The 573019-nt window shown below is 38.9% G+C and overlaps 1 protein-coding gene, 1 non-coding gene and 8 pseudogenes across 11 annotated transcripts; 6 read left to right on the top strand and 4 right to left on the bottom strand.

Moving 5' to 3' along the window:
* Positions 1–17957: 17957 nt before the first annotated feature.
* Positions 17958–35983, bottom strand: LOC116589406 (annotated as a pseudogene).
* A 906-nt stretch (positions 35984–36889) lies between these two features.
* Positions 36890–48301, top strand: LOC116589405 (annotated as a pseudogene).
* Positions 48302–68290: 19989 nt separating this feature from the next.
* On the top strand, positions 68291–83361 carry LOC116589404 (annotated as a pseudogene).
* Positions 83362–128535: 45174 nt separating this feature from the next.
* LOC116589403 lies at positions 128536–156480 on the top strand (annotated as a pseudogene).
* A 27829-nt stretch (positions 156481–184309) lies between these two features.
* On the top strand, positions 184310–185137 carry LOC116587836 (annotated as a pseudogene).
* Positions 185138–188477: 3340 nt separating this feature from the next.
* LOC116589402 lies at positions 188478–222783 on the bottom strand (annotated as a pseudogene).
* Positions 222784–223339: 556 nt separating this feature from the next.
* Positions 223340–230241, top strand: LOC116589401 (annotated as a pseudogene).
* A 26348-nt stretch (positions 230242–256589) lies between these two features.
* On the bottom strand, positions 256590–521006 carry TSBP1 (testis expressed basic protein 1). 10 transcript variants are annotated; one of them, XM_032340735.1, is made up of 46 exons: positions 520797–521006; positions 518988–519074; positions 518004–518036; positions 517169–517201; positions 516028–516060; positions 515913–515942; positions 515804–515824; positions 513074–513094; positions 512528–512548; positions 509404–509424; positions 509171–509182; positions 495637–495675; positions 495022–495042; positions 493269–493289; positions 492463–492483; positions 491831–491851; positions 491198–491218; positions 488113–488133; positions 487376–487396; positions 486033–486053; positions 485409–485423; positions 484777–484800; positions 484124–484147; positions 483803–483829; positions 483330–483350; positions 482898–482918; positions 459611–459631; positions 458576–458593; positions 456986–457006; positions 452890–452910; positions 441120–441140; positions 440397–440411; positions 418060–418080; positions 412594–412614; positions 400184–400204; positions 399989–400009; positions 359301–359321; positions 354204–354224; positions 353689–353709; positions 353047–353064; positions 351946–351963; positions 333976–333996; positions 320384–320404; positions 287782–287802; positions 281670–281690; positions 256590–258172 (listed from the first exon to the last, which is right to left on the bottom strand). In XM_032340735.1, the coding sequence occupies exons 1-46, from the start codon at positions 520807–520809 to the stop codon at positions 256878–256880; spliced, it is 2343 nt and encodes a 780-aa protein (XP_032196626.1). In that variant the 5' UTR covers positions 520810–521006; the 3' UTR covers positions 256590–256877. The 10 variants fall into 10 exon arrangements, with proteins under 10 accessions (XP_032196626.1, XP_032196629.1, XP_032196628.1 ...); XM_032340738.1 differs by having other exon boundaries at positions 491831–491848; XM_032340737.1 differs by having other exon boundaries at positions 495022–495039.
* LOC116588963 lies at positions 349609–351013 on the bottom strand (annotated as a pseudogene).
* Positions 490461–490567, top strand: LOC116589571. The gene has a single exon (XR_004285343.1). It is a non-coding gene; the product is annotated as a U6 spliceosomal RNA (small nuclear RNA).
* Positions 521007–573019: the final 52013 nt, after the last annotated feature.

Raw genomic sequence — 573019 nt, 5'->3', positions numbered from 1 at the left:
CCTAAAAAAAGAAAAAAAAAAAAAAAGAGAGACAAGCACAAAAGACTCAACTATAGAGAACAAACTGGTGGTTGGTGGGTGACGGATGGGTGAAATATGTGAGGGGGATTATGGAGTACACTTACCATGATGAGAACTGAGACATGTATAGAATTGTTGAATCACTATATGGTACACTTGAAACTAATCTACCCTGTCCATTAACTATACTGGAGTTTAGAAAACATTTTTTAAGAAAATTATAAATAAATAAATAATAAGAAAATCTAGGACACTTTATAAATTAAATTTTTGCTAAATTTACATAAGGACACTGATAATATAAATAAAATATAAATGATTAAAATTTTTTAAAAAAATAAATAATTTTCATTATCAAAAGAAACATGACCTCCTGTAGTAAAATTCAGCCTACCCCAAATCAGCTCAAACAAGAGTCAACTTTTATCTTCTGCTATCTGAGCATAAGGTATGAACTAACTATTCTCATAACTACACCATGAGTCTTTATCCAGAGCAGGGGTTCAGGACACCAGCTCACTCAGGACTAGCCTCAATCCTTTTGCTTCAGGGAGTCTGAAGTTCCAGTAAGAACCACCATGAGTGGTCTGAGACTATGTTGGGTCCTAAGGGGGATATAACTTTGGGCTACAAGAGAGTAATGGAGATTTGGCTCCTTGGGAAGCACCATCAATACCAGAGCCTGGGCTGAACACCTTCCCTGAAAGGATCAGAGTCTCTTCCAGAGGAGAAAGCACAGGGTCCTCCCCAGGCCCACACACCACAGAGAAGATGGTCAGGGGCACATCTCTTGACCTAGACATGATGTATAAAAACAGACAGGGGCTCCTGGGTAGCTCAGTGGGTTAAAGCCTCTGCCTTCGGCTCAGGTCATGATCCCAGGGTCCTGGGATCAAGCCCCACATCAGGCTCTCTGCTCAGCGGGGAGCCTGCTTCCACCTCTCTCTGCCTGCCTCTCTGCCTACTTGTGATCTCTGTCTGTCAAATAAATAAAATCTTTAAAAAAGAAAAAGAAAAAGAAACAGCCAGCTAGTGGAGGAAGCTAACGGGAAGGAGAAAATGTGGAAGCCATCAGTCATGTTATAAAAGGAGAAATCACGTTTGTTGAGGTCCAGGAAAACCCCTATCCTGTAGAGAGCTTGCACAAGGATTAGTTGAGTCACAGTGATGATACAGGCATAATATATATTGGCATATTGCCCACAGTCCAGAACCCCTTTTCTGGGAACTCTTGTGCCAGACCCACTTCTTCACATCTTCCCTACAGACCCCCAGAGCCCACTCATTTCTGTCTCCACTCCTGATTTTCACCTCCCACTAAAATTACTGAGATGTTTAGAGCTCACAGTCCAGGATGCTGGGTCTCTCCTGTATCCTCAAATGTATCCATTCAGATCATATTAGTCTTTTTATCAGAGACAGCAAGGTCAGGATGTGCCGAATCTGGATCCAGACACTTCATGGAGAGTTGCCAATCATGCAAGGCCTTCCCCTGCCCTATAAGAAGGCACACAACCACTACCACCCAAGACACCTAGCTGCAGGGAGGGCTAAGTCTTCTGAGATTAGAGCCTTGTGACTCAAGCCCATAGCCCTCCAAACAAGAGAAGTAATCATGAAAGTGATTAGGGGGTTAGATATGTCACAGGACACTTGAGGATCAGACAATACTCCATGGACTAAAGGATATCTCTTTAGCATCCAATATCACTCACACCCACCAATCCCAGCTACATGACTTTCAATGCCCCATCCAAGCCTACAACCATTGATGGTGCCAGCATCTGTATCATCACAGCAAGCTAAAGGAGATGTTAGCAGCCATCAGGCAGCAGTAGAAGCACCCAGAAAGAAATCAAAGTAACTCACAGGCCTGGGACTTCTCCTTCTGCCAATCTACAAGGGAAACACATCTCCCAAAAGTGAACAAAAACTAGAGATCTGAGGAGACTGTACACATCAATGTCAATATCTAGGCATCTGAAATACAGTGATGCAAGGGTTACAGGGAAATATACTTTGGAAACATTCCACCGATGCATTTATTTCTTTTACACACACACATACACACACACACACACTGGGAGCCATATTGATACACCCTTCCCAGGAAAGCCACACCGTAAAACTTAACACTACAGAGAGGTTGGGAAATAATCTGAAAATAAGATTCTATTCCCAGATTTCACTATCAAATTATGCTTTCTTAATCCCTAGCTACACATCCACCCTGAAAGCAAAGTTTTCTTGAGAAAGAATTGGAGAGATCTGAATTTCTGAGGTCTCTGAGGTGTTTGGGTTGTTCAGTCAGTTAATTACCTGACTCTTGATTTCTGCTCAGGTCCTGGTTTCAAAGAGTCATGGATCAAGCTCTGTGTTGGGCTCTTCACTTGGTGGGGAGTCTTCTTGACCATTCTCTCTCTGTCTTCTTCTGCCCTTCCTCCCACTCATTTTGTCTGTCTCTCTAAAATAAATAAATAAATCTCCTTAAAAATTCTTGAGGCCTCCTTTTATTTAACTGATTGAACTGATTTTGTAGGTTGACTCAAAGCCATAGTAGAGACAATGCTGCTTGGTGGAGCTGCACTTGGAGGATGACTATCAGCCATGGGTGAGGAGAACTCAGGATACTCCATTAGAGAAATCTTGCCCAGTCAGGAGGCAATAGAGAAATTTCAAGGAAGGTAGAGAAAGAAGTTCAATGCAGGAATGATATACATCCAGTGAGAGGTCAGACACTAATGAATTTGCTTCTTTTTTCAATGGTGTACTAGGAAGAATATCACCACTATATATATGGGAAACCCAAAAGTATTGGGTTTACTCATCTACTTCTGTCTGTAAAAACTCACAGAGATCCAAAGCACCAGGAGACATATTATGTGGTAGGTTTCAGATATGGCCATGTCCAATGCCCCAAAAAGTACGAAATTGTTTCAGGTATGAACATGAAATGGAGTTGGGACAGAGGGAGAAAACAATGTCCTCAAACACCTAAATGGAACCCCAAACCCAAATGTCCTATGAACCAGATCAAGTTACCCTCTGTAGGCTGAGGTCCTGAATTGAGCAAGAGGAGAGCACAGGGACCTCCTCCCCCAATGGTCCAAGGACACATAAACTCTTTCTTTTTTATTTTTAAAAATTTTATTTATGTATTTGACAGAGAGAGAGATCACAAGTAGGAAGATAGGCAGGCAGAGAGAGAGAGGAGGAAGCAGGCTCCCCACCAAGCAGAGAGCCTGATGTGGGACTCAATCCCAGGACCCTTAGATCATGACCTGAGCCAAAGGCAGAGAGTTAACCCACTGAGCCACCCAGGCAGCCTGATGTGGGACTCAATCCCAGGACCCTTAGATCATGACCTGAGCCAAAGGCAGAGAGTTAACCCACTGAGCCACCCAGGCATCCACATAAACTCTTTCAACATTCATACTCCCTTTTGGGGAGACAAAGGAAGCTAACCGATCAAAGCAAAACTTACATATGTCAGAAGACTGAAATATCAGCCTTGGGAGAGCTGTTACTTGCAATAGAGCAGAGACTCTGGAACAAAATTAGAACATTCATAAAAATAAGGAGATGACATTTTCTTGACCATTTGGGATGTAATTCTGTGACCACCATTCCCACTTACACAGATTTATTCAGATAAATAGGCTTTACTGTCTGTGTTGATTTCCTTGGTGAAAACAGACCACTTAATATGGGCTGACCCCAGTGACCCTTTGAGAAAAAGAAACTTTGTTTACTTATTCTTCACCAAGAGATTAGTTGACACCCAACAAACACATTTCTATATAAATACTGACAGGGATTAGCAAAGAAGAGGAATCAGGAGGAGAAGGAGAAAGAAAAGGAAAAAGGGAGTTGGCATTCTGTTCTGAGACTCTACAATGCACCCAGAGCTATGCTATGCATTTCAGAGGCTTAAGTGCATTCTTCACTTCATTTCCACAGCAAGTCTTTCATTATGATTTATTTTTTCCAATTTCGTGAATAAGATGAAGTCAGACATTAGTCCACCTCACACTATGAGCCTATCAATGTGAAAATGTTGATTCTACTGTAAGGCTGTCTGTCCTGACAAAATAAACAGGTATACAAAGTTCACATTATTTTCCCCCATAGGCTTCTTTTTCTTTCCAAGTTTTTATTTAAATTCCAGTTAGTTACCATACATTGTAGTATTAGTTTCAAGTGGAGGATTTGGTGACTCATCACTTACATACAAAATCCAGCACTCATCACAAGTGCCCGCCTTAATCCCTCTGCCTCATCTAGCCCACCCTCACCCATGCCCTCCAGTAATCCTCAATTTCTTCTCTAGAGTTAAGAGTCTGTTACAAGGTATACTTCGAAGCACATGCACTTCAGTTCAATAGAGAAGGGAGAGATGCTAAAAGAAGAATAGTTGATCCCCATTTTTAACAAATAAATCCCAAGAACCAGTGTGGCTCTCTGAAGGGATTTCCTCATACATCTGGCCCCCAGGCCTCCTTCACCTATGGCTCCCCTTTCTCTGCTGTCACAGTCATTATCCCAGATCGTGAACACAAAGAGCCAAACACAAAAGACCACATGTTACACAGGTTCAAAGGGCCAAGATCTTAAACCACCTCATTGTTTTTTTTTTTTTTTTAAAGATTTTATTTATTTATTTGACAGAGAGAGATCACAAGTAGGCAGAGAGGCAGGCAGAGAGAGAGGAGGAAGCAGGCTCCCTGCTGAGCAGAGACCCCGATGTGGGACTCGATCCCAGGACCCTGAGATCATGACCTGAGCCGAAGGCAGCAGCTTAACCCACTGAGCCACCCAGGCGCCCCAAACCACCTCATTGTTAAAGGATGCTCTGGATAAACTTTCATTGCATTAGGATCACCCTGATCACACTCTGGTCCCAATTCCACTAGAAGGTTGAGATGGTCTCATTACCAGAAGCAAATTCAGTTAGATAATTAAAATAAATATGTCTTTTTAGAAATGTCTCAGACAGATGTCAGAAGTTTATTACTTTTCACGCACCCAAATACCTTGCACACCCTCATAGTACTTCCCAATTTAACCACTGTGACTGCAATTTCTGGTGTCACTTCCACTGCTCTGAGCCACCCAAAACCTCTCCAAGAGGAGGAATCACAGGATTTCTACTTATCGCTTCCTCTCTTCCCTACCAGCTTTCCCTTCCCTGATTTGCTCCCCACCTTTCTGTGGTAAACAATTCTCACTCCTCTAGATGTGTCCTTCTACAAACTTCACACACTGCCCCTAATAAACCCAAACAAGGTAGAGCCCATCAGGCAAGTGCAATATTCTCCTAAAAGGAATGACATAGTTGGGAACAGTCATTAGTGGCTGTTTTTTGAATCTATACATATCATCTATCATAATGTTATATATTAAAATGTACTATAGATTACAGTGTAATATATTTTAAAATATGTTATTCCTCAAGCTACACAAACATATATACAAGATTTTGTATATACTGAGGGTGGTTCACAGACCCCACTCCTAGGAATCCATAACTGTCCTGGGGGTTCTGGATCTCACATTCAGAACACCTGCTTTAAAAGCATTTAATTCCTCAGCAACTAAGATGTTTAAAGGAAGAAACCCAGCTTGGACAAAGAGTCTGCACATGAGGAAGTGAAACGAAGAACATACCAGGGGACCAGCAAGAAGCAGGAAAACCACACTTAGATCTATGAAAAGTAGGAATTTCAGGGTAAAATGGATTCAGGACCAAGAATCCACTTAGGAAGATCTAAGTTCTAAGCAGGCAAACATGATTTCTGAAATATTCTAGACATGGGAATTTCAAATCTACACAATCACTACCCTTTCCCAGACTCTCCTTATAAATGACCTCTTTATTGACATTGAATAAACCAAAATAATCAGCTAAAAAGGTGTGTTCAGAAGGTGTTGCTAACTACAACAGCCACCTATAGTACATAATGGATCAGAATGGTGGCATATCTGTGTTCCCAAGAACAGTCCCTGCAGTCTTCCAGAGGGAGAAGACAGAAGTGACAAGGACAGCATGTACACCAACCCTGTCCTGATGTGGGGTACATGACACAGAATGGGGCAGAGTTGAGGCTGGGGAGGTAAGGCCACCAGGAACCCCAGAGTCACTTACCTACATACAGCTGTGCCTTCCTCCTGGCTGAAAGGGAGCACACCCTGGTGAGAGCTCAGTCAGAACAAGCCTGCTCAGCATTCATCTACTGACCCTTGCCTGCCCTCTGGAATATAGGTGAAACTAGCTGCAGAGCAGGGAAAATCTGGAGAGGAGATGACCTCCTGCCACGTGCTGACAGCAGGATATTGTGGGAAAGTCCCTGGACCACAGATCAGGAAGTCTGCATCACAGGCTGAGTTTCACTCCTGTCCACAGCAATTTTGAGTCCTTTGCCAAGTCATTTAGCTCTCATTTGCCTCAAAACCTTAAAAGAAACTTATTCTACTTGCATTGGATTTTGCACCTATTAACAGAGAATTATACAATATAGGAAAATATTTTAGGGAATAAAATATACATAATTCTATAATTGTAAAAAATTATTACTAAATTCAGTGATTTCGATAACAGAGGTACTTAAGAAAGAAGTCAAAAGGGAGGATGACTTCAGGACAGGGATGTGAGGTCAGCTCTGGGGTAAAGGTGAACAATCTTTCTCAGATAACACATCGCTATTTGGGGGCATTGACAGTTCATCCCACTGCATTCTCTTGCATAGTCTTTCCAGTCCTCTACCCACCACTTTGTGACCACAACTTCCAGGAACTGGAGAAAACACACTCTACCCAGTTGGTATTATGCGGTCAGGACCACTCCTTTGTTTAATAAACCCCATTTATTTCTATAGCTTCTTTAATAAAATTTCAGAGCAGCTGGCTTTCGGATTCCAACTGCTAACAGAACTAGTTATATTAAAGACTAAGAAGCAAGCAATGTGATGGGTAGGTCAGTATTAGAATAAAGCCAAGACACACACAGACTCCAGGGACCACCATTACCCCCAGATTCCCAAGCACTAGGTAGGAAAGAGTTGCACAGATCAGGGAAAGTTCACAGAGCAGGGTCTGCCTCTCACCAGCTTCCACTTTTGCCCCCAGGGTAGGGTCCACATGCCTCTGTATGACATAAGGAGAGGGGTACCTCTTGGCTTAATTAAGATGGAGGACACAAGGATATCTGGAAAGTCACTCACCAGCCAGGTAAATGGATTTCCTCCAGTTTGAAAGGCAACACAGGAAACAGTGAGCTGAATACCAGAACATCTCATACAAAGGTGATGCAGAAAGTTCTGGAGAAAGAACAGAACTTACCAAGATCTGCTTGCAGATCATCTGAAAGAAAGTGAAAGATAGGCATGGACTCCCATCACTAAGAACAGCAAAGACTGCACCTGCAAAACCCACCAACAGATCTGTAACCTATAAGAAGATCTAAGTCCAGACCCCTCCAGCCTCCACAGCCCCAGCTGTCCTCTCTGATACTACTTGGCCAAATTCACAGGACAAGCGTCTTCCTGTCCGCTTTTCCTCCACACCAGCTTCCACATTCACAGGCCTTGGCCCCTGACCTGCCTTACCTCAGCACATTTTCCTTTGTGTTCTAGCCCTTTTGCTTGTCCTTGTGTAGTTTCTCCTTTTCCTGCATCTCCTGCCACTTTGTGGTATGTTCTCTCTTGGTGAGGTAGGCAGCCCCAAGGGTTAAGAGCATCAGCATGTTCAGGCTCACCGTGAAAGCTGGCTTCCAAGGAGAGGCCCTAGGAAAGAAGGCCTCTGTGCCCAGCCAGAGACCCTGTCAGGGACACGGACCAGAACAGACCAGTCAAGCATACCCAGGAACACCTGCCCCTCCCTCCTACAAAGAGCACTGACTTGAAATGTAAAGAGCCATTGCCTTCCCCTGGCCCAGGATAAGGTTGAAGATGCACCATATCACATTGCCTGAAGAGCTGTTCCTCACCCACCAAAGCAGCCTCCAAACTAAACAGCCTCCCACTGTCTTGAATGTATATCTCAGAGAATACCAGGAACTTCTCCCCTCCGAGACTCTCCACTACATCTGAGGCTTCAGAAAACACCCCAAGGCCATGCACAGCACTTGGACCCCATCCTCCTCTGCTGCTTGGATATGCACTTGAAGGGTAGAGCCCATACCCACAAGAGAGATTCTGGAGAATCCAGGAATCCTGACAGAGTCTTCCTGTGCACAACTCTGGGGACAGCATTGTGTTCTGGGGTCTCTTTGAGGAGTAGCCTCTATAGGGAGCAAAACAGTAGCCCTGCCTCAGGGAACAGAAGGAAAGAGCACAGAGACTGCTGCAGGCACAGAGTGCGGGCTCCTCTCTCCAACCATGAGGGTAGCAGTCCATCGCCCAGAGTGACAGAAGAAGGAATTTGGTCCCTGGATCCATTGTTCTCTGCTATTCTCACCTCACACACTCTCTAGGGCAACTGCTTACACACCCACTGCCACTTGGTCTTCATTTCCACCATTGACAATCCTACACACCTCCTGAGCTCCTTCCCTAATATCCACATCCCTGGGGGTTAGCTCTGCCATTCCTCACAGATACTTACAACTCAAATCCTGAACTAATTCCTGATTGGACCCATCTGTGATAGGACAATGATTAAAATATCCCCAATCCTTCAGACTTCCTTACATCCTGTGAGCCCACTGACTCTCTGTAGTCTTCTGTCCCACCTCTAAACTCTGTCCCCAAACCTTCACACTCAGTTGAGTCTACTTTCCAAACCTCTCTGAAGCCAGATGCCTCCTCTTCCACCCAGCTGGCCCTTCATGGAGTCAGACAGCCAAACTTTCTCTGTGTAACTACATTCATGCCTCCAGTCTCCATCCTTCATGCTGTTAAAGCAAGCCCCTTCACAGTTCTGTTTAAATTTTCCTTAGGGCTGTATCCAAACTCCATTACACAGCACACAAAGACTTCTCTACACTGACATCTGCCTCCACCTCCCCACTCCCCACAAAACCCCTGTCCACTTCCAGCCCAAATTCCATACCTGTGCCCCACAGAGCACACATTCCAGTCTCTTGACTATTTGGTTAACTGTCATAACCACAGTAACTATGCTGTCTGTGTCCCTGATGGTCCAGTCCATCAACCTGCATGACTATTTGGAACACTACGTGCTTCATTCAGGTACCTGCTCAAGTGTGTCCTCCTCATGAGCATTTCATGATCAATCTATTCTCTGTGCCCATGGATCGGGAAAACCTCTTTATTCCAGGATTGTCACTTCTCCCCACCCTCCCATTCACCTCTCCCACCAACTATGTGAACTCCGTGTGTGCCCAGACTCACCAGCCACACTCCTTCCTTAAGTGTTTCACATGCATGTTCCTCTTCTTAGAACTCTCACCTGCAGATATCCTCTCTTGAAAATGTCTACTCACTAACAACTAACATCCTCTAACCCCCATCCATCTACCTATTTTTTGCCTCTATAATATAAATGCTGCCATGCAGGGACTGTTCTTTGGTTCACTGATGTGTCCAGGTATCTAAAAGGGAGCCTGGTATTTAGCAGGGGTTCTATATATTCATACTGAATAACTGAATAAGTGAAAGATTTCTTTTCCTTCATCTGAAAAATAAGGGGCTGATTTACTTGGCTCGGAAGTGGCTTCTAACTCTAATACTGCAGGACCTAATATAGGTCAACCACCCATTCATCACCTTCACCTCCAAACAGACAGATTCACAGAAGCTTCCTTGTCTAAAGAAGTAGGCATACAGCCTGTTGTCGAATGCCTGGACATTATGGATGTGCAGGATGGCCTCCTCCCTGGGGAGGAAAGTCTTCACTGGTGAGGCCATGAACTCCATTGTGGACACAGACATAGGAGTGAGAAAGGCCAGGGGCAGGGAACAAACTGTCAGTTGGGAATCCCATGCAGGAGGAGGTAAGTGTCAAGCAGGAAGCCCTGACCTGAGGGACTCAGCTCTGACAATTCTGAATCAGGGAAAGATCATCTTACAATTTTGAGACCCAGAAATGGTGTCAACAAGACTCCTCAACAGCCTGTGCTCCTTCTCTTCAGGAGGTTCTCCCATGAAGGACTCTAACTCAATGGTTCTAAACTTTCACAGGCATCACAATCATCAGGAAGGCCTGGAAACACAGACTGCTGGGCTCAATCCCCAGAGCTCCTGGTTTAGTGGTTCTGAAGTGGGTCCAAGAATGTGCATTTCTAAGGAGGTGATGGGGATGCTGATACTGGTGTTCCAGGGACCACACTCTGAGAACCACAGCTCTAACCTGCCTCCTCTTAAGACAGGACTGAAAACTCACCAAAGAGCACTACTGTGGCCTATGTGGGAACTCTCTGCTCATGGGTCCACACCCAGCAACTTCCCCACACCTGCTCCTTAGTTTATTATTTCTGTATATGTGTTTCTCCTCTGCTGAATTCCATGTGCACTGAAAACTGGAGCCCACAGCTGCTTCCATTAAAATCTTCCCCTATTCTGTAGGTCACAGGCACCAAATCAGTACTAGCTACAGAAGAAGGTTCCCTCCACCACCACCCCCTGACAGCCCTTGGCCTTCTGAGGTCTGATTGACAAGCCATGAAACAATCTTCTGCAGGACCAGCCGTGCTGGACCTCTGAAGAGCGATTTATCACCCCCTGTGCTACACCTGGGGGATGACAGTGACTAGTCTCCCTGGGACTAGCCTCTCCCAACCCCATGTGTGTGACCCTTTTAACCTGTAGGTAAAACCATGTCCTTGCTTGGCTCAAAGCCCTGCAATGGCTCCCCAGTTCCCCACATGGTCTGAAATCCCAAGAGGAAGACCTCACAGAGCTCTCTGATTCTCAACTTCTGCTCCTCTCCTTCTCATTCAGTCTGCTCCAGCCAATATTCACCTCCTCTGCCCCTTGATCATTCAAGCATTCGGCCAGGTTTGCTCTGGCTTTTCATCCCTGCAGAGACACTATTTCCATTGGGATCGTCACAGGCTGTACCCTACCTCCTCCACATCTTCGTTCCCATCTCACTGCCTACACTGGTCACTTTATGGAACACTGCTGCCTGCCCACAGCAACTCTTGCCCCCACAACTGCCCCACCTGCTCTACTTCCTTGTCCCATGCTCCTCACTCCTCTAACAGATGTAGATTTTATGGCATTGTGGTTTGCTGTCTCTTGACAGAATGTAAATTCTGTGAAGATAGGGATTGTCAGCTTTGTACATAGACTACTACCTAACACACACTCTATACCCTGTAAATAGCTGTGGGTGCATTGAATTCATTGGAGGATAACTGCTCAGATACCAAAAAATCCAGGAAACAAGAAATTGGGGCAAATTTATTTTCACACTTTTCATGGTGAAATTCACATTTTTCATTTTCTAAGACATAACCTCCTCATTAGACAAGCATAATGGTCCCTTGTTCTTGTTCACATTTGGGAAATAATCTTAAAATTTAGATACTACTAACAGTTGGAAGATCACAAGAATCTTTCTAGAGCCAGGGCCTCCACTAATAGGACAGATGGAGACACCAGCAGAGCTCCCTGGTGCGCTCACCCACCCCAGGGAGAAACAGGGAGAGGTAGGGGACGCACTCTCCTGATGAGCCCCCAGCAGGCAACTGGAAGAGGAGAAGCAGGGAGGACACTGTGGATCCCACCACACACACCCTGTCCTGCGGCTTCCCAGCGTTTTCCTGCTTGGGAGCAATGACACGGCCTTGCTCCCAGCAAAGCCTCTCTCAGCCTGTGTTCACTTTGATTGTTCTGAATGATCTGCTACATTTGTTTTAATGAAACAAAGACTGATCCATCAATGCATGCAAGTTTCTGCCCAGATATCTGGTTGGACATATTAAGACTCTGGGTAAACCCAGGACTTCTACATATACCTGAACATATCCCATGCTGTTATCCCCCAATGTGCATTTCTGCCAATATCCACTTAGAGTCAGGAGTATTGAGAAAACCCATCTTAATTGAAAAATAATGAATGAACAAGGACCAATATTAGCCTCCAGGTCCATCCCCCACTACCACCAACTTTCCCTGCCCAACAGGAAGACTCCTCAAGGCCTGAGAGACATTAGGGGAATTCTATACAAGAACAGAAGGGAAAAAAAAAAAAAAGAACAGAGAGGAAAAAAAACAAGTTGTTCTTATGACACTTCATTCTCACAAGTGCAACAGAGATGAAGGAAGACATGAGCTCTGCCATCTAATAATCCTTATTCCAGCAATTTTCTAGAAGTAGGAGTGCTGGAGCTGCACCAACACTGCCCCCCACACATACCCCAGTCCTCAAGCCCAGCCCAGCCCCCAGCTCCACCCAACTCAGGATGAAAGAGGAGAAGGAGGGGGAACTTGGATTCAACAATGCCCCAGCATGATTGGGCCAGAAAGCTTATCTCCCTTGAATGCTGGCCCTTGGATCCCATGTTGGAAGAGGAGGGGAAGGAATGAAAAAGCACAGGGAACAGTTTCCTAAAGGACACTGGAAAGACACCTGGACACATTGCAGAAAAGACACCAAACAACAAACTTCACTCCCCCCACTCACACACTGCTAGTTCATCAGGCTCATGGTCCAGCTATTTATTAACAAACACTATTTACTGGCCATTAATGATTTTTCTTGCTCAAAATAAATTATCTAGTGGGGTGTTAGGATTGCACTTTCTCCTTTAACAGCCATATAATAGCTGTTAGCATATAATATAATAGCACATGATACCTTCAAGCGCTTTCAAAACACTTCCAGACAAACAACTAAGCTTTAAAACAATGACTAAGGTAAAAATAATTGTGAATTTCTAATGTGCCAATTGGTAAAAAGTATTAAACCCACTTTTTAAAAACCTCTAATAAGGTAAAGCTTAATTTATTTTAATTTTTTATGACACATTTTTATGAGTGTAATTGACAGACAATATTATGTTATTTTTCAGATGTCAATATGCTGATTCAACAAGTTAAACATTATTTTGTGCTCTCCAAAAGTGTACCTATCATCTAACTGGGAGCCTATCTCCCATTCTTTTCACCCACTTTGGCCCACAAAGGGACCTTGACTGTAAAGACTACATGCGTTGGGATGTTACTGAGACCATGATGGATTTCTATCTTTACAATTTTTCATCAGAGTCCTCTAATTACAGCTTGAATCACAATGTTGGGTAATTTCTCCTCATAAAACATCTATTGTTTTCCATAGGTTAAAAATGGCAGGTTCTTCATGGCATGTCACGGTATTTCAGCCAATTCACCAGCACCAGTATGTAGTCTAGAATGCTATGGGGAGGTGGGGGGCAACAGCATCCCTCCGACACCCCTCCTACAACGCTGAAGTGTTCACAGCATTTTTGTTCTAGGCACACCTCCAGTCAGTTTGACACTGGGAAATTCTGACATATCCGGCATTGGACGTCACAAAGGAGTATGGAGGATTTTCTTGCTAATGGACCTTCTCTGCTTCTCTAGGAACATGGGATCTTCTTCAGTCCCCAAGGGCTCTCCCTTGGGGTGTCTTTTAACCCACTAGCATCAATTCAGATCACAAGACTTAAGAAAGACAAAACTGATTTTCTCTGTAACCGTTCATGGCCTTGGTACTCCTTATTAGATGAGGAAAAATGGCCAATTCATGAGATGCTGAGTTTCAATATGATCTACCATTTAGATCGGTTCTGCAGGAAAAAGGGCAAATGGACTGAGGTACCTTATGTCCAGGCCTTCATGATCCTAAATCAGGATCCTGACCTTGACAGAATATGTCTGGCCACTCACCAGGCTAATAGTAACCCTTCTGATGTGTTGGATGATGATATCTAAATAAGCCTACTCCTACTAATAAACACAGCTTGCCAGAGGAAGCTAATGAAAGGGACACTGACTCTTTCACTGTTCTTCCTCTTAATAGACCCAGGTTATTCTTCTTGTATGTGGGGCCTTCTTCCTCATTCATTTACTGGTTAATGTTTATGATAATTGGAGCCAATTAGTGGTTAGTCTACCTCAGAACAGGGCCCTGAAGTAATATTCCCATGCAGGTGCCAAAACTCCTTTTGTTTCAAGGGCATTCCCTGTCTTCTCTGGCCTGAAATGGACTCCCTGAAATGGACATCTGCTCCTCTGTCTGAGCTGATGAGCTTTAAGAATGGGAGTCCTCTTTCTTTTGTATTTTTTTTTTTTAAGCCATGTGTTAGCTACTCTACCATAAAATGTGGTCAAAACCCAATCATGAGAGCTCAAGAAGACATTAAAAAAACATACATTTCAATTTTTTATAAGCTTTAAAATCTAGGAGTAGTTTGCAAAAAATGCATCTGCTAATTTCAGCCCAAGGTTAATATATTACAAACAAAATGAAGAATCACTACAGGCAAACATCAATGCAACAAACAAGTACAGTTTACAAACCCAGGTCACGCACTTACTAACAAACTCACTAATCATGGTAAGGGACAGTGCCAAAGTCCAGCTGATACCCAGTTAAATCAGAAATAAATCTTTCTTAATATTCATTTGTTAATCCATTCATTAGTCAATTAGTATTTAAAACTTTTCTAAACATTTTATTGAAATATAACACACATATATAAATGTATACAAGTCACAAGTTTTACAGCTCACTGAATTATTATGAAATAAAAACACCTAGGTGACCACCATCTAGACCAAGTACCTTTGAAGTACACTCCTTCTCCCCAAAGTCATCACTGTCCTGATTAGTATTTCTTGATATTTAAGTTTCATACAAGTGGAATTACATAATATGTTAATATTTTGTGTCATGCTTGCTTTATGGTAGTCCATTGTTTGAATATACTATAGCTCCTTGTCCTACTGTTTTTGGAATTTGGAATGTGTCCAGTGTGAGACAATTATGAATAATGTTATTGCATGCATTCTTGTATGTGTGTTCTGGTGCACATGTGAATGCATTTTCTGGGGGCACGCCTAGTTCTGGAATCGTTGGGTATGCCAGTGTTTAGCTGTACAGCAAATGCAGACATTACTCAGAAATGGTTTACATTCACAACCCATCAAGGCTTCAGAAAGCTGCTTCACATCCTAGTCAGCTTTGTAGTTTTGACCACTCTGGTGGTGCTCAGGGCCATCTCCTCATGCTTCCAGTATGTTTCCCTAAAAAGGAGGTGGAGCATCTGTCCACCTGTCAGTAGGCCTTCTGTTGCCCTCATTAGTACTTTCTAGCCACTTGGCCATTTTTTTAAGTTTAGGTTGCCAATCTTTATTTCTCACTGATTTGGATCATTCTTTATATATCTGGATGTGAGTCCTTTGCCAGTTGTATGTACTATAACCATCATCTCCCAGCCTGGCCTGGCCTTTTCATTGTCTTAATGTGTTTTTTTATGAACAGAAGTTTTTAATTTCAGTGTTGTCCACCTCATCAGTTTTTTTGTTTGTTTGTTTGTTTGTTTTTATGGTTGGTGCCTTTTGTGTCCTGTTTAAGAAATCTACTCCTATCCTAAAATTTTAATTTTTTTAAAAATTTTACTTATTTACTTGACAGACAGAGATCACAGGTAGGCAGAGAGGCAGGCAAAGAGAGAGGAGGGGAATCAGGCTCCCCAAGGAGCAGAGAGCCCAAGCAAGGCTTGATCCCAGGATCCCAGGATCATGACCTGAGCTGAAGGCAGAGGCTTTAACCCACTGAGCCACCCAGGTGTCCCTCCTATCCTAAAATTTTAATCCCCTTCTCCTATTTTGCCCATTTCTCCCACCTTCTCCGCTCTGACAACCACCAAATTTTTCTCTGTGCTTATGAAGTCTGTTTATCTTTCAGTCAACAGATATTCTTGAGTGGTGACTATAAGCCAGACACTGATCTAGTCTGGGAATATAATGATGAATGAGAAATATGTAAACACGGGCCCACATCTAGTGTGGAGGACATGAAATAAATGATTGAATGTCTACTTTGTTTTTAAAAAAATGAAAAGAAAAGGAAAGAAAAGAAACTTTGCCTTCTGTGAAGACAGAAAAACATGCAAATAATTTTGCTTTAAGAAATCTGCATAGATGCAGAAAATGCTAAAGCCTCTACCACAAATCAAATTGAAAACATTCAACATATTAAATTCAACCCAAAGAGCGCAAAATATTAAATTGAAGCAAAGGGAGAACTCAAACTTTTAATTTCCAGGTATGTTACTAACAGAGGCCAAGAATTTCAGGTGTGGAAATTAGCTGTAGGCAAGCTCTTTAAAAACATTAGTTTATACTCTTTAATTTTAATACAAGGCAGGTGTTTCTGCAATGGTTAGATTTTACAAGGGCACCATAAGGTCTCAGGGTCTCTTTTCAAAGTCATTCTCAAATACTCTTGATTTTCGGTTGGCAGCAATGACATCTTTACAAGTTAATACCTTTTCAGACACACAGGCAACAAAATCCCACTTTCTGTCTGGTCCAACTTAATGTCTGTTTGTAGAATGACTTGACATTAAATCAATCCATGGCCTAACTGGCACAGAAGATACTATTTCCTGGGCATGTCCACATTTGTTCCCATCTCCTCAGCATGAACTGTCAATCATTTCTCCTTTACTTTTCCATCCCCTGTCAAAGACTCCAGTGGATCCTGGAAAGTTGCATAGATGTCCACGCTAGAAGCTCTACTATTGCTTATCTCCAGGTCCCCCTGCTGAGAGCCAAAGCAACAGTTTGTTGTGAAGAATTGTATAAACAGTAATTATTTATAAATTCATTTTTGTGCACTGTAACGTACCTTAAAACCTGGTGTAGAGGGCGCTTTTAGGCAGCAGGCTTGAGCCCTGGAACTCTGAGTAAGGAAGAATGGCCCGTGGTGACTGCCAGGCTGAGGACAAGCAGGCACATCAGGAAACCCATCTAGAAACAGGAGGAAGCCCTAGTTTCTGACCAATGGACTACTTATGGCTGGGCACAGGTACCAAGAAAGGAAAAATCCATACCTTTCCATACCTCCTCACTCCCTGAGTTTCCTGTAGCTACACCACCACTGCCCCCTGGCGGACAGTATCTCCTTTGCTGTCCTGCCCACTGCTCCCATAAACTTGTTATTTCCTGTGTCCTGCCTTGGTGGAATTCATTCACCACAGGAGCTGCTGGTCCCACACCGAGGATTTCTACAACTGCTCTTCAGAGTCTTTTCTGGAGGGTAGTAGAATATACAGCATCACAAAACGACACTTAATTTTCACAGGAAGAAAAAGGTTTAGCATACATAATAATTGTGTGCATCAAGTAAACCGTAATAAAAAATTGAAGTGAAATTAAAAAAAAAATTAAAAAAAAAAATTGAAGTGCCCCAGAACCCTGAATTTTTATCAACCCTGCAATTTCCTGCAAGAAGAGAACCTCAAAGAAGTCACTGCTTTTGCTTTCAGTCAATTAGGAGTCGCCAAGTCTGTATAACTGATTCTCTGAGAAAAGCCCTAAATGAAACTCACACGTTTTAATGTAAATTAGTGACTAAATACAGAGCACACATCTCCACACCCTTATCCATCTGCTCAAGGTCAAATAGCCAGCAATTCTCTAGAAGGACTCTACTAATATTTTGGTTTTATTACCACAATAACTAAAATTATCAAGCAGGGAAAAAACATGTAATCCCAAATAAGAGAATGGCAGCCTGAGTAAAGTTCTCTCTCTCTCTCTCTCTCTACCTCTTTTTTTTTTTTCTTTTTCCTGAGTAAGGTTCGATTACTACAACGTCCAACAGAGCATGCAGCTGCACACCCTTATCTGTAAGGGCCATTCAGCCAGAGCAGCCCCACCCTGGTTTATCTGCCATTTTGTTGTAAAACTTAAATTGATTTTGGCCCCCCCACCCTCCGGCCAGGGGAACTTACTTAAAAAAACAAGTCCAGGGAAAGAGTCCCATGTAACAAAGTCCAAGTACAAAGGTGGGTCAGGCCAGGTGGAGGTATTCAATCAGTGGGGGTGCATACTATCTCCTAGCTAACAAGGTGATGGGCTAGTTTCCATGGCTACTGTGGGATGAATTGTAATTCAATTAGCCACCTGTGTGTGGCCAGGCCCAACCACAGGGCCTTTGCTCTATAAAAGTTAGTCTGGAAAGCAGGAGGGGGTTGTCCTCTCTGTAAGGGGCGGCCCAGACAGGTCTATTTGAGGGTCAGTTTGATTCTTGATGCTTGGCGCGAAATAAAGCTTTGCTTTACTTTCGCTTTGTATCAGTCTTGCTCCTTTAATCACGGACCCATTATTGGGGTACCCATTTTTGGGGGGGACCCTACACCCATCAGCTCAAGGTCAAATTGCCAGCAATTCTCTAGAAGGACTCTACTAATATTTTGGGATTTTTACCACAATAACTAAAATTTTCAAGCAGGAAAAATAACGTGTAATCACAAATAAGAGAATGGCAGCCTGAGTAAAGCTCTTTTTTTTTTTTTTTCCCCTTAGTAAAGTTCTATTACTACAATGTTCAATTTTCTGGTGAACCCACACTGCAGAGACAGAAGGAAAACTGCCATTTTGGTTCCCATATTTTACAAGAACTTCTATGAAATATTCCAGATAAATGAGTTTTAATCCTTCCCTGCCTCATCCTGGCTAATCTGGAAGGTAACACAATTAGTAACTATCTTTGCTGTTAGCAACTATATGCACACAATCACATAGATGATTATTCTTCAAATACTTTTTGGTAAGATATTTCAAATACCTTTTTGGAAAAAGGTGATCTTGCTCTTGCTCCTTTCAGTGGGTAAACAACCCCTCTACCAAGACCTCCAGGTTTTCCATTCACTGCTTCTCTCTTGAAAAAATGCTTACAATTGGCAGCATCCAGGATTTCGTCTTCTACTGGGTGGGTGCACTCAAGGGTAAACTTCAGAACTTGCTTCTTTCTCCTTCTCCCCCTTCACCACAAGCTTTTCAGAGGATGCAATGGCAGCAGCAGAGGCAGAAAGGAATTTCCCTTCTGTCTGAGCCTGGCTCCAGCCTGGCTGGCAGCCGCTCCCCTCTCCTGCCTCCCCCACTCCCTCCTCCTGTATCTGCACCACCATAGGTGTAGCTTGTACAACCAGCTCCTATACCATTCTGGGTGCCTCCATCATCCAATGGCTGCTGCTTTCCTACCCTCACTATCAGGGAACAAATAGCACCCTCTTGGACTTAAACCACCCACTTCAGATTTCCCTATAGGTGCCCCAGGTCGAAAATAAATGACAATGAGGAACAAATTGATTGACTTCTAAGTGAAAAAAGTGCAACATATTCTGTATTAAAGTTAATTTGAGCTTGTTGGTTTAAGATAGGCATGTCTATCTCAATTAGCTCCCAGCATTAAATATAACACTTTTATTCTACCAAGGTTTGCTGAAAATCAAATAGGTTCATGTTATCTCTTGCAATTTTTCAATAAAAGATGGTTTCAAATGACAGTTAAATTTTTCTTTCACTCTTAATGTCATAAAACAGAGTGTGGCTGGGGGTGGGAGGTAGGGAGAGGGTGGTGAGGTTATGGACATTGGGGAGGGTATGTGCTATGGTAAGTGCTGTGAAGTATGAATTGTGTAAACTTGATGATTCACAGTCCTGTATCCCTGGGGCTAATAATACATTATATTTTTATTAAATTTTTAATAAAATATAAATAAAAAATAAAATAAATTTTATTTTTATTATATTTTTATTAAAAAAAATATATACATAAATTCACCTGTCTCAAAGTTTTTATGGATAATTGCTAAAGTAGCTTTCACAGTCTTTGGTAACCTGAAACTTTATAGTTTTACTTGGATGACAAATCTGATTAAATTTGTTGGGTAGCTAAATCTTTTCCAAATTGGACAAAATACTGAATCATTAATTGTTAAACATAAGTTTTTTTTAAATTTTTTATAAACATATAATGTACTTTTATCCCCAGTGGTACAGGTCTGTGTATCGCCAGGTTTACACACGGCACAGCACTCACCATAGCACATACCCCCCCCAATGTCCATAACTCCATCCTGCTCTCACAAACCCCCTCCCCCCAGCAAACCTCAGTTTGTTTTGTGACATTAAGAGTCACTTACGGTTTGTCTCCCTCCTAATCCCATCTTGTTTCATTCATTCTTCTCCTATCCCCTTAACCCCCCATGTTGCATCACCACTGCCTCATATCAGGGAGATCATATGGTAGTTGTCTTTCTCTGATTGACTTATTTCACTAATAGCTCCATCCACGTCGTCACAAATGGCAAGATTTCATTTCTTTTGATGGCTGCATAGTATTCCATTGTGTATATATACCACATCTTCTTTATCCATTCATCTGTTGAGGGACAACTAGGTTCCTTCTATAGTTTGGCTATTGTAGACATTGCTGCTATAAACATTCGGGTGCGCGTGCCCCTTTGGATCACTACATTTGTAAATACCCAGTAGTGCAATTGCTGGGTTGTAGGGTAATTCTATTTTCAACATTTTGAGGAACCTCCAAGCTGTTTTCCAGAGTGGTTGTACCAGCTTGCATTCCCACCAACAGTGTAGGAGGGTTCCCCTTTCTCCGCATCCTCGCCAGCATCTGTCATTTCCTGACTTGTTAATATTAGCCATTCTGACTGCTGTGAGGTGATATCTCATTGTGGTTTTGATTTGTATTTCCCTGATGCCGAGTGATGTGGAACACTTTTTCATGTGTCTGTTGGCCATCCTTATGTCTTCTTTGTAGAAATGTCTGTTCATGTATTCTGCCCATTTCTTGATTGGATTATTTGTTCTTTGGGTGTTGAGTTTGTTAAGTTCTTTATAGATTTTGGACACTAGCCCTTTATCTGATATGCCGTTTGCAAATATCTTCTCCCATTCTGTCAGTTGTCTTTTGGTTTTGTTAACTGTTTCCTTTGCTGTGCGAAAGCTTTTGATCTTGATGAAATCCCAATAGTTCATTTTTGTCCTTGCTTCCCTTGCCTTTGGCTATGTTCCTAGGAAGATGTTGCTGTGGCTGAGGTTAAAGAGGTTGCTGCCTGTGTTCTCCTCAAGGATTTGGATGGATTCCTTTCTCACATTGAGGTCCTTCATCCATTTTGAGTCTATTTTTGTGTGTGGTGTAAGGGAATGGTCCAATTTCATTTTTCTGCATGTGGCTGTCCAATTTTCCCAACACCATTTATTGAAGAGGCTGTCCTTTTTCCATTGGACATTCTTTCCTGCTTTGTCAAAGATGAGTTGACCATAGAGTTGAGGGTCTATTTCTGGGCTCTCTATTCTGTTCCATTGATCTATGTGTCTGTTTTTGTGCCAATACCATGCTGTCTTGATGACGACAGCTTTGTAATAGAGTTTGAAGTCCGGAATTGTGATGCCACCAACTTTTGCTTTCTTTTTCAATATTCCTTTGGCTATGCAAGGTCTTTTCTGGTTCCATATAATTTTTAGGGTTATTTGTTCCATTTCTTTGAAAAAAATTGCATTAAATGTGTAAATTGCTTTATGTAGCATAAACATTTTCACAATATTTGTTCTTCCAATCCAGGAGCATGGAACATTTTTCCATTTCTTTGTGTCTTCCTCAATTTCTTTCATGAGTACTTTATAGTTTTCTGAGTATAGATTCTTAGCCTCTTTGGTTAGGTTTATCCCGAGGTATCTTAGAGTTTTGGGTGCAACTGTAAATGGGATTAACTCCTTAATTTCTATTTCTTCTGTCTTGTTGTTGGTGTAGAGAAATGCAACTGATTTCTGTTCATTGATTTTATATCCTGACACTTTACTGAATTCCTGTACAAGTTCTAGCAGTTTTGGAGTGGAGTCTTTTGGGTTTTCCACATATAGTATCATATCATCTGCGAAGAGTGATAGTTTGACATCTTCTTTGCCAATTTGGATGCCTTTAATTTCCTTTTGTTGTCTGAGTTCTGAGGCTAGGACTTCTAGTACTATGTTGAATAGCAGTGGTGATAATGGACATCCCTGACGTGTTCCTGACTTTAGGGGAAAAGCTTTCAGTTTTTCTCCATTGAGAATGATATTTGTGGTGGATTTTTCATAGCTGGCTTTGATAATATTGAGGTATGTGCCCATTATCCCTACTCTTTGAAGAGTTTTGATCAGGAAGGGATGCTGTACTTTGTCAAATGCTTTTTCAGCATCTATTGAGTATTTTTTTTTTTTTTTTTTGGTTTCTATTTCATTGATTTCTGCTCCGATCTTTATGATTTCTCTTCTGCTCCTAGGTTTAGGGTTTCTTTCTTGTTCTTTCTCCAGATCCTTTAGGTGTAGGGTTAGGTTGTGTATTTGAGACCTTTCTTGTTTCTTGAGAAAGGCTTGTACCACCATATATTTTCCTCTCAGGACTGCCTTTGCTGTGTCCCACAGATTTTGAACTGTTGTGTTTTCATTATCATTTTTTTCCATGAATTTTTTAAATTCTTCTTTAATTTCCTGGTTGACCCATTCATTCTTTAGGAGGATGCTGTTTAGTCTCCATGTATTTGGGTTCTTTGCAAATTTCCTCTTGTGATTGAGTTCTAGCTTCAGAGCATTTTGGTCTGAAAATATGCATGGAAAGATCCCAATCTTTTGATACCGGTTGAGACCTGATTTAGGACCCAGGATGTGATCTATCTGGAGAATGTTCCATGTGCACTAGAGAAGAATGTGCATTCTGTTGCTTTGGGAGGAAATGTTCTGAATATATCTGTGATGTCCATCTGGCCCAGTGTGTCATTTAAGGCCTTTATTTCCTTGTTGATCATTTGCTTAGATGATCTGTCCATTTCAGTGAGGGGAGTGTTAAAGTCCCCTACCATTATTTTATTATTGTTGATATGTTTCTTTGATTTTGTTATTAATTGGTTTATATAGTTGTCTGCTCCCACGTTAGGGGCATAGATATTTAAAATTGTTAGATCTTCTTGTTGGACAGACCCTTTGAGTATGATATAGTGTCCTTCCTCATCTCTTATTATAGTCTTTGGCTTGATATCTAATTGATCTGATATAAGGATTGCCACCCCTGCTTTCTTCTGATGTCCATTAGCATGGTAAATTCTTTTCCACCCCCTCACTTTAAATCTGGAGGTGTCTGAAATGAATTTCTTGTAGGCAACATATAGTGGGTTTTGTTTTTTTTATCCATTCTGATACCCCGTGTCTTTTGATTGGGGCATTTAGCCCATTAACATTCAGGGTAACTATTGACAGATATGAATTTAGTGCCATTGTATTGTGTGTAAGGTGACTGTTAGTGTATATTCTCTCTGCTCATTTCTGATCTACTTTTAGGCTCTCTCTTTTCTTAGAGGACCCCTTTCAATATTTCCTGTAGAGCTGGTTTGGTGTTTGCAAATTCTTTCAGTTTTTGTTTGTCCTGGAAGCTTTTTATTTCTCATTCTATTTTCAATGATAGCCTAGCTGGATATAGTATTCTTGGCTGCATGTTTTTCTCGTTTAGTGCTTTGAATATATCATGCCAGTTCTTTCTGGCCTGCCATGTCTCTGTGGATAAGTCTGCTGCCAATCTAATATTTTTACCATGTCTGTTACAGATTTTTTTTTCCCGGGCTGCTTTCAGGATTTTCTCTTTGTCACTAAAACTTGTAAATTTTACTATTACGTGATGAGGTTTGGACCTATTCTTGTTGATTTTGAGGGGGGTATTCTGCACCTCCTGGATTTTGATGCTTGTTCCCTTTGCCATATTTGGGAAATTCTCTCCAGTAATGCTCTCCAGTATACCTTCTGCTCCCCTCTCTCTTTCTTCTTCTTCTGGAAGCCCAATTATTCTAATGTTGTTTCGTCTTATGGTGTCACTTATCTCTCGAATTCTCCCCTTGTGGTCCAGTAGCTGTTTGTCCCTCTTTTGCTCAGCTTCTTTATTCTCTGTCATTTGGTCTTCTATATCGCTAATTCTTTCTTCTGCCTCATTTATCCAAGCAGTCAGAGCCTCCATTTTTGATTGCACCTCATTAATAGCTTTTTTAAATTTCAATTTGGTTAGATTTTAGTTCTTTTATTTCTCCAGAAAGGGCTTTTATAACTCCCGAGATCATTTCTCTAATATCTTCCATGCCTTTTTCAAACCCAGCTAGAACCTTGAGTATCGTCATTCTGAACTCTATATCTGACATATTACCATTGTCTGTATTGATTAGGGCCCTAGCCTCTGATACTGCCTCTTGTTCTTTTTTTTTTTTTTTGTGATAAATTTTTCCGCCTTTTTATTTTGTCCGATAAGAGTATATGAAGGAGCAAGTAAAATACTAAAAGGGTGATAAAGACCCCAGGAAAATACTCTTTAACCAAATCAGAAGAGATCCCAAATCGTGGGCTGGAGAAAGGGGATGAAAAGTGGTTCAGGAAAATAAAAAATAAAAAAAAAGAAAACAAATAAAGAAAAAATATAGAAAAGAAAAAAATATATATATATATTAGATAAACTAGTTAAAAAACGTTAAACAAAAGAAAAAGGTAAAAGTTAAAAAAATTAGCAGCAGAAGAAAAATAAATTAAGTTAACGGCAAGACTAGTGAATCATGGGGAGAAAGCCATGAGTTCAGAGCTTTGCTTTCTCCTCCTCTGGAATTCCACTGCTCTCCTTGGTATTGAAACTGCACTCCTTGGTAGGTGAACTTGGTCTTGGCTGGATTTCTTATTGATCTTCTGGGGGAGGGGCCTGTTGTAGTGATTCTCACGTGTCTTTGCCCCAGGCGGTGTTGCACCGCCCTTACCAGGGGCCGGGCTGAGTAATCCGCTTGGGTTCGCTTTGGGAAGCTTTTGTTCCCCAAACGCTTTCTGTAGATTTCTGGTGGATGGGAATGAAAATGGCGGACTCCCAGTCTCCAGCCCAGAGGAGCCGAGAGCTTAGGGCCCCACTCCTCAGTGTGCCCTCAGAGAATAGCGCCCAATAACTCCTGTCTCCCTGTCCTCCGGCCGTGCTCCGAGCTCACCCAGGCTGCAACCGGTTCAAGGTAACCCCAAGCTGAGAGCTCACTCCTCGGCTGTGTCTCTGTAGCCGGTTTCCCCGTTCTAATACCTGCAAGCTCTGCGACACTCAGACAACCCCGATCCTTCTGTGACCCTGCGGGACCTGGGGCCACGCTGACTCTGTATGGGCTTCACCCCAGTTTAGCTTCTGGAACGATGTCCCTTAGCAGAAAAGACTTTTAAAAGTCCCAATTTTGTGCTCCAGTGCTCCATCACTTGCTGGGAGCTGGCCCCTCCCCCCAGGGTCTATCTTCCCATCGCTTTTGATTAACTTCTCCGCCAGTCCTACCTATCAGAAAGTGGTTGATTTTCCGTTTCTAGAATTGCTGTTCTTCTTCTCTTCGATCTCCTGTTGGATTTGTAGGTGTTTGCAATGTTTAGATAACCTATCTAGCTGACTCCTGCTACATGATGTAGCCTCAGCCTGCTACTCCTCTGCCATCTTGACTCCTCCCTTCCACTAAACATAAGGTTTACTTGCTTTTGGTTTCCTATTGCTGAAGGAACAGAGGGCTGGCTGATGACAAACCAAAAGCTGACGCCCAGCAACCTTCTCCCACCCTCATTCCTGGGTGGTACATATTATGACATTCTTTAGGAATCTCCCAACTATCTTAATGTTAATACCTTGCTAGAGGGAAAAATGACCTTGACAATGGCAAGTCCTCAAGGCCTTGTAGGTCCTCTTTAGCATATAAAAGTTGTATTGAAACCTCCCTTTTCCTTCCCCCACCCCCATGGTACATAACCTGCCACTCCTCACAATCCCTGGGCAGCAGCTCTTTCTGCCCACTGGTCCTGTCCCTGTGCTTTATTTAATAAACCACCATTTTGCACCAAAGATGTCTCAAGAATTCTTTTTTGGTCATGGGCTCTGAACCTCACCCCACTGAACTTCATGTATATTCTAGAACTTCATCACTATTGCAGAGAAGCTGAGGATACTTGGGTCTATCGGTAAACATACCTGATGCTTTATCAAAAGATTGCACCACAGAAAAACATATTTTTACAACGTAGAAAATGTATCAATAAATTTCAGTTCTAAAGAATTCCAGTGTAACTCACAGTACACAACTGGTTACTACTTAGTTTTCATTAGACACTAAAGTTTCTAAGTGTTAAAATTCTACTAAATGTAATTAAGACTGATGGAGATTATGAAAGCAACTCTGCAGGGGAAAAAAATGTGTTTTTGATGAGAAAGATATAAGGAATGGGAATTCATTTTGTTGAGGTGGGGGAGGTAATTTTGTCCTAAATAAGACTCGTAGTTTAGAGAGAAAAGCTTAGATCAAAACTGAATGAGGGAAGAAAAAGAAAGAAAGAAAGAAAGAAAAGCTATAGAAGGATTGTGAAAGGAAATCATTGGGAAAGAATTTTATGTGTAGTCAGGACTAATGTTGAAATAAATAGATTTTTTTAAAATTTATTTAATTTTTAATTATTTTTTATAAACATATAATGCATTTTTATCCCCAGGGGCACAGGTCTGTGAGTTGCCAGGTTTACACACTTCACAGCACTCACCATAGCACATACCCTCCCCAATGTCCCTAAACCCACCCCCCTTTCCTGAACCCACTCCCCCCAGCAACCCTTGAAGGAGCAGGAGGCTGGCTGAGGACAAAGCAAAAGCTGGCGCCTTGCACCCCCCCCTTCACCCGCTCCCCTCCATATGTGTAGCATTCCTCAGGCACCCTGACTGCCATAAAATGATAAATAGTTCACTTGCTGAGATCACAATCCTGCAAGACAGGAGTCTCCCTTGGTTTGCAAATGTCCTTGAGATTACAACAAAGAAGTTACCTTATCAATAGCCCTAATGTCACCCTCCCCTCCATAAAAAACCGAAGGAGGCAGAGGTAGAAGGAAAAGTAAATAAAGTTAAATTTCTTCTAAACCTAAATCTCATTAACAAGGATGCTTGATAGCAGGAATGTAACATTCCACCAGGAGACTCCCAATTGTCTTTACTTGATAGTAACCAGGCCTTCAATATCCTGATAGTGCTTTTTTCGCATGTGTGGGCTAACCGGCCAGTTCTGCTTCTGTAAGATTGCTTTGTCTGCTTTCGCGCGGGGTCCCCTGACCCAATTCACTGATGCCAAGTATGCCTGTTCAAACTGTCAATCAGTCAGCTCAGCCCCACCCGAAACTTGTTTGTACCTGTCTATAAAAATCCTGCACCGACCCAGCTCCGGACCTCTCGGCGTTATCGGCACCGAGCGCCGCTGAGGTCCAGGTTCGAACCTGCAATAAACGACCCTTGCTGATTGGCTTTGACTCAGGTCTCTGGTGGTCTTTTAAGGTGGGGGTAATACTCTATTGGCATTTCACCCTCAGTTTGTTTTGTGAGATTAAGAGTCACTTCTGTTTTTTCATTTAAGATGGGTTTTCCCAATACTCCTGACTCTAAGTGGATATTGGCAGAAATGCACATTTGGGGATAACAGCATGGGATGTGTTCAGGTATATCTAGAAGTCCTGCGTTCACCCAGAATTTTAATATGTCCGACCAAATATCTGGGCAGAAACTTGCATGCATTGATGGGTTAGTCTTTGTTTCATTAAACCAAATGTAGCAGATCATTCAGAACAATCAAAAGTGATCACAGGCTGAGAGAGCTTTGCTGAGAGCAAGGCCAGGTCATTGGTCCCAAGCAGGAAAACGCTAGGGAGCAGCAGGACAGGGTGTGTGTGGTGGGATCCACAGTGCCCTTTTGATAAGGGAGCATGAGGCTGGCTGAAGACAAAGCAAAAGCTGGCACCTTGCACCCCCTTCTCCATCCGCTCCCCCTCAGTAATATGTGTAGCATTTCTCAGACAGCCCTGACTGTCATGAACAATAAACAAATAGTTAACTTGCAGAGATCACAATCCTGCAAGACAGGAATCTCCCAACTATCTTGATGTTAATGGCTTGCTAAAAGACAACTTTGGTCTCCTGGCAACTCCTAGGCCCTCTTTAGCATATGAAAACTCCATTGAAACCTCCTTTCCCCTCACCTTCCCCCAACCTCAGGGTACATAACCTGCCATCCCTCACAACCCAGGGCAGCAGCTTTTCTGCCCACAGGTCCTATCCCCTTGCTTTAATAAACCACCATTTTGCACCAAAGATGTCTCAAGAATTCTTTCTTGGTCATCGGCTCCGGACCTCAGCCCACCGAACCTCACCTAGGTTCTAGAACTTCATCATATGGCGGCTGAACGTGGGGTTTTGAGTCTTTACATTTGGACTCTGAGCTTCGGTGCAAAATTATTGAGTACTTTCTCTCCTTTTCCTTTATTCGCATTTCAGGGGTTTTCAAGGAGTATGGTCTTATTGGAACACTTGCATGTTAATTGCTCAGGCTATAATCCTCTAGCCCTTGGCTACTCTATGGGGAGGAGAGCATCTGCCTTTTGGCTGTAAGTTAGTAACCTGGCCTGAATGGCAATAAGACCCAGAAACTTGATACCCTCTCTTTATTCCTGTTCTTATGTAAAGTTGTCTCTCTTGGGCATGGGACAGTCACCTAAGTCACCAGGATGGCTGCCAATCTTAAGACTCCTGTGTGAGGTTTCCTCCTGATTGATCTAATGTGATGCCCTCCACATCCCTGGTCTAGCCACTTCTGGCTGAGAGACCTCCATGGGGAGCCGGCTGAAACTAGTATCCGATTGAATTAAAATGCAACTGGGGACAGTTTCCTAGGCAAGTTGTCTGTAAGGGCCAATGTGTTGGAATGTCGCATAGACCATGATGGATTTCAGTCTTTACTGTTTCTTGTCAGTGTCTTCTACAGACTACTTAAAGCTATGAAATTGGATAATTTCCCCTTGCCAAACTTTTATAGTATTTCCATGGGTTAAAATGGCAAAACAGTATGCAGTCTTCAGGACAGACAATGGCATGGCATGGCACAAGTATTTTGGTCCATTCACCAGGCACCCAGCAGCAGCCTAGGATGTGATGGGGAAGAGGAGGGACGCCGGCACCCCTCCAGGGCCTTTCATGGCAGAAATGCCTTGCCAGGGAAGGCAGGATGTTGATCAATAGCGATATCTTGAGGGAAGCCTCTGGTCCCTTTTGACACACGGGAACCTCTGACATATCCTGCATGGGACGCCACCCAGAAGTCGGGGGGAATTTGGTGATGGACCTTCTTTATGTTTCTGGGAGCATGGCCTAAGTAGGCTTCTTCAGTTCCCAAGGACTCCACCTTGGGGTGCTTTTAACCCACTGGAAATAATTTGGATTGCAAAACTTAGGAAAGGACTGAGGTCCTCTAACACTGCATGGCCTCAGTGGGATCTATCAGTTAGATCTCCTCTGCAGGAAACAGGGAAAATGGACCTAGGATACCTTCATTGTTCATACCTAGGCCTTCATTGCTCTGCACCAGGACCCCGAACTAAGGGGCTTTTGCGGAATGTGTTTGCCCAAATGAGTCAGTTAGTAAACCCAGGTTGCTGGGCCATCCCTAGCAAAGGGGACTCTGGCTTTATTTCTCTGTTTCTCCTAATAGATGTGAGGGCTTCTCCCTCACTCACTTCCCATGTTAATGGCTATAACTGGAGCCAGCTGGGGTTAGTCTAACAACTCAAGACAGAGACCGTAAGGAATATTCCCAAGCAGCTGCCGAAACTCTTTGTTTTGGGGAAGTTTCCCCGTCTTCTCTGGCCCAACTTGGACTGCTTAACCCCTCTCCCTTTGCTGGTGGTAAAGCACGGCTTCTGCTCCTCTGTTGGGGCTGATGAGCTCTAAAACCGGGAATCTCAGCCTCTTGGCAGCACTTTGTTTCTTCTGTTTCCCCCTTCTCCTGTTTCTGCACCAACGTGCGTGCAGCCTGCATGACTAGCCTCTAGATCATGCACCATGGCTCCTTCTCTCTTCACTGTCAAGGAGCAAGAAGAGCAGCCCCTGGACCTAACACCCCCCACTCCAGATCCTTCCACCCGTGTCTCAGGTAAACATTCAAAGTGGAGTGGGCCTAGGTGGAACGTAAATAAGTATTGGAACTAAGTTATGTTTGTTGGTTTAATTAAGATAGACATGTCTTAAGTTATCAGCAGTAAATGTGAAACTTTGAAGTTTACTGAAGGTTAAATAAGTTCGTGTTATTTGTTAAAATTTGTTAACAAAGAAATAACTAAACTGATGGTTAATTGTCCATCTCAAAGTTTTAATGGGTAATTGCTGAAGTAGCTTTCAAAGTGTTTGGTAACCTGAAAGTTTAAAGTTTTGGTTGGATGACAAATGGAATTAAATTATGGACATATAGGTCTTTTTTTTTTGTTAAGATTTTATTTATTTATTTGACAGAGAGATTACAAGTAGGCAGAGAGGCAGTCAGAGAGAGGAGGAAGCAGACTCCCTGCTGAGCAGAGAGCCTGGTGCAGGGCTTCATGCCAGGACCCTGGGATCATGACCTGAGCTGAAGGCAGAGGCTTTAACCCACTGAGCCACCCAGGTGCCCCTGGACATATAGGTCTTAATCAAACAGGATAAAATGCTAAGTTATTAATTACTGGATGTAGGTCTGTGCTTTTGACTTCTTAACTGCAAAGAAACTAAGAGTATTTAAATCTGTTGGTAAGCTTGTTTTCCACTTAACTGATTCATAAATTTGCCATCTGAAGAATTCTGTTCTAACAGTTCACAATTGGTTAATACTTAGTCTTCACTAGAGATTAAGGTATTTCTAAGAATACAAAATTCAGCTTAGTATAACTAAGACTGATGGAAATAAGGAAAACAACTCTGTGGAAAAGTAGATGATATGTAAGAAAAATTTAAGCAATGGGAATACATTTTCTTGAGGGTAAGACAAGGTAATTTTGTCCTAAATGGTTGTTTGGAAGGAAATGACTTGGGACAAAACCTGAATGCAAAGGAAAGTTGTAGGAGTGAAGGGAAATCTTCAGAAAAGGAATTTTAGCTATGGTCAGGACAAACTAAGATTGAAATGAATGGGTTTTAAAGATACATTGGCATAAGATTGAAATTGTCTCTGTTCAAAAGGACAAAGTTTTCTTAGATTAATTGATCTGCTGTTAAGAGAACGTAAATGGTTTTCTCTTTGCCTGCCCAGAAAACCAGTTTCTATGTTTTGTTTTATCAGGCATTTAACATCCCTAATTATATTTAGGCATGTGCTTCAAAACTTTATAAGATAAAGATTTAAGTTGTAAATCTCTTTAACTCAGGCTTTTCCTTTGTATGCGAAGTTACTCATGAAATACTGCTAAACCAATGATAAACCTTGGGTTACATTTGGGGAAATGCTATAACTATTCTAGAGATTCTATGCACTTCCTAAAGTTTTAATGTTTTGAGAGATCATCACTTGATATTGTAATTATGGAAGTGTTATGTGTCACAGAAATAACCTGATTTCCTTGCCAGCTAAATTGTAAACTCTAACCATATCCATTCTGAGTTTTTGTCATTTATAATTGTTTTAATTCTTTTGTAAAATGAGTTTTATCTTCAAGGAGATTCAAATAAAGGACTTTCAGGACAAATACAGATATTTGATACACTTGAAAATCCTAAAACTGAAATGGGTAAGAATTTCCAAAACTAACTTAAAGCTGCATTCACCAGATTTAGTAACATGGGACTAAATGAACTAAAAGATTATAGTGTTGTGTCTCTTAATGTTTTGTCTTGTTTTAGACATTGCCGGTTCTCTAATGTTTGCTCTTCCAGACTAGGGATACTTTTTCTTAAGTTACCTGTAATTTACAGAGATGTAAAATATTTGTAAACAAATCAAAGCATTCAACTTTTCTCTCTATCTGAACCTTCTGAAACCAAAAGGTCTCAGTAAGCATTCTTTCTTCCATGACAATCAGTCATTTGCATAAATTCAATAAGAATCTGTTCTCCTTGTAACAGGACAGCATTGGAAACTGGTTATTTTACCAAGACTTTGTCATATTTGAGAAAGACATGCATAGATTCAGATATGACCAGATATGACCAGACAGCTTTAAGGAACTAAGGTTGACTTTATGAAACCTAGAGCCATAAAGCCCCCTGCAACTGTTGGCCCGATACCTTGCTTACAGAGTTCCCAGCAGCCTCACCAGGTGAGTAAAGAATGTCACTCCTTGGTAGGTGCAGAGTCTCAGGAAAAGGCATTTGCCAAAATCGACAGGTATTGCAGGCATGCCTGATGGCAAGTACATGGCTAGGCTTCTGGCCCAGAGAGGCTACTAAAAGGTTCAACCTAGAGATTCCTTATAAGAAGTTCCAGCAAAGCAGATTCTAAAAGATCTATATGATCACACTCAACTGTTCTTGCTGAGCTTATGTAAATAGGCCAAGTTTGTTAAAACTGGACTTCTCAAGTGAATTAGTCCTGATTTTGCTATCTCTGGAAATGAGGGTTATTTTAGAGAGAAAAATTATGTTTTAATAACACACCTTTATGGATGTTAAATTCTAGATTTGATTGTCTTTAAATGTTGTTTACCTAAGCTAGAAAATTTGAGGTAAACTTCAGAGAAGTTGCACAATAGCTTCTTTAGACGATCTATTTTGTGGGGATATTAGCAGAACCCCATGGCACATGATTAAACAACTGGAAAAATGGGATTGATTCCCCAACAATTGTATAACTTAACTAACACCTTGTGTGTGGCTGGGATAAAGAAATTACCTAAAAAAGTCAGCATACCATACTCCATAGGATTAACTATGGACTTGTGGAGATAATGGATGACCCCACTTTTTTATGATTGTGATGAAGTTCTTGAACCTAGGTGGGGTTCGGTGGGGTGAGGTTCGGAGCTGACGGCTAAAGAAAGAATTCTTAAGACGTCTCTGGTGCAAAAAGGTGGTTTATTAGAGCATGGGGACAGGACCCGTGGGCAGGCAGAGATGCGGCCGCCCCGGGTTGTGAGGGTAGGCATGTTATATACCCTACTGTTGGGGGAAGGTGAGGGGAAAGGAGGTTTCAGTGGAGTTTTCATATGCTAAAGAGGGCCTACAAGGTGCCAGGATGTTCCAGGCCTGCCGGAGGCCTTGCCCTTGCTGCTGGACCAATGTTGTCTTTAGACCAGCCATTAACATTAAGATAGTTGGGAGACTTTTTGGTGGGGTGTCACAATCCTGCTATCAATCATCTTTGTTAGTGAGATTTAGGACATTTGTAAGCCAAGGGAGACTCCTGTCTAGCAGGATTGTGAGCTCTGCAAGTTAACTATTTGCTTATTGTTCATGGCAGTCAGGGCTGCCTGAGGGAATGGAGGGGAAAGGGTGAAGAGGGGGTGCAAGGCGCCAGCTTTTGCTTTGTCCTCAGCCAGCCTCCTGCTCCCTCATCAATTTGATTAGATGATGCATGGGGGACTCCCCTTACCTCTTGACAAGTTTTCTCCCACTTGACAGTAATCAGGATATTGTTAAGGCTGTACCACTCAAAGGGCTAATAATGGTTTCATCCCTTAGTCATATTTATCTAGAAGCCACATCTGTTGAGGTACAATTGCAAATAGATGCTTTAGCTAAGCATAGAACAGCCCTCCTCATAAAAGGAGCCTTAAAGATCACTATGGGACAGTCTCTGACTGTAATGACTTCACACCAGGTCCAGATTTGTCTTAGAAGCCAAAGGCCACCAATGGATGATGGAGGCTGACTAATTAAATATTGGGCCATACTTACAGATATGCCAGAAATAATACTTAAAACTTGTCAAACTTTAAACCTAGTTACCTGTATGCCTGAACCTGACCACTGTACTTCTTTCTCTATAGAGCAAAAACTGTTCAGAGGTTATTGATCTTGCTTACTCTATTTGACCAGATTTAAGATGCCCCTGTTAAAAATACAAATGACAGTTGGTTTACTGATGACAGTAGTTTTCATAAAAAGAATAAGAAAAGCTAGGTATGCCATAGTGCTCACTAGCACTTTGCAATTGCCAAAGCCTAAAAATAAACATTAACCCTGACTCCTAATATGCCTTCCTGGTACTACATACCCATGGAGCTATTTGGAAAGAAAGGTATTGCTGTCAAGCCATAACTCCCCAATCAAATAATGGGCCTAAGTTACAAAACCCTCTTTATCGCTGAAATGCCAATTGAATATTACCCCCACCTTAAAAGACCACCAGAGACCTGAGTCAAAGCCAATCAGCAAGGGTCGTTTATTGCAGGTTTGAACCTGGACCTCTGCGCCGCTCGTTGCCCGATAACGCCAAGAGGTCCAGAGCTGGGTTGGTGCAGGGTTTTTATAGACAGGTACAAACAAATTTTGGGTGGGGCTGAGCTGATTGATTGACAGTTTGAACAGGCATACTTGGCGTCAGTGAATTGGGTCAGGGGACCCCGCGCGAAAGCAGACAAAGCAATCGTACAGAAGCAGAACTGGCCGGTTAGCCCACGCATGCGGAAAAAAGCACTATCAGGATATTGAAGGCCTAGTTACTATCAAGTAAAGACAATTGGGAGTCTCCTGGTGGAATGTTACATTCCTGCTATCAAGCATCCTTGTTAATGAGATTTGGGTTTAGAAGAAATTGAACTTTATTTACTTTTCCTTCTACCTCCGCCTCCTTCCGTTTTCATGGAGGGGAGGGTGACATTAGGGCTTGAGGAACTGAGTTCTGTGTCCCTGGAAATTGGGCTATTGATAAGGTAACTTCTTTGTTGTAATCTCAAGGACATTTGCAAACCAAGGGAGACTCCTACCTTGCAGGACTGTGATCTCTGCAAGTTAACTATTTATCGTTTTATGGCAGTCAGGGGTGCCTGAGGAATGCTACACATATGGAGGGGAGCGGGTGAAGGGGGGGTGCAAGGCGCCAGCCTTTGCTTTGTCCTCAGCCAGCCTCCTGCTCCTTCAATCGCTATACTAAGGATGGTGATGAGGGAGTAGGAGGCTGGCTGAGGACAGAGCAAAAGCTGGTGCCTTGCACCCCCTCTCCACCTGCTCCCCTCCATATGTGTAGTATTCCTCAGCCACCACTGACCGCCATAAAGTGATAAATAGTAAACTTGCAGAGATCACAATCCTGCAGGACAGGAATCTCCCTTGCTCTACAGATGTCCTAGAGATCTACAAACAGGGAGGTTACCTTATCAGTAGCATAAATTTCCAGAGGCAAATAACTCTCAGTTCCTGAAGCCCTAATGTCTCCCTCCCCACCATAAACTGGAGGAGGCTGAGGTAGAAGGGAATGTAAATGATAGCAGGATCATAATACCCCACCAAGAATCTCCCAACTATCTTGATGTTAATGCCTGACCTAAAGACGACATTGATCAGGCCATAAGGGCAAGGCCTCCCCCTGGCACTTTGTAGGCCCTCTTTAACGTATGAAAACTCCCCTTGAAACCTCCCTTCTCCTCACCTTCCCCCAACCGCAAAGTATATAACATGCCTACCCTCACAACCCGGGGCAGCAGCTCTTCCTGCCCATGGGTCCTGTCCCCGTGCTTTAATAAACCACCATTTTGCACCAAAGATGTCTCAAGAATTCTTTCTTGGTCATTGGCTCCAGACCTCAGCCCACTGAACCTCACCTAGGTTCTAGAACTTCATCAATGGTATATATCAAATCTGGGATACATATTTGTGGCTCACACCCACTATTGGACAGCTCAGTCAAAAGGCAGTTTTTGCTGGGAACAAAGAAATCAAACGTATGTGCTTGGGCAAATAACACATGACATCCAGGATGGCCTTAGATGTCCTGACAGCAGCACAGGTTGGCACATGTGCAATTAACAAAACAGAATGTTGCATGTACATCCCAGACTCTCACAAAAATGTCACAGGACTAATAAAAGATATGAATACCTAGATTAAGGCTCTACAAGATCCTTCTCTCTCTCTCAGTGATTTGTTAGCTTCCTGGTTTGGAGGAGGACTATGGCCAACAATTAAAAATCTCCTTTTCGGGATTCTCATTCTTAATCGCTTTATTAATCTTAATATGTTGGTTTGTTCAATGTTTCTCTACTTGGTACTGAGACTCCATTGCTGCAATGACTTTCACCACAACAGATGATCCTGACCACGCAGAGGCACTTCTTCACTGTCAAGTGCTGGATTCAGCTGCCTCCACCTTTCATAGCTCCCCTATATGTTCCTCAACTGATCAATGTTGACCTGAGTAGGTTAGGACAGCTCTACGTATCTATTCAGCAGGAAGAAGTTACAGAAGATGAGACCTTCCCCCTTCAACCTCCTTAAAGATTTAAGGGTCAAAATTGTTCAGGGGTGAATGATGAGGGAGCATGAGGCTGGCCAAAGACAAAGCAAAAGCTGGCACCTTGCACCCCCTCTCCACCTGCTCCCCTTGGTAATATGTGTAACATTCCTCAGGCACCCCTGACGCCATAAACTAGAAACAAATAGTTAACTTGCAGAGATAACAACCCCGCAAGACAGGAATCTCCCAACTATCTTGATGTTAATGGCTTACTAAAAGACAACTTTGGTCTCCTGGCACCTCCTAGGCCCTCTTCAGCATATGAAAACTCCATTGAAACCTCCCTTCCACTCACCTTCCCCCAACCTCAGGGTACATAACCTGCCATCCCTCACAACCCAGGGCAGCAGCTCTTCCTCTCCACAGGTCCTGTCCCCATGCTTTAATAAACCACCATTTTGCACCAAAGATGTCTCAAGAATTCTTTCTTGGTCATCAGCTCCGGACCTCAGCCCACTGAACCTCACCTAGTTCTAAAACTTCATCACTTTAGAAGAATGTAATCTGACTCTTACACTTCTCAGTCATTCCCTGGTCATATTGAGGGATCAGGAGAAGAAAAGCATACAGAAGCTGGCATTTCATTCATGGGGAAGGGCCTGTGTCTGCGCCCTGTGTCCCTGCCCCTCCGTGGTGGCCTGTGACTCATGCATAAATGAAGGAAGCCACTGTGCCAGCCCTGAGCCCTGCTATCTGCTCTGAGGCCCAGAGCTGTGGGATGGCCTTGCCTCCTCTCTGGAGGTGTTGACCTGCCTCCTGCCCTGTGTCTCCCCAGCTCAGAGGAAATGGAGGATTGCTGCAGGGGCTCTTTGGTCTCCCATCTCCCCTCCCTGCTTCTCCTCTTGCAGTTGCCTCCTGGGGGCTCTGCAGGTGAGTGTGTCCTCTCCCCCTCCCTGTGAGTCCCTGGGGTGGGTGAGAGTCCCTGGTGCTCTGCTGATGTCTCCATCAGGACAGAAGGCTATTGGTGGAGGCCCTGGCTCTAGATAGATTCTGAAGATCCCCCAACTGCTATTTGAAATTAAACACATAAGAAGAATCCCAGAACTGCAAAATAAGGGCAGAGGAGCATGACAGTTCTCTAATGAGGAGTGTATGTCTTATAATGTAAAAAATGTGAATTTCACTATTAAAAGTATGAAAATGAATTTCCCCTCATTTCTTGTTCCCTTTCTCTATTGGTATCTAACCACTTATTTTGTTATTAATTCATTACACCCCCGAATACTGACAGAGTATCCAGTGTGTTTTAGGTGCTACTCTATGTACAAAATGACAGAGTATCTGTATTCACAGAGCTCTTTCTGGCAGGTGACAGGGAGTACTAAATACCACAACCCCATACAATGTATGACTGTTGGAGGAGTGGAGAGCATGGGACAAGGAAGTAGAGGAGGGTGTGGAAGGGAGAGATGCAGGAGGGCTGTGGGCAGGCTGTAATGCTCCATAAAGTGGCCAATGTAGGTAGTGAGATGGGAATGAAGCATGGTAGAGGCAGTATGTCATCCTGTGAGGATACACCAGGATTGAGGGTTTCTATCATGCAGAGCAGCCATAGCAAAGCTAGAAGTGTGCTTGTGTGTCCTGGGAGGCAAGGAAGTTAGTGTTGGCTATAGCAGAATGAGGGAGAGGGAGAGAAGGAAGGGTTTGGGGGTCAGAGAGCAGTGATGGGTCATCCCTATAGGGCCTACAGGCCATGTGGGGAACTGTGGAGCCATTGCAGGGCTTTGAGCAGATGAGGGAAATGGTTTTGTTTGTGGATTGAAAGAGTCCTGCACAGAGATTTTGGAGAGAATAGTCAAAGGGAGTGAGTCACTCTTATCCCACAGGTGAGACATATAGTGACTCAGCAAGTTGAGTAGCAAAAGGGGTAAGAAGTCACTCTTCTGAGGTCCAGCATGGGTTTTTCTTGCATAAGTGTCCTGTTGTGACATGTCCATCATTTCTCAGAAGACCAAAGACTGTGAGGGGGTGGCGACAATGAAGTGAACCTTTTGTGGTAAGAAGTAGTGATTTTCGTCCTACACATGATGGAGTAGGTGCAGGCTTTAACAGAAATAGCTGTGGAGGGGCGCCTAGGCTGCTCAGTGGGTTAAAGCCTCTGCCTTTGGCTCAGGTCATGATCCCAAGGTCCTGGGATCAAACCCCGCATTGGGCTTTCTGCTCAGCAGGAGGCCTGCTTCCTCCTCTCTCTGTATCTGCTTGCCTCTCTTCCTACTTGTGATCTCTGTCTGTCAAATAAATAAAATCTTAAAAAAGAAAGAAAGAAAGAAAGAAATAGCTGTGGACTCTAGGTTTAGTGTAAATGTAATTCACCAGAGTACTAAGATATGGGGACAAATATCTAACTTAGGTGTAGGTGTGGGTAAGTTCCTGAGTTGGCTGAATGAGCAGAGAGGTGCCACCTAGGCCACAGGTGTTTTGTGGTCAGTTTTCAGTCTTGTCCTAAGCGGAGGCAGGTTAGAGCTATGGATCTGAGTGTGGTACCTGGAACATTAGTAACAAAGTCCCCACCACCCCCTTAGAAATACACATTCTTAGACCTACCCCAAAACTACTGAACCAGGAGCTCTGGGGGTGGAGCCCAGTCTTCTGTGTTTCACAAGACTTTCCGGTGACTGTGATGCCTGTGGAAAGTTAGAACCACTGAACATGGAAGGGCCAGGAGTCAGGAGCACGGGCCGCTGAAAGAGTCTCTTTGACTTCATTGCTGGGTCTCAAGTATGTGATTAAGAGGATCTTGCCCAGAGTGATAAAAGCTGAGACCTTCGGGTCAAGACCTCCTAACTGACTCTTTCCCCCACTTGTCTGGGCCTCCCACCTGACAGTGTGTTCCATTTCCTGTCCTGCATCTCTCTTGCTTTCTCACCCTTATGTCTGGGTCCACAGAGGAGTTCTTGGTGATTGGATCCTCAGAACCCATTGTGGCAGTGCTGGGTGGGGACATCACGCTACCATGTCGTGTGTTACTGGCCATGAATGTGGAGAACATGGAGCTGCGGTGGTTCCGTTCCAAGTTCTCAGAAGCAGTGTTCATCTATCAAAACCAGCAGGAACAGAGGGAGGTGCAGTTGGTCCAGTACACAAGGCAGACCTCATTGGTGAAGGAATTCCTCACCTGGGGAGAGGCCATCCTGCACATCCACAAGGTTCAGGCTTTCTGAATATACCTATATATATATACCTATATATACCTATATACCTGTGTGTTTTGTGTGTATTGAGTTTTAGGAGTTCTTTATAGATCTTGGATATTAGCCCTTTGTCTGGAGTGTCATTTGCGAATATCTCTGCAATTCCGTGGGTTGCCTCTTTGTTTTATTGACTGTTTCCTTTGCTGTGCAGAAGATTTTGATCCTGATGAAGTCCCAAAAGGTCATTTTTGCTTTTGTATCCTTTGCCTTTGGAGATATATCTTGAAAGAAGTTGCTGTGGCTGATGTTGAAGAGACTACTGCCTATGTACTCCTCTAGGGTTTTAACAGATTCCTGCTTCATGTTGAGGTCTTTTATCCATTTTGAATTTATCTCTGTGTATGTATAAGGGAATGGTCAAGTTTCATTCTTCTACACATAGCTGTCCAATTTTCCCAGCACCATTTGTTGAAGAGACTGTCTTTTCCCCACTGGATATTTTTTCCTGCTTTGTCAATGATTAGTCGATCATAGAGTTGAGGGCCCATATCTGGGCTCTCTACTCTTTCCACCAGTTTATGTGTCTGTTTTTGTGCCAGTATCATGCTGTTTTGGTGACCAAGGCTTTGTAGTAAAGGTTGAAATCAGGGAACGTTATGCCCCCACTTTTGTTTTTCTTTTTCAAAATTTCCTTAGCAATTCGGGGTCTCTTCTGGTTCTATACAAATTTTAGGATTGTTCATTCCAGTTCTTTGAAAATGCTGGTAGAATTTTGATCGGGATGGCATTGAAAGTATAGAGTGCTCATGGCAGTATAGACATTTTAACAATGTTTATGCTTTCAATCCATTAGCATGGAATGCTTTTTCAGTTTTTGTGTCTTCTTCAACTTCTTTCATGAAGAAAGAAGTTGTATTTCTTCGAGTATGGATAGTACATCATTAGTTTTTGATGTAATGTTCAGTGATTTATTATTTGTGTAGAACACCCAGTGCTTATGACAACACATCCCCTCCCTAATACCCATCACTGGACTAAACCATCCCCCCACCCTCTCCCCTCTGGAACCCTCAGATTGTTTCCCAGAGTCCATAGCCTCTCATGGTTCATCTCCACCTACTTTATGTATCTTGCCTTTGGGAGAAGGTGAGGGGAAGGGAGGTGTCAATGGAGCTTTCATATGCTAAAGAGGGCCTATAGGGTGTAAGGATACCAGAGGTCTTGTGGCTTGATCAATGCTGTCTTTGGCAATCCATTAACCTCAAGATAGTTGGGAGATTCCTAGTGGGATGTCACAATCCTGCTATCAAGCGTCTTTGTTAGTGAGATTTAGCTTCAGAAGAGATTTAACTATATTTACATTTTCTTCTACTTCAGCCTCCTTCAGTTTTGTTTATGGAGGGGAGGGTGACATTGGGCTTGAGGAACTGAGTTGTTTGCCTCTGGAAATTGTTCTATTGATAAGCTAACTTCTTTGTTTGTAGATCTCTAGGACATTTGTAAACCAAGGGAGACTCCTGTCTTGCAGGATTGTGATCTCTGCAAGTTAACTATTTGTTTCTCCTTTATGGCAGTCAGGGGTGCCTGAGGAATGTCACATATATTGCGAAGGGGAGGGGAGTGGGTAGAGAGTGGGTGCAAGGTTCCAGCTTTTGCTTTGTCCTCAGCCAGCCTCCTGCTCCCTCATCAGGAAGGCTTTGCTTGCATCCCTGGGTTCTGGGAGACCTCCCTGTACCCTCCAGCTTCTCTCTTGCAGGTATGGGCTCTGCCCCTCAAGTGCACCTCACAGGGCTAGAGGAGGATGGGTTCCAAGTGGTGTGTAAGGATCAGGGTGGTTCCCAAAGCCCCACGTGCAGTGGAGAGCCCTCAGTAGAGAGAAGTTCCTGACATTCTCTGAGACCCATGCCCCAAATGCTGAAGGCCTCTTCAGTGTGGAGGTCTGCACTGGTGATGACATGTTGCTCTTCAGAGAATGTGACCTGCTCCCTTCTTAACCCAATTCTGAGTCAAGAGAAATCAATGGCCATTTTAATCCCGGGTCCCAGTAGGGCCGTAGAGAGGGACTGGGAGTCCCTGGGTGTGCTGGGTGGACTCTTCTGGGCTGTGTCCTTGATTGTTTTTTGGCTGGACACAGAGGACTTCTTTCCTTGGACTTTTCCCTGGATGTTAGCTTTCATGGTGATCCTGACCTTGTTGATATTCTTACTCTTTGGGACTGCCTACTACACCGAGGGAGAACAAACTGCTAAGTGCCAGGAGATGAAGGAATGGGAGAAACTCCATAGGAAAAATGATGAGAACCAGCGGGCAAAGGAGGAGGCACTGAAAGCCAGAGGTAAGGCAGGGCAGTGGCCACGGTCTGTGAGTATGACAGCTGGTGCAGAGGAAAAGTGGACAGAGGGCCCTTGCCCTGGGACAAGTGGCTGAGGAGGTCTAGAGAGGACATGGAGCTATGGAGGCTCCATGGATCTGGAGCTATAGCTTCTAGGATACTGACATGTGCACTTGTGGGTTTGTCAAATGCAATTTTTGCTGTTCTTAGAGATGGGGCTTCATGCTTATTTCTTACTCTCTTTCAGATGAACTCCAAGCAGATCTCGGTAAGTTCTGCTTTTTCTCTAGACATTTCTGTGTCTTCTTTGAAGGAGACATTCTGGTTCTTAGTTCACCTGTTTCCTGTGTTGCCTTTCAGACTGGAGATAATCTGTTCATCTGACTGGTGGGTGACTGTCCAGGTGTCCTTGGGTCTTTTCTTCCACCTAAGTCAAGGTGTCCTCTCTCCTTGTTTCAGGCAGAAACATGTGGACTCTTCTCTGGGGAAGAAGCAGAAGGTGGTGGAAGGAAGAACCCTATTCCTTGAGCTTTCTTCAATCTAAGCCACTGTTTCCCACCCGGTTCTTGGGAACCCAGGGGTGATGGTGGTTTCTGGAGTCTGTCATCCTTCTTGGGATTATTCCAATGCTGACCTGCATGCCATATTGTTGGCTCCTTAGCCTTCAGTGCAACTAGTTCTGTCAGCATTTGGAATCCAAAAGCCAGCTGCTCTGAGATGTCAAGAAAAGAACTATATAAATTAATGGGGTCACTAAGTTTAGGAGTGTGACCTTAGCTCCATAATACCAATCAGGGAGAGTGTGTTTTCTCCATTTCCTGGAAGCTGTGATCACAAAGTGATGGGTAGAGGACTGGAGAGACTATGTGTGAGAATGTGGTGGAATGAGCTGTCAATGCCCCCAGATAGTGATTGTGTTTTCTGAGAAGGATTGGTCATTGTTACCCTAGAGTTCACCTCACATCTTTGCCTGAAATTATCTCTCCTTTTGGGTAATTTCTCAAATATCTCTGTGTTCAAAATCACCAGGTGTAATAATGATGTTTTTATAATTATGGAATTTTTAATATTTTATCCCTGTGATTTTTTTTTTTATATATACAGTGTATGCCAGCAAAAGGCAGGAAGTCATTTCCTTTCCAGCCTCTCCCCACTCTGCCGTTACTGTCACCTGTAGCCCAGAGGGCAGGCAAGGGTCAGTAGATGAATGCTGAGTAGGCTTGTTCTGACTGAGGTCTCACCAGCATGTGTTCCTTTCATACATCTGTATGCAGGTAAACTACTCAGTTTCCTGTTACCTTATCTCCCCGGGTTCAACTCAGCCACTTTCTATGTCACAGACCCTACACCAGGTTGGGGTTAGTGACCATGCTCCCCTTGTCACTTTTGTCTTCTTTCTCTTAAGACTGTAAGGAATGTCCTTGGGAACACAGATCTGCCTCCATTCTGACCCATTCTCTATTGCAGGTCACTGTTAGGGTTACCAACACCCTCTGAACCCACTGCTCAATTCATACTTTTAATTGGTACATTGACAACAGAGAGGTCATTTTTAAGGAGAGTCTGGAACAGGATAGTGACTTTATAAATCAGAAACTGTTGTGTGTAGAGGATTTCAGAAACCAAGCTTGCATGCTTAGGACTCAAGTCTTCCTAGGTGGATTCTTGGTTCTGAATCCAGTTTCCCCTGAAATTCCTACTTTTATTGTCTCTGGTTTTGATTTTCCTGTTTCTTGCTAGACCTCTGGCTTGTTGGTCTTTATTTTGCTTCCTCATGCTCTGACTCCCTTTTGGAACTGGGTTTCTTCCTTTAAGCCTCCTTAGGTGTTGAGTATTTAAATACTTTAGGGCAGGTGACCTGAATCTGAGATGCAGATCCACCAGGATATTTATGGGTTCTTGGGCGTGGGGTCTGTGAACCACCTGCAATTATATACAACATCTTTTCTATATTATTGCATAAGAAGAGCAATACTTATATATGTTATAATCATATTGTATTATTTAATATATATTATATATTAAATATTTAGCATTTCTGATATATAATATGTATGTGTTTTTAAAAATGGCTACTGACAATTGTTTACAACCATTATCTTTCCTTTTAGGAGAATATTGCTCTTACCTGATGGGCTTAACTTGGTTGGGTTTATTGGCGGCAATGTGTGAAGATGCAAAAGGAGAAATCTAGAAGAGTTTAAACTTTTTACTAGGGATAAGTAGAGTTCAAATTGGGAAAGAAAATTGTGTTAGTAAAAGAGGAGGAGTGGAGAAGGAAAATGTAGCGCCTGAGATTCCTTTGGAGAGATTATGGGCAGGTAAGAGTGGTAGAAGTGAGACCACAAATTTGTGGCCTCACTTCTACCACAGTAGATGTATACAAGAGGCAGTATACAAAAGGGTGTGTAAGTTATTTGCATGCATGAAAAGTAATAAACTCCTGATACCTGTTTGAGAGATTTCTGAGAGGACTTATTCTTGTTTTAAGCTGTTTGAAAGTAATCATGTAACCAGATTTGTCTCTGATAATGAGATCATCTTGATCTTCCAGTGGTGTGGGCACAGGAGAGTGGTCTGGGGATCCTAAAGCAATGAAGAGTTATCCAGAGGTTTCTTTAGTACTGGGGTGGGTTGAGAATCTGGGCCCTTTAAACCTGTCTAATAGTGTTTTTTTCTTTTTGGCTGTTTCTATTTATGATCAGAGATATAAACTGTGAGTAGAGAAAGGGAAGCCAGAGGTGAAGGAAACCAGGTGTCCAGATGTGTGAGTCTCCTTAGAGAGCCATGCTGATTCCTGGGATGTATGTGAAAAATGATGATCAAATAACCATATTTAGCATTTCCCCTTCTCTACTCAAGTGATGTGCATGATTTAATTAATTAATTATAAAATATTTTTTCCTATGAAGCATACTGATAAAATATTTTTTATTATGTTATGTTAGTCATCATACAGTACATCATTAATTTAGTGTTCCATGATTCATTATTTGCATTTAACACCCAGTGCTTATCACAACACATTCCCTCCTTAATACTTACCACCAGGCTATCCCATCCTCCCACCTCCACCCTTCTGAAATCCTTAGATGGTTTCTTGGTGTCTATAGTCTCTCATAGTTTGTCTCCCTCTCTTATTCCCCCAACTCTTCAGTTTTCCCTTCCTTCCCCTAATGTCTCCAATGCTATTCCTTATTTTACACATATGACTGAGACCATATGATCTTTGTCTGCTTGACTTATTTCACTTAGCATAATTCCCTCCAGTTCCATCCAGGTCAGTGCAAATGGTGGGTATTCATTCTTTCTGATGGCCAAATAATATTTCATTGTATATATGAACCACATCTGCTTTATATATTCATCTGTTGAAGGACATCTCAGCTACTTCTACAGTTTGGCTATTTTTTTTTTTTTTGAATTAAAAAAAAAAAAAGATTGTAGGGGCCCCTGGGTGGCTCAGATTCTTAAGCAGCTGCCTTTGGCTCAGGTCATGACCCCAGGTCCCTTGGATGGAGCCTCACATTGGACTCGCTGCTTAGTGGGGACACTGCTTCTCCCTCTCCTCCTTGCTCTTGCTATCTCTCACTATCTCTGTCTCTCTCTCAAATATATACAATCTTGGTGGGGGGTGGGATGTTGGGGGAACCAGGTGGTGGGTATTAGAGAGGCACGGATTGCATGGAGTACTGGGTGTGGTGCAAAAACAATGAATACTGTTATGCTGAAAATAAATAAATTATATATATATATGTAAATATATATATGTAAATATGTATATATATATATTATATATATATATACATATAAATTATATATATATATGTAAATATATATATGTAAATATGTATATTTATAAATATATATATTTACATATATATATTTACATATTTATAAATATATATATTTACATATATATAATCTTTTTATATATATATATATATATAATCTTTTATATATATATAATCTTTTTAAAAAGACTGTATTTATTTAGAGCCATTGGAGCAGGTGGAGTGTTGAAAATCTCAAGCAGATTCCATGCTGAATCTGGAGCCTGATAGGGGTTTGGATCCAATCACTCTGAGATTATGACCTGAGCCCAAATCAGGAGCTAGATGCTTAACTGACTGTTGCAGGTTATCATTGCTTTAAAGTACGTGTTTTATTTATTTATTTATTTATCTTTCTTTTTTTTTTTTAATTTCTTTTCAGCATAACAGTATTCATTGTTTTTGCACCACACCCAGTACTCCATGCAATACATGCCCTCCTTAATGCCCACCACCTGGCTCCTCCACCTCTCACACCCTGTTCCTTCAAAACCCTCAGGTTGTTCTTCAGAGTCCATAGTATCTCATGGTTCACCTCCCCTTCCAATTTCCCTCAATTCCTTTATGTGTTTTAAAGTATGCCTTGTCTGTACCCCAATGTTTTTAGCAGCAAAGGCCACCATCGCCCAACTGTGGAAAGAACCAAGATGCCCTTCAATGGATGAATGGATAAGGAAGATGTGGTCCATATACACTATGGAGTATTATGCCTCCATCAGAAAGGATGAATACCCAACTTTTGTAGCAACATGGACAGGACTGGAAGAGATTATGCTGAGTGAAATAAGTCAAGCAGAGAGAGTCAATTATCATATGGTTTCACTTATTTGTGGAGCATAACAAATAGCATGGAGGACAAGGGGAGATGGAGAGGAGAAGGGAGTTGAGGGAAATTGGAAGGGGAGGTGAACCATGAGAGACTATGGACTCTGCAAAACAATCTGAGGGTTTTGAATGGGCAGGAGGTGGGAGGTTGGGGTACCAGGCGGTGGGTATTATAGAGGGCACGGATTGCATGGAGCACTGGGTGTGGTGTAGAAATAATGAATACTGTTATGCTGAAAATAAATAAAAAATAAATTAAAAAAAAAAAGTATGCCTTGTGTACTTGTATTTTGATGTTCCCCATTCTTTTCAAGAAAACCTAGCTTTGATGATGGATATGTGGCTAAGGATCGAGAAAACATAATTTGAGTGGAATCTGGGTATAGATTCTTCTTTTCAGGTTGTTATACAGCCTCTCAGTGGTGTTAAGCTTTATGGTTTGGCTTTTATGGGAAGGCTGTAGCATGATGGCTGTGTGGTGTGTGTGCACGTGTCTGTGTCTGTGTGTGTCTGTGTGTGTGTGTGTGAGAGAGAGAGAGAGAGAGAAATGCATCAGGGAATGTTTCCAAAAGATATTTCCCTCTAACTCCTGCATCAGTGTATTTCAGAAGACTAGATATAGACCCCAATGTGTTCAGACTTCTCAAAGCTTTAACAAGAAACATGTGGTTCTTTTGTAGATTAGCAGAAGGAGAAGTTCCTGCCTTGTGACTTACTTTGAGTTCTTTCTGGGTCCTCTTACTGTTGCTCCACGGTGGCTTACCTCACCTCAGCTTGCTGTGGTGACACAGATGTTGGCCTCATCAGTGGTGGTGGGTGAAGATGGGGTGGTGAAAGTCACATAGGTGGGTTGGTGGTTGTGGATGATATCGGATGCTAAAGAGATACCCTTCAGTGTTGGAGTCAAGTCTTGTCCTCCCAGATCAGTCTTTAGTACTTCTCCCAGTTGGTGGGGTGAGTACTTGAGTCATAAGATTCTAATCTCAGGAGGCTTACCCCTGCCCACATGCATTTAGGTGAGGACGGTTGATGTGTGCCTTGTTATAGGGCAAGAGGAGACCTCAAATGATTGGCAGTTCTCTCTGCAGTGTCTGTCACTCTGGGTCCGGTGTCTGCACATCCAAGCCTTGCTGTTTCTGATGAAAAGTCTTGTGTGACCTGGAGGGTACAACTAAGGACCCAGAAAAACAGTGTAGCATCTTAGGTCAGGAGGGCATCAATCAGGGTGCTGTTACTGGGTGGTGGAGATCAGGAATGAAGACAGAATTGAGTGGGCACTGGGGGTCTGTAGGAGCAATGTGGAGAGGAAGGGCTGGTATCCCCAGAAAGGGGTTATGGGTTGTGGCAATGTATGAAAATAAACTCTGTTCCCTACCTGATAATTCAGAACTCCTTGTGCCAGTTCCCCAGAGGGTAGGGGTTTTCCTGGACCTGAAGGAAGGGGATGTCTCATTCTACAACATGACTGATGGCTTCCACCTTTTCTCCTTCCCACTAGCTTCCTCCTCTGGGACTCTGTTTCCATACTTCAGGCTGAGGTCAGGAGATGTGTCCCTGATCATCTTCTCTGGGGAGGGTGGGCCTGTGCAGACCCCTATACTCCTTAACAACTCTCCTTGTTCTTCAGAGGAGCCTGTGAGACTTTCAGGGCAGGGGTTCAGTTCAGACTATGGTGTTGATGGTGCTCTCCCAGGGGCTGAATCTCCATTACTCCCCTGGGGCGGTGAAGCTATGTCCCCACAGGGTCCCAATAGGGTTCCAGATTCCTCATGTTGGCTCTTCCCGGAGCTGCTGAATCCCTGAGGTTATAGGCTCTGAAGTTAGTCCAGGAAGACCTGGCATCTTGCCCTTATCTTCTGGGTATAGACTGCTGGGATGTGGTTATGAGAATAGTCAGTTCATGCCTATGTTCAGGTATCAGAAGATAAATGTTGACTGTTTGAGCGTATATGGGATAGGCTGAATTTTGCTACTGGAAGTTATGATTCTTTCAGTCATGAAAATCACTTCATGGAATCTTTGCATTGTTTGATATGAAATGCAATGAGGTCTGAATTACTCTGAAGAATTAAATGGTGTTTATTTTATGCAGTTTGTGTTGTGCAGATGAACCCAGAGGCTATGAGTGAGTCACCAGCTTTATTTTAGGAAATGTGTAGTCTGACTAGAGATGTTGTCTATCTAAACATTTCTGAAGAAATATATGGCTGACAGACTTTAAGAGGAGTGGATAGTAATACTCTATTGTATATCTTTCCTATTCTGGGATGGATGAGACCTACTTTTTTTTTTTTTTTTTTAAGAGAGCATGAGTCAGAAGAGGAGCAGTGGGAGGGGGAGGAGCAGAGGGAGAGGGAGAAGCAGGTCTGCCACTGAGCAGGAAGTCCAATGTGGGTCTTGATCCCAGGACCTGGGGATCATGACTTGAGGCTGAGGCAGACGCCCAACAAACTGAGCCACTCAGGCACCCTGAGACCTACTTATCTCAATGAACCTTAGTAAATATATGTTATTTCTGAAATACTAGTGCTGCATTAATTAAGGGATAAGAAGGTAAGAGTTTGGGTTCCCTTGTGAGTCAACAGCAGTTGGAGAGAACAGAACTGCTACCAGAATAAAGAGGTAAATGAAGATGAGTGTTTTCAGAGCCTGGATGAATTGTAGAAAGCTTTGATCATGAGCACAGTTCCAGGATTTATGTATGGCTTCTCAGTACTTCTAGTCAATTGTAAAGGTGGATGGAAACCACAGGAAACACAAGGAAGCCAGATTACTGAGGACTCAGACCTTCAGGAATGAATGTGTGTCTACTTCCAAGGTACAGAACTCTGACCTCCTGTGGTTCTGGGAGAGATGAGAATACACAGAATCAGAAGTGGAAAAAGGAAGTTACAGATCTCAGTTCAGTCTGTAACCAAAAGTAGGAGAAGGACTGTGTTAGTTTTATATATTTTTTCTTTCTTGTCATGTCATTTGTATTAATTATGTATTTTCTTTCTTCCTTATTCTTACCAATGTGATTTTATGCAAGTTGTCCATGGTAATATTTCAAATGTAATCTCTAGGTAACAAAATAGTTAAATGATTGTGGCTGGACTTAAGAAACCAAATATCACTATTAATTCAATACTTGGGACTGCCTATCTTTTCCATTTTGGGGAAAGAGTGAAAAGCTTTTCATTTGTAGGTGTAGCCACGTAGATGGGTGAAAAGGCGGAGTTGTTATGTTGATATATGGAAGTTCCAATATGAGTAAAATGGTGTATGGGGAAGCTGAGGATCTAGACGTGTGAAATCTGCTCATTACCCGTTCTTTGTCTTTTGATTCAAATATACCCTCTATGTGCCCTTCTTGTTGACACTGGATGTCATAAACGTTTCATTTTTGCCATTTGGCACATTTGGTACAGCCTTTGTCAGTCAGAGCACTGTTAGGTTTGGCTAGCAACCCCGGAGATGGTGAATGAAAAGATTACTCCAGACACCTTTGTAGGATAAAGGAGAGGCATGGTGATTAGTGTTAGGGCCAATTTAAGTTAAAACCTGTTTAAATATTAGGGCCTGCTTAGCCAGAGCAACTCCATATTGCCTAGGTAGCCACATTGTTGTTTACATCCATGGACTTCATTCCAGGAATGAATGCCCCAGTAGTTCCTGGTATGGTTCTGGCTATCAATTCTGGGAGTAAACGCCTTAACAGTAGAAGCCACGTACCTTGGGTCTGTGGGTATGCCCTATAAAACCAGCCTGTGAGATCAGGAGGGGGTCTCTTTGGAGGCGGCCCTGGCCAGTCCGTCTGACTTCTAATGCTTGGCATAGAATAAAGCTTCACATAACTTTCATTTTGTCTCAGTGTCATTCCCCTGGACGGTCAGTCTAACTTCTAATGCCTGGCATAGAATAAGGCTTTGCATAACTTTCACTTTGTCTCAGTCTCGTTCCTTTGATAACGAACCCCAACAATTAGAAGCTCCAGTGGTAAAAGGTCTCGTGCCAAGCTTTGTCCCCACTTTCATTGGGTTCATATCAATATACCAAGAACAAGCACAAAGCAAGGAGGAAAGTGTAGCCTTAATGATCAGGACAGTAATAAATGGGGCCATGTGTGGTAAGGGCAAGAAGGCTAGGAGTTTATGAAGTACATGAGCACCACATGTGCCTGTTTCTCCTCAAAATTTAAACATTTACTCCCTACATGCGAACCTTGAGCTACAGTAAGAATCTGGCCATTTTCAGTCAAGAATCTTCAAAGGAGGCCAGTGTTCTGGGCATTCCTCCTTTGTTTTTCAGTTGGTTTCATACACGAAATCATATACAAATCAGATTTTGGCTGTCTCAGCACTGTAAATTCCTAGAGAGCCCAGAGGGAATACAGCAAGACATAGCTGGGGGAAAAGTTTTTTTTCTTCTTCTTTTGCTGTGTTTTCAAAGAGATTTTATTTATTTACTTGTCAGAGAGAGAGAGAGGGAGAGTGAGCAAGCATAAGCAGGGGGAGTGGCAGGCAGAGGGAAAAGCAGGCTCCCCACTGAGCAAGGATCCCCATGCAGGATTTGCTCCCAGGACTCTGGGATCATGACCTGAGCCAAAGTGAGATGCTTAACCCGCTGAGCCACCCAGATCCCACTTTCAGCATTTTTAACCCTTGATCTTAAAATGATACTGCCAGTGGCCTGAAGACCTAGCTTCTTTCACCTTTAGGTAAATGTGTATGACATTGTAGCAGGCTACAATTGTGCATTGTAGAAGTTCTAGAGGGCTGCCTCCCAGGGAATCTTGCCAGTTCTCTAGTGAGAGATTTCCTGCCCAGAAGCCTTGGTCTGCTGCATGTTGGTGAACTTCTGTCCCTACGTGAGGACTCCAGTTCCACCTTCTCCAATAAACAGAGCATCAGGCTTATTCTCTCAAACGTCTTCTGTTTTTAGAGGTAGCATCTACTTCCTGTATCTCTTACTTCTGGTTCCTTAGAGCTTTCTTTTACTCCTTTCTTTTACTTTTTTACTTCTTACTTATTAAAACCTTTGCTTAATAATTCTTTATATTACATTTTCCATGTTAAAATGAGTGATGTGGTTTCTGCCTTCTGACTGGACGCTGAGTGATACAAAATCTAAACTGAACTGTATCTTGGAGGAGAACACCACACTGCTTATAGTACATGGGAAAGGTTAATATAAGAATTTTCAAATTTATCAAAATGTTTACCCCAACAATAAAGTCATAAATATACTCTTTGGGATCTTTGTACACATTTTAAATATTCTGTATGTTAATATATTATCTGACATGTTCATCTCCTCCTTCAGTATACCTCGTGGTTTTATGACACTGGATTCATTTTAGATGGGCTATGGGTATATTTCCTTTGAAATGGAGGGGAAAGGAAGGTATGGATATGATACAAATTATCCACACAAAAAAGAGGAATCTTTTGAAACTAGTGGACCAGCTGCCCATGTAATTTCAGAAAGAATGGTTAAAACCATCATTCTTGGGAGGAGTGAGGTCAGCATCATTGCAGAATGAGTTCTTCCATTTGTCTCCCCCTTTCTGTTTACAACTAGTAGGATTCCAAAACCCAACAAAGTTTCCTTTGCACAGCACACGAGATGCCAAAGAGATCCATCAATCTTTACATTTGAGAGGGTATGTATTGGTTTTCAGGGAGACCGGATCCCAGGCAGCTTGGTGGGCCCTGTTACCCTGGCTTTTACAGTGATGGTAACGCTCACCTGTGACTCCTGTGGCCAAGAAGATGGGGGTGGAAAGGCGTGAGTGAAAGGCTACTTGGCCCTGTGGGCTGTGGCTGGAGGTCCCCCAGCTATGAAGCCACAGAGCAAGGTCCTCTGAGGTAGGACATCTGTGACCAGGAAGGGAGAGTGGGGGTAAGGAAAAGGCAAGGGAGGGAGGCAGAGAAGAAGAAACACTTTATGCACTGTCTGCCCAGAGAGTTCAGCAAGAGAACTCCCATCTCCTTGGGACTCCCGAACTTGAGGATCCTCCTCCTGGAGTGTGGGGCATGCCCCAAGCCCAGGGGCTTAGTACAAGCTGCCCTTAGTCCTTTGCCAGCCCCCTACTTGTTTTTTATATTGAGCCTGGTCTAAACCACCAGGGCTGCTCTGGGAAGAAAAACTAAATGCTTGTGCTCTTCCACCACCACCTATAATACTAAAGAAGGGCCTCTAACTGCCCATCTATGAACAGTGAGAATTCAAATTAATAAATCTTGACCTACATGAAAAAGGTGTTGGCTACTTCAAATGATCTGGCAGAGGAAAATCTCATGAAGGACCATGAAAAATAGTGGTGACATGATCTTGCTAAAAGAAAATGACAGTTCTCCAGCCGCCAAACCTAAATAAAACATTGTTTTATTGGATGTCTGTTATAAGTGGGTTTAATCCTTTCCTCCAACTGGCACATTATGAAATCACACTTCATTTTTCCAGAGCCTGTGTTTTATGGCACATTTTCTGGAATTGCTCAGAAGAACTTTAAGCAACTAAGCATAACATGTATTATATGGCTGTGAAAGTAGAAAGTATTATATTAATCCTAACTTCCATCAGGTAATTTATTTTGAGCAAGAAAAATCATTCATGGACAATGAACAGTGTTTGTGGATAAAACAGCTGGAATCTGAGCCTGCTGAGTGGGGGGAGCGGGGGTGAAGTTAAACCTGCTGTTTGGTATTCTTCCTTCAGTGTCTTCAGGTGTCCTTCCAGTGTCTTTCAGGAAAAACTTCCCTGTGCTTTGTCATTCTTTCCCCTCCCCTCCCAACAAGGGATCCAGGGGCTGCATTCAGGGGAGAGAAGCGTTCTGGTGCTGGGCCAGGTCTGAATCCAAGGTCCCCTTCCTGTTCCTCTTTCATCCTAAGTTGTGTGGAGCTGGGGCTGGGCTGGGCTTGAGGACTGGTGCAAGTGAAGGTATGGGAAGCAATGTCCCTGCAGCTCCAGCCCTCCCTCCTCTGGGAAGCTCCTGGATGAAAGGTTACTAGATGGCAGGTCTCCTGTCTTCCTTCATCTCTGCACGTGTGAGAATGAAGTGTCATAAGTACAACTTGTGTAGTCCAGTTCCTGGCACTTAGTAGGTACTCAATAAAATTTGGCTTTCTTCCCTCTGACTTTTCACAAAATTCTGCTATGTTCTCAGGCCTTGAGGAATCTCTCCATTGGGCAGAGATTGGTGGTGGCAATAAAGGGTGGACCTAGAGGATGATATTGGCCCTTATCTGTTTTGCTTCACTTGAGATGGATTTTCCCAATATTCCTGAGTCTAAGTGGATATTGGCAGAATAGACTTTTGGGGATGATAGCGTGGAATGTATTAAGGTATATGTAGAAGCCCCGGTTTTGCCCAGAGTTTAATATCTCAGACCAGACATCTGCGGGGAAACAAATCACTCCCATGCACCAATGGGTCCATCAGTTTTTGCTTCATGAAAGCAGATAGAGTAGATCATTGAGAACAATTGAGAGTTAACACAGGCTTCGAGAGGCTTTGCTGGGTGCATGGTTGTGGAACTTTGAGACATTGGTTTCCTCACCCGGAGAATGAAGACAATAATGACAACAACCTGGCAGAAGTGGGGCCAGGGAGGCTCTAGCCCAAACTGGTGTCTTAATGCCAGTCACGTAACACAAGAACACCCGAGCACTGGGTGGATTCAAGGGAGCAAAAAACGTGGTTGAGTCTAACATATTTCTAGCCCAGTGCTGCATATATGTTTGGGGTAGGAAGCACAAAAGAGGGGGGATTTGGTGAAGTTGTTGCATCCACCCAGCTGCTGACTAGTTTAGGTCAGAGTTAAGTCTTCCTGTTTTTTAGTGGACTGAAGTGTTTTCCAAATTGAACAGAGAAACCAATGTGCTGCTGAGGTGACTTCTCTGCACATGAGTTCAGGCAAGTTTCCTGAGTGTTTGCTGTGTGCTGGACATGTGGTCAGGGCACACAGTGCCTTCCTTTGTGGATGCCACGGACATTCCACAGAAGATCACATGTTAGGGCTGTGGAGGAGAACAGAGCATCACTAAACCCCAACAAGCACATGTATGGGGCTCAGATGGGGATGAGCCCCATAGTTCCCTTTGAGGGAGGTCACTTTAGGGGAGACTGGAATGTTGACCAGTTTGAGGGATGAGAGAGAACAGGAACATCCAGGAACTTGTGAGAAGGCCTGAGGCTGGGAAAGCTCCGTGAACTGGAGGAACACTGCCAGGCCAGAAGGGAGCACTGGGAGTAGTGGAATGAGGTCAGAGAGAAAGCTGGGGCCCAGGAGCCACAGACAAGAGGTTTAGCAGGGGGATCCCCGGAAGGGGTGAAGCAGAGATGATATAAGATGGTTTGAGAGGTTATAACCTTGGATGGAAAATGAACTTGAGAGGGCAAGGCTGGAGGTGGGCAGGGGACGTCCATGGGGAAGCAGGAACACCGTGTCTGGGTGAGGGGGGAAGTGAGATTGGTGTGGAGCTAGAAGGTAGCCATGGATATAGATCAGAGAAAATTCTTGAACTTTCTGGTGCACTGACAGCAGACTGGGTGGGAAAGCGGCATGTGTGGTAGAATGACCCTCCAGTTCCTGGCATGCATAACTGGGTGACCCCAGGTGTCCTTTACTGAGATGGGAACTGCAGGAAGGGAGGGGCTGGAAAGGAAGCTCTAGTTCTCCATGGTGTCCCTTCAGAGATCACAGAACATCTTTCCTGCTGCACACTATGGCCTGGTGGAGAGAGTCTGAATGGTCCTTCCAGGCCTTGTGTGATAGTACAGTATTAAGAAGACACAGGGTGCTTTCCATTCAGCTGGGGCAGGGCCAGTGTCCTGGAGTTGGTCTTGGAAGATTCTGTGATGCTCAGGCTTAACCCCTCCGTTGCCACACTGTGAGAAGTACCTGGGTCATCTCCTGGTGAAGAAAAGCAAAGTAGCTGCACTGGGGAGTTTTCAAAGGCTCTTGCCACATAGCATTCACCAGCTGACAGGATTCACCAACCAAGAGAATAGTTTTGGTTGTTAACAGAAAGTACAAGTAGCCCCAAACATAGGGCTTTTTAAATTGGCTGTGCCACACACTCCTTGCTCCTGGTCTAGAAGCTAACCAACCTGGAGGGTGGCAGTGGTTCAAGAAAGGATTATGGAGTCTGCATCTCTGTGTGTCCCCCTGCAGAGTGGGTCAGTGTATCTGTACCTGCCCTGTTTCTGTGGCTCTGATCATCCTGTTTTCTTCCTGATAACTAGGGTGCACCGTCCAGTGGGCAGGGCAGAGTCTGCTATGCCGCTTGCAGTCAGCGAATGAGATAAGAATTAGGCACAAACAAGTCAGCTGCAAGAGATTGGGAGCAGGGGACAACAGTCGAAAAGACTGCTGCCCAGAGTAACTCCATAGCCTCGCTTTTATTAGATAGAAACAGTAACCAACAGAGAGTCGATGAAGGTCAAACGTTAGTAATATGCCTTGGAGATAAACAAGAAGGAAGGCAGAATATGTCTGTAAAAGTAGTATGAAGTTTATAGTTGAACAAGCACATTCAGAGGACTTATCTAAGTAGCCACAGGTGCTCTCCGGGGGGAAAGGCGCAATCGGTTAGCACGCGGTACTTATACGATAATGGAAAAATGAAGCAGGCAGCGTTCTGCCCTGAGCAGGCCAGGCGTTCCCAGCTGTTCGGCTTCCATGAAGCAGGCGGTGTTCCACCTTGAGCGAGCTGGGCATCCCGAGCTGCTCAGCTTCAAGGCCATATATTGTCCTCTCCCCCAGAGGCCTGTTGCAGTATCTGTTTTTTTTAGGGCTGTATCTAAATGTGCTTGGTAACTAGTAAAATTTCCAGGGGGTTATATTTTAAAGGGCAGTTGCATTGCTAGGGTTGCATTTTGTAAGCTTTCACATTCCAAGGGTGGAAGGAGTCAGCACAGGATTCTTCTGTCTGGGAGTGCTGAGTGCCCCAGGTCCCTGTTTCAGCTGAGACCTCTGCAACCTGTAGCAGGCTGTACTTCTCCGCTCTCCTGGAACCATCTGCCTCTCAGACAAGAGAAGCCTGTGGCACCAATGTTGGATCTGGAAGTAGGGTTTGGGGCTTGAGCAGTGAACAATACGTGCAATCTCTGAGAGCAGATTTGGGCTGGCTGAGGTCTCACAGTACTGAGTTAGAGAAGCTCCAGAAGCCCCAGGTTTTCAAGCAGGTGAGTTGGTTCGGAAGACACTTGCTGGACAAGAAGAGGAAAGTGGGGAGCAGATGCTTAGGAGGAGGACGCCGAGATCCTGTTGGGGATATGAGGCTGGTGCAAATAATAATGAGGCTCTGAGATGACCCAGGACAACTACAGTGGTGGCTCCACTTTATTCATTTACTTAATGACATTTGTGTAGTGTTCCTAGGAACAGGCACTGTTCTAATGTGCACTGACTCTCCATACATAAATTCATAGGATATTTCTTATACCATGGGATGAGGTCTTATTACTCTCTTCATATTACAGATAGGACCTGGGGCAGAGCAGGTCAAGAAACTTGCTTCAGCTGATTCCCATAGCAGGTGGCTGAGTATGGAGGAGACCTTAGCAGTCAGCCCCAGAATATGTCCTTCCCAGGACCATTGGCTCCCCTCTCCCCTCAGAGTCAGTAGTTTGAAACCCTTCTTTTTGACCAGGTCTCCTTTTATCCTGTGCTTCCCACTGCTCTGCTGGGATCCTTTATCCTGAGGCAGAAACTCCTCAAAGATAGAGAAGATGAGAATTAACCGTTCTTGGGGAATTGTCTGGCTTCAGCTATGAGCAAGTCCACGTCCTTGGTCCTGAGCAGAAAAGGGCTGCAGGAGACAAGAGCTGAAATCAGGGTGAACTCACCTATCAAAGGACCCCATAACAACATGCATGAGGTGGGAGTCACAGTGTTCCTAAGGAGGACACAGTCTTTCATGCTTCTCATGGTCATAATTAGGGGTCATATTTAGGGGGCAGCAGAAGAACAGCACATAGGAGCTAGTGTGTCCTTCATGGGGAGGGCCCCATGTCTACACCTTGTGTTCCTGAACATCTGTGGTGTCCTGTGTCCTATGACTCATGCAGACATGGAGGAGGCCTCTGTGCTGAGGGGGGAAGGGTCTGGTCCTGTGGGCAGAACAGGCTGGGAAAGTTTCCAAAGGGCTGGGCGGGCTTTCCTGGCATCAGGGTTGTGGGATGCCCACCTAATCAGCATACTGAGCAGTAGGAAAGGCTGTGCTCTTGCTGGGGACTGTTGCCAGCCCTAAGCCCTGCTGTCTGCTCAGAGCTGTGGGCTGGCCCTGCCTCCTCTCTGGAGGTGTTGACCTGCTCCCTGCCCTGTGTCTCCCCAGCTCAGAGGAAATGGAGGATTGCTGCAGGGGCTCTTTGGTCTCCCATCTCCCCTCCCTGATTCTCCTCTTCCAGCTGCTTGCTGGGGGCTCTGCAGGTGAGTGTGTCCTCTCCCCCTCCCTATGAGTCCCTGGGGTGGGTGAGAGCCCCTGGTGCTCTGCTGATGTCTCCATCAGGACAGATGGCTATTGGTGGAGGCCCTGGATCTAGATAGATTCTGAAGATCCCCCAACAGCTATTTGAAATTAAACACATAGAGGGGGGAGAAAATATGGCGGGGAAGTAGGAGGAGGCACCGTTTCAACCTGTACCCTAAAGTGAGCTGATTACCTACCAAAGAATTCCAATCACCCATGAAATCAGTCCGAGATCAGAATTGTATACGTCTGGATCTCTATGGGGGCAGAAGACGCCAGTGGGCAGGTAAAGTGAAGTCGGAACATCAGACTGATATCGGAAGTTAAACAAAAGGGGGAGGGAGCCAATCAGAGGCAACTGATTGGAAAGTACTACCCCAATACGAGAGTGCCCTGCATCTGGGGACCAGCATTAACTTGGAATCTGGTTGAAAGCACTCCAAAAGAGCAAAGGATCATGGGGAGAAATTGTGGGAATCGGGGCAGTTAGGGACAGGGGCTTAAGTCCCCGGACCCAGGACAGCCTCCCCTGGCGCTGATCCAGAGAGAGTGCAGCAGAGAAACCAGGTCTTGGTCCCTAAGCCGCCAGCGTGCCTGAGAACACGTGGTGTCCAGCTCCTGTGAGGGGCTGGGAGACTCACCAGATGGCACAACACCACACACCACGTGCTATCAGAGCTTGAGACACACGCACCCAACACCCTCCCCTGAGAGAGGTGCGCTCAAGCCTGGCATTCTGGGACCTGGAAAGACAACGCACTCCCATTCTGGGCCAGCAGGAAAATCTCAGTGTGTGATCACTGCTTGGAACCTCTCTGGCGGTCTGGAGCTGCCCAGATAGCTGCCGTTTCCTTGGTTTGGGGTACAAGCAGGAGATCCTGCCTCTCCAAGGACCACCACTCAGAACCTGCTCTGCCAGCGGCCCAGGGGGAACTTAATGTGCTCTGGAGACCCAGAGGGGAACAGACTGAGGCTTCTCTCTGAGAGAGAGGTCAGGGTGCAGTTTGCTTTCCTCTAAACCTCCAAAAATCATCAAAAGCTATCAGGGCAAGAGAACAAATGAACAAACATACAAACCTCCAGAGAACAAAGCCCTTAAAAACCGGTCCTCAGAGCCCACCCCCTTGAGGGGGGCGGGAGGACTTAACTCAGGGAACACCAATGACTGAAAACCCATGTGGCAGTTCCCTCCCCCCAGAAAACCAACCAGGAAGAAAAAAAAAAAAAGAAAGAAATAGACGACAAGAGAACAACCACCACTACTTCATAGATACAACTTTTATTTTTAATTCGTTCCCACTATTCTGTCGCTCTCGCCAGCAAGAACGACCAGGAGACACGGAGTGACAAGCTTGCGAATCTTTATTGTTCTCTCCTTACCCGGGTGTTTATATCCCCTCTCCTCCAATCAGCAGACTGTACACGTGAAAGGAAGCATGATCAACGTTTAGCATGATAGAAAGCATGCAGTGTCCATGGGCTTCCTGTTCTAGGCATAGCCAATCATCTTTCAGGTGGTGCACAGGTCCTCTGCCTGGCCGCAGGCGCAAGCGCCATGTTGCGTATTATGTACGTAGCTGCCCCTGACAGCTCCCCCTTTTCTTTTATATATATGGCAGGGACCGTGCCTGTCTTAGGTTGCTGATCCTCACCTTCCATGCTTACCCATCATCGGGTACTCCCCCTGGTCGAGGAGCCCCTGTCTTAGGTTGCTATGGATGTGGGACCAGTCTTACCTGTCTTTGACTACCGGTCCAGCATGCTGAGCCATATTTGGGGGGAGGTACCAGCCTCGAGGGCCATCATAGCTTGTACAATCATATCTCGTTGTTGTCGTTGTTGGTGGCCTAGATGGCAGAGGTATCTTAGCACAAATATAGACGCTCCCACCATAAAAGCACAAAATACTCCTATGCCTGCCCATTCCTTCAGGAAGGTCAATGAGCTTTGAATCAATTTAACCCAGTCTCCTACGGAAGCCAGGGACACTTTGGTGGCATTTAGGCTTACAATTTGGGATCTAAGCAGCCGTGTAAGGTTATGAAATTTGGCAGACCAAGTCCCACTGAACATTTTTCCTAACTCTTTGGAGAAATTGGCAGCTCTGGTGAAGTTATGATACTCTACTGGCGTAACACAGATTTCCTTCATATTGCTTATACATCCCCCCGCCAGAAGTCCCTCTAGAATCTCCATTTACTCTTGTAGCAAGTCCACTCTCTGATTTACAATTAGGATCCCTGCATGTAAATGTCCAATGATCTGTTCCTGGGTAGCCAATGCCTCTGCTAGTTGTCCTGTCACATTGTTGAGTGCTGTGGCAGTCTGTACAGATGTAGTCAAGGCTATAGCTGCTGCGGTGGCTGCAGCTGCCAAAGCTGCTATTGCGGCCACGATTGCAGCTGTAATTCCAAAGTCCCTTCTAGGTCGCAGCAACACAGGCAGCTCGTCTATGTTAACCAACACTGGCTTAGGAATGTATGTTGGTATTCTTGTTATCAAAGCAGAGTCCCCTGTCGAGCTGTTCCAATATTCAGACAACCAGCACCTGTCACCCAAGGCACGCCGGTAGTAGCATTGGTGGCGAAGATAGGAGGGAGGATCTCGGACTCATTTGTCAGTGGCATCGGGACAGGCCAGGCCTTCACCAGCGCCCACATCTGTCGTTGGCTCGCCTCTATCGTGCTGTCCTGGCTCAGGATCATCACCATCGTCATCCACAGGCTCCATTGCCACCATCCTCGTGAGCCTCTCAGGAACCCACACTGGAGTTGCAGCATCCTGTGGAAAAACACAGAGAGATCCTCGGTGCCACCGGAGCACTGGGTCCGGGCCTTTCCATATCCTGGTAAGGATATCTTTCCATTTAACCATCATCTGTGATTGCTTACGCTGGCCCCAGTGCCTTTCTGTGGCGGGCAGGCCATCCGTATCTAGCGTCAGAAAATTTAAAATAAATGTTACTAAATTGGTGAGATCTCTGGGGTGGTGTATTCTTCCCCTACTCCCCCTCTTTTTATTTTTTGTAATGTGGTCTTGAAGGTTAAGTGGGCTCTTTCAACTATTCCTTGACCTTGTGGATTATAAGGGATTCCTGTGCTATGTTGAATACCATAGCAGGCTAAAAAGCTCTTGAATGTTTTAGATGTATAAGCAGGCCCATTATCTGTTTTCAAACTTTTAGGTACACCCCAGCATGCAAAGCTTCGTAAACAATGGGTTATTACATTTTTAACATTTTCTCCTCTTAGTGGTGTGGCCGTTACTATTCCTGAGCAAGTATCTATGGACAGATGCAGGTATCTCTGAAGTCCAAAGGATGGAACATGTGTCACATCCATCTGCCACAAATGATTGGGGAGCAGGCCTTTAGGGTTAATACCCCATGAGGGCATTGGAAGTTGTACAGAACAATTACCACAGCTTCGCACAATCTCCTGCGCGTTTGCTCTGGATATGTTAAAACGCATTTTCAAGGTATCAGCATTCACGTGCCATTTTTGATGATGGCGCTTTGCTTCTTCTATAGTACAGCAGAGATCAAACTTAGCATTTGCATCTGCCAAGTTGTTACCTTCTGTCATTGGTCCAGGCATCCCCGAGTGAACTCTCATATGGCCAATATAAAAGGGAGCATATCGGGCTCTTATAGCGCTCCTTAAGTCTGATAACAATAAGGAGATGGGAGATTGAGATGGAGAAATAATAGCTGTTTCTATTGAGCGAGTAACAGTGACTGCATATTTGCTGTCTGACATTATGTTGAGGGGTGTGTTGGCAAATGACTGTAGGACCACAGTAATTACCAGCAATTCTGTCCTTTGTGCTGTATTTGCTGGTACAACCACAGGTGTTACGTGTCCATGTATAATGTAAGCACCTGTCCCGTTTTTGCTCCCATCAGTGAAAACAGTGGTAGCTTCTGCCAAAGGTTCTAAGCGACATACCTTTGGCCCTATGAAATATGTTTCTTTACAGAAGTCAATTAGAGGATGAGAAGGATAGTGATTATCAAACTTTACAGGGTAAGAAGTTACTAAGATAGCCCAGTTATCATTGGAATTTACAAGGATATTCACTTGACCCTTATCATAGGGAATAATGCAAATATTAGGTAATCGTCCAAGAATGCTAAGACACATCCTTATGACTCCCTCTTGAGGTGGCCCTCTTGGCCGCATAGAAAACATCCTTTGGGTCTTGCTCCTGTGCCTTGTAAGGCTTGCGCAAACACAGCAGCCATAACCTGTCCTTGAATGACTTGCCCTGAAATGTCTCTGTAAACTTTAATATAAACAGATAAATCCTTAGCCTTCCATGGCCTAATAGCTTCTCTACACCACTTATTTGCATTTTCGAGAGGCATGGCAGTATCCACGTCCCCAAATACTCTCCCTGCTGTTTGCATTAACCTATCTACAAAATCTGCGTAAGGCTCATTTGGCCCCTGTAATACTTTGGACAGTTGCCCTTGCAAGTCTCCTGCCCCCCGCAAGGTTCTCCAAGCTCTAGTGGCAGCTGTAGATATTTGATGATAAACTCCAGGTGGGTATCGACTTTGCGCTTGGGATCCCAGATAAAGCCCAGTGCCGGTTAACATATCTAAATTCCACTGAGGATTTCCTGCTGCTGCATTCCTCCTTGCTGTCTCCTGACAATTATCCTGATTTTGTATTTTCCACTCTAAATACTGTACCCCTGATAGTACAGCTTTAGCTAAATTTCCCCAGTCTTCAGGAGTGAGGTAAAGGTTCCCCACAGCTTCCACCAAAGAAATTGTGAAAGCAGCCTGTGGCCCGTATTGCATAACCGCCTCTTTAAGTTGCTTCACCAATTTGAAGTCTAAGGGCTGATGATACCTCTGCTGGTTCTGATCTTCCATAACAGGAAAAAAACCCTTTTCTGGGACTGAGTACCTCCCTCCAATTCTCCGCTATGCAAGCAGGACATCGACACGCCCCCGAACAGGCGGGCCTATAAGGGGGTGGCCATTCATAAGGTGGGGCTGTAGGGCCAGGAGATGGCACTGTGATATTAGGTTTATTCCCTACTTCCTCTTTAAATTTTAACTGCGCCATAACCTTTTGTAACTCCTCTTTCTTCTCTCTCAGTTGAGCCAGAACCTTCCTCACTTCTCCCTCTCTTAAATTTTCTTCTCCCTTCACCTTCTCCTGCGTGGCTATGTCTTCTAGCTCGTCCTCAGAGAGCCCTTCGGAGCTTTCACTATCAATATTAGAGCTTCGGAGCGGCTCTCTATGAGACTCTTCTTTCATTTGCTCTAAAACCTCTTCCCCCTGTTTTACGACTTCCCTCACTGGCTTCTGCTCTGACTGCAGGCATAGTTTTACTAAAGACCACACGGCAAGGTGGCCAGCGCTGACTTCTGGATCACGCCTAAGGTCTTTTCCCAAATGCTCCCACTGGGGTATATTCAGGAGTCCTTCCTTCAGAAACCAGGGCGCTACTCTCTCAACCTCTTTTTAAAAGGCACGGGCTGTTTTCGCCTTTAAGGGAGTGCCATTAGCTTTAAGCAGCTCCTGCAAAGGTCCTTCCATCCTTATCCTAGGTATCTCGTTTCCCATTTTGGGAAGCTTTTCTCTCGTCCTTATGGAACTTCCCTGTCAAAAGACAGACTCTGGGTGCACACTTACCTTCTCGTTGTCAATCCCCTGTCTCCTATACCGAATTTTGAGGTTCCCGGGTTTCGGCGCCACTTGTCGCTCTCGCCAGCAAGAACGACCAGGAGACACGGAGTGACAAGCTTGAGAATCTTTATTGTTCTCTCCTTACCCGGATGTTTACCCCTATTTATATCCCCTCTCCTCCAATCAGCAGACTGTACACGTGAAAGGAAGCATGATCAACGCTTAGCATGATAGAAGGCACACAGTGTCCACGGGCTTCCTGTTCTGGGCATAGCCAATCATCTTTCAGGTGGTGCGCAGGTCCTCTGCCTGGCCGCAGGCGCAAGCGCCATGTTCCGTATTATGTACGTAGCTGCCCCCGACACTATTCTGGTTCATTTTTTTTTAACTTTTTTTTTTTTTTAAGATTTTATTTATTTATTTGACAGGCAGAAATCACAAGTAGACGGAGAGGCAGGCAGAGAGAGAGGAGGAAGCAGGCTCCCTGCCAAGCAGAGAGCCGGATGCGGGCCTCTATCCCAGGACCCTGAGATCATGACCTGAGCCGAAGGCAGCGGCTTAACCCACTGAGCCACCCAGGCGCCCTCATTTTTTTTTATATAGATAATTTCTTAACCTATTTACCATCACAGTGAGATTTCCAGTACATCAAATTCCATAATAACCTTCTAACCTGAACTTTTTGATACATACACCCGTGCTTTTCCTTTCCTTTTCTATATTTTTTAAAATTTTTTTAAATTTTAGTTTAGTTTTATCTATTTTATTTTTTTTTAATTTTTCTTTTCTAATATTCATATAGAGTTAAACTTCAAGATAATCCCCTTTCCCCAATCAATGCTACCCCTATAGGTAAACCAGTTTTTAATCCCCCTTTATCTTAGGAAAGTTGAGTCCTTTAACAAAGATATCAAGATACAACCAGGAAGAATCAAAATAACGTTCTTGCCCACACTGAGAATTTATAACCACTCTCCTATCTTATTCTTCCACCAGTATTTCTATGTACTTGTGTTTGTCCTGATAGTATATAAATCTTATACTTGGGGTTCTTTTTGACTAGGTTCTTCCTTTTTTTTTTGCATATATATATATATACATATATATGTGTATATATATATATATATATATATATCTTCTCATATACATTTATCGGGCTTTTTGTTTGTTTTTGTTTGTATACTTCATAAATCTTACTTTGGGGCCCATTTGGGCTGAGTCTTCTCTTTTCTATTGCCTTTTTACCCTGTCTCTCTCTCTCTTTTCCTTCTTTTTCTTTTCTTTTTTCTCTTGTTTGGGTGGGGAATCCTGATTACTCAGAAGCATTCCAGGGTACACCTTGACTGCGCCACGGTTGAAACATCCAGCTGCATCCATTCAGTCATCTCTCACCAAAATGACTAGGAGGAGGAATGCCCAACAGAAGAAAAATACAGAGGATGGGCCTTCTACAACAGAGCTAATGGCTATCGACATAGACAATATGTTGGAAAGGGAATTCAGGCTAATAATTATCCAGGCAATAGCTAGGTTGGTGAAAGCCATGGATGACCAAAAGGAATAGATTAGGGCAGAACTGAAAGCCACTAGGGATGATGTTCACAATGTTAGGGCAGAACTGAAAGCCACCAGGGATGATGTTCAAAATGCTCTCAATGAGTTCCAATCTAATATAAATTCTCTAAAAGCTAGGGTAATCGAGGCAGAAGATAGAATTAGTGATTTGGAGGACAAATAGATAGAGAGAAAGGATCAGAAGGAAATCTGGAACAAGCAGTTTAGAAGCCACGAAAACAGAATCAGGGAAATAAATGATGCCATGAAACGTCCCAATGTCAGAATTATTGGAATCCCTGAAGGAGAGGAGAAAGAAAGAAGTCTAGAAGATATAGTGGAACAAATTCTTCATGAAAATTTTCCCAAACTCGTGAATGGACCAGCATTAATGTACTAGAGGCAGAACGGTTTTCCCCCAAGATTTTAGATCCTTGAAAGTACTTGAGACTCCTAATAGTAAGAATGAGGAATTATAACTGTAGGCAGACCCTCTTGAAGGCAGCTAGGACAAAGAAGCTCCTTATGTACAGTGGAAAGCCCAACAGAATAAAATCAGACCTGGCCACAGAATCCTGGCAAGCCAAAAAGGGCTGGCAAGATATATTCAGGGCACTAAATGAGAAGAACATGCAGCCAAGAATACTTTATCCAGCAAGACTGACATTCAAAATGGATGGAGAGATAAAGAGTTTCCAAGACCGGCAAGGCTTAAAAAAGAGTATGTGACCACCAAGCCGACACTGCAGGAAATATTAAGGGGGGTTCTATTAAAAGAGGAAAAATCCTAAGAATAGCATTGAACAGAAATATAGAGACAATCAACAGAAAGAAAGACTTAAAAGGTAACACGATGTCAATAAAAACATATCTATCAATAATCACCTTCAATGTGAATGGCCTAAATGCACCCACAAAATGGCACAGGATTGCAGATTGGATAAAATGACAGGACCCATCCATATGTTGTCTACAAGAGATGCATTTTGAACCTAAGGATACACCCAGACTGAAAGTGAAGGGATGGAGAAGCATCTTTCATGCCAATGGGCTTCAAAAGAAGGCTGGGGTAGCTATTCTCCTATCAGATAAATTAGATTTTTAAACTAAAGACTATAGTCAGAGATACAGAAGGACACTACATCATTCTTAAAGGGACTATCCACCAAGATGATATAACAATTGTAAATATCTATGCCCCAATATGTGAGCAGCCAATTAAGTAAGAAAACTATTAATCAAGATAAAGAGTCATATTGATATAAATACATTAGTAGTAGGAGAGCTTAACACACCTCTCTAAGTAATAGACAGATAGTCCAAGCAGAAAATCAATAAAGAAACGAGAACATTCAATGACACATTTGACCAGATGGCCCCCATAGATAAATACAGAATATTCCACCCTAAAACAACTGAATGCTCATTCTTCTCAAGTGCACATGAAACCTTCTCCAAAATAGATCACATACTGGGTCACAAACCAGGATTCAACTGATACCAAAAGACTGACATTATTCCGTGCATATTCTCAGATCAGAATGCTTTGAAACTGGAGCTCAATCACAAGGGAAAGTTTGGAAGGAACTCAAACACCTGGAAGCTAAAGACCACCTTGCTTAAGAATGCTTGGATCAACCAGGAGATCAAAGAAGACCTTAAAATTCATGGAAACCAATAAGAATGAAGACACTTTGGTCAAAAACCTATGGGATATGGCAAGGTGGTACTAAGGGGGAAATACATAGCCATCCAAGCCTACCTCAAAAAAATGGAAAAATCCAGAATACACCAGCTGTCTCTACACCTTAAAGAACTAGAGAATCAACAATGAATCAAACCAACTCCACACATAGGAAGGGAAATAATCAAGATTAGAGCAGAGATCAATGAGGTAGAAACTAGAGATACAGTAGAACATATCAATGAAACTAGAAGTTGGTTTTTTGAAAGAATCAGTAAGGTCGATAAACCATTGGCCACACTAATGCAAAAGAAAAGAGAGAAAGCCCAAATTCATAAAATTATGAATGAAAAGGTAGAGATCACAACGAACACCAAGGAAGTAGAAACAATCATCAGAAGTTATTATCAACAGTTATATGCTAATAAGCTAAGCAACCTAGATGAAATGGAAGCATTCCTGGAAAACTATAAACTCCCAAAATGGAGCCAGGAAGAAATGGACAACCTGAATAGACCGATATCTAGTAATGAGATTGAAGCAGTGATCAAAAACCTCCCAAAAAACAAGAGCCCGGGACCTGACAGATTCCCTGGATAATTCTACCAAACTTTCAAAGAAGAAATAAGACCTATTCTCCTGAAGCTGTTTCAAAAAATTGAAGAAGAAGGAAAAATTCCGGACTCTTTTAATGAAGCCAGCATTACCATGATCCCCAAACCAGTCAAAGACCCCACTGTAAAGGAGAATTTCAGACCAATATAACTGATGAATATGGATGCTAAGATTCTCAACAAGATCCTAGCAAACAGGATCCAACAGGACATTTAAAAGATTATCCACCATGACCAGGTGGGATTCATCCCTGGGCTGCAAGGATGGTTCAACATTCACAAATAAATCAATGGGATATATCAAATCAATAAGAGAAGAGAGAAGAACCACATGGTCCTCTCAGTTGCTGCAGAAAAAGCATTTGACAAAATCCAGCATCCGTTCCTGATTAAAACGCTTCAAAGTATAGGGATAGAGGGAAATTTCCTGAACTTCATAAGATCTATGAAAGACCCACAGCAAATATCATCCTCAATGGGAAAAAGCTCACAGCCTTATCATTGAGATCAGGAATATGACAAGGATGCCCACTCTCACCACTCTTGTTTAACATAGTATTAGAAGTCCTAGCAACAGCAATCAGACAACAAAGAGAAATAAAAGGTATCCAAATTGGCAATGGATGACATGATTCTTTATATGGAAAACTCAAAAGACTCCACCCCCAAACTACTAAAACTCATACAGCAATTCAGTAACCTGGCAGGATACAAAGTCAATGTACAGAAACCAGTGGCTTTCTTATACATTAACAATGAAAATACAGAAAGGGAAATTAGAGAATCGATTCCATTTACTATAGCACCCAGAACTATAAGATTCCTGGGAATAAACCTAACCAAAGAGGTAAAGGAACTGCACTTGAGGAACTACAGAACACTCATGAAAGAAATCAAAGAAGATACAAAGAGATAGAAGACCATTCTATGCTCTTGGATCAGAAGAATAAACATTGTTAAAATATCTATACTGCCTAGAGCAATCTGTATTTTCAATGCATTCTGAACGAAATTCCACAGGTAGTTTTCAAAGAGCAAGTAATCCTAAAATTTGTATGGAATCAGAAGAGACCCCGAATTGCTAAGGAAATGTCGCAAAACAAAAATAAAACTGGCGGCATAATGTTACCTGATTTCAAAATTTACTACAAAGCTGTGATCACCAAGACAGCAACCCTCTTACACTGTTGGTGGGAATGCAAGTTGGTTCAGCCACTTTGGAGAACAGTATGGAGATTCCTCAAGAAATTAAAAGTAGAGCTTCCCTATGATCCTGCCATTGCAGTACTGGGTATTTACCCCAAAGATACAGATGTCATGAAAAGAAGGGCCATCTGTACCCCAATGTTTATAGCAACAATGGCCACGGTCGCCAAACTGTGAAAAGAACCAAGCTGCCCTTCAACGGATGAATGGATAAGAAAGATGTGGTCCATATACACTATGGAGAATTATGCCTCCATCAGAAATGATGAATAGCCAACATTTGTATCAACATGAATGGGACTGGAGGAGATTCTGCTGAGTGAAATAAGTCAAGCAGCGAGAGTCAATTATCATATAGTTTCACTTATATTTGGAGCATAACAAATAACATGGAGGACAAGGGGAGATGGAGAGGAGAAGGGAGCTGATGGAAATTGGAAGGGGAGGTGAACCATGAGAGACTATGAACCCTGAAAAACAACCTGAGGGTTTTGAAAGGGGGGGGTGGGAGTTTGCGAGAACCAGGTGTTGGGTATTAGGGAGGGGAGGTATTGCATGGAGCACTGGGTGTGGTGCAAAAAAAAATGAATACTGTTATGCTGAATAGAAATAAAACAAACAAACAATAATAAATAAATAAATAATTTTTTAACGGTTAAAAAAGAAATTAAACACATAAGAAGAATCAGAGCACTGCAAAATAAGGGCAGGGGAGCATGACACTTCGCTAATGGGTTTATGTCTTCTAAAGTAAAAAAAAAATGTTAATTTCACTATGGAAACTATGAAAATAAGTACCTTTTTTTGTTTCCTAGTTTTATTGACTTTTTGTTTCCTGGATTTACTGGTACTTTTATTTCACAAATATTTATAGGGTACTGAGTTCGTGTTAGGTGCTACTCTGTGAACAAAGCAGACAGTTTCTATCTTTACAGAGCTTACATTCTGGCACGGACAGCGAGTTTGAAATACCACTACCCCATACAATCTATGTCTGTTAGAGAAGTGGAGAGCATGGGATAAAGACATAGAGCAGGTGCAGCAGTCAGGGCTGGAGGATGGCAAATGGCAGGCAGCAATGCCCCATAAGGTGGTCATTGTATGCTGTGAGATGGCAACAAAGACATGGAGGAGATAGGAGGAGCCTGTCTGGATCCCATGGGAAGAGATTCTCCACAGTGAGGAGCAGCCAGACAAAGCTGTTGGTGTACCTGGGTGTTCAAGGACCAGAGGAGGTGAGTGTGGGCCAGAGAAGAGTGAATGATGGGGAGAGAAGCAGGAGTTGGGGATCAGAGAGCAGGGAGGGTCTTCCTTAATGGGCTTGGGATCACTTGGGCAACTGCAGAATCATTGAAGGGCTTTGGTAGAGAAGGGACATGGTTTAAGTCCTGTAGGAATGAAGTGGAATGAAGGCAGGTTTTAATGGAAGTAACTGTGAGGTCTAGTTTCTAGCACACATATAATTCAGTAGAAGAAAAAGACATGGGCAAATACAATAACTTTAGGAGTGAGTTTAGGGAAGTTTCAGGTGTGGTGCCATGAGTAGGATGTTACCACTAGGCCACAGTAGTGCTCTTTGGTGTGTTTTCAGTCTTGTTCTAAGAGGAGGCAGGTTAGAGCTGTGGTTCTCAGAGTGTGGTCCCTGGAACATCAGTATAAGCTTCTCAGCACCTCCTTAGAAATGCACATTCTTGGACCCACTCCAGACCTGCTGAACCAGGAGGCCTTGGGGTAGAGCCCAGCAGTCTGTGTTTCACAGGCCTTCCTGGTTATTGTGATGCCTGTGGAAGGTTGGACCTACTAAGTTAGAGAGTCCTTCATGGAAGGGCCTGGAGTCAGGAGCACAGGCTGCTGAGGAGTCGCTTTGACACCATTTGTGTGTTTCAAAGTTGTAGGTTAAAATTGTCCCATTAGGAGTTGTCACAGCTGAATTCCTTATTCAGGGGCTCCCTCCTGACAACGTGTTTCCTTCCCTGTCCTCCTTCTCTCCAGCTTTCTCACTCCTATGTCTGTGGCCACAGAGCAGTTTATGGTGATTGGCCCCTCGAAACCCATTGTGGCAATGTTAGCTGCAGACATCATGCTGCCATGTCGTGTGTCCCTGGCTATGGATGTAGAGAATATGGAGCTGTGGTGGTTCCACTTCAAGTTCTCAGAAGCAGTGTTCATCTATCAAAACCAGAGGGAGCAGAGAGAAGAACTGTTGGCTCAGTACAGAGGGAGAACCTCAGTGGTGAGGATTTCCTCACCCAGAGGGAGGCTGCTGTGCACATCCACAATGTCCAGGCTTTTGACAACGGGCTGTATACCTGTTTCTTCCAAATAAGAATCTTCTATGAAAAGGCCAGTTTGGAACTGAAGGTGGCAGGTGGGTTGCTGATTGGTATTTATTCATCTGCAGTACTGGAATTCGGTGCCACCTCAGGATCTAAATTAATAGCCCTCAATTTATACAAGAGGGAAAGTGGGTCTTTCACTCTTCATTTATTCAGTTTTATATACAGAACTCCTGGTACGTGATATGTATTGTTGTCTGCACCTGGATATCTCAGTGTAACAAATAACGTTCCCTGCCCTGTAGAGTTTATATTATACAGACAATTAATAGCCAAATAGATGGGTTATAGACAATGTTAGATGGTGGTGAGTAGAGATTTAGCCAAATAAATATTTTAGGGGTGAGAGTTTTAAGCAGAAGAACAACCCATGTGAGGCACCTGAGGAAGGAGTGTGGCTGGTGAGTCTGGGCAGAGAGAGAGGCCATATGATTGGTTTGGAGGTGAATAGGATGGTTGTGAGAAGTGACTATCTGGAACATAGAGGTGTTCCTAGTCCAGGTGCACAGAGAAAGGATTTATCAGGAGAAGCCCATGAGTTACGCACACTTAAGCTGATATTTGAGTGAAGCACACTCAAACACTTCAGTGTTCTGAAATGGCCTTCTGGTTAATGGATCTGTGTGGCGTATACATGCATGGTGACTGTGGGTCTGAGCAGTCAACCCAATTGTCCTTGGAATGGAGTGTGTACTCCCTGAAGGGTGCAGATGGTGGTATTGGGGAGTAAGTGGATAGGAGTTTTGTTTGTGGGGTATTGAGGGTGGTAATTCCAGACCATGAAAGGCTTCATGTGCTCTTATGTCATTTAGATGCAGGGCTGAGGGAATTTTCAACAGAGCAGTGGAGTGAGTTGTGTGAGGGCAGGTTTGCTTTGGCAGCTATAATGGAGGGTGTATGTATAGTAAGCAAGACTGGAGGCCTGGATGTAGTTATGGGGTGGACAGGATGGACCCCTGCATTCATGTAGGGGCAGTGTGGTGGGAAGGGAGCACTCCAGCATCATAGAGTTTTGGAAAGTAGACCCAGCTGAGCGAGGAGATTTGGGGAGAAGGACACTTTGGAGGCGTGGAGAGAAGGGACTTCAGGCACTCACAGTTTTTTTTTTTTTTTTAATTGATTGTTTAATGGTAGAAATATTGCTTTTATGTGTAAGCTGCAGATTGCTGCTATAATGCTGTGTAACAGAGACAAAGAAATCTCATGGTCTATAACAACAGACATGTATTTAGTCTGGCATTCAGGGAGTTCAGCTCATCTGGGCTGTGTTCGGCTAATCTTAACAAGTCTTACGCATAAATCTTCAGTCTTTTAGAGGAAATATAATTAAAACTATAATCTTCCAACTCAGAATCTTGTCCCTAAAATAGTAGGAAGAAAGCTCTTTTTTTTAAATTTATTTTTTATTTTCAGCATAACAGTATTCATTATTTTTGCACCACACCCAGTGCTCCATGCAATCCGTGCCCATATAATACCCACCATCTGGTACCCTGACCTCCCCGACTGCCCTCCCCTTCAAAACCCTCAAATTTGTTTTTCAGAGTCCATAGTCACTCATGGTTCACTTCCCCTTCCAATTTCTCCCTACTCCCTTCTCCTTTCTATCTCCCCATGTCCTCCATGCTATTTGTTATGCTCCACAAATAAATGAAACCATATGATAGTTGACTCTTGCTGCTTGACTTATTTCACTCAGCAGAATCTCTTCCAGTCCTGTCCATGTGGCTACAAAAGTTGGGTATTCATCCTTTCTGATGGAGGCATAATACTCCCTAATATATATGGACCACATCTTCCTTATCCATTTGTCGGTTGAAGGGCAGCTTGGTTCTTTCCACAGTTTGGCGACCGTAGCCATTGCAGCTATAAAAATTGGGGTACAGATGGCACTTCTTTTCACTACATCTGTATCCTTAGGGTAAATACCCAGTAGTGCAATGGCAGGGTCAAAGGGAAGCTCTATTTTTATTTCTTGAGGAATCTCCATACTGTTCTCCAAAGTGGCTGCACCAACTTGCATTCCCACCAACAGTGTAAGAGGGTTCCCTGTTTCTCCACATCCTCTCCAACACATGGTGTTTCCTGTCTTGCTAATTTTGGCCCCTCTAACTGGTGTAAAGTGGTATCTCAATGTGATTTTAATTTGAATCTCCCTAATGGCTAGTGATGATGAACATTTTTTAATGTGTCTGATAGCCATTTGTAAGTCTTCTTTGGAGAAGTGTCTGTTCATATCTTCTGCCCATTTTTTGATATGATTATCAGCTTTGTGTGTGTTGAGTTTGAAAAGTTCTTTATAGATCCTGGATATCAACCTTTTGTCTGTACTGTCATTTGCAAATATCTTCTTTCATCCGTGGGTTGCCTCTTTGTTTTGTTGACTGTTTCCGTTTTTGTGCAGAAGCTTTTGATCTTGATGAAGTCCCAAAAGTTCGGGACTGGAAGAGATTATGCTGAGTGAAATAAGTCAAGCAGAAAGAGCCAATTATCATATGGTTTCACTTATTTGTGGAGCATAACAAATAACATGGAGGACAAGGGGAGATGGAGAGGAGAAGGAAGTTGAGGGAAATTGGAAGGGGAGGTGAACCATGAGAGACTATGAACTCTGAAAAACAATCTGAGGGTTTTGAAGGGGTGGGGGCTGGGAGGTTGGGGGAGCCAGGTGGTGGGTATTAAGGAGGGCACATATTGCATGGAGCACTGGGTGTGGTGCAAAAACAGTGAATACTGCTATGCTGAAAAGAAATTTAAAGAAAAAAAACAGAACAGGGATATTGATGGGAAAGCCATATAGTTGGCTTCAGATGGGGGCGGGGGATTCCTGAGAAAATAAGAACACATCAAAATTATTTATTATCATTAAAAAAAAAAGAAAGTAGACTAAACAAAAAGTAATTAGTCTCTCTCTCTCTCTCTTTCTCTCTCTCACACACACACACATACATACACACACACACACACACACAAGAACTGAGGACTTAGTGGCAGTGGGTGCACCCACAGGTGCACTGGAGAGTGTGTGAGCTGAGAAGAGCAGAGAAGGATGGACCCTGGATCCAAATTCCTCCATCACTCTGAATGATGGAATTCCCACCCTCATGGTTAGGGAGAAGAGCCTTCCCTCTGGGCCTGCTGTAGGTTTCCATGATTCTTCCTTCTGTTCCCCATGGCAGGACCCCTTAAATTAATCCTTGTAGGAAACACTCCCACAGGGATCTACCAAAATGCCATGCTACCCTTGGAGTTGAGTACAGAGGAAGGTTCTGCTGGAATCCCTGGGCTCTGGGCGGCCTCCCTGTTCTTTCCAGATTCTCTCTTCAGGTATGGGTTCTGCCCCTTAAGTACACATCACAGGGCCAGAGAAGGACAGGGTCCGAGTTGTGTGCATGGCCTCATGGTGGTTCCCAAAGCCCCAAGGGCAATGGAGAGCTATCAGTGGGGACAAGTTCCTGACGTTCTCTGAGACCCAAGCCCAAGATGCTTCAGGGCTGTTCACCATAGAGGCCACTCTTGTGGTGAGGGACAGTTCTTCAAGGAATGTGACCTGCTCAGTCCTCAACCCCATCCTGGGCCAGGAGAAGGCATGGCCATTTTCATCCCAGTTCAGTACTACTTCCCACTCCTGGAAGAGTGGGATGGTCTGGTTGGGGGTCCCTGTGTGTGCTGGACTGGGCCGTCCTGAGCAGTGCCCTGATGGGGTGTCTGGCTGGGCAAAGAACCCTTCTTCCCTCAGAGTTCTCCCTGGAAATGGCTTTCATGGTGGTCTTTACTGTGCTGATGCTCCTACTCCTTGGGGCTGTCTTCTACATCATGAGAGAACATACTGCAAAGCACCAGGAGAGGCAGAAATGGGGGAACCTGCACAAAGACAAGGAGGAGGTCCAGCAAATAAAGGAGGAGGCACTGAAGGCCAGAGGTAAGGCAGGACAGGGCCAAGGCAGACAAGTGTGGGAGCTGGTGCAGAGGAAAGGCGGACAGTAGGGCCCTTGACCAGGAGCAGGGTGCTGAGGAGAACCAGAGAGGACACGTGGGGCTGTGGAGGCTTGAGGAGTTTGGAGTTAGATCTTCATGGAGACATATAGATGCTCTTGTGGGTTTTCCAGGTGCAGTCTTTGCTGCTCTTAGAGATGGGAGTTTATGTGTATTTTTCACTTTGTTTTCAGATGAACTCCAGACAGAACTTGGTATGTTGTGTTCTTTTCCCAGAAGTTTCTGTGTCACGTTTGTAGGAGACATTCTGGTTCTCAGCTCACCTGTTTTCTGTGTTGCCTTTCCGATGCGGGGGAATCTGTTTACCTGGCTCGTGAGTGACTGTCTGGATGTCCTTGGGACTCTTGCCCCCTAAGCCATAGTGTCCCTTTTCTGTTTCATGCAGAGACATGAGGACCCATCTCTGGTGCAGAAGTGGAAACTGGTGGGAGGCAGAACTTGCTCCATGGGCTTTCCCCATCTGGGCTATTTTTTCACACATGGTGCTTTGAAACCTGGAATGATGTTGGTCACTGAAGTCTGTTGTGCATCGTGAATTGATCTACCCACCGCCTTTGTAGCTTTTAGTTTTCAATGCAACTGGTTCTCAGTCAACCTGAATACCCTGGAATATTTTAGAGAAACTATATAAATAAATGGGGGTCATTAAATTCAGGATTGTGATCCTTCCACACAACACCATCGTGGGAGAGTCTTTTTGCTCCAGTTCCTGGAGGTACTGCTCACAAAGTGTTGGGTAGAGGACTGGGCAGAGCTTGGGTGGGAATGTTGTGGGATAAGTTGTTGCTGGTCCAGTGATGTGTTTTCTGAGAACAATTGGCCACTTTAACCGTAGAGCTCACCTAACAACCCTGTCCTTATTTCATCTCCCCTTTCTGTTATTTCCCATATCTCTCTTTCGTAGAGATCATTGGATGTAATAATGATTTCTTACATTCATGGAGTAATGTATACTTTATGCCCTAAAATATTTTCATACATTGTATAATTTTTGACCTTTAAAGCAAATTGAAAGCAGATGGAATAAAAATTTTGCATGTTTTTCTTTCCACATGAAAATTTCTTTATTTTGGGATGCAATTGATTTGGGATTCATTTCAGAAAAATTCTGTGGATGAAATTTGTAAGTATTATGTATTTTCTTTTGGTAATGAAGAATAGTTGGACATAGTGTATTGTTCTCTGAAGGAATACTATTTTTTATCCAGAATTTATTTGAAATGCACACTTTGACATATTGTTGAATCTTGCTGCACCCCATAAAAAAAAAAAAAGAAGAAGAAACAGATTTAGATGCTGACTGTATTTATGCTGAGTACCTCCCACACTGCTACCAATTTTTTTTAAACATTAAATTTCTTTAGAGATTAAAATTCTTCTCCTTGGCCCCAGGAGATCTACCTGACTCTTATGGGTTCAGTGTTTCCACAGAAGTTGTGCCTCTTCTATTGTTTAGAAAATCAAATGCATATAGATAACTGGCCTTGCAATGCTTGTGTGCATAAAATTGAATGAATAACTTAAGAGTTTTTTCACCTTAGAGATTCTTAATGTTATAATCAATTGTTCAGTTTTATGTTATTTTCATTTGTCTCTTTGGACTCTGCTGAATTTATTTATTTATTTTTTAAATTTTGTCTTTTCTGCTTAAAATTGTTTTCCTTGGTTGACTCTTAAATCTACTTGTCCATAGGAGAATAAAATTTTAATAGTTAAAAGTGCTTTTGATTTTAAATTTAACTCTTATTTTGATGTTTTGACTATTCAACTACATGTATCTCTTATTTTGTTAAATTTTTTTCAGTGTTCCAGAATTCATTATTTTTTTTTTAAGATTTTATTTTTTTTGTTTATTTGACAGAGAGAGATCACAAGTAGGCAGAGAGGCAGGCAGAGAGAGAGAGAGGAGGAAGCAGGCTCCCTGCCGAGCAGAGAGCCTGATGCGGGACTCGATCCCAGGACCCTGAGATCATGACCTGAGCCGAAGGCAGCGGCTTAACCCACTGAGCCACCCAGGCACCCCAGAATTCATTATTTATGCAGCACGCCCAGTGCTCCAAGTATTATGTGCCTTCCATAATACCCACCACCAGGCTCACCCAACCTCCCACCCCTCTCCCCTCCAAAGCGCTCTGTTTGTTTCTCAGAGTTTGTATTTCAATGTTGTGGTTTTTAAGACTCAGGACACTAACTTAGCAAAGGTCACCCAGCAGCAACTGGCAGGCATGGAACTCAGCCTCCAATGCTGGCTCTCTGACCTGTGGTCCAGGGAATTTCCCAGAACATCCTATTGTCTGACCATGTCAGAAGGATATCTACTCTCTAGCCTCTCTCTTTACTCTGTTATAGTGTCACCTGCAGCACAAAGTGGAGTCAAGTGTCAGTAGATCAATACTATGCAGACTTGTTCTGCCTCAGGTCTTACCAGGGTGTCTTCCCTCGCAGCCCTGAAGAAGGCAAAACTGTATGCAGGTAAGTGACTCAGTTTCCCATGGCTTTACCTCCCCAGCCTCCACTGTGCCACCTTCTCTGTCATTGGACCTCACACCAGGATAGGGTTGGTGTCCCTGATCTCCTTGTTATGTTTGTTGTGTTCTGAAGACTGCAGGGACTGTCCTTGGGAACACAGATCTGCCTCTATTCTGACCCATCCTCGACTGTAGATTGCTGTTAGAATTAGCAATACCCTCTGAACACACCTTGTTCAACTGATAGTTTGTTGGTCCAGTGACAACAGAGTGGTCATTTTTTTTTTTTTTAAAGATTTTATTTATTTATTTGACAGAGAGAAATCACAAGTAGATGGAGAGGCAGGCAGACAGAGAGAGAGAGGGAAGCAGGCTCCCCGCTGAGCAGAGAGCCCGATGCGGGACTCGATCCCAGGACCCCGAGATCATGACCTGAGCCGAAGGCAGCGGCCCAACCCACTGAGCCACCCAGGCGCCCCAGAGTGGTCATTTTTAATGCCAGTTGGACAGTGGCATTGACAGTGTACTTCAAAATTGCTGTCTCTGGAAGATTTCAGAAATCAAGCTTGCCTGCTTAAGACTCAGATCTTCCATAAGGGATCCTTTTTCTGAATCCATTTTACCCTGAAATTCCTATCTCTTTTTGGATCTTGCTTTGGGTTTCCTGGCTTTTTCTTTTTTCTTTTTTTTTTTTTTCTGTTACTCTGGAAAGATGGTCTTCTTTTGCTTCTGCATGCTCTGACTCCTTGTCCGAGCCAGGTATCTTCCCCTAAACCTCCATGGTTATTTTGGATGTAGTTTTCTTTAGGTCAGCTGTTCTGATTCTCATATCCAGAGCCTCCAGGATGTTTAGGGAGTCCTGGTAGTGGGTTTGTGAGATACTGGCCATTATATATGAAATCTTATGTATGTGTTTGTAATACAGCATAAGAAATTAACTTTTTAAAGTACAGTAACTTATAGTTGTTCACAACCATTATCTCTCCTTTTAAAAATTTTTTTAAATTTATTTTTATTTATTTTCAGCATAACAGTATTCATTATTTTTGCACCACACCCAGTGCTCCATGCAATCTGTGCCCTCTATAATACCCACCACCTGGTACCCCAACCTCCCATCCCCTTGCCACTTTAAACCCCTCAGGTTGTTTTTCAGAGTCCATAGTCTCTCATGGTTCACCTCCCCTTCCAATTTCCCCCAACTTCCTTCTCCTCCCTAACTCCCCATGTCCTCCATGCTATTTGTTATACTCCACAAATAAGTGAAACCATATGATAATTGACTCTCGGTGCTTGACTTATTTCACTCAGCATAATCTCTTCCAGTCCTGTCCATGTTGCTACAAAAGTTGGGTATTCATCCTTTCTGATGGAGGCATAATACTCCATAGTGTTTATGGACCACATCTTCTATATCCATTCATCCATTAAAGGACATCTTGGTTCTTTCCACAGTTTGGTGACCATGGCCATTGCTGATATAAACATTGGGGAACAGATGGCCCTTCTTTCCATGGCATCTGTATCTTTGGGGTAGATACCCAGGAGTGCAATGGCAGGGTCATAGGGAAGTTCTATTTTTAATTTCTTAAGGAATCTCCACACTGTTCTCCAAAGTGGCTGCAACAACTTGCATTCCCACCAACAATGTCAGAGGGTTCCCCTTTCTCCACATCCCCTCCAACACATGTTGTTTCCTGTCTTGTTAATTTTGGCCATTCTAACTGGTGTAAGGTGATATCTCAATGTGGTTTTAATTTGAATCACCATGAGAGCTAGTGATGATGAGAATTCTGGGTTTACCTGATGGGCTCAGTACTGGTTAGATTTATTAGGGGCAATATGTGAGGATTGCAATAGGAGAAGCTCAGAGGAGTGAAAATTGTTTACCAGAGAAAATTTGGGAGTACGTCAGGGAATGAAAAGCTGGTTGGAGAAGAGAGAAGGAGATGAGAAGGAACGTAGAGAGCCTGTGATTCCTCTTAGAGACACTTTCAGTGGCTGAGGGTAGAAGAGACACTTTGGGTGGCTTTAGGTAGAAGAGAGACCACAAATAACAGCCATGGTGGTCAGAGTTGGAAGTAAACAAAGGACATGCAAGTTACTGGGTATGCAAAAAGTAATAAACTCCTTGATAGGTGTTTGAGAGATTTCAGAAAAGACATATTTATTTTAAGGTGTTTGGAAGTAATTTTCTAACTGGATTTGCTTCAGATAATGAGGCCATCTCACCCTTCCCATAGTAGCTGGGGGGAGGAGTATGATCCTAGGGTTGCTAATGCAATGAAAGTTTATCCAGAGCACCTTCTAGCACTGGGGTGGGTTATGGATCTAGGCCAATAATCCTCTGATTTGAATCCATAACATGTGCCTTTTCTGTCCTGGCTGTTTCTATTTATGATGAGGGATACAGCCTGTGAGAACAGAGAAGGGGGAGCCAGGGGTGTAAGAGTCTATGGGGACCAGATGTGTGAGGAAAACTCTTCAGAGAACCTCACTGAATCTTGGGACTTATCAGTTAAAAACGTGGATTAAATAGTCTTCTTCTAGCATCACCCCATTCTCTGCTGGATTGAAATGCCTGTGTTTTTAAGTATACCTTATATATGCTCTTTTTATTTTATTTTATTTTATTTTTATTTATTTTATTTTTTAAAAGATTTTATTTATTCATTTGACACAGAGAGATCACAAGTAGGCAGAGAGGCAGGCAGAGAGAGAGAGAGGAGGAAGCAGGCTCCCTGTGGAGCAGAGAACCTGATGCGGGACTCGATCCCAGGACCCTGAGATCATGACCTGGGCCGAAGGCAGCGGCTTAACCCACTGAGCCACCCAGGCGCCCTGCTCTTTTTATTTTGTAAGGACAGACACCCTTACAATAGAATTAACACTTTCACATTGGTGGGTTCATAATGTGATGGGAACAAATGTCTGATCTGATCTTATTCATGAAATTGGAAGGAAAATTTCTAATGAACAGCTTGCTGTGGAAATGAGGTGAAGAGTGCGCTTGGTCCACAGAAGTGCACAGCATAGCTCTGGGTGCACTGTAGAGTCTCATAATGGAACACCAACTCCCTTTCTCCTCTTCCTTCTTCTCCTCCGCTTGATTCCTCTTCATTGCTAATATGTGTCAGTTGTCATATAGAAATGTAGAGTTTGCTGTCAGCCAATGTCTTAGTGAAGAACAAGGAAAGTTCCCTTTTCCAAAATGTGACATGCCCGCCCACTTCATGTGATCTGTTTGTATAAGCAATTCATCAGAGCTGGACATACTACTTTATCTGAATAAACCTGTGGGAGAATAGGGGTCCCATGTTGTCGGCAAATATTCAAGAAAGTGTCCTGTTCTTATTTTATAATCGTTCTGTTTTTAAATTATTTATTTCTTTTCAGTGTAACAGTAATCATTGTTTTTGCACCACACCCAGTGCTCCATGCAATCCATGCCCTCTCTAATACCCACCACCTGGTTCCCTCAACCTCCCCACCCCGCCCCTTCAAAACCCTCAGGTTGTTTTTCAGAATCCATAGTCTCTCATGGTTCACCTCCCCTTCAAATTTCCCTCAACTCCCTTCTCCTCTCCATCTCCCCTTGTCCTCCATGTTATTTGTTATGCTCAAAAATAAGTGATATTTTATAATCATTCTAATTTTGTTCTGGAGTCTCTGTCCTATTGGAGGTAAGAGCTTTACTGTGCAGACTTCTCAGGGTCTTATGACAGATATACATTTGCTATGATTGGTTAGCTTCCTTTCTTATTCCCAAAGGAGAGTATGAATATTGGAGGAGTTCATACTTTGTGTCACTGAGAGACAGGGTTCCTGTATTCTTCTCTTGCTCATTTCAGGACCTCACTTTATAGAAGGTAGCTTGATATGGTCCTTAGGATAATTGGGTTTGAGGTTCCATCTAGGTTTATGGAGAAATTGTTATTCAACCCCTGGCCCATTCATATCTCCAGTTCCTTAATCTTACATCTGTAAAGTCCTCTCTGCCAAAACATATTCACTGTTTCTGGGGCCTAGGACACAGCCATATTTGGGGACTGATTGTGTGTGGTGTGTCCTTACTTTTGATCTCTCTAGGTGATTATAGGGAAAAGCAGATGACTAGACCCAATGTTTTTGGGTTTCCCCTTACACATAGATATATTTTTTCTTGCAATACTCCACGATAAAGGGAAGCAAATCTATTACTTTCTTGCTTTGAACTTCTCTCTCTCCTTCCTTGAATCTTCTCCATTACCTCTTGATGGGGCAAGATTTCTCTGGTGCCATGTTCTGAGTTCTCACCCATGCCTGAGAGTCAACCTCCAAGTGCAGCTCCACCCAGTTGTATTGCCTCTACCATGGTTTTGAGTCAAGCTGCAAGTTCAGTTCAGCCAGTTCTTTATAAGTAAATGGAGGCCTCAGAAATTTTGATCTCTTCAGTTCTTTCTCAAATGAAAACTTAGTTTTCAGGATGGATGTGTGGCTAGGGATTGAGAAAGCTTACTGTGATAATGAAATCTGTGCAAAGAGCCTTCTTTTTAGGTCGGGACCCTGTCCCTCAGTGGTGTTAAGCTTTATGGCTTGGGTTTCATGGGAACAGTGTAGCATGATGGCTGAGGATGTATGAGAGAGAGAGAGAGTGTGTCAGAGAGGACAGAGAGAGACAGAGAGAGGGAGGGAGAGAGAGAAGTAATGTGCATGAAAAATAAATTCACAAGGTGCATGCTTCCAAAACATTTTCCCCTATAACTCTTGGTTCAGTGTATTTCAGAGATAGGTACTAACACTGGTCTGTAGTCTCCTCAAGTCTCTGATTTGCTGTTCACATTTGTGCAATGTCATTTTCTTGTAGATTGGCAAAGGGAGAAGTTCCAGGCCTGTGAGTTACTTCTGTTGTTTGGGTGCTCCTACTACTATCCCATGGCTGCTGACTTCTCCTTAAGTGCTGTGGTGATACAGATGCTGGCATCATCATCAGTGGTGGTGGAATGGGATGGGGCAGTGAAAGTCATGTAGCTGAGATTACTGGGTGTGGCTGATACTGGATATAAATGGGTATTCTTTAGTGTTGGAGTCCTGTCTGGCCCTCAAGTGCCCTGTGACATGTCTAACCCCAAGATCAGTCTTATGCTTACTTCTTCCAGTTAGAGGCTGTGTGCTTGAGCCAGAAGACTCTCATCTCATGAGGTTTAGCTCTTCCTGCATGCAGCTAGGTATCTGGGGGTGGGGTGGTGGTTGTGTGCCTTGTTATGTGGTAGGGCAAGTCCTTGAATGATTGGTAACTGTCTCTGCAGTGACTGTCAGTCTGGATCCAGAGTCTACCCATGAAAGCCTTGCTGTCTCTGATGACAAGACTAGTGTGACCTTCAAGGACTCACCCAAGTACTCAGATGATGGAGTCTATAGTGTCTTGGGTCATGAAGGCATCACATCAGGGTGTTGTTACTGGGAGGTGGAGATCAGGAATGCACGTAGAAGTGAGTGGGCCCTGGGTGTCTGTAGGAGAGATGTGGAGAGGAAAGGTTGGTACCAGGAATACACAGAAAAGGGATTCTGGATTGTGGGGATGTATGAAAAGAGATTCTGTTCCCTCCCTGTTAATGGAGAACACGTTGAGCCAATTCCCCAGAGAGTAGGGGTTTTCCTGGACCTGAAGTAAGGGGATGTCTCATTCTACAGCATGACTGATGGTTCCCACCTTTTCTCCTTCCCTCTCTCTTCCTCTTGTGGGACTCTGTTTCCATACTTCAGTTTGAGGTCAGTCAGGAGATGTTTCCCTGACCATCTGCTCTGGGGAGGGCGGGCCTGTGCAGACCCCTGTACCTGTGATTAACTCTCCTTGTTCTTCAGAAGAGCCTGTGAGCCTCTCAGGGCTGGGGATTAGTTCAGGCTGTGGTGTTGATGGTGAACTCCCAGGGGCTGAATCTCCATTACTCCCCTGTGGCCCTGAAGCTATGTCCCCATAATGCTCCAACACTGTCTCAGATTCCTCATGGTGGTTCCTCGTGGAGCTGCAGATTCCCAGGGGTAATAGCCTCTGAAGTTAGTCCTGAATGAGTAGGTGTCTTGCCCCTTTTTTTTCTGGGTATAGACTGCTGTGGTGAGGTTATGAGAATAGTCAGTTCATTCCTTATGCTCAAGTATTGGAAGATAAATGTTGACTTTTTCAGCTGTACTAGGGTTGGCTGAATTTTGCTAGTGGAAGTCATGTTTTCTTTGATCATGAGCATATTTCATGGAGTCTTTGTATTGTTTTGATTTGAAATACGAAGAGGTCTGAATTATTCTGAAGAATTAAATCGTGTTTGTTTTATATAGTTTGAGTTGTGCAGATGAACCCAGAGGCTACAGGTGGGTTACCAGCTCTATTTAGGAAATGTGCACTCTGACTAAAAAACATTGTCCATATGAATATTTCTGAAGAAATGTATGGCTAATGGACTGAAGAAGAATGGAGTGTAATATTCTATTGTACATGCTTCCTATTCTGGAATGAATGAGACATACTTATCTTAACGAACCTTCATAAACATTTGTTATTTCTGAAGTACTGGTGCTGCATTAATTCAGGGAATGGAAAACTGAGAGTTTGGGTTTCCTTGTGAGTCAACAGCAGTTGGAAAGAACAGAACTGCTACCAAAATAAAGAGGTAAATGAAGATGAGTGTTTTCCAACCCTGGATGGATTGCAGAAAGCTTTGATCTTGAGCACAGTTCCAGGATCTATGCACAGCTTCTCAGCACTTCCAGTCCAATTGTAAAGGTGGAAGGAACCCACAGGAAACAGAAGGAAGCCAGACTGTTGAGGACTCAGACCTTAAAAAATAAAGGTTTGTTGGCTACTGAAGCAGAGAACACTGACCTACTGTGGTTCTGGGAGAGATGAGAAGACACGGAATTGGAAGTGGAAGAAGGAGGTCACAGATCTCAGTTCCTGCCTGTGACCAAAAATAGGAAAAGGACTGGAGTCCCTTTGCATATTTTTCTATCTTGTTATGTAGATGTGTCCTTTGTATTAATTATCTATTTTCCTTCTCCCTTCTTACCAGTGTGATTTTATGCAAGCTCTCCATGGTAATATTTCAAATGTAATCTCTAGTTAACAGAATAGTCAAATGAGTGTGTCTGGACTTAAGGAATAAATATAACTGATTCAATGCCTGAGACTGCCTGTTTGTTCCATTTTGGGGAAAGAGTGAGAACTTTTTCATTTTAAGTGTAGCCCTGTAGATGGGTGAAAATGTGGAGTTGTTGTGTTGTTATATGGAAGTTCCAATGTGAGTAAATGATTTATGTGGTAGTTGAGGAACTAAAAGTGTGAAATCTGCCCTTTATCAATTAATTGTCTTTTGATTCAAATCTACCCTGTATGTGCCCTACTTGTTGATACTGGAGGTCATAAACGTTTCATTTTTGCCATGTGGCACATTTGGTACCGCCTTTGTCAGTTAGTGCACTGTTGGGTTTGGCCAGCAAACCCTGAGATGGTGAATGAAAATATTCCAGACACATTCATAGTGGGAAGGAGAGGCCTGGGGACCAGACACTCTAGCAGCAAAAGGCTTCCAGCTAAGCTTTGTCTCCAGTTTCATTGGTGTCATATCAATACACCATGTGCAAGCACAAAGCAAGGAGGAAAGTGTAACCTTAATGGTCAGGACAGTAATAGATGGGACTGCGTGTGGTAAAGACAAGGAGGCTAGGAGTTCATGAAGTACATGAGCACCACATGTGCCTGTTTCTCCTTGAAATTTAAACATTTACTCCCTAGATGAGAGCCTAGAACCACAGTAAGAATGTGGCCACCTTCAGCCAAGAAATTTCAATGGAGGCATAAATTTCTGGGCATTCCTTCTTTCTTTTTCAATTAGTCTCATCCTGGGAGGCATATGCAAGTCAGATTATCTATGCAGACACTGAATTCCTACATAGCACCAGAAGGAACACAGCAAGACATAGCAGGAGAAAAAGCTTTTTTCTTTTCGTGTTTTTTAAAAAAGATTTTATTTATGTATTTGTCAGAGAGAGATTGAGTGAATACAAGCAGGGAGAGTGGCAGGCAGAGAGAGAAGCAGACTCCCTGCTGAGCAGAGAACCCAAAGCAGGACTCCATCCCGGGACTCTGGGATCATGACCTGAGCTGAAGGAAGACATTTAACTGAGTGAGTCACTTAGGTGTTCCACTTTTGGTGCTGTTTCCCCCCTTGACCTTACGATGCTATTGACAGTGGCCAGAAAAGACTTAGCTTCCCTTGCCTTTGGTTGAATGAGTATAGCATTGTGGCAGTTTGTGTACTAGAGCGCTGCCTCCTAGGGAATCTTGTCAGTTCTCTAGTGAGAGTTTTTCTGCCCAACAGGCTTGGTCTGTAGCGTGTTGGTCCATTTCTTTCCTTCCTGGGGACTCTGGTCCCACCTTGTCCAATAAACGGAATGTCAGTCTTATTCTTTCAAATGTATTATGTCTTTTGGATGCTCTACCTCAGCCCTAGATGTAATGTCTGCTTCCTATCTCTTCTACTCCTGGTTTCCATAGAGATTTCTTTGTTCTCTTTCATAATTAAATACGTCTTTCTTAATAATTCTTTATATCAGATTTTCCCTGTTAACATGAATGATGTGGTTTCTGCCTCCTGATTGGACACTGCATGATACAAACATCAAACTGAACTGTATCTTGGAGGATACAGCCTTGGAGGAGGGCATTGCCCTGCTCAGAGTACATGGGAAAGTGTAGTAGAGGAATTTTCAAATTTATCAAAATGTTTGCCCCAACAATAAAGTCATAAATATACTCTTTGGGATCTCTGCATATATTTTAAATACTGTATATGTTAATATATTTTCTAAAATGTTCATCTCCTCCTTTGGTATACCTTGTGGCTTTATGACACTGGATTCCTTTTAAATGGTCTATGGGTATATTTCACTTGCAATGGAGGGGAAACGAAGGTATGGATGTGATACAAATTATCCACACAAAAAAGAGGAATCTTTTGAAACTAGTGGACCAGCTGCCCATGTAATTCCAGAAAGAATGGTTAAAATCATCATTATTGGGAGAAGTGAGGTCAGCATCATTGCAGAATGAGTTCTCCATTTGTCTCCCCCTTTCTGTTTACAACTAGTAGGATTCCAAACCCAACAAAGGTTCCTCTGCACAGCACATGAGATGCCGAAGAGATCCATCCATGTTTACATCTAAGAGGGTGTGGATTGTTTTTTGGGGAGACCAGAGCCCAGGCAGCTTGGTGGGGCCTGTTACCCTGGCTTCTACAGTGGTGGTAATGCTCACCTGTGACTCCTGGGGCTAAGAATGGGTGGGTGAAAGGCTACTTGGCCCTTTAGGCTATGACTGGAGGACCCCATAGCTATGAAGCTACAGAGCAGGTTCCTCTGAGGTAGGACATCTATGACCAGGAAGGGACAGTGGGGGAAAGGAAAAGGCAAGGGAAGGAGGCAGAAAAGAAAAAAAACACTTTATTCACTGTCTGCCCTGAGAGTTCAGCCAGAGAGCTCCCAGCTCTCTGGGATTCCTGAACTTGAGGATCCATTGGATTCCTGAACTTGAGGATCCGCCTCCTGGAGTATGGGGCATGCCCCAACCCAAGAGACTTAGTACATAAAGGCCCCTTCAGAGTTGCCAGTCTCCTCCTTTTTTTTTCTTTTCTTTTCTTTTCTTTTCTTTTTTTTTTTTTTTTTTTTTTTTTGAGTCTGGTCTATACAGCCACATGGGCTTGTCTGGTAAGAGAAAGCAAAAACTTGTGCTCTTCTGCCACCTGCTGTAATACTAAAGAAGGGCCTCTAACCTCCCACCCATGAATAAAAGTTAATAAATTATTGCCTACATACAAAAGGTGTTGGCTACTTCAAACTATTTGGCAGAGGAAAATCTCATTAAAGAGCATGAGAAATCATGGTAATATGGTTTTGCTAAAAAGAAATGACAGTTCTCCAGCCACCAAACCTACATTTACAGAAGACTGTGATCTAAGTAATAGAGAATTCAAAATAACTGTCAGAATGGAATTCAACAATATACAAGGGAATCAGGCAATTCAATGAACTCAGTAATAAAATGAATTGGTAGAAGGAGTACTTTACCCAAGAGACCAAATTTCTAAAAAAGCACCAAACCGAAATTCTGGAGCTGAACTCAGTAAATGAGATGAAGAACGCATTAGAAACATTGGAAATAGAGCAGATCAGGTGGAAGAGAGAATACATGATCTGAAAGGTGGAATCCGGAAATTATTCAGGTGGAAGTGAAGAGAAGTAAGGTTTATTTATTTATTTATTTTAAAGTGAAGAAACCTGGGGTGCCTGGCTGCTTCAGATATTGGAGCATCTGACTCTCAATCTTTGGGTTATAACCTGGAGCCCTACGTTGCATGTAGAGATTACTTAAAAGATAAACAAGCTTAAAAATAAAGAAATCCCACAAGAACTACCAGTCTCCATTAGGAGAGCCAGTTAAGAATAGGGAGTATACCAAAAGGAGAAGAGAAGGAGAAGAGGGGCAGAGCTACTATTACAAAAGTGTTGCCTAAGAACTTCCCAATCTTGGGGAAAGAACTGGACATAGAAGTCTGTGAAGTTAATAAATAACCTTATTATCTCAATACAAAAATATCGTCTCCAAGACACTTTCCAATAACACTGTCGAATGTCAAAGATAAAGAAGGAATCTTGAAAGTATAAAAGAAAGTAATGTAAAACTCTCTTCTCTCTCTCCCTGCCTGCCTCTCTGCCTACTTGATCTCTGTCTGTCAAATAAATAGATAATAAATAAATAAATAAATAAATAAATAAATGGAAAACGAACGGCCAGAAATTGCATAAGTAAGTTATGAGTAAAAAGATGTAAAATATAAAAATATGTAAATATGATAACATGTATATAATATATGTAAGAGATAAGGAAAAAGGAAGAGAAGTTTTGTTTTTTAAGAGTGTATTTATTTTTAAAAGTTTTTGTTTATTTATTTGACAGGGAGAAAAAGAGAGAGAGTGCAAGAAGGGGGAGCAGCAGACAGAGGGAGAGAGAGAAGCAGGCCGCTGAACTGGGAGCTGGATGTAGGGCTTGATCCCAGGACCCTGGGATCAGACCTGAGCTGAAGACAGACGCTTAAGCAACTGAGCCATCCAGGGATGTGTAAAGAATGTGTTTAGACTAAAGTGATTGTCCAATTCATATACACTGCTATAACACATAATATTATATGAGAACTTCAGAGTAATGGAAAACCTAAAACCTGTAGTGGATACACAAAATTTAAAAAAAGAGAAAGCCAAACAACACTACAGAAACTCATCAATCACAAAGAAAGAGAGGAAGATAAGGAGACAGGAACAGAAAACTACAAACAACCGGACAACAAATAACAAAATTTCAATACGGACATATGTGTCAATAATTACGTTAAATGTAAAGGGCCTAAATGTTCCAATGAAATGACAAGGTAGAGAATGGATAAATAAGCAAGACCTATCTATATGATGCCCAGAAGAGATAAACTCAGATGTAGAGATACATGCAGAGTAAAAGCTAAGGTATAGAAGACGTAGAGGCATGCATTTGGAAGCAAAAAGATAACCAAACAAAATCAAAACAAAATGAAAACAACCCGGAGAAGACATGCTTATATCAGAACAAATGTAATTTAAAACAAAGACTGTAACGCACGATAGAGAAAGACATTACATAATGCAAAGGGGTAAATCAAACAGGGAGATATAACAATTCTAAATATCTATGCACCCAACACTGAAGCACCTAAATACATAAAGCAAATATTAATGGACATAAGGAGACAAGATGATATAGCACAGCAAGAGTAGGGGGCTTTAACCCCAAAGTACATCAATGGATAGATCATCAAGGCAGAAAATCAATAAGGAAATCATGTCTTTGGATGAGAAATGAGACCATGTGGACAACACGGATGTATACAGACCATTCCATCCCAAAACAACAGAATACACATTTTCTTCCAGTGTATATGAACATCTAGAGTATATCACAGGTTAGGACAAAAAACAAACCTTGGTAAATTTAAAAAGATTGAAAGCATACCATGCAACTGGTCTTGACCCCTATGGTATGTAACGAGAAATCAACCACAAGAAAAAAACTGGAAAACACACAAACATGTAAAGTCTAAACAACATGATAGTAAACAGTGTTTCAACAAAGCAGTCTAAGGGAATAAGAAAATGGGAAATATATAAAAATATCTATAAAGAGTGGAAACATGAAAAATGAAAATATTCTCTCCATATAATAAAAATGAAAATGATGAGACAATGGTTAAAAAAAATCTTTGAACACAGGAAAAGCATTTTGTTAAAATTTGAATTCAATTAGCTTCCTATGCAGTGTTCAATGATTCATCAGTTGCATATACACCCAGTGCTCATCACATCGTGTGTCCTTCTTAATGCCCATCACCCTGTTACCCCATACCCCCACCAACCTCCCCTTCCAGAACCCTCAGTTTGTGTCCCAATAGTTCATTTTTGCTTTTGTTTCTCTTGCCTTTAGAGACACATCTTGCAAGACTTTGCTCTGGCCAAGGTTGGAATGGTTACTGCCTTTGTTCTCAGAAATTTTCATGGATTCCTGTTTCACATTTGGGTCTTTCATCTATTTTGAGTTTATCTTTGTGTATGGGGTGTGGTTCTCTTTCTTCAGTCACATTATTAATGTATGGAAATGCAACTAATTTCTGTGCATTGATTTTGTATCCTGTCGTGTTGCTGAATTGCTGTATGAGTTCTAGCAAGTTTGGGGTGGAGTTTTTTGGGTTTTCCACATAAAGTACCATGATATCTGGGAAGAGAGAAAGTTTGACTTCTTTTGGCCAATGTGAATGATTTTTATTTATTTTTGTTGTCTGATTACTGAGGCTAGGACTTCTAGTACTATGTTGAACGATAGTAGTGAGACTGGGCATCCCTGTCATATTCATGACCTTAAGGGAAGAGCTCTCAGTTTCTTTCCATTGAGAATGATATTGGCAGCTTTTCATAGATAACTTTAATGAGGCTGATGTATGTTCCCTCTCTCCCTACACTTGGAAGAGTTTTAATGAAGAAAGAATGCTGAATTTTATCAAATGCTTTTTCTGCATCAATTGAAAGGATCATATCGTTCTTGTCTTTTCTTTTATTTATGTGATCTACCATTGATTGATTTGTGAACATTGAACCACTCTTGCATTGCAGGAATCAATCCCACTTGGTCGTGGTGAATAATCCTTTTAAGGTACTGTTGCATCCTATTGAGTAGTATCTTGGTGAGAATTCTGGCATCTGTGTTTATCAAGGATATTTGTTGGTAACTCTCCTTTTTGGTGGGATCTTTATCTGTTTCTGGGATCAAGGTAAAACTGGCCTCATAGAATGATTGGGAAATTTCTTTCCATTTCTATTTTTTAAAAACAGCTTCAGAAGAGTAGGTATTAGTTCTTCTTTAGATGTTTGGTAGAATTGCCCTGGAGTCCCTGGCCCTGGATTCTTGTTTGTCAAAAGATTTTTGATTACTGTTTCAATTTCCTTGCCAGTTGGCATATAACTGCTATAATACGTTCTTAAAATTGTTTCTATTTCCTTGGTGTTGGTTTTGATCTCTCCTCTTTCACCTATGGTTTTCTTAATTTGAGTCCTTTCTCTTTTCTTTTAAACAAATTTATTTGGCTTTATTTATTCATTTCTGTAAGTGAGTGAGAGAGAGAACAAGTGGGGAGAGGAGCAGAGGAAGAAGCAGACTCTCTGCAAAGCCGGCAGCCTGATACGGAACTCGATCCCAAGACCCTGGGATCATGACCTGAGCTGAAGGCAGGTGCTTAACTGACTAAGCCACCCAGGTGCCCAAGGGTCCTTTTTCTTAAGTCTGGCTTGGTGTTTATCAGTCTTATTAATTCTTTCAGTGAACTAGCTTCTAAATTTCACTGATCTGTTCTATTATTCCTCTGGTTTCTATTTCATTGATTTCTGCTCTAGTCTTTATTATTTCTCTTCTCCTGCTTGGTTTAAGCCATATTTGCTGTTCTTTCTCCAGTTCTTTTAGGGGTAAAGAGAGCTTGTGTATTTGAGATTTTTCTAATTTTTGAGAGAGGCTTGTATTGAAATACAGCTCCCTCTTAAGAATTATTTTTCTATTTCCCAAAGGTTTGAGCAGTGTGGTTTCATTCTCATTAGTTTTCATGAATTTTTAAATTTCCTTAATTTCCTGGTTGACCCTTCATTCTTTAATAGGATGCTCGTTAACCTCCAAGTGTTTGATTTCCTTCCAAATTTCCTCCTGTGATTGAATTCAAGATCATCATTGTCTGAAAACATGCAGGGAATTATCCTAGTCTTTTGGTATTGCTTGAGACTTGATTGGTGACCTGGGATGTGAGCTGTTTGTCGAATGTTCCATGTGCACTTGAGAAGAACGTGTGTTCTATTTGTTGCCAGCCTAATGTTTCTACCATTGTAGGTTAAGAACCTTTTGTCTTGAGCTGCTTTCAGGATTTTGCTTTCATGTCTGAAATTTGCAAGCTTCACTATAACATGTTGTGGTGTGGATCTATTTTTATTGGTTTTGGGAGTGTATTCACTACCTCTTGGACTTGAATACCTGTTTCCTTCCCCAGATTAGGGAAGTTCTCAGCTATGATTTGCTTAAATATATCTTCTGGCCCTCTCTTTCTCTTTCTTCTCTCTCAGGGACCCCAAAATTCTAATATTGTTTCATTTGATGGCATTGCTAATTTCTCAAAGTCTCCCCTAACGGTCCATTAGTTGTTGTTCTCTCTTTTCCTCAATGTCATTCCTTTCCATCAACTTGTCTTCTATGTCACTTACTCTCTCTTCTGGCTTATTTACCCTAGCTGTTCAAACATCCAGTTTAGACTGCATCTTAGTTAAAACATTTTAAATTTAGACCTGATTGGATTTTATTTCAGTGCTAAGAGACTGTCTAGTGTCTTTTATTCTTTTTTTCAGGCCCAGCTAGTAACTTTATACTTATTATCCTGAATTCCATCTCCAACACTTATATCCATATTGATTAGATCCGTGACAGCATTAACTCTGGTTCTTTCTTTTTTTTGTGAATTTCCCCTTTTAGTCATTTTGTTCAGAGAAGAATGGATGAACAAGTGAAATCAATCAAAAACATCAATGATGATCCATGTGAAATACACACCAGACAAATGCAAAGAAGTCGAAACTGAAAAGAGAAAAGAAAGAAAAAAAGAGAGAGAGAGAGAAGGAACAATATAATTTCCCAGATGGACAAAATGGGATTATCCACTTGTCCTGGGTGTATTTTAATATATTTGTTAGAAGACACTCAATCCCAAAATTGTAAAGAAAGCAAAACTTATATACACACAAAAATTAAATGAATACAGTGAAAGGAAGTGAAAAAGGCAGAATATATCAACAAAATGTAAATGAGAAAAATGAAAGTAGAAAAAGGCTTAAAAATTTGAGGAAGACACAAAAAATGAAAAGACATTCCATGCTCATGGATTGGAAGAACAAATATTGTTAATATTTCTATGCTACTTAGATGACCTACACATTTAATGCAATCCCTGTCAAAATGCCATCATGATAGAGGGGGGCAAAATGGCTGAAGAGTAGGGGACTCCATTTGAACTGATGTCCTGAATTTAGCAGGATATCTACAAGCTGTCTGAACACTCATGGAGTCAGCCTGAGATGTAAGATTATATGTCTGGATTTCTATGGGAACAGAAGACCTTCAGTATTGAGGTACAAAGGATAGAGTTGTGATTATGAAGACCAATATCAGAGGATAAACAGAAGGAGGAGGGGCCCACCAGAAGCTACCCACTGGGAAGTGAAATAGTATACCAGTGCAAAAACATCCTGCCCCTGGGGACCAGCGATAGTTTTCAGAGGGGTGGTGGTGGGACGGGAAGTGCCCAATATAACAGCATTCAAACAGAAAACAGGAGCTTAAGGGGAAATTGCTGGACCAGGACAGGCTCTTGTGAGGACCTGTGCCTGTGGATCTGGGGGGCTGGCCTTCGCCAGGGCAGCTTCCGCAGCTGTCACCGTAACCCACCCAGACTGGGATTAGTCATAGTCTTAGTGGCACAAACATGCAGCCAAGAATACTTTATCCAGAAAAGCTGTGATTCAGAACAGATGGAGAGACAAAGAGCACCCAGGACAGGCAGAAACTGAAAGAATATGTGACCACTAAGCTATCCCTGCAAGAAATATTAAGGGCAATTCGATAAAAGGAGAAAGTCCCCAAGAGTGAGATAGAACAGAAATATACAGAGACAATCTATAGAAACAAGGACAGGCAGCATGATGACAATAAAATCCCATCTTTCAATAATCACTTTCAACATGAACACCCTAAAAGCTCCCATAAAATGGCACAGGTTTGCAGATTGGATAAAAAGGACCCATCCATATGGTTTCTATAAGAGACTCAGGTTGAAATTAAAGATACATTTAGATTGAAAGCGGAGGGATTGATAACCATTGTTCATGCCATCAGACCTCAAATGAAAGCTGAGATAGCAATTATCATATCAAAGAAATTAGATTTTAAGATAAGGACTGTAGTTAGAGATACAGAAGGACAGTATATTATTCTTAAAGTGTCCATCCAACAAAAGGATCTAACAATTGTAAATATTTATGCCCCCAACATGGGAGCAGCCAACTACATAAGACAACTGTTACAGTACATATGTACTGTAACAGTTGTCTTATGTAGTTATATATATATATGACAGATAGATAGATAGTAGGAGACCTCAACACTCTACTCTCAGCAGTAAACAGATCATCTAAGCAGAAAATCAATGAAGAAACAATAGCCTTGAATGACACACTTCACAAGATGAACCTCATAGATTTATACAGAACATTCCCCTGAAACAACAGAATACTCATTCTTCTCAGGCACACATAGAACTTTCTCCAGAATAGATCACATGCTGGGTCAAAAATCACGTCTCAACCCATACCGAAAGACTGAGATGATTTTCTGCATATTCTCAGACCACAATGCTTTCTTTGAAACTAGAATGGAGGCACAAGAAAAAGCTTGGAAAAAATTCAAACACTTGGAAGCTAAATATAATCCTACTCAAGAATTTCTGGTCAACCAGGAAATCAAAAAATTCATGGAAACCAATGAGAATGAAAACACATCATCATAAAACCAATGGGATATGGCAAAGGCAGTCTCAAGGGGAAAATACATAGCCAGCAAAGCCTCAGAAAAATAGAAATATCCCAAATTCACCACTTAACTTTACACCTTAAGGAACTGAAGAAAAAACAACAATTAAAGCCTAAGCCCCACAGGAGAAGAGAACTAATTAAGATTATAGGAGGGATCAATAAATTAGAAACTAGAAATGCCAAGAGCAGATCAGCAAAACTAGAAACTGGTTCTTTGAAAGAATTAATAAGATCAATAAACCACTGTACAGACTTATCCAAAAGAACAGAGAAAGGACCCAAATGAATAATATTATGAATGACAGGTGATGATCACAACGAACACCAAGGGGATAGAAACAGTTATTACAGACTATTTTCAACAAACATATGCCAATAAAGTAAGCAACGTGGAAGAAATGTATGCCCCCCTGGAAACCTATGAACTACCAAGACAGAAACAGGTAGAAACTGACAACCTGAATAGACCCATAACCAATAACAAGGTTGAAGCAGTGATCAAAAACCGTCCAGGACATGATGGATTCCCTGGGGAACTCTACCACACTTTCAAAGAAGAAATAACACCTATTCTCCTGAAGATGTTTCAAAACATAGAAACAGAAGGAAAGCTTCCAGACTCATTCTGTGAGCCCAGCATTGCCTTGATCCCCAAACCAGGCAAATACCCCATCCAAAAGGAGAATTTCAGACCCACATCCCTGAGGAATATGGATGTCAAGATTTTCAAAACATCCTACCTAACAGGATCCAACAGTGCCTAAAAATAGTCTATTACAAACAGTACATTAAGAGATTATATATCAGAACCAGGTGGGATTTATCCCTGGGATGCAAGAGTGGTTCAACCTTGGCAAATCCATGTGATAGAACAGGCTAATTAGAGGAGAGAGAAGCACCGTATGATTCTCTCAGTTGGTGCAGAAAAAGCATTGGACAAAATACAGCATCCTTTCCTGATGGAAACTCTTCAGAGTATGGGGATAGAGGGAACATTCCTCAATTTTATTAAAAACATTTATGAAAAGCCCACAAAGAATATCATTCTCAATAGGGAAAAGCTGAGGTCCTTTCCCTTAATATCAGGAACACAAGAAGGATGCCCACTATCCCCACTGTTGTTCAACATAGTACTAGAAGTCCTAGCCTCAGCAATTAGACAACAAAAAGAAACAAAAGGTATTGAAATGGGCAATGAAGAAGTCAAACTTTCTCTCTTCACAGATGACATGATACTTTATATGGAAAACCCAAAAGACTCTACTCCCAAATTACTAGAACTCATACAGCAATTCAGTAATATGACAAGATACAAAATCAGTGCAGAGAAATCAGTTGTTTTCCTATACACTAACAATGTAACTGTAGAAAGAGAATTTAAGGAATCAATTCCATTTACAATAACACCAAAAACCATAAGATATCTTGCAAAAAAACTAACCAAGGAGGTGAAGGAACTACAAAGAAGACATCCAAATGGCCAGCAAACACATGAAGAAATGGTCAACATCCCTTGGCATCAAGGAAATACAATTCAAAACCACCATGGGATACCACTTCCTACCAGTCAAAAATTGCTAAAATTAACAATTTAGGAATTGACAGATGTTGGTGCGGATGTAGAAAAAGGGGAACCCTCCTACCCTATTGGTGAGAATGCAAGCTGGTGCAGCCACTCCTGCAAAACAGCATGGGGATCCTCAAAAAGTTGAAAATAGAGTTACCCTCTGACCCAAGCAATTGCACTACTGGATATTTACCCCAAAGATACAAACATAGTTATCCAAAAGGGCACATGTACCCCGAGGTTTATAGTAGCAATTTCCACAATACCAAACTAGGGAAAGGGCCTAGATGTCCATCAACAGAAGAATGGATAAAGAAGATGTGATTGATATGTCTATATATATATCATCTATATCTATATCTATCTATCTATCCATCTATCTATTTATATCTACACACATGCACACACACTAGAATATTACGCAGCCACAAAAAAAAAAAAAAAAGGAAATCTTGCCATTTGCGGGTAGAAGAAGGCGGGTATTTTGCTTTTCTCTGATTGAGAAAAGACAGAGAAAGACAACTATTGTATTATCTCACTGATGTGTGGATTTTGAGAAACAAGACAGAGGATCATGGGGGATTAGAGGAAAAAAGGAAATGAAATGGGATGAAACCAGTGATGGAGACAATCCATAAAAGACTTTTAATCTCAGGAAAAAAACTGAGGGTTCCTGGAGTGGTGGACGCTGGGAGGGATAAGATGACTGGGTGATGGACATTGGGGAGGGTAAATACGATGGTGAGTGATGTGAATTGTGTAAGACTGATGAGTCACAGTCCTGTATCCGTGAAACAAATAATATATTATATGTTCATTAAAAAAGACTTAAAGGTGTGAGGGCAATCTAACTGTGGCGTCTGTCACCCCATTGTTCGCCAGGGTTGATTTGGCTGATCTGGCTGGCTAGGCGGGAGTCCCCTTCCTCCCTCACCACTCCCTGTACATCCCTCCCAAAGCTGTGCACTTAGTCAAAGAGGATGACCTTCCCCGATAGAGGAGAAGAGCATTCTTGGATCAAGGGTATACGAGTAGCTGCGCTCCCCTGCTAGAACCTCCAAAAAAGCTCTCTAGGTCCATTTGTAGGAGAACGTAGGGTAGTCAAGCTTGCAAGACCCCAGACACACCCAACTGAGGCCCTGGGAAAAAATATACAGTGGAAAAAAGACAGTTTCTTCAATAAATGATGCTGGGAAAAATGGACAGATATATGGAGAAGAATGAAACTCGACCATTCTCTTACACCGTACACAAAGATAAACTCAAAATGGATAAAAGACCTCAGTGTGAGACAGGAATACATCAGAATCCTAGAGGAGAACATAGGCAGTAATCTCTTCGATATCAGCCAAAGCAACTTCTTTCAAGATATGTCTCTAAAGGCAAAGGAAACAAAAGCCAAAATAAACTTTGGGGACTTCACCAAAATCAAAAGCTTCTGCACAGCAAAGGAAACAGTCAAAAAAACAAAGAGGCAACCCACGGAATGGGAGAAGATATTTGCAAATGACAGTACAGACAAAAGGTTGATATCCAGGATCTATAATAAACTCCTCAAACTCAACACAAATGAAACAGGCAATCATATCAAAAAATGGGCAGAAGATATGAACAGACACTTCTCCAATCAAGACATACAAATGGTTATCAAACACATGAAAAAATGTTCATCATCATTAGCCCTCAGGGAGATTCAAATTAAAACCACATTGAGGGCGCCTGGGTGGCTCAGTGGGTTAAGCCGCTGCCTTCGGCTCAGGTCATGATCTCAGGGTCCTGGGATCGAGTCCCACATCGGGTTCTCTGCTCAGCAGAGAGCCTGTTTCCTCCTCCTCTCTCTCTCTCTCTGCCTGCCTCTCTGCCTACTTGTGATCTCTCTCTGTCAAATAAATAAATAAAATCTTTAAAAAAAAAAAACACATTGAGATATCACCTTACACCAGTTAGAATGGCCAAAATTAACAAAACAGGAAACAACATGTGTTGGAGAGGATGTGGAGAAAGGGGAATCCTCTTACACTGTTGGTGGGAATGCAAGTTGGTGCAGTCTCTTTGGAGAACAGTGTGGAGATTTCTCAAGAAATTAAAAATACAACTTCCGTATGACCCTGCAATTGAACTCCTGGGTATTTACCCCAAAGCTACAGATGTCGTGAAAAGAAGGGCCATCTGTACCCCAATGTTTATAGCAGCAATGGCCATGGTCGCCAAACTGTGGAAAGAACCAAGATGCCCTTCAATGGACGAATGGATAAGGAAGATGTGGTCCATATACACTATGGAGTATTCTGCCTCCATCAGAAAGGATGAATACCCAACTTTTGTAGCAACATGGATGGGACTGGAAGAGATTATGCTGAGTGAAATAAGTCAAGCAGCGAGAGTCAATTATCATATAGTTTCACTTATTTGTGGAGCATAACAAATATCATGGAGGACATGGGGAGTTAGAGAGGAGAAGGGAGTTGGGGGAAATTGGAAGGGGAGGTGAATCATGAGAGACTATGGACTCTGAAAAACAATCTGAGGGGTTTGAAGTGGCGGGGATGTGGGAGGTTGGGGTACCAGGTGGTGGGTATTATAGAGGGCACGGATTGCATGGAGCACTGGGTGTGGTGAAAAAATAATGAATACTGTTTTTCTGAAAATAAATAAATTGAAAAAATTAAAAAAAAAACAATGAATACTTTTACGTTGAAAATAAATAAATAAATTTTAAAAAAGTAAAAAAAAAAGACAAAAACAAAGAGTCAGTAAAGTAAGAGACAAATTGAAAAAGGAAATAGCAGAAAAAAGAAAAGGAAAAATTTTCAATGAAAGATAAATCATGAAAAAAAAAAAAAAAAAACCAAACAAACCACCTAGTCCTAGAGTTTTGCAGTCCTATGTGCTCTGTAAACTTGGTGCTCCCTGTTTTTTTATCTGGTGTTCTGTGGAAAGGGCCTGCTGCACTGAATCTCAGGTGCCTTTGCCTGGACAGAGTTGCACAGCCCCTTGACAGGGGCCCGGACTTAGGCTGAGCTGCTACTGATTGTTCTACGTGACTTTTGTTCCCCATAGGTGTTCTGTGTCTCTCTAGAGGATGAAAACAAATAAGGCCTTGCCCAATCTTGAGTCCCGGTGCCAAGAGATGGCAGTCCCCTCTCTTCACTAAACCCTCAGGGATAAGTGGTCTTCACTTTTGTGTGTGCCAAAGGCTAAAGACTCCTGTGGTGTGTGCTTGCATGGATCCTCCCAGAAAAATGCAAAAGCTCCCTGAATTTCTGTACTTTGTTGGGTTCCCGTACAGAGAGTCGTCACCCGGTCAGGCACTCCTCCATGCTGTCCTTCCTGGGGAAGGCACATGGCTACAAGTTTTCTGTCCTTTACAGTACCCCTACACTCTGAGGGGTTGACCACTTGTGCACACTCCTGTGCCATCCCTGCTGAAGGAAGTCAGAGGGCTGCCACTTTTCTCTCCTTTGCAGGATTACTGCAGAAGTGCTGCCACCGGATCATGCTGCAGTTCATGATTTATGGCGAACTGAGTTGAGGTTTCTCTCTCGGGTGTGCTGACCCTCACTGCTTTCTTCATTCCAATGCTTAGGAACTCTGTCTGCTTGTGCACCCCTGTTCCTTCTGTGACCCTGGAGATTCTAAGACCACACTGTCACACCTAGCATTCTGCCCTGCTTCCAACCTGAGCACCTTTCAGGCAGGGATGTCTCTCATTGGATCAGATTCATAAAAGTTCTAATATTGGGCTCTGGGGCTATATCACTTTCTAGTAGCCAGTTTACAGAGGCTCCCTCCCTCCACTGATTATCTTCTGAGACATCCCCTCAGATTCTCCCGACCTCCTACTTTGCAAAAAGTGGTCAAGTTTTGGTTTTTATAATTCCTGAAATTCTTTTCTTACATCTCAGTTTGAATTCGTAGGTGTTCAGAATGATTTGATAGTTATCTACCTAAATTCAGGGGACCAGATAAAATGAGGTCCTCTACTCTTCTGCCATCTTGCCAGCCTCCGCAAAATGCAAATTCTATAATCCATGCCAGAAGAGGAGGTGACTTATATCATACATAATGAATTTAACAGATCTTGCTCAATATGTTTGGTGTCAACATTAGAAAGACTCCATATATTCTAAAGCCTTGGGTCACACATTGTGCAACACAGCTCTCCCTTCCCTTTATTTACATAAACGAAGTCACCATCCACTGCACACAATCACTGTCTTAGTGTTCATAAACACAAGTTTCCAATTTCACATCAGGTATTGGTAGTCCAACAAATCCAAACCTCTTTAGCAACAAATAGTGATTAATCAGACCTATCAAGATCTTAGGGCAACTGGGTTGCTCATTTGGTTAAGCATCTGACTCTTGATTTCAACCCAGGTCATGATGTTCCAGGTCGTGAGATGGAGCTCTGTGGTGGCTCCATGGTAGGTGTGGAGCCAGCCTAGGATTCTCTCTCTCCTCTGTCTCTCACTGCCTCCATGATCCCTCTCTCTCAAAACACCAAACAAAAACAAACAAAGAAAAAAAAACCATCACTGTTCTCAGCAGCAACTATTATGAAACACGCAAAGCACCTTCACACCACTGTAGGGATGGATCCTCCAGCATGGGGATTTTCTTCAGCTCTAACGATAAAGAAAAGCTCTAAAGATGCAGAGCATCACTACTAGGAGAAAAGGTAGATGCTGTAACTGACACTTCTATAGAGTCACAGATGGATGAGATGTGGAGGGAGCAGCTTCCTAGTGAGACTGGATTCACTTTTGCACCTGGGAAACCAGGGTACTTAGAAGAGATTGGGGGGATACATTAAAAGGGAGGCAGGTCAAAGAACTGTAAGCCTGCATTATTGCCAAAACGTTGCTATAGACTTACTGATAAACATCATTCCTTTGACTCCCTGTATGAAATTCTGTGTAAAGCCACAACATTATTTTCCATACATGTCCACTCCCTCACTGCTCAAAGACCCAACGGAGTAGTGTGTAAGCATTTTGAGGCATAATTTGAAAACACCATAAAGGCTTACTCATCTCAACAAAGTATTCTGTCCCCCTGAAAATATAAGGACTATTTTAGCCCCTTGCAGGTCTGGCATCATAGATAATAGATTTTGCAGTGGGCCCAGGGTGTATGAACACCAGATCACAGAAGAGTGGCAGGTCTCTTCCTATCCATTCAACATCTCCAAGTATATGCTTGGAAAGGAGTAAGACATATATTTCGTCTCTCATCCACAGTAGAACAGGTGTCAAAGGTAACAATTCTCCAGGATGGTAAGCATCCTCTGAGAGCACCCAATAACTCATTATTTGAAATTAAAACTTGGATGTAATAATACCTTGCTTTACTAACTACCCCTCATCACTTGAAAAAAGAAACAAAACTGAAGTAAAACAAAAGCCCTTATTTGGGGTCTTAGAATTGCAATTCAGGAACATCGATTCAGATTGTAGCCCAAATTGTGTCCCACTAAGGAACAAAAAAATTGAGGGTTTTTACAACAAGAGGGAATGCTTATATATGTTGTTAAAAATAGTTATGATTGGTGTTGGTGGTAGAAAACTAATCTCAGCTAGACAGAATTGGTTCTCTGATGGCTAGAGCCATCATTGAGCAAAAGTCCGTTAGTGCTGCATGCTGTAGATGTTCCTACAGAGTCCCTGGAATATTCCTAGTTTGGCTTGATTCAAAAGTTCATTTTCCACCCAGTGACGACATGTGTAAGACCCACCTCCTTAATGGCCTTGGGCTCCATTTTAAAACCTCTCAACATAAGTGACCTCATTTCTTTTCACCTCTCACACGTTTCAAAAGGTTAGAAGTCATATTTTAAGCATACTTATATTTTTAATATAATCAAGACATAGGACACTTTCAGATACTAAAATGATATCCCACAGCTATCAAGTCATTAGCCATACTTATTAGTTTCTTCCCTAATGTTCCCTTAATGATACATTTTATTAGCATCAGGTTATTATTTATAATGCAAAAACAGGAATGAGCAGAGTAGTAAAATTTTCCATTTCCTGTATCTTTTTCAGTAAAATGTCTATTTAGAAGCTCAGGGTTACTGTATTATCAATGCTATTTTGAAATCAGCTGGACAAAAATAGGAATTGATGTTCTACCAACACAAGTTCTATAAAAAAGATCATTCTAGCTTCACAACTGATTCAGTCGCATTTTAATTAAATTAACTAATTTGACCCAACTGAAAATGTTAGTAATTTTCTAGCTTAAATTCAATTAGTTTTAATTACTGGTAGAAAGCCTAGATACCCAACTTGGCTGTTAAAAAAAATGGTAAACAGATATTCCTAGAGGTCAGTATGCTCAGTGCCTGTCATGCTAACTGCACACAACAGGCACGGAGTAGATGTGTGTGGATGGGATGATGGGAGAGTAGATGAGGAGTGGACAGAACCAACTGAGCAGGCAAGGAGGAAGGAAAAGCAGGAGTTGAGAAGGAAGACCCAGAGAGTCCCTAAATCCAAGCTGTACACATAATATGATACAGAGAATATGATACAGAGAATAAATGGCATGATGGCCATTTAGGTCCACCTGGTAAAGATAGGAGAGTATTATGCTAAGTGAAGTAAGACAAACAGAGAAAATCAATTATCATATGGCTTCACTTATTTGTGAAACATACAAGGAATAGCATGGAGGACATTAGAGGAAGGGAAAAATGAAGGGGGAGAAATTGGAGTGGGAGGTGAACCATGAGAGACTATGGATTCTGGGAAACACACTGAGGATTTTAGAGGGGAGGAGGTGAGGGGGATGGGTGAGCCTGGTGATGGGTATTAAGGAGGGCAAGGATTGCATGGAGCACCAAGGGTAGCAGGCAAACAATGAATCTCAGAATGCTACATCAAAAACTAATGGTGCACTGTATGGTGACTACTGTAACACACAAGGAGGGGAAATGGGAGTTCAGTCAGCCCTTTAGATGCTAAAGCAGGAGAGACAAGCATTGTGTTGTAAGAGGGTCTGTACTGTGTCAGTCAGCAACATTGGGCTGCTAGGACTTCCATGCTTGCTGGGCTCCAGCTGATTCCAAAACCTGCAGAGCCAGCAGTGTAGACAAGGTTAACTCCCAGAAAATCTTTCTGGGGTGGCAGCTTTCAGCCAGCACAGTTACTCCCAACTTAGACTGGCTCCCTGATGAAGTTCTGGGCATTCTATAATCAAGACTCGTGGGTGTCTCCTGCTAGAAAATATCTCAAACCATCCCGCACTGCCCTGCTCTGACAAGGCAGCCCAGAGCCCTTAGCTGCATGTAATGTTTTATTCCCTACTAAGGACATTTTTTCATCTCTTAACCTCATGCATGATCAATTATTTACTGTGCTTTTTACCCCTACTCCCTGTTTACCCACTGATTATAGAAACCTAATGGGGAGTGGAAAGAAACATTTGTCTCAAAATTATCTGACATACCTCATCATTCCAGGTCCTGAATGGGGTGCCTTATTTTCAGGGAGAATATAGAGTTCTAGATTATTTCAAGGCTCACCCTCTCAAGATTTCCAGAAACACTTCATCCTCCTCTCATATATTCACCTCCTTCCCCAAACAAGTAGTGGTTGTCCCTTATCCTCCAGAGAGCAATGCAGCTTTGAGAATGATAGCCAGCCTTCTCACTGGGCTTTCCTTGTGTCAATGAAGATTTCTTTTCCTCAAATCCTCTGTCTCAGACATTAGCTTACTGGGCATTGGGTGCTCAGCTTGTCTGAGTTTGTAACACAATCAATAGGTCAAAGATGAAATCAAAAGGGAAATAAATAATGGTCTCAAGTGAAAATGAAAATACAACATATCAAATTTTGTGGGTTGAAGTAAAAGCAGTTCAGAGAGGAAGTTTAGAGCAACAAAAAATTAGGAAGGTCTCAAATAAACAATCTACATTTACCCTTCAATGATTAGAAAAAAGAGGAACAAATTAAGCTCAAAGTTAACAAAAGGAAAGAAATAATAAAAGTCAGAGGAGAATTGAAGGAACTAGAGGCCAGAAAAACAATAGAAAGGATCAATGAAACTAAAAGCTGGTTCTAGAGGATGATGAACACAAACTGGCAAAAAGTTAGTCTAAGAAAAAAAGACATAGTACTCTACAGTGACTAATATAATAAAAAGAGGAAGAAATAAAAGAGGGTTATTACAATGGATAGGACAGGAATATGTAGAATCATGAAAGACTAAGAATAATTGTATACCAACAAATTATATATCTACTTTCTAATTTCACATTTTAGTAAAGTAAGACACTACCTCATGGCATAATCAAGACAAAGGCTAATCAGAACTTTAGAAGTATTTCACCGATGACCATAAAATTTCCTAAGCACTAGTCTCTTTGGAGTAGTTGTTTTGCTTTGTTTTCCGGACATGGCTTTTTTCTCTCCAAGGGCTAATGTTGCAGAAATTTCATCCAAGGTGCAGTGGTGGACGAAGGGAATGAAAGGCCATGGCACAGGTGGTGCACCTAGGAGCCATTCACCTTCTGCTGTGAACCCTCAGCTGGGTCTGTATAGGGAAGGTAAGATGGATAGATTGTTAGAAGATCTAACAATAGTAAATATCTATGCCCCCCCCATATGGGAGCAGTGAACTACATAAGCCAACTGTTAATCAAAATAAAGAGACATGTTGATAAAAATACATTAATTGTAGGGGATCTTCTCATGGTTCAACATTCACAAATCAATCAATTTGATAGAACAAATCAATAAAAGAAGAGATGAATCCCATGGTTCTTTCAAATGATGAAGAAAAAGCATTTGACAAAATACAGCATCCTTTCCTGATTAAAACTCTTCAGATTTATGGGGATAGAGGGAACACTCCTCAACTTCATAAAATCTGTCTATGGAAAACCCACAGCAAATATCTTTCTCAATGGGGAAAAACTGACAGTATTCCCATTGAGATCAGGGACAAGACAAGGATGCCCACTCTAGCCACTATTGTTCAATATAGTACTAGAAGTTCTAGCAACAACAATCAGACAACAAAAAGAAATAAAAGGTATTCAAATTGGCAAAGAAGATGTCACACTTTCTCTCTTTGCAGATGGCATGATAACTTTACATGGAATAAACCTAAACAAAGAGGTAAAGGATCTGTACATGAGGAACTATAGAACACTCATGAAAGAAATTGAAGATGCCACAAAGAGATGGAAAAACATTCCATGCTCATGAATCGGAAGAATAAACATTGTTAAAATGTTATACTGCCTATAGCAATCTATACTTTCAAAGACATTCCAATCAAAATTCTATCGGCGTTTTTCAAAGTGCTGGAACAAAAAATCTGAAAATTTGTATGGAACCAGAAAAGGCCCTGGATTGTAAGGAAATGTTAAAAAAGAAAAACAAAGCTGAGGCCATCACGTCATGGGATTTCAAGCTTTATTACAAAGCTATGATCAACAAGACAGCAGGGTACTGGCATAAAAACAGACACATAGACTAGAGGAACAGAGTAGAGAGTCAGATATGGATCCACAACACTATGGTCAACTAATTCTCTCAAATCAGGAAAAAAATATCCAGGAAAAAATTTCCAGTGGAAAAAAGACAGTGTCTTCAATAATTGGTGCTGAAAACATTGGACAGCTATGTATAGAAGAATGAGACTCGACCATTCTCTTACACCATACACAAAGATAAACTTGTAAAGGATAAAAGACCTCAACGTGAAGTAGGAATCTATTAAAACTGTAGGGGAGATCATAGGCAATAACCTCTTTGATGTAGGCCACAGCAACTTCTTTCAAGACATGTCTCCAAAGGCAAAGGAAACAAAATTGAAAATGAATTTTTTTGTCTCCTTCAAGATTAAAAGCTTCTGCAGAACAAAGGAAACAATCAACAAAACAAAGAGGCAACCCACAGAATGGGAGAAGATATTCGGAAATGACACTCCAGACAAAGGTATCCAAGATCTATAAACAACTCCTCAAACTCAACACACACAAAATAGATAGTCATGTCAAAAAATGGGCAGAACAGATGAACAAACACTTCTCCAAAGAAGACATACAAAATGGCTAACAGATACATGAAAAAATGTTCATCACTAGCCATCAGGGAGATTCAAAGCAAAACCACATTGAGATACCACCACCTTATACCTGTTAGAATGGCCAAAATTAACAAGAGAGTAAAGTGTGTTGGAGAGGATGTGGAGAAAGGGGAACCCTCTGTCACTGTTGGTAGGAATGCAAGTTGGTGCAACCACTTTGGATAATAGTGTGGAGATTCCTAAAGAAATTAAAAATAGAGCTTCCCTATGACCCTGCAATTACACTACTGGGTATTTACCCCAAAGATACTGTTGTAGTGAAAAGAAGCGCCATATGTACCTCAATGTCCATAACAGTCATGACCAGAGTCACCCAATTGTGGAAAGAGACAAGATGCCCTTTAATAGATGAATGGTTTAAGAAGATATGTCCATATATACAAAGGGGTATTATGCCTCCATCAGAAAAGATGAATACCCATCCTTTGTATCAACATGGACAGGACTGGAAGAGATGATGCTGAGTGAAATAAGTCAAGTAGAGAAAGTCAATTATCATATGGTTTCACTTTTTTTAAAAAATATTTTATTTATTTATTTGACAGAGAGAAATTACAAGTACACTGAGAGGCAGGCAGAGAGAGAGAGAAGGAAGCACGCTCCCTGCTGAGCAGAGAGCCCAATGCGGGACTTGATCCCAGGACCCTGAGATCATGACCTGAGCCGAAGGCAGCGGCTTAACCCACTGAGCCACCCAGGCACCCCATGGTTTCACTTATTTGTGGAGTATAAGAAATAACATGGAGACATTAGGAGAAGGAAAGAAAAAGTGAATTGGGACAAATAAGAGGGGGAGATGAACCATGAGAGACTGTGGACTCTGAGAATTAAACTGAGGGTTTTGAAAGGGAGGGGGGTGGGGAGGTGGGTGAGTCTGATGGTGGGTCTTAAGGAGGGAACATATTGCACTGGGTGTGGTACATAAACAATGAATCTTCCTGGGACACTGAAAAAAAAAAAGACATTTTTTCCAAATTTACAATTTGCAAATTTTACTATCACATGCCTGGAGGTCTTTCTACACTCATTGATCGGGGGGTATCTTCTCTGCCTCTAGGACATGAACTCTTGTTCCATTCCCCAAATAGAGAAATTCTCAGCTAGGATTTACTTAAATATCTTCTAGTCCTCTCTCTGTCACCTGCTCAGGGATCCCAACAATTCTGACATTGGAACATTTCATGGCATTATTTATTTCCCTAATTCTGTTTTCATGGCTTCTAAGGTATTTGTTCCAGGCCTCCTGATCTCTCTTTCCTAAAATTTTGTCTTCTAGGTAACTAATTTGAGCTTCTGCCTTATGTACCCTACCTGTTAGAGTATTTAGATTAGATTGGATCCCATTGATAGCATTTTAAAGTTCTGTCAGATTAGCTCTTACTTCTGCTTTTAGAGATTCTATGTTGCCAATAATAGTTTTCTCTAGCCTAGCCATTGTCTGGATAACTGTTGCCCTGAATTCTATTTCCACCATCTTGCTTATGTCCTCTGGCAGAGGTCACAGTCTCTGAATTTTTCCTCTGTTGGGTCTTCCTCTTCCTAGTCATTTTGGTGAGAGGTGGTTGAGGGGATGCATAGCTGAAAATATCAACCATGATCCAGGCAAGGTGCACCCTGGAAAGTGTCAGAATAATCAGGAGTCATCACAAAAAAGAAAAGAAAGAAAAAAAGTCACCACAAAATGTCACCACTAAAAAAGAAAGAAAAAAAAAAAAAGAAAGAAAAAAGAAGAAAGAGAAAAAAAGAAACCCAGAAAAAATGGGCCAAATGAGTAAAATTTATAACATACAAAAGACTGACAAAATAATAAAAAAAAACCCCCAGCAAAATGAACTCTAAGAATAAGATTTGTAAAGTACAAAAGCAAACACAGAAACAGCGACAAAAGTATAAGACAGGAAGGTGGTTATAAGCCCTTGATGTGGAGGAGGAAGAGTATTTCAGTTCTTCCTGGATATATCTTGTCATCTTTGTTAGAGGTCTAGTCTTTCCGAAGATACAGGGAAAGTAAAATTGCTATATATATATGTGTATATATATATATGCACATATATATATGTATATATATATACATATATATATATACACATATATATATATATATATATATATATATATATGTAGTACTGAGTAGGGAAAAAGGATTACCTTGAAGATTGAATGTATAAAAAGAAAAAAAAAGAAAGAAACAAAAGTATATGTATAAAAAAAGTTCAAAAAGTTACTATGGAATATGGTGTATTGAATATCTAGTTGAAAGAGTTTGACTTCTTCATTACCAATTTAGATACCTTTTATTTCTCTTTGTTGTCTGATTGCTGTTGCTAGGACTTCTAATACCATGTTGAACAAGAGTGGTGAGAGTGGGCATCCTTGTAGTGTTCCTGATCTCAACGGGAAGGCTGCAAGCCTTTTCCCATTGAGGATGATATTTGCTGTGGGTCTTTCATAGATAGAGTTGATGAAGTTCAGGAATGTTCCCTCTATCCCTATACTTTGAAGCGTTTTAATCAAGGACAGATGCTGGATATTGTCAAATACTTTTTCTGCATCAATTGAAAGGACCATGTGGTTCTTCTCTCTTCTCTTATTAATTTGTTCTATCACATTGATTGATTTGCGATTGTTGAACCATCCTTGTAGCCCAGGGATGAATCCCACCTGGTCACGGTGGATAATCTTTTTAATTTGCTGTTGGATCCTGTTTGCTAGGATCTTGTTGAGAATATTAGCATCCATATTCATCAGTGATATTGATCAGAAATTCTCCTTTTTGGTAGGGTCTTTGCCTGGTTTGAGGATCAGGGTAATGCTGGCTTCATAGAAAGAGTCAGGAAGTTTCCTTCTGCTTCAATTTTTTGAAACAGCTTCAGGAGAATGGGTGTTATTTCTTCTTTGAAAGTTTGGTAGAATTCCACAGGGAATCCATCAGGTCCTGGGCTCTTGTTTTTTGGGAGGTTTCTGATCACCGCTTCAATCTTGTTACTAGATATTGGTCTATTCAGGTTGTCAATTTCTTCCTGATTCAATTTTGGGAGTTTATAGTTTTCCAGGAATGCATCCCTTTCATCTAGGTTGCTTATCTCATTGGCATATAACTGTTGATAATACCTTCTGATGATTGTTTCTACTTCCTTGGTGTTCATTATAATCTCTCCCTTTTCATTCATAATTTTATGTATTTGAGCTTTCTCTCTTTTCTTTTGGATTAGTGTCGCCAATGACCTGATTCTTTATATGGAAAACCCAAAAGACTTCAGCCCCACACTAGTAGAACTCATACAACAATTCAGCAGGACACAAAGTCAATGTACAGAAATCAGTGGCTTTCTTTTTTTTTTTTTTTTTTTTTTTTATCAGTGGCTTTCTTATACACTAACAATGAAAATACAGAAAGGGAAATTAGAGAATCAATTTCATTTACTATAGCACCAAGAACCATAAGATACCTGGGAATAAACCTAACCAAAGAGGTAAAGGATCTGTACTCGAGGAACTACAGAACACTCATGAAAGAAATTGAAGAAGACACAAAAAGATGGAAGACCATCCCATGCTCTTGGATCGGAAGAATAAACATTGTTAAAATGTCTATACTGCCTAGAGCGATCTATACTTTTAATGCCATTCTGATCAAAATTCTACCGGTATTCTTCAAAGAGCTGGAGCAAATAATTCTAAAATTTGTATGGAATCAGAAGAGACCCCAAATCGCTAAGGAAATGTTGAAAAACAAAAATAAAACTGAGGGCATCATGTTACGTGATTTCAATCTTTACTACAAAGCTGTGATCACCAAGACAGCATGGTACTGGCATAAAAACAGACACATAGACCAGTGGAACAGAGTAGAGAGCCCAGATATGGACCCTCAACTCTATGGTCAAATAATCTTCGACAAAACAGGAAAAATATACAGTGGAAAAAAAGACAGTCTCTTCAATAAATGGTGCTGGGAAAACTGGGCAGCTCTATGTAGAAGAATAAACTCAACCATTCTCTTACACCATACACAAAGATAAACTCAAAATGGATAAAAGACCTCAGTGTGAGACAGGAATCCATCAGAATCCTGGAGGAGAACATAGGCAGTAACCTCTTCGATATCAGCCACAGAAACTTCTTTCAAGATATGTCTCCAAAGGGAAAGGAAGCAAAAGCGAAGATGAATGTTCAGGACTTCATCAAAATCAAAAGCTTCTGCACAGCAAAGGAAACAGTCATAAAAACAAAGAGGCAACCCACGGAATGAAAGAAGATATTTGTAAATGACAGTACAGACAAAAGGTTGATATCCAGGATCTATGATAAACTCCTCAAACTCAACACAAACAAAACAGACAATCATATCAAAAAATGGGCAGAAGATATGGACAGACACTTCTCCAATGAAGACATATAAATGGCTATCAGACACATGAAAAAATGTTCATCATCACTAGCCATCAGGGAGATTCAAATTAAAACTACATTGAGATATCACCTTACACCAGTTAGAATGGCCAAAATTAGCAAGACAGAAAACAACATGTGTTGGTGGGGATGTGCAGAAAGGGGAACCCTCTGACACTGTTGGTGGGAATGCAAGTTGGTGCAGCCTCTTTGGATAACAGTGTGGAGATTCCTGAATAAATTAAAAATAGAACTTCCCTATGACCCTGCCATTGCACTACTGGGTATTTACACCAAAGATACAGATATAGTGGAAAGAAGGGCCATCTGTACCCAATGTTTATAGCAGCAATGGCCAGGGTCGCCAAACTCTGGAAAGAACCAAGATGCCCTTCAGCGGATGAATGGATAAGGAAGATGTGATCTATATACACTATGGATTATTATGGCTCCATCAGAAAGGATGAATACCCAACTTTTGTAGCAACATGGAGGGGACTGGAAGAGATTATGCTGAGTGAAATAAGTCAAGCAGAGAGAGTCAAGTATCATATGGTTTCACTTATTTGTGGAGCATAACAAATAGCATGGAGGACATGGGGAGATAGAGAGGAGAAGGGAGTTGGGGGAAATTGGAAGGGGAGGTGAACCATGATAGACTAGGGACTCTAAAAAACAATCTGAGGGGTATGAAGGTGTGGGGGGTTGGACGTTGGGGTACCAGGTGGTGGGTATTATAGAGGGCACGGATTGCATGGAGCACTGTGTGTGGTGCATAAATAATAATACTGTTATGCTGAAAATAAAAAAAAAAACTAATTGAAATGGCAAGTAGGTAAAAAAAAAAAAAAAGAACAAGAATGATATACTTACTATATTGTTTTCCCATGATGTTGGAGTTTTGCAGTTTCATGGGGACCCTGTGGTTGTTTTTCTCTTGTTCTTTCATCCTGTCCTCGGGGGGAGGGGTCTGCTGCATTATTTTTCAGTCAATCAGACTTGGGCTGATTTGCCCCGCCCCTTATTGGGGGCTGGGGTCTGTGGAAACTGGTTTTTCATGTTTTTGTTCTCTGATGGTTTTTGTTCTTTGGTGGCTCTTTGCATCTTTTCAGAGGGTCAAAGTAAACTGTGTGCACCAAACTCTATCCACCTCTGCCTCAGAGAGAAGACTCAGTCTGCTCCCATCTGAATTGTTCAGAACACAGACTCCCCCCTGCAAACTCTGTTGAACACCAACACCTCCCATGGACTGTGCGCACCATCAGCCACCATATCAGTGGTCGCCTGAAGCCCCTCCTTGTTTTTGTACCCCTATGCTACCAAAACTGTGATGATACAGGTCTGGGAAAGCCTGGTCCTGGCAGCTGTGGTTCCTGGGACTGCTGACTGGAACCCACCCTGGATGCACTCAGCCCCAGTGGTACTGGGTACTGGAGTCAGCAGAGGTGGCTGTGGTGGCCACAGACCCAGGTACTGCCAACTTGAGCCTGTGCCATGGCCTTCCTGGACCTTAGGCTTAGGTCTGCACCTGTGGCTTGTATGAACAATTGTATGAACAATTGTTCCTTAAGTCTTTTTGTTCTGTTTGAGTGCTGTTATGAGTCCCTTCCTGTCTCACAGCCACTGCTCTCTAAGCTATTGCTGGTCCCCAACCACAGGGCACTTTCGTATTGGGGTATTACTTTCCAGTGGCTCACTTCTGGTGACTCCCTCCCCCTTCTGTTTATCCTCTGATATCAGTCCTTGTGATCTCAACTCCTCTGTACCTATCCACTGATGATTCTCTGCCCCTGTAGAGATCTAGAAGTGTATAATCTTACATTTCAGGCTGACATCGTTGTAAAGTTTCATAGGCGAGATAAACAAGACACCAGGCAAGGTGGGTGAAGTTTCAGGGCTCAGGAGAAGGGGAGCCAGGAAAGTTGTGCTAGGAGGAGGTGGGCACCCTCAGGCGAGGTTCCTTGACTCCGGAATGAGGAATGGGGGAAGTCGCACTGGGAGGGAGTTGACGGAGGTTTTTTATCGGGCCAAGATAGGGTATGGGCTCACATCCATATTTGGTGATTGGAAGGTATGGGGTGAGGGCTCCTGATACTCCTGTTTCCTGAATAGGTATCGGGTTACCTATGGAGACATGACCTTTTGGTGGGAGAGTCTAGGGTTAAGGAAGGGGGGGAGGGGACTGGAAGATTGCGGCCCCAGCGGTCATTTCTATTGTTCCTCCTGCATTCCTGGAACCTCCAACCCAACAGTCATGGGTGTTCAGTGTTCTGGTAGATAACTAGCTCATTTCATGGGTCTTCAAGAGACCTGTTGAATTAGGTCTCCTACTTCTCCATCTTGTGCCTCCTCCCAGTTTTGGTTTTGATTGACTTCAAGCTGAGAGAATGACAAAAGATTGGGAACCTTAGTTTGGAGAGTCATAGACAGATATTATAAACTAGTATCTAGTTATAGACAGCCAGATATTATAAACTATTATCTAGTCTAGTTTATAATAAATGGTATTTAAAATCTAATATCTACAAAAATGTGTTATTAAAACATACTTTTTTCTATAATCACTTTCATTTTACCAAAGATAGCCAAATTAAGATTAATGTGTTTGTAAAGCAAGTCCAGTTTTAACAAATTTGGTCTATTTATTTATATAATAAGCACCACAAGAATAGTGATTGACCATATAGATCTTTTTAAAATTTGCATTGTTAGAGCTTTTTATAAGGAATCTCTAGATTGAACAATTAAAAAAAATTTTTTTTAAAAGATTTTATTTATTTATTTGTCAGAGAGAGAGAGAGTGCACACAGCAGGGGGTGCAGTAGGCAGAGAAAGCAGAGGGAGAAGTGAAGCAGGCTTCCCACTGAGCAAGGAGCCCGATATAGGACTCTATCCCAGAACCCTGGGATTAATACCTGAGCCAAATGCAGCCGCTTAACTGACTGAGCCACCCAGCCATCCCAAGACTGAACAATTTTAATAGCTTCTTGAGGCCATAAACCAAGCTAAATATTTGCCATCAGACATGCCTGAAATACCTGTAGATTTGGGCAAATTCCACTTCTTGAGATCCCCCAAATATCCTGAGGTTCCTGCACTTGCCAGGAAGGAACATTCTTTACTCACCTAGTGAGGCTTCTGGGAACTCTGGGGTGCCAAGGGGATTTTTTGGCTCCATAAAGTCAACCTTCGTTCTTAAAGCTGTCTGGTCATATCTGAGACTATGCATGTCTCTCTCAAATATGACATTCCAGTCAAAGCCTTAGAAAAATAACCAGTGTTTCCAATGGTGACCTGGTAAAAGAACAAATTCTTATGGAACTTATGGCAAAAATTATAATTTGCATTGGAAGAAAGGATACTCAATAGAGTTTCTGAATTTCAGAGGGTTTAGGTAGGGAGAATAGAAAAAGTGCTTCAAGTTGTTCTCAAAAGAACATTTTATCATATTTCTGTATATCATGGATCTCTTATTAGGAGGTTTCCTTAATCTGGAAGAGCTAACATTAGAGAACCAGCAATGTTTCAAATAAGACTCATAAAAAATATGGCCATTTTTCTCAATGTATTTAGTGCCATATTATTAATTCTTAATCTCTTTGAATGCAGTTTCTTTCCCCATTAGCTCTGGAAATTTTCTTTTTCTTTAGTTTTATGACCTTAAAGATATCAGATAACTCTATTTGCCAAAAGTTTATTTCATGGGTCTTCTTGAAGACAAAACACATTTTGTAAGAGCATCAGGATAATAACTATAAATGGCAAAAGACTCAAAAATGGACATGGTTAAAGATCTGATGAGAGTTCATGATAACAGGAGAGTTCATTATAATGCAGTTGACAAGAAAACCCAGTTCTTTCTGTTACACAACATTTTCATAATCAGAATATCTAGTGATGACTTTATACCAGGACATAAGAAAACTTTCAGGATTTCATACAGTTTCTAAAACAGTCATAGCATTTACCCCTACAATATAACCTAAGGTTTATCATCAGTAATTTGACAATGCTTCCCATGTAATTTAACATAGCAAATAAATAAGCCTAATTAGTAAAATAAAAGTCTTCAATTACAAATCTAAGGGGGACTTTGTTAAAACCCTCAGAAAGTTTTAAAAGCACATGCCTAAATAGGATTATGCATCATTATAAAACTTAAAACTGAATTATTTATCTCCCCAAGGGGATAATAAGTGATTCCAAAGAAAATTAGGTAGGGTTACATAGTTGTTCTCAAAATTCAGGTCTTTTAATATTGAGAAGTTTTAACTCTCTTAGGTAACCCAAGACCCCATAAAGATAAAACAAAATTTGGTTTTCTGGGCAAAGAAAATAAAACAACTTTGTTTACAATTTCTTTTAAAGTGCAAACCAATGATCCAAGAAAACAGTGTATTTTTCTCACTGAGTAAGCAGAATTTTAATCATGTGCCAGTGTACCTTTAAAATCTATTTATTTCAGCATTAGTACTGACCACACATAAAATTCTTTTCCAATGATTTCCCTTCACAATCCTTCTATAGCTTTTTTTTTTTTTTTTTCCTCATACATATTTGGCCTAAGCTTTTCTCTCTAAACTACCAGTCTTATTTTGGGAGAAAAATTACCTCCCCCCCATACAAAATGAATTCCCATTCCTTATATCTTTCTCATCAAAAACACATTCCCCCCCTCCCCGCAGAGTTACTTTCATTATCTCCATCAGTCTTAATTACATTTAGCAGAATTTTAACACTTAGAAACCTTAGTGTCTAATGAAAACTAAGTAGTAACCAGTTGTGAGCTATGTGGAATTCTTTAGATCTGAAGTTTATGGATGTAAAGACCTATTTTATATTTTTATTTTAGCCAGAGGCTTCCATTGAGGTTAAACAATAACTTTGTTGTTTAACCCTTAAACTGTCCCTGCTTCCCTTCCCCCAGGGGACTTAAAAACAAGTCCTGGAAACCAGCTCCAGGTGTGGAGGCCAAGAAAAACAAGGCTGTACCCACCTCCAGTCTAGCCCTGACGTAAGTACAGCCATCTTGGCAAAGCAAAAGCTGGCACCTTGCACTGTAAGAGTGGTTTAGCATAAAAATGGCCATCCTGAAGACCAGGAAGCCATTTCACTGAGTGTCCCTAACCAGCCCACACAGGGCATGTGAGTTGAGATAAGAGAAAGTAGCCAAAACCTAAGAAACAACTTAATCATATACTACCAGAGCTGTTAGGCGATGGCGCCACAGGGACCAGATGTTAAAGTAAAAAAAATAGTTAACTTGCAGAGATCACAATCCTGCAAGACAGGAATCTCCCTTGGTTTGCAAATGCCCTGGTGATTTACAACAAAAAGGCTATCTCTTCAAAGATCCAATTTCCAGAGACACATGGCTCAGTTCCTCAAGGCCTCAGGTCGCCCTCCCCACCATAAAACTGAAGGAGGCTGAAGCAGAAGGAAATGTAAATAAAGTTAAATTTCTTCTAAACCTAAATCTCACTTAACCACCAGGATGGCGCCAGGGTGATGCCAGGGTGACAAAAGTCTAAACAAAGTTAAACTGTCAAAGTGGGGCACAAGATATGTATGTAGTTATGAAGAAGTGCCTTGAAAATGCTATATAAACCCTTGGCGCTCAGGGTCCTTGTTGAAACCCGATATGCTGGGCAGATACTTGGACCCCAGCTAGCTGGAAATAAACCTTGCTGTGTGACTTGCATTATCGAGAGTATTCTCAGTCTAATTGAGGGGTGGTCGACTCTAAACCCTAACAATGGATACATTTTCTATTTTGTAAAAATATGTTTTTCTGTGGTACAATCTTTTGATAAAGCTTCAAGTATGTTTACCGATAGACCCAAGTATCCTCAGCTGCTCTGCAATAGTGATGAAGTTCTAGAATATAGGTAAGGTTCAGTGGGGTGAGGTCCAGAGCTCATGATCAAGAAAGAATTCTTGAGACATCTTTGGTGCAAAATGGTGGTTTATTAAATAAAGCATAGGGACAGGACCTGTGGGCAGAAAGAGTTGCTGCCCTAGGGTTGTGAGGAGTGGCAGGTTGTGTACCATGGGGTTGGGGAAGGAAAAGGGAGTTTTCAATAGAACTTTCATATGCTACAGAGGACCTGCAAGGCCTTGAGACCTTGCCATTGTCAAGGTCAATTTTCCCTCTAGCAAGGTATTAACATTAAGATAATTGGGAGATTCCCAAATAATGTCATAATATGTCCCACCCAGGAGTGGGAGTAGGAGAAGGTTAGCAGTTGTCAGCTTTTGCTTGGTCCTCAGCCAGCCTTCTGTTCCCTCATCAATAGGAAACCAAAAGCAAGTAAACCTTATGTTTGGTAATTAAAGATTACTGTCAGTATTTTGTCTATTTGGAAAAGACTTAGATATCCAATGAATTCAATCCAAGTTCTCTTCCAAGTAAAACTGTAAAGTTTCAGGTTTCCAAAGACTATGAAAGCTATTTTAGCAATTACCCATAAAAACTTTGAGACAGATGATTTTTTTAATATATATTTTTATTTTTATAAACATATAATGTATTATTAGCCCCAGGGGTACAGGTCTGTGAATCACCAGGTTTACACACTTCACAGCACTCACCATAGCACATATCCTCCCCAATGTCCATAACCCCACCACCCTCTCCCTACCCCCCACCCCCAGCCACACTCAGTTTGTTTTATGACATTAAGAGTAAAGGCAAATTTAACCATCATTTGAAACCATCTTTTGTTGAAAAATTGCAAGAGATAACATGAGCCTATTTGATGTTCAGGAAACCTTTGTAGAATAAAAGTGTTATATTTAATGTTGGGAGCTAATTGAGATAGATATGCCTATCTTAATTAAACCAACAAACTCAAATTAACTTTAATACAGAATATGTTCACCTATGTCCACTTAAAAGTCAATCGATTTGTTACCCATTGTCATTTCTTTTCAACCTGGGCACCAATAGGGAAATCTAAAGTAGGTGGTTTAAGTTTAAGAGGGTTATATTTGTTCCCTGATAGTGAGGGCAGGAGAAACAGCAGCCGATGGGTGGTGGAGGCACCCAGGATGGTATAGGAGCTGGTTGTACAAGCTACTCCCATGGTGGTGCAGATACAGAAGGAGGGAGTGGGAGAGGCAGGATAGGAGAGGGACTGCCAGTGAGGCTGGAGGTGGATAAAAGCTCAGACAGAAGGGAACTTCCTTTCTGCCTCTGCTGCTGCCATTTTATCCTTAGAAAATCTTGTGGTGAAGGGGGATAGGGGGAAAGAAGGAAGTTCTGAAGCTTACCCTTGAGTGCATCCACCCAGTAGAAGATGGAATCCTGGATGCTTCCAATTGTAAGCATTTTATTCAAGAGACAATCAGTGAATGGAAAAGCTGGGAGTCTTGGTGGGTAACCATTGAAAGGAGCAAGAGCAAGATCAATGTAGCTTCAGAGGTGCCTTTTTCCAAAAAGGTATTTGAAATGTCTTACCAAAAAGTATTTGAAGTATAATCATCAACGTGATTGTGTGCACATAGTTGCTAACAGCAAAGAGAGTTGCTAATTGTGTTACTTTACAGATTAACCAGGGTGAGGAAGTGGAGGAAGGGGAGGATTAAAACTTATTTATCTGAAATATTTTGTAAGAGTTCTTGTGTGAAACATGGGAACCAAAACGGTGGTGTTCCTTGTGTCTCTGCAGTGTGGGTTGACAGAAAATTGGATTTTGTAGTAATCAAACTTTACTCAGGAAAAAAAAAAAAAGAAGAAGAAAGAAAGAAAAAAGAGAGAGAGAGAGAGAGAGATTGAACTTTACTAAAGCTGCCATTCTCTTATTTGTGATTACATGTTTTTTTCCCTGCTTGATAATTTTAGTTATTGTGGTAATAATACCAAAATATTAGTACAGTCCTTCTAGAGAATTGCTGGTGATTTGACCTTGAGCAGATGGATAAGGGTGTGGAGCTGTTTGCTCTGTAGTTAGTCACTATTTTACTTTAAAACATGTGAGTTTCATCTGGTGCTTTCCTCAGAGAATCAGTTATACAACCATGGCTACTCCTAATTGACTGAAAGCAAAACCAGTGACTTCTTTGAGGTTCTCTTCTTGCAGGAAAATGCAGGGTTGATAAAAATTCAGGGCTCTGGGGCTTTTCAATTTTTTATTACAATTTACTCGTTGCACAAAATTATTATGAATGCTAAACATTTTTCTTCCTGTGGAAATTAAGTGTTGTTTTGTGCTGCTGTATATTCTAGTACCCTCCAGAAAAGACTCTGGAGAGCAGTTGTAGAAGTCCCTGGTGTGGGACCGGCAGCTCCAGTGGTGAATGAATTCGGCCAAGGCAGGACACAGGAAATACAAGTTTATGGAATAAACTGCAAGGGAGCAGGGGACAGGACAGAAAGGAGATACTGTGGGCCAGGGGGCAGTGGTGCTGGGGCTACAGGGAAGTGGGGGACTGAGGAGGTATGGAAACATATGAATTTTTCCCTTTTTGGTACCTGTGCCCAGCCATAAGTAGCCCCTTGGTCAGAAGCTAGGGCTTCCTCCTGTTTCAAGATGGGTTTGTGAGATGCCTGTTTGTCCTCAGCCTGGCAGTCACCGTCACCGTGGGCCTTTCTTCCTTACTTAGAGTTCCAAGGCTCAAGCCTGCTGCCTGAAAGCTCCCTCTACACCAGGTTTTAAAATACACGAAAGTGCACAAAAATGAATTTATAAAAAATTACTGTAGGTACAACTCTTCACAACTGTTGCTTTGGCTCCCAGCAGGGGGAGCTGGAGACAAGCAATAGTAGAGCTTCCAGCGTGGATATCTGTACAACTTTCCAGGATCCACTGGAGACTTTCACGGGGGATGGAAAGTGAAGGAGAAATGATTGAGAGACAGCTCATGTTGAGGAGATGGGAACAAAATGTGGACATGCCCAGGAAATAGTAGCTTCTGTGCCACTTAGGGCATGGATTGATTTAATGTCAAGTCATTCTACAAACAAACATTACCTTGGACCACTCAGAAAGTGGGATTTTGTTGCCTGTGTATCTGAAAAGGTATTAACTTGTAAAGATGTCATTACTGTCAACCAAAAATCAAGAGTATTTGAGAATGACTTTGAAAAGAGACCCTGAGACCTTATGGTGCCCTTGTAAAATCTAACCATTGCAGAAATACTTGCCTTGTATTAAAATTAAAGTGTATAAACTAATGTTTTTAAAGAGTTTGCCTACAGCTAATTTCCACACCTGAAATTCTTGGCCTCTTTTAGTAGCAAACCTGGAAATTAAAAGTTTGAGTTCTCCCTTTGCTTCAATTTAATATTTTGTGCTTCTTGGATTGAATTTAATATGTTGAATGTTTTCAACTTGATTTGTGGTAGAGGCTTTAGCATTTTCTACTTCTATGCAAATTTCCTAAAGCAGAATTGTTTGCATGTTTTTCTGCCTTCACAGAAGGCAAATTTCTTTTCTTTTCTTTCCTTTCCTTTTTTTTTTTTCTTATAACAAAATAGACATTCAGTTATTTATTTCATGTCCTCTATACCAGATGTGGGCAGTGTTTATATATTTCTCATTCATCACTATATTCCCAGTACTAGATCAGTGTCTGGCTTGTAATAACCACTCAAGAATATATGTTGATTGAAAGATAAACAAACTTCATAAGCACAGAGAAAAATTTGGTGGTTGTCAGAAGGGAGAAGGTGGGAGGAATGGGCAAAATAGGAGAAGGGGATTAAAATTTTAGGATAGGAGGAGATTTCTTATACAGGACACAAAAAGCATCAACCATAAAAAAAGATTGCTGAGGTGGACAACATTGAAATTAAAAACTTCTCTTCATAAAAAAACCCATTAAGATCATGAGAAGGCCAGGGCCAGAGTGGGAGATGATGATTGTATTACATATAGCTGGCAAAGGACTCACATCCAGATATATAAAGAATGATCCTAATCAGTGAGAAAGAAAAAGTGGCAACCCAAACTTTAAAAAATGATTAAGAGGCTAGAAAGTACTAATGAGGGCAGCAGAAATGCCTACCAGCAGGTGGACAGATGCTCCACCTCCTTTTTAAGGAAACATACTAGAAGCATGAGGAGATGGCCCTGAGCACCACCAGAGTGGTCAAAAGTGCAAATCAGACCAGGATGTGAAGCAACTTTCTGAAACCTTGATGGGTTTTGAATGGAAGACCATTTCTGAGCACTGTCCACATGTGCTGCACAGTTAAACACTGGCATACCCAGTGATTCCAGAACTAGGTGTGCCCCCAGAAAATGCATTTGCATGTGCACCAGAAGACACATGCAAGAATGCCTGCAATAACATTATTCATAATTGTCTCAAACTGGACACCCTACAAATCCCAAAAACAGTAGGACAAAGAACTGTAGTAAATTCAAACAATGGACTACCATAAAGCAAGCATGACACAAAATATTACATATTGTGTAATTCCATTTGTATGAAACTTAAAAATCAAGAAATACTAATGAGGACAGTGATGACTTTGGGGAGAAGTAATGTACTTCAAAGATACTTGGTCTAGATGGTGGTCACCAAGGTGTGTTTATTTTGTGATAATTCAGTGAGCTGTAAAACCTGTGATTTTATACATTTATATATGTGTGTTATATTTCAATAAAAAGTTAATAAAAGTTTTAAATAATAATTGACTAATGAATGGGTTAACAAATGAATATTAAGAAAGGTTTTTTCTGATTTAACTGGGCATCAGCTGGACTTTGGCACTGTCCCTTACCATGATTAGTGAGTTTGTTAGTAAGTGTGTGACCTGGGTTTGAAAACTGTACTTGTTTGTTGCATTGATGTTTGCCTGTAGTGATTCTTAGTTTGTTTGTAAAGTATTAACCTTGGGCTGAAATTAGCAGATGCATTTTTTGCAAACCTCTCCAAGATTTTAAAGCTTATAATAAAATTGAAATGTCTGGTTTTTTTAAATGTTTTTTCAGCTCTCATAATTGAGTTTTTTTTTAAAGATTTGATTTATTTATCAGAGAAAGAGAGAGGGGGAGAGAGCGAGCACAGGCAGACAGAATGGCAGGCAGAGGCAGAGGGAGAAGCAGGCTCCCTGCCGAGCAAGGAGCCCGATGTGGGACTCGATCCCAGGACGCCGGGATCATGACCCGAGCCAAAGGCAGCTGCTTAACCAGCTGAGCCACCCAGGCGTCCCCATAATTGAGTTTTGATCACATTTTATAGTAGAGTAGCTAACACATGGTAAAAAAAAAAAAAAAAAAGACAAAAGAAAGAGGACTCCCATTCTTAAAGCTCATCAGCTCAGACAGAGGAGCAGATGTATTAGGGTGTCTATTTCAAGCTAGAGAAGACAGGGAATGTCCTTGAAACAAAAGGAGTTTTGGCACCTGCATGAGAATATTCCTTCAGGGCCCTGTTCTGAGGTAGACTAACCGATAATTGGCTCCAATGATCATAACCATTAACCTAGTAAATGAGGAAGAATTTCCCCAATACAAGAAGAATAACCTGGGTCTATTAAGAAGAAGAGCAGTGAAAGAGTCAGTGTCCCCTTCATTAGTTTCCTCTGGCAAGCTGTGTTTATTAGGAGGAGTAGGCTTATTTAAGTATCATCAACCAACATGTCAGAAGGGGGACTATTAGCCTGGTGAGTGGCCAAACATATTCTGTCAAGTTTAGAATCCTGATTTAGGGTAATGAAGGCCTGGACAGAGGGTACCTCAGTCCATTTGCCCTTTTTCCTGCAGAAGAGATCTAAATGGTAGATCGTATTGATACTCAGCATCTCATTAATTGGCCATTTTTCTTCATCTAATAAGGAGTACTGAGGCCATGAAAGGCTACAGAGAAAATCAGTCTTGTCTTTCTTAAATCTTGTGATCTGAATCGATGCTAGTGGGTTAAAAGACAACCTGAGGGAGAGCCCTTGGGAACTGAAGAAGATCCCATGTTCCTAGAGAAGCAGAGAAGGTCCATTAGCAAGAAAATTCCCCATACTCCCTGTGACATCCTATGCAGGATATGTCAGAGGTTCACAGTGTCAAAGTGACTGGAGGTGTCCCTAGAACAAAACTACTATGAACACTTCCAGCTTTGTAGGAGGGATGTAGGAGGGATGCTGTCACCTCCCACCTTGCCATTGCATTCTGGACCACAAACTGGTGCTGGTGAATTGGCTGAAATCCCGTGATATGGCAGGAAGAACCTGCCATTTTTAACCTATGGAAAACACTAGAAAAGATTTACAAGGAAAAATTACCCAACATTGTGATTCAAGCTGTGATTAGAAGACTCTGATGAAAAATTGTTAAGATAGAAATCTATCACGGTCTAAGTAACATCCCAATGCATGTAGTCTTTACAGCCAACTTCCCTAGGAAACAGATCTTTGCTGGGTTTTAATTCAGTTTTCGCTGGACCTCTGAGGAGGTCTTTTGGCCAGGAGTGGCTAGATAAGTGATGTGGAAGAGACCACATTGAACCAATGAGGAGGAAACCTCAAAGGAGAGTCTTAAGATTGGCAGACATCCTAGTGACTTAGGTGGCTGTCCTGTGCCCAAAAAGACAGCTTTGTATTGAGACTGGAACAAAGAGAAGGCATCAAGTTTCTGGGTCTTATTACCATTTTGGCTAGGGTACTAGCTTCCAGTCAAAATGCAGGCTTTTTTCTCTCCCCTGAGAGCAGTCATGGACTAGAGGGTTTCAACTTGAGCAATCAACATGAAAGTGTTCCGATAAGACCATTTTCCTAGAATAGCCCCTGAAAGGGAAGCACAGGAAGAGAACTTTGCACTGAGGTTGAAGTCCAGATAAGAAGAAAGGGCCCAGGGGCACCTGGGTGGCTCAGTGGGTTAAGCTGCTGCCTTCGGCTCGGGTCATGATCTCTGGGTCCTGGGATCGAGTCCCTCATCGGGCTCTCTGCTCAGCAGGGAGCCTGCTTCCTCCTCTCTCTCTCTCTGCCTGCCTCTCTGCCTACTTGTGATCTCTCTCTGTCAAATAAATAAATAAAATCTTTTTAAAAAAAAAAAAAAAAGAAGAAAGGGCCCATGTTGGTCACCAAAATGATGTGAGGCTGGTGAGCAAATGGTCAAGATATAATTTTTGAGGGTTTTCCATGCAAAAAGTTGCTTTATTATAGCACATGGACAGGACCCATGGGCAGAAAAAGCTGCATAGAGATTGTGAGCTGTGATTGATCTTATATTTTTTAGTTAGTGGGGATAAGGGATAGTGCAAGTCTCAAAGGATTTGGAAGCAAGGCTTCTAGGACTTTGAGGAGGCAGCTCCTGTTAAAATAAAGTTATTTACTGCCTTCTGTCGCTCTCGCCAGCAAGAACGACTGGGAGACTCGGAGTGACAAGCTTGGGAATCTTTATTGTTCTCTCCTTACCCGGATCTTTACCCCTATTTATATCCCCTCTCCTCCAATCAGTAGACTGTACATGTGAAAGGAAGCCTGATCAACGCTTAGCATGATAAAAAGCACGCAGTGTCCTCAGGCTTCCTGTTCTGGGCATAGCCAATCATCTTTCAGGTGGTGCGCAAGTCCTCTGTCTGGCCGCAGGCGCAAGTGCCATGTTGCGTATTATGTACGTAGCTGCCCCCGACAAATTTCTAGTAAAACATTAATCCTGAGACCCTTCAGATGTATATCGGTAGGCCAATGTTCATAAGGTAATTGCAATCATATTTTGGGTGGGGCTGTTTATGGTTCTCACAGGGAAGTAAAACTAAAATGAACAAAGCTATAGTGGTCAAACATGAAAGGAAGTCCTTGAGGGAGCTGCAGAAGTGTTGTAATCTGTAAGCCTCTAACTATGAGCAACAGCAAATCCCAGGCTTTGTTCTGTTTTCTCTCATCAAATATTTACCCAAAGATAATGAAAATATGAACTTGATAAGGCATAAACACTCCCATATTTATTGTAACATTATTTGTAATAGCAAAGATATGGAAGCCATCTACCAGTCCATTGACAGATGGATAAGGGGGAGGTAGTATGTCTAAACACAATAAAATTGTATGCAGCAAGAAGAAAGGATGAGATTGTGCTATTTGTGATAACATGGATGGATCTAGAAGGTTTTACACTAAGTGAAAGAAGTCAGACCGGGAAAGACAAATACTGCATGATTTTACTCACATGTGGAACACAAACAAACCAAATGAATAAGCAAACAAACCAAAGGCAGAATCAGACCTGTGAACACAGAGCACAAACCCATACTTGCCAGAGGGGAGATGGAGTACAGTCTGGGCCAAAGTGGGTGATGAGAATGGGAGATAGGCTCCCAGTTAGATGATAGGTATACCAGTGGAGAGCATGGAATAATATTTAACTTGTTGAATGTTGCTATCTGAAAAATAACAACATTGTCGATTACACTCAGATAAAAATGAGTCATAAAAAATTAAAACAAATTAAGCTTTACCTTATTAGAGGTTTTTAAAAAGTGGGTTTAATACTTTCTACCAACTGGCACATGAGAAATTTATAATTATTTTTACCTGAGCCATTGTTTTAAAGCCTAGTTGTTTGGAAGTGTTTTGAAAGCACTTGAAGGTTATTATGTGCTATTATATTATATGCTAACAGCTATTATATGGCTGCTCAAGTAGAAGTGCAATCTTAACACCCCATTAGATAATTTATAGTTTGAGCAAGAAAAAATCATTCATGGCCAGTGAATAGTGTTTATTACAAATAGCTAGACCATGAGCCAGATGAACTGGCAGTGTGTGTGTGGGGGGGAGTGAAGTTTGCTGTTTGGTGTCTTTCCTACAATGTCTCCAGGTATCTTTCCAGTGTCCTTCAGGAAAATCTTCCCTGTGCTTTGTCATTCCTTCCCCTCCTCTTCCAACATGGGATCCAAGGGCCAGCATTCAAGGGAGATAAGCTTTCTGGCCCAATCATGCTGGGCCATTGTTGAATCCAAGGTCCCCTTCCTTCTCCTCTTTCATCCTGAGTTGTGTGGAGCTGGGGGCTGGGCTGGGCTTGAGGACTGGGGTGTGTGTGGGGGGCAGTGTTGGTGCAGCTCCAGACCTCCTACTTCTAGAAAGTTCCTGGATGAAGGATTATTAGATGGCAGGGCTCATGTCTTCCTTCATCTCTGTTGCATGTGTGAGAATGAAGTGTCATAAGAACAACTTGTGTAGCCCAGGTCCTGGCACTTACTAGGTACTCAATAAATTTGTTTTTTTCCCTCTGTTCTTGTATAAAATTTCCCTAATGTCACTCAGGCCTTGAGGAGTGTCCCTGTTGGGCAGGGAAATTTGGTGGCAGTGGGGGATGGAACTGGGGGTTAATATTGGTCCTTGTGCATTCATTATTTTTTTATTAAGATGGGTATTCTCAATACTCCTGCCTCAAAGTGGATATTGGCAGAAATGCACATTTGGGGATAACAGCATGGGATGTGTTCAGATATATCTAGAAGTCATGGGTTTACCCTGAGTCTTAATATGTCTGACTAGATATCTGGGCAGAAACTCACATGCATTGATGGGTCAGTCTTTGTTTCATTAAAACAAATGTAGCAGATCATTCAGGACAATCAAAAGTGAACACAGGCTGAGAGAGGTTTTGCTGGGAGCAAGGCTGTGTCGTTGCTCCCAGGCAGGAAAACTCTGGGGAGCAGCAGGACAGGATGTGTGTGGTGGGATCCACAGTGTTCTTTAGGATAATATAATCGGACTCTTATGCTTATCAGTGATTCCCTGGTCATATTGAGGGATCAGGAAAAGAAAAGCATGCAAAAGCTGGCATTTCATTCATGGGGAGGGGCCTGAGTCTGGGCCCTGTGTCACTGGACCTCTGTGGTGGCTCTTGCAGACATGGAGGAGGCCCCTGTGCTGATGTGGGAAGGGTTTTGTCCTGTGGGCAGAGCAGGCTGGGAACATTTCCAAAAGGCTGGAGGGCTTTCTTGGCATCAAGGTTTTGGGCCCCCCACCTTTCAGCATACTGAGCAATAGGAAAGGCTGTGCTCCTGCTGGAGACTGTTGGCAGCCCTGAGCCCTGCTGTCTTCTCTGAGGCCCAAAGCTGTGGGCTGGCCCTGTCTCCTCTTTGGAGGTGTTCACCTACTTCCTGCCCTGTGTCTCCCCGGCTCTGAGGAAATGGAGGATTGCTGCAGAGGCTCTTTGCTCTCCCATCTCCCCTCCCTGCTTCTCTTACAGCTGCCTGATTGGGGCTCTGCAGATGAGTGTGTCCCCTCCCCCTCCCTCTGTCTCCCTGGGGTGGGTGAGAGCCCCTGGAGCTCTGCTGGCATCTCCTTCAAGACAGATGGATGTTAGTGGAGGCCCTGTTCTAGAAAGATTCTTGTGATCTTCCAACTGCTACTAGTATCTATATTTTAAGGAAATTCCCCAAATGTAAACAAGGACAGGGGACCATGGTGATTGTCTGATGAGGAGTTTATGTCTTAAAAATGAAAAATGTGAATTTCACTATGAAAAGTGTGAAAATAAATTTGCCCCAATTTCTTGTTTCCTGGCTTTGTTGGTATCTAAGTGGTTATTCTCTAATTAATTCAATGCACCCACAGCTATTTACAGGGTATGGAGTATGTGTTAGGTAGTAGTCCATGTACAAAGCTGACAGAATCCCTATCTCACAGAGTTTACATTGTGTCAGGAGCCAGCAAACCACAGTGCCATATAATCTACATCCGTTAGAGGAATGGAGAGAATGGCATAAGGAAGTAGAGCCAGTGGGGCGGTTGGGGGTGCAGGAGTTGCTGTGGGCAGGCAGCAGTGTTCCATAAGGTGACCACTGTAGGCAGTGAGATGGGAACAAGGATGTGGAGGAGGTGGGGTAACAGCCTGTGAGGATCCCAATGGAAAGAATGTCTCCACAGGAATGAAAAGCCAGAGCAATCCTGGCCAAATGCTTGAATGATCAAGGAGCAGAGGAGGAGAATATTGGCTGGAACAGATTGAATGAGAAGGAGAGAAGCAGGAGTTGAGAATCAGAGAGCTCTGGGAGGTCTTCCTCTTGGGATTTCAGACCATGTGGGGAACTGGGGAGCCATTGCAGGGCTTTGGGCTAAGTAAGGACATGGTTTTACTTACAGGTTAAAAGGGTCACATACATGGGGTTGGGGAGAGGATAGTCCCAGGGAGACTAGGTGCTGTCATCCCCCAGGTGAGACAGATAACTCAGCCATATTTGAGTAGCACAGGAGGTGATAAAATCGCTCTTCAGAGGTCCAGCAGGGCCAGTCCTGCAGAAGATTGTTTCATGGCTTGTCCACCCATCCTCAGAAGGCCGAGGGCTGTCAAGGGTGGTTGTGGAGTGAACCTACTTCTGTAGCTAGTACTGATTTGGTGCCTGTGACCTACAGAATAGGGGGAGGTTTTAATTGAAGCAGCTATGAGCTCCAGTTTTCAGTACACATGGAACTCAGCAGAGGAATAACGCATGTACAGAAATAATAAACTTAGTAGCAGGTGTGGGGAAGTTGCTGGGTGTGGACCCATGAACAGAGAGTTCCCATCTAGGCCACAGTAGTGCTCTTTGGTGCATTTTCAGTCCTGTCCTAAGAGGAGGCAGGCTTAGAGCTGTGGTTCTCAGAATGTGGCCCCTGGAACATCAGTATTGGCATCCCCACCACCTCCTTAGAAATGCACATTCTTGGACTCACTCCAGACCTACTGAACCAGGAGTTCTGGGATGGAGCCCAGCAGTCTGTGTTTCACAGGCCTTCTTGATGATTGTTATGCCTGTGGAAGGTTAGAACCACTGAGTTAGAGAGTCCTTCATGGAAAGAACTGGAACAGGGAGCACAGGCTGCTGAAGGAGTCTCTTTGACACTACTTCTGGGTCTCAAAATTGTGGTAAGATGGTCTTGCCCTGATTCAGAGTGGTCAGAGCTGAGTCCTCAGGTCAAGGCCTCCTGCCTGACACTTAGCTCCTCCTGCCTGGGACTCCCAACTGATAGTGTGTTCTCTGCCCTGGTCTTTCTCACTCCTATGTCTGTGTCCACAATGGAGTTCATGGGCTCACTGATGAAGACTTTTCTTACCTGGGAGGAGGCCATCCTGCACATCAACAATGTTCAGGCTTTTGGCAACAGGCTGAATTCCTGCTTCTTCAGAGAAGGAAGCTTCTGTGAATCTGTCTGTTCAGAGGTGAAGGTGAGAGATGGGTAGTTGACCCATCCTGCAGTATTAGAGTTAGGTACAACCTCAGAGCTAAGTAAATCAGCCTCTTATTTTTCAGATGAAGGAAAGGAAGTTGTTCACTTATTCAGTTATTCAGTATGAATATATAGAACCCCTACTAAGTACCAGGTTCTCTTTTAGATACCTTGACACGTCAGTGAACCAAAGAAAGATTCCTGTACTGCAGCATTTATATTCTAGAGGCAAAAAATAGATAGATGGATGGGGGCTAAAGGATGTTAGATGTTAGTGAGTAGGCATTTTGAAGAAAGGATATTTGCGGGTGAGAGTTCCAAGAAGAGGAACACACATGTGAAACACAGGAGTGTGCTGGTGAGTCTGGGCACACAGGGAATCCACATAGTTGGTGAGAGAGGTGAATGGGAGGGTGCTGAGAAGTGCCAATCCTGGAATAAAGAGGTGCTCCTTGTCCTTGGGCACAGAGAAGAGATTGATCATGAAAAGCTCATGAGGAGGACACACTTGAGCAGGTACCTGAGTGAAGCACATAGTGTTTCAAATAGTCGTGCAGGTTGATGGTATGGACCTTCAGGGGCACAGAGAGCATGGTTATTGTGGTTATGACAGTTAACCAAATAGTCCAGAGACTGGAACATATATGCTCTGTGGGGCACAGGTATGGAATTTAGGTATGGAATTTTGGGGGGCAGGGTGGAGACAAGTCTTTGTGTGCTGTGTAATGGAGTTTGGATGCAGACCTAAGGAAATTTTAAACAGAACTGTGAAGGGCTTTGCTTTAACAGCATGAAGGATGGAGACTGGAGGCCAGTTGTAGATACACAGAGGAAGTTTGGCTGTTTGACTTCTTATAGGGGCAGCTGGATGGAAGAGGAGGCATCTGGCTTCAGAGAGATTTGGAAAGTAGACTCAACTGAGTGTGTAGGTTTGGGGACAGAGTTTAGAGGTGGAATAGAAGACTACAGAGAGTTCCAGGGATTCTCTTTGGCTATTTGTTTAATAGTAGTAGAAATATTGATAAATATGTGTTATTTGCCAATTGTTGTCATGTTGCTGTTTTACACACAGCCACAGAAATCTTAGTGGCATATAGCTTCCCTGAAGCAGGGCTACTGTTTTGCAATGCTGTCCCTGGAGTTGTGCACAGGAAGACTCTTCCAGGATTCCTGGATTCTCCAGCTTCTCTCTTGCAGGTATGGGCTCTACCCCTCAAGTACACATTCAAAGAGAATCCAATCCTCTTTGGATGGGGTCCAAGTGCTATGCATGTCCTTGGGGTGGCTCCTGAAGCCTCAGGTATAGTGGGGAGCTCTTAGACGGGAGAAGTTCCTGGTATTCTCTGAGATATACACTCAAGACGGTGGGAGGCTGTTTAGTTTGGAGGCTGCTCTGGTGGTAAGCAACAGCTCTTCAGGCAATGTGACCTGCTGTGTCTTCAACCTCATCTTGGGCCAGGGGAAGGCAATGACTCTTTTCATTTCAAGTCAGTGCTCTTTCTGAGAGGGAGGGGCAGGTGTTCCTGGGTGCTTGGCTGGTCTGTTCTGCTCTGTGCTCCTGAGAGGGTCCTAGAGCCTCTCCTTGGAAGCCCACTTTCACGGTGAGCCTGAACTTGCTAATGCTCTTAATCCTTGGGGCTGCCTACCAAGCCAAGAGAAAACATACCACAAAGTGACAGGAGATACTGCACAAGGACAAGGAAAAGACTAGAATATAAATGAAAATGTGCTGAATGCCAGAGGTAAGGCAGGACAGGGGCCAAGTCCTGTGAATGTGGAAGCTGGTGTGGAGGAAAAGTGGAAAGGAAGGCCCTTGGCCTGGGCAGGTGACCACGTAGTTTCAGAGAGGACAGTTGGAGCTGTGGAGGCTCAAGCGGTCTGGAGTTAGTTCTTCTTATAGGGTGCAGAGAGATCTTTTGGTGGGTTTTGTAGTTGTAGTCCTTGATGTTCTTAGTGATGAGAGTTTATACCTATCTTTCACTTTCTTTCAGATGATCTGTAAGCAGATCTTGGTAAGTTCTATTCTTTCTCCAGAACTTTCTGCATCCCCTTTGTAAGAGATGTTCTGGTTTTCAGCTCATTGTTTCCTGTGTTGCCTTTCAGACTGGAGGGAATCCATTTTCCTGGCTGGTGAGTGACTTTCCAAGTATCCTGTGTCTTTAGTCTTAATTAAGCCAAGAGGTATCCTCTCTCTTTGTGTCATGCAGAGGCATGTAGACCCTTCCCTGGGGCTGAAGTGGAAGCTGGTGGGAGGCAGACCCTGCTCCTTGAGCTTTCACTGGTCTTTGCCACTGTTTCCTACCCAGTGATTGGGAATCTGGGGGTGATGGTGGTCCCTGGAGTCTGCTGTGCATCTTGGCTTTATTCTAATGCTGACCTACCCACCACATTGCTTGCTTTTTAGCCTTTAATATAACCAGTTCTGTTAGCACTTGGAATCCAAAAGCCAGATGCTCTAAAATTTCATTAAAGAAGGTATAAATATAAATGGGGTTCATTAAACAAAGACGTGGTCCTGACCACATAATACCAACTGGGGAGAGTGTGTTTTCTCCAGTTCCTGGAGATTGTGGTCACAAAGTGGTGGGTAGAGAACTGGAAAGATTATGTGGGAGAATGTGGTAGGACGAACTGTCAAAACCCCAAAATAGGGATGTGTTATTTGAGAAAGATTGTTTACCTTTACCCCAGAGCTCACCTCACATCCCTGTCCTGAAGTCATCCTCCCTTTTGACATCTTTCTTAAATATCTCTGTTATCAAAATCACGGAATTTAGTAACATTATTGTTTTTTACAATTATGGAATAACGTATATTTTATTCCCTAAAATATTTTCCCATATTGTATAATTTTCAATTAATAGGTCCAAAATGTAATGCAAGCAGAGTAAGGTTTTTTAAAGGTTTTGAGGCAAGTGACAGCTGAATGACTTGTCAAAGGACTCAAAATAGCTGTGGGCAGGAATGAAACTGAGCCTGAGATACAGACTTCCTGACCTGTGGTCCAGGGACTTTCCCACAGTACCATACTGTCACCGCATGGCTGGAGATCATCTCCTCTCCAGATTTTCCCCACTCTGCAGCTAGTGTCACTTGTGTTCCAGAGGGCAGCCAAGGGTCAGTAGATGAACGCTGAGCAGTCTTGTTCTGACTGAGTTCTCACCAGGTGTGCTCCCTTTCAGCCAGGAGGAAGGCACAGCTGTATTCATGTTAGTGACTCTGGGGTTCAAGGTGGTCTTACCTCTCTAGCCTCAACTCTGCCCCATTCTGTGTCATGTACCCCACATCAAAACAGGGTTGGTGTTCATGCTGTCCTTGATGCTTCTGTCTTCTCCCTCTGGAAGACTGCAGGTACTGTCTTTGGGAACACAGATCTGCCTCCATTCTGACACATTCTCTACTATAGGTGGCTGTTGGGGTTAGCAACACCCTCCAAACACCTGATTGTTTTGGTTTGTTCAATGTCAATAAGTAGAGTCTGGAAAAGGGTAGTGATTGTATAGATTAGAAATTCCCATGTCTAGAAGATTTCAGAAATCATGTTTGCCTGCTTAGTACTTAGATCTTCTTAAGTGGATTTGTTGTCCTGAATCCATTTTACCCGGAAAGTCCTACTTTTCATAGACCTAAATTTGATTTGCCTCCTTCTTGCTGGTCCCCTGGTATGTTCTTCATTTCACTTCCTCATGCTCTGTGTCCTTGTCCAAGCTGGGTTTCTTCCTTTGAACGTCTTAGTTGCTGAGTAATTAAATGCTTTTGAGCAGGTGACCTGAATCTGAGATTCAGTACCTTCAGGACAGTTATGGATTCCTGGAGGTGGGGTCCGTGAACCACCCTCATTATGTAAAAATCTTGTATATATCTTTGTAAAGCAGAGGAATAACATATATTAAAATATATTGCACTGTAATCTATAGTGTTTGTTTAATATATAACATTATGATAGATGATATGTATAGATTTCAAAAAACAGCCACTAATGATTGTTCCCAAGTATTGTCATTCCTTTTAGGAGAATATTGCACTTGCCTGATGGGCTCCACCTTGTTTGGGTTTATTAGGGGCAACGTGTGAAGTTTGTAGAAGGACACATCTAGAGGAATGAGAATTGTTTACCACAGAAAGGTAAGGAGCAAATTAGGGAAAGGAAAGCTGGTAGGGAAGAGAGGAAGAGATAATAAAGAAAGTAGAGAGCTTGTGAGTCCATTGGAGAGATTTTGGGTGGCTCAGAGCAGCGGAAGAGAGAACAGAAATCACAGTCACAGTGGTTAAAGTGGGAGGTACACCAAGGGAGTGCAAGGTATTTGGGTGCATGAAAAGCAACAAACTCCTGACATCTCTCTGAGCCATTTCTAAAAACACATATTTATTTTAATCATCTAATTCAGTTTGCTTCTTCTTTTTTTATTTATTTTTTATTTAATTTCAGCATAACAGTATTCATTATTTTTTCACCATACCCAGTGCTCCATGCAATCCGTGCCCTCTATAATACCCACCACGTGGTACCCCAACCTCCACCCCACCACCAATTCAAACCTCACAGATTGTTTTTTAGAGTCCATAGTCTCTCATGATTTACCTCCCCTTCTAATATCCCCCAAATCCCTTTTCCTCTCTAACTCCCCATGTCCTCCATGCTATTTGTTATGCTTCACAAAATAGTGAAACCATATGATAATTGACTCTCTCTGGTTGACTGATTTCACTCAGAATAATCTCTTCCAGATCCGTCCATGTTGCTACAAAAATTGGATATTCATCCTTTCTGATGGAGGCAGAATAATCCATAGTGTATATGGACCACGTCTTCCCTATCCATTCGTCTGTTGAAGGGCATCTTGGTTCTTTCCACAGTTTGGCGACTGTGGCCATTGCTGATAATGCACCCATAAAATGGCACAGGGTTGCAGATTGGATAAAACGACAGGACTCATCCATATGTTGTCTACAAGAGACCCATTTTGAACCTAAAGATACACCCAGACTGAAAGTGAAGGGATGAAGAAACATCTTTCATGCCAATGGGCTTCAAAAGAAGGCTGGGGTAGCAATTCTCATATCAGAGAAATTAGATTTTAAACTAAAGACTGTAGTCAGAGATCCAGAAGGGCCCTACATAGTCCTTAAAGGGACTATCCACCAAGATGATCTAACAATTGTAAATATCTATGCCCCCAATATGGGAGCAGCCAATTACATAAGAAAACTGTTAATCAAGATAAAGAGTCATATTGATATGAGTACATTAATAGTATGAGATCTTAACACAAAACTCTCAGAAATACACAGATCATTGAAGCAGAAAATCAATAAAGAAACAAGAGCATTGAATGACACATTGGACCAGATAGACCTCATAGATATATACAGAACATTCCACTCTAAAACAACAGAATACTCATTCTTCTCAAGTGCACACAGAACCTTCAGAAGAATAGACCACATACTGAGTCACAAATCAGGACTCAACTGATACCAAAAGACTGAGATTATTCCCTGCTTATTCTCAGATCACAAAGCTTTGAAACTGGAGCTCAAACACAAGGAAAAGTTCCTAAGGAACTCAAACACCTAGAAGCTAAAGACCACCTTGCTTAAGAATGCTTGGACCAACCAGGAGATCAAGGAAGAACTGAAACAATTCATGGAAACCAATGAGAATGAAGACACTTTGGTCCAAAACCTATGGGATACAGCAAAGGCGAGCCTAAAGGGGAAATACATAGCCATCCAAGCCTCCCTCAAAAAAATGGAAAAATCCGAACACACTGGCTGTCTCTACACCTTAAAGAGCTGGAGAATCAACAACAAATCAAAACAACTTCACACATAAAAAGGGAAATAGTTAAGATTAGAGCTGAGATCAATGAGGTAGAAACCAGAGATACAGTAGAATGTAACAATGAAACTAGAAGATGGTTTTTTTCTCTGCTTGACTTATTTCGCTAAGCATGATATGCTCTAGTTCCATCCATGTTGTCGCAATATGATTTCACTTATTTGTGGAGCATAACAAATAGCATGGAGGACATGGGGACTTAGAGTGGAGAAGGGAGTTGGGGGAAATTGGAAGGGGAGGTGAACCATGAGAGACTATGGACTCTGAAAAACAATCTGAGGGTTTTGAAGGGACGGGGGGTGGGAGGTTGGGGTACCAGGTGGTGGGTATTATAGAGGGCACGGATTGCATGGAGCACAGGGTGTGGTGCAAAAATAATGAATACTGTTATGCTGGAAATTAAAAAAAAAAAAAAAAGAAGATGGTTTTTTTGAAAGAATCAATAAGATGGATAAGCCATTGGACACACTAATCCAAAAGAAAAGAGAGAAAGACCAAATTCATAAACTTATGAATGAAAAGGGAGAGATCACAACTAACACCAAAGAAGTAGAACAATCATCAGAAGTTATTATCAACAGCTTTATGCCAATAAGATAAGCAACCTAGATGAAATGGATGCATTCCTGGAAAACTATAAATTCCCAAAATTGAACCAGAAAGAAATTGACAACCTGAATACACCAATATCTAGAAACGAGATTGAAGCAGTAATCAAAAACCTCCCCAAAAACAAGAGCCCAGGACCTGAAGAATTTCCTGGGGAATTCTAAAAATCTTTCAAAGAAGACATAAGACCTATTCTCCTGAAGCTGTTTTGAAAATTTGAAGCAGAAGGAAAACTTCCAGACACTTTCTATGAAGCCAGCATTACCTTGATCCCCAAACCAGGCAAAGACCCTACCAAAAAGGAGAAGTTAAGACCAATATCACTGATGAATATGGATGCTGAGATTATCAACAAGATCCTAGCAAACAGGATCCAACAGCACATTAAAAAGATTATCCACCATGACCAGTTGGATTCATCCCTGGGCTACAAGGATGGTTCAACATTCGCAAATCAATCAATGTGATAGAACAAATTAAGAGAAGAGAAAGAACTACATGGTCCTCTCAATGGATGCAGAAAAAGCATTTGACAAAATCCAGCATCCATTCCTGATTAAAACGCTTAAAAGTATAGGGAGAGAGGAAAAATTCCTGAACTTCATAAAATCTATCTATGAAAGACCCACAGCAAATATCAACCTCAATGGGAAAAAGCTTGCAGCCTTTCCGTTGAGATCAGGAATAAGACAAGGATGTCCACTCTCACCACTCTTGTTCAACATAGTATTAGAAGTCCTAGCAACAGCTATCAGACAACAAAGAGAAATAAAAGGTATCCAAATTGGCAATGAAGAAGTCAAACTCTCTCTCTTTGCAGATGACATGATTCTTTATATGGAAAACCCAAAAGATTCCATCCCCAAACTACTAGAACTCATACAACAATTCAGCAACGTGGCAGGATACAAAGTCAATGTACAGATTCAGTGGCTTTCTTATATACTAATAATGAAAATACATAAAAAAGACAGTCTCTTCAATAAATGGTGCTGGGAAAACTGGGCAGTTATATGTAGAAGAATGAAACTTGACCATTCTCTTACACAGTACACAAAGATGAACTCAAAATGGATAAAAGACCTCAATGTGAGACAGGAATCCATCAGAATCCTAGAGGAGAACATAGGCAGTAATCTCTTTGATATCAGCCACAGCAACTTCTTTCAAGATATGTCTCCAAAGGCAAAGGAAACAAAAGTGAAGATGAACTTTTGAGACTTCATCAAAATCAAAAGCTTCTGCAGAGCAAAGGAAACAGTCAACAAAAATAAGGGGCAACCACGGAACGGGAGAAGATATTTGCGAATGATAGTACAGACAAAAGGTTGATATCCAGGATCTATAAAGAACTCCTCAAACTCAACACACACAAAACAGACAATCGTATCAAAAAATGGGCAGAAGATGTGGACAGACGCTTCTCCAATGAAGACATATAAATGGCTATCTGACACATGATAAATTGTTCACCGTCACTAGCCATCAGGGAGATTCTAATTAAAACCACATTGAGATATCACCTTACACCACTTTGAATGGCCAAAATTAACAAGCTAGGAAACAACATGTGCTGGAGGGGATGTGTAGAAAGGGGAACCCTCTTACATTGTTGGTGGGAATGCAAGTTGGTGCAGCCTCTTTGGAGAACAGTGTGGAGATTCCTCAAGAAATTAAAAATAGAACTGCCCTATGGCCCTGCCATTGCACTTTTGGGTATTTACCCCAAAGATACAGATGTAGTGAAAAGAAGGGTCATCTGTACCCCAATGTTTATAGCAGCAATGGCCACTGTCACCAAACTGTGGAAAGAACCAAGATGTCCTTCAATGGATGAATGGATAAAGGAAGATGTGGTCCATATACACTATGGATTATTCTGCCTCCATCAGAAAGGATGAATATCCAATTTTTGTAGCAACATGGACGGGACTGGAAGAGATTATTCTGAGTGAAATCAGTCAACCAGAGAGAGTCAATTATCATATGGTTTCACTATTTTGTGAAGCATAACAAATAGCATGGAGGACATGGTGAGTTAGAGAGGAAAAGGGATTTGGGGGATATTAGAAGAGGAGGTGAATCATGATAGACTATGGACTCTGAAAAACAATCTGAGGGGTTTGAAGTGGTGGGGGATGGGAGGTCGGGGTACCAGGTGATGGGTATTATAGAGGGCACGGATTGCATGGAGCCTGGATGTGGTGAAAAATTAATGAATACTCTTATGCTGAAAAAAAAAAAAGAGATTATCCATCAGGACCAAGAGGGATTTATCCCTGGATGCAAGTGTGGTTCAACATTGGCAAATCTAAGGGATAGAACATGTTAATTAGAGGAGAGGGAAGAACCATATGGTTCTCTGAATTGGTGCAGAAAAAGCATTTGACAAAATACAGCATCCTTTCCTGCCTGAAAGTCTTCTGAGTATGAGGATAGAGAAAACATTCCTCAATTTTGTAAAAACCGTTTATGAAAAGCCCATAAAGAGTATCATTCTCAAATGGAAAACCAGAGATCCTTCCCCTAAGATCAGGAAAACAAGAAGGATGTCCACTATCCCCACTGTTGTTCAACATAGTACTAGAAGTCCTAGCTTCAGCAATCAGACAACAAAAAGAAAGAAAATGTATTGAAATGGGCAAAGAAGAAGTCAAAGTTTCTCTCTTCACAGATGACATGATACTTTAATACTTTATATGGAAAACCCAAAAGACTCTATTCCCAAATTACTAGATCTCATACAGCTATTCAGTAATATTACAGGATTCAAAATCAATGCAGAAAAATCAGTTGCTTTCCTATACACTAACAATGTAACTGTCGAAAGAGAATTTCAGGAATTGATTCCATTTACAGTAGCACCAAAAACCATAAGATACCTTGCAAAAAAACCAACCAAGGAGGTGAAGGAAGTACAAAGAAGACATTCTATGGACAAAAACACATGAGGAAATGCTCAACATCCCTTGGCCTCAAGGAAATACAATTCAAAACCACAATGAGATACCACTTCATACCAGTCAAAAATGGCTAAAATTAATAATTTAGGAGTTGACAGATGTTGGCAAGGATGTAGAAAAAGGGGAATCCTCCTACCCTGTTGGTGGGAATGCAAGCTGGTGCAGCCACTTTGGCAAATAGTATAGAGGTTCCTCAAAAAGTTCAAAATAGAGTTACCCTTTGACCCAGCAATTGCACTACTGGGTATTTGCCCCAAAGATACAAACGTAGTTATCCAAAGGGGCATGTGCACCCCGAAGTTTATAGCAGCAATGTCCACAATACCAAATTATGGAAAGGGCCTAGATGCCCATCAACAGATGAATGGATAAAGAAGATGGGATTGATATATCTATATCTATGTCATCTATATCTATATCTACCTATCTATCTATACACACACACACAGGCACACAGGCACACACACACACACTAGAATATTACACAGTCAATTAAAAAAAAAGAAATCTTGCCAGTTGCAATGACATGGCTGGAACTAGGGGGTATTATGCGAAGAGATATAAGTTAATCAGAGAAAGACAATTATGTTATCTCACTGATGTGTGGAATTCGAGAGACAAGGCAGATGATCATGGTTGATATGAGGAAAAAATGAAATGAAATGGAATGGGGTGAAACCAGTGAGGGAGACAAGCCATAAAAGACTTTAAATCTCAAGAAAAACTGAGGGTTCCTGGAGTGGTGGAGGCTGGGAGGGATAAGATAGCTGGGTGATAGACAGTGGAGAGGGTATGTGCTATCATAAGTGATGTGAATTGTATAAGACTTATGAATCACAAGCCTGTACTCCTGAAACAAATAATACATTATATGTTCATTTAAAAAGACTTAAAGGATGTGAGGGTGATCTGGCTGTGGCATCTGTCACCCCATTGTTCACCAGGGTTGATACGGCTAATATGGCTGGCTAGGAGGGTGTCCCCTTACTCCCTCACCACTCCATGTACATCCTTCCAGAAGTTGTGAACTTGGTTGAAGAGGATGACCTTCCCCGATAGAGGAGAGGACCATTCTTGGGTCAAGGGTATACGAGTAGCTGCGCTCTCCTCCTAGAACCTCCAAACAAGCTCTCCATGTCCATTTGTAGGAGAACATAGGGGAGTTAAGCTTCCCAGACCCTGAAATACACCCAAATGAGGCTCTGCACGTGGCAGTCTGCCTTTAAAAAAGAAAAATGACAAAAACAAAGAGTCAGTAAAGTAAGAAACTAATTGAAAATGAAATAAAAGAAATAAGAAAAGGAAAATTTTTAAGTAAAAGATAAACAAATCATGAGAAAAAAACCCTTAAATTCTCTATATTACTTTCCTTTAGTCCTAGAGTTTTTCAGTCCTCTAGTGTGCTCTGCAAACTTGGTGTTCCTTGTTGTTTCATCTGGTCTTCTGGCAAAGAGGCCTGCTGCCCTGAATCTCAGGTGCCTTTGCCTGGGAGGAGTTGAACAGCCCATTGCCAGGGGCCCTGAGTTGGGCTGAACTGCTACTGATTGCTCTATGTGGCTTTTGTTCCCCATAGGTGTTCTGCATCTCTCTCGAGGATGAAAACAAATAAGGCCTTGCCTGATCTTGAGTCCTGGTGCCAAGACATGGCAGTCCCCTCTCTTCACTAAACCCTCAGGGATAAGTAATCTTCACTTTTGTGTGTGCCAAAGTCTAAAGACTCCTGTGGTGTGTGTTTGCTCGGATCCTATTAGCAAAATGCAAAAGCTCCCTGAATTTCTGTCCTTTGTAGGGTCCCCGCAAAGAGAGTTGTCACCCGGTGAGGCACTCCTCCATGCTGTCCTTCCTGGGGAAGGCATATGGATACAAGTTTTCTGTCCTTTGTACCCCTACACTCTGAGGGGTTTCCCAATTGTGCACACTCCCGCGCCATCCCTGCTGGAGGAAGTTACAGGGCTGTCACCTTTCTCTCCTTTGCAGGGTGCCTGCAGGAAAGCTGTCACCGGATCATGCAGCAGTTCATGGTTTATGGCGAACTGAGTTAAGGGCCCTCTCCCAGGTTTGCTGACCCTCACAGCTTTCTTCATTCCAATGCTTAGGAACTCTGTCTGCTCATGCAGCCTTGTTCTTTCTGTGACCGTGGAGATTCTAAGACCACACTGTAATACCTAGGATTCTGCCATGCTTCACAACCTGAGCACCTTTCAGGCAGGGATGTCTCTCATTGGAGCAGATTTATAATGGTTCTAATATTGGGTTTTGGGGCTATATCACTTTCTAGTAGCCAATTTACAGAGGCTCCCTCCCTCCACTGATTATCTTCTGAGATATCCCTTCAGATTCTCCAGACCTCCTACTTGGCAAATAGTGGTCATTTTTTGGTTTGTAGAATTCCAGCAATTCTTTCCTTACATCTCAGTTTGAAGTCATAGGTGTTCAGAATGATTTGATAGTTATCTACCTAAATTCAGGGGACCAGATAAAACGAAGTCCACTACACTTCTGCCATCTTGCCTCCCTCCCCAAAATGCAAATTCTATAATCCATGAAAGAAGAGGAGGTGACTTATATCATACATAACGAATTTAACAGTTTTTGCTCAATATGTTTGGTGTCAACAGTAGAATGACTCCATATACACTAAATCCTTGGGTCACACATTGTGCAACACAGCTCTCCCTTCCCTATATTTCCATAAACTAAGTCACCATCCACCACACACAATCACTATCTTAGTGTTCATAAACACAAGTTTCCAATTTCACATCAGGTATTGTCAATCCAACCAATCCAAACCTCCTGCAGCAACAATTAATGACTGATCATAACTATCAAGTGATGGCCCATTATCAAAGGAATGAGACTGAGACAAAGTGAAATTTATGCAAAGCCTTATTCTATGTCATGCATTAGAAGTTAGACTGACCGTCCAGGGGAATGAGACTAAGACAAAGTATAAGTTACATAAAGCTTTATTCTATGCCAAGCATTAGAAGTCGGAATGACCGGCCAGGGCCACCTCCAAAGAGAGCGACCCCTTTTGGTCTTACAGGCTAGTTTTTGTTGTTGTTGTTGTTGTTGTTGTTTTTAAGATTTTATTTATTTATTTGACAGACAGAGATCACAATTAGGCAGAGAGGCAGTCAGAGAGAGAGGAGGAAGCAGGCCCCCCGCCAAGCAGAGAGCCTTATAGGCTAGTTTTTATAGGGCACAACCGCAGACCTCTATGTATGTGCCTTTGGCTGACTGGATGTCTTTTACCTGTCTGGCCTTATTTCAGGTGTGTGTTTTAGCAACGGTTACCTGGAACCGATATCAGTAACTGCTGAGGCATTTATTAAACAACAAAATGGCTACCTAGGCAACATGGCAACAACAAAATGGCTACCTAGGCAACATGGAGTCACTGGCTAAGCAGGCCCAGGCAGTCCCTAAGGGTTTAACAGGTTTTAACATGGAATTGGCCCCAACATCAAGATTAGGGCACCTGGGTTGCTCAGTTGGTTAAGCATCTGACTCTTGATTTCAACCCAGGTCATGATGTTTCAGGCTGTGAGATCGAGTCCTGTGTTGGCTCCATGGTGGGTGTGGAGCCAGCTTAGGATTCTCTCTCTCCCTCTGTCTCTCACTGCCTCCATGTTCCCTCCCTCTGAAGCCAAACCAAAACAAACTAAAAAAAAAAACAATACTGTTCTCAGCAGCAATATGAACACCCAAAGCACCTTCACACCACTGTATGAATGGATCCTCTAGCAAGGGGATTTTCTTCAGCTCTAACAATAAAGAAAAACTCTAAAGATGTAGAGCATCACTATTAGGATAAAAGGTAGTTACTGGAACTGACACTCTGTAGAGTTATGGACTGGATGAGATGTGGAGGGAGTACCTTCCTAATAAGACTGGATTCACTTTTGTACCTGTGATACCAGGATACTAAGAAGAGATCAGGGGTATACCTTAAAAGGAAGACAGGTCAAAGGACTGTAAGCCTGCATTATTGCCATAATATTGCTGACAACTTACTGATAAACAACATACTTTTGACACTCTGTGTGTAATTCTGTATAAAGCCACAGTATTCTTTTTTTTAATTTTTATTTCTTTTCAGCATAACAGAATTCTTGTTTCTGCACCACACCAAGTGCTCCATGAAATGTGTGCCCTCCATAATACCCACCACCTGGCTCCCCCAACCTCCCACCCCCCACACTTTCAAAACCCTCAGGAAGTTTTTCAGAGTCCATAGGCTCTCATGGTTCATCTCCCTTCCAATTTCCCTCAACTTCCTTCTCCTCTCAATCTCCACATGTCCTCCGTGTTATTTGTTATGCTCCCCAAATAAGTGAAACCATAAGATAATTGACTCTCTCTGCTTGACTTATTTCACTCAGCATAATCTCTTCCAGTCCCGTCCCTGTTGCTACAAAAGTTGGGTATTCATCCTTTCTGATGGAGGCATAATACTCCATAGTGCATATGGACCACATCTTCCTTATCCATTCGTCCGTTGAAGGGCATATTGGTTCTTTCCACAGTTTTATTTCATAAAATCGGTCTATGAAAGATCCTCAGTAAATATCATCCTCAATGGGAAAAAGCTTGCAGCCTTCCTGTTGAGATCAGGAACACGACAAGGATGCCCACTCTCACCACTCTTGTTCAACATAGTATTAGAAGTCCTAGCAACAGCCATCATACAACAAATAGAAATAAATGGTATCCAAATTGGCAAGGAAGAATTCAAACTCTCTCTCTTTGCAGATGACATGATTGTTTATATGGGAACCCCAAAAGACTCCACACCCAAACTACTAGAACTCATACAGCAATTCAGCAACATGTCAGGATACAAAGTCAATGTACAAAAATCAGGGACTTTCTTATACACTAACAATGAAAATGCAGAAAGGAAAATTAGAGAATTGATTCCATTTACTATAGCACCAAGAACCATAAGATATCTGGGAATAAGCCTAACCAAAGAGGTAAAGATCTATACTCGAGGAACTACAGAACACTCATGAAAGAAATTGAAGAAGACACAAAAAGATGGAAGACCATTCCATGCTCTTGGATCGGAAGAATAAACATTGTTAAAATGTCGATACTGCCTAGAGCAATCTATACTTTTAATGGCATTCTGATCAAAATTCCACCAGTATTTGTCAAAGAGCTGGAGCAAATAATCCAGAAATTTGTATGGAATCAGAGAGACACTGAATCGCTAAGGAAATGTTGAAAAACAAAAATAAAATTGGGGACATCCCGTTACCTGATTTCAATCTTAACTACAAGTCCCCATGTCCTCCATGCTATTTGTTATGCTCCACAAATAAGTGAAACCATATGATAAAACCATATGATAAAACCACATGATCACTACAAAGCAGTGATCCCCAAGACAGCATGCTACTGGCACAAAAGCAGACACATAGACCAGTGGAACAGAGTAGAGCACCCACATAGGACCCTCAACTCTATGGTCAATTAATCTTCGACAAAACAGGAAAAAATATACAGTGGAAAAAGACAGTCTCTTCAATAAATGGTGCTGGGAAAACTGGACAGCTATATGTAGAAGAATGAAACTCAACCATTCTCTTACACTGTACACAAAGATAAACTCAAAATGGATAAAAGACTTCAATGTGAGAGAGGAATCCATCAGAAACCTGAAGAAGAACATAGGCAGTAATCTCTTTGATATCAGCCACAGCAACTTCTTTCAAGATATGTCTCCAAAGGCAAAGGAAACAAAAGTGAAGATGAACTTTTGGGACTTCCTCAAGATCAAAAGCTTCTGCACAGCAAATGAAACAGTCAACAAAACCAAGAGGCAACCCACGGAATGGGAGAAGATATTCACAAATGACAGTACAGACAAAAGGTTGATATCCAGGATCTATAAAGAACTCCTCAAACTCAACACACATAAAACAGATAATCATATAAAAAAAATGGGCAGAAGATATGAACAGACACTTCTCCAATCAAGACATACAAATGGATATCAGACATATGAAAATATGTTCATCATCACTAGCCATCAGGGAGCTTCAAATTAAAACAACATGAGATACCACCTTACAGCAGTTAGATTGGACAAAATTAGTAAGACAGGAAACAACATGTGTTGGAGGGGGTGTGGAGAAAGGGGAACCCTCTTACACTGTTGGTGGGAGTGCAAGTTGGTGTAGCCACTTTGGAGAACAGTGTGGAGATTCCTCAAGAAATTAAAAATAGAACTTCCCTATGATCCTGCAATTGCACTACTGGGTATTTACTCCAAAGATACAGATGTCATGAAAAGAAGGGCCATCTGTACCCCAATGTTTATAGCAGCTTTCTCTCTTTTCTTTTGGATTAGTGTGGCCAATGGTTTATCAATCTTATTGATTCTTTCAAAAACCCAGCTTCTAGTTTCATTAATACATGCTACTGTATCTCTGGTTTTTACCTCATTGATATCTGCTCTAATCTTGATTATTTCCCTTATTGTGTGTGGAGTTGGTTTGATTTATTGTTGGGTCTCCAGTTCTTTAAGGTTTAGAGACAGCTGGTGTATTCTCGATTTTTCCTTTTTTTTTTTAATTTTTTTTTTTATTTTCAGCATAACAGTATTCATTATTTTTGCACCACACCCAGTGCTCCATGCAATCCATGCCCTCTCTAATACCCACCACCTGGTACCCCGACCTCCCAACCCCTGCCCCTTCAAAACCCTCAGATTGTTTTTCAGAGTCCAGAGTCTCTCATGGTTCACCTCCCCTTCCAAATTCCCCAACTCCCTTCTCCTCTCTATCTCCCCATGTCCTCCATGCTATTTGTTATGCTCCACAAATAAGTGAAACCATATGATAATTGACCCTTTCTGCTTGACTGATTTCACTCAGCATAATCTCTTCCAGTCCCGTCCATGTTGCTACAGAGTTGGGTATTCATCCTTTCTGATTGAGGCATAATTCTCCATAGTGTATATGGACCACATCTTCCTTATCCATTCGTCCATTGAAGGGCATCTTGGTTCTTTCCATAGTTTGGTGACCGTGGCCATTGCTGCTATAAACATTGGGGTACAGATGGCCCTTCTTTTCATTACATCTGTATCTTTGGGATAAATACCCAGTAGTGCAATTGCAGGATCATAGGGAAGTTCTATTTTTAATTTCTTGAGGAATCCCCACACTGTTCTCAAAGAGGCTGCACCAACTTGCATTCCCACCAACAGTGGAAGAGGGTTCCCCTTTCTCCACATCCCCTCCAACACATGTTGTTTCCTGTCTTGCCAAATTTGGCCATTCTAAATGGTGTAAGGTTATATCTCAGTTTGGTTTTAATATGAATCTCCCTGATGGCTAGTGATGATGAACACTTTTTCATGTGTCTGATAGCCATTTGTATGTCCTCATTGGAGAAGTGAGGTAAAGGATCTGTATTCAAGGAACTACAGAACACTCAAAGAAATTGAAGAAGACACAAAAAGATGGAAGACCATTCCATGTCTTGGATCTGAAGTATATTGTTAAAATGTCTATACTGCCTAGAGCAATCTATACTGTTAATGCCATTCTGATCAAAATTCCACCAGTATTCTACAAAGAGCTGGAGCAAGTAATCCCGAAATTTGTATCGAACCAGAAGAGACCCCGAATCACTAAGAAAATGTTGAAAAACAAAAATAAAACGGGGGCATCACATTACCTGATTTCAAACTTTACTACAAAGCACGGATCACCAAGATAGCAATATAGGCATAAACACAGACACATAGACCAGTGGAACAGAGTAGAGAGCCCAGATATGGAACCTCAACTCTATGGGCAAATAATCTTTGACAAAACAGGAAAAAATATACAATGGAAAAAGACAGTCTCTTCAATAAATAGTGCTGAGAAAACTGGGCAGCTATATGTAGAAGAATGAAACTCGACCATTCTCTTACACTGTACACAAAGATAAACTCACAATGGACAAAAGACCTCAATGTGAGACAGGAATCCATCAGAATCTTAGAAGAGAAAATATGTGAAAGACCCTCGATCCGCACCCAAGAAGCAGACAACCAAGCCTCCACTGGATGCAAGTTGCAAGAGGTTTATTGGTTACACAGGCGCCTGCGGACGCATCAGCCTTTGTGGACTGAGCGTGCTGGGCTAGGTTAGGGAGCAGATTATATAGGGTAAGGTTGGGGTGGCAGGAAGCAAGCTTACAGAAGCAGATGCTTGGTTACAGGAATCTGATTGGTAAATTTAAATCAAGCATTGTCAGGCACTGGGTTTAAGGCAAGGACACATCGGCTTGTTCTGGCGGGCCTTGGCTCAGCACTCTGGAAAGTCCCAGGTACACTCTGTTTCTCATTTGTCTTCCCTTTTGACAGGCCGGTTGACCATAGACATCCTGGTATGTGTTGCCATCCGGCTATGGGGACAATAGGTTACTTAATCAAGCCTTCAGCAAGGGGAGAGGGGGGTGCTGTGGGGACAATAGGGTACTTAATCAAGCCTTTAGCAAGGGGAGAGGGGGTCTTTCATATGCAGTAATCTTTTCGATATCAGCCACAGCAACTTCTTTCAAGATATGTCTCCAAAAGCAAAGGAAACAAAAGCGAAAATAAACTTTTGGGATTTCATCAAAATCAAAAGCTTCTGCACAGCAAAGGAAGCAGTCAACAAAACAAAGAGGCAACCCACGGAATGGGAGAAGATATTTTCAAATAACAGTACAGACAATAGGTTGATATCTAGGATCTATAAAGAACTCCTCAAATTCAACACACACAAAACAATCATATCAAACAGTAGGCAGAAGATATGAACAGACACCTCTCCAATGAAGACATACAAATGGATTTTTCCTTTTTTTTTGAGGGAAGCTTGGATGGCTATGTATTTCCTCCTTAGGACCGCCTTTGCTGTATCCCATAGGTTTTGGACCAAAGTGTCTTCATTCTCATTGGTTTCCATGAATTGTTTCAGTTCTTCTTTGATCTCCTACTTGATCCAAGCATTCTTATGTAAGGTGGTCTTTAGCTTCCAGGTGTTTGAGTTCCTTCGGAACTTTTCCTTGTGATTGAACTCCAGTTTCAAAGCTTTGTGATCTGAGAATATGCACGGAATAATCTCTGTCTTTTGGAATCAGCTGAGACCTGATTTGTGACCCAGCATGTGGTCTATTCTGGAGAAGGTCCCATGTGCACTTTAGAAGAATGAGTATTCTGTTGCTTTAAGGTGGAATGTTCTGTATATATCTCTGAGGTCTATCTGGTCCAATGTGTCATTCAATGCTCTTGTTTCTTTATTGATTTTCTGCTTCAATGATCTGTGTATTTCTGAGAGTTTTGTGTTAAGATCTCTTACTATTAATGTATTCATATCAATATGACTCTTTATCTTGATTAACAGTTTTCTTAAGTAATTGGCTGCTTCCATATTGGGGGCATAGATATTTACAATGTTAGATCATCTTGGTGGATGGTCCCTTTAAGGATTATGTAGTCTCCTTCTGGATCTCTGACTACAGTCTTTAGTTTAAAATCTAATTTATCTGATATGAGAATCACTACACCGGCCTTTTTTTGAGACCCATTGGCATGATAGATGCTTCTCCATCCCTTCACTTTCAGTCTGGGTGTATCTTTAGGTTCAAAATGGTTCTCTTGTAGACATCATATGGATGGGTCCTGTCATTTTATCCAATCTGCAACCCTGTGTCCTTTTATGGGCGTATTTAGGCCATTTACATTGAGAGTGATAATTGATACATACGTTTTTATTGACATCGTGTTACCTTTGAAGTCTTTCTTTCTGTAGATTGTCTCTATATTTCTGTTCAATGTTATTCTTAGGATTTTTCCTCTTTTATACTACCCCCCTTAATATTTCCTGTAGTGTTGGCTTGGCGGTTGAATAGTCTTTTAAGCCTTGCCAGTCTTGGAAACTCTTTATCTCTCCATCCATTTTGAATGTCAGTCTTGTTGGATAAAGTATTCTTGGCTGCATGTTCTTCTCATTTAGTGTCCTGAATATATCTTGTTAGCCCTTTCTGGCTTGCCAGGTCTCTGTGGACAGGTATGACGTTATTCTGACAGGTTTTCCTCTGTAAGTAAGGAGCCTCTCTTTGTCCTAGTGGCTTTCAAGAGATTGTATTACAATTATGATTCCTCAATTTGTCTACAAGGTGCCTTGATGTTTTTTTGGAATCTATCATCTTGGGTGGAGACCGTTCGGCCTCTACTACATGAACACTGGTTCCATTCGTGAGACTGGGAAAATTTTCATGAAGGACTTGTTCCACTATATCTTCTAGACTTCTTTCTTTCTCCTCCTCTTCAGGGATTCCAATAATTCTGACGTTGGAACGCTTCATGGCATCATTTATTTCCCTGATTCTGTTTTCGTGGTTTCTAAGCTGTTTGTTCCAGGCTTCCTCCTGATCCTTTCTTTCTATCTGTTTGTCCTCCAGATCACTAATTCTTTCTTCTGTCTCAGAGTTTAGATTAGATTGGAACTCATGAGAGCATTGTGATCCTCATTCCTAGTAGCTTTCAGTTCTGCCCTAACATTGTGAACATCATCCCTCATCGCTTTCAGTTCTTCCCGAATCAATTCGATTTGGTCATCCTTGTCTTTCTCCAACCTAGCTATTGCCTGGATAATTGTTAGCCTGAATTCTCTTTCCGACATATTGTCTATGTTGATAGCTATTAGCTCTGTTGCAGAAGGTCCATCCTCTGTATTTTTCTTCTGTTGGGCATTCATCCTCCTAGTCATTTTGGTGAGAGATGACTGAACAAATGTAGCTGGATGTATCCACCGTGGTGCTGTCAAGGTGCACCCTAGAATGCTTCTGAGCAATCAGGATTCCTCACCCAAACAAGAGAAAAAAGAAAAAAAATAGGGAAAGAGAGAGACAGACAGACAGAAAAGAAAGGGAAGATGAAAGAGAAGGTTCAGCCCAAATGGGCCCCAAGGTAAGATTTATGAAGTATAGAAACAAAAACAGACAAACAAAAATACTTTTAAAAGTACATGACAGGAGAAAAAAATATATATAGATATAAATAAAGGAAGAACCTCGTCAAAAAGTACCCCAAGTGTAAGATTTATATACTATCAGGACAAACACAAAAACACAGAAACACTAGCAGAAGAAAAAGATGGGAGAGGGGTAATAAATTCTCAGTGTGGGCGAGGCAGGTTGTTTTGATTCTTCCTGGATGTATCTTGATATCTTTGTTAAAGGACTCAACTTTCCTAAGATAAAGGGGGATTAAAAATTGGTTTACCTATAGTGGTAGCATTGACTGGGCAAAGGGGATTATCTTGAAGTTCAACTCTACATGAATATTATAAAATAAAAATAGAAAAGGAATAAAGTAGACGAAACTAAAATTTAAAAATAAAATAAAAAAAATAGAAATGCAAAAGAAAACACGGGTGTATGTATCAAAAATTTCAGGTTAGAAGATTATTATGGAATGTGATGTACTGGACATCTCACTGTGATGGTAAATAGGTTAAGAAATTATCTATATTTAAAAAAATGAACCTTAATAGAGGGAACGAGTTAATAATAAAAGTTTTCCTATGAAGTAGTGGTGGTTGTTCTCTTGTCATCTTTTTTTTTTTTCTTAACCTGTTGGTTTTCTGGGGGAGGGGCCTGCCACGTCGGTTTTCAGTCAATGATGTTCCCTGAGTTAAATCCTCCTGCCCCCCTCAAGGGGGTGGGCTCTGAGGAAACCGGTTTTTTCAGGCTTTTGTTCTCTGGAGGTTTTTATGTTTGTTCACTTTTTTTTCTCTCACCTTGACTGCTTTTGATGGTTTTTGTAGGTTTAGAGGAAAGCAAACTGCACCCTGACCTCCCTCTCAGAGAGAAGCCTCAGTCTGTTCCCCTGTGGGAGCTGCAGAGCCCAAATAAATTCCCCCTTGGCCGCTGGCAGAGCAGGTTCCAAATCATGGTCCCTGGGGATGCAGGATCTTCTGCTTGTACCCAAAACTATGGCAGTGGCGGCTCTCTGGGCAGCTCCAGACGGCTGCCAGAGAGGTTCCAGGCAGCGATTGCAGGCTGAGATTTTCCTGCTGGCCTGGGCTGGGAGTGCCTGGTCTTTCTGGGTCCCCTCTCTCAGGGGAGGGTGAGGGTCGCTTGCGCATTTCAGGCTCTGATAGCAGGGCGTGAGTCAGAGAGCACCAGGCTGGGCCTTCATGCACCTCTCTCAGGGGAAGGTAAGGTGTGCGTGAGTCTCAGGCTCTGTTAGCACAGCTCGGCTTTCTGCCATCTGGCGAGGCTCCCAGTCCCTCACAGGAGCCAGACCCTATGTGTTCTTGGGTGTGTTGGTGGCTCAGGGACCAAGACCTGGTTTCTCCACCATAATCTCTCTGGCTCAGCGCCAGGGGAGGCTTCCTGGGTCCGGGGACTTAAGCCCCTGTCCCTAGCTGCCCCGATTCCCACAATTCCCCCCTCACAATTTTTTGCTCTTTTTGAGTGCTTTCTACCAGTCTCCAAGTTTATGTTGGTCCCCAGATGCAGGGCGCTCTCGTATTGGGGTAGTACTTTCCGATTGGTCACCTCTGGTGGCTCCCTCCCCCTTTTGTTTATCTTCTGGTATCAGTCCGACATTCCCACCTGCCTACTGGTGTCTTCTGCCCCTGTAGAGATCCAGACATGTATAATTCTGATCTCAGGCTGATTTCGTGGGTGATCGGAGTTCTTTGGTAGGTAATCAGCTCACTTTAGGGTACAGGTTGAAATGGCGCCTCCTCCTACTTCCCCACCATCTTGTATCTATCCCAGTAATAACCCCCTGTAATTTTTTATACAGTGTATGTCAGCACATGGCAGGAGGTCATTTCCTGTCCATCCTCTCCCCACTCTGCAGTTAGTGTCACCTGTAGCCCAGAGGGCAGGCAAGTGTCAGTAGACAAATGCTGAGCAGACTTGTTCTGATTGAGGTCTGAACAGGATGTATTCCTTTCAGTCTGGAGGAAGGCACATCTATATGCAGGTAAGCTACTGAGTTTCCTGTTACCTTATGTCCCCAGGATTAATTCAGCCACCTTTTATGTCACAGACCCTACACCAGGATGGGGTTGGTATCCATGCTCCCCTTGTCACTTTTGTCTTTTTCTTCTTAACACTGTAAGGATTTTCCTTGGGAATACAGATCTGCCTCCATTCTGACCCATTCTCTGCTGCAGGTCACTGTTAGGGTTACAAACACCCTCTGAACCCACTGCTCAATTCATACTTTATTTGGTGCATTGACAAAAAAGAGGTCATTTATAAGGGGAGTCTGGAACAGTATAGTGTCTTTATAAATCAGAAACTGTTGTGTGTAGAGGATTTCAGAAACCAAGATTGTCTGATTAGGACTCAGGTCTTCCTAGGTGGATTCTTGGTTCTGAATCCACTTTCCCCTGAAATTCCTTTTTTTTTTTTTTTGTCTCTGACTTTGATTTTCCTGTTTCTTACTAGACCTCTGGCATGATGGTCTTTATTTTGCTTCCTCATGTTCTGACTCCCTGTTGGAACTGGGTTTCTTCCTTTAAGCCTCCTTAGGTGTTGAGAAATTAAATACTTTAGAGCAGGTGATCTGAATCTGATGGCAGAACCTGGTGGCAGAACCACCAGGATATTTATGGATTCCTGGGGGTGGGGTCTGTGAACCACCTGAAATTTTATACAATATCTTTTGTATATTGTTGCATAAGAAGAGCAATCACTTATATATGTTATAATCATGTTATATTATAAATATATATTATATATTAAATATTTAATATTATGATACCTGATATGTATGTGTTTTTAAAAACAGCTACTGATAATTGTTCATAACCATTATCTTTCCTTTTAGGAGAATATTGCTCTTACCCGATGGGCTTAACTTGTTTGAGTTTATTGGAAGCAAAGTGTGAAGATGCAAAAGGAGAAAACTACAAGAGCTAAAAATCTTTAGTAGGGGGTGGGATTATGGACATTGGGGAGGGTATGTGCTTTGGTGAGTGCTGTGAAGTGTGTAAACCTGGTGATTCACAGACCTGTACCCCTGGGAATAAAAATCTTTAGTAGGGAAATGTGGAGTTCAAATCAGGAAAGAAAAAATGTGTTAGGAAAAAGAGGAGTTGAAAAGGAAAGTGGGGAGCCAAAGATTCCTTTGTGGAGATCATGGGCAGATAAGAGTGGTAGAAATGAGACCCCAAATCACAGCTGTGATTGTTTTAGTGGGCAGTATACAAGAAGGTGTGCATGTTATTTGCGTGTATGAAAAGTAATAAACTCTTGATACCTGTTTGAGAGATTTCCGAGAGGACTTATACTTGTTTTCAGCTGTTTAAAAGAAATCACATAACCAAATTTGCTTCTGATAATGAGATCATCTTGATTTTCCAGTGGTGTGGGGACAGGAGTGTGGTCTGGGGAATCCTAAAGCAATGAAAAATTATCCAGAGGTTCCTTTAGCACTGGGGTAGGTTAGGAATCTGGGCCCTTTGAACCTGTGTAATATGTGCTTTTCCTTTTTGGCTGTTTCTATTTATGATCAGGGATATAAACTGTGAGAGCAGAGAAGGGGAAGCCAGAGGTGAAGGAAACCAGGGGTCCAGATGCGTGAGGCTCCTTAGAGAGCCTTGCTGATTCTTGGGATGTATGTGAAAAATGATGATCAAATAATCATATTTAGCATTTCTCCTTCTCTGCTAAATTGATGTATTTTATGATGATGATGTATTTAATGAATGAATGAATTAATTAATTAAAAATATTTTTCCCATGAAGAATACGGGTAAAATACTTTTTTTTAATTTATTTTTTATTTATTTTCAGCATAACAGTATTCATATTTTTTAAAGATTTTATTTATTTATTTGAGGGAGAATGAGTGAGAGAGAGCATGAGAGAGGAGAAGGTCAGAGGGAGAAGCAGACTCCCCAAGGAGCTTAGGAGCCCGATGTGGGACTCGATACTGGAAGTACAGGATCATGACCTGAGCCGAAGGCAGTTGCTCAACCAACTGAGCCACCCAGGCACCTGAGTATTCATTATTTTTGTACCACACCCAGTGCTCCATGCAATCCGTGCCCTCTCTAATACCCACCACCTGGTCCCCCCAACCTCCCACCCCCCACCACTTAAAACCCCTCAGATTGTTTTTCAGAGTCCATAGTCTCTCATGGTTCACCTCCCCTTCCAATTTCCCTCAACTCCCTTCTCCTAACTCCCCATGTCCACCATGCTATTTGTTATGCTCCACAAGTAAGTGAAACCATATGATACTTGACTATCTCTGCTTGACTTATTTCACTCAGAATAATCTCCTCCAGTCCCATCCATGTTGCGACAAAAGTTGGGTATTCATCCTTTCTGATGGAGGCACAATAATCCGTAGTGTATATGGACCACATCTTCCTTATCCATTCGTCCGCTGAAGGGCATCTTGGTTCTTTCCACAGTTTGGCGACTGTGGCCATTGCTGCTATAAACATTGGGGTACAGATGGCCCTTCTTTTCATTACGTCTGTATCTTTGGGGTAAATACCCAGGAGTGCCATGGCAGGGTCATAGGGAAGTTCTATTTTTAATTTCCTGAGGAATCTCCACACTGTTCTCCAAAGAGGCTGCATCAACTTGCATTCCCAAAATACTTATTATGTTAGTCATCATACAGTACATCATTAGTTTAGTGTTCCATGATTCATTATTTGCATTTAACAGCCAGTGCTCATCACAACACATCCCTTCCTTAATACCTATCACCAGGTGTCGCTCTCGCCAGCAAGAATGACCAGGAGACCTCAGCGAAGCAAGCTTTATTTCTGCGTAGCTGTTGGGATCTCTCTCTCCCCCCCGCCCGTGCACGTCTATATATACCAAGGTTGCTCAACCAATCACTCGCAGCCACATAGATACAAAATCCTAAGTTCCGCCTACTGGCTCACATCCAGCTGTCATCTTAATGGCGTGTTTACTTTCGGGCACCGAAAAAGCCCTGTGGCGCCGGGGCCGCCCCGGGCTCAGCCGGAACAGTTCCGCACCGTCGCCACCCGGCAGTGGCGATGGCTTGAGGCAGCGGTGGCTGAGGCAACGAGCGGGCACAGCGGAGCCCAGAAGCATCACTGCGCACGCGCTACAAGCCGCTCGGGCACCGACAACCAGGCTGCCCCATCCTCTCACCCCCACCCTTCTGAAATCTTCAGATGGTTTCTTGGAGTTCATAGTTTCGCGTAGTTTTTTCTCCCTCTCTTATTCCCCTCCTTCAGTTTTCTCTTCCTTCCCCTAATGTTTTCTATGCTATTCCTTATGTTGCACATATGAGTGAAACCATGTGATCTTTGTCTGCTTGACTTATTTCACTTAGCCTAATCCCCTCCAGTTCCATCCAGGTCAATGCAAATGGTGGGTATTCATCCTTTCTGATGGCTGAATAATGTTCCATTGTATATATGAACCTCATCTTTTTTTATATATTCATTTGTTGAAGGACATCTTGGCTCCTCCATGGTTTGGCTTTTTTGTTGTTGTTGTTGTTAAAAAAAAAAAAAAAAGATTTTAGGGGCCCAGGGGTGGCTCAGTTTCTTAATCAGCTGCCTTTGGCTCAAGTCATGACCTTAGTCCTTGGATCAAACCTCACATTGGGCTCCCTGCACAGTGGGGACACTGCTTCTCTCTCTCCTCCCTGCTCTTGTTGTCTCTCACTACCTTTGTCTCTCTCTCAAGTAAATAAAATTTTTAAAAGAAGACTTTATTATTTGTTTATTTATTTAGAGGCATTGTAACAGGTGGAGGGTTGAGATTCTCAAGAAGATTCTATGCGGAATCTGGAGCCTGATAGGGGGGCTGGATCCAACCACTCAGATTATGACCTGAACTCAAGTCAGGAGCCAGATGTTTAACTGACTGTTGCAGGTGCCAGTGTTTTAAGGTATGTGTTTTGAAGTATGCCTTGTGTACTTGTATTTTGATCTCCCCCATTTGTTTCAAGAAAACCTAGCTTTGATGATGGATATGTGGCTAAGGATTTAGAAAACATAATTTGAGTGAAATCTGGGCATAGATTCTTCTTCTCAGGTTGTTACACAGCCTCTCAGTGGTGTTAAGCTTTATGGCTTGGCTTTAATGGGAAGGCTGTAGCATGATGGCTATGTGTGCGTGTGTGTGTGTGTGTGTGAAATAAATGCATCAGGGAATGTTTCCAAAAGATATTTCCTTGTAACTCTTGCATCAGTGTTCTTCAGAAGACTAGATATAGACCCCAATGTGTTCAGACTTGTCAAAGCCTTAACAAGAAACATGTGGTTCTTTTGTAGATTGGTGGAAGGAGAGGTTCCTGCCTTGTGAGTTACTTTGAGTTCTTTCTATGTCCTCCTACTGCTGCTCAGGGGTGGCTCACCTCTCCTCAGCTTGCTGTGGTGACACAGATGTTGGCCCCATCAGTGGCAGTGGGTTCAAATTGGGTGGTGAAAGTCACATAGGTGGGTTGGTGGCTGTGGATGTTATCAGATGCTAAAGAGATACCCTTCAGTGTTGGAATCCAGACTTGTCCTCCGGGATCAGTCTTTAGTTACTTCTCCTGGTTGGTGGAGTGTGTGCTTGAGTCACAAGATTCTAATATCAGGAGACTTAACCCTGACCACATGCGTCTAGGTGTCTGGAGGTAGGGGTGGTTGATGTGTGCATTGTTATAGGGCAAGGGGAGACCTCAAATGCTTGGCAATTCTCTCTGAAGTGTCTGTCACTCTGGATCCAGGGTCTGCACATCCAAACCTTGGTGTTTATGATGAAAAGTCTTCTGTGACCTGGAAATATACAATTAAGGACCCAGAAAAACAGTGTTGCATCTTAAGTCAGGAGGGCATCAATCAGGGTGCTGTTACTGGGTAGTGAAGTTCAGGAATAGAGACAGAAGTGAGTGGGTGCTGGAGTTCTGTAGGAGAGATGTGGAGAGGAAGGGCTGGTACAAGGAATCCCCAGAAAAGGGCTTCTGGGTTGTGGGAATGTATACAAATAAATTCCGTTCTCTCCCTGTAATTCAGAACTCCTTGTGCCAATTCCCCACATGGTAGATGTTTTCCTGGACCTGAAGGAAGGGGATGTCTCATTCTATGACATGACTGATGGCTCCCACCTTTCCTCTTTCCCACTAGCGTCCTCCTCTTGGACTCTCTTTCCATACTTCAGGTTGAGGTCAGGAGATGTGTCCCTGACCATCTGCTCTGGGGTGGGTGGGCCTGTACAGACCCCTGTATTCCTTAACAACCCACCTTCTTCTTCAGAGGAGCCTGTGAGCCTTTCAGAGCAGGGGTTCAGTTCAGGTTGTATTGTTGATGGTGCTCTCCCAGGGGCTGAATCTCCATTATTCCCCTCAGCCCCTGAAGCTATGTCCCCATAGGGTCCCAATGGGTTTCAGATTCCTCATGGTGGCTCTTCCCAGAGCTGCAGAATCCCTGGGGTTATAGCCTCTGAAGTTAGTCCTGGAAGACCTGGTGTTTCGCCCTTCTCTTCTGGGTGTAGACTGCTGCGATGTAGTTATGAGAATAGTTAGTTCATGCCTATGCTCAGGTATCAGAAGATAAATGTTGAGTGTTTGAGCTTATATGGGATAGGCTGAATTTTGCTACTGGAAGTCATATTTCTTTTGGTCATGAAAATTATTTTATGGAATCTTTGTGTTGTTTTGACATGAAATGAGATGAGGTCTGGATTACTCTGAAGAATTAAATGGTATTTATTTTATGCAGTTTGTGTTGTGCAGATGAACCCAGAGGCTATAAGTGAATCACCAGCTTTATTTTAGGGAATGTGCACTCTGACTAGAGATGTTGTCTATCTAAACATTTCTGAAGAAATGTATGGCTGATGGACTTTAAGAGGAGTGGAGTGTAATATTCTATTGCATATCTTTTCTATTTTGGGATGGATTAGACCTACTCATTTTTTTTTTTTTTTTTTTAAGAGAGCATGGGTTAGGCGAGGAGCAGAGGGAGAGGGAAAAGCAAGTCCCCACTGTGCAGGAAGCCCAATGTGGGGCTCGATCCCACGACCCTGGGATCATGACCTGAGCCGATGGCAGACCCCCAACCAACTGAGCCATGCAGGTGCCCCAAGAGTTACTTATCTTAATGAACCTTAGTAAATATCTGTTATTTGTGAAATACTAGTGCTGCAGGGAAGATGCTGGGAAGATGAGAATTTGGGTTCCCTTGTGAGTCAACAGCAGTTGGAGAGAACAGAACTGCTACCAGAATAAAGATGAGAATGAAGAAGAGCATTTTCAGACCCCAGATGAATTGAAGAAAGCTTTGATCATGAGCACAGTTCCAGGATCTATGTAGTCCTTCTCACTACTTCTTGCCAAGTTGTAAAGGTGAATGGAAACCACAGGAAACACAATAAAGACAGACTTTTGATGACTCAGACCCTCAGGAATGAATGTGTGTCCACTTCCAAGATACAGAAATCTGACCTGCTGTGGTTCTGGGAGAGATGAGAATACACAGAATCAGAAGTGGAAGAAGGAAGTCACAGATCTCAGTTCCTGCTTGTGACCAAAAGTAGGAAAACGTCTGTGGTAGTTCTGTATATTTTTTCTTTCTTATCATGCCATTTCTATTAATTATGTATTTTCTTTCTTCCTCCTTCTTACCAGTGTGATTTCATGCAAGCTGTCCATGGTAATATTTCAAATGTAATCTCTAGGTAACAGAATAGTCAAATGAGTTTGGCTGGTCTTAAGGAATAAATACAACCGATTCAATGCCTGTTTATTCCATTTTGGAGAAAGAGTGAGAATTTTTGCACTTGTAAGTGTAGTCCTGTAGATGGGTGAAAATGTGGAGTTGTTGTGTTGTTATATGGAAGTTCCAATGTGAGTAAATGGTGTATGTGGAAGTTGAGGAAATAAAAGTGTGAAATCTGCCCGTTACCAATTCATTGCCTTTTGATTTAAATCTACACTGTATGTGCCCTACTTGTTGATACTGGATGTCATAAATGTTTATTTTTGCCATGTGGTACACTTGGCAACAACTTTGTAGGTTAGTGCATTGTTGATTTTGGCCAGCAAACCCTGAGATGGTGAATGAAAAGATTACTCCAGTCTCCTTCATAGGAGAAAGGAGAGGCCTGGGAACCAGACACTCTAGTGGCAAAAGGCCTCATGCCAAGCTTTGTCCCCACTTTCATTGGGTTTATATCAATACACCCAGGACAAGCACAAAGCAAGGAGGAAAGTGTAGCCTTAATGGTCAGGACAATAATATATGGGGCAGCGGATGGTAAGGGCAAGGTGGCTAGGAGTTCATGAAGTACATGAGCACCACATGTGCCTGTTTCTCCTAGAAATTTAAACATTTATTCCCTAGATGAGAAACTTGAGCCCCAGTAAGAATCTGACGCTTTCAGCCAAGAATATTCAAAGGAGGCCAGTGTTCTGGGCATTCCTCCTTTGTTTTTCAGTTGCTTTCATCCACGGAAGCATGTACAAGTCAGATTTTGACTGTCCCAGCACTGTGAATTCCTACAGGGCACCAGAGGGATTGGAGAAAGATATAGCTGGGGACAAAGCTTTTCTCTTCTTTTTCTATGTTTTCAAAGAGATTTTATTTATTTACTTGTCAGAGAGAGAGAGAGAGAGTGAGCAAGCATAAGCAGGGGGAGTGGCAGGCAGAGGGAAAACTAGGCTCCCCACTGAGCAAGGAGCCTATGCAGGATTTGCTCCCAGGACCCTGGGATCATGACCTGAGCCGAAGCCAGATGCTTAACTCACCGAGCCACCCAGATGTCCCACTCTCAGTGTTTTCACCCCTTGATCTTACGATGCTACTGGGCTGGAGAAGACCTAGCTTCTCTTGCCTTTAGGTAAATGAGTATGGCATTGTAGCAGGCTACAATTGTACATTGTAGCAGTTCTAGAAGGCTGCCTCCCAGGGAATCTTGTCAGTTCTCTAGTGAGTTTTACTGCCCAGCAGGTTTGGTCTGTGGCTTGTTGGTGAACTTCTTACCCTACCTGAGGACCTCCTCCAATAAAAAGCGTATCAGGCTTATTCTCTCAAACATCTTCTTCTTCTTCTTTTTTTTTTTTTTATGTCTTCTGTTTTTAGAGGCAGTGTCTGCTTCCTCTATCTCCTACATTTGGTTTCCATAGAGCTTTCTTTTACTTCTTTCATAGTTAAAAGCTTTGCTTAATAATTCTTTATATCAAATTTTCCATGGTAAAACGAGTGATGTGGTTTCTGCCTCCTGACCGGACACTGAGTGATACAAACATCTCAACTAAACTGCATGTTGGAGGAGGGCCCTGCTCTGCTCACAGTATGTTGGAAAGGGTAGTGGAGCAATTTTCAGATTTATCAAAATATTTACCCCAACAATAAAATCATAAATAACTCTTTGGATTCTTGTATAAATTTTAAATACTCTGTATGTTAATATATTATCTGACATGTTCATCTCCTCTTTTTTTTTCTTTATTCTTTTTTGTTTTTAATTTTCAGCATAACGGTATTCCTTGTTTTTGCACCACACCCAGTGCTCCATGCAATCCGTGCCCTCTCTAATACCCACCAGCTGGTTCCCCCAACCTCCCACCCCCCGCCGCTTCAAACCCCTCAGATCGTTTTTCAGAGTCCATAGTCTCTCATGGTTCACCTCCCATTCCAATTTCCCCCAAATCCCTGGGAATAAACCTAACCAAAGAGGTAAAGGATCTGTACTCGAGGAACTACAGAACACTCATGAAAGAAACTGAAGAAGACACAAAAAGATGGAAGACCATTCCATGCTCTTGGATTGGAAGAATAAACATTGTTAAGATGTCTATACTGCCTAGAGTAATCTATACTTTTAATGCCATTCCGATCAAAATTCCACCAGTACTTTTCAAAGAGCTGGAGCAAATAATCCAGAAATTTTTATGGAACCAGAAGAAACCCCAAATCGCTAAGGAAATGTTGAAAAACAAAAATAAAACGGGGGGCATCACATTACCTGATTTCAAGCTATACTACAAAGCTGTGATCACCAAGACAGCATGCTATTGGCATAAAAACAGACACATAGACCAGTGGAGCAGAGTAGAGAGCCCAGATATGGACCCTCAACTCTACGGTCAAATACTCTCCGACAAAATAGGAAAAAATATTCAGTGGAAAAAAGACAGTCTCTTCAATAAATGGTGCTGGGAAAACTGGACAGCTATATGTAGAAGAATGAAACTTGACCATTCTCTTACACTGTACACAAAGATAAACTAAAAATGGATAAAAGACCTCAACGTGAGACAGGAATCCGTCAGAATCCTAGAGAAGAACATAGGCAGTAACCTCTTTGATATCAGCCACAGCAACTTCTTTCAAGATATGTCTCCAAGGCAAAGGAAACAAAAGCAAAAATAAACTTTTGGGACTTCACCAAAATCAAAAGCTTCTGCACAGCAAAGGAAACAGTCAAAAAAACGAAGAGGTAACCCACGGAATGAAAGAAGATATTTTCAAATAACATTACAGACAAAAGGTTGATATCCAGGATCTATAAAGAACTGCTCAAACTCAACACACACAAAACAGACAATCATATCAAAAAATAAGCAGAAGATAGGAACAGACACTTCTCCAATGAAGACATACAAATGGCTATCAGACACATGAAAAAAATGTTCATCATCCCTAGCCATCAGGGAGATTCAAATTAAAACCACATTGAGATACCACCTTACACCAGTTAGAATGGCTAAAATTAGCAAGACAGGAAATAACATGTGATAGAGGGGATGTGGAGAAAGGGGAATCCTCTTACACTGTTGATGGGAATGCAAATTGGTGCAGCCTCTTTGGAGAACAGTGTGGGGATTCCTCAAGAAATTAAAAATAGAACTTCCCTATGACCCTGCCATTGCACTCCTGGGTATTTACCCCAAAGATACAGATGTAGTGAAAAGAAGGGCCATTTGTACCCCAATGTTTATAGCAGCAATGGCTTCGGTCACCAAACTGTGGAAAGAACCAAGATGCCCTTCAACGGATGAATGGATAAAGAAGATGTGGTCCATATACACTATGGAGTATTATGCCTCCATCAGAAAGGATGAATACCCAACTTTTGTTGCAACATGGACGGGACTGGAAGAGATTATGCTGAGTGAAACCAGTCAAGCAGAGAGGGTCAATTATCATATGGTTTCACTTATTTGTGGAGCATAACAAATAGCGTGGAGGACATGGGGAGTGAGAGAGAAGGGAGCTGGGGGAAATTAAAAGGGGAGGTGAACCATGGGAGACTATGGACTCTGAAAAACAATCTGAGGGTTTTGAAGGCACGGGAGGTGGGTGGGAGGTTGGGGGAACCAGGTGGGTATTAGAGAGGGCAAGGATTGCATGGAGGACTGGGTGTGGTGCAAAAATAATGAATATTGTTATGCTGAAAATAAATAAAAAACAAATTAAAATTTAAAAGGTGTTGGCTACTTCAAATGATCTGGTGGAGGAAAATCTCATTGAAGACCATGATAAATTGTTTTGACATGATCTTGCTAAAAGAAAATGAGAGTAGGGGCACCTGGGTGGCTCAGTGGGTTAAGCCTCTGCCATTAGCTCAGGTCATGATCTCATGGTCCTGGGATCAAGCCCGGCATCGGGCTCTCTACTCTGCAGGGAGCCTGCTTCCTCCTAGTCTCTGCCTGCTGCTCTGCTTTCTTGTGATCTCTCTCTCTGTCAAGTAAATAAATAAAATCTTAAAAAAAAATGACAGTTCTCCAACCACTAAACCTGAATTAAACTTTGTTTTATTGATGTCTGTAATAAGTGGGTTTAATCCTTTCCTCCAACTGGCACATTATGAAATCATACTTGATTTTACTGTAGCCCATGTTTTATGGCATGTTTTCTAGAACTGCTGAAAAGAATTTGAAGCAACTAAACATAAGATGTATTATATGGCTGTGAAAGTAGAAAGTATAATATTAATTCTACTTCCAACAAGATAATTTATTTTGAGCAAGAAAAATCATTCATGGACAATGAACAGTGTTTGTGGATAAAGCAGCTGCAATTTGAGCCTGCTGAGCAGGGGGAGGCAGTGAAGCCTGCTGTTTGGTGTTCTTCCTGCAGCATCTTCAGGTGTCCCGCCAGCGTTCTTCAGGAAAATCTTCCCTGTACTTTGTCATTCCTTCCCCTCCCCTCCTATCATGGGATCCAGGGGTTGCATTCAGGGGAGATAAGCTTTCTGGCCCAATCATGCTGGGTCATGTCCAAGTCCAAGGTCCCCTTCCTGTTCCTCTTTTACCCTGAGTTGTGTGGAGCTGGGGCTGGGCTGGGGTGGGCTGCTGTGTCCCTGCAGCTCCAGCCCTCCCTCCTCTGGGAAGTTCCTGGATGAAAGGTTACTAGATGGCAGGACTCCTGTCTTCCTTCATCTTTGCATGTGTGAGAATGAAGTGTCATAAGTACAACTTTTGTAGTCCAGTTCCTGGCACTTAGTAGGTACTCAATAAAATTTGGCTTTCTTCCCTCTGACTTTTTGCAAAATTCCACTATGTTCTCAGGCTTTAAGGAATCGCCCCATTGGGCAGAGATTGGTGGTGGCAGTGGAGGGTGGACCTGGAGGATGATAATGGCCCTTGTCTGTTTTGTCTCACTTGAGATGGATTTTCCCAATATTCCTGAGTCTAAGTGTATATCAGCAGAATAGACCTTTGGGGATGATAATGTGGCATGTATTCAGGTATATGTAGAAGCCCCGGGTTTGCCCAGAGTTTAATATCTCAGACCAGACATCTGGGTGAAAACCAATCACTCCTATGCACCAATGGGTCCATCAGTCCTTGCTTCATGAAAACAGAGTGGATCATTCAGAAAATTGAGAGTGAACACAATGTGGTTGTGGAACTCTGAGACATTGGTTTCCTCACTCGTAGAATGAAGACAATAGTGACAACCTGGCAGAAGTGGGCCAGGGTGGCTCTCACCCAAACCGGTGTCTTATCTCCAGTCGCTTAACACAAGAACACCCGAGCACTGGGAGGGTTTGAGGGAGCAAACAAGGTGGTTGAGTCTGACATATTTCCAGCCTGGTGCTGCATATATGTTTGGGGTAGGAAGAACAAAAGAGCAGGGAAGTTGGTGCAGTTGTTGCAACCACCCAGCGGCTGACTTATTTAGGTCAGAGTTAAGTCTTCCTGTTTCTCAGTGGACTAAGGTGTTTTCCAAATTGAACAGAGAAGCCAACATGCTGCTGAGGTGACTTCTCTGCACATGAGCTCAGGCAAAATTTCCTCAGTGTTTGCTGTGTGTTGAACATGTGACCAGGGCACACAGTGCCTCCCTTTGTGGATGCCACGAACATTCCACAGAAGATCACATATCAGGGCTGTGGAGGAGAACAGGGCACCATTAAACCCCAAGAAGCACATGTATTGGACTCAGATGGAGATGAGCAGGCTGGCGAAGCCCTCTGAGGGAGGTCACTTTAGGTGAGACTGGAATGGTGACCAGTTTGGAGGACGACAGAGAACAGGAACATCCAGGGGATTGTGAGTTGGCCTGAGGCTGGGAAAGCTCCCCGAACTGGAGGAATGCTGCCTGGCCAGGAGGGAGCACTGGGAGCAGTGGAATGAGGTCAGAGAGAAAACTGGGGCCCAGGAGCCACAGACAAGAGGTTAAGCAGGGGGATCCCTGGAAGGGGTGAATCAGAGCTGATATAAGATGATTTGAGAGGTTATAACCTTGGATGGAAAATCAACTTGAGAGGGCGAGGCTGGAGGAGGGCAGGGGATGCCCATGGGGAAGCAGGGACACCGTGTCTAGGTGAGGGAGAAGTGAGATTGGTGTGGAGCTAGAAGGTAGCCATGGATATGGATTAGAGAAGTCTTGAACTTCCTGCTGGACTGGCAGCAGACTGGGTGTGAAAGTGGCATGTGTGGTAGAATGATCTTCCAGAGTCTGGCAGGCATAACTGGGTGACCCCAGGTGTCCTTTACTGAGATGGGGAACTTCAGGAAGGGTAGGGCTGGAAAGGAAGCCCTAATGCTCCACAGCGTTCATTCAGAGACCACAGAATCTTCCTTTCCTGTTGCACACTGTGGCCTGGCGGGGAGGGGCTGAATGGTGTACCCAGGCCTTGTGTGATAGTACAGTATTAAGAAGCCACAGGGTGCTGTCCATTCAGCTGGGGCAGGGTCAGGGTCCTGGAGCTGCTCCTGGAAGATTCTGTGATGCTCAGGCTTAACCCCTCCATTGCCATGCTGTGGGGAGCATCTGGGTCATCTCCTGGTGAAGAAAAGCAAAGCAGCTGCACTGGGGGCTTTTCAAAGGCTCCTGCCACATAGCATTTACCAGCTGACAGCATTCACCAACTGACAGAATAGTTTTGGTAGTGAACAGAAAGTACAAGAAGCCACAGGCACAGGGCTTTTTAAATCTTGGCTGTGCCACATACACTCCCTGCTTCTGGGCTAGAAGCTAGCCAACCTGCAGAGTAGCAGTTGTTCAACAAAGGATTATGGAGTCTGCATCTCTGTGTATCCCTCTGCAGAGTGGGTCAGTGTATCCATACCTGTTCTGTTTCTGTGGCTCTGATCATGCCGTTTCCTTCCTGATAACTAAGGTGCACCATCCAGAGGGACATGTTTTTGGTTACAGGTTTAAAGGTTCACAGACATTGGCTAGAGAGAGAATGTCACAGGGAAACTAGTAATTGTCATCCCCCAGGTGAGACAGATAGTAACTCAGCCAAATTTGAGTCGCACAGGAGCTGAGAAGTCAGTGTTTGGTTGTCTGTTGGGGTTTGTCCTACAGAAGTGTCCTGGTGTGCCATATCTACCAGGCCTGCAAGGGGCTTGGGGCAGTGGGATGAGCCCTCTTTGGGAACAGGTAGTGATTTGGGTCCTGTGAGCAGTGGAGTAAAGGCAGTTTTTAATGGAAGTAGCTGAGAGGTCTAGTTTTTAGTGCACATATAACTCAGTGGAAAAAAAAAAGACATCGGCAAAAACAATAAATTTAGGAGTGGATGTAGGGATGTTCCAGATGTGGTGCAATGAGTAGGATGTTACCACTAGGCCACAGTAGTGCTCTTTGGTGAGTTTTCAGTCCTGTCCTAAGAGGAGGCAGGTTAGAGCTGTGGTTCTCAGAGTGTGGTCCCTGGAACATCAGTATCAGCTTCTCACCACCTCCTTAGAAATGCACATTCTTGGACCCACTCCAGACCTACTGAACCAGGAGGTCTAGGGTAGAGCCCAGCAGTCTGTGTTTCACAAGGCTTCCCAGTGACTGTGATGCCTGTGTGAAGGTTGGAACCACTAAGTTAGAGAGTCCTTCATGGAAGGGCCTGGATTCAAGAACACAGGCTGCTGAGGAGACTCTTTGACACCATTGCTGTGTTTCAAAGCTGTAGGATAAAATTGTCCCATTAGGAGTTGCCACAGCTTATTCCCTCAGTCAGGGCCTCCCTCCTGACAGTGTGCTCCCTTCCCTGTCCTGCATCTTTGGATGAAGCACACTGTCAGGAGGGAGGCCCTGACTGAGGGACTAAGCTGTGACAGCCCCTAATGGGACAATTTTATCCTACAGCTTTGAAACACAGCACCAAAGCACTTCAATGCTTCTGCAATTGCTCAAGTGGTCCCAAGCCCATTAAGGAAGACCCTCCCTGCTCTCTGATCCCAACTCCTGCTTCTCTCCCCCTCATTCACTCTGCTCCAGCCAACACTGGCCTCCTCTGCTCCTTGAACACCGAGGCACACTGCCAACTTTGTCTGGCTGCTCCTCACTATGGAGAACCTCTTTCCAAGGGATCCAGACAGGCTCCTCCTACCTCCTTCATGTCTTTGTTCCCATCTCACTGCAACAGTGGCCACCTTATGGAGCACTACTGCCTGCCCACTTGTCATCCTGCAGCCCTGACTGGCCCACCTGCTCTATGTCCTTGTCCCATGCTCTCCACTCCTCTAACAGACATAGATTGTATGGGATTGTGGTATTTCGTACTCGCTGTCCTGCCAGAATGTAAGCTCTGTAAAGACAGAAACTCTCTGCTTCGTACATAGAATAGCACCTAACCTGTACTCAAATAAAAGTACCAGTAAAGCTAGGAAACAAAAATCCAATGAAGCCAGGAGGCAAAAAAATAAAGAGAAAATTATTTTCATACTATTCATAGTGAAATTCACATTTTTTACTTTATAAGACATAAACTCGTTAGAGAACTATCACACTCTCCTGGCTTATTTTGCAGTTCTGGGATTCTTCTTATGTGTTTAATTTCAAATAGCAGTCCTGCATCTTTCCATGGATGTGGAGAATATGGAGCTGCAGTGGTTCCGCTCCAAGTTCTCAGAAGCAGTGTTCATCTATCAAAACCAGCGGGAGCAGAGAGAAGAGCAGATGGCTGAGTACAGAGGGCGAACCTCACTGGTGAAGGATTTCCTCACCCAGGAGGAGGCTGCATTGCGCATTCACAATGTCCAGGCTTTCGACAATGGGCTGTATACCTGCTTCTTCAGAATGGGAATCTTCCATGAAGAGGCTGGTTTGGAAGTGAAGGTGGCAGGTGGGCTGTTGACCTATATTTAGAGATCTGCATTATTGGAATTTGGAGCCACCTCAGGGTCTAAGTTAATAGCCCTCCATTTATACAAGAGGGAAAGGGGGGATCTTTCACTCTTCATTTATTCAGTTTAAATATACAGAACTCCTGGTACATGATAGCTATTGTTGTCTGCACTTGGATATCTCAGTGTAACAAGTAAAGGTCCCTGCCCTGTATATAGACAATAAATAACCAAATATATTATAGACAATATTAGATGGTGGTGACTAGAGACTAAGCCAAATAAATATTTAGGGATGAGATTTCCAAGCAGAATACCCATGTGAGTCGCCTGAGGGAGGAGTGTGGCTGGTGAGTCTGAGCAGAGAGAGAGGCCACATGGTTGGTGTGGAGGTGAATAGGACGGTGGTGAGAAGTGACTATCTGAAATATAGAGGTGTTCCAGGTCAAGGTGCACAGAGAAGGGATTTATCAAGAGAAGCCCATGAGTAACGCACACTTGAGCAGATGTTTGAATGAAGCAGACAGTGTTCTAAAATGACTTTCTGGTTGATGGATCTGTGTGGCACATACACAGCATGGTGATTGTGATTCTGAGCACTCAACCCAATTGTCCTGGGCCTGGACTGTGTACTCCCTGACAGGTGCAAATGGTGGGATTGAGGAGGAAGTGGATAGGAGTTTTGTTTGTGGGGTAGTGGGGGTGGTAATACCAGACCTTCAAAGGCTTCATGTGCTCTTATGCCATTTAGATGCAGGGCTGAGGGGATTTTATTTTTTTTTATTTTTATTTTTTTTTTATTTATTACCAAAACTTTTATTTAAGAGTTTTACAAAGGCATAATATATATTTTTTTATTTCCAGCATAACAGTATTCATTATTTTTGCACCACACCCCGTGCTCCATGCAATCCGTGCCCTCTATAATACCCACCACCTGGTACCCCAACCTCCCACCCCCCGTCCCTTCAAAACCCTCAGATTGTTTTTCAGAGTCCATAGTCTCTCATGGTTCACCTCCCCTTCCAATTTCCCCCAACTCCCTTCTCCACTCTAAGTCCCCATGTCCTCCATGCTATTTGTTATGCTCCACAAATAAGTGAAACCATATGATAATTGACTCTCTCTGCTTGACTTATTTCACTCAGCATAATCTCTTCCAGTCCCGTCCATGTTGCTACAAAAGTTGGGTATTCATCCTTTCTGATGGAGGCATAATACTCTATCCCCAGGGGTACAGGTCTGTGAATCACCAGGTTTACACACTTCACAGCACTCACCAAAGCACATACCCTCCCCAATGTCCATAATCCCACCCCCTTCTCCCAAACCCCCTCCCCCCAGCAACCCTCAGTTTGTTTTGTGAGATTAAAAGTCACTTATGGTTTGTCTCCCTCCCAATCCCATCTTGTTTCCTTTATTCTTCTCCTACCCACTTAAGCCCCCATGTTGCATCACCACTTCCTCATATCAAGGAGATCATATGATAGTTGTCTTTCTCTGCTTGACTTATTTCGCTAAGCATGATACGCTCTAGTTCCATCCATGTTGTCGCAAATGGCAAGATTTCATTTCTTTTGATGGCTGCATAGTAATCCATTGTGTATATATACCACATCTTCTTGATCCATTCATCTGTTGATGGACATCTAGGTTCTTTCCATAGTTTGGCTATTGTGGACATTGCTGCTATAAACATTCGGGTGCATGTGCCCCTTTGGATCACTACGTTTGTATCTTTAGGGTAAATACCCAATAGTGCAATTGCTGGCCCAGAAATAGACCCTCAACTCTACAGTCAACTAATCTTCGACAAAGCAGGAAAGAATGTCCAATGGAAAAAAGACAGCCTCTTCAATAAATGGTGCTGGGAAAATTGGACAGCCACATGCAGAAAAATGAAATTGGACCATTTCCTTACACCACACACAAAAATAGACTCAAAATGGATGAAGGACCTCAAGGTGCGAAAGGAATCCATCAAAATCCTTGAGGAGAACACAGGCAGCAACCTCTTTGACCTCAGCCGCAGCAACATCTTCCTAGGAACAACGCCAAAGGCAAGGGAAGCAAGGGCAAAAATGAACTATTGGGATTTCATCAAGATCAAAAGCTTTTGCACAGCAAAGGAAACAGTTAACAAAATCAAAAGACAACTGACAGAATGGGAGAAGATATTTGCAAACGACATATCAGATAAAGGACTAGTGTCCAGAATCTATAAAGAACTTAGCAAACTCAACACCCAAAGAACAAATAATCCAATCAAGAAATGGGCAGAGGACATGAACAGACATTTCTGCAAAGAAGACATCATTTGTCTTTTTGGACTCTGATGAATTTATTTATTTTTTAAATTTTGTCTCTTCTGGTTAAAATTGTTTTTCTTGGTTGATTCTTAAGTCAACTTGTCTGTAGGAGAATAGGAGTTTAATAGTTAAAAGTGCTTTTCATTTTTAATTTAACTGTCATTTGATGGTTTTACTATTCAACTACATGTATCTTTTTTTTAAATTTCTTTTCAGTGTTCCAGAATTAATTGTTTATTCAGCTCATCCTGTGCTCCATGTAATACATGCCCTCCATAATACCCACCGCCAGACTCACCCAACCTCCCACCTCCACCCCTCCAAAACCCTCAGTTTGTTTCTCAGAGTTTTTATTTTAATGTTGTGGTTTTTAAGACTCAGGACACTAACTTGGCAAAGGTCACACAGCAGCAACTGGCAGGCATGGAACTCAGCCTGCAATGCTGGCTCTCTGACCTGTGGTCTAGGGACTTTCCCAAACACCCTATTGTCTGCCCATGTCAGGATGGTATCTCCTCTATAGCCTCTCTCCTTACTCTGTTGATAGTGTCACCTGTAGCAGAGGAGAGAGGAAAGAGGAGTCAGGTGCCAGTAGATCAATATTATGCAGACTTGTCAATATTATGCAGGAACTGTCCTTGGGAACACAGATCTGCCTCTATTCTGACCCATCCTCTACTGCAGATTGCTGTTAGAATTAGCAACACCCTCTGAACACACCTTGTTCAACTGATAGTTTTTTTTTTTTTTTGGTTCAGTGACAACAGAGTGGTCATTTGTAAGGGCAGTTAGATCCTGGCTTTGATGGTGTACTTCAGAATTTGCTGTCTCTGGAAGATTTCAGAAATCAAGCTTGCCTGTTTAGGACTCAGGTCTTCTTTAAGGGATCCTTGTTTCTGAGTCCATTTTACCATGAAATTCCTATCTCTTTTTGAATCTTGCTTTGGTTTTCCTGTTTGTTTTTTGTTTGTTTGTTTGTTTGTTTTTCTGTTTCTCTGGAATGATGGTCTTCATTTTGTTTCTGCATGCTCTGACTCCTTGTCCAAGCCAGGTATCTTCCTCTAAACCTCCATGGTTGTTTTGGAAGTAGTTTTCTTTAGGTCAGCTGTTCTGATTCTCAGATCCAGAGCCTCCAGGATGTGTAGGAAGTTCTGGTAGTGGGTTTGTGAGATTCTTGTCATTATATACAAAATTCTATATACACATATGTCTTACAGCATTAAGAAATTGATTTTTTAAAGGACAGTAACTTATAACTGTTCACAACCATTATCTCTCCTTTTAGGAGAATTCTGGACTTACCTGATGGGCTCAGTACTGGTTAGATTTATTAGTGGCAATGTGTGAGGATTGCAATAGGAGAAGCTCGGAGGAGTGAAAATTGTTTACCTGAGAAAATTTGGGAGTAAATCAGGGAAAGAAGAGCTGGTTGGAGAAGAGAGGAGGAGATGAGAAGGAAAGTAGAGAGCCTGTGATTACTCTCAGAGACACTTTGGGTGGCTGAGAGTAGAAGAGACACTTTGGGTGGCTTTGGGTAGAAGAGGGACCACAAATGACAGCCACGGTGGTTAGAGTTGGAAGTACACATAGGGCATGCAAGGTGCACAAAAAGTAATAAACTCCTTGTACATGTTTGAGAGATTTCTGAAAAGACATATTTATTTTAAGGTGTTTTGAAGTTTTCTAACTCGGTTTGCTCCAGATAATGAGGCCATCACACCCTTCCAGTAGTAGTCGGGGGAGGAGTGTGATCCTAGGGTTGCTAATGTAATGAAAAGTTATCCAGAACAACCTCTAGCACTGGTGTAGGTAATGTATCTAGGCCTAACATGTGTTTTTCTGTCCTGGCTGTTTCTATTGATGATCAAGGACACAGCCTGTGAGAACAGAGAATGGGGAGTCAGGGGTATAAGAGTCTATGGAGAACAGACGTGTGAGGAAACTCTTTAGAGAGCCTCACTGAATCTTGGGACTTATCTGTTAAAATGTGGATTATATGGTCTTCTTTTAACATCACCCCATTCTCTGCTGGATTGAAATGCCTGTGTTTTAAAGTATACCTTATATATGTTCTTTTTATTTTGTAAGGACAGACACCCTTACAGTAGAATCAACACTTTCACATTGATGGCCTCATAATATGAGGTGAACAAATGTCTGATCTGATCTTATTCATGAAATTGGAAGAAGAATTTCTAATGAACAGCTTGCTGTGGAATGAGGTGAAGAGCATGCTTGGACCACAGGAGTCACAGCATAGATCTGGGTGCACTGTAGAATCTCAGAATGGAACACCAACTCCCTTTCTCCTCTTCTTATCCTTCTCCTGATTCCTCTTTTTTGCTAATCTGTGTCAGTTGTCATATAGAAGTTTGCTGTCAGCTAATGTCTTAGTCAAGAACAAGTAAAGTTCCCTATGCTGAGTGAAATAAGTCAAGCAGAGAGAGTCAATTATCATGTGGTTTCACTTATTTGTGGAGCATAACAAATAGCATGGAGGACATGGGGAGTTAGAGAGGAGAAGGGAGTTGGGGGAAATTGGAAGGGGAGGTGAACCATGAGAGACTATGGATTCTGAAAAACAATCTGAGGGGTTTGAAGTGGCATGGGAATGGGAGGTTGGGGTACCAGGTGGTGGGTATTATAGAGGGCACGGATTGCATGGAGTACTGGGTGTGGTGCAAAAATAATGAATACTGTTATACTGAAAATAAAAAATAAATTTAAAAAAATGTGACATGTCCGCCAACTTCAGGAGATCTGTTTGTATAAGCAAATCAACAGAGCTGGACATACCTCTTTATCTGAATAAACCTGTGGGAGAATAGGGGTCCCATATTATCAGCAAATATTCAAGAATGTGTCTTGTTCTAATTTTATAATCGTTCCAATTTTCTTCTGGAGTCTCTGTCCTGTTGGAGGTCACAGCTTTACCATGCAGACTTTTCAGGGTCTTATGACAGATATACATTTGCTTTGATCAGTTAGCTTCCTTCCTTCTTCCCAAAAGGGAGTAAGGTTGGAGGAGTTGATGCTTTGTGTCACTGAGGGAGGTGGTCCCTGTATTCTTCTTCTGCTCATTTCAGGACCTCACTTTATAGAGGGTAGCTTGATATGGTCCTTAGGATAATTGGGTTTAAGGATCCATCTAGGTTTTTAGAGAAATTGTTATTCCACTCCTGCCCCATTCGTATCTCCAGTTCCTTAATCTTACTCACATCTCTAAAGTCCTCTCTGCCAAAACATATTCACAGTTTCTGGAGCATAGGACACAGCCATATTTGGGGGCTGATCGTGTGTGGTGTCTCCTGCTGCTTTTGATCTCTCTAGGTGATTATAAGGAGAAGCAGATAACTATACCATGGTTATGGGTTTCCCCTTATATACAGGGATGTTTTTCCTTGCAATACTCCATGATATAGGGAAGCATATTCATTACTGTCTTTCACTAGATGTATGTATTTCTTGCTTTGAACTTCTCTCTCTCGTTCCTGGAATCTTCTGCATTACCTCTTGATGAGGCAAGATTTCTCTGGTGCCATATCCTGAGCTCTCCTCACCCATGGCTGAGAGTCACCCTCCAAGCGCAGCTCCACCAAGTTGAATTGCCTCTACCATGGTTTTGAGTCAACCTGCAAGTTCAGTTCAGTAGGTTCTTTATACATAAATGGAGCACTCAGAAATTTTGATCTCCTCAGTTCTTTCTCAAGAAAATGTAGCTTTCAGGATAGACGAGTGGCTAGGAATTGAGAAAGCCTATTTTGATAATGAAATGTGTGCAAAGTGCCTTCTTTTTAAGTCAGTATCCAGCCCCTCCATGCTGTTAAGCTTTAAGGGCTTGGGTTTCATGGGAACACTGTAGCATGATGGCTGTGGGTGTATGATAGAGAGTGCGCGTGTGTGTGTAAGAGAGGAGAGAGAGGGAGAGAGAGAGAGATAGGGAGAGTGAGAGAGAGAGAGAATAAACATGCGTGAATAATAAATTCATCAGGTGAACGCTTCCAAAACTTTTTTTCCCTATAACTCTTGGTTCAGTGTATTTCAGAGTATAGATATCAACACTGGTTTGTACAGTCTCCTCAAGTCTCGGATTTGTTGTTCACATTTGTGCAATATGCTTTTCTTGTAGATTGGTGGAAGGAGAAGTTCCAGGCCTGTGAGTTACTTCTGCTGTTTGGGTGCTCCTACTGCTATCCCATGGCTGCTGATACCTCCTTCACCTTGCTGTGGTGATACAGATGCTCGCATCAATAATGGTGGTGGGGTGGGATAGAGCAGTGAACGTCATGTGCCTGGGATTACTGGGTGTGACCGATATTGGATTTAAATGGGTATTCTTTAGTGTTGGAGTCCAGTCTGGCCCACAAGTGCCCTGTGATATGTCTAACCCACAGATCAGTCTTATGCTTACTTCTTCCAGTTTGAAGGCTGTGTGCTTGACCCAGAGGGCTCTCATCTCAGGAGGTTTAGTCCTTCCTGCATGCAGCTAGGTGTTTGGGGGTGGGGTGGTGGTTGTGTGTCTTGTTCTATAGTAGGGCATGTCTTTGAATGGTTGACAACTGTCTCTGCAGTGTCTGTCAGTCTGGATCCAGAGTCTGCCCATTTCAACCTTTCTCTCTCTGATGACAAGACTAGTGTGACCTTTAAGTCACTCACTCGAGGACCAAGAAGATGGAGTCTATAGTGTCTCGGGTCATGAAGGCATCACATCAGGGTGCTGTTACTGGGAGGTGGAGATCAGGAATGCATATAGAAGTGAGTGGGGGCTTGGGGTCTGTAGGAAAGATGTGGAGAGGAAAGGCTGGTACAAGGAATCCCCAGAAAATGGGTTCTGGGTTGTTGGGGTCTATGAAAATACATTCTGTTCCCTCCCTGATTATTCACAACTCCTTGTGCCAATTCCACAGAGGGTAGGTGTTTTCCTAGACTTGAAGGAAGGGGATGTCTCATTCTATAACATGACTGATGGTTCTCACATTTTCTCCTCCTCTCTCACTTCCTCCTCTGGAACTCTGTTTCCATACTTCAGGTTGAGATCAGGAGATGTGTCCCTGACCATCTGCTCTGGGGTGGGTGGGCCTATGCAGACCCCTGTACCCCTTAAGATCCCTTCTTTTTTTTCAGAGGAGCCTGTGAGCCTCTCAGGGCAGGGGTTCACTTCAGGCTGTGGTGTTGATGGTGATCTCCCAGGGCCTGAATCTCCATTACTCCCCTGGGGCCCTAAATCAATGTCCCCATAATGCTCCAACACTGTCCCAGATTCCTCATGGTGGCTCCTCCTGGAGCTGCAGACTCCTAGGATTAATAGCCTCTGAAGTTAGTCCTGAATGACTGGGTGTCTTTCCCTTCTCTTCTTGGTGTAGACTGCTGGGGTGTAGTTATGAAAATAGTCGGTTCATGCCTTATGCTCAGGTATTAGAAGATAAATGTTGACCTTTTCAGCTTTAATGGGGTTGGCTGAATTTTGCTATTGGAAGTCATGTTTCTTTTGATCATGAACATTATTTCATGGAGTCTTCGTATTGTTTTGATATAAAATAAGATGAGGTCTGAATTATTTTGAAAAATTAAATGGTGTTTATTTTATATAGTTTGAGTTGTGCAAATGAACCCAGAGGCTATGGGTGAGTTACCAGCTCTAATTTAGGAAATGTGCACTCTGACTAAAAAACATTGGCCATCTGAACATTTCTGAAGAAATGTATGGCTAATGGACTTAGAGATGAGTGGAGTGTAATATTCTATTGTACATGCTTCCATTCTGGAATGGATTAGACATATTTATCTTAATGAACCTTAATAAATGCTTGTTATTTCTGAAATACTGGTGCTGCTTTAATTCAGGGAATGGGAAATTAGACTTAGGGTTTCCTTGTGGGTCCAAAGCAGTTGGAGAGAACAGAACTGCTACCAGAACAAAGACGTAAATGAAGATGAGTGTTTTCAGACCTTGGATGGATTGCAGAAAGCTTTGTCCATGAGCACAGTTCCAGAACTTATGCACAGCTTCTCAGTACTTCTAGTCCAATTGTAAAGGTGGGTGGAGCCCACAGGAAACAGAAGGAAGCCAGACTGTTGAGGACTCAGACCTTAATGAATAAAGGTTTGCTGGATCCTGAAGTAGAGAACACCAATCTGTTGTGGTTCTGGGAGAGATGAGAAGACACGGAATTGGAAGTGGAAGAAGGAGGTCACAGATCTCAGTTCCTGCCTGTGACCAAAAATAGGAAAAGGACTGGAGTAGCTTTGCATATTTTTCTTTCTTGTCATGTAGATGTGTCATTTGTATTAATTATCTATTTTCCTTCTCCCTTCTTACCAGTGTGATTTTATGCAAGCTGTCCATGGTAATATTTTAAATGTAATCTCTAGGTAACAGAATAGTCAAATGAGTGTGGCTGGACTTAAGGAATAAATACAACTGATTCAAGGCCTGAGACTGCCTGTTTGTTCCATTTTGGGAAAAGAGTGAGAACTTTTTCACTTGTAAGTGTAGACCTGTAGATGGGTGAAAATGTGGAGTTTTTGTGTTGTTATATGGAAGTTCCAATGTGAATAAATGGTGTATGTGGAAGTCGAGGAACAAAAAGTGTGAAATCTGCCCATTATCAATTAATTGCCTTTTGATTCAAATCTACCCTGTATGTGCCCTACTTGTTAATACTGGGGGTCATAAATGTTTCATTTTCGCAATGTGGCACCTTTGGCAATGCCTTTGTCAATTAGTGCACTGTTGGGTTTGGCCAGCAAACCCTGAGATGGCAAATGAAAAGATTACTCCAGACTCCTTCATAGGAGAAAGGAGAGGCCTGGGAACCAGACACTCTAGTGGCAAAAGGCCTCATGCCAAGCTTTGTCCCCACTTTCATTGGGGTCATATCAATACACCAAGCTCAAGCACAAAGCAAGGAGGAAAGTGTAGCCTTAATGGTCAGGACAATAATATATGGGACAGTGTGTGATAAGGGCAAGACAACTAGGAGTTCACGAAATTCATGAGCACTATATGTGCCTGTTTCTCCTCAAAATTTAAACATTTATTCCCTAGATGAGAGCCTTGAGCTACAGTAAGAATGTGGCCACTTTTAGCCAGGAAATTTCAATGGAGGCCAATCATTATGGGCATTCATCCTTTGTTTTTCAATTAGTCTCATCAGGGAGGCGTATACAAGTCAAATTTTGTGTATGCAGACACTGAATTCCTACAGGGCACCAGAGGGAACACAGCAAGATGTAGCAGAAGTAAAAGCTTTTTTCTTTTTGTGTTTTTTTTTCTTTTTGAACCATATTTTAATTTATTGGCATTGTCAATCTAGAACAAGACAGGATTTTTTTTCCATGCGCAGAGATCATTTCCAATCTGTCATAACATGGACCCACATATCTTCACCTTGGAAAATGTAGCATTTCAAGCTTTAGTCAGAGTAGTTTACTCTTTTTTCAGTTTCTCAATTTTTGCAGTGCTGCCAGAAGTCTTCTCAGCATTTGCTTTGAACTCGGCCTTCAGTGCATCTCTCACTGCATTTGCGTAGATCTGGGAGTACCAGATGTACCTAAGTCCAGCCTGTCACGTACGCTTGATGATGCCACAGGGTGGGCGCTTCTGGTTGAACCATGAGGATACCTCGATGTTGGCTCACCTCACAGCCCAGTAGCAGGAAGGACTCTTTTCGTTTTTTGTTTTGTTTTGTTTGTTTTTTAAAGATTTTGTTTATGTATTTGTCAGAGAGAGATTGAGCACAAGCAGGGAGAGTGGCAGGCAGAGAGAGAGGCAGACTCTCTGCTGTGTAGAGAACCCAATGCAGGACTTGATCCCAGGACGCTGGGATCTTGACCTGAGCTGAAGGAAGACATTTAACTGAGTGAGCCACCTAGGTCCTACTTTTGGTGTTGTTTCCTCCTTGATCTTATGATGCTACTGACAGTGGCCTGGAGAAGACTTAGCTTCTCTTGCCTTTGAGTGAATGAGTATGGCATTGTAGCAGGTTGTGTTCTATAGGACTGTCTGCCAGGGAATCTTGACAGTTCTCTAGTGAGAGTTTTCCTGCCCAACAGGCTTGGTCTGCAGTGTGTTGGTGAATTTCTTTCTTCCTGGGGACTCTGGTCCCACCTTGTCCAATAAACAGAATGTCAGTCATATTCTTTCAAATGTATTCCATTTTTTGGATGCTCTACTTCAGCCCTAGATGTAATGTCTGCTTCCTGTATCTTCTACTTCTGGTTTCCATAGAGCTTTCTTTTATCTTTTTCATAATTAAATACCTCTTTCTTAATAATTCTTTTTTTATCATATTTTCCCTGTTAAAATGACTGATGTGGTTTCTGCCTCCTGACTGGACACTGGCTGATAAAACACCTAAACTGAACTGTAGGTTGGAACAGGACTTCTTACTTACTTACAGAACTGCACTTCTCACAGTATATGGGAATTGGTAGTGGAAGCATGTTCAAATTTATAAAAAAAGAAAACCCCAATAAAGCCAAAAATATACTCTGGGATCTGTGCATATATTTTAAATACTCTACATGTTAATATATTATCTGACATATTCATCTCCTCCTACAGTATGGCTTGTGGCTTTATGACACTGGATTACTTTTAGATGGTCTATGGATATATTTCCTTTGAAATGGAGAGCAAAGGAAGGTATGGATGTGATACGAATTATCCACATAAAAAAGAGGAATCTTTTGAAACCAGTAAACCAGCTGCCCATGTAGTTCCAGAAAGAATGGTTTAAACCATCATTCTTGGGAGGAGTGAGGTCAGCATCATGGCAGAATGAGTCCTTCCATTTGTCTCTTCCCTTCTGTTTACAACTAGAAGGATTCAAAAAACCAACAAAGGTTCCTTTGCACAGCACACCAGATGCCGAAGAGATCCATCCATGTTTACATCTGAGGGAGTGGGGATGGGGCCTCATGGAGGCCAGAACCAAGGTAGCTTGGTGGGGCCTGTTACCCTGGCTTCTACAGTGGTGGTAACACTCAACTGTTTCACCTGTGGCCAAGAAGGTGGGGGTGGAATAGGGTGAGTGAAAGGATACCTGACTGTGTGGACTGTGGCTGGAGGACCCCATAGCTATCAAGCAGGTAGGGTATCTGTGAGGTATGGTATCTGAGGTACAGTATCTGAGGTAGGGTATCTGTGACCAGGAGGGGAAAGTGGGTGGAAGGAAAAGGCAAGGGAGAGAGGAGGCAGAGAAGAAGAAACACTTTATGCCCTGTCTGCCCTGAGAGTTCAGGAAGAGAACTCCGAGGTCCCAGGGACTCCAGAACTTGAGGATTCTCCTCCTGGAGTGTGGGGCACACCCAAATCCCAAGGGCTTAGTAAGTACTGGCCTTTCCAGTGTGCCAGCTTCCTACCTTTTTTTTTTTTTTTTTTTTTTTTTTTTTTTTTTTTTTTTTTTGTCCCCTTAAGCCTGGTCTATACAGCCACCAGGCCACTCTGGTAAGAGAAATCAAAAACTTTTGCTCTTCTGCCACCTGCTATAATACTAAAGAAGGACCTCTAACCTCCCACTCATGTACTGTTAGAATCAAAGTTAACATACATACATACATATAAAAGGTGTTGACTACTTCAAACTATTTGGCAGAGGAAAATCTCATTAAAAAACATGAAAAATCATGTTATATGGTTTTGCTAAAAGGAAATGACAGTTCTCCAGCCACCAAACCTACATTTACAGAAGATGGTGATCTAAGTGATAGGGAATGCAAAATAACTGTCAGAACAGAATTCAACAAGATACAAGAGAACCAGGCAATTCAGTGAACTCAGTAATAAAATGAATGGATAGAAGGAGTACTTTACCCAAGAGACCGAATCTCTAAAAAAAGAACCAAACAGAAATTCTGGAGCTGAACTCAGTAAATGAGATGAAGAATGCATTAGAAACACTGGAAATAGAGGAGATGAGGTGGAAGGGAGAATACATTGTCTGAAATGTGGAATCTAGAAATGATTAAGGTGGAAGTGAAAAGAATTAAGATTTATTATTATTTTGTAAAGTGAAGAAACCCTGGGGTGCCTGGCTGCTTCAGTTAGTGAAGCATCTGACTCTTGATCTTTGGGTTGTGACCTAAAGACCTACGTTACATGTAGAGATTAATTAAAAGGAAAAGAACCTTAGAAAATGAAGAAATCCTACAAGAGCTACCAGTCTCCATTAGGAAAGCCAGTAAAGAATAGTGGGTATACCAAAAAAAGAAGAGAAGGAGAAGAGAGGCAGAGCTGTTATTACAAAAGTGTTGTCTGAGAAATTCCCAATACTGGGGAAAGAACTGGTCCTCTCCATTGATGCAAAAAAGCATTTGACAAAATCCAGCATCCATTCCTGAATAAAATGCTTCAAAGTATAGGGATAGAGGGAACATTCCTGAACCTCATCAAATCTATCTATGAAAGACCCACAGCAAATATCATCCTCAATGGGAAAAAGCTTGCAGCCTTCTTGTTGAGATCAGGAACAGGACAAGGATGCCCACTCTCACCACTCTTGTTCAACATAGTATTAGAAGTCTTAGCAACAGCAATCAGACAACAAAGACAAATAAAAGGTATCCAAATTGGCAATGAAGAAGTCAAACTCTCTTTGCAGATGACATGATTCTTTATATGGAAAACCCAAAAGACTCCACCCCCAAACTACTAGAACTTATACAGCAATTCAGCAACGTGGCAGGATAAAAACTCAATGTACAGAAATCAGTGGCTTTCTTATACACTAACAATGAAAATACAGAAAGGGAAATTAGAGAATCGATTCCACTTACTATAGCACCAAGAACCATAAGATACCTGGGAATAAACCTAACCAAAGAGGTAAAGGATCTGTACTCAAGGAACTACAGACACTCATGAAAGAAATTGAAGAAGACACAAAAAGATGGAAGAGCATTCCATGCTCTTGGATTGGAAGAATAAACATTGTCAAAATATCTATACTGCCTAGAGCAATCTACGCTTTTAATGCCATCTGATCAAAATTCCACAGGTATTTTTTAAAGAGCTGGAGCAAATAATCTGTAAATTTGTATGGAATCTGAAAAGACCCCAAATCTAAGGAAATGTTGAAAAACAAAAATAAAACTGGGGTCATCACGTTACCTGATTTCAAGCTTTACTATAAAGCTGTGATCACCAAGACAGCATGGTACTGGCATAAAAACAGACACATAGACCAGTAGAACAGAGTAGAGAGGCCAGATATGGACCCTCAACTCTATGGGCAAATAATCTTCGACAAAACAGAAAAAAATATCCAGTGGAAAAAAGACAGTCTTTTCAATAAATGGTGCTGGGAAAACTGGACAGCTATAGGTAGAAGAATGAAACTCGACCATTTGGTGTATCTTACACCAAAGATACACAAAGATAAACTCAAAATGTATAAAAGACCTCAACATGAGAAAGGAATCTATCAGAATCCTAGAGGAGAATATAAGCAGTAACCTCTTCGATATCAGCCACAGCAACTTCTTTCAAGATATGTCTCCAAACGCAGAAATAACAAAAGTGAAGATGAACTTTTGGGACTTCATCAAAATCAAAAGCTTCTGCACAGCAAAGGAAATAGTCAAGAAAACAAAGAGGCAACCCACGGAATGGGAGAAGATATTTGCAAATGACAGTACAGACAAAAGGTTGATATCCAGGATCTATAAAGAACTCCTCAAACTCAACACACACAAAACAGACAATCATATCAAAAAATGGGCAGAAGATATGAACAGACACTTCTCCAATGAAGACATACAAATGGCTATCAGACACATGAAAAAATGTTCATCATCACTAGCCATCAGGGAGATTCAAATTAAAACCATATTGAGATACCATCTTACACCAGGTAGAATGGCCAAAATTAGCAAGACAGGAAACAACATGTGTTGGAGGGGATGTGGAGAAAGGGGAACACTCTTACACTGTTGGTAGGAATGCAAGTTGGTGCAGCCTCTTTGGAGAACGGTGTGGAGACTCCTCAAGAAATTAAAAATAGAGCTTCCCTATGACTGTGCAATTGCACTACTGGATATTTACCCCAAAGATACAGATGTAGTGAAAAGAAGGGCAATCTGTACCCCAATGTTTATAAAGCAACTTCTTTCAAGATTTCCTCTTTTTTAAAAAGTAATTTATTTTTTTCAGCATAACAGTATTCATTGTTTTTGCACCACACCCAGTGCTCCATGCAATTCGTGCCCTCTCAAATACCACCACCTGATTCCCACAGCCTCCCATGCCCCGTCCCTTCAAAACCCCCAGATTGTTTTTCAGAGTCCATAGTGTCTCATGGTTCAGCTTTCCTTCTTATTTCCCTCAACTCCATTCTCCTCTCCATCTCCCTTTGCCCCCCATGCTATTTGTTATGCTCCACAAATAAATGAAACCTCTGCTTGACTTATTTCACTCAGCATAATCTCTTCCAGTCCCGTCCATGTTGTGACAAAAGTTGGGTATTCATCCTTTCTGATGGAAGCAGAATACTCCATGGTGTATATGGACCACATCTTCCTTATCCATTCGTCCATTGAAGGGCATCTTGGTTCTTTCCATAGTTTGGCGACCGTGGCCATTGCTGCTATAAACATTGGGATACAGATGGCCCTTCTTTTCACATCTGTACCCTTAGGGTAAATACACAGGAGTGCAATTGCAGGGTCATAGGAAAGCTCTATTTTTAATTTCTTGAGGAATCTCCACACTGTTCTCCAAAGAGGCTGCACCAGCTTGCATTCCCACCAACAGTCTAAGAGGGTTCCTCTTTCTCCACATCCTCTCCAACACATGTTGTTTCCTGTTTTGTTAATTTTGGCCATTCTACCTGGTGTAAGATGGTATCTCAATATGGTTTTAATTTGAATCTCCCTGATGGCTAGTGATGATGAACATTTTTTCATGTGTCTGATAGCCATTTGTATGTCTTCATTGGAGAAGTGTCTGTTCATATCTTCTGCCCATTTTTTGATGTGTTTGCCTGTTTTGTGTTTGTTGAGTTTGAGGGGTTCATTATAGATCCTGGATATCAACCTTTTGTCTGTACTGTCATTTGCAAATATCTTCTCCCATTCCGTGGGTTGCCTCTTTGTTTATTTGACTGTTTCCTTTGCTGTGCAGAAGCTTTTGATTTTGATGAAATCCCAAAAGTTTATTTTCACTTTTCTTTCCTTTGCCTTTGGAGACATATCTTGAAAGAAGTTGCTGTGGCTGATATTGAAGAGATTACTGCCTATGTTCTCCTCTAGGATTCTGATGGATTCCTGTCTGACATTGAGGTTTTTATCCATTTTGAGTTTATCTTTGTGTACGGTGTAAGAGAATGGTCAAGTTTTATTCTTCTACATATAGCTGTCCATTTTTCCCAGCACCATTTATTGAAGAGACTGTCTTTTTCCACTGTATATTTTTCCTCTTTTGTCAAAAATTATTTGCCCATAGAGTTGAGGGTCCATATCTGGGCTCTCTACTCTGTTCCACTGGTCTATGTGTCTGTTTTTATGCCAGTACCATGCTGTCGTGGTGATCACAGCTTTGTAATAAAGCTTGAAATCAGGTAACCTGATGCCCCCAGCTTTATTTTTGTTTTTCAACATTTCCTTAGCAATTCAGGGTCTCTTCTGAGTCCATACAAATTTTAGGATTATTTGCTCCAGCTCTTTGAAGAATACCGGTGGAATTTTGATTGGAATGGCATCAAAAGTATAGATTGCTCTAGGCAGTATAGACATTTTAACAATGTTTATTCTTCCGATCCAAGAGCATGTAATGGTCTTCCATCTATTTGTGTCTTCTTCAATTTCTTTCGTGACTGTTCTGTAGTTCCTCGAGTACAGATCTTTACCTCTTTGGTTAGGTTTATTCCCAGGTATCTTATGGTTCTTGGTGCTATAGTAAATGGGATCAATTTTCTAATTTCCCTTTCTGTATTTTCATTGTTAGTGTATAAGAAAGCCACTGATTTCTGCACATTGAGTTTGTATCCTGCCACGTTGCTGAATTGCTGTATGAGTTCTAGTAATTTGGGGGTGGAGTCTTTTGGGTTTTCCTTATAAAGAATCATGTCATCTGTGAAGAGAGAGAGTTTGACTTCTTCATTGCCATACTATGGAAAGAACCAAGATGCCCTTCAACAGACGAATGGATAAGAAAGATGTGGTCCATATACACTATGGTGTATTATGCTTCCATCAGAAAGGATGAATGCCCGACTTTTGTAGCAACATGGATGGGACTGGATTATGCTGAGTGAAATAAGTCAAGCAGAGAGAGTCAATTATCGTATGGTTTCACTTATTTGTGGAGCATAACAAATATCATGGAGGACAAGGGTGTTAGAGAGGAGAAGGGAGTTGGGGTAAATTGGAAGGGGAGGTGAATCATGAGAACCTATGGACTCTGAAACACAATCTGAGGGGTTTGAAGTGGCGGGGGGGTGGGAGGTTGGGGTACCAGGTGTTATAGAGGGCATGGATTGCATGGAGCACTGGATGTGGTGAGAAAATAATGAATACTGTTTTTCTGAAAATAAATAAATCAACTTAATAAAAAAAGAGGAAATCAATAGGGAAATAAATAATGGTCTCAAACAAGTGAAATTGAAAATACAATATATCAAAGTTTGTGGGTTGTGGTAAAATCAGTTCAGAGAGAAAGTTTAGAGCAACAAAAAATCAGGAAGATCTCAAATAAAGAATCTACCTTTACACTTCAGTGAACTAGAAAAAAGAGGAACAAATGAAGCCCAAAGTTAACAAAAGGAAAGAAATAATAAAAATCAGAGCAGAAGAAAATGAAATAGAGACCAGAAAAACAATCCAAAGGATCAATGCAACTAAAAGCTGGTTCTAAAAGATGATGAACACAAACTGGTGAAAAGTTACCTAATCTAAGAAAAAAGAGACATAGTACTGTACGGTGAGTAATATAGTAAAAAAAAAAGAAGAAATAAAAGAGGGTTATTACAATGGATAGGACAGGAATATGTAGAATCATGAAAGACTATGAATAATTGCATACCAACAAATTATATATCTAAAGGAAATGGGTCCATTCCAAGAAACACACAACTGACCAAGACAGACTTAGGAAGATGTAGACAACCTGAAAAGACCAGTGTAGTCACCTGAGAGGCACAGGTGGAGGCTGAAGGACAGGAAGACAGGCTTGTAGGGGAGGCACAGACACCAGAAAGCCTGGGGTTGAGTATCATATGGGTCCTACACGTCCCCAAATTGCAACTGGCATACACAAGAAGCTCTCCTTATGGCCGTTCTCTGCCCACTGATAACCAGATGAGCTCTCACCTGGCTGAGTTCCAAGAGCCCCCTCAACTTGCTTTTGTATTCATTGAGCCCTGGGCACCAGGAGCTTTGGAACAGTTACAGTGAGATTCCAGAAAAATGGCATCCCCACTCCACTGCTATCCCTGCGAGAAAGACAGCTCTCCCTGTGGTCCTGCCTATTTGTCTCTTCCCCCAGAGCCCAGCTGGTGGAGGATGTGCCCTTGGACAATGTCCCTGCTGTGAAGGAGCAGGTCTTTATACTACCATCCAACTGAATAGGACAAGTACTGACTGTGCCTTGACAGCAGTGTGAGGAACCCCAGCCCCAGGACACTTATCCAGGCCCCGCCTCTCCTAGAATCCTGCACAGCCACCATGGAGGTTTTCTGAATGACAACGTGCACTCCAAAGCCCCTGTTATTGAAGTGAACTTGTTAGAGGACAAAGAATTGTTGAAGCCATGCCATGCTTGGAAGCTGTCCTTGTGTTCCTGATTTTAGTCCTGCAAACTCCCTGCAATTAACACTTATCTGGTGTTAATCAGAGCACCATGTGCTCTCTGACCAGCCTGCCAATGTGCCTGCCCCTCCACCAGCCATGAACACAGGAAGCTCCTTACCTGATCCCACCAACCTGCACTTTCCCCTGGCACTTCCCATTCCCCAGGTCCCTGAGGAGAGAGCCTACCCCAGCCTGAGTGAGGGTATCAGTACCTCCAAATTAAGACACAGCATGATCCACCTTAGGATCAGTGGGAGCCAGTGCCTGGACCAAGCTTGGGCTATGATGAGACAGGCTTTACTCCCTGCTCAGCTACCCATCCTGTGGTCTTCCCTGAGCAATCCCAACCCCTAGGCTTCTTGGAGTATTCCCCACCCTCATGTTCAAGGCTCTGATAGCTACCCCTCACTGTCAACCTCCTCCCTCCTCACTCAGTGCTCTGGTTCTTGCATTTTCCAATACCTCCCCCTCTGCTTCCTCTCCTGTGCTGGGTAACCCCCTTACCCAGCTTCTCCCCCCTGGAATCCTTTCCTGCCACTACCATGTGCCTCTCAGATGCCTGAGGTTTCCCAAGGGCCCAAATGATACCCAAGAGTAGCTTCCCAAAACCTTTTTGACAACAATGCCACATGCCTTGTCCTGCATCACTCAGGGTGTCCCCCTGATATCAGCACATTGTCCACTGACCAGAGGCTGCCTCCATACCCATACAGCCCCCAAAATTTGGTTCTGCCCACCCAGCCGCCTACCCCAAAGCCTCTATAGCATCCAGCAATGTCCTCTCAGGCCTGCTCAAAGCACCTTCAGGTGGGTAGCACCTGGGAAGCCCACCACACTGTGGTAAGGATAAAAACATAGTGATCCGAAGGGGCTCATGCACCCGAATGCTTATAGTAGCAATGTCCCCAATAGCCAAACTATGAAAAGAACCTAGAAGTCCATCAAGACATCAATGGATAAGGAAGGTGTGGTATATATGTATGTGTGTGTGTATATATATATATATATATATATATATATATATATATGGATACTATGCAGCCATCAAAGAAAAATGAAATCTTGCCATTTGCAAAAATGTGACGGAACTAGAGGGTTTTATGCTTAGTGAAATAAGTCAATCAGAGAAAGACAACTATCATATGATTTCCCAGATATGGGGAAGTGGAGATGCAATGTGGGGGGTTTGGGGTGGTAGGAAAAGAATAAATGAAACAAGATGGGATCGAGAGGGAGACAAACCATAAGAGACTCTTACTGCCACAAAACAAACTGAGGGTTACTGGTGGAAGGGGGATAGGGAGAAGGTGGTGGGGTTATGGACATTGGTGATGATATGTGATATGGTGAGTGCTGGGAAGTGTATTGACTTGGTGATTCGTAGGCCTGTACCCCTGGGGATAATAATACATTATATGTTTATTAAAAAATTTTTAAAAATGTCTATGGTGAGTGCTGTGAATTGTGTAAACCTGGCGATTCACAGACCTTTACCCTGGGGATAAAAATACATTATATATTTATAAAAAATTAAAAAAAAATTTTTTTAATTAAAAATTTAAAAACAAAACAAAACAAAAACCCCAAAACTCCCAAAAGAAAACCTCATCTTCAAATGACTTCACTACTGAATTCTAGTGAACATGCAGTGGAAAATTAATACCAATACTCCTCAAACTCTTCCAGAATGTTAAGGAAGAGGCAACAATTTCAAATTCATTCTACAAGGGAAGTATTATTTTGACAGCAAACCAGATAAGGATACCATCACAAGAAAAAAAGCAATAAACCAGTATCCTTGATGAATACAGGTGGAAAAAATTCTCAGCAAAGTGTTATCCAACTGAGTTCACACATTAAACAAATTAGACACCATGGGTAAATGGGATTTATCTGTGGAATGCAAGCGTAGTTGAACCTACAAAGATCAATAAGTGTAATTCAATACTGCAAGAAAATGAAAGGTAAACATCACATGATCATCTCAAAAGTTGCCCAAAGAAATTAGACAAAATATACCATTCTTTCACGATAAAACTCTTAATAGAGTGGATATAGAAGGAACGTATCTCTACATAATAAAGGCCACCTGCAGGAAACCCACAGCAAACATCCTACTCAAGGAAGAAAAATTAGAAGCATTTCCTCTAAGAACAGGACCATAACAAGGCAGGACACTCTCACCACCTCAATTCAATATAGTAGTGGAAGTCCTAGCTAGAGCAATTAGGCAAGAGAAAGAAATAAAAGCCTTCCACATCAGGAAGGAAGAAGTGAAAATGTTACTCTTTGCAAATATTGTCTTACATACAGAAAAATCTGTAGAGTCAATAAAAAAATCTTTTGAAAGTAACCAATGATTCCATAATGTGACATATTACAAATTGACTTACATAAATCAGTGGCATCCTTGTACACTAATGGTGAAGCATCAGAAAATGAAAACAGCATCAAAAGCAACAACATAGGAATATAAGACACCAGGGAAGTGAAGGACCTGTACAATGAAAACTACAAGACTTTCCTGAAAGAAGTTGAAGACACAAACAAATGGAAACACATCCCATGTTTATGATTTGAAGAATTAATACTGTTGAAATGACCATATTACACAAAGCCATTACAAAGTCAATGTGATCCCAATCAAAATACCAAAGGTGTTTTTTATAGAAATAGAAGAAATCATTCTGAAATTTGTGTGGAAGCATAGGAGACTCCAAATAGCTAAAGCAATCCTGCAAAAAGAGAGCAAAGCTGGAGGTAGCACATTTCCTCATTTCAAACCATACCTCAAAGCCATAGTAACCGAATCCAACATGGTAATGGCACAAAAAGAAACATATGCACGAATAAAACAGACTAGAGAGCCCAGAATTAAATCCCAACACATGTGTCAACCAGTAATAGGTAAGGAAGCCAAGAACACCCAATGAAAAGGATAGTCCCTTCAAGAAATGGTGCTGGGAACACTGGAGAAACACAAGCAGAACAATGAACTCTTTGGATCATCTACTCCTTTCAGAATATATTTTCAATGTGCAGATAATAAATATGCACAGACATACAGATTATAAAAAGAAATTCAAGCAACATGTTAAGAGTTAAGTTCAAAGTTTTCTAACAGAAGTTCCCTTTTTTATAGTTGAAGTTCGAATATGATTTCTATCTTCCCTCCTGCCTGTCTGATCTCTGGAGCACTCCTATTGCTGGTGCTCCCAATCTGATGCCCTCTGTTTAGAGCGCAGCTGAGCTTGGGGTGCACCTGGCTCCTGTAGGATTTGGCCACACAACCAAATGACCCTTGACAGGTGCTCTCCTATTGTTGAGTTTCTCACACTCAGATTTAAAAGGAGGAAAGACTCTCCTCTGAGGATTAGAGTAAATTATTTATTGAAATAAAGTACATAATGCTCAGAGTGAAATGGCACCTGGTGAATGGTGGGCCTTATTATTTGGTGAAGGTCAGCAGAGAGCAGGATCCTGGCCTCATGGTTTCAGCCTACAGTCCAGCCTTGGCAGATAAGTTTCTCTGACAGAGACTCTGACACAGGCTGATTCCAATCAGCCTCTCAGGGTTCATCAGGGTCTCCCTTGCTTTTTCTGCCCCAGTCCTCTTTCCCTTGATGCTTTCAAGGTGAGAGGCCAAAATGCCAGTTCTCTAGGCCTTTTCCCATAACTTGACACTCACAACCCTCCCAACCTTGGATGGACCTGGCCTACATGGGACTGAGAGAGTGGGTACATTCTTCCAGTTCACACTTGCTCTCTGCAAATTGCAGGGACTGAAGAATGCGATTGAGGCACTCTGGGCATTTCTGTGAATATGTACTGAATGAAGTCTTTCACTGATAGAGCAAAATACATAGTGTTCTTTACTTTCATGCCTTTACTCTCAATGTGCTCTGAAGAATTAAACCATGACACATAAATGGATGTGCTACGGGTTCAAATATCTCAAATATTTTACCTGCTGCCTGTTGATTGTTTTTAAAAATTACAGTCTCAAAAAAAAAGTACACTCCCATTAACAGGAGGTAGGTTAATCATAAATGGAATTATTACCAATTGCTCAATAATACTTGAAACCATCCCAAGGGGCTTTAAAAAATTATCTTCATGCAGAATACTACTGAGTTCTTCAACAGAAGGTAGTTCATTAAAGAGTAATTCATCTTTTGTTTTAAGAAGAAAATTCTTGTTTTCCTTCTGTTTGTTAGTCATCTCCTCCACTTGACAGCAGTGGAGGAAGAGATATACAAGAGGAAGATGATGAGAATGAGGAGGCGCTTTGTGAGATTAAGAGTCACTTATGGTTTGTCTCCCTCCCAATCCCATCTTGTTTCATTATAACAAATAAAAAATTAAAAAAAAAAAAAAAAAGAATGAGGAGGCGCTTGAACTACCAGAATCGGTTTCACTGTCCAAGTCCAAATCCGAGTCCGAAGTATCTAGAGAGTCTGTGGTCCCCGCCAGCTCTACAGCACCCAGGGGCGGTGACGCAGTTCCCTCTGGGGGGAGGTCCTGGCTTTTACTGTGGAGGGAATTCAAGTGGCTTCTCCCTGGCAGGCTGAACCTCCGCAGCCTGTCTGCTGTCCAGGGACACCTCATCCGACTGCAGTGAGGGCCGTGGGTATACAGCCTGAGACTGTGGGTCATGGGTATACAGCCCTGAGACTGCACTGCCTGATCTTGGATATCCCCCAAACCGGTGCCATTAAATTTCAGAGTTTCCCGCTGAGCCGCGGTGGCCTCAACTACTTCATGGTGTCGCGCCAGAGGGTCCTCAGACGGGCTCACAGCTCGCTAGGAAAAAAATAGAACTGTGCGGGTTGTAACCGCATCTGGGCCAGATTTCCCGCATTTCTAGGGTAACTGCATGCAGACCTGCCCGGAGACACGCCTCCGTTGCTTACACAGGGGCACTTCCCGGGGAGCCTACTCTGTGCTTGCTTTTCTTTTAATTTATTATTTACTCATTGTTAATTAATGTGTATAATAAAATTTCTCCACGTGTCTATAAGAATGTCTTTCCTCATGTGTGAGTCCTTTGCCTTTATATACCTCAGGGGGTTGGATCTTTCCTTGGATCCCAGATATTAGAAGTAGAGTGGATTGCCTACTCAGACAGTGCTGGGACAGGTGCCCACTGTCACATGCACAGTGCAGCTGACCTCAGGGTGGACATCAGCGTGCTCTAACCCTTGGGAATTTCTTAAGGTATTCTCAGGGCACCTTTGTTTAAGGTATTCTGCAGGGCACCCTGCATTTGGGCGCCAATTCTGACCAAGGTAATAGGCTGGCTCCAATATCTACTAGGGTAAATTTTAATTCAATTGGTCACTAATGTGTGACCTAACATGACTGCGCAGCTTTCTCTGTGTGTTGCAATTTTATTGGCCACCTGTGAGTGGCCAGGCCCAACCACATGGCCTTTGCCCTTAAAAGCTAGTCTGTGAGGCAGAGAGAGGTGGCCCTCTCTGTAAGAGGTGTGGCCCCAAACATTGAGTTTGATTCTTGATGCTTGGTGTGAAATAAAGCTTTGCTTGACCTTCACTTTGTATCAGTCTTGCTCCTTTAATTATGGACCCATTATTGGGGGACCCAACATTGGGGACCCAACACTGAGGATACTTGGGTCTATCAGTAAACATACTTGATGCTTTATCAAAAGATTGTACCACAGAAAAACACATTTTTACAAAATAGTAAATGTATCCATAAATTTCAGATCTAAAGAATTCTAGTGTAACACACAGTTCGCAACTGGTTACTACTTAATTTTCATTAGACACTAAGGTTTCTAAATGTTAAAAGTCGACTAAATGTTATTAAGACTGATGGAGATAATGAAAGCAACTTTGCAGGGGGAAAAGTGTGTTTTTGATGAAAAAAGATATAAGGCATTGGAATTCATTTTGTTGGGGTGGGGGAGGTAATTTTGTCCTAAAATAAGACTGGTAGTCCAGAAAGAAAGGCTTAGGCCAAATCTGAAGGAGACAAAACAAAACACTACAGAAGGTTTGTGAAAGGAAATCGTTGGAAAGAATTTTATGTGTGGTCAGGACAAATGTTGAAATAAATGGATTTTAAAGGTACACTGGCACATGATTAAAAGTCTGCTTTACTCTGTGAGAAAAAGACTATTTTCTTGGATTGTCGTTTTGCACTTGGTAAGAAATTGTAAACAAAGTTGTTTTATTTTCCTTGCCTAGAAAACCAAAGTATATTTTGTCTTTATGGGGTCTTGGGTTCCCTAAGAGAGTTAAAACTTCTCAATATTAAAAGAGCTAAATTTTGAGGAGGAGTCAAGATGGCAGAGAGGTAGCAGGCTGAGACTACTTCAGCTAGCAGGAGATCAGCTAGATAGCTTATCTAAAGATTGCAAACACCTACAAATCCAACGGCAGATCGAAGAGAAGAAGAAGAACAATTTTAGAAACAGAAAATCAACCACTTTCTGAAAGGTAGGACTGGTGGAGAAGTGAATCCAAAGCGACGGGAAGATAGACCCCAGGGGGAGGGGCCGGCTCCTGGCAAACAGTGGAGCAATGGAGCACAAAATCAGGACTTTTAAAAGTCTGTTCCACTGAGGGACATTGCTCCAGAGGCTAAACAGGGATGGAGCCCACACAGGGTCAGTGTGGCCTCAGGTCCTGCAGGGTCAGAGAAGGATCAGGGGTGTCTGAGTGTCACAGAGCTTACAGGTATTAAAACGGGGAAGCTGGCTATAGAGACAGAGATGAGGAGTGAGCTCCCAGCTCAGGGTTACCTTGAACCGGTTGCAGGCTCAGTGAGCTCGGAGTGTGGCCGGAGGCCAGGGAGACGGGAGTAATTGGACACTATTCTCTGAGGGAACACTGAGGAGTGGGGCCCCCGGCTCTCTGCTCCTCCGGGCCAGAGACCAATTGGCCTCCATTTTCATTCCTGTCCTCTGGAACTCTATGGAAAGCGCTCAGGGAACAAAAGCTCCCAAAAGGAAACCTGAGAGGATTACACAGCCTGGCCCCTGGTAAGGGTGGTGCAATTCTGCCTGGGGCAAAGACACTTGGGAAGCACTACAACAGGCCTCTCTCCCAGAAGACCAACAGGAAATTCAGCCAGGACCAAGTTCACCTACCAAGGAGTGCAGTTTCAATAGGAGGAGAGCAGCGGAATTCCAGAGGAGGAGAAAGCAAAGCATGGAACTCGTGGCTTTCTCCCCATGGTTCTTCAGTCTGGCAGTTAATTAAATTTTTTTCTTTTTCATTTTTTTTTCTTTTCTTCTGATACTTTTTTAAACTTTTACCTTTTTCTTTTTTAACGTTTTTTAACAGTTTATCAAATATATATATATATTTTTTTTTTCTTTTTTATACTTTTTCTTTATTCGTTTTCTTTTTTTAATTGTTTCTTTTCTTTTTTCTTTTTTTTTTTCTTCTTTCTGAACTTCTTTTTATCCCCTTTCTCCTCCCTCACGATTTGGGGTCTCTTCTGATTTGGTTAAAGCATATTTTCCTGGGGTTGTTGCCACCCTTTTCATTTTTTAATTGCTCCTTCATATACTCTTATCTGGACAAAAGGACAAGGTGGAAAAATTCACCACAAGAAAAAAAGAACAAGAGGCAATACCAAAGGCTAGGGACCTAATCAATACAGACATTGGTAATATGTCAACTCTAGAGCTCAGAATGATGATTCCCAAGGTTCTAGCCGGGCTCGAAAAAGGCATGGAAGATATTAGAGAAACCCTCTCGGGAGATATAAAAGCCCTTTCTGGAGAAATAAAAGAACTAAAATCTAACCAAGTTGAAATCAAAAAAAGCTATTAATGAGGTGCAATCAAAAATGGAGGCTCTCACTGCTAGGATAAATGAGGCAGAAGAAAGAATTAGTGATATAGAAGACCAAATGACAGAGAATAAAAAAGCTGAGCAAAAGCAGGACAAACAGCTACTGGACCACGAGGGGAGAATTTGAGAGATAAGTGACACCATAAGATGAAACAACATTAGAATAATTGGGATTCCAGAAGAAGAAGAAAGAGAGAGGGGAGCAGAAGGTATATTGGAGAGAACTATTGGAGAGAATTTCCCCAGTATGGCAAAGGAAACGAGCATCAAAATCCAGAAGGTGCAGAGAATGCCCATCAAAATCAACAAGACTAGGTCCACACCCCATCACCTAATAGAAAAATTTACAAGTCTTAGTGACAAAGAGAAAATCCTGAAAGCAGCCCAGGACAAGAAGTCTGTAACATGCAATGGTAAAAAAATTAGATTGGAAGCAGACTTACCCACAGAGACCTGGCAGGCCAGAAAGAGCTGGCATGATATGTTCAGAGCACTAAATGAGAAAAACATGCAGCCAAGAATATTATATACAGCTAGGCTATCATTGAAAATAGAAGGAGAGATAAAAAGCTTTCAGGACAAACAAAAACTGAAATAATTTGCAAACACCAAACCAGCTCTACAGGAAATATTGAAAGGGGTCCTCTAAGCAAAAAGAGAGCCTAAAAGTAGTAGATCAGAAAGGAACAGAAACAATATACAGTAACAGTCACCATACAGGCAATACAATGGCATTAAATTCATATCTCTCAATAGTTCCTCTGAATGTTAATGGGCTAAATGCCCCAATCAAAAGACACAGGGTATCAGAATGGATAAAAAAAGAAAACCCATCTATATGTTGCCTACAAGAAACACATTTTAAACCCAAAGACACCACCAGACTTAAAGTGAGGGGGTGGAAAAAAATTTACCATGCTAATGGACATCAGAAGAAAGCAGAAGTGGCAATCTGTATATCATATCAATTAGATTTTAAGCCAAAGACTATAATAAGAGATAAGGAAGGACACTATATCATACTCAAAGGGTCTGTCCAACAAGAAGATATAACAATTTTAAATATCTATGCCCCCAACGTGGAAGCAGCCAACTATATAAATCAATTAATAACAAAATCAAAGAACCACATCAACAATAATAAAATAATAGTAGGGGACTTTAACACTCCCCTCACTGAAATGGATAGATCATCCAAGCAAAAGATCAACAAGGAAATAAAGACCTTAAATGACACACTGGGCCAGATGGACATCACAGATATATTCAGAACATTTCATCCCAAAGCAACAGAATACACATTCTTCTCTAGTGCACATGGAACATTCTCCAGAATAGATCACATCCTCGGTCCTAAATCAGTCTTAACCAGTATCAAAAGATTGGGATCATCCCCCGCATTTTTTCAGACCACAATGCTCTGAAGCTAGAACTCAATCACAAGAGGAAATTTGAAAAGAACCCAAATACATGGAGACTAAAAAGCAATTTTCTAAAGAATGAATGGGTCAACCAGGAAATTAAAGAAGAATTGAAAAAATACATGGAAACAAATGTATAATGAAAACACAATGGTTGAAAATCTGTGGGACACAGCAAAGGCAGTACTGAGAGGAAAATATATAGTGGTACAAGCCTTTCTCAAGAAACAAGAAAGGTCTCAAGTACACAACCTAACCCTACACTTAAAGGAGCTGGAGAAAGAACAGCAAAAAAAAACTAAACCCAGCAGGTGAAGAGAAATCATAAAGATCAGAGCAGAAATCAATAAAATAGAAAATAAAAAAAAAAAATAGAAAAAATCAACCAAACTAGGAGCTGGTTCTTTGAAAGAATTAATAAGATTGATAAACACCTGGCCAGGCTTATCAAAAAGAAAAGAGAAAGAACCCAAATTAATAAAATCATGAATGAAAGAGGAGAGATCACAACCAACACCAAAGAAATACAGACAATTATAAGAACATACTATGAGCAACTCTACTCCAACAAATTTGACAATCTGGAAGAAATGGATGCATTCCTAGAGACATATAAACTACCACAACTGAACCAGGAAGAAATAGAAAGCCTGAACAGACCCATAACCAGTAAGGAGATTGAAACAGTCATCAAAAATCTCCAAACAAACAAAATCCCAGGGCCAGATGGCTTCCCGGGGCAATTCTACCAACATTTAAGGAAGAACTAATTCCTGATTCCCCTGAAACTGTTCCAAAAAATAGAAATGGAAGGAGAATTTCCAAACTCATTTTATGAGGCCAGCATCCCCTTGATCCCCAAACCAGACAAGGATCCCATCAAAAAAGAGAACTACAGACCAATATCCTTGATGAACACAGATGTGAAAATTCTCACCAAAATACTAGCCAATAGGATTCAACAGTACATTAAAAGGATTATTCACCACGACCAAGTGGGATTTATTCCAGGGCTGCAAGGTTGGTTCAACATCCGCAAATCAGTCAATGTGATACAACACATCAATAAAAGAAACAATAAGAACCATATGATACTCTCAATAGATGCTGAAAAAGCATTTGACAAAGTACAGCATCCCTTCCTGATCAAAACTCTTCAAAGTGCAGGGATAGAGGGCACATACCTCAATATCATCAAAGCCATCTATGAAAAACCCACCGCAAATATAATTTTCAATGGAGAAAACCTGAAAGCTTTTCCGCTAAGGTCAGGAACACGGCAGGGATGTCCATTATCACCACTGCTATTCAACATAGTACTAGAAGTCCTATCCTCAGAACTCAGACAACAAAAGGAAATTAAAGGCATCCAAATCGGCAAAGAAGAAGTCAAACTATCACTCTTCACAGATGATATGATACTATATGTGGAAAATCCAAAAGACTCCACTCCAAAACTGCTAGAACTTGTACAGGAATTCAGTAAAGTGTAAGGATATAAAATCAATGCACAGAAATTAGTTGCATTTCTCTACAACAACAACGAGACAGAAGAAAGAGAAATTAAGGAGTCAATCCCTTCTACAGTTGCACCCCAAACCATAAGATACCTAGGAATAAACCTAACCAAAGAGGCACAACATCTATACTCAGAAAGCTATAAAGTACTCATGAAAGAAATTGTAGATGACACAAAGAAATGGAAAAATGTCCCATGCTCTGGAATGGAAGAATAAATATTGTGAAAATGTCTATGGTACTCAAAGCAATCTACACATTTAATGCAATTCCTATCATAGTACCATCCATCTTTTTCAAAGAAATGGAACAAATAATCCTGAAATTTATATGGAACCAGAAGGAATATTGAAAAAGAAAGCCAAGGTTGGTGGCATCATAATTCCGGACTTCAAGCTCTATTACAAAGCTGTCACCATCAAAACAACATGGAACTGGCACAAAAACAGACACATTGATCAATGGAACAGAATAGAGATCCCAGAAAAATACCTTCAACTCTATGGTCAACTAATCTTCGACAAGGCAAGGAAGAAGAGGACAAGAGACAGCCTCTTCAATAAATGGTGTTGGGAAAATTGAACAGCCACATGCAGAATAATGAAATTGGACAATTTCCTTACACCACACACAAAAATAGACTCAAAATGGATGAAGGACCTCAATGTGCAAAAGGAATCCATCAAAATCCTTGAGGAGAACACAGGCAGCAACCTCTTCGACCTCAGCCGCAGCAACATCTTCCTAGGAACAACGCCAAAGGCAAGGGAAGCAAGGGCAAAAATGAACTATTGGGATTTCATCAAGATCAAAAGCTTTTGCACAGCAAAGGAAACAGTTAACAAAACCAAAAGACAACTGACATAATGGGAGAAGATATTTGCAAGCGACATATCAGATAAAGGGCTAGTGTCCAAAATCTATAAAGAACTTAGCAAACTCAACACCCAAAGAACAAATATTTCAATCAAGAAATGGACAGAAGACATGAACAGACATTTCTGCAAAGAAAACATCCAGATGGCCAACAGACACATGAAAAAGTGCTCCATATTACTCGGCATCAGGGAAATACAAATCAAAACCATAATGAGATTTCACCTCACACCAGTCAGAAAGACTAAAATTAACAAGTCAGGAAATGACAGATGCTGGCGAGGATGTGGAGAAAGGGGAACCCTCCTACACTGTTGGTGGGAATGCAAGCTGGTTCAACCACTCTGGAAAACAGCATGGAGTTTTCTCAAAATGTTGAAAATAGAACTATCCTACGACCCAGCAATTGCACTACTGGGTATTTACCCTGAAGGGGCATGTGCACCCGAATGTTTATGGCAGCAATTTCCACAATAGCCAAACTATGGAAGAACCTAGATGTCCATTAACAGATGAATAGATAAAGTAGATGTGGTATATATAGACAATGGAATACTATGCAGCCATCAAAAGAAATGACATCTTGCCATTTGCGACGATGTGGATGGAACTAGAGGGTATCATGCTTAGCGAAATAAGTCAAGCAGAAAAAGCCCTGATATGAGGATGTGGAGATGCAACATGGAGGTTTAAGGGGGTAGGAGAAGAATAAATGAAACAAGATGGGATTGGGAGGGAGACAAACCATAAGTGAATCTTAATCTCACAAAACAAACTGAGGGTTGCTGGGGGGAGGGCGGTTGGGATAAGAGGGGTGGGGTTATGGACATTGGGGAGGGTATGTGGTATGGTGAGTGCTGTGAAGTGTGTAAACCCAGCGATTCACAGACCTGTACCCTGGGGTTAAAAATATATTAATGTTTATAAAAAATAAAAAACTAAAAAAAGAGCTAAATTTTGAGATCAATTATGTAACCCTACCTCATTGTCTTTGGAATCACTTATTATCACTTTGAGGACATAAATAATTCAGTTTTAAGTTTTATAATGATGCATAATCCTATTTATACACGTGCTTTAAAACTTTCTGAGGGTTTTAACAAACCTCCTACAAGAATTGTAAATGAAGTCTTTTATTTTACTAATGAGGCTTGTTTATTTGCTATCTTAAATTACATGGGAAGCATTGTGAGACAACTGATGATAAGCCGTAGGTTATATTGTAGGTGTAAATGCTGTGACTGTTTTTAGAAACTGTATGAAATCCCGAAAGTTTTCTTATGAGCTGGTATAAAGTAATCACTGGATGTTCTGATTGTGAAAATGTTGCATAGCAGGAAGAACTGGGTTTCCTTATCAACTAAAATAAACTGAACTCTCCTATTATTACCAACTCTCATCAAATCTTTAATCACGTCCATTTTTGAGTCTCTTGTCAGCTATAATTATTATCCTGATGCTCTTGCAAAATGTGTTTTGTCTTCAAGAAGACCCATGAAATGAACTTTTGGCAAATACAGGTATCTGATATATTTAGGATCATAAAACTAAAACAAATGAAAATTTCCAGAGCTAATGGGGAAAGACGCTGCATTAAAAGAGATTAAGAATTAGTAATATGGGACTAAATAAATTGAGAATAATGGCCATATTTTTTATGAGTCTTACTTGAAACATTGCTGGTTCTCTAAAGTTAGCTCTTCCAGATTAAGAAAACTTTTTCATAAGAGATCCATGATATACAGAAATATGATAAAATGTTCTTTTGAGAAAAACTTGAAGCATTTTTTCTATTCTCCCTACCTGAACCCTCTGAAATTCAGAAACTCTATTGAGTATCCTTTATTTCAATGCAAATTATAATTTTTGCCATAAGTTCCATAAGAATCTGTTCTACTCGTCCCAGGTCACCATTGGAAACACTGGTTATTTTCCCAAGGCTTTGACTGGGAAATGTCCTATTTGAGAGAGACATGCATAGATTCATATATGACCAGACAGCTTTAAGAACTAAGGTTGACTTTATGGAGCCAATAAATCCCCTCGGAAATGCAGTCTGGACACCGCTCACAGAGTTCCCAGCAGCCTCACTAGGTGAGTGAAGAATGTTCCATCCTGGCAGGTGCAGGAACCTCAGGATATTTGGGAGGCCTTGAGAAGTGGAATTTGCCCAAATCTAAGGTATTACAGTCATATCTGAGGACAAGTATGTAGCATGGTTTCTGGACTCAAGAGGCTATTAAAATTGTCCAATCTAGGGATGCCTGGGTGGCTCAGTCAGTTAAGCAGCTGTATTTGGCTTAGGTCATGATCCCAGGGTTCTGGGATCGAGTCCTATATCGGGTTCCTTGCTCAACGGGAAGCCTGCTTCACTTCTCCCTCTGCCTTTTCTGCCTGCTGCTCCCTGTGCTGTGCTCTCTCTCTCTCTCTCTGACAAATGAATAAATAATTTTTTTTAAACTTTCAAAAATTGTTCAATCTAGAGATTCCTTATAAAAGCACCAACAATGCAAATTTTAAAAAGATCTATATGGTCAATCACTATTCTTGTGGAGCTTATTGTATAAATAAATAGACCAAGTTTGTTAAAACTGGACTTGCTTTACAAAAAAATTAATCTTGATTTAGCTATCTTTAGTAAAATGAGGGTGATTATAGAGAAAAGTATGTTTTAATAACACATTTTTGTAGATATTGGATTTTAACACCATTTATTATAAACTAGACTAGATACTGAATGCTTCCTGAAATATCTGTCTATGGCTCTCCAAACTAAGGTTTCCAATCTTTTTTCATTCTCTCAGCTTGAAGTCAATCAAAACTAAACCTGGGAGGAGGGGCAAGACGGAGGAGGTGTAGGAGACCTAATTCAACAGGTCTCCTAAAGTGAACTAGGTATTACCAGAACATTCTGAGTACCCCTGACATCAGCCTGAGACGTAAGATTATACACTTCTGGGTCTCTACAGGGACAGAGGATCATTAGTGGAGAGGTACAGAGAAGTTGGGAACACAAGGACTGGTATCAGAGGATAAACAGAAGGGGGACGGAGTCACCAGAAGTGAGCCATTGGAAAGTAATACCCCAATACGAAAGTGTCCTGTGGTTGGGGACCAGCAGTAGCTTAGAGAGATGTGGCTGTGAAACACGAAGGCACTGATAACAGTACTCAAACAGAACAAAGGGACTTAAGGGACAATTGCTCTTACAAGACAGCCACAGGTGCGGACCTAAGTATACAATCCAGGAGGGCCACAGCACGGGCTTGAGTTGGCAGTACCTGGGTCTGTAGCCACCACAGCCACCCCTGCTGCCTCCACTGCCACTGGGCTGAGCGCATCCAGGATGAGTTCCAATCAGCAGTCCCAGGAACCACAGCTGCTAGGCCCAGGCTTTCCCAGACCAGTATCACTCACAGTTTTGGTGGCACAGGGGTACAGAGACAAGCAGGGGCCTCAGGCAACCACTGGTGCAGACACCTCTGAATAGGTACAAAAATCCACCAAAGAACAAAAACCTCCGGAGAACAGAAGCCTGAAAAACTGGTTTCCACAGACCCCAGCCCCTTGATAAATGGTAGGGAAACTCAGCCCAAGTTGGATTGACTGAAAAACAATGCAACAGACCCCTCCTCCAGATAACAAGATGAAAGAACAAGAGAACAATGACAACCACAGTGTTCCCGTGAAACTATAAAACCCCAACATCATGGGCAATAATATAGTAAGTTCCCAGTATTGCCTCACAGCCCATGTATTTTATAGATACAACTTTTTTTTTAATCCATTATCATGATTATTGTTGTTTTATTTTTTTAACCTACTTACCATTTCAACTAGATGTCTAATACACCATAATCCATAGTAACTTTTTAACTGAACTTTTTTCATACATATACCTTTGTTTCTTTTTTTTTTAATACATATAAGTTTCAAGGTAATCTTTTTTCCCTATTCAGTACTATCTATGTATCTACTAGTTTTAATTTCCCTATATCTCTGGAAAGTTGAGACCTCTAACAAAGATAACAAGATATACCCAGGAAGAACTGAAATACCCTTCCTCCCCCACATCAATGTCTTGTAACCACCTTCTTGTTTTCTTCTTTTGTTGATGTTTCAGTGTGTTTGTTTTTGAACTTCATAAATCTTATTCTTGGAGTTCATTTTACAGGGTTTTTCTTTTCTTTTCTTTTTCTTCTATCAGTCTTTTGTTTGTTTTTGTTTTTGTATGTTATAAATCTTATTCTTGGGGCTCACTTGTCTGGGTTTATTCTTTTCTCTTTCCTCTTATTTTATTCTTTTTCTTTCTTTATTTCTTTTTGGTGGTGATTTCTGATTATTCTGAAACTTCCCAGGGTGTACCTTGCCTGGATCATGGTTGATATCTTCAGTTATGCATCCTCTCAACCACCACTCACCAAAATGACTAGGAGGAGGAATCCCCAACAGAGGAAAAATTCAGAGACTGTGACCTCTGCCACAGAACTATTGGATATGGACATAAGCAAGATGGTGGAAATAGAATTCAGGGCAACAGTTATCCAGACAATGGCTAGGGTGGAGAAAACCATTAGTGGCAACATAGAATCTCTAAGGACAGAAGTGAGAGCTAATCTGACAGAACAGACAAATGCTATCAACAGGATCCAACCTAATCTAAATACTCTAACAGCTAGGGCACATGAAGCAGAAGATCAACCAGAATAGAACAATATCTAGTAATGAGATTGAAGCAGTGATCAAAAACCTCTCAAAGAACAAGAGCCCTATACCTGACAGATTCCCTGGGGAATTCTACAAGACTTTCAAATAAGAAATAATACCTATTCTCCTGAAGCTGTTTCAAAAAACCAAAGCAGAAGGAAAATTTCCAGACTCTTTTTATGAAGCCAGCATTACCGTAATCCCCACACTGGCAAAGACCCCACTAAAAAGGAGAATTTCAGACCAATATCCCTGATGAATATGGATGCTAAGATTCTCAACAAGATCCTAGCATACAGGATCCAATAGCACATTAAAAAGATTATCCACCATGATCAGGTGGGATACATCCCTGGGTGACAAGGATGGTTCAACATTCACAAATCTACCAATGTGTTAGAACAAATCTATAAGAGAAGAGAGAAGAACCACATGGTTCTATCAATAATACAGAAAAAGCATTTGAAAAAATCCAGCACCCATTCCTGAATAAAACGCTTCAAAGTATAGGGATAGAGAGAACATTCCTGAACTTCATAAAATCTGTCTATGAAAAACCCACAGCAAATATCATCCTCAATGGGAAAATTATGAATGATGCAGCCTTCCCGTTGAGGTCAGGAACACGACAAGGATGCCCACTCTCACCACTCTCACAATATACAACATAGGATTTTAAGTCCTAGCAACAGCAAACAACAAAGAGAAATAAAAGGTATCCAAATTGGCAAGGAAGAAGTCAAACTCTCTCTCTTCGCAGATGACATGATTCTTTATATGGAAAATCCAAAAGACTCCACCCCCTAACTACCAGAACTCATACAGCAATTCAGCAACGTGGCAGGATACAAAGTCAATGTGCATAAATAAGTGGCTTTATTATACACTAACAATGAAAATACAGAAAGGGAAATTAGAGAATCGATTCCATTTACTATAGCACCAAGAACCATAAGATACCTGGGAATAAACCTAACCAAAGAGGTAAAGGATCTGAACTCGAGGAACTACAGGACACTCATGAAAGAAATTGAAGAAGACACAAAAAGATGAAAGACCATTCCATGCTCTTGGATCGGAAGAATAAACATTGTTAAAATGTCTATACTGCCTAAAGCGATCTATACTTTTAATGCTATTCCAATCAAAATGCTATTCCAATCCACTGGTATTCTTCAAAGAGCTGGAACAAATAATCCAAAAAATTCTATGGAATCAGAAGAGACCCCGAATTACTAAGGAAATGTTGAAAAACAAAAATAAAACTGAGGGCATCATGTTACTTGATTTCAATCTTTACTACAAAGCTGTGATCACCAAGACAGCATGGTAATGGCACAAAAACAGACACATAGACCAGTGGAACAGAGTAGAGAGCCCAGATATGGACCCTTAACTCTATGGGCAAATAATCTTTGACAAAAAAGGAAAAATATACAGTGGAAAAAAGACAGTCTCTTCAATAAATGGTGCTGGGAAAGCTGGGCAGCTATGTATAGAAGAATGGATCTCAACCATTCTCTTACACCATACACAAAGATAAACTCAAAATGGATAAAAGATCTCAACATGAGACAAGAATCCATCAGAATCCTAGAGGAGAACATAGGCAATAATCAGCCACAGCAACTTCTTTCAAGATATGCCTCCAAAGGCAAAGGAAACAAAAGTCAAAATAAACTTCTGGGACTTTATCAAGATCAAAAGCTTCTGCATAGCAAAGGAAACAGTCAAGAAAATAAAGAGGCAACCTACAGAATAGGAGAAGATATTTGCAAATGACAGTACAGACAAAAGGTTGATATCCAGGATCTATAAAGAACTCCTCAAACTCAACTCACACAAAACAGACAATCATATCAAAAAATGGGCAGAAGATTGAACAGACACTTCTCCAATGAAGACATACAAATGGCTATCAGACACATGAAAAATGTTCATCATGACTAGCCATCAGGGAGATTCAAATTAAAACCACATTAAGATATCACCTTACACAAGTTAGAATGGCCAAATTACCAATACAGGAAGCACCATGTGTTGGAGGGGATGTGGAGAAAGGGCAATCCTCTTCCACTGTTGGTGGGAATGTTAGTTGGTGCAGCCTCTTTGGAGAACAGTCTGGATATTCCTCAAGAAATTAGAAATAGAACTTCCCTATGACCCTGCCATTGCACTCCTGGATATTTACCCCAAAGATACAGATGTAGTGAAAAGAAGGGCCATCTGTACCCCAATGTTTATAGCAGCAATGGCCATGGTCGCCAAACTATGGAAAGAACCAAGATGCCCCTCAACAGATGAATGGATAAGTAAGATGTGGTCCATATCCACTATGGAGTATTATGCCTCCATCAGAAAGGACGAATACCCAACTTTTGTAGCAACATGGACGGGACTGGAAGAGATTATGCTGAGTGAAAGAAGTCAAGCAGAGAGAGTCAATTATCATATGGTTTCACTTATTTGTGGAGCATAACAAATAACATGGTGGACATGGGGAGTTAGGAGAAGGGAGCTGGGGGAAATTGGAAGGGGAGGTGAACCATCAGAGACTATGGACTCTGAAAAACAATCTGAGGGGTTTTAAGTGGTGGTGGGGGTGAGAGCGTGGGGGAACTAAGTGGTAGATATTATAGAGGGCACGGATTGCATGGAGCACTGGGTGTGGTACAAAAATAATGAATACTATTATGCTGAAAATAAATAAAAAATAAATTTAAAAAAATAGAAGGAAACCAAAACTGGGGGCACCATGTTACCTGATTTTAAGCTTTACTACAAAGCTGTGATCACCAAGACAGCATGTTACCAGCAAAAGAACAGAAACATATACCATTGGAAGAGTAGAGTGCCCAGATATAAACCCTCAACTCTATGGTCAAATAATATTCAACAAAGCATAAAAATATACCGTGGAAAAAAGACAGTCTGTTCAATACATGGTGCTGGGAAAATTGGACAGCTATATGTAGAAGAATGAAACTCAACCATTCTCTTACACCGTACACAAAGATAAACTTGAAATGGATAAAAGACCTCAACAAGAGACAGGAATCCATCAGAATCCTAGATGAAAACATAGGTAGTAATCTCGTCAATGTCAACCACAGAAACTTCTTTCAGGATATGTCTCCAAAGGCAAAGGAAACAAAAGAGAAAATAAACTTCTGGGACTTAATCAAGATAAAAAGCTTCTGCACAGGAAAGGAAACAGTCAAGAAAACATAGAGGCAAACCACGGAATGGGAGAAGATACTCACAAATGACAGTACAGAAAAAAGAATAATGTCCAGGATTTACAAAGAACTTCTTAAACTCAACACATGCAAAACAGATAATCATATCAACAAATGGGCAGAAGATATGAACAGACACTTCTCCAATGAAGACATACAAAGGGCTATCAGACACATGAAAAAATGTTCATCAACACTAGCCATCAGGGAGATTCAAATTAAAACCACATTGAGACATCACCTTACACCAGTTAGAATGGCCAAATTAGCAAGACAGGAAACAGCAAGTGTTGGAGGGGATGTGGAGAAAGGAGAACCTTCTTCCACTGTTGGTGGGAATGCAAGTTGGTGCATCCTCTTTGGAGAACAGTGTGGAGATTCCTCAAGAAATTAAAAATAGAGCTTCTCTAGGACTCTGCCATTGCACTACTGGGTATTTACCCCAAAGATACAGATGTAGTGAAAATAAGGGCCATCTGTACCCCAATGTTTATAACAGCAATGTCTACATTCGCCAAACTGTGGAAAGAACCAAGATGCCCTTCAACGGATGAATGGATATGGAAGATGTGGTCCATATACACGATGAAGTATTATGCCTCTATTAGAAAGGATGAATACCTTACTTTTGTATGAACATGGACGGGACTGGAAGAGATTATGCTGAGTGAAATAAGTCAAGCAGAGAGAGTCAATTATCATATGGTTTCACTTATTTGTGGAGCATAACAAATAGCATGGTGGACATGGGGAGATGCAGAGGAGAATGGACTTGAGGGAAATTGGGAGAGAAGATGAACCATGAAAGACTATGGACTCTGAAAAACAACCTGATGGTTTTGAAGGGGCAGGGTTGGGAGGTTGGGGGAGCTAGGTGGTGAGTATTAAGTAGGGCACGTATTGCATGAAACAATGGGTGTGCTGCATAAACAATGAATTCTGTTATACTGAAAAGAAAAAAAAAAACCTCAATTATGAGAGCTCAAAAAGTCATTAAAAAACCATACTTTTCAATTTTATTACAAGCTTTAAAATCTGGGAATAATTTACATAAAATCTATGCTAATTTCAGTCCAGGTGAATATTTTACAAACAAACTAAGTATCACTACAGGCAAAAAACAATGCAACAAACAAGTACAATTTACAAACCGAGGTCATACACTTACTAACTAACTTACTAATCATGATAAGGGACAGTGCCAAAGTCCAGCGGATGCCCCAGTTAAATCACAAAGAAACCTTTAATATTCATTTTTTAATCCATTCATTAGTCAATTAGTGTTTTATAAAAATTTTCTTAACTTTTTATTGAAATATAACACACATCTATAAAAGTGTACAAGTCACAAGTTTTACAGCTCACTGAATTATCCCCAAATAAACACACTTTGGTGACCACCATCCAGACCAAGCACCTTAGAAGTACACTACTTCTCCCCAAATCATCACTGTCCTGATTTGTATATCTTGATTTTTAAGTTTCATATAAATGGAATTATGTAATGTTGTGTGTCATGCTTGCTTTATGGTAGTCCATTGTTGGAATATACCACATTTCTTTGTCCTACTGTTTTTGGAATTTGGAGTGTGTTCAGTTTGAGACAATTATGAATAATGTTATTGCAGGCATTCTCATATGTGTTTTCTGGTGCACATGTGAATCACTTTCTGGAGGCACGCTTAGTTCTGGAATCGCTGGGTATGCCAGTGTTCATCTGTGCAGCAAATGCAGACAGTGCTCAGAAATGGTCTTCCATTCACACCCCATCAAGGCTTCAGAAAGCTGCATCACATCCTAGTCAGCTTTGCAGTTTTGACCAGTCTGGTGGTGCTCAGGGCCATCTCCTCATGCTTTCAGTATATTTCCCTAAAAAAGAGGTGGAGGATCTGTCTACCTCTCAGTAGACTTTTCTGCTGCCCTCATTAGTACTTTCTAGACTCTTGGCCATTATTTTTTAAGTTGGGTTGCCAATCTTTATTTCTCACTGATTTGGATCATTCTTTATACATCTGGATGTGAGTCCTTTGCCAGTTATATGTATTATAACTATCATCTCCCACTCTGGGCCTGACCTTTTCATTGTCTTAATTTGCTTTTTTATTAACAAAAGTTTTTAATTTCAATGTTATCCACCTCAGCAATCATTTTTTATGGTTGATGCTTTTTGTGTCCTGTTTAAGAAAACTGCTCGTATCCTAAAATTTTATTTTCTTTTAAAGATTTTTTTTGTTTCTTTCTTTAATTTATTTTTTATTTATTTTCAGCATAACAGTATTCATTATATTTGCACCACACCCAGTGCTCCATGGAATCCATGCCCTCTATAATACCGACCACCTGGTACCCCGACCTCCCACCCCCCGCCCCTTCAAAACGCTCAGACTGTTATTCAGAGTCCATAGTCTCTCATGGTTCACCTCCCCTTCCAAATTCTCCCAACTCCCTTCTCCTCTACATCTCCCCATGTCCTCCATGCTATTTGTTATGCTCCACAAATAAGTGAAACCATATGATAATTGACTCTCTCTGCTTGACTGATTTCACTCAGCATAATCTCTTCCAGTCCCGTCCATGTTGCTACAAAAGTTGGGTATTCATCCTTTCTGATGGAGGCATAATACTCCATAGTGGATATGGACCACATCTTCCTTATCCATTCATCCGTTGAGGGGCATCTTGGTTCTTTCTACAGTTTGGCGACCGTGGCCATTGCTGCTATAAACATTGGGGTACAGATGGCCCTTCTTTTCACTACATCTGTATCTTTGGGGTAAATACCCAGGAGTGCAATTGCAGGATCATAGGGAAGTTCTATTTCTAATTTCTTAAGGAATCTCCACACTGTTCTCCAAAGAGGCTGCACCAACTTGCATTCCCACCAACAGTGGAAGAGGGTTGCCCTTTCTCCACATCCCTTCCAACACATGTTGTTTCCTGTCTTGCTAATTTTAGCCATTCTAACTGGTGTAAGGTGGTATCTCAATGTGGTTTTAATTTGAATCTCCCTGATGGCTAGTCATGATGAACATTTTTTCATGTGTCTGATAGATATTTGTATGTCTTCATTGGAGAAGTGTCTGTTCATATCTTCTGCCCATTTTTTGATATGATTGTCTGTTTTGTGTATGTTGAGTTTGAGGAGTTCTTTATACATCCTTGATATCAACCTTTTGTCTGTACTGTCATTTGCAAATATCTTCTTCCATTCTGTGAGTTGCCTCTTTGTTTTCTTGACTGTTTCCTTTGCTGTGCAGAAGCTTATGATCTTGATGAATTCCCAGAAGTTTATTTTGGCTTTTGTTTCCTTTGCCTTTGGAGACATATCTTGAAAGAAGTTTCTGTGGCTGATATTGAAGAGATTACTGCCTATGTTCTCCTCTAGGATTCTGATGGATTTCTTTCTCACATTGAGGTCTGTTTAAAGATTTTATTTGACAGACAGAGATCACAAGTAGACAGAGAGGCAGGCAGAGAGAGGAGAAAATAGGCTCCCTGGGGAGCAGATAGCCAGATGCGTGGCTTGATCCCAGGACCCTGGGATCGTGACCTGAGCTGAAGGAAGAGGCTTTAACCCACTGAGCCACCCAGGCATAACCCCCTCCTAAGTTTAAGAAAAAAATCTTTAAATTTATTTTAAGTGTAATAGTATACATTGTTTTTGCACCACACCCAGTGCTCCATGCAATCCGTGCCCTCTCCAATATCCACTACCTTGTTCCTCCAACCTCCCACCCCCCCGCTCCTTCAAAATCCTCAGATTGTTTTTCAGAGTCCATAGTCTCTCATGGTTTACCTCCCCTTCCAACTTCCCCCAACCCCCTTCTCCTCTACATCTCCCCATGTCCTCCATGCTATTTGTTATGCTCCACAAATAAGTTAAACAATATGATAATTGACTCTCTGCTTGACTTATTTCACTCAGCATAATCTCTTTCAGTCCCGTCCATGTTGATACAAAGGTTGGGTATTCATCCTTTCTAAAATTTTAATCCCTTTCTCCTATTTTGCCCATTCCTCCCACCTTCTACCTTCTGACAACCACCAAAGTTTTCTCTGTGTCTATGAGGTCTGTTTATTTTTCAAGCAACAGACATTCTTGAGTGGTGATTATAAGCCAGACACTGATCTAGTGCTGGGAATACAATGATGAATGAGAAATACATAAACACTGCCCACATCTAGCATTGAGAAGATAAAATAAATAATTGAATGTCTACTTTGTTATTTTAAAAAAAAGGAAAGGAAAGAAAAGAAAAGAAACTTTTGCCTTCTGTGAAGGCAGGAAAACATGCAAACAATTCTGCTTTAAGAAATTTGCATAGAAGTAGATAATGCTAGAGCCTTTACCCCAAGTCAAATTGAAAACACTCAGCATAGTACATTCAATCCAAGGAGTGCCAAATATTAAATTGAAGTAAAGGGAGGACTCAAACAATTAATTTCCAGGTATGCAACTAAAAGAGTCCAAGGATTTCAGGTGTGGAAATTAGGTGTAAGCAAACTCTTTAAAAACGTTAGTTTATACTCTTTAATTTTTATAAAGGCAGGTATTTCTACAATGTTTAGATTTTACAAAGACATCATAAGGTCTCAGGGTCTCTTTTCAAAGTCACTCTCAAATGCTCTTGATTTTTGATTGGCAGCAATGGCATCTTTACAAGTTAATACCTTTTCAGATACACAGGTGATAAAATCCTACTTTCTGTCTGGTCCAACTTAATGTCTGTTTATAGATATTAAATCAATCCATGGCCTAACTGGCATAGAAGATACAATTTCCTGGACATGTCCACATTTTGTTCCCATCTCCTCAGCATGAACTGTCTCTCAATCATTTCTCCTTCATTTTCCATCCCCCATCAAAATCTCCAGTGGATCCCGGAAAGTTGCACAGATGTCCACGCTGGAAGCTCTACTATTGCTTATCTTCAGCTGCCCCTGCTGGGAGCCAAAGCAACAGTTTGTTGTGAAGAATTGTGCAAACAGTAATTATTTATAAATTCATTTTTTTGCAGTTTCACATATTTTAAAACCTGGTGTAGAGGGTGCTTTCAGGTAGCAGGCTTGAGCCCTGGAACTCTGAGTAAGGACGAAGGGCCCGTGGTGACTGCCAGGCTGAGGGCAAACAGGCACATCAGGAAACCCATCTCCAAACAGCCAGAGACCCTAGCTTCTGACCAATGGGCTACTTATGGCCGGGCACAGTTACCAAAAAAGAAAATTCCATACAGTTCAATACCTCCTTACTCCCCCACTTCCCTGTAGCCCCAGCACCACTAGCCTCTGGCCAACAGTATCTCCTTTGCTGGCCTGCCCCCTGCTCCCTTGTAGTGTATTCCATAAACTTGTATTTCCTGTGTCCTGCCTTGGCCGAATTCATTCACCACTGGAGCTTCCTGTTCCACACCGGGACTTCCACAACAACTGCTCTCCAGAGTCTTTTCTGGAGGTTAGTAGAATATACAGCAGCACAAAATGACACTATATTTCCATAGAAAGAAAAAGGTTTAGCATAGATAATAATTGTGTGCATCGAGTAAATTGTAATAAAAATATTGAAATGCCTCAGAACCCTGAATTTTTATCAACCCTGCATTTTCCTGCTAGAAGAGAACCTCAAAGAAGTCACAGTGGCAGGAGGGAGGTCGGGTGGGCAGATGGGGCCAAAAATGTGAATGAAGAGAGGGAAATAGGCTCCCAGTTAGATGGTATTTACACTCATGGTGAGCATAGTGTAATGTTTAACTTGTGAATCACTATGTTGTATACCTGAAATGAATTTATCATAGTCAAGTATACTCTAATTAAAAATTAATAAAAATTTAGAATAATAAATTAAACTTTATTTCATGTTTTTAATAAGTAGGTTTAATTTTTTCCACCAACTGGCACATTATAAAATCTTAATTCATTTTATCTTAGCCCTAGTTTTCTAGCTTAAGTATTTCTCTGAAACTGCTTCAAAGGCACTTGAAGCAACTAAATGTCGAGAGTGGGGAAACCATAAGAAACTCTTAATTACAGGAAACAAATTGAAGGTTGCTGGATGGGAGAGGAGTGTGGGGGAAAGAGGTAACTGACTGTTGGGCATTAAGGGTAACACTTGATGTAATGAGCCCTGGGTGTTATATGCAATTGATGAATTACTAAATTCTACATTTGAGTTTAATAATATACTATGTGTCAATAATTGAATTAAAACAAATATTGGAGTGGGGGAAGAACCATGAGAGACAGTGGACTGTGAGAAACAAACTGAAGGTTTTGGAGGGGTTGTGGGTGGGGGTTTGGGTGAGCCTGGTGGTGGGTATTGTGGAGAGCATATATTACATGGAGCACTGGGTGTGGTGCATAAAAAATAAATTCTGGAACACTGAAAAGAAATCAAAAAGTAAATAAAATTTTTTAAAAAAGAATTTTTATGTGGCTGTTGAAGTAAATAGTATAATATTAACTCAATTAGCATCAGAAGGATCTATATTTGGAGCAAGTAAACTCATTCATGGTCAGTGAACAGAGTTTGTAGATAAAACAGCCAGAACTTAAGCCTGATGAGCTGGAGGAGGCAGGGAGTTTGCTGTTTTGTTTCCTTTCCAAGGTGTCTTCAAATATCCTTCCACTATCCTTCAGGAAAATCTTCCCTGTGTTTTGTCATTCCTTCCTCTCCCCTCTCAACATGGGGTCCGAGGAAGGGCATGCAGGGGTATAAACTTTCAGGCCCTATCATCTGCATCATTGCTGGGTCCAAGTTCCCCTTTCTCCTCCTCTTTAACCCTGCATTGTATGGAGTTGGGGGCTGGGCTGGGCTTGAGGACTGGGGTGTGTAGTGGTGTGGGGGGCATTGTTACTGCAGTTACAGCCTTCCCTACTCTGGAAAGTTCCTGCATGAAAGGTTACTAGATGGCAGGACTGATGTCTTCATTTCTGTTTGCATGTGTGAGAATCATGTTTTGTAAATACAACTTGTGTAGCTTTCTTCCTGGCATTTAGGAGATATTCAATAGAATAAGACTTTTTCCATATGATAATAGGCTCTCTCTGCTTGAGTGATTTCACTCAGCATAATCTCTTCCAGTCCCCTCCATGTTGCCACAAAAGTTGGGTATTCATCCTTTCTGATTCAGGCATAATACTCCATAGTGGATATGCACCATATCTTCCTTATTCATTCGTTCATTGAATGGGATCTTGGTTCTTTCCACAGTTTGGTGACAGTAGCCATTGCTGCTATAAACATTGGGGTATAGATGGCCCTTCTTTTCACTACATCTGTATCTTTGGGGTAAATACCCAGTAGTGCAATGGCAGGGTCATAGGGAAGTTGTATTTTTAATTTCTTGAGGAATCTCCACACTGTTCTCCAAAGAGGCTGCACCAACTTGCATTCCCACCAACAGTGGAAGAGGGTTGCCCTTTCTCCACATCCCCTCCAACACATGTTGTTTCCTGTCTTGTTAATTTTGGCCATTCTAACTGGTGTAAAGTGGTATCTCAATGTGGTTTTAATGTGAATCTCCCTGATGGCTAGTCATGATGAACATTTTTTCATGTGTCTGATAGATATTTGTATGTCTTCATTGGAGAAGTGTCTGTTCATATTTTCTGCCCATTTTTTTATATGATTGTCTGTTTTGTGTGAGTTGAGTTTGAGGAGTTCTTTATAGATCCTGGATATCAACCTTTTGTCTGTACTGTCATTTGCAAATATCTTCTCCCATTCCATGGGTTGCCTCTTGACTGTTTCCTTTGCTGTGCAGAAGCTTTTGATCTTGATGAAGTACCAAAAGTTTAATTTTGCTTTTGTTTCCTTTGCCTTTGGAGACATATCTTGAAGGAAGTTGCTGTGGCTGATATCGAAGAGATTACTGCCTATGTTCTCCTCTAGGATTCTGATGGATTCCTGTCTCACGTTGAGGTTTTTTATCCATTTTGAGTGAACCATGAGAGACTAGGGACTCTAAAAAACAATCTGAGGGGTTTGAATTGTCGGGTGGGTGGGAGGTTGGGGTACCAGGTCGTGGGTATTATAAGGGCACGAATTGCATGGAGCTCTGTGTGTGGTGAAAAGATAATGAATACTGTTATGCTGAGAATAAATAAAAAATAAACCTGGCGATTCACAGACCTGTACCCCTGGCGATAAAAATATATGTTCATAAAAAATAAAAAATTAAATAAATAAATAAATAAATAAACTGAAAAAAAAATCATAAAAAAAGACAGAATTAAACAACCATGATATCTTTTAGAAAGAGAAAAGAAAAAGAAATAAGACTTTTTCCCTGTGTCATTTTTTTAATAGGATAATTTCTTTGAAAGCTTATTTATTTAATTGACAGAGAGAGAGAATACAAGTAGCTAAAGAGGCTCAGTGGGGAGCCCAATGCTGGGCTCAATCCCAGTGCGCCAAGAACATGACCTGAGACAAAGGGAGACACTTAACTGACTGAGCCACCCAGGTGCCCATTCCTTGTGTCATTTTTTTTTTTCAGCATAACAGTATTCATTATTTTTGCATCACACCCAGTGCTCCATGCAATCCGTGCCCTCTATAATACCCACCACCTGGTACCCGAACTCCCATCCCCCGCCCCTTCAAAACCCTCAGACTGTCTCTCATTGTTCACCTCCCCTTCCAATTTCCCCCAATTCCCTTCTCCTCTCTATCTCCCCATGTCCTCCATGCTATTTGTTATGCTCCACAAATAAGTGAAACCATATGATAATTGACTCTCTCTGCTTGACTTATTTCACTCAGCATAATCTCTTCCAGTCCCGTCCATGCTGTGACAAAAGTTGGGTATTCATCCTTTCTGATGGAGGCATAATACTCCATAGTGGATATGCACCATACCTTCCTTATCCATTCGTCCGTTGAAGGGCATCTTGGTTCTTTCCACAGTTTGGCGACCATGGCCATTGCTGCTATAATCACTGGGGTACAGATGGCCCTTCTTTTCACTACATCTGTATCTTTGGGGTAAATACCCAGGAGTGCGATGGCAGAGTTATAGGGAAGTTGTATTTTTAATTTCTTGAGGAATCTCCACACTGTTCTCCAAAGAGGCTGCTCCACTTTGCATTCCCACCAACAGTGGAAGAGGGTTCCCCTTTCTCCACATCCCCTTTAACACCTGGTGCTTCCTGTCTTGCTAATTTTGGCCATTGTAACTGGTGTAAGGTGATATCTCAATGTGGTTTTAATGTGAATCTCCCTGAGGGCTAGTGATGATGATCATTTTTTCATGCGTCTGGATAGCCATTTGTAAGTCTTCATTGGAGAAGTGTCTGTTCTTATCTTCTGCCCATTTTTTGATATGATTGTCTGTTTTGTGTGTGTTGAGTGTGAGGAGTTCTTTATAGATCCTGGATATCAACCTTTTGTCTGTACTGTCATTTGCAAATATCTTCTACCATTCCATGGGTTGCCTCTTTGTTTTTTTGACTGTTTCCTTTGTTGTGCAGAAGCTTTTGATTTTGATGAAGTCCCAAAAGTTTATTTTCTCTTTTGTTTCCTTTGCCTTTGGAGACATATCTTGAAGGAAGTTGCTGTGGCTGATATCGAAGAGATTACTGCCTATGTTTTCCTCTAGGATTCTGATGGATTCCTGTCTCACGTTTTGGTCTTTTAACCATTTTGAGTTTATCTTTGTATACGGTGTAAGAGAATGGTTGAGCTTCATTCTTGTACATATAGCTGCCCAGGTTTCCCAGCACCATTTATTGAAGAGACTGTCTTTTTCCACTGTATATTTTTCCTCTTTTGTCAAAAATTATTTGCCCATAGAGTTGAGGGTCCATATCTGGGCTCTCTACTCTGTTCCACTGGTCTATGTGTCTGTTTTTATGCCAGTACCATGCTATCTTAGTGATCACAGCTTTGTGGTAAGGATTGAAATCAGGTAACGTGATGCCCCCCATTTATTTTTGTTTTTCAACATTTCCTTAGTAATTCGGGGTCTCTTCTGATTCCATACAAATTTTTGGATTATGTGTTCCAGCTCTTTAAAGTATACCGGTGGAATTTTCATTGGAATGGCATTAAAAGTATCGATTGGTCTAGGCAGTATAGATATCTTAACAATGCTTATTCTCTGATCCAAGAGCTTGGAATGGTCTTCCATCTTCTTGTGTCTTCTTCAATTTCTTTCATAAGTGTTCTGTAGTTCTTTGAATACGGATCCTTTACCTCTTTGGTTAGTGTTATTCCCAGGTATATTATGGTTCTTGGTGCTATAGTAAATGGAATAGATTCTCTAATTTCCCTTTCTGTATTTTTATTGTCAGTGTATAAGAAATCCACTGATTTCTGTACATTGACTGTGTATCCTGCCACGTTGCTGAATTGTTGTATGAGTTCTAGTAGTTTGGGGCTGGAGTCTTTTGGGTTTTCCATATAAAGAATCATGTCATCTGCAAAGAGAGAGAGTTTGACTTCTTCACTGCCAATTTGGATACCTTTTATTTCTCTTTGTTGTCTGATAGCTGTTGCTAGGACTTATAATACTATGTTGAACAAGAGTGGTGAGAGTGGACATCCTTGTCGTGTTCCTGATCTCAATGGGAAGGCTGCAAGCTTTTTCCCATTGAGGATGATATTTGCTGTGGGTCTTTCATAGATAGATTTTATGAAGTTCAGGAATATTCCCTCTATCCCTATACTTGGAAGCATTTTAATCAGGAACGGATGCTGGATGTTGTTAAATGCTTTTTCTGCACGAATGAGAGGACCATGTGGTTCTTCTCTCTTCTCATATTAATTTGTTCTGTCACATTGATTGATTTGAGAATGTTGAACCATCCTTGTAGCCCAGGGATAAATCCCACCTGGTCATGGTGGATAATGTTTTTAATGTGCTGTTGGATCCTGTTTGCTAGGATCTTGTTGAGAATATTAACATCCATATTCATTAATGAAATTGGTCTGAAATTCTCATTTTTGGGAAGGTCTTTGCCTGGTTTGTGGATCAGGGTAATGCTGGCTTCACAGAAAGAGTCTGGAAGTTTTCCTTCTGCTTCAATTTTTTGAAACAGCTTCAGGAGAATAGGTGTTATTTCTTCTTTGAAAGTTTGGTAGAATTCCCCAGGGAATCCATCAGGTCCTGGGCTCTTGTTTTTTGGGAGGTTTTTGATTACTGCTTCAATCACGTTACTAGACATCGGTCTATTCAGGTTGTCGATTTCTTCCTGGTTCAATTTTGGGAGTTTATAGTTTTCCAGGAACGCGTCCATTTCATCTAGGTTGCTTAACTTATTGGCATATAACTATTGATAATAACTTCTGATGATTGTTTCTACTTCCTTGGTGTTAGTTGTGATCTCTCCCTTTTCATTCATGATTTAATGAATTTGGGCTTTCTCTCTTTTCTTTTGGATTAGTGTGGCCAATGGTTTATCTATCTTAATGATTCCTTCAAAAAACCAGCTTCTAGTTTCATTAATACATTCTACTGTATCTCTGGTTTCTACCTCATTGATCTCAGCTCTAATCTTGATTATTTCTCTTCTTATGTGTGGAGTTGGTATGATTTGCTGTTGATTCTCCAGTTCTTTAAGGTGTAGAGACAGCCAGTGTGTTCTGTATTTTTCAATTTTTTTTGAGAGAGGCCTGGATGGCTATGTATTTCCCATTTAGGACCACCTTGGCTGTATCCCATAGGTTTTGGATTAAAGTGTCTTCATTCTCATTGGTTTCCATGAATTGTTTCAGTTCTTCTTTGATCTCCTGGTTGATCCAAGCATTCTTAAGCAAGGTAGTCTTTAGCTTCCAGGTGTTTCAGTTCCTTCTGAACTTTTCCTTGTGATTAAGCTCCAGTTTCAAAGTATTGTTTTCTGAGAATATGCAGGGATTAATCTCAGTCTTTTGGTATCGGTTGAGTCCTGATTTGTGACCCAGTATGTGGTCTGCTCTTGAGAAGGTTCCATGTGCACTTGAGAAGAATGGGTATTCTCTTGTTTAAGGGTGGAATGTTCTGTATATATCTATGAGGTCTCTCTGGTCCAACGTGTCATTCAATGCTCTTGTTTCTTTATTGATTTTCTGTTTCGATAATCTGTCTCTTTCTGAGAGAGGCATGTTAAGATCTCCTACTATTAATGTATTCATATCAATATGACTCTTTATCTTGATTAACAGTTTTCTTAGGTAATTGGCTGCTCCCATATTGGGGGCATAGATATTTACAATTGTTAGATCATCTTGGTGGATAGTCCCTTTAAGAATGATGTAGTGTCCTTCTGTATCTCTGACTATAGTCTTTAGTTTAAAATTTAATTTATCTAATATGAGAATCGCTTCCCCAGCCTTCTTTTGGGGCTCATTGTCATGAAAGATGCTTTTCCATCCCTTTACTTTCAGTCTGGGTCTATCTTTAGGTCTCTTGTAGACAACATATTGATGGGTCCTGTCGTTTTATCCAATCTGCAACCCTGTGTCATTTCATGGGCACATTTAGGCCATTCACATTGAGAGTGATTATTGATAGATATGTTTTATTGACATCGTGTTACCTTTGAAGTATTTCTTTGTGTAGATTGTCTCTATATTTCTGTTCAATGCTATTCTTAGGATTTTTCCTCTTTTATAGAACCCCCCTTAATATTTCCTGTAGTGTCAGCTTGGTGGTTACGTAGTCTTTTAAGCCTTGCCGGTCTTGGAAACTCTTTATCTCTCCATCCATTTTAAATTTCAGTCTTGCTGGATAAAGTATTCTTGGTTGCATGTTCTTCTCATTTAATGCCCTGAATATATCCTCCTAGCCCTTTCTGGCTTGTCAGGTCTCTGTGGACAGATCTGACGTTATTCTGATGGGCTTTCCTCTGTAAGTAAGGTGCCTCTTTGTCCTAGCGGCTTTTAATAGATTATACCTACAATTATGATTCCTCAATTTGACTATCAGATGCCTTGGTATTTTTTGGGATGTATGATCTTGGGTGGAGTCCTTTCTGCCTCTAGTACATGAACGCTTGTTCCATTGGCGAGGTTGGGAAAATTTTCATTAAGAACTTGTTCCACTATATCTTCTAGACTTCTTTCTTTCTCCTCCCCTTCAGGGATTCCAATAATTCTGACTTTGGAACGTTTCATGGCATCATTTATTTCCCTGATTCTGTTTTCGTGGTTTCTAATCTGTTTGTTCCAGGCTTACTCCTGATTCTTTTTCTCTATCTGTTTGTCCTCCAGATCACTAATTTTATCTTCTGTGTCAGTTACCCTAGCTTTTAGAGAATTTAGATTAGATTGGAATTCACTGAGAGCATTGTGAACCTCAGCCCTGGTAGCTTTTAACTCTGCCCTAACACTGTGAACATCATCTCTGGTCGCTTTCAGCTTGGCCCTAATCAATTCCATTTGGTCATCCATGGCTTCCTCCAACCTAGCTATTGACTGGATAATTGTTAGCCTGAATTCTCTTTCTGACATATTGTCTATGTTGATAGCTGTTAGCTCTGTTGCAGAAGGTCCATCCTCTGTATTGTTCCTTCTCTTGGGCATTTCTCCTCCTTGTCATTTTGGTGAGAGATGACTGAAAAGATGTAGCTGGATGTATCCACCGTGGTGCAGTCAAGGTGCACCCTGGAACACTTCTGAGTAATCAGGATTCCCCACCTATATGAGAGACAAAAGATTAAAAAAAAAAAAAAGGAAAAAAAAAAGAGAAAGAGAGAGAGACAGGAAAGAAAGTGAAGATGAAAGAGAAGGTTCAGCCCAAATGGGCCCCAAGGTAAGATTTATGAAGTATACAAACAAAATCAGACAAACACAAAGACTGATAAAAGTATATGACAAGAGAAAATATATATATATGCAAATAAAGGAAGAACCTCATCAAAAAGAGCCCCAAATGTAAGATTTATACACTATCAGGACAAACACAAAAACACAGAAACAATGGTGGAAGAAAAAGATGGGGAGTGGTTATAAATTCTCAGTGTGGGCGAGGGCAGGTTGTTTTGATTCTTCCTGGATGTATCTTGATATCTTTGTTAAATATCTTGATATCTTTGTTAAATGACTGTTAAATGTTAAGATAATTGGTGGTTAAAAATTCGTTTACTTATAGGGGTAGTATTGATTGGGGAAAGGGGATTACTTTGAAGTTTAACTCTATATGAATATTAGAAAATAAAAATAAAAAGGAATAAACTAGACTAAACTAAACTAAAATAAAAAGAGAAAATTCAAAAAATAAAAATCCAAAAGAAAAACACAGGTGTTTTTATCAAAAAGTTCAGGTTAGAAGGTTATCATGGAATTTGATGTACTGGACATCTCACTGTGAAGGTAGATAGGTTAAAAAATTATCTATATATATAAAAAAAATGAACCAGAATAATGGGAACGAGTTAAAATAAAAGTTGTCTTATGAAGTATTGGTAGTTGTTCTTTTGCAGTCTTTTTTTTTTTTTTTTTTTTCCTTTCTTGGTTGGTTTTCTAGGGGAGGGGCCTGCCACATGGGTTTTCAGTCAATAGTGTTCCCTGAGTTAAGTTCCCCTCCCTCCCTCAAGGTGATGGGGTCTGAGGAAACTGGTTTTTTTTTTCAGGCTTTTGTTCTCTGGCGGTTTTTATGTTTGTTCACTTTTTTTTTTTTTTCCCTCACCTTGACCGCTTTTGATGGTTTTTGTAGTTTTAGAGGAAAACAAGCTGCACCCTGACCTCCCTCTCAGAGAGAAGCCCAGTCTGGCTGCAGAGCCCAAATAAGTTCCCCGTTGGCCGCTGGCAGTGCAGGTTCCAAGTCGCGGTCCCTGGGGACGCAGAATCTTTTGCTTGTACCCAAAACCACAGCAGCAGCGGCTGTCTGGGCTGCTCCAGACCGCCAGAGAGGTTCCAAGCAGCGATCGCACACTGAGATTTTCCCGCTGGCCTGGGCTGGGAGTGCCTGGTCTTCCTGAGTCTAAGAGTGCCCAGTTTGCACGCACCTCTTTCAGGGGAGGCTGTGGGTTGCACATGCATTTCAGGCTCTGAGAATGGGGTGCAGGTCTGAAAGCACCAGGCTGGGCCTTCACACACCTCTTTCAGGGGAGAGTTTGGGGCGCACGTCTTAGGCTCTGAAACAATGGCGCAGGTCAAAGAGCGCTGGCTGGGCCTTTGTGTACCTCTTTCAGGGGAGGGTGAGGGGTGCACGCATCTCAGGCTCTATAGCAGGGCTCATGAGTTCTGCCATCTGGCGTGGCTCCCAGCCCCTCACAGGAGCCAGACCCCACACATTCTTGGGTGCGCTGGCGGCTTAGGGACCAAGACCTGGTTTCTCCGCCGCACTCTCTGGCTCAGCGCCAGGGGAGGCTGTCCTGGGACCGGGGACTTAAGCCCCTGTCCCAAGCTGCCCCAATTCCCACAATATCACTCCACCCCCTGCGATCCTTTGCTCTTTTGAAGTGCTTTCAACCAGTCTCCAAGTTAATGCTGGTCCCCAGACGCAGGGCACTCTCGCTCATATTAGGGGTATTACTTTCCAACGGGTCGCCTCTGGTGAATCCATCCCCCTTTTGCTTATCTTCCAATATCAGTTCACTGCTCCCACTCCGCTTTACCTGCCCGCTGGTGTCTTCTGCCCCTGTAGAGATCCAGTTATGTATAATTCTGATCTCAGGCTGATTTCATGGGTGATCGGAGTTCTTTGGTAGGTAATCAGCTCATTTTAGGGTACAGGTTGAAAAGGCGCCTCCTCCTACTTCCCCGCCATCTTTCCCCCCCATAACATATCTTTTTAAATTAAGGATTTCCCCAATATTCCTGAGTCTATGTGTATATTGTCGGAATGGATGTTTGAGGATGACAACATGGGATGCTTTCAGATATATCCAGAAGTCCTGGGTCTGCCCAGAATATCTCAATCCAGACATCTTGGCAGAAAACTATCACTCCTGTGCATCATAGGTCTGTCAGTTCTTGCTTTCTGAAAATAAATACAGTGGATCATTCAAAACAGTTGAGAGTGAAAAGGCTGGGAAAGGTTTTGCTGGATGTGTGGTTGTGAAACTGAGAGATTTGTTTTCCTCATCTATAGAATGAAATAGTAGTGACAGGAAGCTGGCAGAAGTATGGCCATGGAGTGCTGGCCCAAACTAGTGTCTTAACACCAGTCACACATGAACACCTGAGCACTGGGCAGGCTTAAGGGAGCAAACAAAGGTCAGGTGTGAAATCTGAGTTTCTATTCCGGTGATGCTTCAGTGTTGCATACATGTTTGGGGTAGGAAGAAAAAAAGAGTGGAGAAGATGTTGGAATTGCTGTATCTACCCAGGGTCTGACTTGATTAAGTCAGAGTTAATAGTCTTTGTGTTTCTCAGTGAATTGAAATGTTTTTCAAATTTGGACAGTGCTGGGTAGCACATTTCAGCTGGCTGCTGAAATGACTCCTCTGCACATGAGCCCAAGCAAAGTTTCCTAAGTGCTGTGTGTTAGACATGTGACCAGGGCACACAGTGCCTCCCTTTGTGGATGCCACAAACGGTTCACAGAAGAACACACATCAGGGTTGTGGAGGAGAACAGGGTGCTACTAAACCCCCAACAAACACGTGTACGGGGCACATGTGGGGATGAGCAGGTTGGTGAAGGCCCCACTGAGGAAAATAACATTAGGAAAGATTGCAATGGTAACCAGTTTGAGGGATGAGAGAGAGAGAGAGAGATTTATAGAGAGATTGATTCAGTGGCTTGTGAGAAGGCCTGAGGCTGGGGAAGCTCCATGAACTGGAGGAACTCACCCAGGCCAGTGAGCAACCAACTGGGTATGTGATGGATGATGTCAGGTACAAAGACAGGACCTGAGAGCCATAGATGAGAGAGGGATCTCTCTCATCTCATTAGCAGGGGATCCTTTGAAGTGATGAGGAGACCTAACATAAGCTGACTTGAGAGGATAATGACCTTGGAGTAAAAATGAATGTGAATAAATTCCCGATTGCTTAGTTCCCTAGGAGAGGATGGGGAAAGGGGAAAGAATAGGAAATGACTAATGGGTACAGGAATTTATTTTTTTGTGATGAAAATGTTGTAAGCCTAAGTTGAGATAACGGTTGTATAAGCCTTGGAATATGTCAAATCTGTGATGTTAGTGAAAGCACACACTATGGACCTTCATTTAAAAAAAAAGAGAGAAGAAAATGAGCTTGAGGAGGTAAGGCTGGAGGTGGTAGGAATACTCATCAGGAAACAGAGACCCCCAGTTTGGATCAGGGAGGACATAAGAGTGTTGTAGGTAGGTGCTGGACAGTGAATATGAATTTGAGAAACTATTGAACTTTCTAGTATTTTGGAAGTATACTAAGAATGTGGAGTGTCAGGAATGTGCTTCAGGTTTCTGGCAGACATAACTGGGTGAGGCCAGGTGTCCTTTACTGAGATGAGAAAGTGCAGCAAGGGAGGGGCTGGAGGAGAGCCCTAGTGCTCTATGGTTTTCCTTCAGAGGCCATAGAATCCACATTTCTGGTGCAGAATGTGACCTGTCAGGGAGCGGCTGAATGGCACATCCAGGCCCTGTGTGATAATACAGTATTAAGCAGACACAGAGCACTGTGCATTTACTTCTGCAGGGACTGTTTCCTGAATGATACTGATGCCCAATACTAAATTGTCTGTTGCCAGGTTGTGGGATGATATGGATGGTCTCCTGGTGAAGAAAGGCAAAACAGCTACACTGGTGGATCCACAATACACCCACAGACATGGTGTCATCTTAGTAGTGAACAGTTAGATGACCAGGAGAGTAGTAGTTGTTCCATAAATGGTTGCTAAGTCTGTGTCTCTGTCTGTCCCCCTGCAGAATAGGTCAGTGTGCCTGTACTTGTCCTGTTTCTGTGGCTCTGATCATGCTGTTTCCTTCTTGATAACTAGGGTGCACCATCCAGAGGGTAGGGCAGAGTCTGCTGGGATTGCGTTTTGGAAGCCTTCACTTTAAAATGGTGGAAAGAGTCAGTACAGGGCAGATTCTTCAATATGGAAGTGCTTAGGGCTCTGGGTCTCTATTTCAGGAGAGACCCCTGCAACTTGTGCCAGGCTCTCCTTCTCCACTCATCTGGGAATCACTTCCTCTCAGACAAGAGAAGCCAGCATCACCCGTATTGGACCTGGAAGCAGGGTGTGGGGCTCAGAGCAGCAAACTGCTGAGGCAATCTGAGAGCAGATTTGGGGTCAGCTGAGATCTTGCACTTTTGAGTTAGAGATGCTTATGAAGTCCCTGGTTTTCAAGCAGGTGAGTGGGTTCTGAAGATACTTGTTTTGCAACAAGAGTAAAGCTCAGAGCTGTTGGCTGTGAGGAGGAGGCTGAGATCATGGTGGGGTTAGGGGTGGAGGTGCTGGATAAAAATGGGGGCAGCATTTTCCTTATTTATTTAATGATATTTCTGTAGCATTTCCAAGTCCAGGTACTGTTCTGATGACATAATTTCATAGGATGCATATACATATTGAGAAGATTCTGCTTATACCTTGGGGTATACCTTATACTCTTACTATCTCCATTTTGCAGATGAGGCAGAGTGGATGAAGAAACTTGTTGAAGAAAGTCACACAGAAAGTGGATGAGAGTGGAGGAGATGTCAGCAGTCCAGAATCTGTCCTTTAAGACCACTGATTGCCTCCTATATATAAGTGGTGTGAAGCCCTTCTTTGGGCTTCACGCCACTTATGTGTGAAGCAGGGCTCGTTTTACCCTCTGCTGTTCCTGCCCTGCTGGGATCCTTTATCCTGAGGCAGAAGTTCCTCAAGGATAGAGAAGATGAGTTTTGTGGACCCATCATGGAAAATCGACTGGGCATTGGCTGTGTGAATGGCCAGGGCCTTGTCTTAAGAAGCAAAGGGCTGGGTGGGGGTATGGGACTGAAGTTCAGGTGAACTGAATAAGCAAAGGACCCCAGGACAATGTGCATGTGGTGGGAGCCACAGTATCCTTGAGGAGGATGCAGTCTGACTCTCATAATTCTCAGTAATTTCCTGGTTATAATTAGGGAGCAGCAGAAGAACAGCACAGTGTCTCTGTGTCTCTGGGCATCTGTGGTAACCTGTGACTCATGCAGACATGGAGGAGACCCCTGTGCTGAGGCAACAAAGGTCTGGCCCTGTGGGTAGAGCAGACTGGGAACATTTCCAAAGGGCTGGGCGGGCAGGTAGTGAGATGGGAATGAAGCATGGTGGAGGAAGGGTGTCATCCTGTGAGGATCCCCCAGGATTGAGGGATTCTATCATGCAGAGCAACCAGAGCAAAGCTGGAAGTGTTCTTCTTTGTTCAGGGAGCCAAGGAAATAAGTGTCTGCTGTAGTAGAGTGACAGAGAGGGAAGGAAGCAGGGGTTGGGGGGTCAGAGAGCACTGGCAGGTCATCCCTATAGGGCCTATGGGACATGTGGGAAACTTGGAGCCATTGCAGGGCTTTGAGCAGAGGAGGGATATGGTTTTGCTTGTGGATTGAAAGAGTCATGCACATAGGAGAGAACAGTCACAGGGAGTGTAGTCACTATCATCCCACAGGTGAGACATATGGTGAGTCAATCAAAGTTGAGTAGCACAAGAGGTGGGAAGTCACTCTTCTGAGGTCCAGCATGGGTGCTTCTTGGAGAAGTGTCCTGTCATGACATGTCCATCAGTTCTCAGAAGACCAAAGACTGAGGGGGTGGCAGCAGTGAAGTGAATCTTTTGTTGTATAAAGTAGTGATTTGTGTCCTATAGGGGATGGAGTGGGGACAGGCTTTAATAGAAATAGTGTGGACTCTAGGTTTAGTGCAAATGTAATTTACCAGAGTACTAAGATATGGGGACAAATATCTAACTTAGGAGTAGATGTGGGTAAGTTCCTGAATTGGCTGAATGAGCAGAGAGTTCCCACCTAGGCCACAGGTGTTTTGTGGTCAGTTTTGAGTCCTGTCCCAAGAGGAGACAGGTTAGAGCTGTGGATCTGAGTGTGGTCCCTGGAGCATTAGTAACAGAGTCCCCACCACCCCCCTTAGAAATACACATTCTTAGACCCACCCCAAAACTACTGAACCAGGAGCTCTGGGGGTGGAACTCAGGAGTCTGTGTTTCACAGGACTTTCTGGTGATTCTGATGCCTGTGGAAAGTTAAAACCACTGAGTTAGAGAGTCCTTCATGGAAGGGCCTGGAGTCAGGAGCACAGACTGCTGAGGGAGTCTCTTTGACATCATTGCTGTGTCTCAAGTATGTGGTAAGAGGATCTTGCTCAGGAACAGAGTGGTAAAAGCTGAGTCCTTCAGGTCAAGACCTCCTAACTGACTCTTACCCCCACTTGTCTGGGCCTCCCACCTGAAAGTGTGTTCCCTTCCCTGTCCTGAATCTCTCTTGCTTTCTCACCCTAATGTCTGTGTCCACAGAGGAGTGTAGGAGTGTAGGTTCTGAGGAGCCAATCATAAATTCATGATGATTGGCTCCTCAGAACCCACTGTGGCAGTTCTAGGTGGGGACATAATGCTGCCATGTCATGTGTTCCTGGCCATGAATGTGGAGAACATGGAGCTGTGGTGGTTCCACTCAAATTTCTCAGAAATTTGGGAGCAGAGGGAGGTGCAGTTGGACCCGGTACACAGGGCAGACTTCACTGGTGAAGGAATTCCTCACCTGGGGAAAGGCCATCCTTCACATCCACAAGGTTCAGGCTTTTGACAATGATCTATATACCTGCTTCTTCAGAAAGGGAAGTTTCTGTGAATCTGGCATTTTGGAACTGAAGGTGGCAGGTGGGTCATTGATCTATATTTAGGGTGCTGTAGTATTGGAGCTGGGAATAAACTTGGGGCCAAGTAAATCAGCCCCTCATTTTACAGCTGAAGGAAACCCAGGTTGCTAAGGAAATGTCGAAAAACAAAAACCAAAGAGGGGCATCATGTTCCCTGATTTCAATCTTTACTATAAAGCTGTGATGCAAAGTGTGAACATGCAAAAGGAGAAACCTGGAAGAGTTAAAATTCTTTACTAGGGAAAAGTGGAGTTCAAATCAGGAAAGAAAAAAATGTGTTAGGAAAAGAGAAGTAGCTGAGAAGGAAAGTAGAGAGCCTGAGATTCCTTTGGAGAGATTATGGGGAGGTAAGAGTGGTAGAAGTGAGACCCCAAATCACAGATGTGATTGTTTGAGTGGGCAGTATACAAGAGGGTGTGCAAGTTATTTGCATGTATGAAAAGTAATAAACTCCCGATACCTGTTTGAGAGATTTCTGAGAGGACTTACACTTGTTTTAAGCTGTTTGAAAGTAATCATGTAACCAGATTTGCCTCTGATAATTAGATCATCTTGATCTTCCAGTGGTGTGGGGACAGGAGAGTGGTCTGAAGATCCTAAAGCAATGAAAAGTTATCGAAAGGTTCCTTTAGTACCGGGGTAGGTTAAGAATCTGGGCCCTTTGAACCTGTGTAATATGTGCTTTTTCTTTTTGGCTGTTTCTATTTATGATCAGGGATATAAACTGTGAGAACATAGAAGGGGAAGCCAGAGGTGAAGGAAACCAGGGGTCCAGATGTGTGAGGCTCCTTAGAGAGGCTCGCTTGGGTTGTATGTGAAAAATGATGATCAATCAATCATATTTAGCATCTCCCCCTTCTCTGCTGAATTGATGTGCATGATGTAATTAATTAACTAATTAATTAATTTTAAAATATTTTTCTCATGAAGCATACTGATAAAATATTTTTATTATGTTGTGTTAGTCATCATGCAGTACATCATTAGTTTAGTGTTCCATGATTCATTATTTGCATTTAACATGCAGTGCTCATCACAACACATCCCCTCCTTAATACCTATCACCAGGCTACCCCATCCTCCCACTCCCACCCTTCTGAAATCCTCAGATGGTTTCTTGGAGTCCATAATCTCTCATAGTATCTCCCTCTCTTATTACCCACCACCTCGCTTCAGTTTTCCCTTCCTTCCCCTAATGTCTTCCATGTTATACTGTATGTTGCACATATGAGTGAAACCATATGATCTTTTTTTGCTTGACTTATTCACTTAGCATAATCCCCTCCAGGTCCATCCAGATCAATGCAAATGGTGGGTATTCATCCTTTCTGATGGCTGAATAATATTCCACTGTATAAATGAACCACATCTTTTGAAGGACATCTCGACTCCTTCCACATTTTGGCTATTTTTCCTTAATTAAAAAAAAATTAGGGGCCCGTGGGTGGCTCAGTTTTTTAAGCAGCTGCTTTTGGCTCAGGTCATGATCTCAGGGTCCTTGGATCAAGCCCCACACTGGGCTCCCTGCTTAGTGGGGACACTGCTTCTCCCTCTCCTCCCTGCTCTTGCTGCCTCTCTCTAGACATTGGAGTGGGTGGAGTCTGGAGTGTTGAAAATCTCAAGCAGATTCCATGCTGAATCTGGAGCCAGATAGCGGACTGGATCCAACCATGCTGACATTTTGACCCAAGCCCAAATCAGGAGCCAGATGTTTAACTGACTGTTGCAGGTGTCAGTGTTTTAAAGTGTGTGTGTGTGTGTTTAAGATTTTATTTATTTATTTGTGAGAGAGAGAGAGAATGAGAGAGAGAGAGTATGAAAGGAGAGAGGTCAGTGGGAGAAACAGACTCTCTGGCGATCAGAGAGCCTGATGTGGGACTTGATCCCAGACTCCAGGATCATGACCTGAGCAGAAGGCAGTTGCTTAACCAACTGAGCCACTCAGGAGACCTAAAGTATGTGTTTTAAAGTATGCCTTGTGTACTTGTATTTTGATCTCCCCCATTTGTTTCAAGAAAACCTAGCTTTCATGAAGGATATGTGTCTAAGGATTGAGAAAACATAATTTGAGTGAAATCTGGGCATAGATTCTTCTTTTCAGGTTGTTACATAGCCTCTCAGGTGTGTTAAGCTTTATGGCTTGACTTTTATGGAAGGCTGTAGCATCATGGCTGTGCGTGTGTGTGTGTGTGTGTGTGTGTGTGTGTGTGTCTGCACATGTGTAAGAAATAAATGCATCAGGGAGTGTTTCCAAAAGATATTTCCCTGTAACTCTTGCATCAGTGTATTTCAGAAAACTATATGTAGACCCCAACGTGTTCAGACTTCTCAAAGCCTTAACAAGAAACATGTGGTTCTTTTGTAGATTGGTGGAAGGAGAAGTTCCTGCCTTGTGACTTACTTTGAGTTCTTTCTGGGTCCTCCTACTGCTGCTCCAGGGTGGCTGACCTCTCTTCAGCTTGCTGTGGTGACACAGATGTTGGCCCCATCAGTGGTGGTGGGTTGAGATGGGGTGGTGAAAATCACATAGGTGCATTGGTGGGTGTAGATGATATTGGATGTTAAGAGATATCATTCAGTTTGGAGTCCAGTCTTCTCCTCCTGGATCAGTCTTTAGTTACTTCTCCTTGTTGGTGGGGCGTGTGCTTGAATCACAAGATTCTAATCTCAGGACGCTTAACACTGCCCACATGCATCTAGTTGTCTGTTAGTGGTGGTGGTTAATGTGTGCCTTGTTATAGGGCAAGGGGGACCTCAAATGATTGGCAATTGTCTCTGCAGTGTATGTCACTTTGGATCCAGGGTCTGCACATCCAAACCTTGCTGTTTCTAAAAGTCTTGTGTGACCTAGAAGGATACAACTAAGGACCCAGGAAAACACTGTAGCATCTTTTTTTTTTTTTTTTAATTATTTATCATGACATTCCTTTTCTTTTTTTTTAAGATTTTTTTTTTTTTTTTTTTTTTGACAAAGAGAGATCACAAGTAGTCAGAGAGGCAGGCAGGGAGAGAGAGGGAAGCAGGCTACCTGCCAAGCAGAGAGCCTGATGCGGGACTCGATCCCAGGACCCTCAGATCATGACCTGAGCTGAAGGCAGTGGCTTAACCCACTGAGCCACCCAGGCGCCCAGCACTGTAGCATCTTAAGTCAGGAAGGCATCACATCAAGATGCTGTGTCTGGGGCGCCTGGGTGGCTCAGTGGGTTAAGCTGCTGCCTTTGGCTCAGGTCATGATCTTGGGGTCCTGGGATTGAGTCCTGCATCGGGCTCTCTGCTCAGCAGGGAGCCTGCTTCCCTCTCTCTCTCTGCCTGCCTCTCCGACTACTTGTGATTTCTCTCTGTCAAATAAATAAATAAAATCTTTAAAAAAAAAAAAGATGCTATGTCTGGGTGGTGGATATCAGGAATGGAGACAGAATTGAATGGTCTCTGGGTGTCTGTAGAAGAGATGTAGAGAGGACATACTGGTACCAAGCATGCCCAGAAGGGGGGTTCTGGGCTGTGGGAGTATATTTGCAAAATTACTGTGCATATTCCAACTTTGTGATTCTGCTATTCTGTAGACAAGTTCCTCAAATGGTGGAGGTTTTCCTGGATGTTTAGGAGAAGATGTCTCCTTCTACAATATGACTGATGGCTCCCATATATTCTCCTTCCCTCTAGCTTCCTCCTCTGGGACTCTGTTTCCATACTTGATGTTGCAGTCAGGAGACATGTCCCTCATCATCTGCTCTGTGGTGGGTGGTCCTGCAGATACCCCTGTGCCCCTTCCTTCTCCTTTGGAGGATCCTATGAGCCTCTCAGGGGAAGGGTTCAGGTGAGGCTCTGATGTTGATGGTGCTCTTCCAGGGGTGAATCTACATTACTCCCCTGTAGCCCTGAAATTATGTTCCCGTAGGACCCCAACACTGTCCCAGATTCCTCGTGGTGGCTCTTTCTGGAGCTGCAGACATCCTGAGTCAAAGCTTCTGGGTAGGTCCTGGATGACCTGGTGTCTTGCCCTCCTTCTCTGGATGCAGACTTCCTGGGATGTGGTTATGAGAATAGTTAGTTCACACCTTATTTATGGTCAGGTAGGAGAAGTTAAAAGTTGACTGTTGTTTGTGCCAATTTGGAGTAGGTTGAATTTTCCTATTGGAAGTCGTATTTGTTTTGGTAATAAAAATTATTTCATGGAGTCTTTATATTGTTTGTATATGAAAGGAGGTGAAGGCTGAATGACTGCGGAATTACATGGTGTTTGTTTTATCTAGCATGAGTTGTGCAGATGAACCCAGAAGCGACAGGTGGGTTATCAGCTCTATTTTGGAAAAGAGACACTCTGACCAGAGACATTGTCCATCCAAAAATTTCTGGAGAAATGGATGGCTGATGACTTTAAGAAGAGATAATCTAATATTTTATTGTATAAACTTCCTATTCTGAAATAGATGAGAGACACTTATCATATCTTAGTAAATTTCTGTTACTTTGAAAAACTAGTGCTATGTTAAATCAAGGAATGAAGGATGAGGATCTGGGTTTCCCTTTTGTGTCAACACCAGTTGGAAAGAACAGAACTACTACCAGAATAAAGTGTTCATGTTGAAGAGAATTTTCAGATGCCAGGTAAACTGAAGAAAGTGTTGATCATGAGCACGGTTCCAGGATCTATATACTGCCTCTCAGTACTTCCAATCCAATGATAAAGGTATCAACCACACAAGTATAAGGAAGCCAGGCTACTTAGGACTCAGCCCTTTGGGCACAAAGGTGTATTTACTCCACAGGTAGAGAATTCTGACCTGCTATGCTTCTGGGAGAGATGAGAAGGCATAGCATTAGAAATGGAAGAAGGAAGTCACAGATATCATTTTCTGCCTGTGACCCATAAAAGGTGCATAGTAAGGACTGCATATTTTTTTCTTTCTTGTCATAAGATGTGTTTATTTGTATTTATAATCATTTTCTCCCTCTCTCTTCTTACCCTTATGATTTTATTCAAGTTGTTGATGGATATATTTAAAACAGAGACTCTACAGGAAACCATCAAAATTCTATAGGAGAACACAGGCAGAAGACTTTTTGACTGTCTCCAGAGGCAAAGAGAACAAAAGCAAAAATGAGCTCTTGGGACTTCACCCAGATAAAAAGTTTGTCACAGCAAAGGCAACCATCAACAAAGCTAAAAAACAGGATGGGAGAAGCTATTTGGAAATGATAAACTTGCTAACAGGTTTTATCCAGAATCTGTAAAGAAGATATTAAACACAACAAATATGAACTAAATAATCCATTTAAGAAATGGGTAGAAGACATGAATAGGCACTTTTCCCAAAGACATCCAGATGGCTAACAGACACAAGAAAAGGTGCTCAACATCATTCACATGAGGAAATACAAATCAAAACCACAATTAGATACCACCCCAATAGTTCAGAATGGCCAAAATTAATGACACAAGAGACAATAGGTATTGGCAATGATGTGCAGGAAGGGGAATCCTCTTTCACTGTTGGTGGGAATGAAAACTGGTGCAGCCACTCTGGAGAAAAGTATGGTAGTTCCAAAAAACCTAAAAATGGATCTACCATTTTTAGATCTGGCTATTATACAACTAGGTATTTAGCTAAACTATGGAAAGAGCCCAAATGTCTGTCGACTGTTGGGAAGTAAAGAAGATGTGGTATATATATATATATATATCAAGATAGGAAACAACGTGTGTTGGAGAGGATGTGGAGAAAGGGAAACCCTCTTACACTGTTGGTGGGAATGCAAGTTGGTGCAGCCTCTTTGGAGAACAGTGTGGAGATTCCTCAGGAAATTAAAAATACAACTTCCCTATGACCCTGAAATTGCACTACTGGGTGCTTACCCCAAAGATACAGATGTAGTGAAAAGAAGGGCCATCTGTACCCCAATGTTTATAGCAGCAATGGCCATGGTCACCAAACTGTGAAAAGAACCCAGATGCCCTTCAACGGATGAATGGATAAGGAAGGTATGGTGCATATCCACTATGGAGTATTATGCCTCCATCAGAAAGGACGAATACCCAACTTTTGTATCAACATGGACGGGACTGGAAGAGATTATGCTGAGTGAAATAAGTCAAGCAGAGAGAGTCAATTATCATATGGTTTCACTTATTTGTGGAGCATAACAAATAGCATGGAGGACATGGGGAGATAGAGAGGAGAAGGGAGTTGGGGGAAATTGGAAGGGGAGGTGAACAATGAGAGACAGTCTGAGGGTTTTGAAGGGGCGGGGGGTGAGAGGTCAGGATACCAGGTGGTGGGCATTATAGAGGGCACAGATTGCATGGAGCACTGGCTGTGATGCAAAAATAATGAATACTGTTGTGCTGAAAATAAATAAAAAATAAATTAAAAAAAAAGAATTGATAAGATATTGGTTGGGAGAACAAAGAATAAGAAAGTGGAGAGAATTTGCTCAGGATGGAGACTAGAACAAAGCCCTGTGCTAGATTTAGGGTACATTTTGATCTATTAGAAGAAGTTGCATCACATTTTTTTTTAGAAGAAAAAACCCTATGTGTATACAAAAAATAAAGTTAGATACAATGAAGGATAAAATATGAGTATAATAATGAAGATTCAAAAAATATTTTTTATGAAAGGTATTGTTAAGATAAACTAGTTAAAAAACATTAAAAGAGGAAAGAGCAAACATTTAAAAAATTAGCTTAAGAAAAAAATAAAATTAAAAAAATTAATTACCTTTGCAAGTCTAAAGAATCATGGAAAGAAAGCCATGAATTCCATACTTTGCTTTCTCCTCCTCTGGAATTCCGTTGCTCTTCTTGGTAAGTGAACTTGGTCTTGGCTGGATTTCTTGTTGATCTTCTGGAAGAGGAGCATTTTGTAGTGATTCTCAAGTGCGTTTTCCTAAGGTGGAATTGTCCCACCCTTACCAGGGGCCAGGCTAACTAATCTGCTCAGGTTCGCTTTTGGGAACTTTTGTTCCCTGCATGCTTTCCATAGAGTTCCAGAGGACAGGAATGAAAATGGCAGACTCCCAATCTCTGGCCCGGAGGAGCCAAGAGCTCAGTGCCCCACTCCTCAGTGTGCCCTTTTAGAAGAGCGCTCAATTACTCTCATCTCTCTGGCCTCTGGCTGCGCTCCAAGCTCATCCAGCCTGTGACCAAGCATCTCTGTCTCTGGGACATAGCCCTACCTGGAGTCTCCAAACCCTGCAGATCCCTGTGCTCTTCCATGGTGGTCTCCCTGGATCTTGTGGGGTCCCTGCTAACAGATAAGTGGCCTGTGCCATGGACCACAATTTAAGATACCCTGAGTTGAGAGCTCACTCCTCAACTCTGTCTCTGTAGCCAGCTTCCCCGCTCTAATACCTGTGAGCTCTGCAACACTCAGACACCCTTGATCCTTCTATGACCCCACGGGACCTGAGACCATGCTGTCCCTTCATGGGCTTCACCCCAGCTTAGCCTCTGGAGGGATGTCCCTTGGTGGAGCAGACTTTTAAAAGTTCTGATTTTGTGCTCCGTTGCTCTGCCACTTGCAGGGAGCCAGCCCCATCTCCTGCAGTCTATCTTCCCATCGCTTTGGATTCATTTCTCCACTGGTCCTACCTTTCAGAAAGTGGTCAATTTTCTGTTTCTAGAATTGCTGCTCTGGATTTGTAGGTGTTCAGAATGGTTTGATAAGCTACCTAGCTCATCTCCTGCTACCTGATATCATCTCAGCCTGCTACTTCTCTGCCATCCTGACTCCTCCCCCATTTATTTCTTAGATAGAGAGAGCACACAACCAGGTAGAGGGAGAAGAAGAAGCAGACTCCCCACTGAGCAGGGAGCCTGTTCTTGAGGTTGATCCCAGGGCCTTGGGATCATGACCTGAGCCAAAGGCAGATGCTTAACCAACTGAGCCATCCAGGCACCCAAAAATTTCCAAAGGATTTTATAGAACTTCCCAAAGGCTTAAAAAAAAAAAGTCGTAAATGAAATCTTGACTAATTAGGCTTGCTTATTTGGTATGTTAAGTTATTTGGGAAGAATTGTCAAACAAATAATGGTAAGCTTTGCCTTATGTTGTATGGGTAAAAGCTATAATAGTTGTAGAAATTATATGAAATTCCAAAAGTTTTATTATATTCTGGTATAAGGTCATCACTTCACATTCTAATTATTAAAGCATCGTGTGTCATAACAATAACCAAATTTCTTGATCAGCTATATTATAATGAACTATCATACCAGATCTTTAAACATGTTCATTTTTAAGCTTAACCTTTTATAGTTATCATTCTGATGTTCTTGCAGAACTTATTTTGTCCTCAAGGAGATTCCTGAAGAGGACTTTCAACAAACATATGATGTTTTGGGGTGCTTGGGTGGCTCAGTTGGTTGAGCTTTTGCCTTTCAGCTCAGATCATGATTCCAGGGTCCTGGGGTTGAGCCCTGAGTCACATTGTATTGGGCTTCTTGTTCATTGTGGAGTCTGCTTATCCCTGCCCTCCCTGTTTGTGTTCTCTCTCTCTCTCACTCTTGCTCTCTCAAATAAATAAGATATTTTAATGATGTTTTGATATCTTTAAAACCATAAAACTAAAATTGGTAAGAATTTCTGGAAGGAAAACCTGCATTCAAACTGAAGAATAAGTAATGTCACCACTTAGTTCCCCAACCTGGCCTTTGCTACCCATTTGCTCATACTCACTGACCTTTTTTTACATTTTTCCCTAAGCTCTTCTTTCCAGTTTTCCCGTTAACTCAAATGAAACCTGAAACCACCTGCAGGTAATGGTGTCTCTCCTGACAAGCCTGCCCTGACAAGACCTCTCACAGGCTCAGATCACTTAGACTCTTTGAGTTAAATATGAATCATCCTATGCAGATGGACCATGGAGTGAACTTTGGAAGGACCTACAATAACTTTTACCTCTTTATTGCACTAAAATATCTACCCAAGGAGAGACCTCAGACTCATTTATATAACATACAATGTATGTACAGGCATGTTTCCTTAAGGAGCACATGTGACTTTATGCCTGCCTATACATAGGATGACAATGCTTCCTTATCTAAATATTCATCCTAATCTTAAAGAAAAGGAACCCATTCACCCTCTCTGATGTAGTCATGGCTTTGGAAGCCATTCCCTGTGATCTCCTTATTTTCTACAAAGAAAAGTTTTCTTTTTGAGAAAACTCAACCTGGTAGTTTCTGACACATCAAGGAGTAAATTCATGTTGGTTCAATTACAGTAACATGGGACTAAATGAATTGAGGAAGATGATTATAGTTTTTGTGATGCTTGTTTGAAATATTTTGGGTTCTCTAATGCTTCTTCAACCAGAGTAAGAAAACTTCCTTTATTTGAGAGCAAGAGAGTGAGCACATGAGTGGAGTGAAGGGGCAGAGGGAGAGGAAGATGAAGACTCTCCACTGAGCCAGGAGTCCTGTGGAGAGCCATGCAGCAGGAGCTGGGAGTCATGTAGATGGATATGCCTGAGGAGGAAGGGCTGTGAATGTTTAACCCAAAGAATATGGGTGCGCTCATGGGTGACGCACAATCAATGCCAGGAGTCACAAGAAGGGTATATGATTAACCTGAAGTCATGGGAAAGGCACAGGATCTGTAGAACAATAGAAACCTGTGGAGTCACGTAGGTGCTCATGAGCATCTCACATGCTCATGGATAAGGTCACTAGTAGTCCTTCTGATTGGTGTTTAGGTAAATCGTGTGATATGGTGATTGGGCATCTGTAACTACTGATACTATAATAAGGGGCTAAATTTGAGGAGCGGGGTTCCCGAATCAAGATATGTAGAAGATTGCCAATAAAGAAGTTTGCCACTCAACCTCGTCTGCGGGTCGTTCTTGCGGGTCGAGAGCGACATCTGGTGCCGAAACCCGGGAACCGCGACTCTGGACGTGGACCGAGGATTGGGGTAAGAGCAACGAGCAGAAAAGTGCGCGCCAATTTCCTGTCTTTAAGACGGGGGAAAATTCTCTGGGGACGATCCTAAAGGGCTAGAATCTTAAAGTTCCTCAGAGGGGAGAAAGCTTTCCGGTATGGGAAACGAATTAGCCCGGTATAAAATGGAAGGTCCATTGAGAGACCTTTTGAAAGCCCATGGCACTCCTTTAAAGACTAAAACTGCTCGCGCCTTCTTAAAAGAGGCCGACGAAATTGCCCCTTGGTTCATAGAGGAAGGGCTCTTAAATGTACCGCAATGGGAACATCTTGGAGAAGAGCTACGGCGCAGTACTACTGTTACTGCCGGAACTCTTGCGGTATGGTCTTTGGTAAAAGTGTGCCTACAATCGTCACGAGAACGTCTAAAGCAGCTGGTACAGCAAGGGGGGCAAATTTTGGAGCAGTTAAAGGAAGAATCCCTTGGAGGCTCCTTGCGAACCTCCGATGTGGAAAGCAGCAGTTCTGAGGAATCCTCCGATAGTCAGCCTCCGGGCACAAAACAAACTGAAGGACCTAAGGAGAGAGTGGTCTTGAAGCCTCCTAGCGGAAGAAAGTCTGATACTGCCCACTTATCAGAGCAGGCCACTGGCCCAACAGCCCCACCGTGTGAATGGCCGCCGCCTTATCGGCCTGGCTGCGCGAAGGTGTGCCATTGCTCTGATTGTGTGATAGCTAATTGGAGGGAAGTCCTCGGCCCAGAAAAGGGTTTTTTCCCGGTACTGGAGGATCAGAATCAGTACAGATATCATCAGCCCTTAGATTTTAAGTTAGTAAAGCAACTCAAAGAAGCAGTCAGTGCATATGGGCCCCAAGCAGCTTTTACAGTGTCCATTGTGGAGTCGCTGGGGGCCCTATTTCTGGTTCCCGAAGATTGGGCTAACTTAGCCAGGGCGGTTTTGAGTGGGGGGCAGTATCTAGAATGGAAAATCCAAAATCAGGACAATTGTCTGGACACAGCACGGAGAAATGCAGCCACGGGTAACCCGCAATGGAATTTGGAAATGCTGACAGGCACGGGGCCATACCTCGGGGCCCAAGTGCAGAGTACATACCCCCCTGCGGTGTATCAACAGATAGCCACGGCGGCCCTCAGGGCTTGGAAGACACTGAGAGGGGCAGGAGACTTGCAAGGTCAATTATCCAAACCCGACCCGGTGCTTAGATGGCACCGAGGTTCCCTTTGTGTTTTCCCACAGGATGCGCCTGCTCCACTCTGGGTGCCGGAGTGGAACCTGTGGAGGGTGCTGGTGATGGTGATGATAGTGACGATGACTGTCCTGCAGCCTGTTCCCATGAAGGCGGAGCCAGTTCAACTGTGGTCGAGACAAGAGACTGCCCAGCTTCAAGCCCTTCTTCAAATGGCTCAGCATAGAGTGCAATCTTCTCACCCTAACTCATGTTTGTTACTGACGCTTAAAACTTTGTAAGCTCTTTATTTTCTCACTTTCCTTCCCTGACACATGTATGGTATGTTGTAGGAACTATTATAGGTGTGCTAGTAGTAGTTATTCTTTTCATGTGTCTCTTGCCCATGTTATTCCTTATGCTTCACAAGTAAGTGAAACCATATGATAACTGACTCTCTCTGCTTGACTTATTTCACTCAGCATAATCTCTTCCAGTTTCATCCATGTTGATACAAAGGTTGGGTAATTCATCCTTTCTGATTGAGGCATAATACTCCATAGTGTATATGAACCGCATCTTCCTTATCCATTCATCCGTTGAAGGGCATCTTGATTCTTTCCACAGTTTGGCGACCATGGCCATTGCTGCTATGAACATTGGGGTACAAATGGCCCTTCTTTTCACTACATCTGTACCTTTGGGGTAAATACCTAGCAGGATCATAGAAAAGCTCTATTTTTAATTTCTTAAGGAATCTCCACACTGTTCTCCAAAGTGGCTGAACCAACTTGCATTCCCACCAACAATGTCAGAGGGTTCCTCTTTCTGCACATCCTCTCCAACACTTGTTGTTTCCTATCTTGTTAATTTTGTCCATTCTAACTGATGTAAGGTGGTATTTCAATGTGGTTTTGATTTGAATCTCCCTATGGCTAATGATGATGAACATTTTTTCATGTGTCTGTTAGCCATTTGTAGTCTTCTTTGGAGAAGTGTGTGTTCATGTCTTCTCCCCATTTTTTTTTTTTTGACATGATTATCTGTGTTTTGTTTGTTGAGTTTGAGTAGTTCTTTATAGATCTTGGATATCAGCCCTCTGTCTGGAGTGTTCTTTGCGAATATCTTCTCCCATTCTGTGGGTTGCTTCTTTGTTTTTCTGACTGTTTCCTTTGCTGTGCAGAAGCTTTTGATCTTGATGAAGTCCCAAAGCTTCAATTTCGCTTTTGTTTCCTTTGCCTTTGAAGATATATCTTGAAAGAATTTGTTGTGGCTAATGTCAAAGAGGTTACTGCCTCTGTTCTCCTCTAGGATAGCAAAGCAGATTTTAAAATGTTTATATGACCAATAACTATTCTTGCTTAGCTTATGTAAATAATTAAACCAAGTTTGTTAAAATTGGACTTGTTTATCAAATGCATTAATATTGATTTTATTATCTTTAATAAAGAGGGTGATTATAGAGAAAAAATGTTTCAATATCGCATCTCTATAGATACTAGATTTTAATAATCTTTATTATAAAGTAGACTAGATCCTGAATTCTTTTGGCTTCCCTAAATATCTGGCTATGTGTCTCCAAATTAAGGTTTCCAGTCTTCTTTCATTCTCTTAACATCATTAAAAACTAAAATTGCCCTTTTCCCTAAATTCCCCAGAACTGATGCTGGACAACTTGAGGTCAGCTTCAGAGCAATTGCCACAAACCCCATGTCCAGACAATCCTCTGTGCCTATTACTCTACCAGCCATTCAAAAGGATCAATAGAGACATTTGAATTATAAGCCAGAGAAACCCATTTTATTCCTGCTTTGTGTTCCCACTCCATCTGAGGATGCCTCAGGGCTGACATCTGAAGAATCTTCTCACTGGTAGCACTCAAGATTCAGACATTGGGTGTGTCATTTGCTCCAAGAATTAATCTATATTTTTATTTTGTTTTCATATTAATTACTCGATTGTTTGTTAAACAAAACAGAATCTACATGATGGTTAGCAGCACCTGCTACACAATTAAAGTGTTAAATGATACTCAAAATGTCATTACATTATTAAACACTGAAGTTACACAAATGTGCAAAGCACTTACAACATTGAATGGCCTTGGGTATTTTGACAGCTGCACAGGCTGGTACATGTATCATTATAAAACAGAATGTAGGGGCGCCTGGGTGGCTCAGTGGGTTAAAGCCTCTGCCTTCAGCTCAGGTCATGATCCCAGGGTCCTGAGATCGAGCCCCGCATCGGGCTCTCTGCTCAGCAGGGAGCCTGCTCCCCCCCCCCACCTGCCTCTCTGCCTACTTGTGATCTCTATCTAAAATAAATAAAAATCTTTAAAAATAAATAAATAAATAAACAGAATGTAGTGCATATATTTCAAATTATCACATGTATCACAAATGTAACAGGATTTCTAAAAGATATGAGCACTCAGATAGATCCTTTACATGATCCTTCCCTCTCCTTTAATGATTTGTTGAACTCTTGGAATGGAGGAGAATTTTGGTCAACTATCAAAGGTCATTTTCATGTGCTTCTTTTTTTTTTTTTCATAATAATATTAACCTTATTTTGTTGTCTTTTCTTGTGTCTGCCTGGTGCTAGGATCCTTTCACTGCCATAACTTCTAACTGATAGATGTTCCTTTCTACTGAAAGAGATTCATATATGTCATCTACCTTGGATTCATTCAACTGCCTCTTCCTTTCATACTCCCATAGATAAATTCCCACTGACCAATATTGGTCCATAGGTAGGGACCTCTCTACACCCTTGTTCAGCGAGAAGAAGTTACCGAAGATAAGACCTTCTAGCATAAGCAACCCTAAAGAATTAAGGGTCAAGTTGTTCAAGGGAGAAAATGATGAGGAGAACAAAGGCAAGATAAATGTAGATGAAATTATATTTCCTTACAGCTTGCAGTCCATTAATACATACCTGAGACAAGCAGAATGTGACATTTCTTAAGGAATTCATGGCTGCTTTAATGTTGATGTTTTGCTAGACTTAAAGTGACCTTATCTTGACAATAGCCAGACCTTAGGATCCCATATGTCCTCTTGACATACAGAAAAGTCTTTAGAGACTTCCCTTATCTTTATCCCCAATTAAAGAATATCTAATCAGTTTCACCTCTCTGTGACAGGCCAGTTCTTTTTGCCCATGAATCCTCTCCCCATGCTATAATAATAGCAGCTTTTTGCACAAAAATGTCTCAGGAAATCTTTGTCAACAGTTGTCTTGGTGGCCACATATCAAGTTTGACTTAGGATGCCTCCTCTTCTTATTCCTTTCGTTTCCCTGGCTGACCTCAGAAATGGCTTCAGTTGACACCTCCACAGATGACTGAAATTTATATCTTCAGCTCAGTTCTCTCTGAGAGTCTTACATCTTGATCCAATAGTCAAGTTGATATTTCCTCTCACATACAACAAAGGCAGGCACACTAAGCTCAATATGTACAAAATAGAACTCTCTCTCAAATCTATCCATTTATATCTCCACTTCTACCACCAAGATACCTTCATCCTTCATATAGGTGCTCATAGTAACATCTGAATTGGGTCTTCTTCTTTTTTTTATGATTTTATTTATTTATTTGACAGATAGAGATCACAAGTACACAGAGAGGTGGCAGAGAGAGAGGGGGAGGCAGGCTCCCTGCTGAGCAGAGAGCCCAGTATGGGACTTGAACCCAGGACCCTGAGATCATGACCTGAGCCAAAGGCAGAGGCTTTAACCCACAGAGCCGCCCAGGTGCCCACTGAATCGGGTCTTCTTGTGTCACCTTGGCCCTTCTTCAGACTGTCATCTTGTAGCAAGAGTGATTTTTGTTGTTGAAGATGCAAATCCAATCAAGTCTCATTAAAAAACTTTCTGTACCTCTTTGATTAGATTTATTCCCAGGTATCTTATGGTTCTTGGTGCTATAGTAAGTGGAATCAATTCTCTAATTTCCCTTTCTGTGTTTTCCTGGTTAGTGTATAAGAAAGGAACTGATTTCTGTACATTGACTTTGTATCCTGCCACGTTACTGAATTTCCATATGAGTTCTAGTAGTTTGGGGGTGGAGTCTTTTGGGTTTTCCATGTAAAGTATCATAGCATCTGCGAAGAGAGAGAGTTTGACCTTCTCATTGACAATCTGGTTACTTTTTATTTCTCTTTGTTGTCTGATTGCTGTTGCTAGGACTTCTAATACTATGCTGAACAAGAGTGGTGAGAGTGGGCATCCTGATCGTGTTCCTGATCTCCAAGGAAAGGCTGTCAGCTTTTCCCCATTGAGGATGATACTCGCTGTGTGTTTTTCATAGATAGCGTTTATGAAGTTGAACAATGTTCCCTCTATCCCTATACTTGGAATCACTTTAATCAGAAAGGAATGCTGTATCTCATCAAATGCTTTTTTCTGCACCAATTGAGAGGACCATGTAGTTCTTCTCTCTTCTCTTATTGATTTGTTCTATCACATTGATTGATTTGCAAATGTTGAACCATCCTTGAAACTCGGGGATGAATCACACCTGGTCATGGTGGATAATCTTTTTAATATGCTATTGGATCCTATTTGCTAGGATCTTGTTGATAATCTTAGCATCCATATTCATCAGGGATATTGGTCTGAAATTCTTTTTGGTGGGGTCTTTGCCTGGTTTGGGGATGAGGGTAATGCTGGCTTTATAAAAAGTGTCTGGAAGTTTTCCTTCTGCTTCAATTTTTTGAAACAGCTTCAGGAGAATAGGTGTCATTTCTTCTTTGAAAGTTTGGTAGAATTCCGCAGGGAATCTGTCAGGTCCTGGGCTCTTGTTTTTTGGGAGGTTTTTGATCACTGCTTCAATCTCATTACTAGATATTGTTCTATACAGGTTGTCAATTTCTTCCTGGTTCAATTTTGGAAGTTTATAATTTTCTAGGAATGCATCCACTTCATCTAGGTTGCTTAACTTATTGGCATATAACTGTTGTTAATAATTTCTGATGACTGTTTCTATTTCCTTGGTGCTAGTTGTAATCTCTCCTTTTTCATTCATAATTTTATTAATTTGGGCCTTCTCTCTCTCTTTTTTTTTTTTTTGGATTAGTTTGGCCAATCGTTTATGAATCTTATTCTTTCAAAAAACCAGCTTCTAGTTTCATTGATGCATTCTGCTGTATCTCTAGTTTCTACCTCATTGATCTCTGCTCTAATCTTGATTATTTCCCTTCTTATGTGTGGGTTTGGCTTCATTTGTTGTTGATTCTCTAGTTCTTTAAGGTGTAAAGACAGCTGGTGTATTCTGAATTTTTCAATTTTTTTGAGGGAGGCTTGGATGGTTATATATTTCCCCCTTAGGACCTCCTTTGCTGTATTCCGTAGGTTTTGAACCAAAGGGTCTTTATTCTCATTGGTTTCCATGAATTGTTTAAGGTCTTCTTTGAATTCCTGGTTGATCCAAGCATTCTTAAGCAAGGTGGTCTTTAGCTTCCAAGTGTTTGAATTCCTTTCAAACTTTTCCTTGTGATTGAGCTCCAGTTTCAAAGCATTGTGATCTGAGAATATGCAGGGAATAATCTCAGTCTTTTGGTATCGGTTGAGCCCTGATTTGTGACCCAGTCTGTGGTATATTCTGGAGAAGGTTCCATGTGCACTCGAGAAGAATGAGTATTCTGCTGTTTTAGGGTGAAATGTTCTTTATATATCTATGAGGTCCATCTGGTCCAATGTGTCATTCAATGCTCTTGTTTCTTTATTGATTTTTCTGCTTGGATGATCTGTCTATTACTGAGAGTAACATCTTAAGATCTCCTACTATTGATATATTCATATCATTATGACTCTTTTTCTTGATTAACAGTTTTTTTAATGTATTTGGCTGCTCCCATATTGGGCGCATAAATATTTAAAATTGTTATATCTTCTTGGTGGATAGTCCCTTTAAGAATTATGTAGTGTCCTGGGGTGACTGGATGGCTCAGTGAATTAAGCCTCTGCCTTTGGCTCAGGTCATGATCTCAGGATCCTGGGATCGAGCCCCACATTGAGCTCTCAGCTCAGTGGGGAGCCTGCTTCCTCCTCTCTCTCTCTCTCTCTCTGCCTTCCTCTCTGCCTTCTTATGATCTCTCTCTGTCAAATAAATAAAATCTTAAAAAAAATAATTATGTAGTGTCCTTCTGTATCTCTGACTACAGTCTTTAGTTTAAAATCTAATTTATCTTATATGAGAATCGTTACCCCAGCCTTCTTTTGAGGCCCATTGGTATGAAAGATGCTTCTCCATCCCTTCACTTTCAGTCTGGATGTATACTTAGGTTCAAAATGGGCCTCTTGTAGACAATATATGGATGGTTTCTGTCATTTTGTCCAATCTGCAACCCTGTGTTGTTTTATGGGCATGTTTAGGCCATTCACATCAAGAGTGATTATTGAGAGATATGTTTTTATTGACATCATGTTACCTGTGAAGTCTTTGTTTCTATAGATTGTCTCCATATATTTCTGTTCAATGCTATTCTTAGGATTTTTCTTCTTTTATAGAACCACCCTTAATATTTCCTGCAGTGTTGGCTTGGTGGCCACATACTATTTTAAACTTTGCTGGTCTTGGAAGCTCTTCATCTCTCCACCCATTTTGAATGTCAATCTTGCTGGATAAAGTATTTTTGGATGCATGTTCTTCTCATGTAATGCCCTAAATATGTCTTGCCAGTCCTTTCTGTCTTGCCAGGTTTCTGTGGACAGGTCTGATGTTATTCTGATGGTCTTTCCTCTGTGTGTAAGGAACTTCTTTGCTCTAGCTGCTTTCAAGAGCTCCTGTCTACAATTATGATTCATCATTTTCACTATCAGGTGTCTTGAGGTCTTTCTAGATTCTATGATCTTGGGGGGATGCCTTTCTGCCTCTAGGACACAGATGCTGGTTCCATTTGCCAGATTGGGAAAATTTTCATGGAGAATTTGTTCAACTGTATCTTTTAGTATTCCTTCTTTCTCCTCCCACTCAGGGATTCCAATAATTCTGACTTTGGTACATTTCATGGTGTCATTTATTTTCCTAATTCTGCTAATTCTTGCTGCTGTTCCCATTCCTGTTTGTATTTAGCCAAACCTTCTCTGACTTTTGCCATCGATAATCGGACTATTCCCGAGTGGTCAGTGAAGAAGCAACATTCCTCATTTAAGGCAGCACATAACCCCCCTTGTTGTAAGAAGAGTAGGTCTAATATCCTTTTGTTTTGAAGGACAACCTCAGACAAAGATGTTAGGGAATATAGGAGATGGGAAATAGAGGTTTTTATCCTTTCTATGTCTAGATCGATTGCTGCTCTGAGACTGTTATAGTGGGAATTCTGTATGGAAAGTGAAGCAATACCTGCCCCCACTGCTGCTAACCCAATTCCCAACAGTGTGGCGATGGTGATAGCCGAGATGGGATCTCTTTTATCCCGTCTGTGGGTAACTGCATCGAACCACTGAAGTACCTGTTCATCTGAGTGGTAGGTAATTTTAGGAAGTAGCTTAACTAGCACACAGAAACCTTTGTCTTAGTTATAACCTGACCATAAAAGCAGGGGGTTAGGCTTTCAGAACATGCTCAGCAACCGTCTTGAGGAGGTAGGTGGTAGTCTAGGCTAGATATAGATCTTGTATCATTACATAGGGACCGGTATTGGGGTGAGGGGTTGCCTATACAGAGTCCCTGACCTGACACTGATTGTAAAGTGAGCCCTTGAGTCTTTTGACATTATCTACAAGCATTAGGGCTGGAGGTTGTGTTATACTGACCCAACATCATGGGTTGCACTGAAGAACTTGTAAGCTTGGAACATCACATCCCAAAGTGGATGCTGAGAGGGACTGAGGAAGGGAGGATCTTGTGGGAAGGAGGTTGGGACGGGAGTGATTATGTCTGCATCAATGGTGTTTTTGGACGCAGATGGCATGGTAGGTATGGGGAGGGTGGTTGGGAGATAGTTGTCTGAGGTTTGGGCAGAGGAGGTGCTAGCACAGGGTTTAGACCTAAGGCAATTGGGTTAGTTTCCCTGGTCAGGAGTCTCACAGTAAACAGGGTTCCAGGGTTGTTTTTTTCCCATCTTGATCCATCTCTGGAAGTCAAATAGCTTCTAAGACCCCAGGTAAGTCCCATCTGCCATCTTGTATCTAGTTTGATGGCCTCAGTGAATTTTAGGGTGATTGGATTACAGGTTTTAGAGCCAGGTTGGTCTTTTACCTGTGATGTGTAGTTTTGAATTTTTTGTAAGGTGTGGTTTCTTTTAAGGGTAATTAAATCATCATTGTAGGGGGCCATCCACCAAATTTCACCAGTGGAGACACAGGTCCAGCCGTCACAGTAAAAGTGGGAGGAGACCCTGCACTGTCTTCTCTGGCTTCCTTTAAGTTATCCTGGGCAAACATAGAAATACTGTTTCTGCAAAAACCATGGTTGGATCGGGCAATGGCCGCATGTGTCCTCCACATGAAGTATCTGTAACAAGTCAAAGGTCAAGTCAGGAAACCAAGCATTTAGTGGGACAGTTTTTGAGAGGGAATATACAATTTATCCTCTAGAAACATCGATCACCTGCCAGGTTAGGTTAAGTGGTCAGTCGGGGTTGTTTCTGGAATGAAGAGGACCTAGTATAAGCAACATTAGTGAAGTAAGTGAGAACGGTGCAGTCTTAGCTTTAGGGGATTGTCCTTGTTTGGTTGACTTTTCCATTCTGGAACAAAGTCCTTGAGAATGGCATGTGGTTAGCTGCTTGGATGTGGATGTAGTGGACCCAGGGAGTAACCCCGTCAACCTTGAGCTGTGGGAGTGGTCAGGATCATGATGTAGGGTCCCTTCCAGTGTGAAGTGTCTAGTGTTGGTGTCTCTGGACATACACCCAGTCACCCAGCTGATATCAATGGGGGTCCGGGGGTGGCCCAGTCTCGTAGAGGGCCCTTAGCTTAGGCTACACCTGTTCATGGGTTCATTGTAACATTTGGAGGGAGAAAAGGAGTTGGTGATCATCAAACTCAGCAAGCACCTCAGGTTTTAAATTGGGAATAATATATGGAGGAATACTGAACGTGATCTCATAGGAAGTAAGTCCCATCTTATATGGGGAGTTTCATACCCTATATAGCATGAAGGGCCAGAGGAGAGACACTGAGTCCCCACCAGTCTCCAGGGCTAATTTAGTTAGGGTCTCCTTTAATGTTCTGTTCATCCTCTCTACCTGTCCTGAGCTTTGGGGCCTGTATGCACAATGTAATTTCCAATCTGCCCGAAGTACTAGTGCCACTCCCTGTGTTAACTTAGAAATGAATCCTGGTCCATTGTCTGATCCAATCTTAATGGGAAAACCATACTTTGGAAAGATGTCTTCCAGTAGTTTCTTGGTCACAGTCTGTGCTATTTCATGTTTGGTGGGAAATGCCTCTGTTCATACTAAAAAAGTATCTACAAACACCAGCAAATACCAGTATCCGTATTTTCCAGGTTTTACCTCAGTGAAGTCCGCTTCCCAGTAGGCTCCTGGGCAGTCTCCGAGGAGCTGGGTGCCCGGGTTAGATCCATGGGTGGTGGCATTAGTTAATTGACATGTCTGGCAGCTTGCCACAATCTGTTCGATCTTTGATTGGGAGTCTTTGATGGTGATCTTTGCATGTCGCACCAAGTCTTCCATTTTTTTTGTTCCCAGGTGGGCACTCTTATGCATTTTGGATAGGATTTGCTGTCCCAGTTCCTCTGGTAGGATTATGCTGCAATCTTCAGCTCTCCACTAGCCATGTAAGCATTGTGTCATGGACAGACACCTAATCCATTCTAAGTCTGAATCAGTGTAGTTGGGGTTGCCTGGCAAGTTCAGTGCCCCTGGATCAGGCAATGTGGTCACTAAGACATGGGCCACCAAAAGAGCTTCCTCTTTTGCCTTTAAGTCGGCTATCTGGTTTCCCCTGACCACTGGTGTGTCTGCTTTTTGGTGTCCTGGACAATGGATAATGGCCAGTGCCTTAGGCAGCCAGAGGGTCCTTAGGAACTCAGGATTTCTACCTTGTTTTTAATAGTCTTTCCTTCTGCTGTTAAGAACCCTCTTTCTCTATAAATGGCTATGTGGATGTGGGCTGGAACAAAGGCATACCTACTATCAATATAGATGTTTATCCACTTGTCTGCTCCCATTGTTAGTGCCTTGGTTAGTGCAATCAGTTCTGCACGTTGGGCAGATGTCCCAGCCGCCAATGGTTCTGCCCAGTCTCTTTCTCTGTGGTCACAGCTGCCCCCGCATACCTGATTCCTTCCCAGACAAAGCTGCTGCCGTCTGTATACCAGGTGTCATCTGCATTCGGCAGTGGTTGGTCCTGGAGATCGGCTCTGACTCCATGCACCTGAGTCAGGATTTCTTGGCAGTCATGTAAGGGGGGTTCCCAGTCAGGGTTAGGGAACAGTGTCGCTGGGTTTAGGGCTGCTGGTGCCTGGAACAAAATTCTGGTAGGGTTCAAAAGTTAGCCCTGGTAATGGATCAAGCAGGCATTGATGATCCATCAGTCCGGGGGTTGTTTGAGTACCCCTTCAATGGCATGTGGGGTAGTGACGTATAGTTCCTGCCCCATAGCCAGCTTATCTGCATCCTTAACCATGGTGGCCACTGCAGCAATAATTTTTAAGCATGGAGTCCATCCAGCAGCCATGGCTTCTAATTTTTTTGAGAGGTAGGCCACTGGTCTCTTCCAGGGGTCTATGTATTGAATTAGGATTCGCTTTACCACCCCTTCCTTTTCATCCACATAAAGGTGGAATTGCTTAGATCAGGCAGCCTGAAAGCAAAGCTTGCTTAAGGTCATTGAAGCATTTGTTCATGGCCTCAGTCCATACAAAGTCCTCTTTTTGTTTTGTGGCCTCATAGAGGGGCCTAACTATGTCAGTGAAACCAGAGATCCACAATCACAGAACCCAGCCGACCCCAAGAATTCACGCACCTGGCAAACATTTCAAGGCTGTGGGATCCTCATGACAGTCTCCTTCCATGCATCTGTTAACCATCTTTGTCTAAATTTCAATTTGTACCTCCATTCTGCAGAACTGGGCCTTCTTAGCTGAAGCCCGGTATCCCAGAGTTGCTATCACTTGGAGCAAATCCTTGGTGCCTTGTAGGCTTGTTTCCTGGTCCTCTGCTGCCAATAGGATATTATCTACATATTGTAATAGAGTCAGATTAGGGTGCTTGGCATGGAACTCACAAGTCTTCGTGCAGTGCCTTGTTGAAGATGGTGGGCAAATTCTTGAATCCTTGTGCAGTCGAGTCCAGGTGAGTTGGATATCAACATCATTGATCAACATCATTGATCAACCTTATTGTTATCATCATTGATAATAATGATCAACATCATTGATAACATCAATATCAAATGTTATTGATGCCCTTCTCTGGGCCCTCCCATTCAAAAGTGAAGAGGTTTGGCTTTTTGTGGCCAAGGGCAAGCTGAAAAAGGCATCCTTTAGGTCTAGCACTGTGTATCAAGTCTTGTCTGGAGGCAAGGTAGAGAGGAAATTATAGGGATTTGGGACCGTAGGGTGCATGTCCATCACCCATCGGTAAACTTCCCTCAAGTCCCGGACTGGTCTATAATAATTAGAGTGTGGCTTTCACACCAGCAGCAGGGGAGTGTTCCATGCCAACTGACAAGACTGCAGTATGCCCGAGTCTAGCAGTCGCCGGATGTGTGGGGTGATCCCTATCCATGCTGTGAGAGGCATGAGGTGTTGTCAGACCCTGACTGGATCTGCCCCTGGCTTTAGTTCAATGTATATAGATGGCCAATGTTGGGCTAGTCCCATTCCCCCAGTTTCTGCCCATGCTTGGGGAAATTCCTGCAACCAGTGGTCAATGTTGGTCATTGGTGTTGGGGGCATTTGGTAAAGATGATATTCGTCCTCGAGGGTCATGACAAGCACCTGGATCAGGTGCACCTTCTTTATCCAGAACTTTTGTCCCTTTAGGGTGAAAACTAATTTGGGCTCCCATCTTGGTGAGTAAGTGGTGGCCTAACAAGGCATAAGGGCATTCAGGAATGACCATGAAGGAGTGAGATACCCAGCCTATGCCAAGATCCACCATTCTTTGGGTAGTCCATGAATATTGTTTAGTGTCTGTGGCTCCCTGTACCCATGAGGTCTTATTTGTCAATTTCCTTTGAGGTTGTAGTAAGACAGAGTGCTGTGCCCTGGTGTCTACTAGGAATTTAATTGGTTGCCCCTCCACTTTAAGGGTTACCCTGGGCTCAGAGAGGAGTGCTGATCCCCGACCCCCCTAGTCATCTAAATCTTCGACCTCCAAGATAGTAGCAAAGGACTTTGGTCTTTTGTTGGCGCAATCCTTTACCCAGTGGCCTTCTTCCTTGCAATAAGCACATTGGTTTTTATTTAGTGTGGGGAATTCTCAACGGGGGCCTCCTCCTTACCTGCCCCTGAAGCCAACTTCTTGAGACGTCTCTGTTTTTCATATGGGTCATCATGGTTGTGGCCAGTAGGGTCTTAGTCAGGTTCCAGGTCTGTCAGTCATTTATCATAGCCTGTTGTTCCTCCAGTCTCCCTCTGTTATTGTAGACTCTTTCTGCCACTACTATCAGATCTTGTAGGCTCTTTTCTCCTAGTCTTTCTATCCTCAGCAGTTTCCTTTTAATGTCCGGAGTGGTTTGGTTAACAAAACCATAACATTGGAAGCTTTGGTTTCTGGGGCCTCTGGATTCATAGGGGTATACTGTCTGAACACCTTTATGATTTTTTCTAGGAATGCTGCCAGACTCTCCTCTTTACCCTGTCTTACATCATATAACTTGGCCAGATTGGTGGGTTTGCGTGCTTCAGCCTTGAAATCTGCCATAAGAGTCTGGCGATAGACCCGGAACCTCTCCTTACCTTCATCTGAATTGTAGTCCCAAGTGGGGTGAGACAAGAGGAAAGCTGCATTTATGAGATTGGGGTTCTGAGTTGGCTGTCTGTCATCACCCAGGATGGACCTTCGGGCTTCCACCTGGATCCTTTCTCTTTCCTCAGTGGTAAAGAGAACCTGCAAGAGCTCCTGACAATCATTCCAGGTGGGCTGGTGGATGAAAAGACAGTATCTAAAAGACGAATAAGATCCTTTGGATTATTGGAGAACTTTGCATGTTGGATTCTCCAGTTGTATAAATCACGTAGAGAATGGCCAATATAACATCAGCTGTTTCCCCATTTCATTATGGGGGGAGGGTGTCCCATGGTGTGGAGGGGAAGGACGGTGGAATCAGCTGGTCCCAGGTTTGGGGTTGGGGCTGCCCAATGGGTCCATCCACGTGTTCCTGCTGCTGACCCACGCATGGGGGCCCCTCATCTTGGAGGGGGAGTGGCACTCCACTGGAAGCCCCTGGTGCTTCTATTGGAGGGGCATACGGGGGGTGGGACCTGGTAGGGTGGTGGAAGAATCAGATACCTCTGTGAAAGTGTCCTGAAGGACCAGGTAAAGAGGAATCTTTGGTTTGGACTCCGCTTCCTTGTCAGACTTAGGAGTTGGGTTCCACAGGGCTAGAATCTTGAATGTAAGTCCTGCTTTGGGAGGGAGAAAAGGTTTAAGCCAGGAGAGAGGGTTCTCGATCATGTTCTGCCAGACCAGGATATAAGGCACTTGGTCAGGGTGGTCATGTGGTTTTTCTCTGAAGATGACAGCATTAACCTGTAAAACAATAGGCAATTGAAAACTTCCCTCCTGGGGCCATCCAACATTAAAGGATGGCCATTCAGACATGCAGAAAGTTTGAAACTTTCCCTTTCGTATGTCCATGCTCAGGTTATGAGCTCTTTCCCTGACGTCCGGGAAGTGGTCAACCATCAGAGACAAAGAGGTCATCTGTGCCTGTCTCATTGAATCCTCAGTCCACACCAAGACAAAGACACCAATGACAATAAACAAGAACAACAACAAACAAAATCTGGCGCGGCCATGAAGAAAAAACTGAAAGTAAGTTGAGGGGTGGTCCGACCACAATGGCAGCCAACTCTCCTCACAGATGAGGACTTCGTCCTCCAGGCAGGGGCAAGAGACGTCTCCCAAGACCCCAGGTCGACCACCCACCAGCGTGTCCGCTTAAGCCAATGTTGACCCAGATATAGCTTGGAATTCCTACAGGTAAAAATGCAGATTGGAGCTCCCATAAAGTATGTGTGCAAACAGGTAAAAACGAGTGCAATCACCAGCCGGTGCAGGACCCTCCAGGTCGGGGTCCTGGGGGTCTCTCAAGCCCGAGAGACTACCAGAAAGCCAACACTGATACAAACACACGAGGATTTTTATTTGGATTTGAGTCCAAGCTCACGACTATCACTGGCACAGCGGCACAGGAGCAAGAGCCCCAGACCTGCCAAGCAAGGGGTTTTTATGTGTGGTTGCCAGAAGCTTGAAGGGGTTGGGGGAAGTGGGGAAATTTCAGACTTCCCTGCAGTAAGCTGATTGGCTGTTGCTGGGGTGTTTGCAGGGTTGGGTATAGTAGTTTTTCCTGTAATTAAAGTGGAGTTGGGTAAGCAGTTTTTCCTGTAACTGGAGTTCAGCCCCTGGTCACAGGGGCCTGAGATGGCTGTCGAAATTAAGATGTCTGTACTTGTGCTAACACTAAACTTGAGGTGGGATGGCCTTAATTTTCTTGGCCTCCACAGTTCTGCTGGCTGGTGAAGCTCCCTCACCCTCATGGGCATTGCTACCCAGATGCTTTCAGGTGTACCAGCGGCTCAGGGACCAAGACTCTCTCTGGCTCATTGACAGCGGTGGCTGTCCTGGGTCAGCAGGCTTAAGCCCCTGTCCCTAACCGCCCAATTCCCCCAATTTCCCCCTATGATCTTTTGCTCTTTTTGAGTGCTTTCAACCAGACTCCAAGTTAATGCTGGTCCCCTATTACAGGGCACTCTCTTATTGGGGTATTACTTTCCAATGGGTCACTTCTGGTGGCTCCCTCCCCTTTTGTTTATGTTCTGATATCAGTCCGATGTTTCCATTCCGCTTTACCTTCCCACTGGTGTCTTCTGCCCTAGTAGAGATCCAGAAATATATAATTCTAATCTCAGGCTGATTTCATGGGTGATCAGAGTTCTTTGGTAGGTAATCAGTTCACTTTAGGGGACAGGTTGAAACAGCGCCTCCTCCTACTTCTCCACCATCTTGTCCCCCTCTGGTGGATAATCTTTTTAAGGTACTCTTTGATCCCATTAGCTAGGATCTTGTTGAGAATCTTAGCATTTATAATCATCAGGGATATCAGTATAAAATTCCCCTAAGAGGTAAAAGATCTGTACTCAAGGATTTACAGAACACTCATGAAAGAAATTGAAGAAGACACAAAAAGATGGAAGACCATTCCATTTCATGGATTGAATAATAAAAATTGTTAAAATGTCTCTACTGCCTAGAGCAATCTATACTTTGAATGCCATTCCGATCAAAATTCCACTGGTATTTTTAAAAGAGCTGAAGCAAACAATCCTAAAATTTGTATGGAACCAGAAGAGACCCCGAATTGCTAAGGAAATGTTGAAAAAGAAATACAAAACTGGGGGCATCATGTTGCCTGACTTCAAACTTTACTACAAAAACTGTGATCACCAAGACAACATGGTACTGGCACAAAAACAGACACATAGACCAGTGGAACAGAGTAGAGAGTTCAGACATGGACCCTCAACTCTATGGTTAAATAATCTTCAACAAAGCAGGAAAAAATATACTGTGGAAAAAAGACAGTCTCTTCAAAAAGTGGTACTGGGAAAATTGGACAGCTATATGTAGAAGAATGAAACTCGACTATCTCTTACACCATACACAAAGATAAACTCGAACTGGGTAAAACACCTTAACATGAGAAAGGAATCCATCAGAATCCTAGAGAAGAACAAAGGCAGTCGACCTCTTCAACATTGGTCACAGTAACTTCTTTCAAGATATATCTTCAAAGGCAAAGGAAACAAAAGTGAAAATGAAGCTTTGGGACTTCATCAAGATCAAAGCTTTCTGCACAGCAAAGGAAACAGTCAACAAAATGAAGATGGAAGTCAACTCACGAAATGGAAGAAGATATTCGCAAATGACAATACAGACCAACAGCTGATATCCAGGATCTATAAAGAACTTGTCAAACTCAACACACACAAAACATATAATCATGTCAAAAAATGGGCAGAAGACATGAAAAGACACTTCTCCAAAGAAGACATACAAATGGTTATCAGACACATGAAAAAATGTTCATCATCACTAGCCATCAGGAAGATTCAAATCAAAATCACATTGAGATGCCACCTTACAGTTAGAATGGCCAAAATTAACAAGAAAGGAAACAACGTGTGTTGGAGATGATGTGGAGAAAGGGGAACCTTCTGACACTGTTGGTGGTAATGAAAGTTGGTGCAGCCACCTTGGAAAACAGTGTGCAAATTCCTTAAGAAATTAAAAATAGAGCTTCCCTATGACTCTGCAATTGCACTACTAAGTATTTATTCCAAAGGTAGAGATGTAGTGAAAAGAAGGGCCATCTCTACCCCAATGTTCACAGCAGCAATGGCCACAGTGGCCAAACTGTGGAAAGAACCAAGATGCCCTTCAACAGATGAATGGATAAAGAAGATATGGTCTGTATATACAGTGGAGTATTATGCCTCCATCAGAAAGGATGAATACCCAACTTTTGTATCAACATGGATGGGACTGGAAAAGATTTTGCTGGGTAAAACAAGTCAAACAGAGAGAGTCTTTTATCATATGGATTCACTTATTTGTAGAGCATAAGGAATAACACGGAGGACATGGGGAGATTGGGAGAAGGGATTTGGGGGATATTAGAGGGGAGAGGAACCATGAGAGACTGTGGACTCTGAGAAACAAACTGAGGGTTTTGGAGGCATGGGGGTGCAATGTTGGGTGATTCTGGTGGTAGGAATTATGGAAGGCAGGTATTGCATGGAGCACTGGATATGGTGCATAAACAGTGAATTCTGGAACACTAAAAAGAAATTAAAAAATAAAAATTAAAAAAATAAGCATAATGTTTAGACCTAGAAATTGTCTACGAACTTAATAGAATTTTCTTGTATTTTACCAATATAAGATCAAATACTAATAAAAAATATTTTATTAAAAAACCTTTCTGGGGGCGCCTGGGTGGCTCAGTGTGTTAAGCTGCTGCCTTCGGCTCAGGTCATGATCTCAGGGTCCTGGGAGTGAGTCCCACATCCGGCTCTCTGCTCAGCGGGGAGCCTGCTTCCCCCTCTCTCTCTCTGCCTGCCTCTCAGTCTACTTGTGATTTCTGTCAAATAAATAAATAAAATCTTAAAAAAAACTTTCTGTAGTTTCTCAATTAATCAAAGATGAGAGACAAAATTTAACATATCCTAAAAGGCTCTACATGGTGTGGCTTCTGGTCTGCTGCTTCAGCTTTTTTAAAAAATTTCTTTCGTGTTGATCTGGGTGTACAAGTCTTCTGCCAGTCTCTGTTACTGAGAATCTTTGCTCAAGTAAATATGCCTTTGTACTGCTATCCTCTCAGTGTAGTATACTGTTCTCCTTCCTTTTTTTTTTTTTTTTTAATGATTCCTATTCCTCTTTCGCTCTCAATTAAAGCAGTATTTAAGATTAAATATTCCTTAACCTGGCTCACTAGCTAATGATCTTCCTTTTGCAGGTCAGTTTCACAATGGTTCTTGTTATGTTTAGTGGCTAAAATTATTTAAATTATTTTAGGCAGTTATTTCCCTGCATTTTGGCGCCCAGCCCCAAATAAGGGCACCTAGGTAAGGCAGGAAGACTCAGAACTCCTGGTGAGCAGAAAAGGAGGTGGGGGATGGTGCTGGGCTTTATAAGGTCTCCACTAGCCAACCTGCCAGCAGAACCAGCCCTGGCTTTCCTATTGCCATCATGTGTGACCCCATCCCTAAGTCCCAGCCTTTCACCAGATTCATTTCACCCTCCCCTCTTTATACTACACCCTCTCCTGACCCTCTGAAGTCAGATGATCTCTCATAGAAGTTTCTGCCTGTCAATCTGACCACTTTCAAATATTTTATTTTAGAGAGAGAGAGAGAGAGAATGAGCAGGGAGAAGCAAAGGGGAAGGGAGAGGGAGGAAGAATCTGAGGCAGACTCCACACAGTGCAGAGCCCTATCTGGGTGTGGATCCTCGAGGTCTGGGAGATTAAGTCCTGAGCCAAAGCCAAGAATAAGACATTTAACTGACTGAACCACTCATGTGCCCTTCAATCTGAACTTTAAAAAAAACACTCTCGAAGGGAGTTGGGGGAAATTGGAAGGGGAGGTGAACCATGAGAGACTATGGACTCTGAAAAACAATCTGAGGGTTTTGAAGGGACGGTGGGTAGGAGGTTGGGGTACCAGGTGGTGGGTATTATAGAGGGCACGGATTGCATGGAGCACGGGGTGTGGTGCAAAAATAATGAATACTGTTATGCTGGAAATAAAAAAAAAAATTAATAAAAAAAAAAAAAAACAAAAAAAACAAACCAGAAGCCTCTGCCTGTCAATCTGATCTTTTAGAAACTTATCAAACTGCTAGAACAGAAAAAAAAAAAAAAATTTGATGACACCTGGAAAAGTTTGAGTCAGAAAGTGCTAGAACTGCTGGACAGCTACCTCAATGTCATTATACTGTTAAAACCCCACTGTATTCATCTCAATCCCTCATAAAAAGAACTCTCTTTCCCCTGTTTCCAGAGATAAGGCTTTGGAAATTATACCCAGAGATCTCTTATTTATAAAACTAAAAATGACTTTGAGCAGGAAATATACCTCATGTTGGCTTTGTCTATAAGTTATCCCTGACCTGTGCTTAGCTTCCCCTCCATCTTTTATGCCTGACCACTATCTTATCCACACTTCCTTATTCTTAAAAAAAATGCCATTATAAGTGCAGTTTCATGTGCTTATGAGTGGATTAATATATTTCCCACTAGAATAAGTTCCATGAGAGCATAAGCCATATTTAATAGTGCCCACCAGGGTGGTGCCTGGTATGTAATAAGTCATTGGTCAATGAATCAATTCAAATGTGTGTGTGTGTGTGTGTGTGTGTGTGTGTGTGTGTGTGGAATATGCAGTTCAAACTACAACCTTGGACCTCACAGAATTTTAAGAAATCTACATCAGCATTATGTTATCATGGCTAATGTAAAAGTCTCTCGATTTAATATAGCATCATAATTATTTCAGCTATAGTGTTAAGACATTACATCCCCACAGTATCTTTATAATGAACATACAAAAAAGCAGTGTTTCAGTATGAATTTTTTTTGTTTAAAATGTTGTACATTTATTTTGCAAAATATAGTGTGTGTAAAAAAAGGAAAAGAAAAATAGTGAAAAATCACTAGAATTTCATCATAAAGAGGATCATTCTTAAAGAAGATGTGGTGTATATATACATTGGAATACTACTCACCCATCAAAAAGTGAAATCTTGCTATTTGAAATGATGTGGATGGAACTAGAGCAAATGGAACTAAGCAAAAATAAATCAATCAGAGAAAGACAATGATCTCACTGATATGTGGAATTTAAGAAACAAAACAGAGGATCCATAGGGGAAGAGAGGAAAAAATAAAACAAGATGAAATCAGGGAGGGAGAATTTTTATCTGTTGCCTATGAAATACATGGAATGAAAACTGAAGTCTCTCCAGAACTCTGGTTTCTTATTCCAACCTTATTTTCTTCTCGGAAGGAAGCGTTTGTCAAATTTCATCATTTAGATCCCACCATTTGTCATAATTTTTCACAATATCTAAATAGAATTTATGCTATTTTATACTTTTTTTTTAATTGATTCACCTTAATCTCATCTTAATCTATAATTTCAAAAATCATGAGCTTGATAGGCTGGATATATTATTTTCATTCACATAAAAGTAAATATTAACTATTCCTATTAAAATGTTTACTGGGGGCCACCTGGAATCATCTTCTACATCAGCGGGGTCCTCATCCCCTTTTGTGTCCTTATCCGTGGGGAGCTTTGCTGTATGCAGGTTCTCTGTTTTACTCTCTTTCTTTATAATAGACTTTCTATGTCCTAAATTTTTTTCTCTCTCACTCCTTTCCTAGTCCATTCAATTTCATAAACACTGTGGTAGGCACTGAAGATGGAGATCATGGTAAGACACGAATCTTCCTTCAAGGAGTTTATACTCTGGTAGAGGAATTACTAATTCAGGTATCTCAAACAATATACAAAACCTACCTATCTTCTTTTGATGCCCAGCTCAAATTCTACTGCCTATGAAAGTCTTTCTTGTATTACCCCCAAACAAAGAGGCTTTCCTTTTCTGAATTTTTCCTGTTGTATTTATTGCTCTGAATTGATATTTCTATTTTTACCATGGTTTATTCTTCCCATTTATGTTTATCCTATTGATAAAGGTATTTTGCCTACCTTTATGGGTGTTGCACTCACTAGAGACTACCTAAACAGCTATTTGGTTAGACAGGAAAACACCAAACTTTTGGGGCAAATATAAATGTAAATTTCTTTAATCAGAATATTATTTAATTTTTATTTAATTGTATTTTCCTGACAATGATACATCATGAACATACATTTTGAAAAACTCACATTTGGCAGCTGAAGTTTGAAACTGAGAGATCTAAAAATAAGCAATTTCTGAAGGAGATTTTGCCAGATTACAAGTAAAGGAACAGAAAATTTGTGACTAAAAAGAATGTAAGGAATGCATTATTTTAATCTCTATCATAGAAGATGGGGATTTAGTTTTTTGAAGTTTATGTGTTGGAGCAAAATTATTCAATTGTTTTGTTAGTTTATGAAATGTGGAGTTTTTCTCAATGATACCCTTTTCTTACTGCCCATTTTCTTTCCCTTGCCTTCTTTTGGGTCCATGTTCTTCTTGTCCTCTTTAACCACCTTTATTTTATCCTTTTTTTTCATAGAATCTCCTTTCATATCCTTGTCTTCTGTCTTGTCTTCACCTCTTTTCTTGTCTTTCTCCTCTGTCCTGTCATCATCCTCCTTTATGTCCTCATCTCCATTCTTGTCTCTGTTCTCTGTCCTGTCCTCATCTCCCTCATTGTCATTGTTTTCATCCTCTTTTATTTCATCTTCATTCTTGTCTTTGTCCTCATCCTCCTTTATGTCCTCATATCCATTCCTTTCCCTGTCCTCTCTCCTGTCCTTATCTTCATTCTTGTCCTTGTCCTCATCTTCTTTTATGTCCTCATCTTCATTATTGTCTTTGTCCTCCTCCTCCTCTATGTCCTCATCTCTATTCTTGTTCCTATCCTCTGTCCGGTCCACATCTCCCTTATTGTCCTCGTCCTCATTCTCCTTTATGTCCTTATCTCTATTCTTGTCCCTGTCTTCTGTCCTGTCTTCATCTCCTTTATTGTTCTTGTCCTCCTCCTCCTTTCTCTCATCTACCTTTGTGTCCCTGTCTTCTGTCTTGTCTTCACCTCCTTTTGTGTTCTTGTCCTCTTTCCTGTCTTCATTTCCCTTATTGTCCTTGTCCTCATCCTTCTTTATGCCCTCATCTCCCTTCTTGTCCCTGTCCTCTGTCTTGTCTTCATCTCCCTTTGTGTCTTTGTCCTCTCTCTTATTCTCATGTCCTTTCTTGACCTTATCCTTTTTGTTATTTTCCTTCTCCTTGTATTTATTCTCCTTTAATTTTTTATCTTCCTTCTTGTCTTTATCCTCCATGTTCTCATCTCCCTTATTTTTCATGTTTACCCTTTCTTCTTCTTCACCTTTATATTTTTCACCACCTCTGTCCTTCAATTGCCCCTTAGCTATTTTCTTTTCCTTGTCCATGTCTTTCTCAGTATCCTTTCTTTTGTCTCTTTTTACTCTTCTCTCTTCTTTACTCTGAGTTTTCTCAGGATGCGTTCCAACTTTCACTCCAGTTTTCTGTTTTTGTCTCTTTTCATAAGACTTCTCAGGGCCACTTACTTCTCCCTTATTTTGGTATTTAGGACCATTTTGGTTATTTTGGTATGGGACTATCTGAATTCTCAAATGAATATCCTGTTTTGGGATAGTTTTTCTTGAGTCTGTAGTCCTACTTTTTACTTCTGTTTCTGAATCTTCTTTCAAATTATCTGAAAATATAATAGATAATGTAATAAAATTCATAACGCATATCTTAGTTTTTTTCTATTGTCAACTTTAGTTACCAAACACTTTTACTTTGCTTTAAGTTTGAAACAATCTATTTGTTTTCCCAATAATATAAAATTTGTGAAGTTGTACACATATGAAGGTTTAGATAAGAGGTTCTTGAAATACAGACTGTTCAGGAATTGAACTGAAAAAAGGGAAAAATATAAAACAAAAAATTAGTAATTCTCAGTATACTAGGACTGGGGTGTATGATTAAAATAGAAATGTAATATGAAAAGGATAACCTCCTCTGAGAAAATTATATTATTAAATAGTATTTATAATTCCTTAAGGAAGCTCCATCTCCATTTGAGTGATAAAGAGAATTGTTAAGCTGGCAATCTGAAAGAAAATGAGGTTGGAACTTTCCTTAGCTACCTTATAGATTTTCAGGAAATCTGTTTTTGGTTTTGGTTTTGGTTTTGGTTATGAGCAAATATACACCAGCAAATTTGGCAATCTGGAAGAAATGGATGCTTTCCTAGAGACATTTAAACTACCACAACTGAACCAGGAAGAAACAGAAAGCCTGAACAGACCCATTACCAGTAAGGAGATTGAAGCAGTCATCAAAAATCTCCCAAAAAACAAGAGCCAAGGGCCAGATGGCTTCCCAGGGCAATTCTACCAAACTCTTAAAGAATAATTAATTCCTATTCTCCTGAAACTGTTCCAAAAAATAGAAATGGAAGGAAAACTTCCAAACTCATTTTATGAAGCCAGCATCACCGTGATCCCAACACCTGACAAGGATCCCATCAGAAAAGAGAATTACAGACCAATATCCTTGATGAACACAGATGTGAAAATTCTCACCAAAACACTAGCCAATAGGATCCAACAGTCCATTACAAGGATTGTTCACCAAGACCAATTGGGATTTATTCCAGGGCTGCAAGGTTGGTTCAACATCCGCAAATCAACCAATGTGATACAATGCATTAATAAAAGGAGGAACAGGAGCCGTATGATACTCTCAAAAGATGCTGAAAATGTATTTGACAAAACATAGCATCCTTTCCTCATCAAAACTCTTCAAAGTGTATGGTTAGAGGCTACATACATCAAAATCATTAAAGCCACCTATGAAAAACCCACCACAAATATCATTCTCAATGGAGAAAAACTGAGAGCTTTTCCACTAAGATCAGGAACACGGCAAAGATGTCCATTTTCACCACTGATATTCAACATAGTACTAGAAGTCCTAGCCTCAGCAATCAGAAAACAAAAAGAAATTAAAGTCATCCAAATTGACAAAGAAGAAGTCAATCACTGTTTACGGATGATACGATGTTATATGTGGAAAACCCAAAAGACTCCATTCCAAATCTGCTAGAACTTTGCTAGGAACTCAGCAAAGTGTCAGGATATAAAATCAATGCCCAGAAATCATTTACATTTCTTTACACCAACAACAAGACTGAAGAAAGAAAAATTAAGGAGTCAATCCCATTTACAATTGCACCCCAAACCATAAGACACCTAGGAATAAACCTAACAAAGAAACAAAGATCTGTACTCAGAAAATTATGATGTGCTCATGAAAGAAATTGAGGAAGACACAAAGAGATGGAAAAATGTTCAATGTTCATGGATTGGAAGAAAAAATATTGTGAAAATTTCTATGAGACCTAAAGCAATCTATACATTTAATGCAATCCTTATCACAATCCCTTCCATTTTTTTCAAAGAAATGGAAAAAATTATTCTAAAATTTATATGGAACAAGAAGGGACCTCGAATAACCAGAGGAATGTTGTAAAAGAAAGCCAAAGTTGGTGGCATCACAATTCCAGACTTCAAGCTCTATTACAAAGCTGTCATCATCAAGACAGTATGGTACTGGCACAGAAACAGACACATCGATCAATGGAACAGAATAGAGAGCCCAGAAATAGACCCTCAACTCTATGGTCAATGCATCTTCGACAAAGCAGGAAAGAATGTCCAATGGAAAAAAGACCGTCTCTTCAACAAATGGTGTTGGGAAAATTGGACAGCTACATGAAGAAGAATGAAACTGGACCATTTCCTTACACCACACATGAAAATAGACTCAAAATGGATGAAGGACCTCAATGTGAGAAAGGAATCCATCAAAATCCTTAAGGAGAAGGCAGGCAGCAACCTAATCCACCTCAGCCATAATAACTTCTTCCTAAGAACATCACCAAAGGCAAGGGAAGCAAGGGCAAAAATGAACTATTGGGACTTCATCAAGATCAAAAGCTTTTGCACAGCAAAGGAAATAGTCAACAAAACCAAAAGACACCTGACAGAATGGGAGAAGATATTTGTAAATGACATATAAGATAAAGGGCTAGTATCCAAAATCTATAAAGAACTTATCAAATTCAACACCCAAAGAGCAAATAATCCAATCAAGAAATGGGCAGAGGACATGAGCAGACATTTCTGCAAAGAAGACATCCAGATGGCCAACAGACACATGAGAACGTGCTCCACATCACTCAGCATCAGGGAAATACAAATCAAAAGCACAATGAGATACCACCTCACACCAGTCAGAATGGCTAAAATGAACAAGTCAGGAAATGACAGATGCTGGGGAGGATACGGAGAAAGGGGAATCCTCCTACATTTTTTGTGGGAGTGCAAACTGTAGAAACTACTCTGGCAAACAGCATGGAGGTTCCTCAAAAAGTTGAACATAGAGCTGTCCTTTGACACAGCAATTGCACTGCTGGTTATTTATCCTAAAGATACAAATGTAGTGTTCTGAAGGGGCATGTGCACTTGAATGTTTATAGCCGCAATGTCCACAATAGCCAAACTATGGAAAGAACCTTGATGTCCACCAACATTAACACCAGATGAATGGATAAAGAAGAAGTGATTATATATATGTATATATATACATATATATACAAGGTTCTTTTCATATGTGTGTGTGTACACAAACACACATATTTATAATATATATAATGGAATACTATGCACCCATCAAAAGAAATGAAATCTTGCAATTTGCAATGACATGGATGGAACTAGAAGGTATTACGCTTAGCAAAAAAAGTCAATCAGAGAAAGACAACTATCATATGATCTCCCTGAGATGAGAGAGTGGAGATGCTTCATGGGGGGGCTTTGGGGGTGGGAAAAGCATAAATGGAACATGATGGGATCGGCAGGGAGACAAACCATAAGAGACTCTTAATCTCACAAAACAAACTTGAGGGTTGCTGTGGGGGTGGGCAGGGAGAGGGTGGTGGGGTTATTGACATTGGAGAAAGTATATGCTATGGTGAGTGCTATGAAGTGTGTAAACCTGGCGACTGTATTCCTGGGGCTAATAAAACATTATATGTTATTTAAAAAATGAAAATAAAGTTGAAAAGAAATGATAATCATTGACATGAGGTCCAGTTCCTGAGTCAAAAAGATAAATTTCATTATTTTATTATACATATTATATTTGCTATAGGTTCATGTGTGAGAAAATCATCCAAGTTTTCAAATATATTTCTTCAACAGAGCTTCATTTTTTCAGAAGCTTTTTAAGATAAACTCTTTGTTAATCCATAATCCACATTGTTGGAGGTCATTCTTTGATAACTTACTACCTTATGTGTTGGATTTTATTTGATTATTTTCCATTTAATGTCCTGAAATTTCTTCTCCAGAAAGGATTTTTGTATTTTTCATATCAAATATATGGAGTACTACAAATAGGTAGCTTAACATATCTCAACTAACATATATGCAACATTTTAGAAACTGTCTATGTTGTATTCTTCCCTAACTTTCTATTAAACATCTGGATATTTAATACAGATATTTTCTGTACATATCTTACTGTGTAGGATGATTAAAGTAGATATTAGTTTCACTAATAATTAATGAACACCAGAAATAAATATTTCCTTCACTCACCACACACACAAAAAATGGTTTAGAGATAGCAGCATTACTTAAGATGGCAAAATAGCTTGTTCTTGTAGTACCTAGGCTAATAATAGGAATATTTATTTCTGTGTGATACATAGAAAACTAAAATTAATATTTTTACAAATAGGAAAACTAAAGCATGATTTTTTGTTTTATTTAAATCCAGGTTAATTTAGTTAATCCTTTCATGATTAATTTCTTTTAATTGATCTGAGTGTTTGCTTCTGCTAAGGTTCATTGCCCCTTTCCTTATTTAACCTAGGCCAAATAGGACAAGTAGTTACCAAAATATGATAGAAAATACATTTTATGAAAGTAATGAGAGTTAAGAGTCTTCCCCCATTGGGAGTGGGTTAAGAGTTTAGTGAGAGCTCATATTGTGCATCATAGTATCATCCCTTTATAAATGTCCCAGATATTTGGAACTGGACACTCAGATTTATACAGTTGGTACTACATATTGGTACATGCACTCTCTAACTGGTTCTTCTCTTTGGCTGGAGTCAAGGTGTGTGTTTTATGTTTGGGTGTTGCATTATCTGTATTGGGCAACAACCTCTATCCATATTTCCTCCTCTATGTATTTTATTAGTAAAGAAAAGTTAGGAGTTGGGGATCTGGAAAACATAGAATCTTGAAAGTTATGGGAACAAGCATAAAGTAATTCATAATTTATAAAACTGGACAGGTGATGTTGAGGGTAGAGAGATGGGGTAGGATATTATGAAGAGAATTTTCAATAGGGCTTCCAACCTGGAATGTTAGCACTGTGGAATAGGTCTGTTTCTTGTTTTGAGAAAGCTTGTTAGACTCAGTTCAGGGTAGTGGAGAGATCATTGGATGAGGAATTTAAAAATATTTGAGTTCTGTTATTATGTGGCCTTGCCAAAGACTCCCAAATTTTTTGTATCTTAGCTTTTCATATGTACAATGAAGTTAATAATACTGGCCTTGTTTACATCATACAGTTACGTGGGGACAAAATGACAAAAAGTACATTAGTGCACTTTAAAAATTGCTGAGATAATAGACACAAATACATTTGAGGTTAACAACTTGCAACACAAGAGGAAATTTTACTGTTAAACATAATTAGTACAGTGGTTTTTTAATTTAAAAACATTTCATGAGGGGTGCCTTGGTAGCTCAGTGGGTTAAAGCCTCTGCCTTCAGCTCAGGTCATGATCCCAGAACCCTGGGATCCAGCCCGCATTGGGCTCTCTGCTCAGCAGGGAGCCTGCTTCCCCATCTCTCTCTGCCTGCCTCTCTGCCTACTTGTGATTTATGTCAAATAAATAAACAAAATCTTAAAAAAAAAAGCATTTCATGGTTCTATGTCCTTACTATTTATTGGTATAAAATGTTTGCATAATAGTCCATTTATGTAATTTCATAATTTTAAGCCAGTCTCCTATTGTTGAATATTATGTGTGAATTTTAATTATTGTAAATGATAATGTCATAAACTACCTAATACATATGGCTTAGGAATTTTTTTTTTCTTAGAAAACATTTCTGGAAGCATAATTTCTTAGTTAATGGATGTGAACATCTTATAGGTTGAAACATATTGTCAAATGCACTCTTGAAACATTAAACAAAGTTACCTACATTAAACAAAGTTACCTACTAGGGCATAGAAATAAAAATATGCTCAACACCCAAAAGACTTTGTAAATCTTTACAATCTTTCACAGATATATATTTTTTAAAGATCTTATTTGTATTTCTTTGATTAACTTCTTTGATTAACTAATATTTTTGGATTTTCAGCATTTACTTTTTGCTATATTACCTGTATCTTTTGCTTTATTTTTTCCCCCAGAGATCATTATATATTGAGGCTATAAAATGTTTATGTGGTATGAATTTTGTTTTCTTAATTTCTATTTGCCTTTCAGATTTATTCACAGTGACTTTTTTCACATAGACATTTAAAAATGTAGTCTAATAAACTTTTAAATTAAATTTTCTGTATTTTATATCATTCTTAGAAAATAATTTTGTTGATAGCACTGTAAGATGTTAATTTACAAAGTAAAAATGTTTTATAATGCACATAGGTTACCAAATACTCATTTTTTAAATTAAAAATAGAATTACAACATGATCCAGTAATTCTACTACTGGGTATTTACCCATAGAAAATGAAGAAAATAATTTGAAAAGATATACACACACCCCCATATTTACTGAAGCATTATTTATAATAGCTAAAATGTGGAAACAACCCAAGTGCAATCAATAGGTGAATGGATAAAGAAGGTGTGGTATATACATCTATAGATAGTGGAATATTACTCAGCCACAAAAGAGAATGAAATCTTGCCATTTGCAATAACATGGATGGATATAGAGGGTATTATGCTAAGTAAAATAAGTCAGAGAAAAACAAATACCATATGGTTTCACTTCTATGTGGAATCTAAAAAACAAACAAAATAAAACAAAAACCAAAACAATCCAGAAAACAAAACAAATCAACAAGCACAAAAACCCAGTTTCTTAAATACAGAAAATATACTGGTGATTTACCAAAGGGGAGGTGAGTGAAAGAATGGGTGAAAATAGGTGAAGAGGATTAAGAGGAAAAAACTTCTGGTAATTAAATAAGTCATGGGATGAAAAGTACAGCATAGGGAATATAGTCAATATTATTTTAACAATGTTGTATGGTGATAGATGGTAGCTACACTTATCATGGTAAGCATTAGTTCATGTATGGTGTTGTTGAGAATCACTGCTTTACAACTGCAACGAATATAACATTATATGTCAATTATACTTCATTAGAAAAGTCTATTCATAATATAGGATACCTTTATAATGGAGATATTGATTAATATTAAAGACTTAAAAACTTCCAAATCTGGACTTCAGTTTTTCTAGCAAGTAGGCTAGTATCAAAGAAAGAACAAAGTCTGAAGTCAAAGGAACTGGTTTAAAAAATTGGTTTATCACTTAACAGTTAAGTAACATGTGAAAAACTCTCTCTGAGCCACAGATCTATTAAATATATTAAAGAAATACTCATTACCTAACCATAGGTTGTTATTTCCTGGTGCCTATTAATTCTTCAGTAACTATTTGTTTAAAATTTAAAAAGGTATTTCATGGTTGAAAAATGTTAATTATGAGAAAATTTGAAAAAACAAACAAAGAGGTTCAAGGACAAAAAAGATCACCTGTAGTCCCACAACTCAAGGATTTCTACATTTGATTTATTTTATTCTAGGTCTAGATGCTTAGATTTTATTTTAAATCTTTCTTTCTCTCCCTTTTCCTTCCTTCCTTCTTTCCTTTCATCCTTCCTTTTTCCTTCCATCTTTCCTTCCTTGTTTCTCTTTCCAAAGTTGTGACCTAAGTATAAATGCATTCTAAACAATTATATGTCATGTTTCACTCTTTTAAAAGCCTTTTTACATATTATTGCAATTGCATGTAAACAGTTTTAATTGTGCTATGATTTTTTTTGCATATTAAATATGTCATAGTATTTCAGGTTTATATTATTTGTGAGAATGAACAAGTATATACTTTCATGGACTAACACACGGTAATGAGTGTGGGAGATTTAGTAATTATCTTGTCTATCTAGAAATATTTGCAGTGACTTTGCAAGGCCAATTATATATATATATATAATCTAAAGAAAAATGTAAAATTGAGTTAATATTAAACTCAATTATCTGAAGAAACATTTAAATGAGGCAATCCCTATCCCAAACATGTTCTAATTTGGAGGCTTTTATTTATTCAAGACTATAAGAGCAAATCTTAATGATAACAAATTTCATTATAATTATGAATTATTTTCAATAACTCCATAAAGAAGTGAATGCCCTAGTTGAAAACTTATTTACTTTCAAAAACATTTTTGGCAATATTGTGTTTATGATGTTTACATCTATATTCATTAGGAATATTGGTCTATGGTTTTCTTCTGGTTTCCTGAGCTGGCTTTGGTACCAGAGTAATGCCTGTCTTATAAAATGAGTTTGCAAGTGTTTTCCTCTATTCAATATTTTGGAGGAGCTTGAGAAGGGTTGACATTAATTATTCTTTAAATATTTCATAGAATTTACTAGTGAATTCATCTAGTGCTGGGGTTTTCTGTATTGAGAGGTTTTTTTTTCCCCTTTACTGTTTCAGCTTGTCAGTTGTATGGTTACAGGAGTGTATTTATTTCTTGTAGGTTATCCAAGGTGTTGGCATATAATTGTTCATTAAAGTCTCTCAGAATCCTTTGTATTTTTGCAGGATGATTTGTAATACATTTCATTTCTGATTTTGAGTCTTCTTTCTTTTATTCTTAATTGAGCTACAGATTTCTGAATTTTGTTTATCTTTTTGAATAGCCACATTTTAGTTTTGTTAATTTTTCCTGATTTCTATTACATTTATTTCTTCTCTAATCTTTGTTATTTCCTTCCTTCTACCAGCTTTGGGTTTAGGTCGGGAAAAGGGGGTGAGGTTATGGACATTGGGGAGGGTATGTGCTATGGTGAGTGCTGTGAAGTGTGTAAACCTGGCGATTCACAGACCTGTACTCCTGGGGATAAAAATACATTATACATTTATTTAAAAAATAAAATAAATAAATAAAAAATGTTTAATTTTCATAGACTGAATTTTCCAGTTTTTACCCTGTTATTGATTTCTAGTTTCATACCATTGTGATCAGAAAAGATACTTCGTATAATTTCAGTCTTCTTAAATTTGTAAGTCTTGTTTTATGACCTAATTTATTACCTAGTCTAGATAATATTCTATAGGTACCGAAATAGCATATGTGTTCTGCAGCCATGGGATGGAGTGTTGTGTATATGCCTGTTAGGTCCACTTGGTCTAAAGTATAGTTCCAGTCCAATATCTCCTTATTTATTTTCTGTCTGGAGGGACCATCCATTATTGAAAGTGGATTATTGAAATCCCCTACTATTTTTGTATTGTTACCAATTTCTCCTTTCTGATGTTTGTATTTGCTTAATATATTTAGGAGTTTTATATTGGGTGCATATATATTTAAAATTATTATGTCTCCTTGATGAACTGACCCATTTACCATTATATAACAAATTTTATTTCTTGTTACAGTATTTGACTTCAAGTCTATTTTGTCTGGTTAAGTATAGTCTTCCCTGTTCTTTTTTAGTTTCCATTTGTGTAGAATATTTTCCATCCTTCACTTTCAGACTAACTGTTTGCTTAAAGCTGCAATGTGTCTCTTGTAGGCAGCATTATTTTTTTTTTAAAGATTTTATTTATTTATTTAACAGACAGAGATCACAAGTAGGCAGAGAGGCAGGCAGAGATAGAGAGAGGGAAGCAGGCTCCTTGCAGAGCAGAGAGCAGGATGCGGGGCTCGATCCCACGGCCCTGAGATCATGACCTGAGCTGAACACAGAGGCTTAACCCACTGAGCCACCCAGGGTCCCTGTAGGCAGCATTATAATTGGGTGAATTTTTTTTTTTTTCATTCAGTCACTCTATTATTGGAGAATTTAATCTGCTTACCTCTAAATTAGTTATTGAGAGCTAAGGATTTACACTTGTTATCTTATTCACTTCTGGGTGTTTTATAGTTCCTTTGTTCTTTTATCCCTCTCTTCCTATCTTCTTGTTTTATTTTATGATTTTCTATATTTCTATGCTTCTCTTCTTTTGCCATTTATGTATCTACTGTAGATTTTTGTTTTGTGATTACTGGGAAGTTTACATAAAAATCTTATAGTTATAACAGTCTATTTTTGGCTAATAACAATGTAACTTTGATCATATATGAAAAATCTACAATTTTATTCTTCTTCCCCACGTTTTATGTTTTTGAGACCATAATTTACATCTTTTTAAAAAATTATTTATTTGACAGACAGTTCACAAATAGAGAGGCAGGCAGAGAGAGAGGAAGGGAAGCAGGCTCCCTGCTGAGCAGAGAGACTGATGTGGGGCTCGATCCCAGGACCCTGGAATCATGACCTGAGCCAAAGGCAGAGGTTTTAACCCACTGAGCCACCCAGGCGCCCCTACATCTTTTCATATAGTGTCTACTAACAAATTTTAGATGTCATAATTTTTAATACTTTTTTAAGTGTCTTTCACATCAGTATTAGAGTTTGACTATTATGAATTAGACTACATTTTTTAACGATTTTATTCAATTTATTTGAGAATAGAGAGAGAGAGAGAGCAAGAAAGCACAAGTAGGGAGGATGGGCAAAGGGAGAGGGAGAGGTAGGCTCTCCACTGAGCAGGGAGCCCAGTGTGGGGCTCAAACCTAGAACCCCAGGATCAGCACCTGAACTGAAGGCTTAATGGACTGAGCCACACAGGTCCCCCTACATACTTACTTTTACCACAGTGTTTTATATTTTCATATTATTATCCTTAATTGCAAGTGAATAAGTCCTTTCAGCATTTCTTGTAAGGCAGTCTAGGTAATACACTCCTGCTTTTGCTTTTCTTTTTTTTCTCCTTTATTTCCAAAGAATAGCTTTGCTGAGTAAAGTATTCTTGGTTGTTTTTTTTTCAGCACTTTGAATGTATCAAATCACTCTCCCTTGTCCTTCAAGGTTTTTTGATGAGAAATCTATGGATAGCCTTGTGAAGAGTTTCATGTATGTGACAAGTTTTTTTTTTTTTCTCTCTTGTTGCTTTCAATTTTTTTTTTCCTGAAAATTTATTTATTTTTGAAGTGATTAACCACAGGTACAACATATGATATTTCACTATCTCTTTCACTTGACATTTTTACTTTTCATAATTATTTAAAATATATTTTTCAGAATCTTTCAGTCTGGATATGTGCATATATTAGGTAGATTAAAATAGGCTCTATAATAAAATTTTGTAAGAATTTCCTTCTATTTATATTAAATGTCCTATTCAACAAGTAAATTTTTTATTTTATTTTTATTATATGTTTTCATTTAATTTTATTATACTATGACTTGGAAAAGATCCCTTTGGTTTATATCTGCTTGGAGACTTATAAGCTTCATATATTTGTATATCCATATGATTTGAGAAGTTATTAGCCATTATTTCTTTAAATAATTTTTCTATCTCTTTTTCCCTTTCTTCTGGGATTCCCATATGCATAAATTCTTTCATTTGATGGTATTTCATAATTTTGTCCTTCTTTTGTCTTCTTCTTCATTCTCTTTTCTTTGTTCTCTTACCACATAATTTCAGATAACCCATCTTTGAGATAACAGATTTTTTTTTTTCTGCTTGATCAATTGTGCTGACAATGCTCTTTATTGCATTTCTCACTTCATTCATTGTATTTTTCAGCTTTAAAATTCCTGTTTGATCCTTTTCTGTGATTTCTGTCTTTGTTGAGTTTCTCAATTTGTTCTTGTGTTGTTTTCCAGATTTCATTGAGTCATATAAGTCTTGTAACTTGTGACTTGCTGAACTTCCTTAAGACTGTTTTTTTTTTAATTATTTGTTAAGCAATTCATAGGTCTTCATATCTTTGGGTGGTTACTGGAGCTTTTCTAGGTTCCTTTGGTGGTGTCAGATTTGCCTGATTCTTCACGCTATATGTAACCTTGCATTGATTTCTATGCATTTGAAGGAAAAAAACACCTTTTCCTGTCTATACAGACTAATTTCATTAGATAAAGATCTTTACCTGTCAGTTTTAAGAGTGATGGGACTGCCTCTGGGATCTCAGGCAAGTGGAGATGAAGCTGTCATGTGGCTGTTGCCAGATCTACAGTTGAGTTTGTGTTTGGCAGGTCTGTGATGGGGGTGAGGTAGACATGGTTCCTCCTCATTCCCAGGTGGATAAGCCTCCTTTAAGACTACACTCAAGCAAAGATGGAGTTAAGTCATAGGGCCATTTCTGGGTCTGCAGTCAAGTCAGGCAACAGTAGGCCTATTGCCTGGGGGTGTAGATCCCACTGGGTTCCTGAGTGAGTGTACTCTGGGTCTCTGGATGAGCCCTGTGCTGGCAGGACTGGCTTCCAGGGCAGGAGAGCAGAGCTCGGCAAGGTCACAGGACTGCTTCACACTCTGTAGTCAGGACCAAGGCCAGCTGCTGACCTTCAATCAGGGATTGGATGAGTGTGTCTCTTGTACATTATCTGCTTAAGCAGTACTTTTTCTGGACTGCAGTAAAGTGGGGCTGGTACTGATCTCAGAGTTATTTCAGGATTGACAGCTGAGACTTTAGAAATAGGAGGGAAAAGTGCTTCATTTTCTTTCATTATTACTAGAATTGGAAACCTATCAGAACCTGTTAAAAATTCTAAATTTGCTGCCTTGAATTTCACGAATTCTCTTTAATTTTAAAAATGTCTTTTCTTCTTTTGTCCCCCATCTTCTGTTGCTGTAAACTCTGGTGTGGTAAACTCTGGTGCTCTAAACGCTGGTTAGTTTATGTTAATGACTTTTTAACAAGTCACAGGAGATCACTTCTTTGCCCTCTAAGGAATGTCCCTCCTTTCAGAATTTATAAAAACAACTAAAGAGTTGGAGGAGGAGTCAAGATGGCGGAGAAGTAGCAGGCTGAGACTACTTCAGCTAGCCGGAGATCAGCTAGATAGCTTATCTAAAGATTGCAAACACCTGAAAATCCATCGGCAGATCGAAGAGAAGAAGAACAGCAATTCTGGAAACAGAAAAACAACCACTTTCTGAAAGGTAGGACCGGCGGAGAAGTGAATCCAAAGCGACGGGAAGATAGACCCCGGGGGGAGGGGCCGGCTCCCGGCAAGCGGCAGAGCAACGGTGCACAAAATCAGGACTTTTAAAAGTCTGTTCCGCTGAGGGAAATCGCTCCAGAGGCTAAACCAGGGTGAAGCCCACGCGGGGTCAGCATGGCCTCAGGTCCTGCAGGGTCACAGAAGGATCAGGGGTGTCTGAGTGTCGCAGAGCTTGCGGGTATTGGAACGGGAAAGCCGGCTACAGAGACAGAGCCGACAGTAAGCTCACAGCTCGGTGTTACCTTGAACCGGTCTCAGGCTCGGTGAGCTCGGAGCACGGCCATGGGTCAGGCAGACGGGAGTAACTGGGTGCTGTTCTCTGAGGGCGCACTGAGGAGTGGGGCCCTGGGCTCTCGGCTCCTCCGGCCGGAGACCAGGAGGCCGCCATTTGTATTCCCCGTCCTCCAGAACTCTACGGAAAGAGCTCAGTGAACAAAAGCTCCTGAAAGCAAACCCGAGCGGATTACTCACCCCGGTCCCTGATAAGGGCGGTGCAATTCTGCCTGGGGCAAAGACACTTGAGAATCACTACAACAGGCCCCTCCCCCAGAAGATCAACAAGAAATACAGCCGAAACCAAGTTCACCTACCAAGGAGTGCGGTTTCAATACCAAGGAGAGCAGCAGAATTCCAAGGGGGAGAAAGCAAAGCACGGAACTCATGGCTTTTTCCCTGTGATTTTTTTTAGTCTTGCAGTTAATTTAGTTTTTTTCTTTTACATTTTTTGTTTTTTTTCTCACCTTCTGGAAAAAATTTTTTTTTTAACTTTTACCTTTTTCTTTTTTAACGTTTTTAAACTAGTTTATCTAATATATATATTTTTTCTTTTTTATAATTTTCTTATTTGTTTTCTTTTTTTAATTCTTTTCTTTTCTTTTCTTTTTTTTCTTTTTTCTTTTTTTTTCTTTCTCCTTTCTGAACCTCTTTTTATCCCCTTTCTCCCCCCTCACGATTTGGGATCTCTTCTAATTTGGTTAAAGCATATTTTCCTGGGGTTGTTGCCACCCTTTTAGTATTTTACTTGCTCCTTCATATACTCTTATCTGGACAAAATGACAAGATGGAAAAATTCAACACAAAAAAAAGAACAAGAGGCAGTACCGAAGGCTAGGAAACTAATCAATACAGACATTGGTAATATGACAGATCTAGAGTTCAGAATGACAATTCTCAAGGCTCTAGCCGGGCTCGAAAAAGGCATGGAAGATATTAGAGAAACCCTCTCGAGAGATATAAAAGCCCTTTCTGGAGAAATAAAAGAACTAAAATCTAACCAAGTTGAAATCAAAAAAGCTATTAGTGAGGTGCAATCAAAAATGGAGGCTCTCACTGCTAGGATAAATGAGGCAGAAGAAAGAATTAGTGATATAGAAGACCAAATGACAGAGAATAAAGAAGCTGAGCAAAAGAGGGACAAACAGCTACTGGACCACGAGGGGAGAATTCGAGAGATAAGTGACACCATGAGACGAAACAACATTAGAATAATTGGGATTCCAGAAGAAGAAGAAAGAGAGAGGGGAGCAGAAGGTATACTGGAGAGAATTATTGGGGAGAATTTCCCCAATATGGCAAAGGGAACGAGCATCAAAATTCAGGAGGTTCAGAGAACGCCCCTCAAAATCAATAAGAATAGGCCCACACCCCGTCACCTAATAGTAAAATTTACAAGTCTCAGTGACAAAGAGAAAATCCTGAAAGCAGCCCGGGAAAAGAAGTCTGTAACATACAATGGTAAAAATATTAGATTGGCAGCTGACTTATCCAAAGAGACCTGGCAGGCCAGAAAGAGCTGGCATGACATTTTCAGAGCACTAAACGAGAAAAACATGCAGCCAAGAATACTATATCCAGCTAGGCTATCATTGAAAATAGAAGGAGAGATTAAAAGCTTCCAGGACAAACAAAAACTGAAAGAATTTGCAAACACCAAACCAGCTCTACAGGAAATCTTGAAAGGGGTCCTCTAAGCAAAGAGAGAGCCTACAAGTGGTAGATCAGAAAGGAACAGAGACCATATACAGTAACAGTCACCTTACAGGCAATACAATGGCACTAAATTCATATCTCTCAATAGTTACCCTGAATGTTAATGGGCTAAATGCCCCTGTCAAAAGACACAGGGTATCAGAATGGATAAAAAAAACAAAACCCATCTCTATGTTGCCTCCAAGAAACTCATTTTAAGCCCGAAGACACCTCCAGATTTAAAGTGAGGGGGTGGAAAAGAATTTACCATGCTAATGGACATCAGAAGAAAGCAGGAGTGGCAATCCTTATATCAGATCAATTAGATTTTAAGCCAAAGACTATAATAAGAGATGAGGAAGGACACTATCATACTCAAAGGGTCTGTCCAACAAGAAGATTTAACAATTTTAAATATCTATGCCCCCAACGTGGGAGCAGCCAACTATATAAACCAATTAATAACAAAATCAAAGAAACACATCAACAATAATACAATAATAGTAGGGGACTTTAACACTCCCCTCACTGAAATGGACAGGTCATCCAAGCAAAAGATCAGCAAGGAAATAAAGGCCTTAAACGACACACTGGACCATATGGACATCACAGATATATTCAGAACATTTCATCCCAAAGCAACAGAATACACATTCTTCGCTAGTGCACATGGAACATTCTCCAGAATAGATCACATCCTCGGTCCTAAAGCAGGAGTCAACAGGTATCAAAAGATTGGGATCATTCCCTGCATATTTTCAGACCACAATGCTCTAAAGCTAGAACTCAACCACAAAAGGAAGTTTGGAAAGAACCCAAATACATGGAGACTAAACAGCATCCTTCTAAAGAATGAATGGGTCAACTGGGAAATTAAAGCAGAATTGAAAAAATTCATGGAAACAAATGATAATGAAAATACAACGGTTCAAAATCTGTGGGACACAACAAAGGCAGTCCTGAGAGGAAAATATATAGCGGTACAAGCCTTTCTCAAGAAACAAGAAAGGTCTCAGGTACACAACATAACCCTACACCTAAAGGAGCTGGAGAAAGAACAAGAAAGAAACCCTAAGCCCAGCAGGAGAAGAGAAATCATAAAGATCAGAGCAGAAATCAATGAAATAGAAACCAAAAAAAAAAAAAAAAAACAATAGAACAAATCAACAAAACTAGGAGCTGGTTCTTTGAAAGAATTAAAAAAATTGATAAACCCCTGGCCCGACTTATCAAAAAGAAAAGAGAAAGGACCCAAATAAATAAAATCATGAATGAAAGAGAAGAGATCACAACTAACACCAAAGAAATACAAACTCTTACAAGAACATACTATGAGCACCTCTACGCCAACAAATTTGAAAATCTGGAAGAAATGGATGCATTCCTAGAAACATATAAACTACCACAACTGAACCAGGAAGAAATAGAAAGCCTGAACAGACCCATAACCAGTAAGGAGATTGAAACAGTCATTAAAAATCTCCAAACAAACAAAAGCCCAGGGCCAGACGGCTTCCCGGGGGAATTCTACCAAACATTTGAAGAAGAACTAATTCCTATTCTCCTGAAACTGTTCCAAAAAATAGAAATGGAAGAAAAACTTCCAAACTCATTTTATGAGGCCAGCATCACCTTGATCCCCAAACCAGACAAGGATCCCATCAAAAAAGAGAGTTATAGACAAATACCCTTGATGAACACAGATGCGAAAATACTCAACAAAATACTAGCCAATAGGATTCAACAGTACATTAAAAAGATTATTCACCACGACCAAGTGGGATTTATTCCAGGGCTGCAAGGTTGGTTCAACATCCACAAATCAGTCAATGTGATACAACTCATCAATAAAAGAAAGAACAAGAACCATATGATACTCTCAATAGATGCTGAAAAAGCATTTGACAAAGTACAGCATCCCTTCCTGATCAAAACTCTTCACAGTGTAGGGATAGAGGGCACATACCTCAATATCATCAAAGCCATCTATGAAAACCCACCGCAAATATCATTCTCAATGGAGAAAAACTGAAAGCTTTTCCGCTAAGGTCAGGAACACGGCAGGGATGTCCATTATCACCACTGCTATTCAACATAGTACTAGAGGTCCTAGCCTCAGCAATCAGACAACAAAAGGAAATTAAAGGCATCCAAATCGGCAAAGAAGAAGTCAAATTATCACTCTTTGCAGATGATATGATACTATATGTGGAAAACCCAAAAGACTCCACTCCAAAACTGCTAGAACTTCTACAGGAATTCAGTAAAGTGTCAGGATATAAAATCAATGCACAGAAATCAGTTGCATTTCTCTACACCAACAGCAAGACAGAAGAAAGAGAAATTAAGGAGTCAATCCCATTTACAATTGCACCCAAAACCATAACATACCTAGGAATAAACCTAACCAAAGAGGCACAGAATCTATACTCATAAAACTATAAAGTACTCATGAAAGAAATTGAGGAAGACACAAAGAAATGGAAAAATGTTCCATGCTCCTGGATTGGAAGAATAAATATTGTGAAAATGTCTATGCTACCTAAAGCAATCTACACATTTAATGCAATTCCTATCAAAGTACCATCCATCTTTTCCAGAGAAATGGAACAAATAATGCTAAAATTTATATGGAACCAGAAAAGACCTCGAATAGCCAAAGGGATATTGAAAAAGAAAGCCAACGTTGGTGGCATCACAATTCCGGACTTCAAGCTCTATTACAAAGCTGTCATCATCAAGACAGCATGGTACTGGCACAAAAACAGACACATAGATCAATGGAACATAATAGAGAGCCCAGAAATAGACCCTCAACTCTATGTTCAACTAATCTTCGACAGAGCAGGAAAGAATGTCCAATGGAAAAAAGACAGCCTCTTCAATAAATGGTGCTGGGAAAATTGGACAGCCACATGCAGAAAAATGAAATTCGACCATTTCCTTACACCACACACAAAAATAGACTCAAAATGAATGAAGGACCTCAATGTGCAAAAGGAATCCATCAAAATCCTTGAGGAGAACACAGGCAGCAACCTCTTCGACCTCAGCCGCAGCAACATCTTCCTAGGAACAACGCCAAAGGCAAGGGAAGCAAGGGCAAAAATGAACTATTGGGATTTCATCAAGATCAAAAGCTTTTGCACAGCAAAGAAAACAGTTAACAAAATCAAAAGACAACTGACAGAATGGGAGAAGATATTTGCAAACGACATATCAGATAAAGGACTAGTGTCCAGAATCTATAAAGAACTTAGCAAACTCAACACCCAAAGAACAAATAATCCAATCAAGAAATGGGCAGAGGACATGAACAGACATTTCTGCAAAGAAGACATCCAGATGGCCAACAGACACATGAAAAAGTGCTCCATATCACTCGGCATCAGGGAAATACAAATCAAAACCACAATGAGATATCACCTCACACCAGTCAGAATGGCTAAAATCAACAAGTCAGGAAATGACAGATGCTGGCGAGGATGCGGAGAAAGGGGAACCCTCCTACACTGCTGGTGGGAATGCAAGCTGGTGCAGCCACTCTGGAAAACAGCATGGAGGTTCCTCAAAATGTTGAAAATAGAACTGTCCTATGACCCAGCAATTGCACTATTGGGTATTTACCCTAAAGATACAAACGTAGTGATCCAAAGGGGCCCGTGCACCTGAATGTTTATAGTAGTAATGTCCACAATAGCCAAACTATGGAAAGAACCTAGATGTCCATCAACAGATGAATGGATCAAGAAGATGTGGTATATATACACAATGGAATACTATGCAGCCATTAAAAGAAATGAAATCTTGCCATTTGCGACAACATGGATGGAACTAGAGCGTATCATGCTTAGCGAAATAAGTCAAGCAGAGAAAGACAACTATCATATGATCTCCCTGATATGAGGAAGTGGTGATGCAACATGGGAGCTTAAGTGGGTAGGAGAAGAATCAATGAAACAAGATGGGATTGGGAGGGAGACAAACCATAAGTGACTTTTAATCTCACAAAACAAACTGAGGGTTGCTGGGGGGAGGGGGTTTGGGAGAAGGGGGTGAGATTATGGACATTGGGGAGGGTATGTGCTTTGGTGAGTGCTGTGAAGTGTGTAAACCTGGTGATTCACAGACCTGTACCCCTGGGGATAAAAATATATGTTTATAAAAAATAAAAAATTATAAAGAAAAACAACAAAAACTGATGATCAAAATAAAGATTTAAAATTAAAAAAAAAACTAAAGATTTGAGCGAAAAGACAATGAAGCTCAAGGTACAACAGAATTAGAAGTAAAACAAAACAAAAAACTGAGCACAGAAGAATGGATGGGTGACCTACGGACAATGGAATTGATAAACAATCCATTATCAGAGAACACAGAGGACACTGGGGTACAAAAAAAGTACAGACAAAAATAATAATTTGAATATTCTATTGTTTGTCGAAGATTAGTTGACCATAGAGTTGAGGGTCCATATCTGGGCTCTCTATTCTCTTCCATTGATCTGTGTGTCTGTTTTTGTGCCAGTACCATGCTTCCTTGGGAATCACAGCTTTGTAATAGAGCTGGAAATCAGACAATGTGATGCTCTCAGGTTTGTTTTTCCTTTTCAACATTTCCTTGGTGATTCAGGGTCTTTTCTGGTTCTGTAAAAATTTTAGGATTATTTGTTCCAGTTCTTTGAAAATGCCATTGGTATTGCACTGCTGGGTATTTACGCTAAAGATACAGATATAATGAAAAGAAGTGGCACATGTGCCCCAGTGTTCATAGCAGTAATGTCCACAATAGCCAAACTGTGAGAGTAGTTGAGATGCCCTTCAAGAGATAAATGGATGAAGGAGATATGGTCCATATATACAATGGAATATTACTCAGCCATCAGAAAGGATGAATAACCACCATTTGCATCAACGTGGATAGATCTGGAAGGGATTATGCTAAGTGAAATAAGTCAAGCAGAGAAAGACAATTGTCATATGGTTTCACATATATGTGGAACATAAGAAATAGCATGGAAGACATTAGGAAAAGAAAGGGCAGAGTCAGAGGGGGAGATGAACCATGAAAGACTATGGACTCTGGGAAACAGACTGAGAGTATTAGAGGGGAGGGGTTGCGGAGATAGGTTAGCCTGGTGATGGGTATTAAGGAGGGCATCTATTGCAAGGAGCCCCACGTGTTGTACGTGAATGATGAATCATGGAACACTACATTGGAAACTAATGAAGTACTGTAGAGTGACTAACATAACATAACAAAAAATAAAGTAAAAAATACAATAAAATAACATCTACATTTAAAAAATAAATATATGTGGGGGTGCGTGGGTGGCTCAGTGGGTTAAAGCCTTTGCCTTCAGCTCAGGTCATGATCCCAGGGTCCTGGGATCGAGCCCTGTGCCAGGCTCTCTGCTCAGCAGGGAGCCTGCTTCCTCTTTTCCCTGCCTGTCTCTCTGCCTACTTGTAATCTCTGTCTGTGAAATAAATAAATAAATGAAATCTTTTAAAATTAAAAAAAAAAGCAAAATAAAATAAAAATAAATAAATAAATATTTTCTTGGGTCAGGAATCTGGTTCATCCTTATAAGGTAGTCTCAGAAATGAGACCATGAAGCAGTACCTTTTCCTTTATGCATTTATATTTTTGGCCACAATAAGCTGGTACAATGGACTTGGTGTTTGTGTCCCTCCCAGATTTATATGTTGAATCCTAATTCCCAATGTGATTGTAGGTAGAGGTTGGGCTTTTAGGAGGTAATGAGACTGTGGGGGTGGCATCCTTATGAATGGATTATATTAGTATCCCTATAAAAGGACCCCAGAGAGAGGTCTCCCATTTTTTGCTACAGTAAGGAGATGGCATTCTGCAACTTGGAGGGGGTTTCTCACCAGAACCTGACCATACTAACACCCTGATACCAGACTTCCAGCCTTCAGTACTATGAAAAATAAATTTTTATTGTTTGTAAGCTACTTGATCTATGGTACTTTGTATAGCACCCTAAACTAAGACAAATAGAATGTGAAAGCAGGATTTCTTTCTTTGTTCTCATGTTCCCATCAGTGTAGTGGAGAGAAGGAGGCCCACTTTAAGTCTTTTATTATTTTACTCAATCTTATGGCTGAAACCGTTCAGAGACATTTAACATGTTCTCTCTCTCCCCCCCCCCCACTCCTCCTCCTCTTTCTTCTTCTTCACTTCTTTCATTCATTTTTCTTCTTGTCTCCTTTCCCCTATTTCCTTATTGTTGTTTATATCTCTATGCTTTTTTGTTTGTTTGTACAATCTGTTTACTAATGTTGATAAGCTACTTAAGCATTGGTAATGATTGTCTCAGATTCAGGCATTATTTTTTCCATTAATCTGGGGAATTGCCTTTTACAAAGTATTTTTTAACTAAACCATATGTTGACAGCAACGAGATAAAGGGTTAAATATGAGATCGAAATTATTGTGTTAGAAGTGATGGTTTCCTCAAGAACCAATACTATAATATTTAAGGAGAAAAATTATCTCTGCATTTTATCACATATTTTTCTGAAGTCAAAACACAAAAAAATGGGTGTCTTGGAGTTTTTGAATAATTTCTAATGATAGATTACTCTTAATTTTACTACATTTTTGTCTGAAATGCTACAATTTTATTCAAAGTAAAGCTTGCGGGAGAGGGAAGAGAGGAAAGTAAGTTCCAGATTCTATTTTCTCAGCTGTTTTGGAATTTGAAGCCATTTAGATTAAGTCATCTTTCATACATGTTCTTTAACTCCTCCATTTTCCCCATTTCCTAGTCTAAGATTTTTACATCTCTTATAGATTCTGTTGGAGATTTTGCTAGTTTTTCCTGATAACCTCTTATAATCATTCCAAGGAAATCGTTTGTCTTTTATTTATTCTTTTGGATAAGTGATGGATTTCCTTTTAGGAAACATCATAAACTAAGGGAATATTGGGTAAATACACCAGTCTCAAAGTAAAAGTAAAAATAATCATATCAGAAATTTTCCCAGAACCCTCAGAATACCTTTGAGTAGTGGAATTAACAAATAGGAAGAAAACACATGAATGGATATTAAAGAAATTGACAGAAATAAGAACATATTAAAAAAATTCCCCCCATGAAGATTAATTCCTATTCTATAGTCTTAGAAAAGGAGCAATAAAAGTGAGCTTTTTAGATGAGAGATGACAGAGATTAGCATCCCTTTTGTATGAATCATGTCCTCTTATTGTAATAGTGGTGGGTTGTGGGATAGCCATTTGATAGGGAGCATTGATATCTCTCAGTGGGTTGGTTTGCTGTAACATCATTTTACTTAAAAAAATCATTTTTCTCTCTGTTTTTCTTTCTATATATTCAGCTCATTTATTTTTAAGTATTTCCTTTTCACTTGTTCAGTATGTTTTTTAGAACATTTTTCAGACTTACCAGGAGTCTATAATAAACATATAGCTGAAATAAACTAAAGAAATAACTTAGATCACAGATACTGGATCAGTGACTGAGTTACTATTTAAACCATAAATTCTTTTTTTTTTAGACCGTAAATTATTTTTCTAAGAAATAGCAAGCTCTCACAGTTATATTGAAGTATGTTATGGGTTGAATATTCTTATTTTAAGAATGACTTTTGGTTTTTGGATTTTCTGAACCCTAAGTTTGATAGGCCTTCAGGAACAGTTGAGTAGATGAAGCCCATTTTAGTTTTTCACTTCTTTCCTGAGTCCAGAATTGAAAGCTTTCAGTAGATTGGTATTTACACACTACCACGTCTCTCCTTTCTTTTCTTTGATCTGCCACAACTCTCTTTCTTATTTTATTCTCTTCTATCTTCCTGTTCATATTTAAAACTCTGAATACTGTTTTTCAAGATAAATAACAATTTTGTGATAAGCAAATTATTTTGTGATCTCCCCCCCATTTTAAAAAGAGATTTTATTGAATTATGTCTGCACTCAACATGGGACTTAAATTCACAACTTCAAGATTAAGTGTCACAAGATCCCCCAGCTGAGCCAGCCAGGTGCCCCAGCATCATTTCCCTTTATGTTAATTTTCTTTTAATCACAAGGGTGAGTTTTTAAAAAATGACACTACTCTCACAGCAGGAAGAAGGAATGATAAGCTCTCATTTTCCCTGTATAAGGGATAATAGTAGTCTCTTAACATTGCTTGAGACCAAGGTATTTTTATTGAAGAGGAAATTATTAGTCATTACTACAGACTTTTCTAAAGTTAAATATTTCATTTTAATGTTTTTTTTTTGTACATGGTATATGTTTTATGTTGATAATATTTTCTTAAGAACATCAGTGATCTGGACCTCAGGGCCATCAAATCATCTATGACATGTGCATAGGGGTTTTAGTTCTGGCAAAGACAGAACTTAAGACGGCTGGGCAGTGGTCTATCAATCCTCTTCAATGACCACCTTTTGTCACTCACCATCTTGTTGGAAATTAAAACTCCTGAAGGATTGTAACTGTTGTCTTACTTTAAACCAAAATTCCCTAAATTCATCAATTAATTTCTTTCAATTATCTTTTTAGGTTACTTTATTGCTTCTGTTCTTTTTAAACATATACATAAAATATATTAAATATTGGGAAATGCTTCTGTTATTAATTGTTGTTTCAGTTAGTGATTTAAACATTTCACTGTGTAAAAATTTCTCAGTGAACTGTGGAACTTCTGGATAAAAAGGAAAAAGGGAAAGGAGACAGATATGTGAGACTGAATTGAAATAGAGAGCCTGAGTTGAAACAGGCATTTTGTGAAAAATTCCTTGGATTCTACAGGAGACTGACATATACTAGAAATAAGAGATGCAAAGGAACTTACTTGTGGGTACTGGAGTTGACCCTAAAAAACAAAACCAAGAAAAATAGGATTTTTTTGGTATAATATACAGTTTCCTACCATATTTTTCCAGAAAGACTTTTTAAAAATGGGACATTTACAGAGCACCACACCAATCCTACATTTATTTCTAAAGCAACTTGGCAATTTTGATGGGCCTGGAGAAAAAAAACAGAAAATAGCACTTATTCTACATGTTTTTCATATATATTTAGCCATTTAACTATTTCATTTATAGTTGAACTATTTATGAAGTAAAATTTTTCAGTATTTGAATTTTCTTACCACATTTAATTCCCTCAGATTTCCTCATGTAATCTGCTCCTGCTATCTGTCTTAGTCTGGGGGTCAATTTGCTTTTGTTATTTTATTATTATCATTATCATCACCATCATTATTATTATTCAGTACATGTATCTCAGAGTGCAAAGTCAAGAAATTGCTCACAATAGGCTTAACACATTTCCCCTGGTGATGTTATTACACATCACATGAATATATATATTTTTCTATTAATGAGGAATATATGCTTTCTAAAGATTATCAGTAAACTACATATTTCAAAACAATTTGAAGAGTTTTCCAAAAGCTAGAAATGGCAGCCCTTAGATAGTATAGAAGACCAAAATGTATTATGAGGAGAAAACAGCAAGAAAGCCAATGAATAACACTGATTCTCCCACAGAAAAACACCACTATTTGAGGTCATTTTGTCTGGCACATATTGAAGAAAATTAACATTGATAATATATTCCTTCTTTCCTTCATTCTGTCAATGTTCATCAAGAAATATTTACCAATTTTGTATTCCAGGCACTGTACTCAACACATGGGATCTAGCTCTGAGTGAAAGACTCTGTTTTTAGGAGCTTCTGACCAGAGGTGTCAGGCTTAAGCTTTAGGATGTGCACAGAAATGTTTCACTTCTATTAAAGGTAAATTTAAAGTTAAAATTAAAATAGTTTCATTGAATCCATAAATGCATATTTTTAAACTTTCAATTTACTATTCAGTTGAGTGGGAAAGAAATAGAAAAAATGGCAATATTTCAAAGACATGAAAATGTTAATATCCCGATCTCTTAATTTAGAAAAGCTAATGCATCAGCAAATATATTTCCATTCTGAAAGCAGATGCAAGGTTATTTCATAAAGCAAAGCTGAATTTGCTCAGCACTCTTCAAAAGGGAGTTGAAATTCAGGCTCTCCTACATTGAAGCTTCAACTAAAATTTTCTTCTTCCATTTGTCTTTTCATTCCTTCATCTTACCCTTTATTTTTTTCATGAAAAACATTTAAATGGGAAATATGTCCTGTTTATTATTATCAGATTATTATATATATCTATAGGATAATTACATGTTTTAAAGTCTATATTCATTTTAATAATTAGTGCTTTTTTGCAGAGAAAATTAGAATTTATAACCTAAAAACAAGTTTCTTTTAGGTTTTCCAACTGTGCATAGTATATAGTCATAAAATATAAAAATTAGATTTCCCCCCCTCCTGGCACTTCGAGAATAGTTTCTTATGACAGTCTTCCTAAGGGAGATTTTACATCCCTCTGCTGAACTCTTAGGATTTTTGGCTTATCCTTGCTAAGATATTCCACTTTTTAAAAAATTTTATTTTAATAAACATATAATGTATTTTTAGTCCCAGGGGTACAGGTCTGTGAATCGCCAGGTTTAAACACTTCACAGCATTCACCATAGCACATACCCTCCCCAATGTCCATAACCCATCACCCTATCCCAACCCCCCTCCCCCCAGCAACCCTCAGTTTGTTTTGTGAGATTAAGAGTCTCTTGTGGTTTGTCTCCCTCCCGATCACATCTGGATATTTCACTTTAATTTCATCCCTTTCTCATCTCAAACATGAAACCTGGTTCATGTCAAAACCCACCTAACTGTCCATGAGAGGGGCTTTAAATGTGAAGTGATCATCTAACCATAGAAGTGGTTGCCCTCTGAGTCCTGTTATCACATTGTTTTCAGACTCATTTGCTAAAATGCAATTCTGTTTGTATTCTTTGAAAACTTCTTGCAAAACCAAACTCTTAATATAACATCCTTCATAATTTAGTCTTATACCCTTCTCCAGACTTCTTTCTTCCTGACAGCAACACCTCCCTTCTGTTACTAGTCTTTAAACCCAACACAGAATCAGAGGAAGATGACACTGAGAACAAACTTGAGGACATTCCATTTACAAAATTTTAGTGAATGATTCTCTCCCTGATACAGACTTAAAGAAAGACACTGCCTGAATTTCATGAAATATTACATAATTCCTGTCTCAGTAACATCCCAGATGCTTCTCTCCAAATGGCATTTACTACCCTCTGTCATTTTAAGTTGTCTTATTACACCCAGGCCCAAGGGCTTCTCATTGTTATTATGAAGTTCTCTACACTTGGGATCTGATATTTTGGCTTCTGTTTTCAGTGTAAGCTTCCATAGTGTACACTATTGTCTGCGTTTCACTGATGAAGTAAATTGCCTAAAGTCTTCCAGCTCTTAATTGGATATGAACCCATTTGAACCCTAGCAGCCTGGCTCCAAAACCCTTACCTCTAACATTGTTGTTTTATCCCCACCCTTCTCCCCAGGTCCTCCTTCTTGAATTTTACTTCTTTGACACTTTTCCTTTACATGATTTTTTCTTTTATTTATTTATTTTTTTGAGGGAGACAGGGAAAGTCAGGGAGTAGGGGGAAGGGCAGAAGGAAAGAGAATCTTAAGCAGGCTCCACACCCAGGTCAGGGCCCAATGTGGGGCTCAATTTCATGACCCTGAGATCATGTACATGATTTTTAATTTCTCGCTCCTTCTTTTTGCTCTGTTCTTTTCTGCTGTGAGACATTCTTTTAAACTAGAGAGGATTGTTAACCTGTCTTTAGCTACAGACCAAGAAGGTGGAGGTTCTGTTCTGAGAATCTCAATTTAACACCACATTACTTTATCTCTTTCCAAGATTTATAGATAAATGAAAAGAATATGATTATCTTCCTTTTATAAAACAAATGCTTAAGGGTCTGCTATGTTTTATGTGGTAGTATAATATATACTGGAGATGAAGAAATGAACAGAGGAACAATGTGCCTGTACTTGCAGACTTAGCAGTTTAGTAAAGAATACAGGCACATTAGCAATTAGTTTCATCAATGTGGTGGACATTCATACTAAAGGAGTACTCAATCTATATGGTATCAAAACTCTCTAGAAATTATTAAGATCTCCTTTAATGAAAGATAGCTTGGTGTGCTGGGGGGTTTGACTTTAGGGACCAGTACTGTGTAGAAGAGAATTAACAGGTATATTAAAATCTTAATGTGAAGATAAAACTTTAGATCTCATAAAATAAAATACTGGAAAACACCTTCAATGGTCTTGTGTTGAGGAAAGGCCTCATTAGAATCCCCAAAACACAGAATTTGAGAAACAAATGTATGTGATTATAATAAAAATTGCATTTCTTTTTAACTAAAAACATCATAGACAATGTTTACAGACATATAATAAATTGAGAAAATATATTTTCAAAGTATAAAAGTCACAAAAGATTAATATCCACATTGTACAAGAAAGACCTGCAAAGTAATAAGAGCAGGAACCTGAATGGGGAAAAAAAAAAAGGCAGAAAAGATGAATAGGCAATTTATAAAAGGAAAGTCTGAATGGCTATGTACATGAACTCACCACTAGACACCAAAAAGCAAATTAAAATAACAACAAAGAGCTTTGCTGTACCAAACAGAATGGCCAAAATTAGGGTGACAGATAAAACAAAGTGCTGTGTAGCATATCAGGTGAAGGGAATATTTCTCCAACAACTGGTGAGAGGATAGATTATTACATTAGTTCTGGAAAGCAATCTAGGAAAGAAATTAAGTATCTGTACATCTCATCAGTAGCACTACTCCTAGTTATAATTCTGAGAAATAACTCACAAGATCTAAAGAGAACGCACTCTAGATGTTGATTTAGGCAAAAAGCTTGTGAGAATTGGCCAGAAAGCCCCTGCAGACTGGCTTCCAGTGGCCGGTGCCTTCGGGTGAGCCTGCTGGGCCGAGGATGGAGTCCCCCGTGCTGTCGCCCAAAGCCTACGGGAACACTCTAAAAAGTGGACATATGATACTGATGGGTAGGATATAATAAGGAGGGGCAGATTGAAGATTCAGCAGAATTGGATGACTGATGGGAAGAACTTCTAGTATTGATAAGAATTGGTGGAATCCAGATCCTGGGGGGAGGAGCTGATACTAATAGTAGAGACATGGCTATCATTGTAGAAAAAGGGAAGATTAGTGGAAGGCTTTCACCTATGGATTATAGGCACATCTCATTTTATTGTGCTTTACTTTATAATACTTCACATATATTGTGTTTTGTATACATTGAGATTCAAGACTTCAGTGGAAGAGGTACCTGAAGATATGGTAGAAATAATAAGAGTACTAAAAATCAGAAGTAGAGCCAGAAGATGTGACTGAATTGCTGCAATCTTATGATAAAACTTTAGTAGATGAGTTATTCCTTATGGATGAGCAAAGAAAGTGATTCCTTGAGATGGATCTGGTGAAGATGCTGTAAAAACTGTTGAAATGACAACAAAGGCTTTAGAATATTACATAAACTCAGTTGCTTTTAAAGCAGTGTCAGAGTTTGAGAAGATTGACTTCAATTCTGAGACAAGTTCTACTGTGCGTAGAATGCTATCGAACAGCATCCCATGCTATAGAGAAATAATTCATGAAGGGAAGAGTCAACTGATGCTTCAGACTTCATTATTGTCTTATTTTAAGGAATTGCCACAACTGCTCCGAACTTAAGCAACCACATAATCAATCAGTCAGCAGTCATCAACATTGAGGCAAGATCCTCCACCAACAAAAAGGTTGTGTCTTGCTGAAAGCACAGATGGTGGTTAGCATTTTTTAGCAATAAAGTATTTTTAAAATTAAGTTATTTTTTTCATTTATTTATTTTCAGCATAACAGTATCATTATTTTTTCACCACACCCAGTGCTCCATGCAATCTGTGCCCTCTATAATACCCACCTGGTACCCCGACCTCCCACCACCCCCCCGCCACTTCAAACCCCTCAGATTGTTTTTCAGAGTCCATAGTCTCTCATGATTCACCTCCCCTTCCAATTTACCCCAACCCCCTTCTCTCTAACTCCCCATGTCCTCCATGCTTTTTATTATGCTCCACAAATAAGTGAAACCATATGATAATTGACTCTCTCTGCTTGACTTATTTCACTCAGCATAGTTATTTTTTTAGACATAATACTATTGTACATGAAATAGACTATGTGCACTGAGAAACCAAAAAAATTCATTTGACTTGTTTTGTTGCAATATTTGTTTTATTGTTTTATTGAGGTAGTTTGGAACTAAACATACAAGTTCTCTTAGGTATGCTTATTATTTGGTGGCACAAACCTGAGGATTATGTGTGTCTTTTTTTTTTTTTTTTTTTTTTTTTTTTGTCTTTCAACATGATGCATAGCCTCTGCGGAGAGTGAGAGGTGTGAAGAAATTTTAATTTCATTTACATCATGAGGAAATTTCAATAGTTTCTTTGGAGAATGGGAGTGCAAGTGGATGGGGGAAAGATACTGTGACCAGCTTTGAGTGAACAAAGCTTTGAGTGAACACCTGAGGCTGGCAGCTATGAAAAAACAGAGGGACAAGCAAGCATAGTGGTGACACGCTCCACTCGCACCTCCAAGTATTGAGTAATAGTATTGCTTGTTATTTAAAAACTTCTTCACTCATTGTATACTCTTTTATTTTTCTATCTTCGCTGTTATGTTTTAATTTATTTAACTTAAAATTTGGTATGTGTTTTTCCCCTGAGTAAGATATTATTAGGTTTTACTATTAACTCATTTGATATGGATTGATAATATCCTTTGTAGGTTATTCTTTCTACAATTAAATAGTTTAGTTTCCAGAAATTTTGCAAAAGTATTAATTTGTTTTCTACTGAAAATGACAACCATCAAAATTAATAATAGTCTCATCTACACTGTAATAATCCAAAAATATAACATAATTACAAATATCACAATGTTACTTACTGGGAAGTGGTGGCGCTTGTGCTGAAATACAAGAAATATAAGTTTTGTTAGGCACTTATGGGCACAGTATACCTACCCCTATTAATCTTACATGAGGGAATCATTTAATCAAAAGCTATAAGCAAAAGGACTTCTGTATCAATTACTTTGATGTTGGGGTTCCTGACAAAATATTCACTTAGAAAGTATGTCAGATGCTCAATTCTGGTGTTGGAAAGGAAGTAGGACCTTAGTACCCACTAAGCTGTTGTGATATCCACACTGTAATATCCTTTCCAAGTGAAGAACTTGTTTGTTTGTTTATATTGAAACACAGTTGACATGTGATGTTACATTAGTTTCAGGTGTATAATATAATTACTTGGTAAAGCTGTATGTTATGCTGCTCCTCCAATTATTTTTTTCTTTTACCTCTTTTTTTTTTCTTTTCTGAATTTTAATTCCAAGATAGTTAACATAGAGTGTTTTATTAGTTTCAGGTGTACAATATAGTGATTCAACAAATCTATACATTATTCAGTGCTCATCAAAATAAATGTATTCGTAAGTCCATCTACCTATTTAACCCATCTCCTTAACACCTCTCTTCTGGTAAACATCAGTTTGTTCTCTATAGTTAAGAGTCTATTTGGAGGGGCGCCTGGGTGGCTCAGTGGGTTAAGCCTCTACCTTTGGCTCAGGTCATGATCTCAGGATCCCGGGATCCAGCCCCACATCTGGCTCTCTGCTCCGCGGGGAACCTGCTTCCTCCCTCTCTTGCTCTGCCTGACTCTCTGCCTGCTTGTGATCTTTGTCTGTAAATAAATAAATAAAATCTTAAAAAAAAAAAAAAAGGAGTCTCTTTGCAGAAGGGAGTTGAGGGAAATTGGAAGGAGAGGTGAACCATGAGAGACTATGGACTCTGAAAAACAACCTGAGGGTTTTGAAGGGGCGGGGGGAGGGAGGTTGGGGGAGCCAGGTGGTGGGTATTATGGAAGGCACGTAGGGCATGGGGCACTGGGTGTGGTGCATAAACAATGAACACTGTTAAGCTGAAAAGAAAAAGGAAAAAGAGTCTATTTGGAAGGTGGGCAGGGGAAGCAGACTCCCCGCTGAGCAGAGAGCCCGATGCAATGCAATGTTGGGCTCTATCAGAGGACCCTGAAATCATGATCCCAGCAGAAGGCAGAGGCTTTAACTCACTGAGTCATCCGGGCGCCCTCAATTTTTAGTTTTTGAGTAATCTCCATACTGTTTTTCAGAGTGGCTGCCCCAGTTTCCCTTCCCAAACATTGCAAACAGTTTTCTCCAGATCTTCATGAGCAGTTTTCTTGTGGTTTGTTTTTGTTTGTTTGTTTCTTTGTTTTCCCATTCTGATGGTGAGGTGATATCTCAATGTCCTTTTGATTTGTATTTCCCTGATGATGAGTGATGTTGAGCATTTTTTCATGTGTCTGTTGTCTATCTGGATGTCTCCTTTGGAGAAACGTCTGTTCATAACTTCTGCCCATTTTTAAAATTGGATCATTTGTTTTGTGATGTTGAGATGCAAAATAATCTTATTTTTTTTGCTTCTAATCATTTATCAGATACGTCATTTGAAAATATTTTCTGCCACTCATTAGTTTGGCTTTTAGTTTTGTTGATTGTTTTCTTTGCTGTGCAGAAGCTTTTTATTTTGATGTTCCAATAGTTTATTTTTGCTTTTGTTTCCCTTGCCTTGAGAGATAGATCTAGAAAAAAATTTGCCATGGCCCAAGTCAGAGAAGTTATTGCCTGTGTTCTCATCTACGATTTTCTTGGTTTCAGGTCTCACATTAGTCTATTTTGATTTTGCCTTTGTTTATGGTGTAAGAGAGGGGTCCAGTTTCATTCTTCACAGGTAGCTGTCCAGTTTTCCCAATATCATTTGTTGAAGAGAATTTTTTTTTCTATTGAATTTTTTTTCCTACCTTGTTGAACATTAATTGACCTTATCTGAACTATGTATTTTGTTCCACTGGTGTCTATTTTTGTGCCAGTACCATACTGTCTCGATTACTGCAGCTTTATAATAAATCTTCAAATTTGAGATTGTGAGTTTGCCAGTATTGTTCTTTTCAAGATTGTTTTGGCTTTGGAGTCTTTTGTGTTTCCATATAAATTTGGGGGTTATTTGTTCTAGTTCTGTAAAAGATGTCGTTGGGGTTTTGGTGAGGATTGCATTAAATGGGTAAATTGCCTTGGGTAGTACAAACATTTTAACATATTTGTTTTGCTATTCTATAGGCATGAAATGTTTATCCCTTTCTTGTTTCATCTTCAATTTCTTTCAACAATATTTTATAATTTTCCGAGGTTCAGATGCTACATGTCTTTCACTTCCCTGGCTAAGTTTATTCGTAGGGATTTTATTATTTCTGGTATAATTATAAATGGAACTGTATTTTTTTTTCTTTTAATTTCTTTTCAGTGTTCCAGAATTCATTGTTTATGCATCCTCCAGTGCTCCATGCAATATGTGCCCTCCATAATACCCACCACCACGCTCACCCAACTCCCCACTTCCCATCCCTCCAAAACCCTCAGATTGTTTCTCAGGATCCACAGTCTCTCATGGTTCATCTGCCCCTATAATTTCCCCCAACTTTCTTCTCCTCTCCATCTCCCCATGTCCTCTGGTGTTATTCCTTATGCTCCAAAAATAAGTGAAATGACATAATAATTACTCTCTCTGCTTGATTTATTTCACTCAGCATAATCTCTTCCAGTCCCGTTCATGTTGATACAAAAGTTGGGTATTCTTCCTTTCTGATGGAGGCATAATACGCCACTGTATACACGGACCATATCTTCTTTATGCATTCCTCCATTGAAGGGCATCTTGGTTCTTTCCATAGTTTGGCGACTGTGGCCATTCCTGCTATGAACATTGGGGTAGAGATGGCCCTTCTTTTCACTACATCTCTACCTTTGGGGTAAATACCCAGCAGTGAAATTGCAGAGTCATAAGGAAGCTCTATTTTTAATTTCTTAAAAATCTCCACACTGTTTTCCAAAGTGGCTGTACCAACTTGCATTCCCACAAACAGTGTCAGAGGGTTCCCCTTTCTCCACAACCTCTCCAACATTTGTTTCCTATCTTGTTAATTTTGGCCATTATGATGTAAGGTGGTATCTCAATGTGATTTTGATTTGGATATCCCTGATGGCTAGTGATGATGAACATTTTTTCATGTATCTTATAGCCATTTGTATGTCTTCTTTGGAGAAGTGTCTGCTCATGCCTTCTGCCCATTCTTCAACGTGGTTCTGTCTTGTGCGTGTTGAGTTTGAGGAGTTCTTAATGGATATCAGCCCTTTGTCTGGAGTGTCATTTGAGAAAGTCTTCTCTAATTCTGTGGGTTGCCTCTTTGTTTTGTTGACTGTTTCCTTTGCTGTGCAAAAGCTTTTTATCTTGATGAAGTCCCAAAAGTTCATTTTCTCTTCTGTTTCCTTCACCTTAGGAGACATATCTTGAAAGAAGTTGCTGTGGCCAATGTCGAAGAAGTTACTGTCTATATTCTATCTAGGATTCTGATGGATTCCTGCCTCACGTTGAGGTCTTTTATCCATTTTGAGTTTATCTTTGTGTATGGTGTAAGAGAATGGTTGAGTTTCATTCTTCTACATATAGCTGTCCAATTTTCATAGCACTATTTATTGAAGAGACTGTCTTTTTTCCACGGCATATTTTTTTCTGCTTTGTCAAAGATTATTTGACCATCTTTGACAAATCAGGAAAAAATATACCGTGGAAAAAAGACAGTCTCTTCAATAAATAGTGCTATGAAAATTGGACATAGTGAGGGTCCATAACTGGGCTCTCTGCCCTGTCCACTGGTCTATGTGTTTGTTTTTATGCCAGTACCATGCTATCTTGGTGATCACAGCTTTGTAGTAAAGATTGAAATCAGGTGACATGATGCCCCCAGTTTTTTTTCTTTTTCAACCTTTCCTTAGCAATTCAGGGTCTCTTCTGATTCCATACAAATTTTAGGATTGTTTGCTCCAGCTCTTTGAAAAATGCTAGTGGAATTTTGATTGGAATGGCATTGAAAGTATAGATTTCTCTAGGCAATATAGACATTTTAACAATGTTTATTATTCCAGTCCATGAGTGTGGAATGGTCTTCCATCTTCTTGTGTCTTCTTCACTTTCTTTCATGAGTGTTCTCATGAGTAGTTCCTTGAGTACAGATCCTTTATGTCTTTGGTTAGGTTTATTCCCAGGTATCTTATGGTTCTTGGTGCTATAGTAAATGGAATCAATTCTCTAATTTCTCTTTCTGTATTTTCATGGTTAGTGTATAAGAAAGCCACTGATTTCTGTATGTTGACTTTGTATCCTGCCACATTACTGAATTGCTGTATGAGTTCTAGTAGTTTGGGGGTGGAGTTTTTTGGGTTTTCCATATAAAGAATCATGTCATCTGTGAAGAGAGAGTTTGACTTCTTCATTGCCAATATGAATACATTTTATTTCTCTTTATTGTCAGATTGTTGTTGCTAGGACTTCTAATACTATGTTGAACTAGAGTGGCGAGAGTGGGCATCCTTGTCATGTTCCTGATCTCAAAGGGAAGACTGTGAGCTTTTTCCCATTGAGGATGTTATTTGCTGTGGGTTTTTCATGGGTAGATGTTATGAAGTTGAGGAATGTTCCCTCTATCCGTATACTTTGTAGCATTTTGATGAGGAACAGATGCTGTGTCTTGGTGTCAATTTTTTTTTTTTCTGCATCAATTGAGAGGACCATATGGCTCTTCTCTCTTCTCTTATTGATTGTTCTATCACATTGATTGATTTGCGAATATTGAGCCACCCTTGCAACCCAGGAATAAATCCCACCTGGTCCTGGTGGATAATCTTTTTAAGGTACTGCTGGATCCTATTAGCTAAGATCTTGTTGAGAATTGAAGCATCCGTATTCATCAGGGATATTGGTCTGATATTCTCCCTTTTGTTCGGGTCTTTTCCTGGTCTGGGGATCAGGATAATGCTGGCTTCATAAAAAGAGTCTGGAAGTTTTTTCCTTCTTCTTCAATTTTTTGAAACAGCTTCAGAAGAATAGGTATTATTTCTTTGAAAATTCCCCAAGAGAATGCTAGGTCCTGGGCTCATGTTTTTTGGGAGGTTTTTGATCACTGCTTCAATCTCCTTCCTAGATATTGGTCTATTCACATTGTCAGTTTCTTCCTGATTCAGTTTTGGATGTTTATAGTTTCCAGGAATGCATCCATTTCATCTAGGTCACTTAAGTTATCAGCATATAACTGTTGATAATAATTTCTGATGATCATTTCTGTTTCCTCAGTGTTAGTTGTGATCTTTCCCTTTTCATTCATAATTTTATTAATTTTGGTCTTTTATCTTTTCTTTTGGATAATTTTGGCCAATGGTTCATCAATCTTATTGATTCTTTAAAAAAAAAGCATCTAATTTCATTGATGGATTCTCCTGTATCTCTACTTTCTATCTCATTCATTTCGGCTCTAATCTTGATTATTTCCCTTCTTGTGTGTGGGGTTGGCTTACTTTTTTTTGATTCTCTAGTTATTTAAGATATAAAGACAGCTGGTGTATTCTGGATTTTTCAATTTTTTTGAGGGAGGCTTGGATGGCTATGTATTTCTCCCTTAGGACTGCCTTTGTTGTATCCCATAGGTTTGGATGGAAATGTCTTCATTCTCATTGGTTTCCATGAGTTGTTTAAGTTCTTCTTTGATTTCCTGGTTGACTCCAGCATTCTTAAGCAAGGTAGTCTTTAGCTTCCAGGTGTCTGAATTCCTTCCAAACTTTTTCTTGTGGTTGAGGTCCAGTTTCAAAGCACTGTGGTCTGTAATATGCATGGAATAATCTCAGTCTTTTGGTATCAGTTGAGCTCTGATTTGTGACCCAGCATGTGGTCTATTCTGGAGAATGTTCCATGTGCATTGGAGAAGAATGAGTATTCTGTTGTTTTAGGGTGGAATATTCTGTATATATCCTTGAGGTCCATCTGTTCCAATGTGTCATTCAATGCTCTTGTCCCTTTATTGGTTTTCTGCTTGGATAATGTGTTTATTACTGAGAGTGATGTGTTAAGATCCCCTACTATTAATGTATTCATATCAATATGAGTCTTTATCTTGATTCATAGTTGTCTTATGTACTTTGCTGCTCCCATATTGGGAGCATAAATATTTACAATTGTTAGATCCTCTTGGTGGATAGGTGTGGAGCGGGACTCAGACCCCAGTGGCACAGCTTGTGTGCCGAGTGCAAAAGGCTGTGGTTCTAGACAGCCCCTGCTGGCGTCCATGCCAGACTCTCTCATGTGAACCACTGCCACCCAGACGCTGTGATTCTCGATGGTGGCTCAGGGACCAAGGCCTGACTTCTTTGCTGCACTCTCTCTGGCACAGCGCCAGCCACCGCTGGTGGTGTGTAGTTAGTTGTTCGCTGTCCTGGGCCCGTTAGCTTAAGCCTGTGTCCTTAACTCCCCAATTCCACCAATTTCCCTTTAATATCTTTTGTTCTTTTTGAGTGTTTTTAACTAGAATCCAAGATAATGCTGGTCCCCAATCACAGGGTACTCTCATGTTTGGGGTACTACTTTCCAATGGGTCAATTCTGGTGGCTCCCTCCTCCTTTTGTTTATCTTCCAATATCAGTCCCATGTCCCCACTCCACTTTACCTGTCTACTGGCATCTTCTGCCCCCGTAGAGATCCAGAAGTGTATAATTCTACTCTCAGGCTGATTTCATGGGTGATCAGAGTGCTTTGGTAAATAATCAGCACACTTTAGGGGACTGGTTGAAACAGCGTGCCCTACTTCTCTGCCACCTTGCCCCCCTCCAGAACTATTTTCTTAATTCATTTTTCTACAATTTCATTAGTAGTTTAGAAATGCAACAGATTTCTGTATATCAATTTAGCATCGCATGACCTTATTGAATTTATTTACCAGTTCTATTAATTTTATGGTAAGGTCTTTAGGGTTTTTTAATATACAGTATCTATCATGTTACCAGAAAATAGTGACTATTTTACTTATTTACCAACATGGATTCATTTTATTCCTTCATCTTGTCTAAGTGCTGTGGCTAGGACTTCCAGAACAATGTTGAATAAAAGTGATGAGAGTGAACATCTTTTTATTCCTGACCTTATGGGAAAAGCTCTCAGTTGTTCCCCAATAAGCATGTTAGCTGTGGATTTTTCATATATGGTTTTTATTATGTTGAGGTTTATTCCTTCTAAACACACTTTGTTGAGGGATTTTATCATGAATGGGTGTTGTACTCCATCAAATGCTTTTTCTGCATCTATTGAAAAATCATATGGTGTTTATCTTTTCTCTTGTTGATGTGATGTATCATATTGATTGATTTCTCTATATTGAACCACTTTGTATCCCAGGAATAAATCTCATCTGATTCTGGAGAATGATTTCTTATTTAATATATTGTATGTGGTTTGCTAATATTTTTTTGAGGACTTTTGTATCCAAGTTCATCAGAGATGGTCTGTGGTTCTCTTTTTTGGAGTGTCTTTATCTGGTTTTGATACCAGGGTAATGCTGACCTCATAGAATGAATGAATTATTATTATTTTTATTTTTTAAATTTTATTATTTTAAAATAAAAATTAAAAAAAATTCAAATTATTTTTATTTTATTATTGATGCTGCGATTTTATTATTTTGGAATAATTTGAGAAAAATAGACATTGTCTTTTTTGTTTGTTTGTTTGTTTAATTTGAGAGAATTCACTCATGGAGCCATTTGTTCCTGGACTTTGATTTGTTGGAAGTATTTTGATTACTGATTCAATTTCACTGCTGGTAGTTAGTCTGTTCAAATTTTCTATTTCTTCCTGAGTCAGTTTTGGGAAGTTGCATGTTCCTAGGAATTTATCCATTTCTTTTAGGTTGTCCAATTTGTTGGTATATAATTTTTCATAGTACTCTCTTAATACTCTGTATTTCTGTGGTTTCAGTTGTTACCTCTCTTGTTTTTTTTCTGATTCTATTTATTAGAGACCTCCTCTCTCTCTCTTTTACTATTTTTTTGACGAATCTGGCTAAATGTTTATCTATTTTTTTTATCTTTTCAAAGAACCACCTCCTGGTTTCAATGATATTTTCTGTTTTTATTTGTTTCTATTTCATTTATTTCTTCTCTAATCTTTATTTCCTTTCTTATACTGCTTTTGGGTTTTATATGTTCTTCATTTCTAACTCTTTAGGTGTAAGTTTAGGTTGTTTGAGATTTTTCTTGCTTCTTGAGATAGGCCTGCATTGTTGTAAACCTCCCTCTTACAGCCACTTTTGCTGCATCTCAAAGATTTGGAATCACTCTGTTTTCTTTTGTCTCCATTTATTGTTTTTTAATTGTCTCTTTTTGGTTGACACATCCATTGTTTAGTAGCATGATATTTAACCTCCAAGTATGGTGTTCTTTCCAATATTTTTTTTCTTTTTATTGTGGTTGACTTCTAGTTTCACAGTGTTGTGGTCAGAAAAAAAATGCATGGTATGACTTATAGTTTGAATTTGTTGAGGCTTGTTTTGTGGCCTAAAATGTGATTTGTTTTGGAAAATGTTCCATATGTACTTGAAAAGATGTGTTTTCTGCTATTTTTGGATAAAATGTTTTGAATGTATCTGTTAGAGTCCTCTGTTTCTGTGTGTCATTCAAAGCCATTGTTTCCTTACTGCTATTCTGTTTAGATGATCTATCCACTGATTTAAGTGGGGTGTTAAAGTCCCCTACTACTATTGTGTTACTATTGGTTATTCCATTTATGTTTGTTGTTAAATACTTTATATATTTGGTTCTCTCATCTTGCATCCATAAATATTTACAATTGGCATATATCTTCTTGTTGGATTATACTGTTTATGGTTATGTAGTGTCCCTGTTTGTCTTTTGTTACAGCCTTTGTTTTAAAGACATTTTGTCTGATATAAGTATTGTTATTTCAGCTTTCTTTTCACTTCCATCACATGATAAATGTTTTTGCACTTCACTTCACTTCACATTCAATCTGCTAATGTTCTTATCTGAAATTATTCTCTTGTAGGAAACATATAGATAGGTCTTTTTTTTTTTTATCCATCCTGTCATCCTGTCTTTTGATTGTTTAGTCCATTTACATTCAGTTTAATTATTGATAAGTATGTGCTCATAGCCATTTTGTTACTTATTTTTATGGTTGTTTTTGTAGTTTTTCTCTGATCCTTTCTTCTCTTCTATCACAGTTTGTTGTTGTTGTTTTTATGTGATGTACTTGGATTTATTTCTCTTTATTTTTTTGCATATCTACTACTGGTTTTGATTTGTGGCTACCAAAGGTTAGTATGAACATCTTCTGCATATAACTGTCTATATGAAGTTAAAGATTGCTTAAGTCTGGACCCATTCTTTATACCTCTCTCCCTGCTCATGGTTTGGGTATATGGTGTCATACATTTCATCCTTTTATTTTGTGGACCCCTTCACTGATTTTTGTTTTCTCTTGACTGATTTTTAAACATATACCTAATTTTACTACTTTTGTGCTTCCTATTTTTCTTATTCCTGTTTATGGTTTTCTTTTCCACTCAAAGTGAACACTTACATTTTTTGTAAGGCTAGTTTAGTGGTCATGAATTCCTCTAACTCTTGTTTGTCTAGGAAAATCTTTATCTCTTCTACCTGAATAATAGCAGTGCTGGATAGAATATTCTTGGCTGCATATCTTTCCCATTCAACACTTTGAACACATGATGCCACTCTCTTCTGGCCTACAAAGTTTCTGCTAAAAAAAAACAGCTGATAACCTTATGATGTCTCCCTTGTATGAAGCTATTTTCCTTTCTCCTGCTTCTTTTAAATCTCTCTCCTTTCATTACTTTTTGCCATTTTAATTCCTATGTCTCTTGATGTGATCCTCTTGGGGTTGATTTTGTTGGGGGCTCTCTGTGCCTCCTCATGTATCTCCTTTCCCAGATTTGGAAAGTTTTTAGCTATTATTTCTTCAAATAAATTTTCTGCCCTCTTTTCACTCTCTTCTCCTTCTGGGATCCCTATAATGTGAATGGGCTTGATAGTGTTGCTGACTTCTCTTAATCTATTTTCATTTCATATTCCTTTTACTTTCCTGTGTTCAGCTGGATTACCTCCCAATAGTTTGTCCTCCAGGTTGCTGATCTGTTATTTTGCTCCCTCTAGTTTACTACTTTTTTCCCTCTAGTATATTTTAATTGCAGCTATTGACTTCTTAATCTCCGATTTGTTCTTTTTCTGTTTTCTAACTTAGTTAAGGGTTTCACTGAGGTCCTTCCCTCTTTTCTCAAGTCCAGTTATTATCTTTATGGCCATTACTTTAAGTTTTCTATCAGTCATATTACTTATCTTTGTTTTGTTTGGCTATCTTATTAAAATTTTGTCCTGTTCTTTCATTTGGGACATATTCCTCTGTCTTTTCATTTTGTCTAGTTCTTTGTGTCTGTTTCTATGTGTTTGGGAAGTTAGCTACATCTTCTGCTCCAAAACGTAGTAGTTTCAGGAAGAGGTCCTATAGTAGCCTGTAGGGCACTGTCTCCTATTCAGAACCTGATGCTTCTTGGTTGTCTCTAATATGAAGTGTGTGCAACCTACTATTGTGGCTATTTGCCTTCAGTCTAGTTATCTGCAATGGGTCTCTTTGCCTGTGGTGGGCAGAAATTGGTCCTGTGTTAATGGGCCAGTCTGGGACTGTCATGGGCTTGAATTGAAACAGAGAAAGAATTTTACAGAGCTACAGTTACATCAAATTCCAGGGAGCTTTCTCTGTGTTGTCCTCTGGGAAGCTTTCATTGGTGGGTGGGGCCTACAGTTAGATCAGATGTTCATCCCAGCCCATTGCTGACTCTGCAGTAGAACTGGTGTGTGTGGTTTTCTTCCCTTCTCATTAGGGCAGGAGTCACTTTGGGGTGGTGCTGGCCTCTGCTGGGATTGCTTGCACACTGTCGCATTTGTTACACCACTTTGGATGGACTCTGGCTAAAGGGACATTGGATAGAATGGGCTCACAGGAGAATACAGAGGTGTGGTGTACAATGCCAACAAGGCCCATGCATGTCTGTTTTGGGAAGGGAAATGCAGATTTCCAGGAGAACTGCTGAGGCTGAAGTGGGGCTGGAGAGTTGGTATCTACTGAACAGTGCAAGGGTGGGCATACCGTTAGCAAACTAGATGAAAATTGTTCAGAGTGTGCTAGTTCCCACAGATGTTTATGTATCTAGGCTGGGCGATAGGATAGGAAATGGAGCTTGCCAGCTCTTTTGTTCTTGGAAAAGTCTCCCAAGTATCCCTATAGCTCCAGCATTCACTCTGAGATTACTAAACATATATCCGTTCCATATATCCCAGGCATTTTTCAGACTGCTGCTTCTCTGCTGCACCTCAGCAAGACTATTTATTGTGCTGTCTCTTTAAGGCAGGGACTCACTATCCTAACACTCTCTGGCTTTCCCAGAGTCAAGCCCACTGGTTTTTAAAGATCTAGATGTTAAGTTCCAAAGACTGTAGGAACTTGTGAAGTTAAATTCCCAATTTTTAAAGCCAAATATGGGGATTTATCTCACAGTGTGGGTAGCTTGTATCTGAGATGGGGTCTCTTCCTATCTCCTTTCCACTCTAGAGGTCTCCCTCTCTCCCAGGTACAGTCCCATGAATAAATATGGCTCCTGACCTCATTTATCTGATGTAGCTTTCTCTGCATTCAGCAGCATCTTCTCTCCCAGTCTTTGGGTCATTTGCTGGGTTATTTATATCAATGTGGGTACAAACTAGGTGTATCCAGGGAATAAGGTAATCCTAGGATCCTCCTACTCCCCAATCTTCCATGGAAGTTGTTTATTTCTTCACAAAATTTCTGAAAAATCTATATTCGCTTCAGATTTTACATAGTTTAGATATGCATTTATTGAATATATCTGTGTAATAGTTACATTTATGGAAGCACAAACATGTTATATAGGTGTTCATTCTTTTTAACCTCTTATGTGTTTTGTAGAGATTTCAAAGCTTGGCAAATGCCTGTTGCTGTTGTTGCTTTTTCCCCCTTTCCTCCTTTTATAGTTTTCTCATTTCTTACTCTAACTTTTCTTACCCGTGGTCTTCTTTGTCAGTTGCCATCCACTTATTCAAAAATGAATATGTGATTCAGGCCATGACTTTTTTTCTCTACTTTTTATTCTTTTAATTAATCAATGTAGTTTTAGTGTATAAATTCGTGGGCAAATGCTTCTTGATTGCATAAAAAGTACTTAGAAAGACTAGGGACTTCATGAAAAATCGAGAATAAATTATCATTCTAAGAATCAATTATAGGACATCAGGTAGCAGGAGAACAGCTAGATAGCTTATCAAACCATTCCAAACACCTACAAATCCAACAGGAGATCGAAGAGAAGAAGAGCAGCAATTCTAGAAACAGAAAATCAACCATTTTCTCTGGTGGAGAAGTGAATCCAAAGCAAGGGGAAGATAGACTGCAGGGGAAAGGGCCAGCTCCTGTCAAGCAGCGGAGCAACAGAGCACAAAATCAGAACTTTTAAAAGTCTTCTCCACTGAGGGACATTGCTCCAGAGGCTAAACAGGAGTGAAGCCCACATGGGAATAGCATGGTCTCAGGTCTTGCAGGGTCACAGAAGGATCAGGGGTATCTGAGCGTCACAGAGCTCACAGGTATTAGAGCAGGGATGCTGGCTACAAAGATGGAGCTGAGAAGTGAGCTCTTGACTCATGGTTACCTCATTGTGATCCATGGCACAGGTCACTGCTCTCTGAGAGTGGGGACCCCACAAGACCTGGAGACACTCCTCTGGAAGACTGCAGGGATCTGTGGGGTTTGGAGACTCCAGGCAGTGCTGTATGCCAGAGACAGAGATGCTTGGTCATGGGCTGGATAAGCTTGGAGTGCAGCCAGAGGCCAGGGAGATGGGAGTGATTGAGTGCTTTTCTCTGAGGGCTCACTGATGAATGGGGCCCTGAGCTCTCGGCTCCTTTGGCCAGAGACTGGGAGTCTGCCATTTTCATTCCCATCCTCCAGAACTCTACGGAAAGCATTCAGGGAAACCAAGCAAATAACTTAGCCTGGCCCCTGGTAAGGACGGTGCAATTCTGCTTCAGGCAAAGACACTTGAGAATCATTACAACAGTCCCCTCCCCAAGAAGATCAGCAAGAAATCCATCCATGACCAAGTTCACTTACCAAGGTGAACAATGGAATTCCAGAGAAGGAGAAAGCAAAGCATGGAATTAAGGGCTTTCTCCCCATCATTCTTTAGTCTTGCAAAATTAATTATTTTTTTTTATTTTATATTTTTCTAATGCTATTTTTTAAACTTTTACCCTTTCCACTTTTAAAGTTTTTTAACTAGTTTATCTTAAAAATGATTTCCAAGAAATATTTTTGAAACTTCATATTATTATAGTCACATTTTATCCTTCATTGTATCTAACTTTATTTCTTGTGTACACAGAGGGTTTTTTCTTCTAAAAAAATTTAGGATACAAATTCTTCTACTAGATCAAAATATACCCTAAATCTAGCACAGGGATTTGTTCTAGTTTCCAGCCTGAGCAAATTCTCTCCACTTTCTTTTTCTTTATTCTCCCAACCAACAAATATCATCAACTCTTTTTTAGAAAAAATTTTCAACTTTATAGTCATATTCCATCCCTTCATCATGTTTACCCTTAAATATGTTTTTCATTTCTTTAAAATTTGGGGTGGCCTAAATACTCCCAAAACTAAGTGAGTGAACCTGTTCTATTCACCAGCCCAATATATATATATATACATATATATATATTCAGAAAAAAATTAAAAGAAGAAAAAATATAAAAAAGAATATATATATACACACATATGTGTGTATCATTATAAGAATCATTATAATTATCATACACATATCATTATCATACACATAATTCTTATATACACATATAATACACATATAAGAATCATTATCATTATCATACACATTATCATTATCATACACATATGTGTGTATATATATATTATTTTTATATTTTTATTTATATTTATATTTATATTTTATATATTTATATTTTTATATTTATATTTTATTTATTATTTTATTTATATAATTATATTTATATATTTATATATTTGTATTATATATTATATATTTATATATTTATATTTATATTTATTTTTATTTTTTCTTTATTTTTTTTAATTTAAAAAAATTCAGAAATGAATTTCTTTTTACCTTCTTTCTCCCCCCCCCCGTCACGATTTGGAGTCTCCTCTGATTTGATTAAAGCACATTTTACTGGGGTCTTTACCACACTTTTAGTATTTTATTCACTCCTTCATATATTCTTATCTGGATAAAATGACAAAGTGGAAAAACTTACCACAGAAAAAATAACAAGAGGTAGTACCAAAGGCCAGGGAAGTAATCAATATGGACATTAGTAATATGTCAGATCTGGAGTTCAGAATGACAATTCTCAAGGTGCTATCTGGGAAAATAAAAGAACTAACATCTAACCAAGTTGAAATTAAAAAAAGCTATTTAAAAAGACAGTCTCTTCAATAAATGGTGCTGGGAAAACTGGAAAGCTATATGTAGAATGAAACTCAGCCATTCTCTTACACCATACACAAAGATAAACTTAAAATAGATAAAAGACCTCAACATGAGACAGGAATCCATCAAAACCCTAGAGGAGAACATAGGCAGTAACCTCTTCGATATCAGCCACAGCAACTTCTTTCAAGATATGTCTCCAAAGGCAAAGGAAACAAAAGCCAAAATAAAATTCTGGGACTTCATCAAAATCAAAAGCCTCTGCACAGCAAAGGAAACAGTCAAGAAAACAAAGAGGCAACCCATGGAATGGGAGAATATATTTGCAAATGACAGTACAGACAAAAGGTTAATATCCAGGATCTATATAGAACTCCTCAAACTCAACACACACAAAACAGGCAATCATATCAAAAAATGGGCAGAAGATATGAACAGACACTTCTCCAATGAAGACGTACAGATGGCTATCAGACATATGAAAAAATGTTCATCATCACTAGCCCTCAGGGAGATTCAAATTAAAACCACATTGAGATATCACCTTATACCAGTTAGAATGGCCAAAATTAGCAAGACAGGAAACAACATGTGTTGGAGGGGATGTGGAGAAAGGGGAACCCTCTTCCACTGTTGGTGGGAATGCAAGTTGGTGCAGCCACTTTGGAGAACAGTGTGGAGATTCCTCAAGAAATTAAAAATAGAGCTTCCCTAGGACCCTGCAATTGCACTCCTGGGTATTTACCCCAAAGATACAGATGTAGTGAAAAGAAGGGCCATATGTACCCCAATGTTTATAGCAGCAATGGCCATGGTCGCCAAACTGTGGAAAGAACCAAGATGCCCTTCAACGGACGAATGGATAAAGAAGATGTGGTCCATATACAGTATGGAGTATTATGCCTCCATCAGAAAGGATGAATACTCAACTTTTGTAGCAACATGGACAGGACTGGAAGAGATTATGCTGAGTGAAATAAGTCAAGCAGAGAGAGTCGATTATCACATGGTTTTACTTATTTGTGGAGCATAACAAATAGCATGGAGGACAAAGGGAGTTAGAGAGGAGAAGGGAGTTGGGGGAAATTGAAAGGGGGGTGAACTATGAGAGACTATGTACTCTGTAAAACAATCTGCAGGGTTTGAAGTGGCAGGGGGTGGGATGTTGGGGGAACCAGGTGGTGGGAATTAGAGAGGGCACGGATTGCATGGAGCACTGGGTGTGGTGCAAAAACAATGAATACTGTTATGCTGAAAATAAATAAATTTTAAAAAATGAGGTGCAATAAAAATGGAGGCTTTTACTGCTAGAATAAATGAGGCAGAATATAGAATAAGTGATATAGAAGATGAAATTATGGAGAATAGAGAAGCTGAGCAAAAGAGAGACAAACAACTGCTGGCCCATGAAGGGAGAATTCAAGAGATAAGTGATACCTTAAGACAAACAACATTAGAATAAATGGGATTCCAGAAGAAGAAGAAAAGAGAGCAGGGAGCAGAAGGTATATTGGAGATAATTACTATAGAGAATTTCCTTAATATGGCAAAGGGAACAAGCATCAAAATCCAGGGGGTGCAGAGTACCCCCCTCAAAATCAATAAGAATAGGTCCACACCCCGTCATCTAATAGTAAAATTAGCCTTAGAGACAAAGAGAAAATCCTGAAAGCAGCCCAGGACAAGAAGTCTGTACATACAATGGTAAAAATATTAGATTGGCAACAGACTTCTCCATAGAGACTTGGCAGGCCAGAAAGAACTGGCATGATATATTCAGAGCACTAAATGAGAAAAACAGCTAAGAATACTATATCCAGCTAGGCTATCATTGAAAATAGAAGGAGAGATAAAAACCTTCCAGGACAAACAAAAACTGAAAGAATTTGCAAACACCAAATGAGCTCTACAGGAAATATTAAAGGGGTCCTCTAAAAGCAAAGAGAGAGCCTAAAAGTAGTAGATCAGAAAGGAACAGAGACAATATACAGTAATAGTCACCTTACATGCAATACAATGGCACTAAATTTATATCTCTCAATAGTTACCCTGAATGTAAATGGCTCAATGCACCAGTCAAAAGACACAGGGTATCAGAATGGATTTAAAAAAAAAAATCAATATGCTGTCAACAAGAAACTCATTTTAGACCTAAAGACACCTCCAGATTTAAAGTGAGGGGGTGGAAAACAATTTACCATGCTAATGGACATCAGAAGAAGGCTGGGGAGACAATCCTTATATCAGATCAATTAGAATTTGAGCCAAAGACTATAATAAGAGATGAGGAAGGACACTATATCATACTCAAAGGGTCTGTCCAGCAAGAATATCTAACAATTTTCAATATCTCTGCCCCTAACATGGGAGCAGCCAACTATATAAACCAATTAATAACAAAATCAAAGAAACACATTGACAATAATAAAATAATAGTAGGGGACTTTAACACTCCCCTTACTGAAATGGACAGATCATCCAAGCAAAAGATCAACAAGGAAATAAAGGCCTTAAATGACACACTGGACCAACTGGACATCACATATATATTCAGAAGATTCCATCCCAAAGCAACAGAAAACACATTCTTTCTAGTGCACATGGAACATTCACCAGATTAGATCACATTCTGGGTCGTAAATCAGGTCTCAATTCATATCAAAAGATTAGCATCATCCCATGCCTATTTTCAGACGACAATGCTCTGAAACTAGAACTCAAGCACAAGAATAAATGTGGAAAGAACCCAAATACATGGAGTCTAAAGAGCATCCTACTAATGAATGAATGGGTCAACCAGGAAATTAAATAATAATTGAAAAAATTCATGGCAACAAATGAAGATGGAAACACAGCGGTTCAAAATCTGTGGGACAGAGCAAAGGCACTCCTGAGAGGAAAATATATAGCAATATAAGCCTTTCTCAAGAAACAAGAAAGGTCTCAAATATACAACTTAACCCTACACTTAAAGGAGCTGGAAAAAGAACAACAAAGCCTAAATCCAGCAGGAGAAGAGAAATCATAAAGATCAGAGAAGAAATCAATAAAATAGGGGTGCCTGGGTGGCTCAGTGAATTAAAGCCTCTGCCTTCAGCTCAGATCATGATCCCAGGGTCCTGGGATCGAGCCCTGCATTGGGCTCTCTGCTTCCTCCCCTCACCCTGCCTGCTTCTCTGTCTGCTTGTGACCTCTGTCTGTCAAATAAATAAATAAAATCTTTTTTTAAAAAAAGGAAATCAATAAAATAGAAACCAAAAAAAAAAAAAAAACCAATAACAATAGAACAAATCAATGAAGCTAGGAGCTGGTTCTTTAAAAAAATTAACAATATTGATAAAACCCTGGCCAGACTTAGAGAAAGGACCCAAATAAATAAAATCATGAATAAAAAAGGAGAGATCAAAACCAACACCAAAGAAATACAAACAAGTATAAGAACATATTATGAGCAAATATACACCAGCAAATTTGACAATCTGGAAGAAATGGATGCATTCCTAAAGATGTATAAGCTACCACAACTGAACCAGGAAGAAACAGAAAACCTGAACAGACCCATAACCAGTAAGGAGATTGAAGCAGTCATCAAAATCCCCCAACAGGGTGCCTGGGTGGCTCAGTTGGTTGAACGACTGCTTTCAGCTCAGGTCATGATCCCAGACTTCCAGGATCAAGTCCCACATTGGACTCCTGGCTCGTTGGGGAGTCTGCTTCTCCCTCTGATCTTCTTTCTCATGCTCACTCATTCTCTCTCAAATAAATAAATAAAATTAAAAAAAATAAAAACTCCCAACAAACGAAATCCCAGGGCCAGAAATCTTCCCAGGGGAATTCTACCAAACATTTAAAGAAGAATTAATTTCTATTCTCCTGAAACCGTTCCAAAAAATAGAAATTGAAGGAAAACTTGCAAACTCATTTTATGAAGCCAGCATCACCTTGATCCCAAAACCAAACAAGAATTCCATCAAAAAAGAGAATTACAGACCAATATCCTTGATGAGCATAGATGCGAAAATTATCACCAAAATACTATCCAGTAGGATTCAACAGTACATTAAAAGGATTATTCACCACAACCGAGTAGAATTTATTCCAGAGTTGCAAGGTTGGTTCAATATCCATAAATCAATCAATGTGATACAATACATTAATAAAAGAAAGAACAAGAACCATACGATACTCTCAATAGATGCTGAAAAAGCATTCGACAAAGTACAGCTCCCTTTTTCTGATCAAAACTCTGCAAAGTGTAGGGATAGAAGGTACATACCTCAGTATCATCAAAGCCATCTATAAAAAACCCACCGCAAATATCATTCTCAAGGGAGAAAAACCGAGTGCTTTTCCACTAAGGTCAGGAACACGGCAGGGATGTCCATTATCACCACTGCTATTCAACATAGTACTAGAAGTCCTAGCCTCAACAATCAGACAACAAGAAGAAATTCAAGGCAGCCACATTAGCAAAGAAGTAGTCAAAGTATCACTCTTTGCAGAAAATATGATACTATATGTGGAAAGCCCAAAAGACTCCCCTCCAAATTTGCTGGAACCTGTAGAGGAATTCAGTAGTGTCAGGATATAAAATCAATGCACAGAAATCAGTTGCATTTCTTTACACCACAAACAACACAGAAGAAAGAGAAATGAAGGAGTCAATCCCATTTATAATTGCACACAAAACAATAAGCTACCTAAGAATAAATTTAACCAAAGAAACAAAGCATCTGTACTCAGAAAACTATAAAGTACTCATGAAAGATTTTGAGAAAGCCACAAAGAAATGAAAAAAATGTTCCATGCTCATGGATTGGAAGAAAAAATACTGTGAAAATGTCTATGCTACCTAACACAATCTACACATTTAATGCAATCCTTATTACAATACCATCCATTTTTTCAAAGAAATGGAAGTAGTAATCCTAAAATTTATATGGAACCAGAAAAGACCTTAATTAGCCAGAGGAATATTGAAAAAGAAAGGCAAAGTTGGTGGCATCACAATCCAGACTTTAAGCTCTATTACAAAGCTGTCATCATCAAGACAGTCTGATACTCACACAGAAACAGACACGTAGATCAATGGAACAGAATAAAGAGCCCAGAAATAGACCTCAACTCTATGGTCAATGCATCTTTGACAAAGCAGGAAAGAATGTCCAATGGAAAAAAGACAGTCTGTTCAACAAATGGTGTTGGGAAAATTGGACAGCCACATGAAGAAGAATGAAACTGGAACATTTCCTTACACCATACATGAAAATAGGCTCAAAGTGGATGAAGGACCTCAATGTGAGAAAGGAATCCATCAAAATCCTTAAGGAGAAGGCAGGCAGCAACCTCATCCACCTCAGGCATAGTAACTTCTTCCTAGGAACATCGCCAAAGGCAAGGGAAGCAAGGGCAAAAATGAACTATTGGGACTTCATCAAGATCAAAAATTTTGCACAGCAAAGGAAACAGTCAACAACTGTTTGTTGTTGATATTTGCAACAAATTGTTGAAATTGTTGTTTGTTGAAGATATTTGCAAACAACATATAAGATAAAGGGCTAGTATCCAAAATCTATAAAGAACTTATCAAACTCAACACCCAAAGAACAAATAATCCAATCAAGAAATGGGAAGAAGACATAAACAGACATTTCTTTCTTTTTTTTTTTTTTTTTGGTAAAGATTTTATTTATTTATTTGTCAGAGAGAGAGATAGAGAGGGAGAGAGAGCGAGCACAGGCAGACAGAATGGCAGGCAGAAGCAGAGGGAGAGGGAGGCTCCCTGCCGAACAAGGAGCCTGATGTGGGACTCGATCCCAGGATGCTAGGATCATGACCTGAGCCGAAGGCAGCTGCTTAACCAACTGAGCCACCCAGGCATCCCGATGAACAGACATTTCTGCAAATAAGACATCCAGATGGCCAACAAACACATGAAAACGTGCTCCACATCACTCGGCATCAGGGAAATACAAATCAAAACCACAATGAGATACCACCTCACACCAGTCAGAATGGCTAAAATGAACACATCAGGAAATGACAGTTGCTGGCAAGGATGCCGAGAAAGGGGAACCCTCCTACACTGTTGGTGGGAATGCAAGCTGGTACGGCCACTCTGGAGAACAGTATGGAGGTTCCTCAGAAAGTTTAATATAGAGCTACCCTTTGACACAGCAATCGCACTACTGGGTATTTACCCTAAAGATATAAATGTAGTGATCCAAAGGGGGCATGTGCACCTGAATGTTTAGAGCAGTTATGTCCACAATAGCCAAACTATGGAAAGAACCTAGATGTCCATCACAGATGAATGGATATAGAAGATGAGGTATACCTATACAATGAAATACTATACAGCCATCAAAAGAAATGAAATCTTGCCATTTGTGACAACGTGGATGGAATTAGAGGGTATTATGCTTAGCGAAATAAGTCAATCAGAGAAAGACAGCTATCATATGATCTCCCTGATATGAGGAAATCGAGAAGCAACATGGTGGCGGGTTGGAGGTAGGAAAAAAAATAAATGAAACAGGATGGGATCAGGAGGGAGACAAAACATAAGAGACTTTAATCTCACAAAACAAATGGAGGGTTGCCAGGGGAAGGGGGGTTGAGAGAGAGTGGTGGCGTTATGGACATTGGGGAGGGTATGTGCTATGGTGAGTGCTGTGAAGTGTGTAAACCTGGTTTCTCACAGACGTGTACCCCTAATAATTCATTATTTGTTAATAAAAAAATTTTTTAAAGAATCAATTACAGAATTTTATTTAGTTTTGTAGATTCAACAACTTAAATAGAAAATTTATTGGTTAGTTTAGAAAAAATATTAATTAGGGGAACATTTGTTGGAAATTATTTTAACATATTACATTAGTATATTAATAAACTATTTACCACATTTAGGCCTCTGGACTCTTCCTAGGTAGTAATAATATTATGCAACTTAGTTATAAATATATTACTACAAACTAATTATTTTGCCTTATTTTGGGGGGGAAATAAAAACTTTTAAATCATGAGCTCAAACATATAATTTATTTATTTAGACTCACTTATCTTTCCCCAGGGAATACCCATGCACATTGTTTCTTTACTAACATTTGTCGTTTTTATCAATTCTCATACAATTTTGTTAACTAATAAATCTGGATATTTATATTTCATTTGTAAATGAGTACTAAGCTTTAATATTTCACCAATTATTTATTCTTTCAAATTTCTGTAGTGTAAATTAACTATACATGTTCTTTGACCTTTGTTAATAATAAAATGAGTATGCACCTATCCTGCTGAGATTCATTAAAAAAACATATATATGACAAGAATGGACCTGGAGGGCATTACGCTAAATGAAATAAGGCAGACAAAGAAAGACAAATATCGTGTGAATTCACTTATATATGGAATAAAAAAAAAAACAGCAAACAACTACTAAAAAACAGGTTCATCCATACAGAGAACAGATTGATGGTGGCCAGAGATGGGAATGGGGGGGTGGATAAAATTGATGAAGGAAGTCAAAAGGTACAAACTTCCAGTTATAAATATTTCATGTGAATGTAATGTATAAATGGCAACTTAAGTTAATATTTAACTTAATAATGCTCTATCCTGGGGTGCTTGGATGGCTCAGTCAGGAAGCATCTGCCGTCAGTTCAGGTAATGATCTCAGGATCCTGACATCAAGCCTCGCAGTGGGCTCTCTGCTCACCAGGGTGTCTGCTTTTTCCTCTCCCTCTGTGCTCATGTTCTCTCTCTCATTTGCTCACTCTCTCTCAATAAATAAAAACGTAAAAATCTTTAAAAAAATTCTAATACTCTATTACATATTTGCAAGTTGCTAAGAGAGTAGATTGCAAAATTTCAGATCACAAGAAAGAAAATGTAACTATCTATGGTGACAAATGTTAACAAGACTTATTACAGTGATAATTTCACAAAATATACACATACCAGATCACTATGTTGTACATCTAAAACTAATCAAATGTTATACGTCAGTTATGTCTCAAAAAATATATATGTAAATTTGTTCTTCATCCCCACCTCTTAGCTCATCAGTCTCCTGGCTCCCAAAAGCCCTCTTGAGCTCTAAGAGCAATGAAAGCATATTCTGTTATATTATTATTTATTATTTTATGTATAAGTATGAATTTATTATCTCTCTTGTCCTCAGTTCCTGAAAACACTTCAGAACCATAATAATGAAATGGGTGTCTTGGTATTCACAGTAATCCCCATTCCAATGTAACTGGGCTTAGGCTAATGAATTGACTTTTGGAAAACTCCAAAGGATAACGGCTGGTTGCCAGAGGAACCAACCTTGAACAGAAACTTTCAAACGAAGTTTCGGTGCCCCCCTTGATTTCTGTGGAGGGGTTGAGGTTGAATCTATCACCAGTGGCCAATGATTTAGTCAATCATGTCTTTATAATGAAGCATTCATAAAAGCTCAAACAGTTTATTTGGAGAGCTTTTCAGGTTGGGAAACCAGAATGTTTCCACATGTCTTCATACTGGGCTCCAAGCTCCAGGGGGACAGATGCTCTTTTGTTTGGAACTTCAACCTACTTCTTTATCTGCTTTTTGCTTTTAATCCTCTAATATTCTTTGTAGTAATCTGGTGAGTAAACAGGTTTTCTGAGTTATCTGAGCCTGTCAAACAAATTAGTTGAATCTAAGGGAGGGTTTGTGGAAACTTCCCATTTGTAGGACATTCTTAAGATGTACAGATAACAACCTGGACTTTTGACTGGCATTTGAGTGGAGGCAGTCTTGTGGGACTAACCTTTTATTTGTGTTATCTGATACTATCTCAGGGAAGATAGTGTCAGAATTGAGTTGAATTGTAGGACATCCTACTGGTGTTCAGAGACTTACCTGCTTGATGTGGGAACCTCTCCCCAACATGGGAAATTTTGTATAGAACCAAAGAGTGCTTTGTTGAATTACAATAGCATTGCCCTGTCATCTTAAACACTTTCCTAATATGTTGCTTTGATTCTAATTATTTATTTTGCTGGTATTCCTCTTAGGTTCATAGAAAAAACTTGCTCTGTTAATTTAGAGAAGAGTGAGTTGTCTTCAAGGAGACCATTTCAATATATATTTTCTTGTTGCAGTGAATGTATACTATTTGGGGCCCTTACAAGAAGTTAGATAATTTAATTTCACTTCTCTCTTGCTTGTTGGATCTAAATCTTTGCCTATCTATAAATATATTGGGTTCTGTTTTAGTATTGGCAGAAATTTTAAATTACAAGTAGAATAACACTTATCTTAAAACCTGGTGATTCACAGACCTGTACCCCTGGGGATAAAAATATATGTTTATAAAAAATAAAAAATTTAAAAAAATATATAATTATTTTGCATCATTTGGTCATCATGACAGTGAGAAGTAATGAGAAATATGATTGTTGAGGTTTTTCTCAGTTGAAACTAATAATGGCAGTTGTTATTAAAAGTGGCTCACACCCTCTGCAGATTTGTAAAAAGAACCTAATGATGGGCAGTGTGGGTCTTTTAAAAAAGATGAATAAGGAAATAAATAAATGAATTTTATCTTTATGGAAAACTATAACAAAGAATTTAATGGAAGTTTGTAAATCAGAACAAACTGTTATTCTTGCAATTTGCAGAGAATGCTCCCATAAAGAGAAATCAAGGAATTTTCAGAAGAGATGAGACCACAATCAGTAAAAGGTCATTTTAAGACTTGATGCATCTTGGAAGTCTCATGTTCTTTCATTTTGGAAGAACTCTGTGGAGTCATGTGGAGTCATGAAAGAGAAAATGAAATATTTCATGGTATAATATTATTACATTTAAACTTTAGATCTTTTTCATCACTTTCTACTTTTATTTCTTTAACCCAGACTCTCCTCCTCTGTATAAATTCCTCTGCTATTTTACTGTAAAAATAATTTTATTTGTTGTGTGGTATATGTTGTTTTGGTTAATTAGTTCTGGTATACTCTTAGGAACTTCCAAAACTGCTCATTATGAAGAGGTTAACATTGTAGAAGAAAAAAAAGTTAAATTGATATTTGTAAGGTTTTAGAAGATAAACTTTGGCCTCCCATATAAATCTCAGACTTAGCACCATGCTGTAGTACATAACTTAAGTTATAATAATGCTGATTATATATTTATTGCTTTCTTTCTTTGGTCACTGTCACCCTACCCCCATAAAATTGTAAGAAGTTCCATGAGGACAGGTATCATGTTTGTTTCACTTGGTAATATCACTGTGCCTGTTATGTAATGAGTCCTAAATCGATGCTCAATGAAAGATAACAATGTGGACTAGAGGCTTGTAGTTATAAATGCACTGGAGCTATAGATAATTGCAGTGAACATTGGAGTTACAGGTGTGGAAGAGGTTGCTCAGGCAACTGGGGAAGTAAACAGTCTTATGAGAGAGTTCTGAGGAACACAAGCACTTGAGAAAGTGGAAGAGAATATGAGTAACAGTGAGATTGATACAGAACAAGAGAGGTGGGAGGGAAAAAAAAGGAGAGTCCAATGTGGTGTCGGGGGGAAAGAGTGCTTTAAGAAACAAGGAGTGGATCCCAAATGAGATTATTTTGAGGGGAAATGAAGAATAAAAAACATGAAATGGATTTACTAAGGATGGATCACATTGGCTTTGTGTGGTAAGTGGAGATGGAAGTCACTTGGTGGTAGGCAGAGAAGTGAATGTTGAAATAGTAGAGGTAAGGAGTAAGGACAATTGATGAAGTTTAGCAATGATGTAGAGGAGAAAGGGCGTTACTGGGTTGGAGGAGGTGGATAGGTCATAGAAAAATGTAAAAAAATTGTATAATGATGTTGACATGTTTAAATGTGAATGGATTGAATCCAACAGAAGGGAGAATTTGAAGATATAGAAAGGTGACATTTCAAGTCAGCATGTCCTCTAAGTGGGCAAAATGGCGTGGGATATAGAACCCAGTGAAGTTGGGTATTCATTCTTTCTGATGGAGGCATAATACTCCATACTGTATATGGACCACATCTTCCTTATCCATTCGTCCGTTGAAGGGCATCTTGGTTCTTTCCACAGTCTGGCGACCGTGGCCATTGCTACTATAAACATTGGGGTACATATGGCCCTTCTTTTCACTACATCTGTATCTTTGGGGTAAATACCCAGGAGTGCAATTGCAGGGTCCTAGGGAAGCTCTATTTTTAATTTCTTGAGGAATCTCCACACTGTTCTCCAAAGTGGCTGCACCAACTTGCATTCCCACCAACAGTGGAAGAGGGTTCCCCTTTCTCCACATCCCCTCCAACACATGTTGTTTCCTGTCTTGCTAATTTTGGCCATTCTAACTGGTATAAGGTGATATCTCAATGTGGTTTTAATTTGAATCTCCCTGAGGGCTAGTGATGATGAACATTTTTTCATATGTCTGATAGCCATCTGTACGTCTTCATTGGAGAAGTGTCTGTTCATATCTTCTGCCCATTTTTTGATATGATTGCCTGTTTTGTGAGTGTTGAGCTTGAGGAGTTCTTTATAGATCCTGGATATCAACCTTTTGTCTGTACTGTCATTTGCAAATATATTCTCCCATTCCATGGGTTGCCTCTTTGTTTTGTTGATGGTTTCCTTTGCTGTGCAAAAGCTTTTGATCTTGATGAAGTCCCAAAAGTTCATCTTCACTTTTTGTTTCCTTTGCCTTTGGAGATATATCTTGAAAGAAGTTGCTGTGGCTGATATCAAAGAGGTTACTGCCTATATTCTCCTCTAGAGTTCTGATGGATTCCTGTTTCACACTGAGGTCTTTTGTCCATTTCAAGTTTATCTTTCTGTACAGTGTAAGAGAATGGTCGAGTTTCATTCTTCTACATATAGCTGTCCAATTATCCTAGCACCATTTATGGAAGAGACTGTCTTTTCTCCACAGTATATTTTTTCCTGCTTTGTTGAAGATTATTTGACCATAGAGATGAGGATCCATATCTGGGCTCTCTACTCTGTTCCACTAGTCTATGTGTCTGTTTTTATGCTAGTACCATGCTGTCTTGGTGATCACAGCTTTGTAGTAAAGCTTGGAATCAGGTAACATGATGCCCCCAGTTTTATTTTTGTTTTTTGACATTTCTTTAGCGATTCAGTGTCTCTTCTGATTCCATACAAATTTTTGGATTATTTGCTCCAGCTCTTTGAAGAATACCAGTGGAATTTTGATAGGAATGGCATCAAAAGTATAGATTGCTCTAGGAAATATAGACATTTTAACAATGTTTATTCTTCCGATCCAAGAGCATGGAATGGTCTTCCATCTTTTTGTGTCTTCTTCAATTTCTTTCATGAGTGTTCTGTAGTTCCTCAAGTACAGATCCTTTACCTCTTTGGTTAGGTTTATTCCCAGGTATCTTATGGTTCTTGGTGTTATAGTAAATGGAATTGATTCTCTAATTTCCCTGTCTGTATTTTCATTGTTAGTGTATAAGAAAGCCACTGATTTCTGTACATTGACTTTGTATCCTGCCACGTTGCTGAATTGTTGTATGAGCTCTAGTAGTTTAGGGGTGGAGTCTTTTGGGTTTTCCATATAAAGAATCATGAGTTGAGGGAAATTGGAAGCGGAGGTGAACCATGAGAGACTATGGACTCTGAAAAACAATCTGAGGGTTTTGAAGGGGCGAGGGTTGGGAGGCTGGGGGAACCAGGTGGTGGGTATCAGAGAGGACATGGATTGCATGGAGCACTGGGTGTGGTGCACAAACAATGAATACAGTTAAGCTGAAAAAAATAAATTAATTAATTAAAAAAAAGAACCCAGTGAAGGAGTTGATTTTTGAGAGGTAGACTATTTCTATCCTTGTAATTGGAAGAGAGAAATAAATGTATTTTGCTTGCAGATTATTTGGTGGTAGAAACTTAGGGATAATATCTGATGTTTTAAAATTTTTCTGCAGTATGAGGCCCAGAATTACCAAGAGTATGGCATTGGTATAAGGTTTTTTGTTTGTTTGTTTGTTTGTTTGTTTGTTTTTTAGCATGACTTTGTTTTTGAAATCTTCTATAGATAATGGGAGAGCAAGTTGATTAAGGAAATATAGAATAATTGTGATACAACTTCTAGTATTCATCTGAGGTTAGAGTTTATGCATGAATTAAATTGTGTTATTGCTGGGTATGGTTATAGGATATTTTCTAGCAGAACACTGCAATTCATTTGTAAATGTGCAGAGGAGATGTTTGCATTGGTCCATGAGGTAATTTTGTCAATCTCTTATGATGTAAGAACAATGGGCCAGGGGTATTGAAGATTTTCTCCTATAAGTTGTAAAGGGACTAATCATGTAACTTAATTGGGAGAGAAAGGAACTGAAGCCCCAAGAATGTTAAACAACAGTGGAGTAATTAGAGTGGTCATGAAACTGAATACATTAGCAAAGTCATAACTGGTGCTTCAATGATAAACCTAGAAGGTTAGTGTCTCAGAAGTGTGATACTTAGGGACATTGAGAATATCCAAAAGTAGCCATATGAAAGTGTGTCCAAAGTGGAGATTAATATTCCTTTGTAATGTGGATGTCTGTCTTGAGAATTGGGAGTATTGCCTGAGTCATCCACCTGCATCTGATTTAGTATGTTCACTGAACTTTCAAGGGAAAGGGAAACAATGGATCTTTTACCAGTCAGGGAATGATGTGAGAGGACCATGAAGTTAATAGATATACCAGAAAATGGGTAGATGGTTGTATTGCTAGGTTAAGGAATTTTAACCATGACAATGAAATTCTAGATATCAAATTTTAGGATTCTTGGTAAAATTACTGACTCAATCTTTTTACGAACAGATCAGAGCTCCTTCATTCTGTATTAAAAGCCAGAATACCAGTCAGTTTATATAGACATGTTTTTCTACTTATGTCCTCCAGTTTCAACAATCCTTCAAGTTAAGCTAGACAGTAAATCTTTTGAAAATAGGTCCCTCTCACCTCCACAGTCACTGCCCTTATTTCGTTTTCAGGTCTGGATGTGATATTCACTACTTCCTAGAATATTTAGTTTATCTATATTTTTCCCCCTACTCTTGGTCTCCTTCTGTATATCTTACCTTAATTCTGCCCCTTGTATACTAAATAAGCATTGCTTATATTCTGCTTCTCTGACATCATGGTGAAGCCCATATGTTTTTCTTTGAGGTCTGGTTTACTTAAAAGCTGTTCATCTAATTCCATATGTTCTTCCTGTAAGCTTCCATGTAGAGAAAAGGAAACTCATACACTGTTAAGAATGTAAATTGGCACCATCATTATGGAAAACAGTGTGGTACTTCCTCAAAAATTGAAACTAGAACTACCATGTGATTCAGCAACTCCCACTGCCCCACTTCTGGATATATATGTGAAAAAGATGAAACCAGAATCTTAAAGACATGTCTGCATTCCAATGTCCAATGTAGAATTATTCATAATAGCCAAGATACAGAACAACTTAAATGTACTTTGACAGATGAATGGTAAATAAAATGTATATGTATACAATGGAATGTTAATCAGCCATAAAAAGAAAGGAAATCCTGCTATTTTTGACAACATGGGCATTATGCTAAGTGAAATCAGCCAGACCGAACGAGACAAATTCTACATGCTATCACTTACATGTGAAATCTAAAAGAAATAAAAAAGAGTATATTTTTAGAAATAATGAATAGAATCATGGTGCTGGGACTGGGGAGAGGGAAAAATGGAGAGATGTAGGTCAAAGTGTACAAGCTTTCAGTTATAAGAAAAATAAGTTCTGAGAATATAATGTACCACATGATGATGACTACAGTTAATGATATGATTTTGATATTGAATACTTTGAAAGTTGGTAAGATTAGATTTTAAACATCCTTTATTTTGTTGTTTTATTTTATTTTTTCAGTGTTCCAAGAGTCATTGTTTATGCACCACACCCACAGCTCCATGCAACATGTGTTCTCCTTAAAAACCACCACCAGGCTCACCCATCCCCCCACCCCCTTTCTCTCCAAAACCCTCAGTTTGTTTCTCAGGGTCCACAGTCTCTCATGCTTCATGTCCCTCTCTGTTTTCCCCCAATTCACTTTCCCTTTCCTTCTCCTAATGTCTTCCATTCTATTTCTTATGCTCCACAAGTGAAACCATATGATTGACTCTCTACTTGACTTATTTCACTCAAATGATATCCAAGATCTATAAAGAACTCCAACTCAACCTCCCAAAAATAGATAATCATGTCAAAAAATGGGCAGAAGACATGAACAGACACTTCTCCAAAGACATACCAATGCCAACAGACACATGAAAAAATGTTCATCATCACTAGCCACCAGGGAAATTCAAATCAAAACCACATTGAGATACCACCTTACACCAGTTAGAATGGCCAAAATTAACAGGATAGGAAACAACAAGTGTTGGAGAGGATGTGGAGGAAGGGGAAACCTCTGACACTGTTGGTGGGAATGCAAGTTGGCACAGCCACTTTGGAAAACAATGTGGAGATTCCTTAAGAAATTAAAAATAGAGCTTGCCTATGACCCTGCAATTGCACTACTGTGTATTTACCCCAAAGATACAGATATAGTGAAAAGAAGAGCCATCTGTACCCCAATGTTTATAGCAGGAATGGCCACAATTGCCAAAATGTGGAATGAGCCAAGACACTCTTCAACAGATAAATGAATAAAAAATATATGGGCCATATATACAATGGAATATTATGTATTCATCAGAAAGGATGAATACCCAACTTTTTTGTCAACATGGATGGGACTGGAGGAGATTATGTGGAGTGAAATAAGATTTTAAACATTCTTATCACACACAAAAAGAGTTAAGTGTGAGGTTAAGTGTGGAAAGGTTAATTATCTTGATCTTGGTAATCATTTACAGTCTTGGTAATCATTCACAATGTATATGTATATCAAATCATCATGTTATACATTTTAAGTATATACAATTATATTTGCCAATTATCAATAAAATTGAGGGAAATTTTTAAAAATAAACCTCTAATTGTGTTTTTATATAATTTTTATAAAACTAAGACTTACATCATATTCTATTACATCCTTCTTAATTAGGCCTCACACACTTTCCTGTCCCATTCACTCCAGCTCCATATTGAGGATCAGAGGAAGATTAAATTCTGAAGATTTTGGAGATTTTTTTTTTTTTAATAATTTTTTATTTTTTATAAACATATATTTTTATCCCCAGGGGTACAGGTCTGTGAATCACCAGGTTTACACACTTCACAGCACTCACCAAAGCACATACCCTCACCAATGTCCATAATCCCACCCCCTTCTCCCAAACCCCCTCCCCCCAGCAACCCTCAGTTTGTTTTGTGAGATTAAGAGTCACTTATGGTTTGTCTCCCTCCCAATCCCATCTTGTTTCATTTATTCTTTTTATTTATAAAATCTTTCTGAATATTTTTTCTTTCTGAGTTTAGATAGGAGTTAGATATTGACTGACTTCCTGGATATATATCCTGCTCATTATCTACCAAATCTGATAGGTTTCTGACCAACAGTTGTTTAGACATTTTGTATTCTTTTAAGGTATATTTATTTATTTATATTATATATTTTTTTAATGTGGAGAAGGGGAAACCATATTTAAAGGTGTATCACTTCAGAGCTGTTAACATTGTTAATGATGCTGATGCTGTGTGATTTTGAAGTCGGCTTTCCCAAAGTTCACATATCTGATAACTTTTAACTGTGTCTCCCTTATTTATCACAAAATCTGAGTTCAGGTGATCTTTTGCTAAAATTTTAATTGTTTTCTTTTATAGTACCACCCACTTGGCTTGTATTTATAAGGCTGGGGGTAGTACTCCTATTTGATTTTTTACTCACGGTAAGATGATTAAAGTCAGTTTGAATTTGTTTAACTTTGTTATTTCTATTTTCTTACCCCATCTACTTTTATTTTCTACTCTTTAAACAACTTATTTGTTTAAACAATTTAAACAATTATTTGTTAATTTATTATTGAGCAACACATTTTCATCTTTTTAATCTTCCAACAGGAATCTTATGAAATGATACACAAACAGTACAAACACTTCTGCCATGGTTATTTTATAGCTCTAAGTCCTGGCCAAAAAGTTCTTTATGAGCTGTGTGCCATAACTGGTGTCAAGATTGGAGAAAACTATGGTGATATTCTCATTTCATCACCTACCTGCTGTAGTGGCCTCTCTGTGATATCCCTGCTATGTGAGAAGTTTATGACTAAGACTCTTTATTGAAAGGGAACCTGTTACTTTCCCTAATCACCTATTTTTATCTTTGACCAACTCATATTCATTTTTTATTTCTGGCTTCTCAAATGTTCTTTCTCTTTTTCCTCAAATGTTGGCTCTTTTCTATATAGACTCCAGTCTACTTTATTTATTTATTTATTTTTGGAAAGTTGTTCTTGCTTATTTTGATGAGTACATCCTCTTAGCTATTTTATAATTTTTTTTCAGCAAACTGTCAGTAATGTCTAAAAATCCTCACTAATGGGAAGTTAATACACAATAAGAAATACTAACATGCTATTTTCAAATTTGCCAGAGAAATAAAATTGCCAGAGAAATCAAAAAATCTTCATGCACTTATTTCTCCAGAAATCATTTGTGTTGAAACATAGAAATAGCTTAAGAGTAAATCTCTCAGCAGTTCCTAAACTATAAACAGACATAAGAGAGTATAATTTAATTTGTAGATTAAACTATTATGCTTCTTTAAGTTATTTTAATCTCCAATTTCCTTAGAATACTAAGGGTTCCTTAGCATTTATTAAAGACTATTAAGGAATCACACATTGTTTTGCAGTTTGCTTACAGTTTTAAAATTAAAATTTCTTACTAATTAGCACGCTTTGAGTATGAGAGGGAAAAGGTAAAAGGAGGTTTAATAAAATTAATTTTAACAACACTGGACATAGATGCAAGTAGACTCAGCAAAAGCACACAACAGCTAAAAAGTGAAATGACCCTGGAGTAGAGACATGGAAAGGGAACTTACCACTGGTTCTCCCAACTCTACCTGTAATAAAAGAGAAATGAATGAATAAAAAAATTATTCAATGTAACTTTTTCTTGAATACCAAAAACTTACAATAACTAATAATAACTGATTGAATAACATGTGCCCAGGCATGGATCCAAGTGTTTAACTATTTTAATTGCCACAGAAGTCCCATAAGGTGGCTACTATTACTCTCTTCATTTAACCAGTAAAAAATCTGGGGAGAGAGAGACTACTCTTAGGCATCTACCTAAGATCAGACATCACTTAAATGGTGGGCTCTGCATTTATAGCTAACCACCAAAACCAAAGAGGCTCTACTTTTATGGTCTTTTACGTATGAGTATTGTCCTGGTTCTTTAAAGTTCCAGCTTTAAAGTTGGCTGCTTTGGCGTTATAATCTGAGATAACAAAATCTTTTTAAACACTAATTCCCTGACTTTTTAATACATGATCTTCCTCTTTTTTTTTTAAATTTTTCATTAATTGTCTTCAGTATTTTCTGAGGCAGAGAAGATTATTAACCTTATACCTTTTAGAATTGAGAGAATATTTTCTTTTTCCTGATTATAAAACTAATGTTCAATAAGTGTCTATCATATTTTAGACATCATACTAGATGTCTCCACCTTAAAGACTAAGTAAGTCTAGTGGAGGAATTCTTTGTGTTACTCAGTAAATGCAGTCATGATGGAAGAATTCACTAGAGGTACTACAGGATATTAAGGACAAAAAGTGCAACAAACAACATTGTTTTTGTTGTTGTTGTTGTTGTTGCTATTTGTTTTCTCTAAGTCTTTCTAATGTGTTAGCACCCTTTAGGAAGTTGTACTCTCTCTTTTTAGAAAATAGACTACTGTAATAGGAATATTTGTCTTTGTGGAGTCAGTCTGGGATAGAACATGGGCAGTTGAATTAAAAACTTAAATGTGAAAGTTAAAATACCAGGGTGGAATAAAATGACAGATCATCTTCACAACCTGGCATGTAGACAAGGATTTCTTTGAACCCCCAAGATACAAACCATAATGTAAAAAACTATCATAGTTGAGCATATACAAATTGGATATTTTTCAACAAGAACATCATAGAACATCATACTTCAAAGATTTGGAGAAGAATAGTTTCAGAGTTCAAAAGTCACAAGGAATTGATATTAGAATATTGAAGGTGTAAATGGGCTGAATGTCTGTGCTTCTCACCCCCAATTCATATGTAGAAGATTAAGCCTACAATGTGATGTTTTAGGAGGTTCAGAGGTAATTAGGTTTAAGGACAGTTGCAAAGGTGGAGTTCTCATGATGAGATTAGGGCTCTTTAAAGAGAAACCCCAAAGAATGGAAGAAGACAGCAAAAGAGTGGCTGTCTCTGCATCAAGAACAGGGACCTTACCAAGAACCTGACCCAGCTGGCACCCTTATCTCAGACTTCTAGCCTGCAAATCCATGAGAAATGTTTGGTGTTTAAGCCACCCAGTATGGTAGTCCATTACAGCAGCCTGAGCTAACACAGAAGGAATGGCTATAAAGGAACATGAAACAGATAAGAAACCATTAGAGAAAGAGAAAGAATGATGAGTATGTGAGTAGGCAACTTAGGAAAGGCTAATATATAATGAAACATATGAACAATTTAAATAAATTAAAGACAAACATTTTTGAAACACCCTAAGTAATTTAAAGTGATGAATATTTAAGTATAATTATTCAGTGTTGGGTCTAATTCTGAATTTTCTTCCCAGGTGTAGGATTTTAAGCATTTTCTTTGATTTTAGTAAGCCTGTTTCCTCACCTGTAAATTCTGCCAGATAGTGTGTGTCTCATAAAATTCTTATGATTTTAAAAGATAGATTTATCTGACTTGCTTAACACTTAAAAATGTCCAATTAGGGAAGAGACAAGATGGTGGGGAAGTAGGAGGAGGTGCCCTTTCAATTTTTACCTTAAAGTGAGCTGATTACCTTTCAAAGAACTCCGATCACCCACGAAATCAGCCTGAGATCAGAATTATACACGTCTGGATCTCTACTGGAGCAGAAGATGCCAGTGGGCAGGTAAAGCGGAGTGGGAAAGTCGGACTGATATTGGAAGATAAACAAAAGGGGGAGGGAGCCACCAGAGACAACCCATTGGAAAGTAATATCCCAATACAAGAATGCCCTGCATCTGGGGATCAGCATTAACTCTGGAGTCTGGTAGAAAGCACTCAAAAAGAGCAAAGGATCACTGGGGGGAAATTGTGGGAATTGGGGTTCTAGGGACAGGGGCTTAAGTCCCCAGACCCAGGACAGCCAGCCCTGGCCCAGAGCCAGAGAGAGTGCAGCACCAGGTCTTGGTCCCTGAACCACCAGCTTGCCTGAGAGCTCCTGGGGCCCGGTTCCTGTGAGGGGTTGGGAGCCTCGCCAGCCAACAGAATCGCAGACTTTTTGCAGTCCCCACTTGAGTGACCTGCCGTGCCATCAGAGTCCAAGTCGCGCCCCGCGCCCTCCCCTGAGAGAGGTGCCCGCAGGGGCTAGCCTGGTGCTCTCAGATGCAGAAAGACCAGGCACTCCCAGCCCGGGCCAGTGGGAAAATCTCAGTGTGCAATCTCTGCTTGGAACCTCTCTGGCGGTCTGGAGCTGCCCAGAAGGCTGCAGCTGCTGTGGTCAAGGGGGGATTTATTTGGGCCCTGCAGCCAGACTGAGGCTTCTCTCTGAGAGGGAGGTCAGGGTGCAGTTTGCTTTCCTCTAAACCTACAAAAACCATCAAAAGCGGTCAAGGCAAAAGAGAAAAACAAAAGTGAACAAATATAAAAACCTCCAGAGAACAAAAGCCTGAAAAAAAAAGTTTTCTCAGAGCCCACCCCCTTGAGGGGGGCGGGAGGACTTAACTCAGAGAACATCATTGACTGAAAACCCACGTGACAGGCCCCTCCCCCAGAAAACCAACCAGGAAAGGGGAAAAAAAAAAAAAAAGAAGAGGACAAGAGAATAACCACTACTACTTCATAGGACAATTTTTATTCTTAATTCGTTCCCACTATTCTGGCTCATTTTTTTAATATAGATAATTTATTTATTATATAGATAATCTTTTAATCTATTTACCATCAAGTGAGATGTCCAGTACATCAAATTCCATAATAACCTTCTAACCTGAACTTTTTGATGATATACCTGTGTTTTCTTTTGCATTTCTATTTTTTAAATTTCTTTTTTTTTATTTTAGTTTAGTTTAGTCTAGTTTATTCCTTTTTTAAATTTTTATTTTCTAATATTCATATGGAGTTAAACCTCAAGGTAGTCCCCTTTCTCCAATCAATGCTACCCTATAGGTAAACCAATTATTAATCCCCCTTTATGTTAGGAAAGTTAAGTCCTTTAACAAAGATATCAAGATACATCCAGGAAGAATCAAAACAACCTTCCTCGCCCACACTGAGAATTTACAACCACTCTCCCATCTTTTTCTTCCACCAGTGTTTCTGTGTTTTTGTGTTTGTCCTGATAGTATATAAATCTTACACTTGGGGTACTTTTTGACGAGGTTCTTCCTTTATTGCATATATATTATGCAAATATATATATATTTTTTTCTCTTGTCATATACATTTATCAGTCTTTTTGTTTGTCTGTTTTTGTTTGTATACTTCATAAATCTTGGGCCCATTTGGGGCTGAAGCTTCTCTTTTATCTCACCTTTTGTTCCTGTCTCTCTCTCTCTTTTTTTTCTTTTCCTTTTCTTTTTTCTCTCATTTGGATGGGGAACGCTGATTGCTCAGAAGTGTTCCAGGGTGCACCTTGACTGCACCACGGTTGATACATCCAGCTACACCCATTCAGCCTACTCTCACCAAAATGACTAGGAGGAGGAATGCCCAACAGAAGAAAAATACAGGTGATGGGCCTTCTGCAACAGAGCTAATGGCTATCAACATAGACAATATGTCGGAAAGAGAATTCAGGCTAACAATTATCCAAGCAATCACTAGATTGAAGTAAACCAAGGGTGACCAAATGGAAGTGATTAGGGCTGAACTGAAAACGACCAGAGATCATGTTTTCAATGTTAGGGAAGAGCTGAAAGCTACCAGGGATGAGCTTCACAATGCTCTCAATGAGTTCCAATCTAATCTAAATTCTCTAAAAACTAGGGTAACTGACAGAGAAGATAGAATTAGTGATCTGGAGGACAAACAGAGAGAAAGGATCAGGAGGAAGCCTGGAACAAACAGCTTAGAAACCACGAAAACAGAATCAGGGAAATAAATGATGCCATGAAGCGTTCCAACATCAGAATTATTGGAATCCCTGAAGAGGAGGAGAAAAAAAGAAGTCTAGAAGATAGAGTGGAACAAGTCCTTCATGAAAATTTTCCCAATCTCGCGAATGGAACCAGCGTTCATGTACTAGAGGCTGAACAGTCTCCACCCAATATTATACATTCCAAAAAAAAAAAAAATCACGACACCTGATAGTCAAATTGAGGAATTATAATTGTAGGTATAATCTCTTGAAAGCCGCCAGGGCAAAGAGGCTCCTTACTTACAGAGGGAAGCCCATCAGAATAACATCAGATCTGTCCACAGAGACCTGGAAAGCTAGAAAAGGCTAGCAAGATATATTCAGGGCACTAAATGAGAAGAACATGCAGCCAAGAATACTTTATCCAGCAAGACTGACATTCAAAATGGATGGAGAGATAAAGAGTTTCCAAGACCGGCAAGACTTAAAAGACTATACAACCACCAAGACGACACTGCAGGAAATATTAAGGGGGGTTCTATAAAAGAGGAAAAATCCTAAGAATAGCATTGAACAGAAATATAGAGACAGTCTACAGAAAGAAAGACTTCAAAGGTAACTCGATGTCACTAAAAACGTAGCTATCAATAATCACGCTCAATGTGAATGGCCTAAATGTGCCCATAAAATGGCACAGGGTTGCAGATTGGATAAAACAACAGGACCCATCCATATTTTGTCTACAAGAGACCCATTTTGAACCTAAAGATACACCCAGACTGAAAGTGAAGGGATGGAGAAGCATCTTTCATGCCAATGGGCCTCAGAAGGCTGGGGTAGCGATTTTCATATCAGACAAATTAGATTTTAAACTAATGACTGTAATCAGAGATACAGAAGGACACTACATCATTCTTAAAGGGACTATCCACCAAGATGATCTAGCAATTGTAAATATCTATGCCCACCAATATGAGAGCAGCCAATTACATAAGAAAACTGTTAATCAAGATAAAGAGTCATATTGATATGAATACACTAATCATAGGAGATCTTAACACGCCTCTCTCAGAAATAGACAGATCATCGAAGCAGAAAATCAACAAAGAAACAAGAGCATTGAACGACACATTGGACCAGATGGACCACATAGATATATACAGAACATTCTACCCTAAAACAACAGAATACTCATTCTTCTCAAGTGCACATGGAAACTTCTCCAGAACAGACCACATACTGGGTCACAAATCAGGACTCAAACGATACCAAAAGACTGAGATTATTCCCTACACATTCTCAGATCACAATGCTTTGAAACTGGAGCTCAATCACAAGGAAAAGTTCAGAAGGAACTGAAACACCTGGAAGCTAAAGACTACCTTGCTTAAGAATGCTTGGATCAACCAGGAGATCAAAGAAGAACTGAAACAATTCATGGAAACCAATAGAATGAAGACACTTCGGTCCAAAACCTATGGGATACAGAAAAGGCAGTCCTAAGGGGAAAATACATAGCCATCCAAGACTCCCTCAAAATAATTGAAAAATCCAGAACACACCAGCTGTCTCTACACCTTAAAGACTGGAGAATCAACAACAAATCAAACCAACTCCACACATAAGAAGGGAAATCATCAGGATTAGAGCTGAAATCAATGAGGTAGAAACCAGAGATACAGTAGAACGTATCAATGAGACTAGAAGCTGGTTTATTTGAAAGAATCAAAAAGATCAAAAAACAATTGGCCACACTAATCGAAAAGAAAAGAGAGAAAGCTCAAATTCATAAAATTATGGATGAAAAAGGAGAGATCACAAAGAACACCAAGGAAGTAGAAACAATCATCAGAAGTTATTATCAACAGTTATATGCCAATAAGCTTAGCAACCTAGATGAAATGGATGCATTCATGGAAAACAATAAACTCCCAAAATTGAACCAGGAAGAAATTGACAACCTGAATACACCAATATCTAGTAACGAGATTGAAGCAGTAATCAAAAACCTCCCCAAACTAGAAGAGATTATGCTGAGTGAAATAAGTCAAGCAGAGAGAGTCAATTATCATATGGTTTCACTTATTTGTGGAGCATAACAAATAGCAGGGGACATGGGGAGGTAGAAGAGGAGAAGGGAGTTGGGGGAAATTGGAAGGGGAGGTGAACCATGAGAGACTATGGACTCTGAAAAACCATCTGAGGGTTTTGAAGGGGTGGGGGGTGGGAGGTCAGGGTACCAGGTGGTGGGTATTATAGAGGGCACGGATTGCATGGAGCACTGGGTGTGGTGCAAAAATAATGAATACTGTTAAACTGAAAAAAAATAAATATTAAAAAAATAAATAAAAACCTCCCAAAAAACAAGAGCCCAGGACCTGATGGATTCCCTGGGGAATTCTACCAAACTTTCAAAGAAGAAATAACACCTATTCTCCTGAAGCTGTTTCAAAAAATGGAAGCAGAAGGAAAACTTCCAGACTCTTTCTATGAAGCCAGCATTACCTGACCCCCAAACCAGGCAAAGACCATACCAAAAAGGAGAACTTCAGACCAATATCAATGATGAATATGGATGCTAAGATTCTCAACAAGATCCTAGCAAACAGGATCCAACAGCACATTAAAAAGATTATCCAGGGCGCCTGGGTGGCTCAGAGGGTTGGGCCTCTGCCTTCGGCTCAGGTCATGATCTCAGGGTCCTGGGATCGAGTCCCGCATCGGGCTCTCTGCTCGGTAGGGAGCCTGCTTCCTCCTCTCTCTCTCTCTCTGCCTGCCTCTCTACCTGCTTGTGATCTCTGTCTGTCAAATAAATAAATAAAATCTTAAAAAAAAAAAAAAAGATTATCCATCATGACCAGGTGAGATTCATTCCTGGGCTACAAGGATGGTTCCACATTCGCAAATCAATCAATGTGATAGAACAAATTAATAAGAGACAAGAGAAGAACCACATGGTCCTCTCAATTGATGCAGAAAAAACATTAGACAAAATCCAGCATCCGTTCCTGATTAAAATACTTCAAAGTATAGGGATAGAGGGAACATTCCTGAACCTCATCAAATCTATCTATGAAAGACCCACAGCAAATATTATCCTCAATGGGAAAAAGCTTGCAGCCTTCAACGGGAACGTTGAGATCAGGAACACGACAAGGATGCGCACTTTCACCACTTTTGTTCAACATAGTATTACAAGTCCTAGCAACAGCAATCAGACAACAAAGAGAAAAAAAATGTATCCAAAATGGTAATGAAGCTTCAAACTCTCTCTCTTCGCAGATGACATGATTCTTTATATGGAAAACCCAAAAGACTCCACCCCCAAACTAGAACTCAAACAACTATTCAGCAATGTGGCAGGATACAAAGTCAATGTACAGAAATCAGTGACTTTCTTATATACTGACAATGAAAACACAGAAAGGGAAATTAGAGAATCGATTCCATTTACTATAGCACCAAGAACAATAAGATACCTGGGAATAAACCTAACCAAAGACATAAAGGATCTGTACTCGAGGAACTACAGAACACTCATGAAAGAAATTGAAGAAGACACAAAAAAATGGAAGACCATTCCATGCTCTTGGATCGGAGGAATAAACATTGTTAAAATGTCTATACTGCCTAGAGCAATCTATACTTTTAATTCCATTCCGATCAAAATTCCACTGGTATTCTTCAAAGAGCTGGAGCAAATAATTTAAAAACTTTATGGAATCAGAAGAGACCCCAAATCACTAAGGAAATGTTGAAAAACAAAAATAGGGCGCCTGGGTGGCTCAGTGGGTTAAGCCGCTGCCTTCGGCTCAGGTCATGATCTCAGGGTCCTGGGATCGAGTCCCGCATCGGGCTCTCTGCTCAGCAGGGAGCCTGCTTCCATCTCTCTCTCTCTCTCTGCCTGCCTCTCCATCTACTTGTGATCTCTCTCTATCAAATAAATAAATAAAATCTTAAAAAAATAAAATAAAATAAAAAATAAAATTATTAAAAAAAAAAAAGAAAAACAAAAATAAAGCTGGGGGCATCACGTTACCTGATTTAAAGCTTTACTACAAAGCTGTGATCACCAAGACAGCATGGTACTGGCATAAAAACAGACACATAGACCAGTGGAACAGAGTAGAGAGCCCAGATATGGACCCTCAACTCTATGGTCAAATAATCTTCGACAAAGCAGGAAAAAATATACAGTGGAGAAAAGACAGTCTCTTCAATAAATGGTGCTGTGAAAACTGGGCAGCTATATGTAGAAGAATGAAACTCAACCATTCTCTTACACCATACACAAAGATAAACTCAAAATGGATAAAAGACCTCAGTGTGAGACAGGAATCCATCAGAATCCTAGAGGAGAACATAGGCAGTAACCTCTTTGATATCAGCCACAGCAACTTCTTTAAAGGTATGTCTCCAAAGGCAAATGAAACCAAAGCGAAAATGAACTTTTGGAACTTCATCAAAATCAAAAGCTTCTTCACAGCAAAGGAAACAGTCAAGAAAACAAAGAGGCAACCCTCGGAAAGGGAGAAGATATTTGCAAATGATAGTACAGACAAAAGGTTGATATCCAGGATCTATAAAGAACTTCTCAAACTCAACACACACAAAACAATCATATCAAAAAATGGGCAGAAGATACGAAAAGACACTTTTCCAATGAAGACATACAAATGGCTATCAGACGTATGAAAAAATGTTCATCATCACTAGCCCTCAGGGAGATTCAAATTAAAAACACATTGAGGTATCACCTTACACCAGTTAGAATGGCCAAAATTAGCAAGACAGGAAACAACATGTGTTGGAGGGGATGTGGAGAAAGGGGAACCCTCTTCCACTGTTGGTGGGAATGCAAGTTGGTGCAGCCACTTTGGAGAACAGTGTGGAGATTCCTCAAGAAATTAAAAATAGAACTTCCCTATGACCCTACCATTGCACTCCTGGGTATTTACTCCAAAGATACAGGTGTCGTGAAAAGAAGGGCTATCTGTACCCCAATGTTTAAAGCAGCAATGGCCATGGTCGCCAAACTGTGGAAAGAACCAAGATGCCCTTCAATGGACCAATGATAATGAAGATGTGGTGCATATACACTATGGAGTATTATGCCTCCATCAGAAAGTTCGAATACCCATCTTTTGTATCAACATGGACGGGACTGAAAGAGATTATGCTGAGTGAAATAAGTCAAGCAGAGAGAGTCAATTATCATATAGTTTCACTTATTTGTGGAGCATAACAAATAGCATGGAGGACAAAGGGAGATAGAGAGGAGAAGGGAGTTGGGGGAAATTGGAAGGGGAGGTGAACCATGAGAGACTATGGACTCTGAAAAACAATCTGAAGGTTTTGAAGTGGGGGGGTGGGAGGTCGGGGTTCCATGTGGTGGGTATTATAGAGGGCATGGATTGCATGGAACACTGGGTGTGGTGCAAAAATAATGAATACTGTTATGCTGAAAATAAATAAAAAATAAATTTTAAAAAATGTCCAGTTAAAGTTATTTTTTCTTTCCCTTTCACCCATTCTCTTCTGGTATATACCGTTCTCTGTTCTCCAGTGTTCAAAGATTTAAATTTTGCTTTATGGACAGAAATTAAAAACAAATTTTCCTCAATCATTCTTTTTCTTTTCCTTCTTCTTATCTACCAAAGAGCCATTCTAATCAATCCCAGCACTTATTCTGTCCCCCCTCCCTTTTTTTTCCAATAGTGTTTTATTTTTGAAAAAAAGTCAGTAACTTTTGAGGAGACTGAATTTATTGAGAATAAAATACTAAGCAGAATATGAGCCTTTTGGTGAAAATCACAAGTTTAGGAGTTTACCAAACAGATTAGATGACACCAAAACTGAGAACCAAATAATTACCAGAAAATGGAAATTCATCAAAAAAGGAAACAAAGAAAATTTATACTTTACAGATCAGTGACCCCTTATCAATCAAACCTGGGACCCAAGATAACATAAGTCATCTCAAGAGAACTACATTTACTTATTTGTATGTTAGGATCTTCTACAAAGAATATGCATTCTTTCTTTATCCAAACAATAAATAAATTTTAAAAGGATCAGATGCCTTTTAAGCATCATCAAAATAAATACAGATGTGAAATGTTTGGTTTGTCAAATTGTCACAATAGCTCCTTTAAGAATCTCTGAGTTTGGAATTTCTACATCATTAGTACAACTTCAGTCAATCATTCTATCAGTGTGCTGCATTTAAAAAGACTGTCTGGATGGCGCACCTGGCTGACTATGTCAGTAGAATATGTGAATCTTGACCTCAGGGTTGTGAGTTTGAGCCCCACATTGGGGGTACCTTTTCCAATAAACAAACAAGCAAATTGCTTGGATTTGGCCACACCCTTAGCACCCACAGTATTGAGACTCCCTAAAGGTCTCAGTGTAATCGTTTCCTTGGACCTGTGAAGAATGTTATTCAAGTGTCAGTACTATCCTTAATGAGTCACCTCTAAGTCTAAAGTTAGTATATATCTATCCCCAATCTAACCAGTTGAAAATTGTCCTCAGATATACAGAGTTTAACAGGTTTATACTTAATCCTCTGTACTCTGATTTGTTATCCAAAAGTTGGCAGAAGTTTTTATTATATTGTATCAAACATGAACAGAATATTTAATATCAAATGTATGTTTTATTAATTTTATGCACCACATGCCACTCTAAGGTCAATGATTCAATTTGGCTGACAAGTATATTAGGACATAAGAAGGAAAGAAAAACAAAACTTCAAAAATTACCCTATCCCAATCTCCTCTTGGTTATTAACTACCATGTTATAAATATTTCACTCTTTAATCATGAAAATTAGGATGATTTGGACTGCAGTGGAAGACATGACAGATGTGCAATAGGGAGGAGAAGCCAGTAAGAGACAACATGTAGGAGTTTGATACATAATGAAAAATATATAGAATTTCCAAATAAAAATGGTAGATTAACACATGTTCCTGCTTGAAATCTTTCTGCAATTGTTCTAAAAAAACAGTAGAGGATTTTTTTTTTTTTTTTATTGCATAAGCTTACAAGTAAAAAGAACAAGGGAGAAGATTAAAAAAAAAAAACTTGGGAAAAGAGACTATTTAGTAGGTCAGGGAAGGATGAATCCTAAGTGGAAAAAGTCAAGAAGCAACCTAATTTCACTGCAGATTCACCACTATCCTCAAAAAAGATATAGAATGTGACAACATTATTATTTCATAGGATGAATACTTGGTAGTGGAATTGCCATATCATGTATAAGCATATCTACAACTTCACTAGGTAATGTGAAAATGATTTCCAAAGTGGTTTCACTGATAACTTTGTTATATTGGGCAATATCTCCTTCAATATTTTTTAGATGGGTTCTTTTCTTTCGTACTGTTGTAGTATCAAGGTATGATATTATAAGGTAATCTCTGAGTCAGCAAATTTTAGGGACTTACTCTCCTTTTCTGGGCTTCGCTGTGTCATTGTCTGGACAGTAAATAAAAATGAAGAACTATATAATTGTATAATGTTTTTTCCTCTTCCTCTGTGTTTTCTATTTGTCCAAGTTAAAATATAGAGGTCTCTTTCCTTCAATCCTCCTTGGGTAGCTACACTGTAGTGAGCATAACATAATGTACAGTGATGTTGTATTTTACACCTGATGCTATTTTACACCTGAAAATAATGTAATATTATATTTTACACCTGTAAATACATGCTGTATTTTACACTTGATGCTATTTTACACCTGAAAATAATGTAATATTGTATGTCAATTATATCCAAAAAAAAATTTAAGGTATTTAATGGAAAAGTGAAGAAACTATGAGAAATGAGACCTTGAAATAATTTTCAGCATAGGGTAAATGGTGCAAGTAGCCTGGTCATGGTCTAGTTTGAGTAGCATTTTTTGAAACAAGGCCTTTGGACAAGATTAAAATTAGGCATTTCTCATTCTTCCCCATGTGGTAACCAGAAGGTGGTGGCACTGGGAGACATTCTGTTTCTATGAATTTGAGAATGCTTTTTTGTCCCTGCCAGATTTGGAACCAAAAAATACCTGAGCCATTTTTTTCATGCCCATTGTCAATAAATCTGATAAGCTTTTAGGGAAATGGCCTAAGCTTGCTCCAGTGTTCTGAAATGTTTCTTTTTTCCAGAGGGGATCATAATTTCTCACAGCTATGGCAGTCTTCTATGTTTAGAAGTAAAAAGTGTAATGTTTATAGTAGGCTGCCCTAAAGTTCAGTTTAGATTATATGAAAATTTTTAGTTGTTTGTCCTCAGTTATCATAAAATCTAAGCTCATGTGATCTATTACCTTTAAAAAATAATTTTCCTTATTGATTAACTTCTTTTGTTAGTATAAAGTGGGTAATAGTAATTCTACTTGTTTCTTCTATTAAGATACAATATAGTCAGTTTGATTTCTTTGCACTTTGCTGTTTCCATTTTCCTACCTAGCTTTTCTTTTACTTTTTAGGAATTCTCTGCCTATTATATTTGTAATATTATTTCTAATTTATTATATTCTTTTAATTTTGGTACCTTAGAAGAAATATGGGTATAGTCCATTTTTAAAATCTCTTTAATTATTTGGCTCTCTGGTTTTTTTTTTTTTTTTTTTTGAAAGGAAGAAATAAAATTTAATACTATTTGCAGATGACATCAACTGGTATAAAAAATTCCTACAGGATCCAATTTTTATGGAGCCTCTGAAGCCCACCTTTGGATCTCTTGCTTAGTATTTCAAGGAGCAATCTCAGCTCAAAGTAAGTTAATATTAGAGTCTAGGACAACAAAGCAGTATTTTTTTTTTTTTTTGCAGCATAACAGTCTTCATTATTTTTGCACCACACCCAGTGATCCATGCAATCTGTGCCCTCAATAATACCCACCACCTGGTACCCCAACCACCCACCCCCCTGCCACTTCAAACCCCTCAGATTGTTTTTCAGAGTCCATAGTCTTTCATGGTTCACCTCCCCTTCCAATTATTTGGACTTATAACTGAATTTTTGGACATTGTGTGTATGATTTAGAATATTCACTAAGACATATTAAAAAGTTATCCCTCTTCTTTGTGTTTTTCTTTTTTTTTCACAGTTTTGACTTATTTTTATTGCTAGTTAAGGATATTCTTCTTTGTTACTGGTAAGTCAGCTAGCTTGACTGAGTGATGGTGTGCTTCAATATCTATTGTTTCTGTAAATCCTTTGGGTTAAGTTTCAAGATAATTGTCAATAACACAGTAAAACTTCTTGGCTTTTCCTCTACTGAAATACAATGGCAATAGAACTTAATATTAATCCTGTATATATAGCAACAGACTATAGCTGTGGAATTATAAATAAGATACTGTACTTACGAGGAAGTGGTGGGACATTTGCTAAAATAAAAACAAACAATTATTACTATTGTTATTATTATTATTATTATCTTAGCTATTAACTATACAACATATTTCCTTTGTAAATATACCTTGGGGAGTCCAAAAAAATGACACTCAAAAAGCACATATATTTCTGCATTCGTTAATTTGCTGTTATGATTCCTAGAAAGCTTGTCCTTAATCAGACATGTAAGATATAGTTTTGAACTAGAGAGAACTTTGATTTGTAGTGTTTTAGACTAAATTGACCATCGTCTACTCACTCATCTGCTATGGGTCTATAAAATCCCTGCCAACTGAGAAATTTTTCTTGGGACTCTATATTAAAGACTAGCTCATTCTTTTGTGCATTCTTTACATATTCAAATCTTTGAATAGCTCAGAATTCATGTAGTTTATATACATAAATATTATAAATGAGTTCATTCTTTCTACACAGGAATTGATTCTTTCCCCCTAGACTCCCATGTGTCTTGAGAGCCTGCAAGACTCAAAAATTCTGCTTCTTTCCTTTTCAGTCATCCTCATTTTTTTTTTTCATTTCCAACCATCGCTCGTCTTTTTCAGCTACCCTCTATTTATTTGATTAAGAATTATCATATTGTTTCACTTACTTGTGAAACATAAGGAATAGCATGGAGGACATTAGGAGAAGGAAGGGAAATATGAAGGGGGATAATCAGAGAGGGAGATGAACCATGAGAGACTATAGATTCTGAGAAACAAACTGAGGGTTTTAGAGAGGAAAGTGTTGGGAGGATGGGTAAGCATGGTGGTGGGTATTAAGGAGGACACATATTGCATGGAGCACTGGATATTATATGTAAACAATGAATCTTGGAGCATTACATCAAAACTAATGACATACTGTCTGGTGACTAGTGTGACATAATTAAAAAAACAAACAAAAAAAAAAGAAGAGAAAGAATGCATGACTAACCCTATAGACTTTTGTGCTACTTAAAACAATTTTTTGTTTGTTTGTTTGTTGTTGATTCAAAAACTCATCAGGAGATTTTTTTTTGCTTTGTGTTTTTAATTAGCTGGGTGAGAAATGGAGAAATATCAGAGTCTAGATAAACTGTATTTTTAAAATGATAGGAATGTTAATTGCAGCATTATTTACAATAGCCAAGATATGGAAGCAACCTAGGTGCCCACAGATGGATGCGTGGATAAAATAAATATGGTGTAGTATAGGCAGGAAAGAAAGGTGGCAGATTAGGAGGACTATAGACTCCTCTTGTCCCATAAACACAACTAGATAACTATCAAACTATCCTGGCTAATCGAGAAATCAACCTGAAGACTGATAGAACAAAATCCACAACTAAAGGAAGAGAAAAGTCCACATCAAAGAAGATAGGAAGTGCTGAGATAAGGTTTAGGGGAGAAACAGATCCTGGATGCTGCAGAAGGGAAAGACCTGTGGACTGGAGAATGGTGAGAGAGGAGCACATAGGAGAGAACATAAGAAGGAAGTTTCTCCCAAAGCCCTTGGTTTTGAAAACAAGAGGGACTGAGTTTCATAAGTTCTTGCAATCAGCGAGGCTTAAAGTCTGGAGTTTTAAAGGAGTTTTGAAAGAAAATTTGGTTGGGATAGATCCAGAGGGTACTACTGTGCTATTCCTGGAGAGAAGGCAGACAAACCATCTGGGCATAGACAGCTTGGAAACAGTGATCTGAAAAGTACCTAGAGGGTAGAAAGAGAGGCTATTTACTATTCCAGAGCACTATTTTATTTTATTTTATTTTATTTTATTTATTTTCCAGGAACACTTTTTTGAGAGGCAGCATTCACCAAGAGGCTTTTGCAAGGACAGAGTAGCTGACTGGTGCCATTTGCCTCTCCTACCCCTCAGCATAAACAGAGAGCCACTTGTGAGAAGAAGCATCAGTGCATGCTGCCTAACTTGTTTACACCAGGTTCCACACATCTGAGCCCTGGCTGGACTTCTGTTCTGAGTTACTCAAGTTTCTCAGATTCAGTGTGGCAGGCCCCTCTCCTAAACCACCAGCACAAACCCCTGCTTACTCCATGTCTTCCTACCACAGAGTTCAACAGGTTCTCATGTAGTTGATGTCAGGTTTCATTTCATAAGCACACCACAGTACACCTGGTTTAAACTTGCCACATTGAGCGCAGGTAACCAATGCTATCCACAACTGGCTATGAGTGCCTCTGTGATGGCTGTCTTGGAGGCTAGAGCAGCCAAAATACAATAGCAGAGCTGACACAGCACACTCCAGAGATCTCCTGAAGCACCAGGCGCTGGACACAACATGATCTCTTCTTCATAAGGCTAATACTTGCAGTAGCAGAACTTTTAAGTGGCTTTTCTAACACAGGGAAGAAGTCAGAGACTTAGACAAAATGTCAGGGCAGAAGAATTTATCCTAGGTTAAAGAACAAGGTAAGGCCATGGCCAGAGACCTAAGGAAAAATACATATAAGTAACATGCATGATGGAGAATTTAAAGCAACAATCATAAGGATACTGACGGCTTGAGAAAAGAATAGGAGAGCTCAGAGACCATACGATAGAGATAGAAAAGTTAAAAAAAAAAAATCAATCAGAGATGAATAATGCAATAAACAGGACTGGAAACAGGCATAATGCAATTCACAGAAGGATGGAAGAAATGGGGGAAAGTATTAGTGGCCTCAAAGACAAAATAATGGGAAATAATGAAGCTGAATGAAGGACAGAAAGAAGGATTATGCAAAGTGAGATAAGATTTGGAGAACCAGTGACTCCATCAAATGTAGTAACATCTCTTTTTAGGAATCCAAGAAGAAGAGAAAAAAGGGTGCATAAAGTTTATTTCAAAAAGTAATACCAGAAAATTACCCTAATCTGGGGAAGAAAACAGAAATCCATATCCAGGAGGCACAGAGAACTCCTATCAAAATTAACAAAGCAGGCCAATTCTAGGACATACTGTTGGGGCCGATTCCATATTAAAACCTGTTAAACCAGGGGGGGAGGAGTCAAGATGGCGGAGAAGTAGCAGGCTGAGACTACTTCAGCTAGCTGGAGATCAGCTAGATAGCTTGTCTAAAGATTGCAAACACCTGAAAATCCATCGGCAGATCGAAGAGAAGAAGAACAGCAATTCTGGAAACAGAAAAACAACCACTTTCTGAAAGGTAGGACCGGCGGAGAAGTGAATCCAAAGCGACGGGAAGATAGACCCCTGGGGGGAGGGGACGGCTCCCGGCAAGCAGCGGAGCAACGGCGCACAAAATCAGGACTTTTAAAAGTCTGTTCTGCTGAGGGACATCGCTCCAGAGGCTAAACCGGGGCGAAACCCATGCGGGGTCAGCGTGGCCTCAGGTCCTGCAGGGTCACAGAAGGATCGGGGGTGTCTGAGTGTCGCAGACCTTGCGGGTATTGGAACGGGAAAGCCGGCTACAGAGACAGAGCCGACAGTAAGCTCACAGCTCGGTGTTACCTTGAACCAGTCGCAGGCTCGGTGAGCTCGGAGCGCGGCCGTCCGGAGGTCAGGCAGACGGGAGTAACTGGGCGCTGTTCTCTGAGGGCGCACTGAGGAGTGGGGCCCTGGGCTCTCGGCTCCTCGGGCCGGAGACCAGGAGGCCGCCATTTGTATTCCCGTCCTCCGGAACTCTAGGGAAAGCGCTCAGGGAACAAAAGCTCCTGAAAGCAAACCCGAGCGGATTACTCACTCTGGCCCCAGGTAAGGGCAGTGCAATTCCGCCTGGGACAAAGACACTTGAGAATCACTACAACAGGCCCCTCCATCAGAAGATCAACAAGAAATCCAGCCGAGACCAAGTTCACCTACCAATGAGTGCGGTTTCAAAGACCAGGAGAACAACAGAATTCCAGAGGAGGAGAAAGCAAAGCACGGAACTCATGGCTTTTTCCCTGTGATTTTTTTTAGTCTTGCAGTTAATTTAAATTTTTTCTTTTTCATTTTTTGATTTTTTTCTCGCCTTCTGGTAAAATTTTTTTTTAAATTTTACCTTTTTCTTTTTTAACGTTTTTTAACTAGTTTATCTAATATATATATTTTTTCTTTTTATATTTTTCTTTATTTGTTTTCTTTTTTTAAATTCTTTTCTTTTCTTTTTTTTCTTTTTTCTTTCTTCCTTTCTGAACCTCTTTTTATCCCCTTTCTCCCCCCTCACGATTTAGGATCTCTTCTAATTTGGTTAAGGCATATTTTGCTGGGGTTGTTGCCACCCTTTTAGTATTTTACTTGCTCCTTCATATACTCTTATCTGGACAAAATGACAAGACGGAAAAATTCAACACAAAAAAAAGAACAAGAGGCAGTACCGAAGGCTAGGGACCTAATCAATACAGACATTGGTAATATGTCAGATCTAGAGTTCAGAATGACAATTCTCAAGGTTCTAGCCGGGCTCGAAAAAGGCATGGAAGATATTAGAGAAACCCTCTCGGGAGATATAAAAGCCCTTTCTGGAGAAATAAAAGAACTAAAATCTAACCAAGTTGAAATCAAAAAAGCTATTAATGAGGTGCAATAAAAAATGGAGGCTCTCACTGCTAGGATAAATGAGGCAGAAGAAAGAATTAGTGATATAGAAGACCAAATGACAGAGAATAAAGAAGCTGAGCAAAAAAGGGACAAACAGCTACTGGACCACGAGGAGAGAATTCGAGAGATAAGTGACACCATAAGACGAAACAACATTAGAATAATTGGGATTCCAGAAGAAGAAGAAAGAGAGAGGGGAGCAGAAGGTATACTGGAGAGAATTATTGGGGAGAATTTCCCCAATATGGCAAAGGGAACGAGCATCAAAATTCAGGAGGCTCAGAGAACGCCCCTCAAAATCAATAAGAATAGGCCCACACCCCATCACCTAATAGTAACATTTACAAGTCTCAGTGACAAAGAGAAAATCCTGAAAGCAGCCCGGGAAAAGAAGTCTGTAACATACAATGGTAAAAATATTAGATTGGCAGCTGACTTATCCACAGAGACCTGGCAGGCCAGAAAGAGCTGGCATGATATATTCAGAGCACTAAACGAGAAAAACATGCAGCCAAGAATACTATATCCAGCTAGGCTATCATTGAAAATAGAAGGAAAGATTAATAGCTTCCAGGACAAACAACAACTGAAAGAATTTGCAAACACCAAACCAGCTCTACAGGAAATATTGAAAGGGGTCCTCTAAGCAAAGAGAGAGCCTACAAGTGGTAGATCAGAAAGGAACAGAGACCATATACAGTAACAGTCACCTTACAGGCAATACAATGGCACTAAATTCATATCTCTCAATAGTTACCCTGAATGTTAATGGGCTAAATGCCCCTGTCAAAAGACACAGGGTATCAGAATGGATAAAAAAACAAAACCCATCTATATGTTGCCTCCAAGAAACTCATTTTAAGCCCGAAGACACCTCCAGATTTAAAGTGAGGGGGTGGAAAAGAATTTACCATGCTAATGGACATCAGAAGAAAGCAGGAGTGGCAATCCTTATATCAGATCAATTAGATTTTAAGCCAAAGACTATAATAAGAGATGAGGAAGGACACTATATCATACTCAAAGGGTCTGTCCAACAAGAAGATTTAACAATTTTAAATATCTATGCCCCCAACGTGGGAGCAGCCAACTATATAAACCAATTAATAACAAAATCAAAGAAACACATCAACAATAATACAATAATAGTAGGGGACTTTAACACTCCCCTCACTGAAATGGACAGATCATCCAAGCAAAAGATCAGCAAGGAAATAAATGCCTTAAACGACACACTGGACCAGATGGACATCACAGATATATTCAGAAGATTTCATCCCAAAGCAACAGAATACACATTCTTCTCTAGTGCACATGGAACATTCTCCAGAATAGATCACATCCTCGGTCCTAAATCAGGACTCAACCGGTACCAAAAGACTGGGATCATTCCCTGCATATTTTCAGACCACAATGCTCTAAAGCTAGAACTCAACCACAAAAGGATGTTTGGAAGGAACCCAAATACATGGAGACTAAACAGCATCCTTCTAAAGAATGAATGGGTCAACTGGGAAATTAAAGAAGAATTGAAAAAAATCATGGAAACAAATGATAATGAAAATACTACGGTTCAAAATCTGTGGGACACAACAAAGGCAGTCCTGAGAGGAAAATATATAGCGGTACAAGCCTTTCTCAAGAAACAAGAAAGGTCTCAGGTACACAACATAACCCTACACCTAAAGGAGCTGGAGAAAGAACAAGAAAGAAACCCTAAGCCCAGCAGGAGAAGAGAAATCATAAAGATCAGAGCAGAAATCAATGAAATAGAAACCAAAAAAAAAAAACAATAGAACAAATCAACAAAACTAGGAGCTGGTTCTTTGAAAGAATTAAAAAAATTGATAAACCCCGGGCCCGACTTATCAATAAGAAAAGAGAAAGGACCCAAATAAATAAAATCATGAATGAAAGAGAAGAGATCACAACTAACACCAAAGAAATACAAACTCTTACAAGAACATACTATGAGCACCTCTACGCCAACAAATTTGAAAATCTGGAAGAAATGGATGCATTCCTAGAAACATATAAACTACCACAACTGAACCAGGAAGAAATAGAAAGCCTGAACAGACCCATAACCAGTAAGGAGATTGAAACAGTCATTAAAAATCTCCAAACAAACAAAAGCCCAGGGCCAGACGGCTTCCCGGGGGAATTCTACCAAACATTTAAAGAAGAACTAATTCCTATTCTCCTGAAACTGTTCCAAAAAATAGAAATGGAAGGAAAACTTCCAAACTCATTTTATGAGGCCAGCATCACCTTGATCCCAAAACCAGACAAGGATCCCATCAAAAAAGAGAGCTATAGACCGATATCCTTGATGAACACAGATGCGAAAATACTCAACAAAATAGTAGCCAATAGGATTCAACAGTACATTAAAAGGATTATTCACCACGACCAAGTGGGATTTATTCCAGGGCTGCAAGGTTGGTTCAACATCCGCAAATCAGTCAATGTGATACAACACATCAATAAAAGAAAGAACAAGAACCATATGATACTCTCAATAGATGCTGAAAAAGCATTTGACAAAGTACAGCATCCCTTCCTGATCAAAACTCTTCAAAGTGTAGGGATAGAGGGCACATACCTCAATATCATCAAAGCCATCTATGAAAAACCCACCGAAAATATCATTCTCAATGGAGAAAAACTGAAAGCTTTTCCGCTAAGGTCAGGAACACGGCAGGGATGTCCATTATCACCACTGCTATTCAACATAGTACTAGAGGTCCTAGCCTCAGCAATCAGACAACAAAAGGAAATTAAAGGCATCCAAATCGGCAAAGAAGAAGTCAAATTATCACTCTTCGCAGATGATATGATACTATATGTGGAATACCCAAAAGACTCCACTCCAAAACTGCTAGAACTTGTACAGGAATTCAGTAAAGTGTCAGGATATAAAATCAATGCACAGAAATCAGTTGCATTTCTCTACACCAACAAAAAGACAGAAGAAAGAGAAATTAAGGAGTCAATCCCATTTACAATTGCACCCCAAATCATAAGATACCTAGGAATAAGCCTAACCAAAGAGGCACAGAATCTAAACTCAGAAAACTATAAAGTACTCATGAAAGAAATTGAGGATAACACAAAGAAATGGAAAAATGTTCCATGCTCCTGGATTGGAAGAATAAATATTGTGATAATGTCTATGCTACCTAAAGCAATCTACACATTTAATGCAATTCCTATCAGAGTACCATCCATCTTTTTCAAAGAAATGGAACAAATAATTCTAAAATTTATATGGAACCAGAAAAGACCTCGAATAGCCAAAGGGATATTGAAAAAGAAAGCCAACGTTGGTGGCATCAGAATTCCAGATTTCAAGCTCTATTACAAAGCTGTCATCATCAAGACAGCATGGTACTGGCACAAAAACAGACACATAGATCGATGGAACAGAATAGAGAGCCCAGAAATAGACCCTCAACTCTACAGTCAACTAATCTTCGACAAAGCAGGAAAGAATGTCCAATGGAAAAAAGACAGCCTCTTCAATAAATGGTGCTGGGAAAATTGGACAGCCACATGCAGAAAAATGAAATTCGACCATTTCCTTACACCACACACAAAAATAGACTCAAAATGGATGAAGGACCTCAATGTACGAAAGGAATCCATCAAAATCCTTGAGGAGAACACAGGCAGCAACCTCTTCGACCTCAGCCGCAGCAACATCTTCCTAGGAACAACGCCAAAGGCAAGGGAAGCAAGGGCAAAAATGAACTATTGGGATTTCATCAAGATCAAATCTTTTGCACAGCAAAAGAAGCAGTTAACAAAATCAAAAGACAACTGACAGAATGGGAGAAGATATTTGCAAACGACGTATCAGATAAAGGACTAGTGTCCAGAATCTATAAAGAACTTAGCAAACTCAACACCCAAAGAACAAATGATCCAATCAAGAAATGGGCAGAGGACATGAACAGACATTTCTTCAAAGAAGACATCCAGATGGCCAACAGACACATGAAAAAGTGCTCCATATCACTCGGCATCAGGGAAATACAAATCAAAACCACAATGAGATATCACCTCACACCAGTCAGAATGTCTAAAATCAACAAGTCAGGAAATGACAGATGCTGGCGAGGATGCGGAGAAAGGGGAACCCTCCTACACTGTTGGTGGGAATGCAAGCTGGTGCAGCCACTCTGGAAAACAGCATGGAGGTTCCTCAAAATGTTGAAAATAGAACTGCCCTATGACCCAGCAATTGCACTACTGGGTACTTACCCTAAAGATACAAACGTAGTGATCCAAAGGGGCACGTGCACCCGAATGTTTATAGCAGCAATATCCACAATAGCCAAACTATGGAAAGAACCTAGATGTCCATCAACAGATGTATGGATCAAGAAGATGTGGTATATATACACAATGGAATACTATGCAGCCATCAAAAGAAATGAAATCTTGCCATTTGCGACAACATGGATGGAACTAGAGCGTATCATGCTTAGCGAAATAAGTCAAGCAGAGAAAGACAACTATCATATGATCTCCCTGATATGAGGAAGTGGTGATGCAACATGGGGGCTTAAGTGGGTAGGAGAAGAATAAATGAAACAAGATGGGAATGGGAGGGAGACAAACCATAAGTGACTCTTAATTTCACAAAACAAACTGAGGGTTGCTGGGGGGAGGGGGTTTGGGAGAAGGGGGTGGGATTATGGACATTGGGGAGGGTATGTGCTTTGGTGAGTGCTGTGAAGTGTGTAAACCTGGTGATTCACAGACCTGTACCCCTGGGGATAAAAATATATGTTTATAAAAAATAAAAAATTTAAGAAAAAAAAAAAAACCTGTTAAACCCCTAAGGCATGCCTGGGCCTGCTTAGCCAGATTGATTCCATGTTGCATAGGTAGCCCTTTGTTGCCTAAGTAGCCATTTTTTTATTGCCATAATGCCTAGGTAGCCATTTTGTTGTTTAATAAAGGCCTCAGCAGTTACTGATACCAGTCCCGGGTAACTGGTAAAACAGGTAAAAGACATCCAATCAGCCAAAGCCACATATGTAGAGGTCTGTGGTTCTGCCCTATAAGACAAAGGGAGGTCACTCTCTTCGGAGGCAGCCCTGGCTGGTCTTCTAATGCTTGGCATAGAATAAAGCTTTACATAACTTTCACTTTGTCTCAGTCTCGTTCCCCTGGCGGGTCAGTCTAACTACTAATGCTTGGCATAGAATAAGGCTTTGCATAACTTTCACTTTGTCTCAGTATCATTCCTTTGATAATGGACCTAACAATACTTTAATTAAATTTGCAAAATATAGTGATAAAGAAAAAAATCTTAAAAGCAGCAAGACAAAAGAAGTCCTCAACTTACAAGGGAAAACCCGTAAGGCTAGCTGGAGATTTCTCAGCAGAAACTTGGCAAGCCAGAAGAGAGTGCTATGTTATATTCAAAGCACTGAATGAGAAGAATCTACAGCCTAGAATACTCTATCCAGTATGGTGATTATTCAAATAGAAAAGACAAAGAGCTTCCCAGAAAAAAAAAAAAAAAAAAAAAAAAAAACACCATGGGAGTTCATGACCATTAAAGTGTCCTGAAAGTAATATTAAAGGGGGTTCTTTGAATGCACAGGCAAGATGAAAAGTGACAAAGGCAAGAAAAGATCAGAGAAAATCTTCAGATACAACTACAAAATAAGTAATAAAATGGCCACAAATGCATATCAATAATTACTTAGAATATAAGTGGACTAAACACTCCAATTAAAATACTTAGGGTGTCAGAATAGATAAGCAAAAAAGGCATCTATGTGTTGCCTACAAGAGACTCATTTTAAATCTAATGACATTTGCAGACTGAATGTGAGGAGGTAGATAAACATCTATCACTCAAATGTACATAAAAAGAAAGCTGGATTAGCAATACTTCTATCTGACAAATTAGATTTTAAAACAAAGACTGCAAAAAAAAAGAAGGAAAAGAGGCATTATATAATAACAAACATAAAGGAACACATTGATAATAACAGATTAATAGTAGGTGACATTAAAACCACCCTTACGTCAATACATAGGTCATCTAAGCAGAAAAGCAACCAGGAAATAATGGCTTTGAATGACACAGTGAAACTGATGGATATAACAGATATATTCAAAACATTCCATCCTGAAACAGCAGAATACACATACTTTTCAAGTTCATATGGAACATTCTCCAGAACAGGTCACATCCTAGGTCACAAAACGGGCCTCAACAAATACAAAAGTGTTGAAATCATACCACACTTATATTCTAACCACAATGCCTTGAACATAGAATTCAATTTCAAGAAAAATATTTTGAAAGATCAAAAACACATGGAGTTTAAATGACATGCTACTAAACAATGAGTGGGTCAACCAGAAAATCAAAGAAGAAATAAAAAAATACAAGGAGTCAAATGAAAATGAGAACACCACAATCCAAATCTTTGGGATGCAGCAAAATGGTCCTAAGAGGGAATTAATACATAGAAATACAGACTTAACTCAAGAAGTCATAGCAATCTCAAATACACAAATTAACCTTATACCTGAAGGAGCTGGAAAAGAAAAATAAACAAAGCCTAAAGCCAGCAGAAGAAAGGAAAAAAATGAGAATTAGAGCAGAAATAAATGACATAGAAACAACAACAACAACAAAAACCATAGAACAGATCAAAGAAGTCAGGAGTTGATTCTTTGAAAAACAAATCAACAAAATTGTTAAATCCCTAGCCATACTTATCAAAAAGAAAAAAGAAAGGACCCAAATAAATAAAATCACAAATGAGAGAGGAAAAATAACAACAACTAATACCACAGAAATATAAAAAATTATAAGAGATTATGAAAAAACTATATGCCAGTAATGTGGATAACCTAGAAGAAATGGATAAGTTCCTAGAGACATTTAAACTATCAAAACTGAAACAGGAAGAAATAGAAAACTTGAATAAACCAGCAAAAAATGGAATCATTAATCAAAATACACTCAATAGGGGCACCTGGGTGGCTCAGTGGGTTAAGTCTCTGCCTTTGGCTTGGGTCATGATCCTATGGTCCTGGAATCGAACCCCACATCAGGCTCTCTGCTTAGCAGGGAGCCTGCTTCCCCCTCTCTCTCTGTCTGCTTCTCTGCCTACTTGTGATCTCTGTCAAAAAGATAAATAAAATCTTAAAAAAAATGCACTCAATAAACAAAAGTCCAGAACCAAATGGTTTTACAGGCAAATTCTACCACTTAAAGAAGCATTAATATCTATCTCAAACTGTTCCAAAAAATAGAAAAGGAAACTTCCATATTTATTCAATAAAGCCAGTATTACCTTGAAACCAAAACCAGATAAGGACTTCACTAAAAAAGAGAACTATAGGCCAATATCCCTGATGAATATAGATGTAAAGATTCTCATAAAAATACTAGCAAACAGAATCAACAATATATTAAAAAATAATTTACCGTGTTCAAGTGGGATTTATTTCTGGGTTGCAAGAGTGGTTCAATATTTGCAAATGAGTTGACCTGATAACCACATTAGTGAAAAAGCATAAGAACCTTATAATCCTTTCAAAAGATGAAGAATAAACATTTAATAAAGTACAACATTCATTCATGATAAAACCCCCCACAAAAAAGGTTTAGAGAGAACATACCTCAACATAATAAAGGCCATCCTATGAAATACCCACAGTGAAAATCACTCTCAATGGGAAAAAAACTGAGAGTTTTTCCTTTAAGGTCAGGAGCAACACAAGGATGTCTGCTCTCACCACTGTTATTTAACATAGTATGAAATAAAAGTCATCCAAATTGGCAAGGAAACTGTTAATATTTGCAGATGATACAATACTCCTTATAGAAAATCTGAAAGACTCCACCAAAAACTGCTAGAACTGATAAACAAATTCATTAAGTTCCAGGTTACAAAATCAACATACAAAAATCTATTACACTTCTCTCCCCTCCTCTCACTCTGCCTGCCTCTCTAAAAAAAAAGAACTATAGGCCAATATCCCTGATGAATGTAGATGTAAAAATTCTCATAAAAATACTAGCAAACAGAATCAACAATATATTAAAAAATAATTTACCATGTTCAAGTGGGATTTATTTCTGGGTTGCAAGAGTGGTTCAATATTTGCAAATGAGTTGACCTGATAACCACATTAGTGAAAAAGCATAAGAACCTTATAACCTTTTCAAAAGATACCTACTTGTGATCTCTGTCTGTCAAATAAATAAAAAAAAAATTTAAAAATCTATTACACTTCTCTACACAATATTGAAGCAGCAGAAAGAGAAATAAAGAAAAATCAATCCCATTTACAACAGCACCCAAAATCAGAAGTTGCCTAGGAATAAACCTAACCAAAGAATTGAAAGACCTATACTCTGAAAACTATAAAACATTGATGAAAGAAATTGAAGATGCTGAAAAGAAAAGGGAAAGATTTTCCATGCTTATGGATTGGAAAAACAAATACTGTTAAAATGTCGATACTGCCCAAAACATTCTACGCCATTATTGGAATTGTTATCAAAATACCAGCAGCAGGGGTGCCTGGGTGGCTCAGTAGGTTAAGCCTCTGCCTTTGGCTCAGGACATGATCCCAGGGTCCTGGGATCAGGCCCCACATCAGGCTCTCTGCTCAGCAGGGAGCCTGCTTCCCTATCACAGCCTGCCTCTCTGCTTACTTGTGATCTCTGTCTGTCAAATAAATAAATAAAATCTTAAAAAAAAACCACAGCATTTTTAAGAGAACTAAAATAAATAATTGTAAAATTTATATAGAGTCACAAAAGACTGTGAATAGCCAAAGCAACCTTGAAAAAGAAAAACAAAGCTGGAAGCAATGCAATTCCAGATTTCAAGTTATATTACAAAGCTATAGTGATCAAAACAGTATGGTACTGACACAAAAATAGACATATAGATAAATGGAACAGAACAGAAAACCCATAAAAGAACCCAAAACTATATAGTCAATTAATCTTCAACAAAGATGGAAAGAATAACCTATGAGAAAAAGACAGTTTCTTCAACAAATGATGTTGGGAAAACTGGACAACAGCTTACAAAAAAAAAAAAAAAAAGGAAACTGGACCACCTTCTTACAACAAACATATAAATAAGTGAAAAAGGACACAATGAACCCATAAAGATTCTAGAGAAGATATTGTCCATAATAACGTCCTTATAGATATGTCTCCTGATGCAAGGGAAACAAAAGCAAAAATAAACTACTGGAACTATATAAAAATAAAAGCTTCTGCATGGTGAAGGAAACAGCCAACAAAACTAAAGGGCAACAGAATGGGAGAAGATTTTTGTTAATGACATATCTAAAAAGGGCTAGCATCCAAAATATGTAAACTTAGATAAACTTAGAAAGCTCAACACCCCCAAAATAAATAATCCAATTTTAAAATGAGCAGAATACAACAACAAACATTATTCCAAATCAGACATGCAGATGACCAGCAGACACATGAAAAGATACTCAACATCACTCATCAGCAGGGAAATACAAATCAAAACTATGATGAGATATCACTTCACACCTGTTAGAATGGCTAACAGCCACTCTGGAAAACAGTATGGGGGCTCCTCAAAAATTTAAAAATAGAACTACCCTATGAGCCAGGAATTATACTAGTAGATATTTACCCAAAGAATACAAAAATATTAATTAGAAAGGATACATGAACACTGATGTTTATAGCAACATTATCAACAATAGTCAAACTATGGAAACAGTCATGTGTCCACTGACTGATGAATGGATATATATAAATATATATATAAATATATATATAAATTTTTATATAGATATATATAAAATAGAATATTAGCCAATGAAAAGAATGAAATCTTGCCTTTTGCAAGAACGTGGATGAAGCTAGAGAGTATTATGCTAAGTGAAATAAGAGAAAGACAAATACGGTATGATTTCACTCATATGTGACATTTAAGAAGTGAATGAGCAAAGGAAAAAGGGGGGCAAATTAAAAAAAAACAGATTCTTAAATATAAAGAACAAATTGTTGGTTACCAGAGAACAGGTGGGTGGGGAGATGAGTGAAATAGGTGATGGGGATTAAGGAGTGCCCTTGCTGTAATGAGCACTGGCTATTGTATGGAAGTGTTGAATCAGTGTAGTATACACCTGAAATTAATGTCACACTATATGTCAACTAACTGGAATTTAAATAAAAACTCATCCTGGGAGGTTCTACAAGACCTGTCTTTCACCAGTACTTTTTTTTTTTTTTTTAGAATTTTTAAGAATATATTGAGTGATAGATAGCAATTACATCAAGTGATCTGAACAAACATACATGCATAGGTAACAAAACACTTCTCAAAGTAGAATATGCCGTCACTAACCCATTTGGTTCCCTGTTTCATTAAGACTACTTGATTTTCTAGAGGAGAAAGAGGTGGCTTTCTCTATTTGTTAGTGGTCCAAGTTCTACTAATGCTTGTGGGAGAACTACCTCCCATCAGGTAAATGCTTCTGTCTAGAAGAGGATTCTAGTTCTGTCAGCAGAGGAAACTTGACATTAAAAATCTAGGTCAAGAATCTATAGGATGAGTCACTGGAAAACTGAGTTGTACAGAGATAGGTAAAAACCATTTGAAAGGGGACACCTGGGTGGCTTGGTTGGTTAAGCCGCTGCCTTCGGCTGGGGTCAGGATCCCAGCATCCTGGGATCGAGTTCCACATCAGGCTCCTTGCTCAGCAGGGAGCCTGCTTCTCCCTCTGCCTGCTACTCTTTCTGTCTGTGCTCATGCGCGCACTCTCTCTCTCTCTGACAAATAAATAAAATCATTAAAAACAAACAAACAAACAAAACAAAACAAAACAAAAAAAACATTTGAAAGAATCTGTGAGCTTTAAGGTTAGTAACATCTTTTCAGGGATGTAGCATGTGAAGAGAACCACCAACACTACGTAGATAGTGAACAAAGCAGAAAAGTCTTTTGACTAAAGTGGGGAAGACAGTAGAAAAAAATATTTACACTAGAGAAAGGGTTCAGAATAAAATACTATTTACAGGATGTTAAAAAATTAATCTTCAGATATAATGAGGTATTTTCGAGCTCTTAAAACTTTTGCTTTCTTCTCCTTTGTCTTTGCTCATGTTGTTTCCAATGTTCCTCCCTAGTTTGGAGAGGAGGTTGTTTGCAAGTTTTTTGTGGAAGCTAACTCTGTTTACATGTTCCTTCATAGAATTATTTTCTTTAGATTGACCCCATAGTTTCAGTTTGCCTTTGTGGGGCTCATAGTTGAGGGGACCAGACAGACTTGCTTTGAGATCAAACACTGGCTTCTTGCTGGAGACTGGAGTCTGCACTTCCTAAGTTGTCAGCTTGAATGGTGTAACGACAGAAGCAGAACTCCCAGTTGTGGTCTTTATCTTGTCTATCCCGAGCACAGCCTGGCCTTTTGGGGTACTCCCAGATATGGCCACATGTGGAGGCTTTCTGGCTGAAGTCTTGGTCAGTGATTGCTTATGTTCATTATCTTTGGTAGCAGCTGAAAACCTGACATTCATTTTAGTTCCCCAGAGCTCGGAATGCTTGGCAGAGCCCCTCCCACACAAGGTGCTCCTGCCCGCAGTGCCCAGTGGCAAAACCTGTGAGCAGCACTGGCTGGTGGGAATACAAGCCAAAGGGAGTTTTACCTGGAGAGAAACTGGAGTCACCCCTGTACCCTTGGTGACTGGCTGCTTCTTCAGTTCATGAAATGCATTGTATTCTTCATTTTTTTTTTCTTTTTTCTCTCAATATATTGATCGATGTACTCCATTTCCTTAAAATGAGCCTCATGAAGCTTCTTGAAGTTTGGAGTTGTGCTTATAGTTCTTTTGATTTTTCCAGGTTTTGAAAACCCATCTGTGTAGAGAGACTTCTTTCCTTCTGAAGGTCCTTTCAAATCTTCATTTCCACTTCTTCTTTGTCCTGAGGAAATGGCATTCTCCTCTCCTTGGCTCCCATCTGGTGGTGAAGGCACTTCTGCAACTGTTTTGAGATCCTGGTGTTCCTGCTTCTCTTGATTCTGGAATTCAGTGCAATCACTTACTTTTATCTCTGAATGATCCTGGGTGTCAGGGTTCCTGAGGACTGTCTTGCACCCTCTCCTGGTTTTGGTGCCATGACCAGATGGCGCTCTCTCAGCTCGTTCCTGGCCACAGCTCTGCAGTTCAGCCTCATCACAGGATAATGCAGAGGTCTGACTTCCATCATGGAAAGAAAGGCATTCATCTGCCACGTTCCGATTTTCTTTCTTTCTTTCTTTTTTTTTTTTTTTTTTTTGGCCTCATGTTTAAGGTGGGCTTTGAAGGCTTTTAGCAACTTGTCTGCCTTCAGCTTAGTCCAGATGCCAAGATTCGTGGCTAAGTTCTGATGTTCTGAAGGTTGCTGTACTTGAAGGAGTCCAGCTCAAGGGAGATTATCGCCCTGGCGAGCTGCATCCAGGCGACCATGGTGAGGACGCGTACTCCACTTTCAGGCAGCTTTGTTCAAAACTCTGGCGCTCACCAGTACTTTGAAAAATAAATTTGCAAGGGGAACTCCAACTAAAAAAAAGAAAATGTGCATGTGTGTGCATGCATGCGTGCACACACACATACACACACAGTGGAATGGTTTTCAGCCATAAAAAAGATGGAAATCTTGCATGTACAGTAACACGGATGGACTTTAAGGGAATTATGCTCAATGAAATAAGTCAGAGAAAGACAAATTATGTGTGATCTCACTTATATGAGGAACCTGGACAAAAAAAACAAAAAAACCCAAATTCTTGGATACAGAGAACATACTGTGGTTGACAGAATTGAGGTAGGTAGAGGGTAAAATGGGTGAAAGTCATTAAAAATTACAAATCTCTAACTATAAAAATAAAGAAGTCATGGGGATGTAATATACAGAATGGTGAGTGCAGTTAATAATACTTATGGTGAGGTCCCTGAGTGCCTTAGTCAATTGAGTGCCTCATGACACCAGGGTTGTAAGTTTGAGCCTGGTATTAGACTCCATGCTAGGTGTGGAGCCTGATTAAGATTCTCTCTTTCTCTCCCCCTGCCCTCCACTCTCTCTCTTTCTTTCATTTTCTCTCCAGAAAATTTTAAAATAATACTCCCTGGTGTATTTGAAAGTGCTAAGAAAGTAGGTCTTAAAAATTTTTATCACAAGAAAAAAAATTGTCATTATTTATGCTGATCAGTGTTAGTTATACATATTGTGATCATTTCAAAATGTATACAAATATTCAATCATTATATGGTATACCTAGAACTAATATCATGTTGCATATCTAAGTTAAAAAAATAAACTATAACCATAATTCCAGATTATCATATAACTAAAAGATATAATAGTTGAAGAAAAGAAAAAGACTTACCAATTGGTTCAGCAAATCCTGATTCAGTGGAAAAAATATTGTCAGTTCTAATTATAATATTATGTATTATCTTATTAACAAATAATTTTTCTATGGCTAAGTATCTGGACTGTATTTGAGATTGTAGCCATAATTACATAGTTGTAAATATATTTTCAGAAATTATTTTCTTTTCCTTTGTTTTATAATCTTAGTAATGCCCAAATTGGAATTTTGGGCTAAAATACATGAGTAATTAATTATTTTGGAGACTTGTTACTTAACTTTAAATCTAGAGGTAACTGAATTTAGAAATGAAAAAATGGTTTTGTATAGCATCTCTGATTTATTTATGTATTTATTTATGCTCATGAAATGCATATTAAGAAATATATGGTACTGTATGGTGACTAACCTAAGAAAAAAATAAAAAATTAAAATTAAAAAAATATATATCATAGTACCTAAAATTGGAATCCATTTAGTAATTTTTGAGGCTTAAACATTCTCCACATGTTTAGTTTGACTTTTAGGTTGGGTGAATTAACTGTACATGTTCTTCTACTATTTGCCAATAGAAAAGTTGTTGACCTAGAAAATGATGCATTTTTGGTAGGTCAAATTTGCAATAGTAATTATTGTAACATTTCTACATAGTTTGTGTTGTTGGTGTCCCTGTTGTGTTCTAAGGGAAGACCTAGAGTTTGAGGTTTGGGTCTCCTTACTTTGGTAGAAGAGCAAAGAAAATGGTCTTTCTGGAGCCTATTAAGCTCCTACATTATTGTCTATTGCAATAGGCTTATACCAATTTTGAACCAAACAAAAAGTTATACCTCTTAATTTCCCTTCCTGTTACACTTTTATTAACTTTCCCCATCTCTTTGTATATGCTTGTGAATATCACATTGGATTCAGTATCAAAGACTGGTTTGATAATAGAATTTTGCTTAATGAGTACAATGTATTAATTTTTTATTCTTAATCTTTCATCAGTTATTTATCTGTATCACAGAGAAAGTATATAGAAATATTAGCATGAGATTTTAAACATTGACACTGTAATAGCAATAGAGTAAAACTAGCTTACATTCTATGGATTTTAGAATTCCAAAGGGAACTTACTAATGGATGATGCCGGTTCTTTAAAACAGAGGGAAAAATAAAGACATGAATATTGTGTAGTATATGAAAATATATCCAATAAAGAAACTTCTCTAGGTTTTGAGTTAGAACAAAATGCTCACTTATGCAATTTTTAGAGGGTGACTCCAAAAAGAAAAATCAAGGGTATTTTAGTACAGTTGAAACTATTTGTGTTTAATGAAAGATCATTTTAATATCTGATTGATCCCAGATATTTTAATGGTCTGCTTGAAGGACCTCTGTTAAGACAGGTTATTCTTTGGGTACTGTATCTTTCTTATCCAGGACAATGAAATATTCAAATCTTTTAGGAAGGTGGCATATTACAGTAGTATCTATCACTCTAATTTTCTTTCAAAACTCAACTCTTATCTTTATATTTCCCTTCTATATTTTGTTTTGAAAGGATTTTTATTTTGTGATAGTCATATAACAAATTCTTTTAAGCTTTTCTACAAATTGTCAAGTGTCTATAAAAAAGGCTCACTAATATGAGGGGAATGCAGAAAATGAAATAATAATATTGAGATTGCAAAATTGATTATGGCTACAGCCAGACTTATTTATCAAAAGACCTTTATGCTCATGTTTTTCCAGATAGTACTTGCAGAAGTTACTTACTGGGAATTTTCTGAACAGCTCCTGGAGAACAAAAATAAATAAAGGAAAATGGTTTGACCTACTCTCATAGGCTTACCCAAAATACTTCTTTGTGTTATTTTAACATCTAGCTTCTGAGCCAGCTAATGAGCTTTTATTTTGGAAGTTCTAGCAGAACCATAGGTCTATGGATTATTCTTACATTCACTTCCTCCACAATATTTTATCCTTTAACTGACATTTGGTGTACTGTGTATAAAGTTTATACATCTCTCTAGTTCCTTCTTCCTTCCATGTCTTTTAATTCAATGCCTGATTCCCTCCCTGAATCCACTGTATTTCACTTAACATGTTGGTATTTTTTTTCTGCCCTAGTATGGACATTTACTTTTTTTTTTTAAATAGACAAATAAGTTTTCTTGATATAACAATACATTCTTCATTTTTTCTTTCTACAAACCAGTTGTTTGCAATTAAAAGTTAATCACAGTAACTCTAAATTAACTTTGATCTTCTGAAAATGATGCAAAACTTACCTCTGATTGCTGAATGTTGGCCTAAAATAAAATATAAGCAAGTGAGCGTGGTGTGGTTTACTAACATGCTTGATAAGAACTTCATTTAGGCTTAAATTATCTTCAAGCACTAAATAATATCAGGTCATTTAGTTGCTTAAATTACCATGTGCCAAGCACTTATATAAGAGCTTTATATAATTGAAATTATTTAATCTTCAGCAACATTATGATGAAGATTCTGTCCATAGAAATTACCCAATGTCACACAGCTAATAATTGGTGGAGCCAGGAGCTGTTCCCAACAATCCAGGATCTAGTCTTTCTTTTAAAAACTTTTTTTTTTTTTTTTTTTTTTTTTTTTTGGTAAATTTGGCACCATCATCTCAGTATTAGTCTGAGTCTTTAGACTTTTTCCCCCCTATAATGTTATAGTCCCATTTCCCTTATTTTCTTTAATGGTAAACCTGGAACTGGAATCTAGGTTTATTGTTCTCTACAGTCTTTATGCAAGTCAATCTTTCTTCCTTTCTTTCCTTTTCTTTCTTTCGTTCAGAGGAAATTCCCACAAAAGGAATCAGCCATTTTAATAAATAATTAATTACATTGGTGCAGTCAGTACCCCAAGAGAATTGTGGATGAGATGTTTTAAGAAGACAGAGAAAGAAGTGCTATTCATTCTTTCTTCTCAACCATTCTTAAAGAGTTGATACATTTGGAGAATTGTTTTCTGTTGGTTTCTTTGTTTTTTGTTTGTTTTCATTTTGGGAATTGTTAAGCTCTTCTTTTATGGAAGAAAGACTGATTATAATGGGAGGGTGTTTCTTTAGCAGGGGATAGGGAGGGGATACAGCATGCTACAATGAGAAGGGCACTAGTAGATGCATTAAAGAAAAAAAAAGCAAAATGTAAAAGTAATGGAAGAAATTGCAGAAGACTATCTTCATGAGAAGAATATCTTCATGAAAAACTGATATATTTGATTGTATCATATTTTAGAATTTTTGTTCAATGAAACACATAATAAACAGATTTCAGAGATAATGACAAACTGGAAGAAGATATTTGCAATATCTAAAATCTGGAAAATAATTCAGAGGTATGTGTGGCACCTAAAAACCAATATGAAAAAGACATAAAATTCAATAGAAAATTGTAAGTAACATGAATTAAGGCTCACAAAGAGGAAAATGGGGTGATTAACAAGTATGTGATGAAGTGTCACCACTGGGACCAGAAGTGTACAACTTAAAGTGACATTGCAATTCTTCCACATGAATTGCAAGTGGTGTGGTAGGTATTGGTAGGAATGTGGGTTGACAGTCATGGATGGTAGGTAGGAATATAAATTGTACAGTAATTTTGGAAATTATCTGGCATATGCTGTATGAGTTAGAGACCAGTTTGCTGAATTTAGATCTCAAGGATTTCTAACTCAAGTCCACAAAGGATCACTTATAAGGATGTCCAATTATAGTGTTTTTGGTAACATTAGTGTATTGGACTATGATCACAATTTGTCTACTAGCAGGAGAATGGAATTGTGAGAGAGGCATTCTCTGCAATAGTTTACAGAGCTAGAAGCAACATGTGGGATGTATGGATATATAGCAACATGGATAGATCTTTAGAGGTATTAAATGTAAAAAAAAGGAGATGAATGAATGAAGTGTAGTTGATGAAATTAAACACACACAAATAAGTGTTACAGGTTATTCAGTGACAGAAGAATAGTTAAGGACAAATGTTGATCACAGAGTAGCTGCATATACTTGTGAAAGGGATGGGACTGCTGGCTATGTGTTAAAGGGGAAAAGCTAAAAAAGCAGAAGAGTGTGAATTTTGAATTAATTTGATCCAACTTCAGTCTTGGCTTTTCTTAACAGCTGTGTGGATTTGAATATGTTATTTAACCTCAATATGCATGTTTTCTTAACTGTAAAATGAGCCATATAACAGAATTATATTGAATTTTAGGGAACTATGGGGCGCCTGGGTGGCTCAGTGAGTTAAGCCGCTGCCTTCGGCTCAGGTCATGATCTCAGGGTCCTGGGATCGAGCCCCACATTGGGCTCTCTGCTCAGCGGGGAGCCTGCTTCCCCCTCTCTCTCTGCCTGCCTCTCTGCCTACTTGTGATCTCTATCAAATAAGTAAATAAAATCTTTAAAAAAAAATAAATAAACCTTTGAATTTCAGGGAACTATAACAAAGTTCTCTTTTCTTATTAGGTGGTTAATTCATATCCTTTCCCTTTCTTCTTTCTCTCCCTCTCTTTCTAGGGACACCATCGTTGTTTACCTGCTTTTATTCAAACATCACTACATTAACTTTTATTTAATCTTACTTCCTTTATCATCTCTTCTTGTCTTGTTCTCATATTGTTCTGTCCTTTTCTATTTTTCTCTCCACTCTCATTGCCCCACATACATAGTTATCTATTTATTGTTTTTGATGAAAAGCCACTAAAATCATTCTAATGAGATTGCTGATTTAATCTTCCTATGTCTCTGGAATTAAGGAAATATTTCACTATGAAATATATCATGCATATATAAGAGTTTAGATATGTTTGTACATAGTTTAAAGAATAGTGTCCGTCTACTCTGCATCCAGGTTCCCCTAACTATTTGCCTTCCCTGATTGCATTTTCGCCCATTGTATGTGTCCAGTTCTTTCTTGAATTAACCATGATACTGAATTTTGTTTTAGTCCTTCCTGTTTTACTCTCCATTTTTGTTATGAATGGGCTTTTCATTTGCTAAATATTTATAAGCAATTAAACGATATTCTGGTTATGGGTAACCAAAAGAGGTGAAAGTACCTAAATCTAAATTTAAATTTCTACAGAAGTGAAAATAGAAAATTAAAGCAATTACCTTGAAGGCTTTTAGAAAACTGTATTTGAGAATGAAAAAATGTTACTAAAAGATGCTGAAGATATGCTCAAAAGTAAGTTAAAAAAATTAATGAGGTTCTGTTTTCCAGATCAGTTACTCACATCTTATCTAGTCTTTGCCTTGGAAACATATTCAACTTCAGGGAGTGACTCCTCATCAGATACTCAGTGGTGAGAGCATGTGCTGAGAATAGCACCTCTGACTTTAATATAAGAATAGTTCTAATTCTTAGGTTTCTATGAGCATTCAGTTTGGTAGATCTTGTGGGGTATTGGGATGGGGTAGCTTTTTCTAGTTTTTCACCTTATTTTTTTAGCCTGGAGTTTAACAAAACACCTTACAATAAACTAAAAAAAAAAAAAAAAAAAAAAATCAGTTTATCCCTGCTTTCTACCCACTATTTTTTCTGTCCTTTTTTTCTGTCTATCTTCTGTCTCTAAATACAGGAATGTGTGAAATGCTAATTTTTGTTGTTTAGGAACTATTTTCAACCTTGTCAGGGCACTTACCCTTTCATGTCAGAGCTCATTTTACTTTCTAAATACCTCAATTACATATCAGCAGAGGGGAGGAGACTTGTGTTCTAAATCTTTTGTGCAAAAATGTTGCTCTTTTATACAATGTTCAGAGCATTATCTGAACAATAATCTACATAAATCAGTAAAAAAGGGAAGTTATTGGAAGTTATTGAAAGTTACAGATACTTAAAAATAAAACACATTGAAAGTACAGACAAAACATTGATATCCAGGATCTATAATGAACTCCTCAAATTCAACACACACAAAACAGACAATCATATCAAAAAATGGGCAGAAGATATGAAAAGACACTTCTCCAATGAAGACATATAAATGGCTATCAGACACATGAAAAAATGTTTATCATCACTAGCCATCAGGGAGATTCAAATTAAAACTACATTGAGATATCACCTTACACCAGTTAGAATGGCCAAAATTAGCAGGACAAGAAACAACATGTGTTGGAGGGGATGTGGAGAAAGGTTAACCCTCTTACACTGTTGGTAGGAATGCAAGTTGGTGCAGCCTCTTTGGAGAACAGTGTGGAGATTCCTCAAGAAATTAAAAATAGAACTTCCCTATGATCCTGCCATTGCACTCCTGGGTATTTACCCCAAAGATACAGATGTCATGAAAAGAAGGGCCATCTGTACCCCAATGTTTATAGCAGCAATGGCCATGGTCGCCAAACTGTGGAAAGAACCAAGATGCCCTTCAATGGACGAATGGATAAGGAAGATACGGTGCATATACACTATGGAGTATTATGCCTCCATCAGAAAGGACGAATACCCAACTTCTGTAGCAACATGGACGGGACTGGAAGAGATTATGCTGAGTGAAATAAGTCAAGCAGAGAGAGTCAATTATCATATGCTTTCACTTACTTGTGGAGCATAACAAATAGCATGGAGGACGTGTGGAGAAAGAGAGGAGAAGGGAGTTGGGGGAAATTGGAAGGGGAGGTGAACCATGAGAGACTATGGACTCTGAAAAACCATCTGAGGGTTTTGAAGGGGCGGGGCGTGGGAGGTCGGGGTACCAGGTGGTGGGTATTATAGAGGGCACGGATTGCATGGAGCACTGGGTGTGGTGCAAAAATAATGAATACTGTTATGCTGAAAATAAAAAATTAAAAAAAACACATTTTAAAATCTCTTCCATCTAAAACATGGTGAAAGTAGACTGTGTTGACAATATTCTTTTCATAGGACCATCAAATCCTTCATAACAGAGTCTGTGGTGTTACAGCCTATATTGGGATAGGGGTTAACATCCTTTTCTTTTTTTTTTCTTTCAGCTTTTGAAGACTGTTTGTTAAAATCTGTCTCCCTTACAAATTTTCTGCTCTTGTTTTCTTATTTTGCTCTTGTTCTTCTCATTTTCCAAGTTTTTCTTCTTCTTTTTTTACCCATCCTCATTATTTTGTAAAATTTTTCAGTTCAGTTAATAACCTACTACAAACAACCTTTGGAGATATTTCTCCTTCTATTCATTTGTTCAGTCACTGGGATTTGTCTCTCAAATATTCTCAATAAATGCAGAGGACTTTATAAAATATGAAACTAAAGGAAATAGAGAACCGTGTGTCTTGGATCACTCAGAGCCAGAATAGAAATGATTTGGATGTGCAATGGTTCTCATATGTTTCAAAAGACTGAAACACACCAAAATTGAGAAAGACTTGAGCAACTTACTGCTATAGGTTGGACAGGTTTCTAAAAGAGAAAAAAAGAAATATGCATAATTAGCCCTGAAAGATTAGTGTTGTATTTTGGTGATCAATAACCACTTCTAATATTCCTCTAGTATAAACATAGAAAGGGACATTTACAGAAAGTCAGTTACTTCTCCATGAATGATTATGATATGGTAAGAGATTGGCATCCCAAGTGACTCTGAGCCAACCCATTAAGGGATTCCAGGGACCTTAGTTTGGAAAGAGTGCAGGAAGAGTACATGGATAGAGCTCTTTTCATGGAGAGAAAAGCCTTCACTTTTCTCTATTTTTGAGTATTTTCTCATATCCCTAAAAACTTTCCTTTTTATGATTTTTTTCTATTAATACACATATGTTTTCTGAATGGAAAGTGTTGATTTATGTTGATGTTTTTTAGAAACCTTTTTTCCACAGTATTTTATAAGTAAGAAATAATTATACTAAAATACACCGACAATATATTGAGGAGATAGGAGTGAATATTAAGCACCTGGAAGGTTAGAAAGTAAAGCCCCCAGACACTGTAGAAGATGAAAGTATACTTGGAAAGAAATTTATCTGGGTTCTGTTGTTTTTACTGAAATACAGTGCATAAAGATGTAGGCATTTTTGGTCTAAAAGGAGACTAGGCTTGTCTGTATATCCTCTAAAATGCAAAAGATTAAAAATTCACAACCGCTTTCCTGAAGATGGCAGAGGAATAGGAGGACCCTAAGTTTGTTGTGTCCTTTGAATACAGCTAGATAGTTATCAAATCATTCTGAATACCCAAGAAATCAATGGGAGATCTGAGAAAACAAATACTTCAAGTCTACAAATAGAAAAGCAACTGCCTTTGGAAGGTAGAAAGTGCAGGGACTTGAATCCAGTGTGATGCAGCTTTGCATATGGCAGTGGGAGGATATAGCAGCAGGGAGGGAACCTGCTTAAGGAGAATACCACAGAGTAGTGTAAGCAGTGGGTCATAAAATTGGAACTTTTGGTAGTCTGCTACACTGGGGGACTGTGTGGCTTGAAGGTGTTCAGGTGGTGAGCAGGGCAGAATCACAGGTGTGACATTGTGGTCTGAGGTTCCCCTGGGTCACAAGAAGAATGAGAGGTGCCTAAGTGCTTCCGTGTTTGCAGGCATAGGAGCATGGAAGTCAGCTGAAAACAGTGAGCCTAGGTACCAGATTTCAATTTTGTTTTACCATAAACGGCAACTGCTGCATGGTCATGGGAACACTTTGCCATGATGGGTCCAGCAAAAAGCAGAAGCATGGCAAGACCCTCCCCAGGAGGAAGAGCATGAGCCCACACTTGGGAGTCTCTAAAATTTGGATTTTTAAAACTCATGTGACAAGATAAAAATGCTCAGTTACAAACAGGGTGAACAGAGTTCTGATGGAAACCCAGGAGACAAGAGTGATTGATTGCTCTTCTGTGAGGGCTCACTGAAGGGTGGGGTGTGCGAATTTTCAGCTTCAGGGCTAGAGAGTGGGGCATCCCCATATCCCTGCCACCCATCCCCACTTAAAGCTGTCAGGAAATGAAACATTGCCACCTAGTGGATTCTGGAGTGGCTTACACTGAAACTTGACACCCTGTGCCCTGGTGACACATTTCCACTAGGCCAAGTATACCTGAGAATCACAACAGACCCCTACTCCAGAAGACCAGTTTGAACAACTTGCTCATACCAAGTTAACTACTCATGGAGGGCTGAAAGTTTCAGCTCTAGGGGAAAATAGGACCTAACTTTTTTTGTACTTTCATTCTTTATTCTTTTTTTTTTTTTTTTACTTATTTTCTTATTTTTTCAATTCTTTTTTATTCTTTTATTTTCATATATTCTTTATTTTTTCTTTTCATTGTATTTTACTATATATACAACACATTGTATTTTATTGTATATATACATAGATACATATGTAGTATACATACTTTTTACTATAAATACTATTTACTACATGTATAGTAAACATACTACTTATTACATGTATAGTAAAATACATGTATTTTACTGTATACACACATACAAATATATAGTACACGGATATGTATACATATGTAGTACACACACATACACACATTTACATATATATACACACAGGCACATACATATACATACACATACATACACACATATACATGCATATAGTATACATGTATGCATAACTATACTATATAGGTATACTATACTACACTATATATACATATATAGTTATATTTGTTATATACATACACTACATGCAAACATATGATATATATAGAATACACACATATATAGTATATACATGCCTATACTATACATGCATGTGTGTGCAAATGTATATATATAAATTCACATATGTAGTTTTTCTTTCATTCTTATTTTGGGACCTAGTTTTTTTAAAAAAGCAGATCAAAAACACCAGGGATCTAGTTTTGTTATTGATTTGCTGTTTGTTTGTTTGTTTGTTTTTACTTTTGTTTTTTCTTTTCTGGACAAATTTTCTCATCTGGACAAAAATAATAAGATGGAGAAATTCACCTCAAAAGAAAGAATAAGAGATAATACTCACAGTCAGGTATTTAATCAATATGGCTATAAGTAAGATATCTGAACTAGAATTTAAAACAATGGTTATAAGGATGCTAGTTGGGGTTGAAGAAAGTATAGAAGACACAAGAGAATTCCTTGCTATAGAGAAAAAAGAACTAACATCTAAACTAGCTGAAATTAAAAATACTATAACTAAGATACAGTCCCAAATGGAGGCCATAAAAATGAAGATAAATTAAGCAGGCGACCTAATGAGTGATACAGAAGATAAAACTATGGAAGATAATGAACCTGAAAAGAAGAGTGTAGGAAAACTATTAGATCAAAGGTAGACTCAGTGATTTCAAAAGCAAAATAATATCCATATCATAATAGCCCCAGAAGAATAAGAACTGGAAAAACAAGGCAGAAGTTTTATTTGAACAAATTATAGCTGAGAACTTCCCTAATCTGTGGAAGGAAGCAAGCATTCAAGTCTAGGAAGCACAGAGAACTCCCCTAAAAACTCAACAAAAACAGGCCAACATCTGAACATATCACAGAGAAAATTGCAAATTACAAAAAGAGAATTCTGAAAGCAGCTTGAAAGATCCCTAATCTACAAGGGTAGACACATAAGGCTGGCAGCAGACCTGTCCAGAGATACCTAGCAGGCCAGACTGGCATGATATCTTCAATGTGTTAAATGGGAAAAATATGGAGCCAAGGATACTTTATCCAGTAAAGCTGCCATTCAAAATAGAAGGAGAGGGAAAGGGTTTCCAAGACAAACAAAAACTAAAGAGATTAGTAAACACTAAAACAGCCCTGCAAGAAATATTAAAAGGGATCCTTTGAGGAAAGGGAGAGCCCAGAAGTAACAAAAACCAAAAAGGACAGAGACAATTTATAGAAACAGCAACTTTACAAATAATGCAATGACACAAAATTGATATCTTTCACTAACTATTCTAAAGCTAAATGGACTAAATGCTCCAATCAAAAAGACGGGGTATCAGAATGGATAAAAAAAGAAGACCCATTGATATGCTGCTTATAACAGATTCATTATAGACCCTAAGGCACCTCCAGATCAAAAGTGAGGGGATGGAGAAGAATTTAACATGCTAACAGGCATCACAAGAAAGCTGACATAGCAATCCTTATATAAGATGAACTAGATTTTAAATCAAAGACTGTAATAAGAAATGAAGAAGGGAACTATAGTATAATAAAGGGATCTATCCAACAAGAAGATTTAACAATTATAAACACTATGTCCCTAACTTGGGAACAGCCAATTCTATAAACCAATTAATAACAAAACTGAAGAAACACATTGCTAATAATACAATAATAGTAGGAGACTTTAACACCCTACTCACAGCAATAGATATATCATCTAAGCAAAAGATCAACAAGGAAGCCAGAGCTTTGAATAACACACTGGACAACATGGCCTTAACAGATTTATTCAGAATATTTAAACCTAAAATAGCATAATACACATTATTTTTGAATACACATGGAACATCTCCAGATTAGACCACATATGGATCAGGACTCAAGTGGTAAAAAAATGATTGAGAATATACCGTGCATATTTTTAGATCACAATGCTTTAAAACTCAAACTCAACACAGGAGAAAATTTGGAAGGAACACAAATGCATAGAGGTTAAAGAACATCCTACTAAAGGTAAGAAAATCAAAGAAGAGCTTTAAAAATTCATGGAATAAAATGAAAATGAAAATGAAAACATGGCAGTTCAGAACGTTTGGGATGCAGCAAAGGTGGTCCTGAGAGAGAAGTATATAGTAATACAAGCCTTCCTCAAAAAACAAGAAAAATCTCAAAAACACAACCTAAACTTATAGCTAAAGAAGCTGGAAATAGAACATCAAATAAAGTCTAAACCTGGAAGGGTAAGAGAAATAATAAAGATTAGAGCAGAAAACCAATTACATAGAAATGAAAAACAAACAAACAAAACAGTAGGACAAATCAACAAAAGGAGGAGCTGCTTCTTTGAAAAACTTAACAAGGACTGATAAACCCCTAGCCAGGCTATGAAAAGGAAAACAGAAGGGACACAAATATATAAAATCATGGATGAAAGAAGAGAGATCACAAAAAACACCAAAGAAATACAAACAACGTTAAGACTGTAATTATAAGCAATCATATACCAACAAATGAGGCAATCTAGAAAAAATGGATGGATTCCTAGAAACACATAAACTACCAAAACTCCAGCAGGAAGAAAGAAAATCTGAAAATACCCATAACCAGTAAGGAAATTGAAACAGTAATCAAAAATATCCAAACAAACAAGAGTCTAGGGCCAGTTTCTTCTGAAACTGTTCCAAAAAAAATTGAAATGGAGGGAAAACTTGCATATTCATTCTAAGAATGAATCATTACCTTGATTCAGACTCCATTAAAAAAAGAGAATTACAGATCAATATCCCTGATGAACATAGATGCAAAACTTCTCACCAAGATACTAGCTAATAGAATCCTACAGTACATTAAAGGGATTAATCACCACAACTAAGTGGATTTTATTCCTAGGCTACAAGAGTGGTTTGACAATTACAAATCAATCAACGTGATATACTACATTAATTAAAGAAAGGACAGGAACCATATGATCCTCTTGACAGATGCAGAAAAATCATTTGACAAAATACAGCATCCTTTCTTGATAAAAACTCTCTGCAGTGTACGGATAGAGGGAACATACCTCAATATAATAAAAGCTATATATAAAAGAACCAAAGTGAAAATCATCCTCAATGGGGAAAACCTGAGAACTTTTCCCCTAAGGTTAGGGACATGACAGGGATGTTCATTCTCACCAGTGTTGTTCGACATAGTAATCCTATGCCTCAGCAATCAAAGAAACAAAAAGAAATAAAAGGCATTCAAATCAGCAAAGTAGTAGTCAAATTTTCGCTCTTCACAGATGACATGTTACCCTATGTAGAAAATGTGAAAGACTCCACAAAAAAATTGCTAGAACTTATTCAAGAATTCAGCAAAGTCACAGAATATAAAATCAATGCACAGAAGTTTTTTGCACTTCTATACGCAACAATGAAGAAGCAGAAGGAGAAATCAATGAATTTATCCCATTTACAATTGCACCAAAACCGATAACATACCTACGAATAAACCTGAACAGAGAGGTAAAAGACTATGCTTAGAAAAACTAGAAAAAAAATGAAAACTATATAGAAGAAATTGAAAAAAATATGAAGAAATGGGAAAAGGTTCCATGCTCATGGATTGGAAGAACAAATATTGTTAAAATGTCCCCAAAGCAATCTACACATTCAGTGCAATCTGTATCAATATATACCATCAGCATTTTTCACAGAGCTATAACAAACAATCCTAAAATTTGAATGGAACCAGAAAAAACTCCAAATAGTCAAAGGAATGTTAAAAAAGAAAATTGAAACTGGTGGTGTCATAACTCTGGACTTCAGGCTGTAATACAAAGCTATAATCATCAACATGGTATGGTACTGACACAAAAAAAGATACTTAGATCAATAGAATAGAATAAAAAACTCAGAAATGAACCCTCAACTCTATGGTCAACTAATCTTCAACAAAACAGGAGAGAATATCCAATGAGAAAAAGAGAGTCTCTTTAACAAATGCTGTAGGGATAACCAAGGAGCAGCATACAGGAGAATGAAACTGGACCACACTGTTACAAAATATAAGAAAAATAAATTCAAAATGGATGAAAGATCTAAATGTGAGATAGTAATCCATCAAAATCCTAGAACACAGACAACAACCTCTTTGACCTTGGCTGCAGCAACTTCTTGCCAGAGACATAACCAGAGACAAGGGAAACAAAAGCAAAAATGAAACTATTAGGACTTCACCAGGATAAAAATCTTTCGTACAGCAAAGGGAATAATCAATAAAACTAAAAGGCAACCTACAGAATAGGGGAAGATATTTTCAAACAATATATCAGATAAATGGGTAGTATCCCAAATCCATAAAGAACTTATCAAACTCAATACTCCAAAACAAAAATTCCAGTCAAGAAGTGGGCAGAAAACATAAACAGACATTTCTCCAAGGACGACATCCAAATGTTTAACAGTCATATGAAAAAATGGTCAACATCACTCATCATAAGGGAAATACAAATCAAAACTACAATGAGATACCACTTCACACCAGTCAATTGGCTAAAATCAACAATACACGCAACAACAGGTGCTGGTATGAATGTGGAGAAAGGAGAACCCTCTTATATTGTAGGTAGGAATGCAAACTGGTACAGCCACTCTAGAAAATAGTGTGAAGTTTCCGCAAATAGTTAAAAATAGAACTACCATATTACCCAGTAATTGCATTATTAGTTATTTTCCAATACATATATACATGGATATGTCTATATATCTACACACACATATACACACATATATATGGAATGGGATATTACTCAACCATCAAAAAGAATAAAATCTTGGGGTATCTGGGTGGCTTAGTTGGTTGAGCACCTGACTCTTGTTTTCAGCTTAGGGCATGATCTTAGGGTGATGAGATCAAGCCCCATGGCAAGCTCCATGCTCAGTAGGAAGTCTGCTTCTCTCTATCTGTACCTCTGTCCCTCTTAACCTTCCCTTGTCTGTGCTCTCTCTCTGAAATAAATAAATATATCTTTTTAAAAATGAAATCTTGGGGGAGGAGTCAAGATGGCGGAGAAGTAGAAGGCTGAGACTGCTTCAGCTAGCCGGAGATCAGCTAGATAGCTTATCTAAAGATTGCAAACACCTGAAAATCCATCGGCAGATCGAAGAGAAGAAGAACAGCAATTCTGGAAACAGAAAAACAACCACTTTCTGAAAGGTAGGACCGGCGGAGAAGTGAATCCAAAGCGACGGGAAGATAGACCCCGGGGGGGAGGGGCCAGCTCCCGGCAAGCGGCGGAGCAACCGCGTACAAAATCAGGACTTTTAAAAGTCTGTTCTGCTGAGGGACATCGCTCCAGAGGCTAAACCGGGGCGAAGCACACACGGGGTCAGCGTGGCCTCAGGTCCCGCAGGGTCACAGAAGGATCGGGGGTGTCTGAGTGTAGCAGACCTTGCGGGTATTGGAACGGGAAAGCCGGCTACAGAGACAGAGCCGACAGTAAGCTCGCAGCTTGGGGTGACCTTGAACCGGTCGCAGGCTCGGTGAGCTCAGAGCGCGGCCGGAGGTCAGGCAGACGGGAGTAACTGGGCGCTGTTCTTTGAGGGTGCACTGAGGAGTGCGGCTCTGGGCTCTCGGCTCCTCCGGGCCGGAGACCAGAAGGCCGCCATTTGTATTCCCGTCCTCTGGAACTCTACGGAAAGCGCTCAGGGAACAAAAGCTCCTGAAAGCAAACCCGAGCAGATTACTCACCCCAGACCCAGGTAAGGGCCGTGTAATTCCGCCTGGGGCAAAGACACTTGAGAATCACTACAACAGGCCCCTCCCCCAGAAGATCAACAAGAAATCCAGACGAGACCAAGTTCACCTACCAAAGAGTGCGGTTTCAATACCAAGGAGAGTAGCAGAATTCCAGAGGAGGAGAAAGCCAAGCACGGAACTCATGGCTTTTTCCCTGTGATTTTTTTTAGTCTTGCAGTTAATTTAATTTTTTTCTTTTTCATTTTTTGTTTTTTTTTCTCGCCTTCGGGTAAAATTTTTTTTTAACTGTTACCTTTTTCTTTTATAACGAATTTTTACTAGTTTATCTAATATATATATATTTTCTTTTTTACATTTTTCTTAGGTTTTTTTTTTAATTCTTTTTTTTTCTTTTTTCTTTTTTTTTTTCTTTCTTCCTTTTTGAACCTCTTTTTATCCCCTTTCTCTCCCCTCACGATTTGGGATCTCTTCTAATTTGGTTAAAGCATATTTTCCTGGGGTTGTTGCCACCCTTTTAGTATTTTACTTGCCCCTTCATATACTCTTATCTGGACAAAATGACAAGACGGAAAAATTCAACACAAAAAAAAAAGAACAAGAGGCAGTACCGAAGGCTAGGGACCTAATCAATACAGACATTGGTAATATGTCAGATCTAGAGTTCAGAATGACAATTCTCAAGGTTCTAGCCGGGCTCGAAAAAGGCATGGAAGATATTAGAGAAACACTCTCGAGAGATATAAAGCCCTTTCTGGAGAAATAAAGAACTAAAATCTAACCAAGTTGAAATCAAAAAAGCTATTAGTGAGGTGCAATCAAAATGGAGGCTCTCACTGCTAGGATAAATGAGGCAGAAGAAAGAATTAGTGATATAGAAGACCAAATGACAGAGAATAAAGAAGCTGAGCAAAAAAGGGACAAACAGCTACTGGACCACGAGGAGAGAATTCAAGAGATAAGTGACACCATAAGACGAAACAACATTAGAACAATTGGGATTCCAGAAGAAGAAGAAAGAGAGAGGGGAGCAGAAGGTATACTGGAGAGAATTATTGGGGAGAATTTCCCAATATGGCAAAGGGAACGAGCATCAAAATTCAGGAGGTTCAGAGAATGCCCCTCAAAATTAATAAGAATAGGCCCAACCCCGTCACCTAATAGTAAAATTTACAAGTCTCAGTGACAAAGAGAAAATCCTGAAAGCAGCCTGGGAAAAGAAGTCTGTAACATACAATGGTAAAAATATTAGATTGGCAGCTGACTTATCCACAGAGACCTGGCAGGCCAGAAAGAGCTGGCATGATATATTCAGAGCACTAAACGAGAAAAACATGCAGCCAAGAATACTATATTCAGCTAGGCTATCATTGAAAATAGAAGGAGAGATTAAAAGCATCCAGGACAAACAAAAACTGAAAGAATTTGCAAATACCAAACCAGCTCTACAGGAAATATTGAAAGGGGACCTCTAAGCAAAGAGAGAGCCTACAAGTGGTAGATCAGAAAGGAACAGAGACCATATACAGTAACAGTCACCTTACAGGCAATACAATGGCACTAAATTCATATCTCTCAATAGTTACCCTGAATGTTAATGGGCTAAATGCCCCTGTCAAAGACACAGGGTATCAGAATGGATAAAAAAACAAAAACCCATCTATATGTTGCCTCCAAGAAACTCATTTTAAGCCCGAAGACACCTCCAGATTTAAAGTGAGGGGGTGGAAAAGAATTTACCATGCTAATGGACATCAGAAGAAAGCAGGAGTGGCAATCCTTATATCAGATCAATTAGATTTTAAGCCAAAGACTATAATAAGAGATGAGGAAGGGACACTATATCATACTCAAAGGGTCTGTCCAACAAGAAGATTTAACAATTTTAAATATCTATGCCCCCAACGTGGGAGCAGCCAACTATATAAACCAATTAATAACAAAATCAAAGAAACACATCAACAATAATACAATAATAGTAGGGGACTTTAACACTCCCCTCACTGAAATGGATAGATCATCCAAGCAAAAGATCAGCAAGGAAATAAAGGCCTTAAACGACACACTGGACCAGATGGACATCACAGATATATTCAGAACATTTTATCCCAAAGCAACAGAATACACATTCTTCTCTAGTACACATGGAACATTCTCCAGAATAGATCACATCCTCGGTCCTAAAGCAGGAGTCAACCGGTATCAAAAGATTGGGATCATTCCCTGCATATTTTCAGACCACAATGCTCTAAAGCTAGAACTCAACCACAAAAGGAAGTTTGGAAAGAACCCAAATACATTGGAGACTAAACAGCATCCTTCTAAAGAATGACTGGGTCAACCGGGAAATAAAGAAGAATTGAAAAAAATCATGGAAACAAATGGAAATGAAAATACAACGGTTCAAAATCTGTGGGACACAACATAAGGCAGCCCTGAGAGGAAAATATATAGCGGTACAAGCCTTTCTCAAGAACAAGAAAGGTCTCAGGTACACAACATAACCCTACACCTAAAGGAGCTGGAGAAAGAACAAGAAAGAAAACCCTAAGCCAGCAGGAGAAGAGAAATCATAAAGATCAGAGCAGAAATCAATGAAATAGAAACCAAAAAAACAATAGAACAAATCAATGAAACTAGGAGCTGGTTCTTTTGAAAGAATTAATAAAATTGATAAACCCCTGGCCCGACTTATCAAAAGAAAAGAGAAAGGACCCAAATAATAAAATCATGAATGAAAGAGGAGAGATCACAACTAACACCAAAGAAATACAAACTATTATAAGAACATACTATGAGCAACTCTACGCCAATAAATTTGACAATCTGGAAGAAATGGATGCATTCTAGAAACATATAAACTACCACAACTGAACCAGGAAGAAAATAGAAAGCCTGAACAGACCCATAACCAGTAAGGAGGATTGAAACAGTCATTAAAAATCTCCAAACAAACAAAAGCCCAGGGCCAGACGGCTTCCCGGGGGAATTCTACCAAACATTTAAAGAAGAACTAATTCCTATTCTCCTGAAAACTGTTCCAAAAAATAGAATGGAAGGAAAACTTCCAAACTCATTTTATGAGGCCAGCATCACCTTGATCCCAAAACCAGACAAGGATCCCATCAAAAAAGAGAGCTATAGGACCAATATCCTTGATGAACCCAGATGCGAAAATACTCAACAAAATACTAGCCAATAGGATTCAACAGTACATTAAAAGGATTATTCACCACGACCAAGTGGGATTTATTCCAGGGCTGCAAGGTTGGTTCAACATCCGCAAATCAGTCAATGTGATACAACACATCAATAAAAGAAAGAACAAGAACCATATGATACTCTCAATAGATGCTGAAAAAGCATTTGACAAAGTACAGCATCCCTTCCTGATCAAAACTCTTCAAAGTGTAGGGATAGAGGGCACATACCTCAATATCATCAAAGCCATCTATGAAAAACCCACCGAAAATATCATTCTCAATGGAGAAAAACTGAAAGCTTTTCCGCTAAGGTCAGGAACACGGCAGGGATGTCCATTATCACCACTGCTATTCAACATAGTACTAGAGGTCCTAGCCTCAGCAATCAGACAACAAAAGGAAATTAAAGGCATCCAAATTGGCAAGAAGAAGTCAAATTATCACTCTTCGCAGATGATATGATACTATATGTGGAAAACCCAAAAGACTCCATTCCAAAACTGCTAGAACTTGTACAGGAATTCAGTAAAGTGTCAGGATATAAAATCAATGCACAGAAATCAGTTGCATTTCTCTACACCAACAGCAAGACAGAAGAAAGAGAAATTAAGGAGTCAATCTCATTTACAATTGCATCCAAAACCATAAGATACCTAGGAATAAACCTAACCAAAGAGACACAGAATCTATATTCAGAAAACTATAAAGTACTCATGAAAGAAATTGAGGAAGACACAAAGAAATGGAAAAATGTTCCATGCTCCTGGAGTGGAAGAATAAATATTGTGAAAATGTCTATGCTACCCTAAAGCAATCTACACATTTAATGCAATTCCTATCAAAGTACCATCCATCTTTTTCAAAGAAATGGAACAAATAATTCTAAAATTTATATGGAACCAGAAAAGACCTCGAATAGCCAAAGGGATATTGAAAAAGAAAGCCAACGTTGGTGGCATCACAATTCCGGACTTCAAGCTCTATTACAAAGCTGTCATCATCAAGACAGCATGGTACTGGCACAAAAACAGACACATAGATCGATGGAACAGAATAGAGAGCCCAGAAATAGACCCTCAACTCTATGTTCAACTAATCTTCGACAAAGCAGGAAAGAATGTCCAATGGAAAAAAAACAGCCTCTTCAATAAATGGTGCTGGGAAAATTGGACAGCCACATGCAGAAAAATGAAATTGGACCATTTCCTTACACCACACACAAAAATAGACTCAAAATGGATGAAGGACCTCAATGTGCGAAAGGAATCCCTCAAAATCCTTGAGGAGAACACAGGCAGCAACCTCTTCGACCTCAGCCGCAGCAACATCTTCCTAGGAACAACGCAAAAGGCAAGGGAAGCAAGGGAAAAAATGAACTATTGGGATTTCATCAAGATCAAAAGCTTTTGCACAGCAAAGGAAACAGTTAACAAAATCAAAAGACAACTGACAGAATGGGAGAATATATTTGCAAACGACATATCAGATAAAGGACTAGTGTCCAGAATCTATAAAGAACTTAGCAAACTCAACACCCAAAGAACAAATAATCCACTCAAGAAATGGGCAGAGGACATGAACAGACATTTCTGCAAAGAAGACATCCAGATGGCCAACAGACACATGAAAATGTGCTCCATATCACTCGGCATCAGGGAAATACAAATCAAAACCACAATGAGATATCACCTCACACCAATCAGAATGGCTAAAATCAACAAGTCAGGAAATGACAGATGCTGGCGAGGATGCGGAGAAAGGGGAACCCTTCTACACTGTTGGTGGGAATGCAAGCTGGTGCAACCACTCTGGAAAACAGCATGGAGGTTCCTCAAAATATTGAAAATAGAACTGCCCTATGACCCAGCAATTGCACTATTGGGTATTTACCCTAAAGATACAAACGTAGTGATCCAAAGGGGCACGTGCACCCGAATGTTTATAGCAGCAATGTCCACAATAGCCAAACTATGGAAAGAACCTAGATGTCCATCAACAGATGAATGGATCAAGAAGATGTGGTATATATACACAATGTAATACTATGCAACCATCAAAAGAAATGAAATCTTGCCATTTGTGACAACATGGATGGAACTAGAGCGTATCATGCTTAAGGAAATAAGTCAAGCAGAGAAAGACAACTATCATATGATCTCCCTGATATGAGGAAGTGGTGATGCAACATGGGGGCTTAAGTGGGTAGGAGAAGAATCAATGAAACAAGATGGGATTGGGAGGGAGACAAACCATAAGTGACTCTTAATCTCACAAAACAAAATGAGGGTTGCTGGGGGGAGGGGGTTTGGGAGAAAGGGTGGGATTATGGACATTGGGGAGGATATGTGCTTTGGTGAGTGCTGTGAAGTGTGTAAACCTGGTGATTCACAGACCTGTACCCCTGGGGATAAAAATATATGTTTATAAAAAATAAAAAATTAATTAAAAAAAAATGAAATCTTATCTTTTGCAACAATATGAATGAAACTATAGGGTATTATGCTAAGGAAAATAAGTCAGAGAAAGATGAATACCATATGATTTCACTCACGTTTCAGAAAAAATGATTGACAAAAGGGGAAGGGAAAGAGAAGTAAAATAAGAAAAACTAGGAGTGAGGCAAACCATAGAGTCTTGACTGTAGGGAACAAACTAAACGTTGCTGGAAGGGCCGTGGGTGGGGGCATGTGGTAATTAGGTGATGGTCATTAAGGATGGCACTTGATGTAATGAGTACTGGGTGTTATATGTAACTGATGAATCACTAAATTATGCCCCCTCCAAACTAATGTTACACTATACATTAACTAAATTGAATTTAAAATGCACCTAAATAAATAAATAAATCTCCCCAGAAAATAATAATTATCCTGTCTTTGAACACTTAAAAAATTCACGATTCTAAAATTTTTTTAAAAATTTTTTATTTTTTATAAACATATATTTTATCCCCAGGGGTATAGGTCTGTGAATCGCCAGGTTTACACACTTCACAACACTCACCAAAGCACATACCCTCCCCAATGTCCATAACCCCATCCCCCTTCTCACACCCGCCTCCCCCCAGCAACCCTCAGTTTTAATTTAGTTTTATGAAAGTAACATATATATTTTGAAACCTCATGTTCATTTTTATAAAACATATAAAAATTGCAATAATCTGCCCCCCCATTTATTCCCAGTTTTCTTCCTTGGCAGAAACCACTTTTAACATTTTTTTGTTGTTACTTTCTTGTGCTTTTACATCTGCTTTTATTTTTTATTTAAGATTTTATTTATTTATTTGAGAAACAGAGAGAGAACAGAAGCAGGGGAAGGGCAGAGGGATAAACTGACTTCCTGTTCAGTGCAGAGCCAGTGTGTGCACACTCAATCCAGGATCCTGAGATCATGACCTGAGTCTAAATTAGATACTTAACCAACTAAGATGCCCCTACATCTTCTTTTCTAAATAACATATTTATAGAGCTCTTTTTGACTTATAAAATTCCACCTTAAATTTTGTCTTCTTACCAGGCTTGATTTTTTTTTAATTTTAATTCCAGTATAGTTAACATAATGTGCTGTATTAGTTTCAGGTGTACAATATAGTGATTCAATGATTCTATACATTATTCAGTGCTCATCACAACGAGTGTAGTTTCAATCCCCTTGACTGACTTCACCCATCTCTCCTCCCACCGCCCCTCTGGTAACATCAGTTTGTCCTCTATAGTTAAGAGTTTGTTTCTTGGTTTGTCTCTCTCTCTCTCTTTTTAAGATTTTATTTATTTGTTAGAGAAAGAGAGAGAGCACGCACAAGCAGTGGGAGGCAGGCATAGGGAGAAGCAGACTCCCCACTGAGCAAGAAGCCCGATGTGGGACTCCATCCTAGGTTCCTGGGATCATGACAGGAGTCAAAGGCAGACGCTTAACTGACGGATCCACCCAGGCAACCCTCTCTTTTTTTCATTGTTCATTTGTTTTGTTTCTTAAATTTCACATATCAGTGAAAGCATATGGTATTTGTCTTTCCTCTGACTGACCTTTCTCACTTAGCATTATAGCCTCTAGAGGTCCATCCATGTTGTGACAAATGGCAAGATTTCATTCTTTTTTATGGCTGAGTAATATATATATATACACATTATATATAATATATGTATATGTACAATGTAATTGTCCAAATTGTACAATGGTGTGTATATTTATATGTATATATACCATTATCTTCTTTATCCATTCATCTGTTGATGGACACTTAGGCTTATTCCATAATTAGACTATTATAAATAATGCAATAAACACAGGGGTACATGTATCTTTTTGAATTTGAATTAATGTGTTTGTATTCTTTTCTTACCAACTTTTTTTTATCTGTCTCCTCCTCCCACCATGAGCCAAACCTCCTAGTATAGTTTGTCCCAATTTTCACTGAAATTAATAAATTCAGTGAAACATTGTCACAACCCAGCATATCTCCACAGCTAAGGCATATACTGTGATGTGCTTATATTGTGCTTAATGTACAACTCTGTATTTCCTATACTTAATCTTTTCCCTTTTTGTTCTAAACAGATTGCTTAGTTGGTCCTTTAAGTTTCATGCCATTTTAGGGCTTTGGTTGTCACTTCCTGTGCTCTGACAAGTAGATGAAATGAGTGTACTTGAACTGTTACATCCTCTTGAAGCCCTCTTTAATACTTTTCTCTTAGGTGGTTTTGCAATTGGAGATGGTAAAAGCCTGAGTGAGCAAAAAAAGCCTTTCATATAATTAGAAGACTAAAGCACAATAGAGATGAACGTTGAAAAGGAAACTGAGTAATGGATTGTGGAGTCTTAACTATTGTGCAAACATAAATAAAAGCTCAAGTGTAGTTTTCTTGAAAGGAGATTATTCTTTTCTTTGCAAGAATTCTTTTCAGGGTTATTTTTAAAACCAGAAGTAATAATCAGAGAAAGCAAAGAATTTTCAAACAACTAGGAGACAAATTTAGATATGAGAAACAGAGAAGGAGCTTAATTTTGAATGGTTCTTTAGTTTTAACTGAAATACAAATACAAATAAGAGAAATAAGTGTTATTCTATGGAGAGGAGAATACAGTTCTCTAATAGTCTTCATTTTCAGCAAAATGCAAAATTCGCATGAAATATCTTAAAACTTGATTTTTCACAGTAAAAATATATGTACATTTTTTAAAAAATTTAAGTTGTATTGGCTTATTATGAAAATTAGCCTCTTAAGTTATTCCCCTTAAACCCCCACTTCTCTCTCCTTAGAGGCAAAACACTTCCAAATCTTTTAGATGTTGTTTTGGGGTTTTGATGTCATTTTTGTCTGTTTTTATTTTCCTTAAAATTCTTAAAGTAATATTTCTTCAAATGTACAGATTATTTATTAATTTACTATTATGCATGATGTTGCCTTAGCCTTACTCTGTCTTTCCCTCTCTTCTTTTGAAGTCACCAAGTCACAATTTTTGGTTAACTCAATAGTCAGTGTTATTTTATCTATGTGAATTACTCTTCCATTCTTGAGCCAAAAATACACTTTGGTCACATTGCTTTTATCTTTTAGTAATCTTTAAGAATTTTGTGAAGTTAATCTTTGCCTCTCTTGCTCTCTCTTTTCTGGACTTGGTTAATCTGTATGAATTTCTGTCCCATGTTATCCTTTTACTATAATTTTAGTGGTATTTCTGGAGGGAGGAGAAGAAGATATGTATAGTTAGACTGCTAAGTTAAACATGAAAATACCATTTTAATCCTTTTCAGTTATACAACTGAAGTTGGTAATTATCAGAGTTCAAAATATATGCATATGAGTCTATAGGAATATCATAGATAAGGAATATCGTGGGTAGGTTCTAAACTAAACATAAACAAATAAATACAAATATTGTGATTTCTCCCAAGGATGGAAGATGGTTTTCTCTAATGATAATTTATGGTTAAAAATTATGAAGTATGTTATAAAATTCGCACAACTTCGAAATGTTTTAACTTTCATGTGACAGTGACAAATGTAAAGGTTTGTGTTCAATTAATTTTACAGACTTATAGCAACAACAACAAAACCCAATTGTCTCCCATTACATAAATCTATAATATATAGAATTATAGATATAGATTTATCTATAATTCTATATACTCTATATATTAATAGATATGTATATATCTATATATGTATATCTATAATATATATTGTAATATATATTTTATAATTCCATAACCTATATATAAATCTATAGATTTATATATTCTATATATATTTATATATTCTATCTATATATTCTATAAATATCTATATCTATACATATATCATATATAGATTTATATATATCTATATGTAGATTTATAGATTTATATATATTTATATATTAAATCTATATATTTATAAATCTATATTCTATAAATCTCTATAAATCTAATTCTGTATGGGCAAAGAGAAGCTCTTTAAATTTTTAAAATGTGTTTTGCAGCATATAAAAATACCAGAAATACCACCATTATTTTTATATAATTCTATCTTTTAAAAAACTTTTGTATTAAAGTATAAATACAGAGAGAATAGTGTCCCAATCAGAAGTATGTCTATCAGTGAAGTATCTCAATGTGAACCTACCCATGTAGCCACCACCCACATTTAGAAATAGAACATTAACTGTAGTTTATCTCTTCTCAGGCACCTTCAAAACACTGATCCACTCTTCTTCCTCCAAAGGTAATAATTAGTCTGACTTCTAAAGCCATAAGTTTTGAATTTATATGAATGCAATTATAGAGCACATTTCCCCCCTTAGGTCTAGCATCTTTCATTTGATATTAGGTTAATAAGATTCTCCTGTTATTTCCTTTCAGTATAATTTATTTTCATTGTGGTATAGTATTCCACTATTTGAATATAACAAAATTTACTTATCTCTTCTACCGTTGATGGGCATTTGGGGTTTTTGTTTTGCTTTGTTTTTAAGTACTTGACTATTGTGAAATAATGTTACTTTGGTCATTTTTGCCCCTCTTGGTGTGCAATGAATGTATCTGCAAATCTTTTTTTTTTTTTTTAAGATTTATTTATTTATTTGCCAGAGAGAGAGTACAAGCAGAGGCAGCAGCAGGCAAAGGGAGAAGCAGCCTCCCCTTTGAGCAAGGAGCCTGATGTGGGACTTGATCCCAAGACCCTGGGATCATGACCTGAGCCAAAGCCAGATGCTTAACCAACTGAGCCACCCAGGTGTCCCTATGCCTACAAACCTTGGATAAGTCTAGGAGTAGAGTTTCTTGGTCACAGAGTTGTTTAACTTTAGTATATAATATTATACTTTTTATTTTCAAAATAAATACACCAATTCATACTCCCACTAGCAGTAGTTTATATTGCTCCCCATTCAGCAACATTGGAATTGTTAATCTTTTTAATTTTAACCATACTTGTAAGTGTGTAAGGTATCTCACTGTGATCATTATTTGTATTTCCCTGATGGCTAAGCTGCTAAGCACCTCTCCGTGTCTTACTCTTACTCTTTCTTTCTTTCTTCCTTTCTTTTTTTTTGGGGGGGGGGGTTCCCATTTGGATATCCTTTTGTAAAGTATATTTTCAACAAACACTCTTGGTGATTTAAATTGAACTATTTATCTTTTTTCCTACTGATTTATAGAATCCTGTGTGTTCTGGATATTGGCTCTTTTTTAGGTATATGGGTTATACATACTTTATTTAAATCTGTGACTTATCCTTTCACTGTGGATTTTTTTTTTTTTTTTATGAATGAGGTTCTTAATTTTAGTATATACCAACATCAGTTTATTTGTTTTTGTTGTTGTTGTTGTTGCTGCTTAGGGTTACTGCCTTTTGTCTCCTGATCAAGAAATCTTTTTATCTAACTTAAGGTTAGCAAGATATTCTCTTATATATCTTGGATACCAGCCCTTTACCTTTAATGTTATTTGCAAACATCTTCTCCTATTCTGTAGGTTAATTTTAGTTTTGTTGATTGTTTCCTTTGCTGTGTATAAGCTTTTTATCTTGATGAAGTCCCAATTGTTCAGTTTTGCTTTTGTGGTTCTTGCCTTTAGAGACATATCTTGCAAGAAGTTTCCTTTTCCAAAGTTGAAGCAGTTGCTGTCTGTATTCTTATCAAACTCAACCACCAAAAAACAAATAATCCAGTCAAGAAATGGGCAGAAGACATGAACAGACACTTCTCCAAAGAAGACATACAAATGCCAACAGACAACTGAAAAAATGTTCCACATCACTTGCCATCAGGGAAATACAAATCAAAATTACAATGAGATACCACCTTACCCCAGTTAGAATGGCTAAAATTAACAAGACAGGGAACTACAAATGTTGGTGAGGGTGTGGAGAAAAGGCAACTCTTTTACATTGTTGGTGGGAATGCCAGCTGGTATAGCCACTCTGGAAAACAGTATACAGTTTCCTCACAATGTTAAAAATAGAGCTACCCTATGACCTAGCAATTGCACTACTGGGTATTTACCCAAAAGATAAGATGTAGTGAAAAGAAGGAGCACATGAACCCCAATATTCATAATAGCAATGTCCACAATAACCAAATGTGGAAGTAGCCGAGATGTTCTTCAACAGATGAATGCATAAAGAGGAAGGGGAGGTGAACCATGAGAGACTATGGATTCTGAAAAACAATCTGAGGGATTTGAAGGGGCGGGGGGTGGGAGGTTGGGGGAGCCAGGTGGTGGGTATTAAGGAGGGCACGAACACATGGAGCATTGGGTGTGGTGCAAAAACAATGAATTCTGTTATGCTGAAAAGAAATTAAAAAAAAAAAAGCAAGAAAATCAGAAAAAAAGAAGATATGGTTCATATATACAATGAAATATTACTCAGCCATCAGAAATGGTGCATATTTACCATTTACATCATCAACATGGCTGGAACTGGGGGATATTATGCCAGATGAAATAACTCAATCAGAGAAACACAATTATATGGTTTCACTCATATGTGGAAAATAAGGAAACAGTGCAGAAGACAATAAGTGAAGGGAGGGAAAACTGAATGTGAAGACATCAGAGAGGGAGACAAACCATGTGAGATTCTTGACTCTGGAAACAAACTGAGGGTTGCAGAAAGGGAGGTAGGTGAGAGAATAGGGCAACTGGGTGATGAGCATTAAAGAGGACACATGGTATGATGAGCACTGGGTGATATACTCAACTAAAAATCATTGAACATTATATAAAAACTATATAAAGTACTAATGTACTATTCATTAGCTAATTGAATTAAAATATAAATACTAAATATGTTTATAAAAAATAAAAAATTAAAAAAATGCTCTTCTATGTAGTCCTTCTGTGAGCATTTTTGTTTCACTTTTCGCATTTAGATCTAAATCTGACTAGAATCAGTTTTGTGTACGATTTGACTTACAGATTGAGTGACCGTCTCAGTTTGTCTGGCACTGAGAGGAGCTTCTAGGATACAGAACTTTCAGTGCTAAAATGAGGAAAGTTCTGAGAAAATGAAACAAGTTGGTTACACTAATTAGGGGTCAAGTTTTATTTTCCATATTGATATTAAATTGATCCAGTACTAGTTATTGAAAAAAAGACTTCCTTTGCCTCAATATTATGCAGTGACACCTTATTCATAAGTAAGTTTCGAGATATTCGTGGAATTGTTCCTCAATCTGCTGTTTTATTCCTCTGATCCATTTGTCTGTCTTCATCCCAATCGTACTCTGTTTTAATTACAGTTGCTTCGTAGTAAGACAATACCTGATAGTGGCTAAGTTTTCCTGCTTGTTCTCATTTAAAAGTGTCTTGTACTTCATGATTCTTTGCTCTCTTTCCCTGCTTTTTAGTATGTATGTTTTAGAATCTGCCATTTTCAACCAAAACAACTTCTTTGGCTTTTGACTACATTGAATCTATAGCTTAAGTTTTGAAGGACTATCATTTTTGCAATATTGAGTTTTCCAGTTGATAAATATGACTACTATTTAAGTCTTCTTTTCTCTTTTTAAAAAGATTTATTTACTTGAGAGAGAGAGAGAGACAGAGGGAGGAAAAGCAAGACAGGGGAGGGGTAAAGGGAGACAGGAAGGGAGAGAGAATCTCTAGCAGATTCCTTGCTCAGCACAGAGCTGATTGCAAGGCTCAGTCTCACCACCCCGGGATCATTATGTGAGCTGAAACCAAGAGTTGGCAGCTCCATGACTGAGCCATCCAAGCACTCCTTCTTTAATTTCTATAATACTGTGTTGTAGTTTTCTATATAGAAGCCTTGCACATCTTTTATTAGATTTATTTCTAAGCATTTATTACTTCGATGCTATTATACATGGTAATGTTTCTTCAAATTTCATTTCCTAATTTTTCTGTACATGTGTGTAAAAATATAGTTTTGTATATAATGACTTTGTATTTAGCAACATTGTTAAATTATTTTATTAATTCTAACAATTTATCTGTGAAATCTGAATTTCTTGTATGCATAATCATACCATCTTAAAAAATGAGCTTGCTTTTTTCTTTCAAATGGCAATGACTTTTATTTCACTTAAAAAAATCTTAATGAATGGCTCAGACCTCTAGTTCTGCTTCATTAGAATAGATAATACTGGCCATTCTTGTCTTTTTTTAAATTTTGGAGAACTTAATTTTTTAAAAAAAATACTTTACTTATTTGAAAGACACAGACAGAAACAGAGAGAGAGAGAAAGAGTGCAAGTAGGTGGAGGGGCAGAGGGAGAGGGAGAAGCAAACTCCCTGCTGAGCAGGCAGGCCGATGTAGGACTTGATTCGAGGACGCTGAGATCATGATTTGAGCTGAAGGCAGTCACCTAGGTGCCCAGAACTTAATTTTTTTAAATTAAAAATGAGATTGCCTGAAGTTTTTTAAAACAGACTTTCCAGTTTAAGAAGTTCTTTTATCTTCCTACTTAGTTAAAAAGTTTTTTCAACCTACCCCCCTTACACACACACAAATCTGTGGTGTATTGGTTTCTTATTGCCTCTGTAAAAAAAAAATGCCACTAAATTTAGTGGCATAAAGGACACAAATGTATTGTCTTACAGTTTTGGAGGTTTGACTCCAAAGTCGGGCTCAGTGGACCGTAATTAAGGTGTTGGCATGGCTGTGTTCCTTCTGGAGGATCTAGGGGAGAATTTGTTTCTTTGCATTTTCCAGAAAGGTTCTAGAGGCTGCTTGCATTCCTCGACTTATGGTCCCCTTCTCATAGAGAGGTTGGAGTGATCCATTCTTTCTATATCTCTGATTTTGATCCTCTTGCCTCTCTCTTAAAATGATCCTTGTGATTACATTGGGCCCACCTGGATAACTCGGGCTAATCTTCCCATTTCAGGATCCCAAACTGAATCACATTTGTAAAGTCCCTTTTGCTATATAAGGTACCATGTGGATTCCAGGGATCAGGATATGGACATGTTTAGGGCAAAGGGAAGCATCATACTACCTAACATATGTGATGATGTTTCATATTGATTGATTTTTAATGATAAAGCAATCTTGGGTTATTGGAATAAATCTAATTTAGTTGTGACATATGTGACAGAGAATATGCTTTGTAATTTCTGCTCTTTGAAAATTGTTGAAAGTTGATTTATGGATTAGCATATGGTCATTTTTAAAATTTTTTTATTTTTTATAAACATATATTTTTATCCCCAGGGGTACAGGTCTGTGAAAGACAACTATCATATGATCTCCCTGATATGAGGAAGTGGTGATGCAACATGGGGGCTTAAGTGGGTAGGAGAAGAATAAATGAAACAAGATGGCATATGGTCAATTTTTTAAAACATTATTTATATTTGAAAATTATACACCTGCTGTTTTGCAATGTAGGACTCTATATTCCTTTGTGATGTCAAATTTGTTAATCATGTTAAAATCTTTTATATTCTGTGTGTGCCCGTGTGTATTTATCAGTTATGACAGTAAAAAAAAAAAAAAAAAAAAAGTAAATCTTCCAAATGACTATGGATTGCTCTCTTTTTATGCTTTCATGGTTTGTTTTATATATATTTGAGGCTATGTTATCATATATACAGTTGAGCCTTGAACAACATAAGTTTGAACTGCATTGGACCACATACATAATTTTTTTCTTTTTGTTTTATTGTTAAAAATATTCAGTTTTCTAAAAGATCACACAAAGCTGGGAAGAAAAAGAAGGATGTTAACTAAACCAGATCAAAATCTGGTCTGAGGAGAATAAATGAAACAAGATGGGATTGGGAGGGAGACAAACCATAAGTGACTCTTAATCTCACAAAACAAACTGAGGGTTGCTGGGGGAAGGGGGTTTGGGAGAAGGGGGTGGGATTATGGACATTGGGGAGGGTATGTTGCTTTGGTGAGTGCTGTGAAGTGTGTAAACCTGGTGATTCACAGACCTGTACCCCTGGGGATAAAAATATATGTTTATAAAAAATAAAAATTAAAAAAATCTGGTCTGAGGAAGGACAAAGAGCTACCTAAAGAAACTGATGGCTGGAGCAAACTAGAAATTGAGACTGGCCCTAGCCAGCGGATCCAGCAGCCTGGGTCAGCCACACTGATGAGCGCCACTAGGGTACAGTGGGGACCTCAAGTCTCCTTTCCTGTAAGGGAGCAACAATAGCTCACTGTCTGGAGGTGATTTTATTTTTTTCTGGAACAGCATTTAAATAAATGGTGGTTTGTAAAAATACCTGTATTTCTTAAAAAAAATAAGGACAAAAATGCATAATGGTTGCTATTAATTCTAACTTACTAATTAAACATAATATACTAAATAATAAAGGAGAATCCGTTCAAGGTCCCGGTATCACCAGTTGTTTGGACATGATCTTGATGCCCTTGTGGCCTTTTCTGGTCTTCTCCCAGTTGTTACCATTGAATTCCTCAAGGACCACACTCCAGTAATGCCCTCATCTAGACGTTGTGGGGCGATTGAGAAGCCTCCAGGGTTTGAGAAGTGAGTGGAAAAGCTCTGAACGTCCCATCTCTTACACAGAAGTTGGGCTGTGCTTTGTGCATGTTGACTGTGTGTAGTTACTCTCTGGGCTTCCTTCAGGAGCTGGAATGATGAAATGTGTATCCTACTTCTTGCAAATGTTGCAGCTGCGGTCAAAGACGTGCAGGTGCACTGAGGCCAAAATTTCAGAGGACCGCTCCACAGTGGGAGCCTCCTGTGTGCTCCACGAGGTGCTGGTAATGCAGTGTCTCCGGGGACGCTTGGCAGAGCCCTCCAAGTTGAGCTGCCGCAGTTTCTGGACCCTGTCCCTGCTCTATCCCTGCTCTATCCCTGGTAGCAAAGGTCTTCGAGGTTGCTGGGGAGGCAGAGGCCTGAGCTGCGCAGGGAGGGGCGGGGCCAGTCCAGACTGGCTGCTGGGCTGGCTTCAGGGGGGTTTCCCAGAGGATGTGTTCCTTTGCTGCCTCTCTCCAGCTGTGGCCTCACTCTCCTACCTGACTGCCTCTGCCAGGACTGGCTGGTGGGGCCCTGTGGGAGGCCAGCTGCGAGTTCCCCGAGGTGCATCTCTGCTCCAAGCCTGCCATGGCTCTATTACCAGATTATTTACGGTAGACTATTGTAAATATTTCTCTCTGCCTTATGGTGTACTTAATAACGTTTTCTTTTCTCTAGTCTACTTTGTGGTAAGAATATAGTGTATAATACGTATAATATACAGAATGTGTGTTTGACTGTTTATAAATATTGGTGAGGTTCAGGTCAACAGGCTATTACGGCTATCCAGTTTCTAGGGAGTCAAAAGTTACAGCCCGAATTTCTGCTGCGTGGGGTCTGCGGTTGTTTAAGGGCACCTGGTATGCAAATTTTAGGTTGCTTGATTTTTCTGGCCTATCAACCTGTTATCATTATATGATATCTATATTATTCGCTAATATTGCTTTTTGCCTTAGATTCCTACAATTAATATATCGGTAACTACTCTCTTTAGGTTAGAGTTTCTGCAGTATTTTTTCATCTTTACATTTTTCACTCTTTGGCTGTCCGATTTTATATTTATCCCTTATAAATATGGATGTGGGTTTTATTTTATGCTTTTATTTATCTAGTCGGATTATCTTTGTGTTTTAAATGGAAGCAGTTGATCCGTTTGTAATTCAAGGGATTATTGATATAACTGAGTTTAAAATAGTTTTACTACATGCTTTCCAACCATAGTACCTGTACTATTTCTGTCTGCCTCTTCCTCAGCCTCCCCCTTCCCCCTTCCTCGCTAATTCCTCCCTTCTTTCCTTTCTTTTCTTCTTCTTTTATGCTGGTGGACTTTCAATTTTTTTCATGTTCTGCCTCTTTATCTTTGTATTTTATATTACTATAGTATTTTACTTGTTGTTATTATGGAGATTACAAGTTGTAACCGTGGTTTGTCCAAGTCTGATAAAACTAGTATTTTCACTTCTGTGTATAAAGCAAGCATACTTTGTTTTTACTTGACTCTACTTATATGTTATTATTCTCATTTATTTTAATTTTATGCACATGTAAACATGAGCATTGATGTTAAAAAACCCTCAGGATGTTACTGTTTTGCAGTTAGTAGTTATTAAGGTTTTCTGTGTATTTACTTTTTCAGTTTGGAAATTCCTCACAGCATTTTTGGAACTTTTATCTAGAATATTTAGTAGGAATCTTCTAATTAATTTTACTCTTTTTTGGCTTGTAATTGCTTTGATCTCACCTTCATATTAACAATATTTTGGTCTTGTATGGAATTAAATATTGGCAGTTATTTTCTTTTGGTACACTGAAGCTTTCATTTTCTTTTATCTTGGCTACCATTGTTTCTGTTGAAAACTTAATCTTACAGTTTACCTCTGAAGGTACAGTATTTCTTTTCTCTGTTTTAAGATTTGCTTTTTGAGTTTCTTTTTTTTTAAATTAACATATAATGTATTATTGTTCCAGGGTACATTAGTCTTACACAATACACAGTGCTCACCATAACACATAGCCTCCTCATTGTCCATCAGTTTTTTTGGTTTCTTAGCAGTATTATTCTGTTATTCTAGATCTTATTTTGTTTTTAAACATATCTAGTTTGGAGTTGATAGTGATTTTTATTGTATTTGTTTTATTTTCTTAAAAGATTTATTTATTTATTCTAGAGAGAGAGTGCATGTGTGAGTGGAGGGAGGGGCGGAAGGAAAGGGAGAGAAAGAATCTCAAGCAGACTCTGCTCCATGTGGAAAGCTCAACTTGGGGCTGTATTCAGGACCCCAAGATCATGACCTGAGCTGAAATCAAGAGTTGGCTGCTTAATGGACTGAGCCACTCAGGTGCCCCATTAGTGATTTTAAAATCTGTATTATCTTATCTTCCTGGTATTGGGAAATTCCTTGTTACAGTATTCCTTGTTTCCCATTCTTCTCTTTTTTCCTTCTGGCATATTAATCATGCAGATGTTTGTCTTTTTCTCTGTAACTGGTATTACTCTGATATGCTTTCCTTTATTCTGCAATGTTTTGTTTACATGCTCCTTTCTAAATATTTTCATTTGGCTCAAAACTGGTTCTTTGAAAAATTACTGAAGAAGGTAGTACCCCACTGACAAGAATACTAAAAAGATAGAGAATACTCATTTCCCAACATTAGGAGTGAAGAATGAGACATCTCGATAGCTTCTTCGTTATGAGGTGGGACTCTCTATTTTGAACCTACTACCCCATACATGTTACTATTCTCATTTTGTATATCACAACTTCTGCTAAAAATCATTATTATATGTTTGCATTATTGTGATCTAATAAATACTATTAAAGTGCAATCAACTTATCAGTGTGGCTTTACTTCAGTTCTTTACAAATTTTTAGTATTTCCTGGAATTTATATTGCTTTTGTTTTTTCATTTAATTTTCTTTGCAGTGATCACTATGTATCTCCAAAATTAATGCCTGAAATGTATAATCATTTAGTTTGTTGAAATACATGTGGACATTTGTCCAGTTTCTTGTCTTTCAAAGACATCTGCCACAAATCCCTCAGTATTTCAACTGGACTAGTTGATTTTTTGTGGATTAGTAGTCACTTTGGGATTTTTGTCACTAACAAACTGGGAAGATGCAATTTGATCTTTGTGTTGAATTGTATGTTTTTGCAATCTCTTTTGGATCCCTTGGATTTCTCTTCCTTGGTTTACACCTTTGTTTTCATGGACTACATTCACCTGTTTCTTCTGAATAGAGAGAAAATGGGAGATGAAAATTTTATCACCTTGCATTCATGAAGATAGCATCATTTGACCTTCACATTTGTTTGATAAGATTTTAGGGGATACAGAATTCTCCACTGGAATTATTTCCGTTAGAATTTGAAAGCAATGGTCCCTTGTTTTCTAATTTCAACTGTTGTGAGAAATCTTATGCTACTCTGAATCTTGAACCTTGGTATTTTTTAACTTTTCTTTATTTCTTATGTTCTGAACATGCATGATGCAATGTCTTGTTATGTGCCTTTTCCCACTTATTGTGAAGAGCCCTGGTGGACTCATTCCATTTTAACTTTTCATGGTGTGAAAATCTCGGTGACTGTTGGGTTTGATTAAAAAAAATGTTTGATCTATGACTGTTACTCTTGTTAATGTAGAGTAAATCTTTCTGAGTTCTTTTCTCTTAATTCTTATTTTCTGTCTTTGTTTTGTTTGATTCAGATGACTTTCTAAGAATTTGATTGACATCATTTTCCAGCCATTTTACAGAGTATTACTATTTAAGTCCTTCATATTTTTAATATACTACAGCTCTTCTTTTCCCATGAAAAGCTTTTCATACTACCATCTTGTTGATTCATAAATGTCCTGCTTTCCTTTTAAAGAGGAGCAGATTTTTTGGAGGTTTGTTTTGTTTTATTCCCATCTTCTGTGTTTTATTTCAGTTTCCTCTCTGGAAGTTTTGTTTTATTTTGTTTTGTTATTAAAGACTGCTATGTCACAGATTTGCCAAGGTAACTAATTTTGAATTGCTTTTTCTGTTGACAACAATGTTGGGTATGAGGATTTTTCAGGTATATATGTTAAGAAGTTTCCTTGTCCACACTGCTCTCCTCCTTTGTAGTCACTTGGAACGGAAGAAAAATATTTTCCCTGAGGGAATTATTAGTCTTATAGTGCTCTCTTTAATGCAATTATACTCTCTTTAATGCTGGTGCATTTCCCCAAGGAATGGAGATGAACATCTGGATGGAAGGAATGTAGAGGGCAAAGAATATGGAAAAGGGCAAACTGCTCTTCCAGCATTTCTTACTTGTGTTCACCAAGACTCTGGAAACTATTTATTTATCTATCTGTTTATCTATCTATTTATTTATTTACTAAAATCAATTAATTAACATATAATGTATTATTAGTTTCAGAGATAGAGTTTAGAGATTCACCAGTTGCATTTAACACTCAGTCCTCATTACATCAGGTGCCCTCCTTAATGCCCATCACCCTAGTTACACCATCCCCCACCTCTCCTCCAGAACCCTCAGTTTGCTTCCTATAGTTAAGAGTTTCTTTTGGTTTGTCTCCCTCTCTGATTTCATTTTATTTTATTTTTCATTCCCTTTCTCTACGTTCATCAGTTTTGTTCCTTAAATTTGACATGAGTGAAATTATATAATATTTGTCTTTCTCTGACTTACTTCACTTAGTATAATATCCTCTACCACACACACAGACACACACACGGATATTACTTTTTATCCATTTATCTGTTGATGGACATCTGGGCTCTTTCCATATTTTGTCTATGGGACATTGCTTCTATAAACATTGGAAAGCATGTGCCCCTTTGAATCACGATGTTTGTATACTTTGGGTAAATACCTAGTAGTGTAATTGTTGGGTTGTAGGGTATTTCTATTTTCAACTTTTGGAGGAATCTCCTTACTGTTCTCCAGAGTGGCAGTGCCAGTCTCCATTCCCATCAACAGTGTAAGAGGGTTCCCCTTTCTCGACATCCTTGCCAACATCTCATTTCCTGAGTTGTTAATTTTCATCTTTCTGACTAGTGTGAGGTGATATCTCTGTATGTGTTTTTAATTGCTGTTTATTTATTTATTATTAACATATAATGTATTATTTTCTCCAGGGGTACAGGTCTGTGAATCATTAGACTTACACATTTCACAGCACTCACCATAGCACATACCCTCCCCAATGTCCATAACCCAGCCACCCTATCCCTACCTCCCCAACCCCTCCAGCAACCCTCAGTGTGTTTCATGAAATTAAGAGTCTGTAATGGTTTGTCTCCCTTCTGATCCCGTCTTGTTTCATTTTTTCCTTCCCTAACCCCCACAATTCTCTTCCCTTCCTCTCGGATTCCTCATACCAGGTAGATCATACGATAATTGTTTTTCTCTGATTAACTTATTTCACTCAGCATAATACCCTCTCGTTCCATCCATGACATTGCAAATGGCAAGATTTCATTTGTTTTGATAGCTGCATAGTATTCCATTGTATATATATACCACTTCTTCTTTATCCATTCATCTGTTGATGGACATCTAGGATATTTCCATAGTTTGTCTATTGTGTACATTACTACTGTAAAGATTTGGTTCATGTGCCCCTTCAGATCACTACATTTGTATCTTTAGGGTAAATACCCAGTAGTGCAATTGCTGGGTCATAGGGTAGTTCTGTTATCAACTTTTTGAGGAACCCCCATACTGTTTTCCAGATTGCATTCCCACTAACAGTGTTAGGAGAATTCCCCTTTCATAGCATCCTCGCCAACATCTGTCTTTTCCTGACTTGTTAATTTTAGCCATTCTGACTGGTGTGAGGTGATATCTCATTGTGGTTTTGATTTCTATTTCCCTGATGCTGCGTGGTGTGGAGCACTTTTTCATGTGTCTGTTGGCTATCTGGATGTCTTTGCAGAAATGTCTGTTCATGTATTCTGTCCACTTCTTGATTGGATTATTTGTTCTTTGAGTGTCGAGTTTGATAAGTTCTTCATAGATTTTGGATACTAGCCCTTTATCTGATATGTCATTTACGAATATCTTCTCCTATTCTATCAGATGTCTTTTGGTGTTGTGGACTGTTTCCTTTGCTGTGCAAAAGCTCTTGATCTTGATGAAGTCCTAATAGTTCATTTTTACCCTTGTTTCCCTTGCCTTTGGAGATGTTTCTAGGAAGAAGTTGCTGTGGATGAGGTCGAAGAGGTTGCTGTCTGTTTTCTTCTCAAGGATTTGGAGGGAATCTTGTCTCACATTGAGGTCTTTCATCCATTTTGAGTCTATTTTTGTGTGTGGGGTAAGGATATGATCCGTTTTCATTTTTCTGCATGTGGCTGTCCAATTTTCCCAACACCATGTGTTGAAGAGACTGCCTTTTTTCCATTGGACATTCTTCCTGCTTTGTCGAGGATTAGTGACCATAGAGTTGAGGGTCTATTTCTGGGCTCTCTATTCTGTTCCATTGATCTATCTGTCTGTTTTTGTGACAGTACTATACTATCTTGACGATTACAGCTTTGTAATAGAGCTTGAAGGCTGGGATTGTGATGTCACCAACTTTGGCTTTCTTGTTAACATTTCTCTGGCTATTCGGGGTCTTTTAGGATTATTTGTTCCATTTCTTTGAAAAGAAATTGATGGTATTTTAATAAGAATTGCATTAAGCATGTAGATTGCTTTAGGTAGCATAGACATTTTCACAATATTTGTTCTTCCAATCCATGAACATGGAACGTTTTTTTATTTCTTTGTGTCTTCTTCAATTTCTTTCATGAGTACCTTACAGTTATATGAGTACAGATTCTTTGCCTCTTTGGTTAGATTTATTCCTATGTATCTTATGGTTTTGGGTGCAATTGTAAATGGGGTTGAGTCCTTAATTTCTCTTTCTTCTGTCTTGTTATTGGTCTATAGAAGTGCAACTTATTTCTGTGCATTGATTTTATATTCTGACACTTTGCTAAATTCCTTTATGAGTTCTAGCAGTTTTGGAGTGGAGTCTTTTGGGTTTTCTACATAAAGTATTATATTATCTGCAAAGAGTGAGAGTTTGACTTCTTCTTTGCTGATTCAGATGCCCTCTATTTCTTTTTGTTGTTTGATTGCCAAGGCTATGACTTCTTGTACTATGTTGATAGCAGTGGTGATAATGGACATCCCTGCCATGTTCCTGACCTTAGGAGAAAGCTCTCAGTTTTTCCCCAATGGGAATGATATTCGCTGTGGGTTTTTCATAGATGACTTTGATGATATTGAAGTATGTACCCTCGATCTCTATACTTTGCAGAGTTTAGATCAGAAAAAGGGAGCTGTATATGTCAAATGCTTTTTCAGCATCTATTGAGAGTATCATATGGTTCTTGTTCTTTCTTTTATTAATGTATTGTATTACATTGATTAATTTGTTGATGTTGAACCAACCTTGCAACCCAGGAATAAATCTCACTTGGTCATGGTGTATAATTCTTTTAATGTACTGTTGGATTTTATTGGCTAGTATTTTGGTGAGAATTTTTACATCCATGTTCATCAAGGATATTGGTCTGTAATTCTCCTTTTTGATGGGGTCTTTTTCTTTTTTGTAATTTTATTTTATTTTTTTCAGTGTTCCAAGATTCATTGTTTATATACCACACTCAGTGCTCCATGCAATATGTGCCTCCTTAATATGCACCACCAAGCTCACCCAACCCCCCAACCCCTCCTCCAGAACCCTCAGTTTGTTTCTCAGAGTCCACAGTCTTTAATGGTTTGTCTCTTCCTCCAATTTCCCCCATCTTAGTTCTCCTCTCCATGTCTTTGATGGGGTCTTTGTCTGGTTTTGGGATCAAGGTAACACTGGCATCATAAAATGAGTTTGGGAGTTTTCATTCTATTTCTATTTTTTGGAACAGTTTCAGGAGCATTGGTATAAATCTTCTTTAAATGTTTGGTAGAATTCTGGGGTGCCTGGGTGGCTTGGTGGGTTAATCATCTGCCTTCAGCCCGGGTCATGATCTCGGGGTCCTGGGATCGAGCCCCACATCAGGCTCTCTGCTCAGCGGGGGGCCTGCTTCCTCCTCTCTGCCTCCTCTCTGCCTGTGTCTCTGCCTACTTCTGATCTCTGTGTCAAATAAATAAATAAAATCTTAAAAAAAAATGTTTGGTAGAATTCCCCTGGGAAGCTGTCTGGCCCTGGGCTTTTGTTTGTTGGGAGATTTGTGATGACTGCTTCAATTTCCTTACTGGTTATGGGTCTGTTCATGTTTTCTATTTCTTCCTTGTTCAGTTTTTGTAGTTTATATATCTCTAGGAATGCATCCATTTCTTCCAGATTGTCAAATTTGCTGGCGTATAGTTGCTCATAATATATTCTTATAATTGTTTGTATTTCTTTGGTGTTGGTTGTGATCTCTCCTCTTTTATTCATGATTTTGTTCATTTGGGTCCTTTCTCTTTTTGATAAGTCTGGCCAGGGGTTTATCAATCTTATTAATTCTTTCAAAGAACCAGCTCCTAGTTTCATTGATTTGTTCTACTATTTTTTTGGTTTCTATTTCCAGGATTCTATTTTTCTGCTTTCAGGATTTTCTCTTTGTCACTAAGACTTATAAGTTTTACTATTAGATGATGGAGTGTGGTTGATTTTGAGGGTGGTTCTCTGTGCCTCCCAGATTTTGATACTTGTTCCATTTGCCATAGTAGGGAAATTTTCTACTATAATTTGCTCCAATATACCTTCTCTTTCTTCATCTGGGATCCCTATTATTCTAATATTGTTTTATCTTATAGTATCACTTATCTCTCGAATTCTCCCCTCGTGGTCCAGCAGTTGTTTGTCTCTCTTTAGCTCTGCTTCTTTATTCTCCATCATTTGGTCTTCTATATCACTAATTCTCTCTTCTGCCTCATTTATCCTAGCAGTAAAAGACTCTATTCTTGATTGCACCTTATTAGTAGCTTTTTTATTTCAACCTGGTTAGATTTCAGTTCTTTTATTTCTCCAGAAAGGAATTTTATTTCTCCAGAAAGAGATTCACTAATATTTTCCATGCTTTTTTTGAGCCCAGCCAGCACCTTGATAATCATCATTCTGAATTCTAGTTCTGACATATTACTAATGTCTGTATTGATTAGGTCCCTAGCCATCAGCACTGCCTCTTATTGTGTGTGTGTGTGTGTGTGTGTGTGTGTGTGTGTGTGTGATGAGTTTTTCTGCCTTGTCAGATAAGAATAGATGGAGAGAAGAAAATACTAAGAGTGTGGCAAAGACCCCAGAAAAATATATGCTAACCAGATTAGAAGTGAGCTGAAACCAAGGGGGGGGATAAAAAAATAAAAAATAAAAAATAAATATATATATGCACACACACATGCACACATTAACACAGATATATATATAGAGAGATATATATAGAGATATCTATATATATCTCTATATATATCTCTCTATATATATGTTAGACTGGTGAATAGAACAGAGACACCAACTTGATTTTGGGTATATTCTCATCTCTTAGAAGAAACTGCCTCCCAAAATTTTAAAGAAATATATATATATGTTTGTGTATACACACACACACACACAAATAAGGGTAGACATGATGATGAAGGGATAGGATATGACTATAAAGATGAAAATTTAAAATGATTCTAAAAAAGAAATTGACAAGATAAGTTGGAAGGAAAAAGAAAAAAAAAGGGAGAGAATGTGATCAGACTGGAGACTAGAACAAAGCCATCACTAGATTTAGGGTATATTTTGATCTATTAATAGAAATTGTATCCCAACATGTAAAAAAAAAATACCTATATACCTTAAATACAATGAAAGGATAAAATACTATAAAAATGAATATTTTAAAATATTTTTAAAAAGATATTGATAAGATAAATAGTTAAAAATGTTAAAATAGGAAAGAGGAAAAGTTAAAAAAATAGAATAAGAAAAAGCATTTTTTAAAAATTAACTTTAAAAGACCAAAGGATCATGAGAATAAAGCCATGAATTCTATTTGTCACTTTCCCTTAGCTCTGGAGTCCCACAGTTCTCATTTATCAGTGAAGTTGGTCTTGGCTGGATGTTCTTGCTGATTTTCATGGGTTGGGGGGCTATTGCAGTGATTCTCAAATGTCTCTGCCCAAAGCAGAATTGCACTGCCCTTGCCAGGGGCCAGGCTAAGTAATCTGCTTGGGTTCATTCTCGGGAACTTTGTTCCCTAAACACTTTCTGTACAGCTTTGAAGGACAGGAATGAAAATGGCGGCCTCCCAATCTCTGGCCCACAGAAGCCGAGAGCTTAGGGCCCCACTCCTCAGTGCACCCGCAGAAAAGCAGTCAATCCTTCCTGTCTCCCTGATCTCCAGCCACACTCTGAGCTCACTGGGCCTATGACTGAGCATTTCTATCTCTGGCGCACAACCGCATTTGGAGTCTCCAAACCAAGAAGATTCCTGCAGTGTGTTCCTGCACCACTCCTCCCAGAGGAGGAGGAAGGGTATCCCCCTGGATCTGCTGCTTGTGGGGTCCCTGCTCGAAGAGCAGTGACCTGACTGTGCCTCAGTTCATGGTTTAAGGTAACCCTGAGATGACAGCCCACTCCTTGGCTCCATCTCTGCAGTGTCTTCCCCACTCTGATACCTGGGAGCTCTGCCATACTGAGGCACCCTTGGTCTTTCTGTGATCCCACGGGTCCTGAGACCACACTGTCCCTTCGAGGGCTCCATGCCCTGTTTAGCCTCTGGAGTGACATCCCTCAGTGGAGAAGACTTCTAAAAGTTCTGATTTGGTGCTGTGCTTCTCCACCACTTGTCAGGAGCCAGCTGTCTCCTGTGGCCTCTCTTCCCATCGCTTTGGATTCACTTCTCCGCATGTCCTACCTTCTAGAAAGTAGCTGATTTTCTGTTCCTAGAGTTGCCACTCTTCTCTTCTATCTCCTGTTGAGTTTGTAGATGTTCAGCATAATTTGACAACTATCTAACTGAACTTCTGGGTCTTGATTATATCTCCGTATCTTTCTCCTCTGCCATCTTGCTTCCTCCCTGCCTGTGGTTTTGATTTGTATTTCCCTGATGCTGAGTGAGTTGGTCATCTGGCTGTCTTCTTTGGAGATATGTCTGTTCATGTATTCTGACCATTTCTTGATGATTATTATTTTTTGGGGGGGGGTAGAGTTTCATAAGTTCTTTATAGATTTTGGATATTAGCCCTTTATCTGATAAAACATTTGCAAATATCTTCTCCCATTCTGTAGGTTACGTTTTAGTTTTGTCAACTCTTTTCTTTGCTGTGCAAAAACTTTTTTTTTTTCTTTCTGTGCAAAACCTTTTTATCTTGAAGCTCCACAAATAGTTCATTTATATGTTTATTTCCCTTGCCTTTGGAGACATGTCCAGTTGAGCAACACTGGTGAAAGTGGACATCCCTGTCACTTTTCCGACCTTAGGGGAAAAGCTCTCAGGTTTTCAAGATGATATTCACTGTGGGTTTTCATATATGTCTTTTATGATATTGAGTTATATTCCCTCTATCCTTACAATGCAGAGAGTTTTTGTCAAGAAAGATGCTGTATTTTGTCAAATGATTTTTCTGCATCTGTTGAGCGAATCATATGATTCCTGTCCTTTCTTTTATTAAATGTAGCATATCATATTGATTGATTTGTGGTTGTCGAGCCACTCTTGTAGCCCAGGAATAAAACCCACTAAGTTGTGGTGATTAATCCCTTTGAAGTACTGTTGGATCCTATTAGCTAGTGTCTTGGTGAGAATTTTTGCATCCATGTTCATCAGGGATTAGTCTGTAGTTCTCCTTTTTAGTGAGTTCTGAATCAAGGTAATGATTCATTCATAGAATGAGTGTGGAAGTTTTCCTTCCATTTCAAATTTTTTAGAATATTTTCGGAAGAATACATGTTAATTCTTCTTTAAATACTTGGTAGACTCTTGTCTACTGGACTCTTGTTTGTTGGGATATTTTTGATTACTGCCCAATTTCTTTGCTCTTTATGGTATTTTCAGATTTTCTTTCTTATTGCTGCAGTTTTGGTAGTTTATATGTGTCTAGGAATCCATCCACTTCTTCCAGATTGCCTCATTCATTGGCATATAGTTGCTTATAATATCCTCTTACAGTTGTTTGTATTTCTTTGGTGTTGATTGTGATCTCTTCTCTTTGATTCATGATTTTATGTATTTGTGTTCTTTCTGCTTTCTTTTTCTTAACCTGGCTCGGGGGTTATCAGTCTTGTTAAGTCTTTCAAAGAAGCAGCTCCTAGTTTTGTTGATTTGTTCTACTGTTTTTTTTTTTTTTTTCCATTTCCTTGTGAATTGGTTTCTGCTCTAATCTTTACTATTTCTCTTATTCTTCCAGGTTTAGGCTTTATTTGCTGTTCCAGCTTCTTTAGGTATAAGTTTAGGTTGTGTTTTTGAAACTTTCTCTTGTTTTTTGAGGAAGGCTTGTATTGCTATATACTTTTCTCTTAGGACCATCTTTGTTCAATTCCAAAAGTTCTGAACTGCCATGTTTTCATTTTCATTTTTTTCCATGACTTTTAAAAATTCTTCTTTAATTTCCTGGTTGATCCATTCATTCTTTAGTAGGATGTTCTTTAACCTCTATGTATTTGTGTTCCTTCCAAATTTTCCCCTGTGTTGAGTTCAAGTTTTAAAGCATTGTGGTCTGAAAATATGCATGGTATATTCTCTCAATTTTTTTTAACCCCTTGAGTCCTGATTTGTGATCCACATGTGGTCTAATCTGAAGAATGTTCCATGTGCACTAAAAAATAATGTAAATTTAAAAAACAAAACAAAAAAATAATGTATATTCTGATACTTTAGGTTGAAATATTCTGAATATATCTGTTAAGGCCATGTGGTCCAGTGTGTTATTCAAAGCCCTGGTTTCCTTGTTAATCTTTTGCTTAGATGATATATCTATTGCTGTGAGTAGGGTGTTAAAGTCTCCTACTATTATTTTATTATCAGTAATATGTTTTTTTAGTTTTGTTATTAACTGGTTTATAGAATTGGCTGTTCCCAAGTTAAGAGCATAAATACTTTAATTGTTAAATCTTCTTGTTGGATAGGTCTTTTTATTGTGATATAGTTACTTTTTACTTTCTTCATCCCTTATTACAGCCTTGGGTTTAAAATCTAGTTTGTATTATATAAGGATTGCTACTCCAGTTGTCTTGTGATGTCCATTAGCATGGCAAATTCTTCTCTACCTCCTTACTTTTTTTAAGACTTTATTTAACTGAGAAAGAGAGAGCACACAGAGGGAGAGTGAGAGGGAGGAGACTCCCCACTGAGCAGAGAGTCCAGTGTAGGACTTGATTCCAGGACCCCAAAATCATGACCTGAGCTGAAGGCAGGTGCTTAACTGACTTTCTCACTTTCAATCTGGAGGGTTTCTTGGGCTCTAAAATGAGTTTCTTAGAGACAGCATATTGAGGGGGTCTTTTTCTTTTTTAATTCTATCTGATATGCTAAGTCTTAGACTGCAACATTTAAGCTATTTACTTTCAGAGTAATTATTGAAAGATATAAATTTAGTGCCATCGTATTACCTGTAAAGTCACCGTTCCTTTGGATTGTCTCTGTTCCTTTCTCATTTGTTACTTCTGGGCTCTCTTTTCACCCAAAGGATCCTCTTTAATATTTGTTTCAGGGCTGGTTTAATGTTCACTAATTCCTTTAATTTCTGTTTGTCCTGAAAACTCCATATCTCTCCTCCTATTCTGAATGGGAACGTTGTTGGATAAAGTATTCTTGGCTCCATATTTTTCCTACTTAACACATTGACTATATCATGAAGTCCTTTCTGGCCTGCCAGGTCTCTGTGGACAGGTCTGCTGCCAGTCTAATGTTTCTTCTTTTGTAGGTTAAGGACCTGCTGTCCCAAGCTGCTTTCAGGATTTTTTCTTTATCTGTGAAATTTGCAAGCTTCCCTATTAGATATTGAGGTGTTAACCTTTCTTTTTTTTTTTTTTTTAATTTTGGGAGGGTTCCCTGTGCCTCCTGCTCTTGAATGTCTGTTTCCTTCCCCAGATTAGGAAAGTCCTCAGGTATAACTTTTTCACTTGATCTTAGCCAAAATGCCGAGAAGTGATAGGTATAACTTTTTCAAATAAACCTTCTGCATATCCCCTTTCCTCTTCTTATAGGACCCCAGTTATTCTAATATTGATTCACTTTATGGTATTGCTGATTTCTCAAATTCTCCCTTTGCGAATCAGGAGTTTTTTTTCTCTTTTTCTCAGCTTCCTTCTTTCCCATCATTTTGTCTTCTGTATCACTGACTCTCCCTTCTGCCTCATTCACCCTAATAGTTAGAGCATCCATTTTTGACTGCAGCTCATTAATAACATTTTTTATTTCAGCCTGATTAGATTTTAGTTCTTTTTATTTCTACAGTAAGGGATTTTCTGCTGTCTTCTATGTTTTTTTTTTTTTTTCCAAGCCCAGCTACCATTTTTTTTTTTAATAATCATTGTTCTGGTTCTGATATCTTATTTACATCCATATTGATTAAATCCCTGGTAATGAGTACTGCCTCCTTTTTTTTTTTTTTTTTAGTGTGAGTTTCTTTGTCTTGTTATTATGTCAGAAAAAAATAGATGAACAAGAGAGAAAAGACAAAATTAGCAACAACACCAGAAAAATACAAACAAAACTGGAAGAAAACAGAAACAAAATAAATTAAGAAAAAAGCAAATAAGAAGTAAAACAGAACAAAACAATAAGCTAGATCCTGGGTGTATTTTAGTCTGTTTGTTAAGAAAAACTAGATTCCAAAATAGGAAAGAAAAATTTATATATACACACAAGTAAGATACAATGGAAATGAAAAGTAAGAAAAATAATATATATGTATCTATTTATCTATATATATATATAAGAACATTAAAAGGGTTAAATATATATATATATAAGAACATTAAAATAGTTAAAAAAGAATTGATAAAATAAAATAGCTGACAAAAATAAAACTGAAAGACTAAAGAATAAAAAAAAATGAGTGCTATATACTGTTTTCCCTAAGAGTTGAAGTTTTGCAGGTTTCTATAATCTATAAACTTGGAGTTATCAGGTTGTTCCCTGCTGATCTTTTCTGTTCTAACTCTGTGTTCGCCCAGCCTGTGACCCAGCGTTTTTATCTTAAGCATGTGACCCAGTTTCCGGTCTCCAAACTTAACAGACTTCTGTGGTTGGCACTTGAGCCATTCCCCCAGAGGAGGGTGGGGTGGTCTCTCTCCAGGTGTCTGCCTTTTGCTGGGTCCCTGCTTGGCAAGCAGTCGCTTGACTGTGCAGTGGTTCTGGGTTAATGGCAAACAGAAAACTGACACCTAGATTCCCCTTTTCAACTGCTTCCTTGTGCAGATGTTTGGAAATTCAGCCACACTTAGACACCCCCAGTCTTTTTGTTACTCTAGGGATTCTGAGACTATGCTGTCCCCCATGGGATTCTGCCCCAAAGAAGCTTTTTTTTAAAAAAAAAAATATGTATATTATCTTATGGATTATTAGTATGTCATTTCTAACTTTTTTTTAATATACCACCTCTTTTTTTTCTTTTAATGTACTTTATACTGTTGATTTATGAGTGAATTATCTCATATATCTAAAATACATTTTTTTTAGTTTTACATTTTTCTCTGAACTTTCTTGGTTTCCCTAATTTCCTCTTTACTCTGATGGTTTAGTTTTTGTCTTTGGGTTTCAGGTCTGTCTTACAACATCTTATGACCCTTGGGAGTCCATTTATTTGAAAAATGAAACTAAATAGTTGATCTTGTGTTCCTGGCTACAAGTTCCAGGCTAGTCAGATTTCTCTGTATAACCCTTCATGTGAGAATCAGTCTGTCTTTTCCCTGGGGTAGTTCATTTTCTCCAAACATGGGTTATTTATACTGTCTGAGTTTCCTGAGTACATTGGGGAAAAAGTAGGATCTAGATTGTTATATTTTCCCTCTGTTGTTACATGTCACCCTTATTTTGCCTGTATAGGATGTTTCCATATCCAGGGTTCCTTTCATCTAACCTCTCCTGAGCATAAATCATTTTTCTTCTACTCTACTGTGTGGGACCAAAGTAGAAGCGTGATTGAGAAGAGTGGAAGAGATGATTTATATGGAGTTGTTTTAACACACTTTCAGGTAATCATCCTATATTAATAATCACCTTCACATACTTGACTAAAATGTTACCTGGTCCCTGGAAATCCTGAGCTCTCTGGTTCTCATCTTTACAATTAGTCCTTTTGAATTTCCTTAGGATTCATGTTTTGTGGATAGCTAAATTAATCATTACTCATCCATTGGCTTTTCAGCTTTAATAGTTTCAAATTTTCATTTGCTTATTTCTGCTGCTATTTCTGAGATCTCATAGTTTTGCCTTAAACAAACAAACAAACACTTTTCTTTTACTTTAGTGTGTTTCCAGGGTACATGGAGGAAAATGAAGTTTTTCAGTTCCCAGTAATACTCTCATAATGATGGGATTTAAGTTATTATGACAATCACTATTGGAGCAAAATGTTTTTCCATTCCTTAGATACCAAATTATACTAGTGATAAGAGACAGATAAGAAACTTACCAGTTTGTCCTGAGGTAGTTTCTATAGAAACAAACAGAAATAAACTTGTAAGCTAATTTAAAAAGTTACTATTTTTCTCAATTCTCTAAACAGCAAATTTATAAAGCTACAAATTATGAAAATGAAAGTACACAAGAATCTCTTGTGGGATGTTATGATTGCACAGAATACTTCGGATTCAAAAGAGGAACTTACCGACAGGTTTTGAAGTCACAACTGAAAAAGAAAAGAAAATAGGGATATCCTAAAATCAATCTGTCAAGTGCAAAGTTTCCACTACTTATTTAAATGTAATTTCTCATATCAAAGTGCATGTATTTAATTTAAAAGTCAAATTATTTAATGTAAATAAAACCAAAAGTTCTCTGACCCACTCCTTCTTAACTCTTATTTCTTTTTAACTTACACTCTTTGGGGGCAGGGGCTCTAAAACTAATATTTAATTATAAAATGTCTGTATGATATTTTATGAGTTCTCAAATTTGGATGATGCACATTGGCTTCCACATATGAGAAACAAGTGTGTACCTCTTTTTATCCCCTTATTTGACAGAAAAAGAGACACAGAGAGCAAACACACAAGCAGAGGGAACAGCAGGCAGAGCGAGAGGGAGAAGCGGACCCCCGTGGAGAAGAGAGCCTGATATAGGGCTAGATAAATCCCAGGACCCTGAGATGATGACCTGAGCTGAAGGCAGATGCTTAACTGATGGAGCCACCCTAGATGCCCTCCAGCTCACTTATTATTTTTTTTGTAGTAAATCTGCATATTGTGTTAGCAGTAGCCTGCCAATGTAAATAATGTTCATTGTTGAGTAATGTATTATGTTAGCTTTCCTATTTGAGGTTTTCTTTTCACTCTAGTTGATTCTTGACATTTTGGGAGATTTCAATGAACGTTTTTTCAAGTTTATGCCTTTTATTATTTTTTGTCAGTCATTTTAGTAGATTTCTGAAGGGAAGAGAATAAATTGCCCATTTTCTTTCTTTCTTCTTTTAGTGACAAATAGTTATGCAGCATTTTTGTTTTGTTTTGTTTAATTTTTTATTATAAACATATATTTTTATCCCCAGGGGTACAGGTCTGTGAATCACCAGGTTTATACACTTCACAGCACTCACCAAAGCACATACCCTCCTCAGTGTCCATAACCCCACCCCCCTTCTCCCAACCCCCTTCCCCCAAGCAACCCTCAGTTTGTTTTGTGAGATTAAGAGTCACTTATGGTTTGTCTCCCTCCCAAGCCCATCTTGTTTCATTGATTCTTCTCCTACCCACTTAAGCCCCCATGTTGCATCACCACTTCCTCATATCAGGGAGATCATATGATAGTTGTCTTTCTCCACTTGACTTATTTCGCTAAGCATGATACGCTCTAGTTCCATCCACGTTGTCGCAAATGGCAAGATTTCGTTTGTTTTGATGGCTGCATAGTATTCCATATATACCACATCTTCTTGATCCATTCATCTGTTGATGGACATCTAGGTTCTTTCCATAGTTTGGTTATTGTGGACATTGCTGCTATAAACATTCGGGTGCACATGCCCCTTCGGATCACTACGTTTGTATCTTTAGGGTAAGTACCCAGTAGTGCAATTGCTGGGTCATAGGGCAGTTCTATTTTCAACATTTTGAGGAACCTCCATGCTATTTTCCAGAGTGGTTGCACCAGCTTGCATTCCCACCAACAGTGTAGGAGGGTTTCCCTTTCTCCGCATCCTCGCCAGCATCTGTCATTTCCTGACTTGTTGATTTTAGCCATTCTGACTGGTGTGAGGTGATATCTCATTGTGGTTTTGATTTGTATTTCCCTGATGCCGAGTGATATGGAACACTTTTTCATGTGTCTGTTGGCTATCTGGATGTCTTCTTTGCAGAAATGTCTGTTCATGTCCTCTGCCCATTTCTTGATTGGATCATTTGTTCTTTGGGTGTTGAGTTTGCTAAGTTCTTTATAGATTCTGGACACAGGTCCTTTATCTGATATGTCATTTTCAAATATCTTCTCCCATTCTGTCAGTTGTCTTTTGGTTTTGTTAACTGTTTCCTTCGCTGTGTAAAAGTTTCTGATCTTGATGAAATCCCAATAGTTCATTTTTGCCTTTGTTTCCCTTGCCTTTCGTGATGTTCCTAAGAAAATGTTGCTGCGGCTGAGGTCGAAGAAGTTGCTGCCTGTGTTCTCCTTAAGGATTTTGATGGATTCCTTTTTTACATTGGGGTCCTTCAACCATTTTGAGTCTATGTTCATGTGTGGTGTAAGGAAATGGTCCAATTTCATTTTTCTGCATGTGGCTGTCCAATTTTCCCAACACCATTTATTGAAGAGGCTGTCTTTTTACCATTGGACATTCTTTCCTGCTTTGTCAAAGATTAGTTGACCATACAGTTGAGGATCTATTTCTGGGCTCTCTATTCTGTTCCATTGATCTATGTGTCTGTTTTTGTGCCAGTACCATGCTGTCTTGATGATGACAGCTTTCTAATAGAGCTTGAAGTCCGGAATTGTGATGCCACCAACGTTGGCTTTCTTTTTCAATATCCCTTTGGCTATTCGAGGTCTTTTCTGGTTCCATATAAATTTAGAATTATTTCCATTTCTTTGAAAAAGATGGATGGTACTTTGATAGGAATTGCATTAAATGTGTAGATTGCTTTAGGTAGCATAGACATTTTCACAATATTTATTCTTCCAATCCAGGAGCATGGAACATTTTTCCATTTCTTTGTGTCTTCCTCAATTTCTTTCATGAGTACTTTATAGTTTTCTGAGTATAGATTCTGTGCCTCTTTGGTTAGGCTTATTCCTAGGTATCTTATGATTTGGGGTGCAATTGTAAATGGGATTGACTCCTTAATTTCTCTTTCTTCTGTCTTTTTGTTGGTGTAGAGAAATGCAACTGATTTCTGTGCATTGATTTTATATCCTGACACTTTACTAAATTCCTGTACAAGTTCTAGCAATTTTGGAGTGGAGTCTTTTGGGTTTTCCACATATAGTATCATATCATCTGCAAAGAGTGATAATTTGACTACTTCTTTGCTGATTTGGATGCCTTTAATTTCCTTTTGTTGTCTGATTGCTGAGGCTAGGAATTCTAGTACTATGTTGAATAGCAGTGGTGATAATGGACATCCCTGCCGTGTTCCTGACCTTAGCAGAAAAGCTTTTAGTTTTTCTCCATTGAGAATGATATTTGCGGTGGGTTTTTCATAGATGGCTTTGATGATATTGAGGTATATGCCCTCTATCCCTACACTTTGAAGAGTTTTGATCAGGAAGGGATGCTATACTTAGTCAAATGCTTTTTCAGCATCTATGGAGAGTATCATATGGTTCTTGTTCTTTCTTTAATTGATGTGTTGTATCACATTGACTGATTTGCGGATGTTGAACCAACCTTGCAGCCCTGGAATAAATCCCACTTGGTCATGGTAAATAATCCTTTTATTGTACTGTTGAATCCTATTGGCCAGTATTTTGGTGAGAATTTTTGCATCTGTGTTCATCAAGGATATTGGTCTATAGCTCTCTTTTTTGATGGGATCCTTGTCTGGTTTGGGATCAAGGTGATGCTAGCCTCATAAAATGAGTTTGGAAGATTTCCTTCCATTTCTATTTTTTGGAATAGTTTCAGGAGAATAAGAATTAGTTCTTCTTTACATGTTTGGCAGAATTCCCCCGGGAAGCCGTCTGGCCCTGGACTTTTGTTTGTTTGGAGATTTTTTAATGACTGTTTCAATCTCCTTACTGGTTATGGGTCTGTTCAGGCTTTCTATTTCTTCCTGGTTCAGTGTGGTAGTTTATATGTTTCTAGGAATGCATCCATTTCTTTCAGATTGTCAAATTTGTTGGCGTAGAGTTGCTCATAGTATGTTCTTATAATAGTTTGTATTTCTTTGGTGTTAGCTGTGATCTCTCCTCTTTCATTCATGATTTTATTTATTTGGTCCTTTCTCTTTTCTTTTTGATAAGTCTGGCCAGGGGTTTATCAATTTTTTAAGTTCTTTCAAAGAACCAGCTCCTAGTTTTGGTGATTTGCTCTGTTGTTTTTTTTGGTTTCTATTTCATTGTTTTCTGCTCTGATCTTTATGATTTATCTTCTCCTGCTGGGCTTAGGGCTTCTTTCTTGTTCTTTCTCCAGCTCCTTTAGGTGTAGGGCTAGGTTGTGTACCTGAGACCTTTCTTGTTTCTTGAGAAAGGCTTGTACCGCTATATATTTTCTTCTCAGGACTGCCTTTGTTGTGTCCCACAGATTTTGAACCGTTGTATTTTCATTATCATTTGTTTCCATGATTTTTTTCAATTCTTCTTTAATTTCCCAGTTGACCCATTCAGTCTTTAGAAGGATGCTGTTTAGTCTCCATGTATTTGGGTTCTTTCCAAACTTCCTCCTGTGGTTTAGTTCTAGCTTCAGAGCATTGTGGTCTGAAAATATGCAGGGAATGATCCCAATCTTTTGATACCGGTTGAGTCCTGATTTAGGACCGAGGATGTGATCTATTCTGGAGAATGTTCCATGTGCACTAGAGAAGAATGTGTATTCTGTTGCTTTGGGATGAAATGTTCTGAATATATCTGTGATGTCTATCTGGTCCAGTGTGTCATTTAAGGCCTTTATTTCCTTGCTGATCCTTTGCTTGGATGATCTGTCCATTTCAGTGTGGGGAGTGTTAAAGTCCCCTACTATTATTGTATTGTTGTTGATGTGTTTCTTTGATTTTGTTATTAATTGGTTTATATAGTTGGCTGCTCCCACGTTGGAGGCATAGATATTTAAAATTGTTAAATCTTCTTGTTGGACAGACCCTTTGAGTATGATATAGTGTCCTTCCTCATCTCTTATTATAGTCTTTGGCTTAAAATCTAATTGATCTGATATAAGGATTGCCACTCCTGCTTTCTTCTGATGTCCATTAGCAGGGTAAATTCTTTTCCACCCCCTCACTTTAAATCTGGAGGTGTCTTCGGGCTTAAAATGAGTTTCTTGGAGGCAACATATAGATGGGTTTTGTTTTTTTATCCATTCTGATACCCTGTGTCTTTTGACACGGGCATTTAGCCTATTAACATTCAGGGTAACTATTGAGAGATATGAATTTAGTGCCATTGTATTGCCTGTAAAGTGACTGTTACTGTATATTGTCTCTGTTCCTTACTGATCTACCACTTGTAGGCTCTCTCTTTGCTTAGAGGACCCCTTTCAATATTTCCTGTAGCGCTGGTTTTGTGTTTGCAAATTCTTTTAGTTTTTGTTTGTCCTGGATGCTTTTAATCTCTCCTTCTATTTTCAATGATAGCCTAGCTGAATATAGTATTCTTGGCTGCATGTTTTTCTCGTTTAGTGCTCTGAATATATCATGCCAGCTCTTTCTGGCCTGCCAGGTCTCTGTGGATAAGTCTGCTGCCAATCTAATATTTTTACCATTGTATGTTACAGACTTCTTTTCCTGGGCTGCTTTCAGGATTTTCTCTTTGTCACTAAGACTTGTAAATTTTACTATAAGGTGACGGGGTGTGGACCTATTCTTATTGATTTTGAGGGGCGTTCTCTGAACCTCCTGAATTTTGATGCTCGTTCCCTTTGCCATATTGGGGAAATTCTCCCCAATAATTCTCTCCAGTATACCTTCTGCTCCCCTCTCTCTTTCTTCTTCTTCTGGAATCCCAATTGTTCTAATGTTGTTTCGTCTTATGGTGTCACTTATCTCTCGAATTCTCTCCTCGTTGTCCAGTAGCTGTTTGTCCCTCTTTTGCTCAGCTTCTTATTCTCTGTCATTTGGTCTTCTATATCGCTAATTCTTTCTTCTGCCTCATTTATCCTAGCAGTGAGAACCTCCATTTTTGATTGCACGTCATTAATAGCTTTTTTGATTTCAACTTGGTTAGATTTTAGTTCTTTTATTCTCCAGAAAGGGCTTTTATATCTCCCGAGAGGGTTTCTCTAATATCTTCCATGCTTTTTTTGAGCCCCGCTAGAACCATGAGAATTGTCATTCTGAACTCTAGATCTGACATATTATCAATGTCTGTATTGATTAGTTTCCTAGCCTTCGGTACTGCCTTTTGTTCTTTTTTTTTGTGGTGAATTTTTCCGCCTTGTCATTTTGTCCAGATAAGAGTATATGAAGGAGCAAGTAAAATACTAAAAGGGTGGCAACAACCCCAGGAAAATATGCTTTAACCAAATCAGAAGAGATCCCAAATCATGAGGGGGAAGAAAGGGGATAAAAAGAGGTTCGGAAAGAAAGAAAGAAAAAGAAGAAAAAAAGAAAAGAAAAGAATTAAAAAAGAAAACAAATAAAGTATAAAAAACAAAAATATATATATTAGATAAACTAGTTAAAAACGTTAAAAAAGAAAAGGGTAAAAGTTAAAAAAAATTTAGCAGAAGAATAAAAAAAATGAAAAAGAAAAAAAATTAAATTAACTGCAAGACTAAAAAATCATAGGGAGAAAGCCATGAGTTCCATGCTTTGCTTTCTCCTCCTCTGGAATTCTGCTGCTCTCCTTGGTATTGAAACTGCACTCCTTGGTAGGTGAACTTGGTCTTGGCTGGATTTCTTGTTGATCTTCTGGGGGAGGGGCCTGTTGTAGTGATTCTCAAGTGTCTTTGCCCCAGGCGGAATTGCACCGCCCTTACCAGGGGCTGAGTAATCACTAGGGTTTGCTTTCAGGAGCTTTTGTTCCTTGAGCGCTTTCTGTAGAGTTCTGGAGGACGGGAATAGAAATGGCGGCCTCCTGGTCTTTGGCCTGGAGGAGCCACGTGCCTGCGGCCCCACTCCCCAGTGCACCCCCAGAGAACAGAGCCCAGTAACTCCCGTCTGCCTGATCTCCAGCCGCGCTCTGATCTCACCGAGCCTGGGACCGGTTCAAGGTAACCCCGAGCTGTGAGCTTACTGTCGGCTCTATCTCTTAGCTGGCTTCCCAGTTCCAATATCCAGAAGCACTGTGACACTCAGACACCCCCGATCTTTCTGTGACCCTGCGGGACCTGAGGCCACGCTGACCCCGCATCAGCTTCGCCCCAGTTTAACCTCTGGAGCAATGTCCCTCAGAGGAACAAACCTTTAAATGTCCTAATTTTGTGTTCCGGTTCTCCGCCGCTTTCTGGGAGCCAGCCCCTCCCCCCGGGGTCTATCTTCATGTCGCTTTGGATTCACTTCTCCGCCTGTCCTACCTTTCAGAATGTGGTTGTTTTTCTGTTTCTAGAATTGCTGTTCTTCTTCTCTTCGATCTGCCGATGGATTTGCAGGTATTTGCAATCTTTAGATAAGCTATTAAGCTGATCTCCTGCTAGCTGAAAGAGTCTCAGCCTGCTACTTCTCTGCCATCTTGACTCTGTTTTGTTTTGTTTTTTAAAGATTTTATTTACTTATTTGACAGAGAGAGATCACAAACAGGCAGAGAGGCAGGCAGAGAGAGAGGAGGAAGCAGGCTCCCTGCTGAGCAGAGAGCCTGATCCGGGGCTCGATCCCAGGACCCTGGGATCATGACCCAAGCCGAAGGCAGAGGATTAATCCACTGAGCCACCCAGGTTCCCCTGTTACCAATTTACAGTGCTCTTCCAAGTTCCTGACCATCCTGCCAAACCATTGGCTATAGCCTATGAATTTACTTAGACTCCTATATCTGGCTATTGCCCCTTTCAGACAAAATGAACAGTCATGTGTGCTGCTTGAAAGTGTGCCCACTGGGAGGACTTTCCTTCACGTTCCTTCCAGGATGTCTCAGAAAGGGGTTACAGGGGTCACTGTGCATGTCCAGCTTTATGGGTTTGTGTTTCAGACAACAGCCAGTTCATGATGGGCAGCTCGGATCTCATGGCAATCTGGTAGTCCTCGGTTAAGCATTCAGCCTCAGTAGCAATCCAAAAGCTTGTTTTCAAAATGAGAATAGTTATTTGCAGAGGATGGCAGATACTTAACTTTAAAATCCTAAGGGCCTACCAAAGGCTCCACAGCATTTCTGTCTGCCAGTAACACTTCAAGCACATCATGTCTGCTAGATCATAAAGCCTAAGTGGCTGAGCAACTTGCCTGGCAGCCTGAATCTACTACCAAGCCTTTTCCTGTGCTGTGTCCCATGCAAAACTAGCAGCTTTTCAGGTCATTCTGTAAGTGAGGTGAAGTAGCACACCCAAATGGGTATCGTGTTGCCTTCGAATTACAAAGAGGTCCACTAGGCATTGTGCATTTTTCATTGGTAGGAGGGGTAGAGGCAACAACTTATACCTCAGCATTGAATTAAATCTCGACATACCCCACATTAGTGCTCCCCATGAAATTTTGCTAAGGTGAAAGGCCCCTGCATTCTTGTTGTGTTTATTTTCTACTTCTGATATACTAAACTTTTATCTAAATATCTATAGCAGTTGCTTCTCCTTGTTTGCCAGGGCTAGTCAGCATGGTATCACCATAGTATCCTAGAATGGAAAAGTGATATAAATTCCTGTAGACTGAATTATGACACAGATGTATAGTTGTAATGATCTGAAGTAGGACAGTGTATGTATACTGATTATCTTGTCAACTGAAAGCAAACTGCTTCTGGTGGTCTTTACTAAGAGAATAGAGGGAAAAAAAAATTGTTTGGCGGATATGTAGTTGCATGGCAGCAGGGCTTGTGTTAATTTGTTCAAGCATTGAAACCACAACCGGAATAGCAGTGCAATTTGAGTCATTATTTGATTGAATTTATGATAACCTGCCATTCTCCAAGATCCATTTATTTTCTGCATAGGTTGAGTAGGTGAGTTAAATGAGGATCAAGACTTTGGTCATGCCACAAATGTTTGCGATCCTCTGGGAATGTGGTATTTTTGGTTTAGGTAAAGCAGTTTTTGTGGGTTCCACTGGGCCATTACTAGCATGATAGCCCTTACTCCACATATCAGGGAACCAATGTTATAATACTGCCAGTTTTTGAGTATATCTGTTCTAATGATTCATTCTGAAACTGGATAAATAACTGTAGAGTGGATTTGGGGAACCACAGAGTCAGACAGACCTGAGCTAAAACCCACCAATCCCTTATCTTTATAGGATCCTACTCTGACCGATGGACCATAAAAAGATTAATATTATACATTGCTGGAAAAATAGCAAGGACTGTCTACAAGAAGATCTGGCTTCCACTTTATCCCATGATTTCTGGATCTGTAGACTGTCTCCTATTAGAGAATTGATTGAGTAACTTATCAGTAGTGATTCAACTGACTTCTGTTCCCTAGACCTCGGATCCTTTCACTAAGTATGAATTTAGAAAACCGTGCATCTGTTTCTTCTTTAGGGATACCATTATCAAATGGCCAGAGTCTTAGATTTTTGTGAATCAGACTCATCTGATTCCTGCTTCAGCTTCCATTCACTTCTGCTTTAAGGGCTATCCAAGGGATTGTGTCAGGACCACCAGATTATGTAGGATATCTCTTTTACCTAGTGCCAACCTGATACAGACTTTAATCACACACAAAAAGCACCTTCACAGCAACACCTAGATTAGTGTTTGATTGAAAAACTGGTACTGTGCCTACCCTATTTGACATATCAAAAGACCATTTCATTTGGGAATCCACATTTTGACCTTCTGCATTAAACAACATGTTTTGGGGATTTCTTGATTTCCTCTTCCTTGGTTTACATTCCTTGTTTCGATGGAGTATATTCTCCAGTTTTTCCTGGAGAAGGAATGCATGGAAGATGAAAATTTTGAGACTTTAAATCATATGATGTTTACATTTGCTTGACAGATTTCCTTGGGGATTTGGACCAATCCATTGGAAGTCTTTTAGAATTGAGAAGCATTTGCTCCAATGTTTCCTAAGTCCACTGTTGAGAAATATGATGCCATTCAGATTGGTGATCATTTGTATGTATCATTTTTTTTTCATTCCTAGCATATTTTGAAAATACTTGATGTGATCTGATGTGTGTCTTTTTTCACTATTCATTGTGCAGAGAGCTTTTTATTATTTTTTTTTTTTAAAGGCACTCTGAGCTTTTTCAATTTTGAAGTCTCATGACTCACTCTCCTTATTTTCTCCCACCATTAAAAAAATATTCTCTTGTCTGGTACTCCTATTATTATGCATTACATCCTCTTGGACTGTTATTTTAATTTTTTTCTCCATTTTCTGCTTTTTAAAATTAATTTATTTATTTTCAGCATAACAGTATTCATTATTTTTTCACCACACCCAGTGCTCCATGCAATCCATGCCCTCTATAATACCCACCACCTGGTACCCCAACCTCCCACCCCCCCGCCACTTCAGACCCCTCAGATTGTTTTTCAGAGTCCATAGTCGCTCATGGTTCACCTCCCCTTCCAATTTCCCCCAACTCCCTTCTCCTCTCTAACTCACAAAGTGTCCTCCATGCTATTTGTTATGCTCCACAAATAAGTGAAACCATATGATAATTGACTCTCTCTGCTTGACTTATTTCACTCAGCATAATCTCTTCCAGTCCCATCCATGTTGCTACAAAAGTTGGGTATTCATCCTTTCTGATGGAGGCATAATACTCCATAGCGTATATGGACCACATTTTCCTTATCCATTCATCCGTTGAAGGGCATCTTGGTTCTTTCCATAGTTTGGCAACCATGGCCATTGCTGCTATAAACATTGGGGTACAGATGGCCCTTCTTTTCACTATATTTGTATCTTTGTGGTAAATACCCAGTAGTGCAATTGCAGGATCATAGGGAAGCTCTATTTTTAATTTCTTGAGGAATCTCCACACTGTTCTCCAAAGTAGCTGCACCAACTTGCATTCACAACTCTGGTACGTTGTATGTACCAGTGTGGAAGGCTGATGGAAGGGAATGGAGGAGATCATGTATATGATCATGTATATGGACTTATTTAAACAATGTTTTTAGAAATTATCTTTTCCTCAACCACAACTTTACATCTCTGATTGAAAAGTTAGCTGGTACTGAGTCAGTTTGGTTTCTGCAGTTCAGGGTTAGGTCTCTTGAGATTGGAGATTAGGTCTCTGAAGTTTGGAGTTTTGTATGTCATATAGAAGTTTTTAGTATATCATATGTATAAGTAATAGCTGACTTAACTTTTAGTGTGCTTAACTGTGCTTCTTATGCTTTAATACTTCTGTTTTAAATTTTCATTACTTATGGTTTCTGTTGTCTTTTTTAGACTTTTAGGTTTTGTCTTTAAAAAAAATTCTTTCAATATAGTGTGATTTCAAACTTCTTGAAGGAAAATTAAGTTTAAAAAATTTTTATATTTAACTTCAATCTCACAATTATATTTTTAAAAGAAGGACTTTATAGGACTGTTACTTTTAATTCCTTTATAGGACTGTTACTTGTAATTCTTAGGGAAAAACAATAATCTCTTACTAAGAAATTAAGCATACTAGAGATAAGGGATAGAAAAGGGACTTACTAGTTTGTTCAAACATTTGGCTAAATTGGTGATGGGATTGCCATTTTCTTTATTTCTCTAAAGTAAGAATTTACAAAAATAGAAATGATGACAGCCAGAGAATGTAAAACTTCCATGTAAGTTGGTAATGAATGCACATAGTGTTGAAAAATCAACTTAAAAAAAAAAGATTTATTTATTTATTTGAGAGAGACAGAAAGAGAGTGAGCACAAGCAGGGGAAGGAGCAGGGGTCAGGGAACGTGACAGGACCCTGGAATCATGACCTGAGCTGAAGGCAGATGCTTAACCAACTGAGCCACCCAAGCACTCCCAAAATTCAAATTACTGACACATTTGGAAGATGCAATTGAAGTAAGAAGGCAAATAAAAATATAGGTGTTGTTTGCTCATTAGAAGGAGATTAGTTTTGCTTTCTATCTTTATAAAGTTATGTACTAGAATGTAAAATTTATAGTTTTATTTAAGTTTAACTTTTAATATATCTAAGTATAGGTACTTACTTTAAAAGTTAAATTATTTTCTCTAAATTAAAACACTAGGTCTCTGGCCCACCAAATCTTACTGTCAGTTTCTTTTTCACATTAGTTTTGTTCAGGGGAGGAAGCTATTGACCAATATGCAGTTCTAGAACACCTACATAATATTTTATGATTTCTCCAATTTGGACAAGGTACACTAGATTCCTCTCGTGGAAATCAAAGTTTTACCTCTTTTTTTAGCCCTTTCCCATATACTTCTCCTCTTCCTATTTCTCCCACAAAGTCATGTCACATTTTAAGCATATATTAATGTTATGTTAGTATATCATGATGTGTAAAGAACCTTCATAGCTGAGTTACATAACAGATTTCCTGTGTAAGCTTTTCTTTGCTGCTAATTTTTCAATCCTTCCTGTTTTCTTAGAATGTTTTATAAGTTTGTGCTTCTTATAATTTTATTAGCCATTTAACCAAACTTCAGAAGGAACCCACAGATTAGAAATAGGAAAGGAGGCTACTGATAGGTTTAGGCTCTTCCCTAGAATACAAATAATATAAGTGTAATTTGTCTGAGAGGAGATTAATATTTTCATTCTGTAATCTTGTCTAGGGAGATTTTAAAAATGTAAATTATCATACCTGCAAAGTTGAAAGACGTTTTTCTGTCTGGGAGACTAAAGTGTATGTGAAAGATTGAAAATGGGCTTACCAACAGATTCTGGAGTCTTAACTGAAACACAAACAAAAGAAATACAAAATTGTTATCTGACCCTGCAAAAAAGACTAGTTTCTCCAACAGGCTTTTCATTGTGAGTAAAATGCAACATTGATGTAATTGGATATATTATTAATATTTAAATTTTGTAATCAAAGTCATATATTTTCAAAATGTAAAATTCAATTAATTATACTAATCATTCCTCTTTGCTTTCTGTATTTCTGTTGCTTTGACATCTGGAGCCTTGCTGACTCTGGAAAAACTGCCCCTCCTGTGTCTAGCCAATTCCTAGGGATCATAAAATATTTCTTCTGCCAGCACACTTTCATATGCAAACTAACAAGTCCAGAGACTATTCCCTTGTTGGGCTCTTGCACTCTAGGTCACTTTGGGCTTTGCTGCCCTAATCTCCCTGGAACCAGGTATCAGATAATCAGCTGTCTCCCTGCTGAGTGGAGAGCTCCACATGGGGCTCAATCCCAAGACTCTGACATTATGACCTGAGCAGAAGGCAGAGGCTTAACCCACTGAGCCCCCCAGGTGCCCCTATTTTGGTGATTTTTTAAAAGATTTTATTTATTTATTTGACAGAGAGAGAGAGATCACAAGTAGGCAGAGAGACAGGCAGAGAGAGGGGGAAGCAGACTCCCTGCTGAGCAGAGAGCCCAATGCGGGGCTCAATCCCAGGACCCTGAGATCATGACCTGAGCTGAAGGCAGAGGCTTAACCCATTGAGACACCCAAGTGCCCCACTTTTGGTGATTTTTAAGAATGTTTTTCAGGCTTATGCCTTTTGTTATTCTTTTTCATTGGTTTTATTGTGTTCTGAAGGGAAAAGAAAAAAAAGAAAAAAAATGCTCATTTCCAACTTGCCTAATGTAAGTTTTTATACTCTCTTTATGGGTGGTTTTATAATCAGATATGGTAATATCCAGAAATCTCAACTGCCTCACTTGAGCAGACCAGACCATCCCCAGATTAGAAATAGAAAGGGAGGGTACTGATACATTCTAAGATCTTTCATACAATACAAATAAATCCATCAGTTTGATTTTCCTGAGAGAAGGAGATTAGTATTTTTCCTTCCTAATCTAGTTTAGACTGATGGGAAAGCTTGAAGTTATAGCAGCTTGAAAATGCAAAAATTTTCCTTGCAACCAGGAGACCAAAGAAATTTTGAAAATTGAAAATCCAGAATAAAAAATGGTGATGATGATGATGATGATGGTGATGGTGATGACAATATATTGAGGGATTAAAGTAAATGCATTTTTAATGAGCATGACAATGAAAGCATAAATAGTAAAGAAATAGAGTGTTCCAGTGTTCTTATACCCCTTATATTGTCTTATTAAGTTTCTTTTTTTTTTTTTTTTATTTCCAGCATAACAGTATTCATTATTTTTGCACCACACCCAGTGCTCCATGCAATCCGTGCCCTCTATAATACCCACCACCTGGTACCCCAACCTCCCACCCCCCGTCCCTTCAAAACCCTCAGATTGTTTTTCAGAGTCCATAGTCTCTCATGGTTCACCTCCGCTTCCAATTTCCCTCAAGTCCCTTCTCCACTCTAAGTCCCCATGTCCTCCATGCTATTTGTTATGCTCCACAAATAAGTGAAACCATATGATAATTGACTCTTTCTGCTTGACTTATTTCACTCAGCATAATCTCTTCCAGTCCCGTCCATGTTGCTACAAAAGTTGGGTATTCTTATTAATTTTCAATGTTAAATATAATAATTTAGGGGTGCCTGGGTGGCTCAGTCAGTTAAGCATCTGACTCTTGGTTTCTGCTCATGTCATGATCTTGCTGTTGTGGGGTTGAGCCCTAGCTTGGACTTCATGCTCAGCTTGAAATCACATCAGATTCTCTCTCCCTCTCCCTCCTTCTCACTCTTACTCTCTCTCTTTCTCTCAAATAAATAAAATCTCTTTTAAAAAATGTAGCAATTTATGTTACAGTTTTGTAACACAAAGATGAATGTTATCATCTCTATGGTAATTCCTAAAAGAATAGTAAAACAGTGTGTTGCTAACATGCTATGATATCAGGAAAATAGAATTATAAAAAAGAAATTATTTCAAAAGAAGGCAAAAAAAAGACAAAAATATGAGAATTAGCAAACTGATTAGTAACATTATTATTAAAAATACAAATATATGAATAATTATACTGGACACAAATGGATAAATAAATATTCCTATTAAATGAAAGTATTTTCAGACTAGATTAAGAAATAAAATCCAGGGGCACCTGGGTGGCTCAGTGGGTTAAGCCGTTGCCTTCCGCTCAGGTCATGATCCTAGGGTCCTGGGATCGAGCCCCACATCGGGCTCTCTGCTCAGCAGGGAGCCTGCTTCCTCCTCTCTCTGCCTGCCTCTCTGCCTACTTGTAATCTCTCTGTCAAATAAATAAATAAAATCTTTAAAAAAAAAAAAAGAAAGAAAGAAAATCCAAATATATATTGCATTCTTTTTTCTTTCTAATGCTGTGTTGGGATGAATTCCACTGCTCTGTCTTCGAGACAATGATCCTTTACTCTGCTTCACCTTGTCTCCTTTGGAACCCTCTAGTGTATTTTTCAGCTCAGTTACTGTATTCTTCAGTTCTGTCTCTTCTTTTTGTTACTTTCTTGTATTTTCATCTCCCTGAAGTTTTCACTGTATCTGTATGACCATAGCTTTGAACTCTTTATCAGGTAAATTACCTATCTCTGTTTGATTAAGATTGCCCCCCCCCCCAATGTTTTATCATTTTATTTCGTTTGGAACATAGTGTCATTTTCTTCATTTTGCTCTCTTTCTCTGTGTTGGTTTCCATTCATTAGCCACTTCTCACAATCTTCAAAGATTGTCTTCTTGTGCAAATGAACTTTATCACTAAACCCTGGTTTAGCCCTTGGATGTCTATCAAACCTTTATGGTTGTGCAAGCAGCCAATTTGACTTTTAATACCTCCTGGTTGTTGAGGGTGTGCCAAGACCAGTCAGTGTCCCAAAGGGGAGGATCTGCCAGCCCACCTAGATTCAGGCTAATTGGAAGCCACACGACAGCTTGAAATAAATGCGTATTTAGGCAGTCTTGTGGGCCTACATATATAAGCTCTCCTGGTCCCCAGAGACAGGTGATCTGGAGGTGTCCCCTGGGCAGCAGTTGTAAAAATCAGTAGTCTAGTTACAAGCTCCCTTGTAGGAGATAAAAAGTGAGGTATAGTGAGGCAGAAGGAGATTGTTGAGTTGGCGTTCTTTGGCCTGTGTTCCTGAGAGTGCCTCTGTAGCCTCTGGATGTGTGCCAGAGCTGATGTCGGCCCCTAAGTCTGAAGCGCCAGGACTTGGAAGTAGGCCTCTTTCACAGAAAGGCTGGGGTTGTGTTTCAGTCTGCTGTCTATGTAGTACGGCTGGAGATTATAGCCTACCAAGAGCTGCTCTGACTCTTGTAGTCTCATGGGACTCAGGAAGGCAAGCTCCTTTGCCCATTAAAGCTAGGTGATCAACAGGTATCCCCTGGTCAGCAGATGTGAAAGTCAGATCACCAGGTATAAAAACAGGAGCACTGGACATACATAAGAGCTCCCTATTGAGAGATGCTGCTACTCTGAAGATTTTTCCTACCCTCTGAAGTCTCAGGAGACATTTATGGTCTGTTTACCTAGAAGTCTGCCACTCTGTCTGTGGCTGTGATGATAAAACAATTGACTTCTTTCACAGAATGATTGAGCTCCTTTCTTTGCTCTGGAGGTACTAGCTGTTTAAGAACACTTTCTCCATTGGTTATAGTCCCATGGAACAGTGCACATAAGCCTCACTGGCCCCCAAAGCCAGGTGACGTGGAGGAGTTCCCTGGCAGCCACAAAAATCTGGATACCAGAGAAGGGTATAGACTCCTTTCTGTAAGATACCAATGAACTGGAGTGAGGCAAAGGAAAAGCACAAAGATCTATCTACTGGCCACCATTCCCAGACAACATCTCTGTAGGCTCCTAAAGTGTGTCAAAACAGAAGGAAGATTTCCTCAGGCCAAAGTTCAATGACCAGCAAAGTGGTCTTTTTCTCAGACGACTGAGGTGGTAGTCTGCCTAGATCTGTTTCTCTGATTGATAAAGTCTCATGGGACCCAAGAAAGCAAGCCTCCATGATCTCCAGAGCCAGGCAAGCAAGCGTGGGTGACAGTGACAAAATATGAGTCAGTAGATTAAAAAAGCAAACAAACAAAAATAAAACTGAGGTACCAGTTGTGTGTAGAAGCTCCCTTCTGGGAGATGCTGGCACTGTCATGTGGCAGAGGGAGTGTGCAAAGATGGTACACATGGGCTGGAGTGAGGCCAAAGGAGAGTCAAAAAGAAAAAAAAATTAAAAATAAAAAGAAACAAAGAAAAGGGGAAAAAAATGAGGGAGAAAATGGTAACCATTGACTTTAGTAAGATGGAAGGAGAATAGGAAGATGGTGGTCACCAGTCTCCATCTCCAGAGATTATCCAGCAAGACCATATACCTCAGATAAATACTTTAAAACTAGGAAATGAATCTCTTTCACATAATAGCTATACACATTTCAAGGGACTGCTTCTGTCTTGGGTCCTGGTGGAGGAGTAGTAAGTCTGGGTGCCCTTTAAAGGTTATCCTCAATTGGCTCCATCTCTCTGGTTTTTGTGGGCATGAGTCCTATTGGTCTTCAAAGCCAGATATTTTGAGGGTTCATCTCTCAAGCTGGGTGGATGGGGCTGGTGTGGGGTATGAATCCTTTGCCCCTTAAGGAGAAGCTCCAGGTTGTGAGTTCTTCGCACCAATTATGGATTGCTGCTCAATGCATGGGAAATATGGCAGGATTGTTGTGTCTTAACCTTTCCTAACAACTTCGATGTGGTTACCCCCTTGTTTAGCCCATGTGAGAGGGTTAGTTCACCAGTCCTTCCCCCGCCCCCAGAGGAAATCATTCCACACACATATATAGCCAAAGATTTAATGGGTCTGTCAGAGAAGGTGAGTTCAGGATCATCCTATGCTGCCATCTTGAATGGGAACTAGTCAGATAACGACTGTTAACTGGCCATCCCGCCCTGTATTTCTGCCTTCAATTTGTGAGCCTTTTCTGAATTTTGAATTGACATTCTTCTTTCCTTTCTCTACTGCTTATTTTCAGGTTTCTTCTATCTCTTCTGTCAGTAATCTGTTTTCAAAAATTTCTCAGCACTTACAAACTGATCTCATTTCCTTTCCTTGTATTCCTTGTGTATATGCTTTTTCCATTTCTTTATTTCATTCCAGCAGGATTTTAGGCAGGCAGTTGAGGTAAATGCCTTGTTAAACTATAACTCCCTCCTCTCCTGACCCCTGAATTCAGGGGTCTTATATTTAAATATGATAGACATGAAACTGGTAATATACACAGGAGTCTTCCAGACCATTAATTCTAAATCACAAATAAGAAATAAACAAACAAAAAAGAAACTTACTGCAGGGTTCTGTTGTCTTTTCTGAAATATAAACACAAATGAACATATAAGTATCATTTGCCTAAGGGAAGGAAACTCTAGCTTTCTTTAATACTATTTTTGTGTATGACTAATAAGTCATTGACAGCAACAGTGAGTAGAGAGATCAAAAGCTTTTCAAGGAAGTTATAAACAAAAGTCCAGCAGAGTTAAGGAAGTATCCAGGTACTTGCTGAGTGTTCTGAGTCTTCCACAGAATACAGATGTAAATATATGAGTGTGGTTTTCTTCAGGGAAGAAGCCCAATGTGACATTTTCCTCTGTACTCCTTTGGGGAGATTCATTTTCAAATTAGACAATTTTAGAGCCCTTTGTCATCTTTATCTGCTCTTCTTGGTCTTTATAGTAGAAATGTCATAGGTTTGGGAATTGTGCATCTATTCTGTCCTCCTTTACATCTCTTTTTATTTCAGAGATATCTGTTTATTTATTTATATTTTATTTTATTTATTATTTCATAGATTTTAAAATTCATATTTATTATATATTTATATTCATTTTTATTTATTTATATATTTATTTATTATACTTATTATATTTTACTTTTATCTTGTTTTATTTATTTATTATTTCAGGGTTATTTATTTATATCAAGTCTATAAATTTGCTGAGAAATAGGAAAGTAACATCTATTTTTATTCAGAAAGTTTAATCACAGATTATCAAATCTTTTGTTTTGTTTGTTTAAGAAAAAGGATACTATTTTTATTTTTTAGTGAGGAACATGAAAATGAACCTATACTATTGCATCAGAAAAAGTCAGCTTCAGTGGAATCAATCATTGTGTGCATCTTTTGTTGTAATTTAAGAACAACCAATCTGATGGTTTTCAGATTTCCTGAGTTTGGTAGATTCGGGGCAACAACATCCATGAATATTTTTCTATGTCTTTGACTAAAACTTTTCATTATAAATGAAGGCATTAGAATTCACAAATCTTGCTTTATTCACATTTTCATCATATTCTTACCGTTTCCCTATTTGTTAGGGATCCCACATCAGAACTCTTGACTACATATGGATAGTAGAAAAATAGATTTTATTGATCACCTTTCTTAAATGCTCCTGCCCATTGTTGGTAAGTTAGTGGCAGTGGCATGCTAATTATTGGGCAAGAGGAAAACGGGAATGAAATTAGGAACATGGAGATTTTTGTAATATCCATAGTTATTAATACTGCCTTCTGTACCTATCATGGAGAAAGCAAAGTAGGAATGTTATATAGATAAGGAATTGCTGATAATTTCTGCATTTTTCCCCAAATGCCTATAAAATACATAAATGACCATGATTTGGCTTGGATATAAAGTTATTGTTATTATTATTGCCTATGATTCTTTTGAAGGCCACAATTCTCTCTCTCTTTTTAAAGATTTTATTTATTTATTTGAGAGAGACAGAAAGCATGAGCAGAGAGGAGGGGCCTAGGGAGAGGGGGAAGCAGACTTCCTGCTAAGCAGAAAACCAGATTCTGGGCTTGATCCCAGTACCCTGAGATCATTACTTGTGCTGAAGGCAGAAGCTTATCCTGTTGGGCCACCCAGATGCCCCAAAAATTCTCTTTAAAAACAAATGGGGATTTGAATCGAGCCTCGAGGATGTTAAAACACTACATATATTGTATTTCTACTTCTACCCCTTCTAACTGTTCTTATCTTTTCTCTCATACTCTCACTGTCCACTCACACCACCCCACCCTCATTCTTCCTGTTTGTTGAAAAGGAAATATTAGTGATACTAAGAGATTTTCTTTTTACAACTTAAGAAACACATAAAATTATATACACATGTACACATATATAAATATGCATGTAGAATACTTATGTATGTGTAAATAAGTTTGCTATTTCTTCATCCAAAAAAGATTAAGACAGCTTCTCTTGTTGTTTATTCTTTTTGTTGTAATAGTGAACAGGAAAATTTACATAGATTTTATTGGATATGGAACAGTTCCCACTCTTTCATGTCTGGCATTTGATGTGAAATTGTCAGTGACATCAGATCATCCTAATAATATTAAGTAAAGCAGGGTGAGAGAACTAGAAACTGTAGTTAATATTTATGAATCTTACTTTTGGTGGGAAAGCCATTGATTTCGTGTTCTCCTTTCCAGACTTGAACACATTTCAAATTGCTCTCCTAGGGCTATTAGCATTATTTCTTACATCATTACTGTAGAAATCTTTAGATTACTAATTTGTAAAGAGTTCGTTTCTTTGACTAAGGCAATGGTTGAATGATCTATATGTTTTGTAAAGAAAAGGGACTTTTTATTTTTTAAAATATATGTGATAGGATATAAGTTGTTTAATAATCAAGTGTAGTCTTATTGTTCTCCACAGGTTATTTGCTTTAATGAAGAGATGTGATGAGGTTATTAGTTGGTTACACTGAGTTTGTGGTTACATGTGTGGTTTTTTTTTTCAAATGGTTTCTGAGTTCCTTAAACAGAGACTGACATTAGCAACTTGGCATGGTAGGTATAAATTAATATGTGTTGAATATATAATGGAAAATTATACTTTAAAATATGCCTTATTTCCACGGCACCTGGGTGGCTCAGTGGGTTGAGCCTCTGCCTTCAGCTCAGGTCATGATCCCAGGGTCCTGGGATCGAGCCCCGCATTGGGTTCTCTGCTCAGGAGGGAGCCAGCTTCCTCCTCTCTCTCTGCCTACCTCTCTGTCTACTTGTGATCTCTGTCAAATAAATAAATAATCTTAAAAAAAAGAGAGAGAATAAAAAAAAATATGCCTTATTTCCAAAACGGAATCCTTCTTTGTAGAAAATACAAACCTAGAGAAGTTCCCAGTCATGAGAATTATTATAAAACCCTAATTAGGAAAATCCAAAGAAATCCAGATTCACCATAACTTTTGCAGAAACTAAAGAGTGCTAGTTTTTCAATGGACTATTAATTTTCTGGGTGTCTGATTACTGGGTCATCACTACTAAGTTAGAAAAAAGGGTTATCATATCTCAGTGGAGAGTCAAATCAGGAAATTAGAGTGTTTGCATTATGAATTTTGCTTTGTTTCTTTAGTAATACTGAGGGGATGATCTCCTTTGTTTACCCAGGTTGCTTGTGCTCTGGAGAGGCCAGTGGCTCAATTGTTCATTTTCCTATTGTGTTTGTTATTGTTTAGTCACCCATGTCAGGCCTGCTTGACAATGTGGAAGATCTTCATGGAAAGGGGAATAGTATAGACACCTTTACTTGCATGGTATCTGCCCTTTCTCCTCTGTTATCACTCTAGCTGGCAAGTTGGCTCTAGGCTGCCACAATTGGACACAGTGTGGTAACAGTTTCACTCTTTTCTTACTTATAAAATGGACCAAACATTCTCCCCTTTGTTCCATCCACAGATAATGACATCTTCTATGGACAGAGGCAATTCTTTTTTTTTTTTTTTTTTAATCTTAGTTTCTGAGAAAAATAATAAAAGTATAAAAAGAAAGAGTTTCAAAGCATAGGTATTTACCATCTATTTTCTAATAAAAGGTAGTTTAGATTTTACAGACTAGGAAATTAAGGTCCAGAGAAGTAAATTGACATTTCCAAATAATTAACCTAAAAAGGAATCCATAGTCAGACAAGAAACAAATCTGTTGATTTTAAATTCAGTTCTTCCTATATCATCATGTCTGGTCTCCTGCTTATGGATATTTTGAGTGAGTCCTCAGACTGCCAGAGCCTTTTCTTCCTGTCTCATTCTCTGGAGTGACCATGATTGGAAGCACAATTTCATCTAAAAGGAAGTTTGTTTCCTCTTACTTCATGGGACTGTTTATCTGAGGGAAAGAATTCAGAACAGGAACTCTGGAAATTTAAGAATTCAAGGAATTGAATTCAAGGAATTCAAGACTCTCACTTATTTGTTGAGTTAGAAAAAATATATATATTATAGGGTGTCCACTGCTTTATAGTCTTAGTATGGGTCATTGTTCCCTATGCTTGATACCTATTTCATTCTAAAGGACTTGATGTGCTGAATTATAACCAGTGGGCTCTTTTCTGTTGTTCTTCTGCAATATTTAGTTCATATTTATCTTATATTATATGTAGAATGGTGACATGTAGTGATGTGAGTACATCAGGACTCCTTATTCTTCTCAGTTTACTCTCTGAAGAAATATGATGGCCATAGGAAGGCCAGCTGATGGAACCTGGAGGATCTATTTGAATCTGCTGGTTCTATAGAGATCTTCAGGGAGAAAGAGTAAGAAAGCTTTTCCTTGCCGCTATGATAGAGCTAAGGTGTTTGTACTAGAATTGGGGACTTTTCTTGTGGCCTAGGGAAAATAATCAGGATTTTCTGGTTCATTGAGAGAGTGTAGCACATGAAAACCTATGGAGCTTATTAAGAAAGGCCATTATTTTCCACTCATTTGTGTTCCTAGGAGTGTATCCTTGATCCTGCCCATTGTGCTGGGCCAAATTGCTACCACTTCTTGTCTTAAAGGAAGAGTTAGCTAAGGGATGGGGGACATGGAAAAATCTTCCTTTCTGTGTCTCAATATAAGAACAGGGATTTACCATTTTGTACACAGACAACCAATATAAGCAGGTCCTGCCATTTCTATGGCATAGTGATTGTCAATGAGTGAGAAATCCTAAGAGTTGGTTAGTTAATCTGATGACTAAGAGAAAATTGTCCTGAACAAGCATATAATATATGTTACTCAAAATCTGGAGGGAGGGAAACCAAATTGGATGTCTAAAACATGTCTTCTAATGAAGCAGAACTAATGAAAGTTCAAAAAAGAACATTAAGATAAAAATTTTTAAAGGGAGTCAAAATCAACCTAACAAAAGAACTATTTGAACTTAGCCTGGGTTTGGTGATGAGTTTTTGGATATAACACACAACACCCATGGAAGAAATAATTGATAAGCTATACTTTATTAAAATTAAAAATTCCTGTTTTGTGAAAGACAGTAAAAAAAAATGATAGGCCACAGATTAGGAGAAAGTATTTGCAAAAGATATTTCTAATACAAGCCTGTTATCCAAAATATAGAACTAACTCTTGAAACTTAATAATAATAAAAAGGAACACCTTGGCTAAAAAATGCACAAAAATCTGAACAGACACCTCACCAAGAAGATACACAGATGGCAAATAAGCATGTGAGTAAGTGTCCCATGTCCTGTGTCAACAGGGAAAGTGTAAATGAAGAAACAATGAGGAACCACTGCATACCTATTAGAGTGGGCAAAAACTCTGACATCATCAAATGCTGGTAAGGAGGTGGAGCCACAGGAGCTCTAATCCCTTGTTGGTGGGATGCAGATGGTACAGCTACTTTGGTATAGTTTGATGATTTCATGCAAATCTTACCATATGATTAGACAGTCCTGCACTTCGGTATTCCCCAAGGAGTTCGAAACTTATACCCACACAGAAATCTACACATGAATGTGTCTAGCAGCTCTATTCATAATTGACAAAACTTGGAAGCAGCTAAGCTGTCCTTCAGTAAGTGAATCGATAAATGAACTGTGGGACACTCAGGCATTTGAATATTATTCAGTGGTAAAAAGATATGAGCTACGACCTCAGGTCTTTCATGGATAAAAAACCAAACTGAACCCAAAGTTAACAGAAGGAAGGAAACAATAAAAGACTAGATCAGAAATAAATGAAATGGAAAACAATAGAAAGTATTAACAAACTAAGAGTCTGTTCTTTGGAAAGATAAAATTGACAAACTTTAAATTAGGCTAAACTAAGAAAAAAGAAGGAGGACCTTAATCAACAAAATTATGAATGAAAGAGGAGCCATTATATCTGGTACCACAGAAATACAAAGGGTTATAAGAAGCTATTATGAGCAACTATATGCCAACAAACTGGATAGCCTAGAAGAAATGGGAACATATTTGGAAACATGCAACCTACCAAGATTAAATCAAGGGGAAATAGAAAATCTGAACATGCTTATTACTAGTAAAGTGATTGAATCAAATAAAAAATCTTCCAACAAAGAAAATCCTAGAACCAGACGATCTCACTGAATTTTACCAAACACTTAAAGAAGAATTAATGCCAATACTTCTCAAACTCTTCCAGAAAAATCAATGAAGAAGGAACACCATCAGAATCATTTTATGAGGCTAACATCATTATGATAACAAGGCCAGAAAATGGCACTATGAGACAAGGAACTACAGGTCCATGTTCCTGATAAATATGGATGCAAAAATTATCAATAAAATACCAGCAGATGAAATTCAACAGCACATTAAAAGCAGCATTCACCATGGTTGGGTAGAATTTATTCCTGGGATGCAAGGATGGTTCAATATATTAAAATCAATAAATATGTATCAAATTAATAGAATGAAAGAAAAATTGTGTGATCATTTCTATGGATGCAGAGAAAAATATTTGACAAAATTCAACATCAATTCATGATAAAATCTGAAAGTTAGGCATAGAGGGAACATAACTTCATAAAATAGAATTAAATTTTGCTATTTTAAGCTGTATGGATGGCTCTTGAGAGCATTAGGCTTAGCGAAGGAAGTCAGAGAAAGACAAAAACTGTATGATCTCACTTATATGTGGAATCTTAAACAAAACAAAACAAATTCATAGAAAGAGTGAACAGATTTGTGGTTACTAGAGGTGGGAGGGAAGATGGGGGAAGACTGGATTGAAGGTGGTCAAAAGGTCCAAACTTCCAGTTATAAGAGACCTAAATACTGGATGTACATATAATGTACAACATGGTGACTTAGTTAACACCATCATAGGGTATATTTGAAAGTTGTTTAGAAAGAAGATCCTAAGAGTTCTCACCACAAAGAAAAACACTTTCATTTTGGGGAGTATGATATATGATGATGGATATTAACTAAACTTATTGTGCTAATCATTTTACAATATATGTAAGTCAAATCATTATGCTGTACATCTTAAAGGTATACAGTACTGTATGTCAATTACATGTCACTAAACATGGAAAAATAGGCTGCCAAATGATAAAAAGACAGGAGAAAACTAAAATGCATATTACTGAATAAAGGAAACTAATCTGAGAATACTACATACTCTGTCATTCTAAGTATTTGATATTCTTGAAGAAGAAAACCTGTGGTCAAGGCAAAAATATCAGTGTTTGTCAGGTGTTGGTTCATGGGTGGGAAGGATAAATAAATAAGCAGAGCCCATAGGATTTCCAGGGCAACCAACTATTTTGTGTGATATTGTATTAGTGGATACATGTCATATATTTGTCAAAATCCATAGAATGTACTGCATCAGGAGTGAAATGTAAAATAAACTATGGACTTTTGCAATAATGATAACGCAGTGTAGGTTCATTGATTGTGACAGTGCACCATGCTGGTGCAGGATATTGGTAGTGGGGGAAGCTATGCATATGGGGTGCAGAGGAGATATGAGAACTCAGTACTTTCTGCTCAATTTTTCTGTGAACCTAAAACTGCCCTAAAAAAATAAAACTATTTTAAAAAATTGATGAGAAAATTGGAAAAGAGAATGTTTATTAATGAGAAGTGAATTAGTGCTTTGGAAGATTGAATGGAAGAAATGCCTCTCAATAAAGAGATAAAACACCAAGAAGTAGAAGCCAAGGGAAGAGAAATTTGGAGGTCAGACCCAATTCATCTAACAGGAGAATATTAGGAGACCCAGAAGGATGTGCTTGAACAGATAACGTAATAAATTAGTGTTTCCTGAGTTGAGGACAGACACAAGATTATAAATCGAAATGAGGGACAGGCATAGCTTGGTAAAGGAGGATAAAAGTACAACTATTAAAGCCAAAACTATTAGGCTTTGTATGATGGGAAGAGTCAAAGCAGTGTCTGATTCCTCATCAGCAGTACTAGATGTAAGACTGTCAAAAAATAACACTGGTAATTTAGAAAATAAGCTTATAATCCAATATATCTATACCCAGCCATGGTAAAAATTCATTTGTCAGATCATAGAAAAACAGGTTCCAACAGGCACTATTTCAAGAGTATGATTTTTTTTTAATGTGCTCTCTGAGGTAAACTGACTAATGTAATAAAGTTTTCAGGATGGGAAAGAGGAAATACTTTAATCCATGAATTGGATGTTCTCTTCAGCAACCTTAACTTAATCAAGTTCTCAAATTTTCATCCTTCAATATAATATATTGACCAGTGCTTATGTGACTTGTAGGCTGCTCTGTTCTGTGTCCATTAACTGTAACTCTTGCCATTTAAGTTATATGCTCACCTTGAGAGTTGCGTTTGTACTCAAAGCATGTACGCATGGTCTTTGTTTTGAAATCACACAGTTTAAGCAAACCAACGCATTGTAATGCAAAAAAGGAGTTATTTCTATAAAAATGAATTTGGAAAATAATTATCAAGAGTTCTGTGCCCAATAATGACATTTTACAAAATGGAGGTGAAATAAAGATAGTTTCAGATGGAGAAAAAGGGAGGGGGGAGGTTTGTCACATATAGTTCTTCACTAGCAAAAACCCAAAAGGTATTCTTCAGGCAGAAAGAAAACTATTGCTCTGTATATATGCTAGCAAATACAGGTAAGACTGAAGAGGAATGGAAAGGTAAATATGTGAGTCTATCTAAATAAATACTGACTTATGAAACAAAATTTTATGAGAGTTAAAGTTTATATAGAATTAAAATCTATAACAAAAGTAAGATTTAAGTTGGAACTAATGAAGTTAAAACTTCTAATGTCCTTGCATTATGTAGAAGAGGTAAATTTTCTAATTTGTATAAAACTAGATCAAGTCAGGGACACATTATGTATATTTTAAAGTGCTCATTAGAAGAATGGTTAAGTAATGCATAACCAGCTAATAGAAAAGTCAAAAAGGATGTGTGAAGCAAAAATAGAAATACTAGAACATATTTAAGTCCAAATATACCTATGATAATATTGAGTTTAAGTAGATTAAATGTTTCATTTAAAATATGATTATTAGATCAGTTTAGAAACACACCTGCATTACAAGGGACATACCCAAAACGTTAAAATACAGAAAAGTTATAAGTGAAATAATCAAAAAGAAACGATGCAAACACTATTCAAAAGGAAGCTGGAGAGGGCACGGATTGCGTGGAGCACTGGGTGTGGTGCAAAAATAATGAATACTGTTATGCTGAAAATAAATAAAAATAAATTTTAAAAAAAGGAAACTGGAGGGGTGCCGGGGTGGCTCAGTGGGTTAAGCCTCTGCCTTCGGCTCAGGTCATGATCTTGGGGTCCTGGGATTGAGCCCCAGATCAGGCTATCTGCTCAGCAGGGAGCCTGCTTCCTTCTCTCTCTGCCTGCCTCTCTGACTACTTGTGATCTCTATCTGTCAAATAAATAAAATCTTTAAAAAAAAAAGAAGCTGGAATAACTAAATTTCCTACAACGTAAACTTTAAGTCAAAAATCATTATTAGAAATAAAGATGATCATTTCACAATGATAAAACAATCAGTTCATGAAGATTATGCAAATCTAAATATATATGCATGAAATCACATTGCCTTAAAATACATAAAGCATAAATTGACTGACCTGCAGTCTGCAAACAGAATGGATGATACATCCCAGTAAAATATGGATGAGGCACAAAAAAATAGTTTGATATAGATGGACAATATAATTGTTATTTATATGTATATGGCACTGTATTCAGCAACAGAAAAATGCATTTTTTATCAAGTACATCAAAAGTAAAATTAAAGATGTTTTCTCACAGTGAAATTAAACTGGAATTTAATAAAAAAGAAAGATAATTAGATTAGAGAATTTCTATATATTCAGAAATAAAGAATTATATCTTAAAAATAAACTGATAGGTTAAGTAAAAACTACAATGGAAGTAGATATACTTTTAATGAGGGATATTGAAAATACTATGTTTCAAAATTTATGGGATACCGTTAAAGCCTTAAATTTAGAAATTTAAATGCAAATGTTAGAAAAGAAAATTGTTAAAAATTAATTATATAAACATTCAACTCAAGAAATTTAAAAAAAAGCAAATTGAACCAAAGCAAGTAGGACTAAAGGAGTAGTAAAGATAAGAGCAGAAATTCATTAAGATGAAAAGGTAAAATGAAATATAAGAAGAAATGTAAAATCTGAATAATTTTAGGATAAAGATATTGGAAGATATGCAAGACTTCAACGTAGGAAACTATAAAACTATACTCAGGAAAATTAAAGAAGACTGTTACATGGAAAGAAAAATCTTATTAATGGATTGGAAGACTCACAAATGTTAAGATGTAAATTATGTAATTTATGTAAATTATGTAAATTATCCCCCAATAAATTATAGATTCAATGCAATTCTAAACAAAATGCATGCAGCTTTTTCCTTTTCTTTTCTATTCTTTGCTGGTGTGTGTGTGACTTAAAATGTTTTCTAAAAGATTCTAAAATGCACACTGAGAAACACTCTTAACTATAGAGAAAAAATTGATGGTTACCAGAGGAGAGGTGAGTGTGGAGATGAAATGCACTTGTTGTCATGAGTTTCAAGTGTTGTATAGAATTTTTGAATCATTAAATTGTACACCTGAAATTAATATTACAAAGTATGTATTACAAAGTATGTAAACTAACTGGAATTTAAAGCAAAGAAGATTAGAGGGAGAACTGAAAAAAGCAAAGAAGATTAGAGGGAGAACTGAAAAATATATATAGTTCACATGGTAGACCATATGCCCAAAAGACCAAGAAAACAATAAAAAAAGAAGAGTAGATCCAGACATGCCTCATAGACATTCAAACTTTCCTACAGCTTGTGTAATCAAAGCAGTATGACTTTGACATATTTTCTTATTATAATCTCATAAGGAACCTTAAGACATTTTTATTCTAATCATTCCCTTCATAAGATTTCTATATTACAAATAGACTATATGTTTGCTTATGTATTTCATGAATATACTATACATCTGCCTATGTACTTTATGAATATCTGTGATTTATACATTAATAGAATACAATTTTTTGACCCTCAAGAACCAATTTTTGCTTCCTGGAGGGAAACATTACTGCCATTTAAAATGAATTATGTAGTGGAGAAAGGTTTATTTTACAAATGCTGCTGATAAATTTGATTTCCATCTAGAAGAGAAAACTAAACACCAATTTTACAACATAAACAAATGGATTTAATAAGTGTGAAAGAGAATTTTTAGGAAAAAAAAAATGAGTATGCTTACCACAGTAGTAGGGGAAACGCATTGAAAGCCTAGAAATTCTCAGAATTAAGGCAGACACATTTGACTAAATGCAATAAATTTCTATAGAGTAAAAGATACCTTCATTTTATTTTATTTTATTTCATTTAACAATTCTTTTTTCACATCTACTGTGTGTGACACACTTTTTTAAGCCCTAGAGATTCAGCAGTGAATAAAACATAGTTCCTGTCTTCAGAGTTTCCGAGTTTACATCTATGGGAGCAGAAAATCAGTAAACACATAAATGTGTAATGTGAGGTAGGGATAAATGGTATGAAGAAAAGTCAGGACAAAAGGATAGAGAGTGGAGAAATACTGTTGGCGTTAGGGTAGTCATTTAAGCTGACGTCTTAAAGAATTAAGGAAGTGAGTTGTGTACATGTTTTGGGGAAAGTGTTTGAGGCAGTCCCTGAAGTGGGAACATGCTTGGTGGGCATGAAGAAAAATGAAACCACAGTGTGCCTGCAGCAATGAGGTATGAGGCTGGAGGAGAACCCAGAAGCTGCATACTATGAGGCTGTGAAGGTCCTGAGAATTTTGAACTTTCACACAGAAATGACTGGAAGACCTTTGGAGGGTCTTGAGCAGAGAAGTAACATGAGTTACATTTTTACATTAGTAAAATGTTTACATTTTAGATTTTACATTTTTTTTACATTTACTAGTTTACATTTTAAAAGTATGTTCTGAGTCAGTTGGGTTGTTTAGTTGGTAAAGTGATTGACTCTTGGTTTCAGCTTAGGTCATGGTCTCAGGGTGGTGAGATCAAGCCTGTACGGGGCTCAGCACTGGGCATGGGGCCTGTTTGAGATTCTCTCTCTCTCTCTCACCTCTGCCCCAACCACTGGGCTAGTGTGCTCTCTCTCTAAAAATAAAATTAAAAGACAATTAGAACAAAAGTATGATTCAGACAAAGAGAGAAGCTCTCTTTGGAGGTTATCACAGTAGTACAGATGAGCTATGGGGAAGTTTTGGATTACCTGATGAAGGAGGTGAGAAGTGGTCAGAATCAGGATATAATTTTAGGGAACAGGATGAATGAATTGGATGTTGGCAAGAAGAAGTAGATAGAGAAATTTTTTTTTTTCTTAACACAAATGGCAGGTGAAAAACATTAATAGACAAAAAGCACTTACTTGAGTTGAATCTGAATAAGAAAAGGACAAACTGCCAGTATGGAAAATGAGTAATTCACAGAAGAGTGAGTCCAAAAGACCAAGAAACCTATAAGAACTGCTCAGTCTCACTAGGTGTTGGGGAAATACAATCAAAGCAAGAGTTAGATATTATTGTTCCCATTACACAGACAAAAAAGAATTAGCTACCACTTTTCTCATTACTGTTTTTCTCAGTAGATACTCTGTGTAGCACCCGTGAGTGTGTGGGGAAAATAGAACTCAGACATCCCTGGTCAGAATATGAGTGATTACAAATTTTCAGGAAAGTGATTACATATTTTAACATTAAAAATGCATATTTCCTTTTTCTCTTGACTTGCCAGTTCCATTTTGGAAATCTATCCTACAGAAATAAAATCTTTATATTGTACAAAGATGTTTATTATATCACCATTTGGCTAATGGCAAAAGCTGGAAAGAAGCCAAATGTCCATTGTTAAGGATTTGGTTGAATATGCAGTAATTCATCCACTATACTGTGATGGTAATGCTTTAGAATGATATCCTTCGACCTGGAGTGATGCACATGTTATAGTGTTAGATGTGGAAATCAGGTTGCAGAATAATGTGTGTAGATTGACTCCATGTGTATATATGTTTATATGAGCATAGGTTAAGATATGGAGAGATTCATAGGAAGTTAACACTGATAATGTCATGAGTTTTAATTTTTGCAGATAAATTTAATAAAGATTTAAAATACTCTTGAGAACAGGGTTATAATGTTTATAATCTGTAGTGTCATATCAGATTTTACTTCACAGCCTTGGCAGATGCTTAGGATTCTGGATGATGATGGATGAGAGTATCTTTAGTTCTAACCCCTAGGAAAACAGGCTTCTCTATTTCCTTAAAACCTAATTGGGACCTCCCAGGTACAGAGTAGTGATGTTTGTTGTTTTTCCTATTCTTAACTATTTTAAAGTGTGGGTAATGAAATTTCATCAAATGTAAAACTGAGCATCCTAATCAATTTCTTTTTTTAATTTTTTTATTTTTTATAAACATATATTTTTATCCCCAGGGGTACAGGTCTGTGAATCACCAGGTTTACACACTTCACAGCACTCACCAAAGCACATACCCTCCCCAATGTCCATAACCCCACCCCCTTCTCCCAAACCCCCTCCCCCCAGCAACCCTCAGTTTGTTTTGTGAGATTAAGAGTCACTTATGGTTTGTCTTCCTCCCAATCCCATCTTGTTTCATTGATTCTTCTCCTACCCACTTAAGCCCCCATGTTACATCACCACTTCCTCATATCAGGGAGATCATATGATAGTTGTCTTTCTCTGCTTGACTTATAGACAACCTAACCCTACACCTAAAGGAGCTGGAGAAAGAACAAGAAAGAAACCCTAAGCCAAGCAGGAGAAGAGAAATCATAAAGATCAGAGCAGAAATCAATGAAATAGAAACCAAAAAGACAATAGAGCAAATCAACGAAACTAGGAGCTGGTTCTTTGAAAGAATTAATAAGATTGATAAACCCCTGGCCAGACTTATCAAAAAGAAAAGAGAAAGGACCCAAATAAATAAAATCATGAATGAAAGAGGAGAGATCACAACTAACACCAAAGAAATACAAACTATTATAAGAACATACTATGAGCAACTCTATGCCAACAAATTTGACAATCTGGAAGAAATGGATGCATTCCTAGAAACATATAAATTACCACAACTGAACCAGGAAGAAGTAGAAAGCCTGAACAGACCCATAACCAGTAAGGAGATTGAAACAGTCATTAAAAAATCTCCAAACAAACAAAAGCCCAGGGCCAGACGGCTTCCCGGGGGAATTCTACCAAACATTTAAAGAAGAACTAATTCCTATTCTCCTGAAACTGTTCCAAAAAATAGAAATGGAAAGAAAACTTCCAAACTCATTTTATGAGGCCAGCATCACCTTGATCCCAAAACCAGACAAGGATCCCATCAAAAAAGAGAGCTATAGACCAATATCCTTGATGAACACAGATGCGAAAATACTCAACAAAATACTAGCCAATAGGATTCAATTTCTTGATTTAACTTTTTCTCTCTTTGGATCCTGTTTTAAATTCTATGCTTTTTCTTTCATCCGCTCCCTGTAATCATTTCTTAGATATGCCCGTTATAACTTGGGGTAAGAAATGTTTATGGGTGATGGTAAATTGCATTTTTAATGCAGTTCTAACCCAGAAATCTTCAGTTGGAGTAGGAGTCACATTATCTGATTTTACATAAATTTTTTACTTCCCAATATCTTTGCATTTCTTATTCAACTTTGTCATCTTTAACTCAGTTTCCTGCTTTTCTTATGCTCTTTTCCTACACATAAAATGACTAATGGTAAGACTTCTACTCATTTTTCTCTATCTTTATTGAGGTAAAACTGACACAAAATGTACATATTGAAGTTATAAGACTTGATTCCCTGCCCTGCCCAGTTTTATTGAGATATAATTGACATATAACATCATATAAGTTTAAGGTATACAACCTAATGATGTGTGTATATTTTATAAAATGATTACCACAGTAAGTTCAGTTAACATCTGTCACCCCACATAGTTACAAATTTTCTTTTTTCCTTGTGATAAGAACTAAGTTCTAAACTGGGCATTTGTGAACAGGGCATTTGACATATGTTAGTTTATTTGTGAACAATTTACCGCTGTTGATTTTTTAAGTCCCACTTTACTATCTTTATATCTAAATTATATTGAAATTGCATGTACTTATTCATTTTCCTAGTATTTGCATCATTTTGCCAAACATGGTGTTCTTTTGATAGCTCACTCCTCCCCTTCCTTTTTCTGGGATCCTTTAAAACTTTGATGCCTGTACCTTTAAGGGAAGATTAGCAATTATTTTTAACTGGCCTGCTTTTTGGTGGCCTTTAGAGAAGGGCACACATAGTTTTCATAGTTGTAGTTTCTCATTGTATGACGTATTTGCCTGCAGGACCTACTGGGAATGAAAATGTTTTGACCTGCAAATTGGAATGCACTCCTTTAACAATCCTTTCTTTAAGTTTTCATTTTCCTATCAGAACATTTGTTGTACAGGTTTTCCTTACATCTTCCTATACGTTAATTTTTTTCTTTGACCTCTAACAAGCTCAGTTCTTAGGACTGTGCTTTTGCTAGCTCTGTACTTTGTTCTTGGGAAACTCATTTACTCTATAACTTCAATTATCTCTACTGGTCTGACTTCAGAACCCTCTGGAATGACAAGTGTTAGTTTGTTTCCTTAAATTCAGCAATTTGTTATTCTCTCCCTGTCCCACAAACTAGCTACCAGTTTGTCATGGATTTTTGGTCACCCAGTTTCAAAAGTTATGGAGTCATCAATTTTTGTTTTCCTTTTCTTTACTCATATGTAGTCATCATGAAGTAGTGATCTCTTCTTTGAAAAAATACTTCATACCTATCCCTTCCATTTATTCTCTTTCCATCATTTATTACTCTAACTCAAACACCTCTTCACTAGACTTACTACTTTCGAGGTTTCTCCTCTTCAGTCTATTTTGTATAATCACAAGATTAACACTTTGGTAATGCAAACGTATTCACCTAACTCTCCTTCCCAAATACCCTAGAAGGCTTCCCAGTTGCCTGGTTTGTTTTTCATATTCTTTCAGAATCTTCTTATAACCCTCCTTTTCAAAATTATATTCCAGAGTGCACTCATGAGGCTACAGCAACAGTATAATTGGCTAATTCTTCTAGAGCACAGTGTGGCAGTCCTGAATTTATTTGCCTTTCTTGTACTCTTCCTACCTCTCTCAGTGTATCAACATCTTATCCATCTTTTGAGACATGTATATCACCATTCTCTTCCTCAGGGAGCTATCCTCTTTATATTTTTATCCCAAGAGGTTCCTAACTCATATTATAACATCCATCTAAACTACATTTTGACAGATTTTCTTCTAAAAAATTGTTCTCTATACACACATTATATCACTGTGTGTGTTAAAAGCTGTTTTATTGCAGGGAGTCAGACATATTTTTCTGTACCACTTATTGCTAGAACAGCATTTCATGAACATTTAGCCTACCATGAAGACCACTGATTGGTTGATTGATTAGGCTGTTACTGAGTTAATTTTAATAGTAGTCGAAGGAAATTATACATTTCTTTCCAGTGAAATTATACATTTCAAACATTCTCGAAATGTTTTATTTCAGAAAGTATCATCTTTCTTGACTAAGTCATAAAAGTATCAACTTAGAAAGCAAAGAATTGGAAGCCAAGATTTGTAGCTGGGAGGACTAAAAATGGTGAAACATCTATTGTAGACATATAAATTAAAGGGATTCTCTAATTATGATCCATTTAAGCAATGAATGGGTTGTGACTTGTATCTAGGGGATGGGAATCATAATAATCAGTTGACTTATGAGCCTTCCTTTTATTTACCCTTACTCTTTCCATCTTTTTGTTGTACTTCTTCCTTTATTTGCCTTTGCCCCTTACTGAACCTTATTTTTTTACTCTTAACTTCTGATTCTTTCTTTCCTTTAACTTTGTGCTTTCCTTCATCACTTTTCTTCAGAGCATCATTTTCTTCTGTATCTGTCTTCTTCCTTGCATTTCCCTGTTCTCCTTGATCCTCAGAACTCTCTCTCTTTACTTGAGGCCCCTGAATTAGCAGTATCTCAGACTCACTACTCTCTACTGGGGACTCATGTCCTTGGGGTGTTCCAGCTTCACTAGTCTTTGCTGGGGACTTGTATGGTCCTTGTGGTACTCCAGCTTCACTATTCTCTACTGGAGACTCCTGTCTTTGTGGTATTCCAGCTTCACTATTCTCCACCTGGGACTCCCGTCCTTCTTGTATTCTGGTGTCACTCTTTACTTGAGATCCCTGTCCTTCTTTTATTCCAGACTCACTCTTCTGTACTAGAGATCCCTGTTCTTGTTTTATTCCAGATTCACTCTTCTTTACTTGGGATCCCTGTCCTTCTTTTATTCCGGACTCACTCTTCTTTACTTGGGATCCTTGTCTTTGTAGTATTCCAGACTCACTCTTTTTTTCTTGGTCTTCCTGTTCTTGTGGTATTTCAGTATCATTCATCTCTACATGGGCCTCCTGTTCTTGTGGTATTCCAGTGTCACTCACATTTACCTGGTCTTCCTCTTTTGGTATCCTGGTATCACTCTCCTTTAACTTGACCTCCATTTTTATTTCACCTTTCTCCAACTCAGTATCTTTTGCTTTGGTTTTTGTCTCTGGTTTGTGCCCTGAAATCAAGGATTCATCAGAATTTGTGACTAACTTTTCCTTCTTTAATGTTTTCTTGTTTTCTTCTTGGCTGTTCTCAGACTTTGTAGTGGCTCCATTTTTTAGGATCTTGGCCTTGAAATCAGATTTTTTTGCAAGTTCTGCATCCATGTAACCTGGAAATATAACTGAGCACACAACAAAAGTGCACAATTCAGATATCAAGTACTTTCTCTTTATTCCTACTTTTCCCCTGATACTGGTTTGTTTTTTGTCTTAAAACTGAAAAACTGGAGATAACTTGAGATTTCCTGAAAATATAAAATAATAGAACTCTTGTACTTAAAGTTATACAGGTATTGATAATATTCTAGACTCTCTTCAATAAATTGGAAGATTATTGAAAGAAGAGGTAAAATGTATTAAAAATGAAGTGGCTGGCATATGTTCAGTATATTATGGCTGATGATTAATGCTTAATAGCTAAAGGAGGATGTATTCTGAAAAGAAATGGAATTTATTTTTAAAAAAAAATGTGCAAAGAAGCAATAATTATTTCTTAAAATAGAAAAAAACTCAAAATATGCTTTGGATATTGAATATAAGAATGTCTCATTATTCAAAAGTGATAATAATATTAGCTGGTAATCATTGGGTTCTTATCATATATCAGGCACTCATTGTTCTGAACATTTTATATAAAGTATTAACTCATTTAATCTTAATAACAACCATATAGGGCAGGTACTACTATTATCCCCATTTTACAGATTAAAAAACTGAGGTACAGGAACTTTAAATGAATGTGAATATGCCCTGGAGTCAGTAAGTGGTGGAGTTGGATTTGAACCTGAAAAGTCAGACTTCAGAGTTCAGTCTAAACCAATGCTTTAGACGTTCCTTACAATACCTGCAAATTCACTTTGCAAAAATTTCTGTTCCCTTTTTCCAAACACAGGTAAGTGAGCTCTACTATGTCTCAATTTCTGTGTGATCTAATAAAAACTGAATTTTTTGTTTCTGTTTTCTTTTCTTATTTTAGTGATTTGGTTCCCTGGATTAAGAAATATATATATATATATATATATATATATATATATATATATATATATATATATATATATATATATATCACATATATCTATGTTACCAGGAAGAATTTTGTGGGTTTTTCCTATGGAGCAGTGGCATGACTTCCTTTAAGAAAACTTATTTAAATAATGTAATAGAAAGAATATTGAATATAAAAGCTGAATTAGAACACCTGGGCTTAGTATTTCTGCTAGCTGGGTTTATTTGGGTAAGCCAGTTAATCCCCAAAGACTCACCTTCCTTATATTTAACTTGTTCTGCCCATTTTGTAAAGTTATTTAAGGATTCTAGACAAATGTTTAAGGAGCATGGCTTTTACAGACAGACTGGTTCAAATCCTGGCTTCATTAATAACTAGCCAGGTGAGCTTGGGTGAATCTTACTTTCTTATCTGTAAAATGGGTGCAGTAGTAGTAGCTACTTCACAGAAGTGTTATAAACATTAAATAATATTACCTAAGTAAAGTACTCAATACAGTACATGGAGCATAGTAAGTAGTCTAATATTGACTATAACTACTGCCAAATGAGATCATACAGGCAGGAAGTCTGATCTATCAAGACAAGGGATTCTTAGTTCCAACCAAATACTTTAGAGGAATGGTTAATGGCTTCACAGGAAGATTTCTTGCTTAAAAACTTTTTTTTTTTTTTGACTTAGAAAGGCTTTTGGTTTGTTTAGGGTTCGATGTCTGAAATATTGATGTACACATAACCAAATAACAAGTTGCCAAATGTGAGACACACCTGCATTAGGTAAGAAGGTAACTGTAAGTGAAAAGAGATGATGTAGTTCAGTGTTGCCTTTTTGATATTTTAGACTCTGACGCAAAATAACAATAACATTAAGAACCTTACAGCAGTGCTTTCTGAACTTTTTGTGTATTTTTTCCTCCCCAATGATTATTTAATAAGATATGGGTACTGACATTTTATTCTAGACAAACCCACTTCCAATTTACTAATGAAAATCAGTAGTAATATATCCTAAGCATTTTTGTACCGAAGAAGAGAGTTCAGAATATTTTGATTTCTGACAGAACTACCAGTGGACACTTGTTTTTTGGGATGATGTGGTGTTGTGTGAGGAAGAGAATGTTTTTCCACTGAAGCTTCCAACCTTACAAATTCTGTGCAATGTGTTCCTTAACAAGCTGACTTTTCTTAATATATGACTATCTTTAGTTTTAACATCTTTAGTTTGTTTCATATTTACTACTGTGTATACTACTGCAGGACCCATTTCAAAGCTAACATACCACCTAAATTATATAGATTTTTGTTAATCAAAGGTAAGAATTCTAGGATTTAAATAAAATGTTTATTCTAGCTATACTTTTTCTAATTTTATAGGATTTAAAAAATTTTACTGTCTTTCCCTCTACCCTAAAAAATACTTCTAGTCACTTCTAATATAATATGCTTGTTTGTTTTAATATCTTTGCTGTATATTTTCCATCTGGAACTTAATTGCATTGTAGATGTCAGCTACAAATCATTATTCCACCAATTTCTAAGTTCTTCCCTCCCTTCTCTCAAATTTCTACATGGTACATAGATCTCCGCCCCCAACCCAGATCTCATAATCTCTATAATACAAAGATTTGTAAGCCCTGGCTGAAAGTCTGAAATTCTAATTATAAGGGAAATATTTAATCAAGAACTTGGCACTTATTCTAATGTATTCAGGATACTTAAAGATTTTAAACTGGATTAAAAATTTGTTAAAGGTAAAAGATATCATGAGTTAGCTATCATATGATACTTAAAATAATGTGGTGACTAGACTATGCGCCTTATTAGGAAATTATTCCTATTAAGTCCCTAAACCAGTGGCTGTCAAGGAGAGCACACACAGATCTAGATTATAAAGATCTGTTAAGCATCAGGGAAAGGACTCATTGTAGATCTCAGTCCACTAATTAATATTAAAAAAAATCATATACTTAATTAGCTGAATGTGGAGATGAGAAATAATATACTCAACTTGAGAGGGTGGTAAAGTTTGATAAGCTGATCTGTCTTAAATCTTTCTTTGAACAATGAATTAAATCTTAATCTCTTTTTGCTAAAAGTATCAACAGGAAAGAATATGTTTGAAATATTGTCAACAAGAATAGATCTTTTACAAGAAAAGTTTTAAAAGATTCAGCTGATTTTTCTCCTGGCAATTTAAAAAAGCATATTCATTAAAAATGAGTTCACTTTCAGTGAGGGCCTTAGCCTATGGTGCCTTCCCAAAGCCCTCTTTCTTTTTGTAAAGAAAACATACACTCTCTTATCACCCTCTCCATGTGCATTTGAAAGATGCAGATACATCATGAGTGCTCTGAATGCATATTATTTTTTGGACTGTGAATGCAAAGAAAATAATTATCCTTTTCAACTTCCCCACCTCCTACTCACAAACCCTCTCTCCTAGTGTGAACTGAGAAAGAACAATTAAATATAAAGATATATTTTGTGTTTCTTAGTGTTGGAAAAGTTCGAGATGCTTGAATCTATCTTACTAAATTTAAGTTTTACTTGTTTCTTATAGTTGTATATTGACAGGGTTTTAAGAATTATTGTTCTGTTTCATATGATTTTATTGAGGAGCTGAAGCATTAATAATCCTGATGGGAAATCTGAATTTAGAAAACAGATAAAAACCAAACATTGATTTAAATGGGATGTCTTTTATTTTTAAAACTATCCTTTGTGTACATTTCATTATATACCTTCTCTAGTGGATGTATATTTGTATTTACAACATTTTATTTATAGATATGGTTTCAGGACTTATCACAGAAAAGGTCTTTGTGGTTCAGTGTAGAAGGGAATGTTTTGGTATGGAAAGAGTATGTACTTTGGAGACAGGAAGTTCTGGATTTAGATTGCAGCAGTGCTGTTTACCAACTCTTTTTTTTTTTTTTTTTTTCTTTTCAGTGTAACAGTATTCATTGTTTTTGCACCACACCCAGTGCTTCATGCAATAGTGCCCTCCCCAATACCCACCACCTGGTTTACCAACTCTTAAACCTTGGCAAGTGTGAGCAAATTTACTGATGTGTAAAGTAGGGAATAACAATAACTAGCAGATAGGCTATGGTAAGAATAAGAGATAATGTTTCTGAAAATGCCTAGCACAGTGCACAGTATAGAGAGGGGCTCAATACCTACTATTCCTCAAAAGTAAAGTTACTTAGAAGGCAAGAGAAAATAAAGTTTTTTCTTAACTGGTTATTTTTCCTGTTAATATGATTCAGTGGACCTTCACTTGTTACCAAAAAGGAGTTCTAAATTACCAGCAAAAAACTCACAAAATCTAGAAACCAATCTTTTTGTCATTATATTTTGCTGGGAGTTAGAAAGGAGATTCTTTTTTCAGAGCCTAGAAGATGGCCAGAGATTATGGCATCCTTTTGTATGAATTTCATCTCCTCTACAGCTGTCTCTCCAAAAATAGTTATTTAAAATATTAGAAGATTCTGGAGAATAAGAACACTTAAAATGTCCTTAGAAACAAAAGTCTCCATCTTGGGAGTAGAAAGAGCCAGTCCAGAAAATATAAACAATGTAAAATATCACAGTTGAGAATAAAAAACTTACCCATAGGAGATAGTGCTAAAAATAAAACACAAAAGATCGATTAGTGGGACTTTTCTAACTCAAGGAAAATCCCACTCTCAATAATATCTTTTGTAGGTGAATGCAGAAGCAGCACCTCTAGGTACTATAAAACCCTCTGTTTCATCCTCAGGAGTGCTGGAGCCCAATGCTCTACATCCTACTTCACAGAGACGGTTTTCTTTAGGATGCCCTTGGTTAATGTATGGGATGGAATCCTTGTGTTGGTAATATCTATTCTACCAAATTTCAAACTATCACATTTCCTACTTTCATTGTTCTCTCACAAATCAGTTTTTAACCCACTCACCTTTAGGTAAGTTGGAAAATACATATTTGGCCAATTATCAAAATCACTATCTTATCCTGACACTTGTTCTTTATATCAAGTTTAGGTGATTTTCTTTTTTTAGTAAAAATTATCCATTGTCAGATGCTAACACCAGGAAAATGGGCTTCCTTGTGGTAAATAGACAGAATTATGAGACAAGATCATTATATTTTGTTCCAAAAGGGAAATAGAAAAAAAGAAATCAAAGTATGAGAAAATCACTTATTTAAGAAATATTGACTACTCTAAGGTAGAAGAACATGAAATACAAAATAAATGAGAAGAACATGAAATATAAAATACATAACAAAAAAAAAAATCCTCAAAGGTCCTAGACCAGAAATAGGTAAGGCAAAGAAGTGATCTAAACTTACTGATTTTTCCAGAACTGTCCACTGAAAGAGACCAGAAAAAATCATTAGTAGGTGTTGGGCTCTCCCTTCTTACACAAACCCACACTCCTCTGGACTGGATGTACAGGATCTGTGTCATGAACAACTAAGTTCTTTTTATTTCCCTGCCCCTCCTCTTGACCTGTTATTGTTTAGAAAGATCTTGTGATTAGCTATTTTATGAAAAAAATTTCATTAGAATATATTTGACATTTTGTGCATATTGAAGGTGTGCAACATGTCAATTTGGTATACTATAATATAATATAATTATAATATGAGTGCCATTGTAGCAATAACTAGAACCTCTATGATACTACATAGTGATCCTTTCTTGTGGTTGGAATCAAAGTTCTAATCTCTTGGTAAGTTTGATGATTGTCATACAATTTTATTATCTAAATTCACTATACTATGCATTTGATCTCTAGGGCTTATTTACTACTTGTAAATGTTTACCTTTGAATAGCACATGCCCTATCCTCCACCCACACAATCCCTTAGTAACTCTCATTTTACCTTTTTTTTTTTTTCAATAAATTTGGCTTTCTGGATTCCACATATAAATGATACCATGCAATACTTGTCTTCCTCTCTCGGACTTACTCATTCAGCATGATACTCTCAAGGTCCATCTATGTTGTTGCAAGTGGCAGGATGTCCTCCTTTCTCACTGTTGAATAATATATCATGTTTGTTTGTGTGTGCATGTGTGTATGACATCCTCTTTATCCAGTCATCCATTGGTATGGGCAATTAAGTTTATTTCTGTACCTTGGCTGTTGTGAATTATGTTGTAATATTCATGAACTTATATTTTTTGTATTTTTTTGATATCTTATTTTCACTTCCTTTGGATATATGCCCAGAATGGAATCGCTGCATCATATGGATGGTAGGCCAACTTCTAATTTTTTGGGGAACCTCCGTGTTGTTTTCCAATTTACATTACTGGATCATAGGGTAGTTATTTTTCACTTTTTTTTTTTTTAAAGATTTTGTTTATTTATTTAACAGGCAGAGATCACAAGTAGGCAGAGAGGCAGGCAGAGAGAGAGGGTGAAGCAGGCTCCCCGCTGAGCAGAGCACCTGACGTGGGGCTCGATCCCAGGACCCTGGGATCATGACCTGAGCCAAAGGCAGAGGCTTTAAACCACTGAGTCACCCAGGTGCCCCTATTTTTCACCTTTTGAGGAATCTCCATACTGTTTTCCACAGTGATTACACGAGTTGCATTCCCAGGAACAGTGCATCACTGTTCCTTTTTCTCCACATTCTCACCAATACCTGTTATTTGTTCTCTTTTTGATTTTAGCCATTCTGACAGGTGTGAAGTGGTATCTCACAGTAGTTTTGATTTGCATTTCCATAATGGTGATTAATGATGAACAACTTTTCATGTGTCTGTTGGCAATCTGTATGTCTTCTTTGGAAAAATGTCTTTTCATGTCTTCTGTCCATTTTTAATTGGATTGTTTGTTTAATGGCTGTTGAATTTTATGTTTTTTATGTATTTTCTATACTAATCCTTTATGAGATATGTCCTTTGCTAGTATCTTCCACCATTCCATAGGTTGCCTTTTAGTTTTGTTGATAATTTTGTCATGCAGAAGATTTTTATTTTGATGTATTCCTAATAGTTTATGTTTGCTTTGTTTTCCTTGCCTCAGAAGACGTATCTAGAAAAATGTTGCTATAGCTGATGTCAAAGATGTCATTTCTTCTGTCCTCTTCTACAGTTTTCATGGTTTTAGGTCTCATACTTAGGATTTCAAACTTTTGAATTTATTTTTGTGTGTGGTGTAAGAAAGTGGTCCAGTTTCATTCTTTTGCATGTAACTGTCCAGTTTTCCCAACACCATTTGTTGAAGAGACTGTCTTTATTCTGTTGGATATTCTTTTTGCTTTGTCAAAGTTGAATTGACAGTATTATTATTATATCTGGGTTTTCTATTTTGTTCATTGATCTGTGTGTCTGTTTTTGTGCCAGTATCATACTGCTTTGATTACTAGAGCTTTGTAATATAACTTCAAATCCAGAATCACAGTACCTCCCGGTTTGCTTTTCTTCAAGATTGCTTTAATTATTCAGGTTCTTTTGTGGTTCCATACAAATTTTAGAATTATGTGTTCTAGTACTGTGAAAAGTGCTGCTGTTATTTTGATAGGAATTTCCTTAAACGTGTAGATTGCTTTGGGTAGTGTAGACATTTTTACAATATTTTTTCTTCCAATCCATGAGCATGAAATGTCTTCCCATTTCTTTGTGTCATCTTCAATTACTTTCATCAGTGTTTCATAGTTTTCAGAGTACAGGTTTTTTATCTCCTTGATTAGGTTTATTCCTAGGTATCTTACTATTTTGGGTAAAATTGTAAATTATAGTTTTCTTAGTTTTTCTTTCTGCTGCTTCATTATTGGTTTCCTGGATTTTTTTGTTGTTTTGTTTTGTTTTGCTATTTTTAGTTCTATACAATTTATTTATGTTCTAATCTGTATTATTTACTTCCTCCTCCTGGTTTTGAGTTGTTTGTTGGATTTTTTTCTAGCTCCTTTATGTGTAAGGTTAGGTGGTTTAGTTGAGATTTTTCTTGTATTGCCTGTATTGCTATAAACTTCCCTCTTAGAACCACTTTTGCTACATCCCAAAGGTTTTGAACTGTTGTATTATTTTTAAATATTTTATTTATTTATTTACGAGAGACAGAGAAAGAGAGAGGCAGAGGGAGAAGCAGGCTCCCCATTGATCAGGAAGCCTAATGCGGGGCTTGATCCCAGGACCCCAGGATCATGACCTGAGTGAAGGCAGACACTTAACCGACTGAGCCACTTACATGCCATAAACCATTCATTGTATTTTCACTTTCATTTGTTTCCATGTATTTTAAAATTTCTTTATTTTATTTTCTGGCTGACCCATTCATTGTTTAGTAGCATATTATTTAAACTCTGTGTATTTGTGGTCTATCCCTATTTCCTTTTCTTATGGTTAACTTATAGCAAAGTGGTCAGAAAAGATTCATGGTATGATTTTGACCTTTTTGAATTGGTTGAGGGTTGCTTTGTGGTCTAATATGTGATCTATTCTAGAGAATGTTCCATGTGCACTTGAAAAGAATGTGTATTCTGCTGTTCTGGGGTGGAATGTTCTGAATGTACCTAATATATTAGTTCCAGTGTGTCATTCAAAGTTTTTGTTTCCTTATTGATTTTCTGTTCCAGTGATCTGTGCATGGCTGTAAGTGGGGTGTTAAAATCCCCTACTTTTATTGCTGTTCTCCATATTTGTATCTTGTTTGCCCTGCACCATTTGTTAAAAAGATTGTCCTTTCTCTTTTGAATGTTTTTGGCTCCTGCCTTGACTATTAGTTAACTTTATATGTGAGGGTTTTATTCTGGCCTCCCTATTATGTCCTGTTAGTCCATGTATTTATTTTCATCTCAGTACCCAACTGTTTTTATTATTATAGCTTTATAGTATAGTTTAAAATCAGCAAGTGTGATACCACTAACTTTTTTTTTCCCACCCCTCTGGATTGCTTAACTTGAGTGAGCCACATAGGCTTCCTTCCCAACAATGCACATTTCTAAGAAGTTGACAGGGATGCTGATACTGATGTTTCAGGGACCACACCTGAGAACCACAGCTCTAACCTGGCCCTGTTAACAGGACAGAAAACTGAATAAAGAGCACATATGTGGCCTTGGTGGGACCTCTCTGTTCATTGGTCCACACCTGGAACTTCCCTGTGCATGTTCCTAAGTTTATTATTTCTGTTCATGTGTTTGTCCTCAGTTTTTACATGTGGCCTAAAAACCGAGCCCACAGCTATTTCTGTTAAAATCTGCTCCCACTCCATCAATCACAGGATCCAAACTACTACTACTACTTATAATGGAAGGTTTCTTTCACTCTCACCATTCCCTCACAAACCTTGGTCTTCTGAGACATAGAAGACATGTCACAACATACACTTCTGCAGGAAGAGCTCTGCAGGACCTCTGAAGAGGGGCTTCTCACCCCTTGTGCTACTCAAGTTTGGTTAAGTCACTATCTGTCTTGCTGGGAGGATGAAAGTGTCTTCTCCCTCTGACTTGTATGTTCCATTCCTTCTCAAGGTTTGAGAAGTTCTCAGCTAATATTTCTTTAAGTAAATTCTTTGCATCCTTCTCCCTCTCTTCTCCTTTAACCTCTTGTAGCTGGAAGTATTTCTATATTCCTATTCTCCGAGTCATTTATTCTTTCTTTCATCTAGTTTGCCCTGTTACTTATGCTCTGTATTGCATTATTATCTCATTTATGACTTTTGTAGTTTCAGAATTTATTTTTTTAATAATTTTAATCTCTTAAGTAAAGAACTTACTCTCTTCATTAATTTTATTTCTGAATTTACTGGATTATCTATCTGAGTTTTCTTGTAGCTCATTGCATTTCTTCATAACAGCTACATATAAGAAACAAGTGTTGCATGAAACAAAAGACTTTCAAAATACATGGGAGAAAAAACTGATAGAACTGAAAAGAGAAATAGAAAAGCTTACAGTTTTACCTGGGAAATTCAACACCCCATTCTCAGCAGTTGGTAGAACTACTAGAAAGAATATGAAAGAGGGGGCGCCTGGGTGGCTCAGTGGATTAAGCCGCTGCCTTCGGCTCAGGTCATGATCTCAGTGTCCTGGGATCGAGCCCCGCATCGGGCTCTTTGCTCAGCGGGAGCCTGCTTCTCTCTCTCTCTCTGCCTAACTCTCCGCCTACTTGTGATTTCTCTCTCTGTCAAATAAATAAATAAAATCTTTAAAAAAAAAAAAAAAAAAAAAAGAAAGAATATGAAAGAGGTAAGAGGATCAGCCATGCAGATGTTTGAGTGGAGAATTCAGGCAGAGAGGACAATGACTAAACCAGTCTGAGGTAGGAATCTTTCTAGACTATTTGAGTGATAGAAAGAAAGTAAGTGTGGCTGAAACAAAATTAAAAAAATAAGATGAAGGAAAGCTATTAGAGAGTTGTGGGGAACAGATATCCCAACCCAGGACCTTTTTTTTTTATGATTTTATTTATTTTCAGAGGGGAGAGAGAGAGATAGAGATAGAGAAAGAGGGCATACAAGCAGGGGGGAAAGCATCAGCAAAGGGAGAAGTAGGTTTCTCGCTGAGCAAGAAGCCCGATGTGGGACTCAATCCCAGGACCCTGAGATCATGACCTGAGCTGAAGGCAGATGCTTCACTGACTGAGACACCCATGCATCCTCAGGACTTTCTTTCAAGAGGTGCTGTAATGACTTTGAATTTGAATCAAGAAAGATGGAGAGTTATTAATGGATCATAACAGAGGGGTGACCTGAATCTAAAAGGTCATCCTTGTGGATGCTGTATTGGTAGTGACTGGAAGGCAAGAGTAAAATAAAGCAACCAGAAAGATGAAAGTAACTTGGATCACAGTGAGAGTCATAAAGATCGTGAGAAGTACCAGGTTCTTATACCATACTGAGGGATCTGCTGTCCTACTATATAGTATTGTATCCTGCTAGGAATCTTGAATGATACCTTAGAAGAAAAAATTAGGGAAATGGGAATAGAGAACTGTGTTTCTGATCCCAAAACACCATCATTCATATACTTTCTTGTTTCAATTTTCATGAATACCTCAAATAGCTACTAGTAAGTTCCCAATCTATTTCTTCTACTTTAGTTTCTTTTAGGGCAGAGGTAGGCAAACTTTGCTGTAGAGCACCAGATAATAAATATTTTAAGCTTTGCAAGCCACAAGATCTCTGTCATAACTACTCAACTTTGCTGCTGTGGTGCAAAAGTAGTCATAGACAATATGTAAATAAATAAATAAATAAGTATGTGTCCCAATAAAACATTATTTGTAGACAATGAAATTTAGATTTCATATAATTTTCACATGTTACAAAATACCATTCTTATTTTGTGTGTTATGGGTTATTGGCTTTTAGGTCTTTTTGGTGTATTCTGTTTATCATTATATAATGTTCCTTCTTCTGATAAATTTTTTCTCTGAGGTCTACTTTATATGATATTAATATCACTTTAACTTTTTTTTATTAATTTATTTTCAGCATAACAGTATTCATTGTTTTTTCACCACACCCAGTGCTCCATGCAATCTGTGCCCTCTATAATACCTACCACCTGGTACCCCAACCTCCCACCCCCCCCCGCCACTTCAAACCCCTCAGATTGTTTTTCAGAGTCCATAGTCTCTCATGATTCATCTCTTCTTCCAATTTCCTCCAACTCCCTTCTCCTCTCTAACTCCCCATGTCCTCCATGCTATTTGTTATGCTCCACAAATAAGTGAAACCATATGATAATTGACTCTCTCTGCTTGACTTATTTCACTCAGCATAATCTCTTCCAGTCCCGTCGATGTTGCTACAAAAGTTGGATATTCATTCTTCTGATGGAGGCATAATACTCCATAGTGTATATGGACCACATTAACTTTTAAAAAAATAATTTTTTCTGGGCACCTGGGTGGCTCAGTTGCTAGGCAGCTGCCTTTAGTTCAGGTCATAATCACAGTTCCTGGATCAAGCCCTGCATTAGGCTATCTGCTCAGTGAGGAGTCTGCTTTTTCTTCTCCCTCTGCCTCTACTCCTGACTCATGCTCTCTCCCTCTCTCTCTCACCATCAAATAAATAAAATATTAAAAAAAAATTTAAAATAATGTTTTCATGGTATATACTTTTTATCATTTTCTTTTTATTGTTAGATTTGAAGTGAGTTTCTTAAAGATAGCATAAAGTTGGGTCGTTTTTTAATTTTTATTTTTTTAAAGTTTTATTTAAAATCCTGCTAGTTAACACACAGTATAATATTAGTTTCAAGTGTATACATTAGTGATCCTACACTTCCACACATCACCCAGTACTCTTCATAAGTGCACTTCTACCACAGACTGGTGGTGGCTCTTAAGGAGGGCACATATTGTATGTAGCACTGGGTGTTGTACATAAACAATGAATCTTGGAACACTGGATCAAAAACTAATGATGTATTGTATGGTGACTAATATAACCAAACATTTTTTTTTAAAAAGTGCACTCCTTAATCCACCTCATCACCGGTTTAACCTATTCTCCTGCCTGCCTCCCTTCTGGTAACCACCTGTTGTTTACTCCTTATACTTAAGAGTCTGTTTCTTGGTTTGTGTCTTTCTCTTTTTCCCACTTTGCTCATTTGTTCTGTTTCTGAAAGTCCACAAATGAGTGAAAGCATATAGTATTTGTGTTTTTTCTGAGTGAATTATTTTGGTTAGCGTAATATTCTCTAGCTCGAGCCATGCCATTGCAAATGGCAAGATTTCATTCTTTTTTATGGCTGAGTAATATTCCATGGTGTGTGTGTGTGTATGTACTCAACATAATAACTTCTGGTTCGTACATGGTGTTGCAAATGGCATAATCATATCCTCTTTGTGGCTGTAATATATAGATACAGATACAAATATAGATATATCTATCTATTTTAATCTTTTCTCTATTGATGGACACTTGGGTTGCTCCTATATCTTGGCTATTATAGATAATGCTGTGACAAACATAAGGGTGCATGTATCTTTTCAAATTAATGTTTTTGTTTTCTTTGGGTAAATTATTGGATCACATGATTTTTTTTTTTTTTAATTTGAGAAACCTCCATCTGTTTTCCACTGGGGAAACAATTTACATTCCCACTAACAGTGCACCAGGGTTCCTTTTTTTCCACATCCTCAACACTTGTTTCTTGTGTTTTTGATTTTAGCCATCTGACAAGTGTGGGGTGATATCTCATTGTGGTTTTGTGTTCCCTTGATACATAGTAGCATTGAGGATCTTTTTATGTGTCTGTTGGCCATCTGTATGTTTGTCTTTGGAAAATATCTACTCAAATCCTCTGCCTGTTTTAAAATCAGATTGTTTGTTTTCAGATGTTCTTAATTTTAGTCAAGTCCAGCTTATCAATTATTCCTTTCATGAATCATGCCCTTAGGGTTATATCTAAAAAGTTATTACCAGCACTCACTTTGGCAGCACATATACTAAAAAATCATTACCATATCCAAAGTCATTTAGCTTTTCTCTGATGTTATCTTCTAGAAGTGTTTAATTTTGAATTTTATATTTAGGTCTGTGATGCATTTTGAGCTAATTTTTGTGAAGAGTATAAGTTATAGGGGAAGATTGACTTTTTTGTAAGTGGATGTCCAGTTGTTCTAACATTATTTCTTGAAAAGAATATCTTTGCTCCATAGTATTGCTTTTGCTCCTTTGTCAAAGATTATTTGACTATATTTATGTGGGACTGCTTCTGAGCTGTCTATTCTGTTCCACTGATTTGTTGGTTTGCTTACCAATACCACACTATCCGGATTACTGTAGATTTCAGGTAAGTCTTGAGGGTGAGTAGTAGTGTCAGTCTTCCAAATTTGTTCTCCTTAAATATTGTATTGGCTATTCTGAGTCTTTGGCTTCTTCATTTAAATTTTAGGATCAGTTTGTCAATATCCACAAAACACCTTGCTGAATTTTGATGGCATTGCACTCAATCTATAAATTATTTTGGGAAGAATTGACATTTTGACAATATTGGGTCTCCCTATTCATGAACATGGAATATCTTTCTTTTTATTTTGTTCTTTTTTTGTTTGATAAGAGATTTGTTACTCTTTGTTTTTTTTATTAATTGGTGTATTTAAAACAACAGATTTTAAAATTTTTATTTACTTTTTAAATTTCTTTTCAGTGTTCCAGAATTCATTGTTTATGTACCACACCCAGTATTCCATACAATACATGCCCTCCATAATATCCATCACCAGGCTCACCAAACCTCCCACTCCCGACCCCTCCAAAGCCCTCAGATTGTTTTCCAGAGTCCATAGTCTCATGGTTCGTCTCCCCTTCCAGTTTTCCCCAACTCCAGTCTCTCCATCTCCCCATGTCCTTCGTGTTAAATCTTATGCTCCACAAATAAGTGAAACCATATGATAATTGACTCTCTCTGCTTGACTTATTTCACTCAGCATAATCTCTTCCAGTCCAGTCCATGTTGATATAAAAGTTGGATATTCAACCTTTCTGATGGAAGCATAGTTCTCCAGAGTGTATATGGGTTACATCTTCTTTATCTATTGGTCCATCAAAGGGCATCTTGGTTCTTTCCACAATTTGGCAATGTGGCCATTGCTGCTATGAACGTTAGGGTACAGATGGCCATTCTTTTCACTACATCTGTATCTTTGGGGTAAATACCAGTAGTGCAATTGCAGGGACATAGGGAAGCTCTATTTTTAATTTCTTAAGGAATCTCCACACTGTTTTCCAAAGTGGCTGTATCAACTTGCATTCCCACCAACAGTGTAAAAGGGTTCCTCTTTCTCTACATCCTTTCTAACACACATTGTTTCCTGTCTTACTAATTTTGGCCATTCTAACTGGTGTAAGGTGGTATCTCAATGTGGTTTTGATTTGAATCTTCCTGATGGCTAGTGATGAACATTTTTTCATGTGTCTGTTAGTCATGTACGTCTTCTTTGGAGAGGTGTCTGTTCATGTCTTCTGCCTATATTTTTGGATGATTATCTGTTTTGTGTGTGTTGAATTTGAGGAGTTCTTTATAGATCCTGGATATCAGCCCTTGGTCTGTATTGTCATTTGCAAATATCTTCTCCCATTCTGTGGGTTGCCTCTTTGTTTTCTTGACTGTTTCCTTTACTCAGCAGAAGCTTTTGATCTTGATGACATGATACTTTATATGGAAAACCCAAAAGACTCTACCCCCAAACTACTAGTACTCATACAGCAATTCGGTAATGTGGCAGGTACAAAGTCAGTGTACAGAAATCAGTGGCTTTCTTATACACTAACCATGAAAATACAGAAAGAAAAATTAGAGAATCAATTCCATTTACTCTAGAACCAAAACTGTAAGATACCTGGGAATAAACCTAACCAAAGAGGCAAAGGATCTGTACTTGAGGAACTGCCGAACACTCATGAAAGAAGTTGAAGAAGACACAAAAAGATAGAAGAGCATTCCACACTCATGGATCAGAAAAATAAATATTGTTAAAATGTTTATATTGCCTAGAGCAATCTATACTTTCAATGCCATTCTGATCAAAATTCCACTGGTATTTTTCATAGACCTGGAGCAAACAATCCTCAAATTTGTATGGAATCGGAAGAGACCCCGAATCGCTAAGGAAATGTTGAAAAAGAAAGAAAGAAAGAAACAAACAAACAAAAAACAAAAAACTGGGGGCATCACGTTGCCTGATTTCAAGCTTTACTACAAAGCTGTGATCACCAAGACAGCATGGTACTGGCATAAAAACAGACACATAGACCAGTGGAACAGAGTAGAGAGCCCAGTTATTGATCCTCAACTCTATGGTCAAATAATCTTCGACAAAGCAGAAAAAAATATCTAGTGGAAAAAAAGACAGTCTCTTCAATAAATGGTGCTGGGAAAATTAGACAGCTATATGTAGAAGAATGAAACTCAACAATTCTCTTACACCCTACACAAAAATAAACTTGAAATGGATAAAAGACCTCAATGTGAGACAGGAATCCATCAGAATCCTAGAGGAGAATATGGGCAGTAACCTCTTCGATATCGGCCACAGAAACTTCTTTCAAGATATGTCTCCAAAGGCAAAGGAAACAAAAATGAATATGAATTTTTGGGACTTCATCAAGAACAAAAGCTTCTGTTTGTTTGTTTTTATGGAAGCACAAATTTTTGTAGTTTGCCTGAATAGTATGAAAGGCAAGTCTCAATCCTTTGAAGGAGAAGAAGTCAGAAGAGGCTTTTAAAGTACCCTGACTCTTTTTCACTGAATAACAGTGGTGGTACAGGTTTAGATATGATAAACTTTATGAAGGAGAGGAAAAAAATCAGCCTTTCCTTTTTGTCTTCAGCTCTATTTTAGTGTTTTCTTTGTTTGCATGTGCAGTCTGTTCCTCCTAATGCTCTCACTCATATTTCTCATTATATGCTTTCCACCTATTATCTTCTGGAATTTTGTTTTGTGACCATAGAGCTTCAGACAGAAATATAAATTTCTTAGTGTGTCGGGCACCTGGGTGGCTCAGTGGGTTAAGCTGCTGCCTTTGACTCAGGTCATGATCTCGAGGTCCTGAGATCGAGTCCCGCATCGGGCTCTCTGCTCAGCAGGGAGCCTGCTTCCCTTCCTCTCTCTCTGCCTGCCTCTCTGCCTACTTGTGATCTCTCTCTGTCAAATAAATAAATAAAATCTTTAAAAAAAATTTCTTAGTGTGTCATTTCCATGGTTTTTCCTGTGATCTGACCCCAACATATTCTATCAGCACTGTTTCCCTTTGTTTCTCTTTTGTAACTTAATATGGTAACCAAAGAACAACTTTTTTAGTTGTCTTTGCTCTTTAATGTACTGTTGAATCCTATTGGCTAGTATTTTGTTGAGTATTTTCGCATCCGTGTTCATCAAGGATATTGGTCTATAGCTCTCTTTTTTGGTGGGATCCTTGTCTGGTTTTGGGATCAAGGTGATGCTCTTCTGTGGACATTTTATATACTACCCATCACTCCAAAACTATTTGTAAATTAGAAGAATACTAGAAAATGTGGAGTAGAAGAGGTGCAAAACAATATAACTCTCAGGGCTCAGACTGGCCAGGTGTGAAAAGTATTAGTGTTAGTAAAGGAACCCAGATGTTACAGAGGACCAGAGGACACTGAGAAAGCAATTAAAACTTACCAGCTGCTACTGGACCAATTACTAAAAAAGAAAATAAAATATATTATTATTTTAAAACAATATGTACTTAGTTCCTATTGAAAATCTACTTGGAACATTGGAAAAAGGACTTTTGGGAAACATGAAATCTTATATGAATATGTTTTACCTTATTAATTCAGTATTAACTATTCTTTAATAACCTAAGGCCATTTTGATGAGTTATATGAGTAAAGTTACTTTTTCTAATGCAATAACTTTTTTTAAACATTCTTAACTTGTTCAAGGGTCACAATCTTACAGGAAACTGGCTACCAGTTAAAGGTTAGTAACTTAAGTTCATTCTTCATTTACTTCTCTTTCAGCATTCTATCTCACTTTCAAAACTGTCACCATGTCACCTCTCATCATGTTCCTTTTGCAGTACAGAAAGTTTATAACTATCAAAGTAAACACTTTTGTCATGATAATATTTCTCTCTGTGTTTCTTTTTCTTTCTGATAATCTCTGGGGTTTAATCAGAATTTTAAATTTGACCTAAGTAATAGCACAAGTAAGACCTGCAAGCCATGTAAGATGATGGTTCTTGCACATCTTTCAAGGGTGGAGAATAGGGTATAGTGAAAATCAGTTATAATAACAAATGAGAAATCCCAAGAGTTTCAATCTCCTGATCCTCTTCATTAGTCTTAAATCTTTCATGATAGTTAACTTTAGAGTAAATAAAATGGAGTTGAGGTTAACCCCTCTTTCTTTTCTTATCAGTTTTTATGATAATTTAAAATTCCTTAGGAGCCAGCAATGATTATTTAGATTTCACTTATTTTGCTTTTCTTCCCATTTCAGTCTCTTACCTCATAAGGTTTTTAGTCTATTCTTTACTTTTCATAACATTATTATTTTAGGTTTTTTTTTTTAATCTGAGCTAAATTCTTTATTACTTTAGGAATTTTTTTTAATTGAAAAGTTCATATTATTCCTGTCCTTTTTTTCCTTTGCATCAATAGATTTTTCACTTAAAATCATTAATTTTAGGACATGCAGAAAAATCTGAGGGCAAAGAGATGGGAAAATATGCCACATAAGTTTGCATTAACAGAAGTGATTATAGCCCATGAGAGCATGAAACCTCAACCCTGTGGGAATCCAAAGGATACTAGAATTGCCAAACAATGGTGTTGAGGGCTTTGGAAGGGGTGGGGGGAACAAAAAACAAAACAAAACTCTAATCAACCTAACAGAGAATTTAACTTCACCAAAACTCAATTACTAATCATATTCTTTATAGCAGAAGTAGAAAAGAATTCCTGAAACTATCTTCCCTTCTAAGAAGGCAGCTGCAAATAAATATGATATATCAATTCCTCCATTGTTTTCTCCAGTAACCTTGGGAAAGGACAGAGGACAAAGCTGGAGGCATCAGCATACCCCCAACTTTATATAAATTGCAGGCAACAGAGTACATGCCAAACAATTACTGTTAGTTTTGTTATTAAGAATCATTAATGTATCATTAATGTCTAGATATTAGTTTCTAGTGCGTATCAAATATTAATTTCTTACAGTCATTGTTGGTAAGCATTGTTTATGAGTTTTGAGCTAATAGTGACTGTAAAGACTATTACAATAAAATAAAGTTTCATTCTTTGCTCATCAGTCATTTAGAAAAGAGTTGAAATACAGTCATTCGATGGAAGTGGCTGTCTTATATGAGGTAGAGGGAATATGGAAGCTGCTGAAAGACAGGCAACTGTTGAGTTTATATAGAAAATTTCATCCGAGTCTAAGTCATACCTCCTCCTAGGGTCTTGAACAGAATTTGTCTTAATTCTAGTGCTCTTAATTATGGTAAGAACAGACAAAGGTTATATAATCTGGTACAAATACCCAGCTCTCTCACAACACTTAGTGATTGCACTAGCTTAGGTCAACTTTGAAGCTCTTTATGATGGCCAAAGAAGGGACTAAACTCCTAGAGGTACTTCAGAATCCTGTATCAAAGCCAAAAATATATAAGCATTGGGAATATAGTCAATGATATTGTATGGTGACAAACGGTAGTTGCTATTGTGGTGAGCATAGCATAGTGTACAGAGTTGTCCAGTCATTTTGTTGTGTGTCTGAAATACCTGTAGAAATCATGTGTGTCCACTATACTTTAATCAATCAACAACAACCAACCAAACAAACAAACAAAACCCAAAACAGACAAATAGATCCTCTCTGGAAAGATTACTTTGGAAGAGTAACTACTATGGTCTTTCGAGTAATTGAGTTGTCAAAGTCATCATCCTTTACTAACTAGAGCATGAAAAATTTAGTCTATTTTAGGTGGTATTGATAAAGATAGGGAAATATATACAATTCTTAGGAAATTTGGAGAAAGAATTCCACATTCATTGGTAATTTTTGAAAGTGTCTCTCTTGGAAATCATCCACTGAAAAGTATGCTAAAGTGGAACCTTTGAAGCCCTAGTAAGAGGAAAGAATCAGGTGTTGCCACATTTGAATTTTCACAATTTTCATATCCTTACTCTTGGCTGAGTCCTGGTTTCTCTGCTCTTTCTTGCCCTTCGTCTTTAGATTTCCCTTGTAGCTTGGTTTTTTGGCAAAATATTTAAACTTGTTTTCCCTAATTATCTTTTTCTTTTTTTTAAACAGTCGTGGTTTAGGGTTTCCGCTGATTTATACATAAATAAATCAGTTTGTTCCAGTAATATGGAATAGGGACAATGAAAACATAAAATTTAAAGGCCCTAGAGGTTACACAGATTAAAGTTTTAGAGAAATTAAATGCTTTACCCAGAGCCACATATCTGGTTAAGTGTTCTGGTTGAGATCTGAACCTAGGTCTATTTGATTACTTTATTAACCATTGAAATATATTACCTTAGCATTTTTGTTTTTAATAATTTAATATCATGTATATGCTTTTATTTCATATTTAGAATTATTCCTTAGAGCATATCTCTTGAAACGGAAATATGAGTTTAAGAGATACTGTATTTCATTGTATCGCAACATAATGTAAGTTTGCTTTCTAAAAGGTTCACATAAGTTTAAAAGGGATCAATGATGTATAAATATATATTTTTTACAAAAGCATTGCTGACATTGCTTTTCATATTTAAATTTTTCTTTTTATTAGGTGAAAAGTACTACCTCAGGGTCTTAATTTTCTATCATTTATTTATCTATTTACCTAGGGCATATATAGTTTCTAAATTCATTTGTAACTTAAAGAGGTACTAGATAATGGGGAGGTAAAGGGGCTTGAAAACATGAATGTGAAACACTTTGCTTCAGGGAAATTTTTCTAAAGGACACTGGAATTAAGAAATAGATGAATAAAGAAAAGAGAAATACATGAATAATAACTTACCAAGAGGTACTGGAGTAACTGGCAGAATAACATGAATAAAAATACATTAACCAGAGTTTTGGACCAAAAATATAGTTTTTGTCTTTTCTTTTTCCAAGGTATTAGCAAAGAGACCTTTGAGAAACACCAAACCTCCCCCAATAAAAACATCCACAGTAAAATAAGAGGGATTAGTATTTCTTTTGTGGTACAAGAATAGTTTCAGTCTGACTTAACTGGCTTTCGTATATTTCAATTTAGTGGAAAGATAGAGCAGGCTGGGACATATGTGTTTCTGCCATGCTTTTTCTTTCTCATCTAGTATAGAGGATTTAAATTTTGCAGAGAACTTTAAACAATAGCAAATTTGAATGCTAATTGTGGTTATTCTCTTTCCTTTCCTTACACCTTAGATATCTTCCTGATTTTTCCTTTATCCTCTATTGGTATCTCTACATTTGTGATATCCCACTATATATTATATATCTTTCCTTTTGGCTATGTGGCAATTTTTATTTGTTATTAAAAGGTATTTGAAATTGTTTTTAGAAAACCAAATATTTCTTTTATACTTAGTCTTTTAGTCAAATGTTTATTCTTTCTATTGATTAATTAATTGCCCAGCTAGTTACCAAGGGGGAGAGGAAATATTTATAAATACAAGCATTGAATGGAATTGGTCAAAGTTAGAAAAAATATTCTCCTTATTTTGGGATCCCAGCTTGTACCAGATTTATGAAAACAAAAGGAACTTACTGATAGGTAATACTCCATGTGCTAAAATACAAATACAAATTATTAGTATAGGTTGACACTGATAATGAAATTGACATTGATAATAATCTTACTGAGACTGTTCCCAAACAAAATTTCCAAAATGAAAAGGGAAAGTAAACTCCAGAACTTTAATCTCTCTTTTTCAGTAGTAACATAGTAATTTTGAAAAAGTGGCAAAGAAGTGTTATTTTTCTCTTATCATCCAGTTTCTTTCAGAAATTGAAATACCGCAGAGCTGGAAAAGTCTCATTTCCCATAAATTTTGCTTCCATTTTCATTCTACTCCTTTCCCTCATTGCTTACTCTTTCATGAGTTTTCCTACTTTTATCTGTGATTTCTGCCTTATATTTAGTTGAAAATGTATTTTGTTGAAAAGTCAGTAGAGGCAATCCAAAGAAGTTTTCATCTCACTCTTAATTATTTCTGTTTCTCAGTTTCATTTTCCAGATATTATTCAGTAATCCAAGAGGGAAGAAGTTGGTGAATGTGTAAGCAAAGATCAGTGCCTAGGAGAGGCACCAGCCCAGTTAGAAATGGGGATAAATCTGATTTTTCCTGCTTCTTTCCTCAGGCTATAGTATGTGATCTCTTTTATGTCCTTATCATGAGTCTTTTTAAGTAGATAAACTCTTGTTTTAAGTGGGACATTTTAACTTACTGAGAAAAAAAAATCAATCATGTTTATTTTTTCCACCAATTTTTATGGTCTTTGTTTTATATAAAATCATAGATATTCTAGTAGGATTCTGAGTAGAGGGTATGGGAAATATAATGTTTATCTTTCTTTTGAAATGGAAACAGCTGCATTTAGGTGGAAAAAACCCACAGTGAGTGCATAACAGAAACAAAAAGGGAGTTTCTTAGAATTGCAAGTGTATTAAAGTGGATACAGAGAACATGGCTACCATTGATACTGTTCAATGACTGAAAACAAATATCTTCTCAATGACAACTAAAGCATGTATGTCAGACGCAAGAGCTCCATTTTTAGAAGAAGTGGGAGAAATGAACTACTTTTTCTTTGCATTCTCCCCAGTTTCTCTGAAGAAGGGTGTCAGGAATGTTTAAATTCATATGTAAACTCCCAGAGGGCAGTTATTTTCTTCAGTTTTCATCCCTGCTGTATCCTCAGTGTTTGGCACAGAGTAGGCCCTCAATAAGTAAATAATTAATTAATTAATTAACTAAGATCTCAATTGATTTAACTCTGCCAATTGAATTTTATTTCTGACATCTCCTACATTTAAAATTTTCTACCAAAACCATTTATAAACTCTAGTAAAGTAGTTACAACTAGTATTTTTTCCATAGGTGACAATTTACAACAAATGCTCAGAAGCATTATTTCTAATTCCAGGTCAGCTTTAGCCAGCTCAGGATTTGATTTGCCCTCTGTGGGTTTTTTACTTTCTAAAATAATTTCTCAGTTACTATAGAGGAAGTTATTTAATATAAAAACAAGAGAGACAAACTTGAAAAATTTGAATGTTAAGGTCTTTCATGTTCAGAAAAGGATATAACTAATGTTGGAACCAGCCCCAGAATTGATGAATAGATATAGAACTTACTTGGTTCTTCTTGTCTTGCTGCAAAAAAGAAATCAAATGAGTGAGTGAGTGAAAGATTTCTGGATGAACAGCAGAGTTACTTCTCAAAATTAATTCTAGAAGTTTTGAAATAAGAGAGACCACCAGATGCTGCACTTAGAATCAGTTCAATATGATTTGAGAATAAATATTTTCACATTGTTTTGCTAATGTCCCTTTTAATTTGGATCCCTTTTTGGAAAGAAAGGTTAAGAGATGGGAGATGCTATTTCTGGTTTCTCTCTGCTAATTCAAACTCTTCATCAACTAGTAAGATTTTTATGTTACTGACACTTTGTTTTCTTCTTACTATTCCTCTCTTCCCTTCACTTCTTTGGAATGATTGTATTGGTTTATCATGAGGATTGCTATGATTCTTGTTTTGCTATTGCTTTTCCTTATGTTAATTTTAGAAAGTTTTCTCTTTTCCCTATAAACATACATATTGTAGGGTTGGGTGACTGTATTTCTCACCATTTGACTGGGATGGAGGCACTGCTGGACCTTTAGAGCCTGGATTTGAATCCCAATTTCTGCTGCTTATATTGTGGCATCATGGGCAAGTTACCTAGTCTCACTCTTTTATTTCTCTTTGTAATAGGAATAACAATCCCTATCTGATACAATGTATATGCATATATAAAGTGCTGAGTACAGTGCCTTGTACATTGAATAAATATTAATAAATACAAAAATAAAAATTATATTAAAATTAAAATTAAATAAAAACTGAATAAATATTATTTATTATTATAGTGCCACATTAAGTACCAATTAGTTTCAATTATAGCCTCTAAATGGACCTTGATAGTTGAAAATGGAACAAACTACTGGAAATAGGAATAGAGAAACAAGAAGTTAGAAGGTGAGAAATGCTGAAAATATTAATAAACTACAGAGTCAGAAATATAAATCTTAAGTCTTGGTGCATTCATACTAAAACAGAGCACAAAACAGCTTCTAGATTCCATAAAAAACCAATGTTAACAATATAATTGAGAGAAACATGGAACTTACTCTTAGGTTTCTCAGGTCTTGCTTTAATAAAAAAGACAAACAAACAAATTAGTGTGGTTGTCTGATGAAACAGAAACAGATTTTCACTGGGCACCTGGGTGGCTCAGTTGGTTAAGCAACTGCCTTCAGTTCAGGTCATGATCCTGGAGTCCCAGGATCAAGTCCCACATCAGGCCCTCTGCTCATCAGGGAGCCGGCTTGTCCCTCTGCCCCTCGCCCCTTTCATGCTCTCTCTCTCTCAAATAACTAAAATCTTAAAAAAAAAAAAAAAAAGAAACACATTTTCACTGATGTCATTCCAGTATGAGCATCACACACTGAACAATAATGAAAAGGATGATTAAGCAGGGACCACTTTGCTATGGGAATGTTCTGGAAGGAAGAATCCATAGCTAGTGATGGAACTCTCTTTTCCTTTTCCTTTCTAGATCCCTGACTGTGTGAAGTCCGGAAATATGTCATATTCCAACCTATTTTAGTTGAGCTAATTTCTTGGTCCTCCTTTGTCATTTTACTTTTCCAATCTGCACCAATAATCTTCTTTTTTTTTCTTTAAAAGATTTTATTTATTTGACAGACAGAGAACACAAGCAGGCAGAGAGGCAGGCAGCAAGAGGAGGACGCAGGCTCCCCAATGAGCAGAGAGCCGGACATGGGACTCTATCCCAGGACCCTGGGAACATGACCAGAGCCGAAGGCAGAGGCTTTAACCCACTGAGCCACCCAAGCGCCCCTCAACTGATAATCTTAATCTTTGTAGTCCTCACCAAGATTCTTTACTTACACCCCCTTCAGTGAGAGAGGCTTTATTTTCTCTTCATCAAATCCCACACTTAGCATAGCCTCTGCAAGAGCAGGCATTTAACAAATGTTTACTGAATCAAGGAAAAAATCACCCTACTGTATGTCGCCAGCATCAGAATGTTCCTCCTTTCCCTCTGTTCTCTTCAAGCACCCATTAAGAAGATTTTGAGCCTTATAGGTGAAACAGGTATGGGGTATATGAAGGCATGCAGAGATCTCTGCTACAAGATGCATGAGGGTGAGCAAAAGAGATTGCAGGGAGAGTGGTGAACATATGACATTCTGTGCCTAAGTCCTGGAAAACTTTTAACTTTTAACTTTTAGCTGTAAGATTTTGAAAACTTGATTGTCTAGGAAAAAATGATTTCAAAGTTATAAGGAGTGTTTTTTTTTTTTTTTTAATAATCTAGCAAGAAGTGAAATAATTAATATACTTTTAGGGAAGCTTAGTACACTTGGGGCAGCTTTTTTGGTTCTAGAGAATCACTAGAAAGAGCCAGGTGTGACAAAGCAAAGCAGAGATGAGATGACAAAGTAAGATTTGAAAAGGAAGTATCTGATACACTATGACTCTGAGAAATCAAGCTACATGTAAGAATGAGAAAACACACAAAGAAGAAAATTATTGTTTTCTAAGTATGAATTTGGGTTGCATTAATGGTGAAAACTGTTCCTTGGGCGCCTGGGTGGCTCAGTGGGTTAAGCCACTGCCTTTGGCTTGGGTCATGATCTCGGGGTCCTGGGATCGAGTCCCGCATCGGGCTCTCTACTCAGCGGGGAGCCTGCTTCCTCCTCTCTCTCTCTCTGCCTGCTTCTCTGCCTACTTGTGATCTCTCTGTCAAATAAATAAAAAAAAAAAAAAAAAAAAAAAAAAAAAAACCCTGTTCCTTGACTGTGGAAGAATGTGTGTGCGTATGTGTATTCTTGTTCACAGTTGATTAAGCAACAATTTCACTGAAGTATTGTTAGGATACTGAACTCCAGATGTGCTATTTTGGGGCTCAGGTTATAAGTATCAGTGCAGAGTATAAAAATTTCATTTTTCATGGGACCCAGCACCCCAAATAATTTTGAAGATCGGTGATCCTTTTTTTTTTAGAAGCTGAACCTTGACAAACAAAGGCATCACTCATGGAAGTAAGTGGGGTTCCTTCAAATAGCCTCATGGACAGTGAATAAAATAAGAGGAACCAGAGGTTCGTTCTGGTAGACTAGTGGGTGAAAATGTGTCATCACCCCCTTAGAGATTCTCAGAGCTTGAAGGAGCAGGATGCATTGCAAGAGAGGCTGAATCTTTTGTGGGTGGGCACACTGGTGATCCACAGCAAATGTCACAATGACCTGCCTCCTTCGGGTTTCACAGTATTATTGTTTTATTTGCTTTCTTTTCATTTTGAGATACTGTAAAAAATAATAGCTCAGACATCAAAAAATCATACTACTTGTAATGTTTGTCATAGTTGTTCCCAATTTTTCTTCTAAGAAAAAGGATAATATAGGGATGTCCAAGATTACCCTTTGAATCACCAATCCCAGGTTCATTTTCTTCCCTTAATTTAGCATTAAGTGTGTATCCAGCAATTTTAAAAAGTACTTTCATACATATGTGGATTCTTAAGCAATAGAGTGGGTTTCTATATTTTTTGCTTTAACTTGTGTGTGTCTTTTTAAAAATATTGATACATAAATTGTTATTCAATTCTCTGAAATACTTATTCTCTATTATTATGTGTCATCTTTTATTATTAGTTTGTATCAGGAAATACCATCTTTCATCTGACTTGTTTCCATTCAACACTAGAACTGGAGATCTTTTTTCAACTACAATATACAGACACATAGAGTTAGTTCATTTTAAACTACTGTATATTATTCTATTTTATGAGTTTACATATGTTAATTTATTTCTGATTTTTGAATGTCACAATAAACATCTTTGTACATGACATTTTATGTACAAATGTAAGACTTTACTCTTGTGTTTATAACCAGAAGTAAATTCAAGATTTTATTTATTTGAGAGGGAGGGAGTGTGGTGTTGGGGGGATGGGGTGGACAGAAGGAGAGAGAGTCTTGAACAGACTCCACACTGAGCACAGAACCTGACTTGGGGCTCGATCTCAAAACCTGAGATCATGACCTGAGTGGAAAATCAGAGTCTGATGCTCAACCAACTGTACCACCCAGGTGCCGTTTTACCACATGTCTTAATAAATATTTGATCTTGTCAAGCTTTAAAATTTTTACCGATATATGTGGAGAAAATAAGTATTTCATTTTTATGTTGTATTTTTTATTATTAATGAGGTTTGAAAACTTATGTTTATTAGACATTCAGTTTCCCTATTTTGTGAACTGTTTATTCTTATCCTTAAATCATTTATTTTTCTTACTAATTGTGAAATTTTATTTATATTCTTAATGCTAATAACATTGATAGTTATGCACACTGCAAATATTTTCTCTCAATCTGACTGCCTCTTATCTTTTAGCATTATTTGTAGTGTATTTGGTCAATACAAAATTTGAATTTTATTAGTCAACATTTATGTTACCTGTTTTCTCAGTATTTTATTTTATTTTTTTTTAATTTTTCTTTTAAGATTTTATTTATTTATTTGTCAGAGAGAGAGAAAGAGTGTGAGAGCGAGCACAGGCAGACAGAATGGCAGGCAGAGACAGAGAAGCAGGCTCTCTGCTGAGCAAGGAGCCCGATGGGACTCGATCCCAGGATGCTGGGATCATGACCTGAGCTGAAGGCAGTGGCTTAACCAACTGAGCCACCCAGGCATCCCATGTTTTCTCAGTATTTTAAAAGAAAGCCCCCTTATCTGAGTCATAAATCTATTCTCCTATATAAGGGTCTGTCTCTGGGTTCTTGATTTTATCACACTGATTTTTTCCCAACTTCTGCTGCTTATTTTTTTAAAATATTTTATTTATTTGATAGAGAGAACACAAATAGGCAGAGCAGTAGGCAGAGAAAGAGGAGGTAGCAGGCTCCCTGCTGAGCAGAGCTCGATCCCAGGACCCTGGGATCATGACCTGAGCCAAAGGCAGAGGCTTAACCCACTGAGCCACCCAGGTGCCCCTGATACTCATTTTTAAATCAGGTATTTTGCTATTGAGTTGATGAGTTCCATATGTATAACATATGGGATATATGTATAAAACGACTCCTTATCAAGTAGGGCATTTTGCAGCTATTTTTTTTTCTAATTCCATAAATTGCCTTTTCATTTTGCAGTTCTTTTTTTTTTTTTTTTTCTATACAGTAGCCTTTTAGTTTGGTGTAGTTCCATCTTACTATTTTGTCCGATGTTAAGGAGTTATTCCCTTTAGCTTTTCTTAAGAATTTTACAGTTTTCAGTCTTGTCCATTTTGAGTTTATTTTTGTGAGTGGAATAAGATAGGAGTCTAATTTCATTCTTTTGCATGTGAATATTTTTTCCCCAGCATCGTTTAGTGAAGATACTATCCTTTTCCCATAGAATATTCTTGGGTCTGCTGTCAAATGTTACTTGACTGTCTATGAATGGGTTTATTTTTGGGCTCTCAGTTCTATTCCATTGGTCTCTGTGTCTGTTTAATGCCACTGACATACTATTTTGATTACTATAGCTTTGTAATAGCCTAGATGTGATGTGATGCCTCCAGCTTTGTTTTTGTTCCTTGGGATGACTGGTTATTCAGCGTCTTTTTGGTACCACACACATTTTAGAATTGTGTTTTCTGTTTCTATGAACAATGGGAATTTGATAGGAATTCCAACTCTCCAGACGGCGTTGGGTAGTACAGACTTTAAACAGTATTAATTCTTCCAATCCATGGAATATCTTTCTATTTATTTGTGTCTTCTTCATTTTTTTTTAAAGATTGTATTTATTTTTGAAAGAGGGAGAGAGCACAAGTGGGAGGATAGCAGAGGGACTGGGAGAAGCAGACTCTTTGCTGAGCAGGGAACCTGACCCAGGGCTAGATCTCAGGACCCTGAAATCAAGACCTGAGCCAAAGGTGGACGCTTAACCAACTGAGCCACCCAGGCACCCCTATTTTTGTCTTCAAGTTTCTTCATGACTTCCCTGTACTTTTCAGTGTTCAGATCTTTCACATTCTTCGTTAAATTTATTTCTAAGTATTTCATTGTTTTTGATGCTATTGTTAATGGGATTTCTTCATTTTTTTCAGATGTTTCATTGCTAGTGTATAGAAATGCAATTGATTTTTTGTGTGTATTTTGTGTCCAGCAAGTACTGAATTGGTTAGTTCTAACAGATTTTGGTAGAATCTTTAAAGATTTGTGTATATAAAATTATATCACATGCATGCAGAGAGTGCAGAGAAAGCTTTGTTTCTTCCTTTCCAATCTGAATGCCTTTAATTTCTTCTCCTTAACTAACTTCTCTGGACAGGACTTCAATACTATATTGACTAGGACGGTGAGAGTGGGCACCCTTGCCTTGTCTCATATTAAGGAAAAGCTTTCAACTTTTGCTATAGAGTGTGATGTTTGCTGTGGGTTCTTTATATATGGGCTTTATTATATTGAGGCATATTTCTTCTACATCTAATTTGTTGAGAATTTTTATCATGAAAAGATAGTGAATTTTGTCAGATGCTTTTTTTTGCATATATTGATATGATCATATGATTTTTATCTTCTGTTCTACTAATGCGATGTAGCACGTTTTTGATTTGCATGTATTGAGCCATCCAGGCATAAATCCCACTTTATCATTGTGTATGATCATGTAAATGTGATATTTATACTAGTATTTTGTTTAGACTTTTTTGCATCTTTATTCCTCAGGACTATTGGTTTGTAATTTTCTTTATTGTAATGTCTTTATTTGTCTTTATCACAAGGTTAATGTTGGCCTCATAAAATTTGTAAGTGTTCCTCCACTTCATTTTTTGGGGAAGAACTTGGCAGAGACTAGTGTCACTTCTTTCTATGTGTTTGAGGTAATTCACCGGTAAAACTGTCTGCTGTTGGGCATTTTGTTGTTGGGAGGTTTTGATTATTACTATAATTTCCTTACACATTACTGGTCAGTTCAAATTTTATTATTTCCTGATTCAGTCCTGGTAAATTGTACGTTCCTGGTAATTTATCCTTCTCTTCTAGGTTATCCAGCTGCTAGCATATAAGTGTTCATAGTAGTCTTATGATCTTCTGTGTTTCCATAGGTTTCACTTGTAAAAGGGGCACCTGGGTGGTTCAGAGGGTCAAAGCCTCTGCCTTCAGCTCAGATCATGATCCCAGGGTCCTGGGATCAAGCCCCACATTGGGCTCTCTGCTCAGGGGGGAGCCTGCTTCCTCCTCTCTCTCTGCCTGATCTCTCTGTAAAATAAATAAATAAATTAAATCTTAAAAAAAAAAAGATTTCAATTGTAATGGCATTTGTTTCATTTCTTTTTTTTTTTTTTGGATTTGTTTTTTGTTTATTCATTTATTTTTTTTATAAACATGTATTTTTATCCGCAGGGGTACAGGTCTGTGAATCGCCAGGTTTACACACTTCACAGCACTCACCAAAGCACATACCCTCCCCTATGTCCGTAACCCAGCCCCTCTCCCTACCCCCATACTCCCCAGAAATCCTCAGTTTGTTTTGTGAGATTAAGAGACTCTTATGGTTTGTCTTCCTCCTGATCCCATCCCATCTTATTTTACTTTTTCCTTCCCTACCCCCAACAACCCCTGCCTGCCTCTCAAATTCTTCATATCAAAGAGATCATATGATAATTATCTTTCTCTGATTGACTTATTTTGCTTACCATAATACCCTTTAGTATATACCCTATGTATATATACATAGATACACACACACACACACACACACACACACACACACCCCCCACATCTTCTTTATCAATTGATCTGTTGATGGACATCTAGGTTCTTTCCATAATTTGGCTATTGTGGACATTGCTACTATAAACATTCGGTTGCATTTGCCCCTTTGGATCACTACATTTGTATCTTTAGGGTAAATACCCAATAGTGTGATTGCTGGGTCATAGGGTAGCTCTATTTTCAACTTTTTGAGGAACTTCCATGTTGTTTTCCAGAGTGGCTTCACCAGCTTGCATTCTCACCAACAGGTTGGAGGGTTCCCCTTTTCTGCATGCTCGCCAACATCTGTCATTTCCTAACTTGTTAATTTTAGCCATTCTGACTGGTGTGAGGTGGTATCTCATCGTGGTTTTGCTTTGTATCTTCCTGATGCTGAGTGATGTACAGCACTTTTTCCTCTTGCTGCTTTTAAAATTCTTAGTCTTTGCTTTTAGATAGTGTAATTAATGTGCTTGGACAAAAGCGTTTTGGGTGGAAATTTTGAGATGATTCACTAGCTTCAAGAATTTGGATTTCCAAATTTCTTCCCAGATTGAGAAATTTCTTGTCATTATTACTTTAAATAAGCTTTCTATTCCTTTCCCCCTCTTTTTCTGGGACTCCAAGAATGTGAAGATTGTTTCTTTTACTTGTGTTCCATAATTCACGTGGGCTTTCTTCTACTCTTTTTCATTCTTTCCTTTTTTGCTCCTCTGACTAGATGATTTCAAATAACTTGTCTTCTAGTTCACTATTTAGAGAACTGTAAAATAGACAACTAAATGAAATTAGGGAAAGAATGCATAAACAAAATGAGAAATTCAACAAAGAAATAGAAACCATTAAAAAAACGAATCTTAGAGCTGAAGAAAACATTGAACTAAAGAATTCAATAGAGAGGTTCCATGAAAGACTCAACCACAGAGAAAAAAAAAAGTGATGAGTCATTCTGAATATTTTGTCAAATAATCTATAAATCTTCATTTCTTTAGGGTCAGTCATTGGATTTTTTATTAGTTTCCTTTGATAGAGTTATATTTTCTTGATTATTCATGATGGCTGTGGCCTTGTGGTGGTGTCTATGTGTTTGAGGGAGTAGGCACCATTTCCAGTCTTTACTGACTGGATTTGGCAGGCAAAAGTCTACCGTTCGGGTCATTAAGAGATTATGAATAGGCCCTCTTGTAGTGCCGTGTGCAGGTTTGCTACTAGAGTGTTTGGGAAAGAAGGTCTGATTCCCGGATCAGCAGGTAGGTAGGCTTATTTTGGTGTATATGGAGACCAGCCTGGTACATGGGTCTGTGGGTCAAGCCTGAAGCCTGGATTCATTGTGCTGGGCCTGGTCCTTAAGTCTGTGGTGAAGGGATTGAGCCCTGAATCAGCATAGGCAGACTTAGATCCTGTGTCCACAGCTGCCCACCAGGTGTTGTTAATCACTGAGGTGTGTCCAGCATCTCAGCCCATGGAGGTTGGTCTAATATAGGGATGATCCTGGAGTCTGGCTTCATGGGAATGGGTGTGGCAGCTAGGACTGAGGAGTAATGGCCTGGTGATAAGGTTATCCTGGAGCCTTATGTCACAGGAGCCCACCAGTACTGGGATATGTTGGGGAGTCTGATCCATGGGAATTCATTAGGCGCCTGATGCCATAGGAGTTGGCCAATACATGCCAGTGTGAGCTGAGGTCTCTCTTCCCAAAGGTGTCTCCCTCTGTGCTGGGCCACTTGTGCATGGAAAAGGGGTGATAGAAATAATGTGACTCTATTTCTCCTACCTTCCTCAGTGGATATTTTCTTATTTCTTTGCTTTACACAGGTTCTGTAGTCCCTCATCTGGAATCCTTGGCTCTTGTGAAGGTATTATCATACATGGATAGTTGTTCAAATTGGTGGTTATGGATCAGGCAAGTGCTAGAAACTTTGTTGTTGCCATTTTGCTGATGCCACTCCCATTTACTCCACTGGTTAACATACCCTCAGTGATTAGTTTATTCCTGTGCTATGACCATATGCATTCAATCAGTATTCTTTTTAAAATGACTTGATAATCAAATGATTGATTTGATAATTTGGTGAGCCTTCCCTCTTGGGAACTTGATGTTTACAAATATGTTATTTATTCTTGGGTTGTTCTTTCTTTTTTGTATATATAGAATTGATTTGTCAAAATCCACAAAAATTCCTGTTGGGGATTTTTACTTGAATTTTATTGAATTATAAATTGGCTGGGGGAAGGATTAACATTTATATTGTTGTTGAATTTTCCTATCTTTGAAAATGGTTTATGTATTTATTCAGGTCTTATATTATGTTTTTTAATGGTATTCTCAAAAACTGAATGCAAAGTGAATACCAAGAAACATTTTTCTTTCTTTTTTATGCCCTCTCTCTAAGTTGTCATGATTCAGAACTGGCTCACAGAGTAAAAGACATAGCAGGAATATAAGGGGAAAAATCTACAAAGTTATAATCAGTTTGCTCATTATTATCATTAGTAAATAGATGAATTCTGCATTATAATTATATATTGACAGTAGTCACTGTGTCTACATCAACATTGTAAAAGTCGTCACTGAAATTATTCCATCAGGGAGTCAACAATATAGAAGAGCAAATGGGCTTGAAGGCCTGGTGCTAAACTGAACTATTGATCTATTTAACAGTAGACAATACTGGTTAGATGGCTAACCTGTCTTCCTTCCCACCCATCCCTTCTTCCTCCTTACTTCTTCTCCTTTCTCTTACCCTACCTATCTAATCTCCTTATATTCTCTCTCAGTTTATTTCAGGATACAAGTTTCTCCATCTTCTGTAATAACAAGTGCTCAGAGAAAATGGCTAGGTAAAAATAAGGTGTTCCATTTGATTTCTCTATATATAAGACAACACATTTTTTGGAGGTTTATTCTTAGGAGAGTTGTAAATTTTGTTTCTTTAGTGAATGGTATAATTTTATTTTCAAATTATATTTTCTAAAATGTTATTGCTGACATAAGAATGTTTTAAGTTCTGTTTGCTTTTGTATCTAGCAACTTTGCTGCCTTTGTATTAAGAATTAGCAGTTTGTTCATGTTTCATAGTCTTTTATGCAAATAATCATAGTCTGAGAGTAATGACAAAATTCTTCCTTTTCTTTGTCTTTATATCTTTTTTGTTTTATTGCACAGGCTGGCATTAATTAGTACTAGTAATATTGTTCTTGATTTTGACTTGAGTGGCAATGGTTCTAAAATGTTTTTTAGAATTCTTAAGAAAGATAAAGGAATAAATCTTTTATTAGAATAAAGAAGTTCTTATTTATCCCCTTTTGAGTTTTTAATTTCTTGCTAATAAGAGTTTTGGTTAGAATTCTGTCTTGAATCTTATAAAATAAGTTTTCTTCATTTTTTTAAATGATCATACATTTTTCTCCTTTTATCTATGAATTTAGCAAATTTATTGATAGTCTTTAAAATAATTTCTATCAAGGTTATGAGGCATTAAAAATAAATATAGTATCACTGTGTTTATGATCAGTATATCATTGCACTATTTGTTTAGGAATTTTGTATCTGTGTTTCTAAGTAAAATATGTCTATGCATTTTTTAAAAGATATGTTTATTTATTTATTTGAGAGAGAGAAAGAATGAGAGAGAGAGCACAGGCTGAGTGAGGGGCAGAGAGGGAAGCAGACTTCCCACTGAGCAGGGAACCCAGTGCAGGGCTCAGCTGGAACTCTGGGATGATGATCTGAGCAGAAGGCAGTGGCTTAACTGACTAAGCCCCCCAGTCCCAGGTGACACTATGCATTTTTTTCTTGTACAATTTTTGCCTTGACTTGCAATCAAGGAATTACAACGTCATAAAATGAGTTCAAGTAGATTCCATTTCTTTTCTATTCTTTGACAGAGTTCTAAATACAAGAATTATCTGTTTTTTGAAAATTTGGCAAAACCATCTTGTCTGGGACTTTTTTTTTAAGATTTATTTATTTGAAAGAGAGGGAGACAGAGAGAACATGAGTGGAGAGAGGCGTAGAAGAAGAGGAAGAAGCAGACTCCCTGCTGAGCAGGGAGCCTAATGCGGGGCTCGATCCCAGGAGCCTGGGATCATGACCTGAGCAGAAGTGACCTGAGCTGAAGTCTACAATTAACCAGCTGAGCCACCCAGGCACTCCTGGGGCTTTTAAAGTGAGAGGGTTTTTCTGACTCACTTTTCATTTTATTTTATAAATATCGACAATATTTGGATTTTATTTCTTCTTGAGTCAGTTTTGATAATTCACATATTTTTCAAAAAATTAGTATTTGTTTTTAATGTATTCTTTTAGTTTAGTGCCTGCTTTCATGATGCTAGAAATTTTTATTGTATTGATAAGTAAGTTCCTTTTTTATTCCTACATTAGTGTTTTTCCTTTTTTCTATTAAAATTTTTTCAACAAAATAAAAAAAGATTATTTTTTAATGTTTAATTTTAATTTTATTAATTTCTTCTACTTTTGGTGTTTTTTCTTTTTTATTCTTTCAGCTTTTTGAGGTATAACTGACAAGTAAAACTGTAAGATAATTAAAGTATACATTGTGATGATTTGATACACAAATTTGTTGTGTAAGATTTCTTCCCATCTAGTTAAGTAACACATCTATCACCTCATTATATATATAATTTTTGCAAGAATATTTAAGTTCTACTCTCAGAAAATTTCATTTATACAATTTCAATTATATAGTGCAGTATTATCAACTATAGTAGCCATGTTCTACATTAGGTCTTCAGAGTTTATTCATTTTATAGATAAAAGTATATATCCTTTTACCAAACTTTCCATATCTTCCCCACTCCTCAACTCCTGGCAACCACTTTTCTGCTCTCTCTTTCTATGAGTTTGATTTTTCTTTTTAAGATTTCAGATATAAGTGATACCACACAGTATTTGTCTTTCTCAGTCTTATTTCACTTAGTATAATGTCCTCAAGGTCCATTAATGTCGTAACAAACAACAGAATTTCCCTCTGTCTCATGACTGAATAATATTCTATTGTGTGTGTATGTGTGTGTGTACACACACACAATATCTTCTTTATCCGTTCCTCTGTTGTAATGCTACAGTGAACATGAAAGTACAGATAGTTCTTTGATACCCTATTTTCATTCCTTTGGAGTTATTCTTAGATGGGCTTACTAGATTATACCATAGTTTTATTTTTATTTTTTTCAGAAAACTTTATACTTTTTCCATAGTGGCTCAACCAATTTATTTGCCCCCCACAACACACAGGATTCCCTTTTCTCCATATCATTGCCAACATTTGCTTTCTCTTGTATTTTTTCATAGTAGCCCTTCTAACCAGTGTGAAATGACATCTCGTGATTTTGGTTTGCATTTCCCTGATGAGTTATATTAAACACCTTTTCATGAACCTCCCACTCATTTAGATGTCATTCTCGGAAAAAAAAAAAAAAGTCTATTCTGTTTCTCTGTCCATTTTTAAATCAAGCTTTATTTTTTCATTATTGAGTTGTATGTTTTCTTATATACTTTGGATATAACCCCTTATTATATATATGATTAGCAAATATTTTCTCCTGTTTGGTAGGTTATCTTTTTATTTTGTTGAATGTTCCCTCTGGTATATAGAAGCTTTTAAGTTTTATATACTCTCACTTATTTATTTTTGCTTTTCTTGCCTTGGCTTTGGTGTCAAATCCAAAAAGTTCATTGCAAAGACCAATGTCAGAAACCAATGTTTTCCTTTAGGAGTTTTATGGCTTGGGGTCTTAAATTTAATTCCTTGATCCATTTGAATGGATTTTTGTAAATGGTTGTAAGTATTGGTCCAGGTTCATTCTTTCGCATGTGTTTTATCCAGTTTTCCCAACACCATTTATTTAAAAAACCTGTCCTTTCCCCCATTGTATATTCTTTGCTCCTTTGTTTAAATTGACCAAATATACTTGGGTTTACTTTTGAGCTCCCTGTTCTGTCCCACTGATACGTGTTTCTCTTTTTATGCCAATATCATACTGTTTTGATTGCTATAGAGTTTTGTAATATAGTTTGAAATCAGGAAATATGATGCCTCTAAGTTTGTTCTTCTTTCCTAAGATTGATTTGGCTCTTCAGGGTCTTTTGTGATTCCATGTTAAATGTTTATTCAATTTACTTTATTTATTATATTTATAAATATTTTCCTGTCACCTCATTTAAAAAAACAAAAACAAAAAAACTTGTTTTTGTTTTCTTTCCTCTTTTGAAGGGTTCTTTTTTTTTTTTTTAACTTAACCAAGTTTTGTTTTACCAGGTTCCTTTAATTTTACCCTATAGGTTCAGAAGGTGTATGTTGCATTTCTATTGTATTAGTAGTAGATTTTTTTGTAGCTTAATCTTCAATTTAAACAAAGTTTAATGTTAAGCAATACTTCTGACAAATTATCTTCATATGTAATCACTGACCTTGCTTCTCTGTTATTTTTTCTTGAGATCTACTCATTTTAAAACATACTAGTAAATTTCTCCTCCTTCAGTTCCTTCTCCTCTTCTTGTTTCCTTTTCTTTTTGTTCTTTTTCTTCTTTATAGTCAACATTTTGGATTTAACATTGTGTTTTGTTAGCTTAATTTCATATATATAATATGTATATAATATATATATTATATATATGTTTTGCTTCTAACTCCTTTTTAAGTTTTATTTTCACTAAAGTATGTCTCCTCAGCAAATCTTTCACTGAGGTTAGTGAGCTTCTTGAATATATAGAAGTATAAGATTTCAGTTCATCTTCACTCATAACTGATAATTTGACTCATTGTATCATATGGGTTTACAGTAATTTTCTTTCAGTTTACTGATGACATTGTTTTGCTGTCTTCTGGAATATAGTATTGCTAATGAGAAGTTAACATTAAAATGACTTCTGGTAGATTAATTCTGCTTCTCTGGTTGTTTTTATTATTATTTTTTTTAATCTCTGTCAGTTTACTATGATAAGTCCTGTGTGTGTGTGTGTGTGTGTGTGTGTGTGTGTGTGTGTGTGTCTATTTTAAAGTTGTCTACTTCTAGCACTCAGCATTTTTGATCTGAGGATTTAAATCTGTTTTCTTCTCAAATGTTATTAATTACTATTTCTTAAAAATATTACTTGGTACTTGTTCTCTGCATTCTCTAAATTCATGTTATACTTGACCTTCTTATTCTATGCAAGCATGGTTCTTTTCTTTCATATTTTTCTTCATCTCTGTGTACTCTTCTGAGAGAGTTCCTCAGTTCTAGCTTCTAGTTTGCTCTTTTAAAATGTGATTAGTGTAATACCTGTTACTGAAATAACTATATACTTACATAACTATAAATATTAATATATTGTTTAATTATCTATTGTTTCATCTTCAGTAACAGTTTTTTTTATTTCTAAGATTTCGGCTTTGTTATTTATATCTACCTCTTCTTTTTCCAAAATATCTTTAAAATATATATGTCCTAATGGATAGTCTTTCTTTTATTTCCCGCTAGGGAAGCCAAGACTTATCAAAACTCCAGCCTTTGGTTCCTCTTCGGTGTTTTGCTATCTTGTTTCTATGCTATATGCTGTATCATCTGCTCTTTGTTTGAAAGTGGAAATTTTCTATGAGAATGAAAATTATCTCCTTAACCCCTCCAATTAGGCTTTTGTTCCGATCTACTCTATCAGGGGTTACTGATTACTTCTGTTTTATAAAATTCAGTGATCAGTTCCCAGTCCAAAATTTTATTTCTCAGCAGTTCTTGATGTAGTCATTCATTCATTTCATCCTTTCTATCTTGAAATACTCTGAGTTCTATGACATATCCACCCTGTTTTCATTTTCTTCTTACATACTTTATATACCAGATATTTATATTCCTATATTTTGGCATATTCTTTGCCAGATATGTCTCTTTTTCCCAACCTCTAAAATTGATGTTCTTGAGCTCAATCCTTAGATCACCTTTGGTGATCTAATTTAGTTCAGTGGTTTTAAGTGTTAACTATGTGCTAATCACTGTCAAATTTATGCTTTACCTGGCCTCTCCTGGTAGCTTCAGATTCAAATATTCAATTGTTTTTTGATACAGAGTATATGCTTGGATGGGAACAGTAGGTTGAGGGAGAGTTTTCCTATTATCCTCAAATTAACAACTAGCATCAAAAATTTGAGGAAAATAGTTTATAATCTCCCATGTCCCTCCTGACCCAGCTGAAGTGAGACAAGCCCTCATGAAGAGATTGGCATAGTTGCGAAGTCTATGCTACCGAACACAATGGGAAGGGATTCCTGGAGTTGTTGCAAGGCACAGGTGCTTCTCTCAGGCCTTAACAAGTGGCATCTAAATTAGTTCTCCTGTACCAAATGTCACTTTCCTTTTAAGTCTAAATAAGAAGACAACTGTACGAGAATGGAGATTTAAATAAATCTTCAAAGTTGTGAGTAGTTGACAAGGAACAGTGTTGTGGGGGAGGAAGGGATAGTGATATCCTTTCTGAAAGCAAATGAGAAGGAATTCAAGAGATTTCCTTACAAAGATTGGGATGTCTGTGGGAAAGGATATGTGGCAACTTTCCCTTGGGTGTATGCCTTCATAGTAGATTTGTTGATTTGTTTTGTGACTATTTAAGCATTAGGAAAAGAAAATTGGGAAGAGGAAACAGTGCAGAGTGGCAAGGGTGCAATGGAGCAACAGGTCTTCCTTTCCTTTCCTTTGCAGCAAGGATGCTTGAGCTTCACAAGGAGTGAGTGGGTATTGTAGCCATTTTATCAGACAAACTAGAGCTTCAACCAAAAACTGTAATAAGAGATGAAGAAGGGCACTATAGCATAGAAAAGGGGGTCTATCTAACAAGAATATCTAACAATTGTGAATATTTATGCTCCTAAGTTGGGGGCAGAAAAATATATAAATCAATTAATAGCAAAGCTAAGGAAAGTCATTGACAAAACAGAGTACTAGTTGGAGACCTTACCACCTCATTCACAACAATGGACAGATCATCCACGCAGGAGAGGAACAAGGAAAAAGGACTTTGAATGGCACACTGGATCACATTGTTGGGCTTGACAGGTATATTCAGAGCATCTTAAAGCAACAGAATTCACATTATTTTCAAGTGCACATGGAACATTCTCTAGAATAGATCACATTCTGGGTCACAAATTGGGCCTCAACGAATGCAAAAAAGATTGAGATCATACCATGCATATTTTCAGACTACAGTTCTATGAAACTTGAAGTCAACCACAAGAAAAGTCTGGATAAACCACAAATACATGGAGTTTAAAGAACATTCTACTAAAGTAAGAATGGGTTAATGAGGAAATTAAAGAATTTTAAAAATATATGGAAGCAAATGAAAATGAAAACACCACAGTTCAAAACATTTGGGAGACAGCAAAGGCAGTCCTAAGAGGGAAGTATATAGCAATACAGACTTTTCTCAAGAAGCAAGAAAGCCCTCATATAAATCACCAAACCTTCAACGTAAAGAAACTGGGAAAAGAGCAGCAAATAAAATCTAAATCTAGCAGGAGAAGGGAAATAATAAAGGTTAGAGCAGAAATAAAGGATATAGAATTTAAAAAAAAAAAAGTAGAATAGATGAATGAAACTAAGAGTTGGTTATTTGAAAGAATTGACAGAATTGATAACCCCCTAGCCAGATTTATGGGAAAAAAAGAGAGAAAGGACCTAACTAAATAAAATTATAAATGAAAGAGGAGAGATCACAACCAACACCGCAGAAATATAAACAAGTATAAGGGAATATTATAAGCAATTATATGTCAACTGATTAGGCAATCTGGAAGAAGTGGATACATTCCTAGAAACATATAAATGACCAAAACTGAATCAGGAAGAAATAGAAAATCTGAACAGTCCAATAACTAGCAAAGAAATTGGAGTGGTAATAAAAATTTCCCAACAAACAAGAACCCAGGGCTGGATGGCTTCCTAGCAGAATTATTACAAACATTTAAGGAAGAGTTAATACCTATTATTTTGAAACTCTTTCCAAAGATAGAAATGTAAGGAAAATTCCCAAACTCATTCTATAAAGTCATCATTACCATAATTTCAAAACTGACAAGGACCCCACTAAAAAGGAGAATATAGACAAATATCTCTCATGAAAATGGAAGCAAAAATTGTCAACAAGATGCTGGCCAATTGAATCCAACTGTATATTAAAATGATAATTCACCTCAACCAAGTAAGTTTTACTACAAGTTTTACACCTGCAGGGGTGGTTCAACGTCTGCAAATTGATCAGTATGATGTACCACATTAATAAAAGGAAGGATAAGCATTATATAATCCTCTCAATAGATGCAGAAAAAGCATTTGACAAAAATACAGTATCCTTTCTTGATAAAAACCCTCAAGAAAGGAAGAACTGAAGGAACTGTCTCAACATCATAAAGGCTATTATATGAAAGACACACAGCTGTTATCAACATCAATGGGGAAGAACTGAGAACTTTTCCCCTAAGGTCAGGAACATGATAGGGATGTCCACTTTCACCACTGTTATTCAACATAGTACTGGAAGTCTTATCCTCAGCAATCAGATGACAGAAAGAAAAAGGAGGCATCCAAATTGGTAAGGAAGAAGTCAAACTTAATATTTGTTGACAGCATGATACTCTACATAGAAAACCTGATGGACACCACCAAAGAATTCCTGAAACTCATACATGAATTCAGCAAAGTCACAGAATATAAAATCAATGTGCAGAATTCTGTTGCATTTCTATACAGCAAACAAAGCAGCAGAAAAAAAAAATCAAGGAATTGATCCCATTTGCAATTATATCAAAACAAAGATATCTAGAAATAAATTTAACTAAAGATGTAAAAGACCTATACTCTGAACATTATAAAACACTTATAAAAGAAATTGAAGAGGTTGCAAAGAATTTGGAAAGCATCCCATGCTCATGGATCGGAAGAACAAACATTGTTAAAAATGTCTTTACTATTGTGGACATTGCTGCTATAAACATTCGGGTGCATGTGCCCCTTTGGATCACTACGTTTGTATCAAACTATGGAAAGAACCTAGATGTCCATCAACAGATGAATGGATCAAGAAGATGTGGTATATATACACAATGGAATACTATGCAGCCATCAAAAGAAATGAAATCTTGCCATTTGCGACAACATGGATGGATGCTTAGTGAAGTAAGTCAAGCAGAGAAAGACAACTATCATATGATCTCCCTGATATGGGGAAGTGGTGATGCAACATGGGGGCTTAAGTGGGTAGGAGAAGAATAAATGAAACAAGATGGGATTGGGAGGGAGACAAACCATAAGTGACTCTTAATCTCACAAAACAAACTGAGGGTTGCTGCGGGGAGGGGGATTGGGAGAAGGGGGTGGGCTTATGGACATTGGGGAGGGTATGTGCTTTGGTGAGTGCTGTGAAGTGTGTAAACCTGGTGATTCACAGACATGTACCCCTGGGGATAAAAATATATGTTTATAAAAAATAAAAAATTAAAAAAAATGTCTTTACTACCAAAGTGAATCTATGTATTTAATGCAGTTTTATCAAAATGCCACCAGAATTTTTCACAGAGTTAGAGCAAACAATCCTTAAATTTGTATGGAACTGCAAAAGACCCTGAATAGCCAAAACAATTCTGAAATAGAAAACAAAACTGGAGACATAATCATTCTGGACTTCAAGCTTTATTACAAAGCAAGACAGTATGATACTCTACAGATACATAGTTCAATGGAATAGAACAGAGAACCCAGTAATGGACCCACAACTAAATGGTTAACTAATCTTTGTCAAAGCCAGGAAGAATATCCACTGTGGGTGGGGGGGGGGGTCTCTTCAACAAATGGTGTTGAGAAAGCCAGACATGTAGAAGAATGAAACTGGACCACTTTTGACACTATACACAAAAATAAGTTCAAAATGGATGAAATACCTGTGAGACAAGAAATAATTGAAGTCATCGAGAAGAACACAGGTAGAAACCTCTTTGACCTCAGCCATAGCAAATTCTTCCCAGACATGTCACCACAGGCAAGGGAAACAAAACCAAAAATGAACTATTGGGGTTTAATCAGGGTAAAAAGCTTCTGTGCAGCAAAGGAAACAATTAACAAAACTAAAAGTCAGCCTACAGAATGGAAGAAGATACTTGAAAATGGCGTATCTGAGTAAAGGGTTAGTATCCAAAATCTGCAAAGAACTTATAAAACTCAACACCTAAAAACCAAACAATCCAGTTAATAAATGGGCATAAGATATGAATGACACTCCCCCACACACCCCCCAAAAAATCCAGATAGTTAATAGACATGTGAAAAGATGCTCAGAATCACTCATTTTCAGGGAAATACAAATCAAAACCACAATGAGGTACCACCTCGTACCTGTCAGGATGGCTATAATTAACAATACAAGAAATAACAGGCATTGGTGAGGATGTGGAAAAAGGGAACCTTCTTGCATTGTTGGTGGGGATGCAACCTGGCACAGCCATTCTGGAAAACAGTATGGAGTTTCCTCAAAATGTTAAAACAGAACTATCATATGATCTAACAATTTCACTGCTAGGAATTTATTCAAAGGGTATAAAAATACAGATTTGAAGGGATACGTGCACTCTGATGTTATAGCAGCATTATCAACAAAGTCAAACCATGGAGAAAGCGCAAATGTCCATCAACTGATGAGTGGATAAAAAAAATACAAGAGACACACACACACATACTGGAATATTACTCAGTCATCAAAAAGAATCAAATCTTGCCATTTGCAAGAACATGGATTGAGCTAGAATATATTACGCTAAGTGAACTAAGTCAGACAAATATCATATGATCTTGTGTATATGTGGAATTTAAGAAAGAAAATAGATGAACATATGGGAAGGGGGTAAAGAAAAAAAGGAGAAAGGTAAACAAGCCATAAGAGACAAGACATGACAGAGAACAAACTGAAGGTTGATGGAGGGAGTTGGTTGGGGTGGGTAGATGGGTGATGGGTATTAAGGAGGGCATTTGTTATGATGAGCATTGGGTGTTGTAAGTGATGAATCACCTGGATTCTACTCCAGAAATCAATATTGCACTATATATTAAGTTTGTAAAATCCAAATTTTAAAAAACGTGTGATATATAAATATGTAGATTTATATATGTATGTATCAAATATATTACATATATTATATATCACATATATATTATATATGTATGTATCTGAGACTCTTAATGATAGAGAACAAACTCAGGGCTGCTAGAGGGGAAGTGAGTTGGGGGATGAGGTAAATGGGTGATGGACATTAAGGAGGGCACTTATTACATTAAATAATGAGCACTGTTGTATGCAAGGGATGAATCACTAAACTAATACTATACTATGTATTAACTAACTCAAATTAATATAAAATCTTGAAAGAAAAAAAAAAGCAAAACAGACATAGCAATCCAAACTTGAGATTTTGTGTTGGTATCTTACTCAACTTTACACCTATTTGGTGATGGTAGTAACAGACTATGAGGTATATTGTGGAGAGGGAGTTGAGGGGCTCTGGAATAGGCCATACTGGAGTCAATACTCTCACATCAGAGATTGTGCAGCAGAGTCCTCAGAATTGGGCAAGTTCTTGCAGATTCCTTCAAAAAATTCAACACATATTCTACAAGACATTGGAGTGCCTAACCTAAATGACATTGAAAGGTATCCAGTCTCATATCCTCAGAAGAAAGACCGCAACTAACAGAGGAGGGAAATTGCACACCTAATTAAGTGAAACCCATCTTTCCAGCTTCAGCTCAGTGGGAACTATAATCAAAGGAGATGGACGGAAAGGAGAAGGAGACTGTACTTCTTCCCTGTTCTGAGTCAGTGCGCCTAAGATTGATTGCTAAAATGAGTATTTCAAGAGGAGTGGCCTGAGGGTTTTTAATAGTTTAAAATGACTAAAAATTATAGGTTCTACCCCAAATGTTAATGGGTAGGGAAGAGATATGTGTCAGAGACCATGCCCATGGCCTACTGAGTGCAGACTTTTTAATAAACTAGTCATAAATGTTCAAGACATCTTGAATTTAACATGTACAAAACTGAGCTCGATTGCCTCCTCTAAATCTGCCCTTCTTCCCATCTTACCTAGATCAGTAAGTAGTCCCATTTTTCCAGTTGCTTTGGCCCCAAACCCAAGAATTACTTTTAGTTATTTTCCGTTTAAACTCACATTCAGTGTAATGGCAGACTCTGTTGGTTGTACCCTAAAAATACATGGAATGTGGAGACTTCTCCCCACCTTCACCCTGATCACTATGCTTCTTGTCACCCTCACATGTAACTGGTGGTTCTTTAACTCCAGTCCTACTAACTGGACTTCCTGCTTCTTCTCTTGAGCTCCTTGACCTTGTCACTCTCTGGCAGTTAATTCTCCATACAGTAGTCAGAGAGATGATATAAAATTATAAAGCCGACATTATGACTCCCTGTTCAAACCCACTAGTGGGCCCTCATTATGGCTGGAATAAAAATCTACCACTTTTTACCAAGGACTGAAGGCCTCACATATGTGGCCTGTTTCTCTGACCTCATCTTCTACCATCCTCCATCTTTCTTTTCATCTATCTACATTAGAATATGCATCCCTACAGCAGAACCTACATCCTTGTTCTTTTGCCTGAAACACTCTTTCTTCCTTCTATATACCATCTTTCTCCAGGCTTTTCTGTTACTCTGCTTATAATTCTTCATGGTATTTATCTGAAAGTAATTATATGTTAATTTGTTATTATTTTTCTATTTTTATTTCAAACTGTTAACTTCTTGAGTGCAGTGGCTTTTCCCCTACTATTATATTCTAAATGTCTAGAATAGGCACCCAGTATATTTTTGTTAAATGCATTAGTATCTCTGAAGATTTAAAGTTTATCTTATTTCTTTCAGATTGCTACAGCTGTATTTCTTTGGGTTGAAATTCTTCAATTTGTTGGGGCTTGTGAAATGTCATTTTGGTGCTGGGTTTCTTCATGCATTTCATATATTTTTGGCGTCTCTTATTCCTTGAGAATGAGCTTTGTGGGTCATGTTTTATCCTGTGGATATTCCACTGCAGTTCCCTTCTTGTGGGGAGTTTTTGTGGTTTTTATTGCCTTAGCTAACAGGGTGCCGCATCACCAAACCAGATCTCAAGTGTTTTGGCTTGGGATCCTGTATAGCATGGATGGCACACTTCCAGCAGGGCTTTGAGCCCTGAGCCGATTAGGTCTGGTCCTGTGCAGGTGACTTTGTTTTCATGGCTAGGGCAGATATGTAGGGTATTTTCTGATCCCAGCTTTGCTCTGGAGTCTCAATTCCAATTCTTACCATTCTGGGTTCTGAAATCATTCTACCCTCCAGCCCCTCTTTATTTATGCTTAAGCTTAGCTGTGTAATAATAATAATAATAATAATAATAATAATAAACAAAGCAGGCAAAACCAAGCCAGCCAGAAAGAAAGTGGTGTATTCTCTAGTGCCTTTGGCATGTTTTTATCTCCCCCCAATCTCTTGAATCTTAGATTTTAAAATCTCTCCTTCCACCCTTTCTGGTACCTCCACTGAAAAGGACACTAAATTCTTCACTTTAGGTTCTGGATTATAATTTCCACCTGCAAAACCAATAGTGCCTTTTGCTAAACTCAGTTGTTCCCAATTATAGGGCTTATTCCCAAACATGAACATCTGCGGTTTCCAATCTCATCCTTGGGTCTGCTCCATTGACCCTTTTGACTCAGTATTTCATCTGGCAGTAAGATTACATAGCTGGTTAGTCTCCTTGTTCAGGATTCAGAAAGAAAATGTAGAATGTCTACGTTAACTGTTCCAATTCTCCCTTCTAAGATACTAATCCTTGTGTCTTAACATTATTGCAATTGTTCAAAAGTTACTATTATAAAATACAATCAGAATGTGTTTAGATGGAAATAGAGGGTTATATAAGCAAGTTTGCAATCTGTTAGAGAGATTCATGGTTTAAAAATTAGGAAATTTTATCTAAAATCTGGATTAAGTGAGATGTTTTGACAACTCTACTTCTATATTCTTGCATGGAGAAATTGGCTAGACCTGAGCAGCAGCTACCCTCTTTAGACTATACATGATCTTTTTACTGTTTCTAGGTGATGTGCTTCACCTACTCATTTGTATTATCTTCCTGGGCTCCACTAGCATCTGAATTTTTAAAGTGTTAACCAGAACTTTGGGTATTAATAGGAATGTAATTTAATTTCAATCTTAGGAACCCCAAAGGATATTGGTATTGTATAAAAATCTTTTGTAACATAGATATGAGGACCAGATTTGAATAATGGAAAACTTGAACATACTGTGTAATGTGGTTTCATCAATTCTATGTTAAAGATCACCATTGTGAGTATTTGATCTGGTTTAAATAATGAATCACTGTTGCTGTTTCCTGGGAAATTGAGTTAGGAATGGAAGTAATGGGAACTCTTGTAGTTATGGATCAAAAAGATTGTCTGGAAGTCTAATCTCGAAGACTTGGGTAATGTGAAAGCAAACAAATATGAGAAACACAAATCTCAATCTTTTGTACACTTTAGGAATAGAATATATCTTCTTGGGGAAAATCTCACATTTGACAGGCTGAGAAGCAAAGAACTTACTTGAGGTTCTCTGTGAAATCACTAAAAAATAAGCAAAAAGAAAGCCATGTAATTTTTCTTAAATAGAGTAAACATAGTATTATCTAACATTTTCCCCTGGTGTCTCTGAGGGGAGTACCTGGGTAGACTAAGAAGAAAGCATACTTTGAGGGAACACTCAAAATTCTTTCTCCAATTAAACATTACTTTGAACTTCCTGTTTTCTTTCCAAAATTTTGGCTACCTCTATTATTTATACTTTTCAGGGGTTTTTTGTTGTTGTTTTTGTTGACATATGCTACTTTACTTCTTTTCTTTTCATCAGTGTATTCTTAAATTATCTATAATGTAGGGGAAGCTGTTTAGTAAGAAAGCAAGAGAGCAATGAGAAACTCAAATAACTTTAAGAGACTTTAAGAACTGAGAACCATAGTAGAGAAACAGAATACTTACTTATGGGAGGCGGGGGCACACCTAAAAAAAAAAAATAGATATCAGTGAGTAATTATTTGAAAGAACAAGTTTCCTTCTAGGGAAGCATATTTGTGTGAGGAAGAAGTTTGGTAGTCACATGGCTCTTGGTTCCAACTATGGTTCAGTGAACTGTGCTCCTGGGCAAGTATGTGGCCTTGGTTTCTTAGCCCTTAAAAGAGTTAATTTACTCCAAAGATTAAATGGGATATAATGTAGTTAAAGCACCTGTATAGTTCTTATCACTGAAGAGATGCAAATTTAACAAATGTTTGAAATTAAATGGAAGTTTACTTCACTGAATGAGCAGAAGTCAAAGTAATGTGAGAGCTGAGTCTCTGGCTGCTGCACAGGAGTTAGAAATGAGTAGGGCAGAAACAGTTCTATAGGTCATGTAGAGGACAACAACAACAACAAAAAAAAAACCCGCAAAAACCAAAACAGACTAAACTTACCTCTGGGCATTGAAGGTGGTGGACCAGCTGAAAGACAAAGAAGTATTTTTGTAAGCCTTTTCCACTTTTTCTCCCCACTCTCGGTTTAGAGTTCTTTCTCATTAAGTCATTATAACAATAGGGAAAATGTTCCCTTTGGTCTTTATTTACTTTCAGTGTAAATGAGCAAGATTTGAACTTTCAAAAAACATTAATAAGCATGGAATTTGTCCATGGAAAGGCTAGTGGTTAAGGAAATATGTAACCATGCGCAGAAATCCCAGCATAGCCAGGGAAAGAAGCTATAGGACGCCACGGTGGAAGAAACATGGAAGGACTTACTGAGGGCAGGTGGAACTGATCCAACTGGAAAACAGAACAGAGAAAATTGTTACCTCCATTTCCTTTCTTCCCCATTCAATTTGTTTTGTCCCTTGTAACATGCTATTTTTAACCACTGGGAAGCCTTCGTTTCTGATCTTCATTATATATGTAAATCATGCAATTTGACTTCTTCCATAAAATTATTTAAAACCTAGGAGAATTATCGGTAGTTTGAATACAGGATGTCTAAGAAATAGGAGCTTCAAGCCTCTAAAATCCCAAATGGTCGGGGAAATTGTCCTCAGATGTCTTGGAATTCAAGTGTGGAAAAACAAACTGAATAGGTAGGGCAGGAGGTCCAAATGAAAAACCGTTTCAGAAACTTCTGATCCCCTCCTTTCTCTTCCATCATTTTTTCCTTTTCTGTAGGCAGCCTCTTGGTGGTCTCTGTAACTAAGCAAAACTTTTTTTCTCCCCTATTAATGTAAATCTGTACTGTTAGAACTTTCTTGAATCATGAATCACCCAGAGGGACTTTGATAATGAAATAGCAAGGGGCCGCAAAGTACCTCAAGCCCTTTGCACAACAACATGGTCTGATAAAGACTCTTGGACCCCACTAAAAGCCAGTTGAGTCCCTGGCAGAGAATTAAATGAATACGCAGACTTACTGTTCTTGTGACGAGTTGATCCTACTAAAAAATAAGCAGAGACATTTCTTATTGCCCCCTGCTCATTTACTCTCCTACTCATTTTTTCTATTGGTAAATTTTCTAGTGATATAACTTCTTGAAAAGTTTTTCTGATCATGAGTATTTGAACTTTGCAGATAACTTACAGTCAGCTGGTGGAATTCAGGTTAATGGAGAAGCAAGCGCTAAGAAATTAGTTTCAAGTTTGTGTACTAGAACTCGAATTTCAATAGACATTGCTGGACTTTGATTAAGTGAACAGCAAAGAAACAAACAAACAACTTACTAATTGCTCATATAGATGACCCAGCTGGAAAATAGAAATATCTCCAGCATTTGTTTTCCCTGTTCATTTTTTTCCTTCTGTATCTTTAGAACCATGGAGAAACTTTTTTCTCTGCTCTTTAATTTTTATGTGACTCTGTGAACATTTTAGAAATTTATTAATAACCTAGTGGAATTCTGGGTAATGGGAAAATAAGGGTCAAAGAAATAGGAGCCTTAAGCTATGGCTATCTCAATATGGATGGATAAATTTTTGTTTAAGTAGATCTATTAGACAGTGCTGGAGATAATGGAGTTCCATCATGAAGGGAGACAGTGAAACTTACAAGAGGATCCTGTAGCTGAAAAACAAAAAGAGAAGTCAGTGTAGAAAGACTGGTGAAAAGAGGAGTTAATTTTCCTTCTCGTTTTCTGAGAGGGAGTATCAGAATTGTTCATGGAGGGACCATCTAACCCTTATAGATGTTGTGTACTGTGCTGGAGAACCCAGCAGCCATCATGCCTTGGGTGATTCTGCCCCCTGCTTAGTCTGAGAGGCTTCAGGAAAGAGAGTTATCTCTTCCCTTTTTGCAGTGAGTGGTAAATGCTTCAAATCCTACAGGAGATTGGTAATTTAAACTGTGCTGCTTTTACTTTCCTACTCCCTGTTTCTGCCACTCTGTGCAAGCTTTCATTCATTCATAGAAATGTCCTCCCCCACCCTTGTTGACAATAGTTTCCTCTGATATGTTTATGTAATATAGTATATCTATGTTAAGTTTTTTGGGTTATTAAGGGGGTTTGTATTCCTCTTCATTCATTCATTCCTTGGGTGGGGATGCGGGCAGATAGTGGAATAAGCAAGAGGTGGAGAAACATGAATATCTATACCCACGAGACAGAAGCAAAGGATTACAGACTCTGCAGGAAGCCAAAGGCAACTACTGTATAAGAACAAGTGTGGAACTTACTAGTCATTTCTGAAGTTTCACCTGGTGGAAAAATGGAAGGGAAAGAAAAGGGAGAAATCAGTGTGTGTAGAAGGAAGAAAACAGTTCTTCCATGATGGGGTTGAAAGGGTAACCACAGGGAGGATGCAGGGAACTCTAAAACCTTCCTGTTAGATCAGTGCATCATCTGGTCTTAAGCTCCTACCCCCATACTTCACATCCTCAGGTCTTTTGCTGGTCTGGGGCAGGAGTATGGCTGTCCTCCTTCCTTTCCATCCCTTTTCAGGGCGCTTAAACTCCATGGCACTAGAGGTTAACCAAATCGTCCTCTCTTATTCATGACTTATTTTGAAAGTCATTTATTCTTTCCATCTTATTATTTATTTTTATCATGTTCAGTTAGCCAGCCTATAGTACTTCATAAGTTTTTTGATGTAGTGTTCATGACTTCATCCCTAAGGCTCAGCTTGGCTTCTGATACAAGAGCTCAGCTAGTTGAAGGAATGTTTGAGTATATCTGACTTGCCTTCTGATAATGTCCTCTTGTTTGGCTTAAACTTTGGAATGCTGTTTCGTAATTTCCAGACTCAGAATTTACAATGACTTGAGTTTGGTTTATTTTGACATCCTAGAGTTTGACATTGGTTTTGCCCTACCTAGTCACAATATTAGCTTACCCTTCACTCTCTTTCATTTATAGTTTGTAGTTGTCTGATGTATCTGGCAGTTTCTATAATTGCAGCCCACCTTCCATCATATCCTGTTCACTGAAGGTGTATGTGTGTGTGTGTGTGTGTGTTGGTGTGTGTGTGTTGGTGTTTGGGACATGGGACAGGATAGGACATGAAGAGAAGTTATTGGGAGAAAAGATTGGGGAATTTTGTGCAGACTAGAACCTTAGTATTATTCTTTGGTGCACTTTTCCCAGGACACTTGGGGAAAACTGATAAGACCTCAGTCTATTTAAATTTGATTGTTTTTTTCTTCTTTTATATTTGTTTTAAAATTTGCTTTCCTTTTTTAAAAATTTTCTTTATATTGTCTCTGTTGTCTTTGAAGAGGCCCTTTATGAACAACAAATTATTTCAGAAGTAAAAAGATACCATTATTCTTTCTCTGTTACTTTAGAAAATTCTGTATTATTATAAAAGCCATTATGACCATTCCTGGGGACATTTTCTTACTTTTTTTTCTTAAGAAATAACTTTAGGGAATTCTCAGCAAATGAAACTGAGATGCATGAAAACGTGTCTAAAACCACTGTCCTTATTGTAATAGATACATTTGGGACAGGGGACAAGTCCTCTATACACTGTAGAAGATCAAAGAAAACTCGAGAGGAAAAAGATAGATAAGAGACTTACCACTGGGCCCAGTATATTGCACTAAAAATAGAAACAAACAAATTATTGTTGTTGTTGAACATGATAAACACACATACCACTGTTTTCCAAAGGAGAACAGTTAAATACCTTGCCAGAATTACTAAATCCCAGTCACCAGGATTAAATATTTTTACTGGACTGTGTCCTCACCATAAGAATCAGATCTTTCCCTAGGAGACTTGTAACCTTGTTGTAGTTAGAGGGAGAAACATTTCATGCTTGCCTTTAAGTATTAGAGGTGTTTGAAGTGTAATCTTCATTGTATTCCTTTCCCTTCGTTTTCCCCATCTTTTTTCTCTCATGTCACTGTTTTTCACTCTCTTGGCCTTCCTTCTTTTGTCTTCTTTCTCATTTCTATGTCTTTCCCCAGATTCTCTCTATTGCATCTTTGCTTTGGAACATTCTTCTAATGTATACTGACAAACTACCATAATTTTTTTTTTAAGATTTTATTTATTTATTTAACAGAGATCACAAGTAGGCAGAGAGGTAGGCAGAGAGAGAGAGAGAGGAGGAAACAGGCTTCCTGCCAAGCAGAGAGCCTGATGTGGGGCTTGATGCCAGGACCCTGGGTTCATGACCTGAGCTGAAGGCAGAGGCTTTAACCCACTGAGCCACCCAGGTGCCTCTACCATAATTATTATTAGAAAAATGTTAGGCTGCCTATTATGAATTTGAGTAATATATATGAGTTGATGTATATATAGGAAACTTACCAATAGGTCCTGGAGTTTGCACTAAAAAGAAATCAAGATTGGGATATTAGTATGACTGTTTGTGTGAAGAATAAACTTTTCATTAATTTTATTCTAGGGTGAGGCTTTGGGAGGTAGAGAAGAAGTGATAATAGTAATAACATTAGGGAGAACTAATCCAAGCATGATAAATACATAGCAAGAGAGATATTTAGCATATATTACAACTCAACCTGAGACGAGGATCTCTCTAGAATCACTGTCAACCTAGGAAAGGCTAGAGACATTAAAGATAAAAACTTTGTATTTTTCTTTGTATTTTCTTTCCTGTCAGTAACAAAAGATGGTGCTCTTTTAAAGGACCACCCTGTACTAAAATATTTCTATTTGCTATTTCTATTTGCTAACTGATAGGCTCTAGGGTAGGCATGAAGGTAGGATGTAGGATATAGTCTTCTCAGTTTCCAGTTTACTGACTACTGCTTTGATTGGCTTGTATCTCTGGGGAAAAGTCAACAAAACATTCAGGTTTTTTTGTTTTGTTTTGTTTTTTAAAAGATTTTATTTATTTATTTGACAGAGAGACATTACAAGTAGGCAGAGAGAGGGAGAGGAGGAAGCAGCCTCCCCGCTGAGCAGAGAGCCAGATGCGGGACTCGATCCCAGGACCCTGAGATCATGACCTGAGCCGAAGGCAGCGGCTTAACCCACTGAGCAACCCAGGTGCCCAAACCTTCAGTTTTTAATGAGAATTTGGCCTTCAGTTGATTTTCTAGTTCTGACTAAACCTGCTATCTTACTTGACAACATTCCTTTAATTTACGAATGATCCTTGGGGCACCTGGGTAGTTCAGTTAGTTAAGCATCTGACTCTTGATTTCAGTTCTGGTCATGACATCTGGATCACAAAATCAAGCCCCACATTGTGCTCCATGCTCAGAACACAGACTTGTTAGGACTCTCTCTTTCCCTCCCATCTCCCTCAATCACTCTCTCTCTAAAATAAATAAATAAACAAATAATAAATAATAAAAAAATTTTAAAAATTTTAAAAATGTAAGGAAGAATGATTCTTGTTGATAAATTGCATGTTAACTGGGAGAACTATAAATACCCTTTAGAAAGCCATATCTTTGGGCTTCCCTAAGTGTAGTGACCATGTATTTGATCATGTTCCTTATAGGATCCCTGCAGATTATGTTGTGGAGTTCTTATAGGATATTTTGGTTCTTGGGCTTCTAATTCCAAGCAACTCCTATGGGAGGCAACGGGTGCCTGGGTGGCGATGCAGACACTTGCATAGACCACATCAAGGACTACTGTCACAGACAAGAGGTGGTTGATGCTGCCCTAGTGGCAAGCTGTGTTTCCTTCTTTAAGTCCCACTGAGTAGCCTGGCGAAAGCTGGGATCATTTTGTGAGTCTGTATGGTTAATTGAGTCTAAAAAGACCACCCGCCTTTCAGTGGGCATTACATTATCTTTCTTCTCCATAGCTCCTTGCTTCGTGGCACTCATCATGGGAAATATCCCAGTTCTAACCCATAAGTCCCCAAACCTTTAGCTCTGAACTTTTTTTTTCCATGTAAAAAAGCTAGAAGGTAGATTACCAGTTGTGGATATTGTAGGCCATGAGTTGTAGACAACAGAAATTTAGGTATTTTGCAAAAGTAATTTAATATTTGCTTGATTGTATCTATTTTTTAAAAATGTCCTTGATCCTGGATTAGAATTCTTAGGACATTTACCCTCTGGTATAAGCCACTAAAAATTTAGACAGATAATCATTTCAAATATTATTTTGTTTTCTTTGTTTTCCTGTATGTTCTTACCCATTTCTTTTTTTAACTTGTGACTCTTTTGTAGACTTCTTTCACTTCTCTTTCTCAGCTTTATTTATATTCATTTATTCTTTTTTCTTCTCCTGCCTCCAACTCAATCTCCTGTCTTCAACTTCCTTCCTACTTTGTTTTTTTTAAATTTCCTCGATTTTTCTCTTTTTAACATATACCTTTATTCTGTTATTCCTTGTATTGCATCTTCTCTCACTTTCTCTCCCCATAGGCATTTTTGTCCACTATTTTTAATATTATAAGTGCAAGTGCATTGTATTTCTAACTAAAAACCTTTTGAACACTCAAAATGGTGGTGGAAAGAACTCAAGAGTTAGCACAACTTTAGTTCTAACCTCATTAATCATCTTCCTTCCCTATTTTTTTGAGGAATGACTTCTGAATTTCAACTTTTTTATCTCTCAAGATGGGTATAATACCCACTTACCTACCACCATTGAAATACTATGTAAAGCCAACAAAATAATGCATGGGAGAATTAGAAAAATGGTAAACCATTACAGGAATCATATGGGGAGTGTTCACTTCAGCAGCACATCTACTAAAATTGGAACAATACAGAGAAAATTAGCGTGGCCCATGTGCAAGGATGATATGCAGATTCATGAAGGAATCACACCAAGAGTGACTAGGTACAGATACGGGATTTACATTCATTCTGTCAGGCAAATATTTTTTTAGGTTTCTAATTTCACAAATTCCTATTTTTTTTTTTTTTTTTAGGAATCCTATAACCTAGTGTGTGAAGCAATAACTATTTGCTCTTAGTTTGTAAATATGTAATTATGGACAACTGTATCTTGGAACCTAACCATTATTTCTAATGTTTCCATGGAAAAATGCAATAGGACAAGTTGCTAAAAGTTGGCAAAAATAAAACCTAACTATAGTGGACAGAATTTTTCATAGAAATTAGATAGTAAGAAAAACATAATCTAATAAATTAATCTAAGATCATAATCTAATAAAAATTATTTTCAAGGAAAGCAAGAAGTTTAGGTGTAATGTTCCAAATCTTTATTACATGTTGGTTCTAGAAAGCTAGATTATAGAATTTAGAAAATTCTCTCCTAGTGGGGGGTTATTTTTTCACTTCATATTTCAGCTTCATAGTATCTTTTTACTGCAGAACCTGGGGGAATCTAACCTCTAAGAATTCTGAGTGGGATAATGAGACAGTGGAAAAATCTGATCTTGGAGTCCATAGGCATGAATCATTTGAAATAAAAATCAACTGAGCATTAGATGACTTACCAATGGTTTTTTGAGAGAGCTCTAGAAAAACAAACAAAAGGAAAGAGAAAAGAAATCAGTAGCTGCTCTCTGGCTCTAGAGCCCATAGTTCTCATTTGCATGCTTTCCTGGTGAGAATCTGTGCCATTAAACTTGGGCTCAGCTACAATGGGGTAGTAGGGATGTTGACTTTCTTCATGGATGCTAATACATATAAAGGCTTCCTTATCTAATGGATTCACTGAGAGGCTAAGTAGCAAAGGTACTAAATAGAAGTCACACTTTTGGCCCATATAAACCCCGCAGAGGGTTGAAAAAATCCTTCTACATTTAAACTTAATTTTCTTCCTTTCCCCTATAATTTCACTTGTGTCTATCTCATTCGGTTTTTAAAAGTCCTTCATGTGATGTTGATAAGCCACTGGAAACTTTCAAGAGTTCATCTTCCACTCTATAGTTTGTGTTTGGTACTGGAATGTACATCCACATTATCATTAATGATTTACTGAAATGGTAGGTAGAAGACAACAAAAAGACCAAGGAAATGTGGACCCCCAAACCCCTGAAATCCTAACATAGAATCCAGGGAAAGGTCCCTAAGACACTAAACTAAATTAAAATTCTCTACAGTGAAGAATCAGGCAGTAAACTTACTGATAGGTCCCGTAGCTCCTGCTGAGAAACAGAAAGGGAAAGAGAGAGAAAGAGAAGCGGAGTGGAGGGAGAGGGAGATAATCAGTATGCTTTATCACTCTGAGGGAAATAGCCATTCTTCAACCCTTACTCTAGAAGGGAGTGTCATAAGTAGAAATCCTAGGAACATCGAGGGTTGTTTGCATGGCAATCCTCAGGCAGGCTCCGTGTTGTACAATATAGGGTACTTCCAGGAATGGGACCTCCCCTTGTTTTCAGTAATATTTGCAACCTTTAGAGGATTGCAATAAACCTATTCCATACTAATTCATAATGTCTCCTTTAAAAATTTCCCTCTCTCTTTTTTCTCTCATTCCATTAAGATCTCACTGTTATTTGAAAAGCAAACCTTCCTTTGCTGACAGGGCATTGTGACTGCTATTAAGAGGATCCTTTTCTTTTCTATTTTCTTATGCTAGCCCATGGGCTTTGTAGTCTCTCTACTTCATGCATGGCTTCTTTGGAAACTGTGTAATAGGAATACTAGAGAAGTTGAGAAACATGGCATCAAGAAAGCAGGGCAGATCAGTACTTAAGATTTTATGGGTGAGAAATTAAAGGAACCAGAGTGCAGAAGCAAATTTGATACTTACGAATTGGTGCTGTGAATTGCACTAAAATACAAAGAGGAAAATCAGCAGGTTTGATATTATGAATGCTCATGCCACCAATATTTTTTAAAGAAACTGTGAAGCAGCTGAACCAGAGGGAGCATTACTACTGCGATTCAGTAGATAATTTTAACAAAGAAGCCCCATAGCCTTCCCTCCAGATTAAGTTATTTGGCATTCATCTTAAATGAGAAAACTATGGCAGAGGGGAATATATAAAACTGGGGTTGAAGGTGTGAATCTTTCCTTCACTTTCATTCCTCCTCCCTTTCTCTGTCTGCCCACCCAACACTCAGCTCTCTCAAAGGACTAACATTCCTGGGGTAAGTGGGATGTCAGTTCTGTATTTTTTTTTCCCATTACCACCTCCTCTTTTGTCTTTATCATGCTTATTCTTTTGCCTCCTCCTAGAACCACCTGTTCTTGGAGTGCTTCCTCAGTTTAAGGAAGTCCACAAATAGTTATTTTAATTATTTTCATAATAATAATGGGCTGTTTCCTCTGGTTTTAAATATTTATTTGTATTTCATATTATTTTAAATATGAATGATTTTACTTTTCCTTGTCTTAAACTCAGTGACAGTTCAGGGTAGTTTGTTTCTTTGTTTTTTGTTTTTTGTTTTTTTCTGATGTCTTGAGCATCAGGAGGGGTCAGTAATTTAAATGTAATCATGCAGTCAATTAGCATGAGTAAGAAAGCCTGGATATAGAAAGAGCTCCCGTAAGAAGTCCCATAGCTCACAGAAGACCAAAGAGTGTTAGAGTTAAGAAACAGAAAAAGAACTCACTTATGGGTCCAATGGTTCCAGCTAATATATAAGAAAAATAAGACAGACTAATTAGAATTGTTCTTCGGCACAGAAAATTTAGTTTGCACTGAAATTATTCTTGGGAGAACATCATAAATGCAGACACAGGGAACAAAATTTCTATTTCAGAAGAAGAATAAATACATTTTTTCTTCATTCTCCACCATGGACGATCCCTGTAACACTGGTATCTGACAGCTAGAGTTGCAGGGATGCAGTGCTCAGGGTGCCTGTCCTGATGGATCACTGAAACTCAGGAGATTCCACAAGCCATTGATTTTTTTCAAGCTGAGCTAATTTGAATTTATTTAGCCAGAACCTATGGCCTCATCTTCTGAAGGAGACAGTGGGAATTTCTGTCTCCTGTGGGTGACCTCAGCTCCCTTATTAGAGTAATTTGGCCTGCAATATCTGAGCATAAAAGGGAATAGGAACTCTCAGATGGCTCAAGACTTTCATAGGTGCAGTAGGCTGGTAAAGAGCTTGACGCACTAGACCCACATGATTACCAATAACAGCCTTCTTTACAAACACCATACATACAGACACCTCTCTGTACCTCTAGGGCTACATTTGCTTTAGTGACACTTCCCCAGTGTTTATTCTTGATTGACTTTATTTTAATCAGGTTTCATGTGTATAAATGCTCCAGGAAGAGCAGACTCAGCGTGTGATTTGTCATGAGCTCTAATCCTCAAATTATTCTTCTTCCTTTAGTGTTGCCTGTGCCCTAGGAACATCCTCAGAAGTGATGGATTAGAAATAGTTAATAAGTGAATGAACCCTTGATGAGTTTCATTTTTCTTGTCATCGACTTTAAAGTTATTCTTGCTATGGAGAATCTGAAGGGATGGAAGACCTGGTTAAACTTGGATCTAGTGCACTCAAATTTTTATTCCTTTTCTAGCTATAAGGGATTGAAACTCTGTTAGTAATGGTTCTAAGGCACCTGGGGATTTTCTTAAAAATGCAGATTCTGATTTAGTGGGTCTTAGGTGGAGATTCTTCACTGCCAAGAAACTCCAAGGTGAGGCTAATGCAGATCCCTGGGCCCAATTTAAGCAACAGGCCATTAAGTGACTGGTGAAATCTCAGAACATGTATAGGACACTGTTTACATTTATGACTTTTTTTTTTATTTTCTGTGTCAACTGTCTCTCACCCATCCCTCATTCCCAGTGCTTCTGCCAGAGATGTTTGTTGTAATGTCATTAAGATGCTACTGGGACATGTCTTTCAGACTTATTCTTTGTTGACAGTGGGGGACCCTCAGTCAGTGAGCTGGGACTTGCTGCTCTCTTCCTCTAAGTGTGACTGGGATTTCTAGCAAGGGACCGTCCTACCTTTCTAACACTTTTATTCTTAACACGTTTCCCTTGCCAATTGAGTCTCAAGATTTTGAGAAATTTAAAAGTAATAGTACTATTACTGAGTAATAGTGGTACTACTAGTAGTAGTACTACTAGTGATAGTACTATAGTAATAGTACTAGTAATATATATTACTATAATAATACAGTAATAGTACTAGTAATAGTACTAATAGTAATAGTACTGAGGAAGTACTATTACTTCTTCAGAAGGCTCCCAGCTTATTAAAATAAGAATAGGGGATAAAAAAGGAGAAAAGAATTGACAATTTGTGCAGGAGGAAATAAAAACATCCATGAATAGCAGAGTCTTACATATTCTAACAAAGCACATGGGAATTAAAGCATAGGAAAGGAACTCACTTATAGGTCCTGCTGAACCTGCTAAAATACAAACACAAAGAGGTAAGTCTGGAGAGAACATGACTGAAAGATGTACATTTCAGGGAACTTCAGGTCAAGCATTTACTACATTATTATATTTACGTGGAAAGCAGGAGGAAGTAAGTCTGGCTTCCATCCCCCCCTTTTTTTTTTCTTAAGGAGACTCTTAAAATCATATTTCCTACAATTATTGTTCTTGTTCTCAATTTTTACTATCTTCCTATTATCAAATCCTTCTAAAATTTTCTGTTTGTTTTTGGTAAAGAACTTCATCCAACCACAGAATTTTTCCTTTCACCTATGAATTAATTTTATTAGCAGAGTTTCCACTTTGCTAAATAAGAAAATTGTCACTTAGAGCGATCTTGAAATCATCCTCAAGTTCCTCACACTGATAAAGGAAAAGGAGAACAGTACAATAGTGAGATGTCTCCTTTCCTCCTCCTTCATGTGCCTACTTAACCTCTGCTCCAGCCCCCCCACCCAATAGTAGGCACTTTGTAGAAGACCAAACAAAAATAAGAACAAAACAAAAGAAGAAACAAAACAAACAAACAAACAAAAAACTAGAGTTAAAAAATAAGAGAAACTTACATAAAGGTTCTGGAGTTACTTTGAGGGTTTTTGCATCACCTGTGATGAAAAATGACAAGAACTATGAGAGATAAAATTTGTTTAAACAAACAAACAAACAAACAAAGACAAGTATAATGTCATCCTGATTTAGACTTTCAGAGAGCATGAAGTGTGGGCAATCCTACTCCTTCCTGCCCACATGTGTGGTACAAATAGTTTTGAGATTAAAGATCCAAGATTAGGGGCATTTGGGTGGTTCAGACGGTTAAGCATCTCTTAATTTGGCTCAGGTCATGTTCTCAGGATAATGAGATCAAGCCCTGTGATGGGGTCAGTGTGGATCCTGCTTAAGATTCTCTCACCTTCTCCTTCTGCCCCTCCCCATTCTCTCCAGCACAATCATCTCTTTCTCAAATAAATAAACATTCAAGACCAGAGAGTCCCAGCTTCACTAATCTCTAGTTTTATGACTACATAAGTCACTAAACTCTCAAAACATTACTTTCCTTATCTTTAAAATGGGAATTATATCTCCTTTCTTAGAGACATGGCTACAGTGAAAAATCAAAAATAATAATGGATAGAAAAGCTGATAAATTCTTTCAGAATTGTTATGGAAAGAACTACTCAGTGACTACAAAGGAATGAAACTCTTATGCAAAATAGGAAGTTTTCATTGTGTTTAAAGTCTTCAGTTTAGCTTACTTCTCTGTTTTCTCTATTTTCCCCTCTTACACCTTTTATTGTCATTTGGAAAGTTCTGAATGCCGGTGACAGGGCATTTTCATGAGCACTTCATTGTCTTGTTTTGGTTTGCTGATCTGTGTGATTTCACTCTTTAAAAAAAAATCCCTTTTATTCCTTGGTTACCTCAGTACCTTAGTTATACCCATTGATGTTCCAGTGAGATTGGCAGCAGTGGAGAACCATAGTTTCTTCCTTGAGAGGAACCAATCTTACATTAAGATGTCAAGACCTCTTTACTGAAACAAGTTTATGTATGTGACGAATTAATTTTCCCATGGAATTTCAAAGGTTTTGTTTATGTGTGAAATTATGATTTGAAGTTTTAGAACCTACTTTGGTCTTCCATTTTCCTGTTCTGGAAATTTTTGCTGAAATTCTTCCTCCTTATTGTTTTCTTCTCCATTCTTTCTTCTTTTCCCTATTCAAATCTTTTTTCCTTATGTAGCTTTATTTCTCTACTGAATGTTGTTTAAGGGCCGATGTATTATTTTAAAAAATTATATTTAGTAAGAAAGCTTTTAGGCAGTTAAAAATTTGCAGCTTATTTCTCTTAAAATTATTTTGTTTTTACTTGTATATTTATGACTCCATTTTTGTTTGCCAGTTTGTTGAGTTTAGGGGGAAATAGTAGCTTTTCACAGAAATGTTAAGATCTCAGCACTTGGGAAGAGATTCTGCCTTTTCTAGGTGTTATAGACTAAGGTAACATACTGCTACTTCCACTACCAAATAAAGATAATTTATAAAAGATAGCACCCATATACTTAGGATTTAAGAACATTGACCCATATTAGGCATGATGAATATATTTGAGTTAATAGGCTAAATCTGATCAATTAGTAGCATTGATTAGTAGCATCCCAGGACATGAAAAAAATTTTAGATTGTATGTGGGCTGAGCAGGAAAGAGAACTATGATCATCCACTGGTACCTGCCACAGGCAAAGGTATACAGAGGGGAACATGTATCATATATTTTTGGAAATTTTTGAACTTAGAATTTTGTAGTCTCGTCCAGTTGAAGACAAATGCATGACAGTGAAATGTTTCCACTTACTTTCAAAGTGAAGAAGCAGATAAAAATCTTAATTATAAGACTTGAATATCCTGCCAAAACACTTAAGTACTATGTGTGTTTAGAGTAAGGGCATAGCTTCTGTGGACAGTCTGCCTAATGAGAATATCAGAATTAGTTATCTTAGAGAGTGCCAAATTTTCCACTCTAAATGGAAATCCTCATAGTCTTTATGGGGGTCACATGCCCAGTTGACGCAGCAAGTCTCATGAGTTGTGAATCTGTCAGTTTAAGGGGATAGTGGAGAAGTTGGTTCTTGAAAAGTGCACACTCTATCTAGAAGCATTCACATTCAGAATTTAAAATAATGCAATGCTAGTCTACCAGAACACATGTATAGGTGGCACTGGGCTAGTGGTTGCCAATTTGGGAGCTCTACTTTGGAAAAGGAAGGGTTTAAGTGAGTACCCTACATATTTCAACAATAGTAGAGTGTGAGATTCACATCACCACAAGTTGTGGCCTGGATCAAGATAGACCAAATAATTTCCTTTGTTTCACTAATTTAATCATAGGTGTTGGTTGGGTCACATTTGATTAAAACCTGTAATTCACAAACTTATTCAGGTTGTGAAGCACCTGGAAGTTGTGATACTTTTAGGAAAATCATGAAATCATGATTTTTGAGCAAGAAGTAATTTTACTCATTGTGACAAAAATATAATATTTAATATGAAAAATTTTATCAGAAGCATATAGCTCAGAAGAAAAAAAATCTGTCAACCAGGATTATCTCTTTTTAAATTTTTAAAATTTTTTGTGTCATTTTCCCTAATTCCTTACTTTTCTGCCCCTCATTCCTCTGTCTTCCCTTTGTTTAGAAAATATATTCATTTGCTTTGGCAATAAATGGAAATCAGTTCCAGTACACTGATTTAAGCCTTATCACCTCAATTTTCTTCTTTCTCCATTCATGTATTCTATATTCTCTCACTTTTCTGTTCTTTTCTGTTAGTTTTTCAGTTGGTAGTTGAAATTGTAACAGTTTAATGAGAAATTAAATAACTTGCCTTTGTTCAAAGAACCAGTAAATAGGGAGCTGGCATACAACTCTAGGCAGCCTGGCTCCAGAACTCTCATCTGTAACAGTCTCCCTGTATATTTATAATACATTAGTTAACAGGGAGGAGTCAAGATGGCAGAGAAGTAGCAGGCTGAGACTGCTTCAGCTAGCCGGAGATCAGCTGGATAGCTTATCTAAAGATTGCAAACACCTGAAAATCCATCGGCAGATCGAAGAGAAGAAGAACAGCAATTCTGGAAACAGAAAAACAACCACTTTCTGAAAGGTAGGACCGGCGGAGAAGTGAATCCAAAGCGACGGGAAGATAGACCCTGGGGGGAGGGGCCGGCTCCCGGCAAGCAGCGGAGCAACGGCGCACAAAGTCAGGACTTTTAAAAGTCTGTTCCGCTGAGGGACATCACTCCAGAGGCTAAACCAGGGCGAAGCCCACGCAGGGTCAGCGTGGCCTCAGGTCCCGCAGGGTCACAGAAGGATCGGGGGTGTCTGAGTGTCGCAGACCTTGCGGGTATTGGAACGGGAAAGCCGGCTACAGAGACAGAGCCGACAGTAAGCTCGCAGCTTGGGGTGAACTTGAACCGGTCGCAGGCTCGGTGAGCTCGGAGCGCGGCCGGAGGTCAGGCAGACGGGAGTGACTGGACGCTGTTCTCTGAGGGCGCACTGAGGAGAGCAACCCTGGGCTCTCAGCTCCTCCGGGCCGGAGACCAGGAGGTCGCCATTTGTATTCCCCGTCCTCCGGAACTCTACGGAAAGCGCTCAGGGAACAAAAGCTCCTGAAAGCAAACCCGAGCGGATTACTCACCCCGACCCGGGTAAGGGCGGTGTAATTCCGCCTGGGGCAAAGACACTTGAGAATCACTACAACAGGCCCCTCCCCCAGAAGATCAACAAGAAATCCAGCCGAGACCAAGTTCACCTACCAAGGAGTGCGGTTTCAATACCAAGGAGAGCAGCAGAATTCCAGAGGAGGAGAAAGCCAAGCACAGAACTCATGGCTTTTTCCCTGTGATTTTTTTTAGTCTTGTAGTTAATTTAATTTTTTTCTTTTTCATTTTTTGTTTTTTTTTTCTCGCCTTCGGGTAAAATTTTTTTTTTAACTGTTACCTTTTTCTTTTTTAACGATTTTTTACTAGTTTATCTAATATATATATTTTTTCTTTTTTACATTTTTCTTAGGTGTTTTCTTTTTTTTTTAATTCTTTTCTTTTCTTTTTTTTTTTATCTTTTTTTTTTCTTTCTTCCTTTTTGAACCTCTTTTTATCCCCTTTCTCCCCCCTCACGATTTTGGATCTCTTCTAATTTGGTTAAAGCATATTTTCCTGGGGTTGTTGCCACCCTTTTAGTATTTTACTTGCTCCTTCATATACTCTTATCTGGACAAAATGACAAGACGGAAAAATTCAACACAAAAAAAAGAACAAGAGGCAGTACCGAAGGCTAGGGACCTAATCAATACAGACATTGGTAATATGTCAGATCTAGAGTTCAGAATGACAATTCTCAAGGTTCTAGCCGGGCTCGAAAAAGGCATGGAAGATATTAGAGAAACCCTCTCGAGAGATATAAAAGCCCTTTCTGGAGAAATAAAAGAACTAAAATCTAACCAAGTTGAAATCAAAAAAGCTATTAATGAGGTGCAATCAAAAATGGAGGCTCTCACTGCTAGGATACATGAGGCAGAAGAAAGAATTAGTGATATAGAAGACCAAATGACAGAGAATAAAGAAGCTGAGCAAAAGAGGGACAAACAGCTACTGGACCATGAGGGGAGAATTCGAGAGATAAATGACACCATAAGACGAAACAACATTAGAATAATTGGGATTCCAGAAGAAGAAGAAAGAGAGAGGGGAGCAGAAGGTGTACTGGAGAGAATTATTGGGGAGAATTTCCCCAATATGGCAAAGGGAACGAGCATCAAAATTCAGGAGGTTCAGAGAACGCCCCTCAAAATCAATAAGAATAGGCCCACACCCCGTCACCTAATAGCAAAATTTACAAGTCTCAGTGACAAAGAGAAAATCCTGAAAGCAGCCCAGGAAAAGAAGTCTGTAACATACAATGGTAAAAATATTAGATTGGCAGCTGACTTATCCACAGAGACCTGGCAGGCCAGAAAGAGCTGGCATGATATTTTCAGAGCACTAAACGAGAAAAACATGCAGCCAAGAATACTATATCCCGCTAGGCTATCATTGAAAATAGAAGGAGAGATTAAAAGCTTCCAGGACAAACAAAAACTGAAAGAATTTGCAAATACCAAACCAGCTCTACAGGAAATATTGAAAGGGGTCCTCTAAGCAAAGAGAGAGCCTAAAAGTAGTAGATCAGAAAGGAACAGAAACAATATACAGTAACAGTCACCATACAGGCAATACAATGGCATTAAATTCATATCTCTCAATAGTTCCTCTGAATGTTAATGGGCTAAATGCCCCAATCAAAAGACACAGGGTATCAGAATGGATAAAAAAACAAAACCCATCTATATGTTGCCTCCAAGAAACTCATTTTAAGCCCGAAGACACCTCCAGATTTAAAGTGAGGGGGTGGAAAAGAATTTACCATGCTAATGGACATCAGAAGAAAGCAGGAGTGGCAATCCTTATATCAGATCAATTAGATTTTAAGCCAAAGACTATAATAAGAGATGAGGAAGGACACTATATCATACTCAAAGGGTCTGTCCAACAAGAAGATTTAACAATTTTAAATATCTATGCCCCCAACGTGGGAGCAGCCATTTATATAAACCAATTAATAACAAAATCAAAGAAACACATCAACAATAATACAATAATAGTAGGGGACTTTAACACTCCCTTCACTGAAATGGACAGATCATCCAAGCAAAAGATCAGCAAGGAAATAAAGGCCTTAAACGACACACTGGACCAGATGGACATCACAGATATATTCAGAATATTTCATCCCAAAGCAACAGAATACACATTCTTCTCTAGTGCATATGGAACATTCTCCAGAATAGATCACATCCTCGGTCCTAAATCAGGACTCAACTGGTATCAAAAGATTGGGATCATTCCCTGCATATTTTCAGACCACAATGCTCTAAAGCTAGAACTCAACCACAAAAGGAAGTTTGGAAAGATCCCAAATACATGGAGACTAAACAGCATCCTTCTAAAGAATGAATGGGTCAACCGGGAAATTAAAGAAGAATTGAAAAATATCATGGAAACAAATGATAATGAAAATACAACAGTTCAAAATCTGTGGGACAAAACAAAGGCAGTCCTGAGAGGAAAATATATAGCGGTACAAGCCTTTCTCAAGAAACAAGAAAGGTCTCAGGTACACAACCTAACCCTACACCTAAAGGAGCTGGAGAAAGAACAAGAAAGAAACCCTAAGCCCTGCAGGAGAAGAGAAATCATAAGGATCAGAGCAGAAATCAATGAAATAGAAACCAAAAAAAAAAAAAAAACAATAGAACAAATCAATGAAACTAGGAGCTGGTTCTTTGAAAGAATTAATAAAATTGATAAACCCCTGGCCCGACTTATCAAAAAGAAAAGAGAAAGGACCCAAATAAATAAAATCATGAATGAAAGAGGAGAGATCACAACTAACACCAAAGAAATACAAACTATTATAAGAACATACTATGAGCAACTCTATGCCAATAAATTTGACAATCTGGAAGAAATGGATGCATTCCTAGAAACATATAAACAACCACAACTGAACCAGGAAGAAATAGAAAGCCTGAACAGACCCATAACCAGTAAGGAGATTGAAACAGTCATTAAAAATCTCCAAACAAACAAAAGCCCAGGGCCAGACGGCTTCCCGGGGGAATTCTACCAAACATTTAAAGAAGAACTAATTCCTATTCTCCTGAAACTGTTCCAAAAAATAGAAATGGAAGGAAAACTTCCAAACTCATTTTATGAGGCCAGCATCACCTTGATCCCAAAACCAGACAGGGATTCCACCAAAAAAGAGAGCTATAGACCAATATCCTTGATGAACACAGATGCGAAAATACTCAACAAAATACTAGCCAATAGGATTCAACAGTACATTAAAAAGATTATTCACCACGACCAAGTGGGATTTATTCCAGGGCTGCAAGGTTGGTTCAACATCCGCAAATCAGTCAATGTGATACAACACATTAATAAAAGAAAGAACAAGAACCATATGATACTCTCAATAGATGCTGAAAAAGCATTTGACAAAGTACAGCATCCCTTCCTGATCAAAACTCTTCAAAGTGTAGGGATAGAGGGCACATACCTCAATATCATCAAAGCCATCTATGAAAAACCCACCGCAAATATCATTCTCAATGGAGAAAAACTGAAAGCGTTTCCGCTAAGGTCAGGAACACGGCAGGGATGTCCATTATCACCACTGCTATTCAACATAGTACTAGAGGTCCTAGCCTCAGCAATCAGACAACAAAAGGAAATTAAAGGCATCCAAATCGGCAAAGAAGAAGTCAAATTATCACTCTTCTCAGATGATATGATACTATATGTGGAAAACCCAAAAGACTCCACTCCAAAACTGCTAGAACTTATACAGGAATTCAGTAAAGTGTCAGGGTATAAAATCAATGCACAGAAATCAGTTGCATTTCTCTACACCAACAGCAAGACAGAAGAAAGAGAAATTAAGGCGTCAATCCCATTTACAATTGCACCCAATACATAAGATACCTAGGAATAAACCTAACCAAAGATGCACAGAATCTATACTCAGGAAACTATAAAGTACTCATGAAAGAAGTTGAGGAAGACACAAAGAAATGGAAAAATGTTCCATGCTCCTGGAGTGGAAGAATAAATATTGTGAAAATGTCTATGCTACCTAAAGCAATCTACACATTTAATGCAATTCCTATCAAAGTACCATCCATCTTTTTCAGAGAAATGGAACAAATAATGCTAAAATTTATATGGAACCAGAAAAGACCTCGAATAGCCAAAGGGATATTGAAAAAGAAAGCCAACGTTGGTGGCATCACAATTCCGGACTTCAAGCTCTATTACAAAGCTGTCATCATCAAGACAGCATGGTACTGGCACAAAAACAGACACATAGATCAATGGAACAGAATAGAGAGCCCAGAAGTAGACCCTCAACTCTATGGTCAACTAATCTTCGACAAAGCAGGAAAGAATGGCCAATGGAAAAAAGACAGCCTCTTCAATAAATGGTGCTGGGAAAATTGGACAGCCACATGCAGAAAAATGAAATTGGACCATTTCCTTACACCACACACAAAAATAGACTCAAAATGGATGAAGGACCTCAATGTGTGAAAGGAATCCATCAAAATCCTTGAGGAGAACACAGGCAGCAACCTCTTCGACCTCTGCCGCAGCAACATCTTCCTAGGAACAACGCAAAAGGCAAGGGAAGCAAGGGAAAAAATGAACTATTGGGATTTCATCAAGATCAAAAGCTTTTGCACAGCAAAGGAAACAGTTAACAAAATCAAAAGACAACTGACAGAATGGGAGAAGATATTTGCAAATGACATATCAGATAAAGGACTAGTGTCCAGAATCTATAAAGAACTTAGCAACCTCAACACCCAAAGAACAAATAATCCAATCAAGAAATGGGCAGAGGACATGAACAGACATTTCTGCAAAGAAGATAGATGGCCAACAGACACATGAAAAAGTGCTCCATATCACTCGGCATCAGGGAAATACAGATCAAAACCACAATGAGATAATCACCTCACACCAGTCAGAATGGCTAAAATCAACAAGTCAGGAAATGACAGATGCTGGCGAGGATGCAGAGAAAGGGGAACCCTCCTACACTGTTGGTGGGAATACAAGCTGGTGCAGCCACTCTGGAAAACAGCATGGAGGTTCCTCAAAATGTTGAAAATAGAACTGCCCTATGACCCAGCAATTGCACTATTGGGTATTTACCCTAAAGATACAAACGTAGTGATCCAAAGGGGCACGTGCACCCTAATGTTTATAGCAGCAATGTCCACAATAGCCAAACTATGAAAGAACCTAGATGTCCATCAACAGATGAATGGATCAAGAAGATGTGGTATATATACACAATGGAATACTATGCAGCCATCAAAAGAAATGAAATCTTGCCATTTGCGACAACATGGATGGAACTAGAGCGTATCATGCTTAGCGAAATAAGTCAAGCAGAGAAAGACAACTATCATATGATCTCCCTGATATGAGGAAGTGGTGATGCAACATGGGGGCTTAAGTGGGTAGGAGAAGAATAAATGAAACAAGATGGGATGGGAGGGAGACAAACCATAAGTGACTCTTAATCTCACAAAACAAACTGAGGGTTGCTGGGGGGAGGGGGTTTGGGAGAAGGGGGTGGGATTATGGACATTGGGGAGGGTATGTGCTTTGGTGAGTGCTGTGAAGTGTGTAAACCTGGTGATTCACAGACCTGTACCCCTGGGGATAAAAATATATGTTTATAAAAATAAAAAATTAATTAAAAAAATAATAATAATACATTAGTTAACAACCAAACTTATTTTTAAAGTGGTTTTTAATATTTCTTATTATGCCACTCTCAATTCATGGAGAAATAATGCATATTTTCAATAATGGGGTGAGCAGTAACTTATTCCCAAGGCCATGGCCAAAGTAAATAGCATAATTTCCTTCTTTGTGGGGGTGGGGGGGTAATGCAGTTAGAAAGGGACACAGAATCCAGGGAGGGCCTGTTGGGATGGAAGAAAATCAAATTTGCTCTAGGGGGGAGAGGGAGTTAATGGAAAAGTACAAGGATACAGTAAAGAGAAGTTATGGCTGCTGAAGAAAAGGTGGGGCTGGGAGTAGAGGTCCCATGACATAACATGAGTGCAGGAATTTGCTTGAAAGCAAGAAGGGATGTGTCATTGCTTGGGGAGAAAGGTGAGACAGGTGAGCATGGTGTAGGTAAGATAACTAATGAAGGAGAAAGTGGAGAATGATGAACCTCAAGTGCTTTCTCTCTGACATAGCATATCTCCCGAGATAAGACAAGATATCCTCTGTCTAGTGTGGGAGCCCTATAATAACAGATTTTGAAAGAAGAAGAAAAACTTACTCATGGATCCTTGCAGTAATACTAAAGAGCAATAACAAATATTCAAATCAGTTTAGAGTTAATGCTTTAAATAATCCATCCATTTCCCAGAAATCTTTACAGGAACTGTACTCTCCATTCCCCAGTAGGCACATGGATTACCACCCATGGATCTTGAATCTTCCTCCCCCTTGGACACTACCCAGGAGTGAAAATCTCAGGGAAGTCTCCAGGTTAGCTGTATTTTCAATATTCTGATTTCATCCAGCACCTTTCCTTTCCCCTGTTTTCCACTCCTCCCTCTTTCTTTCTTTCCTCTTCTCAGTTTGGAGAATCTCCTCTCCATGAAGTAATAGCTTCAAGAACTGAAAAAAGACAATGTTACAAACGTTCCAATTTTATAACAGAAGAAGACCAAGGTGTAGAGAGTCTGTGCCTGAGTATGTGAAAAAAATATATGTAGTTTTCACCTCCAATTTTTCTGATTCAAAGTTCAATGCACTTTCCTCTGTACTGCATAGAGTTTTCTCTTTCTGGAATATTCCTTTAAAAAGTAAATTAACTTCTTACTACATATTGACTCTCTCTCTCTCTCTTTTGTTCTTTTTTATTACTCTCTGGAGTGTTCCTCTTATTAAAACAAAAACAAAAACAAAACCTAAATAATAGGGAATGTTTCTGGAACTTTCAGTATTAAATCATGACAGTACTAGTGATATGTAAACTACTATAGCATGAACCCCACTATATTCAGTGGCAGAAGGCTGAGCATTTGTCTTATTTGCCTTATGGTAGAGATTAAATTCCTGTGTGAAGATTGATCTTAGATCATTTCCGTAATCTTTTTGGAAACTTATTTAACCAATCTCTAAAAAGACAAGATTTAACAACGCTCTGTTAGGTTCAATTTTTTTTTTTTTTTTTTTTTTTTTATTTCCAGCATAACAGTATTCGGAGGACATGGGGACTTAGAGTGGAGAAGGTTCAATTTTAATGACTCATTTAGTCTAAATCCACAAACTGAAGTCCTGTGTTCCTGGGCTTTTTAGCCTCACCTAATAAAATCTAGGATAATGCGGAAGCAAAAAGACTGACATTGTAAGTTTAGGACCTGCCTGGGAAGGGGAAGACAGGGAGAACAAGATCCCCAGATATCAAGGATTCGTGCCAGAGAAACAGTCAGAAAAGCATGCTCAGTTCCCTTGTAAACTGTGCTAAATGGACACACAGGTAAATTCATGAGGTCAGCTGTTTAAAGTCATCAGAGTTAAACCCCTTTGACGAGAAGCTTCAGGAAGAAGCTCTCCACTCCCTTTCCCTGTGATTTGGTCACAGGGAGTGGAAAGATCCTGTGCTTTGGTGCCGTGACAGAGGCCCAGAGACCAGACCGGACTGGGGATGAACAGGGAGGTCATTTATGTCTTCTTTGTAAAGGCTGAAACTCTGAAGGGAACGTGGAAGACGTTAAGTCTTGGTTAAACTTTCTTCAGTTGTCCTATGTACTCCTTTCTTTTCACCTCTTGCTTACTCGTGTGTGTCTTTCCTGAATTGAGGAATAGAAAGGGACTTAAATATTCTGGAGTTGACACTGAGGAATAATAGCAAAAATCCACAAGAGTTTGGATGAACAGTGTGAAAAGCTTATGATTCTCATGGAACTCTTTTTAGAGAGGGGGTCCAGATTAGTCTTCATGAGATACATACAGTGGGTGTTCAGATGCTAGAACGCTTGGATTTCAATCCTAATTCCTCTATTTACTACCTGTGTGACCTTGCACAAGTCATTTAATTTTTTGTGTCTTAAAGTATTCATTTTAAGTACAAAATTTATAGTAAAATATAATTCATAGAATTGCTATGAATGTATAACACATATACTTCATCTATATTATAACAATAGTTTCAAATTGTAGTCCTTATCTACGTATACCTATATACACCTGCATGGGACACATGGACCATAGCCTCCTCTGCCTCCGGCACTGTGCTGGTTTAAGATTTTCAGAGAAATAATAGAATTTTGCAAACCCTTTGTGCTCCTGGTTTGAGAGCCCTTCCCCAAGTTACCATAGTCCCCTGAGATGTCTCTGAGAATGACCTCTCAAGAGGGCCTCATTCATCCTCTAGGACCACACAGTGTATTGAACTTCAGGGGGGAATGGCCACATGCATCTTTCAGTTAAATATTATATATAATAACTAATTACTCACCTTCCTCTGAGATTAATCCCAACATGTGTCACATATCCATTTACCTTATTCGCCATCAGAAGATAATTCTCATTTTAAGGAACATATTATCATAATGATTAGTATAACTCCTAATCTGATTTTCTTTCTTACACTCTAAAATCCCATACACCGTGCTGTCTGAAATACTATCAGCAGATTCCCCTGTATCTTTAATTTCTCCAAATATTCTGTTCATCATTTTGTTTTAACAAGCCCAATTGTCCTTTAAAGTACTATGCCTCTTGCAGCCCTCTGAGCAATGTTTATTTTTGAGTCCATACTCATATACCACAGGGCAGGTATACTGCAGGAGAAATTGAAGACTTGAGTTGATTGTTTAACACATGTCAACCTGAAGATATTTGACTTTGTTCCTGTGGTAAGTTATTTCTCTGACTTAACTGGATGAAAACAAAGCAAAACTAAATAAAACCTGATTTGATTATAACAGTAATGAAATATTGAGCTTGATGGTTTTCCAAGGTCATTATGGAAGATATAGATATATCTATATCTTATGTGTACATATTATATGTCTATGTAATAAAGCAACCTTATTCATCACATGAATTATGTCAGTAATGGACTAGAAAAATAATTTTGAGATTTAGATTAATTCACATTTTTTGCATTTTTAGATTACATATTAAAAATTAAAGTAATATTTTTTTACATATGCATAATGTTCTAAATTTCATTTCAAGAAGATACTTTAAATTGAAAAAATAAATTTTAATGGTGTCCTGGGGATACTTGGACAAGCACATGACTTAATTAAAAGCTCAGTGTGTAAGGCACCTGGGTGGCTCAGTGGATTAAGCCTCTGCCTTCGGCTCAGGTCATGATTTCAGGGTCCTGGGATCGAGTCCTGCATCAGGCTCTCTGCTTGGCAGGGAGCCTGCTTCCACCTCTCTTTTTCTACCTGCCCCTCTGCCTACTTGTGCTCTCTCTCTCTGTCAAATAAATAAATAAAATCTTAAAAAAAAAATCTCTGTGTGTAGAACCTCAGTTTTACCTTCTATGAACTATGTGCCTTTGGGTAAATTAGATAATATCCTTGAGTTGTTTCTTATTTATAAGACCTGTGAATATGGATTCAACAAACCTGGCTTATGTAATTATAGCTGTCCCCCTTACTCTCATTCCCTGCCCTTTTCACAGCCTTCTTCTTTCCTCCTGCTTCTGAGCAAAAGAAGGTATTTTGTTTTGCTGAAACCCTCATAGCCAGCTAAAACCATCTGAATCTTCTCTGTATTCATAATCGGTAGACCTTTCATTTTCCAAAGCTCTCATTAACTTCAGGTGAAGTGCTTGATTATAGAGAAGGAAGAAAAGTTGAGGGACAAGGCTAGGCAGAGTTAGTTTATGGCCCCAGGTCTGTGATACACCAAAGGGAATTAGAGTTGAGAAAAAGTAAAGGAACTGACCTCTTTGTTCTCCTAAAAAGAAACACAAAAAAGTTTATGGGGTTATCTGGCATTTTTTTTTTTTAATTTCTGCTTTTCATTTTGGGAATATCAGAACAGGGAACCCCTGGGAACACCAACCCCTGAGTGTCAGCTGTGGCTCAGGGAGTTAGGAAATTATATATCTCCTCCATTGTTGCCATTCAAACCTGGGGATATCTTGAATTGAGTTGGAGAAAGGTAAAGGAACTTACCAATACTTGATCGAGATAGTGCTAAAAGAAGCAAACAAGAATGAGATTTGTGTATTTTAGGGAGAATCTAAGATTACATAGATTACATATGAGGAAAAGGTTGTGGGAAAGAGAGCAGCAATGTGTCACATCTCATTTTCAATGCAGTGAAATCTTAAAAAAAAAAAATAGAAGGAAATACTAAAGTTTAAAAAGAGAAAGTAATAAAATAAGAAAAATAATTAGTAGATATTCAAATTTGATTTTCAAATAGAGTAATAAAAACAACTATCTTTGACATGGAAGAATGACCAAAGAAAGAAAGCACAAACCCAATGATACTAGGAATAAAAAAAATAGCACATATGTAGGAGGTGCTCAGTCAGTTAAGGGTCTGGCTTCAGCTCAGGTCATGATCCCGGAGTCCTGGGATGGAGGCCCCATTGGGCTTCCCACTCAGCAGAGAGTCTGCTTCTCCCTCCTCTTGTGCTCTCTCTCTCTCTCACAATCTCTCTTTCTCTCTCAAGTAAGTAAGTAAGTAAATAAATAAATAAATAAATAAGATCTTTAAAAAAAAATAGGTCGTATCCATAGATAGAGTGCACAATTTTTAGAATCATAAAAAACTTTTATGTCATTAAATTTTAAAAAAAATAATTAAAATGTATTCAGTACTTATTCATAATAAGATTTTTGTTAGCAAACTAGAAATAGGAGTTTTCTTAACCCAATAAAATGGAACTGACCAATGGAAGCAAGCATCATGTTTAGTGGTGAAAACAGAGGCATTCTTGCTAAAATCAGATACCAAGAAGAATGCCTGTGATTATTGCTGTTATCAGTACTGGATATTTTGGATAAAACAGTAAGATAAGGGGTAAGTTTAAGAACTAAAAAGAAGACTCAAAAATTGTTAGTTTTTGCAGATGGGATTTTCTACATACAAAATCCAAGACTCTAAATTATTAGAAGTCTTAGAATTCAGCAGGGTGGCTAGGTACAACATCTACTCTCAACAGTACAACATACAACTTATATAGCAGCAGTAATCATCTGTAAAATCCAATAAAAAAAATCATTCACACAGAAACAAAAACAAATATGTGCATAGTAATTAATCTAACAAAAGATGCTCCAGACCCTTTAGAGAAATTTATAGAACATTACTGAAGGGCACATAAGAAAATTTGAGTAAGATACATTATCATAGTAATGCATCAGAAAAATTGATTTTATAAATCTACAGACTCAGTGAAATTCCAATGAAATCCTACTGTGACTCAGACAAACTTGAGAAATGGACTAAATTTTGTGTAAAAATTAAGGTCCAAGAATAGGAAAAGCATTTCTGAAACAACAACAGTGAGGGAAAAATGTGTCATTCCTCATAGTAAATGTCATAAAGCTTTAGAAATGGAAGCAATTTAGTATCTGTTGAGCAAAAGACAAAAGTTCACTAGGACAGAAAATCCATGGAAAAATTAAGTGTAAGATAAAAGAGGTATTACAAATCAGTGGGTATAGAATGCATGAGTCAATAAATTCAGTTGGAACCATTGGTTTTTCAGAAGAAAATTAAACCCCATCTATATTATTTATAAACAAACAAAAATCCCCAATGCAAAAACCTCCATTTGGATTAACATCCTGAATGTGGAATGAGAAAATTTATAGCTATTAAGAGAAGGTGTAGAATAACATCTATGTGATATCCATACCAGAAAGGCAAAAGAAAACAAAACAAAACAAACAAAAGCCAAACCCCCCAAATCTAAAAGAGAACAAAAGATTGACAAATATTATTACAACTTATTGTGTGTGGGTGGGGAGGAGGGAGAATGGGGCCTTCTAATTGTCAAAAGACACCATAAGAATTTAAGAATAGTGCAGAGGATCATAGGAGAAAAGAGGGAAAATCGAATGGGAGAAATCAGAGAGGGAGACAAACCGTGAGAGACTCTGGACTCTGGGGGAACAAACTGAGGGTTACAGAAGGAAGGGGATGGTGGGATGGGGTACCTGCATGATGGGTATTAAGGAGGGCATGTGTTGTGATGAGCACTGGGTGTTATATGCAACTAATGAATCACTGAACTACATCAAAAATTAATGAAGTACTAATGTTTACTAATTGAACATAATAAAAAAATTTTAAAGTAAGAGAATCAGAGAAGATATTTGTAGATATTTAACAAAATATAAAAGATTTGCTTTCATAATTATAAAGAATTTCTACAGATCAATAACCTCATGGATAAATGGGTAAACTAAATGAACAGTTTGTATAAGGTGAAGCCTTAAGTAGGTAGTAAACATGTAAGATACTCAGTTTCAGGATTGAGCAGAAAAATGCGAATTAAAAATTTTATGCTAATCCAATTGGCAATAAAGTGGAAATATGACAAAATTGGGGTTATTACTGTTGTAGGAAAATGGGAAACTTTTACATATTTTTGTGTGCCTCCTATGTGGAATTCAATTAAACAGCTAGTAAAGTAAAAAAGTGCTTAAATTACATAAATGTTCCTACACACTGTGTTTTATTAATCCTATTTCTGGGTGCATACCTAGGATTAATTATTTTACAAATTACTTAAGGAGATTTTGCAACATTCTTTATGATAGCAGAAATTGAACACATTGAGAACAGAACAGTAGGAGAAAGAATAGAAAAAATATGTTCATAAGTTGTGATATTTATTTAACAATTAAAATGTATAACCTGGATTTCTGTATGTTTTCAATATATAATATTTGGAGGGGGAAAGCAAGTTGTAATGATACTTTCAGAATGATGTCATTTCAGTAAAATTTTTAAATAAATATGTACAAAAATACTATGTATTGTTCAATGATCCATAAAAATTATATAAATAGATGAAAATAAACTTACAGGATTTATGGTACATTTATAAGAATTTGGGAATGGGGAGAGTGGAATGTGTGTAGGGATGGGAACCAAAGAGATTTCTATATTATGTCACTTGAGAAATACGACAAAATATCAGTTGTCAAATGTAGAGTATGGATTTACAAGGGTCAATTATTTTTATACTTAAAACTTATTTAAGAGAGAGAGATAAAATACAGAAACTATACAGGAGGTGCAAACCAGATGATAGTAGAAAAGCCACAAGGAACTTACCTAAGGAGTTGGCTGATGGTGCTAAAACACACACACAGAAACAGGAGGTGAATTGTCAGAATTTGGATCACTGACCTTGCATATCAATTACTGTGACCTCCTTCAGGAGGAGGTCCAGGCCCAGGGAGACCTATTGACCTGGCTGTGGGTACCAGAAGCCACTCCCACCAACACCATCCCTTCCATGTCTATAAAGTGTTTCAGCTTTTAGTAGACAGATGCTATTTCTATGAAACTTTGTGGCTTACATCTCTGTCCTAATCCCTCCCCCATTCCGTTCCTTTCTTCTCCTTTCCTCTTCCACTCCTTTCACTTCCCTTTCCTGTCACTCATCATTACCTTTTTTTTTTCCTTTTCTCTCAGTTCTGAAACCAGCAGACCAAGTGTGGAAACTGATAGTTTGTTAATGACAAACTATCTTAAACCAGCACTAGGAGACTTCACTTATTACTCAGTATTCGTATGAACTGATGGCATTTCTCTTTTCTCAAAGCATTTACAATCTAGGGAAGCAAATCTTTGTTGAAAAACAAGAGAATAACTTACTGTAATCTCTTTTGGATCCCTCTAAAAACAAAGAAAACCAAGAAAAATCAGTTTGAATTTTCTATTTTTATAGTTTCAATATCATTACAAAGGATTACCCAATCAACACCCTCAAATATCCAAATAGGCAAGAAACTGGGGGCAAAAATCTTCTCATGACTTAATTTATGAGTCAAATGACGTGAAAAACCAGGCAAAGAATAAAGGTAAATACATAGTGAGAAGAGATAATAATTATACATGGAAAGAAATACAGAAACAGAAGAGCACAGTAGTTATAAAATAAGTTAAGGTAAAGTAAGAGAAAAAAATGGCAAAACATTTATTCAACTAATTGAGAGTTCAAATTTAATGAGTTCAGATTTCATGAAGAGTGGCAAATTTAATGAAAAGATAGCAAAATTTAATGAAGGGATGGCAAACTATAATGAATACACACACACACACACACACACACACACACACACATATTGTGATTGGATATGCATCCTACAACCTAAAACTTAGTAATGTCGCAAAAACATTGTCTAAAAAATCTGGAGACAAAGTAAATTACATAAAAACTTGCCATCCTATCACTATTGTTTTCATGAAAGTATAAAAATAAATAATACCAACACTCTGGAAATGAGAAATTATGTTGCACGATGGTCTAATTTGCTATTTTACTGACGTATAAGTAAAGATCTACCTGGAAATGTAAAGACAACTTTTTTTTCTTTCTCATCCCCATCCAGAAAATGAATGCTTTCCCACCTATACTGAGTGTCATTGTGATGGGATTAAGTCCAAGAGACACAAAACCTCTGGTTTACACTATTATTACTTGTTTCTCTTTTTCCTGTGGGTATTTTAAAAACAGAAAATACCAAGATGTATATACCAAATGTGTCTCATTTACACTTGCTGTAAAACTTAATAACATTAAAAATAAATTCAGTGCCTTTCAAAATTTGTGAATTATCATGGCAAATTTAATATGTAATACATGATATATTTAAATATCAAAATTTAAGTACTAAATTTCATGCACCTAAACTGATCTGATGACTTTGCCCAATATTTTCCTGTCAGAGGATTTTTGTAGTCTTTAGCTGACCAGCAAATTTATATTTCCATGTCCAGAAAAGATAGAGGGCATACTGGTAGAGCTTGGGAACGTAGAAACGAGGTCATTGAGCTTCATAAGGCTACTTTAGAGGACTAAGAATTAAGTTGTCATTTGGCTCTATGAATTTTAAATTATGGCTTATTTAGACCACAATAAAGTTTTTACTGATCCAAGTTTTTAGGGAAAAATGCAAGGGTAGCCTGGAATAGAAAGAAGCTAAGTATGCAAACTCTACACTAAAGATCCATAGCAGGAAATTAGTAAGGTATTATTAAATTGTGTAAAAATAAGGAACATGAGATATAGAGTCAGATAATTCTATGTTTCTATCAGGTTGAGTCATTTGCAAACCCTGTGTCTTTGGGCAAGTCACTAACATTTTTCATGTGTACGTTTCTCTAATTAGGGATAAAAAATCAAGGATGACAATATATAGTAAGTTAATTGATTTAAGACTTGCTTGCTAAAGATCATCCTTACTGATGAAGAAAATAGATTGTAAGAGGGCAAGAGTAGGAAGAAACCAGTTAGGGGTCAAAGTAGATCAGGCAAGAGATATTGGTGTTTGAGCTAAGATTGTAGTCATGGTGAGAAGTGATTTAATTTGTAATATATTGGGAAAGTAGTGGGGATGGTATTTGCTGGTGGATTGTCTAAGGAAAGTAAGAGAAAGAAGTTACAGAGGTGGATGGCCTGAGCAATTGGGGGAATGCATGTACTGGTACCTGTATGTAAATAGGATCAGGACTTGGGTTTTGGACATGTTAAGAATGAACTACCATTCTTATATCTTCAGGACCACCTTATTATGGTTGCATAGGTTGTTCACTGTGCAGAGGGATTTGGGGGCTAAAATCCCAGTAGTGTCCTTGAGTGGGACTGCATCTGCCTAGAGAAAGGAAGACTCTACTAATTTGCACCAAAGAAATCTGTAGGCTAACTTGTAGAGACCTTGAGCAGCCACAGGAGCTTCATTCTTTGTGGTTCATTTGTAGATATTAAAGGTCATTTGTAGATATTAAAATAAAGTGAAAAGCGTCCACAAGAGTGGCTGGCACATAGAAGGTACTGAATGCATGTTAATTCTCTCCCTTTCTTTGTTTATAGTTGCATTTTACTTATATGTGTACCCTTACATTTCTCAGTCAGGTAGCTTCTTGCACTGGTTTAATGCAGTGTCGTGATGACTGACTATTCTAAGGAGGTTTGCTTCCCAAGAAACATGACATGTAAATGACGACAGTAGACAAGATCAGGCTTTCTTTGCCCTCTTGGAATTTCAGTGCACAGGTCAAACCTTAATATGACAAATTTTAAGGGATTTATTCCTCCATTTCTTAACATTTATATTAAAAAAGACGCACTTAGTGGCTAACATTCCTGTGCTCTGGGATATTGAATGTACCTTGAGTACTCAGACTACTTTAAGATGATCAGGAAGTGAATAGAAGAGGAATTGGATGGTACTGGCGAAAAAAGACACCTCATGGTATCAAGGTGACCATTTCTGAATGCTTCTCAGAATCCTCTATACATTACATTGGTTTCCTCTCTTTTTACCTAAATTGTACAGCCCCTCATGTTATAACAGGAAAGAAAACAGATCCAAATATACTTACCTTGATCATCATATGAAGTGTCTAGAGGATTGAAGGAAAAACATAAGATTCTTAATTTCTCATAAATAGATGTCTGTATTAATTTCTTAATAATTCAATATTTATTTACCACTTTCTGTTGAATACAAATGACGGAATCCTAAAAGACAAGATGAAAACATAATGAGATTCTACCTTGACAACTATGTCTACATTATTTTCTTTCTAGGTGAAAATCTGTTTACCTCTTCCTCTTTCAGATCTCTGAGAGGGAACATCTTTTGGGGGGAAAAAAAACAGATTAGGTTTACTAACAGCTCATCAAGAAATGTTTCATCATATGTCTAAATCCAACTAGTAGGATTTCTCTTCCCTAAATTTTTCTCCTTTCCTAGATTTCCCTTGGATCCCATTTCAGGAAAGAAAGAGAGGATCCCATGGCTCCTCACTCTGTTCATGATAGATGAATCATAGAAATAAGAGGAGAAGGCAAGGACCAAGAGGCCAAGTGTGGGGCATGACAGGAAGCAGAGTGACCAAACTGTCTCCTCTCTCCTTTTGGAAATATGAATCTTTATGCCTGTAGAGTGTGTACGTGTGTGCATCTGTGTGTGTGTGTGTCCCTACAAAAAAGTAAGGTGCCTTGGCCTCTACTTCGAACCATTAGATTTCTGGTTGTTTAATTTCAAATAAGCTTTATTATTATTTTTGCATCATGTCAGACTAAATGTCTTTATTTGATTAATATTAATAGTTAATATTAATAATATTAATAATAAATACCAAAATTCAGTTTAAAATGAGCTTTTGTTGTCTTAACCAAATGGGGATAGTGTCATGTGAGAATATGAGTACTGAACTCAAGGCCACAGCCACCTGGATTTGCTATCTAATTTTTTTTGCTAGGTGCATTTGGGTAAGTCTTAACTTTTAACATTTTTTATATCAATTTCATCTTCTAAAATGATAATAGAAGTTGTGCTTGCCTATTGTGTTGTATAGTTTACTATTTCTTTTCATGTATCCTATGCAGTCTTCATGACGACCCATGCATTATCCCTATTTTATACATCTAGGAAATTGTTTCACAGAGGTTTCTTCCCTTTCCAAGATCTTGGTATAATCAGGAGTTGTAAAGAATATTTTTAATGTCTCAGAAAGGGGACCTATTTGTCTTTTCTGAGAAAAATATACAAATCATAATATTTATATACATACATACACACACACACACATATATGCATAGGAAGGTAGATTGGCAGTTGGATATTATAATAATAAAAGGTGTGCTGACCTCACAAATTATGCTCAAAAGGGGATGGGCTTTTTTTGTTCTATAAGAACACATTTCTCTATTCATTCTGTAGTAGTTCCTAATCTATTTACCTCTACCATCCTCATAGTCCAGAAGACCAGCACCTGGAGTAAAAAAAAAAAAAAAAAAGTACTTCATGGTTTTGCTTCTTGAAAAGGAGTGGGGCTTTAAGACTCAGAGCTAATGCAGAGATGAACTCCCAGTAATGAATGATGATGGGAATTTATTTATTTTGTAGGAACTAAGGACTGCATAGCTGGAGCAGATGATGAGTGACTATGCCAGTCACCAGTTTCACTAGACAGTAATCAGAAAGGGCCTCAATTTGCTTTTCCTTCTTGGTGCTCTAGAATTTAGCTCCTGTTTTCCTTCTCTTACTAATCCTGGGCTATCTTTCAGCAATTTTGACATCTCACTAGACATTGCCTTGGAAAATATGCTTCATCTCTTCATATCTTGAACTTGGTGCTCTTCTCAATCACAATTACCTTAGTTGTGTTTACTCTTTTATTATTCCTAGCAAATTTGATTCTTCTACCCAGCCACCTTGCTGAGGCCCTCTTCACTACCAGATTTAGACCTTCTATTCCATTGTCTGAGGAGTCTGCTGTTTTCATGACTTGGTATTCCTGTTGCTGTTGTTCCACAGAAGGTATCCGAAGAGAGCCCAGAATCATGCAAACCTACCTCCTATTAGTTTATTCTGCCCAATTTCAGTTTGGCACTCAGAGTTACATAGAAATCTCTGGTAGATTTCTCTGAGTAAGTTAGAAGTTCAGTTTATGGAATGATTCATTTTGCAAGGTACTGGGAATACAATGGTAAATAAGACAGACTTGTTCCCTGACTTAAGGAAATTCCATTACGCTTTGTATTTTTCTTTCTCTCTTGGGTCTAAGTACTTACTTTGTTCTGAACTGTATCTTGAGACATCAATTTCTGTGGAAGAGTCAAGCAAAAATATTACTATTAACTATTTGTGAGAGGTGTTCATCCTCTTGACCAATCTCTCGTCACTCTAAACTGTGCTTCTGTGTTCCCAAGGTGGCACTCTTGATATGATGTATTACTGGTTCTTACCCCTTTCCAGCACCTACAGCCAGCCCATTTCTGTCTATTTCCACATTTATTCTTGAGGGCTCATAGGTGCTGAGATGAGAAAGAAGGGTGGGGGGGGGATACAAGGCAATGGAGAAAATACTAAGGAAAATCCTGGAAAGAGACACCTTATGGCATAGAAATAGGTCATTGGCTACATGAGCCCCATCTCTGTTTCCTTGACAAATACTACTCTATATTTGTTTCTTCTTATCATCTCTGTAGTATTAAGTAACTAAATTTTTTTCTAAAAGATTTTATTTATTTATTTATTTGAAAGAGAGAGAGATATCATAAGTAGGCAGAGGAGGAGGAGAGGGGGGAGAGAAAGGCAGAGAAAGAGGGGGAAGCAGGCTCCCTGCTGAGCAGAAAGCTTGATGTGGGGCTTGATCTCAGGACCCTGAGATCATACCCAAGCCGAAGGCAGAGACTTAACCCACTGAGCCACCCAAGCGCCCCAGTAACTAAAGTTCTTGAAATTTTTTGGTATAATACTAGCTAGTGGTGTCCATCAGCACAGTATCTTTTCTTTTCCATTTTTATTATGTAGATAATTTCCCTTGGAACTTAGATAATTTTAGAGTATTCTTGTTATTACTATTTTAAAATTTAATCTGCTTTTTTGGGGGCTTGACATTATTGGCTATGTGAGCTTTGGGAGTTTAAAAAGTCTCTAGCTATCTCTAGCAAAGTTCCTAGCCATCTAATAAGTAGAAACGAAGTGAAACTGAATCTTGACATCCCTTCAACTGTGACTTTCATGGGGAATTTCCATTTTGACTTGTTACTCACCATTTTGCTTGCGCCGTGTCCATCTTGTTAATAAAATAGCCAGAATGGCAAGTCCCAGTAGAGTCAGGATGACAGCCAAAGTTATTTCTGCAACAAAATCTCACCTGTAGGCCTGCTTATTTAGACCTGGTCATTATCAGAGACAATTACCAATTACCTCTTTATTGTTTTCGCCAAATAGATAAATCTCTTTTTCTGCTACCTGAGCTCCTTTCTTCCTTTATGTTCTTCATCTTATTGTCCCCACGTCCCTTCCCCTACCCATTTTTTATGTTGGTCCTTTTGGTCATATACCAAGAACTGCAGTTGCTAACTCTTGATTTAGAGTGAAAAATGTGACACATTTCCTCCTCAATTGAATCCCTTACTCTCTACAGATGGAAGGCTAGAGGAATTCAGTGATATGCAAAGCAATCCACTGGGGTGTGAGGAAAAAAAATATTAGTTCTACTTTTATGTAATTTTATATTACAACTTTAAAATTCTAGGTTTTCTGTTTTGAAACATGTATTAGTACAGTAGTATGTTTTATGTGTGTGTGTGTGTGTGTGATATACACACATATATAATGTGTGTGAAAAATTTTTACAGCAAAAGTTTTTTGAGCAATCAAAACTTAGTGGCCCCTGACAGAAGGCGGTCATATTAATGAAAACCACAGCAGAGGGCAAAAATTTCTTACCATTGGGAAAGACCTTTCAGTCATCATCAACAAAGCCCCTCGTGATAAGACAGTTATCTGTGATGAATGTTACTTTGATTACTAGGAGAAAGAATGCTTGAACTGCCTAAACTCTGTTTATGTATAATTGGAGAGACAAATCTTAATTATATACTTTGCTACAGTTAATGAAAAACTGAAACTAAGGAGCATTTGGAAGAAGAAAGGCAGGCAGTGAAGCAGAAGGAAGGAAGGAAGGGAGGAAAGAGTGGAGAAAGAAGGAAGGGAGAAAGAACAAGAGAAAGAGAAGGATAGTAAAGAAAGAAGGAGGAAGGAAAGAAGGAATGAATGTACAAAGGAATCATACATCTGCCTGTAACAGTGAAAAATGTTGAAGACAATTGACTATGAAGGGCTAAGAAAATTAATTACACTAAGATTAAAGATGCTTCAAAAAAGCAATAGATGAATTCATCTCAAGATGTAATGACACACCTCCAATTGGGGAAAATTGGGCAAATGTCTACCAAATCTTTCAAGTATTAGATCATGCAAGAAAATTATCCCAAAAAGACAACCTTCAGAGATTTTCTCCTAATGGACCACTAAAATGAATAGGAAGTAGTTGGACTCTTTAATGCAAGTCAGAATTTCATAACTGATGTGAAGTAATCCTTAGGGGTGGAAGGGATAACCAGCTGCTATACTTGGACCAAGCTTCTGGTACTCCCTTTGAATAGTGTCAGAAATGTTCTGGCTATTGGACAGATCATTCTGGCTAATGATATATTCCATTTATGAGGAAAATAAGAGGAAGAGTTGAGGCAGATTATAAAGTGAGTAGTATTACCAGAAGTGAGATAACAGGCTAAGGAATTTTCTTATTATTCCAGAGGATGGTTATTTTCTTTTAGTAATACAAACTCCTGAAACCAAAGAAAAGATTAATGTCTTTACTCTAGAGTTTAGTTGACTATGTGGGTCGTTTTCCCCAGACTCCTAAAGGAATCAATGAGAATGAAAGAAAGGATATTGAATTTGAAAGTAAGCAGGCAAGAAAAGTAAAACCACGTGTTAAAGTCTCTAAGGAGGAGACTCTTCTGATTCAGTAGGGTAAGGGAGGCCTTAGAGAGGGACTCAGTCCATACCCAAAACTGCCATTTTCCAGGTATTGTCTTCAGTGGTTTCTGTGTCATCTGGATTTCTTTGTCAGTGGGTGATGAAGAAAAAAGGAACACTCCAAGCTCACTGTTTCTGAGGAGTATGAACTTGAATGGGGGGGAGACCCTTGTAGACAAGCCTGCAGAGGGTTGCAGGGGACTGTGTGACTTAGGCTGATCAGACCTAAGCAGGCTATAGGAGTGTGGCCTATGAAGGTTCCAGAATCTATGTCATAACAAAGAACTGGAACTTTAGAGAGGCAAGAAGAAAGGAAGAGGAGAACCAAGACACTGGGAAGATTTCAGAATATTTTAAAAGACTTTAAACTTGCAATTTTGGAAGGGAGTTTATCTGTACTCTGGAATAAGTTCTAATTTTCTAGCGATTTTGAGGCCAGAGACTCTATTTCTATCATCCTTGTAACTCTTGACGCAGAGAACGTTCTATGGAATAGGCACTTAATACATGTTTAATAATTAGAAATGAGAAAAATTCCCAAATCTATTTAAAAGAAGGACCTTGAAACAAATGGAGGGTGAGCCAGTGAAGCCCAGATATTGAGGTTAGATAGTAAGGGAAAGTTAAGAGGTCTGTGGTGCTAGGAAGAAAAAGCCAGTGAATGGGATTTCAAGCCACTGTGGACAACAAGAGGAGTAATAAAACCATACAGCTTTATTATAACTATAAGGCTTTATGGTAGATACATACCTTACATGTACAAACTTATTTAATCCTTAATAATGTTTACAATGAAACCCTCCACCTGAGACATCTGAAGTCACCTAGCCAACAACTGGCAGAATTTCTGACTCCAGAGCACACTCTATTCACAAAATCACATTTCATTTCAATCTTGGGGGCCTACTCTTCATGGTAGTGTGGTATAGTCCAGAGCACACTCTATTCACAAAATCACATTTCATTTCAATCTTGGGGGCCTACTCTTCATGGTAGTGTGATATAGTGTGTTATAGGCTGAGCTGTCAGCCACTGGAGGAGCAAAGTAATGGCCAGTTTTAGGATGCTCTACCCTCCATGTTTTGGGAAGCTCTGGACTACTACTCATTTATTTTTCACCCATCTCCCCACTGACTTCCCTCTGGCAACCATCAGTTTGATCTCTATAATTAAGAGGCTGCTTCTTGGTTAGTCTCTCTCTCTCTTTTTTTTTTTCCTTTGTTCATTTGTTTCGTTGCTTAAATTCCACATATGGTACTTATCTGTCTGATTTATTTCACTTAGCATTGTAGTCTCTAAGTCCATCTATGTTGTTGCAAATGGCAAGATTTCATTCTTTCTTATGGCTGAATAATACTGCATTATATATATATATATGTATGTACACATGTATGTATGTATATGTATGTGTGTTTATATACATACATACATATATATATAATCTCACATTCATCTCTTTCTTTTTTTTTAAATTTTAGCCATTCTGATACATGTGAGGTGATAATTCATTGTTTTTTTTTCCCAGTTTTTTAAATTTATTTTTATTTTTTTAATTTCTTTTCAGTGTACCAGAATTCATTGCTTATGTAGATTGTTATTTTGATTTGCATTTCCCTGATGCTGAGTGAAGTTGAAGATCTTTTCATGTGTCTATTGGCCATCTGGGTGTCTTCTTTTGAGAAATGTCTGCTTATGTCTTCTGCCCATCTTTTTTAAAGATTGTATTTATTTATTTGACACAGAGAGAGAGAGACAGTGAGAGAGAGAACACAAGCAGGGGGAGTGGGAGAGGGAGAAGAAGGCCTCCAGCTGAGTAGGGAGCCCAATACAGGGCTTAATCCCAGGACCTTGGGATCATGACCTGAGCCAAAGGCAGTCACTTAACCAACCGAGTCACCCAGGCACCCCTTCTGCCAAATTTTAAATGGGATTATGTTTTGAGTTGAATCGTATCAGTTCTTTATATATTTTGGATATTACCCTTTATCGGCTGTGCCATTTGCAAATATCTTCTCCCATTCCATGGATTGTCTTTTAGTTTTGTTGATTGTTTCCTTTGCTGTGCAGAAACTTTTTATTTTGATGTAGCACCAATAGTTTATTTTTGCTTCTGTTTCCATTGCCTTAGGAGATATATCTAGAAAGATGTTGCTATGGGAAACATCGGAGAAATTACCACCTGTGCCCTCCTCAAGGATTTTTATGGTTTTGGGTCTCACATTTATGTTTAACCCATTTTGAGTTTATTTTTGTGTGGTGCAAGAAAATGGTCCAGTTTCATTCTTTTGGATATAACTGTCCAATTTTGCCAGCACCAGTTGTTGAAAAGACTATCTTTTGGCCACTGTATCTTCATTTATCCTGTGTCAAAGATTAATTGACCATATAATTGTGGATTTTCTCTTCTGTTCCATTGATCTATGTGTCAGTTTTTATGCCAGTACTGTGCTGTTTTACTCCCTACTGATTTGCAATATAACTTGAATTCTGGAATTTTAATACCTCCTGGTTTTTCTTTCTCAAGGTTGTTTTGATTAATCAGGGTCCTTTGAGTTCCCATAGAGATTTTAGGATTGTGTGTTCTAGTTCTGTGAAGAATACTGTTAGTATTTTGATAGAGATTGCATTTTATCTGTAGATTGCTTTGGGTAGTACAGACCTTTTAACAATATTTGTTCTTCCAAACAGAGTAGTTTTTTTTTAATGTCACTTTTAGTTGCTTCATTACTAGTGTAGAAAAATGCAGGATATTTGTGCCCATTGATTTTGCGTTACCAAAATTCACTTGTCATTACCAAATTCACTTGTCTAGTAGATCTAGTAGTTATATGATGGTCTTTAGGATTTTTTTAAAATTATTTTTATTATCATATAAAAATTATTTTTATTAACATATAATGTATTATTTGTCCCAGAGGTACATGTCTGTGAATCATCAGACTTACACATTTCACAACACATACCATCCCCAGTGTCCATAACACAACCACCCTATCCCTACCCTCCCACGTCCCAGCAATCCTCAGTTTGTTTTGTGAGATTAAGAGTCTCTAGTGGTTTATCTCTCTCCCAATCCCATCTTGTTTCATTTTTTCCTTCCCTACCCCTACAAACCCCTGCCCTGCCTCTCAAATTTCTCATATCAGAGAGATCATATGATCTTTGTCTGTCTCTGATTGATTTATTTTGCTCAGCATAATTCCCTCTAGCTCCATCCACACCATGGCAAATGGAAAGATCTCATTTCTTTTGATAGCTCCATAGTATTCCATTGTATATATATACCACTTCTTCTTTATCCATTCATCTGTTGATGGACTCTAGGTTCTTTCCATAGTTTGGCTATTGTGGACATTACTGCTATAAACATTCAGGTGCATGTGCCCCTTCATTTGTATCTTTAGGATAAATACCCAGTAGGGTGATTGCTGAGTCATAGGGTAGCTCTATTTTCAACTTTTTGAGGAAACTCCATGCTGTTTTCCAGAGTCGCTACTCCAACTTGCACTCCCACCAACTGTAGGAGGGTTCCCCTTTCTCCATCCTCGCCAACATCTGTCATTTCTTGACATTAATTTTAGCCATTCTGACTGGTGGATTTTCTATGTATAGTACCATGTCATCCATGAATTGTGAGTTTTACATTTTATTTCTTTTCCAGTTTGGATGCCTTTTACTTTTTTTCATTTTCTATTTACTGTTGCTAAGAATTCCAGTACTATGTTGAATAAAAGTGGTGAAGGTGGATATCCTTCTCTTGTTCCAGACCTTAGAGGAAAAGGTCGCAATTTTTTACCATTGAGTGTGATGCTGGCCATAGATTTTTCATAAATGGCCTTTATTATGTTGAAACATGTTCCATTTAAACTCACTTTGTAGAGGGTTTTTATCATAAATATATGTACTTTGTGAAATGCCTTTTCTGGGAAGGAGTCAAGATGGCAGAGGAGTAGCAGACTGAGATGACATCAGGGCCTAGTCAGCTAAATAGTTATCAAACAATTCAGAACACCTACAAACCCAACTGAAGATCGAAGAAAAGAAGAGAAGCAATTCTAGAAACAGAAAATTGACAACTTCTGAAAGCTAGGACGCGAGGAGAAGTGAATCCGAAGTGATGGAAAGATAGACCATAGGGCCAGTTCCTGGCAAGCAGTGGAGCAACAGGGCACAAAATTCAAACTTTTAAAAGTCTGCTCCACTGAGGCACATAGTTCCAGAGGCTAAATGAGCCCTTGTGGAGACAGTGTAGTCTCAGGTCATGGGGTCACAGAATGATTGGGGTGTCTGAGTGTAGCAGAGCTCACAGGTCTCACAGCGGGGAAGCTAACTACAGAGATGGACCCAAGGCATGAGCTCTCAGCTTGGGGTTATTTTAAATTGTGATCTGCAGCACAATTGGACCACTGCTCTTTGAGAGGGACCCCACAAGTAGCAGACCCAGGGAGACACAACTTCACCCACTGGAAGAGCAGAGAAGCAGGAATCTGCTGGGTTTGGAGACTCCAAACAGAACTGTGTGCCAGAGACAGAAATACTAGGTCACAGACTGGGTGAGTTTGGAGTGCGGCCGGAGACCAGGGAGATGGGAGAGACTGAAAGCTTTTCTCCGAGGGTGCACTGAGGAGTGGGGCCCCAAGTTCTCAGCTCCTCTGGGCCAGAGATTCAAAGGCCGCCATTTTCATCCCCATCCTCTAGAGCTCTAAGGGAAAGTGTTCAGATAACACAAGTTACCGAGAGTGAACCCGAGCAGATTACTTAGCCTGGCCCCTGGCAAGGGTGGCCCAACTCCACCTCTGGCAAAGACATTTGATAATCACTACAAAAGCGCCCCCCCAAGACCAGCAAGATCTTCCAGCTAAGACCAAGCTCACTGATAAAGGAGAACAGAAGAATTCCAGAGAGTGGAAGGTAAAGCATGGAATACATGGCCTTCCCCCCATGATTCTTCAGTCTTGCAAAGTTAATTAAATTTTTTAATTTTACTTTTTCCTTATTCTAATTTTTGTAACTTCTCCTTTTCCTCTTTTAATGTTTCTTAACTAGTTTATCTTAACAATACCTTTCTAAAAAAGTTCTTTTTAAAACTTTCATTATTTTAGTCATATTTTATCTTTCATTGTATCTAACTTTATTTTTTGTATACATATAGGGGTTTTTTTCTTCTAAAATATTTTGGGAGGCAATTTCTTCTAAAATATCAAAATATACCCTAAATCTAGCTCAGGGTCTTGTTCTAATCTCTAGCCTGAGCAAATTCACTCCACTTTCTTTTTCTTTCTTTTTCTTAACCAACTGATCTTATCAATTCCTTTTCTAGATTTTTTTTAAATTTTCATCTTTACAGTCATATTCCATCCCTTCATCATGTTTGCCTTTATTTTTGTAGATATATAAATTTTTCTTTCCTTAAAAATTTGGGAGGTACTTTCTTCTAAGAGTCCAAAATACACACAAAATTTAGGGACATTGCTACCCTTTTAGTATTTTATTCTCTTGTTCATATATTCTTATCTGGATAAAATGACAAGGCAGATAAACTCACCACAAAAAAAAAAAAAGAACAAGAGGTGTTACCAAAGGCTAGGGACCTAATCAATATGAACATTGGTAATATGTCAGATCTAGAGTTCAGAATGGCAATTCTCAAGGTGCTAGCTGGACTTGAAAAAGGCATGGAAGATATTAGAGAAACGCTGTCTGGAGAAATAAAAGCTCTTTCTGGAGAAATAAAAGAACTAAAATCTAACCCAACTGAAATCAAAAAAGCTATTAATGAGGTGCAATAAAAAAATGGAGGCTCTTACTGCTAGGATAAGTGAGATACAAGAGAGAATTAGTGACATAGAAGACCAAATGATGGAGAATAAAGAAGCTGAGCAAAAGAGAGAAAAACAACTACTGGACCACAAGGGGAGAATTCAAGAGATAAATGATACCATAAGACAAAATGGTATTAGAATAATTGGGATTCCAGAAGAAGAAAGAGAGAGGGGGACAGAGGTGTCTTGGAGTAAATTATTGTAGAGAATTTCCCTAATATGGCAAAGAGAACAAGCATCAAAATCGAGGAGGCACAGAGAGCACCCCTCAAAAATCAATAAAAATAGGTCCACACCCCATCATCTAATAGTAAAATTTACAAGTCTTAGTGACAAAGAGAAAATCCTGAAAGGAGCTCAGGAAAAAAAGTTTATAACCTACAATGGGAAAAATATTAGACCATTAGGAGACTTATCTACAGAGACCTGGCAGGCCAGAAAGAACTGGCATGATATATTCAGAGCACTAAATGAGAAAACCATGCAGCCAAGAATACTATATCCAGCTAGGTTATCATTGAAAATAGAAGGAGAGATAAAAAGCTTCCAGGACAAACAAAAACTAAAAGAATTTGCAAACACCAAAGCAGCTCTACAGAAAATTTTGAAAGGGGTCCTCTAAGCAAAGAGAGAGCCTAAAAGTAACACAGACCAGAAAGGAACAAAGACAATATACAGTAACAGTCACCTTACAGGCAAAACAATGGTACTAATTTCATATCTTTCAACAGTTTCCGTGAATAGGAATGGGAAAAATTCTGCAATCATAAGTCACAGGGTATCAGAATGGGTAAAAAAAACAAACCCATCAATATGCTGCCTACAAGAAACTCATTTTAGACCCAAAGTCACTTCCAGATGTAAAGTGAGGGTATGGAAAACAGTTTACCATGCTAATGGACATCAAAAGAAAGCTGGCGTGGTAATCCTTATATCAGATCAATTAGACTTTAAGCCAGAGACTATAATAAGAGATGAGGAAGGACACTATATCATACTCAAAGGGTCTGTCCAACAAGGTCTAACAATTTTCAATATCTCTGCCCCTAACATGGGAGCAGCCAAATATATAAACCAATTAATAACAAGATCAAAGAAACACATTGACAATAATAAAATAATATTAGGGGACTTTAACACCCCCCTTACTGAAATGGACAGATCATCCAAGCAAAAGATCAACAAGGAAATAAAGGCCTTAAATGACACACTGGACCAGATGGACATCAAAACTATATTCAGAACATTCCATCCCAAACAAAATACACATTCTTCTCTAGTGCACTTGGAACATTCTGCAGAATAGATCACATCCTGTGTCACAAATCAGATCTCAACCCATACCAAAGATTGGGATCATTCCCTGCATATTCTCAGACCACAATGATTTGAAGCCAGAACTCAATCACAAGAGGAAAATTGAAAAGCACCCAAATACATGAAGGCTAAACCGCATCCTACTAAAGAATGAATAGGTCAATCAGGAGATTAAAGAAGAATTGAAAAAATTCATGGAAACAAATGATAATGAAAACACAACTGTTCAAAATATGTGGGACACACAAAGGAAGTCCTGAGAGGAAACTATATAGTGATACAAGCCTTTCTCAAGAAACAAGAAAGGTTTTAAATACACAACCTAGCCTTACACCTAAAGAAGCTGGAGAATGAAAAGCAATGAAAGTTGAAATCCAGCAGGAGAAGAGAAGAATAAAGATCAGAGCATAAATCAATGAAATAGAAATTAAAACAAAACAAACAAACAAACAAAAAAAGACACAGTAGAACAACAACAACAACAAAAACAAAACTAGGAGCTGGTTCTTTGAAATACTTAATAAGATAATTCTCTGGCCAGACTTATCAAAAAGCCCAAATAAATAAAGTCATGAATGAAGGAGGAGAGGTCACAACCAACATCAAAGAAATACACAAAATTATAAGAACATATTATGAGAAATTATACGCCAGCAAATTTGTCAATCTGGAAGAAATGGATGCATTCTGAGAGATGTATAAATTACCAAAACTGAACTAGGAAGAAATAGAAAATGTGAACAGACCCATAACCAGTAAGGAGATTGAAGCAGTCATCAAAGATCTCCCAAAAAACAAGATCCAAAGCCAGACAGCTTCCCAGGGGAATTCTGCCAAACACCTAATGAAGAATTAATACCTATTCTCCTGACACTGTTCCAAAAAATAGAAATAGAAGGAAAACTTCCAAACTCATTTTATGAAGCTGGCATTATCTTGATCCCAAAACCAGACAAAGATCCCATCAAAAAAGAATTATAGACCAATGTCCTCGATAAACACAGATGTGAAAATTCTCACAAAAATACTAGCGAATAGGATTCAACAGTACCTGAAAAGGATTATTCACCATGACCAAGTGGTATTTATTCCAGGACCACAAGGTTGGTTCAACATCCACAAGTCATTCAGTGTAATACAATACATTAGTAAAAGAAAGAATAAGAACCATATGGTACTCTCAATAGATGCTGAAAAAGCATTTGACAAAGTAAAGCATTCTTTTTCTTTTTAAATATTTTATTTATTTATTTGACACAGAGAGAGATCACAAGTTGTCAGAGAGGCAGGCAGAGAAAGGCAGATAGGTTGAGCAGAAAGCCTGATGCAGGGCTCAATCTCAGGACCCTGAGACCATGACTTGAGCCAAAAGCAGAAGCTTAACCCACTGAGCCACCCAGGGGCCCCTAGAATCCTTTTTTAATAAAACTCTTCAATGTGTAGGGATAGAGGGTACATACCTCAATATCATCAAAGCCATCTATGAAAAACCCACTGTGAATATCATTCTCAATGGAGAAAACCTGAGAGCTTTTCCATTATGGTTAGGAACACAGCAGGGATGTTCATTATCACCACTGCTATTCAACATAGGAGAAGAACTACTAGTCTCAGCAATCAGACAACAAAATTAAATTAAAGGCATCCATATTGGCAAAGAAGAAGTCAAACTATCACTCGTTGCAGATGATATGATACTTTATGTGGAAAACCCAAAAGACGCTACTCCAAATCTGCTAGAACTTGTACTGGAATTCAGTAGTGTCAAGATAAAAATAATGCACAGAAATTAGTGACATTTCTATACACCAAAAAAAAATAAGAACAAGAAATTAAGGAGTCAATCCCATTTACAATTGCACCCAAAACCATAAGATACCTAGGAATAAACCTAACCAAAGAGGCAAAGGATCTGTCCTCAGAAAACTATAGAACACTCATAAAACAAATTGAGGAAGACACAAAGAAATGGAAAAATGTTCATGATCATGGGTTAGGAGAAAAAATATTGTGAAAATGTCTATGCTACCTAAAGAAATCTACACATTTATCCTTATCAAAATCCCATCCATTTTTTTTCAAAGAAATGGAAAAATCCTAAAATTTATATGGAAGCAGAAAAGACAGAGGAATGTTGAAAAAGAAGGCCAAAGTTGGTGGCTTCCTTATCCCAGAGTTTAAGCTCTATTACAGAGCTGTCATCATCAAAACAGTATGGTACCAACACAAAAGCAGACATATAGATAAATGGAACATAACAGAGAGCCCAGAAATAGACCCTCAACTCTATGGTCAACTAATCTTTGACAAAGCAGGAAAGAATGTCCAAAAGAAAAAGATGGTCTCTTCAACAAATGGTGTTGGGAAAATTGGACATCCACATGCAGAAAAATGAAACAGACCATTTCTTTATACCACACACAAAAATAGACTCAAAATGGATGGAAGACCTCAATGTGAGATAGGAATCCATCAAAATCCTTGAGGAAAATACAGGCAGCAACCTCTTCGAAATCAGCCTCAGCAACTTCTTCCTAGAAACATCACCAAAGGTAAGGGAAACAAGAGCAAAAATGAACTATTGGGACTTCATCAAGATCAAAAGCTTTTGCACAGCAAAAGAAACAGTCCACAAAACCAAAAGACAACTGACCTAATGGGGGAAGATATTTGTGAATGACATACCAGATAAAGTGCTAGTCTCCAAATCTATAAAGAACTTAACAAATTCAACACACAAAGAACAAATAATCCAATCAAGAATTGGGAAGAGGACAGAAACATCCATTTTTGCAAAGGAGACATCCAGATGGCCAACAGACACATGAAAAAGTGCTCCAGATCACTCGGCATCAGGGAAATACAAATCAAAACCACAACGAGATACCACATCACGCCAGTCGGAATAGGTAAATTGAACAAGTCAAGAAATGACAGATGCTGGCATGGATGCAGAGAAAGGGAAACCCTCCTACACTGTTGGTGGGAATGCAAGTTGGTGCAACCACTCTGGAAAACAGCATGGAAGTTCCTCAAAAAGTTGATAACAGAGCTACCCTATGACCCAGCAATCGCCACTACCGGGTATTTACCCTGAAGATACAAATGTAATGATCCGAAGGGTCAGGTTCACCTGAATGCTTATAGCAGCTATATCCACAACAGATAAACTATAGAAAGAACCTAGATGTCCATCCACAAATGAATGGATAAATAGATGTGGTGTATATATATACAATGGAATACTGTGGAGCCAACAAAAGAAATGAAATCTTGCCATTTGCAATGATGTGGATGGAATTAGAAGGTATTATGGTGAGCCAAATAAGTCAACCAGAGAAAGACGATTATCATATGATCTTCCTGATATGAGGAAGTTGAGAGGTAGAGTGAGGGGTTTGGGTGTAGGGAAGGTAAAAATGAAACAAGATGGGATCAGGAGGGAGACAAACTATAAGAGCCTCTTAATATCACAAAACAAACTGAGGGTTGCTGGGGGTGGGGAGTAGGGAGAGGGTGATTGGGTTATAGACATTGGGGAGGGTATGTGCTATGGTGAATGTTGTGAAGTGTGTACACCTGACTATTCACAGACCTGTACCCCTGGGGCTAATAATACATTATATGTTAATTTTAAAAAAAGAAATGTTTTTCACACATCTATTGAAATGATCATATGTTTTTTATCCTTTCTTTTATTGTTGTGGCACATTACTTTGATGGCTTTGTGAATTTTGAACCACCCTTATATACTGGGAATAAATCCCGGTTGATTGTGTTATACGATTTTTTTTTTTATATTTTGGTGGATGAATGTTTTGTTGATAATTTTTGCATTTATAGTCATCAGAGATATTGGCCTTTAGTACTCTTTTTTGTTTTTGTATTTTTATCTGTTTTTGATATCAAGGTGATACTGACCTCATAGAATGAAGTTTTTCTTAATTTTCTATTTTTTTGAAATAGTTTGAGAATAATAACTATTAATTTTTTAAAAATTTTTGGTAGATTTGCCTGTGAAGCACTCTAGTCTTGTTTTCTGATTACTGATTCCATTTTATTTCTGGTAATTGGCCTATTCAAATTTTCTACTTTTTTTTCCTGTTTTAATTTTGGTAGGTTATATATTTCCATGAATTTACCCACTTCTAAGTTGTCAATTTGTTGGGATATAAGTATTCATAATATTGTGTTATAAGTGTTAGTATTTCTGTAGTGGTGGTGGTGTTATTTCCCCTCTTTCATGAGCTATTTTATTTATTTAGTTCCTCTCACGCCCCCCCTCTTTTTTATGAGTCTGATTAGAGATTTATCAAGTTTGTTGATTTTTCTCTTCAAAGAGCTAATTCCTAATTTCTTTGATCTGTTCAATTTTTTTTTCAGTTTTCATTAATTTACTTCTGTTTTAATCATTATAATTTCCTGCTTTTTCCTGGGTTTGGATTTTATCTGTTCTTCTTTTTCTAGCTCCTTTAAGTGTAAGTTTAGGCTATATATTTGAGATTTTTCTTTCTACTTGAGGTGGGCCTGTATTGCTATAAACTTCCCTCTTAGAATCACTTTTGCTGCCAAAAAATTTGGATCAAATATTTGGTACCATTGTGTTTGATTTTTAAATTTAACTTTGATGGCTGAGATTTATTTAGTCTGTTTTTATGGTCTAGACTGGTGAAGGAGCACTTAAAATTTTACAAGTATCAGTTTAAATTACCAACATTTTAATAAACATCCCATATTTTAATTCAGTTAGGACTCACCCATTGACGCAGATTCATTCTTGGTACAAGATTAGACCATTGAAATTCTGTCCTGCCATGATGCCCCTGCATGGAGAACCATAGACCTCCCAACACACACCTTCAATTTCAGCTGTCCCACCAGGGCACTCTCTGTGGGAAGAGCCCTGGAACATCGTAGCTTATACTCACTTCATTTCATCTATACTTCCAAGAAGCCTTCAGTGCATAGAGCCATGGGATCCCTTAGCTTGTACTCATTTCACCTTCAGCTACCCTGCTAGGGCGTCTTCTGAATGAAGATATCTGAGTACCCCCACCTTAATCCACTTCAGCTTCAGCTATTCTGCTAGGAAAATCACTGTGTGGAGAACTCTGGGACCTCCTGTCATTCACACACTTCATTTCAACTTTTCTGAAAGTTCACCATCTGTACATAGAGCCTCAGGACGGCCCCAGACCATGTGCACTTCAGCTTCAGCCATCCTACCAAGGCAACCCCATTATGGACCCCCAGTCCATGCCAGCCACAACTCCAGCCAGTCAGCAAAAATGACTAGGCACACATAGTTCACACAGGAGATGACTATACACAAGATTATTCCCTCAAATTTAGAAGAAATAACTATTCTATTTAATTCATAGAACCAAACAGAAAGTTAAGCAAAATGGAGCGACAGAGGAATATGCTCCAAATGAAAGAACAAAACAAAACCTCAGAAAAAGAACTAAATGAAATGGATATTATCAATGTGCCTGACAAAAGAGTTTATAGTAAAGCTCATGCTCACAAGGCTGGAGAGAAGAACAAAAGAACTCAGAACTTCAACAACAACAACAAAGAAAATATAAAAAAGAGTTGAAGAATATAATAACTAATATGAAAAACACACCATAGGGAATCAATAGAAGATTAGTGGATGCAGAAGAAAATTTCAGTGATCTGGAAGACAGGGTAATGCAACCAACTTGGACAGTAAAAGAAAAAAAAAAAAGAATTTTAAAAACCAAGGGTGGATTAAGGGATGTCTTAGATGACAGGAAGTGAACAAACATTCACTTTATATAGTCTCAGAAGGAGAAGACAGAAAGAATGGTAGGAAAGACATCCAAAACCAACATAATATTCTTTGTAAGTGAACATGAAACATTCCCCAGATAGTTCAAATGTTATGTGACAAAATAAGTCTCAATGAATTTAAGAAGGTTCAAATCATGTCATACATTACTGACCACAACAGTATGAAATATGAAATAAATCACAAGAAAAAAGAAAAAAAAAAAACTAGAAAAAACACATGTGGAGGTTAACCAACATGCTACTAAACAACCAAAAGGTCAACAACAAAATCAAAGAAGAAATTTAAAAAAATACATGGAGTCAAATGAAAATGGAAATACAATTGTCCAAAATATTTGGGGTGTTGAAAAAGCAGTTCTGAGGGAATGTTTATAGCACTATAGAACTAATTCAGGAAACAAGAAAAATACCCAATCAATCTAACCTAATACCTTAAGGAACAAGACAAACAAAAACCAAGGTGAGCAGAAGGAAGGAAATAATAAAATCAGAACAAAAAATGACATGAAAACTAAAGAATGAAGAAGAAAAAAAGAAAATATAGAAAAGATCAATGAAAGTAAGAGCTGGTTCTTTCAAAAGATGCACAAAATTGATAAACCTTTAGCCAAACTTATGAATAATAAAATAGAAAGGACCCAAATAAATAAAATTAGAAATGAAAAAGAAACAATAAAGCAGTCCAAGATGGTAGAGGAGTAGGAGATCTTAATCTCATCTGGTCCCAGGACTTCAGCTACATAGCTATCAAGCCATTTTGAACTCCTGCAAACTCAACCAAAGATCTAAGAAAAAAATAACTGCAACTCTACAAATAGAAAAGTGACGACTTTTTGCAAGGTAGGAGGTGTGGAGAAGGTAGTCTGAGGCAATATATGGGAAGAGAGACTGTGGGGGAGGGAGCCTCCATCAGCCAGCTATTGGCAAGTGATAGAGCAGTGGAGCGCAAAAGTGGAACTTTTAGAAGTCTGCTTTGGTGCCGGTGAGTAAATGCCAGTGGAGGGTGGGCAGGTGGAAACTTCGCTGGGACAGTGTGCTCTTAAGAGCCTCAGGGTCACACAAAGATTATAGTGCCTGAGTGTGCCAGAGCTCCTTGGTATCAGAAAAGGGAAGCCAGCTGCAATCACTGAGTCCAGGAGTAGGCTCTCAGCTGGGGGTTGCCATAACCCTTGAACTGTGGCACAGTCAGATGACTTTCTGAGCAGGGGCCCAGCAAGCAGCAGAATGGGTGATATTCCACTTAGCCCCCAGGAGGAGTAGCAGGGAAGCATGCCACAGAAGTCTGCAGAGTTTGGAGACTTGAAATGTCTGAGATAGAAATGCTTGGTCACAAGGCTGTGTAAGCATGGACTATTGCCTGAGACCAGGGAGCCAGGAGTGACTGACTGCTTTTCTCTGAAGGCTCACTGAGGTGAGGCTCTGAGATTTTACCTCAGGTCCTGGAAAATGGGAGGCCACCATTTACATTCTCAACATCTAAAGCTGAGCAGAAAGCCTTCAGGAAACAAAAGCCACTTGGAGCAAACGGAAGCAGATTACTTAGTTGGCCCCTCTGGCAACGGTGGTGCAATTCCACCTTTGGAAAGGACATTTGAGAACCAATGCAACAGGCCTCTCCCTCAGAGGATCAGCAAAAACATCCAGCCAAGACCAAGTTTACAGATTGGGAACTGCAAAACTCCAGCGCTAGGGGAATATAGCACGTAGAATTTATGACTTTTTTATTTTTTTATTTTTTTTATTTTTTTTTAATTAATTTTTTAATTTTTTTTATAAACATATATTTTTATCCCCAGGGGTACAGGTCTGTGAATCACCAGGTTTACACACTTCACAGCACTCACCAAAGCACATACCCTCCCCAATGTCCATAATCCCACCCCCTTCTCCCAAACCCCCTCCCCCCAGCAACCCTCAGTTTGTTTTGTGAGATTAAGAGTCACTTATGGTTTGTCTCCCTCCCAATCCCATCTTGTTTCATTTATTCTTCTCCTACCCACTTAAGCCCCCATGTTGCATCACCACTTCCTCATATCAGGGAGATCATATGTCCACAATAGCCAAACTATGGAAAGAACCTAGATGTCCATCAAGAGATGAATGGATCAAGAAGATGTGGTATAAAAATAAATAAATAAATAAATAAATAAATAAATAAATAAATAAATAAATAAAATAAAAAAAAAAAAGAAGAAGAAGATGTGGTATATATACACAATGGAATACTATGCAGCCATCAAAAGAAATGAAATCTTGCCATTTGCGACAACATGGATGGAACTAGAGCGTATCATGCTTAGCGAAATAAGTAAAGCAGAGAAAGACAATTTATGACTCTTTTTTCCCATGATTCATTAGTCTTCCACCTTTAATTTTTAAATTTTCTTTATTTTTTTAAAAATGTTCTCATCCTTTTTAAAATTTTTTGTTAATTTTCATTTTTACAATCACATTCTATCTCTTTATTGTACTTAACCTTAACATATCTTAATTTACATGTATAAAGATATAAATATAGATATAAAGATATCTTTTTTTATTTTTTTTAAATTTTTTTTTTTTATTTCCAGCATAACAGTATTCATTAATTTTTGCACCACACCCCGTGTTCCATGCAAACCGTGCCCTCTATAATACCCACCACCTGGTACCCCAACCTCCCACCCCCCGTCCCTTCAAAACCCTCAGATTGTTTTTCAGAGTCCATAGTCTCTCATGGTTCACCTCCCCTTCCAATTTCCCCCAACTCCCTTCTCCACTCTAAGTCCCCATGTCCTCCATGCTATTTGTTATGCTCCACAAGTAAGTGAAACCATATGATAATTGACTCTCTCTGCTTGACTTATTTCACTCAGCATAATCTCTTCCAGTCCCGTCCATGTTGCTACAAAAGTTGGGTATTCATCCTTTCTGATGGAGGCATAATACTCTATCCCCAGGGGTACAGGTCTGTGAATCACCAGGTTTACACACTTCATAGCACTCACCAAAGCACATACCCTCCCCAATGTCCATAATCCCACCCCCTTCTCCCAAACCCCCTCCCCCCCAGCAACCCTCAGTTTGTTTTGTGAGATTAAAAGTCACTTATGGTTTGTCTCCCTCCCGATTCCATCTTGTTTCCTTTATTCTTCTCCTACCCACTTAAGCCCCCATGTTGCATCACCACTTCCTCATATCAAGGAGATCATATGATAGTTGTCTTTCTCTGCTTGACTTATTTCGCTAAGCATGATATGCTCTAGTTCCATCCATGTTGTCGCAAATGGCAAGATTTCATTTCTTTTGATGGCTGCATAGTATTCCATTGTGTATATATACCACATCTTCTTGATCCATTCATCTGTTGATGGACATCTAGGTTCTTTCCATAGTTTGGCTATTGTGGACATTGCTGCTATAAACATTCGGGTGCACGTGCCCCTTTGGATCACTACGTTTGTATCCTTAGGGTAAATACCCAATAGTGCAATTGCTGGGTCATAGGGCAGTTCTATTTTCAACATTTTGAGGAACCTCCATGCTGTTTTCCAGAGTGGCTGCACCAGCTTGCATTCCCACCAACAGTGTAGGAGGGTTCCCCTTTCTCCGCATCCTCGCCAGCATCTGTCATTTCCTGACTTGTTTATTTTAGCCATTCTGACTGGTGTGAGGTGATATCTCATTGTGGTTTTGATTTGTATTTCCCTGATGCCGAGTGATATGGAGCACTTTTTCATGTGTCTGTTGGCCATCTGGATGTCTTCTTTGCAGAAATGTCTGTTCATGTCCTCTGCCCATTTCTTGATTGGATTATTTGTTCTTTGGGTGTTGAGGTTGCTAAGTTCTTTATAGATTCTGGACACTAGTCCTTTATCTGATATGTCGTTTGCAAATATCTTCTCCCATTCTGTCAGTTGTCTTTTGATTTTGTTAACTGTTTCCTTTGCTGTGCAAAAGCTTTTGATCTTGATGAAATCCCAATAGTTCATTTTTGCCCTTGCTTCCCTTGCCTTTTGCGTTGTTCCTAGGAAGATGTTGCTGCGGTTGAGGTCAAAGAGGTTGCTGCCTGTGTTCTCCTCAAGGATTTTGATGGATTCCTTTCGCACATTGAGGTCCTTCATCCATTTTGAGTCTATTTTTGTGTGTGGTGTAAGGAAATGGTCCAATTTGATTTTTCTGCATGTGGCTGTCCAATTTTCCCAGCACCATTTATTGAAGAGGCTGTCTTTTTGCCATTGGACATTCTTTCCTGCTTTGTCGAAGATTAGTTGACCATAGAGTTGAGGGTCTATTTCTGGGCTCTCTATTCTGTTCCATTGATCTATGTGTCTGTTTTTGTGCCAGTACCATGCTGTCTTGATGACGACAGCTTTGTAATAGAGCTTGAAGTCCGGAATTGTGATGCCACCAACGTTGGCTTTCTTTTTCAATATCCCTTTGGCTATTCGAGGTCTTTTCTGGTTCCATATAAATTTTAGCATTATTTGTTCCATTTCTTTGAAAAAGATGGATGGTACTTTGATAGGAATTGCATTAAATGTGTAGATTGCTTTAGGTAGCATAGACATTTTCACAATATTTATTCTTCCAATCCAGGAGCATGGAACATTTTTCCATTTCGTTGTGTCTTCCTCAATTTCTTTCATGAGTACTTTATAGTTTTCTGAGTATAGATTCTGTGTCTCTTTGGTTAGGTTTATTCCTAGGTATCTTATGGTTTTGGGTGCAATTGTAAATGGGATTGACTCCTTAATTTCTCTTTCTTCTGTCTTGCTGTTGGTGTAGAGAAATGCAACTGATTTCTGTGCATTGATTTTATATCCTGACACTTTACTGAATTCCTGTATAAGTTCTAGCAGTTTTGGAGTGGAGTCTTTTGGGTTTTCCACATATAGTATCATATCATCTGCGAAGAGTGATAATTTGACTTCTTCTTTGCCGATTTGGATGCCTTTAATTTCCTTTTGTTGTCTGATTGCTGAGGCTAGGACTTCTAGTACTATGTTGAATAGCAGTGGTGATAATGGACATCCCTGCCGTGTTCCTGACCTTAGCGGAAAAGCTTTCAGTTTTTCTCCATTGAGAATGATATTTGCGGTGGGTTTTTCATAGATGGCTTTGATGATATTGAGGTATGTGCCCTCTATCCCTACACTTTGAAGAGTTTTGATCAGGAAGGGATGCTGTACTTTGTCAAATGCTTTTTCAGCATCTATTGAGAGTATCATATGGTTCTTGTTCTTTCTTTTATTGATGTGTTGTATCACATTGACTGATTTGCGGATGTATAAAGATATCTTAAAGATTATATATATATCGATATCTATCCATAGATATAGATAGATATAGATATCTTTCTTTCTTTCTTTCTTTCAAATTTTGGGATCCAGTTTCCTCTAACAGACCAAAAAACACCCAAAATCTAGTGTATGGCTCTGATCTATTCACCTGCCTGATCATAATCTTTGTGTTTGCTTGGTTTTTTTCGTCTTCTTTTTTGTTTTCTTTTGTTAGAGTCTTTTTAAACTTTCCTCTTTATAGTTACATTTTATCCTCTCAATGTATTTAATTTTATTTTTATATATATAAGGGTTTTTTTTTTATCACAATTTCAAGATGTAGTTTTTTCTAACAAACTGACCAAGATACACTAAGGAGGAAGGGTATTGCTCTGTTATATTCACCTATATGTTTATATCTCTTCCTTTTTGTTCTTATTTTGTTTTTTTTCCTTTTTCTTTGTGCTATCTTGTTTTTTAATTTCCATTTTTATAATCACATTCTATCCTTTCATTGTATTTAACTTTATTTCTGTACATATACAAGTTTTTCCTTCTTTACAATTTTGAAATCCATCTTTCTAAAAAACAGACCAAAATACAAACAGAATCCATCATATTGCTCTATTCTGCTCACCTGTCTGATTATACATACTTTTCCCCCTGGTTTTGGAACTCTTCTGATTTATTTAGTGTATATTTCTCTGGGGTTGTTGTTGTACTTTTAGTATTTTGTTCTCTTGTTCATCTACTCTTCTCTGGATATAATGACAAGTCAGAAAAACTCACCTTATGAAAAGAGAACAAGAGGCAGTACTGACTGCCAGGAGCCTAATCAATATGGACATTAGTAAGATATTGGAACTGGAGTTCAGAATAACATTTATAAAGATACTAGCTGGGCTTGAAAAAAGCATAGAAAATACCTTTCTGGAGGAAAAAAAAAGAACTAAAATCTAATCAAATTGAACTCAAAAAGGCTATTAATGAGATGCAATAAAAAATGGGGGCCCTAACTGCTAGGATAAATGAAGAAATAGTGATATTGAAGACCAAACAGTGGAGAATAAATAAGTTGAGAAAAAGAGAGAGAAACAACTACTGGATCAAGGGGAGAATTCAAGAGATAAGTGACACCATAAAGTGAAACAGTATTAGAATAATTGGTATCCCAAAAGAAGAGGAAAGAGAGAGAGGAGCAGAAGGTATATTGGAGCAAATTATAGCAGAGACCCTCCCTGATCTTGGGAAGGAGACAGGCATCAAGATATAGGAGGCACAGAGAACCCCCCTCAAAATCAATAAAAATGGGTCAATACCCTGACTTATAATAGTGAAACTTAAAAATCTCAGAGACAAAGAGAAAATCCTGAAAGCACCTCAGGACAAGAGAGCAGTAACCTACAAGGGTAGAAACATTAGATTGGTAGCAGATCTGTCCACAGAGATCTGGCTGGCCAGAAAAGACTGACAAGATATATTCAGGGTGCTAAATGAGAAAAACATACAGCCAAGAATATGCAGCTAAGATGTCATTCAAAATAGGTTCCAGAACAAACAGAAACAGAAAAAGAATTTGTGATTATCAAACAGAGAGTCCAAAATTAACATAGACCAGAAAGGAACAGAGACAATATATAGTAACAATCACCTTACAGGCAATACCATGATACTTAAGTCATTTATTGCAATAGTTATTCTGAATGTAAATGGACTAAATGACCTAATCAAAAGACACAGGGTATCACACTGGATAAAAAAGCAAGACTTGGGGCACGTGGGTGGCTCAGTGGGTTAAGCCTCTCCCTTTGGCTCAGGTCATGATCCCAGGATCCTGGAATCGAGCCCCACATCGGGCTCTCTGCTCATCAGGGAGCCTGCTTCCCCCTCTCTCTCTGCCTGCTGCTCTACTTGTGATCTCTGTTTGTCAAATAAATAAATAAAATCTTAAAAAAAAAAAGCAAGACCCATCCATGTTGTCGCAAATGGCACGATTTCATTTCTTTTGATGGCTGCATAGTATTCCATTGTGTATATATACCACATCTTCTTGATCCATTCATCTGTTGATGGACATCTAGGTTCTTTCCATAGTTTGGCTATTGTGGACATTGCTGCTATAAACATTCGAGTGCATGTGCCCCTCTAGAGCGTATCATGCTTAGCGAAATAAGTCAAGCAGAGAAAGACAACTATCATATGATCTCCCTGATATGAGGAAGTGGTGATGCAACATGGGGGCTTAAGTGGGTAGGAGAAGAATCAATGAAACAAGATGGGATTGGGAGGGAGACAAACCATAAGTGACTCTTAATCTCACAAAACAAACTGAGGGTTGCTGGGGGGAGGGGGTTTGGGAGAAGGGGGTGGGATTATGGACATTGGGGAGGGTATGTGCTTTGGTGAGTGCTGTGAAGTGTGTATACCTGGTGATTCACAGACCTGTACCCCTGGGGATAAAAATATATGTTTATAAAAAATAAAAAATTAATTAAAAAAAAAAAAAGCAAGACCCATTAATATGCTGTCAGTAAGAGACACATTTTAGAACCAAAGACACCTGCAGATTTAAGGTGAGGAGTGTGGAAAACAATTTATCATGTTAATGGACATCAAAAGAAAGCTGGGATAGCAAACCCTTATATCAGACAAATTAAATTTTAAACCAAAGACTGAAATAAGAGATGAGGAAGGATACTCTATCCTACTTCAAGGGTCTTTCCAGCAAGAAGATCTAACAACTCTAAATATTTATGCCCCTAACCTGGGCACAGCCAATTATATAAGCCAATTAATAACAAAATCAAAGAATCATGTAAATAATAATACAATGATAATAGGGAATTTTAATAGTAGTGAGGGGAGCCCTCCTCACTGCAATGGACAGATCTTCTAAGCAACAGACCAACAAGGAAATAAGGGCTTTGAATGACACACTGGACCAGATGGACTTCACAGATATATTCAAAACCTTCCACCCCAACGCAACATATACACTTTCTTCTTGAATGCACATGGAACATTCTCTAGAATAGATCACTTTCTGAGTCACTCAACTCATAACAAAATATTGAGATCATTCCCTATATATTTTCAGACTGTATTGCTTTGAAACTGGATCTCAATCAGAAGAGGAAAGTTGGAATGAACTCAAATACATAGATGCTACACAGCATCCTACTGAAGAATGATGGGTCAACCAGGAAGTGAAAAAGGAATTAAAAAATTCATAAAAACAATTGAGAATGAAAACACACTGTTCAAAATCTGTGGGACACAGCAAAGGCAGTCCTGAGAGAAAAGTATATAGTGATACAAGCCTTTCTCATGAAACAAGAAAGGTCTCAAATACACAACCTAACCCTACACCTAAAGGAGCTGGAGAAAGAACAGCAACGAAAGCCTAAATCCAGCAGGAGAAGAGAAATAATAAAGATTAGAGAAGAAATCAATGAAATAGAAACCAAAAGAACAGTAGAACAGATCAATGAAACTAGGAGCTGGTTCTTTGAAAGAATTAATAAGACTTATCAAAAAGAAGAGAAAGAAATAAATCATAATCATGAATTAAAATTATGAATGAAAGCAGAGAGATCAAAACAAACTCTAAAGATACACTAACAATTCTAGAAATATGTGAGCAACTATATGCCACCAAATTTGACAATGTGGAAGAAATGCTTAATTACATTAAAATGCTTACTTTAGTAGATACACACATGGGACCTAGAAGTCAAACTGTAAACTGTTTGTGACTATGGATGACTTTGTTCTTTGCTTCTTGTGTTTTTCAGTTTCCCTTTATGCACATGTTAACTTTTAAAACATAAATTTTTTAAAACCTAAAAAAAAAAAAAAAAGAAATGGATGCATTCCCAGAGATGTGTATAAACTATATAGTAACTGAACCAGAATAGTGTATAAACTATATAGTAAACTTGAACAAACACATTTGCAACAAGAAATTTGAAGCAGTAATCAAAAACCTCCCAACAAACAAGAGCCCAGGGCCCAGGGAAATTCTACCAAACATTTAAAGAATTAGTACCTTTTCTTTAAGATGCCTCAAAAAATCAAAATGGAAGGAAAACTTTCAAACTCTTTTTATGAAGCCAGCATTACCTTGATCCCCAAACCAAACACCCCACCAAAAAGGAGAATTGCAAACCAATATTCCTGATGAACATGAATGCAAAAATTCTTACCAAAATATGAGCCAATAGGATCCAAGAGTTCATTAAGAGCATTATTTACCACAACCAAGTGGGATTTATTCCGGGGCTTCAATCAGACAACAAAAATAAATAAAAGGCATCTGAAATGGCAAAGAAGAGGTCAAACTCTCTCTCTTTGCAGTTGACACGATACTCTTCAACAAATGGTGTTATCTCTTTAACAAATGGTATAGGAAAGATTTGACAGCCACATGCAGAAGAATGAAACTGGGCCATTTCCTAACACCATACACAAATATAGACTCAAGACAGACCAAAGACCTAATGTGAGACAGGAATCCATCAAAATCCTAGAAGAGAACACAGGTAGCATCCTCTCCAATCTCGTTTGCAGCAACTTCTTGCTAGACATGTGTCCAAAGAAAATGAAACAAAGGCAAAAATGAACTATTGGGACTTCATCAAAAGCTTTTGCACAGCAAAGGAAACAGTCAAGAAAATCAAAAGACAACTGACAGAATGGGAGAAGATATTTGCAAATGACGTATCAGTTAAAGGGCTAGAATCCGAAATCTACAAAGAACTTATCAATCTCAACACCCAAAGAACAAATCCAATCAAGAAATTGGCAGAAGACACGAATAGACATTTTTCCAAATAAGACATCCAAATGGCCAACAGACACATGAAAAGTGCTCAATATCACTTGGCAGGGAAATACAAATCAAAACCACAGTGAGGTACCACCTCACACCAGTCAGAATGGCTAAAATTAACGTCAGGAAATGACAGATTTTGGTGAAGATGAGGAGAAAGGGAAACCCTCCTACACTGTTGGTGAGAAAGTAAGCTGGTACAGCCACTCTGGAAGAGTATGGAGGTTCCTCAAAAAGTTGAAAATAGAGTTACCCTATGACCCAGCAATTGCACTACTGGGCATTTACCCTAAAGATACAAATGTGGTGACCCAAAGGAGTGCATGCACCCAAAAGTTTATAGCAGCAATAATAGCCAAACTGTGGAAAGAGCCTAGATGTCCATCAATAAATGAATGCATAAAGAAGTTTTGTATATATACGCAATGGAATACTATGCAGCATTCAAAAAACTGAAATCTTACCATTTCAGCAATGTGGATGAAACCAGAGGGTATTATGGTAAGCGAAATAAGTCAATCAGAGAAAGACAACTATCATTACCATGTTACTGATATGTGGAGTTTAAGAAACAAAGCAGAAGATCATAGAGGAAGAGAGGGAAAAAAAAATGTAACAAGATGAAACCAGAGGGGGACAAAACCTGAGTCTCTTAATCATAGAAAAAAAACTGAAGCTAACTGGAGGGGAGGGGGATTGAGGGATAGAATAACTGTGTATGTGTTGCAATGAGCACTAGGTATTATATAAGACTGATGAAACATAGGCTTGTATCCCTGAAACAAATAATATATTATATTTTAATCAATTGAATGTAAATTTTGAAAAATTAAAATAAAAGTAAGAATATAGTCATACACTGAGATTAAGGGGGCAGTAGACTTGGAAATTTAAAGAAGGTGGATTTTTTTTTTTTTTTTTTAAATTTGGGACCATGCCTTGCATGCAACCCCACACAGGGTTCAAACTCACAATCCTGAGATCAACATCTGAACTGAAATCAAGCATCAGATGCTAACTGAACCACACTGGTGTCCCAAAGTAGGTGGAATTACTAATGAAACTGACTGCAAAATAAGGACATGCAAATGGCTGAAGACACATGGGAGGATTATTGGTTAGTGCTGATGTTCAAGTTCTCATAGGTGATTATGCATGCATAGAGGAACCAATCTCCTCATATACTTGGAATGTTATAGCATATTAAGCTGCTAGTATGAGAAATGGATAATTAGATTTGTTCATATTTTGAGTTTTGGCAAGACAACATAACAGAAAGATAGTGATGCCAGGGATTTTCATTTATCAGTAAGAGAATGCTAGAAATTATTGACCATGGGACTAAATTAGGGAAGGTTAAGAAGTGAAGTCAGGAGAACTGATGCCTTAGAAAAGTTGAGAGACCTAAATGAGACTGACACACTGGAGGAGTGTGAGTACCTAAGTAATAAACTACGGGACTTTATATTTCCTGTTCCATCTAAATAATCAGTTGTGGATGCCAACTGTTGCCATGTTTTAAGAGAGAGTGCATAAGTCAGGAATAGATTCAATCACAAATGACAAATATCCAATAAACAAATGGCTTAAAGATAAAAGTTTATTTCTCACAGAAAAGAATTCTAAAGTTACATAATAGAGTAGTTCCATAAAGTTGTCAAAAAAACCCAAGTCTACTGTAATTTCTCTGCCATGCATATTGTATTTCATAGTCAGAGATGTTCTTTCAGTTCCATTCACCATGACACATTTGGCCAGCAGAAAATGTAAAGAAAAAAAAAATGAAGGATACAATTTCTCTTTTAGGACACATTCCAGGAATCACACAGAATAATTCAGTTTATAACACACTGGCCATCAACTAGTCACATGCAACAGGGGAAGCTAAGAAATCTAATGTATATATGAGTTTGTCACAGGACAGGGTAATACTATGAAAACATTATAATTAAGGAAGAAGAGAGAACTGGTATGAGGAATAATTATCAGTTTTTGTCTCAGAAGAAGAAAAAAATCATTTGCATCTCCTTAGGGGAGAATTATAATAATCATTGAGTTCCCAAATAATCATTTCTCCTATTCAGTTATGTTAATTGCACCACCATTCTCTTCTCCCATTGGACAGATGGTTAGGGTGCCTGGAGCAGAGGACCAAAGCCTGAAAAGTGGTCTTAGGGCACCACTAAATGTGTTCTTAGTAAAAGAGAAAATGTGGGATCCATCTGTCATATTGTAGAAAGATACATCTCCATCTTCATAATCCAGGAATATCCCCACACTATGGGGTATTTCTCTTACAGTGAGACAGGTTTCTGGGGAGGTGAGGGCCCAGTACTCGCTATTATACAATCTGATGGCCCAGAAACCGTACTGTGGAGACAAAGTGACCATCCCCTTCCTTTTTACATTATTAAGACAAATTCCCAGGTCCCAAGAAGGTGCATCCTTAACCTTAACCTCCCAGAAGGATCTCCCAGAGCTGATGTGCTGCTGACCCAACACGCAGGGGAGGGAGTCAAATCTCTGGGTGGAGCTGGATAGATCTTGATGACTTTCTTGCAAGGTCACTCGTCTCCTGTTTTCAGACAGGAGAAGGGAAGGATGGGCGGTGTCTTCATCCAGGGTCACATTTACTGTGGACAAGTAGACTATTATTTTTCTGGGAAGGACCAAGTAAGCTTGGACCAGAGGATCCCCCTTTCGGTGAAGGTTTCTTTTGCCTTGGGTAAATCTAACTCACCTCCACCCATCTTTCTGCAAGACTACCCCACAAGAAGCAGTGTCCCTCCTGCATCATCATAGACTTACCAGCCTGGAACTCTTCTTTCCTCCAGTCTACAAGAAACAAGTGTACATGAGAACCTACCCTCTAAAATATAGCTGCCTTTCTCATCAGAATACCATGAGTATAAATTCCCTAGGATTAATTCAGGAATAATAACAACCAAAGGAAATACTCTTATATCCTCAAATATCTATTTATTTACCTTTTCCCAAATTGTGTTTGACTTGAAGATTTGACACATGTCATGCTCTCTTTATATAATGTTCCTTCAGGATAAATTTCATTTAAGTATTTAGGATGTTGAGATGAAACAGGGAATATGGTGAATCTGATCAAGTAACTTATTTTTTGCTTTAGTTTTCTCAGATTTTTAGCAGACAATAACCACTCTACTTATGTTCAACTTATGCTCAAAAGTAAAGAAACTGCTAAAATTTAATACTTCCAACACATTATTATCTATTAAAATATTGAGTAATCTTCCAAGTTCATGGAATATATGCTTTGGAGTTGCTTTGATTTTTAGCACATTGTTTTATGCACAGTAGGTATTGATTCAAAATATCTTTGATAGTAGGATTTTCTTCATCAGAGTTCATAGCACTCACCAGGATATAATTGTGCATTCCTCCAAGCTGGAAAAAAAGAAAAAAAACAAACAAAAAAGGAAAACTTTTACCTGTTTTCTCTCATTGTCTTTTCCATTTCTCCCTTTCTTTGCCCAATTTCTTCTGAAATTCTTGGATTTTCTGTTTTAATACTGTATTTTTTCATACTTTCTTTTTTTTCAAATATCATTAAAAAAAAAAAGATCACGAGTAGGGTAGGTACAAATATAGAAGCAAGACAAAGTAGGAGAGATGGAGGAGCAGGAAAGGTAACATAAAATCAAGACAAGGTTGGAGGGGAGGAGGGAAAGAAATGCCAAATCACTTAAGGTTTGCTCTTCTGAGAGATTTTACTAAACCTCTTTAAATTTAGAAAGATAATGCTACAAATATTTCTTTGCCAACCATAGAATTTTTTTTTTAATTTCTGCACACTGTATTACGACTTTAGGACAGGACCTGAGAAATGATAGAATAGAGCTTTCTGAGAGACAAACATTACTCACCAGCCTTGTATTGAGCTTTCCTCCTAGCTGAGAGAAAACACACAAACACTCATGTATGAGACAGATCTTCTTAACATCATAAGGAAGATATAATTAAAAGCACACATTTGCTAACATTTATGTCTGTTTATTGGTCAAGTAAAGTCCATTTCAAAAGTAATAAAAAGGAATCTCTAAAGTCCATTCCATGTAGAAATTTTACTGCAATTTGCAGAATACAGTCTCTATACAATACACTGTAGATTTAATGTGAAGATTTAAATAATTCTTCTTATGTAATATTAAAAATAGCATAAGGATATCTTAGAAGATAGCCTTAGACTTTAGAGATAATAAGCTATGAAGCTAATAAGCAATGAAGTTTGAGTGAAATAAAAAAGAATGTATAAAAGACAATAAAAGAAGAGCAACCTATTGAATTAATAAGTAAATGGATTTAAGTAAAAATGAAAGAAGAGTAATAACTATGGCTGGAAAGAGACAGTAAGCAGGCAAAGCATGCAAAAATACTTATATACCATGGATCACTGGAAATTTGTCAAGAGAAGACTGTTATATGTCAAGGTTACACTTGACATCAGTAGTACACAAAATGTGTGAAAGGCAATCAAAAAGAGGAGCTTCTGTCACTTGGCAGTTTTGGAGTCTGAGCCCATCCATTAAGAACTGGGGTAATATTATGTACAAAACGATGGGCACTTTGTCTCAGAAGACGTGTTGGAGAACTCAATTTAAAGGACAGCTTTCTATTAAATGGAGAAGACCACTTCTCCTTAGCTTAATCCCCTCAGCTCACCAAGCTTATAATGAGATTATGGCAATCATCTAGAAGATAGAACCCTGCAAATAAATCAAAGGAATGAAAAGGAATGACAAAAAAATATTCATAGGAAATACATCAGTAAAAAGAATGCCAGAAAAAGTTACCAATTTCCTGTTGAAATCCTGAAAAGTAAAAAGGAAAAAAACTCATGTAAATGCCAGTCAACGTCAAGGAAAACCAACACAGAAAATGAAAATGAGTCAAAAACTTTCCATGCACAAAATATTGGTAAGATAAATGCAATCAGAAAACAACAACAACAACAAAACCCAAGAAATAGAAAGTGAAAAATTAGCAAGAAAGAACATTTTTATCTTAGAAAAGTGAGAACAGAATGTGGATTTTAAAAATTGAACAAAAGAAGAATGGTGAAGATGTGGAAAGAGAGAACTAGAATTTCATCTACTATATTCATCTTATAGTCAGTTTTAAGGATATAAATAATTCAAGATTTAGACCAAAACATATATTTAATAAAATAATTTTCTAAAAGATGTTATATTATTAGTAGCTTATTGAGTAGATTAGTAGTCTTGAAAATTTATTGGACTATGTCAGACTAAATAATCTTATTGTGCCTTTAGTGAAGACACATATGTATAAATCCTGAATGATCTTTCTAGAAGATTTAACAGCCGTTGACAAAAAAATGACTCTGGGCCTGGTTATAATCTTTTGCAATTCCGTTGATATCTAATTCTTTGTCTTTAATAAGATTTAATTTAGTTGTCACATGATAGGACTTTCCAAATTAACTTTAAAAATCTGTCCTCTTGGATTTTATCCTTTACTTTAGAAGGTCAAAGAAGTAAGTGAGAAGGCTCTAACTAAAATCTTTCTATTCCTAGTAACTTACATATAAGTAGAGAATTTCTCAGAACATAAATCTCTTAAAAACAGAAAATAAAATTGATATTGATTACTGACTCATGTATTTGGAGGAAATATAATTTTTATTATTATTTTTATAAACATATAATATATTATTAGCCCCAGGGGTACACGTCTGTGAATTGCCAGGTTTACACACCTCACAGCACTCACCATAGCACATACCTTCTCCAATATCCATAACCCCACCACCTTCTCCCGACCGGGAAATATAATTTTTAAAATGAGTTATGGAGGAAAACAAATGCTATGATTGTATAAGTAAAATATTAGAAGAGTGTGCTTTAAACACTCTTATCTTTTCCCTAAAATGTGGCTCTGTGCTTTATTAAAGTTTTTTAGAAAACATTCATGGAAATTTCAAATGTTAGCTCTTTTATTAAGTTAACATTTTGTAGAAAGCAGTATTTGAGGGACACCTGTGGGGCTCAGTCAGTTAATTGCCTGCCTTCGGCTCAGGTCATGATCTCAAGGTCCTGGGTTAGTGTCCTGCATAGAGCTCCTTGCTCAGCAGGGCTATGGCTACTTTAAATGCATTTGTCAAATTGCAGTATTGCAGTAGCTACGTTGTATAAATTTGCCATAAATACTGTACAAGGGAATACTGAAATATTGCTCACTTAAAAAATGAAAGGTCAGGTGTTGGGTTTTTCTATTCATATTTTTCTTCACTGATTAATTCATAACCTTTTTTTTTTTCTAAGATTTTATTTATTTATTTGGCAGAGAAAGATCACAAGTAGGCAGAGAGGCAGGCAGAGAGAGAGAGAGAGGGAAGCAGGCTCCCCGCTGAGCAGAGAGCCCGATGCGGGACTCGATCCCAGGACCCTGAGATCACGACCCGAGCCAAAGGCAGCGGCTCAACCCACTGAGCCACCCAGGTGCCCCTTCATAACCTTATTTTATTTGAGTTCTATGTTAACTCATGCCTGCATGAAGATTATCTTAAATGAACAGGGTGTGAAATCCAGGACAGGGAAATGAATAGGGTTCCGAAAGATTCTGTTTCTTACCAGAGTTATACTGTGCCTTCTTCCTATCTGAGAGAAAATATATAGAAATGTGTATATGAGAGAGCTTTTCTTTTTTCATTTTTTATTTTATTATGTAAGTCACCATACAGTACCTCATGAGACAGGTTTTCTAAACATTAGAAAGAAGGTACAACCAAAGTCCTACACCTGCTAATGATTGTTTTTTGATAACTGACCAAGTCATGTCCATTCAATAATTAAGGAATTACATCTCTGAAATCCATTCATTTGATATCTCATTGAATACCATGGGATATGTAGGGATGTGAAGATTTAAATAATTCTTTTGGTGAGGTAATAATGTCAGTGTAGAAAAAACTTAGAACATACCCTTAGACTCCAGAGATATAGTATCAATGAGATTAATTGAATGAAAAATGTATGTATGGGACATATGGGTGGTTTATCAGTTAAGTGTCCAGTTCTTGATTTTGGAAGGGTCCTGGGATTGAGCCCCACATCAGGCTCCATGCTCAATGGGGGATCTGTTAGGATGCTCTCACCCTCTCCTTCTGCCCCTTGCTCCTCTCTCTCTCTCTCTCTGATGAATAAACAAATCTTTTAAAACATATTGGAGGGGAGATAAACCATGAGAGATTGTGGACTCCAAGAAACAAACAGTGTTTTAGAGGAGAGGAGGGTAGGTGATGGGTGCCTGATGGTTGTTATTAAGGAGAGTACGTATTACATGGAGCACTGGGTGTTATATGTAAACAATGAATATTGGAATACTACAACAAAAACTAATGATTTATTGTATGGCAAATAACATAACACAATTAAGAAATAATAAATAAATAAAATATTTAAAATATTTATTCAACAATTTGTTGAATTACTAATTAAATAGATAAAACTTCAAATAAAAGAGTAATAAGTGTAGCTGGAAGGAGAAAATAACCACTCAAAATCATGCAAATAATATTTAAATAGGTTTGATCACTTGAGAAAATGGTCAAGGGAAGTTGAACAGCAAGTCTCAAGGTTACACTTGACTATAGCATGTTCAGAGTGTTTCAGAGGCTAATAGAAGAAAAAACTTAACTCAGAAACTTTGGATTCTGATTCCTTACCTTCAGATTTAAGATATTTTCCTGTTCACACTAAAGGACACTCCTAGTCAAAGAACATGTTGGAAAACCCAAGTGAGAGGATATTTTCTGGAACATATCTTGCATGGAAACAAGCACATTGTTCCTACCTAATCCTCTGCATCTCACCAACCTTAAAATGAAATTATGATAAGCATCTGGAAGATAGAAGATGTTGAAGAATATATGGCAAATAAAAGCAAAGAAATGAAAACCTTGAGGAGACTGAATGAGAAGAGACAATGGGAGAATCTCAGGAAACAAAACAAAGTGGATAGAATAATTAGACATTCCAGAAAACAAAGGACAAAGATAGGGGCGGGTAGTGAGTTAAAGAATCAGGAAATGACAAGAACAAAATCATTTCTATGCAGTGCATCACCAAAGGAATGTGAATCTGAAAAAAAAAAAAATTACCATTTTCTTCCAGATGGTCTTCTGAAAAAGAAATGGAGAACACTTTGTAAATTTAAAGAGAAATATCCAGTAGTGCAAATTGCAGGGTTATAGGTTAGCTCTATTTTTAATTTCTTAAGGAATCCCCACACTGTTTTTCAAAGTGGCTGCACAAACTTGTATTATAAATATGGAAAAGTAAGATGAATTGAAAATTTCCAATGCAATGTAAATTGGTAGGATGAATATAATGAGATAAAATTAAGCAGAGAACACAAAAAAATGAAAAATTGGCTAAAGAGCACATGCTTATCCTCAGAAAGGGATAAAAATGAGTTAATTTTCTCAAATGACTATATGCTAAGCAAATGTTGAAGAAGTGTCAGAAAGACTACCTAGAATATCATCCCACACATATTTCCTTCTAGATGGCTTTAGGTATTCAAGGAATTCAAGGTTTGGAACAAAACACATATTTGATAAAATAATTTTACAAAATATTTTTCTGGTAGTGGTTTTTAAAAATTATTTTCTAAAGTTTGCCATTTTTTTACAAGTACATGATTAAGCAAGTTGTCTTTAAGTGAATGCGCAACTTGTATAAGTAGTAATCAATCTGTAAATCTTGGGAAAGTCTTTTTTGTATATGTTAAAATCATTGAGAAAATGAATGGATATAACATGAGAACACAGATCTTTCTGTAAGTCTGATGGTTTCTAATTCTTTGAGTTTAAGAAATGTCCCATAACTTAATTGTCAATATATAGAACTTTTAAAAACTAGCTTTGGTAAACACTAAGATTTTTAATGTTTAACTCAGAAGAAATTCAAAGAATTGAGTGATGTTGCTCTAACCCACTTTTCCCATTCTCACTAACATGTATATAAGGATGCACTTGCTAAACACCTGTGTCTCTTAAAAGCAAAGAAGAAAATAAGAGGATTAAAATTTATGCTGAGATTAATTGGGGGAAATAAAATATGTGTTAATGGTAATATAGGAATTCTATAAATATCCTGAGTGCTATAGAAATGCACCTTCATGTATTTTTTAATTGAGTGTGGTATACATAAAATGCAACCATAAATGTTGGGAAAGGCACTCTCATGTGCATAATCCCTCAACCTCCACTCTGTTATTGGTGTTAATGGCTCTGCCTGACTCTTTTCCCCAATTTTCTTGCATTGTTTAGATCCTCATTACACCTATTAGTCCTCATTTCTATCTCCCAAATTTTAGATATTCTTCAATTATATACCTTCTGGTCTAACTTTCCTCCTATGAAAAATGAGGTTTTTATCAACTCTATTCATTGCTGGAAAGAGAGTTTAATTATTTCTAAACTAAATGACTTAAAAGGAAGGAAAATAAAGCATGACATGATGTGAATTAGGTTTAAAACTAATGACCTAATCCTACCTTAAGGTGACACTTACACATCTGCCAAACAAAAATACTGCCACTCACACACACATTATTAATAAAATTTACCTGGAAGAAGTGATTAGTTTACATAAATCAAAGGACATAAAAAGTTGCAGAAGTAATAATGAGGGAAGTTGAAATATAAAATAAGACTGCGAACTTCATTGGAAAGATAAAATAATGAGGCAATATCGTAGGAAAATACATGTATCTTGGTGTTGACAAAGATGATGATGGAGAGTTCAAAACAAATGTGCAAGAAGCAAATAAAGACATAACAGAAATAGTAAGTCGATTAAATTTGCTTTTTACCTACTTATCTAAAAACGGAGGAGGAACCAACTCATGAAGAAAGACTAATATTAGGAAGGGAGGAGGGAAAAACTTAAAACACTTCTATGGCTTTCTTCTCGTGCAAACAGACTTAAATTTTTGAGAACTGGAAACATTAAGCTTCAAAGGCATCTTTTCCAACAATAGGTGATTTTAGTCTATAGCATCCACTTGTATAAAAAGTACATTTAACAATTAAGAAAGAAAAGAAAGAAAAGAAAGAAAGAAAGAAAGAAAGAAAGAAAGAAAGAAAGAAAGAAAGAAAACATTTAACAAAATGAGACCCAGAAAAGTGGAATAAGGCTTTCTCTGAGATAGCCAATGTCAAATTATTCATCTTGCATTGGCCTTCTACCATTTTGAAAATAAAGCATAACATATATACAAGAGATAGGTTTCTCAAAAATGTTAAATCAGGGTGTAATATTGACACTCAACCACAGTAATTGTATCTTTAGCATTTCTCATAACATGTTTGCTACATAAATTGAAGTAATGTTTTCTTATATTCTAATCTCTGTGAGAACATAAGTAAAATTCAAAAAAAAATCATCTAGCTAAGATTACTAAGATTATTAAGATTATTAAACTTTATCGCTATTATAGGGTCTTATAAGAGAACTTTATAATAACATCTTGGACAATAGCTTCTGTCACTAACATTAAAAAAAATCAGATTGAGAAATATCCATGAATTTCCTTAGAAATAAAACCTACGTACAAAGATTCAAAAAGAAGACCACTTTGCAAAATTAATCATTGGTTGAATTAAAATGTAAAGAAAAAGTATAACTACAATGGCTGGGAAAAAAAAAAAGCACAGGCAAAATTGTCTAAAAGTACTTACATACAAAAGAACTCTAGACTAATGATTAATGGCAAAAGAAGAATGAGCCTCAGTCTCACACTTGACCAATGAATAACATTGGAACTTACAGGGTGTTGTTTTTTTTTTTTCCGTTTATTTTTATTTTATTATGTTAGTCACCATACAGTACCTCATTAGTTTTTGATGTAGTGTTCCATGATTTCTTGTTTGCATATAACACCCAGTACTCCAATGCAATACATGCCCTCCTTAATACCCATCACTGGACTTAACCATCCCCCCATCCCCCTGCCCTCTCAAATCTTCAGTTTGTTCCCTGGAGTCCATAGTCTCTCGTGGTTTATTTCTGCCCTTCCCCCCGCTGTCCATTAGTCCCTTCCTTCTCCTAATGTCCTCTATGCTATTCCTTATGTTCCACAAATATGTGGAACCATAATTGTTTTTCTCTGCTTGACTCATTTCACTTAGCAAAATCTCCTCCAATCCCATCCATGTTGATGCAAAAGCTGGTGAATCATCCTTTCCAATGCCTAATATTCCATTGTGTGCAAACAGACTTAAATTTTTGAGACCACATCTTCTTTATCCATTTGTCTGTTAAAGGGTATCTCAGCTCTTTTCACATTTTGGCTATTGTGGACATTGCTGCTATGAACATTGGGGTGCATATGGCCCTTCTTTTCACTACATCTGTATCTTGGGGTAAATACCGAGCAGTGTAATGTTGGGTCATAGAGTAGCTCTATTTTTAATTTTTGAGGAACCTCCACGCTGTTTTCCAAAGTGGCTGCACCAATTTTCATTCCTACCAACAATGTAAGAGGGTTCCCTTTATCTACAACTTCTCTAAAATTTGTTGTTTCTTGCCTTGTCAATTTTTGCCATTCTAACTGGTGTAAGGTGGTATCTCAATGTGGTTTTGATTTGAATTTCCCTGATGGCTAATGATGATGAACACTTTTTCATGTGTCTGATAGCCATTTGTATGTCTTCATTGGAGAAGTGTCTGTTCTTGTCTTCTGCTCATTTTTTGACTTGATTATCTGTTTCTAGGGTGTTGAGTTTGAGAAGTTCTTTATGAATCTTGGATAATAGACCTTTGTCTGTAGTGTCATTTGTGGATATCTTCTCCCATTCCGTGGGTTTCTTCTTTGTATTGTTGATTATTTCCTTTGCTGTGCAGAAGCTTTTAATCTTGATGAAGTCCCAAAAGTTCATTTTTGCCTTTGTTTTCCTTGCCTTTGGAGACATATCTTGAAAGAAGTTGTTGTGGTCAATGTCAAAGAGGTTACTGCCTATGTTCTCCCCTAGGATTTTGATGGATTCCTGTTTCACATTGGGGTCCTTCATCCATTTTGAGTTTATCTTTTTGTATGGTGAAAGAGAATGGTCAAGTTTCATACTTCCATGCATAGCTGTCCAATTTTCCCAGCGCTGTTTATTGAAGAGACTGTCTTTTTTCCACTGGATATTTTTTCCTGCTTATTGAAGATTACTTGACCATAGAGTTGAGGGTCCATATCTGGGCTCTCTGTTCTGTTACATTTGTCTATGTGTCTGTTTTTGGCCAGTACCATGCTGTCTTAGTGATCAATCACAGCTTTGTAATAAGCTTGAAATTAGGCAGTGTGATGCTCCGAGCTTTATTTTTCTTTTTCTACATTTCCTTGGCAATTAAGTGTTTTCTGGTTCCATACAAATTTTAGGAGTGTTTGTGCTGGAACAAACAGGATGGTATTTTGATCAGGATGGTTTTGCAAGTATAGATTGCTCTGGGCAGCATAGACATTTTAACAGTGTTTATTCTTCTGGTCCATGAGCATGGAATATTTCTCCATTTTCATGTGTCTTCAATTTCTTTCATGAGTGTTCTGTAGTTTCTAGAGTATAGATCATTTACCTCTTTGGTTAGGTTTATTCCAAAGTATCTTATGGTTTTTGGTGCTATTGGAAATAGAATCAATTCTCTAATTTCTCTTTCTACAGTTTTATTGTTAATGTATAAGAAAGCAATAGATTTCTGTGCATTGATTTTGTATCCTGCCACATTACTGAATTATTGCATGAGTTCTATTAATTTGGGGGTGGAGTCTTTGGGGTTTCCACATAAAGTATCATGTCATCTGTGAGGAGAAAGAGTTTGACTTCCTCTTTGCCAGTTTGAATACATTTTATTTCTTTTTGGTGTCTGATTGCTGTTGCTAGGACTTCTAGTAGTACATAGAACAACAGTGGCAAGACTGGGCATCCTTGTCCTGTTCCTCATCTCAAAGGGAAGGCGGTTAGCTTTTCCCCATTGAGAATGATATTCACTGTGGGTTTTTCACAGATGGACTTTATGAAGCTGAGGCGTATTTCCTCTATCCCTATGCTCTGAAGAGTTTTAATCTGGAAAGGATGCTGTATTTTTGTCAAATGCTTTTTCTGCATCAATTGAGAGAACCATGTGGTTCTTCTCTCTTCTCTTATTGATTTTGTTCTATCACATTGATTAATTTGCCATTGTTGAACCACCTTTGTATCCAGGGATAAATATACCTGGTCATGATGGATAATCTCTTTAATGTACAATTCAATCCTCTTAGCTAGGATCTTGTTGAGAATCTTCGTATCCATATTCATCAAGGATATTGGCCTGAAATTCTCCTTTTGCCTGGTTTTGGGTTCAAGGTAATGCTGGCCTCATAGAGTGAGTCTGGAAGTAAGTGTGCACCCCCAGCGACCCTCTCAGTGGTAGACCAAGGTCCCTGCTTTTCTCTACACCCCCTTGCCACCAAAACCAAGAGTGATACTTGTCTGGGTGAACTCAGCCCTGGTGTCTGCCATTCCTGGGACTGCTGACTCAAGTCCACACTGGCTCCTCTCAGGTGTGGGCAGGTGGTGGCTGCGCCTATTGTGGACCATGGGCTTAGGCTGATGCCTGTGTCCCTGGTCCCAGAAATTGTCCTTTAAACCACTTTTTTCTGTTTGCTGTTATCAGTCCCTTTCTGTCTCACAGCCAAGGAACACAGGGCACTTTTGTATTGGCTATTACTTTCCAATGGCTCGCTTTTGGTGCCTCCTTCCCCCTTATGTTTATCCTCTGATATCTTCCCACACAAACCCAACTGTATCTTTTATAACTCTCAACTGATGATCCTCTGCCCCTGTAGAGATCCAGGCATGTATAATTTTACATCTCAGACTGGTTTCATGGATGTTCAGATATCTGGATATCTGGTAGATATCCAGCTCAATTCAGGGGACCAATTGAAATAGAGTCCCCTCCTTCTCTGCCGTCTTGCCCCCCTCCCAGAATTTACACGTGTTTGAAAGAAAAATGAAAAAGGATTAACTCAGTGACTTTGGAGTGCTCTCCCATATCTTAAAGATTGAGGTAATATCATGTATATAGTAATGGAATACATGATATGGCACTTAAGTAAAGAGTTATCAATAAATGTAATTGAGTGAAAACCATGTGCTTGTTAACTAAATTCCTTTATTTTATCAACTTCATAATTTTACACTGGCACTGGCAAGGCATAGGATGAATAAAAGAAATATGGGAAAGATGGGAAACAGAAGTGAAGGAAACATATGGGAATGGTGCAGAAACCAAATAATGGGGAGAGAGAGCAGATATTCAAAAGGGAGAGCCAAAGGATGCATGCAAGTGAAGAGGCAGGAAATGTCAATGGTGACAGGCATCATAGTGCAGAACTAAAGTGTTGTCAGGATATTTACAATTCCTTTTTTGAGGTTCTTCTGATAAACAAATCAAAAATATTAATTTGATATTAATGTAAATGTCAAAGTAAATGTAAATGAAAAAAATTAAAATTTGTTTAAAAAATTAGAATGTGTTTGGGTGTCTGAGTGGCTCAGTTGGTTAAGTGTCTGCTTTCAGGTCAGGACGTGATCCTGGAGTCCAAGGATCGAGCCTCCACATCTGGCTCCTTGCTCAGTGGGGAGTCTGATTCTCCCTCTCCCTCTGCCCTTCCCCCCTTTCCTTCTCTCTCTGTCTCTCTCTCAAATAAATAAATGAAATATTTTTTAAAAATAAAAAACAATGTAAAGTTAAAACTAACAAGATGCTGCACACAGGCACACATGCTCACACAGACACACACACACACACACACACACACTCACATCCCAGTGGTAGCAGGAGAACTCATTTTGATTTATATAATGCTCTCCAGAAAATATAAAAAGAAAGGGAAAGAGTGATGATTTTACTGCATTAGAGAATAAATGAGAAATGTTATTTTTGGAGGTTACATTTTATGAATATCTTTTTAAAATGTCCTCACACTTTCTTACCCTAATAGGTTCTTTAACTCTTTTTAATCTACCTCTATCTTTATATATAACACATGCACACACACATAGAGATGTTCTCTTTCTCTCTCTCTCTCTCTCCAGATGTGTGTGTGTATACACAAATATAATCTCACCAATTACATGCTTATATATACATTATTCATATATATGTGATATGCACACACACACACACACACACACACATAGCAACAAGTAGTACCCATTTGTCAACTCTTGGTATGTGATTTTGGAATTCATCGCAAAAAGTTAGAAAGTGAATAATTCAATGATGCATACGATTCTTTTCTCAACTCTGGTCATGTTCACTTTTTTACTTCAGAAAATATTGCAAGAGTATTCAATTTGTTTGTTAGTTAATTCCTCACAATTAATTATTTGATTAAAAAATCACTAAAGAATTTAAGAATTTTGAGTATTTAATTGGAAAAAAATGTTTAAAGGTAAAATATTGTCATAATTTTGTTCTTCTTTCTTCTCTCACTTCATCCTTCTTTTTTTCCTTTTCTGTCTTCCTTCCACTCCTTATCCTCAATTGTTCCTGTGTTTCCAAGCTTTGCCTTCATCACATGATGATGATTGCTATTATAATATTGAAGTAAAGTAGTGAGAAGAAGAAAATAAGAATGAAAGTTGAGAGGAAAGAAATGAGAGTAAAGAAAGGAAAAGAATGGAGTAAATTGAAGAAGCAGAGGTATTTGTAAAATGGCTCTGTTGTTTGCACTCTGGAAGAAGCCATCTACATTATAGAGATATAGGGGGAAAAAAAGCCAGGGAGAAATAATAATGGTGAGAATTTCAGTGCCCCACTTTCATCAATGAATACATCATCAAGACATAAAGTAAATAAGGAAATACTAGATTTGAACTACATTTTATATCAAATAGACATAACAGACATATACAGATCATGCCATTCAACAGTATCAAAATGGACATTTTTCTCAAGTGCACACAGGGTATTCTCCAAGATAGATCGTTTTAGTCACAAAATAAGTCTTGACAAATTTATGAAAATTGGTATCATATCAAGTATATAATTTTTTTGTCACAGTGATATGAAACTACAGGTCAGTAACGGGAGGAAAGGTGACAGAGTCACAAATACAATGAGATTAAACAAAGTGTTCTGAAAGCCCAATTTGTCAAAGAAGTAAACAAAAGGGAAATCAATGTCTTGAGATATATGAAAATGGAATCACGACTTACAGAAACATAAGGGAAATAGCAAAACATTTATAAGAGGAAAATTTATAATGATCAATCCTACACTAATAAAGAAGAAAGATCCTAAATAAAAAACTTAACTTGAAACTTCAAGTCTTACTACCTCAAAGTTAATAAAGGAAAGAAATAATAAAGATTTTGCAAATGTAATAAAAGCCAGAAAAACAATATAAAATATCAATGAAACTAAAAGTTGGTTTTGGGAAGATAAACAAAATTGACAGATCTTATTTACATTACCTTAGAAAAATTGGAGAAGATTTAAATGAACTAAATTGAAAAACACATTACGACTGATAAAGCTAACAATCAATAGACTAAAAACTAACTTCTTCTCCACATTCTCGCCAACAGTTTTTCTCTTGTGTTGGTGGAATTATCAATTGGTACAGCCTTAATAAAAAAAAAAAAAACAATAACAACAACAACAACAAAAAAAAAAAACCACCAAAAAACAGTAGAGAAGATCTTCAAAAAATTTAAACTAAGAGCCAGGGAAGATGACATAGGAGGACTCTGACCTCATCTCATTCCATGACACACCCAGGTAACATCTATATCTATGCAACTCTGAGAATGACCCAGGAATGGGCAGAACAGATATTTCACAGCTAATTGTAGAGACAAGGCAGATCTGGAAAAGTAATATAGTGGTAGAGAGATCTGGTTAGGAACCAAATCCCCAGCCTGACTAACCATAATCTAAAGGAACAACAGAATTGCAGAAAACTGAGATCAGACCCCACACTAGGCTCCCATGTCCCTGGGATGCGCACTGGCAAGATGAGTCCCTATAACATCTGGCATTGAAAACCAGCATAATTTAACTCCTGGGAGTTTAAAAATCATCAGCCTGGGTGGCTCAGTGGGTTGGGGCCTCTGCCTTCGGCCCAGGTCATGATCCCAGGGTCCTGGAATTGAGCCCCACGTTGGGCTCTCTGCTTGGCAGGGAGCCTGGTTCCCCCTCCCTCTCTGCCTGCTTCTCTGCCTACTTGTGATCTGTCTGTCAAATAAATAAAATCTTTAAAAAATTATCAAGCTTAACCCTGGGAGAGCTGGAGGCCAATGGGATACCAAGTTACTACCCTCAAAGAGCAAGCATACTAAATAAATCGGCAAGAAACACAGCAATTAAGATATCTGGGGTATATCTGAGGGAGATTTATCGACTAAACTCATAACGTGTTTTGGAGGGGCAGGGATCTCCTGAAGATTTCCCACCCCCTTCCCCAACCTAGGTAATCAGGCACTTGTGGAAGCCCTGTTAATACTATCTGCCTTGCTAGCACCACAAACCTCACCCTGGCATCCCATGCAGACACATCCCTTCCAAATCACCCATTTGGCAGGCATCCCTCTAACGCATCTAGTGCTCGGCAACACCAAGCCAAGAGCCTCAGTGAGGACCACCTCCCCTACAAATAACTCTTGCCCTGTGGAAGAGAGGAGATAAGCTTGCACATGAGCACACCCAGTTCTTGAAGCCAAGTCTCTTAGCTGGCTATGCAGGGAGAGAGGTTAAGTGCAAATAGGTACACCCAGCTACTCCAGCCACACCCACCAACATCTCACAACAGACTAAGCAACTACTCTCATAAGTCCAGGGATCAAAGCCTACCCAGCACACCCACAAAGAGGGCCATTGCAACCAGCTGGACAATGGTTGTCAGCTGAAACAGGATGATACATGTAGCCTGCATAGGGAATAACCCTGGAATGCCTAGTTCTGGTGACCAAGAGGGGTTAGTCTTCAGGGCACCACAGGAACTTCTCTACACAAGATTACTACTCTCAAGACCTGTAGAAATACCTGGCCATCCTAATACATCGAAACAAGCACAGAGAATTAGGCAAAATGAGGAGACAGAGGATTATGTCCCAAATCAAAGTATAAGACAAAATCACAATAAATTAGTTAAATAAAACTAAGATAGGTAATATGCCCGATAAAGAATTCAACATAATGGTTATAAAAACCTCACTGGACTTGAGAAAAGAGTGGATGAACTCAATGAGAACTTCAACAAAGATATAAAAAAGAACCAATCAAAGCTGAAGAATTCAATAACCGAATAAAAATACACTAGATAGAAGCAACAGTGGAGTAGAGGATGCAGAAGAACAGATCAGCAATCTGAAATGCAAGGTAATAGAAAACAAAACTGAAGAAAAAAAAAAGTATAAAAAATGAGAAAAGTTTCAAGGAACTCTATGACATCATCAAGCATACCATTTACATTATAGGGATTTCAGGAGAAAGAAAGGGGAAGAGAAGTTAACCAAAAACATAATGGCTAAAAACTTCCTTAATCTGGGGAAGGATCAGACATTCAGGCCCACGAAGCACAGCAGCCTCTGAGCAAGAGGAATCCAAACATGTTTACAAAAAGACACATAACAATGAAAATAGCAGAAAGATACCTTTATTATAAGGCAGACTTCTAAAATCTGCAAGGAAAAAGAAAGCAGTATCATACAAGGGAAACCCCATAAAGCTATAAGCTAATTAAAAAAAAAAACAAAAACAAATCTAATAGGCCTGTACTGTTGAAAGGAAAAACAAACAAACAACAACAACAACACAACAAAAAACAAAGCAAAACAAAAAACAAGAATATTCTACCCAGGAGTGTTATCATTCAGACTAGAAGGAAAGTTAGAGTTTCCTGGAGTTTTTGTTAACAAACAAAAGTTAAAGGATTACATAATGACTTACCAACCTTACAAGAAGTGGAAGTGGGCATAATTGGAAAAGGGCATAATTAGAAGTAAACAAAAATATTTTTAAAAGAGGACGAGTTGAGATGATGGAAGAGTAGGACTCTAAGCTTGCTTCATCCATTGAACATAGCTATATAAATATCAAATAATCCTGAACACAAAATCAGTCTGAAGACTGAGAGAACAAACTGTGCAACTAGAAATAGAAAAATGGCCACACTTTGGAAGGTAGGAGCAGCAAAGAGTTGATTTGGGGGAGAAAAAATTGCAGGTATTGCAAGGGGAAATGTTCCTGATCTTGGAGAGAGGAGAGAGAAAGACTGTAAAGGCAGTGTGCAGATCATTGCCCAAAACCATTGATTGGGAAAAGGAGAGGGACTGACTACTGAAAGTTTTTATAAGAAGTGGAGCTCCAAGTCTGAAGTTTTTAAAATCTTGGCCATCAGGGTCATTCCTGGTGGACTTACTGGTGCCCCTAAAAGGAAGTCAGGCAGAGGCCCAGGAATAGGAAATATGGTCTGAAAAACCCCTAGGTAGTAGGGCAAGAAACCATTCGAATTATTCAAGTGCATTTAGGAATGGTGGCACAGCCTTTCATGGGACAAATTATTGGCATTGCCCTGGTTGCCAGCATAAGAACTGAGACATCAGCTCTGGGTACCAAACCATAGTGTCAGCTTTCTGTTATGTTTTACCATAAAGTCTGAAAAACTGCATACTCCCTAGACTGCCTTTATGGGACAAACCACTACCTGCCACATTGCAGCAAGGCCCTCTCCCAAAGGATGATTGCAGGTCCATGTTGCACCAGGTCCCTAAAATTTGGAGTTTTGAAACTCAGCTGCACTACTGAGATAAAGCAGAGGGGTAGTGTACTGCCCACTAGGCAGACAGCCTGGACTCAGAGAGGGTGAAGTCAGGGATCTAAAGGAAGCTAGTGACAAAGGAGGGCAGATGGTCTGCTCTTTGCTGAGGGCTTTCTGAAGAGTGGCAGGTGCAAAGTACCTGATATGGCGATAAGAGACTGTAGTGATGTCATTTCCTCCCAGCCAATCAGCACTGAACAACCTCAATGAGAAACACAGCATCCCCAGTGAAAGCTGGAGCTGCTTACACCAAGCCCCACCCTCCTACACCCTTCAGGCTTATCTCCACTAGTGCATGTCTGTCTAGGAATTAGCACAGCAAGCCTCTCCCACAGAAGACCAGCACAAACCCCACACATGCACCAAGTCTACTAATCATAGACTGTGCAAGGCTTTAGCTGTAGGGGAAAAAGAATGTAGCTCCTTTTAACAAGCAGACCAAAAATACCTAGTTAAAACTTTCCACACAGAGGAAAAGATCCAAACAGCCCCCATGGCAGGGAAGGAGAAACTCTGCATCAGACTGAACTCAGGGAAACAGGAACCAAAACACAATACCAAAGTGTGTATTCTGAAGTACCTCCTGATGCACTAGGCTCAAGACAGTGTAGCTTCTCTTAATATGGCCATTACTCTCAGGAGTAAGAATATAACAGACTTTCCTAATAATCACACACACACACACACACACACACACACACACACCAGTGACTTACGCAAAATGACATGATGAAGGCATTCATGTCAAAAGAAAGAATAGGAAGAAGTCATGGCCAGGCATATAATCAAAATTGATCTAAGTAAGATGTCTGAAGCAGAATTTAAAACAACAATCATAAGGATACTGCTGGATTTGAAAAGCATAGAAGAAATTAAGGATGCCTTACTGCAGAGATAAAAGAACTAAACACTTGTCAGGCCAAAATAAAAAATGATATAGCTCAGATGCAAAACTGACCAGATGCAACAACAAGGATGGATGACACTGGAAAATAAATCAGAGCTATAGATGATCAAAATATGGAAAATAATGAGGCTAAAAAGAAGAGGGCAAGAAACTTATTGGATCATGAATGTATACTTAAGAACCTCAGTGACTCCTTAACACATAATAATAGTCATATCATAGGTGTCCCAAAGAAGAGTGGGGAAAAGATACAGAATTTTAATTTGAGCAGATTATAACTGAAAACTTCTCTAATCTGGGGAAAGAAATATACATCAAAATCTAAACAGTATGGACACTATGGAGAACTCCCATCAAATTCAACAATTTGCACCAAGACACAAAGTCAAATTTACAGACACACAAGAAAATAATTCTGAAAGAAGCAAGGAGGGGAAAAAAGCCCTTAAACTACAAGGCAAGATAAATCACAGTTGCAGCAGATCTGTCCACAGAAATTTGACAGGCCAGAAGAAAGTAGCATGATATAGTCAAAGTGCTCAATGGGAAAAAATAAGCAACCAAGAATTATTTATCCAGCAAGGCTCTCATTCAGAATAGAAGGAGAGACAGTTTCCCAGACAAGCAAAAACTAAAGGAGTTCTTGACCCCTAAGTAATCCAGCAAGAGAGATTGAAGGGGACTCTTTGAGTGGAAACAAACAAACCAAACCAAACCAAAACAACAACAAAGCAAAAAAGACTAGAAAGGAACAGAGAACATCACCCAAACTACCAACATACAGGTAACACAATGGCACCAAATTAATATCTAACAATAATCAGTCCAAGTGGAAATGGAACAAATGTTCTGATCAAAAGGCATAGGATATCATAATGGATAAACATACACACACACACACACACACACACACACACAGACACACACTCACATGATCTGTCTATGTGCTGCCTACAAGAAACTTATTTTAGACCAAAAGACACTGACATATTGAAAGTGAGGGGAACAAGAGCCATCAATCATTAATTTTTTTTTAATTTTTTTAAAATATTTTATTTATTTATTTGACAGAGAGAGATCACAAGCAGGTAGAGAGGCAGGCAGAGAGAGAGGAGGAAGCAGGCTCCCCACCGAGCAGAGAGCCTGATGTGGGTCTCGATCCCAGGACCCTGAGATCATGACCCGAGCCAAAGGCAGAGGCTCAACCCACTGTGCCACCCAGGTGCCCCCAAGCTAATGGACATTCAAAGAAAATTGAATCTTCCTCCATTTCTTTCATGAGTACTTTATAGTTTTCTGAGTATAGATTCTGTGCCTCTTTGGTTAGGTTTATTCCTAGGTATCTTATGGTTTTGGGTGCAATTGTAAATGGGATTGACTCCTTAATTTCTCTTTCTTCTGTCTTGTTGGTGTAGAGAAATGCAACTGATTTCTGTGCATTGATTTTATATCCTGACACTTTACTGAATTCCTGTACAAGTTCTAGCAGTTTTGGAGTGGAGTCTTTTGGGTTAGTGTCCAAAATCTATAAAGAACTTAGCAAACTCAACACCCAAAGAACAAATAATCCAATCAAGAAATGGGCAGAAGACATGAACAGACATTTCTGCAAAGAAGACATCCAGATGGCCAACAGACACATGAAAAAGTGCTCCATATCACTCGGCATCAGGGTAATACAAGTCAAACCCACAATGAGATATCACCTCACACCAGTCAGAATGGCTAAAATCAACAAGTCAGGAAATGACAGATGCTGGCGAGGATGCAGAGAAAGGGGAACCCTCTTACACTGCTGGTGGGAATGCAAGCTGGTGCAGCCACTCTGGAAAACAGCATGGAGGTTCCTCAAAATGTTGAAAATAGAACTGCCCTATGACCCAGCAATTGCACTACTGGGTATTTATCCTAAAGATACAAACGTAGTGATCCAAAGGGACAAGTGCACACGAATGTTTATAGCAGCAATGTCCACATAGCCAACTATGGAAAGAACCTAGATGTCCATCCACAGATGAATGGATAAAGAAGATGTGGTATATATACACAATGGAATACTATGCAGCCATCAAAAGAAACGAAATCTTGCCATTTGCGACAACATGGATGGAACTAGAGCGTATCATGCTTAGTAAAATAAGTCAAGCAGAGAAAGACAACTATCATATGATCTCCCTGATATGAGGAAGTGGTGATGCAACATGGGGGCTTAAGTGGGTAGGAGAAGAATCAATGAAACAAGATGGGCTTGGGAGGGAGACAAACTATAAGTGACTCTTGATCTCACAAAACAAACTGAGGGTTGCTTGGGAGAGGGTGGTTGGGAGAAGGGGGGTGGGGTTATGGACATTGGGGAGGGTATGTGCTTTGGTGAGTGCTGTGAAGTGTGTAAACCTGGCGATTCACAGACCTGTACCCCTGGGGATAAAAATATATGTTTATAAAAAATAAAAAAAAAATTGAAGCAGAAGGAAAACTTCCTGACTCTTTCTATGAAGCCAGTATTACTCTGAACCCCAAACCAGGCAAAGACCCTACCAAAAAGGACAATTTCAGACCAATATCACTGATGAGCATGGATGCTATGATTCTCAACAAGATCCTAGCAAACAGGATCTGACAGCACATTGAAAAGATTATCCACCATGACCAGGTGAGATTCATCCCTGGGCTACAAGGATGGTTCAACATTCACAAATCAATCAATGCGATAGAAGAAATTAAGAGAAGAGAGAAGAACCACATGGTCCTCTCAATTGATGCAGAAAAAGCATTATACAAAATCCAACATCCATTCCTGATTAAAATGCTTCAAAGTATAGGGATAGAGGAAACATTCCTGAACTTCATAAAATCTATCTAATATCATCCTCAATGGGAAAAAGCTTGCAGCCTTCCCATTGAGATCAGGAACACGACAAGGATGCCCACGCTCACCACTCTTGTTCAACATAGTATTAGAAGTCTTAGCAACAGCAATCAGACAACAAAGAGAAATAAAAGGTATCCAAATGGGTAATGAGGAAGTCAAACTCTCTCTCTTTGCAGATGACATGATTCTTTATATGGAAAACACAAAAGACTCCACCCCCAAACTACTAGAACTCATACAACAATTCAGCAACGTGGCAGGATACAACGTCAGTGTACAGAAATCAGTGGCTTTCTTATACACTAATAATGAAAATAAAGAAAGGGAAATTAGAGAATCGATTCCATTTACTATAGCACCAAGAACCATAAGATACCTGGGAATAAACCTAACCAAAGAGGTAAAGGATCTGTACTCGAGGTACTACAGACCACTCATGAAAGAAATTGAAGAGGACACAAAAAGATGGAAGATCATGCTCTTGGATCGGAAGAATAAACATTGTTAAAATGTCTATACTGCCTAGAGCAATCTATACTTTTAATGCCATTCTGATCAAAATTCCACCGGTATTTTTTCAAAGAGCTAGAGCAAATAATCCTAAAATTGTATGGAATCAGAAGAGACCCCAAATCGCTAAGGAAATGTTGAAAAACAAAAATAAAATGAGGGGCATCACGCTACCTGATTTCAAGCTTTACTACAAAGCTGTGATCACCAAGACAGCATGATACTGGCATAAAAACAGACCCATAGACCAGTGAAACAGAGTAGAGAACCCAGATATGGACCCTCAACTCTATGGTCAAATAATCTTTGGCAAAACAAGAAAAAATATACAGTGGAAAAAAGACAGTCTCTTCAATAAATAGTGCTGGGAAAACTCGGCAGCTATATGTAGAAGAATGAAACTCGACCATTCTGTTACACCATACACAAAGATAAACTCAAAATGGATAAAAGACCTCAATGTGAGACAGGAATCCATCAGAATCCTAGAGGAGAGCATAGGCAGTAACCTCTTCGATATCAGCCACAGCAACTTCTTTCAAGATAGGTCTGCAAAGGCAAGGGAAACAAATTGAAGATGAACTTTTGGGACTTCATCAAAATCAAAAAGCTTCTGCACAGCAAAGGAAACAGTCAAGGAAAACAAAGAGGCCAACCCACGGAATGGGAGAAAGATATTTGCAAATGACAGTACCGACAAAAGGTGATATCCAGGATCTATAATGAATCTCCTCAAACTCAACACACACAAAACAGACAATCATATCAAAAAATGGGCAAGAAGATATGTACAGACACTTCTCCAATCAAGACATACAAATGGCTATCAGACCACATGAAAAAATGTTTATCATCACTAGCCATCAGGGAGATTCAAATTAAAACCACATTGAGATACCACATTACACCAGTTAGAATGGCCAAAATTAGTAAGACAGGAAACAACATGTGTTAGAGGGGATGTGGAGAAATGGGAACCCTCTTCCACTGTTGGTGGGAATGCAAGTTGGTGCAGCCTCTTTGGAGAACAGTGTGGAGATTCCTCAGGAAATTAAAAATACAACTTCCTTATGACCCTGTCATGCACTCCTGGGTATTTACCCCAAAGATACAGATGTAGTGAAAAGAAGGGCCATCTGTACCCCAATAGCAGCAATGGCCATGGTAGCCAAACTGTGGAAAGAACCAAGATGCCCTTCAACAGACGAATGGATAAGGAAGATGTGGTCCATATACACTATGGAGTATTATGCTTCCATCAGAAAGGATGAATACCCAACTTTTGTAGCAACATGGAAGGGACTGGAAGAGATTATGCTGAGTGAAATAAGTCAAGCAGAGAGAGTCAATTATCATATGGTTTCACTTATTTGTGGAGCATAACAAATAGCATGTAGGACATGGGGAGATAGAGAGGAAAAGGGAGTTGAAGGAAATTGGAAGGGGAGGTGAACCATGAGAGACTATGGACTCTGAAAAACCATCTGAGGGTTTTGAAGGGGCGGGGCGTGGGAGGTCAGGGTACCAGGTGGTGGGTATTATAGAGGGCAAGGATTGCATGGAGCACTGGGTGTGGTGCCAAAATAATGAATGCTGTTATGCTGAAGATAATAAATAAATTAATTTTTTTAATTTTTGTAAAAATTACATTAAAAAATAATAAAAAATAAAAGATATGCATTTTTATAAAAATATATGGAAAAAAGTGAAATAATAATAATAAGATGATAGTCCCAAAACTTTTGGATATGGCAAAGGCTGTCCTAAGAGGGAAGTATATGCAATGGAGGGCTACCTCAAGAAGCTTTTAAATTCTCAAATACACAACGTAACCTTATACCAAAAGAAGCTGGAAATGCAATCAAATAAAACCCAAAACCAGCAGAAGAAAGGAAATAAAAATGATTAGAGCAAAAATATGTAGTATAGAAACAAGCAAAGAAAAAAAGTTAGAACAGTTAAATGGGGGGGGCGCCTGGGTGTTTCAGTCATTAGGCATCTACCTTTGGCTCTGGTCATGATCCCGGGGTCCTGGGATTGAGCCCCACATCGGGCTCCCTGCACAGCGGGAAGTCTGCTTCTCCCTCTCCCACTCCCCCTGCTGTGTTCCCTCTCTCACTGTCTCTGTCAAATAAATAAATAAAATCTTTAAAAAAAAGAAAAAAAAAAAAAAGAACAGTTAAATGGAACTAAGAGCTAGTTTTGTGAAAGAATTAGTAAAATTGACAAACCCCTGGCCAGATTTAGCAAAAAGAGAATGGACCCAAAATGAATAAAATCGTGAATGATAGGGGAGACATCACAGCCAACACCTTAGAAATACAAATAATTATGAGAATATTATGAAAAATTTTATGCCAATAAACTGGACAATTTAGAAGGAAAGAATAGATGCCTAGAAACATGCAAAGCACCAAAGACAAAACAGGAGGGAATAGAGAATTTGAACAGACTTACAACCAGCAAAGAAAATGAATCAAAAATCTACGAACAAATAAAAGTTCACGGCCAGACGACTTTCGGGGTATTCTGTTAGACATTTAAAAATAGTTAATAACTTTTTTTTTCTCATACTGTTCCAAAATATAGAAGTGGAAGGAATCTTCCAAACTCATTCTATGAGCTCAACAATACCTTTATTCCAAAAACAGAGGACAACCCCACTGAAAGGAGAATTATAAGACCAATATCTCTGATGAACATGGATGTAAGAATTTTCAACAAGATGCTGGCAATTTCGAAAAGAATTATTCACCACGATCAAGTGAAATATATTCCTGGGCTGGATGGGGGAGTTCAGTATTCACAAATCAATCAACAACATATACCACATTTATAATGCTGATGGCAACATAATTCCAGACTTCACTTCATATTACAAAGCTGTAATCATCAAGGCAGTATGGTACTGTCACAAAAACAGACACATAGATCAATGGAACTGAATAGAAAACCTAAAAATGGAGCCACAACTATATGTTCAACTAATCTTCAATAAAAGCAGAAAGAATATTCAAATGGAAAAAAGATAGTCTCTTCCACAATTGGTATTTTGAAAACTCCATAGCTGCATGCAGAAGAAAAAAACTGAACCACCTTCTTATACCTTACACAAAAATAAATTTAAAATGGATGAAAGTCCTAAATAGGAGACAGGAAATCATCAAAATTCTAGAGAAGCACACATACACCAATCACTTTGACTTTGACCTGAGAAAATTCTTATGAAGCATGCCTCTGGAGACAAGGGAAACAAAAGCAAAAATGAACTAAGACTTCCTCAAGAGAAAAAGCTTTTTCACAGTGAAGGAAGCAGTCAACAAAACTAAAGGCATCCTACATAATGGGAGAAGATATTTGCAAATGATGTATCTGATAAAGGGTTCATATGCAAAACATAAAGAATTTATCAAACTCAACACCACACACACACACACACACACACACACACACACACACATCCAGTTAAGAAGTGGATAGAAGACAAGAATAGACATTTTTCCAAAGACACTCAGATGGCTAACAGACACATGAAAATATGCTCATCATCAGGGAAATACAGAGTAAAACTATGACGAGGTAACACTTCATACCCATCTGAATGGCTAAAACAACAGCACCAAAAACAACAGGTATTGGTAAAGATGCAGAAAAAAGGAACTTCCTCCACTGTTGGTGGGAATGCAAACTGATGCATCACTCTGGAAATCAAAAGTTAAAAATAGAGATAGTCTACAATCCAGCAATTACACTACTAGGTATTTACGCAAAGGATACAAACATGGTAATTTGAAGTGATACATGAACTCCAATATTTCCAGCAGCAATTTCCACAATAGCCAAAATATGGAAAGAGCCATTCATCAGTAGATGAATGGGTAAAAAAGTGGTATATATATACAGAATGGAATATTACTGATCCATCAACAAGAATGAATCTTACCATTTGCAATGACATGGATGGAACTAGAGGGTATTATGCTAAGTGAAATAAGTCAGTCAGAGAAAGACAATTATCACATGATTTCACTCATATGTAGAAGTTAAGAAAGAAAAACAGATGAACATAAGAAAAGGAGGGAAAAATACAATAAGACAAAATCAGAGAAGACAAACCAAAAAGACTTGTAACTACAGCAAACAAACTGACGGTGGCTAGATGGGAGACAGGAGGCTGGTGTAACTGGGTAATGAGCATTAAGGAGGGCATGCGGTATAATGAGCACTGAGTGTTCAATGCAACTTATGAATCACTAAACTCTATCTCTGATACTGTTAGTACACTGTATGTTAATTGATTGATTTTAAATTTAAAATAATTTAAGAAATTTAAAATTTAAATTAAAAAAAGAAATTTCATCAATTAGTTGGTAAATGTTCAACTAATATGCCAGTATTTACTATGGTCACAAGTCAATCACCTTATGCCTGATGATCCCTGTGCCATTTCTGTAGAGAAGACAAATCTTATGGACTAAAAGGAGGTAAACTCCCTGGCTTTAGAGGGTAGAAAAAAGAGATTTAGTATATAAGTGATCATTGTTAACCAATCATCCTATTATAAATTCCTCTGCTCTCCTAATTAGGATACAAAAGACAGACAAGGCATTCCAAGAAAAGAAAACCACATAAACAGTATCCATCATGCATACTGGAGCAAATGCCTCAACAAAATACTAAAGCAAACCAAAATAGCAACATACTAAGAGGATTAGTCTTGAAGATACACTGGGATTTATTCCTGGTATATAAGGATGGTTCAATGTACAAAAACCAGTGTTATACACAACATTAATAGGATGGAAAGGAAGAGAATAAATCCATGATCACCTCAGTTGGTGCAGAAAAAGTAATTTGGGAAAAAAATCCAACATGTTTTCATGACAAAAAATAAAACACTCAATAATCTAGGAATAGAAAGTAATTTTCTTAACACAATCAAAGACATTTGTAAAAAACCTACAACTAACATTATATATTCTTAGTTGTGAAAGACTGAAAGTTTTTTTTTTTTTTCTAAATTCATTATCAAGACAAGGATGGCTGGTTTTGCCA

This window comes from Mustela erminea, chromosome 4, assembly GCF_009829155.1.
Source record: "Mustela erminea isolate mMusErm1 chromosome 4, mMusErm1.Pri, whole genome shotgun sequence".
Classification (NCBI taxonomy): domain Eukaryota; kingdom Metazoa; phylum Chordata; class Mammalia; order Carnivora; family Mustelidae; genus Mustela; species Mustela erminea.
This window is presented reverse-complemented; position numbering and strand designations above follow the sequence as displayed.

What these genes read in the sequence shown, in the direction of transcription:
- TSBP1 (XM_032340735.1), bottom strand. An exon ending in AGGAGCTACGGGACCTATCA is followed by an intron (nt 491,219 to 491,830) that starts GTAAGTTTACTG and finishes TTGTTTTTCTAG; the next exon opens with AGCTCTCTCAAAAAACCATT. An exon ending in TAGAGTTGGGAGAACCAGTG is followed by an intron (nt 287,803 to 320,383) that starts GTAAGTTCCCTT and finishes CTTGTATTTCAG; the next exon opens with CACAAGCGCCACCACTTCCC.